This window comes from Apteryx mantelli, chromosome 9 (genome assembly GCF_036417845.1).
Source record: "Apteryx mantelli isolate bAptMan1 chromosome 9, bAptMan1.hap1, whole genome shotgun sequence".
In the NCBI taxonomy this organism is placed as follows: Eukaryota; Metazoa; Chordata; class Aves; order Apterygiformes; family Apterygidae; genus Apteryx; species Apteryx mantelli.
Genome location: NC_089986.1, coordinates 28,682,738 through 29,212,066, shown reverse-complemented (window position 1 = coordinate 29,212,066; position 529,329 = coordinate 28,682,738). Strand labels below are relative to the sequence as shown.

General features: G+C 42.8%; 11 protein-coding genes and 1 long non-coding RNA gene across 27 annotated transcripts; 4 read left to right on the top strand and 8 right to left on the bottom strand.

The window, feature by feature from the left end:
* The first annotated feature begins 6,040 nt into the window (after positions 1-6,040).
* Positions 6,041-33,998, top strand: EHHADH (enoyl-CoA hydratase and 3-hydroxyacyl CoA dehydrogenase). Its single transcript, XM_067302048.1, has 7 exons — positions 6,041-6,158; positions 15,731-15,834; positions 16,602-16,777; positions 18,258-18,369; positions 18,697-18,801; positions 24,622-24,963; positions 31,813-33,998. The coding sequence occupies exons 1-7, from the start codon at positions 6,082-6,084 to the stop codon at positions 33,081-33,083; spliced, it is 2,187 nt and encodes a 728-aa protein (XP_067158149.1). The 5' UTR covers positions 6,041-6,081; the 3' UTR covers positions 33,084-33,998.
* Positions 33,999-37,320: 3,322 nt separating this feature from the next.
* C9H3orf70 (chromosome 9 C3orf70 homolog) lies at positions 37,321-59,862 on the top strand. The gene is made up of 2 exons (XM_067302047.1): positions 37,321-37,637; positions 56,616-59,862. Exons 1-2 carry the CDS (start codon positions 37,466-37,468, stop codon positions 57,170-57,172), a joined length of 729 nt encoding a protein of 242 aa, XP_067158148.1. The 5' UTR covers positions 37,321-37,465; the 3' UTR covers positions 57,173-59,862.
* Positions 59,863-61,339: 1,477 nt separating this feature from the next.
* Positions 61,340-129,903, bottom strand: LOC106493160 (VPS8 subunit of CORVET complex). Its single transcript, XM_067302046.1, has 39 exons — positions 129,840-129,903; positions 128,174-128,260; positions 127,098-127,165; positions 126,291-126,444; positions 126,136-126,195; positions 125,162-125,269; positions 123,560-123,640; positions 122,293-122,463; positions 119,574-119,648; positions 118,434-118,469; positions 116,053-116,143; positions 115,107-115,153; positions 114,111-114,200; positions 112,357-112,403; positions 111,658-111,880; positions 110,615-110,704; positions 109,146-109,197; positions 108,841-108,883; positions 107,986-108,058; positions 103,867-103,986; positions 103,191-103,262; positions 100,914-101,033; positions 100,129-100,185; positions 99,608-99,690; positions 97,866-97,950; positions 97,520-97,618; positions 93,969-94,058; positions 93,423-93,469; positions 88,647-88,788; positions 87,802-87,891; positions 87,341-87,383; positions 86,469-86,572; positions 85,001-85,079; positions 83,450-83,532; positions 75,841-75,921; positions 74,624-74,793; positions 73,522-73,690; positions 63,620-63,700; positions 61,340-62,124 (listed from the first exon to the last, which is right to left on the bottom strand). The coding sequence occupies exons 2-39, from the start codon at positions 128,252-128,254 to the stop codon at positions 61,975-61,977; spliced, it is 3,555 nt and encodes a 1,184-aa protein (XP_067158147.1). The 5' UTR covers positions 128,255-128,260; positions 129,840-129,903; the 3' UTR covers positions 61,340-61,974.
* Positions 128,667-145,367, bottom strand: LOC136992648 (vacuolar protein sorting-associated protein 8 homolog). Its single transcript, XM_067302198.1, has 9 exons — positions 145,349-145,367; positions 144,603-144,817; positions 143,421-143,489; positions 141,935-142,065; positions 140,078-140,171; positions 139,132-139,164; positions 138,763-138,817; positions 129,840-129,964; positions 128,667-128,720 (listed from the first exon to the last, which is right to left on the bottom strand). Exons 1-9 carry the CDS (start codon positions 145,365-145,367, stop codon positions 128,667-128,669), a joined length of 795 nt encoding a protein of 264 aa, XP_067158299.1.
* Positions 145,368-147,100: 1,733 nt separating this feature from the next.
* NME9 (NME/NM23 family member 9) lies at positions 147,101-156,746 on the bottom strand. 4 transcript variants are annotated; one of them, XM_067301492.1, is made up of 6 exons: positions 156,586-156,746; positions 155,662-155,765; positions 151,588-151,645; positions 150,616-150,719; positions 148,332-148,403; positions 147,101-147,333 (listed from the first exon to the last, which is right to left on the bottom strand). In XM_067301492.1, the coding sequence occupies exons 2-6, from the start codon at positions 155,692-155,694 to the stop codon at positions 147,202-147,204; spliced, it is 399 nt and encodes a 132-aa protein (XP_067157593.1). In that variant the 5' UTR covers positions 155,695-155,765; positions 156,586-156,746; the 3' UTR covers positions 147,101-147,201. The 4 variants fall into 4 exon arrangements, with proteins under 4 accessions (XP_067157593.1, XP_067157592.1, XP_067157590.1 ...); XM_067301491.1 differs by lacking the exon at positions 156,586-156,746 and adding an exon at positions 156,130-156,220; XM_067301489.1 differs by lacking the exon at positions 156,586-156,746 and adding an exon at positions 155,854-156,078.
* Positions 156,747-159,647: 2,901 nt separating this feature from the next.
* ARMC8 (armadillo repeat containing 8) lies at positions 159,648-234,510 on the bottom strand. Of its 9 annotated transcripts, none has more exons than XM_067302037.1 (23): positions 234,421-234,510; positions 232,448-232,524; positions 218,936-219,007; positions 201,261-201,403; positions 201,061-201,158; positions 192,558-192,650; positions 189,087-189,146; positions 187,755-187,835; positions 184,907-184,982; positions 184,724-184,814; positions 182,183-182,243; positions 177,521-177,721; positions 174,579-174,674; positions 173,012-173,094; positions 172,609-172,690; positions 169,484-169,570; positions 167,553-167,645; positions 166,920-167,069; positions 164,979-165,074; positions 162,723-162,818; positions 162,166-162,238; positions 160,800-160,893; positions 159,648-160,309 (listed from the first exon to the last, which is right to left on the bottom strand). In XM_067302037.1, exons 1-23 carry the CDS (start codon positions 234,463-234,465, stop codon positions 160,276-160,278), a joined length of 2,082 nt encoding a protein of 693 aa, XP_067158138.1. In that variant the 5' UTR covers positions 234,466-234,510; the 3' UTR covers positions 159,648-160,275. The 9 variants fall into 9 exon arrangements, with proteins under 9 accessions (XP_067158138.1, XP_067158141.1, XP_067158145.1 ...); XM_067302040.1 differs by lacking the exon at positions 234,421-234,510 and adding an exon at positions 233,027-233,092; XM_067302044.1 differs by lacking the exon at positions 177,521-177,721.
* A 1,624-nt stretch (positions 234,511-236,134) lies between these two features.
* Positions 236,135-246,752, bottom strand: DBR1 (debranching RNA lariats 1). 3 transcript variants are annotated; one of them, XM_067302034.1, is made up of 8 exons: positions 246,529-246,752; positions 246,318-246,442; positions 246,126-246,206; positions 244,538-244,623; positions 243,067-243,291; positions 242,145-242,225; positions 239,642-239,787; positions 236,135-239,102 (listed from the first exon to the last, which is right to left on the bottom strand). In XM_067302034.1, exons 1-8 carry the CDS (start codon positions 246,723-246,725, stop codon positions 238,424-238,426), a joined length of 1,620 nt encoding a protein of 539 aa, XP_067158135.1. In that variant the 5' UTR covers positions 246,726-246,752; the 3' UTR covers positions 236,135-238,423. The 3 variants fall into 3 exon arrangements, with proteins under 3 accessions (XP_067158135.1, XP_067158136.1, XP_067158137.1); XM_067302035.1 differs by having other exon boundaries at positions 246,347-246,442; XM_067302036.1 differs by lacking the exon at positions 246,126-246,206.
* A 147-nt stretch (positions 246,753-246,899) lies between these two features.
* Positions 246,900-249,988, bottom strand: LOC136992611 (uncharacterized). 2 transcript variants are annotated; one of them, XR_010884977.1, is made up of 4 exons: positions 249,719-249,988; positions 249,525-249,601; positions 248,348-248,454; positions 246,900-247,286 (listed from the first exon to the last, which is right to left on the bottom strand). It is a non-coding gene; the product is annotated as an uncharacterized lncRNA (long non-coding RNA). The 2 variants fall into 2 exon arrangements; XR_010884976.1 differs by lacking the exon at positions 246,900-247,286 and adding an exon at positions 247,702-247,927.
* A 398-nt stretch (positions 249,989-250,386) lies between these two features.
* Positions 250,387-302,112, top strand: PPP2R3A (protein phosphatase 2 regulatory subunit B''alpha). 2 transcript variants are annotated; one of them, XM_067302031.1, is made up of 15 exons: positions 250,400-250,427; positions 250,948-251,063; positions 262,553-265,020; positions 278,379-278,639; positions 279,244-279,347; positions 281,865-281,967; positions 283,813-283,887; positions 289,179-289,265; positions 291,560-291,716; positions 293,255-293,303; positions 293,854-293,943; positions 295,279-295,454; positions 295,840-295,958; positions 297,676-297,782; positions 301,794-302,112. In XM_067302031.1, the coding sequence occupies exons 3-15, from the start codon at positions 263,017-263,019 to the stop codon at positions 301,888-301,890; spliced, it is 3,429 nt and encodes a 1,142-aa protein (XP_067158132.1). In that variant the 5' UTR covers positions 250,400-250,427; positions 250,948-251,063; positions 262,553-263,016; the 3' UTR covers positions 301,891-302,112. The 2 variants fall into 2 exon arrangements, with proteins under 2 accessions (XP_067158134.1, XP_067158132.1); XM_067302033.1 differs by lacking the exons at positions 289,179-289,265; positions 291,560-291,716; positions 293,255-293,303; ... (3 more) ...; positions 297,676-297,782; positions 301,794-302,112 and adding exons at positions 284,847-284,978; positions 285,957-286,221 and having other exon boundaries at positions 250,387-250,427.
* A 6,653-nt stretch (positions 302,113-308,765) lies between these two features.
* On the bottom strand, positions 308,766-327,601 carry MSL2 (MSL complex subunit 2). Its single transcript, XM_013944129.2, has 2 exons — positions 327,182-327,601; positions 308,766-312,432 (listed from the first exon to the last, which is right to left on the bottom strand). Exons 1-2 carry the CDS (start codon positions 327,321-327,323, stop codon positions 310,835-310,837), a joined length of 1,740 nt encoding a protein of 579 aa, XP_013799583.1. The 5' UTR covers positions 327,324-327,601; the 3' UTR covers positions 308,766-310,834.
* Positions 327,602-339,969: 12,368 nt separating this feature from the next.
* On the top strand, positions 339,970-369,677 carry PCCB (propionyl-CoA carboxylase subunit beta). Its single transcript, XM_067302197.1, has 15 exons — positions 339,970-340,140; positions 341,933-342,052; positions 344,451-344,519; positions 346,445-346,501; positions 350,009-350,122; positions 352,577-352,687; positions 354,045-354,153; positions 355,047-355,167; positions 359,119-359,200; positions 361,286-361,409; positions 362,943-363,050; positions 366,832-366,932; positions 367,932-368,030; positions 368,267-368,360; positions 369,408-369,677. The coding sequence occupies exons 1-15, from the start codon at positions 339,970-339,972 to the stop codon at positions 369,527-369,529; spliced, it is 1,602 nt and encodes a 533-aa protein (XP_067158298.1). The 3' UTR covers positions 369,530-369,677.
* A 2,543-nt stretch (positions 369,678-372,220) lies between these two features.
* Positions 372,221-526,569, bottom strand: STAG1 (STAG1 cohesin complex component). Its single transcript, XM_067302030.1, has 33 exons — positions 526,450-526,569; positions 520,189-520,291; positions 509,206-509,370; positions 495,110-495,206; positions 467,294-467,370; positions 461,375-461,579; positions 457,898-458,049; positions 453,361-453,434; positions 443,534-443,657; positions 436,761-436,859; positions 432,004-432,083; positions 429,845-429,952; positions 427,551-427,665; positions 424,372-424,489; positions 423,047-423,150; positions 419,968-420,060; positions 419,758-419,847; positions 419,375-419,578; positions 415,015-415,085; positions 410,156-410,243; positions 408,685-408,765; positions 400,361-400,453; positions 397,137-397,311; positions 393,713-393,852; positions 391,753-391,854; positions 390,025-390,173; positions 386,773-386,901; positions 382,193-382,398; positions 380,625-380,796; positions 377,368-377,478; positions 376,292-376,406; positions 374,617-374,697; positions 372,221-374,521 (listed from the first exon to the last, which is right to left on the bottom strand). The coding sequence occupies exons 1-33, from the start codon at positions 526,476-526,478 to the stop codon at positions 374,498-374,500; spliced, it is 3,774 nt and encodes a 1,257-aa protein (XP_067158131.1). The 5' UTR covers positions 526,479-526,569; the 3' UTR covers positions 372,221-374,497.
* Positions 526,570-529,329: the final 2,760 nt, after the last annotated feature.

The window sequence follows — 529,329 nt, the reverse complement described above, 5'->3', positions numbered from 1 at the left end:
ACTGTTTATCTGGCGTGCGCTGCGGCGGTGCCGGGCGAGCCTGCTACGCCAGCGCAGAGCCATAAATCTCCCTCTGACCTCCGCACACGCCCCAAAGTTCCCTGCCCCTCACGTACCTCGAACACTCCGTCATCCCAATTCATGAGAACTTACACCGACCGAAGGGCCAAGGAGAGGGTCCGGGAATCAACATCCTACGCTGGCACACTTCGCGTTTACGCTGACTTTTCTGTAACCTGAAACTTCCTGTTTTCAAGGACCCCCCATAATCAGATGAATTTTCAGCCAATTATTTCAAAATATTAGGATGCAACTTACATGGCCAAACTGCATAGGATGATGTCCAGCTTTGATGGATGCTTTCAGTATCGTACTTTACTACAGGATAGAGAAGAGTGTCATTAGCGGTACATCAGCAAATCACCCAGCAGTCTACAATGGAGAGCAGAAAGATTTACTGATTACTTGCATCGTTGTATCATCATTATTGGCAATTTTACTGTCTCCTAGAAAGGGCCCTCTACAATTACCCATGTTGCTTTTATTCATAAGAAGTGTGTGAACATACAAGTCATATCTCAGTTTTCTGCCTGAATTGCCTGGCTTTCTTCATGCCTGATTCCTATATACCTCAAATTATTAGTTGTACAGTTTCATGCTGATGTTAATACTCACAGTAAAATAGTACCTTAACCCACTTTGTAGATACCAGGAATAAGGGAACTGTAATCTGGTTCATCAGGTTTTTTTGTGATGCTTCCATGTCTCTTGTAGTACGTTTGTTTGTTTGTAGATAGTAGCACTTCTTCAACATTAAGGGAATGTGATACTTTGAACATTTAATAAACTTTTCTGAATCATTCACACTTTCTGCAGTCAGTTTTGCACTGGGACAGAAACGAGAATAGGATAAGAAGACACAGATAAATGCTGATGTCCATTTTACAGAACACGGTGATGACAGTAAGCATCCTTTATCCATTGACTCCATTGGCCTCTGGATAAAGTCCTGTATTGCTGTTGGTGATGTTGTCCAGTGTAAACCAGCAAGCGCAGTGTAAACAAAGAAAAAAAGGTGATCATGCCTGTGTGACAGCAGTACGTGCCTGTATTTGCTCATATAAAAAAGTTCTGAAGCATGCCCCCTATTTTTATTTCTTCCCCCAGTGGAAGTTGTAATGGTCAAGCCAATCACATTTTGTGTGCTAAGATCACTTGGCTGTCTTGCTTTTTTGTCCTACGTAAATCCAACAAGAAGATGCCTCTGCTTGCACAGCAATACCACGGCTTTCCAGGAGGTGTTGCTTTGAAACCACGCAAATATAGCAACTTAAAAATCACAAAAGGAAGTGGACTTGGACTATTAAAAAGAGCTGACAGATCTCTTGTTCTGGCGGGGAGAACTTAAAATCCTTCATTTGAAATGATGTTTTTTCTTATAAGGCAATTTAAATGTGAGACTGGCTGCTATGCACAGAGTTGTACAGAGGGAAATAAATGCTGAGCGTCACCAGTGGTATGAGGGGAGAGCTGCTGTGCCGAGGGGCAGCCCTTCCAGCTGGGCAGCTGCCTCGCGCTCAGTGGGTCTCAGATCCCGGGGCTCAGGGCCCCAAACGGCAGGAGGGCGGCCGTGTCGCTTGTGACCCCTTTCACAACATGTCACCTCTTCTTCCCCAGGCTCTTGAGGCAAGGAGGCTTTCAGGAGCACGGACCCCTCCGGTGAGCCGGGGCGTCAGCGGCACTCGGTGGTTATAACACGCCTGCGGCTGCGTTCCCTGCCCCAGGAGCCTTCGGAGCTGCCAGGAGCCGGCACGCGTGTTCGTGACAGGCCCGAGACATGCGGGACAGACATTGCTTCCCCCACCACTCCCAGGACACCGGGCTGGTTTTGCCACCAGTCGGCCCCAAGGAGGCAAGTTGTCCTGGCCTGAAAGCTGTGTCACCATGCTTTCCGCACCTACATAAATGCATTTTAAAAGAAAATGAGGAGCTTGCTTAGAAGAGGGTGCGCAGCAGTAGTGACTTACTGGATATGCAACTGTTCTCTACCTACAGCCATGGCTTTAAGTACATATTAACAGTGACAAATACTGCATTTAAATATGTCCAGGCTTCAGTCTAGAAGACAGAAGAGGAGGTGAAGTTTCCCAGACTTTTAAAACCCTTTTCACTGAAGGGAAAATGGCTTGCCCAGTCAGGATGAAGAGTTTTTAAACAAGTCTTTATCCCATCTAGCAGCTTTTTTTGCTAAAACAACCTTCTGCAACTGAACAGCATTCTACAGCTGAGGCTCTTCAGTGGAATTTTAAACTCTAAGATGGGATGATTTTTTACAGCCCTCAATATTGCTGTGTAGATGTAGTTACCACGCTTACAGAGCTCTAGCCATGCCTTTCAAAGAATTACACATGTACCAGTCCCAAGGCAATGAACTGCTCCAACTCACTGAGGATCTGGAACGCTGGTTTTGGAGAGAGTTTGGAAAAGAACCGTACACTTAGCAAAGGAGGTCACATAACAGTGTGCATAACCACAGAACTCTGAAAACTCTTTTATGATCAGCTGTTTACCAACGATATTCTTACCATAGATGAAGGTACTAGCCAGGAGCAGAGAACTGTGCACTAGATAAAGATCATATGGGTGAGGAGATCAGTAGCTCTTTTTACACCAAACAATTTTAAAAAAAAGCCCCCAAAAATGGGAAAGTTGTGGCTGTAAAAAAGAAAGCAGAAAGCAGCTATTGGCAAATTTAGCAGGCCCTCTGAGCCATTTCAACAGCAGCGTGTAATTCAGGCCTGATGTTTAGACCAGCTGCTGTCAAAAAAAGGATGAGTTTTCAGAGCTCTTATCCTTCTCAGGAGTATGGCCACAGGTTTTACCGCAAAACCTCAACTCAGGTTTTATGATGCAGCTAGTTAGACCTTTCATATTCCTAGGAAGTAGTTTCAGTGGAAATACACTATTCTTACAGCTAGAACAACATCACTGCAGACACTCCTTTTCAGATGCCTTTAGGGTCAGAACTGGACGTGTTTTGTTCAACTAGTCTAATAATCATTTCTCAGGAATTCCTGTTCCATGTGAATAAGGTTATAGCAAAATGAAGCTGCATCTTCTGAAGTACCTCGGATCAGTGATCTGCTGGAAGAAAGATTGTCCTGAGCCTCTTGTAAAGCATTCGTGTGCACCATTCAGTACTTCTGGAACAAGGCTGCTGATCTCAGGAGGTTGTAGGGGACTTGACAGACTCGCATTGCTCCTGCTTGGGAAGAAGCAGGGTTCTTTTTCTTTTACCCACAGCACAAAGTGTGTATTCATTTAAATCTATCCTTTGGTGAATATCCCTCATTTTCATTTCTAGTAATGGAGTATGGATTTGATATTCTCCTCTTGAGAAGCCTTTAATTTCTACAGAATTGGCATGGGCACCTGGTATGTTTTCTGAGCATTTTCCTCTACTGCTTAAGCAAAAGACCAGTAATCAAAGGGATGACAAAAGTTAACAACACTCAGAGGAATATCCACAAACTATCTTGCTGCCTGCTTCTTCATGCCTTTGCTTACTCAGGCTTTTACACAGTCTAAAGCTTCTTCCATAATCATAGTTTACTTCTGAAATGGCATCCACTATCCCAGAGACAGAACAGAGCAGGGCTGTCCTCTAGCAAGGGATGAGCATACGAGCAATTTTAGACATGAAGTTTTAGCTATATTCCTCTTCCTACAGCAAGATGTCTTGTCTTCTGGTAAGCCTAGGGCTGAGAAGACTGCCACCCCGTCCTCTGGTTTTGTGGTCAGCAGGGTTTTTTTGTCAAACTGCCAACCAGTCTGGAGGGCAGAGCCTTGTTCCACACAGAAGAGCCTTGGAAGTAGAAACATTTGATACCTACACAAGCTGTTTCATATGCCATATGCATAACCCTTAGTTGTTGTGCATTTAGCTTAAATACACTTCCACCTCTTCTTACCAAACCCTATTCATCTTTAAGAAAAAAAAGAAGACAAACACAAAGCGTGTAACAATAAGCCTTATTTACTGGAACCTTTTCATCAATCTGTAAAATCAGTGAGCTTTTTTTTTCCTGAGAACGAATTCTTTTGTGTGGATTCAGGCTCAGAAGGCTCTCCTGCTTTGTCACATCTCTGACAGTTACATTATTAAAAGACAACTAAAATAGACCTGTAAATTATAAACAGAAAGTACAACTCACCAAAGTGATCTTTGCTTTTCTTCTGGTTAATGAAAAAGCAACAGATCAGTTAGCCCCCACAGCTCCAAGGTATAGTTTTGTACACTCCCAAAATACACTGTTTTACATGCAAATTACAGAGTATTATCCTTCCTATAAAAAACAAAGCCAGACTTTTAAATTTACATGGTTTGACAAATTACAGAAGAGTTCTAGTGGTCCACCACAGTAGCAATAAAATAAGGAAGGCAGTAGTTGCTGTGAGTGAAGGCTATATATTAGCACAGACCTTTCCATACACGTAAATCTAGTTTTAAAATTATCAATACCTGTTCCAGATCTGTTGAAGCAGCTGCAGCCATTTTGCCCCGTGGGTGACTTTTAAAGGCCAAGAAATATAAAAACATATCAAGCAGAGAAGTTCGAGCTCATTGGGATAAACTGCAGCCCACCCAACAGACTAAGCTGACACCCTGCAGCTCCCAAGAGAGAGAGGCCTCCTTACAGACCCATCACAGGGAGAAGCACGTGGGGTTGCTAGTTGGTTTCTCTGTGAAGCTCACCTTGTGATTCACCACAATCTGTGGACTGGGCCTGACTTGTCTCTTACCCAGCTCTATAAGCAGATGTTTTTGTAGCATCCGCTTTATGTCTTTTGTATTGGTTCCTGAACACCTGTACCAGGGATGGTCGTGTACCAGGACAGCCAGACACCAATAGACGCATACGAAATGTAGTCAGTTCTTCAACATCCATGAATCTTTTCTCTGAAGAACCTTTTCTTTCCCTTCAATTATATTTTAGTCCAAAGGATATATTAGCTTTTCTGTATTGACTAAAAATCATGTGGGTCTTAGTCTCTTGCAGAGTTTTTAACAGCACCAACCCTTGTGACAGATGTTTTCTATTTAAATGCAAAGCGCCTGTTGCATTTCATAAAGCAACAATAATGTGCAGCATGCTTTCCAAATGTATTTTAACACAGGTATTATAAAGGTTCTGGTTTGTGTCAGCATCAGTTGAAATCAAACAACCGTGGCTGTCCTAATTGAGGGTGCATCTATGCTATGACCCTGCCAGGCTCTTGGATTTGGGTTTTAGCATGCTATAAAAAGTCGCTCTTAAAAAACCTTTCATCATTTTCTGACAATTACCCCACAATTCGGGCTCTACTGGTTACATTTGTAGTGAAAGTCTGCGGCTAAATTATGTCTTAGCAGGCTTTTTTGGTGACTGTAGCACTTCCCAGTGCTCTGGGTCAAAGCCAGCTCAGCTCCCTCTCCTCAGCGCACCTTCGTACTCCCACGAGCTGCCCTGCTAGCGGGGGCTCCTGATGTGCGGGGACCCATCAGTGCCTCCTCCCTGCCCAGCACAAGGGAAGACGGTCAATAACGTGCTTCTCTCTTAGGAGCCTGGGGGGGATTTCTCTGTGCTGCGCTTGCATGGGGGGTGAAAGCCATCACGGTGTGTGCACGCACAGTGGGGATCAGCAGTTCGGGGAGTCTGTGCCATGCGTTTTCGTACCCCACTGCTCCGTGCTGAGGGATGGAAGGCGCGCTCCTTTGTATCTCATCGTTGTACTGAGGGGCTGTATATAAAAATAACGTGCAAAGAGATTGAGCGTCCGTAACTTGTCAGGAACCGCGTCTCAAAACCTCGTCGTTGCATGTCTTTGATCACTGCTGCAGCAGATTCTGCGATTTGTTACTCCGGAGGAGTAGGCCCCGCAGGCCCGTGGCGAGGAGGACAAGCGTCACCCCGGCCGCGAGGGCTGCGCGGGGGCCCGGCCGTGGGCCCGGCTCCCCGGCGGGGCGGCGCGTCACGTCGCGTGGGCCTGGTGGCGCGGGGCGGCGCGGGGCAACGCGGGGCGGAGCGGTCGGTGCTCGCCATGGCGCAGTACGCGGCGGCGGGGGCCGCCACCGTGGCCGTCATCCGCCTCCGCAACCCGCCGGTCAACGCGCTGAGGTAACGGCGGGCTGGGCCGAACCGGGCCGGGCCGGGCGGGCTCCCAGGCAGCTCCCGCCAGGGTCTCCGTGCGCCGCCGCGGCCCTGCGCCACCGCCGGGGTGGGCGGCGGGTGTCCTCCCACCCTCCTCCCTGCCTCCCTGCGCTTCCCGTCCCTCTAACCGTGCTTCCCCCCGCCTCCCCCTTCCCCGGGTAAAGCCCCTCTGCGGAGCCCCGCACGGGCTGTCCTGGCGCACGGCTGCGGGCGGCTCGCCGGAGGGGTCTGGCTTCCTGCCTGACGCCCGCGGAAAACCGCCAGGTGCTTTTGAGCTGAAACGTCTCTTTGCAAAAAACACGCTGTGTTTTTCCGTGACTTCTCTTTACTGTCGTTTCTATTGATTCATGCAGGAGAGCTGTCAGGTTTATCAGTCCGTGCTTTCTCTGATGTCCCCCGGAATCCTTTTTAAAACTTAGCACATTTCTCATCACCCTCCAGTTTTTAAGTACGGAGGGGATGCTTCCAAATTTTTTCCAAATTTTCCAAATTACGCACCATCGTTAGTAGCTCAGCTCTTTCATCCTGCAGAGCCTTCAGCGCTCCCGGGCGAAAACAGCTGGCGCTTTAAGATTTGCTACTGTGTGTTTTATTTCGCCATTCCCCGTGCTCAGCGGTGCTTGCCCAGCGATTGCAGGCAGGCTGGGATCTGCGCTTCCAAGTGAGCACAAGGGTCGGGGCAAAGGGCCTTGTAAATAGGAGCCATGGCTGAGCCGGAGGAGCTGGCTCGGAGCTGGAGCCCCCGGCCGGCAGGGCTGCGGTTCAAGGAGCAGCAGGAGGTACCAGGCTAGAGGTGAAGCTGGATTAGCCCTCGGGGGGGGCTGTCAGAAGACTAGACAGGTAATTCGCTTTTTAAAAATAGTTAAGGAATTGACCTCTCAATACTGCTCTTGGTCAAGAAAGTCCCCAAGCAATCTCAAACACGAGCCAGAGAAAAACATAGTCAAACACAAATGTATGGTAGCCTCTGAAATTGTAGTTTCTCATGCATTTGAAAAGGATGTATATGTTCTTCTTCTTTAAATAGCTTGGTCTAAGGTTTGTTTACTTTTCAGTTAATTTAGCTCTAAGGAGCACATAGACCCTTTGTAAGCAGCTACAGCTGAGCCATAGTGTACATCCGATGCTTTTGCAGGAGCCAGAAGAACCACTGAAGTTATGCTCAACTTCTGTACCAGCAAGCTGGTTAAAAAGAAACAGAGAGACAAGCAAGAGCACAAACAGGAGATACCAGCTGCTGCCACCAGCCGTAGCAAGCTACGTTGTTCTGCAGTAGCTGCCAACGCTCGCTTTTCTTTTGCAACACATTTGAAAGAGGAGTGAGATAATTTTCATGTCCCCTGATAATTATCATGAGAAAACAAACTTGGAGTAACTTAATGAGATTAGGTGAACCAGGCTCGTAAGGCTCCCAGAAGTGCCAGCTGCAAAACGTCCCTTGGACCAGCTTGTGCCTAAGAGCCAGGAAAACTAGCTTGACCAGCCTCGGAAAACTTCCAAGCTGTTCCCACAGTGAACTTTCCATCCTTACCGTGCAGAGTACAAAATACAGAACTAAACGTACGTGTCCAGGCATCCTTAACTGTTCCGTTTGAGCAGTCTGTGATAAAACCCAAAGTGCTCTACTTGCCTTCGAGCACCAGCGGCACGCACCTGCGTAACTGCCTCTTAAACGCACCTCTCTGCCTCTGTTTCCATCCCCTGCGCTAGCAAGGACTGCATTGCAAGCCAGTTCGGGAGCTCGTGTGCCTGAACACCAGCTGCTTGTTTCCTTCTGCGTTTCGCTGAGGCCAGCTCCGTGTATCGGCTCCCTGTGCCGTCGCATGAGTAGCAGTGCTGGCGTGAGGGACGGAGTAGGAGTATGCGGGTACAGACTAGAAGCTGCAGTGTTTGAGTTTAGGTCAGGTTAAGCTGCTGTGAGACCTAAGCTCGAGACATGCCTCTGGTCTTTGATTGCACCTCGGGGAATAGGACAGAGGGACTTGGCTTGTCCCAGTCATCTTGTATCAAGCGGTTCCAGCTAACAGGGCCACTGTCTGAGACAGCTAAGGCTGGCTGGAGCGTGGTGGAGGTACTTCTACCTGGCGGTATGTAGCTTCAAAAGGAAAACTCATTTATTAAGAAGACCCGCTGAATTTGCAAGGAGCAAGTGTGGAGGACACACTGAGCTCAGCTTTAGCCAGGTTTGCATCATTTTGTTTTCTCTTGTGATGAGACCTGTTTCAGTAGGTGTCAGTAATTATTGCATACTTGCAGTCAGGCAGGTTTTAGCTGAGACCTTATGTAGCTAGGAAAGGTCGAGGCCCGTCGTGAGCCGTGTGTGCTCCTCCTGCTTCTGTATACATTGCATACGTTGCTAGAGTGGAGCAGGTTTGTGACTGCTATCTGAAACGTTTGCCGATGTAGGTGATAGCAGGCAGCGAAAAGTACAGAGAGGAGCCACGTCCTGCCATCCCGACAATTTGCTTTCATAGCGGGCACAGACGCTCTTTAAAAGGCTGGTGTGTGTTTCCCGCTCCGCGCCAGCCTCACCTCTCTCTCCCCATCGTGTGTGGTGCTCAGTGCTGTCACCCGAGCGTTCACGCCATCGCACGCAGCCATTAGCACTTAGAGGCCACTGGTGGGTAGGAATTTGCTCTTTGCCGTCTGACACCATCTGCTGCCGTGCAGATGCTCACAGACAGCCCTTTCCCAAGCAATGTGCGCTCACTTGTGAGCACTGCAGCAAATCACCCCCTTTTTTCTTCCGTCCTCACTGCTCCTCTTTAGCTCTGCCTTTGCTCCCCGTTGCCAGAGACTCCCCTTCCCTCCATGGCATATGCCAAACTTGTTTTTTTTTTTCCTGATTTGCAGAGGTTTCATTTTCAGAGATCTGCAGTCCTAAAGCATCTGTGAGACCACGGAGCAGAGGGAAGGGATTAGACATGCAAGGAACTGGGAAGCCTTTGGGGACAGGAGGAGGCTGTAAAAGGCAGGCAAGACTTCCAAGAGAAGGGATCAGCTGCACCTTAATCGTAGCAGAGCCAAGCTGCTGGCAGTGAAAATTAAAAAGGATGTAGAGTAGTGTTTAGACACTCGAGCTGGCAGGTGCAGAAAAGCTCCTGGTATGGAGTGATGCAGCCCGTGAGCTGGACATGCCGAAAATTAAGTGTGCCTCCGGAAGGCCAGGAGGGAAACAAAATGCAAACAATATCTCAGAGACCTGCTGAAAAGAGAATAATCAATTGGATACAGTGTTGCCAGGCCACTAATTTACAGAAATGACGGAGTAGGATGTGGCATAGGGGAGTGTATGTGTGGGATTAAATAAAGGATAACAGTGTAAGATTCATGACTGGAAAAATGAAGCATCCCTTTGGGTGGAAGTGCCAGGCTCTGTCCGCCTGCAAGGACTGTCCTGCTGACCCCGATCAGGATAATGATTAGAAAATGTTAAATGAGGTTAGAGAACATGACAGTACAATATAGAGACATGACAGTACAGATGTATACTGGAAATTAAGAGGCCTAAAAAAAAAATGAAAAGTGCATTTCAAGGGATGCTAAAACTGATAGCAAAAAGTTCTTTAAATTCATTGGAAGCTAGCTAGGAAATTGGTGGGATCGCTTGAAGATGTGTTGGGAAGAAGTCAGCATGGCCTGCGTAAAGAGAAATCCTGCCTTGCTAACCTGTTGGATTTCCTCAAGGACACAGATGAAGGAGATCAAATGGACACAACATATTTACATTTCCCGCTTCAAAGGTTATTAGAGAAACCAAGTTGCTGTAGGATTGGTGGGAAGGGTCTGTGATGGTCTGAAAGCTGGTTGCAGGACCAGAAGCAAAGGCTGGGGCTGGAGAGTCCCTTTCCAGGATTGAGAAGAGTCAGAGAAGAGTCCCCCAGATTTAGGTACTGAGACCATCTTCATCAATGACCTGAAGAAGGGAGGAAACAGTAAAATTGCTGAGTTTGCAGATTATACTCAGCGATTTTGGGCGTTCAAATGCCATGCTGATGGCAAAGACCCTCAGAAAACTGTGTGAATGGGCAAAAAGATGGCAAAAAGAGCTTCAGCATAGAGAAATAGAAGGCAAAGTATCAAGGGAAAAATAATCCAGATCAAGCTTACAGGGTGCTGAGCTCAAAACTGGCAGTTACAGCTCAGGAAAGGGATCATTGCCATTGATAGTTCTCTGAAATCATCAGCTCAGTGTGCCAGGACAGCTCCCAAGCCCACAAAATATTGGGCACCATCCAGCAGTACGCTGAGAACAAAACAGAGGGCATCAGTTTTCTGCTCTAAAAAACACCTTAAATACTGTGTGCCTTTCTGGACTTTGCATCTGAAGAAGAACGTAGAGTTAGAGAGGGTCTAGAAAGGATCACAGCCAAAATAATTCAGGGGATGGAGCGCTGCGTTAAGAAGCAGGCTGAAAAGGTTGAGGGTCATCAGTTTGGAGAGGAGAAGGCTGGGAGGGGATAAGGTCAAGGTTTTCAAAATCGTAGAGAAGGTAGATAAGTTAAAGGCATAGCTGTTATTTACCAAATCCTGCGATAATTGAACTAGGGGCATTTGATTAAACTAGTAGGAGACTGATTTAAAACAGATAATGTGGTTCTGTACAGAGCAGTGCAGAGCTTGATGCCGCAGGAGCCTGCGGAGGCAGATGGGCTCAGCAGGATCAGAAAGGGATTAGACAAATTCATGGACAGCAGATCCATAAATGGATGCTGAGAAGACTGGGTATGGTGTATACGGTAACAGCCCTAATACAGGGATTGCGGATGTTGGGGGAGTACAGGGGGAAAGGACCAGACTTGTATGTTCTCCATAAATGGCATTTTCTGCTAGAGACAGTGTATTGGAGTCTCACTTCTTTAAAGGTGGCTGAGCTTATTTTCAGGATTCCCTTGAACTGCTTTTTTTAAAAGCAAAAGATGTTTACATTCACAAATCCTCGCTAAAATCCGAAATTGTTATGGTAAATAATAAAACCTTCTTACAAATCCAGCACACCATCATTGCAATGAGTAGAGTTTTATGCGAAATGAAAGTAACCTGGTATGGTCACGTGCCAGAATAGTCTTATATCCTGGGGTGCACATGCTCTTTAACAGCGCCGACCATGCATTACTGAAATACTTAACATTGAATCATCTTGGCATAATCACTTTTCTTGCAGTCAAAATAATATATATGTGGTAGAGCTGACTATATAGCAAGGGATTAAGTATTGACTGAAATGCATGTAGTGAATTTTTGCATTGTTACTGTTAAATGAATGATACTGTCAAGGTAATGAAATCCTTATGCAAATTATGGTGACTTTTTTGTTTCTTTTACACTCTAGCTATTTAAAGTTGTGATACTCTTCAGTATTTTTATAATTTTACTATCACACATTTTACTATGATGCTTTCATTGAGAATTACACCTTTTAGTACCAGTTATAATGTGTGAGTTACAAGGCAATGCAGCCTCTGTGTTGGACTGCAACATATGTCCTGGGGAAAACCTATTCCTTTATCTTATGAGAACAAGAAGCTGCAAAAAAATCTGACCTTGCTTCCTTTTTGTCCCACAAAAAAATTCTCCCGGGGAAAAAGATGTATGGAGGAGGAAGAAATATTTGTGTAACAACAGGGTCAAGTTATGCTCTGGAAAAAGTAGTTCTGTTGCATCAATACAAGTAATACAGGTATTGAACTGTTCTTTTGGGGTAGCCTGAATGACTAACTTTTCTTCTGGTAGAAGGAGTATATTGCCATAAATGCTACAGGCTCCTAAATAATTTCCTATATAAGATCCTGAACCTTTCCCTCTGATGCAGACAAACCTTTTATTCGGGTATTTCGCATCTGCTCATTGTGCGCCTGCTGCAGCCACAGAAATGTTTGGTTGCTTCTTGTCTGTTCCTCAGGATTGTGTATGTTCTACACAATATTTTCAGATCGATAATTTAATGTTTGCTGGGGGATACTGGTACATACATTTATGCCTGCTTTGCACCATGGTTTGTTAAGCATAGTGACACTTCATAGCGGTTTTTCTCTTTAATCTCCCTGCTGCTAGGTGAATTTGGTATTTCTGCGGCCTGGCACTCCTCCACTGATGCAGAAAGCATGAAGGGACCTGTACCGAGTCATTTAATAGTCTGTCTTCATCATGGCCAAATTCTTTTTGCTTTAAGTTTCCCCTTCCAGAACCATTGCTAACGTCAGGATTTAGAGTTGACTTTGATTTCTGGGTGAGGCCGTTGCTTCCTGACCGTTCCCTCTCTGGCAGGAACACGTCTCTCGGTCCGTGGCAGCCGGGTCCCAGGGCTGTCCCTGATGCTGCCGCGTAGCCTGGCCTTTTCCAGGCAGCAGCTGATCCGGGAGCTTCTCCTCCACCCGCTCGGCCAGCTGCCCCGATTAACAGCCTTTGCTAAGAGCTTCTCTTTATTTTTGATTTGGAAGGAGGCATGTGCAGTGGTTAGGAGCTGGTAGGACTTCCCACACCTGGCGTACAGGGAACTTCTTGAACGCTCCTGCTTCTCCTTTCCAGGCTGTAACTTTTGTGCTTCAATGCTGAGGCACCCCTACAAGCACGGTTAGCTGGCCCCGACTTTTATACATTAGTACAGTGAAACATTTCCATTTACTTTATGACAAGCCTCCTTTCTATGTTAAATGTCCCTAAATATATTAAAACAACCTGCATAATTTGAGTACGGAGGCTTCTTTCTCAATTCTTTTTAATTCATACTCCTCTCCATTGGGTATCAACAGAGCTCAGCTCCCTTTTTACCAGCCACCAAGCTTCCGCATGAAACTGGGCTTACGGCTTGGAGAAGGCCTAGGGGGAGGGAGATTTTCTGAGGCCCTTCCTTATGTTTGATACAGCCTGGGAATAAGGAAGAGTCGAGGAAGGGGATCCAAGAGGGTGGGAAAATAGCAGGAGCTCTCAAAGGTGGCATAGGAAAAGTGAGCGGGGCCTTAGGATGGTGGTGCGGAAGGATGTCGGCTCAAATACGAGACACAGCAGGGACACCAAGCAGGAGACAGGTAGCCAGATCTGCTGCCACCTTCTCCAAGAGAGGTGACTTGCAAATTTGGTGAAAGCAGCCGTGATAAATGAGTCAGAGGAAGCGACTATAAATTGTCAAGGAGCTGCAAGGAAGCAGTTTGGGAATAGCTAGGCAGAGCCATCCCTCAAGGACAATAAAAAGGTGGTGGTGGTATCTGGAGAAATCAGCAGTTCTTTTACAGGATGGCGAAAACTAGATGGAGCTCGTCCAAACGCGGCCGGCAGTATCCCCAAATTGCAGCAGTGCTTGAGCTTGGTGGAGCAAAGTGAGGCCGGTACAGCCAGGTCACAAGAAGCCGGCTGCAGTGTCTAGATCTGCAGATCAGCTTCACCCAAAGGACAAGCGACGCAGCGGCCTGGTGGATGCGCAAACATGCTCCGTAATCAGCAGCGAGGGACACGGAGGTCGCGCCAAAGCTGGCCTTGAGCAGAGACGCCCGTTGGTTAAGCAAACGTGCATGTGTGCGCAGGCACCCGTGCGCACGGGGGAGGCTTTCAACCGAAAATCCGGTAGCGCCGCCGCCTTTCCTGTGCCGTCCTGCAGAGCCGGGGAAAGGGGAGAGGGGGCTTCTGCCTTCCTCCCCATTCGGAGCATCAGAAACGGAGAAAAGCGGCTGCGGCTGATCACCGATGTGCTTCTGAGAGCAAGCTATTCACCTACGAGGCAGCGTGGCTTTTTTATAGTCCAGATTATACATACACACATATATATATGTATGTATGTATATATGTATGTACATATGTTGAATTCTGCTTTGCCAACTCCCTCTGGATGGGAGCTGGGCTAAGATAGACCATGGATTTGATTCACAGTTCCTTTGCTCCAGAAATCCCGCTGAATTACATAGGAGCAAAAACTGTGTTTATTTGTTCCCCTTTTATCAACTCCAGCCTTAGACGATTAAAATAAGATTTATTTTGTAAACTGTGATAAAGCTGCCTAATCTGATTCTCTTCTCTATGCTCACTTCCTATTTTCTAAGACCTTTCCCATATTTTTATTAGCTGCTTCCTATCCCCCATTTCGTTTGGACTTTTGTGTCACCCTGACCAGACGTTTGTTGCAGATAGCTGGCATTTTTCTGCTGTTTTATTTTTTTCAGGTTTTGTGGGGAAAATACAAATTGTGCTATTTCCTCTGGCTGACCTGCTGGTATTGCAGGAGAGGCAGAGGAGATGGGGCTCAGGGCACGCGGGCTGCTTAGATGAAGTTGCCCTCTGTCCGGCGCAGATGCGCAGGGCACCTTAGATGAAGGGCAGATGAAATCCCTGAGGTTTCCTGGAAGGAAATTTGGGTGCAGAGGAGGATCAAGGGGAAGGTATGAGAAGAGCTGCGTGTGGCATTTTAGCAGTAAGGAGAGAAAGTGGCTGCAGGAGACTGTAAACCGGGGTGCAAAGCTTAGCTGAGAGCCTGGAAAAGCCAGGTGTGAATCAGAGGTATTATCTGTACATACAGGATATACACACACATGCACATACTCCATATATACACTTATATACTTATAAGTGTGTGTATATGAATATATTGGTATATAAATATTATAAATATTATATATAGGAAATGTCCATTAACACCTATATTAATAAAGAGCCTCATTTAACGCGTTAAGTGTTCATGCTCCTGCTTCTATGTACCAGCTTCTCTATTGTCACTGTCTTCAAAAACAGATTATACTATATATATAGTATATAGAGAGAGTGTAGAGTGTGTGTGTATATATATATATATACACACTCTCCCTATATGTATGCATGTATTTAGCTTTTAAGCTTCAAATGCCAAAGGGACCTAGAGTCAGGTCAGATTTTTAAAAAAGCTGATTTGTAAAAATACTATTTATATTTTTACTGTTTAATTTTGAAGTTCTTTGTTAATTCTTTGCTGGCCACATTTACTGCTTATGTCTGGAAAAACATTCTGATGAGACACAAAAAAGAGATTTGACTTAGTACTTTAGGCCCAAATTCACTCATGCTCAAATCTGGACTATGCAGAGACCTCTGCAAAGTGGAGGCATTATAATTATCAACACATCGACTCTGTGTCAGGTGTTTTATCCCTGGAGCTCATTTCCCTTTTAAAAAGTTCTTAGATTGTCAGTGGTTTAGCATTAATTACTTTTAAATTATGCTAAGCTGTTTTCCTCAAAATGTGGATGTTTAATTCATAAAGACTATTTCAAAAGAACATTGCCCTGTGCTGTTTGCTTTGGAAACAGCAGTGTCATAGCCGCAAGAAAACTCTCCAGCAGGTGAATGACAGGTCAGTGGTGACGAGCTCGGTGGGTTTTGGCACTTTCCACTGAAGCAAGTGGCAGTCTGATGAACAGATACCCCTGGCCAGGCTATGGTAGAAGACTGACTGGAAGAGACTTGCCTGGACTTACCATTCGTTTTCACTGGGCCACCGGGTGTTGGTGTGTACAGCACAGACCTGTAGGAAGCTAACGTAGTTGATCCTTAGTCACTGAATCTTTAATTTATTTCAGTTTCACAGTTATCCAGGCGTTGGAGGATGGACTGAAGAGAGCAGATGCAGATCCTTCAGTCAAAGCTATTATGATCTGTGGCGAAAATGGGAAATTCAGTGCAGGTAAGACGTTTTTCTTCAAACACATGCTGAGAACAAGAGAAAAAACTGTCAGTCCCTCATGTTGGGAGGTTCTCCGCCCTGTAACACTGCTGGGAAAACATCACAGGTCCTGATTTGGCTGGAAACAGCCATAGGACAGCAGGCTTTTTCTACTCTGCTGTGCCACAATTGCCATGAGACACAGAAGAAATTGGTTTGAGAGCCCTTCCAGGCCAGAAATGAGCTGGTGTGTGCATGCTAGAACGGGCAACAGCTTGGACTGTCTCATCTCCCTCATGTACTAGTGCAACCTTGACCTCTGTTTGTGCACAGTCTCTGGACGAACAACTGGTCCAGTACATGGAACGTGCCTGAGATGGTGCAATGGTGAAGAACAGATCTCTGGTTTTTGAAACCTGTGATGGGTTTCTTAAGCTAGGGAATTTCTGTAGAGCTCAACATTGCTTGTTACTAGTAACTTGAGCTTAATTCTTCCAGACTCTTTTTTTTTTTTTTTTTTAACAAGCATCTCTCTGAGAATTGCTGTAGAAATTGCATGATCCTTACAGGCATAACATATTTTTGTATTTAGCCTTCCCCTGAGCTCTCTGAAGAGGCTCAAGGAGCCAGAGTTTCCTGCAGTGGGTCCCAAGAAAGGTTGATTCCTTTTAACCCCTCCCTTTAGGGACTCCGTCATCTGTGAGCACCAATGTTTAATGGCACAGAGGGAAGGATCATTCCAATCTCCACCTTTCCCAGTTCCTCTTCATCTCTTTGTGCTTCCTCAGGAGCTGACATTCGAGGATTTTCTGCTCCTCAGCAGAGACGGGGTGTTGGCTTGGCCTCCGTAGTGTCTCTCATAGAAAGGAGTGAGAAACCCGTGGTGGCTGCCATTGAAGGCATTGCCTTGGGCGGAGGCCTGGAGGTGGCACTTGGCTGTCACTACCGCATTGCACATGTGCAGGTAACACGTGTGGTGAATGAGGGAGGCTGGCGAAGGCATCCGGAGCCTCTGGCTGTGTACGGGGTGGGGGACTGCTCATGGAGAGCAGCGGGGCAGAGTGCTTTGCAGGGGCTTTAGCGCAAGAGCTTCAGCTGCAGGGTGCGAGTCTCGGTGCGCTCAGACATTTTTCACCTAAAGCTCCGTCCTTGCCATTCTGTCATTAGTCTTCTTAAATAGCTAATTGCAATTCCTTTCTAAATACAGAATTGATCTGTAACTAGTAAAGTGAAATGGCTGCACCGGCACTTCAGTAAGTCTAAGCGTTAATTTGCCTTAGGTTTCAGTAAAGTAGCCATTATCTGATTTCTGAGGTAGGCAGCTGTATCCGGAGCTGTGCCCATCTCACTGGCTCACGCAGCCTGACCCGCTCTTGCTTACTTTTCTCCCCAGCCCTGTGAATTTTGCATTTCTTTCTGCTAGTGGCCTAGTTTCAACAGGTGGTTGAAGCTCAGCTAGGGTGGACCACTTGCTTTTTGATTCCCCTTGGGCTCAGCTTCCTCGGGGAGCACTCTGACCAACAGACAGCTTTTTAAAAAGTCTTCGAAAGAGTGATGCACTATTTCTTGAGCTCCCTCCCTCAGGATTCAGGAACGATGAACTGCCTTTTAGTGGTACCTGGTCTCCTTATAGAGACTTGTCACTGACGGGGGCATCGCCTTACTCTTGCAGCCTCTTTCTCCATGCTTCTGTGGTTTGCTAGAACATTATAATGAGGTGGTGCACATCACCCTATAGGCCACCTCAGAAGGATGCCTGAAGTAGCAGTCTTAAAATTACTCCAGATCTCTTAAGAACTGAATGGGAAATGTGCAAATTGTGATTTTTTAAACGGCAACAAAATCTGGATAGATTTTTAAGAGAATGCAAGATACTGCTTCACCCCTCTTCTGCTGCCCTGGCTTCTCTACCATCAACCCTACTAAAGGTCAAATGTACCAAGATGCATTCGAGAGCTTTCAAAGGAAGGTTAGTGAAAAGTTCAGTATGAAAGTGGTACCAGTCTTTCCTTCACTAAATTTCCAAGAATTAGGGTAGAGGGGTAACAGCTAGGTCACAGAGTGCCCTCAAGCATTTGGTAACAACTGCCTGACTTGTCAAGCTGCAGGGCTGCAAGCATTAGTTTGCACGTGTGTCATGGCCTGGAGGACACTGTGGGCCCCATAGCGCTCCTCCAGTGCTGTGCTAGAACACATACCTCTGCTGAACGGCGATGATGCCTCTGCTGCCTTTGTACACAAGTTCTTGAAAAGTTTGAGTGGGCTTTTGTTTTAAATGTCTTGTGTAGCAGAAAGCAAAGATGGGGTTTCTACGTAGAACAGTTTTTTGGAGGCTTCCAAGAGTAGCAGCATGTGAATTAGGCCTGCTCGTCTTTCCTCTTCTCTGCCACATTCATAGTTGTTTTCGCTAATCAGATCTGTTGCTGAATTTGACTTTGCTTTAGGCCCGGATGGGTTTACCAGAGGTCACCATTGGGCTCCTTCCAGGTGCTGAAGGCACTCAGCGACTACCCCGACTGATTGGGATACCAGCAGCTCTGGATATAATCACAACAGGTAAAGTACTGTGCCTTGGCCTGGCTCTGCGTATAAGGATGTGGCACTAAGCCATACTGCCAGCTTGGTCTAATGAAACGGGAATTTTTCTTTTACACATGTGAAGCTGCCTGAGTTGAAATTCAGCTTGCCTCCCCTAACGATGGACTTGGAAAGAGGCAGACTTATGTACTTTTGAAGCATATAGTTAGTACTGCATTTCTGTGTGCATGATGATGAGCATCATTCAAATTTGAAGCCAGTTACACAGCCGTTTGATCAGATGGAAAGGAATGAAATCACCTGCAATGCCCCACCGAAGTCACTTTATTTCTCTTTTTATCACAGGAAGACACGTTCCAGCAACTGAGGCACTGAAGCTGGGCATGGTTGATGAAGTTGTGGAAGAAAACACAGCTGAGGCAGCAATTCGCTTGGCAAACAAAGTGGTTGGTGAGGAAAGAATTGTAGCAATGCCAGGAAATCATTGGTGAGGTTTCAGGGCAGAAACGAAGAGTCAGAACAAAGCCCACTAGTTTGTTCTACTCCATATGCTCTCTTCTTCTCCATTGGGTTTTGGAATCTGTACAAAAGAAAATTAACTAGCAAATTTGTTTTCTGTGAAGTGTCTGAAGTGAAAAACTCAGAGCTGTTAGAGAACTGCAGAAATTCAAGTGAGGATTCAGAGAGGTATAGATCTACATGGAGTCTTCATGCTTCTTAATTGTACATCTAAACTCACGTGCTCCTCTGGGCTGCTCGCTCACAGCTCATTTTGGGGAGTATGTGCTCTTTCCATAAATAGTTTTGGATGACAGTCTGAGTTGGTATTGTATGTGGTTTGGTTGCCCAATCAATAATGGCTGATCAAAAATAACTTTCTCCTTCTAATGGAGGGACTGGTACACCTTCAGCCAAACTTAATGATCCATGAGTCTGTAAATGACTGTCTCCCTAATCCTTTAGTTGCTTCATTAGAAAATGGCCTGTGGAGACAGCAAGTATGTGAAGAGATTTTTTTCCACCCTAAAAGTAAGAAGATCAAATTCACTGGAGTTAACACTGGAAGAGGAACATTCCCTGTGCAGCATGAGGAGTTTCACCTTGAGAAAAGCATGACCTTTCTCCACTGTTAACCTTCTTGTACCTTGGGAGACATACACCATTCACTTCATCAGGATTGCATCTGGAGCTCTTCACATAAAATGCATGCAAGGAAGCAAAACGCTTTCTGCTCTTTTCTCATGACCTTTATAGGTGATGCTCTTTCAAGCTGGGGTGCTCTTTTCCTCCTGCAGTTCTCCTCACTAGAAACAAGACTCTTTCCTTCTCTGTAGGAATGCTTCTCCCACGCTAGAAGCTGAAGCAGTCTGAGCTTTGTCCTAGATGACAGTGCACCGTAGTTTTAAGATTGTTCAATGCATGGGCTATTCATCAAGATCAGTATCTTGCGTACTTCTTAGCTGCAACGTGGGATTTTGCCAGATAGGTGCAAAAGGGTGGTCTTTGGCTGGGTCTTCTGTAGTAGATATTCTTTTCTCTCGCTGTATTCAAATTACCATATTTTGGGGTTTCATTTTTAGTGAAGAAGAACTTATGACATAAGCAGTCCTCATTTCTCTTTTCCCATATATATTTAGACTATTTAAATACTGTTTTAGAAAGAGATGGGTGATATACTTTACTATTGCTTATAAGAAAAGCAAAGACAGTTTGGGTTGCTGATCTTGTCTGCCTGTTCTGAATGCGAATTCTCCCTTTCTCTTCTCCATCTGTTGGGAGAGCAATGAAATATTGTTTTCTAGGGAAATTGCCCCAACAAATAATATGTTCCCTTTGATGTACCCTCTGGACTTCTGAACGATGCCTTTTGTAATATACCAATATTGATGGCAGAAACAGCGTATCATAAAATGAGTAACAGATACATTGCTAGAACTGGCAAGCATTCTGGCTTTCAGCAAATCCTGTGTGACACTGGGTGAAACTGATAGACATTTGGGGGCTTATTTCTTCTCTGTGACAGGCATTGTGAAGCGATTGAGAATTGTGAAAGTCAGCTTGACCTTCGAGGAGCAGCTCAGGAATGAATGAGTCATTGAGCGCACTATTCCTTGGTGTAACTCACTTTTTGGAATGTACATGTCCACTGCCATTACTGGCAAATTCCTGTTCTCTAGCTTCATCTTCATTGGAAATTGTCACTAGCGGGAAAAAAATAATTCTTTCAAGAACGGGATAATCAAACAAGGATCCTAGCTGGATGTCCAGCAGGTTCACTGTCTCTTCCAGGCTTGCTCATTATTTGTTGTAGCCTTTCCATCAGTTTATTGTTGTTTTAAGTTATTCCAGTGATAAATTCCAGTGTAACTGAGGATGTTTCATATCACACTAGACACCGATTTGGACAGAACTTTAAAAAGCTGCTTTCAGACCCTTTTCAACAGCTTTGCTGACATTTGCAGTATGTGCTTTAACAGCAAAAATACTGGAAAGAGTCAGCTAATCTTTATTTCCCTCCTTCTTGGAAAATTTATCATTAGACCTTGTTGAAGAACAGGAAAAGTTTTGATGCACTATTTAGTTGCAGATTACCTGATCAAGTTGAAAGAATGGGGCACCCAGAGCCCCTATATTCATTTGGATCATTTCTGGCTTTGGCCTTTGCTCAAAGTTAATATAATTCTCCTGCCATATAAAGGCAAACCAACACATTCAGTTCTATATCTCAAGCACAAACGTACAGGGCTGCAGAAAAGATGTGAGAGTCTCATGTAACTGGTCTGACTTTTGTTCCCGTGCGAGCTCAGATTTCAGTGAACATTTTTCAGATGATCTGAAGAAAACCAGAGATAGAGTTGCACAAAAAAAACCCTGCCATCACAGAAATCCACTATCTTCGTATGGCATGCAGCATTTTGTTTCCAATAAGATTTTTTATGTGAGCTTTGCAACTGTTGGCTTCTTGCAGAGCAGTTTGGCTAAATAACTACTTCTGCCACTGATGGAATTTCTATTTTGGGCTAGGGAGAGTTGTGCTGGCAGATCAGTCACCAAGAGCCAATTCAGAAATTATTTTCTTCTAAAGCTTTCTCAGCGCTGGAGCTGCAGTATCTTAAGGCAGGAGATCAGTCTCGGATGATTGGCCTTACTGAAGCAAGGCTTCCTTGATTGAGTCAATATGCAGTTGACAGAGCTACCTGCATGGTAGGTGTGTTAGGAAAGCATCTCCATCCACACGTATTCCTAATGAGGAACACCTTCCCACAGACAGCTCTGAATAAGCTGTTATAGGAGCACCCAGAGGGAAGCATTGAGTCTAAGTTCAATTTTCCAGTGAAAAACAAGAATTACATAGTGCAGATTAGCCAGTGAGCATATCTTCCTAACCTTCTTCAGACAAATTTGCCTCTTCAGGGAAAAAAAAATAAGTGTACTTCTGCAAGCATTTTTTAGAAGGGAGGAAGAGACAGGAGCTAAATCTGTGGAGACGAGGAGGATGTTCTTTCATTAACTGCTCTTGATAATCGCTGCACTAATTCAAAGTTGCATTTCATAATTTGTCCACCCGATGGCATCACAAAATTGAAAAATTGCCGTAATTGCTCATGGCAGGCTGGAGAACAACACAGGAGCTGATCCTCCACGCAGCAGTCGTTGAAGTTCCCCTTTTATAATCTTCCCTTGCTCTCTGATTACATCTGTTGATTGACCTCTGCTGCCTTCTCAGAGCACAAAAGCATCGATGGCCTGCACCAAAGAGCCAAGCAAAATCAGTCTGATTTGAATTAGTTTGGGCTCTGTCAGTATTAAATCCTGTATGGAAAGATGATTATGAGCTTTGGACTGTAGACCACTAGTGGTAACTGTGGAGAAAGGATGCATTTCTTCCGAGTCTCAGGAAACCGATAGGAATAGCAGATACTGCTGCTAGCTAATGGCATGTGCTAGCTTTAAATAGAGACTGCTGGAGGAACAAACTCGAGTAAAACAAAGCAGATGCCTTTGCTAGCTCCTGTGGATGGATGATACCCTCGCCCTGCAGTACCAGCGACTGATACTGTTCATCATCTTCCTGCCTCTTTGATTTCACAAATCAAGCTGTGGGCAGCCTGCACTGATCTCTTCTATTCAGGTTTGGATTTGGATTATTTTTCCCTGCTCATAAATATGCTCCTGGTTCTTATTAGTATTGCAGCAGCAAATGAGCCATCATTTCAGGTGCTATAGAAATACTCAGCAAAACCAAAGGGCTTACAGCTAAATAAGGGTTTCACTACAGGACTCGAAAGAGAGTTACTTTTTTTTAATCATTCTGTGAGGAACTCTCTCATCTCCCCCATCAGTATTTGCACTTATAAGTGCTGTTTGCTATCCGAAGACTATGCTTAAAGGCTCCCAGTAGCATTCCCCTTTACAGATCCTTTCCACATCATTAGAGATGTCACACGAAGTCTCCTGATGTGCCCAAAGTCTCATATAGTCTTCCAGCCATCAGATCTGCTTATGGGACAAACCTGAAGTTTTCTTTTGTGATGAAAGGAAACCTACTATGTAAGTCCTCAATTAAGGACAGTGGAGGAAGAGCATTTTCAGGTAGAAAACATACATTTGGGGGAAGAAGGAAGGGCTCAAAAATAAAGGGACATTATTCTGACTAAAATCCTACAGCAGTAGTAGCTTTAGCCACCATGTTCACCGTCAGTGTGAAAACATTACTTTGATGAACTCAGATTAGAAGGGAAGCTACCTACAGAATGAGTGTTTATCTTGTGTGTACGCGTGTTCTCTAAAAGGCCTAAGTAAAAAGCTTGAACTCTGAAGATGGTTGCTCCAGGAAATCTGTATCTTTACTCATCCTGGAAACTCACATTTGTGTTACTCTTAAGTTTGCCCTCCCTTGGAGGAAGATCTGGAGTCAGGGCAAGGTCCTTGGTCAGCTTGATTGACCTTGGTCAGCATGATTGCAGTGCTGTCCACGTTCCTGCTCTTCAGCACCCCGTATACGGCAGGGCACCAGATTTCCTGCTCCTGAGCTTTCCACCCGACACACTGGCAGCTTCCTAGCTCAGGCACTAGGAAGAGAAGGGAGAACTAGATACAAAATGCCACCTTTGAAGAAAACATGATCCTACAGCAGAGCTGACATAACGAAAGCTTGGGTAATGAGGCTGTATTCCTGAGAGCTTCTCAGAGCAGCAGATATGGAGGTCCCCATTGGAGCAGGCCCACCCACTTGGTGGCTGTGCTGGAGGAATCATGCTGCAGGAGTCAGTGCAATAGCTTCTGGTGTTAGCTCACAGTTAACTAACAGCCTGGATGCCACTACAATGACAGAAGGTTCTATATGAAAATCTTGTAATATTAAGGAGATATCTCCTGAATTTCTGATCTTGTTCCTCAGTGGTCTTTACCGAAGCAAGCTGCCATTAGGAGCATAGGAACAGGCTAAGTATAGACAGATCAAAGCTCTCCCAGGAGGCACCGAGGTTTGTACTTCTGAAGGGGATGGGAAGGATTTGGGTGTCTGAAATGTAACTAACTTCTCTCAATTAAAATCCTTTTTAGGTATCACCATAGCAACCTGGGTCTGTAATGAGCCTCATGTATTTGTGTGGCTGCTTGATCCACCTCTTGCTGACACAGAAGCATGAACTCTTCCTTATTATTCATTTGCTCCCTAACCCATGCTGCATGAGCTGTCCTCCCGGTTACTCCCAAAGGGAATAGAGGGACTCCTGCCGTTAGGGAAGAATTAAAGCCAAGGTGTATATCCCAGTCTTTCACATAAATACCTGGCTCAGGACCTTGGCTGGAGCATTTCTGGCTAACAAAGGGGATTAGGCACCAAGTACTAAGCAATACTGGAGGAAAGCTGTAGTATTGAGGCGTACAGAAGGAGCAGGTAGAAAAAACCTTCCCTATGTGACAACTGAGACTGTGGAGTAAGAGCTGGAGAAATCAAGGCAGCATCCATAACTGAGAAAAGAAGGGGAAAATTGCTTGTCCAAAACTGAAATCTTGCTTTGTTTATGTCTGGGAAGAAGGCACTTGAAAAATTGTAATTGTCAGGGTGAGCAGAAAACTGAAGAGGAGTGTCAGACATTTTAATGCCAGACCCAGGTTGCCATGTAAATCCTAATGCAATGAGTTCAGCAGGAAGAAAAAAAAAAAAGACTGCATTCCTGTTCCATGTAGAAAGACGTGAAAATCTGTAGTGCTCCAGGAAATGAGGATGCTGGGCTGTTCAGTAACTCCTTCTCTCTCCCCCAGGCCAACCGTTGGGACCGCGCCGGCTCAGCCTGAAGCCAGTGCCGAGACTGCCCAACGCCGAAGCTGTTCTCAGCGAGGCTCTCGCGAAGGTGAGGAAGCAGGCCCGCGGGTGCCTGGCTCCAGAGCTGTGCGTCCAGGCAGTCAAAGCCGCAGCAGAGCTGCCCTTCGCAGATGGGGTCCGCAAGGAGCAAGAGCTGTTTAAGGTCCTGCTGACTTCAGGCCAGGCCCAAGCGCTGCAGTATGCTTTCTTTGCGGAGAGAGCGGTGGAGAAGTGGACAACACCCAGCGGTGCTTCTTGGAAGAGTGCTTCCCCTCAACGTATCCACAAAGCAGCTGTGATAGGTAAGGGAACAAGGGAGCCATTGTGTTTGCTGACCATGCTGCCATCAGCAGAGCTGAAGGGGCATAGACCAAGTATGATGGGGCTTTACCATGGTAGAAGGTGGCCAGGATTCCCAAGCAGTCACTAGCCAGAGGCACCAGTACCCACCACAGGCAAAGACACTCCAGGCCCATAGGTGACACAGGGAAAAGCCATCAACACTAACGGCCATCACGCATAGGTGAGCTCAGAGATGACATTAGATGACAAGTCACATCCTACTACATCATTATGATCCCACCTACCTTATTCTCACTTCAGGGACCATTTCATCTGCCTGATCCATTCTAAATAGGGCTGTGAGGAGTCCTGGCTTTGTTTCCACATTATAAGCAGGTTTGCAGGGAGTTCTCCTCCGCCTGGTCTAGCTCTGCACTGCAAGTGCTTGTGCAACGAATCACTCAGGGATGTATTAATACGAAAATGTTTTGACAGCTGTATTTTAAGAAGACTTCATCTCACTGGGATCCACTCTTGCCATTTTGTAGCCCAGCAAGATAATGCCTTCATTAATTTTTTATAAGAGCAATTTAAATAAAACCCTTTGATGCACTGCTGAGATTAAAAATTAAAAAAAAAACCTCTCAGCTCTGCCTGTTGATAGTAGCACTCGAAAAACAGTTAGACAAGTAATGGAGCACTTGGAAAACATCCATCCTGTTTTAGAGGAAACTCACCAGATCGATACTGCTCTTCCCCAGCTACTTCTCAGATCTGTCTTGTGCTCTGCAGTGTGAGCTCTCCACAAGCTCATTTCAGGCCATGGAAACACCTTCAGTGCCCTTCTTTTCATTAACTTCAGTGGGTTAATCTGTGTCACATTTTTAATGAAAGCATTTCTTTTGAACATTGGTCCACCAACCCTGTGAAGAAGGTGTGGATGTCACAGCATTCAGGTTAAAGGCATGGATTATTGCTAACTTTCCTGTGACTTGCAGAGCACAGTACTTTGGACACATGCAAGCACAGACAGTTCAGCCATGCAATACAGTCTTTGGCAGGAAGGGCTTGTGTTGAAGTTTTGTAGGAGTGACTGGATGACAAGAATCAGTGGTTAGAATGGGCATCCTTTGCTATTTAATGATAAATCATGTTAGAATAAGACACTTGCAAAATTCCAACCCAATGAAAAACAGCCAGAAGAGCTGGTCTGAACAACCAGTTTGCTTATTTTGGTGCTGTGACTGAGCTAAAGTGAGTATTAAGGACAAATCCAGTCTTCTTGAAAGGTTCTAGTAGAACCAGTTTATGCCTTGTTTCTGGGCTGGACTGGCTGGGCTATATCTCCCACACATTGGATTAGGTATTTGCATCTGTGTTTCAGACAGGTTTCTGAGTTCTGGTCAGAAACTATCCCCTAATCTCTACCCTGAGATTTCCAATTCCCATGTACCTGGTTACAGGCAAGGCTCAGAATAATCCATAACCTTTTGCAGAATAAGCAAGCTAAGTGCTTTGATGCTTTCACTGTCAAGCAGAATCTGCAACTCCAATCATTTTCACAACTCTGGGAACCTCCCCTAAATTTTCAGTACTTCATAAAGCATGCAAACCAGAAGTGGAAGCAACATTCTAGAAGTAACTATACCAAGACAAGGTACCAAGAGGGTGTTTCTTTCTTGCTCCTGCTCGGCATTCCCACAGTAACATCCAAGCATCACATAAGCCCCATTTATCACATCCTGTTACCTATCTACTGTCAGGGAGCAGCAAGGGCAGCTGCTCTCCAAGGGACAGCAAGCCAGGACACAAGGGTAATATCACCTCACCACAGTGAGGAGGCAGGTTGGACATCAAGCTGGGAAGTCAGCCCATGGGTCAGGATCAACAGTATCCGTAGCCAGGCACAAGCATGGCTGGAATAGAGCTGGAGACCAATCCTCCTCCCACACAGCTCAGGCAGAGAGTGAAGGCCACAGGCTGAGCTTAAATGGGCTCCTGGGCCCCTGGGCAGGGTGTGGGTGGAGGCCCCAGGTGAGGCTGCTTAGGGCCATTAAAGCTTATCAGCACACTCAGGGTCCTGATGTCTATCAAGACTCCTAATTCCTTTTCTGAACAGTTATAGCTTGCTTTCTTTATGCTAAGCGTACACCTTGTCCTTCATTTGATAAGTGACATCTCCCATTTTGGAGGCTGTTGATCACTTTCTGGCAATATTCAGTCTGTTGCCATGTGAAGTATCACTGCTTCCCATTACCTAGTTCTTTCTGCCACCCCACTGGGCTTTTTCTCCTTCCTTTGGAAGGTTTTCCTCCTATCTTGCCTTTTGATATCAGTGAAATAGCAAGTCCTTTGGAGGCAGGTTTGGAACATGCCAGCACAATTGCATTTTTTTATCTCAGACTGCTGTAACACGAAGTCGTTCTCCAGTCAGTGCCATGCTGTGTAGGATCTCACAATTTCACATTCTTAGTCTTTAGCACATTCTTTTAGCACCAGAAATCAAAATCTTAGGGAGGTTTTTGAGGGCCTGACCTTTTTTAAAAGAGTGCTGATCATCTCTGTAAGGCACTGAGTCTACACAGGTCATCCAGGTTCTCTCTATTTTCACTGCAGAGAGGAAGGCACTTAGGGCAGGATCTTGCATCCATTTTGGATGGTTGGAAATCATGCAGCCCCCTTTTTCCAATAGACAGTGCCCTGCTGTTTCACTAACTAAAACCCTCCTGCGTTATGCTGCTGCTTCTGTCCTTTATTGCTGCAAGATGAGACTGAGAAGATCGGTCTGGTTTCCTCAACCTTCGGTACCTTTTCTGTAGGCGCAGAGGACCTTTCAGGTATGGAAGCAGTGCTGTGAATGCTGGGGGAGCCTTGCCTCACGGCTCCCCTGTCTGTCCAGTGTTAGCAGGAAGTCATTGCGGGGAGTAAGCACATCGCTTGCTGACCACGTCTTAACATAGATTCAGCATCAAGGATTATCTGTCATTTTTGCGAGCACGCTTCGTAGATAGCCTTGCCAATGGATCGGCAACCTTTCCTGCAGAGTCCTGCCTTCCCACCAGCTGGCTTTGTCTGCAGTGTCCTCACTGAAAGACTGATAAGCCACAACCCCCAGCTCTGTGGGATCCCTCCTGCTATTGGCTTAATCGTCCTTGGCTGTCTTCAGCCACACGTGTGGTCACCTAGTTCCTTCGCTTCTGCTTGGTCTGAACTGTCGGCTCCCATCTCCTTCCCCTTTCCCTGGTTCCTGGTCACCCAGAAAGAGAGTTCCTCTCTCCTCCTTCTGCAATCTTTCCATAGCGCCCTGCCTGCCTTCAGTATCACATTATTTCTGATGGAAATTAATCCCCTGAAATAGAGAAAGAAGCAGCTCCAATTTGCAGCAGTCTACTACCTTGTTATTTTTAACAGGGAACTGGAATAGTCTTTGCATATCTTTACCAGGCTATAAAGCCTTTGCATATCTTTACCAATCTATAAAGTATTATTGCCATTACTGGCATTTTACAGTCCAAATATGCAGTACAGTTTGGTTTATTCTCTGCTGATTTGTATTTCTCTCGTATTTGTGACTGTAGATGAGTTGTTCTATACATATTTTGAGTTCATGTGGTTTGAACCTTGTTTTTTTAAATTCTTAATTTTGCATGTTTTTTTCATATTCTAAATACTTCATGTGACAGATCAATAATTAACAATCATTATTCTCTCAGCTTGCCCAGCAAAAGGATTTGTCATACGCATATCTGGCCTGAAATTAAAGGGGTTCAAGGGTAATTTTATTTACATGTCAAAGCTATGTTTCACAAAAAGACCCCAAGGAAGATGGCTAGACACTCTGTTCTTGTCTCTGAAGCAGATTTCAGTCTTCTGTTGAAAGCTGTGCCTTGGGCGTGAAAGATGGTAAGGCAGCTCTGAAAACAGCCCCCCCGAATGGAAGATAAGAATATAGGGGGGTTATTTTAGTGTGATGATCTGGGGGAAGTCAGAGCACAGGCCTGAATTCCTTAGCATGACACTACTGAGAAAGAAAACTGAACATACAGTAGAAATCAGTTTACTTGGAAATACTTCATGGCCGTGTTTTGGTTTCCACAGTCTGGACTGAGCGTGGGACATTTCTCCGTCTCTTTCCTCTACAGCCTTTGGCACATGCAAGGTCCCATAATTCCCTACCATTTTTTCTACTTCAATACGTTCTTCCCCAAGATCACTAGCTCTATAAAATCAAAAGGGGAAGTCCTCAGAAATGCTTCTTTCCCTGCTAAATAACTCCTTGGTTTTTATAGCCCAATTTTAGAAAATATTTCCGGGGGAGTCATGCTGTGCAAGCTCTAATGTAATAAAGCCCTTGGGGCTTTCATTACTCTATCTGCCAGCTTCATTAAACATCATTTCATTCAGGCCACTGAAGAGTTATGTAGTAAGTTGAGAGACAGATTTTCTAGGTCAAAAACAAGCTTGGCAATCTCATATCTTGTCTATAAGCCTATTCATGTGGCCTAGAAAATGAAATACTACAAGTATGTATGCCTGTCTATGATGGGGTGGCAAAAACCTAGATGGTAGTACTCAAACTACACGTTGGGGAAAGCAAATAGTTGAATTGGCTAATGTACTGCAGAGCTTTCCTTGAGAAGCAAGTTGGAAAACCTCTGCTCATGGAAGGGGTTTTGCTCTAGGAGGAAGCAGCTTGTTCATATTGTGAGAGAACTGCAAAGTTTTCAACCACGAGACCAAAGCTGAGAGGAACAGGAGTTATTAAGGCCCATGGTGTGTGGGCTATTTCTGTAGCAGCACTTGGAAACTCTAGGGAGAAACCCCAGGTCTCTGCCCTGGAAAGAAAAGAGAATTCAAGAGGGAGCCACGAAGACCTGGGATGTGGTGCTGCAAACCGCTGGTGCTCGAGGCACTGTTTGCTCACCGTGATGTCTAAAGAGAGCCTCAAACATGGGGCTAAGCTTGGTGGGGATCCAAGAGGTGCTGTATTACCCTCCCACGCTGTTTTTTTTTTAAGTCAGCAAACCATGAGCAATGAAATACTAAGAACGGATTGATTTTCTTCTAGTCTTATTTTCAAATTAATTTTTAGTAGTACTTGATTATGAAGTAACAGATCTAATTTCCTAGAGAGGAACTTCAGCGTTTGCTTGAGAGTGAATGGTCGTTTGTGAGCAATTTGCCAGATAGTGATGTCTGTAGAAACGGTGTTCTTGTAGCTAAGCAGGGCATGTTTTAAATATCTTGTGTGTACACAAGCTGTGCAGGGACAGCACTAGATCGAGGGTGTGTTACTTGCAGGAAAAACGTACTACCTGGTTTGACCTTGATTGTAGGAACTTGTTTAACTGATGATATAATTTCAGCTCTTCTTCATAAAGCTGCTTCCAGCAAATGTTTTAATCCCCTTGTTTCTGTTTATTTATTTAGCTGATTGACTTTTGTTTGTAAACCTGGAATTAAAAAAAAAATCATTTTTATAGAATTATAACAAACCTGTACTTTGTTTAGCTGTTGCTTTATTTGGGATATTCATAATCCTGACATTCAGGTGCATCATCTGCCTCTTGGGAATGCTTTGCACTTTTAAAACTGATAAAATTGTGCCGGCCTTCTCTTACTAGTCTGTAATTGCTTAGTCCAAAAAGCCCCAGTCGGGGGAGAGCAGGATAGCTAGTGTGGGCTCAGTCTCACAGGAAAGTGTAAGTTAGTGAGGCGTTTCATTTAACACAACAGAGGGAAGACTGGTGGAAGGGCTCAGAAGAAGGGAAGGGATCAGGCCAGTAACCTTCACACTGGTATTCCCAAGGGATACAAGCTGGGAATAGTGCATTTATGGACCTTTGAGAAAAAATATTGCTGGAATGGATGTTCAGTTATGAGAGCCTGGACAAGAGCTTTAACTGCATGGTTGGATAAGGAAGACTGTGTCTTAGAGTTGTTATAGAGAAAGAATCTTCAAAAATTAGCAGTGGTCTGTATTTGGGGACTTGGAGGGTTCCCAGTGGACAGACATGCCCAATATAAGCGTGAACAAAAGGGTACTGGTGATCCAGATTGATTAAAAAGGAGACGGAGGATGTTGAAAAATGGGTTAAGAATGCTGTGTTAGCTCAACCCAGTTTGACCTGGCAATGAGAGATGTATGAGACACTAGAGAAAAAAGCTGAGGTTTTACTTTAGGCAGAAGATTAGAGCAGATCAGTGTCTGAGAGACTTTATAGAAATAGCAGCTGAATTTGTGTTTACATCAAAGATTACACAATAAAGTGCTGAGGGGGAAGAGAAGGAAGACAAAGAGGAAGCTTGAAAGGAGAAGGGAGAAACCAAATCTCTGAACTTCACTGGGGTTAAACTCCCTGGGGGGTTTGCTTACCCATAATGTTCTGCCAGGAGTGCCCATCAAGGATCATCTGCCTCCCTGATACCCTCAGGGCAAAGCTTGCTTAGGAAACCACCTACTAGAAGTCAATAACAGAGTTGAAGTTGAAACTCAGGTCTCCCGACTGCCATTCCCAAGTTCTAACCCTTAAATGATGCTGGTTTCCATAGGCATAAAGTTTTGCAGGAGGAAGACGTGAATCACATGGTCCACATACACTGGAGTGATCTGATCGTTATTTTGTAATTTCAGGAGGACATTAGCTTGCCTCTATGCTATTGCTTTTGAAACATTTAGGGTCACTGAAAGACAGAATTCACCTTCCTTTTTCCTAGTCTCCATTTTTTTCCCCGTATCTGTGTACCTCTCATTTTGCATAGACTTCTGCTTTTTATCCTGGAGATACCACAAGAAGTGCTATTATTGAGTGATTAATCATAACAGCTTGCGTTCGTAGCCTCTGATTCTGTCTCACTTCTCTCCCTAGGGCTGGGAACCATGGGCCGAGGCATTGTGACTTCTCTGGTCAAGGCCAACATACCCGTGGTAGCCCTAGAGCAGGATCGGGAGTATCTGAACATGGGAAGAGAAGCTGTGATGCTCCTTTTGGAACGTGAGGCTTTGAAAATGAAGCAGGGTACCCAGGCCCTGGATTTCCATAACCCTGCACGTCTCCAGTTCACTGTGGACTTCGAGGCATTGCGGGATGTAGATCTAGTTATTGAGGCTGTGTTTGAGAACATGGCTCTAAAGAAGGAAATATTTCACAAGCTATCAAGAATCTGCAAGCCGGGGGCCTTTCTGTGTACAAACACATCAGCCCTGAATATCGATGAAATAGCTTCTGCCACGAGCCGCCCGCAGCAGGTCATTGGCACACACTTCTTCTCCCCTGCTCATGTGATGAGGCTATTAGAAATAATCTATGGGTATCACACATCCCCCACCACCATTGCCACTGCCATGCAGCTCGCCAAAGTGCTGAACAAAGTTGGAGTGGTAGTAGGGAACTGTTTTGGGTTTGTGGGGAACCGAATGATGCATCCTTACCTACAACAGGCAGTTTTCCTTTTAGAGGAAGGAAGTAGACCAGAAGACGTAGATCAGGTTCTTGAAGATTTTGGGTTTAAGATAGGACCTTTCCGAATGTCTGATCTTGCTGGGCTGGATGTGGGCTGGAGGTCCCGGCAGGGCCAGGGCCTCACTGGGGCCTCACTACCTCCAGGAACGCCTGCCCGCCAGCGGGGTGGCCATCGCTACAGCCCACTGCCTGATCTTCTCTGTGAGAAAGGCAGGTTTGGCCAAAAAAATGGAAAAGGCTGGTATCAGTATGAGAAAGCTGGGGGCAGGACAGCTAAGGCAGACCCATGGCTTCACAACTTCCTGTCCGAGTACAGGGACACCCATCACATCAAGACCCGCTTCATAGACCAGGAGGAAATCCTGGAGCGTTGTCTGTTTCCCCTCATCAATGAAGGTTTTGACATCCTGGCTGAGGGAATAGCTTCTGCCCCAGAACACCTTGATGTGATTTACATCAATGGCTATGGGTGGCCAAAGCACAGGGGTGGCCCCATGTTCTATGCCTCTACCATTGGGCTGCCTCGCCTTCTGGCTAAGCTCCAGAAATACTCTGAGGCTCACCCAGATGTTCCCAGCCTGCGGCCCAGTGCCTTTCTGAAGAAGCTGGTAGCTATGGGGAACCCTCCCCTCAAAGAGTGGATGTCTAACGTAAGCCGACACAGCAACAAGCTGTGATTTCGTTGACTCCCGCTCTATAAATTCAATGGATGCTGATCTCAAGAAACAGGTGCTGTAATTGCACTGTCTTTTCCAATCAACACCAAAGTGCTATAGGCTCGTGAACGATGTTACTGACCTGCCTGGGCCTTTGCAGAGAAGAATAACTTTACCCAATGATTGCTCTCAATCCCCGCCTTGCTGCAGGTAATCACGGCCATCATCCGTTCTTCCTTCTCACCACCAGCCGTCACTCACCTTATTTCCACATTGCTGTGTAAAGGCCCAGCTCATTTTACTCTGCCTTTACGTCTTCACAGCTGTGTGTCTTTTCCAGCCTTTCTCTTGCCAAAGGAGAGGAGCAGCATCCACCTCCCACAAAGCAAATCATGGTGCGAGGCAGGAGAGAGAGGTGGTCACGTTAGACTGTCTGGATCTAACAGATCCTGGCCCAGATCTTTTTCCGAGTTTTTTGAGATCCTCCCCCTGCAGCTCACTTCCAAAAGGGATTCCCTGGTTCTCCTGAACATGGTCTGCTGGGCCTGCTCCCTTCTGCTCCTGGGGGAGAGGTGGCACCAGGGGCGCAGTGCCTTTCAGATGTGAATCCTAATGAGAAGGAGAGGGCTGCTGAGGACAGGCAGCGAGTCCCTTCCGCCCCGCTGCAGAAGAAATGCTAACAAATGACAGAAAAGCACACCGGGACGTGAATGGCTCGAGGACTGCGCAGGCAGGAAGGTTGCTGCAGGCGCGCGGAGGGCCAAACTTGCCCCAAGCTTGGTGCTTTGGGGCAGTCTCCTCCTGCTCGTCTGCAGTGAATGTAGCCTCCAGTCTGGGGTGGGGGAATAGATGGGTCTGGGTTCCCTTCTCAGGAAGATAAACACTGGATGACTAAGTGGTGCTTTCTATTTTAATAAAACTGTTCTGATTATCTAATGTCAGATTATATGATATCATATGAGATGGTAGAAAATGAAAATGTGCTTGTTCTTCCTTTATAGATCTCTTTATCGCTCCTCCGCCTGACAGAATAGATAATTTCCCTGTTTGTGGAGGCGCTTGTGTTTGAAGAGGCTGCCTGTCTGTTTTCTCTAAATGTAGCTTATTTTGCCCTTTATCTACCCCTGTCCTTCAGCAGAGGTGAGCACAAAACTGGGAGCAGACGACCTTAAGGAAGTCAAGAGCCAGCTGCAAGGGCCTGGTCCCAGGAAGGACTTTTCTCCACGACCAGAGGAGGAGATCATTCTAGGCCCAGCAAACCGCCGCAGTTTCCCCCGAATGCCCCCTGCCCCCCGGCCGAGAGCGAGCCAGCGTTGGTTCAGAGGCGCAGCGCCGCTAGCGGAGGCCGCGTGACACGCTGCACCAGAGCGCTGGCTGCCGCTGGCCGCTCTCGCCTCGTTCAGCGGGACGGCCCTGCCACCGCGCTCGGCCGAGGCCAACGTGCCCGCGCCGGCGCCTCGTGCAGCCGTGCTCGCCCTCCCTGCTGAGGGCTTGGGAAGAGGCATTCCCCGCTGGGAGGGGACGCTGAGGAGAAGCCGTGTCCTTCCCTCAGAGGAGATACGGCAGCCCACGATACTGCACCCCGCGGGCTTCTGCCCTGCGGCCGAAAGGCCGCTCCTCAGCTGCAGCACTTCCGCGCCGGAGCGTTTGCCATGGCCGTTCCCCTTCCCCTCTGCCCTCCAGGAAATTACCGAGAACAGAGGCTGTTCACACTAAAAATGTTTCATTTGTAAATTCATATCGACCACAGCAGCGCGGTATTGATTTTCGGTGTGCTTCACATCCCCGCCACCCAGCAGCGACATTGCCGGCGCTCTCCCTCTCCGCGGGGTCGGGTTAGCGGCTCGGAGAGGGCCGGCGCGGGCCCGCTCCGCAGCCGGAGGGCCCTCGTTCAAAGCCCTCGGTGCCCGTGGCTGTGCAGCCTCGACAGAAGGCGCCTGCTGGTTCCCGGGGCCTCTGGGGCAAGTGATTTAAACAACAGACTCGCCAAGTCCCTGAGCAGCCCAGATATGCAGCGGTAGCAGGAACACGCCAGTCAGCGTGCTCCCCGCGGCCCACCCATCCCCTCTCGCTTGCTTCTCCACGCGCCGGGGAGAGGACATCGCCTTGGCAGCGCCCCGCGCAGAGGAGAACTTGCTGACTGCGTGGCGCAGCACTCGTTTTTCCAACCCGCTTTTTAAAGCAGCTAACTTTTTTCACTCGGTGAGAAAATATCTGCTGAAAGTGTTTTCCAGGTAAAAGTATACCTGCAGATCAAGACCAGTGCACACGGGAGCGTCCCGGGCTCTGCTCGGCTGCCACGAGTTTGCCCGCTCTAAGCCAGGTGAACAGGAGCTGAAGTCGCGCAGTTCTCCAGCGCCGTTGAGGCTCTTGCGTCGCATGCCGCAAGCTGCCTGCAGGCCATCCTTGATGCCGGGTCTTGCTTCCACCTTCATGTCGCTGCCTGGCTGCAGAGCCACGCTTTGTGCGTGGTGGGGCCGCTTGCTTTTAGCGCTGCGGAGATGCGGGTTCGGCCCTGCGAGCGCCCACGGCCCCTCGCACGCAGCTGCACGATTGTTAGATGTCTTTAATTAAGTCGCTGAACTCTGCCAGTGCAGCAGATGCCTCCATTAACTGCTCAGCCACAGGCGTTGTGCAAAACAGCGAAGAAGAGGAGCGCACCAAAGGAGAGGATCGCTTTAATCAGCGTCCCCTGCAGCACAGGACCTTCAAAGAGAGTCAGAAAGCTCCCTGCCTTATGGCACGCTCAGCGCCGCCTTGCAACGCGCGTACGACTTGGATGCGGCGCTGGAGTCTTGGCAAAGCGCTTACGCCCGTTTCTGTTATCCAGAGCTCACCCCCCGGCTCGGTTTCCTTTTAAAGAAAAGCGACCTTGCAGCGCGAGCTGGGCCTGGGAGCAGTTTTGGAGGTGAAGTGGAACCCGGCGGGGAGGGAGAGCTGCGCGCCGGCAGGGAGGAGAGGCAGTTCACCTTGGGCCTGGGGTCTCGCGGGAGGGCAGGTGCGCGAGCCGAGCTGCATCCCCTGTTTGCTCCCGGTGGCCTCCAGGGAGCAGGAATTTTTGGCCACGGTCTTCACACGCCAGTAGGACAGCGTCAAAGAAACACCTGACGCCGGCAGCCCCTTTCTCTTCCTGCAAACAGCTGTGCAAGGCCCTGACTGTTTGCTGAATTCGGTGGGATTTAGGCAAAGCAAAGACAAGTAAGCCTCGGGGAGCGAGGAAGAGCCCGCGGAAGAGCAGCTGGCGTAGCAGGAGGCCAGGTGCGCGCTGCCCGCTCGCGTGCGTCGCGTCGGGGAGCGAGCGTGTGCCGTGCGCGAGCGTGAGCACCCTGCGCCCTCCCACTCTGGCATCCTGCCCGGCCCGGCTCGGCTCAGCCCGGCTCGCCGGCAAAGCATCCCTGCTGCTCCTAGCAACTGGGGAGGCTGCGGGCCAGCGGCGGCTCCGAGGGGGCTGCCTTAAACGCGTGCATGGCTGGCAGCCGGCGACCCCAGGAAGGTGTATTGCACGGGGACACTTCTATGGTCTATTGCAGAGCATATGAATGTTTGGGAGAATGCAGAAAAATGAGTGTTGTTTGACTACATCTGAGAAAGAGCTATTGTATATTGTATAAAAATAAGTGACTAAAACAAGTGACTACAAAAATGACCGGTCTGATTTCTATTCTAACAGAAAGCTGGCTTCGACTCAGCTACTGCTGACCAGAGGGGCAATAAAAACGCCATTTGCTTGCAAACTTGACAGGGAAGCAAGCCCACACTACGGTTATGAAACCAAAGAATGCATTTTTGCAGCCACTTTTGAAGACAAAGCCAAACTTAAATTTTGGCCTAGAGATCTGTTTGTTGGGAAATGATAGTACACCTTCACGTCGCTATTAAGCAAAATCGTATCTACTGGCTTTTTTACAAAATTGAAGGCAAAGTTCAACGGTATTTTTCAGATCACGCTCAGAAGGAAACATTGCCACCCGATTAGACGCCCTGAGAAGGAGCCTGAGAGAGAAGCGGCAGAAGGCGAGCGCCCTGTGCCGCGGGCCGCAGCGCTGCAGGCGGCCCCGTCTGCGGCTCCTCGAGGGGCCAAGGGCGGCGCCGCCCCCCGGGCGCCCCGCAGCCCCCCGCAGCCCCCCGCGCTCGCGCTCGCGGCCGGGGCGGGGCGGGGCGGGGCGGGGCGGGCACCGCTGCCGGGCGGGGCGGGGCGGGGGGCGGGAGGCGGCGGGGCCCGGCGCTGCCCTGCCCGTGGCGCTGCCCCCCGCGCGCGGCGCTGGGCGGGCGGGCGGTCCCCGCTGCGGCTCGGCGGCTTCTCCTCCTCCTCCTCCCCCTCCTCCGCCGCCTGCTGCTGCTGCTGCTGCTCCTCCTGCCGCCGGCCGCTGCAGAGCGGGGGCTGCGGGCGGAGCGGCGGCGCCATGAGCGGGGCGGCGGCGAAGAGCGAGAAGCTGGACGAGGCTCAGGCGCTGGCCCGCAGCTGCGCGGGCAGACCCGACTTCCAGCCCTGCGACGGGCTCTCGCTCTGCGCCACGCACAGCCACGGCCGCTGCTTCCGCCTCCACTGGTGCTGCCACCTGGGCTGGTGCCACTGTGAGTGCGCGAGCGGGGCGCGCGGGCGCGGGGGGCGGGGGGCGCCGCAACGGCCCCAACGGCCCTAACGGTCGCGCGGCGGCGGCGGGGCGGGAAGTTGCCGCCGCGCTGCCCGCAGGGCGCCGCCGCCGCGTCCCGTCGCGTCCCGTCCCGTCGCGTCGCGTCGCGTCGCGTCCCGGCGCGGGGCTGGCGGCGGGGGGGCAGGTGCGGCGGCGCCGCGGCGGGCGGAAGCGGCTCGGCGCGCTGGGGCGCTGCGGGCGGGCGGGCGGCGGCCCCGGCCCCGGGCGCGGGCGCGGCGGTGCCTTGCGCCGCTGCCGAAAAGCCTGCGGCGGCTGGCGGCTGCTGCCTGCGGCTCTCCGGAGGGAGCCTGCGTGAGAGCTGGAGGAGAAGGCACTCCTGGTGCTGGTGCATGCACCGCTTCCCCTCGGTGCGGCTGTCCTCCCCACCAGAGGAAGCATTCACAAGCGAGTTAGCTCTTAATGCTTTATGATTATTTTCTTTCTGCAGGGATATGATATGACTGAAAATCCCTCGAGTAGCAGCCGAGTGTCATACAGACACAGCCGCTGCAGGACAGAGCAGTTGCTGTTTGAAAAGCCTGTGTTGATCCAGCTCCCTTGGAAAGGTGCCTGACAACTTTAATGTTGGGGTTCGAGACAGTGATGTGCATAATCTTGGAGGCTGGGATTGAACTGTTGACGACCAAACATGGCTTAATGAATAATTAATTACCTATATCCTGGAAGAGCAGGCTTTTCAAACAGTATGCTTGTATGAGGTCGGAAAATGATGATGCTTCCCTTAGTTCTCCTTTTGGGAGCTCTTGGAGCATGGGTGGACGGGGTTAAAGTTGGACCCCATACGTAAGGGTTGCTAGTGCTGCTGAAGGTGTCCTTTTACTCCTGACGGTCTGTCGCTGTCGCTCTTTGTAATTTAAACTCATATATGGATTTCCCTCTCCTCCCCCCGCGGTTTTTGCAGATTTTGCATAATGGGGAAAAGGGCCTAAATAGCTACCTTTTATTTGGACGAGAGCTTCTATTTGAATTAAATGGATGCTTTAGGAATTTCATTCTGATTTGGGGTCCATTTGCAATCAGTTTTTGATTACATCTGTTGTCAGGACTGTCGTGTTTCCTGGCTGTGCCCTGAAATGCATGCTGTGTGGAGACACAACTGGCTGTGCTAGAAGCTGGTGTCATGGCTGCCTGCTGCAAGGGGACAGCGATGTCTCTGGTACTGGCATTTTACCTGTCACACAACGGCCCCCGAATTATGGCCTAGATATACTCTTCTTTTCCAGAGTTTCTCTGGCCTCAGTTATTTGTGGCTGGCCTCAAGATCTATGGGCGTATAAGCACTCTGGAGGACAGGATCAGAACTCAAAGCGGTGGTGTGAACTGGAGGTATTATCCACAACCAGTAAGTGACAGCGCTAGGAAGTCAAATGCAGAGCTGGGAGCACATGGAGAAGCAGCATCGTGGAGCAGGATCTAGGGATTGAGGTGGATCACGAACTGAATATGTGTCATCAGCAGGAGGCCTTTGTGGTAGCAAATCCAAAAGCGAAACCCAAGCCTTCGCTTGGGGATGCATTAGCAGGAGCATTGCAAGGCATGCAATTTAATTAGTCTGCTCGGCTCAGTAACGATGAAACCAGAATAACGTTTTCTTTTTGAGCACTGCACTTCAAGAAACGATAGGAGAATTGGGAGGTTCTGCAGGAGGTCCCTGAGGCATCAGAAGTTTACAGAATATGATCTACAAGGAGGTGCGAAAGCTAAAGGGGTTGCTGGGGCTGTAAAAGAATTGATGGAGGGAGGGGAGATGGACTTTGCAATATGTAAAGGTGGCCTTGAAGAGAAAGTTGCATTCTCGTCCTTCTCTGCACAGCCTTGGAGGATAACCACGTGTCACTTGATCTGTGGTAAGGCAAGTTTAGGTTTGGATATTAGAAAACTTATTTTAACTAGTGAGAGAAGTGAAGCATGGGAATAGGCTGCTTAAGAAGGCGAGGAATTGCTTTCGTTGAAGGCCTTTGAGGCCAGCTTTGAGGTATATTTGCCTCTTGAAACTCTAATTTTAAATGAAAGAAGCCCATTGCATCCCTCATTTGCTTGTTTAATCTCTTGGAAGCTCGGAGGAAGCGTGCTCTCTGCTTGCCCCATTTTTCCTAATGCAGAGTTCAGAGCTGCGGATCTCTTTGTATCCCGCTCTTGCAGAATGAGTGGAATTGGACTTAAAAGGGGTAAGAATGAGGCCTATAATGGAAAATTATATAGGGGTCAGAGATGTAATTAAACAGCATTGGAAGTAATCCTTCATAAACACAGTGCTGTCATACTGACTTAGGAATCCTCAGAGGGCCCTTGAAAGGGTTTTTTCTGTGACTCTTAAGAGCTGTATTGGGGTGCAGGAAGCTCTCTGTCAATTAAAAGGGCCTTTGAAGTATGATTTTCCATCCTTGTCCAAGGTCTTGGAGAATGTCAACTCATTTAAAGTGCACTTTCGTGCTGAAAAAGGACAAACCCTCACCACCACTGCAATCCCTGGCTCGGCTTCTCGTGTGTATTCAGGATCACCTCTGCTTACTTCAGTGACAGAAGTAATTTAGCATCGCAGAGCCACTTGGATATAGAAGTAATAATTGAGAAAGAACCGAGAGTGAACTCCCCAAAGCCATTTTTGTTGGCGTGCTCTGAAGTGAGCAGTACTTTAAGCTCTCTCTCTACCTCCCCTGGCTTTCTGTCTGTAAAATGGCAATAATAGCTGGCAGGCGAGATCGCAGGGACTTTTTAGTACATCCAGAGAGCTCCAAGAACCTCAAGTGCTTTGCACATCTGTATGACTTTTGTGTTTCCGCCTGGAAGCTTATTTCGGGTCATTTTCAGTCTGTTTTGTGCTTATTGGGGAGCAAAAATGTACAAAACGGAGGGTGCCGGGGGTTCGGAGGAGGCTGCCCAGGGAGGGAGGGCGGCGTGACGGCAAAGCCTGGCTCGGTGGGCGAGGAGCCCCGGGGAGGCGGGAGGCTCCTCGTAGCCTGGTGCAGTACGCGTGGGTGACCCCTTTCCCCCGCAGCGTGACATCCAGGGGCCGGCCGTCTCCCACCCGGCTGCTGGTTGTGCCCTCCTACCCCCCGTTACTGATCCGCCCCCCGCAGTGCCACACCAACCTGACGCAGCCACGCTTCTGGCCCTTGATCGCGCTGGCGGAGCCACGGGTCAGCTCGCGCGCCTGGCCCTGCCTGGCTCCTCTTGAGTTGCAGCGGGGGCTGCCAGGGCCTCTTCTGGCGCAGGGGACTCGCTCCCTCTGCCCATCGCTGCCTCCGCGCTGGGCCGTGAGGCAGAGCTACGGCTGCCCGGGCACGTTCCTCCACCCCGTGCCACCTGGTGGCTTTCAGAGCCACCCTACTCCTGGCTCACGCGAGGAAAGGGGGGCTCGGGCCCCGAGCGTCACAAAGCTGCCCTGCAGGAGCGGCTCCAGCCCTCAGAGCCCTCTCCTCCCTGCAGGGGAGAAAGCGGGGGCCTGAGCGGTGCTTGGATTTCAGCCCCCGCATTTGTCCTGGGAGCCGCTTCCCGGAGTCGTACTGCGCCCTTTCAGCGTATCCCTGCGCGCGTTCCTCTTGCCATCGTGGCAGCTCCCTTTTAGCCAACAGCCTTGGGGGATTTAGACGTGGGTTGAGGGCTTTAAGTTGCTCAGATCGCCTTCTTCCGGAGTAAGATAAAACCTTTGGCAGTGGGAGGTTTGTAGCGAGGCGCCTGCCTTCCTTTCGTTATCTCTGGATTTCCGCTGCAGGCCTGATTTGCGCTGACGCTGTCCGTCGGTCCGGCCGGGAGCCTGCTGCCTGGCTGCGTGGTGGTACCCTGCTCGTGTCGGAACGGGTCGCGTACTTAGGCTTATGTGGGGTCTGAAAGCTGGACTTTGAGTACGGTTTCTAATTTTGCTTCCTAAGAATTAGCTCACTGGAGAAATCCTCAAGCTTGATACGGTTACAAGTCTGGCTTCATCCCTCGTCAATGCAAAAATCTGGTATCCTTTTGAAGGAGGACTCTTTTGCAGAGGTTTAGTTTTAATAAGAATGTCTTGTGGTATGTTAAATGCCTTGCACAACTCTCAGTATGTTAGGCTGCAAGTACCAAAAATACACAATGAGCAGTGGTCCCACAATACCTGCTTTGCAGTAGTGGCATCAATAGATGGTAACTGCTATTTCGTATCAATCTTTCTGTGATTTGGTTTTCTTTTTGCCCAGGTTCAGCGTCAAGCAAGCACAGAAGCCTGTAGTTACTTAAATCTTCCTGCATATCTTTTACTGAAGAATTTATGCAGCAAATAAATTCAGTTCCATCACTTCTGCCAGATGCCGCTGGTAGACCTGTTTTACAAGAGAGCCAAGAGAGCATGGGTGAAAAGTGTGAAGCCTACTTCAGGTGGACAGAAAGGGAAAACGCTAGGACTGGACACGTAAAAAGATTGTGATTGCAGTATAGATTTTAGAAATGCGAATGCTCCCCCGGCCCTTGCGCTGGGGTGTATAGCAATTGCAAGTGTGCCTTGAAATAGCTTCCTGCTCCCTAGTGTGCATCACGTAATTATGGGACTGTTGTGCCCGGAGTTGAGAGTGGCTACACAGGGCTCACGTAAGTCAGGTGTGATCCCGACCTGGCAGTTCCTGCATGAGGTCGGCAAACTTGACAAGCAACACAAGAAGCTGCCGTTCCTCAGCCAAAAGGAGAAAATGGATTTATGTGGTTGATGGCATGCCAAGAAGGGCACGCGTTTTCTCGGTGGTTTGGGGGAGAATGACTTCTGTGACTCTGGCCGTGCCAGCACAGATTCTGCGGATGCAGCATCGGAGCACCTTTAGGTTTCCTGTTAGGCTGCCGGCTGTGACGGGGAGTCCAGGATTTCTGTTCTCCCTTCTCAGAGCAAGCTGCGTCACGTCCTCGTGTCTGTTCTGCAGGTGTTTCCAGGTCCCCCAGCGGTGGACAAGCCAGTCCTAGCTTGGCTCTGCGTGGGGTCTCTCCCATAGCGCTCGGGTTGTGCGAGAGGATTACTCAGTGTCCCAGCCGCTGACGGAAAAGGAGACAAAGAACAGTCGCTGCACCTGTTTCCCTGGGTGTACTCTGAGCAGACAGCTGTTTTTCACATTCTTCTCTATTTCAAACACCAATATTTTATTAATATTTTCAGATAAAAACATTCATTTTCTGTCCCACAAACCCGATGGAAGTTCTCTGCTGAGGCTACTCCTGATTATTCCTCTTTCACGGAGAAAGGGATGGGGTTGTGTGCATCATCCAGCGTCTCCTCCCTGTCTTCCGTCAGCGTGCGCGTCCTGGCCCCGCGTGTGCCAGGTGCTGGCGTTTCCCCCCGCTTGGCAGCGATGTGTGCCTGTAAGGAGCTCTGTGCGCACAGATAGTATCTCCGGGGTGTCTCGCCCCTCTAGAGCGCCAGAAGCTGTCGGCAGGGGCTCGAATTATCAAGCGGGAGCTTCAAACAGTCTTTGAAGCCTGTGTAATTATTCCGAGCCCAGTCTGCCTAGGAGAGCCGTAAGCTGGAGATCAGCAAGGCAGCCTTTGTTTCCTGTAACAGAGCACGGGCAAGCGAGCGAAAATGTTTATGGGGGGTATTGAAGTGCACCGTGATAGAGCTTGGGGGTTTGAATAGGACCAGTGTCTGCCTGCCAGCCAGCTTCAGTTGTTCCCTCCAGGTTAGAGACATGGTTGTAGCCGTCTACAGGATCCCAAAATAAGCCCTGGAGTTCTCTGTAGCATCACATACATTGTAGGTCTCCTAAAGACATGCTTTTGTTCTGGGAGTTTGGGTTTTCGTGGGGTTTTTTGTTTGTTTTTCATTAGTTTTGGTGGCCAAAAGAATCTTTGCCGCATCCAGGACAGAGCAGAAGAGCGGTAGTGTGACAGTGCCTTACGTGTCTCTTGAGTTAGCCTCGCTCTCCGAAAGGTGATGTGCTTCCTGCTGTTGTAGACTAGAGCTTATCGAAAATAGCCAGCCAGAAAGTAGTCACGTCCCCTTAAATTTCCAGCAGTGTTGTTCCATAGGACAAAACTACGCCCTGAGGATTGATTTGTTGGATAAACATGAAAAAAGGAGTTGTAAAATACTTGTGTTTTGAGTTCTGAGACTGAATATTTGGAGTAGCTTATATTTTCCTTTGTGGAAAAGCTCTGCCTAAATAGGAATGCAGCAGTTGGGCTAGGAACACTGGGGCTGGGTGTTCTCTGAAAAATAGCTTGTCTTGGAGGGAGGATGATTACAAATCCGGGGAGAAATAGGTATTTTTCATCTTGCACTTGCTGTGAAAAGGATTTGGATGTCCATCCAGTTTAAGCCAATGTGTCTGGAAGAAATGTTTGTGCACAGGCAAGGCGTTACGCTGAGCACCAGGCAAAACTCGCAGAAAGGTAGACTTTTCAACTTGTAATACAGAAGCACTTTTAATGAGGATTTGCTGCCTGTGGCTCTGCAGGATCTTCTCTTCACCTGTATTTTGAAGGCCTGATATTCTAGCTTCATTTCACTAAGCTGTATACAACGGAATAAAACGTCAGCTGATATATTCTGAAGTGTAACACTAAGAGCAAATAGTCATCCTCTGGTTTTGTTGTCAATGCTCCATTCCAGACCTGGATTGTGTTTTGTTGCTCTGGTTTTAGCTATAATCCCCAAATCACAGTATGAATAGACTTCATTCTGTGTCTCTGAAAGAGAACCCAAACATGCAGATTTCATCAAACTCTGTGGGAACATCAGTGCCTTTGAAAGAACCTGCTGTCATTCATTTTGAAATCTTTGCTGTAATGCCGAGTTGCTATGTTTACAAAGCCCTGGTACCACTTAACAGGAATAGACCGAAGGAAAAGCTTTGAATTCAGGTTACTTGCTGCAAGTACATCTCGTAGGGCTAAATCTTCAGATACAGGATTGAAGAGAAACCGTTGAACTTCTTTCTCCAAAAGTCCTGAGAAAGGCAACCTTGTATACCAAAACGCCTTTTGTCAGCCAAAACCCGTTGCTTGTCACGCAAGACAATGAAGCTGTGTTTCATAATCAGCCTGTCCATCTGAGGAGCTTGTTTCACAAAGAATTATGTCTCCTTGCCCAAAACTCGGTGATCTGCTGGAAGCAGCCTTTGAGAGCTGTGGAAAAATGACACCTCTCTTCTGTAGCTGCCTGAAGGGTTAACGTGCTGTTTTCACAAAGCCCGCTCAGGGCCCGTCTGAAATGACAAGGTTGTGGATACTCTGTACTGGAAGCAAGTACCTCTGGAGGAGACGTTCCTTTAATGTTCCCTCTCCTCCGCTGGCTTGGTTGTCCATGTCCCGGAATTCGGGATGTTCTGTGAGGCTCAGCCTCCAGCACCGAGCCTCTGCTCCTGCTCGGAGCTCTTGATTCTGGTAAAAGCCTTCAGGGGTTTTTCTTCATGCACTTCAGGCCCCAGATGAAATGTATATAGTAGCTGTGGTGCATGGGGCGAATGCGTGGCTTCCTTCCTGGGATCTGCAAGGGAGGAAATCTGCTTCCAGTCTTCTCCAAGTTTGTTCTCTCTGACTGCCTGAATGCAAAAGCATTATGGCTCCCCTGCCTTCACTCTCCTTGCTACTGCTGGATGTTTTGTGGGTCTTAAACTACAGCTCCTGGTCATATCCTTGCATTGCCTGACAAGACAAACTGAGTAATGAGATTGTCGTTGTCGTGATTTCCATCCTGCAGGTCTGCAGAGCAGACGGTCTGTTCGGATTTGCTGGAAGCACCAGAGAGGGCTTTCAGGTACCCAGCACAGGACCTCCGATTTCCTGACAGCAGCTGAGCCTCGTGAGTCAGTTCAAGCTGTGGTACCTAACTTAGGTTTGACTGCACGTTGGTGAGGTTGTACTAGGACTTTGTGTTTCTGTAAGGGACAAAACCCGAAGCGCTTCACTAACAAACGTCCCAAGATGCTCCAAAATGATAACTGTGGCAGTGTGGCGTTAGCTGCTGCTGGATAGCACACGCTTGAATTAATGTAAAAAGCTGATGACAGTAGATTGGTTTCCAGGTAGTATGCGTGCATATGGACATGTATAAAGTGACCCTGTTTTACCGTGTTGTCATTTTTATTCCAGTGCCTTCATGAGTTTATTTCCATAAGATACAGAGTGTGTTTTGCAATGAACTTTGGTTCTTGTCCTAAGCAATAATCTTTATATATGACAGATCACAGAATTCAGGAAGTGCAATTGGTGCAATTTAATGATATTTTTGCCAATAGTTCAGTATATTCACATAGATGGAAGTCAAAAATCTACTAGGAAAGTAAAATATGATTGCTTGGCAACTGGGCCTTGTTTTTAATATACTTTAATTTAGGCAACTTAACAGTTGGAATTTATGTATTACCAATGTTGTAAAGCAATTTTAACAAGAGGTATGCATTTACATTCTCTTTTTCACTGGTGGCTCTTGAGCTTGAGAGCCCACATGCCTGCTCTCAAAACTGCTGTTTGGTTGGGTGCTCGCACCCAGCCCTGAAGCATTTTCCCTGCTGTTTCCAGCGAGAGCCTTTCTAGGGCCTTTCTGCTGGCCTGGCCCCAGGAGACACATCCGCCAGACCAGGGTCACTGTTGGGCGGTGGCACTGTGTGATGTGATGGAGCACTTCCTCCCCTAAAGGTACTTGGCCTCTTTTTCCTGCCTGTGCAGAGCATTGCTGGATCCCAAATCCCTCCAAAGGAAGGGCTGGCACCCTGCACGCGCCAGCTCCGGGTGGTGACGTATTTTGGGCATAAGCAGGGGGTGCTGTCCCTTAAATTCTCCACAAATGTGTTCCTGCAGTAGAGGCTCGTAATAGAAATGCAAGGATTGGCGTGAATGAAATAGGAATGGAAATATGTGTAGATAAGCACCTGAAGAGACAACAGAACAGGGGTTAAAAGGACGGCCTAAATTGATAATGAAGGATATTGTTCCCAGCGCTAAAGTTGAAGAATGTGGTGTTTGTGTCAAGCCCAGAAGGCCTGCGCTCTGCTAAGGCTGTAGCACAGATGACTTGTCAGCAGGAGACCCTGTACTCTGACAACAGGAAGGTAGCGACGCAGGTACAGCGCATCACATATGCCATCGATTCTCCTGGTAGCCCACCAGGAAAATGGACTATAGCCATAAAGATGCATATACTCCAAACTAGGAAAAACAGACCATGAGCAGCAACCTCAGGCTCGCCCCAAATATATTTAAGGGTATAACAGATCTATCCAAATGCTACTTCTGTCATTGCAAATGAAGAAGAAATGCAGAGATAGGATGCGGATTTGTCATTTGCTGTCTCTTGTCCTTCATGCTACACACAAATGATTCTGGTCAGACTGCTTGGGCGCACACACCTTGGTGCTTTAGCACATATGGGTGTGAGAGTGTGAGTGAATGAAACGGGTGAAAGATCAAGCGTGAGTTGGTAAAATCAGCTCATGTAGGTTTTGCAAGATAAATATTGCCTTTCCCTTCCATAAGGTCTTGCACTGAGTTTTGTTATGCTAATTTCCTGCACTGCTGGCTGACCACCCTCTTCCTCAGCTGAGAGGAAGCTCGAGCCAAGAGCCCAGCGACCAGAAGACTTTTCATGGCCTGCTGCAGCGCATGATGGGATTGCTGCACATCTTGCTCTGGTGCGAGACTGTAGCCTGTCGTGGTTTGGAGGGCACCTTGCAGTGCCCTGGTCCAGTCATGGTCTCTCCACCCATCAACAGGGAGGGTGTATTTCTGTGCCTCTCTCCAGGGGCATGAACTGTCAGGTCTTGATTGTCAGGTGTGAATTTAAATTCCTGGGGAAAATAAAATTATGCTTTCCCTGAGGCTCTTGTAACGGGCATGGGAGGGTTCTTCTGCATCCTTCCTGCAAGATGCAGCAGGTACAGCCTCCTGCCTCGGCTGTCCGTCCGGACTGGACACTGCCTGTGAGAGTGGCAGCATGTGGGTCTTGCTTGGGCGGTGCACTCCTTTGGAGAGGACTTTCTCTTCAAGGACATGTGAGCTGTTCTCCTCATGTAACAGTTCCCAGGAAAACATTCCCCTCTCATGGAGGAGCTCACGGCTGCACCCGCTGCAGAACATACACATACAACACATCTGGCAAAAGACTGTAACTTGTCTCTTCTAGTGTCTGTGATTTCTCTATGCCGGGAAATGTCCTTGTTCTTTATAGGCAGCTTTTGACACTGATCTGTGGTTTCCCTTCTCTGTTGCAGTACCAGTACCCTGGCTGTCTGGATGAAAATTATGGGATGTTGAATCTTGAGTAGAGGTTGCACGGGGATGGTTTTGTAAAAATCAATATTTAACGCAAAGCCATTTTTTGCTATTTCCCTTAATGAATTTAAAAAATGTCTAGCACAAGCTGGAGGATAAAATTCTTCGGAAAAACGTGCAAAGACTGGCGGCTCTCCTCTTTGGGAGGCAGCTTTGTAAAGGGATGTTGGAAGACAACCATCCTTGGGTCCAGAGTTGAGTCTGTGATCCCCAGTGCTTCGCTGCTGTGCTAATGGCAAGCCGTGCTTGTGGAGGTGACAGAACTGTCTACTTAGCTTTTCATGCCTGGGCTGTAGTGTTTGTGTTCTCGTAACGATGTGTGTTTGTACTGGGACTGCGGTTAGTAATACCCGTGATAAATGTAGCATTTGTTGAGCTTTTAGAGCCTGCATGTGTTGTGCGGTGCTGTTCATTGCCATTTTGGATGTCGATTTTATGTTCCCTTTCAATGGCTAATAAACAAATATGGTCCCTTTAAGAGAGTTTATGGCTGCATGAAACGTTTCTAGGTCCTCTGGGGTTGCTTTTTGTTTAAATCTGGTACATCGATATAAGAAAACAAGAGGAAAGAGCAGGGATGATACAAGGAAGATCTGGGGTTTGTTTGCATTTAATAGTTACCTGCTGTAAGTGGAAGTGCACAGAATACCTTGAAAAGCCAGACAGCTCACAGCATGTAAAATCATGATCCTTTCTGTATTTAAAACAAATCAAGATAGAAGCGCATTAAACTACAAATTATGGTGAAGAAAAACTTTCTTACTTTTCCCCTCTTTCTTGGTTTCCCATGAGAAGCTCATGGCTTATCAAGTCAAGGGCTGTCACAGCTGTCTCCATCACGATACAGCAATGACAGGGAACACCTCTACTTCACATGAGAAAAGAATTGGCAACAGTACAGAATCCCTGTGAATTTGCTGGAGGAGCTACTGTAGAAATTTAGCTAGACCAGTTCTTTCCTGCGCTTGAATGAGATGGGGAACGGGACAGATTTGTTAGTGCTCTGAGGTAGGCGCTTCTGTGAAAATGCACTATTTATTTTGCTGTTTGTAACAATATACTTCTGTCAGGTCAGAGCCTGCTGAAGTTTCTCGGTGTATTTACATGCTGTTGAGGCCTGTTGCATGACTTTGCTGTCTTTTATGGTGATGCTGGAGTGACTGGGGTTCACCTGCGGTGTTGGCGCCTGTCTTTGGAGTGTATTTTATGTGCTCTGGTTGTGTTCTCCACACTAGAAACGTGTTTGAACAATCTCTGTATACTTTTTGTTTGGAAGAAGTCACTTGTGATAAGGTGTTCCAGATCTCTCTATATGAGGGTCCTTCAACATTGACGGGCGTTTTAATGACAATTCATTATAGCTACCGATGGTGCAGTTTAGCTCTACCGGAACATTTTCCAGTTATTGTACTGTATAACTGACAGTACCTCAGAGTGCCCTGAAATACTCTTCTTTCCCCCCGTGGCTCCGTGGCTCCTGTTCCCTGCACATCCCATAGTGTTTTGCTAGATATAACGTCCTGGCTATTCCACATGATACAAAGAAATGGAAACTGGGTTAGCAGTGGATTCGTTTTTCTGTTGTTTTTTGGTTTGGTTTGGTTTACGCGTGGCATCTGTAAATCTGCTCCTGGTTTCTCCTTCCATTTGTTCTCATCCCTCTGCAAAAGCCATTATTGCGCTCTAAGCGAAGCATAACTTGGAGCTATTACAGTACTTGGTGAATACTTACAGTTAGACCAATCTCCGTTTGCAATGCTTTTTTGTCCCAAGCCAGGCATATAACTAGAGAAAGAAGGAAGGAAAGAAGCAATGGTTTTGTCCACTGTTGTGGTCTGCAGGGTTGAAGAGCGTTGTCCCCATTTTGGCATTCGAATAGGTATCAGGCTCTCAGGGCCCTTCTAGTCTGCTGAATTCTTCCCAAAGGAATGAAGCCCTCCATCTCCCATGACTTTCTGCTTTGTCAGTGGTGAAACAATATCTGATTCCTTCCTGTGCATGGTACTGCCTTGCGGCCGGGGCTGATCACAGGCCAGTCTGTTATGAGAGAGCTGTCTGCCACCTATGCCACCCACAGCCCTCGCGGGACCTTAGAAAACCACCCGGGTGTTTGACACTTGATACATTGTCCTCGGGCTGCTGTGCCAGTCCAGGCACCAGCAAACTTCTCCAGCTTGTAGCTGTCACCACATGCAAGACAAATCCATTTAGACTTCACAGGAGCGCTCATCCAGTCAGCTCTCCCTAAAGAGAAGACTTGGGTCTCTTCTGTCACAGCGATGGGATATGAAACAAGTCCCTCTGGAAGACCATTTGGTAGTTCTCTATCATTTGCTGTCAAGCAAGTCGGTGTTTAAGAGACTGATTGCCAAGGTTTTACCCACATGCATGGATTTGGAAGAACCCTCGTGTTGTGAACTCTCCTTGGATTAACATTGAACGCCTCCAGTTTAATCCATCTCGTGTTAAACGTGCATTCTGAATTCAAGTCTTGAGTCCAGTTGGTCTGCGAGCTGAAGTGTTCATGTGCTACTTGCTTTGCCTTCACTCTTTCAAGGCTGTATGGCATTCAATTAGAAGTTTGCAGGGCATCTGATGTTGTTCTTTATACTGGGACTGATGTCCCTCCCATGTAAGCTGATTCTTTGTATGCTACTAGGTTTACTCTGAGCTTTGGAGCATATTTTTGCTATTTGCCTGTTGAGAAACTTGGCAAGTGATACCATGGTGATATGTAGCGCAAACACTGTTGAGGAAAAAAAGGCTAGCCGAACTTCTAAGCACTGGAAATAGCATGTCTATGCATTTCTTTTCGCAAAGCTGCTGAGGAAGGTATCAGATCCACATCCCTATTGTAGTGTTTTGTGACTTGAAGGTCTGCAGCTCTGTTGTTTTAGTCTGCAATCACTTGTAGGTCAGTTAGTGGAGCTGCGGAAAGTCTCTTCCCTGGCAAGGGAGGTTCTTGCTTAGACGCTAAGATCCACAAATGAAGATGCACAGCTGCCTTTTATCATATTTCTGAAGCACAGTGTAATTCATGTTGTTGTTCATTAAGAAGATTCTTAAAGCTAGCATTCTGAGAGGGTGAGAACTGAGGATTTGTTATGAGAAATTGCACAGCTGAAAGATGGATTTCTTTTTTTAATATGCTGAGCACGTTAATGAATGTCAGAGGTAAACTAGAATGCTGGGACAAAGGGAAGTGGGGAATAAAATGTTTAAACAGCACCTCTGCTTATTTCATGGTTAAGTTATTTTGTATTAGCCACGGAAATTGCTGCTGCATCTGTTTGGTGAGGATGCATACAGACTGCTCAATTAGCAAAAAATCAGACAGACGTGACCTCATGGCTTACTTCTAAAGGCTTTTAGTTACTTATTTTTTGGATGCAGAAGGAGATGCTATAATTCAGCTTCCAGTCAATTAACCACATAGTTCTGGTAGTCATAGCCTCAAACAGACCATGTATATGCATATATATATTTATCTATATGTGTGTGTGTGTGTGTGTGTCTACTTTTGGGGATAAAATATTTTCCAAGTTGCATGAGTTTGCTGGCAGGTAGCACTGGAGGTGCAGAGTCAAGGCTTTGGTGAACAGCGTACATCTTTTTTGGCAATAAAATCATATTTCTGTGAACAGAGAGGCAGGAAGAAGAGTACTGCCTGGTAGCTTACCTCCTTGTCCGGGTTTTGAATAGTTGCTTTGCAGTTAAGTATGGGTTTTTGTGTGTTAATTTGCTGTAGGGCTTGTTCTTCAGGCTTTCACAAGAGTGAACTGAATAATGAAGAAATGGAAATGCAATCACTGTTTTCAGTTGTGCACAACCCGATTTCACTGCCAGTGCAGTGTTTCTTGGAGAGCAAAGCTTTGTGCACATGCAGCAGCAGAAAGCGAAGGTCCTGGTACAGGCTTTCAGCTGGGGCAAATGGTTAAGTGTAGCTGACATACCTACTTCTAAAATCTCTCCATTGGCTTGCATTTAATCATATAATCTGCCAACATATGGCTGTTATGCAGACTTACCATGAAAGTTAATTTTGGCAGAGCCTAGTTTCACGCATTTCCCATTAAACACTAAGGAGACAAACCATAACTTGTTTCCACTTCTTAGCCTTTTTACAATGTCGGTAGGACTGTGAAGCTGGAACTGTGAAGCTTCTCTATAGCAACTATTACAGTGTTCAAGATCTTCCGAAACGTCTGCAAATGCAGCAAACTGCTTGTCATAGAAATTGGAGTTTGATTTTTGGATGAAACCCCCTGTGTTCAGCATGCGCGGTATTTTTCCATCACAGAATTACTGTCTTCCGCCTAGGCAGAAGTGGCAAGTGACCCAGGAAGCAACTTGCTCTGCGGTGTCTGGTCTGGCATCTGTATTTGCGCAGAGCACTGTAATTTACTGTAGCATTCATCAGTGGAGCTCAGCTGCAGAGTTCTCCAACTGACTTGGTTGTGACACATAGGCAATAAATGGCGTGCTAAAATATTGAAAGGAATAGATCAGAATAGGTGATCAAAATACTACTTTATCATGGATTTGTGCCAGCGGTTTGAATTCAGCAAAAATATTCCTGTTTATTTCAGTGGGAGACTGATTAGACCAAAATCCATGATGAAAGAAGTGGGGCTTGTGCTTTTGGCTCATTTTCTGTGAAAAGACATCCCTGCCAGACCTTGCAAGCTGCAGTGGGCGGCAGTTCTTATCATTGTTAAATTTCTGCATTTATTTTTCACAAGACACATATCATGACTGATGCATTTACATTCATTAGGTAGAGTAAGGAGCTGTAAACGATGATGTTACCACGGCTTTGTCCACGATCCATTCAGACAGACCCCTTTAGGGAGTAGATACTTCTGTGGGCTGATCCTGTCTGACAGTTCCAGATGCGAGTATCAGTACCTCCCAAAGAGGTAACTGATGGTGCTTGTAAAACAGACTTTTAATCTGTCTTAAACAAATGAACACGGTGCTAAAATTAGCTAAAACCTAAAAAACAAATTTGCTAAAGAATCCTAAAGAAATCTAGAATTCAGTTAATGTAGAAAAGGTTCTTTTTCCTAATGTGCAGGTCTTCTCTGCTACATGACTTCACGCAGGTTTGTTGGCTTTCTGTTGGGCGCTTTCTACTTTGTCCTGGCGGCGCTTGTCCTTGGAACGTGAGGAAATGTTCTCGGCCGATCTCGGGTCACGCAAATTGGCTTGAAAGCCTCTGCTAACAAAGTAGTCGCTGTTTTCTTCTACCCTGAAATTAGTGCCAGCCCGGCAGTTTTGAAACGCCTGCGGAGAGTCGCCGCATGCTGCTGCAATGGTGTCACAAACAGCTGAGCGCTCAGGTGGCACTTCATCTCCCCCTGCCTCTGCTCTGCGACCTTCTCCTCCACGGGAGTCATTTTAAGTCTTTGCTTTTCAGTATCTGTCAAGAGAAGAGGGCTTCAAACAGAGTTGAAGTTTGACCATAGACAGGGCCTTGCTTTTCCGTGAGCGTGCGAGAGCAATCTTCTGTTTTCCTAAATCCAATACAGAGACTGCAGCTGCAAACAACAACTCGAAGCTGGAACTGTTGTATTCACTAAACTCCAGTTTGCTAGGGAAAGTGGATTTCTGCCTCCATCAGAAATGGTGAGAGAAAGCTTCTGAAATGCACGCATTTCCTCCACTTAAAGGTTTGTCAGTGATTTTCTTCCCTGACTGCCTGCTTAAAAAATAAAAATTAAAAAAAAAAAAGATTAATCTTTCATTCCCTTTAATGTCTGTGCTGTAAGCTACCTTGGCTTAAATCCCCTGCTTTTCCTCTCCTGTCATCCCTCAGCTGCTCTGCCAGCACATGTGGCAGTTATTTTAAGAAAAAGTGGAAAAATATAGTCCTCTTGCAGAGATTTTTTTTTTTTTAATTTTTATTAGGGCCTTCCTTGGGCACTTTAAATAGAAGTGGCACAAGATAACAATTGAGCGAAATTTCTCTCTAGTATCTGTTCCATATCTTTTGGTTGTCAATGGCACAAAGACCACACAGAAGTGTCCTAAGTATATGAATAAATACAGCCTAAGGGTTTCAGACTAGGATTTGCTGATCCCACGTATGCTGCAGTTCATCTGCTGCCAGTTGAATTTTATTGGACCTTATTCCAGCCAGCAGCTTGCTAATAAGTCATTTCATTGTGTTGCTTTGCAAGACAGTAACATATTCAATGTTCACTAATTTGAAAGATGGATTTCTGGAGAACAACTGTTTCAGCAGGAAGCCATAAGCTGCTGCGGTTAAGAAGGGTTGCAAGGAGAGGCTCTGCCTGTCTGTCCCAGGGAGCTTCCCAGAGCCACTGCGAGTGGCGGACAAGACTTGAAAAATGCATGAGAGACCACATCCCTTAGTGACTGCCAGAATAGAAACGCGGCGGCTGCTGCTCCAAAGGAAGGGCACTAAAGGAGTAAGAGCTCTGTGCTGCTGGTGGTTAAACTGTTCACTCGTTTGATGCTAGCACTTAATTCCTCTGAGTCATGGCAAGTTTAGAGGGTGTTGAAACTAGACCTTGAGATCTTAAAAAAGATGGCAAGGGGAGAGGATGCCTTTGTATTTTCTAAATGCCATCCAGCCATAATCAATTGAGAGAAGAAAAAATATCTTCCTGGTATGTTCTAATTTCACTGAGCTTTCCCAATGACTCTAAATGTCAATATACAGATCCCAGGGAAAAAATGCTTGAAGAAGTATTCAGTGACGCTGGTCACAAAACGTTCTTTCTTCTGCCCACTTATTGCAGCATTCTTGCTGCTTTCTCTTTCTGGCTCCGTCTGGCTGGTCTCTCCTGTGGTACAACAAGGGCGTGTTTTTCTTTTCAGTGTGTGTCTAGTGTTCGTTCCTCTGATCGTTGCCTTTGCTGTCCTTGCCGTGTGCCTTTCCTGCACTCTAATGATCCCTCGCGCTCTTCCTCTCCGCTCTGCACTCTGCGATGTTGCCTCTCTTCTCCCTCCCCTTTGACAATCCGGGCTTGGGAAGCTTAACGGAGGAGTGCAGACTACTTTCATTTGAGCCGCATTTCCCTCCCAGTACCAGCAGGCACAGCAGGATGGGAAGAGCCTTCTCCGGTGCTTGTGGTTTCTCCTGGTGACCTACTCGGGCCTGCTGGCAACGCCCAGCTTTTGTGGGGGCCCTGGGCGCTTTGGTGCTTGCAGAGTGAGTGAATATCCCAGAGATTGCTAAAGCTGAGGGAGATGGGATGAGCCCAGTCCATTGCTGGTGCTCTGCGTACATGGCTGGGGCACTGACTGCGCCCTTGGCTGGGGATTTGCTGCAATCAATCAGAGCTGTTTGCCTTGTCTGGGAAGGGCTTGAAGGTGGAGGGTAGGATTTCCTATCATCAAAAGGAGGCATGAGAGGGGGAAGAGAGATCTTCCTCAGGGAGAAGAAAGCCCTTCTCTCCCATCTCTGGTCCACCATCATCTTTCCTGAGTGGAAACGATGGCTTTCAGCAGGTGATCACTGCTCTGATTTTCTGAAGGAGTCGGTAATTCAAGGGCTGATGAGCCAGAGAAGAGTAGCACCTACCTCTGAGCCGCTGACAGAACGTATGGCAGATATATCTCCTCATCGCAGCAGCGCCTGAGTCATGAATGCACCGAGAACTTTGGTGGCTTTCTACTCTTTATCTGGAGAGCTTCAAACATCAAAACACTCCTCCATTGCTTTGATACTTCTTCTGCCTTTGCAAAGCAGCATTTGTAGTATTTATAGCTCTTGCATCATAACTCTTCTGCGAGCCCCACTACTTGCAAGTCTTCTGGAAATTTGTGCTTTCATAGTTTATGAACCCCTAGGGGGGCGTGAATCTTTCAGAGACTTCATGCAAACAAAATGCAGCATTTTACAGTCTTTGGCATAGCCTCAGGTTGCTCAGTTTTTCCTAACAAAGTACTGATTTTCTTCTGCTCTTTATTCCTTTCTTTTAGTAGAGACTTTCAGTTGTGCTCTTCGATTCACACTTGGTGTTCTCTATATAGCCAACATAATCCTATTTTCTTATTAACCAGATAATCAAAATGTCAAAGGCATTTCTATAGCTTGGGAATTTCCTTATTTTTCATCTTAAAATTCCAATTGCAATCATGTCTGAATCCCCTAATTTATAATACAGAATAAAACCCTATTCAGTGTCTAAAAAAAAGAATGTGGAAACATATGCAGGGATACTCATTGTAATGTGAATTAATAACTTAAATTATTTTAGCAAAGTCCTGAGGTAGAACTGGTCTGTGTTCAGGGAGGAAAAAAAAAAAAGCGTCTTCTGCATGTCTTTTCAGTCTGCTTTCCCATAGAAAAGGGGTGCGTGCAGAGTCACTGTCTGACCAACTTTGCCTTGTGGTCACCTTCAACCCTGCTGGAGTTCATTTTCTACAGAGGGTAACTGCCTACAGGTGTCTCAGAAGCAAGGGGCAGGGAGAGAGCAAGACGGAGGTAAGAAAGGGTATGCTTCACTACATTATGAAGCACTGGAGAACCCATACCTAGAGAGGACTAAAAACCACCTTGAGACCATTGGAAACAGAGTGGCTGCTGACTTGAAGGCCCTAGTAGCTGTTATTAACCACTTAGGGTAAGCATCATGTGATCATGTTATCTTTTTGACCAAAAGATAAGTCTTTAAATACTGCTTTTCTGTTTTCCCCACAGGCAAATATGTCTATCAGCCCATGACACCCGTAGAGCAGCTTCCCAGCACTGAAATACCTGTTCGTCCTCGGGAGTCTACAAACACAATCCAGATCTCCGTTTCCCTCACCGAACACTTTCTGAAGTTTGCGCCTGTCTTCCAGCCCCCTCTGCCCCCCGATTCCCCGCAGTTCTGCACCATTGCAGACCTCTTCATTGACAATTACCGAGTGAAATGCATCAATGGGAAGATGTGCTACGTGCAGAGGCAGCCTCCACCTGTGCCGCACAAGCTAAAGCCCGAGGAAGTCCCCGTTCGCAATGCCTTAATCACAAAAGAGAGCAATACACCAAAACCAGATCACTGCTCCTCCCCTTCCAGCTCTGAGGACTCTGGGATCAATGCGGTGGGGGTTCACTACATCGAGTCGTGTGATGAGGACACAGAGGGGGGAGCAGAGCTAAGTTCTGAAGAAGATTACAGCCCTGACAGCAGCTGGGAGCCAGATGAATGCCCACTCCTGTCACCCTCGCAGTGCGAAATGGAAGTGATTGAGACTATAGAAACCACTGTGTGATCCAACAAGGTGGAAGCAGATCAGTCCAGTTCCCAGTCTCAGTAATGTTGCTTTTGTAGTATTTATATTTTCTGTTTTTCTGACAATCCCTTTTTTCCAGTGCACTTGATTTTTCAGATTCCTCATGGGAGTGTGGTCACGGGACTTGCGTATTGGTGAGCTAGCAGCAACCTGAGCAATTTTTACGTGTTCTCAGCCCGAACAAATCTCCCATGTCTGCACGTAAGATAGTGATAAATTGTAAGACTTTTATAGCTGAACAAGGCCCTTTTCTTGGTCTGGGTTACGTTGTATACTACTATTCATATGAAGATGTGCGACCTGTGGTGTTTTCATCTGTCAGGCTGTTTGCAGGGGGCCTTCAAAGCACAGAGGGTAAGCTGGTGCAGCACGCCTGTGAGCAGCAAAACCAAGTTGTCCTTATTCTTTCACATACACAGCTATGTGAGGTGCAGAGACAGGAGGCTCTTTCTGTCTCTGTCTGTCCTTGCACACTGTCCATCCCTTTCTCTAGTGCTGGGTGCGACCCATCTCGAATGCTGTTGGCACCACTCTTCCAGCGGGTTGGTTTGGCAGGCTAGAGAATGCACAAAGTGCCTCCAACTTTTCTCCAGGCTATGCACCAAGCATCTGCTGAGGTGGGTCAGGCTCTGAAATCTACTGAGAAGGCAACGTTTGCTCCTGAGGTTAATCACTAGCCTGGAGCCAGGTAGTCCCTTCTCTACAGGGGTCTTGGGGAAGGGGATCTGGCTTTTGCAGCTCAGCAGGAAGGGGAGTAGGTAGAGAAGCAGCAGCACAGCAGTCTAACCAATACCATTCTAGACCGAGGTGTAAAATGCTAGGTGAAAGGCAGCGACTACCTCCAAAAATGCAAAATCAGCCCTCAGCTTTGCCTGCTGCTTCCTCCTGTGCTGCGCCGTTTGGTGCAGGGGCTGCGCGCTCAGCACCGAATGGGCCCAGGGCCTGTGTTTGCCTGAAGAACAGCAAGTTAAAAAAAAAAAAAAAAAAAAGTTCTTCAGCCACACCACTGTGTTGGCAGAGCTTGGGACAGCGTGGCGGTGGGGCTCATCGAAATACAGCCTAAGGTCATAATAACTGGGAAGGAAAGCTTTGGCTTTGCTCTCCTTTTCATCCAGTTCAGCAGTGGATTCTAAATGAGATTTTCCTTAAATAGCTGGAAACATAAGAGCTGTTTTGCTGGTGGCTTTGTTTCAGCTATGCTTGATGAAACAAAAAATGTCTTTCTCAGAAGATTTCAGCCAGCTTGAATCAGTTGGAGTCGGTAATAACTGTTTTCAACAGCATTACTGAATTTCTTTGTGTATTTACTGTTTACGTTTCAAAAGTCATTGGTGAATATAAGGCTGTATAAACGTGTACAGTTTAGTGACTGATACTAGATTGTAGTCTGTGTTATAGACTGGCTCATCTCTCTCACTGTATCCTGACAATGTATTACTAATTTTATACACTTTGTAATCAGTACCTTTAGAAAATGTTTAGGTAACAGTGTGTGTGCGCGTGTGTGTGTGTGCGCGCATGCACATGGCGCGTGTGCTAGGAATTTAACATAAATGGTTATAAAGTAATCCTGTACTTTTTAGACTAACACTTTCAGATAAAAAATAATAGGTTTTATAGTTTTGATGACTTATATAAAAAGGTGCAATGCTTGTTGAATGAGGAATTTGGGCCATTGCATGAACAGATACATTCTCACAAGGCACTTACTTAAAAGTATTCTGTTGTTCTGAGGGCATTTAAATGAAGGTCGTAGTAAATGCTAAATAGGATTTATTTATTTTTTAAGGGTGGGGCTGTCTTTCTTGGTTAACCAAGGTTTCTAACAACAACGTTTTACTGTCTTTTGACCCTTAAGACACATTTCATAGGTAGAAGAAAACATTATGTATAAACCTACAGCATTTACTCATATTTAATCTTTCACTTGTATCTGAGTGGGGAGCTGCGAACGCTCGCTCTCGGGCCTGGCCTGCCCGAGCTTTCTCCCTGGAGGAGGCTTTTCCTGGGCGGACAGGGTGGACTGGCGGCTGCATCCTCCCAGGAACTAATGGCAGCGGAGGCCTTCCGCGGAGGCCAGGGTGGTTGCCACCCGCTGTCGAGCGCAGGGTGCCAAGCACAGGAAGGGGCGCTAGGACCCTCTTACTGGGCAAGAGCAAGCAAGCAGGGGCCTACTCCTCCTGCTCTTAGGGGCACCTGCTGGGAGCGTAGAGAAAATCAGCTGGGCAGTTATGCCCAAGACTTACCCTAAGGTCCTGTGGTCGTGCAGCTTCATGTCACTGTCGTCAAGATACGTTCTTAACTGTAAGCAATTAGCAATATTCACAAGCTGTGAGTATCATCTCCTACCAGGATTTGTTCAGATGTCTTAAGCACAATAAGCTGCCTTTCCCGTACGTTGTATCTGGAAAACTTCAGTGGAGCAGCCTGGCATGGGGCAGGGCTAGTTCTGGGAAGTGTTTTAGCAGCCAGCACTGTGGCACCTTTCTCACTAAGCTCACATCACACACCCTAGTTCAGAAACATGGTCCTCACCGAAATGGGATTTCTTTTCTTTGCACAAACACGGGCAAAGGCCTGCTGTAAAAGACTTGCCCTGAGCTAGGTGCTCCACTCTGCCAGGGAGAGGTGTGTATGTTTCTTCTTTAATAAAATACTAAACAACTGAAGCTCGGCTTGTCCTACGTAACTGTGTATGTTCCATACTACAGTGAAGCATTCTGAGATTTCCAGCAAAGGAAGGGTCACTTATGGCTTCAGATGGCATCAGCTGAGACATCGGCCCAGTGCTATGGATAGAAATGTGATAACCTGGTGGAGCGCACCAGGCCTGGCCCTGTCTGGGTTCGTGGACCTCGTGAGTACCAGGGTTGGTGTGCAAACTCACAGCTCGGGGTCTGACTTGACTGTAAAGGGATGAGCTGCCCACGTCGGGGTGGAGGATGCTGGGAAAAGAGCTACAGGACCAGGCTGACGTCTGGAAGAGCTTAGCTGGCCTTAGACCCGTGACTTACCTCTGAGCAGGTTCACACGTGACTGCAGGCTAGAAACATCACTCTGGGGCCCTGTTTTGGGTGCTGGGTAGTTCTTAATGCTAGCGAGGAAAAAGGTGAACACACCAGGCACGCTGTGCTCCACGGTCCATGGCTCTGGCACGGCTCTTCAGACCGACGGACTCCTGCATGGCAGCTGGTGCTTTTGCTTTTCTTAGGGGCAGCAGTGTTGTCCCCATAATTCCTTCCATCCAGCTCTGCCTGGATGAGCCACGTTACTCTGTCTGTTAGTTCTGCACACGTGAAAAGCACCACCCACCTGCTGCTGTGCTAGTCCTGCCCAAAGCACTGGCAATGGGACCAGTTTGGAAAAAGAGAGTGGAGGCACTTGAGCCCAGTTGAAAGGTATTTTGAAGAGCTTTTTGCAGCTCATGAGTGTGCTGGCTGGGACCCTGAGGGTGTCATACCCCAAAACATCCAAGAGCCAGTGCCAAAACGAACAGGGGGAAGAGATGAGATAATAATTACCAAACCAGTAACACACATTTGTTAGGGCAGCTCTGGACTGTGTTCACAAGCCAGGGATGACATTATAGAAACGTTTGGCACTGTTGCTATTAGGTTGCAGTTCTACGAGTGCAGTTTCATAAAGGTACTAGACGGGGAAGAACATATTGAGTCTGGCTCTTTGGCACTTCCCAGTTTGGTATTGTGAAACAGTGAGCTAAGCTTAGTAGTGACAAACCTCTTTGACCATCAGTGCCAATCACGCCAGTCCTCTCCACCCTGCAGCCCCCTGCAGATGATCCAGACCGCGCTGAACCATCCCACTGCCCTTTTGGACCGGCGGCAGTGCAAAAGGCAGAACCCAAAGCTGCCAAACAGGGCTTGGAGGTTTTGCTTTGTGGCTGACAGCTCCTGTGCCACCTTTACACACACACACACACACACACACACACACACACACACACAGGCACTAGCATGTGTACAACCATGGGAAGGAGAGGGAGGTTTGCGCTTCACCCACAGGGACAAGACGCAGCCCTTTGCTACCAGAATTCAGTGGCAATGGTACCAAAAAACAGCAGCCAGCAATGCTGCCAGACCAGCAGCCCTCTTGCCCCTCCCTTTGCGCACAGCTCACACAGCCAAATTCAACCAAGGGCTTTTTTTAATGGAAGTTCGTAGGAACACACTGTGCCCAGGTTAGGTTGCTCGCACGTGTATCATTTTCTTGCATTCTTCAGTCTTTTCTAGGCCCACCCATTCTGTGCCATCAAACCACCCATGGCTCTTTCTGTAAGGCAGTGGGCCAGGCCTTGGCAAAAGGACAGCTTTTACTAGTGCTAAAATTAATCCTCAAGTGCGGTACCCATCAGCAATCTCAACGCAGCACCTTGAGACACACGCAGGCTGCACTCCTCTAGCCCACGCAACAGGCTCCAGCTAGTTGGCAAAGTTACCCCTGCTGCCGTTAGCCTCAGGGTTAGTGCAGGTAGCCCACAGTGCTGCGCGTTGCTTCAGCAAACTAGGGTTTTGACACCAGAGTTCACAACTCCCAGTCCCACCAGCCACCCTGCGGTTGCCACTGTTCAATATGCGGCAGCAGAGCTAGAAAATGACCTGCTGCTACAAACCCAGAACTGCCCAACAAGACCCAACACAAAAAAGGGTTCCTCAGGCAGGGGAAGAAGGGAAGAATTCCAGCGTCATCTTGGAGAAGCTTCCCAGCACCAAGACCCAAAACGAACCGTGGTTCCCTGCAGCCGGGGCGGGAGGGCAGAAGCGCTAGTCTTCGGTGAGCGGAGGGGGGGCCAGATGGAGCTGGAAATTCTCGTTCTGGAAGACGCTGCTCGTGGCAGGGTCACCGTGGGAAACGCTGAGCAGCCCATGCTTTTCACCGCCGTGATTGCGAGACAGTTCAGTCAGGAGAGCTAACTGCAAGACAAAAGCCACATAGCTCACCATCCTGAGGCCTGGGCAGACTGCCTAGAGGCATTTAATGTAAAGTGCGGAAGGACCTGGAGAGCTCACGTGGAGCTCGCCTTCTTCCCGCAGCAGTTAGAAAAGCCTTAACATATGTAAAGGAAAGGAAATACCGTGTGCAGTCGGCTTATGGAACTCGCTGCACAGGGCAGTCCTGAACTAAAACACTTCCCAAGTTTCTCTGGGTTGTTTTTAAATTACATGATTAAAAAATATACCTAGAAAAAGCTGAAGAGTTGCACTAACAACTGCAGCCAGAACAGGCAGGAGGCACAAGGACAGCCCAGGAACAGGAGGAGCTATGCTCTGCTGGGGACCAGCAGCGCTGCCGGGGCAGGATGGAGGCACAGGGGGAGGGGACCCTCCGTGCAAGCACAGAAGCCCCACAGTGTCTGGAAGGGAAATTATTCACAAATGTAAAAAGAATTTGAGAAAAGTCTGAGAAAACGTAGCAGCTTCTGTGAACGGAGTACGGGGATCTTGGCTGCAGCGGCAGGCAGCAGTGGGCAGGCTCTGGCCCAGCTGACCCTTCCCTGCCTTTTGCTCTCGGTGTGTATAACCACACATGGGCTTCGTTCTTGCTGTCCTCCATCCGCCTGCTTGCTCCCAGAGCCACCGGTGCCCCTCACCTCCAGTCTGCCTGCTCCTAGGTGACCAGCAGAGCACCGGCGGGCAGACATGCCTCCAGGCTGGGCTGAAGCAGCCACTGCATTGATCCTGTCCTCGGCCATCTCGGGGGCGAGAGGCACCGGAGAAGTACGTGCTGAGGAAGCGCCACCCCTGCTACAGCTTCCCTCTGAACACACCGACGGCCCCCATTAGCCCTGCACCCAGCGCCCTGCTACGGATCTGCCTGCCACGGCACCTTCCTCTTCTCTCGCCAGCACCACCAGGGCTCTGGTTTGCTGCATAATTTATACCCCCCCAAAATTATGCTTGTACATTGCAAAGATGGCAAATAAGAGGGACTACGGCCTCCCAGGCCCTCTCCGAAGGGTGCCAACCCCCCACCCACCACAGCACAGGCTAGTGGCGCATCACGGTCTCTTCACGCAGAGCAAAGCGGCAGCAAAGCCATCAGCAGGCCGTCTGACCGAGGCTACCTGGGAAAGCTGAAAAAACAGCAAAGAGTTTTCTGGGAAAAAATATCCGTTCCTTTTTTTTTGCCCTACCGTGAACGGTTTTCAGGCTCAGCCTCAGAAGGCCAGAGGCATTTCCAGTTTTTTACTGCCAGCGAATTCCCCCAGCTCTGTGAGAGGCCAGAAGCAGTGTGGCTGCCTTGTGATGTGATGCAGCCAGCTCTGCGCAGAGTAAATTGCCAGCACTGAACAAAACCCGAGAGAAAAGTCAAAGCCCACACTGCCAGTTTTAGCACCTGGCCTGGCCTGGCCCCAAGTAAAATTGCCTTTGCCACTTTAAAGTCAAAAGGAAAACAAGCAGTACGTACTCTGGAGGTTCCTCGGTTGAGTCGGCAGAGTTGGTCGAAAGCTTGGATTTGCTGAGGATCCAACGGAGACTCTGAACCCACCTGATAAAGAGAGTAAGAGGTTACAAAAACCACATACAAGATTAAGTAGGAGTCAAGCTGATCTACCTAGAAGTTCATCGCTGCTCCTGACCGTGTGCCTGGAGCAGTCAGCGTGCAGCCTGGTAAGAGGGGAAAAAGGCCATCCTTCCTCTGGCTTAAGTCACTCTTCTGCACACTCTGCAGGGAAGGGAAAACTCTCCCCTGCAAGCAGCTGGGAGGAGAAGTGATGAGGCTGCCCAGGTGAGCAGCCTCTCCTGGGCTCGTCTCCAGGGCAGCAGCTCGGCTTCCCCCCCTACTTTTCCCCGTGATTTCTTGATCGTTTCCCCAGGCCCCGCTCAGTCGCCCTACTGGCTTATGACACAGCGCTGACTGCAGCGTGCTGTGATCGGGCACAGATGGTTCATGGCTATTATTGGGGAACGCTTACTATTTAAATTACTATTATCTACTACTGTTATCTCCTAAAGTTTAATTTTTTCCCCCACAATATAAAGTTATAAACTAAGAGCTAGGAAAATGAGGGTGAAAGGGTGGGGGGAGAAAGGGTGATTCACACATCGGTGACAATCGCATCCCGTGAGAAGCTGGACATGACAGACATAGCGGTATTGCCCAACAGTTTCAGCACTGGCAGGTGTGAGGCCAAGAGCTCCCTGGGCGCAAGGGTGCCCAGCAGCTCAGGGGTGGCTACAGAGTTGCAAGCGAAAGGCAACAGAACCGCAGAGAGAAGGTCCTTAGCGTTACACAAAGGTTAAGGCACTGTGCAACAAAAGCGTTACTACAACGCGGGCTTGATACAAACTGCTTTAAAAGGCATCATTTAAATATGCCAGGGAGGGAGGATAAAGTATCACATTCTTGTAGGTTTGATCCATTTTATCACGTCACAATATTTCTATTTCGAATGTTTCTGCTCATATTCCAAAACAAAAGCATCATGAAGAAACTGCAGCAGGAGCCAGGGAGAACAGCCTCGCTCATGAGCAGCAATCTGGCATCTGCTGTCTCTGGGGATCTGTTTTTAAGGGAACACTCAATATTCGTTCTTAAATATTTTCTCAAAAAGACATTTCCCAAGGGCTGTTAACCCAAAATGTTACAGTTCTACAACAAGTAGTTGCTTATTGAATTTGAATTTACCTTAACTCTCTTTGGCAGTGGATCAAGCCCAATTAGAAGAGCTAGTATCACTGCCTTCGAGGAGTGCGGTCAACTGGAACGAAGACGAAATCCTGGCCTTGCACACGCCAAGGGAGTTCCAGCCCTAGCTTGGAGCCAGTCACCTCCTTTGGGGATTGCTGCACAAACTTGTTCCCCATCGCCGCTGTTACAAGCCGCAACCAGCGGCAAGGCCCTTGTCCCCAGGGAGGCGTTCTTCTCCTCTGGGGTCACAGTGCGTCCAACGCAACACGAGGCTTCCTTTGTATTTCTAATACTTTTCTGTCTTTAAAGAACGTGTTTAAAAATTGGTGAAGGTGACTTCCGCTGCTACTTGGGAAAACAAGCGCATGCTACTGCGGCATGCTACCATGCCTACACGTGGCTGTGTGGGACACCGCCCTTTAAAGGCCGCTGCTCCCAAGCTTCCCTCCTGCTCCCACTGCCCCGGTCTCCGGAAGAGCACGCTGCCAGGTCTTCACGCAGAGTCAGCAAGTCACAGCAAACACCCTGGAAAGCACGCGGAGCTAGGGCACGTTGCCGTCTAGGCTTAAAGCACAGCCTTGTCACAAACAGCGCACCGGGCTTGCGGTCGCAGCCCCCGAGCTCCCAGGCGGGCCTGTGTTAGAGCTGTGGCCTCCCAGCCCCAGAGAAGCCCCCGTGCCCTGCAAGGCCCAGGGCCTTTCGGGCAACGCTCCTTCTGAGCACCGACACGGCCTCTGCCTGAAGGGGATGAGGGGAGGGTCTGGGGATGGAGGCAGTGGAGAATGACATGTTAGCAGAGCTCACATCAGCTTAGTCTCCGACTCAATTTTCAATCGCTACCCTAGGAAAGAGGGAAACTGCAACGAAAATTGCTTTTGAGACATTCAAGCAGTCAGAGAGGAGAGGAATGCCCAGAGTGCAGCTCACTGGTGCTAGGTGCAGATGCCGACACGTGTTTCTTCCCCCTCCACGGTATTATTTATCCTGTAAACTCCTCTTTGCTAATCACCAGTCGAGGGGCCAAGCGCCCATATTCACTGCACACGCCGCACAGGCTTGGAACCGGGAAGCCTAAGGCAGCGCGGGTCACACACCTGCTGCTGACAGGTAACCCCGGCACTTCCGAGGGACACCTAGGGCATTCCCACCGGGAAAAACTCAAGAATGAGGAAAACCGGTGGCCCTCCACAGTTGCTGTGGCCACAGGCATTCAAGGACAAGGAAAAGGCACTGTGATCGGCCTGCCCTCTTCCGCTCGCTCTGCCGCACGCACGGAGCCATCAATCAGATTGTTCTCCCGGCTGATGAGCTGAAATATTGCCGGCAAGTCTTTCCGTTGTCAAGGCAACAACCGCTGTCAGGCCTTCTCCTTTTTTAACCGTGTCACTAAAGGCACGCTTCCATTCGCGAGCTGCAGGGAGGCTCTCGGGCTCCGGCGGCAGCGCTCGGGCGCCGGGGGAATCCACGGGGCTTGCTCGGCTCAACTCGCGCCCCGGCTTCTGCCTCCCGGTGCCACGAGAGCGTCAGCTCGGCTCGCCGCTGTCTACGGCAGCACAAATCGTTTCGGCACCTCCAAGCCATTTCCAGCCAGATCTTTACACCCCTTTGAAAAGGTTTCAGACTAGATGCGGCATCCAACAGACTCAATTTATCCCCTTGAGGATCCCGGCCAGCAACAGAAAGGAAGGTTCCTCTGCTTTTTTACACTTCTCGTGGATCCCATCGCTTTAATGCTAATCTCTGTAGCACATTTTGCTCGCACATATTCCACCCCGCTCTGGTAGTCACCACACCACCCTCCGAAGCCTGCAATTATCTTTAATTTCACAGCTACAAACTCCACCACCAGCTAGTGCCTAAGCAAAGCAGATCATGCAGCCGTTGGAAGCAGAGGCACTTTCAACAGTCACACCAAGAGATTCGTTTAAGTGTTGCCTCTCAGAGCCATACGCACCCTCCACGAAGGATATTGCCGCACCAAGCAAGCGGCGCGTCACAGCACCGCGTCACCCCAGAGGGCCACTTGGAGTTAGGTGCTCCATAACACGGGGCAGATGCAGCCGCAAGCCCGGGGCAGAGGTTTGGGGACCCCTAGGAACAAAAGCAACACCCACCTCCCTCATTTAAAGAGCTGAATCCACAGGTATTGGACACGAAGCCCAGCTTCCGCCGTTCCTCTCCAGCAGCCTGCTGCAACTGGTCCCCCTGGCTTAGGGCCTGCTGTTCCCATGGGGCTCCCAGGAACATGGAAGAAGCGACCCAAAAAGGAGCAAAGCTAGGGCTCTGTCCTCCTCTCATCTCTTCAGGAATAGCATGGGAAAGGCAGGTGCATTTTTTTTTTCCAGTTGCATTTAGTTGAACTTGAGGACCAAACCTCCCACTCGAGGCAAGGGAGAGGACGGGCTTCTTTCTGCTCTAAGGGACCCACTGCTGCTGCGACGTGAGATACTGCAAGGACTCAGGAGAGAGGAGGGAGGAGGCCTGTCTATATGAAACATCTAAAAGCACACTGGCGTTTCTCCACTCTCCCTCTGCTAGCTGGTCTGTTTAGCAGCTCGTGGTCATACCGGGCGCTGCTGGAATATTCCCTTAGACCTCTGCTGCTGCCTTGAGCCAAAAGAGCAATAGTGCTGTTCAGGATGAATCAGATAAACACAAAACCCAAGTATCCTCACCATGAGTGTCCTCACCGGACGCTAAGCCAAGCAGAGGAGATGCCTATTTATAACGCAGCAGGCTTCGAGGGATGCACGGCAGGTACATGGACTAAACGTTACATAGAGATGACACAGAATGGGCCTGTGCTCAAGCTGATCTCAGTTTCGTGCCTGAACCCAAGATGACAGAAGCATCACACATGAAGACAAATCATTCGTTTTCTAACCATGAGTTGAGGAGGCCGCTAAACAGCATCCACAAAAGCTAACCAGAGAAGACTAAAATGTACAGTGCTCTCCCAATGCCAGGACTTTGGGGGCGAGAAAGAGAAGGCAAAGACATGCAAAAGAAGGAAGAAGTCCTACTTGGTGAACCCAAATATAAACTGTCTGGGACACTACGATCGTGGTGTTCCTCTGTGAGGAGGACTAGGGACCCTCCAGTAGGAGACTCGTTCCTAACGTTACCCCAGACCTCTCAGAAAACCCAAGCAGAGGCCTCTGCCAACTGCCCCCTTTGGCGCTCCCGGCACGCAGGCGGCACCCACGCACTGCTGTTTACGAGGGTTTATAAAGTGTTTAGGAACAACGCTGGTCCTGGGAGCTTGGCGGCAGCTGCACAAGCCTTTCTATGCTCAAGTCACACAAGACAACAAAAAATGCTGTTTCTGTTGTGCAACGTGAAGGTAAAAGGAACGGGGAGAGAGGTGGGACATGGAAACTGCAGCTTTCCGTTTCAGGGACTTACAAGGGACAGATGCTCACTTGCCACCTGCCTTTCTGAAAGCTGCTCTCCCAAGCAGCCAGGGATGCCATCAGCTACAGCAATCACCACTGAACAAGCCGTAATTCCCTCTCGTACCCTCCCACCTGGGGACTAGAAATGGGGGAAAAAAGAAACCTGCTTCTACTTATTTTGTTCCTCTCCTCCAGAGAAAAAGGGGGAAAAAAAAAAAAAGACAGTTATGTACATTTTCCTTAACCCTTTGGGGCACTTCTCAGCTTGGAATGAGTAAAAACCATGGAGGGGAGCAGCAGTTGCCCCCATCAGCGGAGCAGCAAGTAGAGCACCCCAAAGCAGAGGTTATTCACAGCGTCAGCTGAGCTGCAGACACCGGGTGCTGAATCCCCAGCCTGGACCGGGCCTGGAAAACACGCTGTTGCAGCCTCTGCTAGCAGATGGAAAGGCACGCAGAGTTTTTTTCCTGCCTGTGCTGCAGAGACAGGCTGAAAGCCTGCAATTTCACCCTGAAGACGTATGTAATGAGCTGTGCTGGTTCCTTGGAAATCAGAGCTACGACTGTCAAGCACTGCGCTAAACTCCACGTAACTCCTGGCAACTGGGACCGAGGCAGGTTGCAAAACTATCAACAGGTTGCAAGAGCCCAGCATCTGTCACCGTATTTAAATAAGTCTGTTCCACAGATCCTCCTAGACTTGAAGTGTTTTAATAAAAGGAAGCAGTTTTCATCTAACCATAGGAATATTTTGATTGAAATAGAGATTTAAAGTAAAGCAAAAAAGGAGACTAAAGACCCTACAATCAAAGAAACCAAAACCCCCAGGAAGAAAGGTCCAAGAAAACATTCAGTTTTGATTTAAAAGCTGCTAAAGGATAATCTACATTTTTGAAATTGGCTGTTTTAATTTAAATCTGCATTTAATTTTCATTTTTAACTTTGTTGCCACTCTTCTAGCTACTAGTTAAGACTCCTGCACTCAGTTTTCTTCTTACTAGATCACTTCTGTTCCCAAAATATTACAAGAAATCTTAAAACACAGACGGTTTTTGCTGAGGAGAAGCCAATGGTACCAAGTGCTTCCAATCCCTTCCTCACACGGATTTCCTGCTCCTTGCTGAAGGAGTGAAGGAACCTAGCACCAAAGACAATTCCAGAACTACGGGAACAGGCATTTTCCCAGTTAATACTGTACGTGGGAGTATTTGCTTCATAGGACAATGCACAAGCTTGTAACTATATAAAATGTTAATTACCTGCTAGGTGACATTTGGGGGAAAAAAAATCAAGCCGGGATATTTTCAAAGTTACAAAGGCCTTGGAAAGTTCTGGTATGGCTGGGAGTCAAGATAGTAACTCATGGCCACTGTTACACTGAATGTAGTAAAACTGACTGTGTACTGATTGAGAGAGGTCGTACAACGCTTGCCTAGCTCTAAAAAAAGCTTTGGGGGAAAAAATGTTCTAATCCTCGCTGTTACCTGACAGAAAGCCCACGAACCTGTTGCAGAGGAAGGTCCAGCATCTCTGGCTGAACGATATGGTGGGGCAGCAACACCTTTTCAAGGAGAAGTCAAGAACCTGCGGGCTGGGAGGAAGGAGGCAGTGCGGAGAGGGGCGCTGGCGGCAGGCGGGCTCCGGAGCTCAGGCGGCGTGTCGAACAAGCTGCATGAGCTACAGATCACACTCATTGTCCGTCCTAGCGTGACTTGACAGGATTAAAGTCCTGAATAAAACACATTTGCCATCTGGACGGCTCTACCAGTGGTGCCCTTAGAACAGGCGTTCTCAGAAAAGGAATCACCAGAGTGTTTCGGCTCGAGGGTTTCACGGTGTTTTCTGCAGAATTCATGCCCCACGAACCAGGACTGCACTGCGCTGTGTAGGCCGGCAGACTAATTGAAAGACATCAACCACCTCATTGTAACGAGGCAAATTAGGTTTGAAGAGCAACGGCCAAGATACCAAGAGTAACTATTTCGCACGGGTAAGCCCAGCTATTGCGCTGTTACCTCCAAACACCACAACACAAGAAAACCACTGCAAGTTTTCAAGCAGGAACCGCACACGCCAACCGCACACACTTTCATTCCTTTTAACATTCATTTGCAGAAGGCCGTAAGGTACGGGGGACAGCAAAGACGATCATTCTAGACACAGAGGATGACCCTTGGAAAGACAGCACGTTTTAGGGGGCAACATGGACAACACAAACTTTTGATCACAAAATCAGAGGAAAAAGGCCTTCGGGCTTCTCCCCATATTCCCCTTAGCCGGGGCAGAACGTTTCAAGCCCACACCATGGTAAGGCTCCCTTCGAGCGACGGCTGTCACCAGATTCAGTAATGGTTCAGTGTTGGTTCATGGCATCTCGCCACCTCCCTCCCTCCAATTTCAAGGCAATTGCTGTAGGAATCATGCATGCAAAGCAGGAGCAGAAAAAACACTGTCTGTTGGGCTGTCGTTCTGCATATAAATCTCACCAGCATTGCAAAATTCAAGCTGACAGCCTTTGTTTCAGCAGAGCAGAGCTGGTACTACGAAATGCACTCCAGATGCTCAGTGGCATTTGTCAGCATGATCTATCCCTAATTCAAAGCTTGCTAAGAAAATAAGTATCTAAACTGAAGATTTCACTATGGGAAAAAACAGCACTAAATTGTACCAAGAGACAGACTAAGTATTTGGGGTCCTCAAAGTGGTTACAAAGAAGTACCCGGAATAGCTCTCCACAGATCCTTGGAAAATGTCCCAGAAGCTGAGAGCTGGTCCTCCAGGGTCTAGAAAAGGCAGGGCTTGAAGCAGCAATCATATTACTGAGCCTTCTCCTTGGATTTCCTGTTCATTATCCGCACAAACGCCAGACTTGGAGAAGCAAGAACAGCAGGACAAACAGCTTGACCAGCACAAGCCTCCCGGTCTGACTGGTGCCAGCTGAGCGAAGAGGAAAGGAGGAGAATTACAGCACCAAAAAGCTGAAGAGACCTTGCGAGAAACGCAGCAGCAAGCCTTCTCCGTGCCTGGGGTCACCCTGAAGGCCAGTGACCACGGCCGTCTCGGACCCAGGCTGGGAAGGACCCGTGGGAACGCGTGACCGTGGCTGAAGGGGGGAAGCCTGCAGGTCACCCCTTCCCTTCAGGCCCTTCGCTGGGCCTCACCTCCTCTCTCCAACACCCTGCAAGGCAGGCCAGGCTCTGGGCTTTTGCCACCGGCAGGACACGGGACGCGAGTTAAACATGAGACAAAAACAGCATAGCTCTTCCTTTATAATAAAATAAGACTAAAATGCAGTCTGTTCTGGGCCTCAGACTACTGGCTGGCCAGAGGAACTGCTGCCTCATGGGGTTAATTAACCCTACTGAACAACGACCGTTAAGCAAACGAACTTCCCGGAGGAGCTAGAGATTTTACAGCCTTTTGCCAAGCCTAAATATACGCGGCTTTCTAAAGCTCCGACTGCGCAACAGTTTAATCACATGCAAGTACAACAGTTCAATATTATAATTCAAACACATGACGAACAGCACCAGCTTGGAGCGGAGCTGGGCCATCAGGCGCAGGCGGTGGGGGGGCTCGAAGCAGGGCCCAGGCGCGGAGGAGCGCAGCCAAACTCGGCGGGGCCGGGCCGGGTGGAAGAGGAAGCGCCGGGGCTCCCTGCCAGGAGCACGGGACTGAGGCAGCGGGGAAGCAGCCAGCACTCTCCGATGATCCGGCGCCTGCGTTTTCCAGCTGGCGCTAGGCGATCCTTGCTGTAACCCCTTTCCTTCCCCACCCAGTCCCTCCACACGTCTCTCCCTTGAAGCCCTGAGGCCCAGGCAGCCCCTCGCTTCTGAAGAGGGACCAGTTAAATTCAGGGGAGCACCCGCTCCTTCATGCCCTGATCACTCCCGTGTCCTTTGGACCATTTTCTACTGCATTCTGCCGGTGGGTACGTCCACGCCAGCGTTAAAGGGAAAAAATAGAGGTTCTCTGACCGACTAGCTGCTTGCCGAGAAGCTTAGCGATAACCAAATCACAAGGTGCTGCTATAAAGTACCAGGCACTTTAACGATGAACATCTTTTTAGTACCGAATTTTGCCGTTAGCTTTCAAAGCTAAACCTGGCCTGTCCCACTCATTTGAACACGGTCCTTCAGATCAGAGGTTTAGAGGCTAAAATATTGGGCTGTCAATCCTGCCTAAATCTAGAGCCAGTAGCAGTATTTCATTGCAACAGGGTGGGACATGAAATTTGTAAGCAGACAGGTTGGACCACAGTTGATTTACATTAATCCTTGCAAAACTTTTCTTTCTGTCACATATACAAAACTAATACAATTTGACTGCAAAGACCCCGTTGTGCTCCAAACAGTCCTCAGAGGTTTCTTTTCTCCTAAGGCTCCCTTCAAGCAGGAAGCTTCTTGTTTGGCTAATACAGAAGCTGACTGAAGCTGACTAATGCTGTTAGCTATCTTTTGATCAGAACCGATTTGATAGAAATTGAAATAATTTGCTAGAAGAACACTGAAGCAACGCTATAAAAATATACTCCGCGATTGAATTACTTTGCTTTCAGAAGTGGAAATACTTCACATCGCATGCATGTGGGTGGTGACAAACACACAAAGTATCTCGAGGTATTTAGGAGCAAACCCTCATCAGTGACCACCTCCTCCGAAACACGCTACAGCAGAGTTCAGGTCCCCCAGGTGCAATATTCCCAGAAGACAGCCCAACAAGCTGCCTGTTATTTTTGCTTACAATCCCTAGTACCACGCCAGCAAGAAGACAGAAGCATGAGTTGGGACTTCTGCGTTTCACTAGCATTTATAGCAAGTCAAATCCATTTCAGATCTTTTACCCAGACCCAGGCTATCTGTTAGGAAGGCAGAATGGAGGCTCTATGATCCAGCCATGAGAATACACCAGCTTTTACTACAAGTTTTGTATAAAACACAGCCACACATAATTTGAAAGGACCTGCCCCCAAAGGCCCGTCCCAGGTTCTCACAAGCAAGGCAGAGTGGTGGATGCATCTAGCAGGCAACCAGCTGCAAGCATCCAGCTTCCTTTCACACAGGTTAGCAGTTCCGAGACCTTTGGGATAAAAACATTTCCGTTTCTTGCACAGCTCTGCAAACCCGCACCAAAACAAAATGACATTCATAAATGTAACCAGTTAACTGCAGATACTGTTTGAGAGCTACTGATCATGGCCCTGTCTGGAAGCAAAATAAGACATGAGAACAAAGTGAGGGAAATCATGAGCCCTTCTCTGAGTTAACTTGGAGAGAAACCTTACCTGCGCCAAGGATGTTCCACTTCCTTTTTTCAACTCTGAGAAGTTCTCGCTCAGTTTTCCTCCCTTGCTGCTTGAGTTGCACTTATAGCACGTCCATCTCATCAGGCCTTTGGTTACTAAGCCACACTCTTTACTCAGCAGACACAGGGAATGGTACAAGTGGCCACAGCTGCAAAGACAAGAGAAGAATTCTGCTAGGTGCTTGAAGGCAGGGTAGTGCAGCCAACAGCATTACACTTCAGAAGGGAAATCTCTGGTTAATGGAAAATCAGGCCGCTTATCTGTAACTATAAATCAGCAGTGCATATACTCCTGTCGTACCTTCACACTTTCCAGTAGTATTTCCAGACTTCCAAAAATAACAGCAGATGCCCAGTTGCTGATACAGCTATATATCATGATGCCAAGGTAATAATGATCTCGTCCTCTTATTTTACAGCTGCCTGCTCACAGACAGGAGTATCAGAGATATCAGAGTATGAGCCAGGGCTACAATAGACTTGAGAGGCACAAGCAAAGTCAAAATACCCCAGGACGCTGCGATTGCCTCTTGGGGGCTTGATGGATATCTGCTCTGCCAAACTTCACCAACACAAAGCACTGTATTTGGGACAGACCAAGCAGTGTGTCAGCTGGCAGCAAGACAAAGTGTCCCTAGTTGTACTCGCTGCATCCAATTTCCAGCCCAGTTAAGCTTCATGAACATCCATAAAGAGCTTCTGTAGTTCCAGACTTGCAGTGGCGTTCAGTAAGGGCACCTAGGTGGCTAAGGGTATCAGTTCGGACTATGCTGTCCAATGCCACCAGCAAATCACCTTCTGCTAACACAGGCATTGCCAGGAGAGATGACAGATAAACCGAGAGCTTACTAAACTGCTCTCACAAAATTGTAAGGCAATACTTTTCAGCTGAGACAGAGCTGGCTGCAGGCAAAGAAAGCTGGCTCGTATCTATTTGATTAGCCAGCCCATTTACAGTGCAGGGGCACAGGAATACTCAATTACCGGCATATAGACGATTACTCATGTAAGTCAAAGACCAGTATTTTTCATTTTTAAACTCCTAACATGATCACACCCGTGAGTCTGCCCCTTCACTTTACCTGAAAACAATGATTTCATCAGCAGTTTCTTGCCTTCTTTTGTACTGCTGTAGACAAATGCAGCAGTAATCCTGCTTTGGGGTAAGCCCTCTAGTGACAGAAGCTCTTAGGTTACACAGGGACCAGTGGAGATCATGGTTTAAAAGATTCGTAGTTGTCTCTAAAAGGGTCTGCATGAAAGACAATATACAGAATAACTAGGTCATTTGGTCATCTCCAGACTGCAGAAATTCCATCCTGATCAATTCTTCATAACAAGCAGCTTAGCAGATTACTAAAAGCAAAACCAAACAAAATTGATTTTCTTTATATGTTTTGTAGCCACTATCTCAAAATACTTTTCCTTTTATCATACGTTAATGGAGACAGTATCTTTTCACTCTTAAATAAGTGCTTTATTGATTTTTGTCCAAGAGTACTAAAAGAGATGAGGTAGGCTCATTTTGTGATCTTCCATACTTCTGACTCCCCTTTTTGTCTCTACCTGGTAAGCAACTGCTTATATCCCCCATTTTACTAGATATGGGCAGATAAAAATCAAAGCGCAAATGCACTCTACAATAAAGCTATTCCCCATTTTATTTTTAAATTGGATGATGCCACACTGAGTCCCGAGCAGCAGCTAGGACGGTAGTGCCATATGGTAGGAAGAATTGAGGGAGGGTTTGGAGGAAGACTATGTATTCTGTTTTGGGAATAAGGAGTTTAGAAAAAAGTTGAAGTTTGGAGGCTGCCTGGGATTTCAGACTGAACAGAGAAAGGCAGGAATGAAATGTAGGTAAAATCCCATCAGGCGGCAAAGCACAGCTTTACTATGGGGAAGTAGCAGAACAGCCTAATTTAAAAGACACTTATTTAAAACCATGTAAAAAGACAAACTGTATTGTTTTTGCGCCTTCGAATCCCTAACTGCAAGATGAGTTGGAGAAAAAGCAGGTGTTTACGCTTGCAGTACATTTTAGCGTAAAACTCAGCTACGGAGGTGTCCACATCACGATGTACCTGTCAACCCCTTCACCTGCAATCTGTTTGTGAGTAATACACACTCATCCTCCCTTTTCCCCACGTCTTCCTGATCACACAAATGTATATCACCTGCAGGTCCATTTACTTTGCTGTGCAGAGAGAAATGGCAAATGAGAGAAAGCAGAAATTCAGACAGCTAAAGATAGTCTCTTTATGCAGCAGTGGACAGCACAGAAATGCATGCAACCTACTTGTTCGTAGTTAAAAGTGTCCAGCATGCCCAGGACAAGTCCTTGAATTTCTCCAAGTTTCCCTTTTCCATAAACGGGATCCTGTGTGAAGAAATGAAAAGCTGTAGCTGAATCATACATGACACGAAAAGCATTCTGGCTTTTTAGTTTTCGGATTGGCATCACAAATGTAAGTTATGATTCCAGATTTAAAGACATGCCATACCCGCACAAGGACAGCAGAGTAATACTATGTATTGGTGGGGAAACCAGTAATTAGCAAAAACGATTAGCTGACAACATCAATACTAATGACTGCGTGTGGGTCAAAAGACTTCAAATGCAACCTTATAAACTTCACTTAGGAGATGCAAGAGCTGAAGGGAGAGCACATTTGAGGAATATCAAAGAAAACAGTGAAAGCAACCCTTGCAGCCACAGAGGAGACCTCAGCCCCGGCCATGCCGCCACTTGACACTGAGTGCCAAGGGCGTCTGCTGGTCAGCAGGCTCCGGGGCGCCCTGCAGGGCTCCAGTCCCGCACTGCGAGTACGCCCTTGCCTGGGTCAGACAGTAATTCACTCCCGAGTCTCTGCTCATCCACAGATCACTCCCAAACTCATTCAACACCCGCTCCGCTGCAGGCTGTAAGAGCACAGATCCAGCAGGCTGTGCAGCCGCCCCTGGTATTCAGGAATCTTGGGCAATTTTTGGTCTCATACCATAAAAGACAGAAGAACATCTAGAGAACGTAAGGCTGCTGAAGGCTCTTCTCTTGCTGCAGGGATGGTTTCTGTGTGCCCTAGCAGCCTCATCTCCATGTCCCAGTAGCAGGAGCAAAGGGTTGTGGTACAAGTCATTGCCCTGGTGCAGCTCAACCAGCTTCCTCAGGCCTGCTGCAAAACCAAGCACCCTCTTCTCCTCCACAGCCAACCTGGCGTCCTCTGAGGCATCACTCAGCACCGGACAGGAATCCCGTTCAAGGGTGCATCTCCCTTTGCCTGGGTGAGCTTGGTAAGCTGCCCTGTGGGAGCTGCTCTCCATGACAGGCTGCAGCCTCTCAAGCAGGCAGAGGGACAAAGCCCTGGAGGAGAGGAGAGCTTCTGCAACACCCTCCTTCCTGCCAGGCCCCACTGCACAAAGGCAGAGCCAGCTCCGACTTGGCCATCATCCGTGTCCTGCTTATGGGCAAACTGCACCAAGCCAGGAAATCCCTCCACACAACAACCAGTTTGCTGACAGCTCCTAGTGGCCACAAGCATCAGCACCCACTTGGACTAGTGCCTCTTGGGCAAAACTGGCCCTGAATGGCCTCTCCACACAGCTGCACAGGTGCCCTGCTCCTACCAACGTGCAAGACGGTACCACCTCCAGCACACACCCGCCAGGAACACAGCATCCTCCTGCTCCTCTTTGCAGCAGCAACAAGATCAGATTAAAACGCAACGCAGTGATATTTTTGTTAAAGAACAGGCCCTACAAGCTGTTGGCTAACAGGCTCAGTAAATGTAAAGGGGAAGCAAGAAAGAGCAGACAAGTTAGTAGCAGGATCTACCACTGGCTACTGCAGTGGTGTGATCCATGTGGTGCAGCCTGACTTCATTTCGGTCTCTTTGGCCAGGACAGTTTGATCTGCAAAAGAGCAAAACCCAGCCTACACACACACATGTATGTACGTGCCTATAATCAGAACAAGCAGGAGTGCACCAATGATCAGAGGAATCCATTCTGTAGAGCATACACATCCCAGGGACTGTCAGTCATTGAACTGGACCTGGAAAAAAGCATTTTGCCTTGCATAACGGAAGGCACGCTGGGGAAACCCTGCTGAAAGCAGAAGGTAGAAGCTGACTGGTGGTATGGGCATGAGACTAGCAAAAAATAGGGCAGATGGCAAGACGTGAGCAGGAAACTAACCTAGACACTAGAAAAGTGAGGGAGGCTCAATGGACACAGGAATGGAAGGAGCTGGACAAGCAAGTTCAGGCTAAGATGAAGGAAAAAGGAGAAGGATTAAGGCTGATTCAATGCTGGGACTGAGATGAAGGAGAGAAAGGAGAATCAACAGCAGAAAAGCAAGTCAGCAAAGAAGGGTAAAATAGTATGGAAGCTGCACTGTGAGATACCTAGAGAGCTCACCAAAACAGCTACAGAAAGTAGGTCAGGCAAATATGAACAGCAACCTTCTCACAAAACGTGACAGGCAGAAATACTAACATTCAAGCCTAAATAAAAACACCACTGACTAATATCACTTGAGTCAGACACAGCTGCAGATTTGGAATATACAGAAGAGCTCAACATGCTGCCAAAGCTACTTTTTTGCTAGGTGATCAGCACAGACTCAATAGACACCAAGTTTTCTTTCTGCATGCATAATTTAAAAGCAACAGCATGGAAAGTACACAACACTGAGTCACCATATGAATTATAGAGAGTAACGGGGAACTCAGGACTTCCAGCATGACTTATACGTGAGCCACGACATACAGCAAGTTATTTTTGTACGCACCAGCTATCCACTTTTCTAAAGCACTTAAGTATATAGCCAAGGAAGGCCACACAGGTAACTCACAAACTATGCATGCAACCATTTGCATACAGCACGTCAGACTTCCAAAGCTGCAAGTAGAGATTTCCAATGCAACTTGTTTCTTCTGCTGGTAGAGGGAGAGGAGGAAGAGAAGACAGGAAGAAGAGAGAAGAATGAAGGAGCCACCTACAGCTTTGCAGATGAGGAACATGAGTCCCAGGGCCAACTTTCAATTGCTCAGTTTTTCTCAAGTCAGGCATGATAATCTCTAAAAAAAATGGCAGGTAGAAGGAGAACTGCCTTATCTCCATGGGGGAGCTGTGTGTTTCAGTAAAGCCTAATACCGAGTCTAGCAGTCAAGTGGAAGTGATGTTCATCCCCATTTCCTGTTGGCAGCCATAAAAGAGAGTGCTGCACAGACCTGGACTGCAGTTCTTTACTGGCCTTGAGTATGAAATCCAGAGCTATAACTTCAGCTTTCTGGCAAATTATAATCTTTTCTACCAGTTTGCTGGTTTCAACCCCCGCAAAATCTACAGTCGCAAGAGCCTTGTGGGATCAGTTGTTCTGAAGCAGGAATATGTTTCATTAATTCCACTTTATAAAATATGTCTTGGTTTGGGATTTACACGTGCTCCAAATACACCGCATTGGACGGCACATTAATACAGGAAGCTGCACCAAGTCAAGAAGAGATCACAGCTGCTGTTTCAGGGCTGATATTTCCCCGGACACATGGGAACACTCAGCATGGTGCACCAAAGCCACCCGGGCTGCCCAGTGCAGCTACAAACAGCTGAGGAAGAGCTGGCAAGCACCCAAATCCAAGCCAGAGATGCCCAGGCAGCCCTTCAGCCAGGTCCACCTCCTCCTTTGCTAACAGGTTTGCACGGGGCTCCCTCAGCACTCACAGAGCTGTGCTAACGAATGTGTTACAAACTCAGAAGACACATTCCCTTGCAGCTGAAGCTCCATCCCATTTGCAAGGGGACAGAGCAACTATTGGACATAAACTAAGGGGAAAAAAAAAGGCAGAACTGCAAGCAGGGATGGAGAAAATTCAAGCAGAGGCTTCTTGGTCTTTTTGCTTCTACTCTGTGACAACTTTTCGAGATTCCTTCCTTCCTGCCCCAGTTTGGGGGTCCTACAGGTAAAATTTAAATTTCCGGCTTCTCCAGTTCTTCATTTTGTAGGAGGCGTCAGCTGCCTCTGCTTATGAAACATTCGTGAAGGATTACAACTTTGTAAGGGAGTTAACGCTCAGCCTTTCCGCCCTCTTCAGACAGCATTCACATCCTTAACGACATGGCATTTTTCGTCATGCTCAAGGGGATTCCTCTAGCATCTCTCCCAATACAGTTATTTCAGACTTCCTATTTAACAAATAATTTTATAGCATTATAAAGGACAAACAAGAACATAAATATATTAATCATTATTTCATAAGATTTCAATTATGTAAAGTTGAGTCAATTTGCAATAAGAGGCAGATGCCAAGACCCTCCCTATTTTCTGCAAAAGCAGTAGAGTCTGGTTGTATCCCTTTGCAAGGTGCCCTTTAGCACAGCATTTCGGTTGCAAAGTTAACATTTGCGTAAGGTATAATCTCTAAGCAGTTAAGCCCAGAAGAGGAAGAAAAACAGTCCACTAAAATTGGAATACTCTAATTCCTTTTCAGAAAAAGGAGGATAATCTACCTCAGTTTATTGATGTCATTCACCTTAAAAAAAAAAAAAAAAATCCCCCAGTTAATTCCTGGGCAGCTGTTCTGCTTTCCAGACCTGCAGCTCCAGGGCAGCTATGCTCTACCACAAGGACCTGACCTCTGCTGGAAGAGGTTTTGAGGGCCTTTTCGAGAATTCTCAGGCACCCCTGGTAATTTGGGGTTTTACAGAACTATCTTCAGGGCTTAGGAAAGGCTGGATGTTCCCTAGAGCCCAGAAGAGCTCGTTTAAAAATTTCCGTATGGACACTGTTAAGAGTGACACATCAACAACATTTTGGCCCTGCGTACTGCTCAGAGCCAAGACGGCACTGTTGGGGACCAGCATTTAGACTTTTACATGGGTTCAAAAAGCAAGTGCCCAACTTTGCAGAAGGGCTACCTGTCCAGGGCTAAAAAACCAGAGATGTAACCTCTAGCTCAGAAAGCTGCTGAGCCGTTAAGTCCCACAGGCTGGCAGAGCGTTCTGGGGAACGCCACGTACGCAGGCCACGTTGTGGCTCTTCCCTGAAGGGGACAATCCAAAGAAGCAGATGACAGGTCACGCTCCACAAGGAGGCAAAAAGCCCGCAGTGCTGCCTGCTGTCTGACACATGCGAAGTTTCCTTCCTGATCCCAAACATGGCAAGCGTTCAGAACCCATCACCTTTCCCAACACCTTCTTCCAAGCTGAATTCAAAGCAACTTTCTTCCAACGGCCAAGCTACACATCAAAAGAGAACTATCCCAAAGGCAGCCAGTACACGTCCTGAAGCAGGAGTTTAATACAATGCAGCTACAACGCAAGCAAAAATAACCCAAAGCAGCATTGCCTTTCAGCCGCCTGCAACCCCATTTAGAGATCTGTAACAAAAATAAAAGTTGGTATAAATGCAGCGTGAGTGGAAATGTATGTTTTTTAAGCACAAGAAACAGCAGGAAAAGGGGTTAATAGAATGGTCCGTACTGATAAGAGAGGACACCGTTGCCAGCAGCAAGGCTGAGGAAGGTGTTTTATCAAGCACAGAAGCCGCAGGCTGATAAGACCCCAGCACAGACAAGTTATCAGCGGAAGAGCCTAGATCCCAACGTGAGCAGAATGGCAAGGCTGCAGCACATCGCACATACCATTTCCTTTTCTTTTTCTGTCAGCCCAGCAGGAGGGCTGACTACAGACACGTATTGCAAACCTATATTCCAAAGGAGGAAAAACAGACAACGGGCAGCGATCTGGCCTGTGATTTGGGGCAGCTGAAGTAAGCAAGATGCGGAGGCAAAAAACCACCTTGTAACAGCCAACAACTTCTAAAGGATGCAACTAATCTGTCCAAATCTAATCTGCCATCACGAATCAGAGGAGTCCCAGAGACGCAGCGAGGAGCTGACAGCTGACACCCCTTGTCCTCTGTGCTACACACAAGTGATCCTGGTCAGATCACTGGTTCACATGTGTCTTGGTGCTTGCAAACATGCGAGTGCGTGAATGAGTGTATGAAATCTATAGAGAGTGTTAGGAGGCAAAATCAACTTATTTAGAGATTTCGTAAAAAAAAAAAACCACCTTCCCCTTCCATACGAACTTGTACTGAGTTTTATTACACTTATTTCCCACACCTGTTTCTGAACTACAAGGTACCAATTACTGCTGCTGTTCTGTGAAGTTCCGGCACTAGTATTCTTTGCCTTGAATTGACTCTCTCTCCCCGAATGCATTTATAAGAAGCCATCTTCTCTCCCCATCTCTTGCACTAGTTGTAAAAAAATGGTTGCTTTAATTAATCTCTATTTTGTCAGACCAAATTTGTCAGGCTGACCAGGGAAATGGAGTAAGTAGGGGTAATTCCCTTCCCCCAGCACAGGTGACCAGAGCTGCACATGTCACTTTTCGTAGGGAAGGCATGATTTAAAGCCCTTCAGCTGGTGCACCTCAGGCATCCCATTCTCCTTTGCAACAGTGGCATCACACCTACTGGTTCACCGTACGTTTCACTCTTCTGTTGCCCCCAGGACGTGAATGTCGGCCTCTAGGAAAGGGTTTTTTGTATCACTGCCTAAGAGAGTGAGTTTGTAATAACAGAAAGGGGATGAAATATTTGAAGACTGCAAACAAGAATTTTTAAATCTTCCCAGGAGAGAATGAGATCTTCCTCCATACTGTACTCCATACTCTCAGCTATGTTATCTTCACTTCAGCCACTAGTTTGCCTCCCTCCTCATTCTGATAATTCTCAGTGTAACCCAGGAAAGCCCCTTTTTCAGCCCCCAACCCCAGTTATACCTTCACAACTTCTGCAGCATTTCCTGCCTCTGTTAAACTTCAGCCAAAGCTAGACAGGAAACTGTATCTAATGCTACAGTTAAAACTAGATGAAATTGGTTATTGATGAGACATTAAGCTTGCTCAACACTTTCTACCTATGATAAAACCGTACTTCATTTGATCTCACTTCCTACCCACTCATTTACAACACCTTTCAACGTCTTTTAACTATATTTTTTCCAAAATCCAAGAGCACGTGTAATATTAAGATCAAAATAACAGGCTGCTAGAAGTGTCTGTTCACCCTGGGAAGTCTATAGCCCCTCTCTACTATTTTTCTCCTCTCATTTGGAATAGAAACTCTAAAGAGTAACTCAGCACCTTCTCAACCTTTCAATCCTTCCACTCCGCAATTCAGACAATATCTCTAATTCATTTTCTGCGTTTCTCAAGGTTTGCGCTTAACTCTCAGCCTCATCTTTTGTCCATTTTGCAACAAATGAAATCTGCTTGTGATCACTTGACCAGAGACTCCTTTCTTAAATCAGTTCTTTTACAAGATGCTTGCTACTCACTAAAAAGCGACTCTAAAATAATATACCGCCCCATCAATCAAATGGTCCAGTCTTGACCTCCCTCCCCAAAGCCTACAAACTTTGATTTGGTCTTTCTGCAACTGTCCATCTTAGAGCCTTAGCTACATGGCTTTCAACAAACGGAGTTCAAAGTTGTGAGAAATTTGTCATGGTTTCACCTCTGCAGCAGCCCCCAGAACACCTAGGTTTCGGTTCATAGTAATTGCATCCTTTGAGATAATATTTTATTTGGTTTGCAGAAATTACCTCAATTTTAGTCACTGTACTCACTCAGTTCCTTCAAATTACTCACAAGTCTACATGTTCCCACATGTCTCCTCAGAGGGACAAATCTTCCAGGTCATTCTGTTGGCTTTTCCAAACTACCTCTCAACAACTCAGCGTTCACCGAAACACTGAACTAGACAGTTAGCCAACCCGATCTTTAACGACACAGAAATTGCTATTAAATCAAGAATGTGTTCAGCTCTACCAAGTAGCTGAAAGACACAGTGTGGTAAAGGTTTGTTTGTAATGTTTTTCTCCTGTGCAGAAACTCACCTGGAGAATTCTCTGCAGGATTGAGGGAAGGGCAATAAACGCAGCCATGTTGTTTAGCACTTGCATTGTCAAACTCTTCAAGGCTGAAACATCAAGCGTAAGAATCACCAGCAGCTTGTTAGGATTTGAGTAAAGAGAGGCTCATCTTTCAAATTAAGACAGTTTCATTTTACTTCATGTTTTCTAGTTTGAAAACCATTTTTAGAAGTTTTTTCTTCTGTGCATGTTTTACACGAAGAACGCACATACAGCTTTTCGGTATCAGGAAGCATATTTAAAAGATTGCAATATCAGGATGCTTCTCCCCACTCCTCCCACTCCCTGCCTGCATTAAACTTTCTCACATTTTGAGACTCTCTTTGTAGCATCGTCATTCACTTTTCTTATTGCTACCAAAAGCCAATCTGCAACCCTTGTTCATGTCATAGTCATGACTAAAGCGCCTAGAATTAACCTTTGCATAATACTTTTTTTTTTTCCATCCCCAACTCCCAACAGTAAGAGCCTATATTCAGGTATGTGTAGACCCCAGCAATTCAGCTTCTTCATAGGGGCAACAAGCTAGAGTGGTTTGGGAAGTATATATCTCAGGAACGGAATCAAAATGGTTATGCAGGGACCCAGGTGTGTTATACTCTGTTATATCATCGTTATATCTTCATTTCTGGTACCACTTAAGATAATCTCTTCTCTGAGGGAATCAGCTCTCACAATAGATAATCTAGGGGACATTCTGAATTTAGAGGAAAAGATGAGTTGAAGGAAGAGGGGTGATGCGTGCTTTTGGGTTACTTATCTCTGTAAGACTATCCCCATGAGTCCAGGTACAGCTACCAGTTGTTGGAGGGACAGAAGTAGAAGGAGGCCAGACAGGATGCTAACCATAGCACTTTCTTGCAGTATGCTGTGGTCCTTAACCATGCAAAACTACAATCACTGGGGAAAACAGGGCTGGAACAGACCAGAACACATTATTCTGTCCCAAGACCAGAGTATCTAAGCCTCTTTTTAACTGCTCTTAAGTCTCTCATTACAAGAGGCTTTCCAAGATTCCAGATGTGCTACTGACACCTACAACAGATTCAGTGGGATGCAACTAGAGTAGGGAACTTAGCTGGTGTATTCGAGTTTTACCGATTTGATATATAAAAGACCGATGCGGGCGCAGGAGTACAAAAAGACTAGGCACGGAAGATGATAGTGTATTATGTCAGAAGTTCCAAAGTGCAGACGGTAACCTACTTACAGCCTGGAAAGCCTTTGTACATGCCGTGCATATTGGCCTTTTAACTGAGACCATCCTCAATGGAACTGGCTGATCAGAGGAGTCTGTGGTAGGGCATCTCTTCCACTGAGGATCAAAAAAAGTATCTGCCTGACAAATGCCCAACCTGAGCTCTTAGTCCTGCAACCACTACAGCTCAGATCTACAGCAGGGAATTTAGGACTTGAGTAACAAAACTGCTTTCTGTCTATGCGATCAGTAGAGTAGGAGAGACAGCACAGAGATTTTGATTAGTAGTTGGGGCCGCAAAATGTCAAAATACTTACACTCAGAGTATCGATATTGTGAAGAACCAGACAATTTCTGTGGGGACATCATAGCCTCCAGCAGGGGAAACCAGAGGGCCTAAAGTAATTGAACACAAGGCAAAACCAGTAAGAAAAGAGTAAAACTAAAAATCAGGTGTGACCAACATCACAGTTTGACTTCCAAAGACTCACTTCCATATGCTGAAAAACAGAATTACATTTCTCATGTTATGACTGCAGTAGAAAAGACCTGAAGCATGTTAAAATAGTCTCAGAGCAAAGCATTCCTGGATCTGCTTTCAGTCCAACTCAGTCATATTTTAGACCAACATACCATTCGACTGGGATCCGAGCACAGGGGAACTTTGGCTCCTGCTGCCCCCTCTCCAATTTCTTCTTCATGTAAGATGCAAACTCTCTGGGGTAGAGACTGCCTACATAAAAGGCTGAACAGTGACCGGATCCTGACTTGAACGGGGCATCTAAATTCTCCAGGAAGTATGCATATCAATGATACAGAAGTAATGTAAATAAAAACCATCACCTAAATAGTCCAATGCATGTGCCAAACTGTAATACAGGCATTGTGAAAATTCATATGATATTGTACCTAGGAAGCTTGTCCTTCACCTGGTGGCCAGAGTCAAATCTTATCTGGGCATTGACAAAGCAATTAGCCACCAAGTGGAACAGGACCCAGGGTAAGAGTAAACTGATTCAAATCTACCCAATTAGGCAGGCTGGCTGTAAGCATTCTGTGTGTGCATGTACACACCTCCTCTTTGATCAAACACAGCAACTGTCCGTAGCACAGCAAAACCCTCTGAGAGAAGAACCTGAGTTGGTCACCTTGTACACTGGACAGTGCTCAAAAGAAAGTAGAGACTTTTTGACTTCCAGCCATGCTGCGTCTTCAGACACATGAACAATGTTCTCGGTTTGAGTTTAGCTATTTAAGCTATGTGTAACCGTAGGAGTAAAGATGCCTTCAACATCACTGACACTGGCAAAATGGAGACACAACCTCAATACAAGACAACAAGCTCTCTGCAAGAACTCAGGCAAGCTGTATTGTCTCTACCCCTCAAAGAACAGCCTGACATTAAATTCCTAACTGTCAACTGCTCAATGCAAGGATACAAAGTTGGGATCCTTAGCCTTCTTTAGTGTCTGATGGACATTCAAGCCAAAATTTCAACAGGAGCTAAGAATGGGGGAAAGGATGTTGCCTCAGCTGCTTCTCCACTGCTGATATGCATTTCATTCTGTGCTTCACTCTTACCAGTGAGCACACACTAGAGAATTTCTGTCTTATGGGGTTAAAACCTTAACCCTTGCAAGAAGAATATGAGGCAGAGCAACACAATGACTGCCTGAGATGCATCAGGATCTGACAGGTAGGGAAAGGAAGGGGCACGAGAGGAGAAAGTTTCTAGGGATGCAGAGACCTTCGTCAGTTCTAGTGGCATGCTTTTTATTCCCTTACCTCTCGTTGCTGCTGGTTTAAATTGTGTGAATTCCTCTGGCAAAGAGCAATTGTTTTCATTAACGTATCTTCAATATTTTCTAGCGGGGGCAGTTCTGCTGAACCTAAGTTTTGGGGGGAAAAAACAAATTGTAATTATAAAAATGATTAGATATGTTAACTACCAATCATTCTGCAAAATAAAATCATGCTTTTCATCTAACATCTGTTCCCTATAACATGCAACTACACTATAAAGACGGGTTCTGATTTTTGGCATTTCCTGAAGAGCAGAATAAATTGGGCCTATAAAACATTTCACACAATTTAATAAGGAAGATCTTAGTTGTGGTTTAGGATATAGCTAAGCAACAAGTAAGAGCACTGCATTTGATTAGATGCCCTTGAGTCCTGGGGCTAGCTAATGGTGCAGGCATGCATACATTCATTTTCTGTAGGCAGAACAGTCTCATTTCTCTGAGAAATTTGCTTCAGAAAAGCTACTTTCAGATGCCTCTCATCACTGTTCACATATAATGACTGATACAGTTCCGTAATGAGTCTGAATGGATTCTAACAAGGGAAACATTTCTGGAGAGCCAGGAAGAGTATCAGTCACAGCCAAAAGAGCTAACAGGGCAGGTGACCAAACATAAAATCCATCACAAAGTTTGGTTGCAAGTCTTGCTAGAGCTCTGAGTAGCAGAGTGAGGAAGTCTCATCACAGTAACCATCACAGCCATGTAAATATAAAAAATGTCACTGTAATACCTGGAAACCTGAATCATGAAAGAGGATCTCATTATGCCAGGTGTCAAACATATACATTTTACATTCTTGTATTTGTCTGCCTCTTTTTGATAGAAAATGGATTCTAAATTGATAACTCTTACTTTCATCGTCTTGCGTAAGCATCAGCAACTTGCTCTGCAATCGCTAAAACAAAAGAGAGAACCCAGAACATTAAACTTGAAGAATCTTGATGTGTTTTTAAAAGGTACGTTCACAAAGGCTCGCCCTCGTTTTCTTCCCCAGTATGACTAACATAATACAAATTCCTTTCCAAATATGGAAAAACAAAAGCTCAAAGATGGATTTTGTTTTAAGAAAAATAAATTTCAGTATCTATATGTTATGCGTGGAAAGACAATCTTCAAAATATGCCAGAAAAATATACTGATATGCTGAGTTTGCAGACAAGCTAAAACATTGTTCTATGACAGAAGGTAAACGCTTCCACGCAGTCAAGTGGGAAACAAACTGAGCAGCAGTGACAATATCAAACCTTAACACAAGTCATCGTGCTGATGAGGAGCCTAGCAAAAATGCCACACTCAGGATCTCTGCACCATACCTCAAGCATAACCAGAAAGGCACCATGGATATCTCCCTTCTTCTCCAGTAAATACGAGGACGCTTCATGGAGCTGATGTTTCTGTGTTATCTGAGTTAAAACAAAAAGTGAATTTCTATCTTAAAAAATTGGCCAGCGTTTGCTTTGTTTACTTGATAAGATGATAACTGGATGGTCAGAGAGGATTTTGTCTCCACGTGTTTACAGGCACGTTACTCAGTCTGAGCATTCCTGCTTTTCCCCACACAAGCTATATTGCATTTGTTTCTAAAGTCATGCTATTGCTACCACCAGCATCAAAATCTTAAAAATACATATACAAATCCAAGATCAAGGACAGACTACTAACCAAAAATTTTGTAGACAGGCATTCCTTCAGCACTAGTCAAATTTTGGTGGTGTTGCTTTCCAAAAAAACTGGTTCCCATGATTTCAGATGCCTCCAACACATAAACCAACATTCCCAGCATAAGGAACTCTATTCCTATATTCTAATCAAATTGGAAAGCATGATTTTCTTTTCCTGTGCACATATGCAGTCTGTTTTCATACAAAACAAATCCATGAGAAGCCAATCTGTATTCTGCAGTTACTCAGTAGATTCAGTACATTAATGGCCTTTTCTTATAAGCCCAGAGAGTAAATTTTGAATTAGTATTTTAAATATAGCTAACCATGCTGCAAGAGAGCAGTTTTGCAGCTTGAGAGGCCCAGCAGTGTTAGAATTGGACTTGGAGAGTATCTAGGAATTAACCCACTTTAAAATACTTTTACAGTACTTTAAAGAGGTGGGAGCAGATGTGAAGGCTTTCCCTAGCCTCTGTCCTCATTCACCTCTCTCCTACCTGGATGGCTTCTTCCAGCCTGCAGTATTCCAGAACTTTCAGTGTCTCCAAAACCTGGTCTGGGCTGTAGTGACACAGAAGCTCAATGAACTGCTCAGTGATGCAGGGCGGTAAGTGTATCAGGTCCTGATTGATGCCTTCTCTGGAATACAAAAGGCACAGGAGACCCATGTCAAACTCTAGTCCAGAAGCCTGGCTGAAAAGAAGAGTTTCTTACTGAGTTCTGCATTATCTTTTATGCTTAATACAGAAAAAAAATCAGTGCTTTTAAGAGAAAAATTATGCCGCCTCTACTAGGTACTGGTGCTGGAAATCAGTTAGTAGGCATTTCATTTGTTGCATGACAACTTCCACCGATTCTTCAGCATGGAATGGATCACCCAAGACCCTGAACAAAACTGTGGTGAATTAGTTTCTGCTCTTGCAGAGATGACGACTCTCTGCACATTATGGTCATTGGTAGAGCAGATCTCCACCTGTAAGGTTGTGAACCAGGTGCTGCATATTGCTCAGCACCAAGCCAAAGGCTGCATCCTCTCTCAAGGGCTCGTAACCAGCTGCACCACAGAATCATTTATTTCCAACTGGAACTAAAAACATCTGTCTCATCTCCCATCACGTCATCTGCTCATTCAGTAGGGGTAGGTGAAGTCTCCAATCTCTGCTGTGTTTCCAGCCCGTGCTGTCTCCCAGACCTCCCCTGGCTTGACACAAGCGATGTTACCAGAAGGTCAGGCACTCAGCAGCGCAGGCATGGCGTTATTCTTTTCTGTTTAAGGCCGTGTGTGATGCTACCTGGCATGAGCTGTTCAGAAGGCCAGACTAGGGTCTCCTGTCATTTTAGACTACGTGATTTCTGCAGGTGAAGCTCAGAATACAAGTAATAAACTCATTTAATAAAGGTGTCCCTCTAAAAAGGATTCTTCCAATTCCTTTCCAGTAGCAGCTGTTGGCACTACAATATTTTGAGCAGTGGCCATTTTCCAGTCCCTCGGCTTATTAAGTATCCTTCTAATGTGGCTAAACAAAACTGACAGCAGAATTGAGCACAGTGCCTGTCACTATCCCTGTGTACTGATCGCTTTCCACTCATCTTGTTTCTAAGAGCAACCACAAAGCATGAGATTTCCAAGATCTGGGATAGCAAGGATGACCCTTTCCTGGAGACAGAACGCCTACAGCCCTGCAAACTGAAGAGCAATTCATGACCACCGTAGATTAAACTCCTTGTGCAGAGAAACAGCGAAAGTTTATCTTCTGGAGGAAACAGGCCTCTTAAGCCTGTTCTGAAGCCCCAGCTAGAAAAGAAAAGAGATTAAGGCATATATTTAGTTCTGTTACCTTTCTGAACAGAAATTCCTAATCAGGAGGTGATGTGTTGATGGGCAAACCCTACAGCCATGGGATGGAAGAGCTCTAATATACAATCTGACCCTATCGTCTTCTGGGAGCTACAAAAGCTACCAGGATTATTATCTGATAAAGGCCAGCAGAGTGCTGAGCCCCGGCACACCAGAAGCAGCTCATCATGATTACAGTGTGAATTGCTTGATTATAAATGATATTTGCCTAGAAATGAAAGCCTCACAGGTACCGATCAGTGTCCAAAGTATGGACACAATTGTACAAAAAAAAAAGGTATCCAAACTGCTGGGTTCTGACTTCAAATGAAGAATGGACTTTTGCAGGGTCAAACAAACAAGAATCCTAAAGCCGAAAGAAATCAGCTGCCCTCCTGCATTCACCATCCGCTCCCACAACTCAAATCCTTATCTCCATCCACACATGGAAGGCAGTAAGTGTTCTCCTTTTTGGTGCTAGACAAAAAAAGAAAGTGTTTTCTGTCTAAAATAGTCTCTGTCTACTCAAACATGAAAAACAGCAAGTCATACATTTTTAGTATGAGAACACACATTTAGTCTGGAAATAACACTGGCACCTAAAATTCATGGCTTCATGGGCAAGCCAACCTTTTCCTTAGCTGTTTCACTTAAGAAATCCAGAGAAGAAAGAAAGGAAAAAATGCTGGATTTCAATAATGTCAAAAAATAACTAACAGCCTTGAGACTTGCAGGTCCTGCTCGGTTCAGTGTGATCAAGTACCTCTTCAGCATAACCATGCCAAACATCTCCCCTGCCATAATCTGCACACTCTTTTCAGGAAGGAAGAAATCATTACTGACTTCTCACAAACGCTAGCACAAGCGAGTCTTGCCATGTCATGGTTAGCTGAGCAGTAAGAAGAGCTATTGTAACAGAACCTGCAAGTTTAGACATCTGTTAGTAGGTTTATAGACCCAAAACACTGTGTTGCTAAAAACACTAATATTGTGGGTACAATACACAAATTGCATTGCAAACAGATACGTTTCAGTGCATTTGTTTAGAAAGGAAAAAACTTAGAAAGAGGTTAAAAATGAAAACAAAACAAAGGCTCTGATAAACGAACCTCAGTTCATTTATGTAGTATATGTTACACATGCCTTGGCATACACTACAGTCTCTGTTTTCCATGGCTGTTTATAAGATATGGACATACGGACATTTGGTTTTAATTTCCCTAGGCAGTTTCTATTAACCCTGTTCCCTCTCTTCCTTCCCCCCTCCCCGCCTTCACCTCTTTTAAACTCCTTTAAAATAAACCTCTAGCTAAATTAAATAGGCCAAATTAATCCCTAATGCAATTCCACCAACTCAGTATAGTTACACTAGCATGATGAGTCGTCCCCCATGCGATCAAGCAATTCTTCGTATATGAGACATTAAAAGCTCATTTGCTATACCAAGAGTCTCTCTTCTAATAAGAATTTTACTCAGAAAAAGCCTATAGACATTTAAATTGATTGAAAAGAGAGACGTTTTCAGAAAAAACTAATCAATTTTATGCATTGATATACTACAAAGCATAGGCACATCTGCAAATTAGGCCTTGTACAGTGAGATTTCTCCCTCCCTCCCTCCCTCTCTCAGGATATTGTTCAGCTCACTTGGATATGTCTCAGAAGGAGACAACCTTATTGCACTGATAACAGACCACAGGACCTTGAATGTTACAGAAAAATCATTCCAGTGATCTAGCACCTCTACAGAGCACTTCTTACCAGCAACAGTTTTATACTGATAGGTCAAACCTTGGGCTTCTAGACCTTGTGCTTCAAGGTCAGTCACTGCCACAAGTGAATCCAAAGTATTCAGTACTATTTTGTTCATCTTTCTGCATAAAAACCCCACTTATCTTTTTCTTATTGAGTAGTCTGGCATCTGCAATCCAGTCAGTACAGGGTTTACCTTCACTGCTGGGATGCTGAAAACGATACTGCAGTGCAGAGAATTACTGCACTTTGGAACGCAGAATAGCAACTGTTCACATCAACTTTGCTACGGTGCACATGGCACAACAAGACGAGCCACGCGGCCTGATGCGGCTTGCTGCACGTCAGCCTTGGAGGGAGGAGCAGAGATCTTTTGTAGGATCAGGTACAGCAAGTTGTTTCCTTTTGCTGGTTTGAACATCTGATGTGTTGCTTTTGATTAGAAGACAACTACAGGGGAAACGGCTGTATTTAGCTCTAATTATGGTGGAGCTAGATTGGATGGGTTTATTACTCGGAGATTATGGAAGACATTCTATGCATAAGATTAAAACCCAGGTTAATTACTACCTTCATTGGGTCTCACTTGCTGTAAATGAAGTGATATCATAGCATAAACAGAGTCCTACTTCACATCCAGCTTGATATAATTTCTGCTTAACTAAATCATACAATTTCTCTACCTATAAAACCCAACCAAGATATTTTCTTGTCAAAATTCTGATTTTATATTCTAAGAAACATGGTAGGTGTGGGAGCTAACCCCTTCCAAACAAACATGATTCTAAAACTTCTGAAATAGCAAGGTAAGTCTTTTTTATTATTATTATTTACATCCTAATAAAACTAAAAGACTGATTATTCCCAAGTTCTAGCTTCCACAACATGCTTTTTCATTCCATTCAAATCAGAACCAAAACATTGACACTTGAGTTTAGATAATATTATCTTTTCTTAGTTCTCCTGCTGATAAAGCACAATAATTAATTTGTAGCTAACTGATAAAACAAGATCTCTCCAGAAAATATTAAAGAGAATTGCATTAACAATTGCTAGAATGCAACAGGAGCTGTGCAGATATAAATGTCTTACAAAATAAATAAGTAAAATCAAGGGCTTGTAGCATTTGAAACTGATTCAACCGAAAGAGAACACTCGGTGCTGAAACACTGAAAGAACAGGAGCAGATGGAGCAAACAACTAGTTAAAGAGAAGTCTGCAATGAAATATGGCAGCAAATCCGAAATTAGCTATAAATGAGAATTGCCAGTAGACCAAAGCATCTTTCTATTTATGTTAAATTTGGGGCCCCTCAGTGAAGTAATTAAACCAGTGGGTGCCCGAGAACAGCAACGGCAGTTCAGTCACAGGGTAACCATTTCGCAGCCTTCCCAAAAGAGCTGGTATGTGGTGCCCAAACTCCCACCAATGTGGGGGAAGCGTCACACTGCACTTACTGGAACCCACACCACTTCCCAGTTAGGAAGGCAGACGTGGGCTCTGCTGAAGAATACTCCACAAAACAGCGTTATTTTTCCTTTTCTTGGGCAGTTTGAAGAGCAAGTCTCTTTTTCTAGGCCCTAAAATTGCATGTAGACCACATACAGATACATTGTTTCAGAGGAATATATTTAACTCATATATTAAAGCAACGGTTTGTAAATGGTCCAATTTTCTTACGTACCTTGGGTCAAGGAGACTCCTCAGAAACTGGAAGAGTAAGAACTGGTCCTACATAACAGGAGGAGACGAAGTATTACTACTTTAAGTAATGTGCTATAAACCAGAGTGATTCCTGGACTATATCTACTGAAGGAAATACTGCTCATGGCTGGTGTTTGCTTAAGAAGTTGGTTTAGGCGTTTTCCTTAAGTAAACCCTTACACACCGCTTCCTTTGAGAATATGTTTGCTGACACCAGGTCTGCCCAAGCTCTGAGTTTAAGCCAGACCGGACTCCAAACTGAAAACTGTGCTGTCAAGTGATGCAATTAGCAACTCAGCGATCAGACGTTTTTACAGCCAGATATTCACAAACAGGCCAAATAATTTAACGTGGCAATTCTTGCAGTTGAATAGCTATTAAGCTATTTTATGACAGAGTGACAAACTTACCGTTACTCTTAGCAATCTGGGAAGAGAATGACTGCACCAAAGGGTGTCACGTGCCTCTGACAAGCATGGCAACCCCACTGCAAAGAAGCACCAGCAAAGAACTTGTGACACCTTACCTGAAGGTTTGTAATGATGCGCTCAATCTGCTCACCGAAGTGAATGGCCACCAAGTCGGCTGCTTTAGAGGGGCTCAGCAACAACAACTCCTTTGGAGAGGGAATCACAACAAAAATAATTATCTTTAATTTTACAGGCAATGTAATTAAGCAGCATCACTGAGTCCATTCATATTGTAACTGCATCTTTACCTAGATGAAAGCTCAAAAATAATGAATACCATCACCCAAAAAGGATTTTGAAAATAATTATAAGGAAAGGTAGTTTGGAGAAAGACACTTTTGAAAGTCAATGATTTAAGTCTGCAATAGAAAGAACACAAAACTCTTCACACCAGTCAGACAGCATCTCTGTTCTAAGGCCAGCAAATGATTTCATGCGCTTTGCTGACAACAGCCCTTTACTCTGTGCTGACGAGACCAGCTAGCGCCAGTTGGGAAGAGATCCAGCAGGAAAGAGGAAACAAAGGCACCAGCTGACTCTACAGGGCATTTCTCAGTCAAAAAGAAACAGTTTTTAAATAGCACTGGCCTGAACTAAACTGTAACCAGAGGTTTAGAAGTAAGTTTCCTGAAATCGTGAATTCCCCTGTTATCTGCCCAGAACTGAAAAAGAACCCTGGAAAAATTTCCTTACTGTAATAAAAGGAAAAAAAAAAATCTTTAAGATGCCTGTTGTTTGTCTCCTGCCAAGCTTGATCTAAAAGATCATACAAGATTATACAAGTTCACATGACTCAAAATATGAGTTTTCAGCTCCTAATGCTTTCATACTTCCAATTGAGAAGCAGTAACTGAGAAGCAACTGCTTCAAACAGATTTTTGGTAAATGATAACCCTTCCCACCCTCCCCGCTAAGCCTACAAAGGAGAAAGCATTGCCTTACAAAACAAAAACAACTGTTAAAGGTGATACAGAAAGAAAAGCTTCATAAACGTACATCTGAAAAAAAGAAATTTCTGGAAAAGCTACTCTGCAGTAACTTGGTCTCCTAACACATGTAGCAGCCACCAATTCAGCTGATACAGCCCCTGAGAAGGCAGTAGTGCACAAGGCACGTGGGTCTGAGGATAGAAAGTGACCCTCACAAATAGCATTAAGACTGAAAAGAAGCCTTAGACCTTACTTTGAAAGCGATAAACATCAAAGAACAATTGCTGTGTAGAATGATGGAGAGAATAAGAAACGGCATTGACTACGAACTCTACTTTGTGTCATACACCCACCAGGAAGGACACCGCTAGTCTCAACAAAAAGGCTGTTTTGTTGCTTTCATACCTCAGCAGATGAAAGGACAGTTGTTCAACGCCCTGAAATCAGAGCACCATCCCAGTAAAATTCTATTTACTATTTTAAGTCTTATGAAAGTCTGAGAGCAGGATTAATACACTGGAAAAGAACAAAAGCCCAGGGCAGCCAGTGAGCCGCTAAGCCACATGATGTTGCACATACTGTTCATCTCTGCTAGAAAAAGGACTCTGCCAAAAGGAAAGAGGAAGCTGATCTCAGTAACAGCATCCAAGAAAGGTGACCTACAGAACAGGTCATCTTCCCAGTAGTTTTTCAGGGAAAGCAGCAAAAAGCAGCAAGGATAAAAGCAGCAGGCCCCTTTCAGCAAAGATGGTGGAACAGTGCGAGAAATCCTACATCTAAGGATAACCATGCACAAGCCGAGAAGAAGATTTTCTATTGCTTGCCAAAGTCAGAAAAATACGCAGCTCTGACAAGCTGGCACTGGGCACTTCTGACACTGTACAATATTCAAGAAGCGGCTCCACCAGCCTGGGGAAATAAAAACAAACAACACAATATGTAAAGTTGTCAATCTTAGCCTATGACAACCTTATCAAAACTGGTACAACACAATGACAGACATCAGGAAGGGCAACCCAGGACATTTCTGATCTGTTCTGAGACACCAAAGCACGGAACAGCAACTGTCAAAGGCCTCAGGCTGAAGACACCAGCAAGGAGACGATCCTGTGATTTGATAAAGACACAAGCTAGTGCTTATGAAGTGAGACTAGCTCACCCATAAGGCCAACCAACTTGGGCTGTATATACCAATACAAGCAGAGGCAACTGTATTCAGTAGGAGAGAAGAACCAGACAGACGCAAGGAAGCAGCAAGGGGGACAGAAACAGTTTGCTCAACTCGGAAGGGCCAGCATGTAACCACAGTTGCTCTGAAAAGACAGTAATGAGCCAGATCTATTCAGATAAAGCACAACCATCACCTTCAACACCGCTTTTTGTAGGCTCCCCAAGTGTTCCTGAAACATGGATGTGAACTCAGCAAGGTGCATGTCATACAGCTGAATTCACGTTGTTTAATGTCTTTTGAACCATCTTCCTCTTGGTCCAGTTTCTCATTAGTCATCCACTACTTTCAGATACTAGCAGAGACCAGACGTATTCTGCATCTTTCAAATGGTCCCCGGTACTTTTTTGCCCACCTTGTGGGATGTGGATTTCTGTGGCTGTTTTCTGGCCAGGTGTATGACTGCTCGCTTTATAGACAAAGCTACCATCCTGGCTCATCCCCAGATCACCCTGGAGGAGGCCGACACCACCTTGAAAAAACTAGATGTAATGGATGCCTCATGCCTGACTGGACAATCATTTTAGACACATCTCCGTCTCCTGAAGCAGAGGGAGATTGAGGAGATGGGAAAGGTTATTAAACAGAGAAATTTAGCAACAGTTTGTGTCTTAGGGTAGAAGTTAGGTCTCCATCTTCCTGCAGGATAGAAGTGCCCCAGGTACCAATGCTGAATGTATTTAACACAGTAATACGTGGAACTCGATACTACAGATTGTGAGGCCAGTGATGTTGACGTCCTGACCTTGCTGCTGCGGGCTCAGGAGATGAAAGACTTGCTAATGGATCACTTCCTTATTATATAGTGTGCACTAGCCATCACCTCCTGATATGGTCATGTTATCCAAAGAGCAATACTTAAAATCAAGAAACCAAGGAAGCCATCCTGAATCCAAGAGATGCACTTTCACTAATGTATGACATCACTAAAACCATACAAGCATGTTGAAAAAGTCAGAGCAAGTTGCTTCGTTCGAACCAAATGCTGAACAGAAATGCCAACAAATTTTGCCCTTTGTACTCCAAGATTTTCAGGATCCTGCTAACTGGTGGTCCAAGCTAAGACCTATGAAGCACACAGACAAATACTGAAGGATTTCTTGAGCAATTTTCTGATTTTGCCAGCCATGTTCTGAGCAGTTTTGACTTAACCGTTGTTTGCCTCAGTTTCCCCATCAAGGCACTCCCCTCCACACAAGACATAAAAGCAACGAGCACTTTGTGCAGAGGGAAGTGAGAGTAAACCTGTGCTAGACATCACACGCAGTAAGGCAACGCTGGTAGCTATTTTCAACGTCCTGTTTGCAACAATACCAAAATCTCCTCTTCTTAAGGCTTACCAAGCAGCTGTCATTCAACACAGTGACACTTCTGCTTACAGAGCAGCACTAGGCAGATCCAGGAAGAGTCAGCAGGAGCTCAGGTATGCTGGGTTTAAGCCATACTGTACCTCTATATGGTCCAAAGCTTTCTGCCACACTGACTGCTTCTCTTCAGCACTGTACCCAGGCATAGAGAGGATGTTGTGAATGTAGTTGAAAACTTCCTCCTGTAAGGCATAAAAACACAAATGGTAGATTATGTTCCACACCCCCATTAACAGCATCAGATTTTATCATGGCATTTCACACACACACACAAGAAGCCTTTACTATAGGTAAGAAAAGGCAACTGAAGAGGACAGTTTTAAGGTAGAAAAGAGAAGAGCAGGACTGCTTTGCCCGTTCACATTACCACCAGCAGGGTGGGCTGCACTGCTGTGAAGAAGGAAGGTCAGAAGCACCAAACGTACTCACCTTTCTCACTGGATCACGCAAGTAACAGCCAATGATCTTGTCATAGCGGAGCTCTCGTTCATACATGAACTCACAAATCTGATAGCTAAAATGAAAAAGATACTTTCTACATTAGGACAAACACACTCGCTCAGTTGGCTCAGCAGAATGCAAGCACATAGGCCAGACGCAGCACAGGTTGGCAGGATACCTGACCGTGATGCCCCAACAGATCTATACAAAATCCCAGAGGACCATTCCTCCATGTTAGCTCTTCTAGAAGCTCTTTCACATCCTCTGGACACCTTCTAGTTCCCTCATCCCTTAATCACCATCTTTATGATGCTCTCCCCATCATTTTTTAGTTTCAGAAAGAACCAGAAGATTTAACTCGGTAATTGCTGCTGCAAGACCAGCACTCAAGAGAAAATACAGTATGTTTTACAAAAAGCATTCAGAAGTGTCTTACATTAAGGCTCTTAGTTTTGTAAAAATCACACAGGTTAATATAGGAGCTTCCCTCCCCAAATTAGCATCTCCTTGAGGGCTCCAATTTACATACACCAGTTACTATCAGCCACAGGCCAATGAGCCTATGACCTCCCCCTTTTGGGGGAGTCATCATACAGAACAGAGAAACTGGCATTATTAAGGTCAGAGGCAAGGGACAGATAACAAAAATCCTGATCATCTTACTTATTTCCATAACACAGTCAGCTCTAAGCTAGGCCAATGTACAATCCTAGCGCCAAGAAATACACTGAAGTAGTAGTGTGTTATGACACAGCAGGTTTGCTTCAATTTTTAATAAACATCTTTAATATTTTGAGTCAGGAAGATATGAGATAAAAACAGTGTGTAACTGAAGCAAAACAAGTCAAAAATCTGCTAAATCACTTCACACCACCGGTCTGTTAGCTCTGACAGCAGTGACTGAACGGGTGGCACTGCCTGTCATACTCTCTCAAGCAAGGAGAAAAAAAATCCGTGTGGATATTCAGGCGATCAGCTTGCTTGTGACTCTGATTCTCAGGAGCTTGTGCTGCATTTCTAAGTCATATTGGGGCTGAAAAATTTGGCCGAGTAAATCCTTCTAGGGGACACGGGAAAACAGGCAGGGCACACCCCACCTTTTCACTTCCTTCTCTCTGGTCCTTTGTAACACGGTGGATTCACATAACTTGTGTAACATCCAAATTCAAGACTTGGACAAAGATGCCCTGGCTGACTAAGTCCGGGCATGACAGACACTTTCCAGAAAGGTAAAGCAGCTAAAGGAGATGGTGGAAATTTTCAGCCTTTCCAGACACTGCATTTCTCTCCTACTCAGTTCTAAAATGAGTAGCATGGGGGTGGCTCCAGACCCTAGCGTGCTTATAAATCCACCTGTCGGCCTCACCCCAACCAGTCATCTCCATCTGTCAGTGGCAGAGCATTCAAAAATACAACTACACCTTTGAGCAAAGCCTTGGCTCTAGAATAGGAAGTGCCAAAGCTCATCAAGCTCCACAAATTTCACACTGAAAGATTCCCACAGCTCTACACAAAGCATTGTTAAGGTAAGAGGAGGTGTGAACACCCAGTGAGATAGAAGAGAGAGACTGGTACAGATTAAATATGACCTGATAAATGAGGCGCACATGAATGCATACGCAAAATAACACAAATCACAGCTGCAAAATTGGAACAGGATATCTGGGGGAAAAAAGCTTTGGAAGAGTTTTAAAGGCAATATTTTTATACTGTGCACACACACAACTTACAATTCAGCTTTTTCTGCCATTTGGATAAGGCGGTTCTCTTCAAACTGTACTATCCCTCCTGCCTGGAGCAATTCTAAAAGGACCTGCAGATGTTGAAAACCAGTTAATTATATAGCACTGACACCTGGACAGCCAATGCTGTTGTAGAGCACATCGCTCCTGCTCCAAAGAACTTTGTATTAACATGGGGATTATTTTACTTTTTGTGTTTGTTTGTTTGTTTTTAGTTGATTGTCCACTATGAAGGTCATGGGTTTCCCCAGGACTTTTTCTGCTTCTGTTCCTACTGCTGTCAAACCTCTCCTGCAGGCAGTGGGGGGAAGGATCCTGCCCCATTCCCACTGCACACAGCATTGCCTAAGTTTTTCATGCTGACCACCACTCCCATGCTAGGTGACTGCTTTGGCATACGATCTTCACTATGCCTTTCAGCCAGCATCCATTCCCCAACAAGGCTGAACTTGGCTCTAGAGTTTGGCCATTCCTCATACTTAAAGAACTGTTCCTTTAAAGGTCATTACCTGTTGCCTCTCAGAATGGCGGGAATCATCATCGGGACTGCACAGGAATTCAAGGACCTGTGCAAGGATGTAGAAGTTAGCATGAGTTAGGCCTAGTTAGCATAACCATTACTCTAAGCCCATGAACTTTAACCAACTTTTTGCTGTAGTATAAGTAGAAAAAACATGATTAACCACCTGTCCCAAACAACAGAAGAGTTTCAGTGTGCTCAAAGGAAACAGATAGCCAAACTACGCAAACAACCTCTTTAACATCAAGAAGTGCACAAGCCCCCAGAGGCATCCAGACCGAGTAGATTGTGAACACCACCACCACCAAGAGCAAACCAGAACATGAGTGCACAATTTGAATGGACTATTCATCAACAAGGTATTCTCTATCAAATTCTATAACTAAGGACACTTAAGAATACTGGAGTAAACGAGGTCCCAAAAGATTCTGGAGAGGGAAAGCCACAACCCTGTGGCAGGAGTGACCAAAAGAACCTGCCTTTCCATGGAGAAGAGGAGAGGTGTTTTAACACTCGTGGCTGTCTCCATCCCCTGGGACCTGATCCCATTTCTCGCACAGTTCCAAGAGGCAGGCTGAAATAGGGACCTTACTGTGCTTCTGTGGTCCCTCCTATACCTCTGCTTTGAAGTCACAACAAAGTCCTAGCAAGATGCTACCTGTTATACAATGCACTGGTTCTTTCAGAATTGCTTCAGTTTACAGCACCAGCCACACTTTCCGTGGCACGGCACTCTATTTAGATTTTTTCTGTTCCTGGCAAAGGAATACTTGCCTGGTCAAAAAGCGTCCTGTTCACAAACAATGTGTTGTTGGGCTTGGCGAGCTGACGGGCAAGGAAGGTAAAGAGGCAGCCAACCTGCGATGGGGTGAAGTCAGAATTCTCCACCATGACCTGAGAAGCATTAGGGAGAAAGGAGAGAAATAAAACCAAAAGTGATTCATTCTGCAGCTGCCTTTGGGATAACAATCAGGATGCTGCAACAAGAAATCACTGTATGACCACCGGGCCTCTTCCCACCCGAGACACCTACACAGTTTCCTGTTGCAAGTCCATCCTGGAGGTCAAAATAAGAGCCACTCTCTCTGGTATTCATCTGTTTGGCCTGAAGACACAGGCAACAGGTATATTCTGCTCTAAAGCTGAAGAGATGGGGCTTCTCTGCCCTGTAGTGAAGGGAAGTACTCTTGCATGTGCCTGACTTTGGGGGTAAAGGGGCTCCAAACAGCGGTGAGGAAGCCTATGTTTATCTCCATCTCCATAGTCTGCGCTGACGACTGGACATGCAATAGGGCTCCTGAGCAGAGAAATGTTGTTACATGAGGAAAAAAGACAAAACGAAAAATTGTGGGAGGAAAAAATACATTTGGCTTCAAGCCCCAGGCACTCACCACTTCAACTGTGGTACGCAAGAAGAACTGATGAAATGACTAAGTAATAACTGTGGCTTTGGAAAAATGTTTCTTTTCTCACATTAAATTAGCTGCAAGTCTATGAATAGTTTGAGAAACCTGTAGCTGTGCTGACTTGACTTCAAAATATAGAAAACATGAATATCTAAGAGTTACCACAAAAGAGGTTTGAAACCTGAGGAGTACTTGTTACATGTCTGGCACATTAAAAAAAAAAAAAAGTATGATGTGTCCTGACTTGGTGTCTTAGGTTTCCAAATAAAATAAAACTTAAAAAAAAACCAACCAACCAAACTACTCTCAAACACTTAGAGAATGTGAAATGCCCCTGCTTGGAGAATCCCCTCTAAGAGCAATGGGTTTCAACCAGTATTAGTGGAAGGTCTACATCAGCCAGGCTCTATTGTAAGCACATGGCTATTTTCTAAGTGCTTTTATTGCCAATGATAAATTTCTTTTATTTAAAAAGCTCCAAGATTTTTTTAAATTTTTATTCAAAAAGAGAGCAGATTCAAGACCAAGGGGCTGAGAATTCTCATAGCACTGAATCCTTTGCCTGCAGATGCATCTAATCCTGCCGCATTTCTCACAGTTACCATCCTTTTCCCCTCCAAGAGCAGGGCTGAATTTTGTTGCAGGCAGACAGAACTTGCTTGCTATGTGGCCGGTAGCACAAAGTAGCGCTGTAAACAGGTAGATCGGACCTAAGCCTGCCACGGGAACATATTCCACAGTAGCTCCAGAACAGCAGGACGCCTCCTGCTGACAGCAGCTACAGACGCAACAAGCATGGCCTAACGCAGCACAGGGTTAACTAACATCATTACAGCAAAGCCTGACTCAGCCAGACTCGCAGAAGTTCCCCCACAGTGGCATTCTCTCAGCCCCCCGACGCAGCCTACCGCAGCAGCTCTGTCGCTGAATTCACTCGCTGGTGCCCTTGCTCTCATCTATCCATGATGACAGTGACAGGGGAACACTACTTATGATATGTTTATACATAAACAGCTTCCAAGCGGAGTTACTCATTATTAATGCTGACAGCTTTGAAGAGGAAAGCAAACAGCATTTGGCAGCAAGAACTTTTAATGAGAACATTGTTAAGGAACGTGGTCTGCAAATGACAAGTGATTTCTAGAGCACCGGGCTGACAGCTCTGACACTCTTCTCTCCCATCTACTAAAGACAGGCCTGTCATTGTGGGTATGTTACATCCCAAATACAGCATTTGCAGACACAGGAGCAGGGTTTTAGCAGAAGAGCATTGGCACCCTGCCAAGCACTAGATTCCCAGGATGGTTTTCTGCTGAGATGGAAACAAGGAGTAGAAGGGATGAGGAGCAGACAAAAATGAACTTAACAGTGCAGAAAGGAGGAGTCTGACATCAAAGTACAAAGCAAGGGAAATCACAAAAATGGAGACCTTGCTATCTCCATGCTTTATGGCATGAAGCATCACTTCTAAATACCCAACTGACCACCTGGGCTGAGGTGAATCCAAGCTCCAGCACATCTTCTCAGAGGTGTCATTCAGCACAGGACTGGAAACACCTCACCTAAATTACGGGCTTTACTGCACAGTGTCATACGTAATCACAGTCAGACATATATACAGAGGTTAATTTTTAGGCACACTCACTTTCAGAAGTATGTCCACAATTCTCTGTTGATATTCCACAGCTTGCTTGTCATTCTTAAAATCTTCAAAAGTCTGCAGGAGGCAAAATACTGACACTTTGAGAAGAATGCCCTCCACCCCCAGCTCTAGAAATAAAAGCAAACATGAACAAGCAGCCATATCACAAGGCTGACAATCCTTTTAAGTCCTTTCTGGGCATATTACCTAAGCACCAGGTTCCAAGATAACAATCTGCTCTTTTGTAACTACCAAAACAGTTCTTACATATCCAGGTAAAAGTAGCAGGTCCCAAATAGATAGAGGAAATGGAAGAAACTTAGAAAGAAAGAAAGAAAGAAAGATGACTCTTTATGCAGGAGAGAGATGTAGGTTTTGAAACACTCTCTACAAGCACATTATTGTTTTATCTGTGCTTTTAAAGATGGCCTCTGTTAACAGAGCATTCTACTGCATAATGTCACATATTCATCAATTTATATAAGGTCATAAAGGACCATTATGATCTCCTCTGATATCTTATAAAACACAGGTCAAAACATCCTGCACTGAGCCAGTAACCACTGGTTTAGCTACAGCATGCACCTTTAAAGGCATCTTGGAGGTCACACAACCATGACATACTGATGGAGCAGCTGGTGTTGCATTTTTCTCTTGGAGGAGTTTAATGGCCTCTTACCAGAGCAAGAACATTAAGAAATTCCCGAGTGTCGAAGTGCAGCAAGGTACGAACATAAGGATAGACCTCTTCATCCACAGATCCCTCAGTTGAATGCAGCCGGATGAGAAATTCGAAGACCTACAATGAACATTCAAACAAACACAGCAGATTTCCTACAGATTTCAGATAACTGAGAGCACAAGCACATGGGAAAGCAGCATCATGACCTGTTTTGCACTAAGCTTTAAAACACCTCCGGAGTTCATCAATGTTCTAACTTGAGTGCTGCTTCCTGCTGCTTACTGACAGCAGAAAAATCTTCCCCTTAAGGCTCACCAACAAATTTCAGATCAATGAATGATCAGTGAAGGCTGATAAGTCCTGTCGGATGGAAGGAGAAGAGCTAGTCTGGCCTCAAAAGTGCTGAAGGACCCTCAGATCGATGGCAAGCAAGAAGGATCCCAGTGGTGAGATGTCTCAATGCAATCCAGGCTATTCCTACTTCACAGATACCGTTACGGAAAAAGTGATCAAACCCAAACCAAACAAGAGAGATCTCTAGAAAAGAACTGACTCTGTAAACCATATGCCATCCCAGCGCTCAAGACTGAAGGGTCGAAAATGTACCATAGTCACACCTAGAGCAAAGGACAGTGAAGGGCAAGGACTTCTCTGCTGCACATGTAGTCTTACAGTAAAAATAAATAGCGGGTAAAACTCCCCTGGATGCCATCCTGGTGGATGAAAACACAGGACTCTATGTCAAACAAAAAAGGAAAAGTACTCAAAATCCTTTTTCTCCTCCCTTTGTCTAAATCAGCACAAACGTAGAAATCATTAGCACGGACTGGCCGAGAAAGGACCAGTCAGTGTACAAACTGTGAGTCAGTAGTCAGGGAGCTTCTTCAGACGCTCCTCACTGCAGATCCTACCAAACACGCTGTTGCTGGTATCTCCAAGGTGTGAGATGACCCACAGGCAGCTCTCCTCAGAGAGCTATCCAGGGCACAGCTCTCCCCCTTGTCAGTAGTTCGCTTGGGAAGAGCCAGTCAATCTGCTTCCGCACTTTGAGGCACAACTTCCCCACAGTTTCTGGCCCCGCAAAGACCGATTTAAGTGCCACTCAACTCTGCAACTCCTTCACTGACTTTCTACCTCTGAAAGTTGAGCTTGTCTTTCAAAATGAAAGCAGCCCCCTTTACTGAGCCACTGACAGGGAAGTCCAGACCTTCCCAGTGCAAACAACAGGGCACTGCTCCAGCTGTCTCAGATGCGCTGCTGTCAAAGCTCGCAACAGATCTGGCTTCCAGAAGAAAGACTGCAGACTGGTGCAGCGAAGCTACTGGCTAGCACTTGCGAGTATGTGTTAAGATACACACTGGGCTCCCGTGGAGAGCTGAATGACAGGCAATATGCTCTCCCAGGATAGACCAAAAATCCCACCCTCAGGAAATGCCACGTTCTCTCATTTACTCCTATTCTGAGTTAATTTTCCTCTCACCACAGCAGTGATGAAGCCAGGAGGAGTTAGCAGCTTGACTCTCAGATCCACAGCCCTCTTCAGCCTGATCCCCACCTGCCGGCCTGCAACTCCAAACACCAGACCGTAGCCAGCCTGCTGGATTCAAGTTTCCAGACAGACAGCCGTTATTTAAACCAGACTCACAGGAACACTATCAGAGATCACAACAAGATGTTGATGACTCCTCCCCGGTGCTACTGCTGCTGGTTATACTTTCATGCTGCCTCAGACCTTGAGCCACACGTGCTGTTGCTGCGCCAGTTCTAGAGTGTGTGCAGGAGACAAATCCATTAGGACTGTGGGACAGGGCGACAGCCCAGCGCTTAACCCAGCACAGGGGAGCAAACTGGCTTGCACACCCTGTGAGGAAAGGCTTCCAAACAACCCAGAGCCACCACATACATTTACTGCTACAAGCTTTGGATTGGCAACAAAAACATCCGCTCCTTTGTACTGCAGAGAGAAAGCGTGCAAAGGAAAGCGTTATCTCTTAAAACCCTGAAACAAAAGTGAAATGCTAGAGACCAAAGGGAAAATGATTTTAGCAGTAGAACTAGCCAGAAACTCAGGAAGGACAGATTTTTATGAGCACAAAGTCACAACCAGCAGCAACTGCCATTTTAAAACATTCTGGAAGATGTCAGTAAAGGGGTTAAGCTTTGCCTTAGGTGAAACTCCTTAAATAGAAAGAAATAATCTGCTTGAAGGCCGATGGAGATAAAGAATAAGGGAAGGAGGTTTACTTGGCAGTGACAAAGCTAACTGTCAGGACATGCAACCTGTGTGTCTAAGTCACACTTCTGGCATAAATTCACTGTGATTTTAGCTAGGTGCTCTCTACCTTTGAGGAAAGCATCAAGGATATGCTCACACCTGTCCCGCACGAATAAAACAAGGTATGTGCCACCAAGATCTGCACAGGATAACAGCAGCACTCAGAAGCCCTGAGGTAGCAATTGCTGTTCCTAAAGTGTCCTGGGAAGATGATCTGGATGTTAGGTGACAGTTCTTCCTGCAGAGACCTGCTCAAGAGCAAAAGATTGAGAGATGGATAGTCAGTCTATGCTCAGCTCAGGGTGCAAAAACAAGCAGGTGATCCTTGAGGGGCCATAAACATAGATATAGAGTCTTCTGAAGCATCTAAGAACCTGCCCTATAAATAGGATGGCAGGCCCTGCTCAGGCACAACTCCAAAACTAAGGCTGGACAAGACAGGTGGGTGAAGAGGAATGTAGTGCCAGCCCTGTGCCTCCTAACCAGAGCTCGAACAGACTGAGAAAGCAGACAATTTTATCAGAGTATGGCATAGCTTGGGGAAGAGCCACCACAAGGCTGGAGAATATCCACAAGCCATGAGTTGCTTTGACCACTTTCCTCAAGAGAAGGAAGAAACTGGCAGAAGGAAGAAACTCTCAAGAGGGGTTCTTCAGATATGCCCAAGGAGAGATGCACTGCAGCGCGTTAAACCTGTTAACTAGCTCTGGCAAACAATTTCTCACATATCTGCATGTGGAGTCAGAGGGGCAGACATCATTGAGACAAGTCGACCCCATGGGCCAAGGGTACAAGAACGCAGTTAGGAGCGCTTGATTAGAATGTGCTCTTGACTACAGCTGAATACTTGCAGTTTCCACAGGGTTGGAAAACTATCTTCAGGAAACACAAGGTCTTGATGAGCAGAGACGAGCACAAATGCACACTAATATAAATACGACCAAGAAATCGAAAGCCTCGGAGAAACCTGCAACCAAGACCTAAGTTGCTACCTACTGAACACTACCTAACGCTGTCTGCAGTCAGGGCATACTCCACCTCATCCACCCATATACTAAGTATCTGGGGATATGGCAGAAGCTGATCCAGTTTTAACTGACAGGGCAGAAATGTTCACCCTGCACATGAGAATTATAGCTAGAAAACAGACACATGCTTGTCCTGAATATCTGAGGCTGGATAAACCTCAGTGGTGAAAATATGGTAACAGGACAGTAGGACAAGAGCTGACAGAAAGGCATCTAACAGGATCTTCATCAGGGAAAAAGACCATGCTAAAAATTTAATACTCAGCTGTGCAGCAGAGATCTGGGGAGCTGAGTATAGTATCTGATAGTATATAGTATCTGTCCAACACAAACTGATATTTTAGCAATAGTCAAGCAGTAGAAGGAATATTTAAGTGCCACGTTCTTGGACATTATTTCAGATTCTACTCTGTTAACCTTGCATTACATTTGAGAATACAGAAGATACTCCCATATTTGAGGCACTGTATGCAGTCAAGTTTAGAAAGAGGAGACAGCAACACATTTCTAGCAACTTTGTGGTAAAGTTGCCAAAAAAAAGAAAAATCAAAATCTGTGTCATTACGAATTGCATGTTCCCACTCCCCAATTTACAGATGAAGGAAAAATATTAAGCTCAAATGTTCAGATGGCAACAACTGTATGATTTCATTTTCAAAATATTTCTTTGGTATTTGCAGTGGTATATACTCATATCGCAAGGATATAGCTATCAGATTGTTAAGTCTTCTACAAGAAATCCATGAAATGAAACACACAGGGTTTCTTGCAAAAGCCTCAGATGTGAAAGGGTCCTTTCAAAAGGTTGCTCACCTGATTTTTAACCAAAGGTACCAGATCTTCAGGAATATCACCCAATGGATATGCACGGCCTGCCAAGCAGCAGCTGTGGAAAAGCAGGGGAGAAGCATTTTTTAATACAGCCTGACATTAAATGGATTGAGGCAAACAGTTTCTTTTCTGGGCTGGTTTTCAGGATGCTTTTAAAACAAGTCAGATCAATGTATTTTGTAAATATCAAACCACCTGAGAGTGGGTAAGCAAACACTGCAGACAGCAATGCTGTTAATGCATAATAAGCCAATGCGTACGCAAGGTATGCCAGTTCTGCAGCAGAAACGTAACAGGGGAAACTCAGGATTTCTCACAAACATGTATTTTAGGAATCAGGAGTAAGGCGGACTCTAATGTTCACAATCTTGAATAGATTCCAGAAAGACGAATTTTCTAAATAATCACTACTGTGCAACGACCTCCTGCAAATGATAGGCAATACAGTAAGCAACAACTGAGAACAGCTATCCCAAAAGGCTTTACAGAAAGGATTAAAATACAGCTTTTCACACTACTAAGTCCTTGGCCAAGGAGCACTGTGTTGCAGATTAGGATGGAAAAAGAACTCTAATGAAATTCTAAAGGCAAAAACATGGCCTTGGGAAATCAGCTGCAACCTGAGCTATGAGTATGCAAGTTCATTTTGCCTATCCACTCACCTGATGTATAACAACAAGCCACTGTAACATCAAGTCAGTTGTACAAAGTAGCCATTGCTATTTTACATACTCTCTCAGACCTTAAAATATGCTGTAAGTTTTTGCAACTATAATGTATTAAAATCTGATGCCACCACTGGGCAACCACACACACGCACTTGCTGAAGTACCTTACCTTATATACACGAGCAGCTTGTTGCCCATTACCACCTGCTCATCTACAAAACAAAAATCCTTTATCACATTTTCTTCACAGGACAACAGAGAGAGATGCAATCCTTTTCCATAATTGTTAGCGAAACATCTCATCTGACATGCGTGTGCAGTTTACACACAGTAAGTAGTGCTAAAGCACTTTTCTGTTCTCCAAGGCTCTTATATTTGGGGTATATATTTCCCTTTCGCCTCCCTTTGTTGGAAGGGATCAGGGATGTTTGAAATATCAAAACTAGAAATCCCTAAAAAGAAAGAATTCTGTACCTGTGAGAGACTTCCCAGCATTCAGCGGAGGAGCAATGACTTTGAACAGTTTCTGTAACAACAAAGAGAGTAAAGTTGCCGTCTCTGCTTGCAAACACGTTTCAGCACTGTGCTGAGAAGAGGCAGCGCTGTGCACACCAGCCAAGGGAATCCTGAGCTCCTTTCCAGTTGCGACCTCCATAGTGCAGGGCTCGAGCAGCGGTAAAAACTCAACCCAAACATTCTGCTTGGTTTTAAAACACAGATCACTGGAGTGTGTTCCCCACAGAAACTCTGCTTTCTCACCATATCTTAAAACTAGTGGGAGCAGAGGACACTCAGATGTGGCAAAAGATACTTTCCCCAGCTGATGTTATGACATATGAGAAAACAGCATTAGTTCAATCAGACCTAACCGTAGATGAGGTGCTAAAAAAAAAAAAAGCAATGTTCCCAGTAGTCCCAGAAGCAACAGTCAGAGCACAGCTCACCAGCCCCATCTCCTATCCCTGCATCTTCTGCCATCAGATTACACAAATCTTCATGCTACCTAGCAGGCTCACCAGCAAACCGCTGGTTGGGGAACCTAGAGTGAAGACTAATTGGAATTCAAAACGCTAGAAAGCAGAAAACAAAGTTATTTGTGTTTGTATAGCTAAACACTAGGTTTCCATAAGTCCTTTTTAAAATCACAGACACCTAAAAAGCCTCCTTTCTGAGAAAATCAACTGAGATTATAACTGCTATAATTTGGATTATAATAATAATATTATAATATTATTATAATAAGATTCACATTCAGAAGGATACAGCTCTCAATTTTAGCACAGCTATGAAAACACAAGCAGTTCCTCCACAGTGAAACATTTTTACATTATAGCTTTAGGCTTCAAGACAATTTGGTACATCAGGCACATCCCCAGGGCTAGCAGCAGCGGCGGCGACAGGCCCTTCAGTCACACCGCTGTATTGAGCCCTGCACTCGCACGGTTGATACATCATGCCCGAGCGCTAAGAATAAAGCCTGCCTCAACATGGGAACAGCACCTCTCATCTGTGCTTCTCTTATGCTGCTTTTATTTTACATTTTGTATTAAAAGGACTTTAAATTTCCTACTCTAACTTTGCAGAGCATTGCTACCTCAGCCAGATTGTCAAAGGGAAGTTTATGTTCTAAAGAGTACAGCAATTATAAATCGCTTTTCTCCTCTACTTCATCTAGGCAAATAAACTTCATACATCATACACAAGATTTCCCCCTCAGAATCAAAAGGAAGAACAACATATAAACAGCGAATGAGAAGATAACGCGGTAGTTTCAAATGCTGATTCTCAGAAAGGCTGTTGGCTGAACACGCAAACAGTATCTCAACGCACTTCAGTGATAGCATTCATCCTGTTCAAGTTGTGCAGAAAGCGTGGTGATACCTACAGAAGGAAAGGGTTAAGAGCAGCTTGGTACCATGATACACCGTGAACATCTTTCTTACCTCCATGGGACTAATGAAGTCATTCATCCCACTGTTGTACACATAGATCATGGCATCGTAGAGACGGTTTTCCCAGCACAGAAGAACTACCTGCATGGAAACAGCACAATGTAGATACGTAGCTCTTCTTAGCCCTCTATTTTTTTTGTTCCTGCTCTCTCAAATACCATCTCTGTTCTTGCACTTGCATCACTCAACAGGAGAATTTAAAGCAGACTGAGAACTTCCATTAGCAGAACTACAGTCCCTACACAGACCCCAAATCCCCAAAGGGAGTATCTAGCTCATTGCTCATGCAGTACGCATGAAGTCTAAATGTCCAGATTCTAGCCTTCATAACCTGCATAGTTACAAAATAAAAATAACAGTTCTTCAAAACCCTTAACTACGCTTGTTTGCCTTTTGTCTGGGCTAGTGAATCATTCTGTCAAGTTTGCAAGCAGTTCCCTCCTTGGGACGGAAAGCCGGGCTGTGGGATAAAGACTGGCCAAGGGATACAGGACTACCTGGGGGGAACATCTACTTGCTCCGCTAATTTTGCCATGCAAGAGCAAGCGCCTGGGCAGAGCAGGCTGGCAGGTACTGAATTGGCAATCCCAACTCTAATTTTTTGTGTCCCTGCAGCCTTCGACATTAGGTAAGGTACGGAAAACAGGAAAGACTTTAATCTGACTAACCCCGACTGGCTGGTATTTACCAACATATCCAGCTGGCGATGCATAAGTGTATTCTGGGACACAAACTGGCGGAGCGACACATGTTTCCAGGAGTGTGCGCATAACAGGTTGGACACAGCCACTCTAAAAAATGCCCATATTCAGGGAATTTGATTCCAGAGAGGCAGGGCTAAGCTCAGTTACAAATTAGTGACTAAAAGGCAGCAAAGGTTTGGACTATACAAGTTTTGCCCATTGAAAGGTAGCACCGTATTTTCCACGCGCGATGCTGTACTTAAAAGCACAACAAGAAGCTCGCATCAATGGCTAGGGGATGTTGCCGCTTACTCAGAGGCACTCGGGACAGTATTTGGTACAGCAGCTCACCTGCTGGATGTCTAAGCTGGTGATATCCATATGCACAATGCAGGCTTCCATATTTTCCAGTCTGTTCTTGTCTTGGAAGTGAAGGAGCAAGTCTTTCATCACTTGAGCTGTGATTCCCATCAACTTATCACTTAAGATGTATGGCTCCAAGCACTCCAGAAAGATGCCTTTAGCCACAGAATTCTCACACATCTTATCATATATCTGGTTAAATAATAGATCCCTGGGAAGGAAAGCAGTGTTCAGTTATCAAATAATCTTCTTCATATTGAAATCTTCTTACTTATCTATCTTTTAAGGGCTTCAAAATGAAGTTTAATTTCTCCGTATTTTTTAAGCTCAGCAGCCGAATGCCCTGTTCAGCTCCTATGCTGATGCAGGTTACATCCAGCTTCACAGGATTTGTTGCAGCAAAAAAAAGTTGCTGTTAGAGGAGAAACGATGAGGACACAATCTGCCAGAATACCTTCTTTGTTGAGGAGATAGCAGGGGGAAAGAGTTTGAAGTAAACTTTTATTCCTCAATATATCAGGGAAAATTTAAGAGAGACTTTTCTTTGAGTACCAAGTATCCTGACTTCAGTATCATTTTTTAAGCCTTCCTCTAACCTAACTACCTGCGATATTAAAGGAGACAGCACTCAGGACTACATGGGTTAGTGGTCTGATTTGGGAGACAGGCTTGCAAACTCAGACTTACGTGCGCTGGAGTAAGAGACAGTAATCGACTATGACGGGCACCACGTCCTGCGGAAGAACCACAAAAAAGCTTCAGGATCTGGCAAAGGTCCTGCCAAACAGCACATCCTCCACAGCACAGAATGACGCCTGGCTAACAGAGCGCAGAATCAGCAAGCTACTGGAGTCAGCTGGTAGTTGGCACAGTTACGGCTTTTGCACAAACCAGAGTTTGCCGGGAAAGGGGAACGGAGCCACTTACAGACCTGCCACTTCCACAGCCAGCCCGTCAGCCTCCCCCAACTCCACCATGCGAATTCCGCCTGAGACCGAGTGCTACAGCAACAGGTCAAGGCTGCATCCTGCTGGACAGCACGAGCACCACAAACGTGAGTGGAAGAACCACAAGCAGACGTAAGCTTTAGAGCAAAGAAAAAGTGGTAACAGCAGCTCATCCACAGTCTCAGGGCCATTCTGTCCAGATTCAAGACTTTTTAGAATCTCTCTTAGAAATAGGGCCAGAGACGGAAACGTGCGTTTTACCACCTCCAGCAGCACAAGCAGGTAAGGGGAAGAAGGCTCCCAGCTCTATGCAAATGCTTTGGGGCACCCCATTTTTGCTCCTTAGAAAGTCTTTCCCCATTTTTTACTTACAGCTAACAAAGCGACGCTTTCCCAGGCCTGGGGCAAAAGGACCACAAGAATTTTCAGCCCTAGAGTTGCTGCAGCACCCAACAGTCCAGAGAAAGCAATGGTGTGTGAGGTAAAACTACACCTAGTCTCACCCAATTGTGTGAACAAAACTTTATCCATTGAGGGCACTGAAACTTTTAAGCCCAGTTTTAGTAAAGATCAATTTCTCAGCATCATAATGTCTGAAGAAACAGGTTGGGTGCAAAGACAAAAGACAGCCTATGCTAATTTTCTTTCCACCTGATTTAAGCTTCCAAACGGTTCTTGTAGCCAATGGTAATTTAAACCTCCAAAGCTCTGTCATCCGTATCCTGAACGGCGTGCAAAGTCACCGCTGGCTACACGACACCTGACTTGTCCAGCCAGAGCAGGGTGAAGGGAAAATTACGTCACTGCTCAGAGGTTTTTGACTGGCATTCAGAAGTTAAGAGCTCTAAAGACAAACTTGAACAAAGGCTTGTAAAGGCAATGACAGCTCACGACATGCAAACAGGCACGTGGGGAAGTATGTCACCACTCCTGCAAATCCTAGGGGCCCAGATCCCAAACCCAGCGCAGCGCTAGCTAAACACGATACATTAGAGGAACTGAATATGGCTTTCAGAAAGGGAAATGCTATTTCACATCTCCTATAGGCCTGTGAAGCAGTGAGGTCTATGGACGAGGGAAAGCTACTCAACAGATAACTCAGTTTTCAAAAGGCACGTGACAAGGACTACCCACACCCCCACACAGACACACGCAAAAAACAGAAAAAAGAAAAAAAGCTCCTAAAAATCTAGGCAGCCACAGACAAAGGCAGGCGGGTACTGGGACCAGTCATCTTTGGTCTGAATGGGTATGCTGGTTCATATCAGAAGATTTCTAGTCCCACTTCTGTAGAAGACAGAGGGGATACAGGTCCTGCTCTGCCACCTAGCAGTAACTAAGTCCTAATTTTAACAGAGCACACAACGTAGGTGAGAGGTAAGCAGCATTGCAGCACAAACTTTCAAAAATACACAAGCAACCTGCACAGCAAAGCAAATGTTTGATTCAAAACTTCGAAAGATCTATGCATCAGAGTCCTCTGAAGCACCATACCTGAAAATGTTGCTCCATAACCTGGATTTTTCCTTGGTCAGGACATTTCTTCAAAGTCCGATCGGCATAATGGAGAAGGATTTCAACCATCTGAAATACAATAAACAAGAAAATTCACTCACATGCTAAACTACAGGCTCTACTAGCACATTCTGTAGTCTGATTTGGGTGGCTGGCAGCACTGCAAACCCTGTTGTCCTGGTCTGGATGCGAACTATCAAGGGCAGGAGGGAGAAGAGGAGGGAAGAGGGTACAAACAGCACTCAGAACAGAGCTGCCAAGAGACGAATGCATGACATGGCACAGGGGCAATTAAAATTAATCACCACAGAGGATATTGCAGGTCTACACTAATTTTAACTGACTGAGACATTGGGCAGCCAGTCTGACAGCAAATGTTTGGGCAGATGAAGACATCCTGAAGCACAAGTCTCATCTGGGCCGTGTTTTTACCCAGTGCTTAAGTTTTAGTGCAAAACTTATTTACCTGCAAAGAAAACACGCATGAAGAACAAAGTACGGCTGAACAATTACTGCAATAATTACATATTTTAAACACACCTTTCCCAGGAAACAGGCTCTGGTGACAACCGAACGTGAACAGCCAAAGAGTTTATTCTACAGGTAGAACAGTCAGCATGTTATGTACCGATGGGTATTTGCCAGCCAAAGGGCAGGAAACTCAAGAGTTGGCTGCAGAATAGGTTTCTGTCCGCTATGAGGGGGGCCAGAGACTGGACTGTGAGATTTCAAGGGCTGGATGTTAATGTCACACATTTTACTAATGCTGCAGATTTTATCCCCACTTTCATCTGAAAGGTATTTCCAAGTCTCTGCTAAAATACTGCTCACAATATTAGCAAGTGAGGCAACGCATACACTTTCTAGAGTTAGTTGGACTAGGTTCTGGAGGACAGAAGCCATTGCTTCCAGGAACACAGTTAGCATCACAGCAGTATAAACGAAAATCCGATTAGGAAGAAATCAGTGACTCACTCTGTCTGCAATGACTGCTTTCCGCTTGCTTGTGTCCCCAGACAAGCCTAGAAAGAATGAGGAAAGAAAAAAAAAAAAAAGCTTTTCTCATCTAAGCTACAAGGGGAAATATAAAGGCCATCATAAATCCCACAATTTAGAGGCTAGCACCATTACCCTGGAGATGCAGAGGTCAGGATATCTAAATACATGACTGCATGAACTATTTTTAGCCCACTCTTCTGAAGAGCTCATGCCCTCAATGTAATGGCTGCTCCAGCACAACAGCAATGGAAAGGGCCTGCTCTGAGCGCTGCTTGACAGAAGAGAACGAGTTTAGAGAACAGCTAATGAAGGGCTATCATAGACTGTGCATATGGGGCTAATTGCTGGAGGATGCCTTGGTGCAAAGGAGCTGAATTTAGTGCGCTACAAGGGAGAAAAGGTTGTAAATGCCAACTCAAAAATAAAGTAGTTCTTTTGAATACTGAAAACTACCTATTTGCTCTAAGTATATTATATCCATATGTTAAAACAACAAGATACAACTTCATGTAGTAATTATTTCACAGCAGGAGGATCTTATCTTGAGAACTTGAGAGTCATCTGTCAAAACCATCAAAAGTTATTTGCTGCAAAGCGTCAAGCATGGCCCACCAGAATATTCTAGCAGACTAGTTATTTGACACCTGGATCCATCTCTTGTGGCCAAGTGACAGCAGGTAGCAGTCAAAACACAGACCAGATCTGATTTTCCCTTAAAAACAGCAAGCTGCTAAAGGCGCCACAACTCTAAAAAAGCTAAATCAATCTATATAAAGGGTGTTGTTTCTGCCAAACCCAAAGCAGCACACCCTACTTTCCCTTCTTCAGTACAATTGTCTTCCATTTTTTCTGGAACAGTGATTTCAGTACATGCACAGGTTTAAAACCTTTCCTTGTGGTTTCAATAAAAAAGAAAACTTACCTACTACAGCCTTTGCTTTACCTTCATAAAAAGACCAAGCTAGAGCCAAGGCATCAGTGAGACGCTCTTGTTTCAGAAGGTGGTCAACTCTCTAAAATAACAAGTAATACTGGACTTTAGCATTCCAGAAAACATGATGCCCCACTTATTTAAGACCAGCATTTCCCAATTAGTTGGTTGTGATTCCTGACAGCCAGGGGACAGAGGAACCTCAAAAGCTCTCATTGCAATAAAGGACAATATCTCACAAAGATTCTTCCATATGCAAATTTACTGCTGGACAGTTAAAAAGGACAAGAGATGTCAGGCCTCAGTATACCACATCCCTGTGGATTACATTGTAGGTTAAATGCTTGATGAACGGAGACTCACAGCATCAGGGAGTCTCTGCAAACACAAAGAATCAAAATTTTCCATTCCCTGTCCTGGCCTCATCATTTAAAACACAACAAAACTGCCATGTTTTCAACATTCAGACATTCTCATTCTACTTTTCATTTTCCTTTAAGTTCAAAATCAATAAAGACTGAAGTAGGTCACAAGTACTTTCTACTTCAAGGAATCATCAACACAAAAGGTCAGGCAATATTAGTCTGGATACGCTAGGTCAAGCATTTTAATAAGTGTTGCTTGAGAAAAGAGAGATTTTGTATCTCAGACCAGCATTCTGTACTGCAGCCAAGAACTCTCAGCTTCACACTTTAATGCCTCACATGCTTGATAACTCTCAAGTAAATCCTGCAATAAAGAGGCCTCTAGTATGATAGGAGCTACACAGCAATTAAGGAGGAGCTTGGCTCAGAGCGTGCAAGTTGTGACCAACTTCTGAATTCTAGGAAAACTAGTACATGAAATCATAGATCAAAGCAAGACTTTTCATTAACAGTTTACCAAACCAGAGGTGGTAGTAAATGGCTGGAAGGAAAATTAGGTAAAGGAAAGTGATCTCAGTAACCAAAAGCAGAGACTGTACCAGACAAAGTTTAGTAGAGGTGAACTGTTTATACTTCATTAAAGACCTTGATAAAGCATCGCATGAAGGAGCTTGTAATCATGGATGAGTATAAGAGCCATAAAGCAGTTAAGGGGAAAAACGATGACCGTCACTGCTTAAAAGAGAGGAATTATGAGACTGAAGGGAAGTGACTATTGGAATTCCTTGAAGATCACCCTTGAAGACCCTCTTACATAATGATTTGGCACAAGCAGAGTTTATTACTGAAGTTTGCTGATGACCAAGTTAGCAGAGTGCTCTTAATATACAATGTGGACAGCAGATAAGAAAGACAGAAGCAACAGGATGACCTCCAAAGCTGGGTAACAGAAACGTGATGCAATCCAGTGGCACATATTGAAGAGTCAAGCAACTTACAGTAGAAATCAGTGTCTGACTACAGGATACTGGTGCACCACAGGACTGCCACGAGCCACTGACGTAAAGTAGCAAAGAAGCAGCAAAATGAGACCCAAGGGCATATGAGGCATGGCATATCCAGTCGATAGAGGGAAGAACTGATGCCACTGTGCATGGCACTGGCAAGACCTTACCCAGGGTAATAAGTGCCAAACCAGTCACCTGTGTTCAAGAAACCTAGCATGGAAGCGGTGCAGAGAAATGTGACCGTGAAAAAAGAAAGGAATGGAAAGCTAATCTTATAAGAGGATGACAAAAGAGCTTTGCTTAGCCTTGCAAAACAAAGTCTGAAAGAGAACACGCTTGAGCTGAATAAACATATTGAGAAGTCAGCATTTCTTCCTTTCTAGATGATATTTAACTCAAGTGAAAAGAACAGAACAGGAACAGATGGACATAAACAAATCATAAGAATTTTAGGACAGAAACTGATAGCATTTCAGCCATCAGAGAAACAATGTTCTGAAGCAGCTTCCAGCAACAGAAAAAATGATCTAAAATCCAATGAACTTTCTAGATAGTTAGCCTTTGACAAATTTTATCATGTAGCTGCCTGCAGTAGCTGAAGACGAAATACAGTGAAACAGGTTTCCTTCCATTCCTGTGTCCTTATCTGGCTGATGGAAGACTGATATTTATACAGCCCTCAGAAGCTGTTCAGTGCAGTAACTATGCCTTGTTAGCAGAAGCTGAAACACTGCAGGGCATTGTGTCGTGGTTGGGCAGGTAAGGTGGGGAACAAGGTCCCTATTTAGTCTTCAGGTTTATGCGAGGAGGAGTCCAATAGCATCTCACTGTGGAAAGCAATATACCTACAGTACTGACAGTGTGTAGCAATTACAGATCCTGAACACAGCGCTCAGAACACGCTTCACAAATGCTGTAGGCCCAGAGCGACCTCCCTCCTATCAAGCTATATTTGATCAGTTCAAGTTTACTAAGCTGTACCTGTTTCCTTTCAACCTACCTCTCTCCAGCTCCTCAATGTCATGACGTGAACAGACTAGAAAAAGGAAAAGAAAAAAAAAAAGAGGTTATTTATTTTTATTTATTTACTGACAATTGCTCATGCAGTCTGTGGAATCCCACAGATCCACTGGAATATGCTGGTACAGATGAAGCTAAATAAAGTAACCCTAAAATTCGACAGGCAGAAATAATGTGAATATTTTGCATGGCCTCCCAACCCATCTTCTCCAAGATACAATCCCTGCACTTCATACCCTAAATCCCACATGCCACCCTACAGCCCATCTCTCTTTGCCTTTCCACACTGTAATCACTGGACTACTTTGAGTGTAGGTCTCTGTACAACTGCATGACAGATACCTGCCAAAGCTGGCTCGTTGCAGTCAAAGCTCTAGAAATGCTCACAGCTGTGTTACACTCCCATCCTTAGCATCCCCCCAGGAGGCTAGAGTTCCTCCAAGCTGGAAGCAGGCCCCAGAAATGTTGTCTCTACTCGTACTTCTTTCAAGACCATCAAATATCAGTGGCCAAGCAAGGCCAGTAGATCAGAGACTGGCAAAAAGTCTACTGACGCCAGCAGAATTTCAGACAAAATCAGTATACGACTAAAAAAACTGAGCAACTTTCTTAGATTTGGATCATGACATTAGCACCAAGTGAAAAAAAATGGCTGCAGTTATACTTCAAGAAAAGAGAGTTGTGTCTTTCAGAAGTCCCTACACAGGTCTAGTCACAGAAAGCCCGAACTGCAGGACAGGAAAAGTGAATAGAATATTCCTTTTATCATTCTGTGAAACAGAATCTAGTTTCCCAGCCCTCTTATTTCTTTCCATTTATTCACTAGCACATTTAGGACAGAGGAACTGAAGCTTAGGATAGAGCAGATGTCAGTAAAGTAATGTTACATTCACCCTGAAGCAGTATGAACCAGGATACCATGAAATTATGACAATACCTCACTTAGCCGATACTTTGGCTAGGACCAGGTTGCTGCATATTTCTTTACTCCAATGACATAAGTGCACAAAGAGCCCATCCTTGGTTTACATCTCCACAGAATAAAAACTTGCTTTTCTCCAGATGTGCTACCAACAACAACGGATGCCCTGTATTTCCATTAAAAACTCCCCACATTTACCTTAGTTCCAAGGTAAAAGATCTGACCGCCACAACTGCTGATGGACTGATAACAAGCCTTCTCTCCAACCAATGCCTACAGGGAGCAAGAAAGACATGTCAATCAAACTGCTTTTTGTTTTTGTAAAATATCCCAGGAAACACATCTATACTCAAACTTCAGAAACACTTTGTAATTAAGAAATTAAAATGAGAATTGGGAGAGAAGAGCACAGACTGCTGGGCAGTAGTAAGTAACAAAGTGCTGCCTTCCTGGTTATGGAAGGCAACCTCAAGCGCTGCTGAGCTCCAGCTGTCCAGAAAACACGAAGGAGTCATGAGAATCCACAAGCAGCGCTCTGCATCTGTCCTTGGATGCAAACAAGCTACAGTGACTCTTTTCTTCCCTTCTGCTCCTTCACAGATCTTTTTCAAGAAGAAACGTGCAGAAGGGACAGATGGAAGCAACGTTGTTGTAGTGAGAGCTGCTACAACAGAAATTGGAACGCCGGTTACGGTGTTCAAAAGGCTAGCTGTAGGCACATTCACAATGCGGGAGGTGGAGCACCACATGCAAAATTAGAGATTTTACCCCGCCACAATGCACAGGCAGTGCTTGCTTGCCACTCTGCTGCACAGCTATACAGGGTAGAGCTGTTCGTCCTCTACTTCTTTCAGTTTGGCCAGATAGGAAAGTTTCCTGGATCTCTTCCCTCTGTTGAAAAATGCATCCATCCCAGGGAGTGCTGTAAGAGGAGGAAGACTCCAACCTGTTCAGCACAAAACCTAAGGCCAAAATAGCAGATGCTCCCTGCATCTTTCTTTAGATGCTGCAGTAGGAGAATGGGGCCTGGCATCTTCAGCCACAAATCCAGGCGTCTCTACAACCAGAATATTCCTTACAGGAGCAGCAGCCTTAGCTATGATTTGCCTTCTAGAGTATCTGGGGAACTATCCCAGGGAAAAGTATCTTTCCGATCCTCTGAGCCATGAAAACAAAGCTCCCCATCAAAGTGGTCCTTGGCTCAGAACTGCTCTGGAATAGGTGGTCTCATAATTCTTACTGAAACACAAAGGAAGAGACCGACTGTATTGTATCCACAGTCTTGGCAATAACAGACTTCAGCTCTACATCTCCCACTCATAATCTGCGAATTGAGTAGAGGTCTTTTCTAGAGCCACAGTAGCATTTTAACAAGCAGAACTTATTTGGGCCCAGCAGTGTTTCAGTCCCCATGTTTCTGGCTTTAATGGCAATCATCAGAAGTCTCCATGGGATCCTGCAGAGTTTCTGGAATTGAGTGACAGGCCCTAAATAACAACACATCCTAGCAAGGAGAGCTCAGTTACCACCTTAGTGCTAGTTTCTAGCTACGTTTGGTGAGGTTGTGTCTGGCAATACCAAACCATGTGGCAGGCAGCACGTGAGCTAACTTCTTAGGCTAAACTCCACCTTCGCACTCTTTCTTCCTCAGTAGGTGCCTGCGGCACAAAGAATGACAGCAACGCTAGCAGGACGAAGCAGATACAGTACAGAAGGTTAGTTCAGCAGCAGCTATGTAGATCCAAAGCAGTGAAGACTCATGATAGCATCTGGCCAGTCAGGCTGAAAGAAGCACTCTGCTCTTTGGTGCCCAAAGGGAAGTAGGACAGATGGGTTTCTTGTGAAACCCTGCCATCCTGCATGGAAGGTGCTTCTCCTTGGGATTCTGAAGCCGAGTCATGATTGTTATGCTGGGCTTGGAATTGGGGATCCAAACTATAGACCCACAAGAGCCTTCTAATAGCTGCTGGGGGCAGCAAGTCTCAGAGGGCTATAGCAGAAGTGGGATAATAGGAACCAGATCTTCCAGCTGTGAACTTTCAGAACCACTGGGCTACCTCTAGTACAGCATAGGGAGGCTACAAGTCCTCCCAGTGCTGGGATACACCAATGCAAGCATGGACACAAGGTCCCCTCCTTTGCATGCTCTTGGATAATTGCTTCCCAAATAGAGAAACTGATTTTCTACTGAAAGCAATACCTTCTCGCACAACCATGGCTTTAAAAAACTTCCACAGCACTAAGGCAGCAGAAATGCCACATCAAAACGTGTCTTCTGCAGAAGACAGATAGATTACAGGAGCCATCTGGAGCCACTGAAATTACCATGCACTTTGGGAATAAAACAGCCACATGTCCAAACACCACATGGGCTAGTGTCCAACAAGAATAAGTTACAGTCATGAAAGCAATAAAGTCAAAATAAAATAATGTCAGATTAAAAAAAGAGGGAAAAGTAGTAAATGCAATAGTTTAAGTGTTGCAACTTCCATTAGCGTTTTTCTTACTTCAGGCAAGAAAGGGAACAAGCATGTGCACTACTCTCTACCCATCCATGAGAACCCATCAGAGAAGGGCGGGAGGAATGCACGTACTGCACAGGTACTGCTACAGCAGAGTATCTGCAGCATACAAGAGCCCAACGCAGAAATGTCTGTAAGAATCTCTTGAAGAATAAAGCTCATAAGTTTTTTCCTATACGGGATATTCCAAAGCTTAGCAACTTAAAAGAAGCTCCCAATAACAGCAAATCACAAAAGGAAACGTGAGCTATCTGTTATGTAGCTAAATCAACATCACATATGATAACTGAGATACTTCGAAAAGCATCTTTTCCAAAGCTCCAGGCTCCTCCAATTACGGCATGTTTGAAACAAAGTTAGCTAACGCAAGCAGGCTAAGGGTCATTTGTGTCTACCAGTGCTTCGCTGACGTTGCCCCCCGTTGCCAGGGATTTGAAGTGGCTGCTGTTGTAGACTAGCTGAACTTCCGAGATCTCTATGGTCTCCAGCTCCTCTTGTGTCTGGCGATCTATCACATGCAGCTTCTCCACGCTGTCCAGAAGCACTGCTGTCCGTGAGTTTATCCACTGAAAAGGCAACAAATGGCAGATTTCAGCCATGCACGCACAATTAGAGGCTGACTGAACAGGCTCCGGACATATTCCAGAGGATCAATGTCTTAAGTTCTAGGATGGCTAGTAGCTTTGTTACATGATCACTTCACAGCAGCACCCATGCATAACTGCAAAGGTAAAGATGGGAGACTCCTTTTGGAATATCAGCTTAACTCTGAGAAATGTCATAAGGAAGCTCCTTCACACAAAAACACATACAGAAAAATGGTAATCCACCAGAGTTCTTGTTCTCTTGGTGCATTATTTATGCTCTAGCACACCTTCTATTAAAGGTCTCAAAAACTTGACAACTACACCAATCTGTTCTCAAATCCCTTAGGAGGTAAATATGGCATCAAGAGGCATGCTGGCATTAAAAAAGAGAAATAATACATCTAAGTTTAACTCAAAGCCTGTCGCTCATATTCTATAATTTACATTTTCATGATCGAAGCCCTGCAAACAAAAAAGCTTTTTCCATTTTCTTTTAGGTTTTTTTTAAACACTCAAACACATTTGTTTGACAAACTTCAAATTCCAGCTAACTTGGATGTTCACCTTGGTATTTTGGCTTTTCATATTTTATTATCTGTATTCTATAAAAGTGTTTTAGAGTTAAGCTGGGGTTTTTTTGTTTTTGTTTTTTTTTATCAAAAGCATCAAACAGAATGATGGTGGTTTAGCAGGCACGTGCATATGGAAACATACTAGAATTGTACAGAGTCAGTGCCAAAAAAGTTTGCATTCTTTTAGTAAGGATTTAGAATAAAAGTCTTTCTTGCCAGATTCTCCCTGGCTCTTGAAAAAAGTTTCCTTAACAAGGCTCTCCCCATCCCAAGAAAGGCCAGTAGGTTGCCTACATGCTACAAACTTTTACTCAGTAGATATTGGTATTTCACTTATGCTAGTTTTCCATGAGTCCCCGTTTAAGATCATTTTCAGTTAGTGAACTCCAGATAAATATAGACAGTTCTCATGCCAGATTTGTAAAGCTAATAGTATAGAACTAAGGGCTATTAAGATCCATTTAGTGCAAAAAATTTAACCATTCAGTAGTACCGAGACTTACAGTAAAATTGATGAGGTCATAGTGTAGATGAAGTTGCTTCTGCTTAGTGACGTGTATCGCACCAGTATCATCCCTCTTTACCTAAAAGAGAAATCAGATAAGACTGACTCGAGTTCAAAGACTCTTTGTAACTCAACCTCTGTTCCAGGAGGACATCACACCAGCTCCAGGATTCTGGCTCTCGCCTCACACAAGCAGGCTGAGCGCACATTAGCAGTGCACGTGGTTCCATTCTGACACGGAACGTAATTCCCCCACTTTCAAAGGCAATAACATAAGTGAGAAAGTAGTAGGGGCCTGTCTCTGAGCAAAGAGGAAAAAAAAATACATGTCCTCCGTTGGATTAATTTTTAATCATTTATTTGCACTACAACAGTTGTAGGTCATAAACGGCATAAGCAGGCACCAGGTGTTCAAGGAATTCTTCCCCCCCCCCCGTGTATTATATAAGGCAATTCATTTTCTAGGAGAGATGCAAACTTCCAGTACTCAGAGAGCCCCGAACGAGGGCTGATTTTTATTCACTGACTCTCCAGAGGCTCAGCCCCAGTGGACTAGTGAATTGAAGAAAGATGCTGCAAGGCAACTCTCAGTCAAGGGCCCTCTTTCTTCCCATGCAGGGACTACTCTACTCTCTGCTCGTAAAAGTCAGCACTACAGAATGCTAATGCTAAACTGGCTTTGATTCATTCTCTTGAAAAATAAAACATTTTACAACAAAAAATAAGGGTTTTTTTACACTTGGACAATTTGAAGTATAGCAAGAGGGCTCTGAATCCACCTAACATGGCTGTTGTTTAACAACCTATAAGCAGAGCCACAGCACTGGCCGTAGCTGAGCACAGGCCTGGTGATACTGTGTGTATGCACATCTCCAGCAAGATGGGTTCCCCTTAAATGTACAGCTTTTTCTTTCTCCCGAAGTTTATCATTAGAGAAAACATAGATGAGAGAGGATTTCATCCCATTTTACAGGTGGGAACTTGAAACCCAGACAGCACAATGTCTGAGTGCTTGAGCACAGCTCAAGGTCCAAGATTAGAGCAGAGCTGGGAACTAAATCCAGCACTCCAAAGTCAAAATGCTAGGTTTTCTGAAGCCTATGCACTTTTCCTCATACTGAAATCAGTCATGAAACCACCTACAAACAGCTGTATCTGCATGTATAACTTCTGTAGATCTAAACAGTAAAAAGAGGATGCCTAAAGTCACATGCCAACAGGACTTCTCTAAGCAGTGGCCTCTTAGTGGTTTATACCAGTTCTCCAGACCTACATGTTAAAGAGAAAAAACAACATCTCAAATTCAGGTGCTCTCTTGGAAACAATCCTAATTCTTCTAGTTACAGTGGAAATCAGATGAGCCCCAGATCAACACTTCCTTCAAAAGAACATGTAAAGTCCAGGCCTCCAGATTCTCTGGGAAGGGCACTGCTGCTCGCTACAGAGCAACAACCAACCAGCTTCTTTTCCCAAGCCAGCTGCAAGCTGCGGAGATCCCTAGCATCCACAGATACGCTTCCACTGAGCCAAAGGCTCAACGAATGGAACATCTGAACAAGAAGCGATTATCTGAAAAGCAGCAGGTAACATCCAAGCTTACCAGAAGAAAATGAACGACGTCTCCTCGACAAAAGGCAAGCATGGGGTTCACAGAGTTCTGCACAGCCACGAAGTGCCACGCCAGAAGAGGGACACTGGAAGGGTCCATCTGAGAGACAAAAAGCACAGCCTGTATTTAAGGCATGCAGGGCAGAGCCTTAGTTCCAGGCCATGTGTTGCTCAGTGGCTTCTACTGATCAACTTTGCCATGTATACAGAGGCCATAAAGCAATTCCTTGGCCTGCTGGCAGATGAGCAGTAGCTTGCGCTGTTTGGTCCCACCGCACGGTTCAGAGGCAACATGTGTCTCTTGGCAAAGCGGATGGCCAGTCAGAACAACACCTGCATCCTGGCTACCTAAAGCAGATCCAGCCTCCCATGGATGGATGGGCTGTCACAAGCCACAGCTTGATAACAGTGTCTTCTCCATTCTCCCACTCTAACACAGCCCATGCTTCCCCCTGCTGCTTTTCTCTCAGGAATCATACCAGCGAATAGGCAGAGTCCAGAAGACAGCTTTAGTGTTCTAATTCCAGCACTAACTCCACTCTCTTTCTGTCCATGCAATCAGGGCTTTTATTGTACGGTTCTTCTAAACAGAAACCCAGCAGAGCAATGTCCCAGCCCAAGGCAACTGTAGCCACATTCAGGTCAATGTCCCACCTGTGGGAGCTTCCAGGCCACAGCAGGGAAGGGGTGAAGCTGAGGGACTCCCGAATTCCTCCCTCACTACTTACCGGAGGAGGTCAGCATCACTGCAGAGGTACAACTTGAAGTTGCCTTTTTAGCCCCTCTCTGCTCACAGTCTGGGCACATCAGGCCCACAGATTATCCCTGCAATCCCGCAATGCAGAGTTTACCGTGTGCTGATAAAAAGTAGCAAAATCTAACTCCTGGTCCTAATCTCACCCCCTTCACTGTAAAAACTGTTTGTGGCTGTAATCCAAAAAGCAAGCATTTGGCCTCATTACTCACACGACCATAGGGGAAAGTCATCCACACTTTCAGAGATGGCTTCAAGCCAATGACAAGTATCTTCAAGAAAAACAAAAAGGCAAAATAAAATGTTTGAGTATATACCAGAAAACTTCTTTTTAATTCCTCAAAAGCTTCTGCAAGCAACAAATTACCTTTGTTAGGGAGGCCATGGCCAGCAGTGAATACTGGGTAATGGGATGGTCTCTCAGCTCAACTTTTGCATGTAGTGGTTCAATACAGCAAACTTCTCCCTTTGAGCCACTGAAGAGACATCGAGATTCACACGTTCTCACTCCCATCACCCTCCTGAAAAGAAGACATATCATCTTGGTGACCAGCTATCAAGAGGAGATCAGCCTGACAGCCTCAAGAAACCTCAAGCATGATCCTTCATAAACATTATTTTTAAAGAGCCCTTTCCACGGCTCCAGGGATGACTTTAGAACGCCATTAGAAGCAGTCCTAAACAGCTTCTCAGGTACAAACAAGAACTCCTTAGGATTTTATTTAACAGCAAACTCTCAGCCATTCCTGGACATGATTAGTTTCCTTAGACTGTTAGGGCCAATACTTCCTCCTTGTCCCACATCCTCCTCCTCTTGAAGATGCCCAAGAGGAAGAGAACAAGCAGTTACTGCAGGGCAGCTCTCTCTAATGAAAAAACATGGAAAACCAAGAGGCAGCACTTTTATGACAACTACTTAGAGCCAACAAAGAATGCTAAGATTCTGGACCAATACATACATACCTTAATAACTTAGGCTATTCTTTGACTATTACACAGCCAGACAGCATCTTGCTTCAGCTGTGAAATTATACTGCAGCCCTAAACTATATATTCAACATTCAGACAGTCGCTTTATTGGTTCAAATGCTTTTTTGTTTTGGCTTTAGAACCTATGACCCAGCATTAGCTGCTTGTATTGCCACTTTCTATGAGTTAAGAGTTATTGTCTTACTTAAATGACAGTTCAAATACGGAGCCTCCGCTGTCATTGCAAATTGCAAGCGTCGGGTCATCTGTAAACTGAGCACATAATTAGATTAAAACTTGCACTAAGAAATAAACTACCAGAAAAAATGTCTAGAAGAATGTATGCTACTGTGCTATTAACAGAACACAAATGTACCTTCCTTGTATCTACCAGAAAGACACCTTTAACATGTAGTGTGGAGACAATTACTGACTTTTTTATGATTTGTAAGAGATACAGGTTTTGCTTTTCACCCTCATCCCTCCAACAAGCTTTATTGCTAGATTTTACTACCAAAGTCCCATTACTTTCTATCCCGGCTTAGGACTATAGCATACCAAAACCCATGTTACCACTAGAACAGCTCAACTCTCTGATGGGAGGGGTCCACACAAAAGCAAAGCCACACACAAAATCAGAAATGAGTATCTATGTGTGAGGACAATATTATGGTGAACAAGAAGCCACATCCAGAGAAGATGAGTGTTGACTAACACCAAGTGTAGATACCCAACAGTCATTTGCTAGCTTATCTTGAGTTGGTGAGAATGAATGCATCAGTCTTGTGTTGTTAAATAGAGTCTTAAATTTTACAATTGCCATCTATCACGCCATACCTAATAGATGAATTTTCTTTCAGCCCAAACCCTCCCCAAAAGGTTATTTGAGAAGAAGCCACTTTATACACTTCGAACTCACATAAGTCTAAGATGGTCAAGCCAAGTATCCAGTTCAAACCACTGCAAGTTTTAGAGAAATGATATTTTAAAATAACTAATCCTTCATAGATTTTGCCATGAGAGAGGGGAGTCAAAACAAACTCAGTTGTCCCCTACAACTCACAGCCAATGCTGTGATTTCAGCTCTCAAGACTTTCAGTTTCTTTTCTTAAATAGGATTTCTGCTCATTTTTCTCACCTCTGGATATTACTGCCATATAACTCCTAGGTAGCTGTTCTTATCTGTAAATCTAAAAGTACTATACAAAAAAGGACAATAAATCTGACTGAACATGAGCCTTTGAAAAAGGTGGTATTCAAGGAGTACATGGTGTTTGTTACCTTGATGTGCAAGATGGCTGTTCCTGGGGGATGAGCATCTGTTATTGATCGTAGCAGCTTCCCACTGGCCAGATCCCACATTGTGATCTGCAGACAGATTTTTCTCAGTACAAATGTTTGCTGCCAAGTTCTCCCCATCACCTTGTGTGTTAGTATATTAGTAAGTTTCTATATTCCCAACAGCATCCTGGGTTAACAGGTCTTTACATCAAAGAAAAGTGATCTGTGACTTGTTCCTAACTTACGTTTATAAGCAGTTTACTTTGCCTGCCTGTACTTTTTTGACAAGCCATCTTCGCAGCTCTGAATTACCTCCTTGTGTCAAAGCCCTCAGCATCTGCCCAAACACACTCGCTTCATAGCTATCTGTCTGATAACCCAATTAAAGAGCACAGGATAACTTTGCCACAGCATACCACTGTTCAAAGTGGTTCAATATATTTCCCTCTCTCACAGAAAGAGTGAACAATTAAACATTCTGTGCTAATAACCATTAGCGAAACTCAAGCATCTCCAAGACTACCACGAACCTGTGAATCCTCTGCTCCTGCATTTGCCAACCATAACAGGTTATCAGGAGTATACAATCTGGTTTTCTTGGCTTGCTCTTGGAAATTAAATGCAAGCAATTTCTCAACTAAGAAACAAGAAGCCCCAAACTGCTTACTGCAGTATTGAGGAACAGTTGGCCCAGAAGAGTTGAAATTACAATTTGAATCAAACTTTTTACTGGAAATACCATTTAATATGGTTCTATGAATCATCTGTCAAAGTGTTACTGACCAGCCAATTCAGAACTGCCACGCTAATATATTTTATCTGAGTACCATTTAAAAAGGGCCACTGCTCTGCATGGATAAAATCTGTATTTCTACATGTGCTGGAGCAGTCTGTCATTTAGCCCTATCACAGGCACTGGAGTGTGTTTTATCCAGTATAAAGGTGAGAGCTGAAGGAGCAAAGGGAAATGAAACTAAAAGAAACATAACGCAGCCTTCTTTCAATTTCATGGTCCTAAATTTTATCAAGTTAACTTCTATCCAGCTAGTTTTAGTCCCATAACTTTTGTTCAGGAATTGCTATCTTTCTTTAGGTCCAGAGAAGGGGCATAAAATGACAACAGAAGATTCAAACCCTTCTTCCCACAGTTCAAGAAGCTACGTCACTTCGGTAATACAAAGGAATTAAGGATTCAGAAGCCATAAACTCTGGGGCTAGATCTGAATTTGAATAAACACCTTCCAAGTCATCACCACAGTAAAAACTAGCTTTAATTTCAAAGCATAGATCTTATAAACTGACCTAGAAAGACTAAGGTGGTTGTACTGATGGGCACATTTTATTTGATCAGGAGTGGGACTTTCCTACGTCATGACCAGCAATGATGAATTAATTCCTTGACCGCATTCCGTATCACCCTTTTCCTTCCCAGAAACCTACCCTAACCCCTTTGTCTGGCCGGCTCGCTGTCTGCAGGAATCGGCTGGCCCTGGGCAGGTCAAGCCATGCACGCTGCTTCTCAGCACAAGAACAATCAACAAACAGCTACGTATTGCGTGCACTCAGCTGGGATCCGTTGTCGCCTCCGGACCATATAAAGACAGTTTCTCGGTAGCAGTCTGCAGAAGGACACAGCACTAGACAAGTCTCATCCTGCAGGAATTACCTGTCCTTTTGCAAAGCCGCACAGGAGCCTCGAGCAGTCGTTGTTGATACTGAGAGCAGAGATAGCCCCATACTGAGCCCCAATAGCAGTGCTGCCCAGGCAAAGCCGAAGAGCCTGGTTTTGATCTAGAACAGAATAATTAGTGAGAAGTTAAACAGAGAGTCATGATTAAAATCAATATCATGCAATCATTTACATATACAATTCACTTGGCATATATTTACTATTCTTAGGCTTATAGTTAAGCTCCTAAAGAAGAGTTTACAGGATCAGGGCACAAGTTAGTACAGAGATAGTGTGACACTGTCTCACGGGGAAGTACAAAAATTGTTTTAGAAAATACAAAACAGGCACAGGGCACATGGAAATCAAAAGGAATCACATGCTGAATGAGAAGCTACTATAAAAAAAATCAAAGCAATATCTAGTTTTCCTTTTGCTATTCTACAGTGATGTTTATTTAAGTGGGAGTAAGGAAGATGACAAAAAATTAATTCTACTTTCAAAGTCTTGTACTTCTTTACGTTGATTTGAACATCACCTACCAAAACGCTGTGTTGGGGATCTGTAAGTACAGCTTTAAATAACTTTTATTGCTTGGGTTTGCTGAAAAAGCTGGAGTAAAAATGAACTGGTGTCCCCAAAGCAATGGCACAGTCAAAATACTCTATCAGTTCTAGCGCATATACTTCTTACTTTAAAGGAAACAGCAGTGATCAACACGGTAACAAAACTTCCTTTCAGGAGACACAGGCTACCGCAAACGAGGTGCTAATGCCTACAGAACCTCCTATGAGACAGGACTGCTACGTACAGACATATCCCGTCTGCTGCTCTGCACAACAGGCACCTCTCTTCTAAGCTGTCAAAACTTTTCATCACAAGAAAGCGAAAACAGCTTTGTACAAATGTTACACTTAAGACATTATAAATGGTAATAAGCCACTGCCTGCTTTTGGCACACTGTTCACGAACAGCTCAGAAAACAAACGCTCTAGAGCTGCTTTTTCACTCCTCTCTTCATTTTCTTGTTGCTTTAGAGTGACTGAGGAAGGAGAAAAGATGCTTTGTGAGGATTCTTGGAATATGGACCAGGGAAATGAATACGTATTGGAAGCATCACCATAATATTGTGTGCATGCATTGCACCTTGAGCATAGAAGGGGAATGACAGAGTCCATGGGAACGGAGAAGAGTCGAACAGCAGAAAAACCCTGGAGGAAGTGCCCAAGGCAGAGAACACGCTTCTCCATAAAAATTGCAGCTTAGTTAGCAAAGCGCTAGATGTGAAACAGAGCACGTAGGTATCTCTTATTTTCTCCATACAGATGCATTTCTGTAGCATGGACAAATTCATGGCTGAGCACACAGTGGGGTTCACCTTTCAAACTCTGCCGGCATCAGGAGACATTAGCAGGAGTGACAAACCCTGGCAAGAAGAGGAGTATCTGAACCCACAGACTGTTCTAAAGCACTGTTTGGGAGGGGGAGAAACAAGCTAGGATCAAGTTAAAATACTTTTTCCACTCTATTCTTTGTTTTCCTGTATCTATCTTGATAAACTTCTCTGGTGTATTAAATACTGGCCCAGAAGAAAGTAAAAAATCCTCTTTTCCTGCAAAGTCTGGATAGTGGTAGCAGAGGGGTGGGGATAGAAAGGGCGTAACAAACACCACTCATCCTGCACACCAGATGAGACAGAGTGCTGTGGCAGGGACAGGAAGAGCCTGCTCTGTGCTGCAAATGCAAAAGGAAGGTTCAAATACGGAAAACAATGTTAGCTTTGATTTAAAACACGATGAAACTAGCGGTCAGGAGGAAACCATATGTTATCGGTGCTCAGAGGCAACAGGATTCTTGTGATTTCTGAAGAACTCTGCTCTTGAAATCTGAGGGAGGAAAAGAAAGGGGTCTTTGTTTGACCATATCAATGACAGCTGTCATTTCTCCATCAGATGACAAGCTGCCCAGGCAGTTCTGGAAGAGGCCACCTGTCCTACAAGCGCTCCTGCCCCGCTGTGCTCCTCAGCAAGCTGCCCAGCACGGCAGCCGATGCTGCAAGGAGAAGGGAGCATCTCCCCTTTCTTCCTTCGCAATACGGCTTATGCCAAACACAGAACAGGGGGGTTGCATTTTCAAATGGGAACAGGCTTTTGCTTGTTCGTGCTTTAAAGTCTTCCATAAAGATGTTATTCTGCTGCAAGAAACATTCAGTTAAGTTACAGGTGGATGAAAAATTTTCACAGTCAGTCAAAAACTGTGTAAAACACTACTTTTCGTCAGCTTTCCAAATTAACATGACATGCTTAAGACAAAGTCCTCTAAAAGCCAAACAGCATGTGAGGGTTCAAGCTGGCTGATTATACATGTACAGAAGCAGCTCTGAAAGCTGTGACAGTCACACAAGTCGCTGTTTAAATAGAGATCCAAGTTTTATAAGCCTTAACGCTCATGTTTAATTAAGCAAAGGATGTATACAATCCAAGGGACTACACTGCTGTCCACTGCCCTCATTAAATACATAAGAGGAACAGGGAGCCAGAACTGCTTCAGTATCACCACAGCGAGAAATTAGTCGAGAAGGATGCAATTCATTGCACTCGCCACTCAAGCACAACGCAGAGCCATCCTGGAGGCCACTCTGACACTGCGGAGCTACTGCAGTCCAAAACGCCTTCTCCAGGGGGCCAGGTTTACTCCTTCAGCCACCACCTCTCTTAGAAAGCACAAGACACTGTAAACACTTCAAAAACAAGGACATTGCTCTGCATACGGTTCTCCTTACTGGGATAAGATGAAAGCAAGAGCCGTGTGACGGAAATAAAAATCATTCTTTGCTATGCTACTAGAAAATGCCTTGACACTACTGTGACAGTCACACATGGAACAGACTAGAACAGGTAAAGCAGCAAGATACACACACACAAATTAAATGCTTTGTACAACTCCAGCTATTCCTTCCTAAGGACGTGCCCGTTGTATGCCTGAGCTGCACTTTCAGAGTTGAGAAATAACAACTTGGAAAGCTAATCACAGAGAAACGTGTGCCAATACTTGTTCGTGTTTACAGCCAGTGAAAAGATGACACGCACTCAGGAGCAGTTAGATTTTTTTTTTTTAAACTAACGACAAATAAGATCAGATGAAATTGCTTCCAAAGACAAAGCAAGCTGCCTGAATCAATCAGCTCCTATTAATGAGATGGTAGAGTGATAACAACAGATTAAAGCAAAAGGTTATAAATGCTGAGCTGAGGATTTTCAAGATGAATATCATCAGCTTTGAATTAAGGCACATTTAAGTTTAAGCATAAAAAGCTTAGTGCACATACTTGAAACATGTGTGGCTATCAGTTATCAGAAAATATTTTTGAATTCGTACTTTAAATAAAATAGTTCCCCATCTTTAAAATTTCCAGCTGTAACTATTGGCATTACTCTCAACAGTCTGAAGTCAAAACTAGATGGCATTTTGATATAGCTCTACAAAAAAGAATAAAGTACATGAATAAGTCACCTCTACAGAACAGCAGAATACTGGAACAACCATAACGTTCCAGAAGCGTTTACTTCTTGCAGAAGTATCATATCACATTAAGTTGTAAGAACCACTATACATAGTTCGAATGAGCTCTAAAACATCTACTTTTAAGTCTTTTATACAAAGCAAGGCAGAGGTAAGGCACACGTGTCAATACTGATGTCTCCTTCAAGATTACCTTCTTGAACAAAGGTTTTCCCAAATTTAAAAGACTTGCTTTGTTTCCTGAAGAATCGCTCAAATATTACAATTTTTAAGATTAGATCCTTTCCTCCCACCTTTATTAGTATAGTATGGTAGCAGTAAACACTCTCCCAGGAAGCACCCTTCTTTGGGCCTGGGGAACGGGAGGACAACAGACAGCACCCAGCCATGGGGAGCTGATGGATCAGGCTGCAGACACCATCACTCTTGGTAACAGAACAGCTGTCCCCGAAACCAGGACTTGCTGAACCTCCCCCCTGCCCTCAGACTGAGCCAGTAAATTGATTACTCAGAGCAGGGGTTAAGTCACACCGCCTGCAGCCACCTGCATCAGAAACCCGGTGCTCCCTCCCCAGATGCAGGACCGGGACACAAGCAGGGGTCTCCCAGAGTTTCTGGCCCGTGGCTCTCTGAACCGATACCTCTCACCAGTCTGAAGAATCACGCTGCTCCTCTGCAGTGCCGTTATTTATCAGCTCTCGGGGGGGAGAGCTGGATGCTGATTTCACAGAAAAGCCTTACTTCATCCTGCCCTGAAACACCACCTGCAAACAGCTACACAGGTGTCCTACCTCAAAGCATTATAAACAGCACATTTACCTGTTCCCCTGCTGTTCCCGCAGGAGAAATTTGGGAGAGTATAACACACATGCATTCAAAAACCAATTCCCAGGTTGGCCAGCAGCACTATCTATTCACTGGTTACAGCGCTGCCTCACACACTGCGTAGCCGGCATCTTAAGCTCTGACAGAGTAACCGAGCGCACCAACATGCAAACTGGGCAAGACGAGAGCTGTTCATGCAGGATGCGTGCACAGTGCAGCATTACCGTACCTTTTCCTGTTCAGTCCGCACAGAAAGGGTCAAAAGAGGAAAGAAAAAGCCAGAAATCAATATAAAGGAAAGGAGTCAAGAACAGCACACGTGATAATCAAAGCCCAAGAGAACCTCCAGATTTTGCTGATAGTGTTTTCTTTTGCTAACACCTCGTCTTTTGATTTATTCAAGTAACTGAGAGAATGCTGTGAGAGCGAGCATTTTAAAAATGAGTGGCTTAAAAAGCATATGGAGTCACTGCAGAAAAATGAGTTTTTACATTTTGACCTCATTGTACTGAAGACAAAAAAGAAATATGAAAGGAAATAATACCGGGAGTTTACAGTGACACACCTGGTACAAGTATTTTCAACAGTTGTCACCAGCCAGACAGCCAATTCCACATCAACTTTAAAAAACACCAATGACAACGGTCCCCAAAATAGAGTTTTAATGATGATGTTAGGTACCTACAGTACCCATTTTCTCAAGATATCATGCTATCCCTCCACCCCAACAAAGACTCAGGACAGTAACCGTAAGTTTTATGGCCAACAGAGAAAATAAATCATTCACACTAATCAAAACAAGTTTAGCCATACAGAAATTTTCTGTCCAGAAGGTAAAATATCCATGTAAAGTGGTACATTTCAGTGAGTTCTGTCTAAGGGCTAGGTTTTGAGTAGGGCAACAAGCCCTTAGGTCTTCTAGAAAAATGGAGAAAAAAGTCTTTACAAATTCGAAACATTATTTGCTCATTGTTACACACTTGCTAGGAAGACCACTTCTCACACTCTAGCTATTAACGCTCAAAGAAAAATCATGACATGGATTATTTGTTCAATGTCACAATAATCAACCTCCAAACAGGATTTCCCTCATTTATATAAATAATCCTCCAAATGAGTACAGTACCAGGAATCAGATATGAGCTAAAGGTCATATTGCTAAGGCACAGAAAACTGTCACTATCCAGATGTGCTAACAAAGCATGAAGCAGAAATTAAACTGCCTGAAAGGCAGGTAAAAGATAAGAGAGCCAAACTCTCTTCCGTAATGCCAGATGATACATCAAAGGGCAAATCCCACAAATTGCAACTGAGATATTTAGATAGACTTCTGGGAAAACCTTCTCCCCCCAAAAGGTTGTGCAGCCCTGGAACAGGTTACCAGCAGAGTTTGCGCATGCCCGTCTGTGTGTTGGAGGATGTTTTCGATCCTCAGGAGCTTTTCAAGACTTGGCAGACAAAGCCAGGGCTGCCCTGCCCCAGCGATGACAACAGTCCTGCTCTGAACAGGTGTGACTGGAGACCTCAGACATCCCTTCTCACCAACACTTCTGCAATGCTTTCAGAAGCCACACAGGATGTCAAAGAGTTGGCATGAGGATTCTAACCCACAATAAAAATAATGCTCTTCAAACATGAGATGTGTGATCTCAGAGCTGTCCCCATTCAGAAGACTGCTAATTTTTCAAGAGCCAGCAGAAGTGTTCCAAGAAAAGCAGAATGAAAGTTACCCAAGTCTTCCTTAAAAAAGACAAAGTAGACAAGTCGAGCGGTACAGATGGACTCAGAGAGGAGACAAATGAAGTAGCTACATAAAGCCAAACGCATGGAAGAAAAAAAAGAAGGATTAAAAAATTTGTTAATGATACAAAACCACACAAGGAAATTAAAAAAAAATTTAAGACCATGCCAGATTCAACCAGAATAAGGTCCTACATTTTGCAGGCCAAAAGCATTTACATTTCCATTACAGTATAAGCCACGCACACAGCTTTTAAAGCTTCAGGGAGTAAGTTTCATCCTAATTAACAGATCTAGGAAAAAAGATGTTTTCATAAGAAAAAGTAGTAAAATTAATTGGCCTACAGATAGGAACTGCTGGTTTAAATTACAGAACAAGAACCAAATCAAGAACACTAATCCTCTTTTTTTGTATGAGAAGGCCTTCAGCAGGCATATGCTGCAGGGTCTTGTCCCTTTTCCAGGCAGATCTGACAGAGCTGGGATGAACACAGAAGTTCAGTTACGGAACTGGAAGATATTAAAGTGTCCAGGGAGAATTCCCGCCTTTATCCAAAACAAAGTTGGATGACACGCTGTACATTTCTCATTACCTTTAAATTACCGGGTGGACAGAAAGAGTTAGGTTGGAAAGGAGTTCTGGAGGTCTCTAGTCCAACCCCGCTGCTCCGAGCCAATGAGATAAGCTTACTCAGAGCCTTGTCCTGTTGAGTTTTGAATATCCCCAAGGAGGGAGATTCCACAACTTCTCTGGACCCCTGTTCCAATACTTCACCCCCCTCATGGTGAATTTTTTTCCCCCTAATCTTTAATAAGAATTTCCCATGTTGCAACTTGAGTCTACTGCCTCTTATCATAAGGCTATGCACCTTCAAGAGTGTCTGACTGTCTTCACTCTACATTCCCATAAAGCAGTAGAAGATAGCAACAAGATCTTCCCTCAGACAACTCCTCTCCAGGCAGAAGAAACCCAGTTCTCTCAGCTTCTCCTCATGCATCATGTACTTCAGTCCTCTAATAAATTTGGAGACCCTCCACAAGGCTCACTCCAGAACATCAATGTCTTTTTTGTACCAAGCAGCCAAAAACTGGGCACAGTAATTCAGACGCGGTCCCACAAGTGCAGAAGAGAGGGGAACAGTCACTTTCCTCAACCCACTGAATGCACTCACGATAACACAGCCCAGTACGCGGTTGTATAAACAGGTTCTTTATATATTTCAGTAGATCAGAAAGCTTCAAGGCCCTGTTGCAAGTACTCACAGAAGTGCTTCAAAGCATTAACATTTATTTTAATAAAAGCCATGGAACTTTCAAATAAGGAGAAGGTGACACTGTATCAAGCTTTCTAAAGGCATGAGATGAACGGGGTAACTACAGACTATACCGCCTAAAAGAGATCATGGCCAAAATCATAGTAAATCCAAGACTAACCAAAAGCATAACAGAGAAAACTTTGTTTAAACACACCTGTGTTCTGAAAAACAAAAAAATCCCAAAAACACGCAACAACAAAAAAACCCTACAAAAATGCATCAACCGAAGCATTAAGCATCTTGGACATTTAGGCATTCAGTGGACCATCTCTTAAGCTGGGCTTGACGCAGAAAAAAATCACTACATGAAGATCAGAAGAATGATCTCAAGCACACAATTCCCTTTACATGTTTATGCAGATTCCTGGAGCCCCTTCTGCAGTGGAAGATGCTAAAACAATATCCGTTTAGTTTGACACTTGCAGAGAACAGCGTCTTGTTCAAAAGCTTATAAACTTCTTTAAGTGTCCACATACAAAGACATCAACACGAAATCTTAATCATTGCAAAAATGTGTTTGAAAGAGATCTCCACGTGCTGGACAAATCTTAGAAAAAGCACAAAGGTCTACCGCTAAAAACCCTGTAAGATCATGATTTGACTGTGGCAGATAAGTTATCTATATTCAGTTTTAGCACATCCTGTAAATATTTCAATACGAGACTGAGCAAATGCCATGAAACAGTTTAACATCTAGATTCCCTGGGAAGTGAGGCTTACACTGTTGGTCTTTCCCATTCTTCTGCTGTACCCTCTCCCCCCATAACTTTTGGTTTGTTGAATAACTTCAGTCAACTTTGAGAGAAAAATGAAGAAGATAACGAAGTTTCTAAAATTGTTAGGAACTTGTTGCAGCATATACAAAAGGGACACAAGCTAGATGCCCACGGGAGCGCTTCAAGAGCAGTTCTTGCCTAGTGGGTTAGCCGGATAATCAAACGACAGAGACGTAGCTCAAAAACTTTAAGGCAGGTTGGTGATACAAGAGAAAGAAAAGAATAATAGGGTGAAAGGACAGCCAGGTGACTGGGGCAATGGAGGGCCAGGGAAGAAGAAACCTATGATCGAAGCCTGCAGGTAGCCATGCTTCAGAAGTTCTGCTTCCCAAGAAGCACATTTCACTTCAACTAATCCTTACAGCTATCAGGGCAGAGGGGAGAAGAGTGTCAATAGTGTACAAGAAGGATGTATACCGATTCTGGTTTTTACTACATGAAAACAGAGTACTTCACATTTGAACACAGAAAAACCTCTCTATACGATTGCCAGCAAGGTATGGATCATTTCAAAAGGCTAAATTCGGTCACATCAATGTGCCAAACTCCAACAAGAAGAACTATGCAAATAAGGACAACTGAAATAATTATTTGCATTTAATTTTTTACTGAAACAAAATCACATTTAGTGCAAACAGAATATTTTTAAAACCCACCCTGAAGCTCGCTCTTTAGGTTTTTTAGTTCTTTTAGGGTTTTTTAGTTTATTTTAGGGTTTTTTTAAGCTTTAATTTTACTTACCAAAAATTAGTGCTAATCCATGGGAAGTCCCCACTGCTATCAGATTTGATGCTGCCTTAAAAAGTCATGCAGAAAGATTCAAAGTTTAGAAATATCTGTCACAAATCCACCATTTAAACTCTCTCAGTACACTCACCCAAAGTTTGCCAGAAGTGGAAGATTTAGAAGGTTATAGATATAACTATCTTCACTGCCCCCAGAAACCAGATTTTTCATGCTGCTTCTCCCACCCTTCATAACTGAAAATTATTAGCAAGGACAAGAAGGGAGATGCATTTATCAGCTGTATTAAATTACTGTTTAAACAAGTTTAAACATACTTATATGAAGACTAACTATATGATACTTGAAAATTATCTGAATACTTACTATTGCAGTTGGCAAGCCAGCATCCACTTTGTCCTAGAAAGACAGGACAAGTTATGAGAAGAGAGGCAGAGCTCCCAGCTTTATGCATGTCTCTAATTATTAGAGCTACAACATGCAAAAAAATCAACACAAGTTGCCTTTTAACAGTCCCACCAGGAACAGAAAGTGCAGAGGGAACCGCTGACTAGAAACACCCAGATGAGATGAGAAAGTGCACAGAAATGGAGAATTAATAACAGTCCTCTCTGTTCACTGTACACAGCACAGACATCCAACACACAACTGCTTTCCTCTCCTCCCCTCTCCAGCATACCTCATTAGCTTCCCATTCCGGTGGCTCACCCATACCTCCAACACCACAATTAACAACTAGCTGCAGCACACTGACTTTCAGACTGTGGGTACATAATCATCACAGAAACACTCGCAGATAACTTATTTCCATTTTATTTTAACAAACGTGCCTTGCATACTTTGGAAATCACATGCTTTAGAAATCATCACCTGAACTCTGACCTCAGACAGTCAGTTTCCCCCCGGCAGTACAATCTACAGACAGGCTCTATTCCGTTCTCATTCCGTGTCAGTCAGACCCAGGCCTGTGCAAGCATGGTCCTCACTGAGCTCGGAAGGATGGATTTGTTCTATACTTCATGCAGGCATTAGATAAACTTGTTTCCAGCATCTTTAAGCAAGCAGACCAACAGCACCGTTGTTATTTTATATTAATGTTTCCCACCAGGTTTAATGATATTTAACTGCTGCAGGAAGCCAGCTAACACTTGACTCACTGCTGGTTAGAGGTTACTAGGAGTAGGTTATGTACTGAACGCGCTAGTATGAACCAGAACTAATAGTGGGGGGAGGGAGATCGCACACACACCTCCACACGAGAACACATATAGATTTTACCTAATGAACGTGACCGGGAGAAAGAGACACTTACTGCTGCAGACGCTATTTGGGCAGAAATTCCTTTCAGAAGTGAGAGCCGTATAACTGACCCATGGATAGAGAGAGAATCAGGGAGTTTTTTCTTTCTAAGGAAAGAAGATAAACCAGACACATTACAGCAGAATAAAAGTTTAGAACCTTGTTTAAACCACAGCTAAACCCGAAGGCAAATTCCGCATGCACCCATATAACCCACACAGCTTCTATTCTTCTGCCTGAGGCCCACATGCACAGGGGTCAAGGGGACATGAAATTATTAGCAAAGTCTGCTGTGCATCACCGTGCCTGCATAAATTTTGTTTGAAACTCATTATTTGGGGTGGAGGGAGGAACCCAGTCCTTCAAAAAAATTTGACAATTTCAAACGTGTATCTGCAAACCTTAGAGTTTATTAATAAAGTCTGAAAGCAATACTTTTGCTCATTAATTCACCTTCCAGCAAGTCAGGAAGTTTCAGTCTTTATAGGTGGAAGTCTAAGGAAAACATGCAATCGAACATGGCTCATTAGCAGAATACAGACCACTGGGAAAACTGCAGACATTTGCTTAAGAATAACATTTAATTAAAACACAGCTGATTTGATACGAAAGGTAAATCCTTCTGTTTATGGGGAAAATGTCTTTAAAAAGGAACTAGCGTCCGGGGGACAGTTACTTTTTTAAAGAATATTTGGTATATTGTAGCACAGACACAGTAGAGGGAAATTTCATAGGGAAACTGCAATTTTGTAGCCAAGTACACAGCACTAGAAAGCCAAATTTGCAAAACTAACAGAGATAATCATTTGGTTCCTATCTCGAGAGGCACACAAGTATGTGCTTCACATATAGGCTGCAAAAACATGTTGTTCACAGCTTGTATTATGGCCAAGCACCCATAAACACTGCAACTAGCTTCACCCAAACATGACAATAATACTTCCTGGTTTCTCTGACCCCTCTGTGTGAAAGCCTGGAAAATACTCCAGTGACTCCAGGTTACATTTTGTTCAATATAAACCATCTGATTTGAAAAAGAAAGGACAGTGGGTCAGTACGCCACCACATGCCAACGTACACTGCCACACGTAGAGTGTGTTACACGCTGTGCAATTCCTCATGACAGAACAATTGCCGCTTAAGAGATGTCAAAGGCCACCTAGCGCTTATAGAAGATAAGGTGGCCATGGGAGTGCTCAGAGGGTAGGATCAGGCCATAATTTGAAGAACTAATGAGACGAGTCAGCAGCATTATGGCTAACTATCACATTCCAGGCTGCTTTTAGATGACAAGATTCAAATTCCATTTACAGAAGCAACAGCAATTCATGTGCCTTTTAAAAACACTATCAACTGCTTGCAGACTCTGGAAGTCATCAGATACATCTTTAAAAGATTTTCTTAAAGCCAACCTGGTTCAAGTTTAAAGATTCCATTAAAAATCAGAGAAATTTTAATAATCCTTCCCCATAAAAGGCACTTTTTGCTCAAGCAGGCTAGCTTTCTGTGCCAAAATGAATCCCATCTCTGTCTACTCGATCCTGCAGAAATAACACTGTTCTGTCAAAAACAGCTTCACTGAAGTCCTCGCAGAACCCCCTTGAACTCCTGCGCTGTGATATAACAGCAGGAGACAAAATCCATGTGCACAGCGAGAGCATTCCTGCCCAGGTGACGGACAGACTGCATGCTCAGAGGAAAGCTCAGGCAGGAGGGAGCAGAAGGTTGCCTTAACAGGAGTTTCAACTGTTCTTAGCTTAGGATGGGCCTTCTACCCACTCAAAATAGGAGAATTCCTTTTTAACCTATATCAAGAGTGTTCCTTCAGAAATCATCTAGCCTCCCAGGTTATCAGTACTACCAGTAGTACCTTTTCAGGTGTGTCCGGTCCCCACTGTCAGAGCTTGCTACAGAAGATGTGTCATAGGAGTGCGTATCCGTGTTATCAATGTTCAAGAGAAAGGGATCCTCCAAAACAAAAGACTCTTCTTCATCATCAGTCTGAAGGAAGAGAATCACCACAACTTGCTAAACATTCACATTATCCAGCACCCTAACTGAAACGTTAGCAAAAGTCTATCAATAAAACAGAATAATCAAGAAGGGGAGGACAATGATGTATTCTCAAATACAAGAACAGAACTATTTATTATTTCACTGAACTGCTGCTATAGAGAATCTACAATTCACAATAATCACAGAAGTGCATTGAAAGGAAAGTTATTCAATCAATCTTCCTTCCCCAGATATGATCTACTCTTATCATACCTTTTCAGAAGATGTTTAGTCAGTCATTCCCATCCTGTGGTCACCAAGATGAATAGCACTGGAGTAAGACTAGAGTAAGTATTTGTCTGCACTGAACTGCGTTTTCTTCAGATTGACTCTCCAGTTTAAGACTTCCAGGATTCTACACCTGTCCTCTAAGGTGGATGTGGTTGCATCTCCTCCCAGTTTGGTACCACCCAAATTTAGTAAGTTCACTCTACCTCCAGGCAGGGCACCAGGAGGAGGACATACCCACATACCTTAGCTTTCCACAACCTCTTTTACTTGGGCAATAAACCACTGATGACTATTCCACTAGTTTCTAGACTATATCTAACTGTTTGGGATGCTTTATATCTGTATCTTTAATACAGCTTTTTAAAGGAACTGCCACCTCTCCCAAACTCCTTTTCTATTTATACTGGCTTCCCAGTAAGTCCAACCACCAATTCCCTCAGCTTGCTAAAGTCTGTTTTTTTGGAGTTTGTCTCTACTTTGCTGTCTTCCCTCTTTCTCTTCCTAAGATCATGAACTTACCCAGCGATTGTAAAGCAGGCATCAAACTGGGTATAAGTGAGACTGTAATTCAGTTCTCCCCTAGAAGATAGTACTGGCAGCATCAAACTTTGGGACAGCAAGTTACTTTTGCCACATATGTGAAACAGACAATATAAACAGAGCTGTGAACTGTCTAGTTCTTGCCTCTTCCCACACCTTAGAAATTGCCCAGAGTTCTTTGTATTTATTGCTAGCTAAAAAGAACAATGTTGTTTGACAACACTGACCTTTAATACAATGCAGTCTTCAGGTGACTACCCAAACCCAAAGCTGAACTCGCTTAAATTTGATAGAAGCCCTTTATGTTTCAGCCACAGATATTTTGACTGAAAACCAAAATTCAGTATTGCACACTGTATAGCAATTATTCCACTGAACGCACACTTTGTCATGATTTCCTGAAGCTAATGTCTGAAGTTATGCAACTTCACTTCTCAGAAAAAAATCAAGAACAGCCAATAGAGCACATGCTGCCTCCTCTTAGACCATCCCTGCGATGGAGCTGGCTGCATCTCCGATAGGCCACTCACCTCATTTAAGATGCTTTCCAACGTTGGCGGGGTATCAACTTGAGGAATGTCAAACTCCTTGTCATCGATCTGGACAACAGAAACCACAGACTGAGCTTAGGTTGCCCACTCCGCCTTCCAAACTTCCTTCTAACTAAAAGAAAAAAGCAACTATGCGTGTACCCCTTTCAATCTACCCTCTTACCAAAAAATCACTGCCATATACTAAAGATTCTCATATTCAAAATGTTTTCTCTGAAATTTGATGTTAGAAGATAGAATAAAGGTATAAATTTCAAAAAAGTAGAACAGTTCTCTGACCTCCACCCAGACCTGATGTTTCAAATGCCTTTTTCTATTTCCAGCAAAGATCCCCACTACTAATGCTACATTGCCTTTCTAATACAGACAGGCATTGATACACTGAATCTTCTCTCTGAATGGTTAGTTACAGGAGAAGAAAAAAAAGCAGATTTCTTAAACGCAAAGGTACTTTTATTTGAGACATGCAGTATCTGAACTCAGATTCTATTATAGGAGGAACACCCACCTCAGCACTTTGATCCTAACTGTATAAGTAACTAGTGCTTATCCTGTCCCCATGCGCCTTAGGTATCCCAGTTGATTTAGAAACTAGCCGAGTACCTGATGTCTGATACCGTATCTTCCAAAAAATGAGATTTTAAATTCTTGACTTACCTGCTGTTACAGCAGTTTACAGTATGAGCTTCACTATTACTTGTTTCTTGCCCCACATCAGGAATTACACACGCGTGATTTCTTAACTGTGAACTAAATCTGGGGAAAGCTCCCCCTAAAACTAATTCTCAGCACTAAGCACTCCTTACACCCAGCGTAACTCCCGGACGGGACAAACAATTTGATGCAATTGCCGAACTACGAGCAGATCCCGGCTCGTGGAACCGCGTTACTCGCGGAACGACAGCTCCGGGCGCGCACCGACCCCTCCCAGCTATCGAAGCGGCCGACGGAGGGCATCTTCCCCGCGCTCAGCCAGCCGCTCCTGCGGGCACACCGCAGCGCCGGCAGCGCCACCACAGCCGCGGGGGGCCGCGCCGGGGACCAACGGCCGCCAACGGCCGCCGCGCGCGCCCGACCCCCCGCGGCGCTGAGGGGAGCCGCTCGCCGGGGGGGGGGGGGGGGGGGGGGGGAGGGAGGGAAGGGGACACGGCCGCGACGAACCAGCTCGCTGCGGGAGTCCAGCTCGCGGTCGAGCTCCGCCGCGCTCAGCCTGGCCGCGGGCGGCTCCGGGCACAGCGGCCGGCCCAGCTCGGCCTCCGCCGCCGCGGGGCAGGCGGCCTGTTCCGCCGCCGCCTCCATCGCCGGGCTGCGGACGGCGGCCAGGCCAGGCCGGCGCCGCCGGGACTCGAACCGGCGTCCGGCGACGCCCCCGCCCCCTGCGCAGGCGCAGCCCGGCGGGGCCGCCCGCGCCCGGCGCGGCCTTAAAGGGGCCGCGGCGCCGCCGCCACTGCGGCGCCCCCTGCTGGCGCGGCGCGGGGCCGCCGCCCCCACGCGCTGCCCGGGGCGGTGGCGGTGCAGAGCGGGGCCGCTGCGCACCGGGGAACCGGGCCCAGGGGCGGCGGCGGCGTTAGCCCCCCCCGGCAGGGAAGGAAGGCAATTAAATATTAACACAAATACGCTTCCAAGGCACCAGCAGGGGCAGGCGGGGTGGATTTTTTTTCCAAGCTTGCAGCAAGGAGCAAAGACAGCGTAGAGGAGGAGCCTTGCACCCTTATGCCAGCTGTGGCAGCAGTGTTGCATGAGGAAGCCGGGGGAGAAGGGGAGCATTTTTTAATGAAATAAACACAGCTGCATAAATTTCTCCCTACTTCTGCCTCCCTAGTCCTAGGCTTAACCTGCTGTTTGGGGAAGCCTTTTCCTCCTGCCTGCAGAGAAGGCCATTAGGAAAATGCTGTGCATGCCCACACCACCCGCCAGAGCAGCCATCCCAGGCTAGCAAGAGCCAGAGCAGGACCTGCTGCAGGAAGGCGCAGGCAGCCGCTCCAGGACGGAAGCGGCACACCGCCTGGCAATGGCTCAGCCAAAACAAACTGGGCTTTGCTACTATTCCCACAGTTTTGGGTCCCTGGATTTGGTGTAGTCAGAGCCAGCTCACAGCTTTGCACCGGTAAAGCCAAGAAAAAGTGGTACTGGGGGTCAGAAGTTGGGCGAGACAAAAGCCAGTAGGAATATGTGGCTAATTTTAAACAAGGCAAGTGTTGGGAAGCTTGCCTTAATGTATTTATAAATTTTTAAGCAGCCTGGAAAAGGTGAGCAATATTTGCAGCTAATTCCCTATTGCACAGTTATTCAAGACTGAAGAAAGTCACGTAGGATTTCCAAGAGCCCTCACCAAGCTAGGAGGCAAGGGGACAATACTGAGAAATGTAAAATAATACACCCTGGAAGGAAACAAATACTTAGATATTTCAGCTTGATGGTGTCAGACACCCAGCCTGGTCTCCTGCCTCCTATTTGTGCCAGCCTACTGGTTTGGGTTGAGGATGAGCCAGGACCACGCAGCGCTGAGGGTCCCGTTACCTCCCAGCGGGCGTCTGCCAGGCGGGTCCCCGCTTTGCGCCCCCCACCTGAGCGGGAACCACAGTTCTTCCCGCTGTCCTCAGGGCCAAACTCAGTTCAGCAGCGATGGTCCCGGCTCACCTTGCGAGCGCTGAATCACATTTCCTAGGAAAAGCTGGGTAGGGGGAACATTCACAGAAAGACACCAGCCAACATCACCAGAGAGCTGCTGAGCGGAGGGAGCTGGCAGTTACCAGCACATCATCCGTGCCGTGACGATGCCTTCAGGTTACAGGTAGGAAAGTCATTTTTGTTCCTTAGAAATTCCATCAATTCCTGAGTCCCATTCGGAGGACAGTGCACACAAAATGACCGTCCTGGTGGCACAGCAGACCACCGGGGCCGGGGAGAGGGTGGCCTAGGGCGTGCAAGGGATCTCCAAGGGGTTTCCGCTCTGAGGACAGCCCTGAGGGTACGTTGCACCTGCAGCACCCAAACTAGGAATCTGGAACCAAAACTGGGTTGTGACACTTAGACGATAGAGGTCAGGAGGCTGAGGGAGGGGCCAACACCAGCCTAAAGGAATCATCAGTGTCATGGAGAAGGTGACTAGGGAACGAGAGACACTTTGGTGTGTGAGAACTAGGGGGTATTCATCGATACTACCGCATAACAAGTTCAGAGGTTCGGAAGGAAGCACCTTTTCAGAAACACTCTGGCAGCAGGTCCCTGGAGGTGCAGATGATGAGAAAGATGTGCACGGCTCCGGAAGGGGCTCTAGGCAGAAAGAGCCCAGCCACTGAATCAATCACAGCGAGGGGCAAAAATGACCAAGATCTCCACGGACTGTCCAGCACCACAGCCTCAGAGAAATGCCTTCACAAACAGGGGCCGGCTAGAGATCCTGCAATTAGAAGTTAAGCAGGAAGGTAGGTTTAAAAAAAATAAAATAAACCCTTGGGGTGGGCAAACAGGTCAAGAGAAAGCACAGTAGTTTATCTTTCATCCAGCAGAGCAGGATAGCACGTGCTGTTCTTCGTCTTTCCAAGAGGACAGAGGTTTTGAGGAGCACAAACACCCTCTCCAGCTTTTCTCTTTCTAGGTGGGCTCTGTGGCCCTGCGGACGTTTACGTGGTGCATTAACCAGGCTTGAGAGGCACTCAGGTGGAAGGACAGTATTTTTGCAAGGAATTAACCCGCTGTGCTGCCACTGGGGAGCCGAACCTTTCCCCTGGCACGCACCCCTACAGCAGTTAGGGATTCAGTGCCCGACTACCACCGCGCGCTCTCCTCCACTTTCCAAAACCTTCTTTGCTGCCGCCAGCTGTTCCAGGATGGTTTTCTGCAGCAACGGTGCATTTGCTCCTCTTACAACAGCAACTAATTCTCCTCCCTGAAAGTTATGAAACACGAGTCAGTCACTAAGTTCTCAGGTGGGACTCTCAAAATCGCCAGAGCAGCACGCTGCATATGGCAGTGTGTCTGCTGTGTAAAGAGCAAAGACCCAGTGTCTGCCTCGAGCTCCCTGCGGGAAGCTCTCCCAGTAGCAGGCTGAAGGCACTGCAGTCCTGTCCACCTGGGTGTCAGGCCCTCTCCCCAGACAGGGCTCCTCTCTCCAGAAGAAAAGGGGAGCTTTGGAGCAACCTTCTCGGTTGTTCCAGATTAGTCTGCAGAGGAAGCAAAATCAGCTTGTGACAGGAGCGAGCTCCTGCAGTAGCAGGAGGCTGAACCTGAAGACCCTGCAGGACAACACGTATGTCCCCACAGTGTGAACACTGCTCACGTGGACTCCCCACCCACAAGACCCTGTGGACACCTATGTGTTCCAGCATGTCACAGGGATCCCTGCGCGCAAGTCATGGATTTTCACAACTAGGACACCATCTCAGGGAGGGGAAAAGGCCCAAGAAATACAGCCATCCATCACAGGCTACACGAACCTCCCCACAGACAAAAAAACCCACCCAACCAACCAAAAAAGCTCCAAACCAATTCGACAAGCTCTAGCTAGAGAAAGTCTTCCTGTAACTTTGTGCCTTCTGCCTGCTTTTCATCCTCCCATGCAGATGCCTTAAATTTTTTTACTTTATCCATATGGTGCATCTTCATCTCTCTCTTGTTCAGTTATTTATTAATAAAGCAAAGTTATCTAATAAAGCAAAATTATTGTTGCTTGGGGGCAAGGCAGAGGTATTTAAAGGTAAAACCTGGCTGTACATTCTTATGCATGCAGCACTTGACCACCAGAAGATACTAGCAGATGTTGGCAGACACAAATACAGAGCAAACAAAATTGGTGAAAACATGAAAAGAGCATCTAAGAGGACAATTGTTCCCATAGGCAGGTCAAGCTTATTGCTATGCAACTGTTGTAAAAGTATTTCCACTCACTGTGTAAAACAGAAAGACAGGCTCGCATTTTCCTCTGTATTCTTCCAGAGCATCAATGGAATCAACTTCAGCCTAAAAGGAATGTAAGATTAAAAAAAAAAACAAAAAAAAAAGTGTTTCCAGAAAAACATTTCTGCTTCAGAGGAATACACATACATGTGAAATGGCATTAAGAAATATCAGATGGGGTTGGCTTCATTCATCTGAAGGTTTGGAAAGGGTTTCTACCTTTTTTTTTTTTAATTATACATCACCATTAGTAACATTAAGATGGTAAGATCATAACCTGCATGAGCTTGGCCCTAGATGTAGGTAGCTGCTGTGGGCAGCGGATCTGCTGCAGGAAGAGCTGCAGACCTCTGGCCTGGCTCAGACCTCTGTCCTGGAGAAACAACATTTGGTTTGACTTGTGCTGCTGAGAAACCTGTATATATACGTATACATATGTATACACAGCCTGTATTCTTCCCCCTTAACCAGCCAGGGTTGAGCAGTGTCACTGCAAAATGGTGTCTTGCACCCATGCAGCCAGACCCCCACATGCCTGATTTAAATTGTCCTGAAACACTTTGATGGCTGAAGGAGGGTTGCAGACAGGCAGAGTTGTCTCAGCATGTTGCTGGCACTCCTGTGCTTGGATAATAAAAGTACTGTGGTGGCCTCAGGACAGCCACCACCAGCCCCTGATGACAGTTTTGCCCCCACTTTACCTCCACCCTTGCAAGCCTCTGCTCTGCCAGAGGGACCGTGAGTCAGGTCGGTCAGCCAGGAGATGCTGCAGCCACGGTTGGGTTGAGCAGATGTCCTGCTGCCCTGCAAGCTTTCTGTTATGGCCTGGGTAGCTTTAGCTGCCACATTTCCACAGTCCCAACCAGGAGAGCGTCACGCTGTTGCAACTGATGCTATTGCCACTGCCTAAGTGGGAGGCCAGGAAAGCCCGTTGTTCTCATGTGTCCAAGACACGGACAGTGACAGGCCCAAGTCACCCAGCTCCTACTGCAGCTCCCTCCTGGGGTGACAGATGACCTCAAAGACAAAAGGCAGGTGTAGCATGGGAGTCTTCCCTCTTCCTCAAAGTCATTGAGACAGAACTAGCATCAGGCAACACACAGGGCATGCTATACGCAAAAGAGCGTAAGATAGCAGGTAGCACACGGAGGCTTATAGTAGCCCAGATTCACTGTTACTTGATCTTGGTGATTCGCAGGCTGACTGGGAAACCAGTTCACCTCTCTTCTACTAGATGATCTGGTAGAGCACAGATCCAGTGTCACTGCTCATTAACCAGACCCCGTTTTCAAAGACTGATACCTTTTCTGACAGGCCTCCACTAGAAACCTCGCTGCCCACAGCTTCCTTAGCAATTGCCCTTTGAGGGCTGGCATTCAGCTTGCTAAGGCACTTAACACAGAATCACAGCACGACTGAAGTAGGAGGGGACCTCCGAAGGGCTCCAGTCCAAGCCCCTGCCCAAGCAGGGCTAACCTGTTACAGGGGTTGCTCAAGGCTGTGTACAACCGCGTTTTGAATACCTCCAAGAATCCCTATTCCACAGTGTCTCTGGGAACCTCTTCCAGTTTTTGACCACTCTCTTGGTGAACACTTTTTCCATTATACCTACCTGGAATTTTCCTTGCTGCAACTTGTGCCTGCTGCCTGTTGTTCTTCTGCTGCGTGCTACTGAGAAGAGTCTGGCTCTGTCTTGTCTACAACCCCCCATTAGACAGCTGAAGACAGCAATTAGATCTGCCCCTTAGTCTTCTCTTCCCCTGGCCGAACAAACCCATCTCCTCCAGCCTCTCTCTGTACATGAGACGAGCGTGTATGCTGCTGGCCCTGTCCAGTGCAAATGGCTTAGGTAGTTTGCTGCATGCTGCAGAAACAAAGACCTTGAAAAGTTTATTGCGTCTTTAAACACACATCTGCCAATAAACTTGTCAGCTTGTGAAGAACAAGAGCCAGTTTGTGGCAGGGTTAGAGCAAGACCTGGAATGAGGTTAGATAGGAAATAAATGAAGAACAATGATCAGTTGTCTTCAAACCTTCTCCTGTTTGGAGAAGGAAACCAAAAAGCGCAGAACAAGACAAGCCTGAAAATTCTCACTGATACCAGCTCTGTCTTACCCCAGTAACTAACTGCCTGCATTCAGCAGGCTTACTAAGCCAGAAGTCCTGCTTTGTCACCGTTTTGGCTCAATGTTGTAAACATAAATGACCTCAACCTTTAGTTGCCTGCTAATTTCAGGGGACTGGATATTTGAAGCGGTGCCACATTTCATCTTACCACTGCAAAATGCAGGAGGTCACTGCCGACTTCATTCCTTATTTTTCGGAAAAGATCCACTACGGTTTTGCATGGACCACACCAGGCTTGAAATGCATCAACAACTGCAAACAGGAAAATCAGTAAGAACAAGGTTAAAATTGATCAGTTTACATGTTATATGCCAATAGGTTGGTTTGTGCACTTTTCCACTTTGCAACGTAATCATTTGGAAGGGGACTGCAAAAGGCTATTAGCGCAATAAAAAGGATCCTGAAAACTTTTAAGGATTGAGATCCCTCTCTCCAGAGACCTGTGGTTTGGAGACCCAGTACTGCACCACCCTTCTGGGAAGCAGATTTTCCTAATGTCCAACCTGAACCTCTCAAGCTGCAACCTGTGGCTGTTGCCCCATAGGTCTGTGTGGAGTATGGCACGATTCTTGCTGAACACCTAGAAGTGCTACAGATTCAATGCTGAAACAGAAATTGCCATACTTTTTCAAGGTTTCCATCACTAGATCATGGAGGGTGAAATCACATTGCACATAACGTAATAACAGTGTTATGAAGGAGTCTTTAGAAGAAACATTTACACTGCTGTGACCTTGGGAATATTAGATCTTCTAGGGAAAACTGCTGCACAGAAGAAGAACGCTTGAGGCCTACCTAACCATCCCTCCATCCTCAAGGCCAGGGCTCTTCCCTTCACTGGGGACAGTCCTGCCCTGAGCAGGTGGCTGGACTAGAGACTCCAGAGGTCCCTCCACCAGCACCGCTGTGACTGTGTAATAACTGTCCCACGTAAGCTGGGAAGACAGTGGGACCTCCAGCTAGTCTCTCCTCTGTCAGGATGTTTCCTGTTTCCGTTCAGGGCAAGGGAAATGGAAGGACCAACTGAACTTCCATATCAGCAGTAACCAATTCCTAACAGCACTGGGGAGTCCTCTTAACACTGAACAAAAGCAAGCTTATGTGTTGGCGCAGCCCTTACCAATGAGTCCTTTGAGGCACAGCATTTCTTCCCAAAGCTCCTGGTTATTGATGTTAATCTGTATGAAAATTTAAAAATGCAATAAGAGCAACAGTGAGTCAGCAGGTTATCTGGTTGCTGTAAGAAATGTGCACTGAGCTGAATTCAGGGAGCCCCCACCTCCCAAGCTCCTACTCCTAGCCAATGCCAGCTCTCTCACAGAGACCCATCGGTGAGCCGCTAACCCTGAAGAAAAGTCTAGCGGATTAGAGACTTGGTTAGGCTCACAAGAACCTAGGGAAGGCACATGGAAAGAGCAAGCCATCCCCCTTTTAGTAGCTGTGACTGCTTGGACAGCCCGGCTGCTTGGGGACCCCGGCCCCAGTTTGCAGAGAGATTGAGTTTTCCTGAGTGGGGTGCCTGGGGAGACAGCCCCCTGCACGTTAGCAGGCCATCAAAATCGCAGCTGATGGAGCGGAGTCCTAGCTGAACCTGCTGGTTCGTGTTGGGTATGGTGCAAGAGGGAAGATCCGCGAAACGCCCACACAACCTCAGGTTCTTCCTGGTGCCCTCTTGCAGTTGCGGCAACACAACTCCTTCTGGGGCTGTGCAGCGATAGCAGAGAGCAGGAAAGGCTCCAGATGTTCCTCCTGTCCCTTGACTTAGTTTGCAGTCCAGTAGGGGTGCGAAACCACCCCAGAAACTGCAGCAAGGAGCGGGGACGAGCGACTGAGGGACCCCGAGCTCCCTACCTCAGCATCATTGCTATAAGAGAGACACGAAGAACTCCTTTGCTGTGTGTGACCTGAATGGAAGTCTGTGATCTGCGAAAGGTGTTTTAACACGGTCTGGCAGCCAGAAGCAGCAGGAGCTGCTGGCAGATGACTGACTGGTTCTCTACAGGCTGCTGGATCACAGTGCAAGAACTGCAGACTTGGAGGACACACACCCCCCTGCTAGGCCACGGCACAGCGTTGTCCCCAAGGGCTTCCTCCCATCAGAGCGAGCGTGGTGCTCAAAAGCAGCAGCGAGGTGGTGGTCATTCAGTGCTCCTTTAAGTCTTAGGGGGAGAAAAGATGGCCTGCCAGCCAAAGTTAAGCCCTGGACACATTGCCTAGCAAATGACTAGAGAAAACCCCACATTTCCAGGCCGTGCACCCCCACTGCTTGCCCTGGTCTGGTCCTGGTTCTCATCAGGGTTCCTCTGTGAGCTGATCTAACTCACTAGTCCAGAGGAAAAATATCCCATAAAAAAAACCTGAGTAGTTTTTTCCCAGTGTAAGCAAGTTTTTTAAAGACTGATGAGCGCCAGAGCAAGAGAGAGGCTGAGGCAGAGCCAGGTGGAAGGGCAGCAGGGCGGGGACCGGCAGTAAGACCCCTTCACAGCAACTGATGGGCTCAGCCAGGTCTGCGGGGCTTAGAGGACTAGCTGACCTGAAAGCAGAGCAACGTGAACTGGCACAGCAGAGAGTTCACCAGACAACAGCGAGGAAACACAACGCTGCTCGGCAAAATCGATGAGCGCACTGACACAGCATCTGGGTTCATCGTACCACAGCCTGGATCTCAGCTTCAGGACACAGCTCTGTTCTTTTTGGCTCTTCTGATTTGCAAGACGGAGGCTGGACCTGGGTGATCACTTGAGGCTGCAGCTGCTAAAGCTGCATTATCACATTAATAATATTGCTTCATTGTTGCTATGCTGATACTGAGACAGAAGTTGTGGTTTGTAGCACTAAAAATGACTCGATTCTTGCTCTGCTTGCAGGCCTGCCTGCTCTAGGAGGCTCCAGGATGACTCCACGTGCCCTCACCATTTCTCTTCTTGGTCTGAAGCACAGGCTGAACTCCAGCATCCCACGCGCTGCTTCAACGTGCTTGCCTCTAGCATGCCTCCTCCGTTCCTTGCTCCTACTTTGGACCCAGGCCTCATCAAATTTATAAGCCACATGATTCTCCATCAGCAGTTTCTCACAGCACCTCCACACACGCTACACTCCTTTGTTGAGGTGTTTGAGCCTTAATGCCATAAACAACTAGTAAATACATGGCTTTGGCTTTGCCAGTGTCTGGTCACTAGAGGGTGGTCTGAGCACAACACGTCCTTACCTGAATTTGAAGCCAGTGACAATTTAAAGACTCCCAAAACATAGCAAACGGAGACAAAGGTCTAGATTGGAAGGGACCTCTGGAGCCTCCAAACCCCTGCTCAAAGCTCAGCATTACGTCAGGTTGTTCAGGGCACTGTCCAGTCAAAGATGTCCTAGACAATTCCTTATGCTGGCCTAAGTACTATTTTATCCTTCAGTTCCAATACAGTTATCAGAAATGAAAAAAATCTATAGTCTCTTCCCCAGCTTACAGCACTTACCCCTCAGCTTGCACTTAGAAAAACAAAATTAACAAAAGGCTTCTCAAAAAATTTAAGATCTCTTTGGTTCATTCTGAACAATGAAGACTCTTAATAACTTTCTCAGTTGATATCATTAATCCTAACTACATTTAGTCCGCACTGGAAGACAGTAAGTTGCATGATGGTGTTAATAGTTAGTGAATAATAACTAGCCTTACTGCATTAAGGACTGTTAAAACTGCAAAGTCAAGATTCCCCAAGACTGGAAATTCCAGTGCAAGCTTAATGGCCTCTCTTACAGACCCTCTTTCAGAAATGTCACCGGAGATCATACAGTACCATTTCTCCAGGACCCTGCCTCATTCAAAGAGCAAGGAGTTATTCAAACACCTCCATCTGTTTTCCTGTTCAGCATGTAACCCCAAGCCTATTTTTTTTTTTCAGAGAACACCTGCAGAATTAAGAAATTTAATTATTTCAGGTGTTCCTAGTGCTAGGACCACCCTAGGAGTGCTTCACAGAAGGTTAATGAGTTCAACTGATTTATGATGATGATAATTTGTGATAATGAGTTCAGCTGTGAGTTCAACTGATGGACTCGGAAAGTAATGCCAACACTGCTCAAAGTGCTTTGCTAATTTGGATGCCCAGAGGCAGCTGAGAGACCTGGCTCTTCTCTAACACTCCCAGAACTTTTCTAGGACACTTCACCTTCTACATGAGGCTCAGCTTTCATTTGCACCTGTGAACAGTCACCTTTTTGCAGATCTAGACCCAGCTCTCCCACACTGGGTGCACACTTAGTTGCCAAAGGTGCAAATTCTGCTTGAAGCAGCTTTCCCATCAAACAGGGACACAGTGGGAGATGCAGCACCAGAAAGGCATTTCTACCTTAACAAAGCGACCATCTTTCTCTTCTTACACAAACGTTCACCTTTTTCACCCTGTGCTTCTCAGTTTTTGCAGTGAATGACCAGGGTTATAGAACCAAGAATCACCTTCAGCATTTTTCTCTCTTGAGAAGACTGAACTTGTTTCAAAATTTGATGCAGACTTTCATGACCTACTTTGGGTTTTTTTCTTCTGCTTATTGACTCTACCTGTTAAGCACTTGCATCTTGTTTTCAATTTGTTTAATTTTTTTGCTTACTAAACTGCCCTCAGAAATCCTTTCCCTATGCAGGTAGTCGTAAAGCATCAAGTCACCTCTACGATGTAAATAGAAGAAAAACCCTCTGTACATCCCTGTGAAATAAGTTATTTGGCCTTTGAATTGCTTGTCTCTCAAACTTTCTCCGACGTCCCAGAGATCTCTAAGTATTCGGACTGGTCAGATACGTTCCATGACAGCCAGCAAATATTCAGGAGCAAGCCCCCAGGTGCCTACTTCTAGATGTCCTGTGAAGAAGTCTCTTGTGAAAGCCGGGGGCATTCTGATTTCTGAGAGCAGCCAGGCCGCAGGGCAGCACCGGCACGTAGCACCTCCGAGATCAACCCGCAGCCCAGAAGCAAACTCCGCTCCCTCAATCCTGACTTGGGCGAAGCACTGCTTTTGGGGACAGGTTTGACTTGCCAGCTCTTCCCACCTGCCTCCAGGAATACTCTTCCAGCACTGGGACTTCTCAGTAGAGCTTTACCAGCAGAGTCTGAGACACCCCAGGACTGAGTTTTATTCTTTGCGCTTGCTGCAAGTTTAAAAGGTGCTCTAAAAGGCACGTCTACCAAGGCTGCTTCCCACTGACCTGAAGCACCACCTCCTTTCTCTTTGCAGCCATCCTTCTGCAGCAGCGAGCGTCCTTCGCACGGCGGTCCTCTTCCACCTCCGCGACTCCAACCGCTGGCCAACCTGCGCCGCAGACAGAGCCCCTTTACCCCTCCTTCCCCCCCACCCGGGACCCGAGGCCCGGCCGCGGCCCTGCTCGGGCCCTTCGTACCGAGACGGGGGGCTGCGGCGGGGCCCGAAGAGACGGGACCCCGCAGACGGCAGGGGAAGGGCTGGGTGACCCGAGAGGCCCCGGCGGTACCTGCGCGGCGCCGGCAGCCCCGGGCAACGGCAGGGCGGAGCGGCCGCCAGCCCGCCCCGCTGCTCGGCCTTCCCGCTCGGCCTTCCCGCGGCGCGGGTTCGGCTCCGTCACCTCCGTCACCCCCCTTCCCACAGCCAGGGCCCCTCCGCCCAACGGGCCCCTCGCGTGCCCCCGGCTCTCCCGAACCAGGCACGGCCTTCCCGGCCCTGCTCCAAACGCGGCCCGAGCTTCCCGTTCGGCCTCGTTGCCCTTTCCTACGCGGAACGGGCACACGCCGCTGGCTCCCGCTCGGCCGCTGCCCGCTCCCGCTCGGAGCCACGGCGCTGCGGGTGCGGACGCGGGCGCCTCTCCTTGCCGCGGGTGCCGGCTGGCCCAGCCCTGCCTGGCCGAGGATCCGGCACTCAGCACACCGCTGAGCCGCCCGCGGGGACGCTGCCCGGCGCCTCCGGGGAAGCGGCAGGATGGGGCCCGGCCCGGGCAGGGGCTCCCGCAGCTCCAGCACCAGCTCCGCGGAGCAGAGCAGAGGCCCCCAGGAGCCTCCCCTGGGAGCAGGGCACCACCGGGGCAAAGCTCGGCCTCAAAGAAACCTCGAGGGTTTTTCCCGACAGCTTATAGCTTTACGCTGAACTTGCCCGCGTTTACCTTCCTGCCCCGCTCCTTTTCTTTGGCTCGCAGATTAGCTCCCTGGCTTGAGCTGCTGCGTTTGCTCTCAGCTCCTGCAGGGAGTTCTCGGCTACGGGAAAAGCGCGGCTACCACTCCATCCTTTCACTTGCCTACTTGGGCTTTTAACTTCCTCTTTGCTACTTACTTCAATGTGGAATCGAGGGAGTTTATACTAAAAACACTGTACACAAAAAAACCTTTTAAATTCAAAAGCTAAAACGTTCAATGGTTTGTAAAAATAAGCCTTCAGTGAAGTCCTGATGATTTCAGCCAAAACTCAAGTTTTGCACATTTACACCCATCATGTGCTTGCTCATTTTAGGATTACTTAAAACAGTCCTATTAGTAATCCCATTTTCTAGGTCTTTCCTCAAGACCTTTGCTATCTCACCCACCTTGATTATCCTGCTGCTTCACTGCTTCAGCAGAGTTTCACAGAGGCACAGCATCTACTGTGTGGCTGAAGCTTTAGGCTCAGGCCTAAAACTTCTACAGGTTGAAAAGGGCCATAAGTATCTAAGAAATAAATGTCTAAAAATAGCAGACGTTTCCCTAAGAACATAGTGACAGAAGATGCTTTTGAGCAGGTCACTTAGTTTCTTTCACTACGTGACGTGGATCCGTGATCGGAACAACAGCCAAATTATAAGTCTTATTTGATTTTCAGAGTGAGAGAAACGGCACTAAATGTAGACCGGGAAGAGCAACCAGTGCACCAGCTGTCTGATAACTAGCATGCCAACTCCATGCCAAACTGATCTCTTTTTGACATGTGTAACCTTTGAAAGGAAGACTAACATTATTGAACCCTCTGATTAGAAACAGAGTGGAGCTATTTACCAAAACTGATTAGGATGGGTTTTCATAAACAGAAATGGTGCAAGAACAGAAGAAATCTTGATGATATCGTATCGTGTCCAGACAAGTCATACCTGCTTTTGTTCTGAAGGCAACCCTATAATTCACAAGACACCTCTACCCCAGTAAAGCTCGTAAAGATTTGATCGGCCAGCAAACAAGTTTGTTCCCACCGTAAATCTCAGACTAGAAACCGTCAGTCTGTACAGAAGATGGCACAAAAAACTTCTCCATGAAGTTCAGTAAAACCTAGATGTTCTGGTAAAGTTCTTTTTATTTACAGTATTCACTTTCTTCTTTTTGTACATACCTATAGCAACATCAAAAATTATTCACAAAGCTTAACTGAATTTAAAAATGCTCTCATCCAACAGACTGTCCTATCAGCGTAATATCTGTGGAAAATGTCAGTTGTTCTCATGCAGCAACCAGATTGTCTGAGCATTGTTATTAGTTTTTCTGGCAGAATTTTGGGAAACAACCTCAAAACACATATATAGGAATTTACTCACCTTCTTCTGAGCGCTTTTAGGCACAAAAGTTTTATATGATCAAATTCAGATTCGATTTTAGAAATGTGAATTGGGAAGGAGGAGGCAGAAGAGACGTGTAAGACCTTGAACTCCTAAGGTACATAGCCGGAGTGCAAATTTAGAAGCCAGACACAGGATATAGGCAGTTTTACTTTTATGATACTTGCCTCAGAAGCCTTTCCTCAATTCAAGCACAAGTATAGTTGATTGAATTTTATAAGCAAGACTTCACTTCTGAGGTACTGATATTTATCAAGTCCTCACATATTTTTACTTTCCTTTTTGTTCAGCCCCTAAAAATCCATCGTGAAAACTTGCAGAAGGGCATTAAAAAATGGCCAGTCACTTACTGCAGTGCCTGGGGGAAAAAAAGTGTCAGGTGCTCACTTTTATTTGTCTTTCAAGATTGGAAGAAGTTACATTAAATGTATATATTCTCCTTTGCAACCAAGTGATAACAGTTATCTGATACATAGAACATTCAAATTCCAGGCCAAACTGTGGTCACATTTTCTGACACAAGTAGTTACCTTTGAAATAAAGTAAGGCTATCACAATTTGACCCTCCGATTAGAAATAAAAGATTAAGATACTTATCAAAATTGGTTAGCAAAGTAACAGACCTCTCTTCTTGCTGCAGCCTTCCTGAAGCTCAATGTAATAAAAGAAAGATTTGGTTTTAAGACATCGGCTGCAATCTTTAGCGTGCCTGTTAGTGCTAGGTAAATACAGTGTTTGGAGATTCTGACTGTTAAAACTCTAAACTGAACTCGGAAAGACGACACAGGAAGAAAGCAAGAACCCCGAACTGCATGAAAGAGAGCTCCCTGCTGCTCGCTCTCGTTTCTATGCTTATTCGGCTCCTGAAGCCCCTGGCATCTTACTTTCCAGCCTAACCTTACACAGTCGTCTTCATTTGTAGCCACAATTTTTCCTCCACAGTTACAGGCACAATTTCAGGTTTGGCCTAGGTTTGGACAACCTAGGCCTCTGAATACAGTAAAATCCCATCTCTGTTTTCCAGGTGTCCAAATCCATGCAAGTGCGTGTACGGGCATATACGCGCACACAAAGTTGGTAGCGACATTACTGAGCAGAAATTCTAACAATTTTCCATCCCTTCCCCGACCTAATGCATCCAGCTGATCTTTCATGTAAATATTCTGCGAGTTGCTTAACTATTACCTGGACGTAAAAGATGCAAAACCAAAGCAGTCCCTTAATCACTGCTTGTCAGGTCCTTCTGGTCTCTTGAAAGCATAAATTTTGCAACATACTCTCCGCTCTATTGATACTAGTGATTAACAAATACTTATCAGTGAAATAAGCTAATCCTTCAGCAATTATCTGAGTAAGTTCTTGGCTTCTAAAGCAATAGGCACATGCCTGCTGATATTGCAGCCACTTGCTCCTCTCCAGGAAAGTCAGCAGTCACACTAACTCAAGTCCGACCCTCTCCTCTAAAAACGTACAGAAGCCCAAACCAATCCAGCTGACCCGTTCTACGGGGTGGCGTACGTCCCAGCTGACCTTGCACGGCAGTAAAATGCTAACTCTTGGATCTCCTCACGGTACAGGATACGCTGCTTAGAATTTGGGGTCTGCTGTCTCCCTCTATTTTCCTCTTTAAAAATGAAGTATAATGTAAGTTAAGCTGAAATTCAGAAATGCATATATTTTACTTAAAAACATTCATCTGTTCAAAATTCAAAATAAACTTTATGGGATACAACAGTTTGTTTTTTTTTTTAAATAACATTTCATTCAAACTGTATATAATTCATTGAAGTATTCGTACAGCAAACAATGGTTAACCCTTGAAAACCTGTAGAAAAAGATTTTCACACACACACAAAAAAAAGGAAAAACAAAATTGAGGTATCACACCCACACACATACACCCCAGCACGCGCTCACACCCAAGCGCACACACACACCTCCACGCACGCAGGCTGCAGCAAAAGCAGAAAATTGTAGGCCCAAAGGAAAATGATGACTGATTGTTCTATTCAAAAGTCCAGGTAGCTCAGGAAAAAAAAAAAAACCAACCCAAAACCAAAACAACCCCCCAAGAGTCCTCTGAGTAAAGAAACTACCTCAAGAAAATTCTCAAGTGCACTGGAGACCTGATCATTTAAACTGTTTCTGCAAAGCAGCTCCCTGCACCTGAGAAAAATGCAGCCCAAGGTGACTTGTGCAAATATAAGGAGTCAGGAATATTTCCTGCTATTCCTTAAGTAGACATGAGGGGTGTCCATAGATTCAATTAGTCTTTGATCATGCAAGATACTGCTGGAGTGCCGTCTTCGCCCTGCAATACAGAAACAACCGGTTAATCGGTGGGGTTTGGTTTTTTAATCATCGACAGCTTTTTATTTACAAGACTTTGCATAATGCCAGCTAGAGAGAGAGGATGGACCAGCGAGGTAAAGAGAAGCAGAGGGAGCAATGTTGTTCCAGAGGACTGGAACAATTATAAACAGTCACGTAACACTATGAATTAGAAAGATTAAACGGGGTCTCCATTGCGGTTAATTTTAGTATTGAGAACTTAAGCATAATTTGTTATTCCTAAGTAATAATAATAAGTAAACCCTAAATAAACCCTAAGTAATATAGGAGCTGTTACTCAAACAAGCACACAATTTCTTTACACACACAGTAGCACTCAGTGCAATGGCAGACTGTTTTTCTGGGATGGAGATATTTAATAACCAAAAGGTTACTAAAAAGATGCATTGTTATGAGCAAAGAATTCCCTCTAATCTTGTTTTTTTGGATTTTTTTTCTTTTATACTCACTTGTCACACAGATTTGGATCTGATGACTGACTCAATTTATGTAGAATATCTACTATTCCCATGTCTCGTAGTTTATCTTGTCGTTCTTGTGAACCTACAAAAATAAATTGCATTGTTGGGAATACCACTAAAAATAAATGCATTGAGAACAGAAGAAAGGAGCGGCAGCAAAAACTAGCTTGAAGAGGGGTAGGGAACACAGTTTAAGCTAAAACACAGTGCTGAAGAACTCTCTCAGCTGTGGCTATTTCATGAGGCACCTCTAGTTTCTTTTTTGTATTTTAGTGGGCACATGTTTCAAGAACAGAAAATTTAGAAGGCAGAACTCTGAACACGTTTTATCCCAAAGAAAGCAGCTTGACTTTAGTTGCTTTATTCTCATCTCTCTGATTTGGATGCAGAGAACATTTAACCGGAGGTTTGCGCTCGAGTCTGAGTTGTAGCACTGCATATAAAGCGCACGCGAACAGGAAAGCATCAAGAGCACAACCAAGTGTCATAGGCTGAATGAAGTTTTGGGATCTGAGAGATCTGGAATAAGTTGCACAGTAGGAGGGGACAAAAAAACCCTACAGACACTGTTCTCTTTGCTGAAGGGCAGTACGGTCAATCTGAAGATTTGTAAACAACCTGTCTAAAAAAGCCCGCGTCGCAGTCCCACCGTTCCTCAAAGCACGCCACCTCCCACTCCTTCCCTTGGCGCTCCTTCCAGCTCCGCACTGCTACCTCCGCCTGCAGCTCTGCTACACACGCGCACACACACGCTTTTCTGTGCTGCAGCATCCTTCAGCTCCCTCCCAGCTACCTTCAGCCCACAACTCTTCTTACCGAATGCCTTCCCGTTCCTTCCAGTTCAACCCACGAGTTCTTCTACTCATTTCAGACTCCTACTGTCCAGCCCGTTCAAGCCCTCCATGCTGGGCAAGCTTTCTTTGCAACAAATCCACTTCCTAACTCATTGCCATTTTCCCCTTTCCAATGAACCCGTCCCCTCCAGCAATGACCTTCCAAAACCTCCTTCGACTTGGAAGCCCTCTCATCAGGATTCTCTTTGACTCGAATTGTTTTCACATTTTCCAGGCATGTTGCAGGTGGAAACCTCCCGCTGTGGAGCTCATCAACTTCTCCGTTTTACAGAGGCACTCTTCTCAGGCCTCCCCCTCCGGCCTCAGGACAGCTCTCCCTCCACGTTTGCCTCATTCTCCTCCTGACCGAGCTCACTTGATCCATATTATGCCTATATTGAAGTCTCCCGTTATGCTTTGGATCCCACCGTGCTGCGCGCTGTGAATATTGATTACTGTGTAACATTAGCCTTTTGATCGGGTAGTAACTTGTCTATATATTAATAATGAGGCTTTCTTACCTTCTTCCCCATTCCATATGAGATTAGATATGCAGAACATGGCAGCAAGCTGAAGTTTAACATTTGAATGACTCTAAATATAGAAAAATAGTACTCAGATTTAGAAGAGAAGATTCAGAATTTCTCAGACTTACATTTTGGCATTCATCCTGTAATAAGTGAGGTAGTGAAGTCAGGAGCAGTTCTTATCTACAGCTTCTCTCAAAGACAATATAATACTTGAGTACAACGTTCAATTTCTTCCAAACATTTACTAAAAGGTCTACAAAAAAACGCCCCTTTTCTAAGGGCATGAAATGTTTTCCAAGTAGGATTGTTACATGTATTGCTTAATTGACAGTAAAATTCTTATACAAAATAACTAGGGGATTTTCCTTTTAAACAGATCCTCAGCACACCACTGCCATATGGAACTGCAGCGCATGCTTTAACTCTAGTGTATCCAGTTATGTTTAAGTGCATGATTTTGAATAATGATTTACATGAGAGAAGTCCCTCTAGCATATTTTATTTCTACAAATGACCAAAATAAGACCTTTAAGAGAAATTCCCCATACCATGTAGTATTTGATTTTCTGTAGGATGTCATCATTGGTCATAATTAATTCTTTTGCTGTCGTTCCATCTGCTATATTGGCAAGTATACATAATGTCTGAAAGAGAGAAACGCTGTTAGTTATTTGGCTACAGATCATATCCCATGAATTATGCACTTTTCCTGACAGCTTTGAACTTGTGACAAACAATTTCTTTAATTAGTTTCAATAACTTGAATCTGGAGTTTGTAGCTTGCTTACAACTGGGGCTAATGCCAAAGAGTTAACAACTGTGGCTGAACAGCCCTGGGAAAAAACAGTCATTGCAATTTTAAAATAAGAGTAACATTAATTCATTTCAATGAATAAAGTTTGAAGTCTCACGAAAATATGTAGTATATAGAAAAGGTTAAATACACTGCAAAAATAAAGCAGTCTATTCAGTATCAGCAGCTGGGAAAAAAAAGCCTATCCATCTAGTTCTTCAAGTCAGGAAAGGAAAAGACTGAGGCCTCTCTGTTGGTCTGGCAGAGGAATAAAAATTTTTCCGCAAGTCTAATCATACATCCTACTTGCAGAGATAACTCAGATTACTAATCTACATCTGGTTATTTCTCGCAAATTTGAGAAGCCATCCTACCAAATAACCTTGAAGCAACTACGTCCATGTTGGCACTACACACGCGTGGCATTGAGACTTGCAGAGGCAGCTCTCCTGGTTCTCAGGAAGTACAGGGAGATGCTCCAAGAATTCTTTCCCAACGAGCTGTGGAAGGACTCATCTGTCTTTCTGGACGTGCAGGGATGACTACAGGACACTGGAGAAGGAGCAGCACCTGCATGTTCCCTGTGTCTAAGCTGCACAGCACTTACATCAGCAGGTGCAGAGATTTATTACTTCCAAGTTGCTGGTGACATACTGATGAGCCAGTCAGTGACAGCTAAAAGCACTGTCCTGCTAGAAGTATAGGCTCTTGTGCGCAGATACGGTATTGGAAGTATGACTTAATTCTCAAATGAAAACAAGCTGCTCACCTCCTCACAGGGAGGAAGAAAGTGCTCTGTACATAAAAGCCGCAAATCTTAAAAGCTCTATTGCTCCTCTGTTCTCCAGCACTTTCTGAGAATATTTCTCAGGTACACTGATCCTCCTCCAAAATAAATCTTAGAGGCTTGGCGATCTAAATAAGCTAGTCTTGTAACGAGGACCACTCCAGTCACTAGACTGCTGTTTCAGAATCATGATGTCAACAGACTTGCCATCTATTGAGGGCCTTTTTTTTTTTTGGGGGGGGGGGGGGGCAATTTTGCACTTAAATAGCCATACAAAGCCTGTTTGCCTTCAGCCCATTCTTCACTGAACAGAGATTTAGACCAGTCTGGATTTAGCTATAACATTACAGCCATTTGTCACACTGTTTTGCCACCAGTATCCCAGCCTGCTCCAAAGCAATGTCAATCCTCTGTCACCTTCCACACCTTCTTGCTGCCCCTGTTCTTCCTCACGACAGACTCTGCACAAGGAAGAAACATTGCTCTCCAAGTGACTGCCTCCTCTGCTGCACCAGCTGATCAACCAAATCCACCCCATCACTCCTAGAGAACTGTCCATCTACCCTCTTACTTCTGCTGCAGCATCCCTCCAGCAAGCGGCCGAGTAATTTTTAAGTAATTTTTCAGGGCATGACCCTCACACCACCTTTTTCTGGGCTACCCTAACATGCTCTTTTCCCTACTACTGTCTCCCATCCTCTTAACCACCACTGCCTCCCAAGAACAGATGAGATACCACATCTCCCAGCAGAAGAGTTGCCAGCACAGGTAATCAACACGTACTACTGCCAGCAAGGCAGGCGATGATGGTATTCCTGGTATTCTTCACTACTGATTGCTCCTATAGCAGCCAGGACAACAAATAACCGTGAAGCTTCTCCCAGTGTGAAATACTAGCTTCTTCCTCTTCCTTTCTTCCTACTGTCCCCTTTCTGCCTTCCCATAAACTTAGATTTAATTATTGCTGTCCTGTACAGCATCATCTTTGCCACACATGCATGTGAAAATGTTCTTAATTCAGTTCAAACATGTATGTAATACTCCATAGGCATAGAAAAAGCAGCATTCTTGGAGGTACTAGAGTTGTTAATCTGACAGATCTCTTAGTAAAATATTCACAGTGCAACATAATCCTATACAAAGTTGACATGTTGAGAAGAGTAAGCATTCCCAGCTATTCCTTAAGTTTTATTCTGCCATGACAACATGAAACAAAAAAGGTACCTGCTCTTTGACTTCTATATTGTGCTCCCCTTCCAGAATGAGGGTCACTGCTTGCATGATTTGCTTCCCATGAGTGCTCATTATATGGTCTATGTGCTGTCAAAACAAGGATGAAATAGTCAGTGCAACTTTCCAAAGAAGTGGCATTCCAAATTGAATTACTCTAAGGAAAGAGTAGCAACACTGCATAAAGACCATAGCCTCTAGAGAAATCTCCCCAAAACACAACTCCATCACAGCAGAAACTCTTTGTATTATTCCTCTTCATCTGAAGCCTAGGCTGGTTTGAGAGAGCATCATATGCCTTGCTTTTAATTTGCCTGAAACCTGTAAAAAAGACACTAGTTTCCCATTTGCATGGAGGCCACAGTCTGAAGACTGAATCCTGTGGACACTGAAGACTGTGGACACAGGCTCTCAGTATGATGCTGCAGTTGGAAAGAACCACTTTCTCTCCTCCTCTGTTAACAGGAGGATATCAGAGATGGGTAAGAAAAATGAGGTTACTTATCTGGAACTTTTGCTACACTTACTGGAACACTGTGACCAGGTCTGATACCCACACTTCAAAAGTCAGCAAGAGTTCAGAGACCTAAGCCATATAAATTACTTGTAGCCTTGGAAACCTGTCTCAAGGCAAGAAACTTGCAGAAAAAAGGTAATTTGATCATGGACTATAAACACCTATACCAGAATAAACTTGATAATGAGGAATAACAGACAAAAATGGGAATCGAGATCTACACGGTGAACTGATGTCAAAACTCAAGAGTAACAGCAAACAGCCACCAGAGATTACCAACACATGGCAAGCTCTACAATTATTTAAGATGTTAGAGATTCTTTAAAAGAGATTTCTCATAAAATGCTAGCAATAAGACTTCATTCAAAAGCTGCTGGATGAGTTATCCTGGAGTAAGTTGGGAGTACAGAATTAAAATGGTTGGTTCTGGCTCTATAATGTGTGAAAAGTAGGTGAAACTGGGGCAAAGCTTCAGCTGAGGAACACCTTATGTGATCATCAGATTTGGCTGTAAGAACTCACGGTGAATTTATATGACTGGTTATTAAAATATATTTTCACATTAAGACAGAGCTAATTTTCTATGAAGCTTATTGAGCTTCAATGAGTACAAAAATCAAAAGACTTTTTGCAGTGACCTTTTTATGATAAAAACACAATACGTGATATATGGACCATAGAGGCTTTGTGGTGTCACCCCCCAACCCAACACACACACACACAAATCCAGCTGCCAAATGTTTGATCATCTTTTCCCTGTTCTTCACAGGGGATTGCCCCTTGTTTTTCCTTCACCAGTACCTCAATCTCTTTCTCCCTGTCAAAAGCAATTCATGGGCTTACATTTTTAGACCATTTTACTCAACTGTGTAAAATGAATGTAAGCATTTTGTAAGCACGCAGTCTCAGAGTCAAATTCAGAAATTCTCTCTATACAGTTGGAGAAGTATTTCAGATGTTAAAGACGAAATACAGGTACCCTCAAGATATGTACCTCTCCATATGCTGACTCCAAAGTGAAATCCTCTTATTAGTGTCCTTGACAAGTTTCACAGAAAGCCCATTACCTTTCAGCAAAAAATATTTTCCAAAATGCAATGGAACTGAACACCAAACATAACTGCCTTGCTCTGTTTGTATGTGAAAATAATTACCATATTTCAGTGGTCACGCAGAATTCTTCCAAATTTTCTTATAACAATTTGTACATTTTATTACAGATACTTGGATAAAAGCATATAGCAGAGGCCTCGGTTTTAGCAATATATCAAACAGCAATCTTAAACAGAAAAATAAGTTGCATTCTCAGCCAAAATCTTTGTCCTACTAAAAAGGGTAACAGTCAGTTTGTATTTCCAGCGTATTGTCCGTGTGTTTGATCAGCTTTCAGAAGAAGGTCTGTTTGCAGCTCTACTTACTGGGCGAGTAGATAGAAGATTCCTGAGCAGTCCCAAAGTTTTCATCAGAACATTTACGTCTGAATCAGAAAGTAACTGGAATAACTGCTCCGTACTCAGACCTCGTAAAATATCAGATTTGATCTTCTGTTCTGCTTGAAATGCCACATTCTGAAAGACACAGAGAACTTTTGCTCAATTCTTTACCTTAAACTTGGGTTTTTGTTCTCTTAGCAGACTACTACCTACTAGCATATATCCTTGCTAAATTAATCCTGTAAACATCACAGTTTATGAGGAACTGCTACGCAGTAGATGATTAACTTCCCTCACAGTCTTACAACTGATCCGATTACCTGTTTTTAGAGAGTTCCCTGCTATGCTAGTGACATTGCTCAGCTGTTTCCCAAGTGATCAGGGCAACCAAAACTGATATGAGAATTGAGGGTGCTTTCCCCCCCCCTCTCCATTTTATCAGCTAAGTGATAAAATGCTCCAGGTGGACCCTTTTTCTCCTGCAGGGAAGTGGAAAGGCAAGCCAGATTTCATCTGTGTTACTGTAACAACTGACAATTTCTTCAAGTTACATTCACAAACTCCTCCTCTTTAAGAAGTGAAATTGCAAACGGTATTTCACCAGTGTGTTTTACTTACCATTAAAGCCCAAATGCCATTCACTCGCAAGGCAAGATTTTCGCTCTGTGTTAAACTACATAGAAGTTCTATGGCTCCTGATTCTAAAATAGGCTATAACAAACAGGGGGGAAAAAAAGAAATCTTTAAAACACTACATAGAAGAACTAGACATATATACAAGTATAAATATAATACATTAAAAGTGTTGCTTATGTCTTATTCTCATATTTACAAGATGTCCAGTTATTCTTGTGTGCCTCTGTGTATGTGTGTATACATATATATACACATACACACACACACACTGCTGTGATACTATACACACCTCTGCCACAGACACACAAGCAAACGTCTTCCCCAACAACTTTCAGTTTGGGAGTCCTCTCTCAAAACACCATCCTCCTTTGAGCAATCAATTTTTGTTTGGGATCCGGTGGGACGTATGTGACTTAAATAAGCGGTTATGGACAACGAAAGCTATTTATTGTTGTTCTTTACATTTAATCTACTTGCTAATGAGACCAAACTAAAACACAGCAGGAAAACTTTAGCGCAAGTGTGTCACATTTTACCACAATAAAGAAAACTCAAGCTTGCTCTTGACGTGCAAAACCTTGTAATATCACTTCATTAAGCGACAGGAAAAGTATCAATACATGCACTTTTTCTTTCAAACTAACTGATTAATAAATTTGCAACAACAGCTTTCGACCTGGACTGAATTTGAAGGTCGCTAGCTTTAAGGCCTGAAGAGCTCATGAGCTAGAAGGACGTATCCGATGGTATAGGTCGCTCTCATACACGAGGGCTTGGGCGCCGCAATGAGCTGCCAGGGAACTGCGATTTCTCGAGGTGCCAGCTAGTTGGCTGGCTCCCAGGGACTTCTGCGCAGGGGCAGCACGTAGGAGTCATTCCAAAATTGTTTTGCATTCAGTTGGGGTGGGGGGGCCTTGTTTTGTTTTTGTTTTCTTTTGGCCAGTCCTTTTTTTTTTTTTTTTTTTTTAAATGTGACTGGTATTTTAGATACAATTTTCAAAATACAACGAAGAATAAAAATACAGCGTATCAAATAAAAATCAGATTGCCTATTGCTTTCACATCTAACATTTCTAAATAGCCCTTCATTTTGCATAAGCAGTATTTTGTTTTGGCAACAGTATTTTTAAGTAAACCATGTGTCCTGATAGAAAATGCAGTATTTCAATCCAATTTACAGTGAAGACACTACACTGTGACTGACAGTATGAATAAGAAAGCCTATGGGCCAATGAACTGTTTGGCTTTATTTCAGTTAATTTGCTGTCCCAGACATGACTAAAAGCAGTAAGGTCAATTGATCAAAACAGGGCCACGCAAACTGCCCCGCTGGAGCCCACATACACCACAATCTTGCAAGTGTGTTCTGTTATTGAAAAATATTCAAGACTTAGGGAATTTTTCTATTTCTACAAAGTATTGATATGTATGTACGATCTGTATAAAACAGAGGCACACTGAAGGGCTCAAAAACAGACATCCTACGTCATTCAACCAAGAATGATAAAAAACACAGGAACAGACTTGAGCTATGAGAGCATTTTCAAGATTACAGCAGTCATTCTGTACGGTAACAGATCGTATTGCCAACAAAACCACCAGTCTGTTTCCTTGTTGTCCAAGTCTTTTAGACATAATAATCATGTCTGACAAGTATAAAAGTCAATGTGAGGTCTGTATTTCCTTTTTCAAAAATTTTTTTAGAGACTACATTTTACTCTCAACAGCACTATAAATGCTTTTGTGTTTTTTTTTATTGACAGGCCATTGAGTGATATTATATTTTGCTAAATATTACAGCTATAATGCTTCCCAAGCAGTGGCTACCAATTAAGTTACCTTTACGCTTACTGAACCATTTGTATAATGTAGCTTTTATCCAAAATAAGAAGAGATAATAGCCAAATACCGACCTCTTTGCTTGGAGAGAATTCCAGAAGAAGATTGCATAGCGTGGAAGATGCTACTACCAGGACTTCATTTGGAGCGTTCTGTAAAACCTGCAGGGACAAAGGGAGGAGCGGGGAACCTCTGTTAGCCAGCAGGATAAAGAAGGGATCGTTTCGGAACAAAATACTTGTAATTACGTCTGCTCTTGATGTTCTATACGTTTGGAGTTGTGCTGACGCTAGCAGTGTAGATCCAGATGGCACTTACTCAATTCAGTGCGATGGTATGCAATACATGACAAGCTGCAACAACAAAGTTGTTTCATGGAAACCAGGTACAAGAACTTTCAGGTCAGGTTCAGCTAAAGAAATCTGTGGGAACAAAGCCCTGTACTACGAATCACGGATGTGCTGGCGGTTGTAATTCAGCTCAGTGGCCATTCTGTCACTACAGAAGAGGCTGCGTACGGTGGTACAACTCTGACGTGAGAAGAGGGCAACTCCACGAGGAGCCCCCTCAACCCCTCGGTACAAGGCCCATGGCAGCAAGCTTCCCCGGATTGTCCATTCGGGAAAGCGAGCAGCCTGGACCAAGTTCTACCCTCTGCTCGGTGCCGGCATCCCAGGTGGGAACACCACGGGCACCTCCCTCGCGCGCTCCGAAAGGCTCGGCAAGGAGATGGGCAGGGAGGCCGCAAGCTCTCCTCCAGCCGGCAAGGGCTGTTCTGTACCACCACCTCTTTCAGAGCCATCATCTAACAGCTCTTGCCTTTACAGAGGGTTGCACAAAAGCACCTTTATGTATATCCTGGAGATTTAAACATCGTTCTTCAACGCTTATAAAGACGTACAGGCTAGGGGAGAGAGGAAGGATTTCTAATGTAGTTAGTATTAACCTAGACTGAAAATTGTCTTCTCTTTATTAAATATTACTTTTATTTTTCTCGTAACAACAATTCCAGGTGTTCTGGCATGAACACACAACTTTGATTACAGCTTATTTAATAAAATTGACATGAACAACTGCCAGAGGTTGTATTTATGTAGAACCCTCTGACAATCTTCATTAACTTCATCACATGGTTCTCCCATGATAATAGCTGGGTTTCTTCAAGCAATCCTGTCATTTCCGTGGTTTACATTTCTAACAGTTTTGATGTTTGTCCTTTCACAAACTCTTAAAATATTCAAACCAATCTCTACAAGCCCCTTCAGGTGAAGATCAGGAGTCCTGGATCACAGGATTATTACATTACAGTGACAGCACAAAACTTGCATGATCAAATCCCCCTTGACCTCCCAATAAGACTAATAAATTAGACACCCACAGATTAATATCACAACTCACACTCCCAATTCAAGGATCAATGCTTAACATGCTGTAAGTATATTGTATATCCTGACAGAAGATAATTTCCCCATCATTTCTAATGTGAAACTGTGGAAAGAGGGTGCCCATACTCTAGGGCCTCGCCTTTATACAAACATGAATAACTGAGAAAGTTTCTGGGCCTGCAGCCAACAAGGTGGCCAGACAGCACCGAGAAACTAGTGAATCAGAAATTTTCTGGAGCCCATGACTTCTGATAACTAGAATACAAGCAAAACGGAGAAATTCAGGCCTAAATAAAATGTCACAGAGAAGCATGCCCAGCAGACATCTTACTTGTGTTAAAACATCTGGACCACTAGAAACATCTGAAGGCTTTATTCTTCCCTTTTCTGGTAATGATTTCCTGTTTTTCTGATGTTCACTGGTAATACTGAATTGCTTTCTGGGATCTGGTCCTGCTTCTGGAAAGATACCAGATCTAGAAAGCATATACGATGTCTTCTTTGTCCAAATAATCTCAGACCAACACTGAAGAGCTGACAACCGTTGAACAACGGACCTATTCTCTGCTTTGACTTCAGGTGAAAGAAGAGAACTCCCCAGTGCAAAATGAAACATGGCAGCTAATGGTCACGTTGGACACACTGTTGCACAGATTTTAAAATGGATTTAGCTCCCTTTCAACTTTGCACTCTCTTGTGTTTAGCTTCTCCCTTTTCCCATCCTAAATCTAGATATTTTTAAAATTGTGTCTACTAAATCAGTCACCACATCAGGAGTGCTCAATAACTTGTATTCCCTGGCTGCTACACCAGGGAAACCCATTCTTTTAAGATGGAAATCTTAAAAGATTCTGCCCCCTCAACCCCTGCAGAATATATTCCCAATCAATCCAGTGAAACAGAGCCTGTCCTGACCAACCCTTTGGGACTTCTGCATCTCTGCAGTCCCCACAGCCATGCACGGCTTGGGAGTAAGTTCTCACAAGTGCTCAACTTCGTTGCCTGCTTATGACTCTCACTTACAACCCTGGAGCCTTTATTGCTTCCAGGGTCTGCAGCAAAGCTCTGGACACTCAGCTCACATTACTGTGCCTCATCATCAGGTTCATCTCCTCACCTTTGCTGAGGAGGCTTCCTCTGGCCTGGCTATTTCGCTTCTGAAGAGGGAGTCAGGCTCATTTCAGGCGATTCTTTTGCTGATTCTTATGGACGTCTATACTGCCTCAGCTTTTAGGTTTCCTGCTGTCAGACTCTGCCTGTTCCCCATTTTCAAGGCCTCAAAGACATTGAAACTGAGACACTGGTTTATTTATCTGCACTTAGTGACAGTCATATCACAAGACATGAGATGCTATATATTTATACATTTTGATCCCATTTAATTTTGCTGTGGGTAACTGCATTCTATAAAAATGTGTCTTTTTAAAAGTCTTGTTGAGGTCTTTGGTTTCAGTTATAATATCTGCAATGAGATTTAGAAGGTAGAGAATTACAGAAAGAAACGTAGATCTAAATTCGCTCATAGGGCTTATAGCTGCAGTCTGAACTGTGTCATCTAATGTGAGCTAAAAACTAAAGAAGGAGACATAGTCCCCCTAGCGTCCACCAAGCACGGACCACAGCATTCTTCACTACTGCTTGTTTTTGTTGATTTAGGACTCCTAGGAAGAGGTCAAGGAGTTTTGATTTCTAGGTAATTTCTATTATGATTGTACAGAAAAATATTCAAACTGAACAGACCTCTCATCCTTGGTGCTACTATTTCAACTGCCCAGAGCACTTCGGTAGCTGAAACCTGACTTTTCTTTACTTACCTTCATTAAAGGTTTCCATACAGCATGATCCTGAAAACTTGTCCTGAGCTGCTGTACAGAACGGGACAAACTGTGCAAACATCTACAATGGAAAAGAAACCTTCACTGTAAAATATACATATACACACACACATTATATGTACACACACTTATGTTTCTATAATATATACATTACTTCTACACATACAGAAACAGTTTAGAATTTGATAATTAATAGCCTGTAAATAGCAAAAGGAGAATAGTCTACTAGTCCAAGATAATTTTTTCCCCCAATAAGTTTTCCAGCAGTGGAAATGGCTTCAAATTTGTTTTAGCTTTTAAAAGATTAGCAGAAGCTCTAGCAAGTGCAGCATCAGACTTCAGCACGACAGAGTTATTTGTACAGGTCAGAAAAGCCTCCTACCTGACTGCAGCTAATCGCACCTTGATACTAGATTCAGACAAGCCGTTAACAATACGGTCCATCATATTTTCAGTCTCAATGATCTGGAGCAAAAAAGGAATTAATGCTATGTGAATAAAACAGTATAGACATTTATGGGTTGTTGGGTTTTTTTTGTTTGTTTGTTTGGGTTTTTTTGCCTGTAACATTAAAAACATTGCATATAAAAAAACCCTATGACTAAAACACCATCAAGCCACGTTATCTTCCCAGATTAAGTGGAATAAAGCGTGTAACCGCATGTCATTTAGAAGACAACATCTACACGCTTTGCTTAACTACTGCTTTTAAAATGGTTTTATTAATCATCAAGGAAGACGACAGTTAAAGATATGCTTTACCCTTAATGTCATACCAAAATAAAAGGCAGCATGTACAAGTCCACACAGTATACACAAACCACAGATTGGCGGCATGCTGTGAAACCATCTGGAAAAAGATACACAGCAGTTCACCTTCCATATTTAGACATGGTCAGTCCCAGCATTTAAGACTAGGATAAAAGGCAGTTAATATCAGGGTGAAAGATAACTTTTCTATAATAAATGATCCCCCCCCCCCAAAACACACACACCAGTCACTCAGTGAAATAAATGTCCTTTAGTTAAGAATCATTGTTGTTCTGAATTTCTGCTAACCCTTACTCTTTACTTTAGTAGTAATTTGATGTATAAGTAAAGGCATCCCTATTATTAACTAAAGAAGTTCATCCTGCAACAAAAGGTTTGAATTTGGGAGAACCTGAATCATTCCCCCAGTGGTAAACTCTCTTGCCAGTCATTTTTTCTATATCATGTTTTCCTGCCTCCTTTCTGTTCATATCTTTCTTCCTTCTCTTTTTCCCCTTTAACCAGCAAATAAACCCAGAAAGTTCTCCTGCCTCCTGACCTTAAAATTTTTGTTTGATATAGCAGCTACATGCTTTGTTTAAAAAATAATGGTTTTGAGCATTAATTTCCCTCCACTTCCCACACACATCAGGTTCTTAACTACACAGAGCACCCATCAGCCACGCAGAGCCTCTCCATCGCTGAGCAGAATTTGTCCTCCTTCAGATCAGTTGCTGTTTGTTTTATTTTCAAGCAAATGTTCGGTTTACAGAAGGATACAGGACAACGTAGCTATTTTCTGTGCCTCAGAACACAGGCTTCAGAAGTGTTAGCACTCCTGTGCCATGACAATATCTCTGCACAGTTATGTGCAGAAAGAACATGTTAAAATACGATACAGTGAGAATCCAGTTCAACCATCACTGTGAAGATTTGTACATAAACAAACTTTTATCTTATGTATTGCTACATTAATTTTTGTTTGGATTACATACAAAAAGTGCAAGAGAAAAGTCTGTATGAACATAACTGAAAGAAAGCCTTGTCATTTCAACTTATTTATACCACAATGAAAAAAAATAAGATGGGGGCGGGAGGGGGGAGGCGCACGACACACGCGTCCAAATTCTTGCACTGCCCTTCAGCACAGCTTTCAGCTGTGTCTTTGCATGACTTGCTAACACTTTTCACAGGCTCACCTTTTTTCGGATATCTTCATCGTTTGCTCCAAGGGAAGCATAGAGCTTGAAAGCAGCCTGGCGCAGTTCATGAGCATGCTTCAAGTCATGGTCGAGCTATTTAAATAAAGAGTAAATATCAAATTTAGACACTTAAAAAAAAACTACAAGTGATATTTTCTTAATAGTTGTAAGCTAGTGCATATTCACTGGGAGGTCAAGGGGGATTTGAAGATACAAATTATGTGCTATCACACCATTTTTGAACTAATGAAATAGAAGGTGACTGGGAATAGCCAGCATGGATTTATCAAGGGTAAATTCATACCTGACCAGCCCGAGTGCCTTCTAATAATACAATGACTCCTCTGTAGATGAGGGTAGTCCAGCAGAAGTCACCTACCTTGACTTTAGCAAGGTTTTCAACACAGTCCCCCACAGCATCCTTGCGCTCAGGTTGAGACTTTATGGTCAGCATAAGTGAAAAACTAAGCTGGACCATGAGGGTCAGAGGGCAGCAGTTAATGGTTTACACCAACCGCAGACTCGTTACAAGCAGAGCTCCTCAGGGCCTATTCTGGGACCTATCCCGTTCAATATCTTCATCAATGACCTGGAGGGGATGGAGCGCACCCTGATCGCGTTTGTGGATGACACCAAATTGTGTGTGGGGGGGATGCAGTCAGCGATCTTGAGGACAGGGCTGCCATTCAGAGCCATCTCGATGGGTTGGAGGAATGGGCCAACTGGGAATTCAACAAGGAGAAATGCAGAGACCTGCACTTGGGAAGGAATAACCCTCTGCAGTGGTACAGGCTCTGCTGAAGAGGACCTGGGGGTAAGCTAAACATGAGCCAGCAGTGTGGCAGCACGCCCTGGAAGCCAAGGCGGCTAACAGCACCCTTGGCTGTAGCTAACAGGAGCGCAGCCAGTGGATCACAAGAAGTGATTACTCTCCTTTACCTGACATTCATTAGAGCAAACCTGAAAAACTGTGCCCTGTCCACCCCCCATCGTCCCCCTGAGCACAAAAAGGATGTTGATGAACTTGAGCAAGTTCAGCAGAGGGTCACCAAGATGGTCAGAGGGCTAGAGCACTTGCCCCGTGAGGAGCTGGGCTTGTTCAGCCAAGAGAGGAGAAGGCTGAGGGGGGACCTGAGAGCAGCTTTCCAATACCCATAAGACTACGAAGATCATGAAGCCAGGCTCCTCATGGAGGTGCACAGCCAGGAAAAGGAGAGAAAGCAGTCAGATTGAAAGAGGAGAGGTTATTACTGGATATAAGGAATAATTTTTCACCTGGAGAGAGTCAAATATTGGAACAGATTACTCAGATTGGTTGTTTAATCTTCATTCCTAGCAGTTTTCAAGAGCTAGCTGGACAAAGCAACCTTGAGCAATCTCATCTCAGGTCAGCATTGACCCTGCTTTGAACAGAAGATTAGGACTAAAGACCTCCTAATGTCCCTTCCAACCAGAATTATTCTAGGATTCTAACTGCCCTCAAAACTCTATACCAAAGGGTTCCATAAAATGAAGTGGTATTTAAATTCTACACAAAATGTTTGCCAGAAAAATGAGAGTATTATACAGCAAAGCACTGAAATAAAGGAACTGTCAAAAGTTAAGCTGTATGAGTAATTCTCTTCGGTGCAGCTATATTAAAGCAAAATGTATTATGTCGTTGTTAAAACTATTTGAAATAGAAGACTAATCTGTTCTGCAGAGTCCTCACTCATCTAGTTTTTACCTTATAGGGTGTAATTCAATGCATTTCTTACAAGGTAAGCACCCTGGCTTCACAGCTGACTATTTTTAGAGACTTTCTGAACACTCAAAGCAATGTCATAATATTTATAACTGTTCCACTCATGTTTGGAACCTAATGTTTTGCACGCTATAGCCAATGACCATTACTTCTCAGCCAGCTACTAAACTTCCTTCTGCTTATTGTTTTATACAGTGACTAACAGTTTTTTATATTTCATTTGCATTTTTACATAGAATACCAAGCATCTGTATAGGCAGAATCAATCCCATTCTATAGAAGCCTGAGAAGTGAGTCTGCTTCTTGGGCCAACTTTGGGGACAGGGGGAAAGGCTCTGTAAGGCAGGTCTTTTGGATCCTTCTGAAAAATCAGCAGGCTGTGACAGGGGAAGGGAACAGGCAATGGATGTTTCCCTATGTGGAACATCAAAAGCAATCTTGCCTCTGAGGTTGATCGATCCAGTAGTGCTTTGGAAACTGTATGCAAATCTGGAAACAAACAGGTTTACAAATGAAAGCTGTGTGTACGACACCTGTGGAAGTAATAGTCTCCGAGGTGTATTTGGTCTCTGTTTATCCAATCTACTTGCAAGTGCAGATAACTCATAATATGAAACACTACACGACATCCAGATGTTTTTTTCTGCTTAACCAAACAGAACAGTCTCTGAACTTAATATTTTTCACAAACCTGACCTAAGAATTGAAATCAGTCTCTCATCACATGGGCTATTATCTCTTATGAAGCTGAAATGCACTGGTTCCTGAAGATAAGCCTTTTAAACTCTGCAAAGGAGAAACATGACAGATGTCTCAGTCTGGTACTTTCTTACTGTCTCTGGAAAATGTCATGAAACTCCTATAGTAAAGCTATGTTAAAGTACCCAGAGCCCATCTCCCTATGTTCCGTAGGGAAGAGCAGCAGTATCCTGCTTGCAGGATGGGGAGACCAGATATACACAAAGATCTTAGCTTGGATATTAGAGGCTCCAGAAAGAGCAGTGAGTGAGCAAAGACCTGGGGACTACATGCACCAGGAACCCAGTCCTGCTGGACCTTTGTCACCTTTCTGATGAGGAACTCGGATGCAAGGTTTAAATAGAATAAAAAACATTCCGGGCATTTAAGTCACCATTTGTTAATGTCATTGTTTTCGCACGCTTTCGAAGGTTTCGAACCAGATGAAGAAACATACCCTTTTGATGTCAGTGATTGCACTCACTGAGCTAGGATACTTGAAGTAGTCAGCAAGCATGACAATGAGGTGGTCGGTAATGCTGGCAATTCTCTGGAGCTCCACATCCGTTTCAATCAAATAGGCCAGTGTTTCTGCTCCTTCTACTCGCTCCTCCAGCAGTCTCTCCTTACTACACATCCGAACCAAACATGGCAGAGTCTGAAAAGTTTTTTTTTTTTTTTTTTAAAAAAAGTGACCATGGTCAGAAGTTTAGTAAAACTTAAAAAATCCACTCAATAATTCATATTTGCACAGGCTTATTTGTATTAAACAAAAAATTCAGAAGTACCCATGCTGCCATCAAGATGCACTTGATGCCTCCTGCCATTTTATGATCTGGGACTGACTGAAGACCAGGTAGCCAAGAACAACCTCAGGACTTCCTTGACCCACACTGGCTGCCAAGAGCCCTAAGTAGCCGCCTAAGTAGCAGCTTTGAACAACCAGAAGTGAGGCCCTCTTGGAATCCGGGTCCATTTTTCTGCCTTATCCCTGACATACCCCCTACGTTGGTTACAGTCACAGGGCAACATTTTTGTCATACCTTCTCTACTGTAAACACTAAAACCAATAATATATTTCTTTGCCCGAAACTCAGTGAAAGGCACTTAACCCTGTAAAGACCAATTCGCCAATGGCTGGGACTCAACTCTACTCACTCGAGCCTCACCAAATAAAAGTATTAACAACTTTCATGAAAATCCATCAGGAATAACAGAGCCAAGGCTTTGGCTTCTATAACTCCACTAACTTCAACAGAATTATGCTAGCAGAGAGCCTTTCTCAGCGTTATGTTTTTGGGAACTGAAATAACACTCATCCAGCAACTGTTCAAATGATTAAATAAATATCTTATCTTCATTCCAAAGAAGCAGAGTTAGGTGACGTGCCTACATTTATTAAAGAAAAAAGTGTTACCACAAGGATGACTGTTCACATTGTGAATCTTTCAGCTAATCTAATGAACCAAAGCACCTCCTCTTTGCATATCTTTCATTTAAGACATCAGATAACCAAAATGATGAAGAGTTTAAGCCTGAAGAGTTGAAAAACAATTTTAACACAGACAGACCTCAGGACCTTGCATTTCCTTAGCAAATTAGCCAGAACTCTTTTAAAGAGAGGAGACAGTTTCTGAGGGCTAGGAAACTTAAATACCCCTCAGAAATCACCTCATTTCCAAAAGTGAGATTTCTAGGACCTCTGCAAATTTGTTCCAAGTGCTTGAAACTCTTCAGGCATTGCATTGTTATGATACTTTTTCATCTGTATAATTCAGAACGGCACCATAATGATTAAATACCGTTAGTTTCAATTACTGAGCTGGCATAAGGGATATTAAAAAATAAGTCTAGCATAAGCACAATCATAAAAGCTGAACATAAGCTCTCATCACAAGTGACATTCGGGTCGACGAAAAAAAGAAGTGGAATTCCATTACAGACTGAACCACAAAGGTACTGTATTTCCCAGTTCTCTCTAGTGTCAAATAGTCTGAAAGGAACAATTTTAATTCCTTAAGAACTGTTAATGCCCAAGAGATGAAGAGGAAAGGCAACATTTAAGTAGATACCCCAAAACACACTTTCAAACTATGCCATAAGTATGTGTGAAGTGAAGAAAGATAAGGAAGGTAACAACAGAAGTTAATCCATTGAAAGCAAAACCTCTTTTGGAATTCAAAGACTAGATTTTGTTAAGTCATGGGCTGCAAGTACCTATGAATCTCAACACCTTTCAACTTCACACAATGCCATCAGTTTAAAATTAAGCAAAATCAGGAATTCCAAAGAACACATTAACTGTTGCGTTAGACCTAAGGGGTTGTACAACATAATTAATGTAGAGGACCATGGTACTGTGTTAGAAGCATAAGAGGAACGGTTGCAAAGCACACCTGACCTTTCCTGGCCACCAGATAAAGTCTGAAATGCTCTCTGAAAACAGACTGTAAAGATGGAACGTTTAATTCACACAGCATCACTGGGATGAGTCACGGTATCTGGACAGATGGTCACTTTCGTTATTAGGATTTCAGAGAAATAACTTCCATTCCAAGCAAATCTCCATTAATTAAGAACCACCTTCTTGCTCTCCTTCCCACCCCAACAGACTTGTTTTTCACATGTTACAGGCGCAACCCACTAAAACTGAGCAATGAAAAAAATGTATCAAACCCAGTTTGGAAATGCATACGCCTGATCTTTCTGCAACTGAAGAAATTTTGACTGCAAAGGGTCAAAACTCTTCAACAATTTCTGAAAACTAAAGGAGGCATTTTTTGTTGTAGCTCACAGGAGGTCAAACAATTTGCGACTGGATTTACCACAGACTGAGACAAAGTGATATTCTAAAAGTCTGAGCTCCTGGAATGATCATCAGAAGGAAAGAGGGAATTAAATGAGTTATTTGAACAATCAGAATAAGGTGGCAAGGTTCTGTTGCCCTCCTTCTTTCTCCACTCTTCCGCCTACTCTCAAAATTTTCAGCAATTTTTAGTCCAAAACTTAAAATGTTTATTTGTGCAGAAGAAGCTTCCATAAAAAAAGAAAACTTCCCTCTTGCTGTAGAGCAAAACTCCATAAACTGGCAGGCAAATCAACCCAGAAAGGTTTGCAAAGCCTGCAGTTACTGGGACTGCCCATGTGGCATAGCAGATGGAGCTCCACGCAGACATCTAGCGGTCAACTATCAGCAGTAATTTGCCTTTGCCTACAGCAGTAGTTCCCTATTTCTTCCCCCCAGAGAGCAGTTCTGGAGCCCACACTTCCTCTCAGGATACAGGGTTAAGCAGGCAGTGGGGAATTTCTGAAGGGAAGAAATTTTGAAGTTAAGAACGAGGCTTGCAAGAGAGAGAGGTCGGGAGTATGAAATTGTGGCCTCTCTGCAGATGTTGTAGGAGAAGGCAAGACAGACTGGAAAGGTGTTCGGTATCAGAATGAGGGAGGACGGTGGAGCTGGGCGTCCTCACTCTAGGTCAGGCCATGCGCCTGTGCAGAACAGATGCTACCATCCCCGCTAGCAGCACAGCACTGGAGTAACTGCGTTCTGGACCTCCTTGCTTAAAAAGGCTGGAGGGAGGAGCCTTTGCTTCAGCCAACAGGGATTTGCATCTGCATGTCATTACCTGGAATGATGGACACCAAAAATCCCACTAATGAAAGCTTTAGATACATCAGACTACTGCTACAATCACTGAAAGGGAAAAATACATTTTCTTACGACAGTATCTTACCTACAACCTACTCATTCTCCAACATTCCCCCAAAGTAGGCCTTCGGGACAGTTCTGGACAGAGACTCTGGTGACAGTTTCCCAGGAGCCCTCAAGAGTTTGCACAAGACCACAGTCAGAAGATACTCATCAGTATCTTCCATAGCTTTTAATGGTGAGAACTACTTGTTGTTTTAAGCAGTAAGCGCAGCTATCTGCAGTGCCGCGGGCTTGCAGCACGCTCTGTGGTCACGCTCGCTTATCGGTTGTCTGTTCACGTGAGAGGAACTCAACACCACAGAGAGGCCTTCACAGCCAAAAACAAACGACTGCTGTCAAAAACTACCGGGTTTCAGATCTCAGACTAGCAAATACTGACAACAACCGCTTTGCTGATTGCTGGTTAGACCCTTCAGTCGCGAGATTCATTCTGGGAACACGTACCTTACCGATTTCAGAACAGCAGTACCTACAGGGAAAGAAATTTAGCTTTCACACATTTAAACTGTTTTCTTAACTCTGCACTGTGTAGTATTCTCTGGAATGATGGATTCTAAAAAACATACTGAAGAAAGCTTTGAGTCTGCCAGACTCCTCTTCTGTAACTATTAAAGGAAGTGAACATCTTTTCTTACTTTAGTATTACAGTAATACTTCAGTATAACAAGGAGAAACAAGCAGTGCTAGTATTTTCTGATCTCTGGCTGATACGCTTGCTCACCAGCAGCTTTTTCTGACTAGCTACAGAAGTATGAATATCAAGAGAAACATGACATTCCTATGGTGTTCAATGAAGTTAACTTTATTAGGAAGTTAGTTAAGGAGAGTATAAAAATCGAATCCAATATTTCAGCATGAGAGTGTTCTTTTTGTTTATAAGAAATTTCCCCAGCCAAAGTATGAAGCAACGATGCCCAGACAAATCTACAAAAACGTTGTGAAACCTGAGACATCATCTGCCCATATGACAGACTCCATTTATAGATTGTGCAAGTATTATGACTAGTCTTGTGAAATAAACTGGTGAAAGACAAATTAGTGCTCCACCTGTATACAGAGACCAAGCCAGTAACGTTGTTTCCAGGTTACTTACATATGATGACTGAACTACAAACATCAAATGGGGGTGTGTGTCAAACTCTGGGATATTTATACCTGGATGCAGACTTCCTAGTATGATTCTTTACGTAAAGTTTCTTAAGAGCCATATTGCTGTAAAAGCTTAAAGACACAGAGGGAAATTAGGGATCTGATTTTTGATTAAACATCTGGAGAACTTGGTGCTTTTGAAATCTTCAGTATAACAAACTTTTTTGTAACTTTTTATACGGGACATACAAATAAAAGCAGGGATAGATCCACATGAGAGTTTTCTGTGTTACACACAAAACTGTTTAACCTGCTCACCTTGAGAACGATGCAGGAATCGTCTGTTCGTATCGCTCCAGCTCTGCACATGGAAGTAAGGCTGCAAGGGGATAATAAAATATGCATTCACCTATCACTTTTTTTATGCACGTAAGAAAGACACTGCAAAATAAATGACTGTACCAGTGAAACGTACTTCACTCTGCTCTACTGTTCATTTCAATACAGAAAACAAAATGAACAACCTTCATGAAGATACAGGTGCAGCGTACACCAGCCTGTCCTTTGCTGCACACAGGATGGGCCAGCACTTAAATGATAAGGAGCAGATGGATATAGGGTTGGTAGCTGACAACACAGCTTAGTCAGAAACTGTGCAAGCTTTGCGCTAGCCTAGGAGATGCAGTTTTGTGCTAATACTTTTCCACAGGTGTCTTAACACTCTGTTGGAATAAGCACATCCTTGCTAATGATACACCTGACTGAGTCGCTACCATCGAACCAAACCTGTGGTTGTTCTTTCTTAGACAACATTTGTGGTAAAATTACAAACTGGGAATATGACAATTCCAAGGTCTCGGACTGCAATGTTGATACACAACAGCAGGCAAGTGCATTAGTTGCTTTGTGCAACTACCCGTACACATGCTGCAAGCCACCACAAATGCAAGTAGTTCATCGGTTTATATTTATATTTCAGGATGCAGGTATGTTACTTCTATCAAAGTCAGGAGAAAACAGTTCACTGTGCTCTGTTACCTGCTCAGCTGCGAGGAAGCAGGAGGAGGCTGGAGGACGACTGCTCTGCATTCAGTGCAGAAACACAGTCAAGTATCTTTTCTTGCAGCTTTTGAACTAAGTCCTTGTACACGGCTTTTAGAATGCCCCAGTTGTGAGGTTTAAAAACAAGAACAAAACTCCACTGAATTTCAGTGAAGGTGACTGAGAACTAACATGTTTCAACTCTCAGCTGGGTAGGTTAAAAGTGCACACAGGGTCGATTACAATTGCTCAGTTAAAGAGCAGTAATATGCTAATATGCCATAACCACATCATGTTTCACTGCATTCCTGTGCTCTTTCCAAGTGCCTAAGGAGAGGGCTTTCACCCGTAAGAACCTTGGTCCTGTTCCAAACACCTACCAATGACAGACACAGCTAAAATCCCATAATCAAAAATCTTTTTATATTCTTCCTCAGAAGCGAACAGATGAGACTTGACCATTAGCCCCGAGATCGTTCTGTGGACATTACTGTCCAACCCTTGGGACTGATAGCAGGAGATGCTCATTTTCATGCCTGAACAATCACGAGGAAAGTACCAGTCTTGCAGTTGATATTTAGTCCAGTTAGACCTGGTCTACCAGTCAAAGTGTTCTAGTTTAAGCATGAAAATAAGTTAAAGTAGTTTTACTTTACTGAATGCAAGAAAACATTCATGACTTAACTGCCTCATATCTTGAGATCAATCAAAAAGATGCATCTCTATTAGTTTTATTTTTAATTGTAATTCTCCATCTCTTCTCTAGATTGTCAAAGAAACACAGAATCAATCACAGCTGAGAAGCCAGACTCTCAAGACTGCGCTGGCAAAAGCATCAGAAAAATTGTTTGGTGAACTGAATCAGAGAACTGATCCAGGTCAAAAATAAGCCAGCAAAATCTAAAAGGAGAGTCTTCAACGCAGAGAATTACATTCAACGAGTCTAAACCAATCAATACATTGGTGACTAACATCTTGATTTACGCTTGATTTTAGCAGTTTACAGTGACAGATTTTTTTTTTCCCCTTCTTTAACCATCTGAAGTCACTTATCCCATCATTATCAACACAATAGAAGGAAAGGGGCCTTAAAAGGAGTCAACTCCTAGCTTACAAAATGAGTAACCCTAGTGTTACTGCTATGAAACATGGTCACACTGTGTCACATATTATTTATATGGCCATGCCAAAATGTGCCCATGTCAAAAGGGAAAGTTTTAATTGATCTATAATATTATTAAATAAACATTAATTCTGCTGTACCAGCACAAGAAGCTTAAATAATAATCTATTTTAATTAAAAACCTTGGGGAGAGGGTCTAGCTCTTCTCCCTGTTCTCATCTTGGTGCATACAGTACTTAACACACCCCTGCCCTAGTCCAAGTCAGTCCGTCCTCAGGACACTGTTGTAAAAATGACATTATCTTGTATTACAAGATAATGCTTTATTATTTGACTCTGTAAGAACATAAGATTGACCATACCCTTTTCACAGTTAAACTTGTCATAAAATCCAAGCTATTATTGAAAGCTGCAGTTCAGCTTATGAAAATCCATATGCTTGAGTACACATTCTTGATAAAATTACTGCCCAGCAACATTTTTTCCTGTTTATGTATAGAAAAGAGTGAACATCATGCTATAAAGACTATTAGGCAAGAAACATTTCTTGAGGAATTTAGATAATGCAAATATCATCATTATTCTTAAAGTTTTAGATCTCATTTATATTAATTTACAAGAAGAAAAAAAGGGAATGGTTAAAAAATAAGTAATGAATTGCAAGTTATTTCATCCTAATTCCTGATGAAAATTACCATTTGGCTGATGTGAGCTGCATTTCAATAGGCTTGTCCCTTTGTAACATCTTGACGAAAATTTGCGGTAACAATTCTCCATCAACCAACACTGCAAACAACGAAAGAGAACTCAGAAAATGATTCCAATTCAACCAGTCAACAAAATGAACGCCAAATTAGCAACCATAGCTTTATGCTTACCATTTACAAGAGTCATTGATACCTGTGGGTTTTCAAAGGCTAGAACTGAGAAGCATTTCAATGCTTGCATTCGAACCTGTGTGAAAACATAATATATATGAAGTACATATAAATGTAAATACTAACTTATAAGCAATTAGACCATACCACTACATAGGTTTACAGAAAATAATTCTGTGCAATCAATAAGAAATTTAGAGGATAGTTAAAAGGCAGATGGAAGCATCCAAGATGTGGCTTGACTCCTCTGATCTCCCTGCTGGAATTACCCTTCTACACTGCATGTTGTTAACTACTTGTGAAAAGAGAAAGCGAGGGCTAGCAGGTGGGAACCAGAGGGTCAGAGATACCAGTCTCATTTGTGATGCTCCACAGACTCGCCAGCAGCAACAACGATGGGAGTAGCACAACAGGAATACGTATTATTTCAAGGAGAGTCTCGAAGTACCCAAGGGAGTCAGGAACTCATGCCGTTGGGACTTGCACTTCAGAAGCCTTTAAAGGTTAGTTTAATAAAACGTCTAACGATAACGATCTAGCTGAACTGATTCTAAGCTAATCTAACCAGGAACGGATACTATAAACTTTACTGCCACTATGCAACCTCAGCTATCACCTACACACAAACGACTCAACTCTGTTCATGCTGGATCTTCCTCCTCCAAGCCAAAATTAAGTCTTGGCTTGTCAGACAAACTTTCACGGTTGCCTAGCCAACCTAGGCTATGAAGTCTATATAACCTCTTTTTTGACACCAGGAAGACCATTATCATCTTCCCGGCTACAGAATCTAATTCAGTTCATATATCAGTCTTTGACTTCATCCTCTAATTCCACATATTTAAACTGTGTCCATGTCTTCCCACGTTTCTACTACCACTACATTCTTGGTGTGACAGGAAAGCAAGAGGAGAAGATTTTTAACCTAAAATACCTGTCACTGAAAAAAGCATTTGATGTTACTGCAAGTTAGGTTTAGGTCCCCTGTTTATCCTCAACAAAAACTCCTAGATATATGAAAGTCCAAAGGTAGACAATGACTATAAACATCAAACTTCTGTTTATTAATTCTATACCATGGCCGTGATTAGATATCAAGTTCTCTCTCATCAGTAGCAATGAAGTCTTAGTTGGGAAAAAATGGATAGCAGGCCATCTGGCTTCAGAGCAAAAGCCTCATTTGACAACTTTTCCACTTACTTTTCACACAAGATCTAATAAATTTAGTGTATTTTTCAAAGCAGCAGGAAGCAGAGATTCTATATTGAAAAGCACTGAAAAGAGTCAAACCACAGCTGAAGAGCTGTATTCCTGCCAGAAGTAAGCAAGCTGGGAGGAGAGTGGGAGAAGGAGAAAAATTTTCTAATGAGAACAACAAGTCTAGCTAGAAGTTGACTGTTTTAAAAGATATTGTTCTATTAATGACAGTTATCAAAATTACTAAGGCAACTACTTTCTTTGCTGGTACTTTCCCGGTACTGGTACTCTATTGAGCTCCAACTTCTTTATTTTAAAATTGCTGTTCAAAATATTAGGAAAGGTTCAAACTGACACGTTTTGGAAAATTCACATTACACCACAAGCTGGAAAAGGTCAGCTACTTTGCTAAAGGAAGAAAGATCAAAATGTTGCCTGATCATTATAAAAACTCACTAATACAGGAAAATAAAAAACAGAAATCTATCAGTCTCACTGATGAGATACTGAAGACATCCTACTTCCTAGCAGATGCTTCTCCTCCCCGCACCCCGCAAAACCATGAAGGTAATGGCCCACTGGAACAGAGTATCAGATTTCCTTTCACTTGAAATGCTCATTTGAAGACTAGCTTTCATTCTGTAAGATACTCTAATTATCAAGAATATTCCTCATTAAGCAGGAGATCAAAATAGACAATAAGCACAATTATCTGATCTCATCTTAATCAACCAGTAAACAGCCCATTTTCAAGAAAATAAAAAAGGACAATAACATACATTAGATACTTTGTATTAGGTATTGTAATAAAAATAACTCAGAATAAGACAAATAGTACCATCATAGGAAAGGCCATGAAAGCTCAACTGCTTAGAAGTCATAGGATTGGCTTCACACAGACTTCAGAAGTTTTTGCACTTCTGTGTAATTGGTTATTTGGGGCTAACAGAAGAGCCTCAGAAAGCCCATGCATTTCTTCACGCGCTCAAACATTTTATCTACTAATCTACAGCAGACTCCTACGGGTCTACTGAGTATTTGGGATTTTGGCCTTACACTGAAGAGAGCTAGTTGACCCTCCGTGCCACCAAGTTATAGATACAATACGGTGCTTTTTCAGAGGTGGTACGTGAGGAGAGCACTACATTAGCGTAGTCCCTTTTCCTGATGGTACTCTACCCATCCAGAATGGGCTTCCAAAACATAATACAGGATGGAGCTGAGACTCAAGAGGTTCAGTGAGCACATCGCACCGGTAGCTGGCTGCCTCCCCAGATTCTACGTCCAGGTCTTCACAAGTTTGACTTCTGTTTAGGACAGCTCCCCTTTGCTTCTTTTCTGCTCAATTTCCTTTTATCCTTTATTTTTCATCAAATTAGACCTTTTCTATTGTCTTGTCGAGTGTTTGTTCTCATTTAGATCAACAAATACCAGCTCTGTTTTAATTAATGGTGTTTTAACTTTACAGAACACTCCAAAACAATACATCTCATTTTGATAAAAATCCATATGGCACATAAAAACAACTGGTATTCTAGAAATATACAGTACACAGATTTACAATTTAGGTCATATGCATAGGTTCTATCACCTTCGTTTAGATCACTTTCATAAACTGATATAAAACACTGAATAATTTTTAATGCCTTACTTTGTAGGAGGTGGAGACTAACAGATGGGCGATATTCTGAACTGCTCCATGGTTAAACAAAATTGTTTGGTGATCTGGACCCTACAAAGGAAAATATAAGAGGTGATTTTTTTTTTTTTTTTTTTTTAAGAACATGTAAAGTCTCTACTAACTGCAATTTTTATAAGTATTAAAAGGTAGATTTACTAACAACTACTTCTGTAATCAGTTGGCATACTTTTATTTTTTTTAATAAAGAAGTCCAACTAAGTTATTTTATAGCATGTGCCATTTTCTAGTAACCATTTTTGCTCTTTTGCTCAATAGGAAACTATGGACTAGGAGTAGGCAGATCAGAAACAGAATGAGTGAAATTATTTTTCACAAATGAAGGAACACTGATAGAGTGCTTAAGTTCCTATTCTTCATATTGGAAGTAATTACTGGAAAAGTCCTGATTTTCTCTGCAAATCATCTAAAAGATCCCCAGTGATTCTAATGTCTTTTTCACTGGTAGTGTTAAGCATTTGCAACAATCCTAGCTCCAGAAGAGAGACAATTAATTCTAAAACTGTTTCCAGACAGAATGTGACAGTGCTTTGAGAACAGATTCACATCTTCCTCCTACAGAATATTTTAGCTTTAAAACATATTTAACCACAAATCTAGTCAGCCATCACCCATTTATTGCCTTTAAGATTTAATAAAACAATGAAACATCAGTATTTTTCCCCAAAAGCGTTTGGAATTAACACAAATACTGAATTTTGCAGAAGAAAGGTCTCAGAGCTTCTACAGCATGACAAGGCTCCACGAGGTCAGAGAAAACCATGAAATCCCAATGGGCCCTGCAACCCTCAATAGTCTTTTATGAGATCCGATCTGATCTTACTTAAAACATCTCTTGAGAAGCAGATTCATGACTCTAGTCCTACTGGCATTAAAACTGGGGCCACCTGCAATCTCTAAATTCAGCTTTTGGAATGCCACAGCATTAATCGCACCTTGACGCATTTTCTTGACTAATCCTCAAGTGAAGAAAATATCTTCACGCCTTAATTTTCTACTCAAGCCCAGCTGAGTTTATGGACAACTCTATACACCCTAGTATACATGAGCAATGCTTTATTTTCACATTTCTGAGGTACAGGTGAAATCAGACTCCTTTTAAATTCAAAAGAACATTCATAGACCAACTTTTACCTCTACAGAAAAGAAAAAAGGCATGAAAATTACTTTTAGATGTAACATATCTGGTGCTTTAAGAGATGCTTCAGCTGCTACTGCCACCAAGAGCTTTCTACCAAAAAAATGCAATTAAAATAGCATGGTTGAAGGAGGAAAACAACTTACATTGGCACACAGAAGTGGCTGAGGCAATGATTTAAAGCCGCAGCTATGCCAGTGTTGGAGCTGAAGAACAGATATTAAAATATGTGAAAAAGATGAATAAAATTAAAGTAAAAAAATCATATTGACCTAGATTGATTTAGTAACTCACAAATATTACTTATCTAGACATTTGGGGCCAAATCTTCAATGAGATGCAAGTGCATGCTACCTGCAAAGAGCACTAATGCCTGTACAGAGATGACACTTGGGAGTGCTCATACTGCATAATTAGATGTACATAAAAAATATTCAAAATGCACACACGGTGTTCGCACCTACACGTCCAGCATGCCTACTGCATGATCTGATTGAGCATTAACCCACAAATAGGGATAGCTTCCCATATAAATACAAAGCCTTGAGAATATAACGCATCATTCCTTTTCAATCCCAGATATCTCAGGCCCCGATTTAACAGCAAGGCATTTTGGTTTTGTTTTATTTCAGGTATACCGACAGAGCTCTGGGAGCCAGTTCTGTTATAGTGACCTTTTTCTCCAAAGCAGATTAAGAGCTGTAATATTTCAGGAAGAGAAATCACAGTTCTTGCAGGTTTTTCATCATAAAAAGTCGATTTTCAAGAAAGCAGTAGGATAGAAAAAAAATGTAATGATTCATTCAATAATGAACTTTTCAAAACAGATTTCTACATACAAATGTACCTTTCTTCGGGGATCCAGCACCAAGCCTAGGATCACATAAGAAAACATTCTCAGAACAGGACTTAGGAGGAAGCTGCCTTGATTACAGGCTTTATCCTGGATCTTTCCCCGAAAAGAGTTTTTATTTTTCAGTTTGTGGTGAAGGTATTAGTTATGCAGAGATATCACCACATTCAAATATAACATCTAGCACTATCTCTTCAAATTATTCATACAACCATGCTTTTCCAAATGCATACCTCACCTTCTTAATTTGATTATTAAAATAGTAAAGCTTACCTACTCACATCACTTTCTCTGGAAACAAGTCTACTGTGACATAGAGAATCTTAAAGAGTAAATTTTGACTTGCATTTTAAAATGCATTGCACATTAACCCGATTTCAGTTTACTCAGTTTTGCTCATATGGCGCTAGAGTCCTGGCCGGGTCTGCTAAGAACTGCACCCACTTCCCCTGTAAATCAGCGCTTTCCCTTGCGTAGGCATGGCCTTTCTCCAGGGTCAACACTTCCCACCGGGCAATTTTAACTCTAAAAATGCAGGGAAAAGCAGTGAAAGCACACAGTACAAGCAGAAAACAACAGCAATATGCTAAGAACTTGAATAAAGGATTTCCTAGCTATGGGAAACGGGCTGATTTTTTTTTCAGTGAAATTTGAGCAGGAGAGAGAGGAAGGGAACCCGAGAGACCCAACCCAGATGAAACTCAGGCCAGGAAAAGAGAAAGTACATGCACAAGAACCAAGCAGAGAGCAATCTGGAGGAACAAGGAGAGCAGAAGCTGTGGTATGTCACCATTAGTTTAATAAAAATCTATTAAGATGAGGGAAAAGAAAATAAAAGCTTCTACACCTCCTATATGCTAAGGCTCACCTAAAAACTAAAACTATTAATAACCTATTTCTTCAAGAAAAAGTTAGAAAGGTTCTCTCAGTCTTTTGAAGACCCAGTCTTCATTAAAAGTGTTGTGAATACTGAAACTTTCAGGAGTATTTGTGTGATAAAAATAAAGTTTGCCTGTCCACATAAATCAGAAAATCCCTTGCACATTCTGCTTCACTGTTAGACGTATTTTGTTATATCTGAAGGTACAGCAATTGCTCTTTTGTCTTGGTTACCACATCTGAAACCCCAAATTAAGCAAAATAAAGGAAGGGACATTTTAGGGTTTCTCTCAACAGCTGCATTTGCCTGGAAAAGACAGAAATGAGTTCTTGATCAATTTTGGATTTCTCATGATGTTTCCTCAACCTCAAATATTTTTCTTTGCTTTGGTGCTAATACTTATTCTATAAATACAACTATTTCCTATTATTCATACCCATGCAGTTTCCTTTTCCTGTGCATTCATGTTTCTATCCGTTCACACTACCAACATTTTTTTCCCCAAAGTTTGCATTTCTCAAAACATTCCCTGTAAATTTTGTTTGGTGATGGAGGTACTTAAGATAGCATCGTGAGTTCCTAAGACCTTTCCTATTTTGCTCTCATTAAGTGAGCAGGCTTTTGCTTTGTTAACTATGTATTTCATACACAAGTCAGCAGGAGTTAAGGCAGCTACAAGGAAAAAAATGACAATAGCCCCTTCCAGGTTGGGCGAGTTACCTGAAGCACCTCAGCGGTTTCCATACAGTCAACCTGGTTTATACTGCCGCTGAGCTTGCCTCTAGTTGTATAGACAGACTTCTAAACCTCTGTAGACTCAGTCCCGTGTTATTTTTTTTGGATGCCAATATGGCCGAATTTTTCAACTGTTCAAGCTACCCAGCCTATCATGGAGACTACCAAGGGCCATACAAACATGAACAAATGCTTCTCATCAAGTGATAGATGCTTATTTTGTGCCTGCCATGAGATCCCCGCGTTTGTTGTAAGACAGGTTTGATTTACTTGCGTCTCAGAGAAAGAGAACACGAGGGAACAACCAGCCAGAACACCTCACTTGACTGTTTTCCCACTGCCCGTTCCACATCTTTACACCACCTCTCCTCATCCCAGGACACAGGCATGCTGGATGGACTGCTTGGTCCGAAGGAAATTAATGGAATTTTTCCTTTTCAATTACAACAGATAATGAAACATTGCTTCAGTGTCTTAGTTGCTTTAATTTTCAACTTAAAAAGAGGTCCTAGAGAAGTAGACAATGTTTTAATTCAAACCCCATTAGATTTGCATTCTTCTTTATGACAATGTTGTTGGCATAAGACTTGGCATAAAATGGGGGGTTTGCTATTTTTAAATTAGAAAAAGTTTTCCCATATCAGATTTGTGCTATATAGCAGGAATTAACATGTATCTGGATAAATCTGTAGCCAGCGGAGTTGGACTAAGAAGAGCATTTTTCTCCCTCTCAACCTACAATACCTCTTAGAAAACATCCTCTGGGTTTAAGACAATTGGCTTGAAAGCAGATACAAGACATCTGCCAAGACATGCTCAAACCATTCAGAGACTTCCAAAGGGGGGAAAAAAAAAAAAAAGCCTTTCTAAAATTATACTGATAATAGTGAGAAATGCTCTTTGCCTAGATTGTTGACTTGGTTTAGTAGCCAAAGACATACACCCGATACCAAAGCAGTCATTTGCATATTTTGCTTTACTGTAGAGAAACATCTCTTATCCCCAATAAAGCCGTCAGCAAATTCAGGACAATAACAATTCAGTAACTGCCTTAATGTTCCAGCTACAAAAGGCAACATCATCTTATACGGTTTCTTACACGCTGGAAACGCAAGAAGTCTCATAGAGAACATGCATTCTCTTTCTTACTTTGCAGCAATGTGAGAAGATCTGACATATGTATTCTTGTGTATATCGAGACCTACTGAGCAGTGCCATGAGGTGGGAGATAACTGTAGCATCCTGGAAACAAGTCAGAAAAGAAAACAGTATTAACACTATATTTCAGCATAGTTTGTTAATAGATCGTTACTTAAAAGAGTACTCCTAATTCTGTGTTCTATATTCTTAGTAGAAAAAGTGTTTCAGAATGAAACACTGAGTTCTCCCTTCCACTGAGACTTGCATGGACACAGGACAAGACCATGAAAGCGGTGCAGGAGAGACTGCAAGAAAAAAGTGATGGTTCTGAGACCAACTCTCATGAATTTAAATAAATAAATAATCAGTGCAAGTATAGCACTTTCAGTTTTTGCCTCCGAAAGGCTTAGCTTTGTTAGAAAGCAAAAACACAAAGGAAAAACTATACTAACTGCAAAAGTGGTCATTGAAAGCAACTACAAGGAATTTCCTTAGTATTTTCTTACTAGAATTGGGATGTACTTACCTCTTCATTCATCTCGGAGCGGAAGAGACCAGGGAGGGGAGCAAGGATGCCAGATGGCACCATGCACAGTCTGCCTTCAATTGTGGGGCACAAACTTTCTAGCTGACAAGTGAAGGGCAAGAGTCTCCCTTGTCTAAGTCAAATACACTTGATTACAGTGTTCGATACTAACCACGGAGAATTCAAAACATACAACAGCAGGAGAAACTCATTACACCATTGTCCTCTCATTAAAACATGTCCAGTTACTACTTAAGCTCTTTGATAAGTTAGAAAATGACATTTTAAAGCTTTCAGTTACTTTTAACAGCACATTTTAGCAGGAGCAACAGCAGCGCGGGGAAGGAACATCAGCAACTTTATCAAGTCTGGAAAGGCAGACGACTGAATTACTTGCATGAGACAGAGGAGATCAAAGACTAAATGATTCTTCCTCTCCAAAAAACTTATGCTATACTGACACTACAGAAGTAAACTAGACCGTTTAACTCGCAGGAGAATGGACTGATGAAGCGCAATCCTCTTCTACGGGGAGATGGCTACCTCTAAGGGTAGTGAAAGCAACAGTAGCCAGAGAGATGGTCGTAGTGACTACAGCTTCAGTAGTATGCAGCTTTTAACGAAAAATTTTATTTCCCCACTTAAAACATCACACTTTTTATATGAACAAAATAAACATATGTGTACGTCTCTCCTAGTCTATTTGCATCATTACATATAATATTGGCAATTAAGCAAAACTTGTTAGTATTTATGAATATCTATGTTTGGAATATAGCGGACTTATTTTAGAAGACTGGTGCCAACAAGCCAGGCTTGTCCTTCTCAACAGAAAACAGAAGGGCCACAGAGCCAAGAATCACATCTGATCTTGTGCCTTTACATAGGGCATATATACATTGATTTCTTCTCAGCTCCAGAAACCCAACGGCCTACAAGGAATTGGTTTGGTTCTAGGGCAATATTAGATATTAAATCCTCAAGTACATTGTAGCAGTGCTCATGGTCATAATCGTAATGAAGGGTCACTCGATTCTCCATGGCAGAAGGAAAGCTTGCAGTGCCATGTGTTAAATATCCACGAGAAGCCAAACAGAAACAGCTGAGAGGCCAACCTCACGCTCAAGAGAAACATTTGTCACAATCCTAAAAATCTCATAACAGATCACCAAAACTTTTAAGTGTCTCCTTCCTTAAACAAGCTGGTGTAATTTGCAGAATTGCTCAGTGGGTTAACACATTTGACCAGTTAAAAGAGTATCCTGTCATTCTCCATTAATCTTGGATAGCTGAAGATACCAAGCCAGGTCAGTGCTCAACACAATATACATATACTATGTTCTAAGGGGCTTTTCAGCAATAAGGACACCTTGGAGAAAACAGCCAAGAAGCCTTGGAGGGCCGGGGAGGATGGTGTGGGGCAAGCACCTCGGGAGGAGACAGTACAGCTTAAAACGAGCAAAGCTTCAAAACAAGAGATGCAAAACCTGAAGCTTCCTGCAGGGAGATCACCGGCCAGGTAATCTGGTTCATTTTTATAATGGCAACTAGAAGGATGTGAACATTAGTCTAAAAGTTAAAAAGCCTGATTACATCGATAGAGACACTGCTCTTGCCAGAGATAGGAGGTGAAGGAATCCACAACTGAAAGTGGGTGGCAGGGGGATGAAGCTGAAAGGAAAATATCTGCATCTGTCATCTTAACAGGGGAAAGGAAAAAAAAATAGCAAGAACACTCTGTTTTTATAAAATTCTCAAAGAGAAAGACAGATACCAGTCTTCCAAATAAGTGTTAACTATTCTCAAAACTTAACTTACAGAATTATGAAATCAAATATTAATATCCACCTCCCATAAAGCAATCATGTGTTACCCGTTTTGCAATTCTATTTGCAATGAATTCCCACAAGTTACATTATTTGTTTACAATTTCCTTCTAATTTTGGGGTACGTTATATACATATATCAGAGAGAATGCTTACCCTGCGGATAAGCTGGCTCCATCCCCATTTAGATCTCATAAACCCCCTGAATAATCTGAGTTTCATTTCCCTGCTGCAATAAGCACAGATGATGCACAGGCCAGTACCAAGCCTGGCACCCCAACACACCAGAAGAGGAAGTAAAAACTGAAACAGAAAGGATATTGCACCTGCACAGTAATCCTTAGACCGGGGGAATCCCATGAGCCAAAAAACATTAGAACTGCCACAGTTAATCAAGTACAGACACTGCGTTCCTTAATGTTAATAACATATCTATGCGCTCTAGAAAACCACAGAACAACGCAAAATTTTGGGAACTACAAATGTGCAAGCAGAAAACCTAGATTTAATTGAGTTTTCTGGTTTTTCATTCATCCCTTCCCCCAGACAGGTGGGATTCTAACTTAGAAGCACCCACTACTACATGTTGCTTTATAACCATATTTTGCCCTTACCTTAAACTTTGTTTCCTTTCTGCCAACCACAAAATTCTATGTAAGAATCTACAGATGCGAGTATCCATTCAGGTTCTTCACGGGGAAAAAGAAAGCCAGAGGAGTAACAACTAATTTGTTTGCCAGTTCATGGATGACCAGATCTGACTCTTGGCAATTTTATGGTCTGCTCTGTGCCGCTCTCTTTTCTACAACCAGCTATTTGCAGGAACAGCTCGGCATTTTTGTCAAGCAATGAATACAACTCACTTGCATGATCCGTCACCTCTACTGGGTGACTGATGCACAGCTGGACACAGAATAACACTGGGAACTCTCAAGTGGTCCCATAAAAGGCTGTATGACCTTCCCTGCTTCTGTCAATTTAGATGAAAGGTTCTGCAGTAAGAAATCAGGATTTTTTGAGAACTGTCTGAACTGCTTATGAAAATTAGATTTCAATGAAAATACACAAAAATAACATTTAGATGATTCTTCATTAGCTAAGAAAGCGCTTGAAGTTTACAAAAAGTGCAAGAGGGCAAGCTTTATATCAGGAGCCACTGAAACGTAACCTGAAGCTAGAGAACTGAGCAACTTTTTCGATATTATCTTTGAGAGATTTTATTAGAATATCTTTTGATGATGATCTGTGAACATTATGGACCCCTAATTAAATGCTAATAGTAAGTATATGTGTCAATATAGGTCTACATAATTTCATATTTTATATGTATTTTTGTATATTTGTGAGTGTATATATATACACAAACACACACACACCTATACATATAAGTAACAGGATCTTTCTAGCAACCCTAGTAAGCCACATTATCAAGTATAAACTTAATTTGCAGTTAAAACAATTAAAGATCCACAAATCCATTAAAGTGATGTCTATTTAACAAGACGTGGTCTAGACAAATTTATGACAAGTATCTACCCCACATTACAGGTACTATAACAAAGCTACCGCTCATCCAAACAGAATTCAGAAGGAAAGAATTAACAAATGGAGCTGCATTGATCTACGTTACCACTTTGTAAACTGCCTGTTTCTAACAGCAACTGTTTGCAGCACTGCTCTCAAAGTGACAGCTACCCTCCAAGAAAACGAGTGCTGTTAAATTAAGAACGTACTTGGATCCCAGTGCTTATCTATTTTCCTCATATTCCTTTTTAACGTTCAAATGAAATCTGCAAGATCTATTCTTAAGACATTTCTTTGTAACAGGGGATTATATTCATTTTTCCAAGTTAGAGAGCTGATATTCTTCTATCTATTCCAACTGACAACTTCAATTCCCACCCAAGACCAAGGACTTCCTCTGTAAGTGCTGTTCCATCTTTTAAGGCATTTACAGTATTTTTCCCAAATTTAACAAATTAATGGTCACTGTGCATGAAATCTATGTTTCTTATCCATTCCCAAGGGATGGCACTACACTTGCAACTACATAGACTACAGCTTTTTAGTACTATATAGTCACTCAATCTTTCTACTTCACTGGGTATTCCCTGAAAACAATTTTTTCCTCCTCTGTTGATGTTTTACTTCTAACAGTCCTCTTCAGCAACAGTCTCAAATCGCTCTTTACGTTTCAGACTTAGCTGCAATCAAATTTTTTCCTTCTGTCTTCTACTCTGTTCATTCAAATATTCCAATCCTGCCACCCATTTCTCAAATTAATTACATACTGACTTGTTGGGAGTGGATGAAACTGGAAAAAATAATTCTAGAGGAACTCCTATTTTTTGCTATTAAAAAGCAAAGGAAGACGCTCAAGCGCAAGCAAGGCCTTTTACAGGCTTTATACTCTACTGCCATGAGCAACACATGCTGTTTCGGAAATTCTACCCAAACCTTAGTAAGAGGAAGTATAAAATTTTTAAAGCAATCATCAGGAATAAGTTTTACTAAAAGAGAATTCCTGTGCAACCTATGGTGGTTCCCAAGTACTTTATAGAAACCTCACTAGAGTAAAGAAAGCATCACTCCCCACTGCATGCCCACTCAAAACTCTCTAATAAAACATGATTTATCATTCTACAGTTCTAATCCCAGCTGTCTCCTAGAAATGAGAGAACGTTCAGGTTAGCTGTAGGGGCTCAGCCATCACTAGCAGTTACAAGGAATGGAATAGAGACCAAGGCATTAGGAGATGACCTAGATTCCCCCCTTCAGAAGTGCATACCACTGAGTCATGGTGGAACACGCCTACTCCACAATGCAGTTTTATTTGGGGTTAAATAACTGCAGTTACTCATCACTGTAACATATCCTGCTCCATCCTGTTAGCCTTGTCCTCCAAATTGTTCCTCTTCCTCTTCATCAAGCCTAGTCAATCACCAGGTGGTGTAGGTCTCCCTAAAGCACCTAGTTTCCATCTCAAACCTGGACAGTAAGGAGGAATGCCTTTCACTTATCACTAGCTCATGTAAGCTGGAAAAAGTGACACTTTCCGCAAGAAGTGGCCACTGCCAGCAGTTTCTGAATAGAATCGTACCTGGGTCCCACTGAAGAAGGAAAATGGGATCACAACCAAGAACATTTGTAAGGAAACAGCAAGATGCTGTCAAAGGCTGGAGAGAGTTTCTGTCACTAAACCCATTCTTTTTTGCTTTAAACAGAAGAGCAAGAGCTGAAGCAACAGGTTAGGAGTCAGACCAGATCTGCTGTGGTACCGAAATCCATTCAGCAAGCCGAAACACACCTCACTACATTGAGCTGGTGAGTTCAGCTGTACAAAACACTGTCAAGAACACTAACAAATTTGTTTTTTTAAAACCAAGCCTACAACTGAATTCAGTATCTCCCTCCTGACAACTTTCATTCCCGTTGCCTCTGTAATACTAGACAAAAAAACAAGTAGGATCTTAAAGAGACTGGAAGTCATCAGTAACTACCCATCAGCTATATAAAAACCCCCAGCAATTGATTATACATCTCAAAGACACATATTCAATACAAATATCCCTACTGTGCATATATATACAACCTGTGGTGCAGGCTAGAAGAACTTCCCAAGGGAAAATGCTAAGACCCAGCTCATCTGTAAAGGATGCCTGGATACTTCAGGAGGTTTCTACCAACACTGTGCCAGCTTTCTGCTAACGGTCAAATCCCCACAGGCTAATATTCTAGATAGGACGCTGAGGAAAACTAGAAGAAAGCTGGAATTGATTTCACATGCATATCAGCTGCATTTTTCAAAGAACTCGAGTTACTAGGAGGCAGCTTTCTGTTTTTGCCAATCCACTCATGTATATTCAACATTAGATGGAAGCAAGCAGCAACTTCACTAACTGACATTTACTTAGAGGCAGGTCTTGGTGCTTCGTGCAACGATGGTGGGTGTCAGCATACTGGCTTTGAAATTGGAGATCAACTTGGTCAAGTCGGCTTTCTATCACTAAGTACTTCCTCTCAACATATAGATACATAATAGACAGACATGTATGTATGTCTGCACACATATCTGTGTCTCAACAGATCTACCAACCTGGGACTCCATGCCATCTCCAGTTGCAGAATGGCCACTAAATGGCTCTTGGTGCTAAAGCCTGCTCCCTTCCAGCGAAAACTTACTTGTTTATTCTCCCCCGAACCTGATACAAACAGAAAGGAATATTCTCAAGGTCCTTTACACAGCTCTCCTTAAAGCACTTGTGTATCCTAGATCTTAACAAAGAGGTCCTCTGAAACCCCAGACCCTCCAGAGCTACTGCAACATCCTTGGAGACACTGAGGTAAGTCATAATATCTTCTCCTGGAAGCAGCCCTGGCCAAAGTTTGAGAGACAGCATCCTCTGTGTGAAAGTCAGACCGCAAAAAAATTCTAGCAGAAAAGTTTCTCTCTAAGATACAACCTGGGAACCAGCTTTTCAAAAGTCTTCTCCAGAACTGCTAGACAAAAATGAAAAGCCATTGACAGTCTTATGGTTTCACTTTTCAAGCAGAACCAGATACCATTGAGTAAGCTCTTTCATTCGTTCAAGAAGTGTTTGAAGATGCTGATGAAGCAAAGAGTAAGGAATAACGTGGCTAAACAAGAACTCTAAGTTCTTTCTATTACTCTCAATGCTGGAAGAGGAGCAGATCTGCCATAAAGTGTTGGTTAGGCCCATAATTATTTCATTGATTGCAAACACAACTTTTCAACTGCTGCCTTAGGAAACATATTGCAGGAGCAAAGCTTATAACTGTACCTCCCAAGGGATATCAAGAAAATTTATTCTTTCTTTTCAAAGGATCTGTATTTATTACTTTTCAAAGCCTGGGCTTGGGTATTCCCACAAGAGAAACAAAAAGGAAACATTCACAGAACAATGACCTTGAGCACAGCCACAAAATATTTAACTTGCAGGTGTCCAACTGGAGTTGAAATTAATGAACAAGGGCACTCTCTCACCAGGTGATTCTTTCCTCTAGGTATGGTTCACTAAGGGCTATAACATTTGCCTGGATAAGGAATGGGAGTGGCAGAGTTCTGATGTCACTGTTGTGCAGCAAAGTAAAGGATGAAACAGAGAATGCAGCATCTTAAGCTTACTATTCCTGCAATGTTAGTGGCAATTTATTTATGCTAATACTGGTTCTTTGACACTTCTGTACATACTCTTGAGTTTCCTCTCCTTTCAGGATATGAAATCCCTCCTCCAAATAAGGAGCATTTAATAGTCTCTACTGAGAAACAGGCAGGGATTGTTAATGGAGATGATCATCTGAAGTCTAACTTTGGGTGCTGGGAGCAGGAAACAGATGCTCTTACAGTTATGAACTCTGACGGGCCTAGACAGGGCATCAGATGTGGTCAGGATTCACATTGCATATAAATAATATCAGTCTGGGAGCTGGAAGTAGAGTCAAAAGAATAGACAGACAAAGAAGAAACTCAGATCACTCAGGAGAAGAGATTGCTTCATTTCCTCCCCCTCCACTCCCAATCTACATTAAGGCTTTCCTTGCTGAACACTCGGAAATTACCTGGAAAAAGCCAGTGAACAGTGACAGACAAAGCTCGCTGATTAATTATATATACACTAAGAAAATGGTCAACTGTGAATAGCTGCAGAAGAACTTCAAGAAATGGACCAACTAGCAGGTGAAATTCAGAATAGATGCATGTTAAAAATCAAGTCTATGGAAAATAGCTTTATGTACACAACACTAGTAGCTATTGCTACCCAGGAAAGAAAGTGTAAGGAATCATTAGGAAAGGAACAGAGAACAAAACAGTCATCATTACAGCATGAGTAATGAATGGACAAACTCAAGAAAATCATCTGTTGAGGGCTGTTAATACCAAACTATCTCTGGGTAATGATGCTCCTGAATTGTAGAGAAAGTACGAAGACAAAGTCCCCCCAGGACCACCTCATATCAAACAATACTATAAACATTATGCAACCCAGATGCCTTAAACTTAGGTGAGAAATGCTCACGTTGGTCAACCAAACCCTCCTTACTACTACTAACTGACAGCAGGATCCTTCACTCCCACCCACTCTTTGCTGCATAAACAGCAGTATAAATGAAAGGACAGAATGATCTGCTTACAACTTACTGTGTATAGCAGATCCTCTGGAGTTACAGGACTGATGAAAATGGTACGGAGACATCGGAGGCAAGCTTCAATAAACTTCAAATCTGGTGACAGTAATCCTATGAATATATATAAAAAAATACTATTCAGTTTTGTTATCTTTGCTTATTTGCATATTCTAGAAACATTTACTAAAACAGATTGCAATAGGTGAGAAGTACCTTGCAATAAGGCAGGGATAATATGGCAGTCTAGCAGGGATTTGACATTGTTCTCTGTACCCATCGCAAGGCTTCCGAGAACCACGGCACACTCTGTTCTCAGTTCTGTGCTGGAGGTTTCTTGCTGAAGTAAATACAGCAACCTGGAAACAGAATTATTTTTAGAGGAAAATTCAAATGGAAGAAAACCTGTAAGTCAAGTAAAGTAACCTTAATCTTGCTATGTAAAGAGGATGAAGTCCTTAACAGAAGGACAGAGCCCAAACAAGAGAGCAAGATGAACATTTTATTCATAAGAATATGACTATACAGGTTTTACTTACCATTACAATAAAAAAGATATTGCACTGCTTTTTCTAGAAATGTAATACCACATTGCTGATATCTGGGAAGATGCCTTTCAGGATACCAGGAAGATCCCAAATTTCAATTAAAGGAAGTGAGTCTGCAGTTTGACGTCAAAGGGAAAGGGAACCTCATGCATCTCCCCTAACACCTAGGGACACGATTACCACTATTGTGATGGCTGTTATCTTTGGCAGTGACTTCTTCTGAGTCAGGGTTGCAAAATAATTCCATCAAGCACAAATTGGGTGATCTGAGTTTTGAACACTGAGAAATGATCATACACTAACACAAAAAAAGTTCAGACAAGTCATGTGCAGGAAGGCAGCTGAATCGTAGCTAAACAGGATCATTTCAAGCCTAAAAGAGGAAAAGTCTTGCCAAATGCTTGTCTTAGGCCTCAAAACTGATTCTTTATACAATATCAAGATACCTAGGAACTCTTTTTGAATATACCTTAGATTACATCAGTAGCACCTGAATCACAGCAGATGTCGCCAAACTTTTTCAGTCTAGACTTGGGTCACATGCAGAGCCCAGAGAAGAACCAAACTCCTATCTCATATCAGCACAGAAGGTAATCACTTGAAAACTAACAGTTTATAAGCTTACAATGACAACCAGTTAACGAAGGGTTCCCTAGCTACAAGTCTCAGCAAAACCAGAACAGGTAAGATGACTTGGACATTGAGATACGATTCTCATGGATCTATGCAACATATACGTTTTTCTAGATTTTATTGAGCTGAGGTAGAAATACTCTCAATTTAGTATTGCATTATTCTGTCTAGTTTAAATAGGTCTCTTTGAAAACCAGTCAATATACTCAAGCCAATATACTCAAGCCTTCTCGAGGAATAGCCAAAACTCAGTATCTATCCCATACCTGCAGGGGATAGAAGTTACTCAGATGAACAGATCACTTAAAAAGTTCACTTGAATCAAAGGTAAGTGAAAAAACAACAGGAAATACAGGAGAGCCTAGCGCAGTTTAGGAACACGGAACTGGCCAAGGCCACCGGAGGAAGTGCGAGCAGCCCCACCAACAAAGAGTAACACGGAAGAGTACACGTAACACGCTCCAAATGTTTCCCACTTACATAAGCCAGGATTTGCTTAACATCCCGTAAGCTTGAAGCCTAAAAGGCCAAAAGGCATAACGACAGCATGCCAGAGGGAGAGAGCTGTGAGATCAAAGACCTCTTCAATACCTATAAGCAGGACATTCATTAAGTGAAATACCCAGACTATCCCAGAAAGACGATCATGTCCCAAGCTCTGGGAGAAGGGCAAAATAATCCTCCAATATTCCCTACCAATTTATTTCAATGAAAAATTACCAGAGTTGCAATAAAAGTGTTGTGCTCTAAATACAGGATAGATAGCCACCAGACCCCTGAGGCATTCCAATATCACCAGAAGCACAAGTTCACCCCTTTTCAGATGTAGCTAATCTTCACGGTGGAAAAAAGCTCCAAAAGGTGAACATATACTAAGGAGATAAAGAAATAATTCCTTCCTAAACGCAAGAGTTGAAGTCGTCTAGCATGAAATCAGCGTGTGACACACAAGCAACACAAAAGGCACGGCCATAACCTCTCCTTTCAGCTTCCTTCGCGTTCAAAGGATCAGCAAGCTGACTGGCTTGACTCCTCTGAATCATTTCTGTTCTCTTAAACCACTCCTTGCACAAACGTATCAGGCATAAGGGCACACAGGTCTCTTCTCCCTACTGTTTTATCTGAAAGGCCATTTTAGAACTTTATTCCTCTGATGTTTAGAAACTTCTAATACAGATCTATTCCCGACTCATTTATATCACTTGGTCTTGTATACATAATATCCTTTAATTTCTATAAACCTTCTCATTTCTTACAGTGACCACTTCATAGTCACTTCTCCTGAGGTGCTCTGGTCCAGGCTGTCCACGTAGCTCACTGGAGCTATCTGCCACAGGCTCTTCATTTTACTGCAGGCCCCTTTACTGTTGATGGAATAAGGTATATAAAAAAGGCTCATATCACCAGTTGTTCCACAAAAGTATACCTCACACATCACTTGTGCAAAGTCAAAACTACCTGTACCTATATGATCTGCCTCTGGAAAAAGAACTAAAAATATACTTTAGGCAATTAAATTATATGTTTCTAAAGCTACTAATTCTGGTATTGTCTTCTTTGAAGTATCAGCTGCACTATGTTCAAGGTAAAGATTAGTGCTGATTCTGAAAGACGACAAGGGAAGCAAAACACAATCAGTGTTATGCAAAATTATCATAAAGAAAAAAGCACTTCCAATCCTAATGGGACAGAATAACCTTCCACGACTATTACTTATCTACAGAGAGCTGCTTTTGTTCTCTGCCTTCCAGATCAGGCAAGAAGGGACACAAAGCAGAAGCTTCTTCAGTAAAGTACAAATGGACCAAGCGATCCTGGCTAAAGTTTATCCTTGAAAAGACGTTAAGCTTGCTTTTTCGGACGCTGTGATGCTATATGGAAAGTGCAATCCCATCTTCTAACACTGACCGATATCCACAGCAAGTCTGTAAGAAAAACTCCTCACTGTAGAAAATAATTCGACAGGCATTACCATGAGTATATCAGAAGAGAATTCATTTATTGCAATACACTATATACCTATTTTGTCTCAACACCAATGACCTGACTTTACTTAATCCTTCTAATTTACATTGCCCATTTATGTTTTGCAAAATAACACATTCCAGAGCAGTTTCCAACACGTTCTCTAACTACACTGCTAGAAACAATTATGCCTCTTCTGTATGGTACAGTGTAGTACTTCATGACAAAATTTGGCAAACTCAAACTTTTTTCTGATCCTATTTAAAAAGCAAACCGAAACATTTAACTTCACACAGTTGGGAATTAATTCCTGCTCTTTTCACTGGGCTTTCTCAATCTTCTCCTTCAAGTGCATTGGGTAGAACCCTTCAGCAAATTTCTTAAGACATGCCCAAGCTCCCTTAGCCTGCACTGAGGTAGGCATATATATTTAATGATGCTCGAAACACACCACTGACTCTCTTGGTTTAATTTGGCATCTACGGAACGGACAAACGTGCCATCAAGCAACATAAAACTGCTTCAAAAATGGGAGCAGAAGCTCCATTCTCCCTAAATCTACATCCATACCTCAAAACAAATGTTTTCACAGCATGTTTAAAGTTGGGTTCTGGATTTTTTTGGTGTAATGTCCTGAAAGTCTGCTCTGAGATGCATTCTCCCTGAACATATCACACCAATAACATTCTTGAATTATTTAGGGCTTCAGTAAATAACCTGTTCCTTGTATCCAGAAATGTTAAGTCATGTCCTAAAAAATTTACTTTTTTTTAAAGGAAGCTTTTACAAAAAATCTAAAAGCACCCTAAATTTTAAGGTTATTCTCTTCCAAAGAAAATAATTGCTATTTTCTTTCCCATTAGCATTCCACACTTGGAACAAGATGTTACTGCTATGTTAATGCAAAAGAGTGAAAATGAAACACACTGACTATAATCTACAGTCTTTCTATATGTTTAAAATAGAAGTACTCACTAAGCTTTATAATTAGTAAAAATGAAAATTCTAAGTTCAGTTTTACATATAATAAGTTTCTGAAATATTCATAATATCTTTTCTACATCTTCAAAATATGCTTGTGCATCAGCTTAGGTTTTCCGCAGAACCAGACATCCACATTATAACAGTTTCTGTTGCTTTCTTTTAAAGAGTGAACAGACATCAAATTACATTGAAAATCAAGAAGTTAAATGACAAACTATATGAAAAGTTAGAAGCGAGGAGAATCCATATAATCTTGATGAATATAAAACTGTGCATAACTATTAAACACTGAGAACAAAGACGATGTGCTTTTATCACCACAAGAAACGCAGGGACAGCAGACTACCATACCTACTGGACTGGTTTACTGCTTCCAGAATCCAGCGTAGGCAAATTCAGCAAAGATCTATGTTATACATTCCTCCCATGTATTAAAAGGATAAAAGGTAGAAAAATAGCATGTACGTGCAGGGGAGAAAAAAGGTTATAATGTGGAAAATTTAGAAAAAAATGAAAAAAATTGGAAAAATACTAAGATCCTTGTTCACAGCCTGCATTTTTAAGATCGAGATGCTCCTGATTAATGTGGCTCCCTTACCTCTGGCTCCAGGTGCTGGTAGAAAGCCCGTTATGAACAGCTGCTAAAGTAGCTGGCCATTCTGCTCCTACCATCCCTGGAGGATCATTGGAACAAGGCTCTGCTAGAACCACCAGAGCTCACCTTCGTAGAGCCTGGTAGCTTCAGAAGATATCAAAAGCATAGAGGAGATAATCTACAACAGCAAAAATGTGCTAATGTTCTTGTTCACTCACTCTTCAGCCAGCAGTCTTCTAGTAAAGCTCGTCACCATGGGACAGAAAATGAAATGAAGCCAAACAGCACGATCTTGCAACATCTCCATGAACAGTAACCCAAGGTTCGATGTTAGGTAGACTAGAAATGCAATATTTGGACTCATTCAAGCTTCTAGAAGGTTTCCCTAAGATGTGTCCTCAAATATTTTTGCACAATCCCATTTCTTCCGTTTGTCCCTGCACTTCCAAGAGTAATACACTGATTAAAGCCTCTTTCTCAGTTGTCAGTAACAGTATCCAGGCAATCATATCTGTATGAGATAGGAGAGTAAAACCATCTAGACTGAGAGCAATACCTCAATGAATTCTACGAACTATGATGTCTAAAAACCACGAATAAGGTCAGCAGGAGGCGTGATGCATTTTGAACAACTGACAGGGATTCAACAAGAAAAATCCTGTAATATGCATTAAGGAGCCAAATTCAAGGCAAGTGCCTGCTGAACAAATGCTAACTAGAGCAGCTTAGCAAGGAAGATAAACAGTTCAGAGTTTCCTTTTTTCTGAAGGTTGTTGAGGTGGGTGTTTTGCATCAGTGTTGTGCACTATCAGAGACTTGCATGATTTAGATCTCATCAATCCGGTCTGAAGTTAGGCATCACACAGTAAAACAACAGAACTTTCCTCTTTTCTTTGACATTCCTTCCCACTTGAAAGCTGTCACAAAAATCTCTTAAGTTCTTAACATATCTAGGAAGAGGGATGGTGAAACTCAGCTGTTAATAATAAATAATGGAGAGAACATTTTCAGGACTTCATCAAGCCCCATAATCAGGCATGAGGTAAAACACCTCAGGTTAACTGTTCAAATTATAGTACCTCGTATTTTGAGATCTTTTATTTCAAGTAACTGTTCATCACTTCTAGACTATTTCTGGTGAAGTGTCACTTTGGTAGCTTCTTCACATCATCCTTGCAGATGTTTGGCTTCCACAAATGGTCGTGATTATTTTGTCTTCATTCAGAAACTGAACAGTCGTCTTGTCCCACCTGATTATCTATCGTTGCTCCATCTCAATTACAGATTGCTTGGACTGCCTTCACAAAACACCCCATAAGCTAAAAACACTAAAGATCAGATTTTGTTCCTACCTGCAAGTCAGCCAGCCCTGTAAAGCTACCGCAATGAGTAAGGAAATCAAAGCTTAAAAACTGAACAATTGGTTGTAACCTGTTCAAAGGTTAAACACTGATATATACCAAGGTATATAAATAGATAAGAGCTTTAATTGAATTAAGATTAGCTGAATATTTATTATTAATCTCCAATAAATAGATGGATGCATTGCTTGCTAGGATGATCAGGACTTCTTATTCCACCTCGGAAGACACTTGTCTTCCAGTCCATTGCAAGAAGGCCTGATAACAATGCCATGGAATCACACGCAATGAATATACAGAGGAAGGTACTACTAAGGTACAATATTTACTGTTTGCTTGCACAATATTGAATAATTAATGCTTTTGTAGAGGTTGACCTCTGAACATGCGGGAAGTCCCAGTGAGCATCAGCCCCAAATTGTGAATTAAATCACAAGAGATGAAACAAGGTAGAACAACATACAATATATTAAAAACAAAAATACAACAACCACCCCCCAAAAAAAGAAAAAGCACAGCTTTCAGAGTGAAAATGCACCATAGAGCACTGGCAGAAACCAACAGAACGCATATCCAGGTGCTGCTTCTTCCTCCGAGAGGTCAGAAACCGGCAGCTGTTGCCACAGCACATCCTGAAGCCAACACCAAGTCCCATGACTTATCTTCACCAGATAGAAAATCAAAGCCACTACACTTTCATGGCTATAACGTGTCCTCTTTATTGCCTAGACAGCAGCCATATCTACTATATCTGAATGCAAAGTCAGACTGATAGGCCTGAATATTATGTTGAAATATGAGTTTTCTGGTACCTTCTGAAACACTGTTATAGGCCTAAGAACTGCATATTAATCTTGTAATCCCTAACCAGCAATACTTTTCAAACAGCATCATAGGAAGCAATTACTGACCACAGATTTTTTTCCAAGGAGAGAACTAAGTATCAATTCTGAAAGTACATGAAATAATTTCAGTAAAATATCTGAAGTGACAAATGCAATTAAATATTTTTAGATTCTTACACATAATGACTCAAAAGCACGAGCAATTTTTATGACTTTAGTCAAAGAAATTCAATAGTGAAAACAACCTCTAAAAACCTCAACTAGTAAAGAAATCCCCAGCCCAGCTACGTTCCAAGCTAGGTCAAGTCGCTCAGGGCCTTGTCCAGCTGAACTCTGAACACCTCCAAGGACTGGGACTTCACAGCCTCTCTGGGTACCTGGCCCAGAACTACACCACTTGCATAGGGAAGAATTCTTTCCTCATGTTCAGTCAGAAATTTTCTTGTTGCAACTTGTGCCCATGACCTGTTGTCCTTTCACTGCACACCTCTGAAAAGAGCCTGCTTCCATCTTCCTTATGACCTCCCACCACCACCACCTCTACGTAACAGGAGACTGCAATTAGATGCCTTCTTAGACTTATCTTTTCCAGACTAAAACAAATTGTTAGCCTCCTCCACCAACTATTCTGTTGTCTGATGTCTCGATCTTACTTCTGGAAAAAAAAAAATCAAGTTCAGAAATGTTATTCTAGTTTTGTTATTCTAGCCTTTAAAACAATAAATAAGCTTTAAGTGTCATGAAATAAAGTACAGATTTCAAGGATCCTCCTCTTATCCTCTCACCTAGCATATTTGCCAAATTTAAACTGCAGATTGATTTTAAAATTTCTGACCAATAACCAATGCAAACCTGAGAAAAACATTTACAATTTAAGTTATTAAACACTTAAAATGCACATGCATCCTAAAGCGAGATGTCACCGTCTGCCTTCTGGAAGTGACACGTTAATTCACACACACTAACACTGGTAACCTGGGCTAAGACCACTACCAAGCACTGCAAAGAAGAGATACAGCTTCTGAAAACATCCTATAGAGAAAACAGTACTCATGCAAGCATAAATAAGACCAGGAGCAAGTTATTCTCACTCTTCTCTTTAATGATGACTTTCATTTTAAGAACGATTCTTGCTACTCTACACTGACCCACTGCTTTTCTCATTCACCTTTTTATAACACACAATACTTTCACTGAGCATATGTATCTCAGCTAAATCTCTTCCCAGTTCTTATCCCAACATGGTACCAGTTCTCTACTGTTGTTTAAGAACAAGGTGTTTTTTTTGTTTTTTTGTTTTTTTTTTTTAAAGAGTAACCTGGGATATTCAAGTTACTCTAACATGAGCTCTCCTCTTCGTTTCCAGATAAAAAGCTTGTGTTTAAGGGCATTAGCACTTCAAATCTGCAGTCTGTATGAGCCAAATTTACTCTGTGGCTCCTTTTTCCTCTCTCCTAAGACCACTCTACAAGCCATTAATCAAAAGAGTAACTACATCCTTTCTCTACAGCCATTTTAATGTTAGAAAACATGGGCTCAATACACAACCCTTGAAGCCCTATACAGGTAAATTTACACTAAGGGAACTCAGAACTTTTTAAACTTACCAAGCAAATTACATCGATTCAATCTAGTGTTATTTCTAATGTATGGCACAAGCACAGATATTTTACAGGACTACATCAGTTGCTTTAATCAAAGTAACATGATATTTTTGAGATGAAACAAGCTTTTTGTTTTCTAAAAATTATGTTAATAGGCATTATTAGGCAGTGTCTTCATCCAGGCTTGCTTCAAACATTTTACTGCTTTGCCCAGGACTGATGTTGCCTATCATTGCCGTGCTCATTCCAGCTACCTTTTTAAAACACCAATGTGCAAGCTTTATTCCAAGTCTTCTAGAAATTCCTGGGTGGAAATATTTAAGTGTTAAAACATCAGTGATTCAGACAGCTTTATGACCATCTGAAAAGCTACTAGTTACTTTGCTGAGATCAACCAAATCTAAAAGATTTTTGTCTGAGGACGCAAAGCACCCATCATCATGGGTGAATTACGTTCCCATATCACCACCCATCATTCAGTATCTGCATATCTTCCATGTGAAAGATGCTGTCAAGAACGTTTCTGAGTACTTTTTACAGCTTTTGACTCTTACAGCTCCTTAGGAATAGATACTTTGAAACATCATAAAGCTATCTTTTGCACGGCTTTTTTAAATTGGAACTTAAAATTTTAATTGAAAAGCACAACTTAGAGGGTGGCATGAGAGGTACAACTCACATTTACAGCTTTCTTTTTGTTAATGCAAACTGCGCTTAAGGAGATAGGAGGCTGTACAGCTTTTAAACAAAAGTTGCTCTAATAGAGTTCTGCTGACTACAAATATTTGCCTTGACTCACATGCGCATCAAAGCAGGATTAGCAGAATACCTAGTTCCAGTAACACATAATCCTCAGTGTTTCACAGAGAGAAGTATAATTATTTAGATAGGCCCCGATTCCTGAATTGCTTTGAAGAAGAAAGCAAGGACATCAACAGGAACCCTACGAAGACCTCTGCTCTCCACCCCTTTCACCACCCTGAGCAGAGGGAGGCTTCACAAATACCAGCAGCACAGCTGAAGCTCCTTCACCCAAGCGCACAAATCACTAAACTGGGCACGAATCCCCACCCCGAGCCCTTTATATGGAGTACACAACACACACAACTTCAACGCAATGTACAACCAAGAACAGAACAAGGAATCTGGAAACAACAGTATCCTGCCCTTGTAAGGGTGTCCAAGAAGTTTGGACAAAACCCCTTATTAAAGTATAGAACAGACCTAGCAACAACACAGCCAAACGTACTGCCCGAGTTCTTGAAAGAAAGCTGGTAACGCACCTGAGATCATGAATGTTGTAAAAGATGTGCTTAATTGATGTCTAGTACACTCAATATTACCACCACCACCACCGCTCACGGAGTACAAGTTGATCTGAACACCTTACACCTTCTGCACAGCCGGCAGCCCATTGCAGGGTGGGGGAACTAGGGATCGCAGAATCCGGGCTGCGGAAAACCTTGAGAGATTGCCTGCTCACTGCCCTTGCTCCAAGGTGGGATCACCGACGGTTAGGTCATTTGAAAGTTACTGTCTCGCCTCTTTTTTTGATAACTTCGTTGGGGAAGACTCATCATACTGCCACCCACAGCAGCCTTCCAGCACCGAAAAGTGCAGATATCCAGTACATTACTGCTATGGGGCAGTCTTGCTCTCTCCTATGTCCATGCTCATCCGTCGCTCCCAATTTAGTTACTCGACCAAACGATACCTGCTTTTTGTGAAGGCTAGTTTCCCTGTGATTAGCGAGCTGAAGCAGCTTCCAGCACAGTCACACAAACATCAACGCAGGAGAAGCGGACGTAGGACGCGAGCAGAAGCACGGAGGGTTGGTTCTGGGGGATAACCCTCTTTCGGTAGCAGGGACCTGCTAGGGCAGCTCAGCTTTTCAGCTGCACCCGCAGATAACCTGCCAGGGTCAGAGCCTCCAAGGACATTTTCATTAGTACAACAAAGTCCTATTCGCAAGGCAACAGAGGAAGGAGATGCAAGACACAAAAGCTGCACTTCTATTGACCAAGGAGTTTTTGGACAAAGGAAGAGAAGAAAAACATTGCAACCGAGCACCGAGGGATTAAGGGCAAGGCTATTCCACAAACAATTTCAGAGAAGAAAAATGCCAGGCAAAAAGTAAGAAAGAGAAGCCCAGAACACAGGCAGGAAGCACGAAGGCCCATTTGAACCTAAGCCATCACCTCAGCAGATCACGTTTAAAACGGAGGGAGCATCAGGACAACCAGGTGCTAGCACGTACTCTGAACCCATCCCACCGTAACGGGCAGGGCCTGTTAGCCAGTTCCAGCGCGGAACAAAGCTGACAGCTACAATCATATCCACTTGTTAACTAAACCAGGACTGCAAATTGGAAAAATGCAATCACGTAGCTACGTATCTCTCTAAATATGCTTTGTGTCTTTCAGTTTTACTAAAAAAAATTAATAGGGTGGAACTTATGACATTTGCCTCCTAATTACGCACCTCTACAGATGCAGCAGATTGACATTAAGCAGCATTGCAGGCAGTCCAAAACACTTAAGGAACTAAGAAGGATAGAAAAATGCTTCTTGTCAAGTTGCTGTAGGTCAATATGTGGGAGCAGAAGAGCAAATGCCACCTGCTGAGGAAGAGATCCCTCTCATAGCCCTATTTCAGCAACCCTTCTCTAAGAAACAAGCCAACAAAAAAAATCTCGGCTCCAACTCTGAGCACGCTTCCTGACACAAATCATGTTCATGTCGGGTATCCAAATGGTTTCCCGTTAAAACAAAGCAAGTTTAAGAGGTATCAATATCGGATGGCAAACTGGAGATCAGAACTTGAGTAGATGCTAATATTTCCTGGCTTTAGACATGATCTCGCCAAAAATTACCTTATAAACAATGTAACAAGATAAAGGATAAAACTTTTGTGCATCACTAAGCAAACCAGGTCTTTCTTCCAGAGAAAATATACACATGACACTTCTTTCTGCAGCTGAGACATCTTTTGCCAAAAACGATTCATATACAGAATTAGTAAGCCTATGGATTTGTTAGAACAATCAAACCAGCACTTCTTCAGAAATATTAGTTTCTAGCTTCAAAACATTTTTTTGTTCCCTAGAAAAATCAAGGCAAGGACAACTTAAGAGATTCCAATCCTTCTGTTAAAAGCAATTTCACTATTGTAAAAAAGACTTGGATCCAGTGATTTTTGAGCTGCTGTATCTATAGGTATTTAAAGTCCGAGGGGGGGAGGTTAAAGCACCCAAACATGATACTCAAAATTGGCCTTTTTTTTAAGCTTAAATTTAGCTCCTAAGCTAAATAATTTAGGAGCTTAAAATTATTATTTTTTTTAAATTTCATCTTTTTTTCCCAGCTTGATTTCTTAACTCTGTTCATTCCTGTTAGAAGCAAAGATCCTCTTAGACATATTAAGACAAGTTATCTGGTGTATGAAAGTCTAATTTATCACTCAAAAAACCATTAATATTGCCAGCTTCAAATCCATTGCTCCACTAACATTTCTGGAGTTAGTCTTCCTCTAGGCCTCCAACTGGTGATCTTTCTCCCTAGGTCTGCGGGAGAGACTTGCAGGCACACAGCATGCCCTCATGCCTAAGAACAGCTCAGATTTTTTTCCTCTCTTTCACAAAGGGTGTTGCATAAACAAAATAGATGGGAAGGAGATGCAGTATCTTTTCCATAAACCAGGTAAGTCTTCAGTGCTGAGATTTCTTCTCCCTCTTCCATCTCATGAAAGTAACTGGCTGCTCAAAGTGGGAAGGAAAAAAAAAGAAATCTAGAAATCCCCCAAAGATGCATTTCTTCACACCTTTGCAAATATATTGCATGTTAGTAAGGATATATTAATCAGAATTGGCAATCCTGCAATTTTCTTCATCTTTTAGCAAGGAACACACTCCCCTACTAACGAGGATTTTTCCCTTTTTTTTTTTTTTTTTGTAATTCTTTGTTTATCAAAGAATTTGAAAATATAAACTGTCAGATAAAAAAAGTCAACAGCATTTGACACCATTTACCAAAAAAAAAAGTTTAATTATTCCCTATACTAGTTTCCACGATTCATGGGTCCTTTCCACTTTATAATACCAGAACTTTTCCAACGAAAGAACTTTTCTTTTTTCAGTGGCTAATTTAAGATTAGAAACTAGAAAACATTAAAAAAAATTAGCTGCCAACATTGCTAAACCTACTTGCCTAAACCAAAACTCTAAAATCCCTCTGGCAACCCAGCCTTAGCCTGTATTGAAAACTGAAGGCTAAGTTTGTTCTCTGAAGTAGTTCAATGGTTTTACTGCCCTAGCTATACAGAAGAAAAAGTAATGTCAGAACTATGCAAGTTAATTCCTAAACCACTGCTGTGTAATAAAGCTGTGCTTTCCCTTCGTTACTGAAATTTAGCAGTATCAGGTCCAGGGATCACAGCATATCTCAAAAAAGGCTTTAGAGACCCTCCACCTAAAACCATTTTGGGATAGCACTGGGTTCAATACTTCTGTGTCTAATCCTAATCAGCCATTAAAGAGATCTGCGTGAAGAAGAACCAAGCACAACGTATCTTTGCATGAATACATATTTCATTTATAATTTCAGCATATAAAATTATGAATTAAGGAATTAAGACTTCTACTGAAGCCATATCCATCACTCAGAAAAGAATGTTTCCTTATACTAGCTGATGACAGGTTTAGAGCTGAATGCTCAGGCAAGTGCTAACACGTCCTGTCTGGGCAGGAGATGCTTCTGTCAAGCAGACATTAGCATTCCTACAGTTAAGGGATGGCCAATCCTTTAGGAGTCATGTCAGCAGAAACACCGATTAGAAGAACTCCTAGAGTGAGTGCCTGAATTCAAGGATAGCCCCAAGGAAAAAACAAACATAAGAGGCAGTTCGTCATGAAATCATATTGCAGAATAACAGAACGGATGAGGTTGGAAGGAACTTCTGGAGATCATCTGGTGCAACCTCCTGCTCAAAGCAGGGTCAGCGAGAGCAGGTTGCTCAATATTCCAGCCACAAGGCCAAGCTTTTTAGGACACGAACTAAGGGAATTGCTTTCTTGATGCTAAACTAAAATAATAGTTGCTATATGCACAAATCTTATCCCTACATATCTAAGCATACGAAGTTAGCTGTTGATCTTCCACTCCAACAGTAAACTAACTGACTTGGAACGTTATCTGATGTTTTTCTGAGCAGCTCCAAGAAAAGCGGTGAGCCACAGAACGTTCTTTCGCTGCGCCGTTCTGCGACTACTCTCGCAATGCTCGGCACCCCAGGACAAAAGTACTCAAGGCGCAGAGGGTGCTCTTCTGCTAAGCTCCGCGCAGCAGGATGCATCAGTGTCGTGGGTCACCCACGAATTTGCAATAACATGCTTCTAAAGAAAGAATTGATCAGAATACTTGTGTGAGCCATGCATAAGCGTCCTGCTTGAATTTTATTTTTAAATGTTGAAACAGGAAAAAAAAAAAAAAAAAAACTCTAAAAGGCATCAAATGCTATCACAGATTTGTGATTTCCTGTACTTAAATTTATCAGTTCAATTCTAATTTTCCAGTATTTGCTGCCCAATACCGCACACAAAATCATCTTTCAAGATACTTTAAACATAAGCAAAGTAGACATTAGCCTACATATAATCCTTTTTCTTTGCTGACAGACTTTGGGATATAACAGAACTTTCCAGTTATTAGATATATCTTATTAGGTTACACAAGTATCAAAAGAAGCAGTCTTATTTTTTGCAAACCCCAGAAGAAGATTGGCCGAGCTGAAGGACCTTGATTTTGTTCAATTTATTGCTAAACATAATGTCATACGTGTCTACGTTGGTGTGTTCACAGCCCTAGAAAAGAGTTATAAACCCAATGAGTTACTAGTTGTCCCTTCCACAGACAATCTAACAATGTTCTTCGCAGAGCTCTCAAATTTCAAGTGGTAGAATAGATAAAAGATCACGAGCTGTCCAGATGCCATACAAATGTCCCCCAAAGAAATTTAAAAAAACAACAGTTAACAAGAATCCTGAATAAATGAGTTAGGGAAAGGTTAAGAGCAACTGCATGAAGTTCTTTGAGGTGGACCTACCTAGAGACAGAGCTTTTGCTTTTGGAAAAAGTATACTACCACATTACAGCTCCAAACAAGTGCTTTCCACCATAACACTCTGGAGAGCAACAGTGAGCTGGAAATTAGAAGATCGTTTTTGGTATGTGAAGAGAATGGTTTAGTGTTTTTGTTATCACTTCTGGATGATTAGGTTTAAGATTTGACTTTAAAAATTCTGTCTTCTGTAAGGGAATGACTGAACTTAGTGAGGAACTAGCTCTGAAGTTTAATAGATTTTAAAATATTAAACTTTCAGTAATGATTAGACAAACAATCATTTGATTCAGATAACGCTTTTGACAAAAAAGTATAGGCCATAGCTTTAATATGTAGCTACAAGGTGCTGGAAGACAAAGCTACATTCATGACTCAAATGTAGCATTACCTTCTCTGCCCTCTGCCATCTAGCAGAAGAAAGAAGAGAAGAGGGGAAAATACGTCACAGACCTGGAAGGCCCAATTATTAATTGGATTCCAAATCACTGGATATCTTATCTTTCGGGGTATCAAAGTTTTACTGCCCACTTCCTAGAAATCAAAACAAAAAAATTGCACAGGATCTTCTGCAATACAGTGAAGAGGTCCAGAATTTGCAAAACTCAGTTATCAAAACAACCTATTTTCGAGATCATTTCTTTGATTGTTTTATCCAGTTCCATCTCTGTACGCCACAGAGTTTAGATTCTTTACTGGGGAATTCAGACAGCTTAAGAGTGAGATCTTCCACCTACGACAGTACCCTAACCTATTCATTAACTCAGTGGCCTTAAATGTAGCTGCTATCTAGTTTGTGGGCAAGGATATTAGGGAGGCGGTAACCTGCCACAGAGGAGAGAGGGAAGGACTGCTCAGCTTCCAAAGGAATGTCAAAGAACAGCAAGGGATTTGGATGGCCCTGTTAGCCCACTTAAGAGCAAATCTTCAGTTCCTCTATGCCTCAAGTTTTATTAAAGTGGCAATGAATATGGGGACACTATGATTATCAGCCTGGACTACACTAGAAGCTAACTTTTTTCCAGCCTCTTAACTCCACCAGAAAAGGGCTTTGATTACAGTTGATATAACGGGGGCCAGCAGACACTGCAGACTAAGTGCTACCAAGTGACTACTGCTTCACTGAAAGTCAAAAGTGGTATCGAGATGACTTACAAAAAAACAATCCACATTTGAAACTTGGGACTTAGACTTATTTTCTGTTAAGTAAGGAGAGAAAAGCAGCTGACAAAAAGATTTAATAGAGAATTACGATTCTGAAGAGGTGTCTGACATGTTGATAGGCACAAAAGCGGAGGTATTTGTTCTTGTAAAATTGTTAAGAGAAGGAGCACGCCGGTAATTGCCACCAACTTCCTCAGCCTCTGCTGGCATTTACACGGGGTAGAAGAAAAAAGAAAATTATAACAATTGAAGGACAGCACAAGAAATGAACAATTTTTTAGGCAAAGCTGACTTTTTGTTTTGTTTTTAAGTCAGCCTCCCACTGGAAGAACTTGAGCTTGTGGCATTAAAATATGCTTTGCCGAGCAGACTCAAAACAAAGGATGCTTGCGCACTCTTGTTCTTATGGGGGAAAGGTTTGACATTGCAAATTGGAATTACAAAGGTTCCTGTACTCCTAAGGTTTCAGGGGCCATTTCATGAATTAGAAGGTCTGTCAAAAAAGTCAAAGAATTCCCACCACCTTGCCAGAGAACAAGAGAAGTTTTCACACAGATTACAGATCAATTGTATTGAAGCCCATTTGCAGGAGTTCTGAGGAAGTTCTACAGCCTTCAGAAAAGCACCTACGGGCACATGATGCCACTTAAGGTTTAGCCAGTGAGAACTGTCTTTTCTTACAATATCCCAGTCAATTTACCTGCATCTGGTCTGAAAAGCATTGACATTAGGTTTCCTGTCATTTGGGGGTAATTTGTATTGAAGGCAAGCATGATCATTTACCTTTCAAGATTTTCCCCACGCACCGATTTCTTTGCAGTTATGGGTTAGCCATATAATTTACTCAGACAGCCAGAAGGTATTAACAGCGGGGGGGGAGGGGGGGGGAAGAAAGAAAAAAAAAGGATTCTCACAATGGGGCACAGAACAAGTAACAGCAGAAAGCAGGAAGAATGAATGAACCTGGAGTCCTACAAAATTTCAGAAAAAGTAGCATCAAGATTTGGAAGCTAGAGATCCTCTGGCACTTTCAAAAGGGGAATCACAAGGATCAATGGGAGTCACAAGAAACCCTCTGGGCCTGCTGCAGAAAAAAAAATCCTTAAATTTTGGATAAAATTCCGCAAATGCTCACTTCAATCTTTCAGTCTTAACTGAGGTCTTCTCTTTGTCCTGCTTGCATTTGGTCAGAACAGAAGATAATCCATCAGATTTTGGAGGGTTCCCCCTGTCCCCAGCTAATCCCTAGAGCATTTAGGAGATTAGCCTTGACAGAGAGCTCAGTGTGCCAGCGAAAAGAAGATATAGCCTGCAAACAAAATGCATTTCTTGACAAGCAGGCAGAAGTCGCTCTCAGGCAGGACAATTTGGGACCAAGCTGCCATTTAAGCAAAAGGATCAGAGGGGGGTCCCATACTGCTAACGCAAGTAATGCTCAATGTTTTCCCTTCTCCCTTGCTGCAAACTGCGGCTGAAAAAACTGGAGAAGAGGGGTGAAATGAAAGCTTTAGTGAGCAATCCAGTAGCTATAGTTACCTGTTAAATTTGTACTAGTGGAACCAGGATCCAGGAAATATTAACATCATTTGAAGCAGTAATTCAGCAATAAAGTATGATCAATGATTTTTATCTTCTGAAGCAGGTGGAGAAGAGAAGCAAATTATCTCAGATGTTTATTAATATTTTCAAATTAAACTTTTAACATAACCTTACACATTTGCACTTGTGAACTCACCAGGCAATTTGCTGGAGAACAGGATTAAGATACAACCACTTTCATCCATCATTAATATTGGCAATGTTGGAAAATAGATTTCATTCCTGGGCTCATAAAGTTTAATAAAAATCATCAAGACTACTTTAGAGAATTCCATGAAACTCCAAATTAAAAGCATTACTCAACAGCCTGTTCTGTAATACATGAATTTAACAGATATTTCAAGTCTCTCAGTTACATTAAAGAAAGTATGCAGTAAACTACAATCGTCAAAGATAAAACAGAAAAGTGCCTGTGATCTACGGATCATTATTCCAGACCTGTTGTGAATCAGTGAAAAGGAGAGTAGCAAAGGACATACCTTGGAACTGCTCCCAAAACAATCAAGTTGGCTTTTTGTTTGTTGTTTCCAATTACAGCATTTTTCATATCTCTGTAAATCCAGAAAGAAAAACAAACCCTGGTAAATTATGCTGAGGTACGGAGGGCTTAATCTATAGAATTTACTATTTCCATGAAGGCTTATCAAGTAGACTTTCACATCTCCATGCTGCACCTACAGGACTGAATGTTGCTTCAGGGCACGGTTTCCACAGCCCATGGTTAAATATCCCACAACTTCTGGGATGCCATTACGCCCCAGCTTATTCAAGTAAGCAAAACCCCAAGCTCTCTCACATGCATGCTAGACATGAAGAAGTCTCACTATTGAGGAAGACCAGACAGACTGGTTCATTATGCCCATATGTTCACTAGACTTCTAAAAGGGAAAAAAAAAATCGATTGATTTGGGAATCAAATGCTGATAATATAAAGTATTAACTGAATACTCTAGTGGGCGCAGGAAAAGACATGTTAAGGAATAAAGAAGAAAGAACAAGGAGCTTCCCCCAGTCTCCGGAGACCAGGTGTTCATTCTCTTCTTCACCACAGGCTTCCTTTGTGATTTCAGGCAGGACACCAAAGCATCTGCATCTCAAATACCCAGGAATAAAGTGGGAACAAAGGCATTTTCCTATCTCAGAGTTACTGTAAGGGTAAATACATTAAAGGCATTCATACTCTGGTAACTGAACGAGGGGAGCATTTTGGAAAGAGAGCAATGGCTCTGCATACCACCAAGCCCTATTGAAATGCATGGTTTGCAATCTTATTGTTCATAAAATTGCTGCTGTATGCTAAAAAGCGCCACCTTGTTTTTCGTAATTTTTTTTTTTATTCCGATCATATTGAACACATATGAATAACCAGTAAATCTGAAAGAAAACCAACTTGACCAGTTTCAGAAAGTCAAGACAACATACTTTTAGAAAATGCTCCAAGTTGTAAGAACTTTCATAAATCCAAGGAACAAAACCAGTCTGAATTCAGATCATTTTTTACCAAACAAAAATACATGACCCTGATGAATTTATTAATTTCACAACTATCAACAGTATGATTGTTGGCTGTGTCCCTAATTTCTTCAAATCATTTGGGAACTGTAGTGATTGCTTTAGTTGGTGTATTTTCCAATAACCATATGCAACTTGCCATTACATCTCTTTCACCTGCTGTCTGCTTTTTCAAAGGTTCCCTTCATACCTAAAGTTAATTCTTAAAAAGGTACAAACGTGGAAGCAAGATAAAAAACATGCCTTTTTCTAAACTAAAGAATGCTTTGAAAGCTCAAACTTGGGTTAAGATTCAGCTGCCTAAACATAAGCTTAGGAGCACTTCAGTTGCCCTAAAGTATCCAAGGGATTTGCGGAGAGCTAACAAATATGATACAGGATCTATGGGGGATCTACATTTTTTTGGAGCAGCTGCTGGAGATCAGAGGCAGTACCATAGGGAATTCAAAACACTACTAAATACTTATTTTAGGCAACTGAATCCCACCCTAAATATTTAATTCTAATGAAAGACTGGTCGCAACATAAAGACAAGCATCTAAAGCACAGCTCCAGATGCACCACTTTGCCCATGTGCAATACAAAATTTCCACTAAACTTGAGTTACAACATAATCCAGTTAACTCCTCTAATTAAGAACGCTGGTTTCTATTCTTCTCTACAAAGTAATTCAAGCAAATCATGATTGACGTTCACGCATCCTTGCTCCTTCGTTTACCTCTCTCCCATTGAAACAGAGAAGAAAAAGTTAGAACCTCAGCTACCAGCTCCGCTTACAAGTAAGGTTGCCTAACACTTTCCATAATAAGATTTTGGGTTATTTTTCATCAAACTATCTACTTGGTAGTGTTTTTTACAGCTATTTTTTTTAAAAACAGTTTGGAAACTGTCTAGAATTGATCACCAATTTTCAAGAGCATAAGTGAAATTAATTTTGAAGTAGCATTCCCACACACACCTCATTAAACAGCATTAGTACCGCTACACTCTGATGCAGAAATTCAAAGTTCTAACCCTCCTACCTTGGCCAACGCTGCGTCTTACTTTTCTTGTGAAAGCCCACCCGAGTTTAGTTAACTATGAGCAAAAAAGGGATTTAGTCTAGCAGTGCTGTTCTTTAAGATCCAGCTGCCCTGCATAAATGTAATACTTTGCAGTTCTTACGTGCTACTGAATGCACAAACTCCACTGTAACAAGCAGTTGACCCAAGTGTTTGACTCACTTTGCTCCAGCTATTAAGGAAATTTCTTAGCCAAGAAGGCATGCAGTTTCTGGACTGATGCAGACCAGAACCTTCATAAACCTCAATTAGTAAAAGATAATTGCCAGTTCTTAAGTATTTTTCCCTGTGACTCACTCTCCTGTTGCATGCAGTCACCTAGCCACAGGAGGGTATTCTAGGGATTTGAACCGAGTAGAGCCTGGCTGATTTCACAAGCTTGGGTACAGATCTTATAGCTCCAGCAAGGGAGCACCATTAAAAGGAGGTTGAACCCCAAACAGCAGTTATGTGCATCTCTTAAAACAAGCAGAGTCAGGAAGCCACTTGACTCGTCAAGCAAGCCATTACTTGATAGGAATCAGCCTACCTAGCTCAGCAGTTTTAACAGCTGGATATCAGTAGAAAACATGGGACCATCCTGTTAAGTCTTCCCTAATTTTGGTGAATTTATATTGTATAAACAGCACAAGACAGGAGTTAGAGGACAAAAAATAAGGTCAAAAGACTGGCTAAGCTGGAAATCCAAGAAAATTTAAGGAATGGACTTGAAGGTTTCATTTAACTCAAAAATTGTACACTAGTGGTTTCTACACTGAAGACTTGATACAAAAATATCCCAGAAGTTTTAGAAGGCTTGTAAAATACAAGAGTCAGTCCAAAACAAGGGCTGAAACAATACTCTGGATGTTTCAAAGGAAGGGAAACTGCACCAACAGATGAGCCAGGCTCAGGCACCGAACCGCTCAGGCTACTCCAGGGCTGGTAACAAGGCCACCTATCTCTGTTATCCTCAGCCTCCAGCTCTCAAAGTCATCAGAAAGGCTATGCCACGTCACATACCCATGAAGGCAAGAAGGCATCTGATGAGAGTTCAGCCTCGTACCTCTCGAGAGACAAGAGGCGGCACTTGCAAAGCACTCTGAAGAATTAATGAACCATTTATGGCCACGTTTTAATGCTCTGCTCAGATGATTTTATACATTTAAATGTCAGAAGAACCTTTTCTGCCACCTGAAGCAACTCTACACTAGAACGACTTGCTAACTTTATACCCTTTTAATATGTAAAAAGTACTGTCTATTAGAATTTGATTTAAAGACCCTTTTAGAAGTGGTAGAAGCACAGTGAAGTTCCATAATACTTGAGTTGAGCAGCTTAGTGAGGTCACGGTCCTGATCTGTAAGTGATTCAGATGGGGCTCCTCAATCCTATTTCATAAAATTCCTCAAAAAGATCATGCTGCGAGCCACGGTGGCTTGCAAGCTTGAGATATTTGAGAAATCCAACACAGATGCGTTCAAGCAGTTTAACTTGCAAGTCAATAAAATACCCTCAAATTGGTAAACTGACCTGAGATGGTCAGAGATAGGACACAGTAAGGATGTTTGTACACATTACAGGTCTTGATACCCCACAGGCTCCGTACCAGGGTTATCTCGTTGGATTCGCCACTAACAGACAAGAATCTATTCAATGAACAGGATGCAAGAGGATGTGGAAACCAAGAGCATCCCTGGAATTCTGTAATCCAAAATTGAATAGTAGCTGCGTTTTATTTGGTTTATTATGAAGCACTTGCCAAAACAGAAGAAGTCTAACGATTCCACATCACATTTTATGAAGATTTTCCTAATTAGCAAGCCTATGTCCGTAAGAAAAAAAGAAGTGCCATGTGCTGTCTTAGGCTACCAGGACCCTGGTGAATCATATACATGGGAAAAACAGAGGGCAACTCTCCTATGTGAAAACATCATTTCCCACAAGAAGTTTGTGCTTGACAGAATTCAGATCCAGGAAGACATGAGAGTTGCCCAAGGAGGAAAATCAGTAAGGATCACTATTTTGAACAAGAGGTATAAACATCACAAATTTTTAGTCCGAAACTGTAGTCCCTTTTACTTCTGTGCATCATACCCGCTGCTCTCATTTTCTATAGTGAAAGAGAGTCCTTGAAACAAGGAGGAAGGAAACAGCAGGCAAAACACAATTAGGAAGTGATGAGAACTTCGAAAGAACCAGTCCACGGTGATTCTAGGCCTGATCTCCAAAGACGACAGTGATTCCAGAAGAGGGAGATGCATGGGTCTAGTTTTTCAGTAATCAGTCCCCGGCTCTCAGCTAGGTTGCCAATCTTATTGCCATGCAATGGCACAGCACAAGCATCTTCAGAAGAAAAATCTGGATCTTACGCAACTACCTAGTGCATTCTAGTGCTACCTGTTTTCTCAGCCTCGTAAACCCAGCTTTCTATACAGCCAAAAGACAGGTCATGAAGCTTCCATACAGAGAGCGATCTTAAGATGTTTCTTTGTGTTTTCTTTTAGCAGACAAATAGCATCCCGTGTATTAAAACATGATAGGTTAGATTCAAATTAAATTCAAAGAAGTTTAATGAAATAACTTGAATCACTATTCTTAATTTTAATGCACCGATTCAAAATCTGATAACTGATATTTATGCCTACATTTGCAGTAATGCAATAAAATAATTTGTAACAAACACTCAAGCAGGATGTGTAGGCTGCCAACAATGAAAAATGGAGAAGGTATCCTAACTGAGCACTTGGAAATATGGTTTCCTGAAGTGCTAAGCCAGCTTTTTTCTATCTCTTATTGCTTTCTGAAGAAATAAGAAGAAAATAGTCTCATTAGTTCAACCCTGTGACCATTCAGTTTAAAGTTATGAAACTCGCTAGAAACCAGAAATGCATAAAGATTTCTTTTTTCCTTCCAAACTCTATACAGAAGGGAAAAAAAGTTATGAGCAGGTGAGGTTTACTAGCTCTAACAATCTTTTGGAACACAGTGATGCAGAAGCAATCAGTTCAATTATTTAGATATGAATAATGTTTTTTAAATGCAAGGCATGCTAGTTTTGTTAGAGTATTAACATCATACGGATGCTTAAGAGAAAACATTTTAGAAGTACACTTACAAACAAATGTAGATGGACAAAAGTTACAAGACCATCTAATCCGCCTTTTTTTTTCTTTTTACACAAAGTTAATGCGCTTTTATTCTGACTCTTTGCGTATATTTGTTTAAAAGCACCAGAAACAGCTCACTCTAAATAAGCAAGAAACAATATGAAATACAACAATTTGCAAGTAAAAGACAGCCTTTAAGTTTTCACGATTCCTAGCCAACAAAAATGAATATTGTGAAAAGTACAAGTACTGGGAAAACGAGCATTCTAGTCTGTCAATGTAAATTATTATTGTAGAAGCAATTTAAGTTGCCAAACCATGCCATAAGCAGAAGTTAAAGTTCAGCATCTTCACAAAGTTGATTCTAAGTTTGGGACTTTCCCACAAAAACACCAGAAGTGCCTAGAAGCAGGTGTGCAGATCTCTGTACTGGCATGAGCCAACCTCCCAGCTGAGGGACAGAAGACATCTAAAGCACTCCTAGCCAGCCCTGACACCTGCATCTCTTCTGCAAAGCAGGTCCTGAGAAAGCAGCATGGATACGTGAACTCCTTAGCGAGATCCTGTTTTTACCCACATTTTTAAATACTGTAAACCAAGCACAAATATAAGAAATTTCAGAAATCTGATAGGAGTTTTCCTAAGTCTTGTTCCAGCAGTGCATCACAGAAGATCGTGGAACAAGATAGAGTGACCTGGTGAGGAAGAAGCAGTAGGAATTATGCAGAAGAGGAGCAAACAGCCTGCATGGCATTTTCTGATCTTATGTCTCTTGAAAATAGAACAGGCAATACATTTAAGAGGCCGCTACACATAGAAGAATATCAAACATGAGATGAACAACCACATGAGGAAAAGTAGTCGCAGACACTTTAGGCCAGTTCTTTGACTTATTAAGCCATAGTCACAAAAGACTATGAGAGGCTTAGATACACAGAAAAAGCATCCAAAAAATGAATTGTCAGACTAGAACATTTACCTGTCAGAGGCCGATAAAAACATGAGCAAGAGAACAAGGTAAAGCATTCCTCTAGAAAGGTTTTTAAAACCCAAATGCAAATATCTGAGGTAGTGATAACTGATGCAAGGGCATAGCTAAAATAAAAACTGATTGTCACAACTTCAGGAGAGCTTTCAAGTTTCGGTACCGTATAAGCAAATGGCCCCTGGAATGGCTGGACTTGAGTCAGAAGCTGATTGCACAGCTAAGAATTTGGCAACTCTGCTTTCTGTAGCTTTGGTCTCCTCGTCCTTCTCTCCTATTCTCCCTCTCCTGTTTTAATGTGCAGATGAAAAACAAAGCACAACAGGAATTAACTGAAATTTTTACATATTAAAACATCTCCATCGTTATTCTGACAGTGTCTTACGTGGACACTAGTACAGCTTGAGTACATATTATCCAATATGGGAGTTGTTTTCTATCCCTTTAGCAGGCAACATTTGTACTAATATGATTACTAACGATGTTCTAATATGATTCACCAAGCGAATGAAATGTTAAAAATTTTTTTCCAACTCGGGCAAACCACAGAAATAATAAATCAGCTTATTTTTAAAAGTTAATCATCAGGTTTGGAAGAAAAGTTTCAAGACTTCTAATCATCCCATTCAAGAAATCAGTGGACATAGAGATAATTCTACAGATAAGAACAAAGTAACAGATAGAGATACTGTACTGTTACTCAACTTGAGTTTCGACACTTACAAACTGTTACAAAATTAAGATACAGTGTAAACTAAAAAAAAAAACCACCCAACATATCAACAAGCAGACCCCAAATCCATGGTTGTTCCCAATCTTACTTCTATCTCCCCACTGCATAAAATGAAAGTGCTGCAGAAAACAGCACATGCCTATGATTACAGCTATGCACCTCAGTCGAATTTAATGCGGATAACCCTAAAAGTTATCATTTAATCTAACCTTCTCCATATCACAATGCCACGGGAACTCCTTTCAAAGAGCTGTACCTTTAATTAGAAATATTCATACCTTATTCCTACCCTGAATCTGTCTTCAGTTTCCAGCACTGATCTTGGTACATTTGCATGCAACTGAACGAAGAGTCCTCTCATATCAAATCTTTATTTCCATACAGGTGTTTAAAGCAGTCAATTCACATACTAGCCTTCTATATTAGACTTGCATTAACAGCTTAAGCTCTCCAAGTCTTTGGTTGCAGTTTCTACTCTTACTCCTTTCAATTCTCTACGGTTTACTGACGAAACGGGGGTGCTGCTTTTCCCACCTGTCTCAAGCACGCTGTCTTTATCCTTTGCACAGGGTCTGGCAATTGTGCTACGAGTTAGATGCAATCAGTAGTCAGCAGAGAAATCGTCTACAGAACCTTAAGAATGAAGTTCCCCAAATTTCAGATGCCTGAACTCAGCAGCATATGGGAGTTTAGCTACTTATTAGGTAAACATTTGAAATTAAAAAAATAATAATAATGGTTAGAGCTCTGCATCATCAGCATTTCAGCATCGATCTCCACTACTTAAATACTAGCTCATAACAGGAATGAATTATTCAGAGAAGAGTATGGGGAAACTACTACAAAATCTGACTCTTCAGTGGAACTCTTAGAAACCAAGAAATTTATTATTTTATGAGGGAACAACCACAACAACAAATTACTTTTTTCACAGCTATTCTAAAGCACCCAGACTGTACAAAAAGAATAGACTCTGTCACCGTTTCCTGAATACAAGGAAAAACTTCTTCCCTGTGAGGGTGACAGAGCACTGGACCAGGCTGCCCAGAGAGGTTGTGGAGTCTCTTTTTCCGGAGATATTCAAAAGCCGCCTGGACGTGATCCTGTGCAACGTGCTCTAGGTGACCCTGCTTGAGCAGGGGGGTTGGACTAGATGATCTCCAGAGGTCCCTTCCAACCTCAACCATTCTGTGATTTACTAGAAAATACCAAGCCTAAGAGGTAACAGAACGGACCAAAAATATACAAAGTATAACAGCAACAATCCTCTAAAAAACTGTTCTCTTTGCGCAGGGCCCTTCTGGCGGAAGCTGAGACAAGGGAACATTCCAAGAACAAGGCACGGCTCCCGCAGCAAATTTAGGTCTGGTAGTGGCCATTACAAGACTGAACATGTGACTGTATATATTTTGGATGCATAACGTGAAAACAAGTGCTGTTCATTACTTAGAGTAGGTTGGTTTGACAGGACACGAAGAACAAGAGGCAGAAGCAGCCTCTGCGTAACTGTCTGAAGGGGGTACCTGTTGCTCCATTAGAACTGAGATGGGAATTTCTTCTCTTCCCACTCCATGAAGCTGCCTCTTATATTTCACGCAGCTTTCCCTGCAGGCATGTGTGGAACACTGCACTGATGCTCTCATTCCAATTGCCATAGCTGAGAAATACAAGATACTATTATACAATCATCTAAACATGCGCCTGGAACAGTTTTTCAAATCCAAGAATACACAAACGAAAAAAACTGCATGTAACAAATGCACACAGTTTGAGGTGTTCCCAACTAATTTCAAAGCAACCAACTACAAAAGAGATACAAGATAAATTCTGGGAAAGCAGTTTACTACTTGAGCACGAAAACATATTTTTTTCTGGTTTGTTACTACCCTTCTTGTATCTTCTATTTGAAGATGACAGAAACCAGCAAGCAGCACAGAACATCCTCAGTCAAATGCAAGTACAAATCCATTGCCCCTTTAAAGAACTTTTAACACATACATAACTTTACATTCAAAACCTACAAAAGGATATCCTGTGAAGGCCTAATTGCATCTTCGTTGTACCAAAATATCATTTGCATTTTAAGAAGTCTTCAAAACACTTGAGCATAACCACTGCAGAGCTGTCAATCTGAGCGTGCAGGGACCCTAAAACAGTAGCTGTCAGATGCAAAATGGTCACATGTTCTGACCTATATGCCAACTATTACACTTTTCATATCAACAACATTAATTCTCAAACACTCAAAACCATAGAAAGCACATATAAAACAAAATAAGTGTACTGTATAGATCTACACCAGTATTCCCACCACAGCAATTGGGCATGCTCAACGGGAAGAGGGAAAATGTAAACATATACTTTAAAATTGGTTCTTCAGTGACAAGTGGCATTTCTATAGCATGTGCCTTTCATTTTCCTGAAAAAGAAAATAGCCCACCCAGGTCTGGAAGATGCTGATCTGGTAACTCCAGCTGACTGGATTAAGCTGACCCAGAAAGGATAGAAGCAGCAGTAGCATGGGAATCCTCAGTGCAGCATGATGCTGACTAAGTGCAGGTCTTAAAAGATGACACCCTTTGACTGCTGAGGAACAGCATGATGAGAAGCAGTTGGGACCCTGAGTAAGCCAGAGTTGTCTGGAAGAATGCTCCTTTCCAAAACAGCCCTTGAGATGGAATTACATAGCTCTCTAAAATGATAGATCACCTCCTTGAAGGCACCAGGCTAACTGCAAGCATGACAAACGGTCTCTTAAAAAAGCCTGCGACAAGCAAGTAAATTGGCAGACAAAAATAGGTTTCAGTCTTGCATGTAAACAAAGTGGCCCTGAGCTTCAGAGTGTGAAAAGCAAATGACAGTCTAAAGATCACCACCTAGAATTATTTAAAAAAAAAACAAAACACACTGCTGTGCTGCAAAGCACAGGCTGTTGTTGCAGCAACAATCATGGGATGGATGAAGCTTTTACGACGCTGGAGAAATTTACAGTTACCTACGTTCTGTTCTTCTGCCTTTAACTGCAAAACATTTGCTGAGCGAGCACAGTATTTAATCCCCTACGACATTCGTTTGAGGCAATCTATGCACTAGCAACACTGAATATAGTCAATAGCCGCATACCTGACATTACTGCTGACCTTGCAGAACGCAGTCTTAAAAGTGTATTTTGAGACAATGTGAACTGTAGAACAGTATATGGAAGATGAAAGGTTTAGAAGCGCACCTAGGTAGACACAAAGCAAACTCGTAAGACTTCTCAAGCATAATGTACCGTTCAGGTTTACAGAAGGAAACTATGTCTATAGCAAGCTGGCTCAGCTGCAAGGACAATAAATAGAAAGATAAATACGCACACTTCCGTACAGATGTGGATATGCAGAAATGGCCTTATACATTTTAAATAGCTCTCAATGAGGTACAGTAAAAGCCAGCAGTCATCCTTTTAAGAATCTCAAAATTTCAAAATCTGAACCGAAATTAATGATTTACTGGTGGGCACAAACACTTACTTCTTCCCTGTGTACCTACTATTAAAGCTCAAATGAATATGATGACAGAAGCGATGTGAAAAGAAGTTCTGCAGGGAACTTGGCATTTTGAAATAGGATCAGTGGAGCTACATACAGCAATACCAGACAAAAGGGAAATAGTTTCTCAAGTTTTCCCATGAGGAGAAAAAGGAAAAAGCTCCTAAGCAGGTAAGACTTCATTATCTGGAGAAGGAAAAAGAGAAGGAAAGGAAAAATAAGAGATTTGATAAATCAGATCCTTTCAGCATAGGTAACACTAAGCCTTCTCAAGTTACAAGATGTCAACTGGATTGACATGATTTTCAAGTTCAAGAAATATTTAACTATATTTTACCTTTATAAAACCTAATTCAGAAGTTCACTTTCATTAAAATGTACAAGAGTGCAATAAAAGAAAAGCCCTAAACTCAAGTTATTCTTCCAAGTTTCCTTAATACCAGGTGAAGAACAGAACTCCTGCACCTGAAGACAATCTGCAGAAACAAACCCTCTCAAGACAGCCTATTTTCTGGTCCTCAGCATTCAAACAGTTCCATCAAAATAAAATCTAGGTCATCAGTGTTTTCAGCCAGGATGCAGGAAAAACAGCACATCTTATGAACCAAAGATTTTCAGCGAATTATGCAGAACACTTGGCAAAGCTTCTGACAGACATTTCTGATGGGACTTTAATCCCCTTCTCCACAGCTCACCCTAGTATCAGTTCATTCCAGGTTTAGTACCTTTTTCAGATACACTGAAGTCAAAGGAAGAAGGGCAAAGTAGTTCTTTTCTGCCCGAGGAGAATCTTGGACTGACAGAATTTGTTGCAGATGTTACACACTACTCTAAACAGAACTGTATCACATCCATCCACCCATATTTGGGAAATAACAAATCCATCACATGGGATTTGCTTAGTGTCACGAAAGATACATTCTCAGAATTAGGATCTTAATCAGAATGTCACCAATATGGCTTACCATCCAAATCTGTCCTGTAATTTCTTCCCCCTTTTCCCCTGTACTCTTCAGAGGCACTAATCCTGTCAGATCTTTGACTTTAAAAGGTCTAAGGGAAGGCATCTTCTGTGCAACTCCTTCAGCAGTTTCAAAGTAGCAGCATCTGTTATTTCGACAACTAGAATAACTCTGATCCCTTGTTAAAATACACCTCCTTCTTCAAACCTGTCCTTACACACAACCCCTTATAATCTCTCCAAACCTCAGAGCATTTGTTTGAGAAGAAATGGTTCCTCCACAAAGCTCAGCCTCAAAGCTATTGCTATGTGGTCTTCATGGTACCAAAATCCAAATGGTAGCAAGAACAGAATCCAAAAGAAGTGGATCCAAAGTGGATCCGTAAAGGACATATCCAAGTACCACAGGAAAAAGAGGATCTGAAAAAGCTGCATGATAAAATGACCATAAAAGGGAGCTACGAAAAATTCATGAGGCAAAGCAGCATAAAATCTCTTATAATGGAAGGCAGGAACCAAGCTGTCAAACAAAAAAGAAAGTTATTGTAAAATATACTGGCATTTTGTTGTCTTTAAATGGATAGTTTATGATCTCTAACTGCAGAGACATATTCCGCAGTTACATAGTTGCCCCTTATCCATGTATTTTGTTCTCAGATCACAGAAAAACCGAAAGGCAGCTCTAGAATCTATTGACATTCACGGACAAGGGGAAGAATTTCAGATGTCAGCTGAGACAAAGAGACTGCCTAAGATTTCTGTTTCTGGGAAAACTCTTCACTTAAACTTCAGAAGATGTGAATAACAACCCAAAAGATAGGGAAGGGATTCCCAAGGGCTGGGATTCCACAATTCTTTGAAAAGAAAGGACAGCAGGGAGGGAGCACTACCCAGCGCTCAGAGCATCCGCCAAGGAGAAAGGAGGGGCTCAGTCAGCCTGCTTGCACACAGGGTGAGACACATCCTTGCCCCTGGGAACATCCAGCTCACCTTTGTGAGCAGTGGACTAAGGCGGCCAAGAAGTAGAAACAAAGGGACACTTTTCCATAGAGAACAGTTAAGAACCTGTAAATAGTTACACTGGAGGACCAGAAGGTTTTATATAGGTTAAAAAAAAAAAAAAAAAAAAAAAAGGGATATTCAACAACAAAAAAATTCCAAGACAGTTTTATGCATGCTGGGTTTTTCATGCATTTCAAAGGGACTCTGATATGTTGCCTACTCCCTCCATGGAATGCTTTCGGGAGTCACTTTGCTCATCGGCTATTGGAAACACCTCAGACTGTCCATGAGCAATGAAACCCAACATTATTGGCCTTTTGGTCTACTTGGTGCTTTGATGTCTTCTGGTACTTTGCTAGTTAGCCACAGCTAGCAAGCAAGTTGCATGTAATCCTGAGAAAGCCTGGTTTCACCACTAAAAGTCAGTCCTAGGCAAGGAACTGTGTGCTACATCCCTGTCTGAATATAATGGAAAGTACAAGTCCAATGGAAAGTACTGTACAAGGACAGTAAGAAAACAGCTAGATCTTTGCACCAATTTTACTACGTGTTCACTAGTGGTAGTCTTCTACTGAATCTCTCAGTCATTATCTCCTATCACTGGCATGCAAGAGAAGTACAGAAACATAAGTTATGTCTAAATTAATTTCTATGGAAGCATTTTCTTTCAGCTCTCAATTCCCTTTGATAAGATAGAAGCCACACATCAAAAAAAAAATCAACACTCCAGGCATGGCAGCAGGGGAAAGAGCTGAAGAGGCAGGTATGCTGACTTGGCAGTGAAATAAGAGAAGAGATTCTCATCAGACCTGGAAAAGGAGCAAAGAGAAAAGGCCAGAAGGAAGAAAAGTATCAAAAATAATTTTGGATGCTCACAGAATGTTTTACCTCACTTCTGGCAATTGGGAGGCTGGGTTACCAACCATACGTACCACAGAGTGATAGTATGCTAAACAGACACTATCATGTTTGCATGAAAATTCATGTAACAAGTTTTCCAATAGGATTTCTCTAAAAAGACGGGAAGAATCTCTTTCCACTGGCATACCACACTACTGGGATTCAAGCAAACCTAGCCTAGGCACAACAACAGTTCAAATATGTTTCATATGACTTACATGACACCTTGCAGGACTTTCTGGGGATCAAGGTCAAATAATCTATCAACATAGTGGCGGCTACTGGCCGTTACTTCCTGCAGAGAAATAAAAATAATTTTTCTTTTAGTATATAATTTACATCAACTCATAATAATGGCAGATAAAAAGGAATGACTAAAGCAGCAGCAAATCTACAAAACCTACCAAGCAAGATAGCAGCAAAACCACAGAATCATATTTAAATGTGCAGTATGTTACTGCTGGGCAACATCCACACAAAGAATTAACCCTGTGTTTAAACGTGATTTAAATAAGCTGTACCTAATGTGGACACCCGTGTATTACGAGTCAAAGCAAGTTAATGGAGTACCTCCAGGTATTTAAATATTTATGGACAGGACAGGCAAGAAGGGGTCCACTTTAGGCATCAGTACTGCCTTCGCTTCAATCTTATTACGTGTAATTACTATATAGAAAAAACAGAGTTCTCATACAGAAAAAGCTCTTAAGAACAGTTAACGTTGCTCAAGAAGAACGCTCACAAGCAACCTCTCAAAAATAAGGAAGCTCGTATTAGGACATTTTTCTGAAACTTACCTTATCGTAACATATTTACACACTTCTGAGACTCCGTACTCCACAAACCGCCCCACACAATTCCACCAGGGAGAGCAGCACAATACTCTCCCTAACGTTCCCAGGGCGACTCTCTAATACAAAGTGAACTAACTCTCCTCTCGGCAACAGGACCACGCTTGCAGGTTAAACGTTTATGCACCAGTGATGTGTTATTCTGCAAAGCTGGAGATGGCAAGCAGTCCAGAAAAGAAGGGTGGGAAAAGGGAAGGGAAGGGAAGGGGAGTTTTCCCTCCAGGTTCTCACCAACATGTGCCAAAGCACCTTTCCACTATCTTGGTTTTTCTTATTTTTGCTAGGCTTTTCCCATTTTTCCCTTACGAGTTTTCCTTGAAAGAAGCTATAAGGAAACTGTAAATTCCTCCTTGCCTTTGGAAGCATCTACACTTGGACTAAACCCGCTCCCGCCTCCCCATCCAGATGCTGGAGGTGCCAGCGGCTTCTTGCCTGTAGCCTCGCACAAGTCTGGGAGAAGAAGAATCATCTAGAGGCTGCAGGACTCTCGTCTCCAAGAGCACCGCTACGTTACGCCAAATAAATTATACGGTTAAGCTTCCACCATGCAACCAAGGGCAGCATTCTGGGGAACAGCAGCGGCCTTTCATCTACCAGATCTGTATGTTTATACGCAAAAATGTTTTGGACTTCAGACTTCCCACTGCCTTCTGTTTCCAAAGCATCCTGGCTTTCAGCCTATTCGCTACCCATTAGTGCTGAAGAAGGTCTATCGCGCCCAGGCACACGAGCTCTTCGAAAAAACCCGAAGCGCCAAAAAATTTATCAGCATTACCGCAGTTTTGGGGTCCTCTTGCCCAGCAAGAAACTTTGACCAAAAAAGCCTGCGGGCGCCGTCAGCGGTAACGGCGCTACCCGCGCGCTCCGCGGCGGCTCGGGGCCGGGCGAGCGGCGCCGGCTCCGCGCGTCCCGCCGCTTCCCGGGAGAGGGAGAGGGCGGCGGCGGCGGCGCGGCCTCCCCGCGCGGCGAGGCGGCCCGAGGAGCGGCCGCCAGCCCGCACCGGCGCCCCGCCGCCGAAGCCGCCCCCCGCAGCGGCAGAGGCGGAGAGGGGCGGCGGGCGGCCCCCGAGCCGCGCCGAGCCGCGGACGGGCTGCGGGAGGCGGCGGGGCGAGCACAGCCCGGCTCCCCGCGGGAGGGCGGGAGCCCCGCGGGCAGAGCCCGTCCCGGAGGGCAGCGCCGCCCCGGCGCGGCCCCCCGGCCCGGCGCGGCCCCGCTGCGGCCCCCGGCGCACAAAGCGGCCCGGCAGGTGCCGGGGCCCCGGCGCGGCGCGGCCCCCGCGCAGGCCAAGGTCAGGCCGGCCCGGCGCAAGCGGGCGGGCGGCGGCGGCGCGCGGCACTCACCGAGAGGACGCTCATGCGGAGCGGCGCCTCCAGCACGCACGCCATCTTGGCGGACGCAGCAGCAGCCGCAGCAGCGCCGGCGGCGGCGCCCTCAAGCTCGCGCGCGCGCCGCTGCCGCCGCCGCCGGGCACGGCCACATCGCGGGGCGCGGCGCCGCCGGGCGGGGGCGGGGGGGAGGGGGGGAGCGAGGGGGCGGGGCGCCGCGGCCTCGCGCCCCGCGAATCGGCCGACGCCGAAACCCCGCTACCTTCCGCGAGCCCGCGCCGCCGCGCCTGCGCCGCCGCCGCCGCCCGCAGGGCGGCACCTTCCCCCGCCACCACCCCCGCCCTTGCCGGCAGCGGGCCGCCGTGCGCATGCGTCCGCCGCCGCCCGCCCCCGCCTCTCCCGCGGCGGCCGTGAGTCAGGCGGGCAGAGTGCGCAGGCGCGGCCCCGCGCGGGGAGGGGAGGGGAGGGGCGGGGCAGGGGGCCGTTAACGGCAGGGCGCGGCGCGGCACCGCCAGGCGAGAGGCGCTGCAGCAGGTCGCCGCGCCTCAGCACAGCTTACCTCGCCCGCCGTCGGGAAGGCGCCCCGCAGCCGCCGGGGTCTCGCCGCTCTCCGCACCGGGCCGAAGCCCCGGCGCTGCCCCCCCCCAGCACAGGTTCTCGCCGCGCCGGCAGCCTGCGGCCCCGTGGCCCGTCTCCGGCTGGCAGCCAGCAGGGGCCGTCGCCTTCCCTTCTGTTCTCCGCGGCCCCTGACAGAGGTGCTTTGGGGCTGCCTTCTCGCTTTTTTGTTGCTGCTGGGGGCGGTTTGGAGTGGAGACCCCAAGAAAAGCAGGATTTTTTTCAGTCTTGCTGCAGAGTCCAGAAGATCTGATATTTTGGTATTAGTCCTCCTGTATTTCACTCCTTGAGACGTGGGGATGCTAATTCTATCACTCCGTTACTCCCGAAGATAGCATTAAAGGTGGGGGGGGCGAGGGCGAAGGTAAAAACATCACAGGCCAAGGCTCACTTCAGTCTTCATTTTTGCTAGTGTAAGGTAACTGTTAAGCACAGGTTTGCCAGCTGTTAGCAGAGATACTGCAGAGGATAACAGGGGAGCCCAATAAACATTTTAAGATGCTTTCACACGTCAACTTTAATAGCAGCTGATAGTTGCTTTAATTTGAAAAATATTCCACTTCTCAAGAAAAAGAAGTTATATCCCTTTGTTTAGTGTGTTGTTCTTTTCGTAGATTAATATAACATGCTTTGAACAAGTTACCTGTGTGTTAGCCTGGCATGTAACAGGTGAACACTTTTCTCAAGCACTTTATAGATAACACTAAAAACTTTTTCAGACTAAATGCAAGTCTCCAATGTGATTATGAACTGTACCACAGTCTGACAGAGACGAACGTTTTCCAGATATTTCTCACTAAAATTAAAAAAGTCAAATAATTTGAAAGACTTTAAAAAGAAGTTTTAAAGAGGGCTGAAGACTCTGGATCTTAAGAACTGATTAAACTTTATCAGCCTTTCCTACTCTTTTACATATTTCTCGGAATATTTGGTCTTTGCTGGATAAGCTTCAAATTCAGAGCTGCAGTCGAATTCTACATGCAGCAGAGAACCCTGCTGACAGAGAAAATCCATAATGGATGAGAGCACAGTAGAGAGGGATACTTTGAATTGCAAAGAGGATGCGAGTAACTGGAAGAAAGAGCACAGTAACTCTATACAGATCAGACACGGGTTGTACTCAAACATTTTTTATGGTAAGTACATTTACCATCTGCACCCTGCTCAGTGGGTGCTGAAATACTTCATTAAAAGAAAAAAAAAAATCTTTAAAGATTTAAAAATCAGTATTCTCCCTTGGCAAAGCCTCCTGCTTTCTAGAAAGCCAAAATACATTTATCAGAAAGGGAAAGACATTTACTTTAAAAATCATATGGAATCAAACTAAAGTCTATCAAATATAACCAACATCTTCCACTCCAGTTCATGTAGAATTAGACAGTTGAATACCATGCCCAGATTTCTTGGGAGACTGTTCAGACTCATACCAGAATTTATGCTTAAAATTTCATCTTTCTGAGGGTGCAGAGAAAATAAAGCATTTCCCTTATAGTCTTCAGATCATGGCAAAACATAAGCATAGTTAAGATCTTAGCAACACACCCAGGACCCTTAAAGATATCCCTCAGCTATCTTCAGTAACCTAGCTGATAGTTCACAGCTATTTCAGATAAGCTGAGGGTTATACTAAACTTCCATTTTTTTTAATCACATTTTACAACTCTTCAGTGAGTGTTCTGACAGATGAGCAGGTATAAAGAGATACAAGAGCAGTATTAACAAAGCCCAGCTGATCATTTAATACACAAGACAGCGTTCTCTAGAAAAACCAAAAACCCTGGATGCTAACAGCATCAACCCACAAGGCTAAAGCTGGTAATCGAGACTGTTGAGAACTTTAATTTTGGCATTTCCTTGCTCTTGAATACTTGCATGCATTTAGGTTTCATAGGTAAGTGCTGACGAGAGAAAAAACAGAGGCTAGATGAATGCCAGAGTCTGAAACGGATTCTGACCTGGAAATGTTCTCTCTAATCGCTTCCCTGCTATAGCTCATTCTCACCAATCCGTGACACTTGTGGCTCCTTGTCCAAATCCCTGCTCCAGTAAAGATGCTCTCTTCTCCACAGTGCCTAGGCTTTAGAGGAGTAAGAGAACATGGGAGTTGCTTCTGGTCTTAAAGGCACACTGGGCAGCACGGTCATGAGGAAGTCCTGCTCTGTCCAGACTCCTAGGAAGTGCAGCATGGACTGCCTGCCGAACTTGGCTGTAAGGCTAAGAAGTATGATGACTTATATGCTATAATTATGGAAAACATTGGCATTTTCATGAATTCAGTAAGTTTTATCATCTTAACCGCCTTTTAGGCCCAAAGGAGTGTAATTTGCTTGCTAATACTTTGGGGCAAACAATAATAAAAAGAACATTTCCTGCTTCAGAGAGGACCAGTTTCCTGGCAGCTCCTGTTATTCTCAGCAGAAGTTTAGGAAGGTGCTTTGGAAGACCCAGACCAAGCTATAAGAATTAGGCAAGTTACGCACTAGAGAAAAGAAACATTAGGTGGAAACCCCAGGCTAATGGTATCCATTGCCGTCTCAAGCAATTTATAAATGTCAGTCCTTTCATAGGAAAATGGAACATAGCCCTACTTAGTAAGGATTGAGACAATGATGGTGTTCACATGTAAGAAGCTGTTCATCCTAACTAGTTACATTTTAGTTCTGAGACATGTTTCTGAAGGTTTGAGGAACAGCACACAAGTGAGTTTTTAAGAACAGAGATGCTCTCTTCCATGGTCCTAATAAAACTGTTGTGCTTGGAATTAAGAGATTGGGTTTTCTACCAGAACTATAATTAAAAGCCAATATTGGATATACTAATCATAAATGACAGTACAAGTTTTTCTATGGCATATGGAATATCACCAGTTCCAGAGACAAAAAAAATAATCTCCACTTTTCTTCTACTGCTGTTTGATCATCCCAATAACTCTACCTCCAAGTTTAGTTCAGTGTCATTGCTTACACTAACTTTGTATTAAAACTTTGGTGTAAAACAAAAACAAAGGCAATAAAATCAGAGCATTCAGTCTCATAAATCAGACATCCTCTCACTTCGACTTGACTTACAGCTTAAAAGCTTTCCTCTTGCTAAAGAAGCATGGTAAATCTTGTACAGCAGAAGTAGTAGTATACACCAATAACCAAGAACAGAAGCAAAATCAAGTGATTATACACAAGCTTTAAATCCTTTGACAAGGTACTCCCTGGGAAAAGTTTGCTTCTGGCTTAGATGTTTAATCCAGCTAAGTATTCTTCCCTGTGAGAGGTACATACAGCCCATTGCAGCGTAAAGTAACATGACTAAGATCAAATACTGTTAAAATCATAAGAAGTTCACTACAGCTCTCACCACCTTCCTATAAAAAGGGTAGGGAGAGAACTTAAGTTATACATCATATGAATTATTCTGTTTTATCTTCATCCTCTGCAGCATAGATAGCTTGATTCCTTCTCTTAATTTTTTTCATGCCACTGTTCCCATTTTCATTACAACCAATGCGCTTTAAAGGTCTCTCATTCAAGCTCTTCTCTTCTGTCTGCTTACTTGCCCCAGATTTCTCCAGTTCCTCGTTATTGGAGTCCATAGCATCATCAGATGATACCACCATGGAATCTGGCATGATCCTGATGTCAGAAAAACTTGCAGAGAAGTCAGGAGGATGATCAGGGGAAGGATCTACAGAACACGTACTCAGGTCCTCATCACCACCTTCTTCATCCAGCATTATTTCATCTGGGTTAATGGATGAAAGCCCAGAATTATCTGTATTATATTCACTGGGTTCCTCTGCCGATCCAGCACTGTCCATCTCCTCTTCCTCCTCCTCCTCTTCATATTCTCCACGTACTGAGCCCTCTTCTTTAGCTTGCTGGATCCTGTCATTGATGTCAGTGAGGCCAAACTGGGCACAAAATTCAGTGGTCTGTGGATTGATGGTATGAACTGGTTCCATGTGTTTCTGGGGCTTGCTGGGATCATAACAAGCAGCTGTCAATGTGAAGTTACAGGGAATTTTGAGGTTATGATTCAGCTCTTCTAACACTTCTTTGATGGCTTCTTCTGTCGCACTGTAATCCCACCTAAGTAAGTGTATGAAGTTACCACAAGTGCAGTTAGTCAATATTTTCTGTTCCTACTGCAAAGAAAACTTTTAAGATAATGAATTCATCTAACCACAGATAGCAAACTCCTCAAATGCTCTTTCAGGAACATATATTACCTTTGGTTAATACTGACATTCCCCTCTCCCTCAAGGATTTGTATATTATGTCAACGCACCCAATAAGCATTTACTATCCTAATCTAGGAATCCAGCCAGATTTTCAAGCTCATAGGGTAACTAACAAAATCATCCACATATTTTTTAAATAATGGCAACCATGTATTTCCCCCCCCCCCAAACAGTCACGTCCAAGTTTTTCAAAAAATGTAACTGCCCATACAGAGCAGTAAAGAAGTTTTATTCTCCAGAGCACAGCTCATCACCAGCCCCTTTGTTTTCCAAGGCAATTAGCTAGGCCTGTAGACAGGCTGCAGAACAGACAAATACAACAGTAAGATAAGCAAACTTCCAGTCCCAGAAAAGCACACTTCACTCTCTACTTCGCCTGCTACTTACTTTGCATGGAGGCCATTATTTTCAGGCATATTCCATGAACTCTGGGTCACGTTAATGAGACTGTTGGTAGCCTTGAGGACTGCAATCCACTCAGCATCATACTCCAGTGAGTCACTTGCATTAGGATCATGTTCTATGTCTATTATCTTTAAGAAAAAAAAAAGGGGGGGGGGGAACAGATGAAGTGAATTATTTCTCTTGACAGAAATAGATAAAAAGTTTGAAGTGTTACTTTCATGGTACAATTTTAAGTAAGTTTGGAGTATACTGAGCTAATGGTCTCAAATAAGTCCTCTCAAGGCAGCTCTACATATAAATTTATAGCAAAAATGGAACAAGAACAGACAGTCAACAATGGTAAAAAAAATACGCAACTTTTATAGCATTTCCATATTTTAGCTTACAGCAATTAAAAAGCTGAACACCCTTCTCTTCCTGCTGCCAAGTACTGGACGGTTACTCATCTTAGAAAACAATTTGCTACCCATAAGTTCATTCCTTCTCTTAAGCAGCAGCTCATCAAGGATTGATGGCAACACAGTTACTCCACTGTGTAAACACATGCTCTTAATATAGCGATGATAAAATAAAATTATTTTAAACTCTTTCAGCAGCTGATGAATTGAAACTCAAATCACTGTCTTCCATGACATTTACCCCATTCAACCTATTCAGATTAGCCACAACTGAGCTAGTCAGCTCTGATTTTAAGTAATCCATAAAGCAATTTAAAGTAGTTTTAAAATGTGTCCCAGATGCAGTTTAAACCAGAGCTACGCACAGTTGGATCACCGTGCTGGTGGAAGGAAGGAAGGTAGCATTCCTCCAGGCCAGTTTTGCTATAGGATTTTAAACGCAGACTGGCACCGCAGGGTATCTTTTCAGAGCAAAGGCCTACCCTCAGACTCTCTCCCAACTTCAAAGACATCTAGGGCAAACGGATCCTATCACACATCCCAAGAACAGATAATGAATCACCTTTCCTTTAAGTTGACAAATAAAAGCTACTTTAAAGGAACACTACTAAAACGCTCGACTGCCTTTGAAGAATATGCTGTCAGCAGCTCCTTCTCAAAGCAAAGGAGGTTAATTTTAGCACCTTTACAGACGGCAGTGCAGGCAGCACACGCAGGCCAGGCACATAAACATTGCTCTGCTCTTGGCAAGTTGTCTCCTATGCCAGTTCCAGCTTCGGTTCCCATTCGTAGCATAGCCTCGCACAGAGCACATTCGAGTAGCCTAACCTTGAAGCAAAGGCACAGCTGGTATACACCACAGGCACGTCCAAAAGGCCACGCATCAACAGCAAGGTATTTCTGAATCACCGCCAGTATCGATCTTTCAATACCTGGACAAAAAGCTGCAGATAACCTGACCTATGTTTTGAGGGTTACCGTAATCCATACTAACTTGACCCTCAGGAGGCAGGGGGATAAGACTGCCTGGGCGTCTATGGGTTGTTGAATCCAACCTTGCCACCACAGGCATTGTTTGAGCTCATGGATTGGGCTGTGGGAAAGACTCTGCCGCTTTACTGTTTCCAAACATTATTCTTCACCAATTTGGAGCTTTTGTCTAACTTCCAGGCTAAAACCTCATTCACAACCTGTCTTACCCGTCCATTCTAGTCCTTTACTTGTACAGATTCTCTTCCCCTTTGCACGCTGAAGGCTTAATGCTTCCCATAAGTGAAACTTAAACTAATAGTGGCCTTCTGGCATTTGCAAAAGAAAGGCTCTTCCCTTTGTACAGGCACCTTCTCTAGACCACCTCAAGCTTGAAATCTGCTCTCTTAAACACAGTTAGTGAGAACTGTGCGATGTTTCCCAAGGGGTCTCACCCTGACCTTGTCTAGGTGAAATTTCACCCATCTCTCTGTCCCCATAAAGATAAGTTGTTCTTCGTCAGTGAAGATACCATAAGGACACTCCATCTGACACCTACCGTTGAAAATCCCCATAACCTAGATCTAGCCACCGCCCTTCCTCGCCAAGGTATGCGCCAAACGAGGAAGTACGGCCATGCTCCTAGGAAGTTGCATCAATTCCCACTGGAATCCACAGTACTGAAAGCAAGTTACAGTACTCAATCCTGTCTGAATTCATCAATCCAGATCCCTATCTGACCCAAACTGGTACAGGAAAGAAGCAGAAGAGCCTCAGGACAGTCTTTCTTCTTAGATTTGACATTTGTCAAAAGAGCATGAGAGGAGATTCAGTTCAGGATAAAGCTGAGCTACTTCTCCAGTCAAATCAACTACTTGTCCTAAGGACAAAGAAGACAGCAGGAATAAGCAAACACCACCCCTACATGCTAGGACCTATGGTCTGCTTGGTTCAAGGCAATATTACACAAAGACCATTCCACGTGTGCACCATTCCTAGTTTCTTTCCAAATACCCCATTTATCAGAACCATTCCTCAGCTTATATCTGAGCACGCTCTTTGCGGTCCAGACAAGTGAAGTACTTAGAAAGTAAAAACCCACTGTACATGGTCATCACCTGCAGAAAGTCCCTGTGAGGCAGACATTTATCCAGAGCCAGAAACTTTGTTGCTTTTGGTAGCTCTTCTTTGGAGGTTGCCTAGGAAACAAGCAGTGTTAACAGTCATTAATATTTATTGAAATATGACCATTTTAATCAAGTTATACAGCGAGATTTAAAGGCATAACTTAGACAGAAAAAGAATTTCTGAAACAGAGAAGCATCAGGGGATATAACAGAGGGATGGAGGGATAAAGAGGAGCAGAACTCTCAGAGGAAGTTGGATATAGATGTTAACAAGAGCCACAGGTCTCCCTCAACCAAGGCAGCTGAGCATACTTAACCTGGATGCTGAAAGAAAAGCTTTAACATGATTAAAAACAGACTTGTTGAGTCAGAAAGGTCTACAGTTTAACAAGTAAATAGCTTGCAGATAGGAACAGCAGGCGACACCACTTTCAGGAGCAACTTAAATCAACCAAAAGAAGTTTCAACCTATGGGGGTTTTTTGGCTTTATCTAAGCAGCCTGGAGAACTTCATCTGCCAAGCCTTACTTCAGGCACCCTCCCATTCCAGTTAACCCACTGTCATCCTCCGAGTCACTTGCTGCCCCTCTCTATCACTTTATTTCAAAGTTATCTCCTTTCCCAATAAAGCGTTTAAAAGGATAGCTTTGCTGTAAATTTAAAAATCAAGAAGTTTCAAGTTCAGCGGTTAGCTATTTCATGCTGTCCCTGAAGATTAGGTAGTCACACCACTGATTTATAACATCTATTTTACTTACATAAACCAGTAGTCTTAAGACTACTTAATATCTTGGGGCTTACCAGCTGAGTTTTAATAACTGAGTGAAAACAGTTGATTTTCTGGACATGACTGCCTGCATTAGAATTCTTAAACACACTCAGGACACGTACATTCTTGGTTCTTTTTCTTTACCTGGTGTTGCATGAAAGCTGCAAATTTAACATGAAGATGCGCTGAAAACCAGTAGGTGGGTTTCAGATGCTGCAGAAGCTCTGAAGCAGCGGGGCTTCCTAGCGTGTTGCTCTCCACTTCTTGACGGAAGAAGGATTTCATTTTAAGAAGCTGTTTCTTGTTCCCATAGTGATATATGCTCCTTGGCCAATCATGTGACATAAATATATCCATTGGACGCTTTAACTATCAAGCCAAAAATGCATACAGTATAAGTAAAACATATTTAGATCAAGTTTCAAATTTAAACAGCACAAAAAGGCACTTGTCTAACGGCAGGTGTTCTATCTCAGATCAGATAGTTAGCAGTGACTAACAGCCTCACTTTTTAAAGCAATGAAGTTATACCAGTAAGCACAATCTTCCAGATGGCCTTTGAAGTTATCAAAGGACTAGTCCCCGCAGTTTGTGCAACGCTTTCTCAAGACAGCCAGCTGTGCTTTACATATACTGCCTTATAAGAAAAATCAGAACAGCACTGTAGGTGTCAGGCACTCAGAATACACGCTTGAAGCTACAGCTGTGGAGAAAGTTCTCTCTGCACTAAAGTCATCTTCTTCCTTACGACATTTGAGATTTGTTTAAAAGGGATAATGACTACGTGTGATATTCCTCCTCAAAGGAGGCACCAGTCTCAATGAGCCAAGTACATCTTGGTTCAATATTCAGCATATTTTCGTCAGTTGTATCAGACCATACCTCTAGCAGAAACCTGAGTCCAACTAATATAAAACTCACAGGGAAACACATCAAACCCTTCACAGAAACAGCAAACCTTTATCCATCTTCAGCATTCTTGCATCTAGCGAACACTTAAGCGTACAACTGCAACCTGAATAATCCTTCACAAGATGCTTATAAAAGCATGCATTCACATTACAATCTCAGCCAGAGTAATCTGTTGTGACAAAGCAGGGAGTAGTCCATGGCTCAACCATAAAGTTAATCTGGCCTTTGGGCTCCTAGCCCTGGGTCAAAAATACTTTAACCACAGAAGTTTGGCATCAGCTCACTCTGCTGGTTCAACTTCCGCATATTTTGACTAGTTAACTTTGCATCAGCCAGGCTTCATGTTAGACAAGGTAGTACCTATCTTCCTACATATAATATAAATCTAGAACGAATGCATATAGCTGGGGTACCTTCCATGCAGTGAATTTCATCCTATTTAAAACAAAAAAATCCAAACACGCTCATGCCTGTGCCCGATTCAAATCAAATTTGTACTACTAAGCAAAGCAGTGGAGCAGACATGCAGCAGGAACAACTGCGGAATCACAGCCAGCACAAATGGGTTTGTCAAAATTAGCAAATGTTGAAGAGAAGTCTCAGCTATATAATAGTATACTGTTCAGAATAGCTTTAACATCTTGCTTCTAAATTAATGAAAATCGTTATTATACACTATTGTTAAAAAAAAATTTTCACTAACCTGCTTGAGTTTGAAGACTTCAATATTCCTCACGTGGTAAGCACTTCTTATTGTTTGCTGGTTGTATGGTGGACACTCAAAGTGGCCTGAAACATCGAAGAAAGAATAGTTGCCGGCATCAACAGCTCGCTCCTAACACTGCTGGCCAGCTAACCTCTTGGGCTCATATGAACACCTAGAGCAACGGCAAACACAAGGCTCCCAGGCACTGAAGGAGATGCTGCGCTTTATTCCTGAATGAGGCTTTGCACCAGGCAGGTGAGACAACACCCCGCGTTACTTCGCCACATCCCTTACCTTCACAGTTAGGCCAGCACAGCCACGTGCCATCACACAGGTAGAGCGCTGATCACTGCACGGCCGTGCAACATAGATACCTATTACTGGAGCCAGTTCACAGGGCCACACATCCAATGATGCTGGCACAGCCAAATAACATACAATAAACAAGAACGAGCAAAAGACTGGCACTACCTTACAGAAAGCGCAGTGCATCCCTCTACATGAGGGGTCAACGGCCAGAACATAATCAGGCCACAGCAGTTTACTGGAAAGAGGTGTAAGCTAAAAGGTCATGAGGCACTGCATGAGACCTGACTCCCGAACTCAGGTCACTGATGCAAGGATTTCATGCGTTTCTTCAAGGACCAGCCATGCAAGCACAGCTTGCCAGATTCAGCAGCAGCTTAAAGTGTCATGCCTGGAACTGTCCACGGGTACCACAGACTCTGGAAGGGCAGACATGCTCCCTTACCAAGAGGCATCTAGTCCACAAGTTCGCCTCGAGACAAGAAAGCTGAATGTCTGGCAGAGCTCCTACATACTCTTAAGGATGAACAGCAAGATTACATTCTTAGTAGCTAGCACTGTTGTGAAAAAGTCTCATATCCCATGAGCGATATTCAGGTCAGCAAGCTGTCTGCTTGATGATGACAAATGTAATTAGTACTGATGTATTAAATAGAATCATCAAGTGTTTCAGAAAACAAGTTCATTACTTTGCAGCATGAAAACCACCTGCAAAGTTTCTCTGAAGCAGTATCTTACAAAAGACAGCATCACTATACAGTAATTGCAAATAAGAAAACATTATACCATATTTTGAGGAAATCAAAAAGACTAATCTATCTTCTGCTATTTGCTGACACCAGCTAACATTTGCGACCACATCTCTGACCACCCAGGGAGACCCTTCAAGGGAGGGTTCTTGAACACACTTACTCATATCTGGGGAAACAATCTGACGCTAAGTCTCACTCAGCTCAGGACAGCACGTTTGTAGATACTACACTTATAAGTTGCCTGTTTTACACAAGGAAAACTAAACAGTCTTGCATTAGACTCTCAAAGGGCACTGCCAAGGAAGAACCAACACCACCCCAACCATAACATTCAAAGGGCGCATTCGCTTCCTGCTGTGGTTGGCAGGCAGCTGCCATAATGTTTACCGCCTCCAGAAAGCCACAGGAAGCCGCACGTAAAGCCAAGGGAGGTTTCCAACGTCAAGAGTCGGTGCCCGAGACACGAGAGAAAGAGCTGGAGGCTCCCGCCGCGGTCGGAAGCCCCTTCCACGGCCTCCTCGCCGTACCTTTCCGGTAGTCGTGAGACTTGAAGATGCCCGAGATGCCGCCGATCCTCACGCCGCGGAACCGCACCACGCCCGCGTAACCTAGGGGAGACGGGAGGGCGGCTCGTCACGGCCAGGGCCGGGGCCAGGGGCGGGGGCTAGAGGCGGGGACGCCCGCGGCCGGCGCGGCGGCAGCCGGCAGCCGAGCCCTACCGAGATAGTAGATGTTGGGCGCCACCCACCCGCCGTACGGCAGCTCCTGCAGGTGGTTGGACGCCTCGTGGTTGCCGCCGATGAAGATAGTGAGCACCGGGGCCTTCTTCTCGCCGGAGTAGTACCTGCGGGGACACGACACCGCTGTAGCGGGCGGGCGGGCGGGCCGGGCGCGGCGGGGCCGGGCGGGGCCGGGCGCGGCGGCGCTCACCGGTGGAAGGTCTGCATGTGGCGGTACTTGGCGGGCACGGCCATGCAGCGCAGGTCCGCCTCGTTGCGCACGGCCTGGAAGTCGCCGCAGCAGAGCAGCAGGTCGGGCCGCACGTTGTGCCGCCGCTGCAGCAGCTCCAGCGTCTCGTACATCTTGTCCAGGGCGCCATGGCAGCAGCCGGCCACCGCCACCTTCATGGCCGCCGCCGCTCCGCCGCGCGCAGGCGCCGCGCGCGCCTTTCGCGTCACCGCCGCGCCGCGCGCCTGCCCGCCCTGCCCCGCCGCGCCCGCGCAGGCGCGCTGCGAGCTGCGGGGGCGGCGCGCGCCAGCGGGGCACGCGGGGCCCGGAGCTGCGCCGCGCCGCGCCGGTGCCTGCAGGCGGCAGGCGGCAGCTGCCGGTGAGCCCGGGCACCCCGCGCGTCCCAAGGAGCCCGCGCGCCTGCACCCCCCGGCGGCCCCGGGGCCTCTGTGCCGAGCCCCTGAGGCGCCCCTCAGGCGCCTGAGTCACAGCGCTGAGAACGACCGTGCTGCTACCGTGGCACCAGCTTGATGTGCCGTGTCGTGCCGCGCACGGTGGCCTCCAGGGAGGAAAGCTGTCACAGCAAGCAGTGCCTTCAACAGCGCCGGACACACTGAGATGCATGCGAAATGCAAGTGCAAGGATGTGTTCCAATAACTGGGTGTAACGGTGGGCTCAGCTCTTTGGTAAGGGGATGATCTTTCTCCTCCATGTTCGTACAGCGGCTAGTGCAATGGTCCCTAATAAAAGAAGAAGAAGGTCTATCTCCCAACAGGCAGCAGAGTTCTACAGTTTTGATGTCTTGTGCAGTGGGGCCCAGCGGAGGGTACGCAAACTGCGTAAGGAGATTCTGCACAACCCCCGTGCACCGCAGAGACCGCTGAGGCGCTTGTGTCCGTGGGCACAGCTGGAGCTAGGGCAGCGCAGACCATGCCTCCTCTGCAAGCTTTGCGGCCTCGGCAAGGAAACCGCAAAAGCTTTACTTGTCTCTCATTGTGTGGCACAGAGACCGCAAACGGAGCCGTGGTGGAGCAGTTATGGCAGTGCTGAAAGAGCAGTAGCTGTGCATATTTTTGTCTCACATTCATGCCAATAAAAGAGTGGCTAAGGGTTTGCAAAGGACATCCCAATCCTGCAATACTTTGGTCCCACCAGTTCAGCATCAGGCAAACATATTTTTACATTTCACATTTTACACATACATTTTACATTTCAAACACTGGTTTCTCATATCTTCCTAAAAAGCAAGGACAGAAACAGTCCGTGGCTTTACCAGTACAATGGCATATGGGACACAGTGGGAAATTGGACCTCTGTCCTTTTACTTACAGAATGTCAGACTCCCCATTTTGCAGAGCACCAATTTCCTCATTTTCAAGGGCTGCAAATTGGTTCATAGGATGGTATTTGTGTGTCATGTAATAAAACCACTCCAGACTTTTTCCACTGTTTTTTAACAGTCTTGAGGGATTGAACAAAATTACAACATAGTTAAACATTAACTTGCTACTACCTACCCTGTAATCATGAAACTAAGCAGACATTCCTGTTCCCCTACAGTAGCAAGTATTACATAATGGCTTCTCTTTCGATACTAAGAAAATATGAGTGTTCTGTAATGTATGTCATAATTTCACAATGTTGGATTACTGTGTATTTCTTGGGGCTTTCATCCAAGCCCAGATGAAGTCAAGGGAAAAGTTCCCCTGGCTTTAGATCCCCGCAGGTCTTTGGAGTAAAAATGCACACAGAAGTATTCATAGGTATAGTTAGCTCTTCCGCTAACTTTGCTGAGACATACCTGTGCATATTGTGAGAATTCAGTTTGCCAGATCATCTCCTGGGAAGGTCTTCCAGCGTCTTTGGGAAAGTGCAGCCGCCTCTTGCATTTGCCACGCCTCAGACTTCCTAAAGGGGTGGGGGGGGGAAGACAGAGAGGCCCATGAACCTCTAGAAGATCCTGTCCTACCTTCTGACCATCCTGGGTGGCTTTCCAAGACTGCCAGCAGCTGCCTCTAGGTGTTTGTATGACCCCAAGAGGTTAGCTTGGGCTTGTTTCACACACTCCATGTGCCACTTATCCCAACCAGTGCAGAGGCGAGCCTGTATGTTTTCTTTAGGTTGTAGCATTTTAATATTTGTACGCTATTCATTATGTGTCTCAACATCCCTAATTTAACTGCAGATGCTCACTGAACAATTCTGCTCTGAACTTTCCACAGCAGTGAGGCCACTAAGCCCCTGCAGAGGCAGCTCTGGTCTGTGATATGACCAAAGTGCAGCTGTCTTCCAGCACGTGACTAATGCACGTTTGGTCATTAATTGGGCTCTGCAGTCTGCAGTCCCTTGCTCTGATGTGCTCGTGCATGTCTGAGCACATGACTGGATGCGCAGTCCTACAACAGGGGACCTGCACTTCTCTGCAGTGACTGAACGCACATCCTGTCCTTCACCACAGGGGAAGCAACTGTGAGGCCACGAAGGGAGACTCTCAAGAAACAGGCTTCGATCAGTGGATTGATCTGGTGGGAGGTATTTGGCCTTTTGGCTGCTGCCTGGCCACGCTGATCAGTAATGTTTTTTTCCTGAGCTGACTGTGGTAATGTAGAGCCATGTAAGTAGTTCAGTTTTTCTCTCCAGGGGAATGAAGAAGAATGAAAGGCATCCTGGCTAAGGATGACTGGGTTGTTTCCCTCACCTCTGAAAATAGAATGAGAGAAGCTTTTGGTAACTTTTCCTGCCAGGCACTTCCTAGCTCCTAAGGAGACACTAAAATGAAGAGGAACAGCAGAAGAGAGCCAGTGGGAAGCATCTGTAGCTGACTTTTGGGGAGGGATGGAGTGGCTGAAAAGAGAAGTACAAGGGAGAAGTGGTGGAAGGGAGAGAGTGTATGTGTTTGTGAAGGAGGAGGAGATATATGTGAGGTGTGAGAGACAAATCAAATGTGTCCAGTTGAGCGTTTGAGTCACACGACTTACCTACAACGGTGCTTCTGTGCCTCTGAGCACCTCCTCCCCCAGTTTTGTGTCTGGTAATTGCAGCATAAAAACACAACCTGCAGTGCAAAACACCCTCTGTCAGTGCAAGGCCGGCTCCAGCCCTAGCTACTGTGGCGTGGCAGCTGCCTTCCCCTTCCAGCTGCACTTTGGCTGTCCTCCCTCTTACTTTTTACCTTCTCCTGGAGGCGCCCATCACACTGTTTTGCCGGAGGACGCTAACGGTCTCGAGCCAAAGAGGGCTGCAGACCTGCCGAAGCCAACAGATGAGGCAACCTAGTTGCCGAATTTCACGAGTAGCTGAGGAAAAACAAAAGCCACCACCCAGGACGCCGTGTCCTGGCAAACCGCCGTCCCTCCGAGCCCGGCTGCAGCAGGGACGCAGCCAGGGACCCGCCAGTTCACGATGTCCCCAGGACGCCGCGGGGCCGAAGGGGCCGGGGTCGGACGGGGCCGCCCGCCGCCTCACGCCGCTGTCGCCTCAGGGCCGAGTGGGCGCGGCCGTTGGGGCGGGGCGCGGCGGCCGTTGGGGCGGGGCGCGGCGGCCGTTGGGGCGGGGCGCGCGCGGCGCCCAGCGTGCACGCGCGCGGCGCGGCGCGGGCAGGGGCAGCGCGGCGGGCACGCGCGGGGCTCTTCTCCCCCCCCTCTCGCCCCCCCCCCCCTCCCCACGGCGGGCAGCGCCATTGCGGGGCCGCGGCCTCCCCGCACAGCCCGGCCTCAAGCGCAGCGCCCGGGACCGCCGCCGCCGCTGCCGCCGCGCCTCCGGGGCGGGGCGCCCCGCTCCGCTCCACTCCGCTCCGCTCCGCTCCGCCGCGCGGTAGGGGCCGGCCGGGGCGGGCGGGAGCGGCGGCGCCGGCATGGGACGACGGGGCGCTGCCCCCGCGGGTAGGTGCGCGCTGCCGCGCGGCGGCGCCGGGGCCTGGGGCAGGTGCGGGGCGCCGGGCGGCGGCGGCGGCGGCGGCAGGGTCCGGGCGCAGCGGGAGCGGAGCGGGGCGGCGGGGGGGCCCGGGCCGCGCGCCGCGCGGGGTTGAGCGGTGCCCCGGGTGCGCCGCCAGCCCGGCCCTGGGCGCGCGTCGGGCGCCGCTTGCGGGGTTCGCAGCTCCTGTGCCGAGCGGCGAGCGCTGCCCTTGCGCCGTGCGCTCTGCCCGCGCCGCCGCGGAGGCGGGAGGCGTTGCGGGGCGGCCGCGGCCGGGGCTGCCCGGGCGCCGCGGGGGGGAGCGCCTTGGCTGCGCGACCTCCTGGTGTCCCGGCAGGCAAATCCCAGATTAAGGTGGGCGGGAACTTGCAAAACCGAGCTCGAACAGCTAATGGAATGATTTAGTGCGGGACGGGGTTTGCTGGCGCAAGTCCCTCTGAAGGTCATCACAGGCTGTACTGGCATTAAGTAATGTAAATATTTTTTAAGCCCAGGACTAATTTCGCTACCTCTGTTCTTCGCGCTGAAGAAGGAAGCCCTGGAAGAGGCACTGTCTTTCCTGTAATGGCAGGCTAGCGGAGCAAAGGGAAGACCTAAAGAGACAGGTAGTCCCCGAGCGGTCTGCTGCTGAGGTGCTGCTTAAAGGTCGGGCCGTGGTGGTGGTGGCGGTGGTGGTGGTCTCATGGCTTCGCCTTGTGTGATCTGATGCCTGCTTCGGGAAATAAGTTTTCCAGTCATTTACGTAAAATAGCCGCCGCCTCCTCCTCCTCCTCCTCCCTTGGTCGTTTTGTGTGCATCTCTCGGATGTGGTAGGTCTGTTCTCACAGTTTACACAGAGAGAAAGAAAAGTTATGGGAGAGCTTTGAGGAGTTTGTCAGTGCTGTTAAGACTTCTCTCAGCTTTGTAAAGCTGTTTATTTAGTGCCTGCTAATGCTGAGGAGTTGAAGCAAGAGACAACACATTTGTTCTTTTTTTTCTATATCTGAATATGAACTGTTAACATTGTATGTAAGTTGAGATGATCTGCATTTCACTTTGTATAAAATCACAAAGCTCAAGTTCCCTGATGGCAGAGAGCCCGTTTCCGCTGCCTAGACCTCTGCAACCACTGTCATGTGACATATTATTTTGTACTCGTCATTTGTACCAAGGTGCAGCATTAAAGGTAGCTGTGGTCAGAGTGCCTTGAGTTCAAGTTGGCTGATGCATGACCAACAAATACGCGAGAGATTCACTGGTAAAGCATCTGTTTCGTCTCCCTCCGCTGCAGCCTGCGGAGCGGGTGATGAGCACCGGGGCTCAGGCAGTCCGGAGGTCTGTATGGTGTCAGAACGGTCTAACGCTGCTGGTAGCCGCAGCAGAGTAAAGAGGATGCTGCACAGGGGAATTTGTTTTTTTCCCAGCGTTTTGTGTAAGGGCTGTTCCCCATCCTTCCCGCAGTTGCCCTCTTTCTCCTCTTCCCCCTCCCCCTCAAACTGCACAGAGCTGATAACTGGATGTGTGATATCTTGGCACAGCACAGAGGTTGCTCTGCAATCTTAATTCACTTCCTTGGGTATGAAGTTTTACAACGCTGTCTTTACTTAAATTATTGTATGCTGCTTTTCCCCCACGAGACTGGGTTTTCTCCTGTTACACAGGATTGAACTTTTCTCAGGAAAAGGTTAGAGCTTAGAACTTGTGCTTCGATTCTGGCAGAATTTGGACAGTGAAGTGGGATTGTGGGAATGAAGGAATTTTCTCATTCGTAATTAAGGCAGTTTAAGTGCCGTCTTGCAGAAACGGGTTCGTATGTGTTGCTAGGCAAGCCTCTTCCACCAGACTTTCCACTGTTGTATTTTCAGTATGCTTAGGTCCCCCTGGATCGGATTTGCAGACTTTCTGGCTAACAACTGGAAGGGAAGTGAGCAGGAGCTGTGCTTTGAGCATATAAACCGTTATATAATGTCGCATACTTCAAAAAGTCAGGCCTCGGGCATTTCAAACTAAGCACCAAGAATCAGTGTATTCTACTCTTCTCTTTGCCACACCTATTGACATATACAGAGAGGGTAATATCACCTTGCCGATGGAAAGCTGTGGAAATAAGTTAGTGTTTAAGAGGCAGGTAAATGCTATAGTGGTGGTGAAACTAATAATTCTAGTTTCAGAACAGTGTATGAATAGGATGCAGTAAGCGATATCTGAGGTCACACGTTAACAGCAAGCATGTTAAAAATAACTTAATTTTTTGGAATATTCATTTATGTTTATGGCTATGAATGTGAACGGCTTACTGTTGACTGAAATTAGGAACATATAGGAGACTCTGCATTTGTGAGGATTTCTGCTTTGTGTGTGTATCACTTGTCATTTTAATCCACTTATGTTTAAATACATTGCGAAGGGAAGAAGAAGTGGATGGATGTTCTTTCTTGTTTTGCTTTGTAGAGCTCCCAGAGTTTTACAAAAGATAAAGGGAAAACAAACTTCCTCTGTCTTACTGAGATGTCAGGCTAAAACAGCCTTAATTTTCCTTGGTGGAAGAAAGGGGATAGAAAAGTTACCCCTCCTTAAATTGTTTGTTGCTTGGATCATGCTGCTCTTTTGGTGCTCTGGTGTGGTTTATCCGAGTCATAAGCAGGAGAAGCTGTAGCAATGCCAGACTCTTTGAATGCTAGAACATGCTGCACCTTTTGGCGTAATTTGCTACATTTCAGCAGCTGCTGGTCTCCAGAGCCTGAGCTGGAGCTGGCAGGAATGGGCTTGTGGAAGGTATGACTGGTGCAAATGCCTGCTCGCTCCTTAGTCCGGTGACTATGCCTCAGAGGAGAGGATGGGCACGCAGCTCCGACCTGGAGCAGCGTTCTCCTGCTTGGCATTTTCACCATTCCTATCGCTGACTTATAGAAAAGCTGGTGCCAGATATGGACTGGGACCTGCGACTGCCCTGGAGGAGTGGACTCTCACCTTAAATAAATACTGTCACCTAAAATCCTGAACGCGTGAGAAATAGATGAGTAAGGAGCAGTGCAATACTGATAAGACATGAAGAAGTCACATAGGACAGTAATGAGAGGCGTACGAGCTCTGAATAGTTGAGTAATAAATGGAAGAATTTTTTTTTGTCTTTTTACTCATTATGAAATTAGAAATTTGTTTTACTCTGCAGATCCCTATCAGATGGCTAATCTGCTACAGAAGAAATTCTACTTAAGTGATAAGTACGTTTCAAAGATGATTTGAGAGAATCCGTAAACGGTAGCCTCAGCATCAACGAAGGTTAAGGACCGAGCGAGTACCATCTCGGGCATAGCTCTTCCTTCATTATCTTAACACTATAATAAAATCACTCTAATTTGGATAAAGTAATTGGATACAATTGGATACTGTTAATAGTAAATTAACTGATTCTGAGGTAAATAAATGCATCTTGCTAGCATGAAATTATCTCTTTCCATATAAGGTTCGGTAACGTGTCTGTTGGCTGTTTATAATCAAGCTGGCTTTCTGACCTCTGCCCTGAGCCTTGCTCAGTTCGTGCTTTTGAATCTTTCACCCCTGCTGTTTTCTGGTTCATCGTCTTATTTTCTGTTAGCGTGACAAAGCTAAAGAGGGCTTATACTTCCCACAGATTTTTTCACTCGTGCTTTGTTAAGCTTCAACATATATGTTAATATACTGGGGCCTGCTAAATGAGTTAAGATTAAATGATAGTTCTACTCAGACTTAGGGCTGGAACAATAATTAGTTGGCAAATTATTTATGCTTAACAGATTGGTGTTATACTGAAAAAATGTGTGAGCTTTCATTCTCTTGCTGTCTCATCTGTATAACTGGAATCCAGTCTCTTGGGACACATATTCCTGTCTGGTCGGCTTTAGTTCCAAGGCTCTGCCCAAAGGGAAAAAATGAAAAAAGATACTCCAGAAAAAGCTGAAAAGGATGAAATCTTTCTTTATATTAATAACTGTCGCCCTTCCCCAACTAAGATCCATAACTGCAAGCTTTGCAAGGCCCATACGTTGGTTCTCTCCAACAGAGATTCAAGTATACTGGTATACAGGGACCCTGAATACTGAGGTTTGTGAAGGGCATGGCAGCAATACAACATTAGATAAAAGTATGACTTAACCTGAAGGAATCACACTGAATAACACTATTCACTAACTGCAAATCAGTATTTTAGAACAATAGTTTAGGGTTTAGTGCCAAATTTGTTTTAAAAAGCAATGTTGACCAGTCACTGGTGTTAACCCAAATCTTTTTGAAGGCTTGGCTTGCTTTACACTGCTGCTGTAAACAGGGAGAAGTTGCATTCAAGTTTTCTTTAAGGGTAAAACTACTAAAACGGAGATTTCCTGGTGTGAAAACTGACTTCTCTAACTCCACACTGGCTGCAAAGCAGCATTTATCATCCTGTCACGGAAGGTGATTCCCAAGGTCATGTCTACTTGGAAGCCTGCCTTGATTTGTGCTCCCATTGCAGTGACCTTCATGGTTCACTGCAAGAATGCAGAAGTCCAGTCTCAGCTGGTAAAATAAGAGAGGCTGAAGTTATTGGAGTAATTTCAGGCACAAGATTTCTGCTATTTCTAGATTTTCAGAGAGCGTTTAACAAAGTTCCTCATTAATGGTTCTTAAAGGAAATGAACCGCCATGGAGGAGGAGGGTAGTTTTTCCATTAATTAATACCTGGTTAAAGTGTAGGAAGACCTGTTAGCCTTTCTAGCAAAGAGTAATCACTAGTGAAATCCCAGGGGGATCTGTGTTCAGGCTTGTGTTGCTCAACATAGTTATAAATGATCTGGAAAAGAGGTTGAATAACGAAGTGACAGCATTTGCTGAGAATCGCAGAATTAGGGGAGCAGAAACAAAAGGTGACTGGAGTTGCAGAAAGTTCTCACAGTACTTCGTTGTAAGCAAGTGATATGTGATACCAATAGATATAAAATAATGTGCGTAGTGAGGAACAACTAGCTGTGTCTACACAGTGATGAGCTCTGAAGAATCTGTGCCGTTCAGGGCAGACGAGCTCTGTGCAACCCGCTCAGCAACAGTCAAAAAAAGCAAGTAGAAATGATAGAAACTACTAGAAAAGGAAGAGGAAACAAAGCAGAATGCCCTGGTGCAAATCCGTGGTATGCCCGTATAGTGAATAGCATGTGCACTCCTGCGTCTCCCCTCTCCAAAGAGTTATAGTAAGACTGGGGGAAAATGCAGAAAAGTGCAAATGGAAGTCTATAAATTCAGGAGTGGTGTAGACAATGTGAATACAGATCTAGTGCTGTTTCAGTACAAGATCTTGGGGTGTTAAACAAAGCTGGCAAGTGGCAGAATCAAAAGTGGGTGGTAAGTGGTGTAATGTCTTATCAAAGGATGTTGTGGCTACAAAAAGTTTGTGGAATCCAGGGGACAGCGGGCAAGTATGTGAAGAGAAACCCTTTGAAGGTTATAAAATGCCCAGAAACCACATCCAGCTCCGTGAATCTCCTGAGCTGAAAGCAGCTGGAGACCAGGAGAGTACTCCTGTGAGGTATCATGCATCTTTACTCTTTTCTAATGCTGTTCCTTGACCGTTGGCAAAAAGCCACTGTAGGAGACAGATACAGTTGTTCCTGTTTTAATCCTGGGGGTGGGATTCATCTAATTTAAGTGTTGTCATCTGAAAATCAGATGGGTTTTTAAGTTCAGTGGGGTGATCTGCCCTTTTGAGATGTGTGCCTCACTCCACTGCCTGCAGAGAGGACCTAAACACTTCTAGGTGGCTAACTTAAATTAGACAAATCCTATTTCTATTGTTCATATTTTTGTAAGAACACTGACAAATTATGGAAAGACTTCAGAAAAGAGCTACAGCAATGCCTTTGAAGACATCTTTCTTCCAGACTTAGGAGTCTCTGCCAATCCTGGAAAAGGCTAAGACGTGATTTCATTATAGTATGTCAGTACTTGTAGGTGAGGAAATTTCTCTTCCCGAAGGGTTCTTTAACTTTGCAGGAAGAAAGCCTGATGCTTCTTTGCTGGAACCTGATGTTGAATAGACTCATATTGGAAATAATGACACCCCCCCCTTTTTTTTATTAATAGCGAATATAATTAAGTATTGACGTACTTGGAAAAAAGCATATTAAAAGATGTGCTCTGGTTCAGACAGGAGTTCTCAATTTGACTAGGTCAAATCCCGTGACCTGGGTTATGAGGGAAGTCAGGATTCGTAGCCATAATGGTCCATTGTGGTCTCTAAAGCATGAAATGACTTGGTGCTAAAACCTCTTAAAATTAAATTCAGGATGTCTGGCCGGCATAAGTGGTGTAAGCTCCTCTACTCCTCAAGCTTTAGAGGCACAGTCACTAACGTTTTTGACTATAGATGAAATCTGCGTGTGTGTATTGCATCCCTACTGGCCAAGGGGATTGAAAATTGAGCACAACTGTCAGTTCTCATCTGAGTCCTATGTACGGAAACAGCACCCCAAGTGTCCTTTTGGATTCGTTATGCGTGCTGTCAGGACATCAAAATATGTTATTGGCTGTATGCGTAAGAAATACGGGATAAAGGAGTCACTCAAACTCAGTTTCTTGAGTTTTCCTTCTAGGCTTGCTGAACACTGAAAGAAAAGTTACAGCTTTTTAGAGTCCTATTCAAGCTACTTTGGAAGATAAATTGTGCAAGTACTAGCAAGTTGTAAATCGGATCCTTTGTTGTGGGGTTCAAAATGTTAATGTTAATGGTTCATTCTAGCATATCTGCTGACTTCAACAGTGGATTTGGTGCAAGAATTTCGTACTGCAACTACTGCTGATGGAGTTCCACCATAAGTGGAGCATCAGCTGATGTTTTTAATACTGGATTTTCTAAGATTTTTTGGTGATTATATTTAAAACTATACAAAATTACCAGTTGTAATTACACCTTGTCAATTCTGGCATTCCTACCATTCTTGGCTACAAGATCAACAGACTCTTCATATATCAAATGAAGTTCACTATGTCAGGGTTTCATTTATGGCCTAGCAAAAATATGACTCTAACTGGCAAGATCCTGGGATAAAAAGTTTTGGAGAATAGAGGGGAACCACTGTCTGCATCTGTTAACTTCAAGCATGCATTTGGTGATTTTAGTTGTAGATTTTGTTTAAATTTAGTTCTCACAGCTAGAGAACTTCATGTGCCAAGATGAGTTAAACTAACTTCTTTGTATGTTTTGGAAGAAAAGACAAATCTGAAACTAGTATCTTTGTAGTTTGGAGAAAAACTTTTGTTCCAAACAGGAGCTGCCTGTTTGCCACGGTGGCTGTTACAGCATCTGCTCAAAACTCCAAATCTCAAATGACTGTTGAGCGTCAGTGGTGAGGGAGGAGCAGGTGGTACGTGAGCACAATAAAGGCGGAAGACTGAATCTTTTCATAGGTCTTCCTTTCAAATATCCATTAGAAAATGCTGCTGAAAAGTATCAAGAAAAAAGCAAGCTGGGTGTTAGGTGACCCAGCCACTGAAATGGCCACTTGGGCCCTGGAGCAGCGCATGCTCGACCGGGTGGTCAGGGAGCCTTTGGCTTTCATGGAGCTTGGCTCCATGTCAGCTCCTTCAGGAGCTGCAGAGCAGCTCTCCAGCAACCGAGTGAGTTGCGTCATCTGTTCTGATCTTCATCCTCCAATTCTGCATTTGCACATGTGCTTTTTAACCTTAAAGTCTACTACATTCTGACTTGAGCCAGATAGTGAGAAAAATCATGATATGTTTCAGGGTCCGTTACTGTTCTGTGCTGGTTAGGAGAAGGACACTTTTTTTTTTTTTAACCCCCCCTTCTGTTATTGAATGAAGTACTGAAGATTGGTTGAAGGATGTGTTTTACAATAAAACATCACTTCTTTATTTGTCTGCTTTTGTCTTGTATAATGAATATAGTTTGTTCCCAAGTCTGCTCTGTTCAGTAAACTGTGAAACAAAAATCAAGCATTTCTAAGTAATAAGAGGATGTAAACAGTTATACGCTGTTTTTTGGCACCCCTAGCTCCTCCAAGTGATAGGAGCTGCTTCCCGATTACATAGACAGGATGATACTTCTGAAGCATCCTTGACTATTCAATGGCAACACTATTGGTTTTTTTTTCTTTGCTACTTTTGCAGAAATATTGAACTGAAGAGCTTATCCTACCATCTCTTCTACTAGAAACGAGCGTGGTTGCATAGTGGTTGCATAGGGTTGCATACCCCTATGCAACATACAGGTATAGAAAGGGCTAGTTTATGCCCTACTGTATGCTACGGTGGTTTCTAATGTCTGATTAATATTAATATTGGTGCTCGCACTGGTGATAGAATGCAAGAAGATTTTTGCCTCACTTGAAGCTTTCCGAGGCAGTAGAGGCCTGTGCTGTAGTTTTCTAGATCACAGCTTGCAAGTCAGTCAAGTGCTGGCTGACAGTCCCCATGCCAACAGATTGTCACTGCTCAGTTATTTAACTCCAGCATAATCTTTACATGAATAGAATTTCTTGTGTGTTTTATAGAATAACCTTTTATATCATTAGTATCTGCAATAATTTTTTCCCTTGAAAAGTGATTCATGTCTTGTAGCAGATAGGGAAAGACATAAAGCATTATTCTGCAATCGCACAAGAAGCTCTATTCATTCACAGTTTATGCTGTGAAACCAATCCCGTATCTGCAGGGTTGGAGTTGGTTTCAGGGCAGCAGTCCTAGCTGGAAACACTGCAGACAGGCTATCTGAACTGGGGGCTCTTCTAGAGTCACAATTGGAACGAAATGGCTGGCTGCAAAGGACAAAACGTGAATGTTTCCTCTTAACGCACTCAGTCTTTCCATTGTTGCTATTCATAAATAGTAGGTTTTAGTCACCAGCAGAAAGTCACAACAAAAGCCCATTCAAGCGAAGTTTGAGAACAGATTCCCAGATCCGATAACAGAAAGACTCTTCTCTTAGGCTTTGTCTTGACTAGGTTTACGTGCTGGATCATGTTTGCTGGCTCATTCTAAAATTATACTTGGGCAAGCTGCAAGGTGAGCACATGCTACTCTGGTCAAGTAAAGCCAGCGGAGAAGCAAGAAAAACAGTTTCTGCCCTGCATATGTGTGCATTTGTGCTGCCTATACAGTTTTTGTGTTTTTGTCCTACATAGCTAGAGTCAGGTACTAGCACCTTGAATGACCTTAGCATGTTTTTGCAGACAGTGAAAATAAGGCACGTAGTAAATAACCACCGAGAAGGCCCTAGTTAATCTGGCTGAAAATAGAATATCTGTTTTCAGTATTGATTCTTTGATTACTTCCTTCCTTGACACGGCAGGGAAGGTGCCGAAGATGTCTGAGCAGAGGCAGGAGGTAGTAATCCTGTGTTAGCTTTGATAAGTTTGTGTCTGGACTGTGTTCGTTCCTGGTTGTAATAGTCCCAAAGAAATACAGACAAATTGGAAGGAGATTAGAGAATGCAGAAAATGCGGCTGGAGGGCCTGGCTTCTACTAAAGCCAAAGGGGCTGAATATTTGTAACGTGGCTGAGCAACTGCTTAGGGCATAAGCACCGAAGTTTGGGAAGTGTAAAGTGGAGATGGCAAGAAGAGCTTCTCAAGTTGTTATTGGGGCATAGCTGGAGATACAAAGCTGAACTGAAGAAGAGACAATTCGGGATGAGAATCTGGGAAATGTCTTCATCAAAGAGCTCTTGTGGAATAATCTTCTTGAGGACTCAAAGCTTCATTGTTTGAAGGTGACTTAAATGATTGGAGAAAGGGAGTTAGTCCCCGTGGAACAGGTACATGCATAAGGAGAATTTACCCTTGGAGCAGTATAGGAAAAGGAGACAGTGAGTGCAACACGTTATTTCTCTAAGTAAGGAATAGCTTCATCAAGATGCAATTTTTAGTAAGTTACTTCCCAAATTAGGTATAACCCAGGCTGCTCTTTGCTAAGATGATTGTGCAGTTAGAAGGTGAGAGAGGAGAGAGGACTTGAGCGGCTGTGAAACAGCAGTGTCTCCTTGCCGTGTGTGACAGAGGGAGGAAGGAGCTCTGAGGAAGAAAATCCCATGGTTTTCAGAAGCGCTGTTAATTCTTGCTTCAGATCTGCTGTTCTGATGACGTCCACTTTCTCGAAGTATTTTATAACTTTTCTTTCAGGGAATGCCAGACAGTTGGTTTGTGGTTGGTGGAGACTCAGAAAAGGATAAGCAGCAGATCTGTTCCCCTGGAAGGGCTGGAGAGAAGACCCTCTCTGGGAGACCAGGATAATTAGGCTTTTTGGAGACATGGAAGCACGGGTTTTCCTGTCTGAACAAAGCCCCGTAAGTCTTAGAAGCTGAAGACCTGGGGGAGCCAGTAGTGCTGTTTAAACTGCGGCTCTGATTCAGCAGAGCATTAAGCACACCTGACAGCGAAGCCTGAGAGTCAGTGACTGCAGGGAGTGGAGTCTTATTACCTAGGCTTATGCCTGACGGTGTAAGCACTCCAGGGTTTAAAAACTGTTCTGTCTACGCCCTTTATCCCCTGGCACCCTGACTCACCGCTGCGGCTGGGGCGCACCCCATACCTCCGAACATCCCTCCGCAAGGCCCTCCCTTGCCTGTGGGGCTTTGGGGCAGTGCCAGCGGGCTCGGACGGGTGCAGGACGGGGTGGGCACAGAAGCGTGCTGTGAAGCTGGCCCTGCTACAACACTGAACTTGGCCCGCGGTGCTTGATAGGCAGGTGGCAGCCTGTTACAGATACCAGCATTGGAGCTGGAGCGGTTGTCAGCTCCTTGTTTCAAACGCAACCGTTGCCGGGATTTATATAATCCAAAGAACGAGCCGGGAAGGTTTCTTTAGTGCACTCTTCTGCCTAACTGCAATGAGTGGACATGACGCGTTGCAAATTCCCTCCGATAATCGTAAAATCAATGCTTCTCAACTGCTGGCGAAGGTTTTAAGATATGTAAAATGCAAATGTTTGGCAGGCTTGTGCCATCCACGGTCCTTAATCACAGCAGCACCAATCTCTAAGGTACTTCCCTTCGTCTGATGCACTCGTACAGGCTTAGGAGCTAGACTGCATGTAGGGCAGTCCTTTCATCAGATGCAGGTCTGGCCTTTGGCAAAGTGCTAGGTATCTACAACAAACCAACCCGTGCTGCAGTGTGGCTTAGCTGTGGTTTAAGCGTGTTTTATGAAATGGATTTGTGTTTGTGCAGGACTAGAGGGTGCTCAGGATTTTCAGTGGGGCGACTTTGGTTATTGAAGCATTTGTGCAAGATGGAGCAACGTCTAAAATTAAAGACCCTTAAATCCAGAATTTCCTATCTTTTAATAATGAAGATCAGTAACCTCTGTTCATATCTGGTGCAGTTTTGACCATGGTGATAAGAAATGCAAGTGGAAACTGCTGTGGCTAAGTGTCAAACATTTTCCATTTTCAGTTTTCACAGGCTTAACCTTTATGAAAATATTACTTTCTGCTCTTGGTATCTACACCAGCAGACTTTATTTAATAAGTCTGCTGCAACTTATTGGTTGTAGGAAAATGAAAAACAGTTATTTCTCTTTAGAATATTTTGCTTTGGTCCCAGAGACCTTTGTGAAAGGCTAATAGAAGCCAATGTGGCCTTTGCTAAAGGCCATGTGTTCTTAGAGACATTTGTCCGCTTTGCTCTGGGCTGTTTGCTTTTTTTTAATTATTATTATTTTTTATTATTATTATTATCCAGAGATCTAGGAAATCCTGAAAGTCCTTTTCTCTGTTTCTCTTTTCCTTATCTTTAGAGAGTCTTGGAAAATGAAAGCCAGAAATTTACAACGTGATCAAAATGTTTTGCTCCCTTAGAATTAAATATAACATTTTGTTCAGTTGGGTGGGGGGAAGTAAGTCTGAAAAAAATTAATACGAGTGGTTGAAATAGAACCATTAAAATGGCAACACACAGGCAGCCCCTATATAAATATAGGCTAGCTCTTCAGCCGTGTTCTTATATGGTAGATCTGAGGAAAAGAGAAATGTCAGTGTACTCTTACTCTCTGCAAGCCTGCATGTTGGCTATGAAGGTCTGGTGCCATATGTTTGGTATTAAACGGGACTGTATATTGCATGGACCTTATGATGACTCTCACCTTTCTTTGTTGCAGGGACCTACCTTACCAGTGTGAGAGGGGCATCGCGCAAGCATACTGTGGATTCTTTGTACATGCTACTTGATTGTGGTCTGGTTTTTACTGATCCACCCCAAAAGAGAGAAGAAGAATCAAGTGAAAATCGCTGTCTTGTCACTTCTGCCTGAGAGCTGGCTGAATTTTACAACGCCTGCTGGGGAAACTACCTGGGCTGTTAGTAAGGGAGCAGCTGGTGCTGCATCTCTGGTCGGCAAAGCTCTCTGCATGGAGTGTAGTGATCAGGTTGCCTTAAGTCAAACCATATGCGAGTTGCACTAATTGCTGTAACTGTATTGCTGATACCACTCCAGACTTCACTAGAGATTTCCAAGACAGTAGTTTCTCATGTAGTGTGAATATTTTCAATTGACATTTGAATGTTTCTGTTAAATCTGGTGTGGCTGTGAAAAGTGGAGGGTGAATTTTTTCCTGCTAAGTTCATGGTGAATTTTGAAGCCTTACTACCAAGTGAGATCCATGCTATGGCAGCAACCTACAGGCTTATGGTCACTACTGTGAACTGCTACAGCAGTGTGGTGATAGACCGTCACTTTCAGCACACAGTGCATTACTGTACGGGGACTTGCCAGGTGTTTAAGCAAGGAGTCACGTGTATAGTTGCTCATCACAGTGTTTGTGCGGAGCTCAATGTCCAAGATGCCAACCTAGACCATAAACTTCCTGTTCCTGAAAATGGGTTTGCCTTGTCTGGAAATGAGGACTATCACCAACTCCTGCCAAGTAATCCAAGGCTCAAAAAGGGCTCTTCAATGCAAGCCACTGGCAGTTTAAAAGACATTACTGGAGAGGCAATAAACCTTGCCAGTGGTAAAATAAAGGAATTCTCCTTTGACAAGCTCAAAAACTCTTCCAGTCACGGGGCCTACAGAAAGGGAAGGAAAGTTCGATCAGAATCATTCAGCAGACGATCTTTTGATTTTGATTTGATTTACGGGCACTTCAACAATGATGAGAATTGCCCTCCGTGTGGCTTTCTGCAGAGTCCCTCACCTGGGGAGAAATGGCAGGAGAGCAATGACTCTCCAGAAGTCAGCATGAATTCCATGGCTCCCTTCACCCCTCAGTCCTTCTTTGAAGAAAACTTCATTACCCAAATTTTGGAAAAACACAAGCTGGACGGTTCTTCTGGTGGAGATATTAAGGTGTGCTTAGACATCCTGCTCAAGTGCTCAGAGGATCTGAAAAAGTGCACAGACATCATAAAGCATTGCATCAAAAAGAAGTCTGCAGACGGCGTTAGTGGGGGGAACAATAATGATTCCCTGGCTAATTCAGAAATGATATATATGAATCTGATGACAAGATTTTCTTCATACCTAAAAAAGCTACCATTTGAGCTCAAGTCACCGGGGCTCAAGGAAGCTAGTGACTTGGCAGACTTAGTTAACTGTTTTCATGGGTTGCAGCAGACTCCCTTTTCCACAGTATTTGGAGATGAGCAACCACCTAGGTATGAAGATATTATCCAGCTGCCATCTTCAGGAGCAGGTCCTCTCGGACTACCAGGTGATCAGCGCGAGGTGACAAGCACCACTCAGTCCATCCAAACAAGTACTGTGAGCTTTACCTCAAACTCCCTTCACAGTGTCACACAGGAGAGCAGTGTGAGAGCTGTGAAAGATGCTTGTGCTCTACCTCAGTTACCCACCACGAGCCCTTCTGACTGCACGTCTTCCACAGAGGCTCTGTACATTGAAGAAGAATCCGATGGGGAAAGAGCATTAGAGAAGGTAAAGAAGGCAGAGGAGAAAGGCAACTGGGAGAGTTTAGAGCACAGCTACCAGCCAACTGGATGTTCAGAGGTTGCAAATGTTAAAGCAGAACATGCTGGAGTGGGAGCTGATGAACTAGCCCACGCTTCTGAGAAAATTACTCTTCTTAAACCAGTTTCAGATTCTGCTCTGGGTGGTTCCCAAGCTGGTGTCTCCAAAGGAGAACAGATGTGCAGTAAGACAGACAAAGATGAGATAGACAAACTGCTGCTGGACTTGGAGTGCTTCTCACAGAAAATGGAGAGTACTTTGAGGGAACCCTCTCTAAAGGAGCGTGAACCTGCCTGTTTGCAGGTGTTTGACTGGCAGGGTAGGCAGGTACTACCTCTGTCTCTTGAACCCAAAAGTAAACCCGTTGATCCCACTAACCCTTTGTCAAAAATCATGGAAACCAATGGTCATAAAATGGAAGAAGATGAGAAAGCCCTTTTACTGCGTATCCTGGAAAGCATTGAGGACTTTGCCCAGGAACTGGTGGAATTCCAAACAGGCAAAGGAAGCTTGTCCAAGGAGAAGGAAGTGATGCGGATTCTTCAGGAAACTTTAACAACTCCTTCACAGTCCCTCCTCACGGGGCAAAAAAGCTGCACTGGGGCTGCCTCCAGAGACTCTGTTCCAGCTTCGATTCAGCAGGCCCCAGAAGTGATTAAGGTAAGAGACCCAAGCTTTTGACTGCACGTTGAGTAAAGCAAGCATGGGAAAATGTGTGTGTGTGGGGGGGAGTACTAAGGGAATCCTCGTGCTTTGGCTGCTGCAGTGTGGAATTACATGCCAAATCTGGCAAAAAGGTAGCATTTATTTAAAATTTTCAGGTACCATCTCAGTACCAAGTTTCCACATGCACAGTAAGTATGCTGAGGGCTTCACTTTCCAAAGTCAAGCTTCCACTTAGGCACTTGGAAAAGTGTCCAGATTATCAGTGAACTTTCACTGCTCCTTCCAGATGGAGCACAATGTGCGTGTCTTCCAAACTATGGGCTTTCCTGAAAATACAAGTATTTGATGTGATTGTGAAAGGAAGAAGAGGGGTTTTGGCCCTAAATGGCAGCGCTGAGATCTTTTTGGACTAGGCTCTCTCCATGTATTTCTGATGTTTCTGTGGGCATGTTTGCTTAGGGAAAATGGTGAGCACCTCTCTTATGAGCTGCAACACAGCCCTTCCTTTGCTGTTGACACCTAGAGCCAGAGATCGTGAAAGAGGATAACCGTCTTGGGGACACAGAGGAAACCCAGGAGGCCTTCAAGGGGCCTGGGCCAGGCAGTGCGCAGTGGAGGAGCTACAGCTAGTACCCGTCAGAGGGAGTTAGCCCTTAGCAGAGTCGATGCAAAACACCTCAACTGCTGGTTCTACAGGCCAGGACTTACCCTGGGGTTGGGCTCCTTTTGTAGTACAGGTGTGGCCACACGCTTGAGAAGGCCCTTTCCAGCTCTAGGGTTTAGGGAATGACTGCATCTTCCAGGATACGTTTGCATCTGGCTGGAGCCCCATGTGGATTCTGATTTAGTACTGCGTGTGCATGCCTGAATAATTTGTAAAGTATTTGTTATGTTTTCTTAGGACTTTTAAAGCTGTTATCGAGTACTTGCACACAAAAAAATAGTTGGAGATCTAATACTGATGCAAGCACAGTGCAGCTTTCATTTATGAAGGTTATGGCAGTTTTAATACCCCTCAAATCCCAAGCAATGAAAAAGGAAAGGGAAGGCCACTTCGGAGCAGGCTGCTGGCTGAGGTTAGCCTGTCTGCGTTGAAACCTGCGCTAACTTATATCAGCAAGACACTTTCCCTTTATCGCAAAACCAATTATGATTCTCCACAGAGAACAATAGAATTACTTGCCTCTTCACTTTCAAAACCAAAATATTTAGAAACTAGGAAATGAATACTCCAAAAGCCCATCAATTTTATGGGGCACGTAGCGAGCGCATCGCGCTTCTCTGAGGCAGGCCAGGAAGCATTGCATACTTTCAGGCTGTCCAACATTTCCCATTCTGAGATCCAGTTTTCCGTTATTTATCTCTAAACCTCCAACTATTTGGTTTAAAATTTCCTGTTCTGTGTGCCTGTCTTAAGCTGATTTTTTTTAATATGTTTTTAAAAGAAATGTTTCAGTGAAAACAACTTAGCTGTCTGTGAAAACAAGGCTAGAAAAAAAACATATTTTTCTGAAATAATAAATACAGGGAGCAAGATTTGTAGTGCAAGGTGGGGTTTTTGTTTTGCTTTTTGTTTTTAAGACTTAACTGATACTGCTGGGAAAAGTGAGCATGTTTTCAAGGTTGGGGTCTTTCTGAAAGTCTCTGTGACCACAAACGTGAGGTTCCCTAAGGTGATGAAGAAGGGGTGGAAACCACTGAATAATCTCTGGGCTTTCGCTCTACTCTTGCAATTCCTTGGTCTGAGAAGGGGCCTTTTATGCTGTCCTTGGAGTGTAATGCAGAGGGTTGTACGCAGAGGGGGAAGCCAGGACCCTCCAGGTCCTCTGTCTTTCGTGACCGTGCCACCCCTTGGCGCCCAGGGGTGCAAGGGAAGACGTTAGCTGCAGGTGGACCAAGACCCTGCCCCTCGGTGTTGGGGTGCCTCCGGATGGGAGGGCAATAAGGAGCAAAGCCTGGCTGGACTGGCAGATGGAAGGGAAATGGAGGGGGGAAACAGCAAGAAAGGTAGAGATTGGGCCGAGCGGGAATGAAATTTGCTGGAGATGAAAACCTGGAGCAGGCACTAGCTATGCGTTCTTTATTGTCTGGGCGCGCAGGTTGGGATTCTCTGGTCTGGTGTGCAGAATTGCGGAGTGTCGGGGGTTTGGGGAAGTTTGAAAGGTGCACGCTTTGAGCAGAACGCTGTCTCGTGCAAAGTCCTCTGAAAAGTTGGTGGTGTGTGTTTTTGCCCTTAATCTTTCCCTGCCCTTGGTTTGCTACCTGCGGAGGATGGCTAATTTGACGAAGTAGTTCAAATTTACTTACTTAATGCTTGTGATTTTGTATTTACTCTGTACTCCAGTGAGAGCAACCTAGAAAGGTCTGTAAGAAACCTATTGATTCTGGTTTCAGAATCAAGTTTGAACAGTGCAGGGCTCTGCTCCAAGTCCTGCTCATACATTTTATTTTAAGAGCTCTTGGATGAAGTTTGTGAATAATTTGAGGATCAGAGACCAGGGTTTGATGCAAAAAGAGGCCTCTTTCATGTGCTTCCTCTGGTGGGTGTCTTTTCTCAGAAGATTACTCATGGTGCAGTGAGCTGGAAGAAGCAGTCCTGCTTCCCGTTTCTTTCTTCCCCACGCCTCCACTTCCTGTTGCATGGTTGTGCATCTTCTCTGACGCTTGTATATGAGATATAAATTTTGATTAAGTCAGTTTTCTGCCCGATTAGTAAGTGGAATTGTTCACACTGGATCAAACGGGTGGTACAGCTGTCTCTGGACAGGGACTGTGGATGTGAGAGCAGAGGGTGAGTGACACTGAGTTGATAAATGGTCCCAGACCATCATGTCTAACTACATCTTATCTCTCGTGGTGGGGCCCTGTTTCAGGCATCCCGAGGCCGGTCCCTGCTGCCTGGTGTTTCCTCTGGGCTGGCTCTAGGTAGCATCCACCCAAGCCTGGCTGGCCGGTGTGACTGGTACGGAGAGGAGGGTGGGCACTGCTGAGACGGTTGGAATTGTTCTGAACTTACGTGCTCTAAATCATTGCCCTGAGGGGATACCCCTTGCTTCTAGGTGTCAAAATGTCTCTGTTGCATGCTTACAGTGGTTGACCTGGAGATAGCTCCGAGTGGAAATAAAGACTGTTTCGTAACCATATAAAGTTGACTTGGCAGCCGCGTAATTCTGCCCCTTCGTAATGCTGCTTCGTAATTCGGAGCGCTTTGTTGTGCACCTTTAACGTTATGCTTCTGAAGGAATTTGTATGAGGCAATTAACTATAAAAAGTGTCTTCTGTGGCATCGCAGTGGCTTAAACTTTGACCTGAAATAATTGCATTTTGAGAAAATGCATTCAAAATATAATAGAAAACTTCTCTGGAAAGTCAAGTTTTCATATGCACATACTTAAAACTGTTTTGATCAGATGTTGATAATATCTGCCAGTTAAGCTGCATATATATCTATGCTCTTTTCAGACATCAATTATTCATGCTTTCCAAACCCAGATGGTTTTAAAAAAAAGACAATTTTGTTTAATAGTAGTTATTAAAATAAATGAAAACAATAAATGAATCTTGAAAAGTATCTCAGGATAAAAGGTGACAGGAAAGAATGAAATTAGATTAATTAAAGAATTGAAAGAACTAATACTGAACACTTAGGGAGATGTTCACGGTCGATGGGCTCCCTCTGTAATCGGGGAGAGGCACAGACTCTGCTTGCATGAAGTTGATTTATTTTAAAGTAAACATCTAAAGGTAGAACAAGACCTACTGATACATGTTGAGTTTTTCAGCCTCATTGACTCTAAAATCAACAAAAAGTCACGCTGTTGCTGGAGAAGTTTAATGTGTTTTGGAAACAGTTGGAGCTGGTGCCCTTTGCAGCTGTACAGAGTGCATTGAATTGTTGCAGCCAGACTTTGGGGTACAGCTAAGTCCTGTGATGATAAATCATCCAAATCTTAGCTGGACTAAGCCTCCCGCATTAGGTGCAGGTGAGATTCTTTTTACGTTTTGATGGCCAAAGAAGGCAATCTGATACCTCTTTAGATCTGGCATCTCTCACCTTCACACTTTAAACTGGGTCACTGGTAGCAAAGAGTAATTTCTAAATTTGACTGTGGTTTGTTCAGTTGATCCATAGGCTGTTGATACAAGGTTTTTATGCTGCAGATTTTGTCCAGTTGACTCTGAAATTGTTGATACAAGGTTATTTTGCTGCCAATTTCTCATAGTACTGAGTATGTCTGTCTTTATCCATCTCCTCCTTGTGTGCTTTGAGGATCACAAGTAACATGCTTGGAAACCGCTATATTGCAAAAACTTGGAATTCAGATGTAGCAAGCCTGGGCTCCAGATCACTTATGTTTTTCCAGGTTATTAGTGCAAAAAAGAAACTTACAGAATCTTTTGTGACCGCTTAATTGTCTGTGATTCTGTGAATTTGTGACTGAAAAATACATTTCTGTTAAGAAGTAGCTGGTGGTTGCCAGATTAGTATTCCTCTTTCATGCATGCTTCTTTCAAAGACGAGAACAGCGGGTCTTGATGCAGCTGTAGGTGTGAGAGATTCTTTGGACCACATGTGCCCTGCAGTCTGTACGAGGGGTGGGAGGTCAATGGAAGATGGAGTAAGTACACCTGCCGCAGATGAAATTGTAATAACCCTGTGGTTCTGCTGCTGACTTGTAGCCGTGAATATGCACCTGCACTTCAGAGCTGAAAAGTGCTCCCAGGTTCTACAGCTTAGGCATAGCCCAGGTGATCTAAAGGGACCTAAATTATGCTACCCTCCTGTTCAAATGTCCTCTCCTAAAGAACTGTGTCCCACAGCACAGATTTTTACTCTGGCTTGATGACTTAGGAGCAAGAGGAGAGAAAACCATCTTGTGGTTTTCACTACAGACTTTTGAAACAAAAATTCCTGCTGTGAATGTCAGCTGGGGATCTTTGAGAGAAACAAGGCTCTTCTCCTTTAGCAGGTACCCTGTTTAACTACCCAAGAGCTCATCTGATAACACCTTTGAGTACTGCATCCAGTCTTCATCCCCTCGTGGTAAAAGAGTATGTTAGAGCTCGAAAAGATCCTGAGTAGGACAGTAAGGGTGAACAAAGCCCCGCAATGTCTTCCATACAAGGAATCACAAAGTAAACTGGTGCTTGTCATCCTGGAAAAGTTTGGGAAGGGGTATGACAGAAGCTTGCAAAATCATCAGTATCATAGAGGGGGTGAACAGGGGCTAATTATTCTCCTGCTCTTCTGACATAAGAGCTAAGGGCCACCAAATGACACTCGAGGAGCCAGGTTCAGAATAAACGAAGGGAGGCTGTTCTTCCTGCGCAGGGTAGCCGACACGTGGAACTCCTTGCCACAGGGTGCTGTGGATGCAAAAAGCGTGCACTCCTGCAAAAGGAGACTGGACGAATACTTGAGAGGTCAGTAAACTGATAAACCCCATCAAACTCGGAAAACCCCCTCAGCTGAAATATTTGGAGGCTGGAAGAGTACTCAGAGAAAGTATCATCTAAGTTTGCCCTGTTCTTCCTCTTCCTCACTGGCTTGTAGCCGCTGTTGGAAACAAGATACTGGTTTAGACAGATGCGCATTCTCAGTCTCAACCTCCAAGGCCGTTCTTGTGTTTTCACATTATTTTTTTATGCCCTCAGAACTGAGTGCCAGACGGCGTGACTGCAGCTTCTAGTTGATGGTGCTCTGCTGATGCTCAGAGGCATCTTGTCACTCATTTCAGCACAGCTGTTCTGAGATGCACAAATATTAACAGATAACAGCTTTAGCTTTATGTCGCAGATTCTTATACTGCAAATGGTGTGTTCCCACTGAAGTGTTAAATTTGCATCCTGGCTTCACGTGAGTTGCTGAGGCAATGCCAGTGTACATTCACCGATAATCTCAGTGGGCCGGTGGTCTGCCTCTGCGCTGAGCTGTCGCGTAAGCTGTTCCATTTGAGCATTGTTTAAGAAAGCGTTGTGCAAAATCCATGATAAGAGCATCCTTTTGGAGAGGCTGTTTCTATGTCCATACGTAGTCCAGGGAGTTGCACGGCCTTTCTGGTCCCATGCAAGCTTGCTTTTGGTGAGGCTCAGTGAGACCTTTTGGTTTCAAATGGAGTATTTTAATAACAGCAAGCCTGCTGGCTAGGAACCAGGTGTTGCCCTAGGTTACTAAGCTCAGAAAGTAAGCTGGCAAAGTAGCTAGGACTTCTGCAGTCAAGCAGGGAAAGCAGACCATGGGATTAGGTGCTTGTTCATCTTGTAGAGTAAGAGCTGGACATAGGTTGTTGTTAGGCCTGGAGTTCAGCGCTGCTGTCCTATTAGAAGGGGGAGAACACACTTTTAACAAGCCGGAACAAAGCCTGAACGAGAGGTTTGAAGTCTGTCCGTGTCCGTGTGGAGAAAGAATGGACTATTACCTACTGGGAGTCGCTTTGCATTTGGCTTGTGGAGCAGCCTGGCTCTTGTGAGGGTTATGGGAGAAGTGAATAAAAAGGATGACGTGTTTTGGTGTCTTTATAAAATCATTTGATTAAGAACTGCTTCAGAACGCCTGAGTTTATTATACCAGGTCATCCTTAAGTGCTTGTTTGCTTGGTGTTAAAGAAACCAAATGATTTGCTTTTTCCAAGCAAGAAGGAAAAACTGAGGTTTTCTAAAAATTATAGCCTTTGGTCTGGAATGGAACTAATGCTGTTCTTCTGCTTCATCTCCTCAGAAGCAGGGACCTCAAGCCACTGACACCATACGCACACAGGCGTTGGTTTAGCTCAAGCTGAGGCCGACTGATGCAAGTTTGCACCTCAGGTTTCAGCACTGAAGCGCGTAAAGTAAGAACTATTGGGGAAGATGGTATATTTAGCCACTTCTACAGCACGTCTAATTTTAGCACTCTTGGTAGTGGTGGTGGGTGCTTCCTTTCCCATATTACCCCTGGCCTATTACAAGCCAAGGACAGATCGTCTGTCATGTAGCCAGCAGGGAAATAGATTCTGTTGTAGATCATGTTTCTCAATTAAAGTGTTACAAGAAGGCAGAAGACCCTGGTGGTACTGAAAGATACTTTGAATATCAGTTTAAAAAAAGGAGGTCTGGTCTCAGGAATGAGACACGATCTTTAGATGCTCTCCTTGTGAGGAGAGAGAAGACATAGCATGTTTCTACATGAAGCCATTTTCCATTTTTTGCCTGTAAAAATCAAAACCAAGAAAGCAACCTACTGGGTTTGACGTGGTCTCCCGCAGAGTCCCTGTGCCTCTTCTGGAAAGGGAAACATCTGCTTGGGAGCTCACCAGGATGATGATCAAGGAGAGTTCTCTGCGGAGGGACCCAGACTTAGGAGGGGAGCTAGCTTTCCTTGCAAAGGGCTGTGATTTTGTTCTTCCGTCTCGATTCAAGAAGAGGCTGAAGTCATTCCAGCAGGCCCAGGTTTGAATGCTTGGTGTTTCTTTTTCTTTTTCTATTGCTCTGTAATTTTTTGTTGGATTGGAGAATCAAACTGTGTCCCCTCTAGGCGTTTCTATTTGCAGAAAGTTATTTGCAGCTAGATACCAGCAGGTTTAAAAATAAACCTTCCAGGCTTATAGTGAAGAGTTAAAATGTCTTTGTAAACAAGGGAAAAAACTTAACAGCAAGGGCAGTGATTTAATAGGGAGGAATAGTTGAAGACTACTAAATCTTCAACTGTGTTTTTTATGAGGAAAAACCCTATTTATGTGTGTTTCTTCTCTGATTGCTCTGAATGTCTCATGTTGCACGTAGAATGACCCCAATGTTCTGCTGTATTGACTTGGTCGTTCTCTCTGCTGTACAAATCTGTGCGTAGACCAGCAACTTGACTTTGACAAGGATTTTACCATCACAAGGTGCTTCTTTGTGCTGTTTCCTGGACACCCTGAAGATGTGACCAAAGAAATGAAAATTGTACCAAGGCTGTATTTCATGGTGAATCCCAGCTGCTGTACCCACTGCCTGGGACAGCTGGCAAAAGACTGCAGTAAGCTGTGCTGGGACACCAAATGGGCTTGTGGATGTCCCAGGATTGCGGGGGTCACAATGTGCTGAAGTCCTCCTGTCTTGAGCTTTGCCTATATTTAAATAATCAATGACCCAGTATGGAAGTTAAAAAGTTGAAATTGTCAGTGGTGCAGCTGTTTTCCTAAGAAACAGCTATTAAAATAGCTCCAGCGTATATTGTAGCGTGGAGAGCATTTTGTTTTCATGATTTCTGGTGACAGGTTAAAGCAGACATATAAGGTTAACCTCTGGTTCATGTCTTTCCACTCCCTTGAGGAGAACAGCATGAAGTAATGATGTGTAGTAATAGCTTGGGTGGGGACGGTGAGCAATTTAGACGAGATTAACGAGAACCATGTGGCACAGCTAAGGACGTTCGCTATCCAGAGTTGGATTAGTTGTGTCTTAGCTGTGATCACCTAAGGACGTAATCAGGGCATGGTCTGCAGCGAGAGAAAAGATCTCTTAGCAGACCAACTGAAAAACCTGGAAAAAAATGAGAAGCCTTTGGTGCGCAGGCCTTCTTCTGGTCTGAAGGAGGAGTGGCGACGTCTGCTGCTAAACACGTCTTGAGAACAACTGCTTTGGGGCTGTGGTTCCCAGGCAAGTGACCCAACGCGGCGCTGCCGCTAGAAAGAGGAGGTCTTCCTACCTTTTCTCTCTCTTCCGTCACTTGTTCCCTCTTGCTCCTTCTTCACCACGTGGTCATGCCCTGTCTCACTGGGACCCAACGGACCTTTCAGTGAGCTGCCTTAACTCGCCGGAATATCATCCCGTATATCGCAGCTCAGTTTTCTGCCTTTCCAAGTGGGTTAAATCAGTTCACGGAGGGGCCGGCAAGCGCCGGAGCTGGCCCTGGGTGGCAGCGGCAGCGTGTGTGATGGGAGCGGAGGGCAGGGAGGGGGATTCTCCCTCGGCAGCAGTGAGCTGCTAATTTTTGTGTCTCGCGGAGCTATATCTTGTGCTTGAGCATGTGTGTTAGTCGGTGAGATGACCTGAAAGCCAAGGTAACTGGACTTGCTAATTGGTAAATGAAAATTGGTGAATTTATCCTCTAGGACGCTGCGGAGATTGGGGCTGGGGGAAAGGAATAGAAAGTATTTGAGCTCCTGATGTGATACCGCGTCCTTCCCAGGAGTCTCCTGCTGGAGCTGGCGCCCTCGAGGCAGCTAGCAGGGTCCCTCAGCCGACCCTGGCTGGCAGGTTTTGATCTCCGCGCTTTATTTGCGTAGCTGTGAGGAGGCCGCAGTTCTGTCTGGTTTATTCATAATGCAGATGTGACTATTTTAGTCTGTCCATAAATAAGCTGCATGTCTGGCAAAAGGGGATACGCTGGATAGATAGATTTTAGCTAAGGTAATTTAAACCACACTATAGAGCAGTATTTAAAAATGGGGGTTTTTTTAATCTCACTTCCCTTTTCAGGGGAAAACAAAAAGGTTGGTTTGCTAGCTCTTGGTAGCAAAGCTAAAAGACTTATTGTAGCAGTTGTAGTTGACTTCCTTAACTGTCCTTTCTGACAGTGCCCATCCCTGTTGGAAAAAATGTGTTCCACTAAGCGAACAATGTTTCAGGTTAACTTCTTTCAGTGAGAAACAGTGCGTTTTTTTCCCCCAAGGAATTGCCAAAGAATTTCCCCTCATATCGCTTCTTTCTTTTTCACGAGTGGTTTCACATTTGTAACAAACTCCCTGCCGCCTTCACAGTGGCTGCCGTGTCGTTATACCCCTCCCGGAAGGATCGTCTCAAAATGATGCAAATTGAAAATTTCCTGGAAAGACTGTTCTAGGGAACAGTATCCTCATAAGCTAGTTTCCACTCATTTTCTGTTCATGTCGTTGTAAGCAGCTCATTTCTTAAACGAGAAGGGGTAAGACAAAGTTCAGAAAATGCTCTTTCTATTCCTGCAGTAGGACCTTCTGGAAAAAAGCCGCCCATGAGCTCTGCCTCCACCTCGTTTGCCATGGATCAAGCAGGAGATGGTGGCTCAGCCTTCCTGGGAAGGCAGCAGCAGCAAACCTGCATCTGAACTGGTTCCCTACTTCTTTGGGGCTTAGTAGCATTCCCTGTATTTACGCTGTAGACGTCTAACTTCTGCTTTGTGTCATGGTTGTGGATCAGGAGATTACTGTGGATTCTGGGGACGTGACTTCTGGTTCATGTGAGCTGGGGTCAAGCCTTGCTGACTCCGGTAATACCTGGGGGAAAACAAGTTGCCCCATTTTTGAGAAGGTGGAGGCTAGGCCTGGCTCTGGGGGAAAGTAGCTGAGCTGTGTTGCAGGATGTTCAGCTTGGGTCCGGTGCCCTGTCGGGATGTGGGATGTGAAGAAGGGGACAAAAATGGCTGGGGATGTCTCTTTGCCCTCCAGGTCTGAATGATTTTATCATTCTCTTGCGGTAGTGTAAGGGAGTGGGGGCATCTTTGTCAATCCAGAGAGTCAACATGCTTTTTGCCTTTTTTTTTTTTTTTTTTTTTTTTTTAAGATATTTCTTTGGTGTCTTTGGACTTGTGGACCTTTTTGCTGAATTTGAGTCATTTTTTTCTAGCTCTTCCTCACAATCCTGGCAGCTCAGAGGGCATGTGTGCACTGAAGAGATGCATGGGCAAGAAACCCATTTCTGAGAGCTGGGTCTTCAAGACAAACATTATTGTTATAGGACCGAAGTGGCTGAATTTGGCACCTCGGTGCCTGTTTCGGCTTGGTGTTGTTTGTACAAATGTCATGCTGTAAGACTCCAGTGGGGATTTCCCCTCTGCTGGAGTCCTGGGAATAAAACTATTAGAGTTTGGTCACGGCTGGAAAACTCACTAGCTAGACAGGGCAGAGGGGGTGGGAGGATTGCAGAGGCAGAAGAAGTGATGTGCCTCAGTCCTCCTCGAAGCCAAATCACTAGCTTGACTTGCAAGCCAAGGCCCGCCTTGGTGACCAGCTTCTCCCTACCCCTGCGACCATCCCAGGTCCCCTACCTGCAGTGTCGTGCAGGGTCCCCTCTTCAGAGCCAGACTTGCCCGCCCCAGTACCCCAGCCGCACTGTTATCTTCAGTGTCCCCAGATGTTCACCTCTGGATCATCCCGGATTTCCCTGATGTGCTGTGTGGTGACAGTGTGGGACCTAATCCTCTCACCTTCAACTCCAGTGGCAGTACCAGCCCTAGTAGCAGCAGCATCTCAGTTACTCTGTCCCACAGCCCTCTTCAGCCCCAGTAAAATCTGTTTTCTTTGAGCTTCAGACCCTTCGATCCTCCCTCCTGGCCCCCTGTGAGCTCCAGCATCACTCGGGATTAGACACAAAGAAAAGCACCATGTGGGGGAGCAGGAAAAATCAGGGAAGCTGGGAGGAAGAGCAGGTGGCAGTGATTGGGCTTGTTCTCCAAAGCCTGAGCGCGCTATTGAGGACCTTACTGACTCTGAATATCAGTATTGATAGAATCGGGAATCCCGAAGGCTGAAAATGATCTTCAGCGGTTCCTGTGTTGCAAGATGCGAGAGAGGAGGAAGATTTAAAGAAACCCAGGCTTCAGGTTCAAGTGTTGTGTCCAGAGCAGTTAAGAGTATGGAAGTGTGCTTGGGCTGCCGTGTATGTGTAAGCGTGCAGGCTCCTGTGCCTGAAATGGGACAGCAAGCAGGAGAAGGCAGAGGTCCTCAGTGCTCAAAGAAAGAGGAGTGAAGCAAGTGGAAAATCCCTCCGTCTCTTGTTTTACAGGTCTCTGAAGAACAGAATATAAGCTATTTTAAACTGCAGAGAAAACGGGGCTCAGGGAAGCTTTCCCAGTTCTCACTTCTTCACCTTTCTGAAAGCAAACCAATAGCAAGTTGGTATATTCAGCATGTGTTGTGGAAAAAAGCTCCAAGTTTCTGGAAAGTAATAAGGAAAAGGGTTTGATCGGTTTGTCATATATTTTCTTTTGTATTTAGTGAACTTAGACTTGGCTATTTCATCCTGAAACAATTTTGATTTGAAATATTAGGAATAAATGTAACAAACCTAAAGCTGCGGCTGTATTTACTCGACCATTTCCTTACTAGCCTCTTATCACATACGTTATTATATTATTAATAACTCTTGCGATTGAACCATTGTGCAACAGGCAACTCAATTGCCTTTTCCCAAGAAAAGTGTGCATGCGTGGGGGAGGAGAGAAATCTCCGTTCCTGGGCATTCCAACATCTGTCTGCTGCTGCTTACACTGTAACTAGGTTTTTAAAGTTTAAAAAAATATTCCTTTCCATGTCTGAAAAATTATCTATTTTAGGATCTCGTTGTGTATATAAGAAATACAAATAGCCTCTGAGCTATGCTTTCCACTATCCTTTATCGAAAGCATTCATGGACAAAATTAGAAGATTCGAGAGGTCTGATAAAAAGATGATCTCATGGGGGTTGCCGTATCAACGTGACGTTCGCTACAGACGGGAGAGGAGTGATGGGGTGGTGAGCTAATGAAACAAGAGGTGGCAGGCGAGGGAGAGATAATCATCTTTGGACAGGCGTGCAGAAGGTCTAGTTTCTGTTCGCAGTTTTCTCCTGATTCTACAGCAGATGATGTAGGTGCTGATTCAGGGAAACCTGTGGGCGCTGAGCCTGCAAAGGGATTCTTTCCCAGCTGGAGCTGTAAACGGACCTTTTGTACGTTCCACCAACCGTGTACTGTCTCATGTGGGTGCCCAATGATTTTCAGCACTTCTGGCTGCTCATAATTGCTAATATAAATGGCATTACCAGCACTTTTGCTTCTCTAACGCAGTCAGGTCTTGGATCTCTCAAGTTGGGCGCAGAATCACAGGTTTCCTGAGGTTTAGAAGAGAGTCACGCAAATCTTTTCGTAACTTCTCTGTGAGGTGATACTTCATCTGGCAAAAGGAATGATATTCCCGGGAGGTGGGAAATGTTGGTGTTGTGAAAGTCAGTTTGCTCATATATGAGGCAAGACATTTATGTGAACAGGTGTCCCATTTCTATGGGGAAAAAATTAATAAGCAGATTTTGTTGCTGTGCTCTTTATGGGTCAGGATGACAACTCATGACCAATATACGAAGAAATACTAAACACTGTCCTCATTTGAGGGTATTGCTAAAATTGTAGTATGTGTGCTCCTGTAATTAAACAGTATAACATTTTGTGGCTACCTACATGTGGTGTATCCTAAATGTGTGGTTTTTGCAGTAATTTTTAAACTTGTCCCTTAAGGCATACATTTTTATATCTCCATGCTATAACTTAATTGTTGATGGGTTTTAATTTTTTCCTCATCATCTAGAACACAAGTTATTTTCCTCTCCACTCTATATGCCATGCTGTTGAAAAGTATTTATGTAACTCCTTCTATTTTCAGGTTCAAAATAAACCAGAGAAGAAACCTGGAACTTCATCCTCGGTCCCTTTGAACTCGGTGGTTAGCCCGTGTGCTCTTCTGCCTGCGAACAAAGCCGCCAGCAGCACCCCTGTGTCCGTAAACATTCCACGTTTCTACTTCCCCAAAGGACTTCCGAATGTCTGCACTAATCACGAGGAGGTCATCGCCAGGATTGAGGAAGCCTTTACGGAGTTTGAAGATGAGAAGGCAAACATCTGTGAAATGGGGAAAATTGCTAAGGTACCTGCTGTCTGGGTTTTTCATTTTCTGGGGAGAGAGAGAGAGACAAAGACTGAAACTAAAGCTAATAAAATAACTTACAGCTGTTCTAATTTTTAGTGAAGAAAGAACCAATATGCTTTTGCGCTGAACATTTTTATTTTTTAGATTAAGAAAAGAGTAAACAAAAAGGACCCTGGTTGAAGTGTCCGTGGGAGAAGATTGCTCTTTGTCACATCTGATGTGTGCTGCATCTTGCTCTGATTTGCAAAATGGTTCTGGCAGGTTTCTTACCAAACACCAATTACATATCTATATTTCTGTCCCTCTGTAGTTTTGCTTATAAGACAGCAGAAGCCTAGGGTGCCTCTGCGGCTTCGGATTGTGCCAGTTACCTTCTTTGAGGTCAGCTCTCCCGCTAAGCTGGAGGTGACCTATGGATTCTCTTGCAGTGTTGCTTGAGAAGGCAATTTCCAACCTAAGGCAGTTCTTGGGCATAAACTGCTTATTACTGTTGTTTTATTTTCCCTGTGTGAAAGTCTCGATGGTGAATTCAGTCTATAAACAAGCAGGCTCTTCTTCGGACTGCTTTTGTATTCCTCTTTGTTCCTGTGCTTCATTACAGATATGTGGCTGCCCGCTCTACTGGAAAGCACCTATGTTCAGCGCATCGGGAGGAGAAAGGACGGGATGTGTGTCTGTACACTCGTTTGTAACCATGTGGAGAAAGTGAGTATAGCAGAAGGCAAAATTTTCCTTTTAGAAAAAGACCAGCCTGCTCTACAAGTCTCTGTCTTTTTTTTTCTTCCACTAGACTTTTCAAATCATTGTCCCTTCTTTAAAAGAAAATAAAAGGCTTAAAATCTCCACGAGCTTAAGATTTCTTCCTTATAACTTCCTGAACACCTGCTTCCATGCTGCATCAACAGACTTTGCATCTATTATATAGGTGATAAACATGTTGGTCTGGCTGGCGTATGAAACACACGAACCCACTCCCTAGAAAAATGTCAGCTATCCTGAAACAGCCGACAGACCTCAGTGGTGTTTGGAGATGCTTGTCTGAGGCCTTATTGCTACACTACTGCACTGAAAAAGTACCATTTGGGAGTGGGGTTGGGAGCATTTGATAATGGTTTAGGGTGGGAAGGAGTGTAAAATAAAGCAGCAGCAAGGTAGGTGATTTCACAAGGGGGCCAAACTCTGAGAGCTTTAATAGTTTTTGTTACTACCTTTCTCAAGCACAGTGCTTAATAAATTTGTGGGCTTTCACAGTCACTTCAGCTCATGCTATTGTCAAAGCTTCTTTTTGAAAGAGCTCTGTGTATATGATGCTCAGTCAGAGGTGTGAGATGGAACAGACCCGCTCTCTTGCTTAATCTTTGCCTCCAGGGTGGTTCAGTCTTTCTTTACTCTGTAAAACACCTGAACAATGTTTCCATCCCGTATCCAGAGAGTTCTACTTTTTGACTTAAGGGTCACTCTTCAGATTCTTGAAATAGCCTCTAACCCTGAGTTTCCGAAGCGTTTTCTGTGATGATATTGTCCAAAAAGATTCTAGTTACTCTGGCAAAATTGCAAAAGCGTTAGGGGTGACTGTGATCAGTAAGTCCTTCTTGACACAGACAACTTCTTTCCTTCCTTAGATTCCTCCAATTAGTCCTAATTAATCCCTTGTGTATGATACAGCATAGTTTCACACTCTGACTTGCACATCATTCAGATATTTGCAGACTGTGGTCATTCCCCTCTTCTGTCTTCTTTAAACCACAGCATTTCCAAGCCATTTTTGTAAGCTTTCCTCACTTTAATTGCTCTTTTAGACAGCTTTTTTCCTTTCTCCTCTCGTCTGCCAGTTCCAGAATTCTTTTTGGAAATGTGATAGTCAGAAATAAGAGCAGTGTTCTCCATAAAGTTACACTGCAACTATGTGAACACAGCCATAATTTTAAAACAGGAATCTTTAATCGCTGAAGTCTATTTTTAAGCATCTTAGTAAGCAACCTGACTTTTCAAAATGCTGTATGCTTACTGATCTCATTTGAAGTTGGTGAGAGTTGCTGGATATGGAATACTTCTGAAAATTAGAGCCTTCATTTTGATGCTGAAATGTGGACTTGGGATTCATCTATATGAGCTTGATTTAAAAAAAAAAAAAAAAAAAGCGCTAGAAATTAGCACCCCTCTGTTAGTGTGTGTGTGTGTGTGTGTGTGTGTGTGGTATCACGATGTGAATGTGCAGCTGGGATTGCTTGTCAGTCACCTTTTTTTTTTTTCCGAAAGATTTATTAAAAAATAAAGACCCCCAAAATAAAACCTTGTTGATAAAGTCTGCTGTTGACAAAGACAGAGGCCAGAACTCATGGCAACTAGGGGCATTTCCGTAGTGTGTTTCAATATGAGTTCATATATTTTGCGTGAGTGGGAAGTAGTCACTAGAAGTAAATAATGAACAGTGCATTTGCATTTTGACAGTTAATAACAGGTAATTTTGGAGTAATTTATTGCTTCCCTTATGCTGTATGAACAACTTGGTGTTTGATATATCCAAATGTTCCCTTCTGTTACAGCTGCTTAGTAGTGATTTGGTGAATGTCAAGGAATTCCTCATTTTCATGAGAATTTCTATTCCTAGTGAATTAAGTAATGGTGATACCTCTGACCAAGATAGTATTTTGCATTAGAGGAGAACAGAGACAAGAATCAGGATCACGGATGCAAACTGTCATCCTAAGGAATGGGTTTCCATGCCTCCGAATACTCAGCCCTGCTAATTCTTTTCTTAGACTGTTCTCCATGACTCCTGTGCACGGCAGCGAGCTGCACCATGCTTAACAGGAGATGTCCTCTTGGGGAGTGATTTTTCTGCTTGAAAAGTTGCTGCGGTTTGGCAATATCCTCAAACGTTGAAGTGTAGCAAAAGATTAAATTGGAGAGCGCATCTGTTACGACATCTCATTAGACTGATTAATTTTCTCTCTAAAATAAGCGTGGTCTTCAGTGAGAAACACCTTGTTTACAGCAGCAACGTTAACACAAAACAAAACTCCACTGGGCAGAAACACCTGGTGCTACTGAAAGATGCTGAAGAATAAAATGGGTGCTAGTATTCTGAGGTCAGCTGTGCATAAATCATGTTGGAAAGTTTCTCCTAACGTGTGATAAGGCACTTTATAATCCAGTTATGGTTCGTGATTGCTCTGTGGGATACAAAGCAGCTGAACTAACTTCTCATCTCTCTTGTAGGGTCCTACGTAACTGTCATGACGATGCATCCAGATTCACATACCTTTTAGCGAAGCCTAGCTGTGACTACCTAGAGCAGGAGGACTTCATCCCGCTGCTTCAGGTACCTGCAGCTGCTCGGCAGTGAATGGACGAGAGGAGGGAGCAGCGTTCATTCCGTAACTTTCTTATTCTCATGTCTTTAAACGTTTACCAAGGACATGCAGACATTTGGTTGGACAGCACATGGGTAGACCTTATTTTGGAATGAAATAGAAATAAGCATTTTAAGTGAGCCGCTTTGCATAAGTGCCAACCAGATGCACATCCTGCTAGAGTTACTGAGGACTGTCAAACTTTATTTAGTCTGTCTCCTCTTAGGATTCGTATTTGCCAGTGCCTGATAACCAGGCTGAAATTCACCCCATTTCTCTAGATGGTTATTGGGAAAAATACATGGCGCTACTGATACTCAAGCACATCATAAAAGCTTATTAGAAAAGTTATTAAAATTTGTTTGGAAAGCTAGTTAATATTGAGCTTGCCTAACAAGACTATGAGATACAATATCCCATAGAAATCTTTGCAAAGAATTCTGCAGTTCCAGTTGCTTTCTATTCCACTAAACCTGTTGCTATGTAAATTTTGCTGCTGAATTTTTCCTAATATTCAAACTAAAACCTACGCATCTTGATTTCATTTCTGCCCTTTTGTTTTATTCGCATGTGGTATCTTTACAAAACATGTAAAACCAGGGTATTGTTCTCTAATTGTGGCCATTTAGCCAGGCTCTGGATGGATTTAACTTTTTTTTTTAATAGTCTCTCCATAAATCAGGTCCTTCTGCTCCTCTGATCATCTGTTGATACTTTTTTTTCTGAGCTTTTCCACATATCCCTAGATTGCTCACATTGTGTTGCCCACTATGCAAAACCTCTGTGGAGATGCTTTATTGGGGAAAGATTTTGTTTCTGCGCTGGATGCTTCTCTCTCCCAAACAAAACGGGGACTGTGATGGGTAAACTTTCTCATGCTCCTTTTCGTCCTTTCCCCACTGGGCACACTGCCTTTCCTGATTGATAACAGCTCTGGTTTTTTGCTGCTGATGCAGTCAAAGGCATGTACAACCTTGTTTCTCAATTAATCAGAGACTGGCCATATTGCACCATGATATTACACCACCACCATCATATTAGACTGGCCAAAATCTTGTCATATTGCACCCCTAAGGGTGTATCTGTATCTGCTCTATCTCTTTGCCATGTTGTGCTGTAGACGGGGCAAAGTTTTGAGCACCTCCTCTTTTAAAGCAGAGGAGTCAGGTAGCCACGTAGCAACTACGCAGAGATTCTGATTCATTCGGGATCTGAGCTGATTCATTCAGGATCTGAGCAGTTTCTCCACATCTTTGGTCATGCATTTCTTGGCAGATTTGACTTTGTGAGCCAGTGTTTGGCTTTGCAAAAAACTCGTCCTGAGAAAGAGAAATCTCTCTGTATGCCTTCTGAGGTTCACAAGAGCTTCCACTGTTGTGGAGGGCATAAGAAGCAACTTCCTCAACCTTTCAGAGTCTTATTTTGACGCTTAGATCTAACAAATATTAATATCTTCAGTGAATGAAAAAAGGGTTTTGCAGAGGAGATAGTTGCATGGTCAACTAATTTTTTGTCTCATTCAGTAATAATGAGTTTTCATCCACTCACTAACTCTCTTCCTTTGTTTTTCTGTCCTTAAGTAAATCAAAATGGCCAACAGGTGCGTATTGCCCAGAAAATGTATTCTACTTATGCTTCTACAAGGTTCACTTTATAGATAAAAAATATATATATATCATTTTGGTTTTATTATTAATGCTGCAAATACAGTTTCAAAAATAAGAGAAAGTATTGGCTTGTGAACACAAAAGCTTCTAAACATTAAATAAAGGGAGAAGAAAATCTGTTTCATTGTATTTGGTCTTGCTTTGCAGGATGTAGTGGAAACGCATCCTGGCCTGACGTTCCTGAAGGATGCTCCGGAATTCCATTCCCGGTATATCACGACGGTAGGCTGGTTCCTTTGATCTCCTGTATTGCTGTCATACCAACCCTCCCTTTTCCACTGTTCCCATCAGCAAATTTTTCAGTTGTTTCAAAAAATGTGGTTTTAGGATTGTTAGTAATGACTTATTTTAAGAACTGCTTCCCCAGGGAAAATTGATCTGTCTGTGTGTACAAGAGGTCATTCAAAAGGATAATAGCAATTCTTTCTAGTCTTAAGCAAATCTAGAAAACCATTTTTTGGCCTTTATCCTGATGAAGGAAAACAAGAGTGATCCTTATTTGGTCTTTGAAAGCTGCAAATTTACCCCTAATTCTGCTGGGCTGCTGAGGCATGGAGGGCTTTATATTTGAAGATTTTTGTCACTTGGAGCAAGTCAGGCATGGAGTGTCCGTGATTGCTCCGTGCTGCAAGGGCGTCCATTGCACAGGTAGGTCTCCAGTCCAGCTCTCCTGCCTCTCGCTCTTGCTAGTAAGCATCTCTAGTCCTTCTGAGCCTCTGAGTTTTGTGACTACTTTTTTTTTCTTTTTTTTCTTTTGTTCTGTAGCTTTGTTCCACATTTGCAGTCAGGAGTTAGACTTGTGCTTTGCCTGAGTAAGTCTATACTTTTTTCACCCTTTAACTTGTCTCATACTGGGTATGAAGCTGGATGAAAGGTATATGTGTAGGATGTCTTATCTCTGCAGAGGTAACAAATCCAGATAAGGAAAGGCCCATGGGAACTGCATCCCAAGAGGGTTCAAGGACTTAGAAAGTGTTTCCAGTTCTGTTGCCAGGGCCTGCATGGGGGCCAGTTTTGCCCGATATTGGCAGCTGGAAGGTATCTTTTTTGGCAGGCACAGACTTGTCCCTTTCCTGTAAAGAGCAGATGGCAGAGAGACACTCTGTTGCTCTGGGCGAATCCTGAACCATCAGAGCAATGTTTTATGAAAATGTATAATGAGAATCGATTTAAATATTTAGATTCACTTGAATATGACTGTGAGCATCAGAATATTATCAGCACGTTCCCATGGAGCAAGACAGCAGACGTCAAGCACAGTAACTGGCCAGAGTAGGTATAACGATGTCCAAGTTCTGGAGGCACATGAAAGGGTGAGTGTGGAAGGTGCCTGTAGCACATGTGCCCCAGTGTTTGGTGCTTAAGGCGCATAGAGGAGTGACAGCTGGAAGATTTAAGGCCACTGGGTAGAGGTCAGGGTGCTGAGGGAATCTGGAGTAGGTGGTGAACGGTAGATGCCTGATTCCATTTTGCGAGCTTGCAAAGGTAACGCTTATTGCATTCTGAATGTGTATGATCCGGCATTATGGTTTCTTGGACTCTTCCTAGTGCTTTCTTCTGCTCACCAATGTCTGTGTCCGACTACAGCGTCAGCCAGTTGTTCTTTGCCAGTGAGCTGGTCTAGGCACAATATGCAACTGTCCTGGTGCTGGCTGTTGGGTGGTGGCAAAGGCAGTTGTGTGCATCACCTGCCTTTATAGCTTCTCCTACCCAAACCACGTGCTGCTCCTGTATTTTTCAGGGTCTAGTGGAGAGAATAGGGGCAAGAAACAAACGTCTTTGTAGAGTAGGCCCCAGATGATCACCCTTGGTGTCTCAAAAGCAGCAATTGCAGCAATTTCTGGGCCTTGGCAGGGTGCTGTGCACTTTCCAGTCGTGGGGGGGGGGGGGCGGCAGATACGTGAAGCTGAGGTTCCACGCTCTCTTTGAGCTAACTGAAGTGCAGGCTGCTACTGAAAAGGCAACACCGTCCTCCTTCCCTTTTCCACAACCTCCCTTGTGCCAGGGTGAGGTCCTGTGTGACCATGGAGCAAGCTAGACCAGGGAGCTCATATAGCTGAAATCTAACCTGTCAAAAAATATATGTATTTTCCACCTGGATCAAGTTCCTGATAGGACTCGGTGCATAACAGGAGGAGCAGTAGTACCTTTCGTGGGAGGGCCAGGAATACAGAGCCAAGGGTGGGGATGAGACCACTCTTTTAGTAGCTCTCTGCACTCGGGTCTACATAAAGTAGCAGAACTGGACCCTTCATGTGTACATGAAGCTTCTCTGTGCTTCTTCACTCCAGTTGTCTCCACTGTGCTTTCCTACTTCAGTCCGAGCCTTTAGGCACCTTCACTCACAATGCTTGGACAGAGGTGACTTCCTAGGCTTGCTCCCAGACAGCCAGGAAGTGGCGGTGCTGCTGGTCGAGGTGAATGGTGTGTAGCGGAGAATCTTACAAAGCCGCGATGTCCTTCACAGACTCCTTGCACTGGCAGGACAGTGCTGTTCTGGGCATCTGTGCTGACAGACGAACTCCTCCTGAGCTTGGCATTGGCTGGACCATCGAATTGGAGCAGAGTCAAGACCTCAGGAGACAGTCCACTGGGTCAGGTCGTTCCCACCGGGAGTTGGCAGTACTTGGCCTGCTGCAGCAGTGGCTCTCCTCTCTGACACCAGGAATTTCTGCTCTCACGCTTCCTTTCACAGACAATTTGACACTTCTCTCTCTTTAATGTTATGAAATTCAGTATTTCCACCAGGAGGTAATGAAGGAAACAGCTTTGTCCCTGGATTTTGAGACTACTTGGATCCTTTTGATCACTCCAAGGTAGAGTGCCTTATACCCACTTACAGAGACAGTGCTGTATTTGCTGCAAGTGCAAGAATCACATTTTATTTTTGTGTTACAGATGAGGGCCATAAGGAGACACTGGCTTTTGTGTTCATTACTGGATACAGCATCGCTTGTTGAAATCACCTGGAGAGTAAGCTGACAGTCTAGTACGGATAAGATGTGTATGCATGTTTTAAATTCTTCTTTGCCTCCATCTGCACCTTTTAGAGGTGCATTTTGGTTATAATGGGCTGTACTAAAATCTGTAGCAGTATCTGTGAGCTGTTGTATTGCCAGGATATTAAACTACCTGTATTTCTTTCAACAGAGACCAACTCCTAAAGCTGGTGAAGACGATGCAAGACATCACATGGCAGTTAATGTAAAAGCTTTAAAATGTGACTTCTCCTCCCAGAGTGTGCAAGCCAGACTGAATTAGCACTGCTCACTATTGAAAAGCTGAGTCAAGGAGTCACCAACTAAAAACAACTTGGCAAATTGCATTGCTTGTGGAAACATGCTTTGGCTTGTGCAGTGTTGCCAATGTGAATGTGAAAGGGGAGGATGCCCCACAGGCTTTAATAAAGCTTTGTTTTTATTTTCAGAAATGGTATTGTTTTTGTTCTTCCATGGGAAGACTGGAAAAAGGTCTGGAGCTGACCCATAAGTGGTTTTGGTGTTGGAGGTGGAGAACATGAGGATGTTGGGGAAATGGGAAGGGGCCTCCACTTACAAAGGCTGATGTAGCAAATTCAGAATAAATAGTTTCTATGCTGGGAAAAATGGAGTCAGAGTTATGGCTTTCAGTAAGGCCACGGCTGCTGAGCAGAAGTGCTTGTAGCAGTACGTGCCTGAGACCACTTACTCACCTGGTTTCTAAGATGGGATCATGCAGCTGGTGCTCTCGCTGAGGGACACACAGCAGGGAGACCACAGGAGTGAATTTTCTGTTACAGTTGGATACTAAGGCTATGGCTTGAATGGTGCAAATCATCTCAGGCCATGTAATAATATTCTAGTATGTGTTTCCCAAATGCTTTTTTTGACAGCTTGTTTTTTGCAACCTGAAAAGGAAAGAAAGAAGTATTGATGCTGTGTACTGATACATGCACTGCGTACTATCCATTGGAACTGGAACAGGATTTGAATAATAAAGCCTGCACTGAGTGACTGGGTGTGGGAAAGAAAATAGATGAAAAGAGATACCATTTTACCTCTGTGTGCTTTATTTCTACAGCTAACTGAGGAGACAGCAGAGGGAACATCTTTCCCTTTAGCGGGATGGTGTGAGAGAGGAGCAGTTTCTTGCATGTCACAAGTGGGGAGATATTTTGTTGTCTTCTTTTACCCTGCAGGCAGAGGAAAAGAAGTAAGCTGCCTGTCAGGGTCCTTCTTCTGCTTTGTGGGATTTTTATTTTTGAGCCCTTGGGATGGTGTGAAAACCCCATATCTTTAAGGATCGCTACAGAGTGGACAGGTGTGGTAATGGGTTGTGTGTGTGCTGAGACCCACTTCAGTCTCGAAGTCAGTCTGCAATCTGGAAGCAAAGGCCGAACAAAGTCCAGAAATGGAGGCCAGAATGGCAATGGCTGCCAGAGGCATTAACCAAGACAGCAAGATAGAGCTTTTCCAGTGTGTTTAAGACTAGAAAAGACCATTGTGATTACCTAGTCTGACCTCTTGTATTGCACAGGCCACAGAACATTGCTCAGTGATCGCTCTTGTTAAGCTAGGGTTAACTTGGTGGGGGGGGTTATTTTATTTATTTGGGGTTTTTTGAGTTGACACCCAGCTTTAGAAAGACAGCCGTCCTTGATTGAAGTGTCTGGAATGATAAAGCCCTCAGTGTTGTTTTTGGAGTTGTCCCAGTGGGTGATCACTGGCAGTGTAAAAACCTGCCCTCTTGTCAGCCTGAATTGGACTGTTTTCAGCTTCTGGTTATACATTTTATGGGAGGTGAAAAGTCCTGTTGTCCCACATCTCCGTGTGTAGGCTTTTAAGGGCCAGGCTAGCTACCAATAGGTGTCATGTTCAGCTAAGTGGAATATAGTAGTTCTGTCTCTTCAGGATACACTTTGAGTCCTCAAATCCTTCTTGTTGCTGTTGTTGAACCCTCAGTTATTTGTGCTCATCAGCATTTGCTATGTTACCAGTCTGTGTATGTAAGGCAGACTGTTAGCAAAAATTTTATACTTTGTTCCAAATCCTATATCTGTTTTGGACTAAGAGCTCGCTCTTGTGTGACAGATTCAAAGCACGGTCCTTAAATGGTGATTGCCTACTTGAAGCCATTCTAGTTTAGGAAAGAGTCCTGATTTTTTTCCGAAGTGCAGAGCACTGTATCAGTTGAGATCCATGTGGGCCGCAGCGCCCAAAGCTGGAAAAACTCAGTTTCAAAGTGATTTGGGGGCACTTTAAACTTATTCCCTGACATAAATAACGTAACTGCATGCTCAAAGCTGTGAATTAAGAGCAGAGTGGAAGTGAATAATACTGTTGCAGGAAAAAATGCTACTTTCAAACTGCATAGTGGATTAAGGATAATAGTATAGACAAGAATGTTCACAAAACAACTTTCAGAAAGAAGTCCCCTTAGGATAAGTGAATAAACCAAATAAAGTTATTCTATTTAAATTCCCAAACTGGTATACTTAAGTAGTCGGTTTCAAGAAAACTGTTTGTGTGTTGCAGGTTATACAGAGAATATTCTACACAGTCAATCGATCCTGGTCTGGGAAGATCACTCTAACAGAGCTGAGGAAAAGCAACTTCTTGCAAGTATGTTGGTTTCTGCCTCAGTAGGGTACCGAGCTTGTAGATGCATTTGCTCCTATAGGTGTATACTGTCTAGCGAGGGAACCACGCCTGGGCTGTGGTGTGGTGTGGTGTAGACCAAGTGCTCAGTGGCCAAGTAGGGCCAGAACTGGGGGCAGGAGTGAGTTAGGTGTCACAGTCACCAGGAGCGAAGACCAGGGCCCAAAGCGGGCTGAGCAGAAGGTCAAGGTGTGAGTGTGCGCGCTAGGGCTGAAGCTCCATCAGGCGGGTTGGCGAGGTCAGGAGCCAAAAGCAAAGGAAGGGAAGTGAAACCCTGCAGGGCGCCTATGGTAAGCAGGTCATTGAGCAGCCAAGAATAGCTGGTGGGCTGCCCGCAATCTGCGGTGGGTAGGACAGCCAATTTCCTGACTCCCAACCGGCAACCGGCCCGTTGACAGTTGGTCAGGTTTGTACTGTCCAGCATGTCCAGCAAGGCAGCATGTCGCAGAAGCTGATTTCCAATTTTGCAGTAAACTTCTCCAGAAAGGGTAATGAATGAAGCTTAGCGCTTGTTACCATCCCTGTGATGTATCCTTGTGGTGGGCAGAGATTTCGGGCTAAGGATCTGCCCGTTCTTTGTATATTCAACCCAAAAAAGCACCAGGTTAAAACTATCTAAGGCTGCTCAACTCCAGCCCAACCTAAGAAGCCAGAAAATCTTTAGGCTGAAAGGTCAAGGTGAGGACTTGGCTAAAACAGTGAGATTTCTCTAGTTCATCCCGTTTTCCCCTCCAGATGTAGTGTGCTTCCTCCTTTCAGATCTCTTCTATCCACTGATCACATCAGCTAATCAAAAAAACAGTGCTCCCTTTGAGTGTCTCATGCTGGTCCAAGCCCTCTGATCTCCGTTCCTGCCTACTCCACCCTCTGTTATAAACAGATCCTCCCAGCTTTCACCTGCCTCTTTGTTCACCCATTTTCTCCCTTTATGTACTCTTTCCCTCTCTGTCCTTGTTTGGGCAGCTCTTTGCTGTACGTGCCTGTGCATCAAAAGAGTGCAAACAGCATATTTTGGCATGGGCTATAACGAAAATATTAGTTACTGAAAAAACTCCCCAGGTGAATATTAGCTGCAAAGAAAGGGAGGGAACCAAGAAGAGCCTAAGAGGCTAGTGAGTGACTGCTCAGAGGTCTTGCTTCAGCAAGTCAGGACAGTGCAGGTCTGGCAGTCCCATCCTGTTGTCCCTGTGTGAAACCTCACTGAACCTAGCGGTTAGCGGGATGTGAGCTTTGTGCTGACGCAGATGGGTTCCTAAGATGTGGAGACAACTGAAAGTTGGCAGTGACCTATGGAATGGCTGTATAAGGCATGACAACTGTTTTTATGCTGATGGATAGGAGGCCCACTAAGCCTACTTGCCCAGAGACATAACCCCTTCCCTTCCTGGAGGCTGGCAGAGCAGCCAGGACAGAGCTGTAGCTCGCTTCAGACTCATGGCTTGAGTCTTTTGGTTCCTGAAGACCTGCTTCGTTAGGCTGAAAAGGCTGTCTGGTGTCCCATGGCCTCAGCCCTAGGGGAAAGGTGAGCAGGGGGGTGGCGCTGGCAAACATGCAGTGCAGATAGAGTGGAGAGGAGGGAGGGACAGAAATAGGTGTAGAAAGGGAACGACACAAGGACCTTGTTGCTAAATGTTTTCTAACGAGAGTATGTTAAAAGAGGTCATGGTTAGAGAATTGCCCAAGCCTCCCGGTTACACCAGGCCAGTTCCTGTCACCAGCAGCCCAGGGAAATCGGTGTGATTGGCATGATCTGCCTGGATGCCTTCCTCCCCAGTCCAGGCATGAGTCTGGAGCAAGACTTGATCTTGCACTTCGCGGGTCAGACCAGGTTGTGTGTTGTGTACATAGGCATTTCAGTTCCTATAGAGACCTGTGGACTTGCAGTGGTAAATGGCTCTGGGAGGCTCTTGTGCAGGTCGGAGATGTTTCACAAATAACGGAGCCTGGCTGAGGCCCCCGTTGTCTTCCTGTGCCTCTGCCTCTCTCTTTGCTATAGCTGAATGGTCGCAGGAATTGCTCGCAGGACTGGGGGGGTACTGTGCACACGCAGGCTAACCAGGATAGCCAAGCCAGATACTGCACAATCTCCTGTTAAATAAAGAATGCAGCAACAGAGTCTCCTACTGCGAGGAAAGGTTACGCTTTGAGTTAGCTCACGGAGCTGTGTTCACCCAACTTCCTCGGAGGTGGAGGACTTGAGCTGCTGGAGTGCCTCCTTGTCTAGATTTAACTTCCCACTTTTATCTGTACCATTTCAGACTCTTGCTCTCTTGGAAGAAGAGGATGACATAAATCAGATCACAGATTATTTCTCCTATGAGCACTTCTATGTCATATACTGTAAATTCTGGGAGCTGGACACTGACCATGATCTTTACATCAGCCAGAAGGATCTGGCTAGGTACAGTGATCAAGGTATGCTGTCTCCAAGCTGCTTCTTTAGCAGATGCTGTAAGTTTTCAGGGGGTGAAGAGCCATGGATAAGTTAATGGCATAAAAATCCATGAAGGGCTAAAAAAATCCAAAGGCACTTCCTCTGGCTTGGGAAGTTCACGCTCTGCAAATTGTTGAAGGCTGGGAAAGTGTGCTGGGAAGTGTCACTGTATGTGTGAACTGTTTTTATGTTGTGTATGCTGGGCTAGGTGGGAGACACGCAGTCAGATTGGCTGTTCTAGGTTTATCCATGTTCTCAGAGCATGATATGCCCCTGCATTTACCAATTAGAAACCATGATTTAATGTCTTGGTCAAGAGCTTGGGCTATTGACCAGCATGTTTTAACCCTGAAGACAAAGCTGCCTTGAACTCTTCTGTATGGTTGCCTCGCTTTTTGGCAAAGTTGGTCTAGGACAGAGAATTGAGCCTGGAGAAGTAGGGGATGTTTGGACACAAAATATGACTGGAAGTGCTGGGAGACGTGAAATACGTGGCAAGGTGCTACAGTGTGTAGGGTTACAGGGATCCGAGTTGCGACAAGTAGTCAGGAATTGTTGGAGATCTGGGGGTGGGGGACAACATTTTGTAGAGCCAAGCTCCAAGGGGGCTGAAGAGAGAAAGAAGGAAGGGGGTGTGAGGATGACAACACTGCAGGTGCGCGTGCGGGTCGGAGCGGGGTGGTGGCCCTCATGCCCCGAGCGCAGGCATTTATGGGAATGCCGTGGGGTTTTGGGTGAGTGTGGCAGTCACAGGGTTGTACAGGAGCCTGTCAGCCTGTGCCGGGGGATTTGAGGGGTGGTGCAGGACGTGTGTGCCTGGCTGGGGTGTCAGGGAGGTGTGCTGGGACTACGGAGGAGGAGGAGAACAGGTAGAAGGAGCTAATATGGGGGTCTAAAGGAAATGGGTCAGCGGTCAGGTCAGTGCAGAAATCCTGTTTCAGACTGATACTTGCTGCTTGGCCGGGGTGTCTCTACTGCACAATCGCCCCACACGTTGGCTGGCAAAGCCCTCCTGCTCACCTGAAACAGTGCTCTTTTTTTCTTTTCATTGGCCTTTCCTGCAGTGGGATTGCCATGGCTTGTGCTCTGCTAAGAAGTGGCTTGCGGGGATTTTGGAAAGGTCTTGGTCTGCTGTGTAATTTTTGCTTGGTGGCTGAACTCCTTTTGCAATGCACTTTGAAGCAGACCCTCCTTGAACCAGCAGGATTCGGTTATGTGGCAAGTCCTACTTCGGCAAAGTAGCGTTAGTATTGCCCATGTCCCGGAATCCAGATTATATACAGTTGCCATGTTTTTTGTGAAACACAGTGTCGGGTAGGATGCAAAGGCAGACACAATGGGAGAATCATCCTTTCCTGCTTTTAGGGGGCTGCCAGACAGGGACCAGTAAAGTGGCTAGATAGAGAGCTTGCTTTTAGCAATTGGGAAATGGCTTTCTGTGCATTCAGCGTGCGCAGCTGCATTTAGCATTTTCCTATGACCTGTAGGTTCATTTTCTTCATGTTTTCTTTGTCTCCAGCTTTATCAAACAGGATTATCGAGCGAATATTCAGCGGCGCTGTGGTGAGGTGAGGAGTAGCATACTGGCTGGGGATGGAAGTGAGAGGAATTTTTGTCAGGCTGATTAGAAATGCAAGAAGCTCTCAAAAATTTCCACTGATCAGAATGGTTTCCAACATGGTGCTCTAGCTGGAGCTGCCTGAATATGGAGTGGGATGTCCAGGTATCTTAAGAAAGCAAATGACAAAATCCCATAGGACCATCACTTATAGACCTCATTGCAGAAGAAGCTGGGCATGGCAGGTGGGGACATGCGGGCTCCGTGCGTGCGTGCCCCGCAGCAGCACGGCGTTGGCTGGAAAGCTGACAAATAACCCACGCCAGCCCCTCTTGCGGGGCGGGATGTGGTGGGTGAGTCTCAGCTTTGCAGTGACAGCAGGGCAGCAAACGCGGTGCCTGCAGGGAAGGGCACAAGGACTGGAGCTGCAGAGGGCAGGGAGAACAGGCCAGATGGGTGAAGGCGTCTCGTTTTCTCTCAGCAATGATTTGGGGCTTTTTAAAATGTGTGTTTGGTAACATTCTGAGTATTTAGGAGCCGGGGGGGGTTTTTTGTTTCAGGGGAAATGAAGTCCAGAAGGAAGGCCGGATGAGCTATGCTGATTTTGTGTGGCTGCTGATTTCGGAGGAAGACAAAAGGAGTGCTACAAGGTCTGACCGATTCCATGTGTCCTAGTAAAAGAGCAGAGATAAGATTATAGAAACTTCTGTGACTTACTGCTTTCCACAGCAGACGGCAGCTTGGATTTCAGTCACTGTTTGGAAGAAAGCACCTTACTGTCAACTTTTGGTCCAGTCATTTGCCTTTCTTGAGGAAAAATTGCTGAAAAGGAGGTTTTGGGTTGGTTGTTTTTTTTTTCATGTTAAATGTCTTGGTAGTAATCAGTCACTTTGGTTACCCCGTGCCCATCTTCCTGTGGGTGAGGGCTTGGAGAGCAGTGGTGAGCTGTAAGAAAAGCTGGATTTGTTTGGTCTCCCCTCTTGCGAGGGCAGTCCTTGGCCCTTTATGCAGAGGCAGCGACAGATACCACCTGCCAGCCCCGAGCCCCTGCTTCTCCGGCCAGAGTTCAGCTCAGGCGGCTGCAGCTTCGTGACCGCCTGCTCCGCCACGCTGCGAGGGCAGGCGTGTGCGTCGCTGGGTGCCCATGGTGGTGAAAGCAGGGGCTGCAGTCCCTTAAGCAAGCGGTGACACTGTAAGAGATGTGGGGTAGTGACGGCTTAACAAAGCTGTTCCTCTGCCACCCCTCGGCTCCTGGAGCATCATCTCCTGGGTAAACCCTCGAGATTTTTTCAGAAAATAGACACGTTCCCTTTGTGCATGTAGCAAGCACTAAGAAGGGTTTGTAGGTAAATCTCACTCTGTCATTTAGCAAAACCTGCCCACACGTGTGTGGTTTGTACCGCCGGCAGGCGACTGTGCAGAGGTGAACTAGATCTGCATGGGAGCATTAGGGCAGGGAATTTGATGAGTAAAGATGAGAAGAACTCATATAGCCAGATTCAGACTACCCAGAGGTGAAGGGAGAACGTAGAGCGTAACTGCTTGAAAGCATTGTCTTTTATATAAAGGAATACAGGAAATAAGTGCTTACCATGCCTGCTGTCCCTTGCCAGGGTCACTCAGGGATAGGCAAGGATCTGGCTTCAGAGTTGGTTGCGTTTGACCAGCTTTGCTGCTGTATCCGACAGGGAGACCAAAACCTCTGAGCCAGCTGAGCTGCAGCACAGCTAATAGTGGGCACTTGCTCCAGGTACCTGGTGAAACAGGTCATCAGCGTGCCTGTGCTCACAGGCTGTCTGGAAGAGCCTAAAAGCAGGTACTCTTGAGCATTGGCTTGTGCCCTCGCTCTTCCCAAAGGGTGGCCTTTGGCCAGAAGAAAATGCGAGGATGGGGCAAGGGGAGCACTGCGTTGCTGCATGGAGTCTCTGGTGCAGCCCCTGTGCTTTCACTAGTTCTGTTTCACAAGTTCTGTTTCTTTTTCCTAGTATTGAATACTGGTTTCGCTGCATGGACCTGGATGGGGATGGGGTGCTCTCCATGTATGAACTGGAGTACTTTTATGAGGAGCAGTGTGAGCGGATGGAAGTGATGGGCATAGAACCACTGCCATTTCATGACTTGCTATGTCAGATGCTTGACCTTGTTAAGCCAGAGAGGGATGGTAAGTCCTGTTTCATGGGAGTTTCCTTCCTCTCCTATCTATGGTAGCTTGGGAAAGTACTGTTGCTGTTAAGCCCATCCATCTATAGGCAGAACCTTGTAGAATCACAGAGCTGAAATTGCCATGGGACATGCTGACAGTCTAGATGGTGAAACTGTTCTGTCCCTGTTCCCATTCTTTCACATTCGTTCCAGGCTTCATCCATATGTATGTGAGGTTTAGGAATAACACTCATGCCCATTTATTGGATAATTTTAAAATCCTTGATTGACTTGGGAAGAAATTTTGCAACGTTGTTGAACTGTGACTTTGAGAATGCTAGGGAACAGTTCCAGTCTCTTGCTAATTAAGAACTTAGGAATGAAATAACATGTTGTTTCTGCAGGAAGAGTAACCCTGCGAGACCTGAAGAGGTGCAGAATGGCTCATGTATTCTACAACACCTTCTTCAATTTAGAGAAATATCTGGACAATGAGCAGAGGGATCCCTTTGCAGTGCAAAAGGTATAAAGCACCTGTACTTCTAAAAACAGGCCTTCCCAAACCCATCTGTGGAATGCAACTGGGTATAGGGAAAATCCCCCTGGATATAAGGAAAAACTTTTTCACAATTAGGACAGTCAAGCACTGCCACCAATTGCCTAGAGAGGTTGTGCAGCTTCCGTCCTTGGAAGTTTGCAAGACCCAACTGGACAAAGCCCTGAGCACCCTGGTCTGCCCTCATAGCTGACCCTGCTGTGAGCGGAAGGTGGGACTGGAGACCTCCTGGGTTTCTTCCAACCCAAATTATTCCATAATTTTATGATCTGGTTGCCTTAAATGACCCTATTGCACCAGTACTGGCAGTGCAGTATGCAATTCTAGAGAGAATGAACTTTCTCGGGCTGCTGAGTTACACTGATTCAGCAGGCCAAGGCAGGGGCTCGCCTGCACTAGGAGGGAATCTGCTTCACTCGTTTTAGAAAGGAGCTGTGAGATTCAAAACTTCAGATCCCGTTTGCTTCTTCCTGTCTCCTGCACAGCTGTGGTCATGAACAAGTAGGCTATATTTGAAGATTTATTAAGCCTCCAGGTTGGATTCTGATCCTTACCAGGGGAAACAGCACTAGCAGTTCTCCAGTAGCCTGGACAGAACCGAAGAGGAGACAGAACCCCTTTACAACACGGGCTGAGGCAGAGATACCAACTCTGCGATTGTGCCGCGCTTGTGGTAGAGTAGGTGGAAGGTTTGGCTGTTGCAGATTGTTTCTGGTTATCAGCCTGGCTGTGCTTTCATTCACTGTCCTCTCTGCCCACGCAGAGAAAATACAAGAGGAGGTTCTGGCTTTTGTATTTTCCAGTTGTTGCTCACCACTAGCAGCAGGGACTTCTGAGAGTTGGGTTTTGTCAGCTGTCGGTGTGAAGTACCTCACCTCTGGCTCCCCTTGCACATCTGGTGAAACCACAGTGCCTCAGAAAGCCAGATGTGACTACAGCTTAGTAACTATCCCCCCAGGGGCCTCTTACTCGGTCAACTACAGTAAAGTGGTGGAGATACCAAAACCAACTCTGGTTTCCTCCCAGCTGTTCCCACATAACCTGTAAGAGGAACTTTGTGGTGGTTCTTCTTGGTCTGTTCATAATTCTAGGCTTAAATATATCTCATAATCCAGAAAAATGCCCTCTTTTTTCTTTTACTGGATCATCATAAGAGCAGTCAGGTGGAGCTGGGGGTTAATTTTATCTCCCCCATCTTTTGATAATTGCTGAGAATCGACTGTTTATAAGGATATTATTTGTAACCTTCTCTCAAACTGCCCCAAACTTAGCAGTCTGTTAGAGTTGCTCAAAAGATCAATTACTATTAATGATTAAATAAATCATTAAGTCCTTTAACCAATTACAAAGGGCACAGATGCAGAGTATGCTGAGCCAGATCAGAGAAAACGTGCTGTTACTAAGGGGGGGCTAGGCTTGCTGGCAGCTCAGGTGGCACGCTGAGCTTTCTAGAACAAAGGATGTATTTCTTTTCTTAGTCACCTATGTGCAGCTGTTGAAAAAATTTGCAATTATTTTAAACTATTTTAATTAAGACAATTTTTGACTAGCCGTTTCTGTGCAGTTGCTTACTGTTTCAAGAATTCGTGTTTCACGTGTGCACATACTTGTACGCCATTCAGACCTATTGTAGTATTTGTGCGGAGGTATGGGCTTGATGTGCTTGACTGTTTGATCTCTTTAGGACATTGAAAATGATGGCCCCGAACCCTCTGACTGGGACAGGTACGCTGCTGAAGAGTACGAGATCCTTGTGGCTGAGGAGTCTGGGAACGAACAGCTACAAGAAGGGTAAGCATGGACGTTGTGCTGCACTGGGGAACCACTAACTGGCTCTAGCTGAGGTTTAAAAGCACACTTCTACTGACAGAGGTGGTGGATTTGCGGATGTCTCATTTGGACTGTCAACCCTGGGGCACTGAAGCCCAAACAGTTGCTCCAAAAGGCGGTATTGGTGTATTTGTCACAAAGCGCTTGGGACATCTTGAATTCTTTGTGGGCAGCCATGTGAATCAGCTACACATGCTGAAGAAATGTAGACATCTGGGGAAAAAGGACAAAGCCTTTTTCTTTTACAACCATACAAAAAAAGAGGACAAATGACTTTTGCTAGTCCTGGCCAAGTATTGATCGTGTCACGCTATCACGGATCAGAAGCTGTATGCACTGTTACATTTATGATGCTTAGCTTAGCTGGGCTGTGTACTCAAGCTTTCCTTTAGTCAAATAATTTTACGTTCTGCCAGACTTCATGCCTATTAGTCTGTGCTCTTCATAAGCTGTGTTTAATGTTTGAATTCATTTACTAAGTTTGTTTAGACTTTTTTCTTTTTAAAACTATTGGTTTCTGCAATAGCTACGCTCATTTTTGCAGCCTTCTATAAAATTGTGGACAGACACTCCAGCTGTCCTTACATTAATTAATTATGTAGAGCAGTTAATCCAGGACATCTCTGTGTGCCCAGGCTTTCCATAGGGGCTCCTAATGGATCCTCACTATAATTATCCTTTAGACCTGTGGCTGTGGGAGTATCATCTTCTTGAAAATACTTCTCTGGAAGTCTCTTTGGGGGTGCTAGAAGGAACAGCCAAGGAATTACTACATGTTTAGACCACGTATATCTTCACATAATTCAGGACTTCGTCATGAACAGCATTTGTAGACCCATTGAAGGAAAAGTCCTCAGAAGATTACATAATTTTCAGAACTCTCCACGCTGGAAATCACTCAATAACACTCAAATAGCAGCACCTACCAACTAGCCAGAGAGGTGCCAAGCTGTTGAGAGCCATGTTTCCTGCTCTCCCTGTGGATCCAAACAGCTATGGGATGTTCCCACACCTCCTTTGAGCTGCCTTGCTTTTTTGTGGCCCAAACAATAGAAGATGACGTGACAGGATGGAAGGTAAAAAACGCTCTCTTCCCTGCAGCCACGCTGCAGTGCCTCTGTCCTCAGCACAGAGCGGAAATAGGAGTTTGCCATAAAAGCTTTGCAGGACCATTAATCACCCACTTTACCAAAACCTGAAAAAAGAAGTGGCAGGTGATGCCAAATTTTTGAGGTGTGTGCAAACCAGCTCTGTGTCTTCCTGTAGAGAGCACTACAGCAACCTTGATGCTTGCTTTCAAGAGCTCCTGAAAAGCTCTGTAGTCATGACAGCAGGATAAGATCTCATTTGTGGAGCATAGCAACAGCCCAGGCAGGAAAAAAGGAAGGGAAAAAGAAAAACCAAAGAGCTGGATGCCCAGACAAATACGCCAGAAAGAGGGATTGAGTTCTTGCACATGCATCATTTCTGCTGCCCTTTGAGGATGACAGAAACAGGGAGTGGGGACAGAAACAGGGAGAGGATTTATGAGCACTAAGAGGGGCTGGAAGATTTTTGGCCAAGTCAGCTGAAGCTTTGAGATGAGTCTGTATCTGGCTGTCTGCAGGCCTGCCCATGAGACCACCACTCCTGGAAGAGGAATCTTACCAAGAAGCACGGGATACTCAGGGTGATTTCAAGGATGCGGTGGCTTTGTTGGGACTGGTCAGACGCTATCCCCATAACTATGTAAGGCAGGAAAATCTTGAGTTGGAGCTTCAGCGATTTGTAAATACTGCTGTGGTCAAGAATATGACTTGCCTAGCACCTGTGGTGGAAAAAAACCAAGGCCAATATGATCTAAAGACTAGTTTAGGGAGGCTGTCACCAAAAGGAAGGTGTCTTGTTGCTCAAGAAAAAGGTGCATCATGTTTCACTGGAAGCCTAAGATGATCTGAACTGTCCTCAGCCATGTCCTGCCTCATACATCTGTGTATGCATTTCAATGGAGGGAGCCCATTTCCTGGTGAATCCATGTGCACGTCACTGCATGAAGGCAGGAACAACAGTTGAAGCTGACTGACACAGGTAGACTCTTAATGCAAATATAAGCATTGTTTTTGCAGAAATCCTTTCTGGCAGTCCAGGCTATGGCCCTCCTGGCAGAAGTGGGCACTACTTTGTTCCTTGTCCCAGACACTGAATTCTCCCAGCTGGAGAGAGTTGCATCAGTTGGATGGTTCTTAGTCTTAATGGTGGACAGCATTTTTTCCAAGCTGAAAAACATAGGCACTATTGAGCTTTATGGAACAAAAAAGAGCAAAGGGGAGAAGTAACTCATGTGGGGAAAGACAAAACAACGGGAGAAGAAAACCTTTTGAAGAAAACATGAGAAGGGTCAGTCCTGAGGCAAATGGTATAGAAGGAAAGAAATAAGAACATATAATGGAGTTCCAAGGGCTGAAGAAATGGACCCATACTGCCTGGTGCAGGCCCTGGCTGAATGTGAATACAAACAGTACTAGGAAGAGGCTCACAGTCCAGGCATAGAAGAAAAGGAAGAAAAGTTGAGCAGAAGTTGGTAAAATTGAAGGGAAAAGGGACATCAAAGGAGCATGCTTAAGAACAATATTCACATGGAAAAAAGTTTTCCTCAGCTGTGTCATCTTAAGCCAAGGAGACCTTAGGGAAACTGAGGCATGTAGGAACATGCACAGTACATACCCAGGTGGGGAGCGAAGGGAGGCAGGGCCATGTGGACTCCCTACAGCTACTGCTTAAGCAAAAAGTCTGTATATTGAGAACTTCTTGGCATCCTTGAACGTGCAGTCGGAAGAGAAATGTGGATAAGTACTCCCAATTATTGGCATTGGATCTAGACCATTGTGGCCCTTCTCTCACTTGTGCAAGGATCCAGAAGGTGGGAGAAGCACCAAGCAGCACTTTCCCTTACGGATAAGAAGATGAAAGTGTTCTCTATGCTGTTTTTCTCTTCTTTGAATAAGGGTCATGAGATTAGAGCACAGACTCCTCTCTTCAGCAGGATATGTTGGCCAAAGGGGAACCTGGGACAGACTGGCAGGTACAAGTGACTCCCAAAGATTCCTGGTGCTGGCATACGGGTCAGTAGAGGAAGAACAGCAACAGAAGTGACAGATAGATACAATTCTTTCTTGGCACCATGCACCCTGGGGCATCAAAGGAGTTCTTCTGCAGCACAGCTCCATTGAACAAGTTGCAGCTATTCCTGTGCTTGCCATTTGGAGCCCTGCTACAAAAGGAAGAACATGAATTTCTTGGAAGCCCTGAGAGCCTAACCTGTAGGGTGCAGAGACAGAGGTGAAAAGTTGAGATCTAAAAACATCATTTCTCAGGCCTATGAATGGGTTGAGAGCCCTGAAGTGATATCTGCTGCTGCAGAGCCCAGAACCCAACCAGCCTGACTGCTGCAACTGGCTGGAGACAGGAACTCACAGTCAAACCTCCCTGAGCTGTAAACACTAGGACCTCGATATTAAACTTCAAACCAAATGGGGGAAGAACATAACATGATCACAGTTGTCCTTCAGTGGATGTCAAAGCATATCCTAAGCTAGAAGAAGTTTTAGAGTCAAGGTGTTTCCTAGCAAGGCAAAATTCCAGCAGGACCTGAGTCTGTGGCTGGGCAACTTCATTGCTACGCTGAAATGTTAACGATTGTCAGTATCTTACGCTAGCCTTCCTGAAACTGTGTTCAAATTGTATAACGCTGAACATCACTTAAAAGTTGTTTCAGAACATACTAATGAGGACGGGTAGGACTGCGAAGTCATGTCAGCTGTCAGAAAACTGATTACTGCTAGTCTGTTAAAATGCCTTATAAAAATACTTGAGTTTAACGTTTTGCATATTATTGAATTTTACCCTAATGCTTTAGCCACTGAAATAACATACCTGAAAATGCTCTCACTGAAGTAAACATGGCTTTTAAAGACGTACCTTCTATCTTTGCAGATCATTCGAAGAAGACTATGACGCAGATGAAGTCTTATCTCCCCCTGAAACTGGAGACAAGTCAGACAAACTAGTTATCTCAGATCTCTCAGCATAGAGAAACAGAACATGTAATCAGTATCTGTCAAACTGGATAGCAATCGGTCCTAAGACACTTAAGGGATTTTTCTTAAATCCCTCGTTGGAGCAATGTGCTTTATTTTGTACACTGTAATTTGAGAATCCTTTTTCTCTTCCTGTGTAACTGCAATAAGGTAATTTCTATAAAAGGCTTTTTACAATGTGTTATTGTGCACGCTCATTAAAAATGGTGATTGCACCTTGTTTCCTTTATATCTTTCCATACAAATTCTGTTATGTCCCCGTATGTGCAATAAATGCCAGCGTCTAATTATTAACCATAACGCCTGCATGCAACATCTACAGTGGTAATTTCTATTCAGTGACCCTTTAGCTTCGTACTGGTAGTGAAATGAGAGCTGCCAAATTAACTTGATTTAAATGAAAGTCTGGAAGTCTTTTAAAACGCAAGTCACAGTGAAGTTCTCCTTTTTATTAGTTTCACCTTTTTTTCTGGAAACCAAGGCACCAGCCCTGTGCCTGGGGAAAGTGAGGTCCCTTTCTGTGCTTTATACCACGAGATCTTCAATTGCTGCTAAACGCATTTTACAGTGCTACGTGATGTGGTGTTTCATCCTTACCAGCCGGGCAGGTCTCAGTCTTCTCCTGCACACTGACAAGGAAGCAGACACCCGGTGCTCAGGAGGTGCGCTCACGCTGCTGTGTTTCGCACGCACCAGTTCTGTCCGTTCCCCGTGCTCTTCCCAGCTCCTCTGTCACTAATCTGTAGCCTTCTGCAAGCCAAGACTAAGCTGAGATCATGAGGGGGAGGGAAAAACAAAGCCTGACCCAGTGCAGTAAGGTTTTAACAGAGGGATCCTTTAACTGGTAAATGAGTTCATCTGGTATAGTGCTGAAAACTTATTTTCCACCCATGAAATTGGCCCTAATCTCAGAGAGGAAACACTATAACTCCCTAACAAATTCTTGCTTTAAGTGCAAAATTAACCTGACTTTCCCCTTGGACTTAAAACCAGTGTCTCCAGTAACAGCACGTTAGCTATTGCTGGCGCTGCTCCTCCTGCGCAGCTGGTAGCTTCAGTTTGTGATTCAACCCAGAGGTGATTATAACATATATTTTTACCAGTCCTCAATCTTACCCATCATAGCTATACCAATAGATATGGTACTTACCTCCTCCGGCTTGGGACAGGTTTCAGCTGCCAAACTGCACATTTTTCCAACTTTTGTAACCGTGTCCTAATATGTGGCATTTACACCCGGCTTTTCCTGTTGAACTCACTGCAGGAATATCAAAGCACGACTCCTCAGAACACGCCTGCGAGAAACGTGGGAGAGCACTGCACTGCCAGGGCTAGAATCAGGTCTCCACGCAGACCCCTCCTTACCTCCTCCGCAGGCAGAACCCAGCCATTTAATATCCCATTTTTATATACACGCACCATTAGCTTGGCCTACGTTGGCCATACAGATGCTAGCGCAACGGAACCGTGATCCCTAGCTGATGCTTCCAAACGGTGCTGGTATACAAACAGCCGAGTAATCGGCTGATCAATACTTCAGCTTTTCCAGGAGTCTTTGAAGTGTCCTGCCTGCCTCCCTCTGCCTGGGTAGGATATATTGCTGCCTGATTGAGTTGGAAACTTTCTCATCAGGATCAAAATCTGAAAGGGCTGGTGTGTGGGGGGGTCAGTTACGTTGGGCTTGGAGAGCTACTCTGTTTTCCTTGAACAAAGCCTCTGTTTTCTCCAGATGCCTATACCCATCGCAGGATCCTGGCTTTTCAGGTATCTGGGAAACTTCTGGATGCTCCAAGTTCTCAGCAAAGGCACTTTCAGTTAAATTTCTTTCCATAATAAAAGATATAAACAGGGAACACTACCGAACCTGAGATAAGCCCCCTTTAATGCCCCTTTGAATGGACCAAGCGCAGAAGTGCAGTTCAACACCAGGATATGCATGATAAAAAGAACGAGGCGCACGTGGAGCCCTGCTGGAGCCCGTCCCAGGTCCACCACGTCGCCTTGCATTTTTATGAGCGCAGTAACTACGTTCCTCTCAGCCATGAGTCCTCAGACGCTGATGTTTGAATTACATCGCCATCATCGCTATAACCCCCCAGGGGAAAAGCTTTAGCGGGGATGATTCCGCAAAGATTCAAACGCAGAAGAAACTAGGAAACAATTGCAGAAATGAACACAGGACGGAAGTCACACAACCACCAACTGTAGCTAGCACTGTCCACTTCTTACCCTGAAAAATCCTAGGCAAAGCATCTCACCTCTTCTTTAATACCCAGGCTATAATGGCCTTTCTCTCTTACCTTGATACAAGTTTAAATCTCTCCAAAGACAAAACCTCCTCAAGGGAGCAAGGAGAACCTGAAATCTAGGCTGAAATAGTTTTGCCACCATCTCATCCTTCCTATTGCTTCAAGGTGCTGCTAGCTTTTAAATCCACAAGCAGCAGCAGCAACTGGCACGTCCAGTTTGCCAATAATTTAAAACCTCATTTCAGAATAACCTGGTGATTGTTTCTGTGAGACTTTAACCTGGGATAGCCGTTGCACCTCCAAGAAAAAGAGCGCTCTCAGTACGGTCCGGACTAGTACAGGAATTCAGGTTGGAAGGGACCTCTGTAGGTCTCTAGTCCAACTCCCTGCTCAAAGGCAGGGCAGCTTCAAAGTCAGAGCAGCTTGCTCAGGACCTCGTCCAGCCAAGTTTTGAAAATCTCTGTGGATGGGGATTCCACAACCTCTCTGAGCGCCAGATTTCCTCCTCCTCCTCCTTCCTAGGGAGTTCAGAATAGCAACATCCTTTTCCAGGAAGGATGTATATTCCCAGGAACATACAACCACTATTTCACCCAAGGAGGGAGTTAAACGAAGAACGTGGAAGGTTCTCCAGCTGACGCAGCGTCATCCTGTTCTGAAGCGCCAGATGTGTAGTGGGAGGAAGGCACAGCCCACCACGGCTCATGAAGAGCTGGGACCCGAGCAACCCTTGGTGCGTCGCTCCTTCAGTTTGGCATTACGTCCTTGCTAGGCTGTGTCATAAGCTGTTCCTGCTCTCGCTTCTGATCCACTGCTTCAGGATCTTTCTCCTCATATGCCATTGCAGAGGGGCTTCAACCGCAGCCCACCAAATCAGGTCAGACTTCCATCTCACACCAGTCTGCTTGAGCCAGTGCCTTTTTTTAAAGGTGGTATTCCCCTGAGCCTGGCAGAATCGCCACCTCCTTTTTAAGGTTAAGAAGCTCCCAGCTGCTCCTCTGAGCCTTCGCACAAACAGAGGTTCACTGCTTTTAAGGCAGAGTGATTCCAAACCCAGCTCGTGCCTTCTAGGAGGTCAACACAACGAGCTAATCCGAAGAAAAATACTTCACGGCAAATGTTTTGCCTCACATGCAAGGACAAGCTACAGAAGACATTGCTAGCATGATCTCAGTGCAATACGTGCAGTAATTTATATCATTTACTCCAGGAGCAGAAATCCAGTTTTACTAATACCTTTGAAAATAACCATAATTCAGCAATTTCAGATGATTTAGTAAATGCGGTATTTTACACCAAATCTATGACTTTGTCCTGTCCTAGCTTACCTGGATGGAAGGTTTCTAAAACTGCAGCACATAAACAAGGTAAATTTTGGAATTCCTTTTCTACTTTTGTGGGTTTTCCTTCTGGGATAAGTCAAAACATAAACAGACAAGGAATGAATATCAATACAGACCCCAAAGTCCGCTAGGCTGTAACACGTACCAGTCTTAGAGGTCACCAAGTTCTCTAGAATGAAACAAGCCACCAGTTACAGCACAGAAGACTTGCGGGAACCCACTTCACTCCGACTCCACCTCCCGTCTCCAACTATCAATGCCACTTTAGATGTTGCATAAAGAACATTTTTCATTGTAAATCCAGCCGAGACTGAAGTCCTATGAGCTGGATTCCTTTTTCCCTATGAATAGTCAGAAAAGTGTGGAAAATTCAATTTTTCATAATAAAATAGACATTTGTGTTGATTCGTTCTCTCTAGTCTGCTTTTGCCCAGCAAAATTAAGTCCTGGGTCCTTACAAAAACCTTGCTTTTTGTCTTTATATACACAAATATTCTCTCTTCACAGTATTAAGATGAGGAATATGGCTAGATACAACCACATGCAACTACTACTGTAATGGAACCAGCTTGATCTTTTTTTTTTCCTTTTTCTAAAATCTCAGTAGCAATTGCTACATTAGTTTTCTTCAGCAAAACCCGGGGTGAACACAGCTCCACTTCTGCCGCCTGCCACCAAGCGGCAGTATTGCAGAACAGACATGGGCAGCGTAAAAACTTCCAGTCTCACGTTTACAGAAACCGTGGCAGAAAATCTCCCTGTTTTCCTAAACAGGCGAGCTAAGAGAGCTGACTTGAGATACAAGGTACTGTTCTTAGCTTCTGAAACGAAATACACCCAAAAAGGCCAAAAAAATAAAAAAATAAAATAAAATAAAAGGTCACCGAAGGATCGTTTTAATGGCATATATTTTTGGAGCCCCGTGTTTCTAAATCACGGTATCTTAAGTCTATGCAATCAAAACGAACCTCAGTAAAAAGCATGAGCTTTTGAGCAAGGAAAATACGCAAAAATGCTTACCCTTTTGTTGTAACATTTTCTCTGTATCACTGGGTGATGGTTTTAGAAATGGAATATTTAATAATAAAGTTTCCGATACTTTATAAAAGTAGCTTGGAGATGCTTTTGTCCTGGCATGGTTTTATCTTTGTATTTTTACTTTTTTTTTTTTTGGCAAATAAAGGACTTCTGAATTTAAGAAATAACCTGTCTTGTACCGAGTGAAGGGGTAGAAAATTACTGTTCACCTTATCTTATCTTTCTGGTGGGGACCTTTGGGTTTCTTTAAAACAGCCAAGACGCATAAAAATCAAATGGTTACGTCCAGGCAAACGAGATGCGTCTCTAACATTATCAGCGCTGCTTTAGACGACAGCAGGGTTTTCAGGTTGTGTTTTAGCTTTGCTGGCGCCCGGCAGCTCTGCAGGGTTTTTCATGACAATACAGAGTTTTCTGGTGCTTGCGGGGAGGAAGCCGCTCTCCTTTCTGCCCTGCACAGTAAGGAACGCCACCATTGCACAGACGGAGGTGGCTGCACAAGGAGGCACGTGTCAACTGCCCGCCCAGCCTGCAAGAAGGTTTTCAAAGCCGGATGTACCTGCAGGAACATCTGCAGGAGGCTCAACAGAAGCAAAAGCATCGGTTGCGCCCTCGTTGTTCATGCGCAGTTTAAGTTAGTATTAGCCAAGCCAGAGAGCAAGAACATCACAAACTGCTGGAAAAGCAGTGAAGTCAACACAGATGTAATATTCAGTTCCGGTTTTGGTTCCCCCTGCTCCTCCTCCCTCCAATATTTAATCCCAAGCAGTGATTTCATTCATTTATGGAAAGAGCCTTTCCATTTTAAGCAAAAGCTTTTCAGAAGAAGACATCTCTTCCTTGCAAGAACATCCTCCACGTGTTCAGGTCGCAAGCACTAGGCTGAGTTTGTACTGCCGCCCGTGAAAGCGCGATCGAAGGTCGGCCCTTTCCGCCAGGATCTCTCTTCTTGCAACCTTTGCGACGCGCCTTCGTGTGGGAAGGCTCCCGCAGCGACACCGTTCGACGACCTGCGGCTTTGTCGTTCTGACGCAGCTCTGCAAACGCGCGAGCCTGACGCGAGCTTGGACGGCCATCGCTTTCCTGAAGAGGACCGGGTAGCAAGCTGCCGTAGAGGAAGGGAGATCCGCGAGCAGCCTCCCCTGCGCTAACGCTAGAGAAAGCTGTGCCGACGCACGGCCCCACGGGAGCAACACAGGGCCGCGGCGGCCCCCGGCCCCGGCCAAGTTAAAGCCGAAACGGCCCCCACGCCTGCTCTCAGCCAGTCCTTCCCCAATATTTCTTTGCGGACGGCCAACGGGGAGCACGAGCCGTGCTGCGGGCTATGCCGGGGCTTCCACGCTTTGATTTAACTCCCTTCGACCGCATCCAGCACCGCAAGGTCCCGCAGCAGCGGGCTGCCCGGTTGGCTCTAAAGCGGAAACTTTCAAAGCTACAACCGCTGCAATTATATTTCGGCAGCCTTATGATCCCTTCCATTGCTCAACTTACTCGAGAACAACTAGCCAGGAGGTAAAAAAAACACAGAAAAAAAAAAAAGAGGAGAAAAACCCCAAACACAACCAACCAAACCAAAGCCTAATTTAAACAATTACAAAATTAGTCAGCTACGGACTAAGTAGTATTTAGACAATAAATGCAACATATGCCACATTGATGCCCTTAGCAGTTGCAAAATAGGATTAGAAAAACTAACTTTTATTAAGTCAGTTTGAATTTGCATACACATTTCAAGAATGTGGCAGCATAAAAGGAAGCTTAAAAAAAAAAAAAGAGGAAAAAAAAGGGAAAAAAACCTCACCCCTGAATCTACCACTTGCAATTTTACATTAATCCTCAGGGCTCTCCTGCCAACGGTTCCAAACCGTGCTTTACCTAAATCGCCAACTTTTGGTACCATAGTTAATGCAGCAGCAAGATATTAAAGATTTCAAGTACTCCCACGTTTCTGGGGCAAAGGTACTACGTATATAATTTAATAAAAATCTCAATGAACGTGCCACCGACCATCTCAGCAAAACTTAACAGCTCTGCAAAAGCGTTTGGAAACAACCCGTGCTGCCAACCCGTTTTACTCCCCTAAAATCAGACTGCGGCTTGGCTACTTTTCTTACGCGCAGTGGACTAATAAACAGATTTACATTAGTAGGTCACGATGAAACCACCAGGTTAGAGAATGGTGGGATCCTCTTGGGTCAACACAAAAATCACATACAAGTTTAACTAAATACACTTTAATAGGACATCGTTAAATCTCATGAGGGCTAAAAAACACAGATCTTAGGTACTTGGGTTGGCAAATAAAGACAAGAATACTAAAGAAGCATTTTCCACCATTTACTCATTATCAAAAATATTTTTCAACTCTTCTTGCAAAACAAAAACAAAAAAGTACAGACTGGACACGTACATCACATTTTTCTTCCTATGGCTTTAACCCCCCCACCCTACCCACCCCACAAAAAAGACGGGGGGAGAAACAAACCAAAACCAACAGAAAGCTCCGACCACGTTCACAGGAGATGACACCATGGTACACTACAAAACAAAAGGAGGTGCCATTTGTGTCCATAGGGTTTTTTGCTTATTTCTTAGGTGAGGAACCGTCATTGTACCTGCTTTGTGCCAAATCAAAACGCATCCACCATTAAAGTCGGAAAGCCCCGGGCGTCGCGTTCAACGAACGAAAGGAAAGATGGAAGCGGTAAAGGAAGGTGAAAAAGTCAAATGCTATTTAACATGCTGTTGAGCCGGGAGCTGCCTTTTAAAGCAGCAGGTAACGTTTTGTATTCTAGTCAGCCCGTGTTTAATTTGTGCTGGATCAAAGAGGAGAAATTTCTGCTTTCGCAGAGTAGTCTGACTTTGCTAGGATGCCAACGAAGTCTCCAGGCGCAAGACTCAATTCTTCTGCTCGTACCCTGACGTAGGGATTAACCAGAAACAAGCCATTTTTGCATAAAGTTGAATTCCCACAAAGGCGCTTTCATTTTTAACACTCCTTGAGATAAGCTCTTGGACAACTCGTGCCGTTCTGCCAATCCAGAGCCTTTCAGCCCAGGTTGAAAAGCATCTACCTTCTAAAACAACTTTCGACACACTACAGAAAAATTAGAAGGATTCAGGGTGGAATGAAAGATAGAGCTTATTTTCTCTAACAAGCATCCAAAATATTTGGCTTTAGTAGATAGCCATCAATTTTCTGAAAGATGAAACTGAAAAATGCCTGTTAACAGAGAAATACCCTCGTGGGGAGAGCTCCCAGGTGTATTGTGGTACAAACTTGATAAAAGTGAAAAAAAGAAGGGAAAACCCAGTGGTGCTGACCACCGTGGAAGCCTCTACGAATTGCAGCCACTGATTAGCAGCAGAGAACCAACAACCAGCCAACCAGCCCCGGAGGCTCCTCCGCGACCCTCAGAAAAGCTCTCTTCTCCAGAGGCGACAGCAGTAAAATCAGCGGGAACCCCCCCAAAAAAGGGAGAGAAGGGCGTTAACAAAATTTGAGTCTTCTTCTGTGTACAGGTAGTTTTTCCTCCCCTACCAAAAGGGTCAGTACTACGTCAAACAAACGGAGGTGGCACCGAGAGCGCAACGGATCAGGAACGTGAGCGGCACAACTGCCAAGAAAACCAAAGCCCATGCTGGGATTAACAGCGACGGCATATTGACAGCCGCTAGTTTGCCACTCGTATCTAGCTGACCGAATTTCCTGACCCTTGCTCGGAAACCAAGCTGCTTTTTGGGCTGTTAGCTTTCTCAATACATTACTAATTTTTTTTTGAACTGTTCAGTATGGTAGGTAACCGGTTCCCACAATGAGGTTATCTACCACTCCGAGACTGCGTTCCCCAGCGTGACGCTGCATTTTCTACAGGAATAGCAGGTGATTTTCCAGCAACAGTGATGGTAACTAACTGATAATTACTTTTCTACACCATAATCCGGAACAATTTAGATGGACTAACTAGATACCACTTCTCCACATTTAAGCAGAAACTTTGACCGAGCACAAAGCATGAACGAGTACAATGAGGTTAATATACTCCTTGCCAAAGATCTTGTGATAAAATCATTTACATCAGCAATTGATCTCAATCTATGAGGTGCTGTAAGAACTAAAAACAGTTTTAGGGTAACTCCTCCATTATCTGCAACTATTTCCCAGACACTAATACACATAACATAGCAATGAAAAACACTTGATACAAGTGATCTAAACGCAGGAGCTCCAGCAAGTTAAACAGAACCATAGCTGCCTTAAAACTGTAGCAGTTCCCCTACGAACGGCAGGGAAAAGAAAGAAAGATTCAACAGTCATATCTCATGTCTATAGCTTCATCCAAACTTTTATCATCGTGTGTACTGGCAGCTAAAAACGTAGTTACTGGTGACCCTGTCACATTGATTACACTGGTGCTTGTGCTGGCATTGCGCACAGCAATGCTTGTCACATTAATGCCCAAAGTAAGCCTAGTCTGCTCCAAGGCCTTTTCTGGCACTGCAAATGCCTCCAGCTTCTTTTCCCCGTTAGCCATATACGAGTTTTGGCAGCCACGGCATATGCAGTCAAGGCAGGCTTTGCGGTTAGAGTAGCAAGGGCAGCGTTGGCCACGGCATGTAAGAACACTTGGATTTTGGGTGGCACGACCACATTTACACCCTTTCTTTTCTTGTGGCTTTTTATACACAGTTTTTGTCGGGCTTCCCGGCATAACGTTACTGCTAGGAACTTTTTCCTTCGCTTTGTCTTTTGTTTTCAGCACTCCTGGTTTGGCTTTTGGATGAGATTTCTTAGGGGCATGTTCTAAATTCTTTTTCATGCTTTTGTTAGACAGGAGCACAGTTTTACTGATTTTGGGAGTAGTGCCTCCATTAGGTACAGTTGCAATAGGCTGCAAAGACATTTTGTTTTCCTGCTTCACTGTTACAGGAGCTGATGCTCCCAGTGTTGGGCCACAGATGATGCTGGAAATGGGCAGAGGCTGAACCTTTTCGCTGTCGCTTTCTGACCGAGATCGCTTTCTGTTTAACTTAACTACCTTAGGCGTTGCCGCCGTACACGAGATCCCATGAGGAGAAGCATCTGTGGACATGAAAATGTTATGGCTAAGAGGTGGGGGAGAAAGCTGCAGAAAAGGGCCGTTAGTCATGTTCGCTTCCAAGCTGGGCTGTAAATTAGAACCACAGACTTCAGTATTTGAAACTGTTTCTAGGCTCCGCAGAACTTCCTCAACGCTAAGGAGGAGCGATCCACCCGGTTTTATGTCTTCACTGAAGCTGCAGATGTCAATGCCTGTCGTACACAAGTCACTAGTAGAAACTGTATCGCACACAGGCTGCAGACTGCTAGAGATATCTTCAGTTTTTATATACTCTCCAGTACTACATACATCAATTGTATTTGTGTGTTCAGGAGAAGGAATATTCACTCCAAGTTTATCTACTGAAAGCCCATTACAATTGGGCAACCCGTTGATAACAGAACTTCTTATATCGATATTGTGTGTGCTTTCAGGAACCGATGAAAAACTCGCTGGAGGATCGTTTGTAAGTTCTGAGGTCGAAGGTACTGGGGAATGTGTCAAACACAAAGCCAAGGCTGTATCGGAAGATTTTTCCGTCTCTTCATGGAGTGGTGATCCATCTTTGAGCAAAGCCAAAAGATCCGCAGAACAATCAACTGCTTGGATAATATCTCGTGCCAGTGGAGTCTGCGTGATGTATTCGCAGAGTTTCTTATAGCAGTTCACTAGAATGCTTAGCTGCTTATTCTCCTCAAATTGTTCATAGTCTTTGCACCAGCTACATGACGGTTTCATCATCATCTTCTTGCCTTTACAAGTTTTGCAGACATAATGTTGACATGTGGAGTTGGTAGGAGCAATAGGGTCTTGTAGCAAATTTCCTAAGGAAAAAAAAAAAAGAAAGAGAAAAATTACAATGGACTCAAGCCAAGTTCCCAGGATAACATACGATGAATTTCTTGTAATACACATCCTAAAAATTGCCTGAAAAAGTTCAATAATTAAGCCACAGAAGAACTAAACAAACCATCCAAACAACAGTCTAGGAACTTCTTACAGCTGCCACAACTGGTTGTATAACAAGGTTAAATGAAAAAAGAAAGAAAAGAAAAAGCATTAAAGAAAAAACATCACTCCAAAATCTGATGTGCTGCTGTAGCCTTTAGAAACACTTTTAGCTAAAACAATACCGACCCGCTCCACCCCCTCAGCAGTTTCTTCAATTGAGAGTGACAAAACATATGAGATTTCTATGAATTTACCAAAAGTGCAACAGCAGCAACAACAACAAACCATAAAGGGCTACTGCAAAAATTCTAATGAAACTGGGGAAACAAATGGAAACAGAACAGAGGGAATCCCTAAAAGGAATGAAAAAATGATGAAATATCAAGCCCAGAAGGAAAGAACACAGTCGAGACTTTGTTTTACACTTCATTCAGCTGGAACTAAAAATAGTGCACAGCTTTGTGACAGTCAACGCTATGAATAAAGCACAAAGTTTTTAACTTTGAGAGCAACCCAAACAGTTAAGTGGGGCCCATGAATTCTTATAAACACTTATAACCATGAATAAAATACATAATAAAAATATATTTAAATAAAAATGGGGAAAACGGTATTATTTGCTAATAGATTACTGTTGTGCCAAAACAGAATGTGCAACAGGGAGACTATAGCATATCTTGAGGAGTGGCTTGATTTTGTGAGAAAAGGCCCTAACTCCCACGGGGAGAAACCAGAGAGAGCTTGAAACAAGTCTCAAAAGCCATATCCTTAAGCGAACACATCTAATACCACTTGTTCATTTAACACTCTGAGACGTCAGAAGTCATTAGGCCGCCCTAACCCACCCCCCGGACTTACGCCCCCTGAAACAAAGCCCTTTGGATGCAAGGCTCGGTCACGCGTGTAGCGGTAACATCAAACGTGTCCACCAGGCCAGAAACAGCCGTGCACAGAAATTACAAAAGCTCCTGTCCTTCATGAATGGCAAATCTAGGCTGACTTCAGCTTTGCTAAGAAACATTAAAGTAGCCTCTCTCTGAGGTCTGCCGCTTAAGGTGTTAAAATAAAACAGTAAGTAAGCCAGCCTCCTAGGAAACCCTCAGGTTTTGCTTCCCACTTTTAGCTGTTTACAGTCTTTACAACCCAGAATTGAGGAAACCTGTAACAGCAATACCCAGGGTATACATAAAACATTTATTTTTCCACTACACATCCTCACCAAAATTAGAAATTCCTATATTTAAGATTGTTGAAAAAGTCAAGAGATGTGCAATGCTCCTCTCCCTCTTGGGAAGCAGGAGATTTCTGCTTTCCTAATGTTATTCTCCTTAGGAAGAACTGAACACTACAGAACAACATTTCTGCTCTTTCCTAATCCACGGTAGGAAGGAGAAACCAGGATTGCCATATTCTTCTGACACCCATCTCGATTCATCCCGCAGCTGCACAGTCACTGGAGAAGACACAAGAAAAGCAGCAAGGAAAGCAAAAAGAAAATTTAAGCCTGGGACAACATAAACCAATGATGAAAACACACTTTTAAAAAACTGAATGGGTTGTAGTGCCGTTAAGGCATGAAGGAGGTTGCAGATAATTCTCACGGAGACAATCCAAGACACAATTAACAGTCTGTTGGGAAGAATACTAACTCAGCACAGCCAACGTGAATTAAATTTCTTGGAAGACTCCTCTGCCAATTAAGTTGTTCCCGGTCTGCATCTACACTGCGGAGCAGCTGAGCTGCATAACATATTCCTGGATCGTCCAAAATCAAGTTACCGATCGGAGTACGCTAGCTCCCTCCTTGCCCACAGGCCATCGGAAATTGGTGTCACCCAGGTCTTGTTCTAATATGCGGTCAATAAGCCACAGTGTGCTCCTCGGTCCATCCATTATATCTTAGGCCTCTCTCTGTTAAATAAAGATAATACTGTTTTGCTATTTAAGAGTTATGATGATCGATGCTTTACAGATTCTGACGCACTAAGACACTTCCATGATGGGATCAAATAATCAATATACAATTGCAATTTAACTTTTAACCAGTTTTTTAAAAAAGACTCATTTCTGACTGTGCATTTCTCCCAAGATACGCTTTGTTTAAAGAGTTGAACAAAATTATGGTACAAAAGTTAGCAGAGGATAAAAAATCCGGAAAAAAAAATCCAGAAGTTTTGTGGAAAAAGACAGACGGACAGACAAAACAAAACACTTTGTGTGCTCTCACTGAAGGAAGGATCACAGTGAGTTCTACCCTCAGTAAATGCCAGGCAACCTACACGGGAGAGACACTGCGAATGCCTTAGCTGTGGGAATATTTTCGGCTTGAGCTCACATCTCATTGAATATTCATTTGTCGGTCAAAATTTCTTTTTTGTGTAGATTCTGTGGTGCCTATCACTTTCCTCAGCTTTAGTATCTTTAAGCTAAAAAAAAAAGTCAAGCATGATACAGAAATCCACTGAAAATTAGGTTTAATTAGTTTTAATACTCAGGAATGGTGTTAGTCAGAAACACGGTCCCAGAAAGAGGACACCTGAGCTCTGGAGGTACTAATGGAGGCACTTTGGGATGTTCCAAGCTCTTGGTCTGTACAGGCTCCCAAAGGCACAATGTTCGTTTGATGGTGCAAGGTACCAAATCTCCCTAGATGAAGATTATAAACTCCACCAAGACGACAAAGCTGGGAAGGATTCTGAGATGCTAACGAGCCCATCCTCAAACCCGTAAGAATGGCCGTACCAAGTGAGAGCAAAGATCCATCTAGCCCAGTAACCCATCTCGTGTAGTGGCCAAAAGCAGATGCCCAGGGCACAGAATAAGAACAAGGCAAGCAAATATGACACCTCCCCTTAATGTTTGCCCAGCCTTTAGCCATTAGTAGCTGAGACACTTCTCCAGGTAGATGTGGTTTCCACGTACTTTGCAATCCTCAACAGACTTCTCTCCATGCGCTTGCCTAACCTCTCGAACTATCTAAATTTTAATCAGTCGCAGCCTTTGACAAGAAGTTCCCTGGTCAGCGATGCATTGCACTGAGAACACAACTTACTGCTTGTTTTGAACATTGTTGAACAGTTCTGCTATAATCTTTTTTGAGACAGGGGGATTGCAGCTCCAACAGCATTTAATATATGGGTAAACCACGGCTTTTTGCTTTTTTGACTGATATGCAGCACTGAAATGAGGTTTTCATGGAGTTTTCTATTGCAAGGACAAGATCTCACTTTTGCATGAGAGTCATCAGTGTAGATAAAAATGATGGGCTTTGAGAAGTTAAATATATTTTTCTCCATGTGCATCACCTAATATTTATCTAAATTGAATTTAATTAGCCCTTTTATTGCACAGTTATTCATCCTCACAAGATCCTTCTACAGTTGCTCAATGTAGCCCTTCATTTTTACTACCCTAAATAGCTTGGTATTACTAAACTTTGCCTCATCTTTGCTCACCCTCTTTCACAAGGGGTATATTAATATGCCAAAAGCAAAATCATGTTTTTACAAAGCCTCCAGTAAAAGGTTCCAGATTTTCCTTAAGAACATCAGCTCTCAACTCTCTTACTTTCAGAAAAGTTTTCTAAATATCTGCTTTAATATGAGCACTTACATTTACTAAGATGCATGTACAGAAGAAATACTTTTAATATATAATTTACAGATCATCATGGCTGTCCTGGAAATGCTGCTACCAGGAGGAAAGTCATTTAAACCACGAGGAATACTTCCTATTGTGTTCCTTAATGAGCATTACCTCACAGCTGCAGGAAGAGGGGAAGCATCTGCAAATCGTATCTCACAGACCAAAGGAGGAGAAGAACTGGGAATCAAAGCAATACTAGGTTTATATCCCCAAAATATGCTCTGAATTGATGAGGTTTAAGAAGCAAGCCTTGAATCAAAACAGGCCATCTCCTTGCATCCTCATCTATCCTGAGCAAAGGCAGAAAGATAATGCCCTAGAAAGGGGGCGCAGGGGGAGGGTTGAGTCCTCAGGTCATGAATACTTTAAAGCCCCTGGAAAAGCCTATTGAAACATTATTTATTGCCATTTTTAACAACTCAAAGTTTTAAGAATGATGCAACTATTGAAAGAAATCTTAATTTGAAGAAAACAGAAAAAATTATGAAGTCTAAATTGGTTACAAATAAAAAAAAGTATAAATAAATGCTTCACTGGGGTTAATCTCAAATATTTGTCTGCCAAAGCAAAATCTTTACTCCTCAATTACATTCACATCACCAGAAATAACTCTCATTTTATAGTGCGCAGCAAGCAAGTGGAAAGCTCAACAGCCATGGACCCCTATTGCTTTCAGTGGTGCTCTACCTGATTGAAGCAGCGTATCTGCTCCTCAATGACAAGCAGGATTAACACCCGTGAACGTTAAGAAGAAAGCAGGCCCACTCTAGTTAGGCTGGAAACACTGAACATTACAATGACCACGACAGCATTTCTAAACCAAGTGTTCCAAAAAGCCTCTGTGAACTATGGATAAATTGGATAGAAATTCTACAGCTCCGAGAATCTACCAAGCTAAAAAATAGGAAGCCCACGTGTAAGCAATTTGATGGACCACACATTTACTTTTACATTATATTTAAAATCAATATATGACAAGTGCCTCAAAGTAATAGCCAGCAGCTGGAGATTTAGCAGTTTGACTGCTACACTTTCAATGTTTTTACTTCTGGGTTAAACATGATATGGTTGGTTCTACTAAAATAACTAGCAACAGGCAGTTAATGCTAACAAATTGCTCCCTTCAGGTTTCAGAGTTAACGACCTACTGAAGCAGAGAAGCTAGTTCTCGCCGACTGGTGATCCTGCTCAAGAGGCTTTGGGAAGTTTGGCTACCCTGCGACCGGCCGCTGAAGCAAGCAACGGCCGTGGAAAGGAAAAGGCTTGTTCCCCTTCCCACCTTCCCTGCGCTGCTCCCTTCTTCACCCCACGCTGCGTGATCCCACGTGTCAGCTCAGGCACCTGTCAGAGTCTTCCACCGGCTCATTTAACTCATTTATTTAGGAGAAAGAAATTCTCTAGGAAAGAATAACCCAGGGGTTGGGGGCTGTGGTTATTTGGCTGCATTTGTTTTCCCAAGGTTAGCAAGTTAACTCAGCTCACAAAGAGGTCCGACATGTGCCAGGACCAGCACAGGAGAAGCGTGGACATGCAGACAGGAAAGAAGCAGCAGGAATTCCCCCTTTTAGGAGTAATAAGCTGTTCAGCAGGTTCATCGCACCTCATGGACTCATTCCCTTAGGCTTTAGTTTCCCAGCTGGCAGCAGCGCTGCTAGAGCAGCCCCTTTTCCAACTCCTCTCCGGCTCCGTGGGCCCCCTTCCTATCGCCCTCCGCTGCCCTGGCACAGTCGGCACAGCCCTAATGCTCAAACATCAACGAAAAAATATACAGGACACATTCAACCTACATTAACTGGAAAAAACAAATACTGGCACTTTAGCCAAATTCTAGAAAGTTGAACAAAATTAGAGAAGTTGAATTTAAAGTTGAATGAGAGTATTATGGAGCTCCTCAAATAAGAGCATGGCCTGTGCAAAAGACCAGCCAAGTACTTTGAATAAAGCCATATAGATGGTTTTACAGGCATACAGATGGTCCAAGTGGCTGTGCACTATTTCGGTTACAAGAAGAATGATCAATCCTGCTTCATGACTAAATTTTTATTGTTTTGTAAAATAAAAAGACAATGCCTTGTTTTTTCCTCAGTCTGAGTAAGGGACAGAAGCAAAACCTGACACCCACTCAGAAACACTCTTTCACACGTTAAGCATAAATGAACCAATGACCAATCTTTTCATCTGCAAAATTATCATCTAGATCAGCCTGAAGAATGGGTAGCTCAATGATGTGTCAAAATAAAACATGCAAACAAAAAATATGATACTAAAAGAAGTACCCAGCAAACTGTTTTGGGAATGAGGCCCCTCCCGTTCCAAGTTTCCACCTTAGATTTTAAGCTCTCTAGCTAAATAGGGCTACTACCAAACTTACAAACAGACACAGAGCATTAGACTTCATGAAAACACCTCTTCCCACATTGACATTTTCAGAGTTTGAAGAAAAACTAAATATTTAAGAGCACTATTTGCAAAAATTGGTGATAAATGGACAGGCACATCTAGAGTAGCGAAAATGTTCATTAACCATTTGCAGAGAGAAAAAACAAATATGTAAGACCTCCTCTATAAGGGTGCAAGAGCTGGACACTTACTAGAAGATAATTAAATATATTCAAAACCAGAGAAATTTCAAGGAAGAGACGAGTGCAAGGACCAGCTCCCAAGGACAAGGCAATAGCAAAGGACTCCTTCCACAGATCTCAAGCCCTAACCTAAAACCTGCCCAAACTGTAGACTCCAGGTGGTGAACGTGAACCACGGCTTGGTTGCTCCACTTCATAAATACAGCACCAGCGTCGAGAGGCAGATTCACCAGATGGAGCTTCATCCTACCACTGCCCTGACAAGCTGTCTCAGGCAGAAAAACGTTCGGTAACTTCTCTCATCATACAGAAGCCTACTGGGGCACCTGGCAGAGATTCGGGAGATCACTTGGAGATCCAATACAGCCTCGCCAGAGTTCAGGAAACACACGTGCGTTTGTAGCTGCCACCCTCGGGGTTGAGAGGCATGAAGAGGTAAGGTGTGTTCACAGTACTGCCAGCACGAAGCTTTGACAGCTTTGTGTCCACAAAACACAGATTGTGAATAAGAGGATTCACAATGACAATACTAGAAATTTATTTGTCCTTTAATGTTTTTGTAAGACAAGGTTTTGCAGACAAAAAAGTAATAATAATAATAATAATAATAATAATAATAATAATCACTCTTATTCAGCCAAGCAGTAGAATTAGAAAAAGTAGCCCAAGATTTGGGGCACACAACCCTTTTCCAGGTCTGAAACAGTAAAGAAGAGCGAATCTATGAACTAAAAGATAGTATTTCTTCCTCGAAACACCATCTAGCACTTAGAGCGTCATGACTACAGTAACATTGCCATTGGAATTTTTCTAAAGATGTTCAAAAGCATAGGTAGATCCCCAGGCAGGTGAACTGGAAACATGGGACTAAGACCAAAAAAACCCACCCCACAAAATCTCCATATAAAAACATATTTCAGAACTTTATCAGAGAAGAAATTCTGCTGGCTACTGTATATTTCAGAGCATCCTCTGTCAACAAACCATGAAAAATTAACTATGGAAATTATTGTCTTCACCTAAGGACATTTCTGAGTAAAGAACCAATGATTATATCACTTTCTGGAAAAATAAAGACTGCGCTATTTTCTTCTGAACACCATGGGAACTCAAATTAACTACAATAAGAATGCAGTTAAAATATTTTTTCTCCATATTTAGAGAAATATAGTAAATGTCTATAGCTAAAGTTAAAAAAAGCCTAACAACAAATTACATTTTAAATGCCAAAAGGATTGCTTTGTTCTCTGACTTGGCTTCTTGCATAAGTTATATTTCTGTTTGAAAGTCTTTGTGTTTACAAAATTACAGACTAGAAAATTTCTAAATGCGCTCCTAGCAAGCAAGGTGGCAGCGCTCAAAATTTTTAATGAGCAGGGCTTAAAAAATATTGATAAATTCATCTTTTTCACCGTCTAGTACAAAATTTTTGTGTAGTGATGTCTTCCAAAAGTCAAGGTTGCAATATTTTAGGGGGCTTTAAGTAGTAAAGCTAACATTTCTACTACTGGTGCACAGATGAATTTAACACGTTACTATACAATGTAAAGACTCCGAAGAGTTAAAACCTGCTTTGAAAGTTTTAGAGCAAGTTAATTATATTAATTGTGTTCTCAGAGCAAACAAGTAATGAAAACTTATTTTCACACGCAAATTCTCATGCCATCAAAATTAACCACACCATCTTCTTAGGATAAACGAGGCCCCTGGAGAAGGAGCAAGCACTGTGCTGCGACCGCACGGCTTGGGAGACGGCGAATGATGAATTACAGCACTGAAAGGCTTCAAAGTGAATCCCTCTCTAAGGGCAGGAAAATCTTTGCTCTCTAAGAAGTAGAGCACTCAAGAAAAGTGGTGCGGTGCATTACTTCTCCAGTTATATAATAGAGGCAAAGTCTTTTTTGGCCTTGCACAGAATTCCAACGTAATAATAAACAACTGCTTATTCCATATTTAGTCAAACTTATCTGTAAACCATAACATAGTAAGCAAACAAAGCCAAAGAAGGCTGTGTTTGGAGTCTCTATGTCCATAGACACAGGCAATTAAGTTGTCCCAATAGAGATGCCTGTTGGCAACATATTAACTTTTCTTTAAACACTCTGAAATGTAATCAGTTTAATCAATATCCTCAGGCCACCATCAAAACCAGTCCATCATCTCCCATTGCCTCAATAAGAAACACACACGCTCATCTCAAATCAAAGAGGACCGTCTTGTAATCTTCGCTTTGCAACCTGCTCTTCAATTCCAACATCAACCCGCTGTTAAGGTGGAAACCACAGTTACTTCTCTTTCTGCCCTTCTTCACAATTTTCTTCCAAGCCAGAGGAAAATTTTCACTTTAGAAACCAATTTAAATTCAACTGGTACAACTTTGTGTAGTCCAAACTTATACGGTGCAATGTAGACAACCTCGGGAAATGCAGTTTTCCCAAGAATCACACACAAGACTTAAAGCAGGAAAGGGAAACAATGAATTTACGTAAGGAGATTTTAAGAGGAACAGAAACCAACCAACACATCCTTGGCTAAAAACTGGGGTTTTCAAAGATGCACAAGTGGAAATTTTATAGATAACTACCCATGCTGGTTATCGCCAGAAGAAGAAGAAGAAGAAGAAGAAAATGAATGCTTGCAACAGAAGATATTTTATAGGTACTTAGTTCCATATTCCACATCCCAGGATGGTTGTTTTACAGATTCTGGTTATTTTGCACATTCTTCCGAAACTCAGAAGCTTTTTGGCAACCATTCATGTGATTTTTATGGGGAAGATAACATAATTTTAAAAACTAACCATATTTAATAACTGGACAGTACTTTTCATCAGTGAAAATGAAGGAAAAAAAGTCAGTGAAAACACCTGTTGAAGAAATGCACCAGTCTAGGTATTCTTTTCACACACAAAAGACAACTCTGTGACTTGGCAGCACAGACCATGAACAAGCCTTCCATCAAAAAGCTTAAATACGTTTTTTCCACTTTAAAACTTCAATATCCAGGGTTAACTCACTTCGTAATGGCTCCCCTCGCAAGCAGAAAGTCAAGTAGCATGCATATAATGAAGTTTTATCAGTAGAGCGAGTTTGCTTCTCCCTCCTTCCACCTGTAGGTCTGGAAATTGAACTTTCTAGAAAGTTAACTTCTGTTTAGGAGTCGCACCACTATCTGCTCATCTCTGAAGGACATTACACAACGGCTGCGTGTCTCAGGTTGCCTCAGTAGCGTCAGTGAAAAAAGACTTTGGTTACTCTAGAACCCTAATTCACTTGCATCCCACTTGCGTTTGGCGCTTCTTCCCTTAGATATCTGTATAAATTTTCATTAATGAAAATTTAATCAAGCTGTTTGGTTAAAAAGGTCCAATTCACAATTTCCCAATGGCAAAGAGGAGCCTAAAGTAATAAGCTCTGCTTGTGATCGACATCAGTGCTACTAAGACCTACAGGAAAAGGGTGCAGAGGAGGTCACACCATGGAGCAGGGTAGGGAGGAACAGCTGGGCTGCAGGAGCGGTGGAGATGAGCTGAGCGAGGGGCGAGGAAGAAGAGAAAGAGACATCACTGGTCTAGCAACATGGACAAGACGGCACGGAGATGCAAGTTTTTACACACCTCAGTGTATCACCAACCATTGGGCAATGCATGTAGCTAGCAGAATGAATTCCATCAGATTCAACTTTTACCTACAGGACAACAACTGCAAAAAACAAGCCAAGACATTTACCCTAGAGCAGGATAGAAATAACATCTCTATACTGATTCTCAAATAGAAAAAACACAATCAAAATACTTTAAAAAAAATTCTTTTTTTAAATCCATGTCATTCCTCATGCTTGGGAGTTGCTTCCACAACGTTGCTTCACAAATTATCCTACAAACCTCCGGCTGAAATTCTCCACAGCTATCTGAAACCATGACAGTAGCTGGGTAACATACTGGTCAGCACCGTCACATTGTTTCTTTGTTTCTTCCCGCCCCCTTAATCCGTCTGAAGCCACACGCTGTCTCACATCCCATTACTTAGGTGACAGGATGTTTAAGGCAAGAACCGAGTTCTCACCCTGCATTTCCACAGCACAAGCTCCAGCCGGGTTCCCGGCCAAATGTGAAGTGTTATTCAAAAGCCGTGCAACCTTTCAGGCACTTCCACGTTCCAAAACAGCAACAACCATCTTTCAACCACCTTTAGAGTTTTCTAAAACACCTTTCACAATTTTCAGGAGGGGTTTTTTTCATGGATAAAAAGCTACGTTGATCTGAGTAGCAGCTTGTCTCTCACAAGTATTTTAGCTTAATTTCTAGTAAAAATTTTAAATGATGCATCAGCATCATTTTTTTTTAAAGAAAAACTATCAAAGATGACTGCTAGTCCTGAAAAGTCAACTGAACTTTTGAATGACTCTGGGCAGTAACCTACACTGCATTCAAAACAGAAAAGGTCATTTTTTAAAAGACCGTTTATACCAACAGGGAGTACTTTTGTAGCAGGAAAGTTTGTTGCATAAATCCCTATGAAGCTGTTTTTAAATGAAATGTTAATATTAACATGTAATTTAATAATAATCACTCTAGGCTAGAGACTAAAACTCAGATCTCATCTCCTCAAAACACATAAGCCACACACCTACTGTCAAAAATAACTACTCTGAAGCTGCTGTAAAGTTTTAAAATCTCTAGGAAATGTTTTCTTACACATGCCTGTAAAAAGCCAACGCATTACCTACAACACCGTCTAGGAAACTATCACATGATCACACCTAAATCCTAGAAGTGTACACTGCTGTATCATCAATGTAATTCAACCTTTATAACCCATTGGGTAAGGCAGAGACCTCAACTTCACCTACAGCAGATTTAGTTGACTAATTTACAGCGGCATGCTGTGGCTTTCGACTGATGTCATTTCATGTGTGCCAATTTGTATCTAGAATCAGAGCTTTAATTAGAATTTCATAATTATGTACAGCCAAAAACTTCTGCCACCCCTACTACGTAAGCAGGCTTAAAAACTATCAGATCAGAAGAGCTGGCTTATTTTTAGAGCACCAAAAAATAGCCAAAGCACAATAACGTTAGCTGACTTACACGGCTGCCACTGATTTCTTCCAAAAACAACTCTGTAAAATTAAATGGAAAATCCCAACTGCAGAATTAATACCTACAGAATAACAAAGCATAGTAACAGAATGCATTCATAGAGATTAAATAGTGAGAAAAGGCAGATGATACGAGGAGTACTAATTTGGGGAACAATTTCCCAGGGGAAGTGCTGGAAGTCCAACACTTGGGGCTTTAAAAAATTTAACTCTAGAAAGTGCAGGTTTTATACATTACTGAAAATTTACGCAGCAGTTCTCCGACAAAGCATGATTTTTATAAGTTTACAGTCAAGACCTCATTCCACTATGATCAAGTACCAGGCACTCAAACTTCCACATATGCGAATTTGCACCTAGCTATTTGGATCTCACGGCCTAAATGGTCTACAAACAGATGGAAGAATAGGGTAGAAAAAAGCAAGCATGTAAAAAGCTTTTAAAGATCTTTAAAAATGGACCATGAGGCTTTGAGCGGTCACGGCAACGACTCTTGTGATCGTAACATCTCACAGAGCAATCTTTAATTCAATACTTCAACTTTACATTTTAAAACGCTGTCTAAAGGTAAGAAGTTTTTGAAAGATGAATGAAGTAACGCAGAAGTTTGGCTTTTAATGCTTTTCAATATGCCAAAGGTGCTTTTAGCACCAATTTGTACAAGACAAAAAATATTTTAAAAGACTCATAACAAGGTCAGAGAGCCAAAGAGAGAAAGAGGCACAAATACTCACCATGACAGAGGAGAGAGGAAAGGAACACAACGTGCAAAGAAGGGAAAGGCAGCTGGTTTGTCAGCCTGAGCTGAAGATTTATAACTGCTGGTCAACACCAGAACGGGCAGTTTTGTGTTGGACGGGACCACTGTCCCACGCCTATCTGTTTGCAGGTTCGAGGAAGGCACTTTACTAACTCTACAGGACACAAATTATATTTTGCTATGTGGGCGCAGAGCACCTAGTGTCACAGAGAACCCGGTATTTACTGAGGCCTCTCCACGCTACCATACCACAAGCAAAAGCCCAGACCGAGAAAGATAACATTGGGGCATCACCAGTAGACAAAATATTTGAATCAGTGACTACGGTTATCTCAAAAATAGCTGTGGTAGAAAGACGTGAGCCAAGGCAGTAACCTTAAATTTTCAAGAAAATTAGGGATGAAGAGAGAAAGTGCAACCATCAAGAGGTAGTTTGTAAGTCAGTCAGAAAACCCAGGCAGGCACAAGTCAATGGAAGAAAACAAACTAAACCGCCCAGACAGCTTTACCAAACTGAGAGAGACAGAAAAGGCAAGCAAAAAGCCGGAGAAGAAGGGGAAAATAGCTCAGGAATTTGGGCAGGGACAAATTAACGAAAGATGATTTCAATAGCACAGAGCGCAAAAATAAGATTGCAAAAGGCCAAGAAGAGAAGAAGTCAAGGCAAGCAGAATGAAGAACACATTTCAGAAGACAAGTCTTAAAGTGGAAAAGTTAGCACAATGGTTAGAAACACATAGTCCTTAAGGTAATATCTTAAATAAATAAATAAATAAATAGGTGTGGTTTTAGGCAAAAGTAGCGTGATGATTGAGCAAAAGCAAGAAAGATTTATGGAAAACAAAAAAAGTCAGGGATTAGAATTAGCAGGGCCTAAGGTAGGAAGCAAGAGGTAAGAGCAGAGTTGCATTAATATTGACACCAGGGTTAAGAGAGGAAAAAGAAAAGAAAAAAAAGCTTAAATAAATTATTTCAGGAAATGATGATGCAGTGATCCTGGGAACAGGCTCCCTCTTTTCCCCGTATGAACCGATCTCTATTTTCTAAGACTTTAAATGGGAGGAGCCAATAGCTACAGGATAGGAAGCATCCAAGCCTAGTTTAGCGGCCTCAACAGCTGAAGTCCTGATCCTGTTAAATTAATAATTTATTTTACTTTATAAACCTAGTAATTCAATTAAATTTTAATGAGACCACACACATCACTGAACAGCAACACGTGAAAACATAATGGACATATGCCCACTATGTCAAGAAAAGTCAAACACATGCAGGGCAAGGACTTAGATTACCAAAGTAAAAGAGAAGAATTAACAAAATGAATCAACTGAGGGGTCTAACAGTTCAGACTCCCTCTCCCCACAGTAATCCGTAGTGCTTCAAAGGAAAGTTCAAGAAAGGCTGACAGCTTATTCCAGAGCTTCCTACCAGAAAAAAGACATGTGTCTACAGTTCATAAACACAGCAGAAAGCAATCCCTTCCCAAATATTCTCTAAAATGTAGTATTAAAATTCTGGATGTCTGCCTTTTCCAACAAAAGGCAGAATTCTCTTTTGGGGGGAGGAGGAGGTAAGGATGGGCAAATCCTCCTAGACTTTCAGCCTATTTGTTTTTTTATGGTAATTATTGTTATAGGACAATTATCTGCTACACACAAACAAAAAAACTCCCAAATGTTGTTTCTGTGTGCTTAAAATTCCTGAATTTCAATTTGAATACTTTTTGGTTCTTGCATTTCATGAAAAAAAAAAACAGTAAAAAGTTATTTGCTCCCTTCCCTGTGGTCCACATATTGCTTTATGGTATTTGCTCTTATTCACCTCTTCTTTAAAGCAAGTAACTCCAGTACTCCCAAGGTTTTCCAGCCACCACTAGTGAGTACTGTCCCCTCTGTGCCATAACGGGGCCGCAGTACAGCGCTGTGGTTCGGGCAGAGCAGACTCTCAGCAGAGACAACACGGATTTTGTTTATAATCCGCCAGGCTATTCAGCGCGCGGAGCCAAGCGCCCATTTGTCTTTTTGACAAGTATTACGGGCGGGGGGGGGGGAAGAGGGTCTCTTCCCCCCTTTTTTCCCTCGGGGGGGGGAGGGGAAAGGGGTTCAGCCCAGGAATATTTTCAGCCCTCCCTTCCCAACTTGGGAAACAAACCCGCCGCGGCCCCCGCGCCCCCCCCCCCCCCCCCGCGGGAGAAGCGCGCCCGCCCACGTGGGCGCCGCCGGCCCCGCACCGCCGCCGAGCCGCGCTCCGCCTGTACGCTATTTCCAGCCGGGGGGGGGGGGGGGATCGCTGCGCGTTATTTTCTTAAAGGGAGCTGGGAAACTTTCCCGGGAAGCCTCTGGGCACGGGCCGGGCTCTAAGGGGGGCGGGGGGGGAGGCGAGGCGAGGCGAGCCGGCGGGGGCCGCGCCGAGGCGGCTCTCCGCTGCGCGCCGCCCAGGGCCGCCGCCGCCGCCGCGCCTCGGCGGCCACCCGGGCTCGGGGCCCGCAGCGAGCCCGGGGCCCCATTGTGCAGGGAACAAAAGAAAGATCCTCACCGCACACACAGCAGGAGAGGGACTGCCTGAAGTAGGGCAGGAGCTTGTTAATCTCGGTAAAGGACTGGGGGTCCCCCGGGTCGTAGTTGAGCACCAGGCGGCTCGCTGAAACGTAGAGAGCAGTGGCATTCACCGGGTTCATCGCAGCCGCTCGCTCGCCGCCGGCTCCGGGGTGAGAAGAAAGCGCGGCGCCGAGTCCGTGCCGGCCGCGGGGGCAGGTGGCCCCGGGGCGGGGGCAGGCCGGGTGTCACCTTGGTCCGGGGCCACCTGGAGCCGCGCGGCGGCGGCGGCGGCAGCGCGGAGGCCGCGGCGGCCCGGCGGCCCTGTCACAGGGGCCGCGCTGGCTCCTCCTCCGCCTCCAGCGGGGCCTCGCTCCCGAGCAGCGGCCTCGGCCCGCCCGCAGCCACACAGCGCAGGGAGGCGGCGGCGGCGGCGCTACTCCAGGCTGCGGGCCATGCCGGCCGCCCTCCCCCGGGCCCTGCTCCTCGGCGAGCGGACGCTTCCTCGGCCGCTGCGGGCCGCGCCTCAGCGGCGGCCCGGCATGGCGGCGGCCGCAGGGAGGAACCGCGAAGCCAGCGCAGGGCGGCGGCGGACCGGGCCGCGCTGCCCGATCCGGCAGCGGGGGAGGAGGGAGGCGGATGCACCTGGGCCTCAGCGCGGCCGCATCACCGCGGCGCCGCCGCCGCCTCCTCCGCGGGGCCGCTGGCTCCTGGCTGCGCGGCGGCTGGGCCGGCGCCGCTCGCGGGGCAGGGTCCGCCGCCCGATCCGCGCCGCAATGTCAATAGCAACCGTTAGATCCAACCGTCACTGCGGAGCCATCGCCGCTGCCGTCTAGCGCCCGGCACTGCGCATGCGCGCCCAGGCCGCTTCCCTCCCCGCAGCGGGGGCCCGTCCCGCGGGGGGGGAGGCGGGGGAGCCCAGCGCCCTCTAGCGGCGCCCGGCCGCGCCGCGGGGAGCCGGGGCTGCCCTGCCGCCCTCGGCCGGGGCGCGGCGCCGGCCCCGCCCGCCCGCCCGCGCGCGCGTCCGCTGGCTCGCGCCTCGCAACGGCCGGCTCCGCGCGCGCCTTGTAACGGCCGCCGCCGCCGCGCGCCCCTCCTAACGGCCGCCCCAACGGCCGTGGCGCCGCGGCCTGGCCGCCACGCGGGCAGCGCCGCGCCTCTGCTCCGCGCAGGGCGGGCCGGCGCCGCTCCCTCGCCGGGCGGGCGGGCGGGATCGGTTACGGGCTGGGCCCTGCGGGGGCCGGGGCCGCGGCACGGGGGGCGCGGGCGTCGCTTCGCCCCGCCGTCACGGCGAGCAGCCCCGCTCACGGCGGAGGCGTGGGCCCCTGCCTCTGCGTAAGCCGTCCTGAGAACGGCTGCCGGGCCTGAGAGGCCCGAGGCCTCTGTCTGCGTTCGAGACTGGGGCACCGAGGGGCCCCCGTGCTGTGCCACTGCCCAGCGTGGAGCAGGCAAGCGTGTCTGCCTTCGAAGTGAGACAGCTGCAGGGCACGCGAGGTCCCTGGAAAATCTGGCACAGGCGCTGCGGGAGAACATGCCCCTCTCAGATGCACCCTGGACGCCCCGTGGGACAGAAGCTGCCTGCACGGGGCTGTGTAGAGGGAGATTTGCCATGTGAGCATCGTCTTGCTGCACATGGCTGCAACTCGAGACCGCGACAGTGGATCCACAGGCTTGGGGCAGGTATGACCAAAGCGTAGGCACAGGAGGGATTTTTGGCCTCCTCCAGGTTTCAGACCACTGGGGACATATGGAGAGAGTTTCGGATATTTCCACAGTGAGCACTACTAAAGGAATTAGCCATTCCACCCGTCTCTAGATCCTGTATTGCACCACTGCTCGTGCTATCAAGGCTCTCAGCAGTACTGTTTTTAACATCACCACCCAGCTCCCCGCTGTTGCCAGGACTCTGCCCCTTGCTCTTCCGTGCGGCGGCCTTCTCCCCACTTCTCTGTTGGCTCTTAGAGGAACTGTTTGATAGAACTTCTCCTTTTTCCCACTTGTCCTGCTCTGTGTTCATCTATAGCTGCCCCATGCTAAGCTAATCAAGGAGTTCCACAAAATACCTGTATTTTTCTGCATGAATCTCCCCCAGTTCTCTGTCCTGACTTCAGATACACATGTAATACATCTGGTCCTTGTCTTCACCATCAATTTGTAGTTTCATTCCCTGTCCTCATCTTGATTTTTACATGCAACACTTCACCCCACATACAGGTCTCATCTGCTCACTCAGTGCATCTTCCCTATCAAGAATATCATGTTTATAACCAAACACCCCAGTCTCCCTTTTGACCTATCAGCAAATACTCGGCGTGTGATAGCTAGACCACAGCTCCTTGCACATGTTCAGTCCCTAACCTGAATTCATTTCATGAGACAGCATCCTCATCCTCACTGACTCTCAGCAGACATGTATACTGTCTGTGAAGTGCCTGATTTCTTCTCCAATTTCCATAAATGTGGACCACACCTCACACCTATATCTAGGGTCCCAGCACCTGAACACATTGTGAAACAAACTGAAATAGCACATGAGCAACTGTCTACCAAATACACATTATCATATACACCTTGCTGTATCCCATCCTCTGCCGAACTCCTAAAGCACACGCATACATGCACGCAAGAGGGCCGTGGCACCAGACCCTTATACCACCACATACCCACTGTTGCCCACCTTCCAAGACATGCCTCTGTCTTATCCTCCAACACACACACATATGTTGCAGTGTCCCAGGTGAGGTTCAAACCTCCAACTTAAGTAGAAGCACTTCAGTCATTATCCCAATCCTTAGTATACATTCAAAGCTCACTCTTCCCAGTCACATCTATGACACCATTCCTCTGCTGTTGCCACGATCCCTAATCCAAACCTAGAATTTGGACACTCATCTCATCCCCCACTCCCCCAACTACATCACAGTGCCCTAGCCATTATCCCAGGAACTAACTTGACACCTGCCATCCAGAGAGTTTACCAGTCTTGTCTAAATTTTGGGATATACTCCCTCCAGACGTCATCTATGAGCTAGATTCAGCAGTCACCATCCATAGTGTTCCAGGACCAAACCTCAACAGGCAGTGCCCCATCCCCAATATTAACCTTAGAGGGTAGACTGCAGTATTCTCACATTCCCTGATAGAGCTAAATAAGTAGTTTTGGATTCCATCTAAGAAGTGTTAACAACTGCAGTTCTAGAAGGGCAGATATATGAACTCTCTGTGGTACTCCAAGTAGATCTTACACTTGAAAATTATGCTAAAGATCTAATATGAAATTGTGAGAGTGGCAAGACTGACTAGATCATACTCTTGTGATCAGAGAAAGCCCATAGTGCTTTTTTTTTCACTGTTGCTGGCTGATCTGCTGAATTCAGCTTTTGTTCTAGTCAGACTCTTGAGTTGACGGTTCAGGTTTCTAACAGTGCAGTCTGAGAAGAAGGTATAATTTTGGCTGCCTCTGTTGAGTGTTTATTCCAGTCTATCAATCAACATTACCGTTCTCTTCGTGGGAGTTAGTCCCACTATCTAAACAGATTGGGTTAGGTCCTCAGCTGTTTGTGATCACTAGTACAAATAGTGTTGTAAGACTAAATATCAGGGTCTTGAGTGTACCAACAAGCTCTGCAACCTTTTCCCTCTGCCCTCAGGGGTTTGGCTGGCTGTGCTGGAGGCCAGCTCTGATGTGATGCAGCTGTGTGACCTTGGATCAGACGGCTGTGAAAATAGCTAAGCTGTGAGAAGCTTCATCTGGGTCCACTCTGCCTTGGCTTAGGAGCTGCTTCTAAGCTCAAGCCCTTACCCTTTCCTGATCCATGCCATGTTTGGTCTGGTACCTTGCTGACCTGCTGACTTGACATTGTGATCTGACCTTGGACCTGCCTCATCACTGTGGAGGTCTGGCAATCGCTGGGCTGACCCTCTTTATTGTCACTGGACCTGCTCTGCTCTTCTTGCTCAGGTACTGTGGGACTGTTTCCCCTTTGTCAGTGAGAATACCGCCCCTGCTTGCCTTGCTGTTGCCCTCAGCTCCTGGCTCGCCTTCCCCTGTGGAGCAGCCACTCTTGCTGCTCCCTGATACTAAAAGTCTTGAGGCACAACTCATCTTCCTCTCCAGCCAGTGGAACGTGTTGAACAAGAAGCTCAATATTGAACAAGCCCCTGAAACATTCAATAAGCTATTTCATATATCAGGGGAAGTAGCTTTTGCTAGCTCCCACCTTTCCTCTGCTGGGAGAGTGGCGGAAAGAGGGGTTTAATGTATGATTACTTTTTTGTTTCCAACCAGTGTGGTTTTATTTTTATTTTCGTGCTGTGTCTTTCACCTCCCTAAAACCATATGCCTTTGGAGACCATTTTTAATAAGAGACCTGTGCAACGGGCAAAGACTTGACTTCAAATTGGTGGGGAAAAACAACAGTATTTCCAGGGATCTGGAAGGGGGGAAGGGTCCAAAAGAGGACAGATTGGATATTTAGTCTTATCTAGAAAACTTATTATTTTGGGCTATTACTATGAATAATACTTAAAGAAAGTAGGCAGAAAGTTTTTATGTGATTTCCTTGTTGTATCTGAAAAGCAGCTCAACATTTCAAACCTGGTGCTGTCTCAACAGACCAAATGCCTTGGTTTGGACAGCAAACAAGTGCCTTCTCTTGAAGGGGGAGGTTATGGACTACCTATAAATTAACTTTGCAATTACCTCTCCGTGCTCTTCAGTAGAGTTGTCTGGCTGATTGGATTGTATATCTTCCTGTATTTTTCAACCCTGTTCACCTCAGATGATTGTGGTCATGGATCAATGTATTGTTCAGTCATTTACAGTCTGAGTTCGTGTGCTAATGTTCTGATTTACATCCGTGTATCTTTTCAGTGGCGAGTGAATCTGAATAAGATTAGAACAGGGTGTTTTTCAGTTCCTAGCAAAATTCTACCCATGGCTGCTTTTGGGAAGAACTGATCGTTTCATTTAGATTAGGCTAGAATATGGACTGTGAACTCTATCAAACACAAATATCTGCGCTACTGTCTTAAGCTTGTGATTCTTTACTATGACTCTTGAACAGAGCAATTGGTTAGATCTCAGTGGATGATTGTTTGTAAATGTATTATATAGAACAGGAGGTGATGAAGGAGCTCTCTTTGTCAAGAGATCATTCTGTTGGAGAAGTGATGTATCCCACAGCAGATATTTCTTACAGCACTGTATCCGTAAGGGAAAGTTCTCAACTTAGTAAGCCAGCAGAGAAGAAAAAAGTACTCATCACCACATACACTGCCTCTGAAAGCTTGAACCTGAAAAAACTTTTTCTTTTCAGCCAAACAGGAGACCAGTCTCAATGGCAAACTTCCTTCTAATTACTTGCTTGTTTTACTTGACATATGTTTCCCTCTATATCATTACACTCTGGAGTGTTATGAAAAGAGGGGCCAAGGCTGGAGTGCTTGTAACAGTTCTAACATAGTCAGAGGTCCTTGTGTTTTTTTGAGCTGACACTATCAGTGAATTACCAAAACAAACCAAACACTCATAAACACTAAATTATAGTAACTGCAGAAGAAAGGAGCAACAGCAAACCTCCCTATAGTCTCTAAGAAAGACTACAACTTTGAATTTTGCCAAAAGGCAATGGGAAGGAGCTGAAGATGGTTCTCGTTACCCTGCAAAGCTTGTGCTCCTTTCTGTTAAGTGATCCGTGGCTACCTGCTCAACCTTGCTACTATCCCAATGAGACACAGCTGCAGGGAGCTTGCTTGCAATGCAAGTAGCATTGTTTACTGTCTCTGGGCTTTTTATTATTATCATTATTCTCCCTGTATTTTGTCTCACAAAAATGCCTTTTTAGTTTGGTTTTTGAAACCTGTGAATGTCCAAGGGAGTTTAGAAACCATGACGTGATTTCAGAATCCTGGTAAACACACTATATTGGCACCCCTGGTCTGTTGTTTTTGCCCCATCTTCTACTCATGAATAAACTGTAGACTTTCCCAATGTACCAATTTTTTTCCCCCTGTGTTCAGAAGTATTCTAACATGTTATTCCAGAGTGGCCACATTTTCCAAAAACTATTCCAGTTGCATACTATTCTGATATCAGGATCTCTCTCTGAGAATTGTTAGCTTCACTTTGAGAGGTTCATTCCTTACAGTGCCACATCTGATGTCCGGTGGAGAAGGGACATCCTATTTTTATAAAGTATAGGAGGAGCTGTGGTGAGTTTTTCTTTCAAGTACACATTCACATATGAAGAACCTAGTCCATACTTTCTTATTTGGGGCTGTGCTTTTGAGTAGCCTCCCAGAAAGGGTATCTATGTTAGGAAGCTTGAGATCTGGAGCAGTGCAGTACGACATAGTACAAACAAACAATTTTATAGCAATATTTATCAGGTCCGCAGTTCTTTGCAGCTGTGGTCACTTTCTTTTACTATCTGCGACTTTTCAGAAACACCCAGCAAACAAACAGGAGTCTGTTTCTGTTTCAGATTCACAAGGACTTGAGGAATGAATATTCCCCAATATATATAAAGGTCCCTGGGATCTCAGAGTTCAAAAAAAAAAAAAAAAAAAAAAAAAAGGAAAGAAAGAAAGAAAAAAAGAAAACACCCCGTAAGTCACTATGGTTATTGTTTTTGCTTATTGTGCTCTACAGGCCAGTCATCCACAATTCATTCATTTCCTTTGGATGATACCTTTAAAGGGAATTTTCATGGATGGAATTTGTAGAACACATTCCCTAGCATTTATTATTCAACCCAGTTTTCTGCTTTAGTGGGTAACTGTATGTTCTCCCTGCACTTTACCGATTTGAAAGAGGCTAGTGGGTGTAGCTGCAATCTCTTTTTTCCAGCTGTGCGAGCATGCCTGGCCTAATAATTGTTCTATTTGAATCAGCATCAAGTACGGTCATGCATTTTGCATATCGTATTAAATCTTTGGTAATCAAGTTCATCCTGTTGTTATTAAATTGAGTAGGTATAACCAGAAGTCATGGAGTTGATGCATGTAACTCTTTTGTCAGGAGAGACTGACTTTTTTTTTTTTTTTTCTGGAACTGGACCCTGGAGCTTTCATTAGATGCTAAACATGTTCTGTGTTGAACTACTTTATATTTACAAAGTACACTTTTTGGTTAATTTTTGCACAGTACTAGTATTTACATGAACTATGCTTGTAGACTTTATATTGTGGCTAATGTTCATAATAAATCTGTTTACCTAATCTTTCAAAAGTGTCACAAAACAGATTCCCAACATGCATGTTAGATGTGGAAAGGTATTGATAGTGTTCATAGCAGTCCATCTCCTCACTGAAGTTGTTTCCTTTTTTATGGTGTTGCCAAACAAAGAAATTCAAGTTCTTATGGCCCTTTTTGTGGATATAGTCCCACAGATACAAAATCAACTGTTGCTAGTTCAGGCTGGGGGTTCTTGTTGTTTTCTGTAAATGGCAGGAAGATTTCAGGCCCTCTACCATTTCAGATGAAATACCACTTCTACTCTTGTTCTAGCTCTTAGGTTTGTGTTAGCCAGCTCAAGATGATGGCTCTTTCCAAATCACATAGCAAGAACATGAAATCAGTTTGGACAACTTACTAACTTGTTATGTCTTCTGTGAGCAAATTCTGCAGTTCCGTAAGAGCAGGCCATCGACATTCACTTCCAGGAGCATTGCTCCCTTCGCCTTTTGTCATCTTCTTCACTACTCACTGAACTGTGAGGCTGAAAAGTACTGGGGAAGCTCACAGAGAGCTCCTCTTTCAAAAATATGTCATGATTTTGGCTTGTGTGTGTGTGGGGGGGTTGTTTGTTTGTTTTTTTAATTATTTAAGCCGGGACATTCTGACCTCTCCCCTTTGGGTCTTAGTTGAAAATGGGATAGAAAAACTGCTAGAAAACACTAGGCTTACTAGTTTCCTTGACTGCCTGACTCCCTGTTCAGGCAAATAAAATCTTACCGAGACATCCTAAAGGTGACTTTTCAGATCCATATGTCCTACGTCCATCTTTTCTTTGACCAAAGCTTTGACCTTCTGTATTTAATGAAAAATCCTCTGCCTGATGACAATTAGATTGCTAATCCCCTTGCTACTTTTTCTTATTTTGAAGCTGGAAGACTACAGCTGCCTTTTTCAATAGATACTTTGTAGTTACTGCCCTGACAAACATTTTATCTTTAACCAGAAGTCTTCTGCGAGTCTTTTTTGAGAAACCAGTAGAGACTGATTATTTCACTGTAATGGACAAAGACAGAATATAAAGTTCTAATTTTTAATCACAAGGGTGTTAATTGACTAAGGAACACTGTCGAGAGCTATGGTGGATTTTCCTCCAGGTACAATTGTAATATCGATATTTGATAGTTGAAAAATATTATACAATTCAGAGAATAACTTTTTGAAGCAATCTCATGTCACACAGCATGTCTGACATGATCATAGCAGTCACTTCTGGCTTTAGTATGTATGAGTCTCGTTTTAGCTTTGTATCTTGTCTGAGGTCTGCTTAGTTTTGTGATTCTCCAGCTCACCTCTGGTGTGAGTGGCGAGTAGGTTCAGCACCTGGGCTTTCAGGAGAGTAGGAGCTTTGTCAGGACAGGACTTTCACTTTAGTTCAGTGTGGAATGAAGTCAGTTCTACTGTACCAAAACCACTTTAAGATCTGGAACAGCACAAAGCAAGTGGAGATGATCTAGGGATTAACACTAAATATGTGGCTGACTCTGAGCCAGACTACGAATGTAGAAATACTGGTTTGGCTCTGCATATATTCCACTGTTTCATTTAGGTTTACTGAGACTACTGCTGTATGTAGTGTTCTGGGAACAAGCATCTACCTCTTACACACCCAGGTTACCGCTCTGGCTTAAATCAGCCAACATTCATGACCTTTGGCTGTTTCTTACAGGAAGACAAGTTGATGATGGAACTGGTATTTTTTTTTGACTACTTTTATTTACCAAAATATACACAAATTACTATTTGCCTGAACATGGAGAAATTGAATAGCAGGAGACAGTTATCTCATGGTTTGAAGTCCTCTCGTAACTTGGTTTGGCCCTAGAATTCTTTCTCTTCTGTCACTGAACCGCACTGCCCAGGCTTCTTGAGAACCTGCTGGGAACATTCTTGCTTCTGTCTGTTTGTGTCACTGACACTTCTGTCACATCTCTGGACAATATCTAACCCACAACAATCCTAACAATATAGGACTGTAAGAATGATTGTGTCACAACTCAGTCCACTCTCCTGTTTCTAAAAGCAGCCAATGACTGATGTGTAGGGAACGGTTATTAATAGTGCAAGCATATGGTGTTACTGTCGCAGCATAGCCTCCCAACTTCGAGCAGTTTGTGCCTCGGAGACCTCCTAAGCCAGAAGTGGTACTTTTGTATTTTATAGTCTTTTGTAGTTGATTTTTCTTCCATCGATTTGTCCAGTTGCCTTCCAAACCCTTTTGGCATAGGCAATACCCCAATATAAGTTGCTCATTAGTTCAGCTATGGGTGGTGTGAAGAAGTACCTCTTAGTTTTTAATGGACCCTCCACCTGCCTGTTTCAGTTGACTCTCCTAATGCTGGTGTTGGAAGAGATGGTAAATGATCGATTCCCCCACCATCCCTTTCATGCCAATCCTGATTTTGTAGGTGTCTGTCATTCTCCCTCAGCTGTCCCCTTTCCGGGTTGAGGAGTATTCATTCGCTCCTCTTACGGAAGTTGCTTCACACACCAAATAATTGTATTGCTGTTTTCTCTATATTCTCTAGTCTTCCTATATCATTTTTGTGAGTGGGGTGCAAAGGGGAATGGAGGACCAGAACTGCACACAGTATTAGAGATTCAGACTTACCATGGAGGCATAATGATGTTTTCTGTTTTGATCTCTATTTAAAATCATTACTAACATTCAATTTGCTTTTTGACTGCTGTTGAAAACGGAGCTGATGGTTTTTGCAGAGATAGTAGGAACTTGTTCCTTTTGGTAACAGTCAACAGTTCAAGGGTCTGCTGCGTATGTACATTTAGGATTGTTTTTTCCCCAGTGCATCACTTGACATCTACTTTGGATTTCACCTCTCTCTGTGCTGTGAAGTCCTTCTGTGGTTCTTCAGTCAAATGTCTAAACTGTCATTAACTGAGTAACTTTGTCTCTGCAGGAAACTGCACTTTACTAAGTAACTTTTCCGGTCTTTTATAGTTGTGATGAACAGAATGGGTCCCCAGCTCAGAGTCCTGTGGGACTCTACTGGTGAACTCCTTTAAATGTGAAAACTGACTGTTCACTCTTAATCTTTGTTTCCTAAACAACTGTTCATTCATGGAAGGACCTTTCTTTTCATCCCATGATAACTAAGTTTCAAGAGCTTCCAGTGAGGGATGTTCTCAAAAGTCTTTTGGAAATCCTAGTAATTATATCAACAGGATCTCCCTGGTCCACATTTTTAACTTCATTAAATAACTCCACCAGATCTGTAGGACATGAGTTTCCTGCACAAAACCTCTGACTCCTCCCTCCTCCCCAGTATGTCTTATTTATTTTTATTTACGGGTTCACTATGGTTGTGTGGGGTTTTTTTTTGTTTTGTTTTGTTTTTGCTAATTTGCTTCATAATCCATATTGGATTTACAAGTTATAGTTTTCTTAAATCCTGCTGTAAAAAGCCTGCTTTAAAAACTAGCATTGCAATAGCTAGATCTCTGTACCAAAGGGGTTTTTACCAGGAGACTTGATATTTAAGCTAGTTGATCTTTGAATTATTTTATAACATTTAAGTGAAAACAGTCTGGTCTTGGGGATTTGTTAGTATTTGTGTTAATGATTTGTTCTATAACTTAATCTCTTGACTTTTCAATGTGAGATGGAACCCCCAGTGTATCCCTCCATTAAATAAAAAGAAAGTTTTCTGGCACAAATCTCCTCCAGTTCCTTTGCACTGAATTCGGATTAAAAAAAAAAAAGACAACACGCCTTTTTCTTTTTTTTTTTTTTTTTCCTGCAATGGTCTTGCATTCTTTTAATGTTCCCTTTAATCTTGATTGTCTGATTGCCAGATTCTCTGGCACACTTCCTACTCCTGATGTATTTGAAAAAGGATTTACTTGTTTTCATGCTTTCTGCAAGTTGTTCCCAAAAGTCTTTTTTGGCCTCTTCACTGTGTTTTTTACATGTAACCTGCAACAGTTTAATTCCTCTGCTGGGCAGAACTCAACTATTTGAAGGATGCCTTTTTGCTTCTGGTAACCCCCTTTGCCATGCTGTTGAGGCATGTCAACTTTCTCTTCCAAGACGGGGTCTTTTTGAAGCCTCTCCATTCCCAGAATACAGCTTCCTAACCTTCCTTGCATCTGATCCACCTTCTGGACAGTGGTTATTTTAACTTCTAAACTTGCAAAATTGGTCTTTACACTTTTCCTTAATGGAGAAGCTACTATAGCCAGCCTGAATGATACTTAACCAACATGCAGCATAATAAATATTTCTCATGACTGATAGTGGTGGGTCCTGGCAGCTCTGGAGGTTTCTGCTTCATACATCTGGCTGTTCCCTGGCTGGGCAATTTCCTGCTTAGGAAGAACCTGTGCTTCTCAGTTTTTGACTGATTCCTAATCAGGACTGTTGAGAAGCAGCTGTCTTACCACTAGATAGGGGCGCAGCTCAGAGATCTTGCAGTTATTGTGGCAGGGGTGTGAGGGGGGGCCTAGAAATCTTACTAGCTGACATAGTCCCCCCACTAGCTAGTGTGGGCCACTGCTTTCCTTGTCTTGGTCTTCACTAGCAAGATCTCCAGGCCTTTGTACCCAGAGACAGGGTTCAAGGAGGAGGACTGAGCCAGCAATTACTGAGAAAGCTCAGCACATACAAGTCTGTGGGACCAGACAGATGCAAGTGAGGGTGCTGAGAGAGCTGGTGTCATAGCGAGGCCCCTCAAACATCTTTGAAAGGTCACAGAGATCAGGGGAAGGGGACTTTCAAGATTCAACTGACAAAGCCCTGAGAAATCTGGTCTGAATTCAGTGTTGCCTCTGGTTTGAGTAGGAGGTTGGACAGGAGCCCGAGGGCTCTCCCAACGCTTGGAGACTGTTCTTCGTACACTAGTGACGTTCATAGGGCCATGCTCATGTCCTTCCTCATGCTTGTGTGGACATGAAAGCCGATATTCACTTAGCACTATGTCAGTTCCTTTCAACTGACTGCTTGATGTCTGGGTGGTCAGCATCAGAGGTGGACTGCAGTGGCAACTATTGCATTATCTGGTAAACAGCAGAGTTTGAAAGTCAGAGAACTACTTGGGAAGAGGTGACATCAAATCTCGGGATTGTGGACGCACTGCAGCTAGGTCACTTGGTCTGTGCAGGCCCCATTCCCCAGACCCCCTAACCCACTTCCTTTCGGGGGTCTTTATTTTCTTCACCCTGACGAACGCGTGCGCTGGAGGCAGGGAACCGGTCGCCCTGTGTCCCAAGGACAGTGCTTTCGAAGCAAGTACGGCCTCGTACGCGCCTCAAAAGGGGGAGGGCGACCAGTCTGGAGAGCTGAACACCTTTTTATTCGGATAACGGCGTCCGCTTCTGGAGCGCAACCTTTGCAAAGGCCCAGCGCAGCCAAAGCCTGAGGTCGCGGAAGGGAAGAGGGGAAGAGTTCATGACCGTTCCCGTTAGACTCGCAAAGCTTCCCCGCGCCGGCGCTCCAGCAGCGGCCGCGCGGAGCCGAGCGCAGCGGGCCGGGCCGGGCCGGGGCTGCCCGCGGGCTCGGGGCCGCGCAGGCGCCGTTGCCGCCGCTGGCTCGCGACATGGCGGCGGCGCTGCGCGTGCTGCGGCGGGCGGCGGCGGCGGCGGCGGGGCCGCTGTGCCGGGCCGCCTCGGGGGGCCGCCCGCAGTCCGTGCCCGAGCGCATCGAGGAGAAGCGCCGCGCCGCGCTGCTCGGCGGCGGCCAGCGCCGCATCGACGCGCAGCACAAGCGGGTGAGCGGCGGCGGCGGCGGGGGGAAGAGCGCCTGCCTGCGGGGCGCTTCCGCTGGGCGGCGGCGGCGGGGGCGCTGCCCGGCCCCGGGCCCCGGCGCGGAGCTCACTCCGCCGCAGCGGGCGGCGAGCGCCGCTGGCTCGGCTCGGCTCGGCTCGGCTCGGCTCGGGCAGCCTCCCCGGGAGCCTGGGGCACCTCGCACGACCCGCGGCGGTGTCTCGCTTCAGTTGCAGAGGCTCTTTTTGGCCGTGAAGACGGCACTAGCACTCTACGAGGGGAAAGCGATAATTCAAATGCATCAGCCGTGGCAGCGAGACTGGCTTTAAGGCACCTGTGTGAGGGGCAGCTTGGGCAGAGGTTGCAGCTTCCGTCTCTTTTGTGCTGTTGTTTAACTTCTAGGTTAACGCTTCCTTAGACTTGGGGGTGTACTGTCCAGGACAGCTTCATCTTTCATACTGTTTTACATTGCTGCTGCTGCAAATCTAAGCTGATCTTCTAAGAGATGAGAACAGAGAGCTAAAAGTAGTGGAAATAAGGCAGAGAAAAAAAAACAGATGGCAGGAGGGCAACTGTTGGATTTTTAGTCTTCTGTTCCTGTTGTTCAGGAGTTAGGCAATGCTGAGGAGGGTGGCAATATAAATGTCCTGTATTTCCTATTCCCTGTTGGAATGTCTTTTCTGCTTTGAGTGAAGGCCTGAGGGCCTGGTGGTACCATGATGGGATGCAGGAGTCAAGGAAGTAGCATAAGCCATACATATGAAGACATTCGATTCGCTCATCGGCAGTCTCCCTCCCCCAGTCAAACAACATCTGAGAAGAGGTGCATCCTCACTGAGTTACATTTAGGACGTTGACACATCAGTGTAGAAGTATTTCTGCTTGTCTAGGGGCCTAAGACATCATATGTCATGTTTTATATAAATGAAACCTGTGGCTTATGTTAGTCTTTCCTGCATTTGTTGACTTCTGTAAACTCTTTAACCTACTAGTCAGAAGTTGTATAGAGTAGCCTGGCTGTGTTTTAACATCACATTGAGGTAGGGGCATGCTGTCCCCAAATGAGGGCAAGCCAGGTGCACAGGTCTTATTTCACAGTAAGATCCCTGGTCTATGTAAGGTGGATGCTCAGCTGGGCTGGAAATAACACATTTGTTTGGAAGGCTGGGACAAAAAGAACTTTGCAATCGTTCATTATTACAGGGCATCGTTAGCAGTTAGGAAGGAACATGCTTATCTGGTCAGCTAATTAGGTTCTTGACTCTTATGATACTTTGCCTATATTGGTATCTGAAGGAAAGAGAACAAAAGGAATCTGTCCGAAAGTCGAGAGAGGCCATCATATTTCCTTTTTCTTCTTGTTAGCTGCAGTCTCAAATATCTCTGAGTGTGCTGAATGCCTTGAACTGTTGGTGAGGTCTGGACAGGAAGGATTCCATGTTTAAGAATGCAACAAAGGCCTTAATAGCAGTGTTGGAATGTGTAAGCAAAAATAGCTGTGATACTATTGTATCTGGTTGAAAAGACTTCTTTTTGAGATCATGCTCTCTCTGTCTTGCGGTAGTGCTGCTCCAATAGTCAGCGCCTTTTCAAAGTCTGGCTTGCATTGTGTTTGTTTTTAAGGAAGATAATCACCACACAGGCTATTTTCAGCTTTGGGGCATCCAGTTGCTTAGTGGGGGCAAATATAGCAGAACAAGTAATGGAATGTTTGATTAAACTGTATCCACTGGTGGTTAGTAAAGAGCTCCAGAACCACCTGATAACTCTTATTAATTGTTGCTTGCTCCCTTTCAGGGAAAGCTGACAGCAAGGGAGCGAGTTCTTCTGTTGTTGGACCCTGACAGTTTTGATGAATATGACATGTTTGTGGAACACAGATGTTCTGACTTTGGGATGGACTCTGATAAGAATAAGGTATTTTTATTTCATATGACTCGTTTCACTTTCCTTCACTGTTCAGCCAGCCAAGTAGTTTGAAAATAGGCTCTTCTGTTTACACATAATTTATTTATTTTGGGGTTTTTGGTTTTGCAAATTTTCTTTTGCTATTCTTAATTTCCATTTAACAATTTACACGGTTTGCTTCTTATCCATTGTCTAAGGTTGATACTATTTTTTTTTTTTTTTAATAAGGTCACCTTTTTGGTTCAAATACATCCTTGGATATTGTCGTAGATTTTTCTTTTAAATAATACAGACATGCTGCAGAGCTTTATGGTTACTACTTTGACAGTCAAGTCACATGTGAAACACAAATACAGGTAGATACTTTTGTCCCTCTACAGGCAATATTGCAGTTATTGGTTGAAATAACTCAGACTTTTTTTATGCCTGTCAAACTAGAGGGTCATAAAAGCCATTAGTCCTTTTAGCCTTTAGGGCCTTAAAATCTGACATATCTGGAAATTCAAGCAGTTACCATGCTGGTCTGTTAGTGAGTTACAGTCTGTGTCACTTATGCAGTTTTCAGATATGCGGCCATGTATCATAAACCACCATGGTACATAACGTATGTGTTGTGGAGAAAAAAATCTACAGCTCCCCAAAGTCTCTCACCACAACATTGATGCCTGATAAATTAATTAAACGGGGGAAAAAATTTTGTTGCAACTTAATACAGATGTGACCAGCGAACATGCTAGGAACCACAGGTGCCTAGTGCGAATGTGTGTGTTCAGCGCAAATCTTTCTATAGCGGGAAGGCCCAGTTTCCTATGGAATATGCTGGCTGGGGGCGCGGCGAGGAGCTGCTCCTTACGTGCCACTGCCCCATGCTGAGTTCAATGACCACAACTTCTGTGTGTGTGGTTATTAAACCAGTTCATCAATCTCCAAGTCCTCTCAAGTTGCAGGGCTGCATCCTGTGACCAAAACAGGGACCAGCAGGCTTCCACCGTGGGAAGTGGGGACGTTGGAAACTGGCGAAGATGAAGGATTTGTTTTTGTTTCCAGTAGCCAGGAGGCTGATGGGACCCAGTGCTGGGAAGGATGTTGTATTAGGTCTGTTCTTCCCTGTCGTTGCGAGTAGGAGCAAATGTCTTTTCTTCTATAAGTCATTTCTTACTCCTTTCCCCAGCAAATTGAAATAAGTGCAGTATAGCCTCTCATCCTGGTACTCAACACTGCATCCCGCAGCACTGATAACAAATTGTCGTTTCTGAAGATACCATGAGCAGTCAAGTCCTGTGAGTGACCATGGGGTTAACTTTTTTCTTACCCTTCAGAAATCACCTTTCGGTGAGCTGCAGATTGTGTTTACGGAGCACAGTTTCACAACAGATGACCTAGTTGTGGCCAGTGAGCTGGAATATTAGGTTAACATTGAATTCCTCTAGGTTCCTGGAAGTTTCTGAAGGTAGGGTGAGACATGCGCTTGCATCCAGGGCACTGTACGGGCTGCGTGTGCTATCAGGAGGTGTCTTTGTAATAGGATGGCTGGAAGCAGAGGTGCATTTCCTACTGCTCTGTGTGCTGAGGCTGGCGTTGAGAAGCAAGAGTTCTTAGCAGTGCTGTCTGCACAGCCTGGGGAAAGTCCCCGACGTGGTATGCCATTCCTGAGGACTGATCTCTTGGAGCGTGAACGGGCCTTGTAACAGTGGACCCTGCACAGTTTGCTCTTTTTTTCTTTCTTTTTTTTCCCCCTGTGCAAAACAGCAACAGTGAAAAGCATTTGAATGCCTGGAATTCCTTTATGCCAGTACAGTAAAGTTGCTTTTCTGCTGCTGTCTTGAAAGACAACTATGTTATTTCCTATGCTCAAAAGTGAGATAATGTGGGTAAGCAGATTTTAAGATTCTCAGGCTCTTTTTCTTCTTCCAACTCTCTCTTCTTCTATTACTTACAGGGTGAAAAATGGGACAGGCTGTGTTGAAGTATTTTGGGTGATTGTGATTGTGTTTTTTGATCTTTCCAGGGTTGTTGGGTTTTTTTCTTTATCAACACCTCAAGAAAGGTTTGTATGCTGTGACCATTTCTTTCAAAAACATTAGTTGGTCCTAATAAAAGATACGTCCTGTCTTTAAATATGTTATTTATCTTATTTCCAGATGAGATGAAAATTTTTTGAGAGGAATCCGCAAAATTTTCTAATACTTCACACTAATACCTAACTAATGTGTGGTGTTACCTCCAGTTGTCCATATCAGGGATAGGAGAAGTCTTTCTGGAGCCCCTGCTGCAAACATGAAAGACCAGTCCTCTAAGAGAACCAGTCTTTGCCTTGGCCTGGTACTCAGTATAGGGTTTCTTTTAGTGGATGTCATTGCTTTTTTTTTATTATTATTATTTTTAACTATTTTTTTTCTTAATGCAGTATCCTGGAGACAGTGTGGTGACTGGCCGGGGCCGGATTAATGGGAGACTGGCTTATGTTTTTAGTCAGGTATGTTTTTGCTTGTTGTCTTTTAAATATCATAAACTCATCCTTTGAAATTCACCCTGTTTCGGTGTGACCATGTAGCAATTTACCTGTTTACCTTCTACCAACAAGCATGAAGTAAGCATAACATCCTGTGGGAGGAAGCAGGGCACTTTCAGACAAGAGGAGGCCAAAAAGCATTTCGAAAAGCTTTGTTGGGTGAGAGATGCAGTTGTGGAACAGTGAGAGTTTGTTCGTGAAGGAGAAGCAAGTGATGTTTTTGAATGTAGAGCCAGTGGGAATGTTTTGAAATAGGGAACTATTATTACTTTAGTGTAGTATCATTGGGTGTTGCTATGCTGAGAGACTGGAGGATTCCCCCCAAAGTGCAGTTTTGATAACCAAGGAGTGAATTAATGGAGAAATTACTGAGCCCTTTGTGCTGGAAGCCCTTGCAGGCTTTGACTCCGTCCCTGCAGCTGGATCTGCGTGGATGGACTCCTGCAGCCGTGTGGAGTCCTGTGTCAGTGGTGTGCTTTGCAAATTCTGTGGCCGTCTTCAGGGATTCAAGCTGCACGACGGGCCGTTTGCTGAAGATCTTAACTGGAATTACAATGAGTTGAATTCATGATAGAGAGTACTTGAGCAACCTTGAACTGTTTTTCAAGTTAGAACTCTCTGATTAGTTGAAGAGATTGTGATAGATACAAGTAGATAGATAGACTATGTGTTTTATGTTAAAAATATTTTAGAGGGAACACTATAGGTAGAGATTTGACTTGACTGAGTCTCAACACAGTGAAAGAAGAGCTTTCTTTCAGATCATTGGTAACTGCCTCTCTGTTCTGGGCCACAAAGTAGCCTTTGTTCAAATTGCTTCCACAGCCAGAATGATTGTTGCTGTGTGACCTTGCAAGTCATACACCCAGCTTTTTTTTGTCTTGGGTATGTAGTTCTTCCAAGGAAAGACACTGTGTTACTACCAGGTGGATCTGAACATAGATAGTTGAGCTGAACGGAGGCCTTGATTTTAGAAGAACACAAATCAAGGGCAGTTTTTATATTAAAAGAAATTAAATGTGCCCTCTTGTGGTACACCTTCTTTTAGCATCTTATCTCCCTCCAAATCCAGCTGCCACCTGAGATGTTACCTCCTTTTTGGTCCATTTGCTAGCCATGCTGTTCTCTGTCAACATGTTTTTTAGGTCTCCTCTGAGTGAAAGATTCAGTGGGAATACACTGGTGAAGCTCATCAGGAGCTGGCTCTGGGCTCCACTGGTGTCAATAGGTGTCAACATCCCTTTTCCCTTTTGGATCAGATGTTCCCTTGTCCCTCCCGGGACATCATGTTGCTATTTCAAGATCTTGCTGCTCAGAACTAGAGGTAGCACCAGCAAGTCAGTTTTGGCTGACATCATCCTTGCAGCGCCAATAAAATAATAATTGATGTTTGGAGATGTTTGGAAACTCATGAATACAGAACAATCGGATAGTTTCAGTTCTTAATTTTCTGCCTGTTTGTGTGTCGGACTATATGTTATGTGCATATCCATCCTACTGCTGCCCATTGCGTTGGGACTTCCTCACAGGTGAAGTTTCTCAAGACTACTGCAGTATGGCTAGTGTCTGTAAAAGAGGAAAATATGTTTGTGTGAAGAGTAAAAAAGCAAAAGAGATATAGTAAATTTGCAATTTTAATATAGGATCCACTGGCAAGTATCTGTAACAGGTCTCTTTACTTGTAAAGAAGGCATGGATTGAACAGGATTGATCTGCAGGCTCTACTAAGGAGGCAGGATGCACTGGAGCTGCACACCCAATATAGAGCATTGCAGGATTTTACTGTTTACTAGCAACATTTTATATCAGGATCAGTTACTGGGATTCATTTGACTGTTTGTTATTGAAATGCTTCTTTCCTTAGTCTCTTTTTTCCTTTTTTCTTTCAGGATTTTACTGTGTTTGGAGGTAGTTTATCTGGAGCTCATGCCCAGAAGATCTGCAAGGTAATATTTCAGAGGAGAAAACAAAAAAATTGTCAGCGTCTTTTTTTCTTTATTATTATTTTCAGTCTGTTATGCTAATGGCTTGGAGAAGATGACTTGTGACTGACTTTAAATGGACTCTGATGCATGTCACTGGCAAGCTGAAAATGTATATCTCCTCCTGTCGGTTAAGGTGTAAAAGGCAGAGGCTGGCAAAAAGCTGGCAGAGAGGTGCCCTTTGGAAGCTTTTCAAGCGCAACGGGGCTTTTCTGGGTAATACGTATTTTATTTGAACCAAGTTGCCTGTGGCACTCTACTAACGAGCCAAGAGAGACTTGCAAAGGATGGGATGTGGATTAACTAGCTATTGTCCACTGCAGCAATGTGAAATGACTTGGGAGAAACGTTGTGCTATAAAGAGTATTACATGAAAGTTTAATATTAATTAAAAAAAAGCGAATGAAATAAGTAAACAATCTGAAGATAAACAACTTTACAACTTGGAGGTCACTTTGATCCTCTGGGCTTTTGTTATCAGGCACTTTGGGCTGTTTATTCTCATTCGTCTGCATGTATCATTGGAAAAGCTGGTATTTGAACCCCAGGGGCATGGAGGACAGGATTTTTTCCATGCATGGGTGATCAATGGCACGGGCTGGTAATACTTCCTGATTTTTGTTACTATGAAATCAGAAACAAGGCATATGGAGCTCAAGGCCTTTTCTCCTAATGGGAATGCTACTTTTTGGCATAGACTCCTAAGCAGTAGGGAGATTTAAAAAAAACCAAACTAACAAACTAGAACATACAAAAGCTTTGGGCTCGGCTTTACTGAGTGTTGATATTGGGAAAAGGCATTTGTTATCACCCTTTTACAGTGGAGCTTTGCAGTGTCTCTTTGTATTGGAATGGATGTAATGGTACTGGAAAGATGGGATGCTTTCTGCTGTGGGTTTTTGGGGTTTTTTTTGATCTCTTATTTCCGAAGAATCAGGGAGAATGCTGGTAGCAGAACTAGAAGAAATGCAAGTCCTTCCTAGTTGATACTGTGCTCAGTTGGCATCGGTGTCAATGTCAGTGGTGGGCTCCAAAGTTTGAAGGCTCTGGATGCGTTCGCTGCTATGACGCTCAAAGCCTTTGAGGCTGTAGCTTGGGCAGTGGAGAGCCCAAAACCACTGCCTGGGTGGTGTGGGTTCTCTGGCTCACTTCTTTTAGTTCTTGTTGGGCTGAATTCTTTGAAGCAGAAATCTGTTCTGAAAGAGGCAATCTTGGCTCATGCAAACTTATCAGTTGCTTAAGGGGTGTAAAATGTCCGGGAACATGGAAGTGAAGTTGCTCTCCCTGAGCTGGACTTTCCTGGAGATCTGGCCCTTTGATGGTAATTGCTTGCTATTTGGGATTCTCCCTAGAGTTGCAGAGAGGTGGGATATTTGGCATCTTGCAGCAAAGCTCAAGGCTAGGTAGGTCTGAGCTACTGATTGCCTGTCCCTTTTGCAGAAGAGCCTACGTTCTTTCAAACCACGTTAGGTGCCTGTCATGGTTTCCCTGAAGCAATGAAGATTTAATGTAGCTCTTCTGAGTGATAGGTGTCCACTTGTGGTGGGGAACACCTTTAAAGCTTGTATACTTATGTGCATCTTATGGTGCTTATGATGTCTTGTTTCAAGACAGTTGTTGGTTAGGCCCAAAGAGGAAGAAAAATAAGTGTTTGAGGAGAAGGAAGCTTGAAGTGGTCCCTACAGATCCTGATATGGCAAAAAAGGTTTGGTCTCAAATACAGGAGCACGTTTTCAGTATTCTGAATGTACCTGTGGATGAGTGCCTGTGGAAAAACTTTAGTATCTGGAAAAACCTTGACACAAATAATTAAACTGTATGTAAGGCCCTGGAAGAGAGCAAAATGTGTCAGTGAACTTATTTCATTAACGTGTACTTTTTGTAATAGGATAACAGGCCTTCTAGGAAGAAGCAATAAATGTCACCTCCACTGATTTCTACTAAGACATTTGATAATGTCTTGCATAACCTTCACATAAGCAAACAAGGCCTCTCATGGTTCACGGAGCCTCTGTTTGCAAACCACACAGACAATTTTAAAATCTGGGATTGTATTTAAATTGCAAATTCATTCTGTGTTCTGCCACAGTGGTGTTCTGTCTTTTAAATGGACATGCGCAAAGCATGAAGAAGCACTGTTTTACGTTAAATGATAGGGATAAGTAGGGATAAAGCCACTTGAGAACTATATGGAGATAGTTATTACTGATTCATGTTTGGGCTGGGATTTTCATACTGTTAGGATACTATTGATTTGAATGGGATAGAGTATACTTACTGTGTTTCTAGGCAATATAAAATTCAAGGTTGATCCTGCAAGCACTCTGAAAGACAGGACTGAAGCTTTAAAAATCTTGATAAGTTAAAGATTGTCTGAAATAAGATATAATTTGGTAGCAATGATTGAAAGGGTTAATTTCAGGTAGGAAAAAGCAACTGCAAAATTCAAAATGGGGATTGACTGACAACGTGTAGTTTTACAGAAAATGATCTCAGGGTAAATCAGATCTTAACATAATGTGCCAGTGGTGTAGTGCTACAAAAATGGCCGACATTATACTGGGATCTAATAAGCAGGAATATTTTAAATAACATCTGCGGAGTTCAATCCTCCCACTTAAGCCTCTGCTGCAGTATTGTGTTCAGTTTTGGGCATAACTCTTGAAGAAAGATAAGGAACCATTGCTAAGAGTCTTGAGGTGAATAGCCAAAATAGTCAGAGGGCTAGAGAATAGGATTTAGAAAGAATAGTGTGAGCAAATTGATGGTGCGTAGTCTAGAAATATGAAGGGTAATACAAAGACTGAAGGGAGATTTGAGATCCTTGAATGTTTATGAAGACTGCAGCAAAGAAAGTAGTAAGTTGTTCTTCATGTCAACTATGTATTGAGAAAGAAGTAACAGTTCTAAATTTCAGAAGGAAAGATTTAGTTTAGTCTTCTCAAAGAACTTCCAGCAAGAAGGGTAGTCAAATATTGGAGTATGCTGCTTAGGGAGATGACACCATCGCCACTGCAATAAACTTTTAAGATCAGATTGGACGTATATTTGAGAATGTTTTAGGTGTAATTTAGACTTCCTCATGAACAGAGACAGTTTGGTCCTTTCTGGCCCAAGCTTCTCTGATGTGCGAGCTAGCACAGGGTTTGGAGAATACAGTGTGAGTACGGAGATGCACAGCTAGCATGGCGGGTGAATATTAAAGGGTGAGACAGGGAGTAAACATGTATCTCTAAATCTCAAGTCTGGAAGAGTCAAGACATGATGCGTCAGTAAGCAGTTAGTGACTATGGTACAAGTAAAGGTGAAGGTGAGTGCTGCAGAAGCAGTTCAAATAATTCTAGCACATGCGGATATTTTTTTTTCTAGGGGTGGACATTTTGGGGGGGGGTGAAGGGAGGGTGTTTGCCTTTTTGCTTTGGAGTTTTAGCTTAGCTAGGATAATAACGAACAGTCTGCATTCATCACCAGATCATGGATCAAGCTGCCATGGTTGGAGCACCAGTGATTGGACTGAATGACTCTGGAGGAGCCCGTATCCAGGAGGGAGTGGAGTCTTTGGCTGGCTATGCAGATATATTTTTGGTAAGTAGGCTGCTGGATGACCAGGAAGGTTGCCATCCCCAAAGGTGGAAAAGTCCTTTACCTAAATTAGTGTCTGTAAGTAAACTTTGAGGATGTCATCGTCCTATTTCAGCCAGCGTTACCTGGAGGATAAAGCAGATATAAGGGCTTGTGAGACCCGGACTTTCTCTCTCTTGGCTTCCTTACTGGCTTTGGGCAAATTACTGTACCTCTTAGTTCCATTTACCCATCTGTTAAACAAGGATAATACTGAGCCTTATAAAATTCTGTGATCCAATGAAAAGCTTTTTAGGAGATGCACTATATTGTTAGCTTTGCCAGAAGAATGGAAGAATAGGCGATTTACTTAATCGTAAGAAAAACCCAAACAACTATTTAACTTTCAGATTCACACTAAAGTATAGATTCTCTGTGCTGGGCTGTAATTCCTCTAAAGAGTATTTATCTGTTTGTCAGGGACAGGTGGGCATACCCTAGTTTAGAGGGTGTTTTGTTAGGTGATTTTTTGGGGGTGATCCACCGCAAGCTGTCCTTGTGTCTGCTCTGAAATACAGACATGTTAAGAGTTTCATGTTTCATTTGCTTTCAAGGGTGCGGATAAATGGTGGAAGATTTCCCACTGCAGAAAGAGGGACTTAAAGTAAATCAGGCACTATGTGCTTGAAGATAACTTGAGAAACAGGTCAGAAGCACGAAATGCCTGTTCTCTCAAGATGGTAGGTCAGTGAAAATAAGTTTAAAAAATAGGAAATTGATGCAAGTCACAAACTTCTGTACAACGAACAGTATGTACTACAATGAAACCTGTTAACCTGACCGTTTGGGGGCATCCGGTTGGACTGGCGAAAGTTTTCTGTTCCAGCCTGCTATACCAAGACTTTCTGGCTCCTTAGGTTTGCCGTGTAGCTCAAAGGGCTTTTCCTTCAATTTCTGAAGCCGCATCACTAAGATGCCTCTGCACTGGTGGTGTTGCAAAGAGTGGGTTAAGTTCAAATCTGCGGCACTGAGTGTATTTCCCGTACCAGCATTGGCTTCTCACATGCTGTCAGGAGACCTGAGGTTTAGACCTCAGTCATATTCCTATCTCTCTTTTCTGAGCTGGAGAAACATAGTGTGTAGTTATGCTATACATATAATAGTCCAATGTATAGTTGATGCTATTGCCAAAGCAATAGTGACTTGTCTGGAGTAAAGTCACAGATCAGAACCGCTTCTGCAGGAGGAACAGAAAAACCACGAAGTTCAGCTGATGTCTTTTATAGTGAGGATACTCAAAGTTGTACTGACAGAAACGTCATTAGCTACAGATGATAGGAAATGGGTTACTCATAAGCGCTGTGGTGGTGGCACAGGCCTCTTATAACTGTTTTGAAAACAAGTGACAGAAAGCTCCTGAGAATCATCAGTCATCTTACTGACAGTTTCATTTTTGCTTTAGTTTTGCCTGTGCGTGGTTTTGGTGTGGGTTGTTTTTTTTCTTTTCTTTTTTAACACGGTGGCAACTGCATGAGTCAATGCCATATGACATTTGTAGCACTGACCCAGAGGACAAAGTTCAGACTATTTCCAGTTGTTCTTTCTTTTATTTTTTTCCACAATTATGTGGTATGTTTGGGGTGGTGGGCTTTTTAAAAACTCATTTTCTCTTGACGTCTGGATTAATTTCTGTTCATGATCCCCATCAACTATCAGCATTACTGCTTTGGAATAGAATTATAGAATAAATTAGGTCAGAAGGGACCTCTGGAGGTCCATAGTCCAACCCCTGCTCAAAGCAGGGCCAATTTCAAAGCTAAACCAGGTTTCTTAGGGCCTTATTCAATCAAGTTTTGAATATCTCCAAGGATGGAGATTTCACAGCCTCCCTGGGCCACTGTTTCGGTGCTTAACCATCCTGATTTTGAAATGTTTTTTTTCTTGTATCTAGTTGGAATTTCCCTTGCTGTGACTTGTGCCAACTGCTTCTCATCCGTTTACTGTGCGTTTCCAAGAAGAGCGGCTCAGTCTTCTCTATAAGCACGCACTAGACAACTGAAGACAGCAATAAGCTGCCCCTTTGCCTTTTCTTCTCCAGGCTGAACAAACCCCATTCCCTCAGCCTCTCTTTGCTCCAGTCCTCTGACAGTCTTGGAGGCCTCCACTGGACGTGCTCCAGTTTGTCAATCTTTCTCGTATAGAGGGGCCCAAAACAGTGTGTGATACTGCAGATACAGGCATGAGTAGCCAGCCAGCCTTGCTTTGAAGGGCCTTATATGGGCCTCCATTTCTACTTTTAAGATTTGATGCTTCAAAAAACTGTGAGATGTAGAAAACCATATGTTAACTGATGCTTAAAGTGTATCAGGTAGTTCTGGTTAATGCTCCACATCACTTGCTCCGCATCAATCGCTGCACGGATTTAAAGATGCAGAGACTTTCTGATAAAACTAGACATCTTTGTTTTTTCTGTTGCAGAGAAATGTTCTGTGTTCTGGGGTAGTTCCACAGATCTCCCTCATTATGGGTCCTTGTGCTGGTGGAGCGGTATATTCGCCTGCTCTGACTGATTTCACGTTCATGGTGAAGGTAAGGATAGAGTATATGCTGACCTGCTGTTGGTAACATTGATCAGTCACAAGCAGACCCTGTGTCAGGGTTTTATTTGGAAATGGTCTCCTGCTTTGGAGCAGTGAAGGCTTGGAATTTGCTGCAGGAATGTTATTAATGCCATTGTACTGTTAGTGGTTATTAGTGTCATTAGTTATCAGTAATGTCATTGATAGCAAGACTAAAATGGTCCCATGCTGTTATTTTGCACATAGGATTGATGAAGGGATCATGAATTTTTCTTAAAAAGCACCTCTGTTCAAGATGCTTATTTAAAAATGACAAAGCTGCGTAGTTCTGTTTTAAGCTTCAGTTTTAAAGAAAACAAGTCTTAAGTGTTTAATGTAAGACAGGGAGCCAACTCCTAAAGGCTTTAAAATTTTGTTATGTATTACAAAGTTGGATGAAATGCAAAGGTAGCAAGTTTTGTATGATCAAGTAGCGTGGTGAATGTATGACCTGGTTTTGAAAAAGTATTTTGAAAACCAGAGCCATTTCCTCATTTTGGAAACTAGTTGCTGGGGGGTGTTATGCGGCTGGCAGGTATCGGTTGCAACTAGGACATGACAGATACTGCTTGAGACACAGCTAGGGAAATGTTGGAAAAAAAATGTGTTTTATGTGATTTTTAGAAAAAGGATCACGCCTGTAAAGATCTTCAAAAGGAATTCTGTTAATGAGTTTTGTAACATCTTAAATCAGGGGTTAATGGTGGGGTGAGAAAAACATTGCGCCCATATTTACTTCTTGGCATTTTGTGGTAGCGCTTTGACTGCATGCAAGAGTCAGAATTGCTTTTTTCTTCCCCCACCTTCAGTTTAAAGTTCTGCGGTCACCAACCTTCTTCGATTTTTACTTCCTTCAAGTGTCTCCTAGTGCTAACACAGCATTCCTTTTGCTTAGTTTGGCATAGGAAATAACTGCACTGTTCATACCGTTGTTTTTGCATTACAATTCATCCTTGTCTTTTTTTTTTTTTTTTTTACATAAACTGATAATGTATATAGGGACTAATACAGACATTGAAAATAAAAGATGCACAAGAATGCTAAAATATGCCTTCATATTGAGGTTAGGTTAAATTAAACTAGCTTCAGTTTATTCTTTATGGAAAGCTAATAATTTTCTTAAATAACCTGTGGCTAATTGAATTTTCTGTAGATTTTTAGTGTAATACATTATTTTGATTCCTAAATCAAAAGGAGTTTTAAGAAATTCTTCCCTGTGTTGTACTGCTTTCTTATTCTAGGGAAAGTCTCTAGAGACTGTGGCTTTTCCTTAAATGCTTCTGCAGTTTGGATCTAGCATTTACCGTCTCTTCCCCCCCCCCCTCCAGAATACGTCCTACCTCTTCATCACTGGCCCGGATGTAGTTAAGTCTGTTACCAATGAAGACGTCACGCAAGAGCAGCTTGGGGGTGCAAAGACGCACACTGCTGTATCTGGTGAGAGCTGGATAGGTTACTTCATGTACTACTTGTTCGCTAAAGTAAGTGCCATAGTTGTTCTAACGAAGCAGCTGATTACCTCATACAGAAGTTTATACTTGTAGGTGTCACTTGAGGCTAAGGGATAAAACTCTGCTTAAGCAGGATCTTGCTGTGCCTAGGACTCTCTTACCAGCCCTTTTTAGTAATGGGAGACAAAACTGCAGAAGTGGGTGTGTGGCAGAGTTCTGGGATTTAGAAGTAGCAAATCCACCTACGATTCTGGAAGTGGGAAGGTTGGAGGAGTGCAGGGTTCAGCAAGGCAGGCTTGGCTTGGGTTGGGTTGGGTTTGGTTTTCGGAGGAGATTTACACAGGTTGAAAGGTTCTTAACGATCTGTTGTTGGCCTCCTGCATGACTGATTGAACTTCTTAACTATAAGCAAGGTGGCAATGTGAGATAAAGCTCTTTTCCCCTGCCACCTCCGAGAGTCTTGGCAACACATGACTTTTCTGGGGGCTAAAAACAGCTGTGGGACCTCAAATTCTATGCGAGCAGGACTGATGATGAAGCAAAAAGACCCACAGAGGTGCTGCTCAGATCCAGCCTGCGTGAGTCCAGGACAGTAAGCTGGGTGGAATTCCAGAAGGCTGCGATCCAGCTAGGTTTGCAACAGCTGATAAACCTCTCTATATTATTTTAAACATGAAATCAGCAATCCAGACTTTCTAAGAAGGAAGGCTGACACAGCCAGGCATTTTCTAAATATTTTCAGAGGTCAAGTTTGGTGGTTTAAAATTCCTCATTGTTAATACCTGGACTTAAAAAATTCTGTTACAACTTCTTTGTGCCCTTACTGATACATACTTGAAAATAAATAATTTCAGTACTTGCTTAACTGTTTCTTTCCAGGAGTTGCACACAGAGCCTTTGAGAACGACATAGATGCTTTACTTAATCTCCGGGAGTTCTTTAATTATTTACCTCTTAGCAACCGTGATCCAGCCCCAGTTTGTGAATGCCATGATCCCAGGTAAGAGGAGACAGGCTGAGATCTGTGATCTCTGATCATTGAATTTCATGGCTTCTTTGGCTCAAAGAGTGTAAAGAAATGAGTGTTTTGTGCCTAGGCTCTTGGCTGATGAATTCTGTGTTGCAATGCGAGACTATGGGAAGTGTTTCAACATGCATGCGTACAGACATGTTAGATTTGCTTAATTTTTGTATCGTCTTAAGGCAATGTTATGCTGGCTGTGTACAGAATATGGAAAGAAGTAATTTCTGTCTCGATGGGCTGTCACAGTCCCTTGAAACAAGTAAGTGAAGCAGAAGATTGCTATGAACAAAAGTGGGGAGAACTTGCCCTGCTTTGTCGATTATGTGGCCTGCCGGGTAAGTTTTGTTCATTAAGGTTAGAGGTGGGGAAGTGACAAGGAAGGAAAGGAGGCAAGAAATTTTATGTATTAGGTAGCGATCCATCAGGCTCATTATATGGCTGACAGTGTAGACTTGAGTCATTTCAAGAAGGGAAAAAGGGCGACTGTCTGGCTTTTTATCAGAATTTTTTTCCAAGAGATAGAGGGACAGCCAGAGAGCCAGCATGGCACTGTCTGAGTAGACAGGCTTGCTAGTAGCATTAAAGGTTGAGAACATCAGCGGACTAAAAGCTTTTTGGCCTGAGATCTGGCTGCATCGTAGGGAAACCGTAAGAGGTCATTGCCCCTCCTGTCTGGGAACTGCTCCTGAATTTGCTCTTCCTTTCAGTTCTGCAGATGTGTGATAAATGACTTGTGGTTCTTATACACATGAAGATTTTAACATGCGAGTCAGAAGGGTTATCCTGGCTTCACGCTTAACTGTTTTTTTGCAGTCTTTAAAACTATTTATTTAGTTAATTAATTAATTAATTTTACAAATCACCACTGCTCTGCTACCTGAAATATTGTTCACTATTACAGAAATAAATTTGCCAATTGTTGTTTGGAGAATATTCAGACAGGTTAGTTACTTCCTAATCCTAACATTTTCCAAGATGTTTCTTCTTAGAGGTTTGTTGCATGGAAAGACTGTTACATCTTGATGGTGACAAACTAAAGCAAATCTCTAACAGTATTTGGCAAACTTTAAGGTTAGCATGTTTTTTCTTGAGTGTCCATCAAACGGTCCTGGGATATCTATCGTCTGTAGCCTTTGAATGTGATGTTTTAATTTCCTATAGAAACAACAGCCGTTCAGTGCATCTTGCAATGAGGGTTTTGTTTTCCTGTGAGAAGCTGTCAGTTACCGGGTGGCTACTAATGGATATGAGATTAATTCTTTATTTTCTTAAGGCAGACTATCTGCTCGTAGCACCAGCCATGTTATTAGAGGATCACAGTTTAATAAATACTTGATAATTTGCATTAAGAACTGTAATTCAGTAGTCTTTATGTGTGTGAAGACAATTTGTTAAATTCACTTGTTTTTATGGCAGCATCTCCAACAGTTTTCCCATTTGCTGTCTTAATACTTACATTGCGATATTTCAGTGGGTTACACTGACATCTGAATGGACTCCTTTTGCTTCAAAGTGATGTGGTTGATCCTTATCATTGCTCCAGTCAAAGCCCATCCTTCTGGAGTAATTTCTTTCTTATGGCATCATTTTCATGCCAGGAAAAATAGTCACCAGTAACGCAAATTAAATGCTTTATATATATATTTTTTCATTGTTAAGTCCAGAAGTGTTTTTTTGTTTTTTTTCCTCTCTCTGGGTAGGTTCTTTATGGTGTTGAAAAATATCAGGTTTGCTTGTTGATACTTCTGTTGGTTGGAGTTTTTGATTTCAATGACTTGGACTCTAAAAAGTTACAAGGCTCCTTATAGTACAAAGTTGTCTAATGGCAAATATGTCCTCTACCTTTGAAGAGTGTCTGGTTCATTGTATCTAGTTTATTGTGTGTTGTGATTTAACCTTCTGTCTCTCTGACTATAAAAAAAAAAAAATTATTTCTTCCAAAGCCCGAAGTTTCTGGAGGAGGTAAGTATTGATCCTTGGTAACCGAGGTACATTTTCATTTTTGTACTAAATGAAAACCAGTATTGATTTGGATGATGGTTCCTCAGGCTGTTGCAGTCTTCAAATGACTGCTTTGATGGTGAACAACAGATCCTTCCTGATAAATGAGATCTGTAAGAAATACAATTTCTGGCCTTTTAAATCCAGTGACGCCAATAACAAGTTCCAGATGTCCTTCATTTTATGTGATGATTTGAAGGAGATTTTCAAACTTACAATGTCCTGGGTAATGTGTTCATTTTGCTGGTTGTTATTCACTTCGATGCCTTATAATTTCCCTCAATATAGCGCTGTAAATTTATGGGAGCAGTAATTTGATGCTTCCATTTTCCTTATCTTTTGGGTTACCTGAGAATATAATCCATAAGTAATCAACAGAACTTAACACACAGTCATACTTACTTTACAGACAAGTAGAAGTTTTAGAAACTCTTGTAGGTTGGGGTTTAGTATGTTAAAATCAGCTGCTTTCATCCAATTAAGATTTCATTATATTGTTTTATGAAAATATTTGCATACAAGACTCCTTCAATCATGTGGAAAAAATACTTGAAGTGTTGCTGCCAGTTTTATTCTATAAATAAATATATCTGTTATTCTCTGGGCAAAGAGATGTGGCTGTCTATCCCCCTGTATGTGAGCACAGAGACAGCTGTGGGCTTTGCAGTATTACTTTCTGCCTGATTTTGAAAAACTGCAGATCATCTACTTCAGTTTTAAATTGGGTAGCTAGAGTCTTGCATTGACAAAGTTTTGGCTGTACTAAATCATGGCATCGTTAAAATAGTAGTTCAGTAAGAGCTCCACAAAAAGGCCATTTATAACATACATGCATCGGTATTTTTGTGGAGTAGTACAAATGTAATACCCTCCAAAGCCTCTTCAGTGATGACCCATAAAAATGGACATCCCTGCCCCCGGCCAGGGGCCTATGAAAGAGTCCAAAGACCCAGTGAATGCTGACGCTCATATGTCCTTAATGAAGCCAGTAGGACCTGATGATAGAGGTAACTGATAGCAGGAGTTGTAAACACGGAGGCAGCATTTTTGTTGAAATTTCAAGTGCCACACGAAGCGCATCGCTGTTGAGTAGAACAGACTAGTGGTAAAGAGTCTTTAAACACAACCGTTCAACTGAAGAAGCTAGGAGGGGTCACGTCTTTCCCACCCACGAATCTCGGCCTGTTTGGTGGCAGGAGAGACACAAATGGGAAGGTTTCTTACAGTTAAAGTTTCCTTAAATCACAGGTGTTCAACTTGGGGCCTGAGGGCCATGTAGAGGCAGGGAAAGCATCAGCGCTGTACGTGTGCAGCTCCTGAATTCTGCGCGCGCACCAGCGTCGGGTATGCGCCAGGCAACCTTGCTCTGCCATTGGGAGAGACCGTTTTGGCCATCCAGCTCGTGAGGGCTGTAGCCGCTGGATAAGCAGGCTGTCCTGCCTGTGCCACTTCCTGCTCTTCCGCCAAATCCTTTTCCCACCGCTCTACTGTGCCTACGTGCTTTGTCCGACACGTCTCCAGTGCCCCCTGCAGACCGCCATTTGTAGCGTTCACCCGCTCTCATATTCGGCACGTGTAATTTTAGGCCCTTCTAGTTGAAGAAGGGAAATGGTCTTTCTAGGAGATGATTTCATAGGCAGAGATGTCTCTAAAAGAGATGCCTCCTTCAGGAGGAGATCAGTCTGGCTCGCCTCCTTTGACCCCAGAAGGAGCTCAGAACAGCAGACACTTGAAGCGGGTTGAATTGTGCCCTCGGTGGCCTGAGGCACAACTGGCTAAGGTGAACAGGAGTGACTGTTGCTTTTCCCCGTATTTGAGAAGTAGCTTCATCGAAGTCTCAGACAGGTGGGATGGTAAGCCCAAGTGTTTTGTCTTGATGTTCATCTGGTCTGCAAATACTGTCACTTACACTTTTATTTTCTGCAGTAACCGTTTGGTTCCTGAGCTGGATACAGTTGTCCCAGTCGAATCTACTAAAGCCTATGATATGCTGGATATCATACACTCTGTAAGTCTGCTAGTTTGAGCACTGTTGAGAAAAATCTGAGTATTAAATAACTGTAAATAATGAAAATGAACCAATATAATGCCACCGAAGACTTTTTTTTCTTTTTCTTTTTCTTTTTTTTTTTTAAGTGCGCTTGTTTTCACAAGTTACTTTCTTTCCCCTGTGTTGTGGCCATGAAGCAAGGGACACCAAAACCTGCAAAAATAAGATATTAGCAGATGAAAGGAATCTTATGATTTGCTCTCAGGCTTCATCTTCTCATGCTCAATGCATAATAACTGATCAGATGGAAGATGCTCTAATTCAGTTTTCTCTTAGGGGTCAAAAAAATCCCCTTGTTAATACTGTCTTGAATTCTATCACTTTTTTTTTTTTATATAGAAGGCAATAAACTACAAAGAATACATTCACAGATCTATTCCTTTTCTATTTACTCTAAGATACAGTTTTGTACAAATTTGTTCCCCTGAATGAGGCAGATATCCTGAGGTGGTGGAAGGGAAGGGAGCATGTGTGTGTTCTTTTTTTTTTTTTTTTTTTTAATCTAAAAAACCCTATATTGTAATGTATAAATAACACGGATTTTATTAAAGCAGCTTAGGCAGTGCTGATAATTCCCTTGCCTAACTTTGAATACTTATTTTGTTTCAATTGTAACTACTTACCACATTTTAAAAGTTTGTGAGAAAATGGTTGTAAAACAAGTTTTATTATGTGAAACTGTTACGGCCCCCTGTAGAGCACCTTCAGAGTCTGAATCTGAACATCAGATTTCCAGCTGTTTCCTCTGCCACTCAGATGTTGAATGGGAGACGATGTAGGACTCCAAGATGGCTGCGGATGCTAGGAATTACTCCATTCCACAAACAGCGTGTACAAGCGGTGGTGGTGGTGGTGGTGGTGCTCAGCTCTGTTTGAAGGATCTTTCCAAATTTCTGCCTTTTACTATTTTATTTGATTGGCTCTCCCCACACACTCATTCTGCTAATACTTTTCAGTTTGCAGCTGGCTGCATTTAGCTTCATTTTAGAGAAGAAAGAAAAGCTCAGGATCTGTTTTTTGATCTGAGGATTTTTCTAGTCTGAAGTGCAGTATTATCTGTTCCAAGTCAAAAGGTGGGCTTTAAAAATTTTTAAGCAAATGGGAGGAAAAAAAACCTCCCACAGACTTTGAGAGGTAATAAGGAAGGAAATTAAACTATTTGAAACAGTACTTGCATGTTTTGCTACTTTTCATTTGCCTCGTTCTCAGCAATGACTGGCAAGCTGCAGCCTGCACAGGCAAAGTTGTCACAAACAGTTGACAGCAAGGAATTATAGTGGCAAACACCAGGCAACCATGTATAGGTGTCGCTACTGCTCCATGTATAATTATGGTCTCTTTTGAACATGTGAATTTTGATACTGCTTTATACACCAGTGGATGTCACTTTAGAGAACTTCAACCCTAGTGAGAAGTGCTGCTCCGAAGGATTCTCCGTTCCGCTTAGATACCTTTGACACAGTGTGTATTCCCTCTAGGGTGGATAAAGGGATTTCTCCATTCTCCTCTATCCTGTGCAACTTAGGAGATGTACACAGATCATCTGCCGCAACACAGCATGATATGTTGGTCTCTGTTAACAAAGTGCTCTGTATGTACAAAGAATTGCAAAATATATCGCATAATGGAAAGTTTCCAAGTTCCAAGAACTGTTATTTGTTTTTATCACTGGAAACTTTTCTTTTAAAAGTGTAGTCTGCTGGTATTTAAGTTGCAAGAAAGAAGTTATAACCACCTGATTTGAAGCTTTAATTCATTACAAGCTAGGAAATTTCTCTGTCTTGCTACAGAGAAAACATCATAAAGATTTTCTCTGCTGGAATGCTTAAGCGGCAGTTCTGATAGCAAATGCCACACTAGTTATTTCCTGAAATAAAGACTGCAAAGAAGAGTAACAGGTTTCTTTTCTCCTTTTATATTTTTTGAATTCTGCAAATTCTGAAACTTTAAAAAAATTTCTGATACGTGCATAGCTGCTTTGTGTTTGTCTGTGTTATGTATATATGGCCTCATAAGGGCTCTGCCTAACTCTTATTCTTGCAGATTGTCGATGAAAGGGAATTCTTTGAGATCATGCCTTTCTACGCCAGAAACATTGTTGTTGGATTTGCCAGGATGAATGGAAGAACGGTCGGGATAGTGGGCAACCAACCCAAAGTAGCATCAGGTTGGAGTTGGCTGTTGGACTGTGCTGTGAAACTTCTCCACAAATAGTGTTTGCGCCTCCTGACTGTTTGGTCTTGTCTTTTTTGGCACTCTTTGTAGGGCTGTCTGGCTATGAGGGTAACTGCTTATAGCTTAAAGTATAGCTTATACTTTTTATGGGCCTCCACTCACGCTCAGCGTTTTCCTACCACTTTCTTTCTGTCGAATCTCATTGTCCTGCAGCTGCACTGTGACTTAGAACAGTCCGTGATCTGTTGTAAAAATACCGGGAAAAAAGGTGAATTTCTGTATTAGCTCAGCAAGGTGGTTTGGCTCACCTGTAACTAAATGATTGCTGCATTCGGCACAAGAGAAGCGGTAGGAACATGTAACCAGGGTGGGCAGAAGACCACCGCTTGTCCTGGCAGCAGCCTGCAATTAATTGGATTAAGGATAATATGGAAACTGCATACTCACTGCCACAGCAATATGCACTAAAACGCCTAAAACACTTCTGTAGGGGGAGGTAACTTTTATTAGGCTGCTTGCTACAGCTAGAAAAATGCTAAGCTTTCAGGCATACCAGTGTGGGGCTCTTGACCTCAAATAACTTAGATATGACGGTACAAGCATGTAGCTATTGCTAAGATCACCCTTCATTTTATGACTGTTGAGGGATTTTGCTTTCTTGCTCTTTAGATAATTTCTGAAGCTGTTTACACTAATTGCGAGTTTCTGTTTTGCTCTAAGTTTTGTGCCTTTTTGTATGACAAATTAGTTTAGGAAAAATCAGATGACCCAGTATGCTGCATTTATTCTTTTGAGAATCTTGCCAAGATATGACTGTCAAACTCCTAGCGAGTCAGCAGGCTTTACTATTACTTTAGTCTTCATTTGATGTTTTTAATTTTAGCAAAGATTTTTGGTGTTTCAGATAGGTGCTCTTATATGCCTTTTGTATAGGCTTAATGTAGTAGAATGTAACAAAATGTTAAAAGGCACTGCAACAGAACAGAAACACTTCGCAGCATGTTTAGCAAAAATGCCGGTCTGTCTTAGTATATTAGTAGGAACATTGAGTTTTTTATGGAGAACTCTGTAGTGTTTCAGTCTGAACTGACCTGAAAAATATCGGTAAAGAGAAAGTTATAGAAAAATATCTTAAATTACATGATTATATTTTTAAATGCCGCTTTTTGAAACAAACTGTATTATCTGTACAGCAGTCACCACTAAAGGATGTTGAAATCTATAGATTATATTGCAGAAAAAAATGAGTGTTTTTTGACTGTATCTTGTACTCTAATCTTAGGGCTAAACCAGCAAAACTTCAGGGTAGATTTTCCCAACATTATCTACAGTGGGTTTTTTTTTTTTAAATGACTATCAATCACTTTTGTTAAAAAAAGTGATAGAAAATACTGGGTTTGGTTTGTTTGTTTTTAGAAGACAATACAGCTATAATACAGAATGTGATTTTTGATGTTGCTTTGAATTACTGCCATTAGAAGATCGTTGGAATTGTTAACGCCTAACCCTGTTTTCTTAACTTCAGGGTGCTTAGACATAAATTCGTCTGTGAAAGGAGCCCGCTTTGTTCGGTTCTGTGATGCTTTCAACATACCTCTGATTACTTTTGTGGATGTTCCTGGATTTTTACCAGGTATGCACTTATCTCACTTAGTTGGGAGGAGGGGTGGTTTAGTGGAGTAAAAGCATATTTTTAAAACCTACCTAAGAAAGAAGACTGTTTACTCTACTAGACCTAAATAAGCCAGATGATTGTGATCTCCGAGCACGCTGATAGCAGTAATCAAAGCTTTGTGGGATTTCAAAACATACATACATACACTGAAAAGAGGACCCATTCATGCAGTAAGTTACTGCTGAACTGTCTAGCTGGAGCCGGTGGGACGACCAGTTTGCCAGGGCTGAATGTGGGGATGAAGGTATGTCCCACTGTCTGGGCACAACTGCAAAGCTGTTAATTGTGGCCCATCCAGAAAAAAAAAGACTGCGTTCTCTCAAGCTACTGCCCTTGTCACAGATGAGATGGAAGTTGCACTGTTTTTATTATAAGGAAACTCCATGTCCCTTTCAGGACTAGCTGTTTTATTGACATGCTGCATTGCACTGGGATGGTGTGTGGGACCACGAGGTCCTGCAAAGACGGTGGCTTCATGAGATGCAGCGGAAGGCAATGCCACCTACAGTTTCTTAGCCCTCTGGGGAGAATTAGATGTGAGCAGGGAGGCCGCTGGTCAAAGCAGCTGTAGGCATGACAGCCACAGTTTAAAAACTGGGTAGTGCACTTGTTGCGAGCACCTTCAGGATATATTCCAAGCAAAATCTACTCATCGCTGGATATGCCAAAATAATAGAGGCTCAGATTGCTCTCCAAGCTTTGGTGCAGCAAGAGAAATTGCCTCTTCTGACAGCTTCGTCTACTGTACTTAATACCCTAATGTGTAAGAGGACGAGGTTTATGAAAAAGAGATGTCCTCGGTGGCTGCTGATCCAATCATACATGTCTGCTTCTCTCAGTTTCTTTGAAATTTCAGGTTAAGAGAACCTTCCTGTTCCCTCTTGCACCCTCTTCTTTCCCTCCTGCAGCAGACAGACCCTCCTATTCTGTTTTTCGGACAAAGCAGCGGGTTACTTCTCTTTGGCACTTCAGGGACCACTTTAGGAATCTAGATTTGAACAGTTATTCAAAAATCCAAGAACGAAGCTATTTGCATGTAGCCAATCAAAAGGGGTAAGTTAATATTACATAATCAAATGTCAGTAAAAAAAGTAGGTAAATAGGAGACGAATAAGATTGGCACTACAGAGAGAAAAATCTGAGGCTTCATAGTGATCCTAAGATGTTGTATTTTATGGAGTTTTAAAAGATTAGTATGTTATCATTAGACATTTCAGTTTAAATAATATATTCTGAGTGTGGTTGCCATTTTCTTTGCCTGTTCAGTAGAGAAGAATTTGTCACACTGGCTCACAGAGGTGTGCAAAACACCTAACAACATTAGCGACCAAATACCTTAAATAGCCCCCAAATTAAGAGGAGCACACAGAGATGACATTTAAGCCTTTCAGAACCTGAAGCTGGATAAAAAGAGAACCAGTTTGGGATTGAATCTATAGCCAAGACAGGAGTGTAAAATAGGTACTAATTGGCCATGGGTGAGGGTGTAAACAGTTCAAATAACAGCTGAATTGAGCTTACTCTTGAAGCATTTTAAGTGATGGGCTACTCTGTTCTACACCTGAATTAGAAACTAAGGCTATAACAACTATACTGCACAGACTGTGATTGCTTCCCAGTTTCTGGGTCTAGTTTGAGTATCTCAGCTGTCTTGGGATGAGACCTGGCTTTCCAATGTCTGCTGCCAGGAAGCAGCTTTTGTGGGCTTGACAAGTCTGGAGGGAAATACAAGAATCAAAAGTGAAATTGCAGTTGAGAACAGACATTTTTAAGCATAGGCATAAATTACTAGACACTCAAATTTCACTTGAGTGAAAAAATTAAAGTCAAGCCACCAAATAGATTACCAAATTAAAAAAAAAAAAAAACCCAAACCTCACAAAAGAATCTTTTACTTAAAATCTTAAGTTTTCCATTAAAAAGATTCCAGATTCCTGTAAGATGTTATCCCAGGTGCTGAAAGAAAATAATAATGTCATAGGTTGATTAAACTGCGAGGAAGTAATTGTCGAGTTATTTACAGTGATTTGAAGTTCAGAAATCCTAGAAACAAAGTACAAGTGACTGCTGTTTCCAAGTGCCAGTCCTCATGCATGGTTCATGCAGTGCATGCATGCCCTACTGCTCGCACCGGGAAGATTTTCCCATCATGGCAGACAGGTAAGTAAGTGTACCGAGGCACTGTCCCCTCGTGTGTGATGCGGGGTGCACAAGGGAGAGCAATACCCAGTAGCCTTTGGCTGCCTCTTGGTTTTTTTTTGGTAATGATGTAGCAGTCTTTCTTTCTTGCTACATATGCAGTTTTATTTTGGTGTCTTCAGATTCTGTAAAAGGCTTTTCCAAAGTTACTTATCAAATCATAACTCTTCTTGTGATAGTCATGGTCCCTCAACTAGCTGTCACAGTTTGTGCTTTTAGTGCTCAGAACAGAATTTTCAGGTCTTCTGAACACTGTGCTGTCAAGAGTGAAAATAGTTGCTGCAGGACTTCTTCCTCAGAAAGGGCACAGAGTTAGTTTTGGGGAGGAAGAGATTAAGATTTGAGACTATGAGAGAAGTCTTCTCAAAGGTGAGTTAAGTCTTCTCAAAAGTTGAGGTCATGCACAGTGCAGGAGGCTTTTTTTCTCCCAACTTGCTTTAATAGAAAGCAATCAAGGTTATCTTTGAAGCTCTGACTGAAGCAAGATCTTCAAGCTAGTTTTGTCATTGTTTTAGCTATTTTCATTTTTGCATCTAATTATCTCAGTTTTTGCCCATCATTGTATATTCGTGTTTGGGAATCTTGTGCATTTTTGCTTTTCTATCTTGTTAGACCTTTTGGTTTGACCCTTTCCTGCTGTGATTCCTGTAGTGTAGGCAAATGTGGGCAGCAGCACCAGTTCTTTCCATCTCTTATGCCTCTCAATTAGGAATTTGAACCTGGTTACCGCACTAGCTTTGGCAAAGCCAATAGTGATTCTGTACTACCTAGCACCACATATATAACTGTAACCAAGAAAGTCCAAGATAGGTTCTTTTGTTTGGTTGGGTTTTTATGGCACTGTTTTGTTGGAACGGGGCCTTGACAAAAATCTACAGTTGCTGAATACTCTCATCATACCATCAGAGAAGCCATGATCCCAAGACTGTCAGCCATGCCTGTAGCTGGGACAAAACTTTATAGAACATCCTATAAAATGGATGACTTGTATTCATGTTTGCTGGACATCATCATTCTCCAGAGCTAGTTGCTGTGAGAATCCTTACAGTGGAACTTATGCTCTGTCTTTTAAAGTCCATTATCTTGGGCTTGCTTTTAGGAAGAATAGCCTATTTTTTTTTGGTATGGTAGCCAAGCTGCCTTTTAATTTGGTCTAGAAAAAAAGTTCTTTGAAAGAGTGTGGATTTCTGGAGAAGTCAATCTAGGCTGCATTTTTCTTTGCTAGTCACATTTGGAGTCTTGAAAATTATGTAACTGTAGTTTGTTCTTAGGAAGATACCATCAGGTGAGTGTTACAGTCCTGTGACCTTATATACAAAGAAAGAGACTTTTACTTTATGCTGCTTTTGGTGATATATTCTTTTCATACAGCTGTTCAGCATCATATGGAGAATACTGCCTGGATGTTAATGGCTCCTAGATATTAACATGGTTCTGGTTGTTGTTAGTGTTGCCACTGGTAGTGGATGATGACAGTTGCCTAACTGGATTTTTTTTTGTAAAGTTCCTAGAGTGAAAAAATTATTTCTGTTACTTGTAGGTACCTCTCAAGAGTACGGTGGAATTATACGTCATGGTGCAAAGCTACTCTTTGCCTTTGCAGAAGCAACTGTGCCTAAAATTACTATCATCACCAGAAAGGTAAGTTGGCATAATTCCAGAGTGTTATTTTAGAGTTCCTGTTTTCACTTGCAGCAATTTTAGTTACATGAATCTTTGTCCTTCTGTCTCCCCCTTCTGTTTTCTCTCGCTGTCACATCTCTATTTGTCCCATCTGATAGTACCTCTTTCTCTCAAGTTACAAGAGCCATTTCTATTCTCAGAATATTACTACAGTTCCTTTGTTCCTTTTGTCTCCGTACTCCTCTGAAATACCATGTTTCTGCTCTTTGCTTTCACCCTTGAACACCCTTCAGTCAAGTATTTGTCTTCTGTCACCCAGCTTGTCTCACTGAGGACATGTCATCTGCACAGATGCAGTCTCTGCGATCCTCTTTCTATATTCGTGCCATTTCGGTCTCCTTCAAAAGCAGTGCTGATTGTATCTTTCTTCTGCTTTGTCTGCAGCTTTAATGCTCGTGCGGTTTCTCTTCTTCCATATGCTTCTCCTATACTGTCCTTAATTTGCGTCCTTTCTCTTTTTCTATAAGGTACCTGACACTATGCTGCCATAAGTCTGGGGACCCCCTGGGTCCAAAAAGGCTTAGCTAAACATCTCTCTGCTTTTTCTGTGCTGGCCAGTCCCTCCTACTTTTTTTCCCCGATAGGTTTCTGACTCAGCATGCTCTTTTGGGGCTCTAGTTTAAGTGATCTAGTCTTAGGAGGTTGGTGTAGTGTTGTTTTTATAATTCCTAATTATTTTGAGCAGAGAAGTGGAAATGCCTTGAACATGTGTGTTTGCAAAAGCCGAGAATATAGTACTGGTGTGTCAGTTGTGCTGACCCAACCACAGCCTGCTTGTAGGGCTGAGTGAGCAAGGATCCAGCTCTTGGGGTCAGCAAAATGGAGACACTCGTGTTTTCTTACAGGTAAAAATTTAGCCCCGCTTGCTTGTCTCTGGAATGGGAAAAGCTGCCAGAGGAATAGAGGCTGTTGCTGCTATGAGGTCCCTTCACACTAATCCTGTGTTTTGTGTTTCAGGCCTATGGGGGTGCCTATGATGTGATGAGCTCAAAGCATTTACGAGGAGATGCAAACTACGCCTGGCCTACCGCAGAGGTGGCAGTGATGGGCGCAAAGGTAAAGCCGGGCTGACCCTCGCACTGGTGTGCAACCACCCTCACTGTCTCTGCGGTAGTGCAGAGGCAGCCTAACAAGACAAAGACAACCAGTATTTTCCTCTAAAGGAACTTACCTGAATGCACGTGTTAGTATACTGCGGTGGGCGGAAGGGAGCAGGTAAATCAGATAGATAGCTTTCCTCTCTATGGCCTGAATAACTAGCACTCACCTTTAGGCTATGTTTGTCTTTCTAGGGTGCTGTCCAGATCATTTTCAGAGGAAAAGAGATGGACGCGGAGGCAGAATATGTGGATAAGTTTGCAAACCCCTTTCCCGCAGCCATGAGAGGTATGGTTATCTGGCACATTGTGTCCCCTTTTTGAGTTTGCCATTGCACATAGGTACATTTGTAGCTGCTGAGTAGACCTTTTGCTGGTGGATAGGGAATTTAGGCAAGGCACGAGTGAGAAAGGTGGCATAACTTGTGCACATGAAGGAAAATGCATCTAGCCACATAACAACTATGAAATGCTTCAGATGGCAAGGGAATGGAGAGATGTAGGGACTTCACTGAAAAGCATATTTTCAATTTTGTAGACATTAGAAGCTTCTCAAAAGTCAGACCTTTCCTTAAAATTACAGGTGCTTTGACAATCTACTTGACAGTTCCAGGTGCAGACCAGTGACCTTCAAAAAGGGTCGGAGTCTGTTTCAGTTCAGTAATGTGCCACAGGACTCCTCGGAGTGATTATTTCCATTGTTTTTAAAGGGGTTTTATTTCTAGATTTAAAATGTAATTGTGCTCCACAAAGCAGTTCTGTAGACTTTGTAATCCGCTCTCTACACATTTCCGGTTATGATGGCTTACTCTATTGATTGTTTTCGTACTACTTCATTTAAATCCTGTTAATAGTGCCACAGAGCTGGGAAGACTTAGTCAAGCTGTTTTCCACCACAGCTGATACATACAGTATTGCTCCTTCCAGTTTTGCAGAAGACCATTACTGCTGTTTGAGGCAGAATAAAACAGACTCCTGCAAATGCAAGGTTAAAGGTTCAGAGTTGTTGGTTAGAAGAGAAATCCTTTAAATCAAACTAACAGATTGGAGGAGACAGTATGGCTAAAACTTTGCAGTAGCAGGTGCAGTACTCAGTGAGTAAAGCCCCCTTTAAATTTCTTTGCTTGTTAACTTTTGCATTTAAAAAAAAAAAAATTAATTAAAAACTATTGAAATAAATAGTAATATTTCCTCTTCATGCTATTTTAAAGACTTTACTCAAGCTAACTTGTGAACCATATTCGGAGTGTTGTTTTGATTTTTGCTCACTGCAATCACAACCTCGATACAGAAGGTTGAGAGGCAAACTCTTTATATGTGGTTGCTTTTTCTACAGGTTTTGTTGATGATATCATCCAACCTTCAACCACCCGCATGCGCATCTGCCATGACCTAGATGTGCTGGCTAGTAAAGTACAGTCCAATCCCTGGAAGAAACATGCTAATATTCCACTCTGAGAGTGAGAAGGGACTTGGCCATGCTGCAAGATGTGGCAGTGTTCTGCATACTCTCTAAGTGGAGTTCTACTTTGCAGTAGAAATATTTCTTTTCATTTTGATTTTGCTAATGATCATCAATAAATCATAGTACGTTTATCTCATTTAATCTGGGATCATATCAATTCATCTTTATAAACAACACAACTGGCAATGCCTGCTGCAGTGGAGCCGTTACTAATTGCTCAAGTTCAAATGCTCCCTTGACGTGCTTTGTTCTGTTGGCCTGGAAGGTGGCTCAGACAGACACGCAGGGCTGCAGTGACTTCTCACCGCTGAAGGGATCAGACCTTTGTGAGTTAAAATCTAGCCCTAGACCCACTTTGGAGTCTGGCTCCACTTCCTGCACCGCAGGACCACAGCCTCAACATGAGAAAAATGTTGGGCTTAAATTTTGGTGCACTGGGATCTGAGCTTTGCAGATCTCGGACTAATCTGTTCTTTTCTTCTGCTAAACTCTTCTGAGTTGCAACTTTTACATGATGGTTGAAGCAACACTGGCTCTCAGGTTGGTATCAAGTTCCCTCCAGGCTACAGGCATGGGAGGTACAGAGAAGATGGAGCCAGGCTCCTCTTGAAGGACAACAGGCAACGCGCCCAACTCAGAAGAAGGTCAGTTCTGACGTGATGTCAAAATGCTTCTCCCTGACTGTGGTGCACCCAAGGAACTTGGAAGTTAGCCCTCCTTTCAGCTGGGGGTTGGAATAGAAACCACCAGAGGTCCTTTCCAACCTAAATTTTTTCTATGATTCTTTAATTGTTCCTTGCAAGGAACAATTAGAGTAGATGTTACCACTGATCAGCCCCAGTCCCTGTGCTCACTCTGCTCATTACAAGCTGCATTTTAACTACAGCCTCAGAAGCCAGTGAGTAATGGCTACCATCACGTTTAGCACTACTGCAAACAACTACCAAACAAGTGAAGTCCTGTAATGACCTGTCTGTTTTGAGTACCTCAGTAATTAATGGCACTATGTTATAAGACAGAGAACTACCATACCTGCATACCACAGCTGCTTCTGTCCACTCCCCAAGCATGTGTCTGAAGTGGAAGAAAAAGAGAAGATGGGAGCTTCCAGGTAACACTTCTTCCCAGGTAGGTGCAGCTGGGGCACTAGTGACTACAGCCACAGAGCCTGGAGACTGTACCCACAAAAAAGAAGAAGGAGGGAAAAAAAAAAGCAACAACTAAAAATCATCTGCAAAGCAGCGCAGGAGGAGTGTTTCAAATCTGAGTCACAGCACCACAGGTTTCTGTGATAACTAGAGGCAGTGGATTCAGGTTACAGATAAACAGTCTGTCCTAGCTGCAAACACGTTTAAGGTAGCTGTATGAACGGTCCTGGTTGCATCTCAGCAGACAAACTCTCTGAGCATGGATGCCTGCACCCACTGCCCCAGGGACCAGAGAACATGCTGCAACAACAAGGCAAGGTAAACTGAAATGTAATTATGTTGGAGGGTCGTTGCCACGTAGGAAGTTCTTAGTTAATTGTGACAAAAAGCGTAGTTTAAGTCCTCAAGAAGGACCATGGTGATTTTCAAGAGTAGTTTTGTGGCTGAGGGGCAGGCCCCCAACTTGTGAGGCGAAAGTTTTCAGAAAAGAGTTACACACATACATAGGTTCTTCAGCCTGACCAGAGTCAGAAAGCGACACTCACTGGGAACCCCAACTGCCACGTCACAAAGAAAAAGTACAACCTTTCTTAATGGTTTCCTAACCTCAGTAGTTACAGACTTCATCCTCTCTTCTGTCCCTTGCCAGCACGAGAGCTTGGCTTTTATATCCTGTTGACTTCCAAGCACTCAGCCGCTCTACCACCTGGAAGGCTGCTCTGGCCGCACTGCTCAGGCTTCTTTTGAATTCCAGTCACCTGCAGAAACAATAGATTTAGAATAAAAATCCTTTCAACAAACAGCACTACCTGAACTGAAAATTAGAAGCTACTTCTTGTGGTCCATTTTGCATTAAGGGTTGGGCATAACTTACAAGCGGTTGGAGATACAACATTCAGCCTCTGTGTCTCAGGAGTAGACCTAGAGTGCAGTTCAGTCCTTGAATCCTATCCCAGTTCCTCACCTGCTGGATCTTGTTGCTTTTTCTGTATCAGATGATTTTCTTTAGGAAGCAGGCCTAGATGATAAATAAGTCAAATTTCTCTAGTGCTTCAGAGGTGAACTCATTCGTGGGTTGGACAAAAATACTACAACTTTTTCTCAGACAGAGAAATAACAAAAGGATGTTTAGTTTGGTGAAGCTGTAAAACTTCATTTAGCCCAGCTGGACTGGACCCAGCTTTACAGTACAGCAAAGAACGAACAAACACTGCAATTTTTCAGCAATGCAAATCTCCCAACTTGTGTTATGACTTTCCAGATTTACAGCAAGCTCACAATAAAATGCCCCAGGCCAACCAAAACCAAAACCACCCTGCAGTGGCAGGGTGGGAGGGAAAAAGAACAGATATGGTTTTCCTTTGCTTTAAGGCTGAATGTGTGAGAGAGCTATAAGAAATCTTGTGAAGCCTGGACTATGTGAGAACTACCTTTCCGTATGTCCTTTGGATACTACTGAATGGGATGACAAGATGTGATGGCCCAAACCAATAATTTAAAAGGATGTTATAGTGAAGAGGGTGCTCATCATACTCATGATTTTGAATAGTTTATTAAATGAAAGGTGAAGCATCAGTTTTAAATTGTACAAAAGGAAAAAAAAAAAACCTCATATTGTAAATGTACAATTTACAGAATTACTAGCAAAACCAATCAAGGAGACACTCATAATACAAAAAACCTATTGACTGCAAACTGAACTGGAAACCCATTGCAGGTACCGTGATAATAAATGTTTGTTATACAGTATTCTACAATGTTAAATTAGGAATCAGTTTTCCACACAGAGGACTGTGAAGCACAAGGTTTGTCTGAGACTCTGACTCAAACCGGGCAGCATTTATTATGCTCCCATGCTCACAGAAATACCGTACTGACCGTTTAATGCAGCCATTCCTCCCCACCCCTGATCCCTTTGGGGCGGACAGGAGCGGAAGGGCTGTGACCTGTTACAAAGCAATGTTCCAGCTACTTTTCAGGCTTTATACCTTACCCAACCGACATCATCGAAGGAATGGCTGAATTATGCAGTCAAACATTTTTGGCAACCATGTCTGTCTGAGAACTGCACATGTTGTAAGAAACAAACCTCAGCTGAGTGAAATGCTGATCTGTTTTTAAAATCAGATTCTTTTCCCTCCCAGCAAGTAAGCACTGGGTATTAATGTTGTTTTGTTTTTAAATAAGCTTGTAAAAGGGAGGAAAAAAAAAAAAAAGGCTCCATGATTATTTTGCAGTTGCTAAAAAAGCACCTCTAAAACTGCTGTGCTCCAAGTGGGTCAATCCGCTTTGTATCTCAAATGCTAATATTAGAATGCAGAAAGGAAGATTAACATTTTGGGGCTGATTTCTTAGAGATACTAGAGTCAGTGCAAGTCGTGGATGGCCAGCACCTCTGATAGCAGGCCAGTTTTAACTACAGTAGCAGCTACTAGGCAGAGTCATAAAATTGAAGCATAATGAAATTCCAAATTATTGAAGACATTGAAAAAAATCTCTTATTACAATGAATTAGCTGAGAATGTTTGGGGTTTTCTGTTTTTTTGATGTTTTTTACTTTTTTGAAAAATCATATTTTTTTCAAAGAATTACTCTTAATATGCACAGTTAACACTGAAAATGTAGCTGTATTCCATTGTAAGCTTAAGAACTTCACCATCTAAGCACAAATTTCTATGCAGCACATACAGTACTTCTAACTGGCAAAATTAATTTACAAAAATAGCGCAAAAGGGTATTTACGGCATGGAAAGTAGACTTTTTTTTTATGGTACAGTTAAAATTGCTTTTAGTATGCTAAAGTGATTCCTTTCCCCCACCCTTGAATTATTTGTTTTAATAGGAAAGTTGCTGTTTATGTACCTTGGGTTGGCAGGGCTTGAAGTAGGTAGTAAAAACAGCAAAGTGATTACTTGAGAACCATTTGTGTGTTTTACTGAGAATACTTTATTTGCTGGTATAAGTTGCTAAAAATGCACAGAGCAAGTACCAATAGAAAATTTACTGTTTTTGTGTCCCCATGTGCTATATAAAATGAATGTTACACAGCATCTGTTGGAAAAGTGGCTTCATGGACATCTCTTACTTTATGTCCCATTATAAATAAAAATAAATCTTCTCAAGAGTATAAAATCTGGGTTTATCATATCAGAATCTGAAATTTTTTGGCAGAGATGCACGTCATTAGAATTCTAACCTCTTCTATAAGAGTGTTCTTCTCAATGCCTATGAGAGGATATAAGCGTACCATAATGTTAATCAAATCCAGTGTGTTCAAAAACACTTTTCTGTAGCCAGAATGACCTGCTTATAGCATCATTGCTAGTCAATGGCTGATAGGCATAGGTTTAATAAAAATGGCTAGCATTTAAAACATAAAAAGGCAAATGTTAAAACTGTTTTAAATTGTACAGCAGAAAAATAAAGTTAAAAAGTTCTGTTTTCACTCAATGTTGTTTTCAGAAAACATATGTAGAACAGTGTTTATTTTGACAGCTGTCTTAACAATTTAAAACTTCCTCCTCATCCAGGAAAAAAAAAAAAAAAAAATCTGTATTAGGACAGTCAAGAACAGGGATACAAATGATTTTCTAGGTCAGCCTTTCTGAGGTGACGGATTGGCCAACATTCCTTTGTGTCATTAAGAAGTTCCTCTTCTTTCTCGCACTACAAAAAGGGATTGACCTTAATCATTTGGATAAAAATCAAACCGTATCACATCAAAAATGTGGTTTTCATACAAGCTATCACAGTATATAGGCCTCTAGCTCTAAACAATAGAGTTCCAAATTTGTAAAATGTCTTCACCAGACTTCAGAACATAGGCATTCCAAATCCCTAGAAAAATGATTTAAAAGACAGTGATTAATTAGGCGTAATAATAATGGAAAAGAACCTCAGATAAAGAGCAAGCAGGGCTAGTAAAGTCTTACTGAATCGTCCTCGATGATAGCTGCGGAGTCAAAGAAGTCTGGCCTCAGTTCAGCCCGTTCCCGTCGGTTTCTTGAAGGTGGCTAAAAAGACGAGTCAGCTATTTTAGTACAGCGCGTCAGCTAACCGGGGGGAAAGGATGCGTACGACTCTACGGCTAACGCACGCAAACCTGTTTCCCTCTTCCTTTACGAAGCAGCTTTGCATGGATTTCCATAAAAGCCCAGACACAGGAGAGCACTTCCTAAATTCAGCATTTATTTAGGGATGGGGTTAAAGCTGATGTATTCTCAAGAAATTTAAGTCTGGGCTTATAGCTAAGGACTTTCTTAAGGCCCTTGCTGACTTAAAGATGTTCTTCTTATATTAGAACTGTAGGCATAAAACTCTCTGCCTTATGCTTTTACATTTATGATGAAACTCCAGCTCTGACATGATCAAAAAAATGGATTAAAAAACACTTAAGATGTCATAATATTTCTCAGGCCTAAGCCCTTTGGATTGTCCTCCCCTAGGAACATTAGGGTAAATGTGAGTTTCACTGGCTTGATCCATTCCTTCATTTCCTACTCCTTGGATTACCAGTAAAAGAGGAATTTCACTTACTTGATAATCATTTGAATGCTAGTAATAATCTCAGTATTCAGCAGCAGCAACTGAATTATTGACTACATTTTCTTTCCAAGACATTATAGCCCAGTCCTACAATAACCTATGCCTTGTAGTTTGACTATGAAAGGAGAAATATGAAAGCATCAAAAAACCCAGCAACCTGATCCTCTTTCTCCTTTTACAAGAAAAATACTCACTCATTCAAACCAGAGAGGCTAGTAACATTATCATCTTTACAAAGGAAATCATGCCTGTAAGTAGTACATTACCATGAAAGGACTTGAGGACACCCTTCACCCCCCCTGCCCCACAACCCCAAGAGGAACCAGAAGCAACTCAGCTCGATCAGTCAGACTGCAGTGTGGCTGCACAAAGAGCTGTGCCAACAAAAGAGTAAACGATGGGTGTAACAGTGGCACAGGGAAGGAAACAACACCTGAAATGCCCTTAGATGTTACTGTTTCCAGACTCTTCAAAATGTCAAACCACAACCTGAAACAAACATTGTAACTGCATTTTAGAGAGTCCATTTGTACTTCCCTGATGGTGAGGATGCACCTTCATTTAATAGTCAATCAATATGATGAGCTGGTCTCACCACTATCCCCACCAACCCTCCTGCCCTCGCCTGGATTTAGCACTTGTCTGACTGCATGGTGAGTGAGATCAGCTACTTCTTCAGCGCTCACCTGAGAGGTCTGCACGATACACCTGATATAAATCATATAAATCATATAAATCATATCCTAACATTCGTATGTAGACAAGCTGCAGGTGCATAATAGTGCTTTAGGCATCAGGTATGTGTTACTGCCTGAGTCCGGAGTATTAGAGAGGAAGAGTGCTAAGCAATGCTTGTGTTTCTATGAAAAGAAAATCGATCGGGCATGGATTTGCATTTTTAGGCTCTAGGGAGCCTCTATTCCGATCATTTCCACTCTCTGATACTCAGACAACAGGAGGTCAGGCTCATAACTTTGGATATTTTTGTTTGCACTTCTAAAATTCCTTTTAAACTATCCTTCTCCATTTTAACCTTCTTATTAATTATCAAGATCTACTGACCAGATCAATGACCATTGTGTCCTCAAATTCTTCGTTCATATCCTCTAGCTGACCTCGTGAGGACATCATGACATCTTCAAAGATGGGCTCAGCGTCATCTTCCATTAGACCTCGTCTGATTAAATAGAGAGAGGAATAAAAGTCATCATCCAGGCATTTAAATCTCCCAGCCTTGAGCTTTGTCATTAAAAACAAAGCACAAATACTATCCCTTTACCTCTTCACCTAAAACCCTATGCTGAGAACAAAACCAAGGTACTTTCTGTAATATTAACTGGAATAAAATTTCATGTAAAAACAAACCTACCACTTGAAGGGGCTGAAGCAGGAAGTCCAGTGTAGTATCATAAACTAGTTAAATCTGTCCCTAACAAGAAAAGGGCAATAACCTTACTGCGTTTACTTGCCTTTTAATAAGCAGGGGGTCACACAGTTTGCCAAGGTCATTGGTAAGTCCCTAGGAATCCACCAATGACTCCAAGACCAGTTTCTAATGCTGTAAGGACTTAAGCTCACTACAGACTCTGGCCCCCATCCTGAAAAGTACTTATGTGCTGAAAGACTTGGCTGGATCAGCACCGGAGCGCAAAGCACCTCGTACAACGACGCTTCAGCGTTCACCCACGTGTTCCCTCCGTTAGCTGCCCAGTGGCACGCCTTGGCAAAGGGTGATGTGGATGAAAGAAGCTTACAGGGGTTCAAGGGAAAACTGGACAACTACTTGAAAGAGAAGTTCATTGAAAATTACTTAATAGACAAATCACAGTGCTTCAACAAAATCCCCTGAAATGAAAATAGTTGGAAGGCTGGGGAAGGATTAGAGGGGAGCGTACCATACATGTCTGCCCTGTTCACTAGGCACCTGCTTATGGTCCCTGCTGGAGACAGAACACTGGGCTAGAGGGCCACGTGGCCCAGGTCCATCCCAACATTACAAAGCTGTTACTCTGCCTTTATTAAGAAGAGTTAAATGTCACAGAAATTACTAGCAATTACCCCAAAAGGTATAATTTAAAACAAGGCGTTGTCAACTAAAACAGTTCTGATCTAGAGATGAGGATGCTCTGAACACTTACACTGCATGCCTTACACCAGTTCTCCCTTTCATGTAGTTCATTCCTGTCCTGTCCTTTCGATTTAAATCTTCTAGCTTCTGTTGGCCCAACCAAGATATCTGCATCTGGGGACTAACAAACATAAAGCAGCATTATCACTGAGAACACTAACAATTTTGAGTTGGCTACTTTGAGACAGTATCTCCTGAAGTTTTGTGTCTGGGCATGCTTCAGATTAAAATATTTAAATCACATCCATCACTGCACACGTCTTCTGGATTCCCTTCTGCAACTTGTCTCCTCTCACTGCATGTGCACAAAAAAATCCATTAAGTGTTGTAATAAAAATGGCTACATAACATGCTAACATTACTCATTCATTAATGTGGCATGCATCTGGAGTGGGAGCACTTTAAAAAAAATCATTTTATTAAATTCTACTTCACTGCCTCAGTTTAGGCAAAATATGAATATGAATAGATCCAAATTAATAACTGACATACATTTTAAAAGACATAAAAATGTCACATGAAGTGGAAAAACAAATTGCTTGTAAAAATACAGCCCTGATAAACTTTAGTGTCCAGTTAATTTATCCATACCTGAAAGGCTGGACTTTCAGTAACACCTAAATCCAAGAGCAGACAGCAATGCATTATGATGGGATTTGTATATTGCAGCACAAACAGAGATAACAGGAAAATAAGTGCAGATCTTCAAAAGCAACGCCAGTTTTTATTCCTTTTAGGTATCTCGGACCCTGGCAAGACTGATGTAATAAACTGGGGTAACCATACCGATGTGAAAACAACCAAACAGAATACTCTCCTGGACACGATTAACCCCATTTGTTCAGTAACTGACTGCTTTGTACTTATTTTTGACCCTCATTTTCAGCAGTACTCAACGCCTGGTGTTAGATACCTATACACAATTAAGCCTCTAGTTCTACGTGACTTTCAGTAGGACACTCAGGATCCTTGGCTCAAGGCACATGAGGACTGAGGGTCAGCATGATCCAGCTATAAAGTATCTTGGGGTTCACATGAGACAGTATGTGAAATGGGAAGCTAAGCTGACCTGTAGGAAATGTGTGGAAGAACAGTTAATTCTAGGCTGAAAGAACATGATTCTCCATTGTCAGTTCAGACGGTGAACTTGTATTGGGAATCCAGCTCTCCAAAAATAACAGAGAGGAGAGTGATGCTATCTGCCTTTGCTCAATACTTCTGTGCCTCCAGCATTCATCTGAGATAGCAGAAACAGGTTTAAACCCAGGATTAGAAGGGGAAGGAGTCTGGTTACACAAAGAATGGGAACCCAGTTCGCCCATATCTTAAGGCAGTGCCTGTTCATCAGGCTCAGGAGGAGTAATACTTTGGAATGGAAACTGTCCCACTTTCTGTAGCTACTTAGACGTTCACAGAGAGAGGCAGATTTAGCTTAGTGGTCAGCACACAGATGAGACAAGAGAGGGTCAGGAGCAAGGCTCTGCTTCAGCAGCTTTCTTTTGTTTTTAATGCAGACTAGAAAAACTTCAAGGAGAAACCAAGAGACACATGAGTCTTCCTTATAACCTAGCTGTTACGGCAACTTCTGGGAAGGCAGGAGAATGGGAGGCAAATCCTTGACCCCAGTAAGGCAGGTAAGAGACATGAACCCAGATCTCCCACACTGTAGATGTAAGAAAAAAAAAGATACCTTGAGATGGACATGAACTGGGGCTCATCCCCAGCTGTGCTTCGTACGTGGCCAGCAGGGATTATCTACCAGACTGAACTGCGTAGGTGACAAAATCCAAGCCCAGGCCTGCCTTGTGTTCGCACGGTTTACATGCCTTGGTCCTTCCAGACAGCAGCAGGTGGGAAAACTTGAGCCCATGCTAGGCCTTTGCACAGGAGCACACAAATCCCTGCTTGCAGTGTGGAGCAGCAAGGCCAGCCCTTCCATCCCGCCTCACACTGTCTTGCGGGGAGGTCACGTGGCAGGACTTATTTAGGGAAGAGCCAGATATTATGGGCTACAAAAATTAATGGGTATTTGTAGCCAGCTGAGCTGCAGGTTATCTCTTGTAGGAAGCACTGAGTCATGGATCGTATCAAGGTTTAATCTGTTGCACTGCTGATGCCTGTGCATACATGTTATACACACAAGCAAAGGAGAAGATGATGTTACCCTTCCGAAAGAGTACAATTCTTCAGAAGTTGCTCAGACTTTATGTGAGCCTGTGGTCACAAACTGGCAACCTTTAATAGCACCCAGTGGTATATGTATACCCAAGTCACCTGAGACTGGAGAACAGTTTTACTTTCCCACACAAAATGATCATTCTTAGTAATTATTTCTATTTAGAAAATACTATCATTAGAGAACTCAGGATGAAGCAGTAAAGTTGAGGATGGAGGAAGGTAAGTGCACATTCAGGAAGAACTGGGAAACTGGTACATGTGTATCAAGAAAAGCTCGATGGAAAAAAGCTTGGGGAAACCCAAGAGACACAACCTGGCTATTTCATACTATACTATGTCGGTAGAAACCTGATTCATCTGGCTAATGTACTCGGCCTTTTTTTATACAGATAAGCCAGAGCAGTAAATCTGGCTATAAAAGTTACAAAAACATGCTACAAAACAAACACTGTTATTCTGTATCTTAAAATAAATAGAAATAGCACATAATAGCATTCTCTGAAGACTTCTCTGTGTTCTTAAATGAACTACTGACAAATAATAACCAAAACTTTTTTCCCCTGAGTGGATTTAAATGGAGTTGATAAAATGGAGATGAGTGACCAAAAGTACATATAATTTAGGGCAAAATAAATTGCCTGTGGGCAATTACCCCCAGAAACAACAACTATTAACTCAGCAGCTAGAATAAGACTGAAGAGTTAACTTAAGAGAAATTGGTTAAGATATCTGAAAAATCTTAACTGTACTATGACATAGGGCAGAGGGAAAGAAAAGAGAACATCTAACAGGTCTTTAGAGAAACAGTTCAATCCACCGGGGGCCACAAACACTAGGAAGATTTAACCATAATCAGATGGTTATCCTATGAGATAATTTTAACTTAAGGAATTTCCGCCATGATTCCATTATGACATATTTATCCTGGGAATTTAAAATAATCAAAGTGCGGCCAAGCTACAAGCAAGGCATTTCCAGTTGTTTTTGCAAATAAACACTGCATATATGGAGCCACAGACCATCTGTATAACTAATGTGGGGCTCCTCTGCCTGGCTTACTACGTTTGATCCTGACATTGCAACACTTACTTGTGTAAAAAATCTTGTTCAGATCCCTGCTCGGACTCATGCTCCTGGATCTGCTCTCCCATTTGTCTAGTGTTCTCTCTCAAGACAGTTGAGGTGAGCTGTGGTGCTTGCAGTGTCCCTGGAGTATGTATGTTTTCATTCCTGTTCAGCCATGAGCCTTCTAGACTCTCATCTAGAAAAAAAAATATTTACCATTACTGATACAGTTCTGATAATACAGTGAATTTATGCAGTGCAGCAGTCATTTAGTCAACTCACTGAATGAATACCTCCCATTACTAATTTAGGCCTTCCATCTATTTACACGCTTCAGTACAGTTTATTTCAGTGGCAGCACCTTCTGTAAATTTATATTTTTACTAGTTTAGTATCTTATAAAACAAGTGTGAATTTAAGAGATCAACTAGATAAACACACAAGATGATCAACTTTTCAGGTCTAATTTAACTTTGTGTTCTTATGAGGAAGGATTACATTGTCTTACGCCAAAGACTTTCTGTTCAACTACCAGTTCTACCTAGCAATAACAACAATTTAAAGAGGAAATATTTAAGAAACAACAAAAATAACCATTACAAACAAATATTGTATTGCAGCACTGCCTAAACTGCCAGGTGCCCTGCACACATTTAACAAAGATGATTCCCATATAACGAGTTTACAATCTAAATGTAAGACAGTTAATCTCTTACGCATACAACAAGTCAAACACTAAGATGAGGGTAGAGGATAAAACTTAAAATCTGGTCAACACAGATCTTTAGAAACTTTAGTGAGAACCATTTAGATTATAGTGGGGACATTTGAGGTAAGAGGCGAGGTCTGGCTGCTGTGAACTATAAATAGTGATTTCAGCTTTACATCAAGGAAACTGGCATTAGATTCCTCACTGAGGAGTAATTATGGTAGATGCAGACACTGGAAAAATCCCTGAAGTTTAAAGATCCCACTTATTCCTACGGTGTACTGAAACAGTAAATATATATTCAGATAAAAATGCACTACTTCCTGCAATTTCACACAGATTAACCAGGCACGGATGCCATCATAGCCAAATTCTTGATAAACACTCCTGAAGTCATAGATAAACACTGTATATCAATACCATTTTGAATTTTAAAATGTGTCTTTTTAGTGTTCCTACAGAAATAGCGATCTATATCAGAATTTCCACTTTGGGTTTACTCAAACACCCTGTGACTGAACAACTGCTCCCGACTGAAACACGGGTAGAAAAACCGAAATCCATGACTCAGAAAGGTACAGAGCAAGTAACTCCACAATCATCTCCTGTCAGTAACTTAAGAATAACAGCTTTAAATAGTTCTGAATCTGCAAATCTCCATGCGTATACACAAGGATGGGGACTCGCCCTGTTACTTCCCGTAAAGAAGTGTTCAAGTTTGATAGGCATTTGTGGAACAGATGTGTCTTGTTTCTACTACATACAGAATATACCTTACCTTCCAGCATTAATTGATAAACCCTAAAGACTTCAAAGAAGGAAAGCAGTAAGGTATATCGAAAAAGAGAAACACCTTTCATAGACAACGTAAAGCCATACAAACCTTCCACTCTCTTTTTGTGGAGGGGTGGTCGTCCTTTCTTATTTCTCACCGAAGAGGCTTTGCTGCTACTGCTTCCGCTGTTAACAGACATTCTATCATCCTCGCCACCCGTAACTAGTGAGTTTCTATAGGAAATAAGTGGAAGCCACACGTCTTCTCTTCTTTCCATCATCTGCTCTGTCAGAAACTTCTCTAAGTAGGAGTGACTGAAAATAGAAGACAATGAGTACAGAGGTTCACAGCATATTGTTTCCTCTTTAATTAATCTGCAGAGCCTCTTCATATCCTTGGGAGCTTAAAAGAAATCCCACATGGTGTCTCCTTATTTTAATTTTACAACATATGTTGATAAGGCATCATACCTCTGACTGAATAAGAATATGTGTCATTCCTTCAAAGTAACATAGTTAATAGTAAGTTAATAGTAAAGGTTACTCACAGATAAACAATACAAAATGTTCTCTCTCTCAGCATCCTCCTCCCACATTTGCCTGCAGTTGTTCGCAGCACACTCTACTTGAATTCCTTTTCTATTTTGCATACCACGGAAGCCACTTCTATGTATTGCTACCATGTAAACAGACAGACTGAACTGGAACTACTATTATGGAAATGTAGGACATTCTTTGGCATCTTGGAACAAGAGGAGAATGGTTTCCTCAAATGCAAGCAGTTATTTTTCAGTGAAAAATTTGGAGATCTGTTCAGTTGCCGTGGAGAAGTCCAATGCACGCTTGTTAACTTATGGGAGAAACCAAACAACCTCCCTCTTGCATATGATCTGGAGGGCATTTGAGTTGTTTTCTTTTTTCATTGGTTATTTGATTATGCTATCAGAGGTAGTCCTCAAAATGAATATGAGAAGCCACATAAAAGTGATTCTAATGAGCGTTCTTCAAGCTTCAAAAGCGAGTGTCCAGAAGTTAGGCAAGACAACTAAGGATTCCCTTGCAGCATTTCTTCTGCTCCTTTCAGCCTTTAATCATGATTTTATTCAACGCCACATTGCCAGGTTGTCATCAATGGGAGTCAAAACCACGAACTCCGCATGGAAATGAACTCTACCTCTCCCTATCGCTCTGTTAACTCAAGGCAGGCTCAAACTTCTTATGCGGTCTAGGTGCAAGAATAGAATAAGAAGCCACACTATGGATGCCTGGGTAACAGTCACATCCAATTTTTCAGTGGGATTTTGTTTTGATTCGGTGAACAGGATGACTTTGCTCAGGAAACAACAGCTTTTCTGTCAATTGTTTTATTCAACATTGTGACTGCTGCTTCTTCCTTCTCTATCAAGTCTTTTCATGTATATACTGAGTAACATCCAAACTTTGCACTGAATGAGAAATTCTTGGTTTATTCCCTCTCTTCTACAGTGTCAAACATCACACCATTTGAGTGCATCATGAATTTAGAGAACTTATCTGCAGAATAGTCTTGGAAATTAAGAAGTATTCCTGCATTCAGCTTCTATTTCCAAAACCAGAGTGCACAGATTATTCCCAAATAATGAAGAAAGAAAAAAATACACCAACTGGAGGTTCCCTAATGACTAGATGCCAAACGTGAGACAACTTTTGCTCGACATTTTAGAGGAGTTGCATACTGGCAATTCCTATTAGCTTCAACTGGGATACAAACTCCAAACTTCTGAAAGTAAGAACACCATGCTGAGGCTCCATCTCCTCTGACTTCAGACATCCAATAATTAAAAAAGCTGTCTCTATCTGAGCGAAATAAGTGCCTCCAAAGGGCAATTCACCTCTACTGTCTTAGATGAATTCCTCTGGACTTCCCTGCCTGTATCTGTCCTGTGCATTTACAACTTGGTTAGTGCAAGCTTTTTCCTAGTAAGCATAAGTGTCTGGCACCCTAAATGCACCCTTTAAAATAAAGCCATAGATTTAAATAAATTCGTAAATGACTATCGTTAATTCTAGAGGTTACTCATCAAATGAGAAGTCACATAAATGAACAGGACAGGAAAACTAAATTAAACCAATGCTGCTGCCCTGCCCCAAACTGAAAATGTCTCCATTTTCCCTTTGAGTAAAGAAACAGCAGTAAACCAGAAAGGAAGTAGAAGCCCAGCAAGAACGGTACTTTGCACCGAGGGCAGATGACATATGCACACATATCAAGTAGATAATTCATATTTTTAAGGTAGGGAAGCCAAGCTGGAGGACTCTAGGAGACAGGCAGCTATGCTGATGAGTTATCCTGGAGCACTTCTGCCTCCAGACTAACAGGTCCAGTGCTGAGTGTAGGACAGCCATTCGGCAGAAGGAGATCGAGCCAGGGATGGAGGTAAATGATCCTGTACGCAGGGCTTCTCCACCAGATGGTGGTCATGCACCTTCTTGTTCAGAGGCCACCCCTTTGCAGGGAGGGGGAGAGGTCCCCGTGGATTGGAGGAGTCATGCTACCCAGAAGGGCAAATCAACTCTCCAGAGTATAGCTGAGTATGTAATGCCAGCGAAGCACTATGGGCAACGCACCCATTGCCTGATGGGTGCGAACTTGACAGAGCTCACAAGGGACCGAAGGCAGATATCTCCAACAGAAATCTTTACACATAAGCAAGTTATCTTGATTTTTTGCATAGTCAACACAGCTGGTGGAACCTAGCGCATGTCTGGACTCATCTTAAAGAAGTAATTTAGAATAGAACAGATAAATCATGCCATAAAGGGCCTATCCCATTTCACTGATCTTCAAATGCAGCTAAAGTAAATAGCTCAGATACAGAAGACTACAACAAAGACTGCTAAGATTAGGAGAAATGGATCCCACTGCAGGCATCTTTGGAGTCCTGAGAAAGGACACCGGTGAGTGAGGGGAGGAGGAGAGCCTTGGAGGAACAATTTTATATGGTAAGGTAGAAGGCGAGGTAAGGAATATTACCATGGAGAACAAGATCTCCATGGTAATATTCCCTGAAATACTGAATTTCATGCACTGGATCAGGTCAAATTAGGCTGTCAAGTAAACTGCGTAGAGAATGATATAACTCTGTTCAACATTGGAGAAACTTGTGGAATGGATGAAGACTGTACAGGAAGGATAAGCCCAATTAAATTAGATTAGAATTAGGATACTGACACTTAAACTACGAGGTACAGGAGAAGCTATGGTTCAGCTAGGAAGGTAGTTATAAAATCAGAGTATTCTTAAGTCCTGTCCTGAAGAACAGGACACAGGTTGGTAAAATTCGAGGATGCAAAAATGAAGAGCAGTCTGAAAAACTGAGTCCCATTCTAGCTAAACTGGATCAACAAATTCTCAAACTGGTTTAACCCTTTCTCTTATTGTTTAAGCTGAATTGGCAAATTATTGATACATGCTAAATCAATAAAAAAATAAATTGGCTTAGGTGTGTATACGTTAAAATTTATGCAAAGTTAACCAAGATGCATTTCTTAGAACAAACCTATAATATTCATAGTTGTTATTCCTAGAAAAGCCCTTTAAAACAAATGACTTCAGAGAAAAACTACAGAGAAGTCTAACAGGAGGAGTCAGCTGAGCTAGTTATAGCAGATATGCACGACTTTAACCCACCGTGGTCAGAAAAATCAACTGGAAGGATATCTATAACCCTAAATTGGAAAGTCTGGCTATTGCGTTTTTTAAATGATCATAAGTTTATTCAAACAGTTCAGTTCTACAAGGGGCACCCAGCTCTTGGATGGTGCTTGACTGCACGCCCCTTCGTTTTTCCCTTACTACTGCTACTACGCTATGGCCAAATCCTGGATGTTTACTACAGAAGGTACTAGAAATCTAGAGCTTCCTCTCCGCCGAGATGCTGACAGCACGTCTTTACTACTAACTTGTGTTTACCAATGCAGTTTTCTTTTTGCTGGTTCTCTTGATATCCACCGTTACCCCTTGATAGTCCATTCAAATGCTGCTCTTAAAATAGTATTTCTTGCTCTCTATTCAGATCTTAACGACAATGCCTCCAATTTATTTCATTTCCGTCTGCAGTCACTGCTTGCCACATCCAATTCAGGCTTCTTGTTTTAGCCTTTCAGGTCCCCACCACCCTGTTCTGTCCTTACCAACAACGGTGACATCTCTCATCCTGTCTCTCCATCCCACTGTGCCCATAACAGAAGCCTTGACAACTGTTTATTGCCCACTTTAACTCAACATATTAAAACAACCAACTTTTTTTTTTTTTTTTTTTTTTACATTTTATGTAAATATCTAACCCAAACAGATGTTAGTGCAATGTTTACAGGCCCATAGCAATTTCCTTTACAGCTAACATTTTATTCCTTTTTGGTAGTATGAAAAAAGATCTTTTTTATTTTCAGTGCCCCAAGGGAAATTTTAAAGAACATTGTTTTGTGAGGTCTCAAACTCACCTAATCTGTGGTTTTGATTCTCTTCCTCATTTGTTTTTATTACTTTAATATATAAAACAATGAATAACTATGTATGTAAAAAGTCTCACTGGGACTTTTATAACCCCTATTAGATTGTGAAAACTTCAAAGCAGGGAGCTCAGGCACACACTACACTGATTAACACAGCCCAGCAAAACCCACAGAAGAAAATAAGGTATTACTTACACAGTCTTTTTGTCCTGTCGCAAGAGTTTCGAAGAAAATTCACTAAGCACTTCAAGGAAAGCAAGGTTAGGAGGTGGATAGTCTTGTCCTTTTTGATTCTGATATTTGAAGGCGAACTCTATGCCATCTCTATGGTAAAGAAATATTAACATTTTCAGAGATTTGTAACAAAATTTAAAAAAATATCATCCCATCATCTCTAAACGCTGCCCAAAATCTGAACTGCGATAAAACTCTTTGTATCCCATCATTACTTTTATCTTTCATTAATAGCAAACAGCTGCTTTTGGATACAGGGAGAATCAAATGTTCCCTTGGACTTTTTCCTTGGAATTTGTAAGGACTGAATCATGAAGACAAGATGTTGCCAACCACATGTTTAGAAGGATCTAAACCACAAGCTAAGAAACTTGGCAGGTGCTGAAAGCCACTGCTTTATCAGGAATAACCGATTGGCTCGTTCTTGTTTCTGCATGAGGCAGAGGCTCCCAATGAGAATAATATATAAGATATAAAAAGATACAACTTAATTCATCAAGAGTCAGAAAAGGGAATTTTCTTACCAGTACATTCGTACATGCAACTCTGCCTTATTTTTGCTTTATCATTTGAGACTAGAGAGAAAAATTTACTTTCACACTACCCATAAAGGGCACACGCATGCCTTAACCTCTCTGTTGCTTGGCACAGGAAAGTGTCTGGCAGTGTTTTCATTTCCTCTCAGTCACAGAATCCTAGTTTGGAGGTAACCCAGGAAGGAGTGTGGGAGAGAGGAGAAGGAGAGTGCAGAATGGCTATAGATTTCAAAGAACTGTGGTTACTGCGAAACAACCTTTGCCTGGCAGTGCATCTCAGATGTCTTCACGCAAGCAGTAAGCACTCCAGCTAGAGATGTAACACCTAGGATGCCTATATTCCTCAGGAAGACAAAGCTCCATATGGCCTTTCAGCAGATGTCAGGAATGGAGACCTTTCCCAGGAACATCAGTAGAACAGCTTGAGTTCTGGTTCTCCTGGCAGAGGAATCCTCCAACGGAGCCATGTTATGGAAGGTCTCGACACAGCTGTTACTGAGCTAGACAGCCACAAAGCCCTACCAGCAACTGTGCTGCAGTGTCGATTGCAGAGAAGTAGATGCAAAGCCAACCTCGTCTGCACACTTCTTCTCATGGTCTGCTTGCCTTAAGGGTTGAATTGCTAGAACATATGTATTTATACTCTATGAGAAAAGCATTTACAAACAGCATAAAGGGCTCCCGAAGATGTACTTATCTAGCAAAACAGACAAGATTCTTGGCCTGGTGATTTTATCCATCTGTTTTCCCTTCTCTTCCTTTTTTACCCTCAGTTCCAATCACTGAACTATTTACTACAGCTAAAGGAACTTCTTTTCCCTCAGCGTGATATGGGTTCGCTGACTCTTCATCGGTATGCTATGGCATTCCCCTTGTATTCTGGAAGAGGAAATTTAGGCCAAGTGGCTAATGTGGCTGAAGCACGCTAAACAGCTGAGAAGTTCGCCAGACATTACTGCAGGAATTTGTTCCTGAAAGAATCCCAGGATATTCTGCAGGATGAGGTAAAGCTCTTTTCAACCTCTCTTCTGTTACCTATAGCAGGCTCTGGAAACAGGTGACAGGCAAGCATCTCTCGTGGAACTTACTGGTAGGGAGTTTTATCACAAAGAGAAACTAATGCCTCTCCATATAGCTGGTGTTGAAAGGAACTCAGGAACTTGCTACCTTGGTTCAGATGGAGGCAATGGCTTTGGCATTCAGCAACGTGTAGCTGAGATGATAGAGAATGAATACTTCTCCACCAGTTGCACCTCGGTGTGCTTTGTCCTCCTTATCTGAAGGGAAACTCAAGAGATACTGAAGAACTGACAACTGAGATCAGCTACTCTTAGTTCTCTTTCAGTGAGACAGAACAACTAGACTGACACCAGGGATATCTCCTTAACAGACTCTCGAACTTTCTCAGTACCTTGGGAAGTTATGGGGCAGGCAGGGCTGAGAGGGCTGAGACCAAGTCAGTCTACTGGAACATCCTTTCAGGATCTCTGTGTTTTTTCACTGGCGGTCTTCACTAGTGCTAATGACAGTACCAGTGACTGACGTCAATGTGGGAAGGAGCTGCCTCCTGACACTGAAAACTGGTTTTGAAAAAAATGGTGCAGATAGCCTCAGACCTGGGTGCTTAAAGAAGCAGCAAAAAATGATGGTGGAGACTGAGCATGACAGAAGATGTCTACCCGCTTATAGGTATCATGAAGATAAAGAATTGCGTCGGAAGTGACCAATGCAAAGGCAGTATAAAGACGGTGCTGCCTTCAATGCAAAACAGCAGTAAGATTAGCTTGAGATAAGAGGCAACGCATACTACTTTTTGGTCTAATATATGACACCTTTATTTTTTCCCCATCATGAGTATGGCACACACCATTTAACATCATGACCGGAACCATCAGATTTACCACTTTCATCTGTGTCATCTGGACTAAAGGAGTCACTGACAGCAGTAGTAAGATGTCATCTTCTATTTGGACAAGCACTAGGACTTCCTGAGAGAGTTGTCCAGATATCTGCTGAAAGCTTAACATGGGCAAGCAAAATCTGGTGTTTCAATCCAGATGTTGGAAGGAAGCATAAACTAGCAGGTAGTAAGCACGTGGTAATCACAAGCGTAAACTTGTGACATTCATTTCCAGAGATGACACTTTTTTCCTCGTCTCCTCTAACCTTCTTCTGCACCAGTTATGTTTTTTTACCTGGCCTAATTCCTTATATTAGTCTCAGCCTTTCAGATACTAAGTCCCAATCATGCTTTGCTCGTCTCAGTCTTAATGCTCTGAGACAGCAAGCTTGAATATTTTAACCTTTTTATGGCATGGGAAGGTCATCGTTTAAATTTAGCAGCATCTTTCTACATTTTCCTACACAGCAGGTGGAACAAGAGCTTCAATCCACTTCAAAAAAAGTAAATCTCCAAAATATTTCTCGAGAATTTTTTTTGTAAAATCCTTGGTGCCTACAGAATCCATAATGGTGTGGCACAAAGTACTATCCACACTTGTTAGATATAGTTCATGCAAATGTATAATACCAGTGGCATTGCTTTTTCTACACAAATTAGAAACAGAATGTAATTATTGCACGACCCAGTTAGATTACATACCTTTAGAAAAGGTATGCTGAGCAAAACTTTTAATTTGAAGGAGTATGAAAATCTAGTGTATTTACCACCACTCACTTGTGTAGTGTGGCCACAGCCTCTCTTGTCTTGATCTGATCCAAGCCAAAAGTAAGGGCAAACCGGCGGGCCAGTTCCTTAATTCCACTAACATGGGCAGATGTCCTGTCCAAATTGGGACCTTGTTCCTGCACAAGCTCATTAAACAGCTAAAGAAAGAATTCAGTTGTTAAAAGCTGTGAACTAGAAAACACTTTTCTTAAGAAAGACTTTTGCTCTTAACCTGTTAAGGCTAAGAGTGAACAGTACAATGACTTTTTCACACTGATATAATAGAGTTCACTTATATTCATGTTATGATCCACTTCAGCTCCCAAACTTTCTTCTTTGTAAACTGCTGTTTGCCAACTGTCCCCATCTTGTACTCATGCAGATGACAACTCTTAAACACAGCATTCTGCACTTACCTTTATTGATTTGCAATCTTCTTATTTCCCCAGTTCATCCAGATGATTCTGGATTCTCACCCTGCTTTCTAAAAGATCTGCATCACCTATCAGATCAGTATCGTCTATGAATTCGGGAAGCAAAATGTCTATTCCCATCATTCAAGGCAGTGAAAATACTAACAGTATTCTTGGGTAGACACCTTCAAAGCCTGCTTGGCAATACCCTTCCACTACAACAAAGACCTTCAGGTAACTACTCCGTAGCTTTCCAGTCAGTTCTGTATCTTCTTATGGTACTGCCATTTAGACCCCATTTTCCTGAACTTGCTTTTGAGAACATCACAGTAGATGGTGTCAACAACAATATTAAATCAAGTTGCATGAAATTTACTGTTTCTCCCCAGCCCACAAGTTCTGTTACCATATAATTAATGAAAGCAGCTGAATTTGACATGATTTCTCCTTGACAAATTCATACTGGCTGTTGCCTCTCACTTAGGCACTTGCAAACAGCTTTTCTAATTATTTGGTCTCCATGAAATGATACCAGGCAGACCCATCTATGGCTCCTAGCTTCTTCCTCTCTCCACTTTTTAAAGAGATGAGCTACTTTGATACTCTTCAATTCTTCAGGAATTTCATCTATTCTTCTCAAGTTTTCCACGGTATCAGCTTTGAGATTGCAACAGCAAATTCCTTTATACTCTGAAATGAGTTTCGTGAGGCCCAGCTGATTTGAAAATATCTAATTTATATAAGTAATTTCTCTGTGTAATGGATATAGCCCCCTACTTCAAGGGACTAAATGATATTTAGCGAGGCATACATGTTGTGATGCCAGCAGAACACGGATGGATTTCATCATCAAGCCAATAACTTATCATTGTTCTAAAGCAAATTGTTTGGGAAGAAACATGTTTAATAATGTTGGAAGACTTAAGCAACTTGCTCAGAGTTTGAAAAATCAATCAGTATTTAGACAAAATATGAAGCAGAAGATGCATTACATCCAGCAAATTATAAAGAGAAAAAAATCATCCTAATTCTTCTTGCTCACTAGGCACCAGTAAACAAACATTATGAACCAGCTTGGACCAAATTGCCTTCAAGGCTTTTCTCTCCCTTTCTTCCATTTTTATGTGACCAAAACTTTGCCTGGGTTGGCTTAGGGAGACAGAGATTGTAGAGAGAAATGAACGCTGACAGCCCAAATTGAGAAGCAAGATAAACTCTTAACAGAACTGCACTATTTTTCGCTTCACTGTAAAGGGCACCAGAGAGAAGTCATGCACAGAATATTTTGGAATGAGAGATTTGTAATAAAAATCAATATTCTTACCTGTTGCAAACTGAGAATGAGTGTCTTTGCACACTGGATTTTATCAATTTGCCTTGTTTTGCTCAAGGTTTCCTTAATGATATCTCCATAGTCATTGTAGTACTAGGAAAAAATGTGGGAAAAAACCTCTTTAAATCAAACCTCTTGTACAGTTTCTCACAGGTTTCCTGATAGAAAGATTATTTGTAATTCTTGTTTTGAAAAGGCAGCAGTTCCCCAGAAAAACAATCTGAAATCACATTTTCTCTGTGAGTGGGAGGCAGTGCTTCAGTATCAAAATTTAAACTGATCAATAGCCTGCATCCACCAGTGACCAGATCAGGAACTTCTTTATTTATTATCTTTTGAAACAAATATGTTGAAAAACAAACAAGATAGTATTTCATCTGCTAAACCAAACATTTGATGAAAGTGACTGGTGGTTGCAAATTCTAAGAAACAGTATCATATTAAACCAACAGAGCAATCTTAACAATTTAAGTGTAAGCAGACACTAACATGCAGATGTGAAGCTCCATATACAGCGCATGGCGAGTTAGATGGCTAAGAATGCAATTCATGGAAGCCAGAAAGCCGAGGAAGGAATTAATCCATAGAAAGTGCTCATTTTCTTTATGTTAGAAGAACAGTTGCTGAAAATCACAGCCTCTTGCACTGGCCATTTAGGTAGAAAAGCCTGAATAATCAAAACCTGCTTCGCTAAAACTTCCAGGATGAGAATCTCAAAAAAAAAAAAATCTTCCAACCAGTATTTTTTCAGCCTGATCCATCTTTCTGCATTTCCAATTCCCCCTTTTTTTCCCCCCTCTTAAAATATTGCTCCTGCCTTCTTTGGTACAGAGATCCTTCTAGTTTGTATTTTAATTTAAATTCAATTTCCCTCATTCTTCCCCAATTTCAAGAGCAAGAGGGAAAGAGAGAGAGGAAAAAAAAAAAGAGAAGACTGATGTAGAGCAGCAGGTAGGAGACTAACCTGGAGTTTGACAGCTTCAGCTTGAAACTCCTGCTCTGGGGAAAAGACCTAAGCAAGACTAACCCTGAACAGCCACCTGGCTGATGGCTAGGTTGGGCAATGGAGACATTATCGTGTTGCATGCTCCAAATGAACGGAGCAGGATTTGAAGTTAAATCCTTTACATTTCACAACAACATCCTGAACACTGGTCCATTGCAAAGGACCTTCTCTCCCCACTCTATCTTCAAGTTTTTCCTCCTCGACTGTCTCTTGTGATGACTAATCGCTTACAGAGAGACAGGCAGGTCTACACCCAGTGTTTTGATAGAAGCTGAAGAGCTTCAAGTAGCTTGACAGTGTCAGGAGGGCTAATGTGCATGTTCTCTGGCAGGTAAACCTGCAAAAACAGGGTTAAGCGGCAGCTAAGCATTGAGTCTGTCTGAATTTCATTGGGGCCTAAGTATTGTATGGAAGCGGCTAAAGTGGTGAGACATTCAGTTAACACATACCCACTTACAATGACAGCATATAGAGCTTTTTTACCACTTCCCTGTTTAAAATGTTCTTTTCCCACAGAAAAATTGACCTCCTTATTATGGCAAGTGCCAAAATTGGGAGATTGAACAAGGAAATATGTGACATACGACACCGAACAGATCACTGCTGTTGTGGATTCGAGAGGCAAATTTGAGCAGTAGGGTAAGAAATTCTCTTTAAATGTAAGGCGTTCTGAAAATATTTAGTACCCTGTAGGACCAACTTTTGGTGCTGCCTTTAATAGGGCACTCCTACTACATCGGAAGGGACATTCAGAGCTTAATGCATCTCAGTGACAGGTGTAATTTGAAAAAGAAAAATTATTACAAAAATCAAACCAGAAAAGGGTGGAAAAAGTTTTCAAAATTGTTCAACCTTGAACTACTGCATTTGGAGGAAGAGGAGCAGGTGACCTGACACTACAATTTCTGTGTTCAGTTAGGAGGAGGAGAACACACAGAGCTGTACCTTCATGTAGTGTTTGAAGATATCTGCTGCTGCATGCATATCCACAATGTCATAAATTATCAGCTTGCTAAAGGCAGCCAACAGGTTCCTTCTCTTATGTAAAGCTTCTATTTTGTTAGCTTCATCTTCTTCATCTCCCTCTGAAAGCAGGAACAACAATAAAAATGCTTATAAATATCTGCTATGTTCTAAAACAATATTACTTAAGTACAATAAAAGAGTAACTTTTAGAAAAATCCAGTTCTTCAAAATGAAGCAAAGGTTGTTGCAGGAGAAGCTAAAATGAGAGGTGATAATTCTTGCATCCTGCCTGTGTTAGAGAATTCAGGAAAGCTTCGGAAGGTGACGCACCATTGACCAAAGATGCTGTAGACCTGAATGGGTACTGAACATAATCCACATGGATATTAAATCACCTATTTTTTCTAACCTGAGAAAGGCCATAGTGAGGACTTGTTGAGTGCTTTTTGTTTAACCAGTGTAATCAAAGGATATTTGGAGATGCTTCTTTAACATGATGAAGCTACGGATATTTCATATAAGAAGAATTAGAAGCAGCAATACCCCTACCACATGCCTTGGATTTTCAGGCATGAAAACGCTGGCTCTAAAGCAGCAACAAACAGCAGGTGATAAAATTCAGTTGTAAGAAACGTTAACATTGAATGCTAATGTCATAAGCATTAAGTCCCCGTAAAATTCCCCACTCTGAATGAAAACTATATTCATAAAACCTAAAAAAAAATCATATAATAAAACCATATTCCACAACTTATGTAAGAAAATGAAACGAGCTAGAACAATTGCGGTGATAGCAAACATTTTGTGGTATTTAGAAGGGCTCATTCTTGAAAGGAATCCAAACGGTTTGAAGAAATACAGACCTGGGGGGTGGGGGTGGAAGGACATAGTGTCACTGATGATCTCTTACTGCTGTCTTACTACAGTCCCCACACACGCACAGCGTGTAAGTCATGTACTTGGTCAAGCTCTTAAGGGCAACCAAGCTGACTGCAGATACGTATGCATGTTTTAATCCCTAGATACTTTAGCCTACAGTACTGAAGTCCAATAGCATCCCCCACGTTTTGATTTCCTGTTACAGTTATTGATGTGTTTTGAATAACAATAGTCAAATGGTCAGATCAACTTCATGGACTCAAAGTAGCATTAAGGAATGGAGATTACATACAGAAAGAAATCCCTTCATCCATCCATATCTGGGACTCCATCTCTTGTCCAACAGTATTTAGGATTCAGAGACTGGATACCTCTGTACTTGCATTTAGGCATTTATAACACACGCCAACAGCACTGAGTTATTTAAAAACAAACCTAAATGACAAGTCTTCCTCTCCCCAACTGATAAACAAAAATATCAAGTTATCCACATGAGTACATAGAGATGGAGTCACCTCAGTCTCCTGTGTATGAAAGGAAGGGTGATCTGGTTCTGACTGAAAAGTTCTCTTATTCTAGCAGTGCTATGTTTTGGTCACATCCATATATGGGGCCTGAAAGCTGAAGGCAAAGGATACTTTTGGCCACGATCCCCACAGCTCCCAGAAAACATTACATAGGACCACAACGATCACATTGTAAAAAATGGTAAAGGCACCATGACAGCATCCACTTTAATGAGGTAGTGTAGTCTTTTTCAGAGAAAGAGGAGGAGGAGTTGATCTTGAGCACTGCTCCCAAAGGTCCTGGATTTAGGAAAGGACTTCTGAAGAGGGCATGCAATTAAGATGCTGTATGGATGGAGAAAAATACAGGAAGTGCAAGCAAAGCTGGTGGTGTTTCTAGGCCCACTGAATCCGTGCTGTGAAGAAAGTCCACAGCAAATGTCAGTTCCAAAGACTGACAGAGAACTCAGTGCATGACAAGCAGGACCAGAAACGCTGGAACCAAATGCCAGGATAACAAGCGATTTGTAGACCTACCCCTGGGAACCAGTCAATGACTGGTGAGGCCTCTTGCTCTCATGCTTCCTCACTGGCACTCGTTCTACATTCAGCTGATTGAAAGAAACCTTTTGGGATTTTTGAAAGTGCTAGATGAAAAGATGGTATTTTTATAATCAGCTCCAGAACTGAGCTCTTCCTCAGACTAAGTTCTAAACTGCACGCCCAAGCTCCTCTTCTCCAGAGCAGTCTCTGCGAGGAGCAGCCCTACCATTTGGCAACTCCAGAGCTGACGACAGATTTACCGACTTCGTCATATGGTGTCTCTACAAAGCCTTATCTGTGTTTTAGCTGAGGAGAGGAGGGAACTTGAAATACCATATGTCCTAGAACAAAGATACCCAAAGGACATACAGGAACTTAGCATGCTATGTGCTAGATTGGCCACAGCTTAAATACTAAAGTTGGAGGGAGGGATGCTGTAAGACTGACTTAATAATCATAAAGTTTTGCATTAAGAAAAATAAAATAAGAACGATTTCCCACTATGAACAAGGATTTCGGAGAATAACAAGAATCCTAGATGGCAAAGGATCTGCCCATGAGGAGAGACCAAGCCCTTGCTGCATAAGGCACACACACAGAAAAGTAACCTCAAAGAACTCTGCCAAAAAAAAAGGAATAAAGGTATACAAGAAGAAAAATAGAAATAAGAGAAAATCTCTCAGAGGACTTTTCATTAAAAAAAAAAAAAAAAAGCCTGAGGTAAATGGAAGTGTGGAGGCAAAAGGAGAAAAAGATGCTCCGTGTTAAGTTTAGAGGGGTCGTACCAGCTCAGAGCACGGGTGCACCCGGCCTCGTATCCCCTCTCAAACGGTGGCCACACAGAGATGCTTAGGAAACCGTAAGGAAGCAAGGAAGCATACGTGATACTTCCCCAAGTACTCTCCTACTCTCCAACTTTTTTCAACTCAAGAATGTCCTGAATTTGATTTGATTATTTTTGGCAGGGAGAGCAGCAGGGATGTCTATTTAGTAACATCAGAGTTTCTCAAGGCTTCCTTTGCCTAGATCTTTACTGGTGAGGTTTGCCTTCAGGAATCCTATAACTCTTCCTAGTAACTCTAAAGGATTTCTCTTCTAAGTACTGTTCTATCATACTTCTTCCCTTGAAGCCACATTAAATGAAGTCTGCTGCTGATTGTAGTGTTGGGAAAAATTATTTTTAAGAACAATATCCATCAGCAAAGGAAGAAGAGTTTTGTACAGGCTTATAGCATGCAGTTTACAGACCGCTCCCGTGTCTTCTGAAAACGCCTGTTTTTATGAAGTGAAATATATTTTCTTCTTTAATGCATGTGATATTGAATATTTCATATCCACATTTACCCCCAAAAAACATAAAGAAGGAATAATTTTGAAAACATTTTGGTGAACTGATCTGAAACTTTTATTTGCTTCTTTCTTCTTGTGTCTGCTATGAAAAAAAGCTAAGTAGAAAACATGAAAGCGAAACATACCCATGCTCTGGTTCTCATCATCTTGGTCAATGAAGACATGGTCCATCACAAAACTGAGAAGTTCTGACTGGAGGCCTGAATCTGGATTAAACACCAAAGGCTGAAGACCTTCCCGACCTCCAGTCATCAGCTGATGACTAAAAATCATCAAGAGATCACAAAGCAGCATGAAAGCCTGAAAGGCAAAAGATAAATGCAGTCAGAAGCATTAAGTAAAAAGAAGTAAAATATAAAATACTTTCTATCTAATTTCCAGACATTGCCCCAATACTAGTTATTAAATGTCCTCCTTTAGCCATTCACAGTTGTAGTAGTTTGTGTGCTGTGAAAAGTGCCCACAAAAGTTTCCCTTAGCTGTAAAATGTTGTCTTTGATTCCTACATAAGGAACTGTTTTTACCACCTCTTCAATGTCCAGGATGATCCATATTAAACTTCCATTTCTTTTCTATAGAAAGAACTCTGAATTTACCTCAGCTTCAAGGAATGGAGCCAAAGTAGCAATTAAAAAACCTCACTAGAAAAAGTTAGAGAAGTTAAACAGGCAAAAAATTGAAATACATGATGAGGGAAGAACCAAGCTGAGTCACTATTACATTCTGAAAATATAGAGAAGCAGTTCTAACCAAAGAAATCCTTGCAGAATCTCAACAGTTCTCTGCAAAAGTAATTGAGTAACTCTACACAGCCTTCAAATCTAAATAAAAACTGACACGGGCAGGCTTTTTAAAGATTTATGCACATTCCTGTTATACACTTACTACTGGGAAAAGAGAAAGGAAAGCAGCTATTAATAACTTTATTTCCTTCAAGGGGTTATCTGTATACTTTCATGCGTGAGAATAACACTGTTTTCCCCAGTGGCTTATGTCAGAGGCTCGCAACCAGCTGTGTTCATTTGCATTACATTCAACACCCAAGCATCTTCCAGAAAGCGCTTCCTAATCACCCTGGTTCCTCTGTCTCTCACCTCCGGTTCTGAAAGCTGAGGAGAGGAAGGCTCAAAGTAGGAATGTGTAAAAGGACTCCTAGAAGATCACCTGGGAGCCTGCAGGAGCCCCGCTCAGGGCAGCGTCAGTCGCAATTCCCACGTAGGTGGGAGCCCAAAGGGGTCATCAACTGAAGAGATGTTGTAAAATAGCTCTGCCAGATTCGTGAAATCCAAGGCTTCAATCCAGCGTTATATTCCTACTCTATAAACAGTTGAATTCATCTTTTTTAACTCTCATCGATTTACATTTAAGACCATGCTTAGATTAAGTGTTTTGGTGAACAGAAAGGTAATTAAATGTGTGTTTAAACATATTCTTGAACTGAGGCCTAGTGAAAAGTAGCGAGTGAGACCAATCTGCTTTACAAACGTCCAAAATGAAATCTCTGTGCTGAATGTCATAGCAGATCACGTATCTTTTGGAGTGTGTTATTAAATTAGAACGAGCTATGACTTAGATGAGAACAAAATGCAAATCACTTTAAACCATGACCTACTTAGACTTTGGAGACAGATGCCAGTATTTGGGATTTCTCTCCACAGAAACCAAAAAGATGGGATTCATCTCAGTGAAAGTAGATGATCACATCTGCACAGGCATCCTAAACTCCTTTTATACTCACTGCAATTTAAGATATGATTAGAAACCTCCTAATGTAGACCTCTAAAAAAGAGCATACAAATTACGCACTGAAAATGCCTATTTCTGTCCAGTATAGAGACAGCAATGGACTCAGGTAGAGACATGTCCATATTGTAGACAACGTCTAGTCACAGGAGATTTATCTCACTCAAATAGTCTAGGAGACACCTCAGAGTCTTTAAAACATACATCAGTTATGGAGATCTCCGAGACTTTATATTTACCAACTTTTGGAACACAGAGGAAGCTCCAAGCAGAGCTATCTTTCAAAAAACCAGAACTATCTTTTAAAGAGTATTACCTTTTAACAAATGCTGGCAAGTAACTGTGTGCCAGTTAGTTTGTTACAGTCTTTGCAAAATATTGGAAGGGCTAATAGAAAAATGCAATTTGTAAACAGCTAAAAGATGTCAACAGATCTAATATAAAATATATTCATAAAATCTCAGCAAACAAACCTGCTATTGCTTTTTGGAGAGACTACAAATTATTTCAACATGCCTTTGGATTTCATTTCTTTCATTACAATTTCTAAATACATACAGCAGAAGCTTTCTGCTCCATGCTTGTTTGGCTTCCCAAAAATCTAGAACAGAGTACTGGAAAACTACACTGAACCACAAGAAATCTGATCCCTACTGATGTGATTGTATTTCACCTATATACTTTTGGCCCATGTGCTCACACACATATACATGCAGAGAGACGCACACATTAGCCTATTAGTCGATAGGGAAGCATAGCAACCTAAGCTATAATGATTAAATTGATGAGAACTGAAAAAAACCTCCGGAGCTTGATATTTGCATAATAAAGACACTGTGTAAATGGATCCTTTCCTCTGATTCTTCAAGGAGACAGAACTTTGTCAAAGGACAACTTTTGTGTATTGTGAGAGGACACTACATTCTCAGTGTTATTCAGACTATCTTTGCAGAATTAATCAGCATTTCTTCTGCTAGGAAATGTACGGTAGTACGACTTGTACTGCTGGAAGCCTTAAATTTCTCCCATTAGCCACCCATGGGAAACAGAGCCACAGTATTTGCTAGAGACACAGTATTTGCTACTCTATTTAACTGAATTATTAGGACAACGAAATATGAAATACCATCAAGGCTTAGATTTACCCGATCTAGCTTCTGGCATTTAATCTTGACAGGAAAACAGTCACTAGCATCCCTAAAAGTCACTATTAGGGAAAAAACCTCAGACATATACAGAGAGATTCAGCCCATCTAAGGTCTGAATCATCCTCTAAAAGTGCCTATTTCTATCTATTAATACTATAACAGTCTAAAGAAATAGGCTTATATTTAAGGTGATTCAATTAGATGCCCAAAGTTATGACAGCTGAATATAGGCCTAAACACCCAGGTAATCCTTATTGTTATACCAAAAATGAATTTGACATTATCTGTGTTTTGAATGTGCTTTTAATATAGCTATTTTTATGGAGTATCTGTTCAAGTTTTATTTAGACAGAAGGCACACAAAATTTTACTTCGAGTTCAGTATACTAAATGTCTGAGTTTTACTACACTTTCATATTCACACTTTTGTAAAAGCTTGTGACCGACATTTCCTTTACCTGTTCTTTGACTGGAGTGTTGACATTTGATAGACACTGCTGGCAGACAGCCAGAAAGGATTTCACAGTTTTCCTCAATACCAGCAAGTCCTCCTGGAATAAACATGAAAAAGGGGTAATATTTAAGTATTAATAAGAGGTTGCTAGGAAAAAGCAAAATAAAAAGATGGTGGCAATTTCATACATTCAATCCTATAAACTAGCCAAACAAAAACAAAAAAGCAGAGAAAATCTTCCTAAAATGAGTCACTGTTTTTCAGAGGAATGGCCCAAGGTCTCCCTGTAATAAATAATTATAATAAAACAATACATTCATGAGTTAAAATTGTCTGTATTTTATATTATAAATGTTTCAGAACAAAAAGTTTAAAACAACAAGTTCAGCCTACCTGGTGATTTATAAAGAATTCTGTATGCAGACAAACCAACACAACCAAAAAAGTAAAATACCAATAAATGTCTCAAGTTCAACCAAAACATTATTCTAACTGTCTGCGCACAGGGGAGACATGAAGGCAAACCACAGAAATCTAGTGACTTACGGGAGAAGGAGGGAGGTTTGTTGATCTGGAGAAGGAAGGATTTGTGGGGGCAAAGGTAAATGAATGACTGCATTTGATCACCTGGATCTGAGAGACAATCAACAAGTATTTTAAACCTGGCTACCGGAACTGGCAGGTTCAAGAGGAACGCTGTGTACTTGGACCTGGAGGAATTAATGCCGTACCATGCTGAATACTTATTTTTTAAGGGTAACAAAGTAAATATGTAGAATAGTGAAAACAAATCAAAATAAAGCATAAGACGCTGGAGCATAATCATATGACCAATAGCCACAGGAACAACAAATAGCTTAGGAAGCAGTAAATCAATTATAGAAGATAAGGAATCTTCCTATGTGAAAAGCTGTGACCGCCTCTACCTCATAACCAAGAACTTGTTGAAAATGAACGTGGCTTCTTGGCTGTACTTAGTTATTTTGTTTACATGAAGACCAAACCAAACATGGAGAAGAAAACGAGAACCACAAATCACTAAGACTTTGAGTTAGCTTCAAGTTTTGTCAGAAGGACTAGCTTTGTCAGCATCGATTTATGTCTCCTGCTACTCTGTATGGCTTGGGTGACTCAATTAAGCGGTTCTGCCCCATCTGCTCCTGCCCCGAGTACTGAAGCATCTGCAGTAGCCATGTGTCTCCCAGCATCCAGCCCTGCTGCTGTCCCACCAGCATCCCAGCCAGTGCCTCATGGAGAAGGCAGCATTTCTTTCATGTCCTGAGGCCACTGCTTAAAAGATCTTTCCCAGTTTTCGCAGTAACAGGTTTTGTGCCAAGAAGGGATCATTACAGCCATTAAACCACGTATGGAGCCTGGCTGCCTACCACTACTGCCAACTTTCCCTTCCATGGTACCTGCATCAATTTTTAGATGAAAAACAGTGTCCTACAGAATGACATCCAACCTACATCTAAAGAAGCTACATGGTGTATCTGCAACATTTTCCTCACTAAACTATTCCAATTGTTAATTATACTGGCTGTTCAACACAAGTGCCTCATTTCTAGTTTTAGCTTTTTTACTGCTTCCCATCGTAAGATCTTGTTATTCTTTGTTTACAGAAAAGCCTTTATGTGGTTCTTATGTTCTGCCTGTACTGGCTCACAAGAGAAGGCATCTCTGCAAGCATGCTGAAGCACCCCAAGTATTCCTAGATCTCTGAACCTCTTATAATTTTTCAGTAGACTAAGTGTGGTTTTCTGACCTGGACAGTATTTCAGCCACAATCTTACACTCTGTGAGCTCTATCACCTTCTCATTCCTATTCAAATCGCTTTGTTAACATAGCCAAAGATCACTGTAGTCCTTTGTGCCACTGCGTTACACTGCAATTACAGGATCAGTAAGATTGCTACAATTATCTCTGTCATCAGCTCTCTTCTGAGTCACAACTTCCTAGTGATCAGCATTCTTGTTCCCAGATGCAAGTCTTCTATTTGGCTGCATTAAAATGCCTCTTTTTTTAAACTGGATATCGTTTATCAAGTGATCTGCGTTATTCACAATCGACCTTTATCAATTTTTAGAACACTTTCTAAATAATTGCACTTTACCCTCCCTGATCATGGGCAAAAACAAGGATCGGTTTTGAGATGAGAAGGGATCCCTCCTGCAATGCACGAGAAGCAGTTCCATTGCTCAATGATTTCCCACTTGCGTTTTTTCTCTAATAAATTATCCAGCTTTGAGCTATTGAATATGAATTTCATTAAATTCACATATTCAAATATTCAACTGAAATGCAATGTGATACTAATGTCTGACACAAATTGGTATTTCAAAGCAGTATCCTTTTTCAGTCAAAAAAGCTACCTTCTCAAGAACAAGTTTATTTTTTCCTTGATGTCTTATTTGTTGGTCATGTTCTTTCCGTCCTTCAGCCTTGTACTGACTGTGTTTTCTATCAGCCTTTCCAAGATTTTAGCTAGGACTGAGGCCAGGCTTATCCATTCACTGTTACATAATCATCTGATTTACCCTTTTAAACATTGGTACTACAATTACTTTAATAACCTATTTTTAGCACAATTATTTCTATATAGATGTTAATGAATTCAATAGAAAACTAAAACCTATGAAAAAATCCTATAAAAAGGTTAAAAAGTGACTGAGTATGTCTCCCGTCTTTCTTTCTGTCCAAGAATGAATAACACCTAGGTATATGTTATTCATTATGCTCTTCTTACTCGATAGCATGACAAACACTAAATTTTGAAGAGTTATGGACAGCAAAAGAAAGCCCTGCTAAACAGTGCAACAGAGCCATCTGGAACTCTTCTACATTTGCAGAAATCCCAGAATACTGTAGAGTGGTAATTTCTTTTTTTAAGAGAATGAAAAGGAAAAAAAGAAATAGTTTTTTAAAGTCTTTTACCATTCTCAGGCGCACAGCCAAGGCTTTTGAAGGGTGCTTACATAATATGCCGGCTTCAGATGAAAAAAAAATGGTATAAAAAAATTCACTCTCTTCTTGGTTGCAAAGGTAAAACTGTGGCGTGACACTGTGAACTGGATCACTGAACTGAGCCAGGATAAAAATAACCCGCACTTCAGCTGTACAGTATGATATCGCAATATGTAACTAGTGCAAGTGAGGAACAAGGATGGGCAGCGAAGAGCAAGAGCTTGCCCTGGCTCGGCACCAACGGCAACTGAGCAGCTGCATTCGCGCGACTGCTGTCAAAACCCGTTACAGTATGGAGCTTGTTTGCCACTGAAGCCATTTAGAAAACCCGTGCTTCTGCAAACATCACCTCCCGAGCCTACAGCTTGTCTTTGTATTTTTCCATTGCCCTTCCTCTAAACTACCTACTTGCAGTATTAACTTCCTTCTCCTTATTACTCCAGTTTTTGATAAACTTTACAATGTTCAAGAGCCATTAACTTTCGACTCTACTGGGGAACACAACCCAGCTTTGTGCGTCTCACGACCTTCTTCTTCCCTTCAGCGTTTTGTGCCTTCTTTCATTGTGCCTCTATACATATGAAAAGTCACCAAGCCCCTACATTGTTCTTTAAATCCCTCTTTAAATTTCCTCTACGAACTCATCTGCCTACTAATCACTTCCTAACAACGATGCCGTTGGCCAGGCTGGCTGCCTTGCCTCTGAGTGCTTGCTCTATCCATGTCTTTGTGCTAAGAGGTTGGACTAAGGTCTTCCATATATATATTTCTTTTGAATTGCATGCATGTGCAGTGCAGTGTATAATGGGCTCAGGCACCTGGTTTGTTGAACACATGCAGAAGTCTAGATGGAAAAAACAACTGTATAATCTAACTCCCAAATCTCCTACCTCAAAACTGAACTTTTTTCCCCAAGATATACGGACAAGAGAACTCTTGCTGAGAAATTGTCAGCTTCCTTTGAAGCCAACCTCAAGCCCCTTTTCACCCGAACAGCAGGTTTGCTCTAGGATGCAACAGATTGCTTCCACAAACGACACAGTATCCCCAGTACTGTGCTATTTATCACAAACAGCACAGGTCTGCTTACCCACAACCCGCTTACGGATGGCCTCACAACCTGCCATGAACATTTACGAGATGACCAATGACTAGAGCATCGGCCTACGGATATTTCAAGGCTCATCCATTTCATCTTTACCTCATACAATTGTACTTTTAGTAACCAATGCTTCCTTTCAGATTTTAGGCACGAAGATGACTCCACAATATGCCATTTTTTTCATAGGTCATCTTTAAGAAGAGTTTTAAAATAACTGTTCCCCAACTCTATGCTGTACTTCAGATGACTGGTGGCATCTTTGTCATTTGGCAGAGAATCCGGACTTTCTTACTAATTCAAATAATCACCCTTCCACCAAATGTCTCTGAAACACTTTAATATGAACATCGCTTTCCTCAGCACTATGGTCAATGTAAGTTGTAACATTATGTAGTGCGGGGGAATCCGCAGAGCCTCCTCTTACTGACACGGCCTGGATAACAGCAGCTGACATGATGAGTGCAGCTTAATTATGTGTCATTAACGAATCAATAAGCTGCCTGGATCCTAATGTGATTTAAACACAGGGGTGGAGCAGTTTTTCCCTGCGACACATGTAAAGCCTCCAGACCAACACAACCAGCATCACATACAATCAGCCGTAATCCAAAACGTGCCCAACAGGTGTACTACACCGAATCACTCCACGTGCCCTGAGCGCAGCATGATGCCCACCGGGGTAATCTAAACAGGACACTTCCCAGACAAGGGCAATCCCCTTGGGAGAGAGATCCCTATTTGGCCATCTAGAGAAAGAATAACTTCATTCCTAGAAAGATTCTGCTCCCTGTTGTGCATCTCTGCATGTCACATATGACTCTTCCTTGGAACTGGTACACAAAGTCATTTAGCAATTACAGGCTGTACTAGAGGAAGATACCAATTCGAAAGAAACCTTACCAGAATCACCCATCCCACCCTCCAAACAGCCTTCCACATTCAAAGAACTTAATGTCAGGGGCAAACTCCCTGTAGTGCAAAGTACACCCAATGGATGTAGAGCACACCTGATTCAGAAATGTAAAACTTGCTAATATATTTCCACTACTACCAAAATAAGTACCTCCTCCCACAGAAACATTAACACCCTTGATCCTGTACTCACAACCCCAAAATTTTAATATACTTTATCCTGTCCACTGACTGCCTACATGGTAACTGCGTAGGCGAAACAGAGTAAATACTATTTGCCAGCATGAGTTCACACAAATGACCCAGCTGGCAGTGGATGAACATTTAGAAATCAATCACTCCATCTCCGATCTCTCAGTTTGGGTGCTCAAGGGAAATCTAAAAATCACCTTCTAAACATAAGCCCTGGGGAGGAAAAAATCATAAATCTACTGCATACAGAAAAACAAGGTGTCTGAGAGATTAGCTTTATGGCATATTAGAAATTCCCTTCTCCGCACTAATCTTTTCATCTTTTATCTATCTTCCTTCCCCTCCCTGGTATCCACCTCCTACCCACCTCCTGCGTTTTGTCGCCCCCCCTTTTCCCCCCGCATAGGTACCAATGACCTTTTCCTTTTCTTTTGGAGACAACTCACCCGATCTGTACCTAAATCCATTCCGAGCACTTGTTCGCAGCTTGTAATTTGCTTTGTAATCTTCCGCTTGGATTTCAAACCTGAAGAGCTTGCGTGCCCAGAAGCTTGCCTGAATTTTGCAACTCTATCTATTGGTCTATTAAAGATACCGTTTTGGCCTACAAACCGTCACCTCCGTATGTCCTCAGATAATCACAACTACAGCAAAGCACCACTGGAAATCTGGGTGGACCTACGTGTTAAAATACTGTGTCAGAACTGTTGCTGTAGGAGCCCAAATGTCTCAAAAATGCTACTGAAATACACTGGTCTTCACTGTGAGATACTCTCATTACTGACTTTGCCTTGCCCATACATCACACATTGGAAGTCATTCCATTTCAGTGCTTGCTAATTCTTAAGTCTAGCTCATGGCAAACAACCGTGGGCAAAATGATCTCCTAAAGAATTAAAAAACAGATATAGACTGGATTTATTTTCACAGTCAACAAACTAAATGGAAATTTTGATAGAAAAACACATAGAAGAAAATGCTACAACCACGTCAGGTTCATAGGATTTCTCTTTATCCTGCTTCAGTTGTGGGAAAAGCTGGCTTGCTGGCCAGCTGTGAAGAGATGAAGGGCATTAATGCAATGCTCCTCCTGAACTAAGCAATCATAAGACTGAATATTTTTTTAGGGGGTGGAGGTGAAACCCCAAACATTAAAATAGTAAGAGCTCTATAGGCTAGAATAATTATGATTTTTATCAGAGATTCCAGAAGCAGAACTGACTTGTACTTCAAACAGTCTTTCACAGTTTATCTTTCGTATTTATTTCCATTTCTATGATCTACAGAATGAATAATATGAATTAGAATGGTATTAGAAATACATGAAAGCTCAAGGCTATTATGCATTTATCTCATATAACAATGTATCATAGGTATGTATCCTATTTTGAAAAAGTAGGCCAAAGAAAAAGAAAGGCACTGAGCTTGTCTCCGAGAAAACCTCAATGACTGGAATATATAAAGGGCTCTTCCTCTTTCAGCTTAACTGGACCACCGTGTTAATGTTGCAAACAACAGTCCACATACTTTGGCTCCAAAATGCAAAGCTCCTGACTAGGTCCTACGCAGATAGATACTGTATATGTCGGCTGCTAGCTATAATTTATGGTAAGTATGTTCTTTTGCTATAATTAGACACAAGAAATCGTGAAACCTTTTCTCCAGCAATGCTGGTGGCTATCACTCAGCACCATTTACGCTGCACTGCAGCATCGTACTGCGCTTAGTTCCAAAAAACGGAGAAAAGCAGCAAAGGGAGGTAAGAACCGTGCTGAACGCTCCGCGCACGTGCCTGTGTGCCCAGAGCAGGGCACGGCGAGCAGGAGCACGCGGTCACTGGGCACCTTGGGAGGGGGCACGCTGCCGAGCGAACCCCCTCCAGCCAGAGCACACGCGGAAGATTGTAACAAAGCGGCTGAAGACAGCGTCCGGCCTCGGCTAGTTGACCAGGAGTTGCATCTGCGCTAAGTGCTTGGTTCCCCGTACCCAAATCTTCGGCACACAGGTCATCGGCAACCCGGTTTTCCTTACTAGGGAAGCATTAGACTGAGATTTGGTGGGCTGGTTTTACGGACTTAAGGGTGGAAGTGGGGCATGGCCTCCGGAATTGACTTTTAGTTACTAAGTTCCTTCTGTCGAAGTGAAATTTTCTCCCCAAGGATAACAGTACCGCCAGCCGGGAAGACTTCAGAGTCTTTGATTGTGACGAGATTCTGAGTTCATTTAAAACAAATGGGATGTAGTCAGTTTGCTCAGCTGTAAGGGGTCCAGGTGTGATACTGTACACTAGCAGCATGCTAAAGAGATTGAGCAAACACCTCTGAAAAGACGAGCGAGGGCAATGTGAAGGAAAGCCTGAATAAAGAACAGCAATGGTTCTTATTTTCCAGAAGCTATTTTAAAATGTCAAATGCATCAATATTCCAGAAAACTATTTACAGTGCATTTTGCCATTTTTATGCACATTAAATGCTTATTTTTATAGTACTTTACTATTTTTGAAGCTGATGGGGAAGTACACCTACTATTTCTGTTTTCATAGAGCTTTGATTTGATGTAGTACTTTTGAAATTGTCCTAAAAAGACATAATTTTGCCCTGTGATTAAGAAAAAGCTAAGAAAAGATCCAGGAAAGGCTAAATATAATAAATAAGTTACATGTAACATTGTCCTTACCACATTACACTTCCATGCACTTACTTCAACCTGACCTTTATATTTAGCAACATAAAAAATGTAAGTAAAAGGTAAACACAGTAAATACACATAAATATTAAGCTATCCACGGTGTAGAAATCAACAGTATTGCTCGCAACCTTAGGTGAGTATTGTCAACATTACTTAACCATTCATGCAAACTGCTGTACTCACAACAGGGCACATTAAGTATCTTCAGCAATAAAAACATAAAAGTCAACTAGTGTTAAATCCCAATACAGACAAGCTTTCACTGCTGTTTGTATAGCTTGCTTAGACAAATTCATGATACTAAACAGATCTTAAACATATTAAATGAAAACAGCAACATTTTATATCTCCTTCGCACTGGCATAAAATGACTGTACATGAGGTGAAGTTACAGAGAATCAGGTCTAATGCATATTTAGGCAAGTTCTGTCTCTCCAGTAAAATTTGTATCGATCGAATCCCTACTTACTTTGGAAGGGGAGCCCTCAGTGATTTTCACCAGCTGCCAGAGAATAGAGTAATGGGAACACTGCAGTGCCTGAACAACTATCTGCAACAGAGGGAACACAAAGAATCGCAGCGCGCTGAAAATATCAGGCATATCACTAATACGTATGTAAAATTTATAAGGCATTTTGGGAAGAAAAAAACAGGAGCAGCTCTTCGGCAACACTTTTTGTTTTCAAGGATACGGTGTTATCGCTCAGTTTGGTGCGGTAAGGAACCAGTTTACTGTCGATGAAAAAAATACTGTGTACATGCTCGGAAGCAAAACAAAGCAGAAAACTGTATTAGAATATAATATTCTATATTCTCTATATTCTCATGTCTCACAACATGAGAGAAGTAAAAGCCAACACCTGCGTATCTCAGTGCAAAAGCATCTGTTTAAATATCTCTACATCTTAATTTGCTAATAGAATAATCAGCAATTCTGTGCCATTATCAGATGACCATGTAGCCCAACTTCTTAAAAAAAAGGAGAAAATACTAAGTAGCCTTAAGTAGCGACTGCAGAGAGAGCGGAAGGTCACACAGCTCAGAGCCGTGGCTACACACGGGCCCGTGGCAATGAGGGGGGCTGAGACCGGCAGGCTCTAACGCTGTGCCACACCTGCGCCTCGCCTGGCCGAGGGAAGGCAGTAGGGGACAAAGCCGTAGAAAATTCCTCATCTAACTGCCTGTCGAAAGAGTCAGACCTCCCAACACCCGGCACCCCACGTCTCCCCTACGATTCCTTCTAGAAAACATTTTTACAGAATTTCTTGAGAAGAGAATTCTTTCCTAAATGAAGCCTGGTTAGAATTAACAGCTGGCTTCCAATTCAACCCAAATTTTAACTTAAAATATGCTGAAATACTGGAGTAGGCAGTTTACGTTTGAAACTGGAAGTGCATCCTGGGAGAAGGAGAAATGGCCCCTGTGCTCATCCATGAGAAGACTAGAACAAAATTAGGAGGCAAAAAGTCTAAGATTAACATCCGCTAAAAGAACTCCATGGGAAAAGCTGGCCAGCATCCCTCCTATAGGCTTGTCTTAGTTCCTGGTTTTCATAAGCATCCATCTTACCTTCAATACGAAATAATTGTCTGTGATAATTCCAAATGTAGACAAGTTCTATAAAAGCTGGGTTTCAGTGTAAACATGATCACTTACGCAGTGCAGCCAAGAATGCAACTTTATTTTACAGATGAGAAAGGTGGGGCACGTAGCTTGGTCAAAATCACATAGAGCAAAAGCAGAAACAGAAGAATCATCCAAGATTTTTCACCCCTTGGAAGGCACTTCACTACAGTAGTAATTTCATTCAAGACCCCATGATTTCTTTAAATAACTAAAGCGTAGTGAATTAATCTCTTAAAAAAAACAAGCAAAAAAACCCCCAAACTCTTTAACACTTGAGTCCCCAAACGATGTAAGGCAGGCATGGCTTACTGTACCTGTTCTGGCATCGCTCCGTGTTCAATTCCAGTTCTCAGTAATCGGTAGCAGTTACTGAACAGATCCCATTTTGTGAGATCGTGAGCACTAGGATGAGAAGCAATAAAGAGAGATTAGTTGGGTTCTCGGCGCTGGCAGCTCAGAGAGTAGTTTGGTATTTCGGCAAGGCTGAGACAAGAGCGTACGCTGAACAAGGCAGCTACACAAGTAGCTCACGCCACGTTAAAAGCAAAAGTTCTGCTTCCCGATAACAGAGCAAAAATCTTTTACTACACGAGATTTTTGCAACGAGGAGATAAACTTGATGCATACCACACATCTGTAAAAAGAAATTTAAGTGCAGTTACTAGCTCCTTCTCAGGGTTGCCTCTAAATCAGCTCTCCTCTGGCTCTAAACATCGACAGATCTTCCGAAGGCACTTCCCTTGGCATTGTAGCAGAAACTACGACTTAACTCCCACAATATATATTGAGTGGAAAAACTGCTTTAAGCAAAATAAATTTACATAATCGTCTGCTCTATTATTTAGGGTAAAATAATATACATTATCACTAAATATTAAAGACCTTAATATATCCTAAAGTAAGACAGCATCATATGCAGGTATATGAGACAGATGGTATCAACTGCCCCCCCAGCGTTTCACAATTAAGTTATACTAATCTGATTCTCCAGCAAGATGAATATATTTGCAACATATATTCTGCAGTCTTATAGATCTCAACAGCTCAAGTTATAGTTTTATTTATATAGAACTGACAAATATTGAATAAATTATAATGGTGTTTAACATTTTTTCCCATTCTGCAGCGGAATTAAACTGAGGTCATTTGAAATGATTTATAAACACATACAAAAGGGCAAGCCACCGCAGAATAATCAGAAATTTGGTGATTAGGATACTCACCTAGAAGGAGGAGGGATGCTCAGACTGACCTGGCAAGTTAAATCAGATAAAGCAGTCTCTTGCATCTGACTCCCTCTCATCCGAGCACCCTGACTGCCAAGATACGCTCACTTTCCCACCCCTTTGCTTCTGCCCTGCATTGCTGCTCTCTGACTGTTTAAATAATTAACTACCTTGCTCAGGCATAGAGAATAATTCTCTAGGTCTGAAACTCAAGACCAGGAATGCCTAGATCCTATCAAAATCCCTATAACAAAATGCTGTTAGTCTGGAGCGTGTTAGCCCCACAACCTGGAAAACCTCACACGTAAAAGTTTTGCAGAAAACTTAACAATTAATGCCCTTATGCTGAGAGCAAGTGAAGCACGCGCTCCAAGGTTGTGCCACTGAGCCAAGGTGCATCCTGACTTCTCATTAAAATCCACAAACAGAAGAATAACAGTCTGGAAATCTTAAAAGAAAAAAACTTTTTTTTTTTTTTAAAGCAATCATACCCCCACACTTAAATTCCGGATGGTTGTGGAAGTATGGAAATGAGATGTTTTATAGATAAATTACAGGCTCTCAGGGAGCTGCCTCTGACTAGTCATATCAAGCGCACAGACCCTGCTTCAGCAAATTACAGAGCTGCTAGCAAGGCAGAGCCGTACCTCCTTAATTATAGCATTGTAATTAAAGCAGTAAAATCTCCTTGGTGGGCAGAGGCAGATATCACAGCATAGATTATCCCACAGAGGATCTGAAAGGAAGAACTGTCTTACCTCTGACTTTTCATTTGAGACCCCTCCATGTCAGAGGGCTGTCACCGTGGGGCATTGCCCCCGGCCGTGACAGCTGGGGACACCTTAGCTCTTTGCTCTGAGCCCGGCCTTGGAAGCGTCCTCAGGAAGAGCCTTCCAGAGCAACAGCTTCCAAAGCTGAAAACTACCAACTCCGTACAAGTTTCATAGTGCTTTGCAATGTACACTTCCTTAAAGAGGAGCCTCCACATTAAATTTAGGGATAGTCTGGAACACCTTTGTTTCTTTGAACTACTTAACAATCAAAACAACAGCAAAAAAAAACCCAAAAACGTTGAACATAACACAATGCACCAAAGAGGTTCAGCTTGTCTGGCATAGAGATTCTTAGAATGAAAATTCATATTTAACACAGAATTTTCCCTCTCTTGGTCCCTTCCATGTCAGAACATCTTCATGGTGGACTACAGAAAACCAGGTCCAACATTTCATGAAAGAAGGATTCTTTTCATCCCTGTGGATAGCACTGTTCCCTGGGGCACGTGTTTCTACCAGACACTATGGGAGCTGAGGTAAAGATATCAATTCCACAGCGTTTCTGAAAGGGTGGAAAGAAGAGGCCCAGAAAACTCCTTATAAAAGAGGTGATCTCTCTCTCCCTCCACAAAACTGCTGTCTTTTAGAAGATGCACGTAGTGAGCAGAGCTGTACCCTGGGCTTGGAACAGCTCTGCTAGCTACAGTTTTGCTTCTCTACTGAGGTTTCGTTTATCTTCATCCCTCCTTCTTCAGGATGTAGCAAACTTCCACATAACTTAGTCTGAAGGAATCTGATGTGTTGAGTGTGAAAGTTCAGCTGAGTTGGGCTGGACACACGGTATGGAAAGATTGTCTCCATGTACGTAAAACCCCAAAAGATGCTACAACTGTGTGTGAGGCCCTGGCAAAAAGAAGCCTAAATGTTTATTCCACGTGTTTTATTTCAGAAAACCTCAACAAGGTTTATTATTCCATTCCGAAGACTTGGAAGGAAAGATTGAAATGAAGAATTTCATTTGTACCTGAAATACCGCCATCTTTGTTTGATGAAAGACATTTTAATTAAAAAGTGTGATGTGAGCCCTTTGCTGCCAAACAGCATTTTGTTCTTTCTAAAATATCTATCTCCCACCGAATCGGTTTCATTGACTCAGCCTGTAAGCCTTCTAATACTGCGAGTGATTTCATTACCATTTGATTTACTTTAATTTAATTAGGAGGAAAACTGAGCAGCAAATATGGTCTACAGGATATCTGTCCTTAACTCCCTGGAAAAAAAGAGTTATGGTTCCTTTATCCTAGAATATGAAGCAGCAACTTCCAAGGAAACACAAGCACAGATAAGGTAGTTTGAAGGTTCTCCTACTGCAAGAAGGGAAGGACTTGTTTCTTTTTGAAACCTCAGCAGTTGCTTTTTCACTGCACTGTCTGAAGATCTGCCAGATATCAGTTGTTAGCCTACCACTTCAACTTCTTCTACTGATTTAATTTCTTCTGGCTACCAGTTGATGACAGACAACTACAGTATCAGGCAACAGCCACTCTTCTTTGAGAAGAGAATACTCAATGCAAGGTTGGATTGAAGATCTTAATCTCATATCTAAAGGTTTGGTAAAACTCTGTCTCAGATGGTATGATTGCTTCCCTTTAACAAAGAAACCACAGCAGACTTAACATTCAGTGGAGTAATGAAAAGGATTTCAGTCCCTATATACCAGCAGATATTAATTAGAAATTCCCATTGAAATATAATCATAAATCCCAAATCAGCTGAGAAATGATACACAGCTATTCTCAGCCCTACAAGATTGGATTCTTTTCGTTTTTTTTTTTTTGTTTTTTTTTTTGAAGATGAAGTTAGATGTCCCTAAGCCTGATTTGTGTTTCATTCTACAAAACTTTGTCTAGAGTCTGAAATACCTCTTTAGAGATTTGGAACCCTAAAGGAAGAAAGTATACATGAGAGACTCTCTCCGGAAAGTCTTAAGAGTTGTGCTGCTCTCTTGGATGTGAATTACGGCTTTCACCAGTCCTGTCGGGGAAGGCAGGAGTGGCTCCAGAGTGTTACCAGGGAGACCGAAAAACTAATTTGCACATGTATCAGCCTGCTTCACTACAGAAATTAGTAACGATTTAATGAACTCTGTGGGACTCTTGTAGAATGGAAAGAAAGAACAGATATTTCAGAACTACTTCACACAGTGAGCCAATACAAGATTTAGGATTAAGTGAGGACCAAGCCCAGCACAGAGGGAGAAGCAAGTCACTAAAACCAAACACACTTATTGGTATAAAAAAGGTTACAGAAGCAAGTACCTCTCACATCTTGTGATAAGGAAGAAATGATTTGTGACTCTCAGCAACATATGAAGCTTTCTTGCCTGCTGACCAAGAGCAATTACTTCCTACAATTGACAGAGGAGGAAGATTAAGTCTTTGTGTTATCCTCCGAAATTCAGGCGGGTCAAGTGAAATGGTCCAGGATGCTCTACAAGTTATGGGGTGCTCACAGGTCTCTCAGAGAGCAGCAGGACACAAAAAGCTTATGCCTGGTTCCTTTGCTCTGGTGCACCCCGTGGCTGGTGAAGGGCGTTTCTGTGCAATCCAGGCAGTTAAGACTTTGCCAACAACTCAGCTGGAAACTGTATTCCTGGCATTTCTGCAGGAAGAGAAATGCTGTCTTCCAAACTCTCATCATAAACTATTAATGATTATTATTACTACTGCTCATTTTCACTATTTTGAAGAGAAACATTTCAAAGGCATGCAGATACTGAGAGAAACAACTTCCTCCATGCCTTTCCTAAGCTGAGGCTCAAAGCAAAGATGTGGTTTGCATCCACTGGCTGTGGAGATACGAATTGTCCCTTATGCGCAGATTGTCTGACATGCAGGGGAATATCGGTACAACACTCCTAGGTACAGAAGCATTTAGCACGGGATGGTATGCCATATGCATTTTCATAACAAATCTGTAAAAGTAATAAGTCATTAACTAAGCAAGGTCACAGACTAGACCAAATAGTAATACTCACAATGCCATCAAGCATTCATCAATCTCCATTTTACAGTTTAGACCATAAATTTTCTCATTTCCTAACACCAGACATCAACTCATATTTGCTGAGATGATAAAATTAACATAGTAAATTTTCCAGGGAAAATCACATACTTGTGAAAAGAGGTTAATCTCTTTAACGTGGAGAGCACATTATATATGTCATCGTCATCAGCTTCTTCTCCCTGAAAATGAAAGGAAATCCATGAAGAGCAAAATCCATGCACTGAGAGTACATTACTGCAGAGGGAGGAGCAGACTCATCTAAAAGTTTATGTTGACACCAAAACTGACTTCAAATGTTACGACTACTTTTATTTTGGTTCCATAATAATAATATGGAAATAACCACTGCATAGCACTAGGAAATAGGCAAGATCATCTGATAATATTCAGCGGTATCACAGTATTAATACTCAAACCAGCATCCTCTAGCAGTAGAAATCGTTCCCCAAGGAAAAAAACCTGAGCTCTAGCTCGCTCTACAAAAAGGCCTGAACTGCAATTTAGCAATCAGCTGATGAACGAGCTACGAGAATAAAGCCAAATGCTCCTCTTGTTCCACACCAGAAAACTGCAGATGTCAATAGGAGGTTTTTACAATGATCAATGGGAAAATCCCTTTCTTTTCATATCCTTCATTGCTATTCAGTGTGTTACACATTGTAACGCATGACAGTCACATCGTACAGAGTGACATATGTTCAGAACTGGATGGCAGGGGCTTGTTTTTCCAGATTTTACAAATCTGGAGGAATCACAAACCCTAGAGTAAATATTGCACAACGCAATCAAAACTTTTAATTTCAATTTAATTTTTATTTTTTGACATTTTAAAATGTCATTATCCTAAAATTTTATGCCAACTGAGCATCAAATTCTCCTGGTGAACCACTGGAAAGAAGACATTGCCAAAACTTCAATTTTTCCAGGAACTTTCTGAAGTGGAAAATACACTTAAAGCAATTCTTCTCCATTTCATTTTGTTTTGATCAATCAATTGCTTTCCAACTAAAAGCCCAGGAATTAAACATTTCCCTGCCTTCAGATGCAATTGTCAATCAATGTTTCTCTCATTATCAACCTAGTAGGGAGCCGTAAAACAGTGTGATGCTTGCTTGGGTACAGATGTGTGTGCTGCAGAATTTAAAATCTCTTCTTAATGATTAAATAAACTTACTAAAATTAATTATTCCACAAACTATCATCCAGTAAAGAAAATGACAAATGCCAAAATTTAAATTCCTTGCTATCTCACATTTTTGTCTTATTTTCATCTCCCCATCCTTCTCCTTGTCATACGTCTGACCTCTGCCCTCCCTGTTCCTTACAGATCTAAAGCTCTTAATTCTTCATTTCTCATATGACTCCCAGCCACGGCTCTTCTCTCAAATCCTCATCCGTCTCTCATGCAGGTCCCCAAGCGAATACACACAAAGATCTTAAGCCCTTGCTCGCATTTCTCTACCCCTGCCCAAAGCTGGGTGAAGGAAGGGGCTGCAGCAAAAGTATTTGCTACCACCGGCCCCTGCTCCTTCAGAAGATCAAGCTTTGCCCAGTCACCTCAGTGCCTCCTTCAGGGCTTCTCCCGCTTGAGCGCTGCACAGAGAGAAGCAGCCCGCAAAGAGAAGGGAAGGGAAACGGAGTGTGAATAAGCAGTTACAGGCTTACTGATTCAAGAGCAGTTCTAAGTAATAAAAGGAAGATTGCAGGAAAAAGCTTTCTCCTCCATGCATTTCTCCTGGGATGGAAGTAACTTATGAATCCTGGGATCTCACTGCTCTCTCCTGATTCCCCTTGCGCAGTGGTGAGGTCAGAGCAGTGTCAGAAGGGAGAGGACAGCGCTGCAGGCCTCTACAGAGCACCTAAAGCACAGAGTGCATTTTCTGGACTCTCTCAACATTCATGTATCCATAGTCTAAAACGCAACTGAACCTAAATGCTTTACTGGCATAAACTGGCATAACTGGTCTGCAGTGTGGGCTGGGGGTGGAAGACAGGCAGATTCACAGTCTCCTTCCATCTTTACTGCTTGTAGTGGCTGGAAAGTGGTTCCTTGTGCCCCACAGACCATAATTCCCGCTGGAGAGGACTCCCTGAGGAAGGCTTCTGAAATATAGATAGGGACTGCAAGGTGGCAGAGGTGAAAATGGGACTGGATATCCTCAGACCAGAAAATCCAAGAACAAGGCGACTGATGCTAGAGTAAACCAAACTCAACACTCATGGGACTGCTGGTTTCCAAAAGGGTACGTGGATGACAGAAAAGGAGGCAGCGGAGTTAGAGGTTCTTGTCTCTTGACTCCTCTTCAAAGCTGCTGCGTAGAGGAGAATGGGAAAATCAGAGAAATGATACCTGCTGTAGAGCCACAGGAGTCGTAAGTATTCCTGCAGCCGTTAACTGAGTCTAGGATTGGGGTTGAAAATATTATTTGTGGGTGTCTCAACAGCTCTGTTAAAACGGTGAGCTGATCTTTTCTTGGGTACTGAAGTTAAACTATCCAGGGAGCAGAACGCAGCCTCTGAACCCTTGAAGGGATGGAAAACATAATCCACCCCACGGATGGATAAAGCCGGCTTCACAGCGAAGCGGTGTGGACTCTTCAAGGGTGGCTCTTCCGCAGAGGCTGCGTGTCCCCAGGCAGACCTCATTTGTGTTTGTTACACAGGCCGTTACGTGACCGTCTCTAGAGAGAACAAACACGGCATTTGCTTTGCAGGTGCTCAGAGATAAAATTAGGGGAAAAAGCTCAAAGGAGACATCTTCATAATGTCTTAAGACAATGAGTATAACAAAGATGGCAAGTCAGTGCCAAAGATTTAAGATTCCTCTTCCTTCTGGGTCTGATTCTTGAAAAAACCATAGGCATAAGCACTTTCTTTCATCTCCAGGCAAGACAGTATGAATGATATGCTTTGTGCTGGTCTGAGTTTGGTTGTGAAAACAGATGCCGAACTTAAGATTCTCCAAGAGATAGGTTTGGAGAAAGAGCCTCATAGGAGCCTTGTCCCTTGCCTCTGTATATGGAGCCAGAATGAGTCTTGGATGCAAGGAGAGCGAAAACGCGTGGACTTCACCAGAGCTGTAAAATCGCTGTGAGCAGGTACCAGCGGAAACGGTGAAGACCATTATTTACAGTGATCACTTCCTGGGCATCTGGTATGGAAAACCTGGCTCACTCTGAATGGGATCTTTGGGTTGGCAGTCCAACTTTAGCCCTTTTGCTACCCAAGTCAGCAATAGATTCCCCAAGGTTTTCTTCTCAGAGCTGCCGGTCCTGTTGGCCAGAGGTGAGGAACCTCAAAAAATCTAGGGCTATTAAAACAATATGAATATAAACTTCTCCCAGACAGCTGAGACATGTGATGTGGCATTAGTTGAAAGCATGCACTTGCCACAGATGGACAGGGATGAAGTATAAATTTTAGAATGTCACTTTTCAGGTTGTGCGCAGAAGTTGCTGAAAAACCATAGATAAAATGGCAGATATGTTCTATCAAAGAGCATACGGAGGCGCACTAACTCTTCTGGGCTGTGGAGTGCCTGCTTCCCGCATGCACTGTCTTATTTACTTATGTGCCAAGTAAGATGGAATACGTTCCCAAAACAGACAAGTATTTATTTACTCTAAAATAGCAAGGCATACAGACAGTATGTATGTATGTGGCATATTACATAAAGATAGAGAAAAGCTTCTTTTCTTTGATATTCAATTATAAAATATAGACTGTAGCTTAACTTTCTATACACGCGCATCTAAAATTAAGTGTACGTGCCAGTGCATTAATCTGTACGAAGTGAAGAAAAAGACCTATGCAGCCCCTAAGTTATGCATAAAAAGCATGAGAATTAAACAAATTAAGTAGTGCTAAACAAAGTTAAATTTATGCAAAGCAAAAAAAAGAGTAATTTCTATACTTATTTAATGTATTCTGTCTCTTACATATTTTGAAGGGTAAATTCTTTTAAGTAAATCCCAGATACCTCCAGGTTTCAGACCTATATCTTTATTTCCTTCTTTCCAGAATTCTCTCAGTAAACCATTATAAATGTTTTACTAAATCCTCTCTTCCATTCAAGACATAATCCAGTCTTGATTTTGCTGCCAGCATATATCTATGCAGGACTACTAGAATCACCACCAGCATTAAAGTAAACACACCTTTCTCTACATTTTTCATCAGCTTTCACCCATTCATCCATTTCATTTCCCATGTGAACTGTCCAAATACTACACTAAATTCGCAGAAGCAGGATGGTGCTGTGGTCTTTCTTTGACAGCATCAAGGTTTTGCAGGCTTAATGACTAGTCTAGGGGATTTTCTACATAGAGAAATAGCTCCAAATAGTTATGAAATAGTTGTTGCTGCACTGAGTCTTCACATGGATAATTTCATGATGCAGTACGGATGTTTTTCTGCAGTTTACCATAGTCTGTTTTACGTAATCTAAATTCATTTTAAGAAAACAAACCTCCTGCAGCAGATCCTCTACAGAATGGTTGAATCGATCCACAAATTCATCAATAAGTTGGCTGTGGGCTATGTCAACTCTATTCTGGATGGTATATTCTTCACTACAGAGTATGCTGTAGGTTTTGCTGCAGGCTTCGAGAACATCTGATTCCACATGCTTTTCCACAACAAACTTAATCTGTTTCAGTAAGGCGTCCAGATGCTGCAGATCAGAAGAGAAGTTCAGCTTTCACGTTACCTGAACAATGAAACTCAAAACAACACTCAGGCGAAGAATACACCAAATCAAGGTAAGATTACTAATTCAGGCACTATACTATGTGACTACACTGGTAATCAGACTCTTGAAAACGGTGAGAGTTCTTGCCCGATATACCATACCTTTTCCATTCTGCCCGTGCTGTAGATCTCCAGATCAAAATACTGAGGTATTTGCAGGAGATTTGCAACCTTCTCTGCATCAGCGGAATACTAGACATCATTGAAACAAAACAAAAAATGAAGTAAAAATAAAAATTTATACAACATAATGAAAAAGTTTAAAGACAATTGTAAATACCAGTAAACAATTTATGCTGTAGAAAAAAGTACCTTTGATAGCAACATAGGAAGTGCAATAATGAAATGCTCAGTCAATTTATTTCTGTCATCTATCTGAGTTTTTCTCTCTTTTGCCGTTAAGACCTGCAAGCAATTAAAAATTACTACAGTGAATGAAGTTTTTGAATATAGCAGTCATTAATTTTTCTAAAGTTTCTATTACAAACAAAAACCCATGCAAGTGTATTAAAAAAAAATCAAAATAGGAGCAAAAAAACCTAAAACATTTGGACTGAAGAGTGGTTACATGGGAGGGCCATGTGTCCTAAGAAGCCTGAAAAGGAAAATGTCATTTCATCCAGCATGGTATCGTCTCTACACATCAACATTTTTTTTTAGGACTGCAATTCAAATATAACCCAAGTGAGTGGAAGGTTTGCTATTACTTTCAAATGAGCTCTGGCTTTCACACGTTAGATGTAGTGTTAATGTAAGACATCAGGGTGAAATGAAGTATAATTAAGAAAACCCAAACCAACCCACCCTGTAACAGTGATTTCCGTTAGCAGATTCAGGGTCTCATCTCTAAACTGGAATGTAATTCTCAGTGAGAACATACATTCAAGTTCACAGAACTCATTTACAAATTTTAATGACAGATATATCGAAGCTACAAATGCTGTCATAGCAAAAACACCTTGAAACAGTGAATAGATGGATAATAATCAACCCAGCATGCTCTGTAAAAGCTTAGAGCTGGCTTCTTGGCCTCAAAAAGGTAGAACGGTCATGAAGAATACTTCTGAAAGCAAAGAAGGATAACAGAATATCCCAGGTTAGCTAAAGATTTATGTAGAGCAAAGTTGCTAGACTGCACAATGAGGGTACAAGCTAAAGTCAGAGGAGAAACTATTTTGCAAGAAGAGGAGTGCATAATTAGAAACCTGTTTCCATTTCAGCTCGGAGAAGACGCTAGTGAGATCACAGGAATATGACAAACCTCTACCGACAAGTCAGAGATCCCTGCCGCTAACTCCCCGGAATTCATCACCTACCTGAAAACAAGCAAAAGCTAAACGTCGTACCTACATCTCTCTCTAGGTGAGGATGAACAGCTGGAAACAAAATCACGAAGAAACTGGGGCACATAGACAAGAGGCAGCCTATTGTGGCAGCAGGGATCCAAAACAACAGTGGAAAGGAGGGGAACAGCTAGAGGTTTGTCACCAGGGATAGGAAGCCTCTGCCACAGCACATGGCAGACGGCTGGACACCACAGCAGCAACTGCAGGTCTTGTACCGGCTCGCAACGCAGCACCCCCAGCGGCAGCAGAAGCCACCAGCGCACCAGCAGGCAAGGTCCGTGCAGCGGTCACGGCAGGCTCCGACCTCCTGACAACCCAGTCATAGCCGGGTGACCAAATATTACTAGGCAATGGCGCCATTAAGCAAGCTGAGTCCCTAGGATGATCTCAATGCTCTTTTGATCACCCTTCAGAAGGTGAATTTTATTTTACTGACATGTTTTCTTTAGCTTTGTAGAAATACAGACATAGACATTCTAAGACTTAAGAAATTTGCTGAACCTAAGTGATCTGAACTGTGGATCTCCTGAGATGGAAAAATTACCCAGAAAGCTAATAGTGACATTATTTGGTGCCCCAATCAGAAAATACAAACACAAAATTTTTGTTAAATGTTTGCTTTTTCTGCCAGGATGGTTGGAGGTAGAGACAAAACACAAGGTTAAGTTGTACTGACAAAGCAGAGCTGGTAACCCAGGAAAATAAATGCTCATGTAAATTGGAGTAAGTACTTTTGTAGATTGTCCCCTCTCAATGTCTTAATGAATTAGGAATTTCTTAGAATATGCAATTATAAGGTAAAGTATATAAACCATGTTTAAACTGATGGTTTCTTGGAGCCTTTCCCAGGGTGCTGTTTCGGGACATAAGGCTAATATGCTTTTGGCACATAAAAATTAAGAAGCTAAGTAACTGCTCTAGTTTAGCAATAAAGAATGACAAGTCTATCTCTAGATTTCATTTCAAATGAGCCCGTGGCATTCTATAATCTAGTTATGATCATTCAGAAGTGAATCTAACAAAAATACCAAATGTTCATATGGCTTTATTTAATTTTAGTCTAACCTACAGAAAAGAGGAGGACTACCAAAAAGCAGGGAAAACTGTCTGCGAAGCCAAGACTTTTGAAACCTGGATGCTGTATTTATGGAGAATATAAATGAAAGCCTGGTGATCACCCTGACCTCGTGTCATCCAAATGACTTATAATGCGATGCTTAAAAGCCAGTGCCCAGCCTTAGGAATGAAACTGAAAATTGATGTAGGTCTCTGAACAGTCACTATATAATAAATAAAAGATTTAGCACCCAGACTGCAATTTGGCCAGTATGTCAAATTCCGAGATTTTTACGGCACCCAGTGGAAAAGGCCAAAAAGGATGGATACATAAAATCACAGAACCATTCAGGTGGAAGGGACCTCGGGAAGTCCCAGTCCCACCTCCTGCTCAAAGCAGAGGCAGCTCTGGGGTCACACCAGGGTGCTCAGGGCTTTGCCCAGTTGGGTCTTTAAAACCTCCAAGGATGGAAACTGCACCACCTCCCTGGGCCTCTGTTCCAATGCTTAACTGCTCTCATGATGCACCTACTGGGGGCTTCTTCTGCAAATATCACCTCCATATTGGAAGTATATTCCTTTTAACGGAAGACAGTCAGAGGCAATCTTATTCTGCTCCTGAGCTCTACTCTCTCAATTCTAATCTAGATGAACAGCACAGGTTGTAGATGCTGGTAGACTCCAAGTCTAAGTCAGGGGTATGATACAAAGAAAATCCGAAAGTCATAAAAAAAGATTTTCAGGCTGTAAATTCATATTAATCAACAGAGCAATGCAAAAACCAAAATGAAACAAAAAATTCAAACATGTCTAGAAATACAATTTCTACTACTTTTCTTCAAAAATTTTTACATCAAACAGGAATTATAAAAACACCAATTATAAAAATCCTATTTAGAAGTGTCACAAAGTAGCACTGTAGACAAGTATTTTTTGTTGCTCTAGTAACACACACACAGGTCCGAACCACCTATTGCAATACAACTTACTCTTTTTCCAGTGCCTCTGCCTACTGGAGGATGTGCTTCAGCAGCTTGCCGGATTGTACACACCATCAGCTCAATAAGAGCACTCTCCTGCCGGTCAGACATTGCTGTGGAAGGAAAAAAACAAGTAACATCAGTTTTGATGATATATATACACACCATCTGTGAATGCAGCTTTAAAATAGTGGGAATAGAGAAGAAAACAGAAAAAATTTTGTCTGGTGTATAAAATCACAGCTTGCTTGCTCACTCTTTGAATTACCATTCACATCATCTCGAGCTGGACATGGTAGAACTGAAAAAAATTCAGAGAAGGGCAGCAAAGCTGATCAGATGTCTGGAGTGATGCCTGTAGAAGAAATAACTAAATAGGCTGGAACCTCTCAGTCTGGAAAAATGACAATTGAGGGGGAATATAACAAAGATCGACAAACTAATGAGTGGCAGGGAGGACAGAGAAGGACTGACTGTTCGCTGGCACTTCCTTACAAAATATTCTCACAATCCCGCAGTTTTGCTGTTCTTTGGGAAGTACTTCTGGTCACACCTAGAGGGCCAAGCTTCACTAGGCTATACATAAACAAAAAACCACAAAGTGCTGGCTCCTTTCCTAAGGAACTTGCCATGGAAATAGATGACCACAATCGTAACAGATGGACACCAGAAGTCAGATGTCGAGACACTGAGACAATCGGCACATCATGCTAGGACACAGTAAGAGTACATCAGCTTTTCAACCACTTAACCACTGTGAAAGTCCCCAAAGCAGGAAAATCCTGAAGGTTTATAAAGCATCTTGAACAAAACTCATCGCTTCCATTAGGGACCCTTTGCCACCAGTCTTGTGCACACAGATCTATTAACCAAATGGGATTCAAAACTAATTGCAAAAGAGTTTCCTTCATTTATTCCTCTTGAGAATTCATTAGGTGTTAACACTGTCTGAAGAAGCCCCATATTTTACTATCACCACCTGAAGTGCTTGTTTATTCAAAACTCTATTACCTAATTTATTGAAATATTTATGTATATAGAAGTCATTTAAACATTCAGATGTGAAGACAAAGTCACAGGCTTTAATTTAAGCAACCACACTACAGCAGACATCACAAGACAAAAAATTTAATATTCAACTAACTACATTCCTTTTGAAGTGAATTCATTAAAAATAGATTAAATTAAAATCTACATTACTTGTACTTCTTCAAATATGCTTTCTGAACATACCACAGCGTAAACACCTCCATGCCCTGAAGCAGAACAAACATTTCAAGGAATAATTAACAATATTGTGTGATATCAATAAAGTACCGAGATTAAACAAATACCTTCTTCTCCTTGGACTGGTTCCTCCAAGAGCAATTCTGTCATACATTCCCAGTCTTTCAACAGTTCTTGAGAGCTCTCCCACAAACTGTCCACCAAATAAGCTGCATGTTCATGCAACTAGAAATTACAAAGCAACCATCAGTAAAGTGTTCTGGTACGAGTCCTGGCTCTTCAACTCTCACAATCATTTGGGCATGGACAGTGTCCACAGGCATGGACTCTTGCAACAGTCAGAAAGAAAATGAAGTTTGTAACTAACTTTGGAAAGTCGTCTTTCAAATGAATGATGTAACTCCATGACAATGGGGGTACGTTTTAATGGAAGAGGCAAGAAAAATAAATTGAGCTTATTTTCCATGGAGTAGTTTTTTTGTGAAAATCTCCCTCGGAGTTTTGACCTGGAAGACCTAAACTTATTTTTTCTCACTTTCTTACTGCATTATAAAAAGAAGAGATGGTGGGACATGAGAATAAGGGTGAGCTATAATGCATTCTTTCTGAACAGATACTTATTTTTCATTCAAACAGCTTTTAATAATGGTGCATCACATGGATATGGAAATACTTGTTCATTTTAGTACAATATTCAGCTTCAGCTTGAACTTGACAGAGAGCAACAAAATGAAAATTTGTCTAATGGTGTTCATATTACATCTATACTTCTGAAAAAGGAAAACACGCTGGGCAGTTTTTAGCAACATGATTCAAACAACAATGCATTGAAAAGTGAGCCAGAACATTCACACTTTTCAGGAGTATGGTAATTACAAAATAAAGTACTATAAAGTTTTTGTTAGGTTTATGTGCATTCACGTTTTGAAATAATCATGTAATGATCCAAAATTGTCACTAAGTATAGCTTTGTGATCTGTCTATACAATAGATGGAGCTCCAAAAATGCAAGATATCGTCCTAATTCTGGTCTCCTGAAACAGTAGCAGAAAACCTAGTGATTTCAGTGGGTAAAGAATTGATACTAACTTATCTTTAACTGCAAAAAATGTTCTTTACGTGAATTAACACAACTGTTATAAAGCGAGAAAAATAATTCATAGGCTTCTACTGATCTGGAAACCGATCTTTAGCCACCATCAAAAAACAGCAAGCAAAATACGCAGAGCTGACTCACTTGCAAGACATGGGACTGACTCCTAAATAGGAAAACATCTAAGAGCTTACGGAAGGTGGTATCTACTGTATTTACTTTTCTATTTCTGACAGCCCTTGAGGAAACTGTCATGTGTCACAGAGCTTTCCAGTGCTTGTCACAGGGTTAACTGCATCTCCTTCCGAAGGCACCCTCGCAGATATTCGTGCTTACGCCTTCTCGTCCTCTGCGCATGCCATCTCCCAGTTCGCTAAGTCTTTATCAAACCTGGAGCCGTAATATTCACCTTTGCTTGTGATCACTCTCTCAAAGACGGCAATGGCAAAAAGCTCGCCCTGAGGGAGAGGCGCTCTCAGGAGCAGCGCGTGGTTTACATCAGCCTCTGCTGATCGTGGCTTTGGGACCAAAGTTGAGTTTCTTCACCCGTTCTCGCCTCAGAATGACGGACAAGATTCATTCTAGATAACTCCCAACCACGAACACACTCAGATCAAGGCATGGAGGATACTGGGCATGACAGTTCAGCACAGCTCCCCCATCGCTAGCTCTAGCTCCTAGCTGGGAATACAGTATATATGAACAGCAGCTGAGACAGAGAGGCCCAAAGAGAATGTGGCAACTCGCACATCTGCCCTAAGGGAGCAGGCAAATAAGCATGTGTGCTTATGATCTACCTTCAGAGCACATGTTCCCGTCTGGCTGAGAATTAGGCTCTTTGGGCACGTTGCCCTTCTCGTCTCCCAGCTGCTCTGGGCATATCTAAGGCTCTGCCTATGGCCATTTGGGCTTCTCACTTTAAGACTCATTACCAAGTGATTACACCAACTAGCAAAGCTTCATCACCACTGCTCTCCATTCGACTCAGGTATTTTCACCAGAAACTATGATCAAATATTACAATCTCATTTCTTAAGAAGCTGTAAATACTAATCCATTTAGACAGCAGATTGACAGCCCATACAGGTAGTGGTGTTTCATCTGTCTTTACTTGCAGGTTCCTAGGGTGTTTCTAAAAAATGTTAACATTAACTAAACATTAACCCTGCACCTAAATGTTCTCCTCCTTCTTTCTCAGCATCTCTATAATGCGTTTCTTTTCATCCTCGCAGTCAAGTCTCTTGCTCAAGCCTTGAAGCCTAACAACTATGATTGCAATGCCTTTCTTTTTGCTTTTTACACAAAACACATTACCCTCCCTTCTGTACAGAAACATTTATGTAACTCCTTTCTTTCAATATTCATTGGCCACTTACTGATTACTGAATTGAATTTATCATTTTTAAACCTTTCTCCCCTCTATCTTCAGCAAATCCTGTACCTGACAGCTTAACCTCTCTTTTCAAGTTTTCCTCCATTCAGCTGCCATTCCCAGCCTTAATTGCTGTTAGTACTTCTACCATAAAAACTTCTTATACGTGTTATCTCTATAAACAATCACCTTCATAAACTTACCCTGTTCACATCTAAGCCCCTTATATGATCCAGGTCTTTTATACATTTTACAGTGAAATGAATATCTATTTATATGTACGTTTATTTGTAATTCCTTTCCCACCTGTTAACTTCTGTTAATTTGTCCCACAAAATCCTATCCTGAATGTGGCTGTCAAACACTTAATACCATCATATATATGTTTGCAGTCTCCATCCTTGGAAGTTTTCAAGACCCAACTGAATAAAGCCCTGAGCAGCCAGGTCCAATCTCAGAGATGACTCTGTTCAAATATATTTACTTCATGAAGAGTAACTCCAAAGGTATATTCTTTAGTTGGTTATCTTAAAAAAAGCACCAGTAACATTTTTGTATATTAGTGAATCCTGGTAGCCACTATACTATCAGCAATACAGTATAGAGTACACTGGGGACAAGTAAGAGCAAAATAAAACATAGAGAAGATTTTATCCTGAATTCACTTGATGGACAAGGAGATGGGATAAAGGGTATACAGTATTTTTGAAATTATTTTAAAAAAGGAAAGAAAAAGACAACCTGTTATTGATGTTGATAATTCACTACTTAATTTCCAGGTTTTAGTAAACATGTAAAGATTAAAAACAAAATTTTTTTACCTCACTTTCAAGAAAGAAAAGAACCAACATTCTAATAAGATTTCCATTTGGACTATTTCGCCCTCTCCTCTTTGCTAGAGCCTCTTCAGCTTGGGGATCATGTCTGCTGAACAGTCTAAAAATAAGCAAAAGGAGCTATCACGTTTATCGAAACAAATCTCATTTCTTCAATAATATGATGAGCATTCATTCTTGTTATAGCAGATTTGTTCATAGAACACAGTGAAAATATCTCAAGCTATTTCTGCCAAGGGAAAAAAGGTATGACCTCTTCCTGCCAGAAGGGATGAATTTATCTTCAGAGTCTTCAAGTTCATAGGGATGGAGGCATTTCACCCAAGGAAAAAAATCTCTAACACATTTATATTGAAGAAGTTTGCACAGTTTTATACATTTGCATGATTTATATAGTTCTGTATTTTTAATTTTTCAAGTTTTATGATGGTGGAAGGACTTATTCCACTAGTGCAACTAAGGCTGTACACCTTTACTGTGGTCATGCTGACTGGGATGTGGTATAAACATACTTGATATCCCATTTAGCCCAACCAGGCTCAGGTACCAGTAGCAGCATGAAAGATAAAGCAAGCTACCAGTCAAACGTTTTGGTTTTTTTCCAGGTGAATTAACCATTCTGCATCGAGTTCCCTGATGCCTGGCTAATTTCATACTGCTCTCAACATTCAATTTTGCTAGCTTAACGTGATCGCAGATATCATTTATGTTATGCACAAATTTTGTATTTTACTTCTCTTTTACAGACATCATCTTATTTACCCTACTCATCTATTGAGCTATAAATTAACAGATAGAAATAAGCACTTCTGCAGGTGCTGAATTATCTTAAACATCTACCCCAGGGTTGAGTCAGTGATCATAGTATCTACTCTCCTTCGCTGACTACAGAGAGCCTAATGACCAGCTTACACTGAGAAATTGGCACCTAAATGTACAATATTAGGTGAGATCAATCCTATTCCAAATGGCTCAGGTAGCTTCTAGCTTACTTAAGCTAGAATACCAGCTCTTATGTGTTAGCAGGAGCCAAGAGAAAAATGGTTGTTAGGGATGGGACAATTTTTCTTCAATATTATTTACCTCAGGAGACATATTTACAGAATACAGCATAATAACTCATTGCAAAGAAAAGCTAGGATAAAGTTTTGTCTTTTCACTAGCATACAGATTTGTCTTTGGACAAATTCATTTATCTTTTAGCCGTTTCTTCCAGGCTGTTTTGTCACATGTTAACTGACAGAGGTGTTTCAGTATACATTTTTTAAAAAAGATCTAACCACTTCCTACAACTTGTATAACGTCATGTAGGAAACCAAAGGTAACTGAATTTTGTAAATTAATTCCAAGAAACAGACATGTCTGGTCACAGAGAAGGAATTCTGGAAATCCACCACGAAAACCTTGCAGTTAGTGTGGACTTCTAAATCACTAACAAACCAAGGAAAATGATAAGAACACTGACAAAGGAAAAGCGGTATTTTTAAGGGATTTTTTCTTCCATCTGTATCTTGAGATGAAAGATTATATAACCTGTGTTCTGATATTAATACTCTGTAAGTATATTAAAGAATTCTAATCCCTCAACTTAATCCCTCAACTCATAAGGGAAAAAGAAAATTATTAAGGACTTTCAACTAACTTCTTATCTAGCTAACACTAAAATTAGAAGATTAACTGCTGCGATGTGGCAATGCCCTGCTGACAGTCACTGATGCAGAACGACCCATATCAGCAGAAAAGCTATAGCCCATTTCCTCTGGGATAGTAGCTTCATGAAATACATAACCAGGCTGTAAAACATTTTTAAGGGAAGACAGAGTTTAGAAACAAATTTATTAATTATTAAAATCTTTTAAAACCTCTTAAAATTGATAATTTGGAAACAAACTGTCTTAGAAGTTCTTAAGAGTGATGACTGCTTACCAGGTAGACAAGCCAGGGATGTATAGGCTTTATAATATCACAACAGTAATTCAGCAAAGCTACAGGATTTAAAACAACTTTAACACAGAGAAGTATATGCAACCTTTTATATTTAGCCCTGAGAAATCAGTAAAAATTATCTGAGTCCTAGAGCAAGAAAAATGTACATTCAGTTTCTTTAAGTGTTTAGGTCTTGAATTTAAACAAGAGAGGAAGTCTGTGTTTCAAATTAAGTACCTGAAATATTGCTAAATTGGGATATTTTAGTATATTGCGTCTTTGCCTTTAGACCTTACCACTACTAGAAAGCTGTCACGAACCTGTTCTTATTCCATGGATAATGGATAACTTACTTTTTGTGAAGGAATTCCCCAGCTGCTACCGCAACAGGCCGGTGTGCTGAATACACCAAGTGATAAACGTTCTCACAGTCTTCATTGGAGAGAGCTTCTTCACTTCCACTGAAAGAGTCACAAAGTAACACCTGAACTATAACAAACGTTAAATTACAACCCTCTCACCTCCCATAACTTGCTTTTGACAGCTGCAAGGTCGCTTCCCTTCATAAAAATCCTAGATGGAGGAACACTGACTTCAAAGATCTTTGGCTCCATTTCCAAATAAAGAGATATTTAAAGGACTTGTAAGTCTGAAAGTTTGTCTGATATTCTTCCCCCAGTTATATCAATGTATATGATAACTTTAATGAAAATATATTACCATCACTTAGAAATCTTGCCTTGCTTAACCACTTAGACCATCAAACTAACTACAATACTCATGCTACAAGATACCAAACACTTAGAATCAAACATTAAGTTAAAACCCTAGAACGCTGCATGAGGAAAATGCTATCTATTGCTTGCTTGAACTTACTTACTTCTGTGGCACTGTCTGTTTGCTTTTAAAACTTTTAATTCACAAAATATTTTGAAATATTCAAAGTCGGGGCTGGGCAACCCTTTTCCTCCTTCGGTCTCCTGCCCTACTCCATTCCCGGGAGCCCAGGCCTCTGCAGGTGACGGTCCTGCCCTCGTGCAGCACTGAGAAGTGCTCTGGACACGGGCAGGAGAAAACTAAACCAGATTATGCCACACATGGTGTCTCAGGGACCCAACTGGCACTATGGATACTCCAATAAAATCAATGTCTAATCATTGCAGGATTGAATCACGTGCATTTAGAATTACAGGAATACTGATATAAGAAACTGTCCGTCACTTTTACAGAAGTTAATGCACTAACTTTGTAAAAATGCCAATAGGTATACAGTCTGATTCTCAATGTCTAGGAATTGAATCTTATACCATGGTCTGCTGGATTTAAGATGTTAAAAAGTTTTTTTTTCTATAATTATTTCTTGACTAGAGCAAGCCATCTCTTATCCTAGTCTTGGGTAAATTACACAGTCAGGCCTTCTGCAGTTTCTGAGCTTAAAGCAGATTTTGTGCATGTGTTTTCTGAAATCATCTCCATTTTTCAACATTACCGTTGAAGAATGCTATGAGTAATGGAACTGCAATAATATTCCATCAATGATATCACAGTATCACCAATATTGCATAAAGAAATAATGTGACTTCTCTCCTTATTTAGTCAGTATTTATCAAATATGTTTATTTATCAGGAATCTATCCATCTTTCGGCTTCAGACTGCAAATAATTTTGAAGTCATCGTTCCCCATCATGATTGTCCCTAACACCTTTCCAGAGTTCCTACTTGCCAGAATATTGCCCTGTACTGTTAACTGTGACTCATATTCTTTTGGTCCTAAATGCATCAGCTTGCATTTAGCTGTATTTTTATCATTACGCAACCAGAGAGAGAACAGGTCAGGAAAAAAAGAGATGTACTGGACAAATTGTTCACCTAAAATCTTACTGTGTCCCCAAACAAGGCTAATAGAGCAGGGAGCAGATATTTTCTACATGTCTTTCATGATCACACTTTGTATAATTGCTTTAAAAATATCAACAATATAAAAGTAGATATCAGATTCTCTTTCTTCTGATATACCAAGTTTAATATCTGTAAAGCAGAAAGACCAACAAATAGAAACTAAAGCCAGACTTCTTCACTAACAGGAAAAGCTAGTCTAATTTTTCATCCAAATTCTGTGCATCAAAAAAATGCTCTTTGAAGTTGAGCCTCTGGGTATAAAACTATGATGCAGAAATTCTACACATCTGTTTGAAACAGATTTTCTTTAACACATGGTTTAGGGAACATATGATATAGCCTTAGCAGAACTTCTCCGGCAGCATCCTCATGAGACTATTGTGGTTGGATCCCAGTGTATTAGATCCACGTGCCACTAAAGGCAGGTCGGTTCAAATTATCAAATATCTTTTTTCAGATTCCTGACAATATTATTATATTTTCAGTTCAAATTCATACTAAATGTAAAATATGAGATTCACTTCATTACACAAGTGAAGAAATCAAGTCAATTAAGCATTACTGGTGAAGGTAATTTTCAGAGAGAACATACAAGTATTGAGAAATACTCACTGAAGTATTAGCGTGACTAATCGAATGGCTTCCACAGCAACATCATATTCCTTATCAAGTGTCATTGATACAATGCGATCCTGAAAGGCAATTTTATTACAGTGACAAAACAAAACAAACACAAAGAGCTATCAGCTGAAGAGTTCTGTAGATGACAAAACAAATAATCTAGGCAAGAAAGATCTTTCCACTAGACACGTGAGGACCCTTTGCTACCCTTTGATATCGTTCAAGCATTTAAGGTGTATCCATGGGAGCTCTGCGCTATACGCAGAATGGAACAACCGACAAGTACACAGGAATAGGAACAGGCGCTAAAGAAACATTTGTTATGCTTGTGCGTTTTGGAGGAAACAAGTAAGCAGACTGTGGAGCTGAAGCACCACTCTGGACTGGTCTTATTTAAAACTTCTTTCCTGAGAAGGAAGATATGTGTGTTGGATCACAGCACAGAAATGGCCCCACTTCACATCCCACTTTTCTAGTAGAAACAAGTACACCACTTTCCAATCAAATGTAATGATTTTACATCTTCTAAGTAGTTATGTAGAAGTCTCCTAAAGGTTTCTTTCTTTTTAGTTTCATTTTGCTAACTGTCAACCTAAAAGAGATGTGATGCACGTATATTGTCCTCCCTGTCTGGAGAGAAATTTTATCCATCCATAAAAATGCAACACGTCTTGGCGTTCTGTACTTGACTGATCAAGTTAATGAAAAGAAATGGGGCCATCTGAAATAAAATTTGATTTCTGTGGCTTGACCTGCTTCAGGATAGACTGGGTACTATATGATATTTGGGGATGCGAAAGAACAGAAGTCGGACACTGGAAAAGAAACAAAGTTCTAGGAAGCACCATTAAAAGTCACCAAGAACAAAGCAGTACAGAATAAAGGTGCCCAACTCCTCTTTCTACTCTTCCAGGGATTAAAAGGCTAACAGCAGACATCAAGCAACAGATGCTTATTTCAACACTGAAATTTAGGAGCAGTATGTAAAGCACGCATGGTCTCTCCAGCGTTACCTCTCAGACAACAGAGGTCTGCAGAGATACTTTGTGTTGTTAAGACTGACTGCACCTCTGTCACCGTATAAATTCCTGGGAAATTTGATGCATTTAACTGTTATATCTAGGTAGTCTGAGAGACTGTGAGATGTCCACAGAGAGACTCGAACAGCAAAATAACTTCCCAAAGAGGAAATTCTGTTTGTGGAGAAGATGCACAACTGCTGCCAATTTTCCTAACGTTTTGGCCAAAAAACAACAACTAAGAAAACAACATCAGGAGAAAAAACAGCGAGAGATATTACTCTTAAAGTTTCAGTGATATTTCATACAACCTCTCAAAGTCTATCTTAAACACCAGGACACCATTGGGAACTCCTGGGAGCTGACAGGAGGCAAAAGAAAACAAATTGCACACAAACGAGTAAAGCACACAGGTATAATAAGCCTTTTAAGCCTCCAAAGAAAGCGTGGAGTGGAAAGGATCTTCTCTTCTGCCTACGCAACAAGAGGTACCCTCTGACTTCAGAGTCCTCTTTGATCTTGGAAACTGGCTGATGTGTCAATACTCTCTTATCCGACAAAGCTGTTCTTTCCTCTGAATTTTGCCAGAAACATCATGCATCTCTAAAGGTCTAAAATTAACAGTGCTGATGTGTAATTTTTTCTTTTCTGCTGTGCTGCCAGCACCTCGGTGTGATAGCACCAGTCAGGATGCTTGAAAACGAGACTTGAACACCTAATGCCTCTGGAAGATTTAACTTCAGCAGTTTAGTAACTCGCAGAGCCCAGCTGTTCAACCTGCTTTGACAGAAATTTCCTGTGCCACTGTACAGCAGTAGAATAAGACATGTGCCTGGATCTTGACCTGCATTTATAACACTGTTTATGAAGATCAGTTTAGATTAATATATTAATTAGGTGGTGAACAAGGCTGGCTGAAGAGCAAATATATCTTCTGCCACTCATGCCATGGAGACAGCAGCCCGCAGCTGGAAAGGGTCAGGGGTGAGCTACAGGAGTTAAACAGCTGCAGATAAATTTGCTGGTGCCTCGACTCCAGCATGGACTGCAGAGGAGCCAGTTCCCACCTTTTCTATTCCCATCTTTTCATCATCTGTTTCTTCAATTACTGTTTGTGTCAAACAGGATTTCTCGATGGAAAACAAAAGTCTCTTTGATGAACAACATTTTTTTTTTTTTTTCCTTTTTAAGCTTAATTACTAGAATATCGTCTGCTCCTAGAAACATCACCACCAGTGGCTCACCCTGAAACACTCGGAAATGCTGGGGAAGAACACGCATCATTCCTTTTGAGAAGGAACATAAGGAACTGCTCTTCACAGCTCTCTGGAAGGTGGTAAAATATTAACATCCCAATACAGGTCATTCTGGATCAAATTAACTTATATTTAAACAACTAGGAGATCTCTAGAGATCTCCCTCTTGACAGTTTGAATGGATGGAGCTGAGTATCAGCTGAACTGCGCAAGCTGGTAAAAGTCTGGTGAGGAAATACAAGTAAGCAGCCATGGAAATGGGAACGGCAGTTAGGTTACTTTTCAGGGGGTGGGCTGTGGAGGCAAGGCGTTCGAGTAATGCATCGCAGATACAAAAAGCATTAATTCCAAACTTTGCTCCGCCCTGACGCCAAAGGCTGCTTCGGGGTCAGCACAGCGGTGAAGCGATGTCCAGTCATTTGGGCAAGGCCAGCTTTCTGCTCTCTTGAATGCGGCTGCAAACAGAAACTGGTGAATCTTTACCATGTTAAACATATACGTTGTCTAGGCTCGCACAGACTTTGAACTTGCATTTTCTCTAGTTTCTCTAATTCATAATGATACAGATTTTTGTAATAAAAATAGATTTTTTGGAACAGAAGAAAGATAAAGATTCCTAACAGGGTTCCCTATTCTCTGAATTTCTGGACAGAAATCAAAGTTCTTTGTGTCTTTCTAAAGCAAGAGAAAACAGAAAATGTACAGGCTAAGCTGTTTTCTTCTTCTTTTAACGAATAAATTTATCTATATTCTGAAAAAGTGAGGAGGAAGTGTTTAGAAGTTTCGTGTTCCTGAAGTTTTTTCAAAACACATTATAGAGTGATCATTTCTCAAAGTGCCTCCAACGGTCTTGAAAAGTTTTGCTGGAGGATGGCACAGATTCAGACTCCAAGCAAAACATGTTCTCCTACAAATTAAATTATAGAAGGTTACGAGAGAAGCGATCAGCACATCCTCTAGCAAACAGAAGCAGATACAGGGACCAGCAGAGTTTTAGAGGCCTATTCGGGAAAAAAACAAATGAGAGAAGCAGTAGGTGTAAATAAATCTGTAAGTCTGCACGGAAGGAGTAAGAAAAGGCAGCAAAGAGCTTGACGGTTCATTTTTCTAGGGAGGTAACTAGTATTTCTGGTTGTCCTGAGATTAGTAAACCAGACTTATGGAGGGAGTAGAGAAGTGGTCCAAAGTCTGAAGCTTCTGCCATCCCTGTTTGCCTGGTGCTCTTCTACAAGGGAAAATTTTGTCTTTACTGCAATAGCCACAGAAATCAACTTTAGAAAATTAGAAACTTATAAGCCCTGAAGGGATCTCAGAAAACAATCTAGTTTCATCTCCCACTTCAAAGTCAACGTACCTCATTCATTCCTGACAGATATTTATTTAATCTGCCCTTAAAAAACACAAATGAAGGAGATTCCACAACTTCTGTAAGTGGTCTGTTCTCTTATATACCTATCACTTTGGACAGAAAGTTTTTCTTAATATCTAGACTTTATTGCCATTTAAGCAATTTCTTTTTTTCCTCCATCCCTCAAATGGATGCAGTGAAAGGCTGGTTACCATCATGGTTCTATGAATGATTTACATACAGGGAGGATATCCTAAGTTTTCTGTATTTTGCGTTTTTCCAAATCAAACTATTCTGAAGGAGTTAATAGTAATGGCAATGACAGAGGAAAGCAATGAAGCAACATAAAATCTACACATGAGAAGTTTTTCAGTCTGCTGCACAGTAGTTATTTTGTTTATGAGTAGAGAATTTAAATCTCCACTTCCTTTCTAAACAGAATTTTTCATCAGCATTTAGATTCCTGATTTAAACGAAAATAAATTAAATTAATATTTCCTTGGGGAGGTCGCCTTTACTACAGCTACGTGTTCTCCAAAACACAAAAGTGATGGTAAAAGGCACCAGCTGACATGGTGACAGGGCCGGAAAGCTTTCCTCCCCGAGCATCCCAGCAGCACCATGGCAGCATTTCCACACTCAGCTCTCCAGATACTTCACTTGTGAAGTAAAGCAGTCACGCCAAAAAGTGAATTAGCAGCCACATTTTCATTAAGATATTCAGCTAAAAAGCATCTCAGCAACATTCTTCGTCAGGCTGCTGCCTTCAGATACATTTTAGAAGGCGTGAAGCACCCTGCGCAAGTCCTTAAAATTCAATAACTTTAAAATTAAATACACACAAGCAGATTGAATAATGATAATGAACAAGCCATCAATAAATAATACAAACAGATAAATAACCATCCTGGCCCAGCCTGACAAATCTTACAAGATAAAAAACCGTAAAATGAATTTGCCTTAAACTCAGCATTCAGTAATACAGTTTTACTATTGTAGTTACAAGATGAGTGACAAGCAGATGAGTTTATGTTTGCGCTTAATTTACGTGAATCAAAGACCGCAACATGAGATGGATGATATTTTAATTTGTGTAGTCCTTCCAAAAATTATATTTCCTCTTACCTTGAATCTATTAGTGAACAGCTCCAGTTTGGGAAATAACTCTCTGTTGGTATACAGACTCTGAAGAGCTTTCAAACACTTCAACCTCACTTCACCTTGCTAAATAAAACACACTAAGATTAGCCAAAATAATACCCTAATCAAATGCACATGAATATTAAATAATATAATCTTGCAATTTGTTTAATGTACATTTAAAACTTTATGCAAATGAGTTACCAAAGCCAATTTGCAATTCAGCTAAAAACCAAAAACCACATGCAGCTGCCTACAAAACAAATGTTAAATTTTCTCCCTATTTGCATATACAAAGAATTTAAAATGGCATCAGTTAAATGTCTGTTACTGTTTCGTTTCCTTTCAAACAACTCCACAGTATAAGCTAGAGAAACAACGTAATAGGTAAATGCAAAATAAAGATGCATGATCTCAATGTAGTTGGTGAGAAGACAGTGCAGCTATTTATCTTTAGGAAAGAGATTATAGGTAACTTCGTCTGATAGATAGTGTTTAAAATCAACGTACAGGTGTTCAAAATGATTGAGCACGGGCTGTATACAGCCCACTAAAACATTTCACTCAGCCATCTCTGAGCCATCGTCTTTCCCTTTTCCCCAAGAAGAGGCAGAGGGATACGCGCTGGCTTCATTACTCTGGAATTCTCACTGAAAAATATTTGTAGGCACCAAAAATGTTATAAACACAATTTGCTCAAATATATTCCATATAGCTCACTGCAGTGGCAAAGTATTTTATAAAAGTAAGTACACTACCACGTGTGAGGCCTTAAGCTGATTAAAAAAAAAAAATGCAAATGACTGAACTTCACAAATAAAACTCCAAATCTACAGGACTTGAGTTGTGAGTCTGTCTATTTTATAACCAATTCTGCATTTAAAAAGCTGCTCAAGCCAGAAGCTGAAGGAACTTAGAAACAGAAGTTAAAAAAAAAAAACACTTTTTTTTTTTGAAACAGAAGGTACAGAAGAGCAGTTTCTTGAAAAGCTTTATATGGATGTGATGGATCACACAGAAGTATTCTATGTTAAATAAGCACAATTGCAGAGAGACACTGCTTGTCTGTTTGTTATTTTTTTAACGGTACCTCTGCCGAGGCACCAGCAATGGCGAGTGTGCTCTGCTGCGTGGCACTCGGAAGGGATAGCATCCGTGAAGTCATCACTAATCCTCAGAAGACGATGTAAGCCTCTTACGCTCTTAACTTGTTTAGCCCCGAAGGATCAGTACCAGCTTTGGCACGTAATGAGCACCACAGAGCAGCAGCGAGGGTAGCTGGTTTAGTTACAGCCGTCTCAAGTTGCAACTGCACTGAAGACTGCCCTGCTCGAGCAGATGGTCTGTTATTCGACCAGTGGGATAGTCCCCAAAAGCAAAGCTCTCAGTTGGTTAGAGACAGGAAAAATCAGTGCCAACAGGAACAAGAGTTGAGGCCTGCAAGGATAAGGTTGCGCTCCTCGGTCTTGCAGTCAGGATGGCTCTTGTGGACTTCACCCAACATCGTGGATCAGCAGTCTCACAGAGCTGAGTTCAGGCATGCTACTGATGGTCTCTGTAGGTCATAAGTGGGCCAATCAAGCAAGGTAGACAGCAAGTACACTTGTGAACGTCTGATACTTGCATGGTCTACCAGGAGGCTGAAGCTGAGATGCTACCAAAAAAAGCATGCTGGAACCCAGCTACAGCCTCCTGCTGCTCATCTGCGTGGCCAGATCCCAAGCAGAAGACAAATGACCGCCAGGATCTGGGAGCAAGCGTGGAAGAGAGATAGGTAGTGTTACGGCAGATCCTTCTAGCTGGGAGCAAAGGCCCGGGAGACACAGATGCATCCTTGAAAATGACTCCCTCCCCTGGCAGACAAATGATAAAGAGGGACTTTTTCTGACAGTGAAAAGTCTGTTTTCAAACTGTTGGTCAAGAATTCCTCACTTGAGAAACAGAAGAGCATCATCTTGCTAATCCTGTTAAGAAGGCTTTAAAACAGAGTCAGCGGAGATCAGTGCCAGAAAGCTCCAGGTAAGCGTCAACAGCAGCGACCTGGACAAGAGACCGAGGGAGGCAGCAGTGAAGGTGTATCTGCACGCGCTGTGCTGAAGTCCAGAACGGAAAGAGGGGAAATGTGCCAAGGACCATCAACACACCAGACCGATGAGATAAGTAACTGTGAGAATCATCCAAAATATAGAAAGTGAGCATTAACGTGAGCTTTTAGCACCACAAGTGTTTCTGGGGAAAGAAACACAGTAGGAATTTCCTGTCTAGCACAGAAGTAAGTGGGTGGGAATTAGTTTTATATATGCCTCTTTCTCTAGTCCAGTTATTCCTGTAATTCCCCTTCTCTCCAAAAGGTTTTAGATAATTATATTTATTTTTATTATATTTATGTTAATTTAAATTCTTTTTCATGAATATGAGAAATTGCCTTGTATTGTAATATCTAACTGCTAATGCTTTCTCTCTTTTACAATCTGAAATTAGAACCTGCAATAAAAATAGCAACTATTTATCCACACTGCTAAATGACAAAAACTCCATTTTTCCTATTCTTGTTGATATATTCCTCAGATCACGTGAAGATGGTTACACTTCTGGAGCCCCCACAAACACAATTCTTAAAAATTTTCTAACTGGGTGGTGGTCTAGAGAGCCAGCAGCGATGTTTCTCTCCTTTCACGCTTCAGGGTTCTTCTTTTGCATTTTGCCGATTCCTTTTTTTGATGGCCAAGTGTACTTCGTTACTTATCTGCTTACAATGATTTAAGAATAGATAATTATTTTGCTCAGATCTTTGCCATAGCACATTTCTGCAGCCTGCATTCTGGGTTTGTTTCTTCTCGTCCGCGTAGAAAATTGACCCAAATTGCTGGATACCTTCAACCCCACAGGGTACGGGATGATTGTGCTTTAGCGTGCAGTATTTTAACGTGCTAGCATGGAGTATGGTGAGATGGTCAGCTGATTCACAACAGAAAAAGCGACGCTTCCAGGGAAAAACATGTAAAATATTCTGGGGCACACGAGTACCTATGGGAGGACGTCTTCTGGGCGGGAGCACGGAGCAGCTGAATACCGTTTATGAAGATATTGCATACCATCTGATGCATTTTTGGTTTTCTCAAGATTTCCAAAAAACAAGGAAATTACGTACCAAGGAGATTATGTAAAGTTAAGCACTCAGAAGTTTGGAAAAACTACGATTTCATTTTCTATACAGTTTTTATATAAACAAGTTCAGCTCTTTCATCCTTATAAGTTAGGATGCCATCGCTATTAACTATTCAAATACTATCCGTTCCACAGGACCCTTGGTTCACTCTTTTCACAGAACAGACAATAAACAAAGCAGAGATATGCGAAGAAAGAAAAGGCATTTTCTTTGTGTAAGGTGTTGGGTCAGGAACAGGGATTGCCTGGATAATCTAGAGACAGCACTACGTTTCAAAACAGTTCCATGCATGAGAGAGGGAGGAGAAAATTAAGACTGGACAATTTGATTTAACAATTTTTTAAAACAGGTGTTTTATATACAATTATATTACAGTTTTATATAATTTTAATTCATCCTCCCAGATGCATGGTAATGAAAAAGATGCTTAAAAGGAGAGAAAGGCCTAACTAGAAACCCATATTTAAATGAGAAAGGAATCCCCCATAAAAAAAAAAAATCATCTGGAATTCTGAAATCTGGGAAAGGGACAGGATTAACATACAGAATAGAAAAATATTCCAAGTTAGAGAACTAAAGTTCTGTATCCTACCTCTGAAAGACTACACTGGAGCTACTACAAAGGAGTGTAAAAACTGGGTTTTCCCTGTGGTTTAATTTGTAATTCGTATGCAGAATATGAAACCGGTCATTATCTCCTGCACTGCTGTCTCCTCTCTTTTTAGCAGCAGCAAGCTTCCAAAGCAGTTAATCATTTTGGGCTGACTTCTGTTCATATGAAATGGAAATGCCTTATGACTACTGCCTCAGCCTTCAATTTTTCAATATCGTAAGTACTGATCATAGCAAAAATTACCTCCTGGTCAAAGCAAAGCAAAACCATGACCTGGGACCTGGCTACTGGCAGACAAGCTTTCCAGGGGCTGCCAGTGAAAACCACACTATTAACAAATGATGGGATCCTGTGCTTTTGGATGTTTTTTGCATTTCCTGACTTGTTCTTATTCCTGCTTGTTCCAATATATTCTTCCCACCCCACTTCCCTCCTCCTTTCTGTGCCTCCCCAAATCAATCTCTCTCTTTCTCTCCCTTTTCATCCTTTGACACTCGGTTCACCGGCCTCTGACTCTTGCCTTGTTCTACTTACAATCTGTCTCATTCTATACACTAAACATATACCACAACTTTAATAAAAAAAAAATTACATAGCATGCATATCAGTGTAAGAGCACTCAGATTAGTTAGTGATTTATAGACAGAGAAATCCAAGGCACTTCTGAGGCCTGCCGCAATAAATGCTACAAACAGCAGAGGCGGGAGAGCAGCCTGCTGCGTCTGGACCAGATGCAAACCTTCTTCTTACCCCCCCCTTTTTTTTAATTTTTACTATAATACTGTAATATAAAATTTGCCTAATATGGAAGAAACATATTAACTCTATTTTAGGATAGCTGAGGTTACAGATATGTTAGGGCTGCAGGCAGATGTCTAGGCCCTGGCCTGAGGTTGAGCTAACTGAACAAGATGTGAGAAACTACTGGACATGACATGAGAAAATGCTGGAGGTGACAGTAGGAGAAGCTGACAAAAGTCACAGATAGTGCGTGAGGAATGGCTGGATTTCACAGATGGCTAAAGGGGAGGTACGTGAGAAACGGCTGCACTTCGCAGATACTAGAAGGGGAGCGAGAGCGGCGACGTGCAATACTGCTAAATCTGCTCTGCCACTGGCAGTGCTGCTCTGTGGAAATCTTCTGCTAGGATTAGAGCACGCTCCAAAAAATCCACTGGTGAATTTAGGCATGCAGTCTCAAATACCTGCAACACCAGGAAAAAATATGCTTTTGGATGAGGATGAAGTTTCAAGGGATAATTCATTTGTAATTTTTAATTAAAAGCCTTTCTGAAATAAAGCCCTCCACCATAAACCTAATCCTCCAACCTGAGTTGACTTCCCCACTGATTTGACATCTTCAAGCGATGGTCACCAACTGAGGCGGCATGCCTACCAGTGAGGTGCACCAGTGATAAGAATGAGACGCAAAGATGGAGCAGCAGCTCTGCCCCTCAAAGCACTGTGATGACCATGTTTCCATGTCTAAGCTTTAACGCCAGGAAGCGTAGTGGCTCTAGGGTACGGTACGTAGCAGTCAGGGTTGCTTGCAGCAATAACTAAGATCATCTTCCTGATTAAGTTTTGTAACAATGAGATCTAACATGAAAGTTGGGGAACAACAGGCTTAGAGAGGAAAGTCATCACAGATCTAGTCTTCAAAGCATACAGGCAAATAGTAACAGGCAAATTTATGGTCCAAACCAAGGAAGATGCAGAGGCTTTGTCAGCTATGGCTAAAGCAAGAGAACCCATGGCAGCACAATTTCTTTTGTCTTGAAGACATCATCTTTTTAAGAAATCAGCTGTAAACTACTAATTGTGCAAGTCATCATAATGAACTTTCAATCTTTTAATTTTTCCAGCTGTGCTACTTGAAAAAAGAATAGTCTGAACTACGATGCTGGAATATAACGAGCATGGCAACAATATAGGTAGGCTTGTCTGTTTTTCCTGGATACTGTTAGGAAATATCAAGTATTTCTAGTGGGTTTGATAAGAGTGGGAGAATGGCTAGGCCCAGCTGATTCTTGCTATAGAAAAAACCCTATAGGTAGCAGAGCAAAACCCTGTTCTATTAGCGTTAGGAAGTGTTAGGAAAGGGCTACTCTTGTTGCAGGAACCGAGTGGTGCGTAGGCCTGGTCACAGATACCACTGGTGCTATGAACAGTGGTCAGGTAGAAAAGAACCTCCCGATACAAATCTTTTTGCTTCCACCTGACTTTTCAACAATTTTTGCAGAAAAAGAAACTACAGAAAACCTTGAAGAACCTCTCTGCTGCCAGAAAGGCCAGAGAGATGGCTGGTGGAGAGGGCTGCACTCCAAGACCAACACAAATAACCTTCTGAGCTCTCCTAAGTTGGCACCAAGAGACTGACTTGATAAAGAGACATTCCTGCCAGACAAAACGGGGGAAGCTTTCAAGACGTGGAGAAAGAATAAGCATCCTTTAAAGCAGGCTGGTGTTGAACATCAATAAACCTAAAATAGCAAAGGGAAAATGAGTTGATGAGAACTCCGCTGGCTGTGGTGCCAGTCATGCCTGCTTGGTTAATTCTTGGACCCAAAAAGTTCTCTTTCCTTTAACTATCGGGCAATGTAAATGCTCAACAGAAGACACATCTGGAAATCTCTTTTCCATTCTGTTTCAGACACAGACGTTCTCAGGGGTGATGTTAGGAGACTTCTCTTTCTCTTGCAATCAGAAGAAAGGAAGTGTGGGAAAGATTTCTATTAAGATATTCCAGTGGAAACTGAATGCAGAAAAAGCACATTAATCAGCAGGCAGTTTGGGACTACCGTATCCTGGTTTAAGTGCACGCACTGAAATAAGCTGGTCAAAAGGTAAATGACAGGCAAGAGAGAAGAAGAATCTCTTTATAAATCAAAGATGATACACTAAACGTGTTTTGGTTAACAGAATGCCAGCTATTTACAGTATACTCTGCTATGCTCAGTAATAGACAATACTTACCCTGTCATGTAGTGTCCAACCAACATATTTTAAATAACTATCATTCAGGAAGGCATCACTGTACATTTTCATCCAGACACCAATTTCTTCAATACAGACAGCTCTAATCTCAGCAATAGCATCACTATTAGGGGGGAAAAAAAAAAGTATTAACCAGATTACAGACACATACTGTTTTCCTCTCATTCCCATTGCTCTATTATTATATTTTGCTTTTACTAGCATTTGATGAACTTCACTATGTAGAAGCATGTCACTCCTCTATTGCTGCCTCACTGATTTTTCTCTTCCTTTATGTCCTTGAACTCACTGATCTATCTGTTCATCTCAATACCTCTACATTCGGATAGGATGTTTCCTTTATCTCAAAAAATTCTCACTCTGTTCTACTTCTCAATCTATTACTCCATCTTTTTCCTCCCTCTTTTCAAAGCTGCGTTATGAATACAAGTGCAACAAACTTTTCTAGACAGCCACTTTCACAATTCCAAGGTGGAGAGAAACGCGGAAGGTGGCAAAGTCCCTTGGTTTAACGCCGGGCTGTAAGTGGAGACCTCCTGATGGACTAACGAAGCCTGGCAGAAGGGCAGAATGGAATTTGGTTTGCAAACTGGTCTTGCGACAGTATAGGAAAGTCCTTATAACAAAACCCAGGAGAAAATTTATGCTTCAGCACTGGTTTCTTCCTTTTTTCTTGCCTTTTCTACATTCTAGCTGTGGCAAATGACGGACGAGGCAAAGCCAGATCTCAGACAGAATTGGCTGCTATTTAGTGAGGTGGGGCAGCAGGAACAGCCTGGAGAGATCACCTAAAGAGATCAAGGATGGAAATGACTTTGGTCTGATTGGCACTTTCCTGCCTGATTGACACAGAGCATGGCATATTTAATAATAATGAACGACAGCTAAACAATGAGAAAAGGGATGGGGGCCATCTGGCCCTTTAGTAATTTCATCTCCAAGACATCTGTTACTATGAGAAATTGCTTGTGCTGCTCCAGCTGGCACCGCTTCCCACTTCCAAACTTCGGCTGTATGATAAGGAGCCACCTTCGAGAGGGAAGGCACTGTCCGGTGCTTCGCTAGCGCTGGCCTTGAGTGCAACTGAGACTCTTTTTCTGTGTTTTTTTAAAGTCTTTTTTGGTAAAGTAATCAACATCAGTTTCAATCTAAAACAGAACCATGAGAGCCCCAAAATGAAACTCGATCTAGGAAAAAAAAACTTATATGCTTTGAGTAAGAGAATAATCGTAAAATAAGATAGAAATTCTTTTGTTCCTAAACCGTACCATTTTACAAAATATAGACAAAATGTTCCCAGTCTTATGCTCACGATACTTATTGCATAAGTTCGTATACAAAATAGTATAACAAAACTGATTACTCCACACTGTAACTGCCTATGTCCTTCCAACCTTCAGGCCAGTCCATGTCAATAGGTGCTATTCTCCCATACATAATTTTCCAGACACCCAGGTGAAAAACGTGGTTCTTACACGGACACTGCAAACAATCAGAGCATCACACACGAATAGATGCAAGATTTCTGCCATCAAGCCTCTGTTTTTTTCCTTCTACTTCATACCTCATAAGGAGAAGACTGTATCAAACATCACAGCATAACACATGCACTTAATGTATGAAAGTTAGAGGAAAACTTGTAGGAATCCCATCAAGTCAATAGCGTCTTTTCTTTCTGCCCACTCTGAAACACATTTATTCTATCAGCCTCTAAATGCAATAATTAAAACAAGTCTGGCAAACTCTCAGAGGACAGTTACTCTGCAGCTCCAAAATGAAGGTAATTGCCAATCCATGATGCAGACAAGCTGCATTACAAACAGGGTAGGATATTAAATGAGCTGTTCCTACCAGGCATTGTGCAAACAGGTTTTAGATACTGGATGAATTTAGATTTAAAACTTTAGATTAGGATGAATGTGCTAAAATACTATGTTAAAGGGTTTGTACTATAAAAACTGCATTCATTATGGGGAAGGCAATTCCATCAAAACTATGAATACATCCATCTAGTCTACTCGTACGTTACTTCACACTAAACCAGGTTAGTAATTCTCTTACGAGGAATTATTTTTAAACTATTTAAAAAATAAAACAGGTGGAAGGAATCAAAATGCAAGACTTAAAGAACAATCTGAAACACCAATAAGTAGGAACCAAAAACGGGAGCCACGTATGGAACATCACAAATTAGCCATGAAGACATTTCTGCTAGGGGATGACAGCTTGAGTCCCCAGATCCAAGTAGGTTGTTTCACCTCCTTATTAATTTATTAACTGTGATGTATTTTGGAAGGATTTAATGGTCAACCCCCAAAAGAACCCAAGTGTCAACAGCTATTTAATCATGCAGCACCGCTGGCCAAAAATCAAGAAAATTTCTGTTCTTTAAGAATGCATTCAAGCTTTCCTAGACAGACAGTGAAAAACTGCTTCTTGACTGAAAAGCTGCTCAGAGATCCCCAGGCACTATGGACAAATATTCACTCCAAGCTGCTGTTTATAATAAAGAAAGAAAAATAAAACCCCTATCCAACTAATTAGGAGGTTCAGTATAATGAAAATTTAACATTTTCAGTACAGCTGAAAATGGGAAAGAACCACGATGCTTGTAAGTAAAACAGACTCAAGTAGCTAGAGAGACAGGAGAATTTGCAGACACCAATTTTCCACTCATTTATTTCAGTGAACATCATTTTCCTTAATGTAAGAAAGGCTCAAGACTGATTAGGTTCAGTGGATGGCAGTAAACCACACAACCCAGAGAATATTACATACAGGGTGGCCTATCCGAATTAGTTTGCAGATGAGCTTCAGGACAGTAATATTGTAAAAAATTAAACGTCTTAAATAAAATTATAACACTGTACATCAAGAGGGCTTCTGCAAAGCTGGACAAGATGGGGTTTTTGTAGCTTTCCCAGTTTTCAGCCATAGCTGTGTGTGTGCACGTGTGTACAAATATACAAATATATGTTCATATATATAGTTATATATCTAGGAATATAAATAAGGAAACATCTGAAACAATTTCTCTAGCACAAGAAATTTGTATAACAATATTCCAGTCTTTGATCTGACTTGTTGAGGTCATCTGATCAAACTACAGCAATCTTGAAAAGGGAATTTGGTGAGATAAATACCTTCAAATAAACCAAACCAAACCAAACTATGTAATCCTTTCTCATTATTCTTTGAACACTTGAATCCTCATTTTGAAGTGACTGAAGAATCTTTATAAGCAATACTACCGAAATAATTCCTTGGACCTCAACACTCTGGTCCATAGGTGGTGAAATATGTAAGAGAACATGGGTCTTTCATGGAGAATGATTTGCTCTTAAGTTTCTATTTTCCTGGGGTACATCTGGAATTAAGCCTCCTAGAGTGACTAGAAACAGAACACAATGTCATTTGTGTCCATAATGTCTAGCAACAGTCTTATGATTTTCATTAAATTATAAGCAAACTAAATACAAGACATAGGCAACTTTATAATATAGTGCCAAACTCTGGAAGCCTTATTCAAGTCAGTGAGTGCTGCCTGAGCCACGGAGTCCCAATTTTAAGTAGATCCACAAACAAATAACTGCTGGGCAATCCTTTCCAGGGAGGAAGCGTAAAATTGCAGTACTTAATGCAACAAAAAATTGTCAAAAAGCCAAACGTATGGCCATCCACCTGGAAATGAGGGACTGCATCCAGCCAGGTAATGATTCTGCAAAGGATATCATTTTAGCCTTGTATATTTGAGAAGACCATTAGCGGAATACTGCACCTAGTTATTACTTCTGTTTTAAAGCAGATATTTAAAAGGTTCAGAAAAGATCTGCAAGAGCTACACAACATCCAGGAAACCTTTCTTACAGCAAAAGATGTAGGACCGCGTTCTAGGTAGTTTATCAAAGACGAAATTAAGAAATAAATCAATTATTTTCTGCCACCATCTAGACAGAAAAAACCCTCTAGGAAAGAGAGCTTCCTCTGTGTAGTAACCAAAGTCACAATACAATTCAAATGGAAATTTTTTCCACATCAAAAATATGACACAATTTAATACAGATTATCTAGAAAACCAGAAATCCACCATCCATATACAGTTCTTAAAAGTATACTGACCATCTTTCTAAAACATGTTTTGAATAATTGTATCACCAACAAAAATCATTCTTCTTGCAGGGATCACTAAGCAAGATTTCATGACCATATGGTCCTGTATCTAACACTGTCTAGCCAAAAAGCCTTTAAACCTCTGCTCTGCATCTAATCAGCTGCTTGTTATTAAACCACAATTCTTTTCTTACAATTTTTATACTTTAATTTACTTTAGCTTCTCATGATAGTGACTATTAACTGTTTAGTTTTTGGAAAATGTACTCAAGCAAATAAATACTAATCATAACACTAGCAGAAGACTTCTGGAATATTTCATGCATAATTCATTTTTATAAGTTTAAATTTGTCAGATAAACTCGTATCACTTGCCAAATGCTACTAGGAAGGAACAGAAACTAGTCCAGTACAGAAACCAAAACTAAGGCTGTATCCACAAATACTGGACATAAAATATATTTTAACGTTCTGCAAGGCGCAAGCTCCAGAGTAACATCTACAAGGTGAATGGAAAACATTTTGTGATCCACTGTGCACGGAAGTTTTTGCTGAAACTGTAATCAGCTCTGAAAAAACTATCACTGGGTATGAATTTCTCACATTTAGAAGGATAATACTGATTAATAAATACTCTTAGTAAGTGGTAGCATACAGCTGCATTGTTCTGAGAGCAGATCAGCTCCAGAAGAGCATGATATTACTCAACACGCTAACTTGCATAAGAACAGAAGAAAAAGATAGGATGTTTCAGTCAGCTGGATGGGGATAAGAATTAGCCTATGAAAAGATTTTCTAAAAAGACAGAGATGAGGGTCACTCACCCATCACTGGAGTCCTTTGAGACGGACTCTTCACATTCCCACTTGAGGGATGTGAAATGGTGCAGCTCTCCAACACACTGCCATTGACAACTGGAGCACACGCACCCCTATGCCTATTTCTTGGGCTGCTTGGCTGTTTATAAACATTTTGTAGATGTAGTTCTAAAGGGAATTGGACAAACTGTCTTCTCTAGTTCTAGGAATGGCTCCCGCAGGTCCAGAGCTGAATTAGGATCCCCAAAAGGGAAGGAGGATGAGCAAGGAGAGAGTGCAGAGTTGGTGTCAAGGAGGTCCAGTGACGGTTCTCTGCATGTGCTGCCCATGGGATGGGGTGGTGAGCAGCCTTCCCGTTGCTGAGTAGTTCTGCACAGATTTCTACTTAAAAAGCTATTTCAGTAATGCGTTTCTAAGCTCATTATCCAACCTTCTTGCCAGACGTAGGAACTATGTGCTGTGAAGGCACGACTTCAATTCCAAGCTGCAGCTCTACACAGCTCTAAAACCAGGAATTGTCAAAAACTTGCCATACTAACACCTGCGCTTATACAAAGTCTGACACATGGCTTCAGAGGAAAGGGACCAGGGTGTGTTTTTAAACATTCCTTAATATTGAGGTCAAACTCATTAAAGAAAGATGTAACTAAATGTAAAGAGAGATGTAATTAGAGATAAAACCACTTATCTTTTACTGTGACTTCCTTAAGAGACAAATGGTCTTGGTAATTTCTCTAAGTTTCTCAGTGTATATAAGAATGCAATGCTCTTTCTTGTTGTCTACCCTCCTTAGGATAATACATTTAGGGAAGGGAAAAGGAATTTTCTACAGTTTCGTTTGGATTTTCATCTTCCTGTGCTGACTGGCCTCTTGCTCCTCTCTCTCTCTTACTCTCTTCCTCACCAGGCTTCCCTCTCATATCTCCTACCCCTTTTTTCATGCAATGCTCTTGTTTTCTATGGTGGAACTAACATGCCACTTGCTACCATCATCCTATCTAATTATTATGAGAGAAAAGAGCTCCTTCCAAGGAGACAAAGATGGCATCTATGTTTGGCAAGTTTTCCTTTAATTATCAGCATTGTCAGAATAATATCTTGAGACGGGTTCACTGCATTATATAAATTCACAGAACTATCATGTGCATCGGTTTGAGGACCCCAGTGCAGGTCTGCCAGAATATAAAACTAATTGTTCTGTTTCGCTGGATATTCACATTCTGGAGGAAAAGCTCTTTGAGAGCTCAAAACAAAAAGAACTCTTTGAATCTTAATCCTCCAAAAGGGAAATGTGTCCAGACACACATTGATAAACCAAAATAACAAAAAGAGAATCAGCAATGACAAAATCTTGACATCTTAGACAACTATTGAGAGTGATAGGCATTTAATAAATACTTTACAGCTGAGAAGCTCTGTGGCAAGACTCTCAGAAAGAATCAAAGTAATTTCTGATATGCAGATATAACTGAAATAAAGAACTATGCCTTCTCCTTTTATATCTATCTGTCTATCTGTCTATCTGCATCCTGTTAGTGATTTCTAGCTGTTTAACCTCCGACAACAAAAGGTTACTTTTGAGATCCCTGACCTACTGGTATAGAGTATTACTACATACCAAATGTATTAGAATTATACGCTTACAAAATAACTTGGATTATTTTGAGGTTAAGACTTCCAAAAATCATCACATCTAAGCCTCTACTCATGCCTCGTGCAGTTGAGTTCAGAGTATTTGCAAGGACAGATATTCCACAAACTCTCCAGGCAACCTGTTCTCGTGCTCGATTACCCTCATGGTGACTGACAGCCTATTTACCGTTTTGATACCATCTTTTATTCACCAACATAAGCTCAGCAACTTGACTCTAATTGAATTTGCTCTTATTTCTCTCATTTGTTGCCAACTCTCAGCTTTGGAGATGATAAAAAATCAATGTCCAACCAAGTATGTCATAAAGCATGTAAAAACAGGCAGAAAACACGATTCAGGAAAAAGATAAAGAAACAAGCAATGAGGTAGGATCATCTCTTGGCACATGTTTATTTAGACTTTTTTTTTTTTTTTAAAACACAAACTTGCTGTTACCACTAGACTAAAATGAAACCTAGGAAATTTATTAGCAATTTTTGTGAATCTTTTTTAAAAATGTGAGTACTGAGTATTGAAACCTGCCAATATAACCACATTTGATTGGAAACCAACCTACAGAAATCAGAAAGAAAATATAACCTTACCGCAATACTAGCTTACTGGGAGGAAGACAGCTACAGTGTGAGTGAAAGAATTGTTTTTATTATTATTTTTTAGATCAAGGACTTGCTGGTTAGGTTTCAAAGACGACTAAGCATGAACCACTGCAGCACAGCCTGAATCAAATGGTGGAAAGAAATTACATCAAATTAATCTTCATCCAAATAACTTTCTTTTGAAATCATTACCATTTGTGTATTGGTTAAGGGCTGTAAAAGGATGTCAAGTTTAGAGATCATTTAAACTACTTGAGGGAAGCAATGCTTAAGAATCATTACGGAGGGAGATAATAGTTTGAAATTTTTTCTTCTTTTCTTTTTCCCTTGGTTTTGCCTTCAGTGAGCTGTTTTTCATGCAGGTATTTTTTCCCTCTAAATCCCTGCACAGTTGTGACTGCAGGAATTTAATCTATGTTCTCTGGTGTCTACAGAGTACTGATATTTGGGGATACACTCTAACAGCTCTTCACAGAAGTTAAGGAAGCCTGAGAAATGAGGACTCCTCACAGATGCACCCTGCAGGGGCAGACCTAGGAGCACCCGTCTCTTTGGACCTTCTCTGCACCCTCACAGCAGTTAGGTTACCCATGCTGGGCAGAGCCCACCACGACCCAACTGATTTCAACCACCTCCTCAGTGGTCGAGTGGTGCCACCCTGGGCATCCTTTTTCAGGGCAGAGATGAGCAGAATTCATCTGCTGGGCTTCCCCTCTCCTATGACAAAATCGACAAAATCAGCAAAATCAGGCCTTACATAATGTTGGCAAGGGATATGAAAGGAAAGCTGGGTTGTGAGAGGATTAAGAAAGAAACAGTATGTAGGACCATTAAAAATAAAAGGTAGAGTCTTTTTCCAACTATCCCAGGAGCATGGGCAACTAGGAAACGTTTTAAAATCTAACACCTAATAAAATACACCAAGTTCTTAAGGGATAAAATGCAAAGAGTTTTTCCACTTTAATTTCTTTAACTTTATTAATTATATGCCATAAAGGCTGCTTTTATAACAAAATAATCTGAATGCTATACTGAGCTACACCCTCATTTACCTGGTGACTCTGTCTGCCCACTCTTGTGTTCGCCAGGATCTCAAGACTTACTGACCTCTTCCTTTCCCCCTCAGACCTCTCCGCACACCGGCCCTCCCTCAGGACTTCCTCACGTGGGAAGAGACGAAAGGATGGTAAGTGAACTTGCGTCACAGGTGTGTGGGGCAGAATAAGGATACAGGTTTGAAGGAAGAGAGAAGTGTGTCGCATACGCACAGAAGAGCTTCTATAGTGAGCGATCATCATACTTAGATCCTCAGTCTTTTTAAGAGACCCCTTCTGCTGCTACCTCAGATCTCCTTGTGAGATGGCTCCATAGAAGCAGTATCGCCATGAACTTCCTTTCAGTATCACGCTTGGGGACAGGTGACACATGCTCCACCTCCCCTGCGTTGTTTGCAGTCACACATTTCTCAGTACAGACTCCTTCTGCGCAAAACCTCCTCCTTCCAGGTCCCCTGCACACCTCCTTCCCCACTTGCAGCAGTCCCTCTGCCCTCCTGAACTACAGGCTCCTCCTAACCTCTCTCCAGACCCTCTTCTCTTCTCAAGAGCCAGGTTCTCAGACACCCTCTCCTCCTCTTTCCTGCCATTTGTCTCAAAGATTTCATAAATGATATCATTTTAAAATGGAATTTGAATCTGAAAGGTTAATTGCATGGTTTAGTATCCCTGAATTTTATCTTCTGACTTAGATAAGACAATTAACATTTCAAGAGCTGGTTTTGCCAAGATGCTGCAGATGCTCTGAGGTATTTTGCGCTGCAAAACAACCCTAAATCTATTTGAAAAGACTACTGCTTTCTGATAAACAGTGGTCTGAAATAGCATGAAGCAGTCCAAACCCACTGGTTTGTGCAATGCTAAAATAAAAACGAGAGCTTGCATGTGGACATACACATGTGCACGTGAAAGTATATAACCCGCTATGTTTTTGCACTGCACACACAAGACATAGCACATCAGCTATTTAAAAAGTTGGAATGTGTGCTAACACTGTAATTACTTTGTAATGTTCTTGATAAAAACATCCAAAACAATTAACAAGAAAAAAAATATATGTTAATTGGAATTAAGGCTTTTGAGCGCGCTTATGTAATTTAAAGAAGAAAAAAATCTAAAATAAAGTTCAAACTGTAGCTAAAGCACATATTATGGAAACTTCAGAAATTCACTGCTTAAGACGTATAAAATGGAAATGCAGAGTGGAGGTACCCAACAACTAAAACTCTGCCCTTTTATGATATGCAGTGATTATATGGTTATTAAAATATCTAATGTTTGTGCTCTCACCTTAGATGACTTTTCTTTTTAAAAGACAAAGATTCAAATTCCATGTCTCCCACAACTCCTTAGAGCTGTTTCACTGAATTAAATTAAAGTTGCCTGGATAACTCTACTGTGTAATTAATGAGGGCTACACTTAGATTTTCTTCCATAACTTCAGTGATTTTAAAACTGCTTTTGTGGCATCTAGAATATTACATCAGAAGAAAAATCCACACAGCAATTATCTTTGGCATTATTTATGATTACACTTAGCCAGCATAGCCTACTGTAGCACACATTTTCTTACCGGTATCTATGCACAAATATACCCTTAAAAATAGAGTTCATCATATTTTCAATTTCATCTTGGTTTTCTTGTAGCTGGAAAAAAAAAAAGAGAGATAAAATAAGTAAAAAGATCACTCATCATTATAATTTATCACTCATCACTATCACTTGACATTCTATTATTCCCTACTGAAAAGCATTGGAAGACTATGGAAGAGCACTTAAAGGTATTAGTTTCATCATTTTCTCCTTTTCCAGCACACGCCTAACATTGTTTGTGTGTACGTACATATGTGCATACATATATGCAATGCCTTAATGGAGGAAGGTTAACATTCTCTACAAACATTAACACACTCAGTCTCAAAAGCAGTCCTTTGAGGTCGTCATCACCATTTTTTAGCTAGCAAAATTTAGGAAAGCAGAGCCTGTGCGTTCAGTAACGTCGGCAGTCCCCTAGTCACCGTTAAACAGCCAGAAGCGTGAATCAACAGCAGCTGTGGAAATGAAGCTGGTTACTAAACGGACGAGATACGGATCAGGAAGCCTCTCCAAAAAACGACGTCCTAATGAAGGGAAGTACTGAAGCACGTGCGCAGTCCCAAGTACGAGTGCTGGACGCCAGGGCCAGCCCAGCCGCTGAGCCGGGGCCCGGGCACACAAATGAATCTGTTAACACATCCTGAAGGGACAGCTTGGAAACAGTTAAAATAAAGTATTCTCATATTTTCAGGTTTTTTACTGCGCTAAATAAATACAATTTAATTACATAACAATGCACTGTTGTGTTAAATGACAGGACGCAGATTTTTTACAATCCACTTTGGGAGCAGACCTGCTACTATACTCCAAGCCATGGTTCTTCCATCAAGGTGTTTCTATATGGCAAAGCAGAATACTGCAACATGTACGAATGTAAATTTTTCCATATTTTCAGTATGAAAACCACAACAGAGCCTTGCTAGTACAGACTGCATATATGCATAAAATAATAAAAACTATATATTCATGGACATACACACTTAACAAATACAATATCTTAAAGCCAGAGGGAGAATTATGATCAGGTGTTTTGACTTCCTGCATAACATGACCATAAACCCTTTCACCTGAGGGCTTATATTTTTCAAGCAATGTTTATAAATATTCAACAGCATCTTCCCAATGAGATCTCAAGCTGCTTGCAATTAAGCCTCTCAGCTCCCTAAAACGTACAGAGGTGCGGGCTCCAGTTTGCAGATGGGGAAACTGAGGCATGGAGGATTCTGGCCTACAGAGTCAAACACCTCTCAAGGAAATGAATTTCATAGTAAAAGGGAAAAGTTGGCCACTGTGTACACCAAAGGCTTGGTACACCAAACAAGTGTACAGTAGACAGAGCTTCAGGAAGAGGCACTAGTTTCAGCATCAGGTCAACCTGCGATTAAATCCTCACTCAACAATGCAGAAGCCAAAAGGGAAAGAGAATTTCTGACCATCCCTCAGTTGGTGACTTCGCAGGCCACAGACAAGCAAACGCCCACAGAAACGTGGGGCTAGAGACAACCTAGCACAGATTGGGAGTACAACGCCTGGAGGGCAGCCGGCAGCCTGGGCCCCACGAGGGACAGGGGAAGCTCCCAGACAGCTTCGGATGTGGACTGTTAATAAAATACACATCATGGAGGACAGGCAGGAGAGGGTGATGTTTATGAGCAATGGGAAGGTTAAGATACTGAAGAAAAGTGTAGTTTGACAATTCCTTAAATGGGAAATTGAGCATCAACACACAAGGCTACGTGGTGCAGGTGATGGGCAGCATGGATAGCTTCCTCCCTCTTTTTTCTGCCTTTTCTACAGGGAGTTTACTGCTGGCTATGAACATCGTAGGTTATCAGCTCTAGTCCAAGTGCAGCACTGGCCGGCCATCCTCTGCAACTGGTGGTTTGGGACGCAGGTGCTGGGGCAAGGCTGGTGTAGGAGGAAAAGCAGAGTTTCAACTGGACCACGTGAGGCCCCTTTTACTTCAATGAGCCCCAAACTGCCCAAGAGATGCTGTTCTGAGCTATTTAAAGATGACAAGTACTTTCTTGAGATCTGTGAATCATTTTCCCAACCGCAAACTAAGGCACGGATATGAATAAATGAAAATCAGCATCAGCATTATCAGTGCCAGTGCTTGTCAGCTCAGCTCCAAACACGTCACTCCCATCACTAAGATAAGGTTAACTTCAAGAGACTTGGGATAGGCAGAGAAAATTCTCCATCTGCCAGATTTCTGCTGAATCTTTTGTGAGCTAACATTTTATAAGACACAACACTTAAACGTATCTTAGTCTCAATAATGAAGTAATGACTTTCTCAAAAACTGGAATTTTCTCCAAAACTACAATTGCTTTCTATACTTTCAACATACTCAAAGTTTATAGATCAGGTACCTATTGAGAGTTGAAGTGCTTAAGTTCAAGCTTCTTGAGAGCGAAGTTCTGCCTTAGGATTCCTGCTCTTACCAATGCAAAGGTCATATAACGCCCTCCCACACTCCCAGCCAGGTAAAAATAAGGGAAACATTCTCCCATTGACACTGCAAACATTGTGTGAAGCTCAAAGAGATATGTATGACGCACAAAATTTGAATTACTACTGGCAACAACTAAAAGACAATATTCTCTATCTTGTGACTAATCATTTCACATAAATCATCCAGTTTAGTTCAAAATGTCATTGACTGAAATAGGAGGAGTCCGTGGAGGAGTACTCTCACATTAGATACGTAGACAGTGACAGGAGAATGAAACACTTCGGAGAAAACTTTCCATCTTTTCTTTTTAGGATTAATTTCCCATAGTTAGCTTGCGTACTATACCTGTATAGCTTTATGGAGACAAACGCATGCTTGTGTATTTGCTTATGAGGGTTTATTATGGCACTACATCAAAAGAATCAACTAGGAAGGTGCCAGCATGGAATACGGTTGTAAATTCAGCATATTTAAACATGGGCAAAAAACAGCATTATGCTAGGAATTCTTATATAGAGCTATTATGCCTTCTAAACGCGCTATATCTACTCTACACAGGTTCTTTACTGGGCTTAACGCCATGTATGTGAGCACACATTCAATCGTCACCATCCCTCTCTAGCTTATTCCTTTGCAACATTTTGATTAGCCTTTGTGAGTAATAACAGGAGAGGGACCAAGCAGGTATGTCAAGAGTTAAGATATGCCAAATGCTCAATCTTTATTCTTCTTTCGGGGTTTCACGTGCCAGCTTGAGCATCAGTGCTTCAAAGTCTCCCCAGAGCAATTATACACTGCACCTCCAAAAGCCATCGAAAGAATAGCTGGAAGGAATAAGTATAGAAGATGTCCACAGACCCAGAGATATGGACCAAGTTCATCAGGGTAATTAGCAACTTTGTCCTTCTCTGGAAATTCAAAGCAGCAGTCAGCATATCTGGAATAGTAACTGTGCTCTAGCTATTTTAACAAAGCAACCGCGCTTTTTTAAATGCTTTAAAAGTTCAATACTGAAGGTTAATAGTTCATTATAAATGTTTTCCTTGCAGTTTGGGCAGGAGAGATGGTTCTTGTTTTATATTTTACTCTATTATTTTTAAGAACTGAAAAGTCCAAATAAAATTGTGTTAAGAATCACAGTGGTAAAATAAGAATAAAAATACATAATTGTAATTATCCCCAGACAAAGACTAGAAAGTCAAGCAATTTAGGGTCAAAGTTATACCTAAAAGAATCCAAGGTGCACATGTGTAAGGCACCCAGACATCCTTAATTTGCCCTGGAGTAAAATAGTAGTATGTATTCAAAAATAATATATTAAAAATAACAAATTTAAATCTAAGTCACATATACTACAATTCTTTAATCAATCTTATGATTTTTGTGTGGCATCTTTACAGATTATGGCTGTTTGGGTGTATTATGCATCCATTTTCTGCTTCTTGTTATCTTTAGATTACTTTTAAGTAGAACTCTAAAACTGAATTTCCTGGGACATAATACTTCATTTCGGGATGATTACAGCTCGGGATGGTTTTGCTCACCTAATGCCAGACTGGTACTTACTAAAAGCGACTTTAATGTCTCCCTAGCTTCTTCTCCCTGAGACCAGGTGCTATAGCCCCCACTCCAGTGTTTCCTGAAAGTAGCTACAAAAAGAAGTACTAATGAGACACTGTGTAATAATTGCAGTGATTAAGGGGAGAAATGGGCAGTGCAGTGAGGGATTACACGTGACTCTCTCTTCAAAATCTTCTTGAATAGTCAAAACAGTTTACTACGTATAACTTCAGACTAATTTTCTTCCTGCCTGGTCATGTATATAAGACTGAGAACACAAACTACCCTGTGTGTGCAGAACAGGGCACAAACTCAAATGTATGGGATAATACAAGATTTTAAAGTGTCGCCCAAAGTAACATGCTTGAGATCACACAAATACTATAGCAGAACTGATCTCTTGTTTCTCACCACCCTACTTAAGTCACAGATCACCTTGGACTTTGTTGGAGGGAGTGCATACGAACTAGGAAAAACCACTGATCTTTTCACTTGCCTCTTTTCTTTTCTGAAGCAGCAGCTCCAATCTTTCATTAGCTCTTTTGCCAATCATTTTGTTTCTCTCAGCTTCGTACTGCCTCTGTGTATTATCCTGATGAATGCTCAGGTTTAAGGCAACATTCACAAGAGCAGTCATAAGCTTCATAGCTGTAAAAGCAAAAGACAGAAGATGACTATTTACCTGCAGTCAGAGCTCAAAAATATTGCCTTGGCAGATCCATACTCAGAAAATAAACAGCTCTTGACCCTGATACACAACCATCTGGGAAGGTACTTCCCACCCAAGCAATACCCAGGCCTCTTTGCTGATCAGAAATGATGGTATATATCGTGTTGACTTTCCCATCTTCTCCAGAAAATCCTGCAATTCCTGAGTGCATAGGGTCAGAGAGTGAGCATGTCAACCTGCAGGATCAGTGTACACCACAAAGCCAGTTACTGTGCAGCTACAGACGTTTCTCTGCTGAGCAGTATCCTAATAGATGCCTCCATATTAAGGAAAACTCTTAACTAATAATTACCGAAGATTACTCAATTTAAAAGGGACCAGAGCACTGGTTCTCTGAAAGTAAGTCTTGCCTTGCTCTAAAGCCAGGTGTATAACTGTAGAAAAATATTATTAGAACTTTATGTGTCCCTTTAGATCTGTTTTCAAAAGTGCTGGGTGTAATACTGTTCATGTATATTTTTCCGTGTTATTTTAGTTTTACAAAAACATTAATAATTGTCTTTCCTATGTTCTGTGTGGTTACACGGCGTATCACATTTTACGATACTGGAAAAGACAGCAAAATAATGCAACAAACTATCACAGCCACTCTGCTAAATACGCAGCATAATATCATTAACAAGAACATTTCACCTGCAGAAGGAAGCCCTGTCTTCAAGGCAAAAGAGCAAGCATGCAAACAGAGATGAGAACTACTCTTAGGGTAACTCAGTCTAATCTTGCTACTGCTCAAAGCCTAGAAGCACCCATAGGCGCTTGTCTTGGTTCTTTGCAATAGTCAATCATTTCTCATTCAATTTGGCTAGCATAGAGGAAAATTGCGAACAAAGACCTCAAGAGCACTCCTCCGAGAACAAATGAAATTCCCAAAGTAAATCTTCATAATCTTTATTTATCGAGACTGAACTCCATGACATCGCGCTGACCTCTGCTCTGCAGGATAGCAACATCATCAAATCTGCAAAAAATTGCCTGAAGGCGATTTGCAGCATCAAACAAAGCTCTCGTGTTTGTTAAAATAAATAAATAAATAAATAGATGAATAAAATGCATCTGGCATGCTAAATCTATCACTGGAAAATGCTGGAGATCTTCAACAGCTCCTAATTCTCATTCAAGCACTAGATATACAATATATCCAATATAAGCAACCAGCAGTACTAGAAACCTTTTAACAACCGAAGCTAGTTGCGATAAACTCAGGCCTTAGCATTTACTTATACTTGCTTGGGGTTTCTAGCTACATAATTCATTTTGAACGGTGGCAGCTATTTCTGCTATGCAGCACACTTCTTGTGTCGCGCCTCTAAGGCTTCAGTCAAGCCTCTCAAACTTTCCAAACATTACCTGTCCCACACAAGGACGAATCGATTCAAAAAAAGAGACCAGAGCACCTACATGATTATTCTCACTCCATGATCTCTCTCCTATAAAACAACCCATCACCAGCTAAGCAAATCAGGATCACCTGGAACTGAAGATAGCATCAGCTGGACAGGAACTCAGTTTCCATCTCAGTTTAAGTAATAGGCAGAGATTTCCAGTGGGTTATCCGCACATCACACAGCGTTCACATTTGAAGACTGAATTTGCAGAGGCAAACTCCGAACATGGAAACTTATACCTGCATTATTCATGTTTTTAACATCCCAAGTCACGGAATAAGGGAAAGAAGGCAAAGGGACATGTTTCCAAAGGAGTTCAATTATCGTGAGTTGAGGGTTTTGTTTTTAAATTTTAAATCAAACTCCAATCATATCTGGAGTTGGTTTGGTGGTATCATTGGAAATCTGTCTCTCACTTAGATTCATAGTGAGACAAGAACTCTAAAAAAAACCCCCACTGGTTTCACTTGTGGGTATTGACCATTTGGAAACCTGATTTCTTACAAAACTGTAAGAAGCTGATTGTGCAAAGACTAACTAGATCAGTAACAAATGATGGCAGTAGAAATATCCAGATTATGACAAATGTCTCCTCTAAAAGCTTCAAACGTTTGGAAAGGCCTATGAACAGTCTAGGGAGAAAAGTTCCCCCACCTGATTTAGCTGAGCAGATGAGATCAGTAGAAGGATACCACCTGACACACCTGGCTTTAGACCCCTACCTGTGAGCTAGCCATCCTAGTAATGCTTTATGACCAGAGAGAAAGGGGTACTTCCAGAGAGCAACTCATCCATCTTAAAGAAGACATCTGATACAGGTCAGATGAAACATGCTCTTCTAGCCTATGGCTATCTAACGATATAACCAGCGCCTTGCTCAGGTGTAGGCAGAGGTGTTGTACAGTGTGGTGATGCTGGAGGTAGAAGACGACAGTGAGATCTAGAATTATGGCTGAGTGTTCCCAAGCCTTATGCTTCTCAGGAAGGGAGGCAAAGATTTTCTTTCTTTGGTGGACTGGAATTCTTTTTTAATACAATTTTGTTGACACTTAATTAGAATCAATTTTTGATACGTAATTACGAAGACATGCTATACAAGAAATGAGCAATTTATAAAGAAACACAAGACATAAGCATGCCACTTTTGATTTACAGGATTCACTTGAGTCCCCTGGGCATGACAGCAACCTCTGAGACCAAGTGCCTGGGCACACTCAGATACAGTAAGAGGTATCTGAAACAATTTGAGAGTGATGAAATCAATCCCCAAAGCTGTCAGGTGGACCGACCTGACATCACTAGATTGCTTTCATAATAACTGGCAATTAACACAGATATAAATCTAACTTTCAAAAGTGTCTTCACTGCCTCCTGCTTCACCCTCTGAGCTACATGGCTACAAATAAGTGGTTCCAATTTTTAGGATTGCAAAACAGATTTCACAAACACTAATTCATACACTATTGTTATTAATAAAGCATTCAGATGACATTAAAATAACAAGTCCACAGAGTAAACTCTGCAATATAAACCATTCAAATAAATATTACACAAATAAAGCATCTCTACTGAATATTTGAACACATTACTGAATGATTACCTGCATGCATGTGTTTACACATACATACATATATACACATATGTGTATATGAATATATATACACATCTCAAATAAAAAGGAAAACTGTATTTTAACTGTAGTTATACCATGTATGGTAGTTGATTTGAGCATGCTTTCCAGAGTTCTCAGTGTTGGTCAAATTCCTCTCAAAATTACCGCTATCAAAATGAGCGGTCATTTTAGGAGCAGCTAAATAATAACATCTCTTTTGGAAATTCTCCATGCCAGGTTACTTACCAGCTAACGTACTAGTGTGCCTGAAAGCCCGCACCTGGGAGTCTGACAAACCGGTCAGAAGAGAGATCACCGTGTCCATCATGTATTCGTCGTAAATGATGCTGTACTGACACTGTCGAATGAGCACTCCAATGAACTCACAGAAATTGGATCGAAACTTTTTCCACTGTGGCCCAGGCATGGTAAGCGGATAATCACCACTGTCCTGAAAAAAGAGAAAATGAATATACTAAGTATTAAAAGTTTTCCCATTTAATTTATCACCACTTTCATTCTGGGCTCTGCATAGTCCAAAATGTGCATCCAGACTTAATTCTCCTCCTTGTGTGCCAGGTTAGGAAGGAGGACAAAGGACAGGGAAGGAATATTTCAAAGTCTTCAAGGTCAAAACCTAAAGGAAGGCTTGTGTGACTGCAGGTTTGTGTCGTTCGCCGCCCCACTCCCATCCCACGGCAATATGCTAAACAACTGGTTACCTCTGCCCACAAACTCCGCTTTACTCATATGACATTTACAATTGCGATCTTATCAGAAAGTAAAGATTGCCCTTTCCTGATTTTATGAACTTACCCTTTTTCTAGTGATTAAACCTACTTTATGACAGAAGCAATGGAAATTGCACTGCAGATTTGTATACCCCACCCAAGTTCATACACCCCATTTTCCAGCGATTATTGCAAGACTGCCGTGAGCATGTGAACTCTCAGTTCAATTAAGTTTAACTCCTCTCCAAGACTAATAATTTCTCACTGTTCTTACCTCAAGCAATACAGCATTTCAGTGACCTCCCATAATTAGAAAATGCTTTTTTCTTTCCGCTCTCCAATGAAAACCACTAACCATAAACTCCCTGTCATCTGATGTGTAAGCCAGCTCCAGACTCTGCAGAACCCCAAAGCAGTGACGCTCCATCCCGAGTCTCTCCCCCATGATAAGAAGTCGGTAGTGTCAAGGTCAGTCCATTCGGGCATTTTTATTCTGCGTTTTTGTGAACAGCAAGCAGTTCTGCTCTCTTGGGACTTGTCTTATTGCGCAGACTGAACCGTGTAAAGCCAGTAGCTTAAGTGTAGAGGAGCTGTAATCAAATAACCTTTTATCTAAACTTCATCAAACACATTGCCCTACAGCAAAAATCTACCTAATTTAACTAAATCACAGACATTTCAGTTCTACTAACATAATGATTGAAGTCGCAAAGGCAAGCGCTCAAATGTTAGAAAAAGACAAAATTAGGAGAGGGCCTTAATGACCCTACTGTCTCATTCATTGCAACGGCTGAATGGCATTATCTTAATGAGCATTTTTTATTTTTTTTTAATCTTTGTGCACCCAATTTGAGACAAACAGGAGCTTAAAAAAAAAAAAAAAAAAGAGAGAAAGAGAGAGAGAATTCAGAGAGTTGTAAAGCTCTTGACATAGTTAAAGGTATCTCCTAACACATTCAACTGTAGCTGTGAGTCCTGAGAACTTCTGCAAATCAGACCAAAGTGTTTCCTAGTAGAAACCCAGCTAAGAATATAGTCTAAAATATGTAGCGCTGCACAGGACATTTCCCACAGAATGATGCTGTCGCATTTCTGGCATCCAAATAGCAAAGCACAGGGATGTCAGTGGAAGTCCCTGTCTCCAGTCAAACCTGCGGCAGCAGTGAACAAGGTTATTTTCATCACTTCCAAGTCCTGCACAACTGTCTTTTCACTGATGATGAAGAAAACTAATATACCAATTCCTTCCACAGATGCTGAAATTAAGACCAACAGCCTGCTGATTACTGTGGCACTGAAAGAAGAACGCAACTATCTTGAAAATGTAGAGAAAGCAGCAAATCTGCGCATCTTCAATGGAAATCAAGATATTTTCTGGGCAGCACACTGTGCTAACGAACAGAAGATGCAAGATTTTACCCCAGCTAGTACTGCACTTGTACTCCTTTTTCCTATTAGCTCTAGGCTTGTAGGAAAGATTTATCATAGCACAAATATGAAAATGGGTACTTCGCACCACCTTCACACACCAGTGTGCCCCTTTTCACCCTAATCTGACACAACGCACCTGGCATTTTCGGTACCTTTTGGTACAGGGAGGAAAATATGCCATTAAAGTGGACACTCTCCATCTGAAAATGGCAAGTCTACAGATTTAAAGTGAAGGTAGGTTGGGCTGGTAGAACTGTCCTAATGCTTTTGAAGAAAGCCCCATCAACTTTCTCACCCTCCTTCGCTCCCTCACCCCCAAGCAGCCAGACCAGGATATTCTCATGTCTCTTATTTGTCGATTCTCTGCCTTCAGCCTTTGAATGACACTTGGACTGAAATGGGATCTCAGGGAATGAGAAGGCAGCAGGGCAAGGAAAAGACTCTGAGGCCAAGAGTCCTAGGCAGCAGCTTAGTCTCATGAAGACACTGTAGGGGATGACATGAAGAATTGAGAGGGCTGGTCCCCAAGTATGCAAAAAATGGTGGCACTTTACTGAGATAAATCATGATAAACTGGCCTGGCCACCACTATCGGCCCCTTTCCAGCTCCCTTTCCTTCACTGCTTACTATAGACGTAAAAAAAGACAGAAAGGAGAAGAAAAAGAAGGCTGCAGTGGCAGGATGGGCTCAAGGAGGCAGCCTAGCTGGTCTGCACAGGGTCAGGGGAACACAGCCACCATCGCGGCTGGAAGGAGGCAAGCAGCAGATCTCCTTCTCCAGCAAGCTGGGAAGTCTCAAGAGGATCTGCCAAACTGAGCTCGAGTTGCCCTTACCCAAAGGCTTGGCACTGACGAGTGGTGTCTGCTACCAACAGTTCTCCCAGAAACAAATGACTGTAATTTTAAAATCTGCTCAAGACTGAGAAAGACTTTTTCACTTCATTATGCGCTTTACCCTGAACACTAATGTAAGCTGCTCGTAGTGCCATTCCTAAATGTTTTTATTTTGGCAGGTCTCTCTTGTGATATACGATGTCCCGCCAGGCCCAGAGCAATCTGAAATATTATTAGCAATATGAACAAATAGGTCATAAAATGATGACAAACTTACCATGCTGTGACCATCAGATATATGAACATCAGTAGAAAACTGCATTAAAACGCTAAAATGTTTGCCATTGCCAGCATGGTATGACTTGATTCCACATCTCAAAATATTTACAGGGTTGGGGTCTAAGATTAACAATTTCACACTTTTATACTAAAACCCACAAATTCTTTCACAAACTCTTTCAAGTATTAAGGAACAGAATCCTTTAATTTAGAGAAATTTTAGACAACGGAGAAAGAACGTTTACATACTAGTAACTATAATTCATTGATGTATCTTGCTTATATACACATTCATACTGTGAATAAGCACATTTGGGGGAGACTTCCCCCCTGCCTTTTTTGGGGGTCCGATATCTTTCCTTCCTGCCCTCCCAAGATGACTATTCTTGACAAAAACAACCGAGTCCTAAGCAAGAAAAAAGTAACCTATATACTTTCCAAGCTGTGGTATAGCTATGCACTTTGGATGAAAGCAAGACCCTCTTTTTCTACACCAGCAAAATAGGAGTTTTTATTACCGGCCTTTTTATGGAGAAATACTAGGGAACAGCCATCACCACACAGGAACTAAGTAACAGAAAAGCAGCTGTGCAGGAACCTGCTGCGAGAGCTCAAAGGTGGGTGAGATGCCCTAGAAGGGCTAATCTAGCTCCGCAGCGTCTCTGAGGAGTGTTTCTACTACCTGCTCAGCGCGTACGTTGAGCTGTATTTCTGCCTTTGTCGGACATAAAGCAATTGCAAAACCACACAGAGTTGGTGTGGTTATTGGGCAGAAGCAGCCTGATAGTTTCTGAGATCCACCACAGCATGGTCTCATCCACATGGATGAGAGATGAGAGTATCTCTTAGAGCACCTATATTCACAGAACACAAAATCAAGTCTTTGCAGGAGAAAATTGCCCCTTTTTTTTTTAATACCAAAACCAGTAGGTTTTTTTGAGGCATGCTGACTACATGTACATTTACGACTCTTTACTCACAACTTATTTCAGGCTTCCTTTAAAAGGCTTTAAAAGGCTTCTTTTCAGCTTCTTCACTTTTGAAATAAAATGTTTGTAAATGTATATAGTTAAATTACATTGATTAATTCAACGATCTGGCATCTCGTACGCTTTATGTGATCCAGCTCATGCAAATACAGTGAAAGCACCGTCTGGATTCTGTGGAAGTTGGAGACCACAGAAATGTTTATAGTACCAGAGACAGCTTTGAGGACACATGTCACAGCCAGCTCTTCCTATTGCCCTAAATTTTCCAGCAACCAGCTATCTGCGTCAGTGCTTGATAGGGGGGTTTTGAGAAATACTTTCTTCTGTCAGCTGTGGGACCATTCTCCCTTGGGCAAAATTCACGTTCTTTGGCTTTTTTACAGCACCCTGCCCATTTGACTTTGCACAACGGGGCTTGCTTAGAGGCACTATCCAATGCTGCTTTCAAATTACACTAGCAAAAATTCATTGCATTTCATTAACTTTTGTTGGGTGATGTTTTAAGGAGCAAAAATAATTCAGCCGGAATGTAGCACAAAATTGATACAATCCCTTTGCTCTTCACTGTACACCTACACTTGATTCACCGTACCCTACCCAACCTGTGCACAGCGGCTCCAACTCAAACTCCTCAGCACAGCAAAAGCAGTATCCACACAGTTAAAGTTAAGCACATATTTAATATTTTGTTGCATAGGGCCATGAATTTCCATGAAGATGGAAATACTGCAGAGGCTACTCCTGAAAGAGAGCAGCATTCATAATTATGCTTTTCCAGATCAATTTTTGAATCACAGCCTTGGCCTTCCATTTAGGATTGGTCAGAAAAAGACACTGCAAAATGCAAGAAAATGCAGATATTTCAGTGTTCGTTTTCCTTGCTAAATAAAATGAAAACTCAGAATACTGAAGCTTTTTCATACGTCAAAAAAAATCAAAGAACTTACAGCTTGAAAATCTCAAAGCTAAATATTAGGAACATTAAATTTATTTTTGATGGAAGATGTCCAATCTGAATTGAAACATATTTATTTCAAGCAAAATGTTTACATCTGTTGAAAGAATATTACTTCCTGTAAGGCTGCTCCAAAATGGTAATTTTCATGTCAAGCTAATATTTGATTTAAACTGCTACTTCAAAAGAAAAAAAATATTAATTTGCATGCAGAACACAGCCCAGAACGCCCCTAATGCCTAGCTGCAGTCCTGCCTTGAGCATCTGCGATTCTTCACTGCGTGACGGCGGTTTTGAGGGGTCGACTGCAGAATCCAGACCGCCACCACCAAGTTCATGGGCTGAGAAAACTCTCTACAGATCTTCCTACTGCTTCCTCTTATTAATCTCTCTGATACAGTCAAGCGCGATACCTGCATAAGGACCGACGAGGATATCCCATGACCAATGCAAAGATACATGGCAGGACTTACACGGATGCACGCACCCAGCCTAGCTCTTGCAGAGCCACCCACTACCTTTGCACAATATTTCTCAGACCTGGCCAGGCTCTCTTACCACTCTGGATGCGAGCTTGCTCCATGCTGTGGCGGGATAACACCTTTATGTTCTCAAACTGACGAATCACAAAAAGTTCAGCACCGGTATTTCAGCATTTGGGGCCCACTCACTCTTCAACACAGCCTTTGCACCAGCAGTGGCTATGACTGCCCTTTCGAGATATTTCATTACTTTGTTTTACCATTATTACTCTTTCCTCAAGCCCGCGTTGACTTGATATTTCTCATCCGACAGTCTAAATTGCCACTTTGCTTGAGTTTACTCCATCAGCGCAGTTTCTTATATTGAGACACTGCTTATTCACTGGTTTCTTACCCACCGCATTTTTATTAAATAAATAAATAAATAAATAAATAAATATAAAAGCACTGTTTCTATACTATACCTCATCAAATTCTTCAGTCATCTTCCTTATGATTTCTGCGTTTTGCATGTTCCTGAACATTTCAATTCTTACAGTACCTGTGATATAACGAAGGAACAAAAGAAATTAACACAACTTGGTTTTGTTAGGTCAAAATATCAATCTCTAAGTTTTTCTGCTGCTAAACTTACAGCTCAATAATACGTATGAAAGAACATATAATAGCAATGTTACCGGAAGCATATTGAACAAGACTGTCTCTTGAAGAAATGGGTAAAAAAAGAATCATTTGTCCTGTAAAGTGCTGTCAGACTGGGAGTTAGTAAAATTTTCAATCTTTTTACTCTTTACAGCTGAGCAGATGTGATCCAGGAGCAATTAAACAGGAATGTAGCACTCATGCCATGTCTGCAGTTACTAAGTGTTTTTAATTTTGTGTGCAAAATCAGATGAAAACCGTCCTTCAGTTCGACAGCCAGCGCTGGCACTGCTCCACTTTTCCCGATGGGTCAGTGGGGTTACAGGAGGGATTTCTCCGGAGGGATTTCCCCGCTGCTCAGCTCAGGACCAGCACGGCCTATCCACGCAGGCGCAGCACGGGCTGAAGGAGCTGCAGCCGTGGCACGACGGTCAGCTAGTTTCTCCGAAACCGAAGGCTCCAAAGGGCTCCAACAAGACGTGAACCAGCCCAGGACCAAAAGCAGCAACTGCATTTACGTTATATTTACGTTATGGATTATCCCACTCCCCCACGTTGCCCAAACAGTGAAGCTGACAGGATTAAAATTCCATTTTGAATAGGACAAAGCTATTAAAATGAACGGACTATAATGCGATAGCAGTAAACAAAAATTTGTGTTAACTTGATGCTAAATACAATCAGTATAAACAAATAAAATATTTTTACACCATGTTATTGTCTTGTCAGCTAAACATTATCCAATCTCCAATCATATGGCACAAGTCAGCGTAGAGTTGTTGGATTTTTTTGTCACTGCTTGATCTTCTTTTGTTAATGGAGGAAATGCAGAAAAAGTAAGCAAACTTCAGAGCTACAAACCTCACCCCAAACTTGCTAATATTACGAAGGAGAGGCATCCTTGCTATTGCAAAAAATTCAACTGGATCAATGATCCACCATCTGGCTCCAAAATACAAACCATAACAGTAGAGGCTTAACAGCTAACAATATTAATTCCTGTAAAAAGGCTAAATTAAGACAGAGTTAAGCATATTAATTATCGTGGAAATGTTTTAATTCCTCTATTTTATTCCTTCAAAAACAAGCATTAGAAACATATGCATTTGAAAATAAGCAAGCACAGTTACAGTTCACCAGATTTCTGTATTTTAATAGGAGTACTGTTTTACAATACTGCTTAAATCTTGATTTCTTCAATTGGTAGTGCTTCTTCATGAAGTAATATTCACTTGTTATCTATTTCATACCAGACTGTCATTCTAATAATGGTGTTTGAAGTCTGTGCACGGCGATTTCCTTATTTTTCATAAAGAATTAGTAATGTGATCTATTAATATAAATCAAGGAACCCAAGAGAATATTACCATATGATATGTGAAGATCTGTTTTATCAGCTTTGAAATCAGTTCTAATTGTAGTTATACTTTAAATCTTTCCCCCAATATTGAAAGTTTTGTTTTTAGTAAGTGAAACAGTTGCAGTATGTTGACTAGTTAACAGCTGTTCTTGGGAATCCATCTCAACTGCATTAATAGCTTTTCTCTCACGGAGTGCTGTCATCTCTTCTTCTTTTTAATGGTAATATAACCCTCTCTGAATAAGTAACCTTTGTTATTTTATTTCTTCTATTTCCAATTCTATTCCCATCTATTTATATCTTCTGTTAATAACCTTAAGCAGCATTCATATCATATCTAAGCATGTTACTTTGTCAGAAAAAGCAAAAATACTGTAGCTAAAACTCCCTGTTAATTCACTTCCCTCAGTTCAAGCCTCTCTCCGATTCAGTGCAGTCCTGTTTCAGCTCTCTATACCTTTTCCCCCTGAGGATATAGGATCTAATTATACTGTGGTCACTACCACTTAGCGGCTTAGATATTGTCACTTCTTAAATGACCTCCTGCATGTTACTTAACAATCAAGCCGAGAATAATTCTGCCTTGAGCAACTTCTCTAAAGCAATCCGTTTCAGGAGGTGACTGCTTAAAGCGCTCATTTTTTTTATTTGCAATGTTGCTATGTAATATATTTATGAACAGGCTTGTTAACCCCTCCTTTAATCCAGCGGCTCTGCAGGTGCAATAATGGCGCTCCAAGAACGCCGGTGGCTTGAACTGGCTGCACACGCCCAACGTGTTACCATCAGACCAGAAACGGCATGGCCTGTTCCCCCAGACCAGATACAGGAGAGGCTGCACCCCGGGACCACAGACCACTGGCAGCTTCCTTGGAGTTACGCAAACTCTCGACATCTCCCACGGATGCTGGCGTGGACACGAGCAAACGTGGGCAAGGAAGCAACTCAAGACTAAAAAGTCAACAGACAGAAGGTAAGCCCCCGGTCTTCTGCCAAATAAGTATTAATCGTATGAGACCTTAACCTCTCCCAATCATAGAGATTGGAAGAATAGTAGGAAGGTGACTGGTAACCAGAAGAAAGATCTATAAAGGCATCAGGATGAAGACATTGGCAGATTTGAACTGCAAAGTATAATATGAGAAAAGGTAGTACACTCTTTTGCATTAGCTGAAAGTCAAAAGTTGGGAGAGCGCTGTGAAGTAACCTGGACTGCTGAAATTGCCGAGAGAGGGCAAGTTTCATAAAGAACCTGCAAGGATGGACGATGAATACAGAATTGCTGGCTGTGCGACGTTTCCTCCCCGATATCATTCAATGGGCATTTCCTGCACCTTTCTCCACACTTACCGTTTGGATCATATGAAAGAAAGAATTAATTTCCACAATGTCCGTAAGTGCAGTTTTTAGTTCATTAACATTTTTGAGACAACTATTTTTTGCAACACTTTTGGGCTGAATTCTCAATGCTCAACTTGGGACATGGTGTACTTTTTACACTTCAGTTCCTGTTCAGAGAGGAGAGCAGCCTGACACTAAGCAGAAATTACAAACCTGTAAAAAAGTTTACTTCATGTGACTAGCTCACCATCACATAGGGACATTAAGGCAGATCTTCTCTCCTTGGAATCGATGAGAGTTAATCATTAATCTAAACAGAAGCAGTACTGGGCCAGCTGAACCACATTCAAATAGGCTTGTAGGCTCCTGAATCCCATCAGGGCTCCTAATTTTCCACCAATTTCTGTGCATGAAAATTGAAATGCTTTACTCAAAATCAGAAGTCAGGGCTCTAAAAAGAAATTTGTCTAAATATTTAGTTGAAATTGTAGCAGATGCCAGAATAGAAGACTTTTACTTATCTATTCCCCAATTCTTCCTGTTGCATTTGCTCTCTGTTGCCCAACCCCTGCCACAAATGAGGCAGGTAATCAAAAGCGAGTATGTTCCTATGAAGCACAGCCCCAATCATCCTTGAACAGGTTCAGACTATGAACTCTTACTGAACGAATCCGTAAGAATCCCAAGGAAAAAAGAAGTATGGTCTCATGCAATTAAAACCTGATCAACTGGAGAATGACAGGAAACGATACTAGGAAGAATTCTGATGGTTCATCAACCCTCCCAGTGAAGGCAGAATCAAATTATATAATGGGCCAGTTCCTGAAACATGTTCAAATGTGTTTTCTGAAATTTCTCCGCAATGTTAACCCTTGATTGCTCATGTGACCCACAGTATACGCAGAAAAAGTGTATTCTCTTCATCTTTCTGATTATCTGTCATAAATTTGAAGATGGTTAGCACATCTCCCATAAGTCTTCTCTTCTCCAGATCAAATAATCACAGTTCATAAAATCACAGAAATGTTTGCTGGAAGAGACCTCTAGAGATTTTTCATCCACCCTCTTGCTCAGAGCAGGACTATCAGATGAAGGCAGCTGTGGCTTTTTCTAGCTGAGTCTTGAAAACCTGCAAGGATAGAGACGACCCCATCATGGCTCTTGGTACCTGATACAGTGCTGCACCAGCCTCCTGGGGAAGAAGATTTTCTTAATGCCCAATCTGAGCCTTCCAAGTTGAAATTTGTGACTGATGCTCCTTGTTATATCATCTGCCATTAATGAGAACTGTCTCCATCAGCTCCCCTTCAAATAACTGTAAGTTGCTACTAGATAGCCTGTTGGCATCCTCTTTTCCAGACAAACAAACGTGGCTCCTTCTAAAGCATAAATATTATACAAGACAAAGATTCAGCAGCAACCTTCTTTTCCTGAATTTTGAGATCTTGATTTTGTGACAAATTTTTCCATGTAATTTTCTTTTCTTTGAATTAAACAGAAAAGACAAAGACCAGAAATGTTACAGAGAACTGCACACATCCCAGCGTGAGTCTTAAGCAGTATCAGAAACATTATATGCACAGAGCAGACCTTCACCAGGCAGCAGAGAAAAATGGCAAATAAAGTCATTAGTTATCTTGTCATCACAAACCAATACTTGAGCGTAGAGACATGCTTTACCATAGCAACGCAATGTTAAACCTGAGAAAACCTGCAATCAAATCTCGGTTCCAGACTGGGGGAAACTTTGGTTGTTACAGTCCTTTCATCATTTCTATGACCTGTTGGTACTTTCTCCTCCCACCGCCTGCCTGCCACCTCCAGTTCCTCCTCTGGGCTCATTACGCATACAACGATGGCACATACATATAACACACAAAGTAATTAACGGAGACGGCAAGAGGCATGTTCAAAGGGGCCACTACTGAAGCATTTTAAATCTTATCTCCTCTATAATACAAGGCACAGAAATTCGTAATTGTTCTGGTTTGAAGAATTTAAAAATAAGGAAGAAAACACTTTTTTTTTTTCTTATTGTCATTCCAAAAAACAGCTGAACTGTTTCTGCTGAACTTTCAAAACCAAATTCAGCCTAAGGCAGACACCCAGTATGGAACCTCAATCTAAATCTGTTAAAGTTTACTACAATGGAAACTGACTGAAAATAATCACATTAATAACGCCTATAGCTATAAGCAGGATCAATAAGGACCATCAAAAAACGCCAGTTAAACTGGGAGGACTTACTAATCGTTTTGCCTACTGCAAGGCTCACTGCAAAAAATGGTAGAATTCTGGTATCAAATCTGTGCAATTTCTTCTACCCAAATTCAGGGATAGTTGTTTTATCTTTAGAGTGAACATTTCCATACCACACTTAGGAGTTCAGAGTTCTGAATGGCATTAGCAAGTTGATAACCTTTTTTGATGATTGTTCTGCATGATTTGAACTGTCCATCTCTTAAAAAAACAAAACAAAACGTAATTTGATCCAAAAGACACCAGTGAAGGTAATAATTCCCTCATTACAGGCACAGGAACCAAAACACCAAAGGCTGCTTGAAATTGTTACAAAGAGGACAATGAAATGTGCCAGCAATAATTCAGTTATTTCCCCTCGATGCAAGAAATAAGCATGGACTTTCTTAGTAAAAAGTGATAGAAACTTTTAATAACTATTGTGAAGAAACTGCATCCTATGCAATTCCTGATCTCCTAGTTATGTGTGAGCATTTGCTATTTGCTTAAATTACCCTGAGTATCAGAAGAATGAGAAATGGAAAACAGAAATCCAGGAGAGACCCAAGGAACTGCCTACCATTAAATCTGATTGCTGTGCCGGACTGGAAGATGAGGTCCTACAGAGCTGGTAGGCCTCTTCAAGGGTTGATGGTGTTTTTGTACAGTGACTCTTCACAAACCACTTGGAGCTCTGTACAGCACGTTTTAAGTTTATGCAACATATTTACATTTTTAAAATCCTATAACGAACTCCCTCATCTTAAGTGTTTAAAGAAGTTGACATGGAATAAGAGAGGAAGTTTTTAGATTAAAAGATAAGAAAGTGAGGGCAGAAAAAATTGGTGTTTTCAGAATTGAACAAAGCTATCAACAGATCTTTCTAAGGATCTAAGGATCAGTGCTGCTATAAATATGCTAAATAGCAGAGATAAATGCTCTGAAAGAAAGGATGAATAATGGAGCTGACAAAGTTTGCTGGGGACAAAATTACTTAGAACATCTAGAGGTAAAGCTGACAGCTAATATTGCCAAAAGATTTCTGAGTAATGAAACTGATAAAACGGCAAATAATGCTTTTTGGGAAAAAGTACACATTCCACAAACTAGCAGGAGAAAAAGAAGTAGGACTGCATAATTTAAAGGATCCAAAAATAGTACACTTCATGTATTCAAGTCTTAAAACTTTGATAAAGGAAACCCCTTCACTTTTGAGTTTAAGGTAGCTAATACTGTTTTGGTATTGCTCTACAGTTATCTGCATTCAGAAGCAGTAAGCTGCTTTTCATCTTGATGTTAATGCCCCTGACTTTGAATAACAGAAGCCACATAATTCTTAACTAAGCCATTAAACTTGCAATGTAGTATTTGTACAGAATGACTTCACAAAGTAGATCTTTTCAGGCTTTGGTGGCTTGAAGTACTGACTCTCACAAGGCACACACACCTTTTTGTCAGGCAACTGCACACTCGAACAAGAATAAGTGTCATGAACACGAGGAAAAGCTTTGGAGCCTCTGCTACCCTAAAGGCAGTGCTTTGTTCCTTGTCAGGTCTTAATGCATCTGTACGTTGAATGGTGCACGGCTGCGGGGACACTTATTCTTGAGAAGAGAGGGAAAACTTCTTTTTCAAAGAATAGCGAATACTTGCTCCTCTGTTTGCCCTTATTTCTTTTTTCTGTTGTTTGGGTTTTTCCCTAATTCTGTATATACTTTTGGAAGTGGGATGACCAGAACTGCATTCAGTGCCCAAGATGCAGATGCAACATGAGTTTATGAGGTAGCCTGTTTGTTTTTTTTTTAATATATATACACACAAACATTTCTCCTTTATTTCTAATTCTTAACTTTGCCTTTCAGAGCACTTCCAAGCTGATATTTTCAAATTATTCACAACGACAGCAGGCTCCAGGAACAAAACTTGAGTAACCACAATTTATCATTGCATATGTGGAAACCAACTTTGGCTTCACGCTGTCAGAGGTTGCTCAAATCCAACAACAGAAACCTAGGCAGTTTGGAGGTAAGGCTGAAAGCAAGTGCAAGATATAATCATGTAAATATTTGAATTAGGTGCCCAAGTCCCTTTAGGTATACCTATTCTTTCAGAGTACTTTTATCAAAGACTCTTTTCAGATCTAGACTCACATCCATCATCTGCGCTGTCAACACTCAAGCACATAAGCTTCCCTCTTATGTGAGGGTGAGGCCAAGGACAGCAGCATGTGACCGTGGGCCAAAGCTCTTTCCCATTAAAACTGAATGGACAGTAAGAAAAAAGGAGTCAACTGTACCACAAGTCTCACCAGCAACAAATACAATGAAAAAACACCCTAAGTGCACTGTGAACACCTTAAGTCTGAGCTAGAGTCAAGCTCAGAACCAGCCATTCGGCTGGAGAGTGCATAGGTCACAGGGCCCAAAAATGCTGAATCCTGCTTGCAAGCTCACTCTTCATTTTACAGTATGGATATGGCTATAGGTTTTGAAAACGTAAACTTTGGACATAGGCACTTAATAACTTATTAAACAACTAAGTTATTCTGTGGATTTTGCCCTGTCTTTCTTAGCTAAAGCAGAACACTCACAGAAATACATGCAAGCTCGGCAGAGTTTAACACCAGCTTGTTTTGAACCCAAACATAAGCACAGTAAGAGAGCATTAAAGTGTAATAGGCAGTTTTGTACCCAGTGGCCCAGTAAAAATATTATTGCCATTGCTAATAACAGGTCACAGGCATTATGATAACTGTGCTGCCTGTTAACCATGCACAGCCCTGTCCTGGCCTGTTAGGCGAGTTATCAACGTGCTGTGAGATCTTGCTGAGTGAACTGAACCTTGGTGCCATGTGTCTCTTGTTATGATGTACAGTTTAAGTGTGGGATAATAAACAGCAAAGTCCTTGAAAATACGGGATCTGTCTGAACTGAACTGAACTCAACCAAGACCAATCACTTTGTATCAGTATTTTGTCCTTAAAATGTACCACCACTACCTGTGTGCCATCTACAAGATTTTGCAACAATTACAATATATCCCAGAGTAGTTTTGAAAATACTGAACAGTTCTTTAAGGAAAAAGAATAGATCTCTGTTCCACCACGCTGGAAGAGCCTTCATATACTACAGATTCCTTATTATGCTTTCTTCTGGATAGATAAAAAACATTTTAATCCACCAAATTTGAAAGTAGTAAGTAGATTACTTTATGTTTACTTAAAAGCAGATGGTTAACTCCTGCTCTGTTTCCCATCTTTTCACCACGTTTGTCCATGCAAGGACAAACTCACAGCCACTCATCTCCCTCAGAAGTCTTAGGATTGCAGAATAATTCAGGTTGGCAGGGATTCCTAGATGTCAGCTAGTCCAAACCCTTCCCAAAGCAGGGCAAGCTAGACCAGGCTGCCCAGGGCCTTGTCCGGTTGTATGTTTGAACTCTTGCCCTGTTACTACGGACCTGCAGGAAGAGTCTGGCTCCACCTTCTCTCTGCTCTGCCACTATTTGAAGACAGCAGCAAGACCTGCCTGTAGCCTTCTCTTCTCTCGGTTCTCTCCGCTTCTCCTCAGCCCTGCATGCAGGACTCCACTGAGGACCTTCTGCAAATCCATGTAAACTCAGCCCAGGCACCCTCATCCACATTTGCTGACTCCTTCAAAGAACCTTTTCACAGAAACCATCTACCAAGGACATCTACCCAGGTGTCCATTAATCCCATCCTTTGTTATACTGTCTATGAATTTGCTTATGCAGAAGTCACACCTACAGGCTCACAGTGACAGGACAGCTCAGCCATGACACACTAGATGTACTGTCAGCCTTCAACACCCTGTCATACTTGTTTTTACCAAAGGATATTTTCTTTGTAAGAGAAACAAATTTCTTGTTAGTCAATGTCTACATTTTTCCTAGTACATAAAATAAAACTCCATAAAACTTGGCACCTCCACTTCCCAGGAAGTTAGGAGGCAAAAGACAATCACAGGAGGATCATGGAGCCAGGCTCCAACCTCTTTCCCTCAGTCTTTCTGCTTCCCCTGATGAAGTATTGACTCCTCAGTCCTCTGTTACTCTTATTTCTAGCCCTATTTCTCTCTCTCTTTTTTCTCAGCAGTAGGAAAGAAGGGAGGATGAAAGAGAAGTCCTAAAAGAAATTACAAAAAGAGAAGCAATTATCTAGAGATCTTCAACTGATGTGACAGGCTCCAAACTACATCAAAATAGTATCTCAAAAGAAGCAAAACAAAACAAAACGAGTGAGCAAAAGAGAATCCTTTAGAACCCCCTTCTTCCCTCAAAGCAGTAGGCCAGGCCTCTCCAGGGGTTGTGCCAGACCCGGGTGTTGCCAAAGATCTGACCGAAACTCAGCAGGGCCCCGAATGCCAGTCCCTGCAGCTGCTGCAGGACTGCCACCTCTGCTCCTGGTGCTCCTGCCTCTTCTCCCTTGAGACATATGATCTGCTTTTGTTCAGCTGAAGGGAACGGCTGCTAACTGCGTGAGAACTTTTCTAACATGGCCCTGAAGGAATAATCATGGTACAGCTCCTCTACAATGTTACTGAAGTAATTTTCTAATCCAATGTAGGCAAGGAAAGCATAAGGCATTCAAGGAGGGCCTGCATTTGCAGTGCCTACGCAGTGCCAAATCTTACTAGCAACAGCACCAAACGGACTGAAACACTTCTAAGCCTTCCAGAGCCAATCTTTTCTTCTTCAAACTTCCCCAGAGTTGTCATGCTGAGAGGCACTATGCAGTCAAAGGTTGACTGCTATCTTCCCATATCATTTACTTGGGGGAAAATATCGGATACGTTAAATAACAACAGTAAAATAGGCACACTGTAAGCACTGCAAAGAGTTACAGTAGAAAGCTAGAGCACCCTAAGAGCCAATTTGATAAAAAGCTGGTGTGCTTCACAAAAGGAGAGACTGCAGATATAAAAATGTCTTTGCAACAACTGAAATTGAAAACATTTGATTTCCCTGATTAAATGAAAGCTATCATCTGCCTGAAAAGTTTGTCTGCTTTTTTATCCATCCGAAGAAAGGAAACGAGGCTTCCGTGTGCATTTCTGTCTGTACGTATCCTGCTTAATAATAATTCTGTTCGGTTTCAACCAAATCTGACAGATCTGTAGACCTTGGGTATAAAATGTTCCTATAAATTTTACAAAAGCAGGTAGTTGAGCAGAGGCCAAGGATGTTATTCAAGCACAGTATGAACCACAAACTCAGTCTCTGTTAAGACACCAAAAAACCCTCTGCCTGAGACTGGAGTCTGAGAAAAACCGGGACACTCACACTGTGCTGCTTCTTCACAGAAAAGTTCAACTGGAGCACACAAACCTCTTTCTCATCAGTGTTCATCTATACAGCTTATTCAGTTTTTAAAAAGCTATAAGCTTCTACTAAAACTTTTTCAGTGACTTACATGGCATTCAGTACATCTTCTCCCATAAAGAGGATCTAACACTTCCTGAGTACATTCAACAGCTTTTGTATTATTCAGTCAGGAAGTCAATCAACACAGATACACTAGAAATCACTCTTCATTAGTTTTGCTTCTCATTTTATCACTTGCTCAGAAAATATTAAAGACTACAGCATTTACTGACCATGATCTAAGAAACAACAATGCAGAAGTTATCAGAGCTGGCTCAAATCAATGCCCTTAGCTTCCTCTCTCCCCAAAAGTATGCAAGATAACAGAAATTTTCCTTTTTCAAATATTTTTTTCTTGCTTTGCTAGGAAAAATCCTATTTTCTCTCATCTTCTAGCTCCCTTTAATAACCCCCCCTTTTTTTTAAACTTCTGAACACGTGTATGCGAGTTTTTCTTTGTCTAAGGAAATACAAAGTATTTGAGAAAACACATTCAAAAAAATTACATAATCTGTAGACTCTGCAGAAACTAAAAATTAAAGTCAAACTTATGATTCTCTGTGCAACCTTAATTCATTCTCTTTGTGTGTACACTTTGATCAGCCATCAATTTACATGACCATCTACTATTTTGTCTAGCTTCATTAGGCGCCGAGAATAGAACTGCTTTGGAAGTGAACAGGAGTTGTTTAGCTAAAATTATTGTATCTAGGATTTGTGCAGCACTTGCTGCAAACAGTGAACTAGGCAGGGAACTGCAGAAAGAAAGAGTAGGGTCTTATAAGAGGAACTGATTAGGATGCTGCAAGACTGCTATCTTCTTTTACTGCAGAGTTCCTATGAGAGTCTGGAAAATTCATTTAAACTGTTTCAAAGATGGTCCATAACTGCACATCCTTCATCTTCCAGGTGTCTACCTTGAAATCTCATGGCCCAATTCAAAGAAGTGCAGCATACAAACAATTGCAACTGCGTATACACTAACTGTAACTCCTTCCTTTGGGTATGTAAAAAGCTAAACTGAAGAAAAAGGGGAAAAGTTTGAGTTAGCCCTTTACTTACTGGGGAAGATACCAGTCTAAGGGCTTAGCCTGGAATCCAGCTTTTTCTTATTGCAAAAATATCCGTTAAGCAAAATTATGAATTTCAGGTTTTCATTCTATGAACTTTAAGAAATCTTCCAGGTACTCTGAGCCCAGTCATTAAATAATTTGAAGATGAAGCACAAGAGGTCAGTAAGAGCTGTGCTCTAACAAGTAAAATGTTTTCTGAAAAAAATTCCCACAGAGAATGGGACAAATATTATACCTGCTGCCTCAAAAGCTTTTTATATCAATGATTCTATGCCTCGATTATCCAATTACAGAGCAAAGGTATTATCTTTATTTAGAAGGGATTTATGAAGAAAAATTAGTTGAAAACTTACAGAAAAAACCCTTGAGGAAAACTTGCTTTTTGTTCTGGATTTGGCTACCATTAAAAAATGAGAGGAAGCATCATATTAAAAGTGAAGTTAAAGCAATGCAATGAGTCATTGCTCATTCTGTGAGTCTCAATCATATCCAGCCATAACCGTATCCAGAAACAATCCTAAGTTATTATGAATGTGATCATAAGTAATTAAGAGTAACAATGCATACACAGAAAAGATACTAGGGTTGCACAGGAAGGTCTAATTCTTCAATTCTGTATCTTCTGAATACAAATTTAACATTTTTTCAAAGTAGTTTATGTAATAAATTTTGTATTTGTATTTACCACTAATAAAAGTTCTCAGCCAGAAATAGGCCTAACCACCACAACATGCATCTCAAGCTATCATCAACTGGCTGATGTGACTTCATAAAGTTATTTTTATTTAAACACTACACAGGGTAACATGGATGACCAATGACGGGCTTCAGTTGCCGCTTTTTCCTACGGAAAGTATGGTCTAGTCTCTCTGATCTCTACAGTCTTGTTGCAGGAAGGTTGATGGCCTCACAGATCAATGCAAGGACTGGTGAAGAGATCCTGGGCAAGTCACTAGGACGTGTTGGACTAACAAAACAGGCAGAACAAAAGAGGAGGTGAAACAGTAGGAGAACAGACAAGCAGGAAAAGGCACTTGTCAAAGAGCGTTAAAGGCAAGAAACGAAAGCTTTGACTGGGAGTGGCGGAATGGAAATTTGAGGGAGGGGTTCAAAGAGTCAGAACAGAAGACAGATTATTTTAATAGCTGCATTTTCTATGGAACTCACGGTGGCTAATACAGGATGTTCGGGAGGCCAGAGAGGAGAAAAGAGAAGTTGCAGCAGTTCCACATTCAGGCTCAGACCAGCCTGGCCGGTGCTCCCAGCACTGAGGGCAGGCAGACTCTGCAGCAGGCAGAAATGCTCCCACTTTCCCAGTTTAGCCAGTAAGAGCTCTCTCCTTCCTTCTTCAGAGAAGAAAAGGCATTCGTAGCACTGTGAGAGCGATGGCACAGGCATACCACCTGGGCAGAGCCAGCAGTAAGAGAGAGCAAAGGCCGGCAATTTGCCTAGCTATAGCGTGCCCAGAGAGAAGCATGACAGTTTGGAGTCTGCTTGAAGGCTACAAGAGTAGAAAGAAACTCAAGTACAAAAAAATCTTCTCAGGTCAGGCTACTGTTGGTAGCTCTCATGATACACTGGGAGGAACATGCAGCCAGGAGCTGGAGAAACAGCAATACTCCAGCGGCCGTAACCTAGGTCAGCTCCAGCCGCTGTGGAACGGCACTTGGAGAAGCAAAGTGCAGACAGACAGGCGAGCACACACAGAACAAGCCAGTGCTGATGAGACAAATAAAAGGGAGAATGTGGAAAGAGGAGCAGAAACTCAAGAAAGGTCAACATCTAATGTTTCTCTACAGCGGATATCCCGGATTTGCTAAGGAGTATTCGAGAGCAGAATGAAGAAAGAGATGCACCTCCATAAGCTTATGCAAAGTTTTGCTTTTCTTGTATTAGAAGTGCTAAGCAGTGAGTTAGCGAGAAGAGTGCTCAGAGACGAACAGTAATGAATAAAGGATGAAATACGGGAGGGAATGAAGAGCTTGAGTGGAGAAATAAAGAATGCTAATTAACACAAAGATGGTGGACTCAAGGGAAAAATTAATTAAATGCCACAAGGAGAAAAGAAAGAAAAAGACAGAGGAACACAGAAAGCAAGAAATCTCTAATCTGAAAAAATGGCTTAAATCCTTATTTAGAGTCTCCTCTCAGATTGCTTTGGACCCCTCTTCCTTAAAAATATTAATATCAGAATTAGTTAAAACTGTATGTTTTACTCAAATTAAAAGCAGTATAGCAATTACATCAAGTATTATGTCAGTAATGTAATTCTTTGTAGATTTGCAAATGCAGAGCCCAAGTCACTTAGGCACTCACGGAATAAAGCAGCTGTCTTAGTCCACTGGTTGCTTCTTACCGAATGGTGGAAAAAAGTTTAAAATGGGAAGATACAAAGCAATACTCAGGTAAAAGAAAAGAAATATTTAATATAATCTACACTTAATGTTTTATTTTGTAAAATGCATTCAGTTTTCTCAGTATTTTGTAACAAACCACTCAATTCAGGTTAAAATCTTCCTTTTTTTTTTTCTTTTTAAGCATTTTAGGGAATTTTTTAAGGTTTCTCATTGTTCCCTCTCCCGCACTGTTTAAGAAGTCTGGAAATCGAACATCAGAATGTCTTTACCATAATGTGCTCACATTTCTGCTAAGTTTAACTGTAATGCTGAACTTTCTGTATAGTCCCCATTTTTTTGGCATAACTACACACTCAGCTCTAACTTCATGTCAGCACAGACTGTCTAGTAATTTCTTTGCTGTCCTTCCTACCTGAAATTTTCCTCAAAACCTACAATAAAAAATACCAAAAGGTGTTATAATATGGATCAACAACTTGATAAGAGTACTCAAAAACTGAATTATGTTTTTAATTTATGGCTCTGTTTAGCAGTATATTCTGGCTGTATCATTCTCCAGCAGCTAAAGCAGCCCCACAACACACTCATCTGAGGAAACGAGTTTACTGTGATTTTGGCTGCTGAAGGAGAGCAAAACCACCGGGATGTACACCTTGTCTCTGTCTCCTCCTGGTTCCCAAGCTCATCTGCGTGGATGTGCTCTCACAGAACGCTTTTTTTTTCTTGTACCTTTTGCAATCTGTAATTTCCTCCTTTTGCCTTACATTTCCCTGCACATGAATTCACAAGTTTACCTCTTCATCCTTTATTCAACTGTTACACAAAAGTATGAAACAGATGTTTCGGTTTCCCTTTCTCCCCAGGTTTTGCCTGTTAATGAGATCTTGGGCATGTATTTAAAAAAAGTATCTGTAGAATTTTCAAGTACATTTTTGCTGTTATTACAGGCTGATAAGAACAAAAAGAAATGCATAAAATTTTTCTCATTTTCGAATGCCTGCCATCTTACATCATCCTCATGAGATCAGAGTCTCAAATACCTAAAGTTTAAATGCCTTTTTCAAAATGGTGCAATGTCTGTCTTTGTTCCTAACCATGATGAACTGCAAGTTTTTTGCCCAGCTTTGCCCAACACAGGCAGGCAGAGAGGACGCTACCCGGGAGCAATGAGTGCAGACAGCTCTTCTCTCCTGAGAGCAGCTTGTTGCCCAATCTTCCCTCAGAGCACATTAGCCACTTTGTAAGAACAATTTTTTAAATATTTCCCTGAAGGAAAGCTAGGGGATATCCACCTGTGCACTCACCTATGCATGTTAAACCTAGATCTAAGCCTTGCAGTTTATCGGAAACTTTTTTTCAAATCATCACAGCTCGTGTATTAAACCTGGTCTGTAACACTGCTCTTGGTTTTTTAACCTACCATGGTCAGAGCAAAGCCAAAGCAAGTGAGCTCAACTACTATTAATATTCTATACTACAATAAATATACTATTAATATGCTGTACTATACTAATTATATTACTCAAGTAAATGGTAAATGGTCAATTAACTTACTCACTTTGAGCGTGACAAAATTTCACTCTCCTGCTCCAACTTCAGTTTGGTTTTTTTTTAATATATATATTTTTTCCCCTAAACTGCACTATTAAATGCCTCTGTAATCACCCAGCTCAGTTTATTAAACTACCATTCATGCACAAAAGTGCTAAGTCAAAACTAATTCCAACTTTAGTTTTAAATCATTTTTAAGGAGGTAAAAGGAGGAGTTTTGGCATTATATACATAATATGCATTAGCTACACAAGTAACACTACAAAGTAATCACTGACCGAAGTTTCACAGACAATCAAAGCAGTAAAGTAATATACCACATTAGACCAACTAACACTTCTTCTGGGCCATCCCTTCCTTCTCAGAACCAAAAAGTTCATACCCAACAGCTACGACCGTACTCTGGTAACACCTTGTAAACCGCTGAGACCTGTCACTGCCTCTTATCCGCAAACTGGTTACATCCAAGCTCCATCTGAATGCGGATATCCCAGAAACTTAGGAGATAAGTTGGCTGTGTCAGCTGAGTTGGGAGGGAGGAACCACAGGACCTACAACTAGGTCATGCTGAGCATATGGACGTAGTTTTACTCTTCAGTCTCAACAGAAACATTTTTAATACAAAGAGATAACTGGACTGAAATGAAAAGAGTGGGAAAAAGAAGGTTATGAGAAACCTCTTGAGAACTGTGTGGGACAGAGAAAATATATATGGAACTATTCATTATGTCTCAAAAAAATTCCAGCGAAGTAGCCAGTGAAGTATCAGACAGCTAAATAAAGTGATTTTTCCATACAGCACATAACTAAAGTGTCAAACCTACTGCCACAGGGTACCATGGAAACCAAAAATATAAATGGGTTAAAAATTATGTATTAGACACATTTGAGAGGGAGAACATCCCTCACTGCTATTAAACAAAATGGTGTGCCTGGAATCTCTTTTTCGGGAAGACCCTAAAGTGCTTATTATGGGCATGGGGTGGTATCTTTCCTGCTTACAACTTTCTTACCTTCTTCTGTAAGCAGCTGCCACTGGCCCAGACAGACAGGGTAGTTAGGGTGTTTGAAAATCTTTAGAGATCAAAAGTATTCTCCCCCCCCAAAAAATGTTTGACAGTAGTGTAAGTAACTCAAGAAGGACACTTTGTAAACTAAATTCTAGGTCATGGATTTAGTTTTAAGTTGTCTAAAAATATATTCAGGACTGAAATAGCAGATGATATAAACTGGGGGAGAAAAAACTATTTTACATACCTCACCGAGAAGTCAAATCTCTGCATTGAGCACAAAACATCACTATCTTGGTGCTAGTACTAGCCCCAGAAGACTGGGGTCTCCAGTAAAAAAACAGAACATTAAAAACACATCATGAGAACAAAGAGCAAACTCATTCAGGTTCTCTGCATTATTACCATTAAGATTAAACCCTTTGCAAGTCAGACAAAGCTTTCAAGACAGTTTAAATCTCTTACAGTTCTTTCGTTCATCAGGACTTAAAATTCCAATACATTTTACCGAAATACCCACAATTGGCACCAGAAACTGATTGGCATATATTTTCTTTCATATATTAACGGAAAGGATTGCATCTTCTGGAAGCAAATCCACTGAGGATTGGTTGGAAAGATTTACAATCCAACAGCTGCCTGGAAAATGCTAACACAAGGTGCCGCCAATCCATAAACTTGATCTTCTCATAATTCGGAGTAAAAAGCTGTTCTATCACTAGTCATTTACCCACTGGCCAAATAACACAGCAAGATATGAAAATAAACTTACACCTTTCCTCTGAAGCTGTAAAGAATGTAGCTTGTCATTGCTCTACCAGCGCTCCCACGGCAGGACAAAACTGTAATTTTTAATCAAGCGCGGAAGTTGAATTTATACTCTTCTCTCTTCAAAAGCAAGTATGTTAGACAATGTGTGTGATTTTCCTTGTTGGACTGCAGAGAGGGAGATGACCACTATGTGCCCAACAAGCCAGAAATCTTTTTTTTTTTCCAGACTTAGACCACTTCTGAAATAGATATTACCAAAAGAAGGGCCGAGAGCATTAAAAAAATATTTTGAATAGAATCTGTCTTGCTTTCTTTCCGTTTCCCTTTCCCTTTTGGTAGCTCACAGTTTTATAAGAACCACCTGAGGGCAGATCCGAAGTAAGCTGTCTTCAAAGGCCTGAAAGATTCACGTTACGTTCCCCACAGAGGTCTCTTCACAAGGAAGGAGACCCCCCCGCTGGCTCCAAACTTAAAGTAAAACCTTAAGACAGGAAATTCTCGTCAAGAGACTTGGTGGTAGAGTAGAAAGGAAACTTGGCAACCAGAGTGGCCAAAAAACTGTTGTCAGGTCCATAACATTTAATAATTCATGGACAGTTTGAGAGCCCAAAATGGACAAAGGTCACAAGATCAGAGAGGCTCATTTACAGTTACAGGTATGACGACACAGGATTCAATGATGTTTTTGGCAGCCAGAAAAGGCTGAAGGGAATTGTTTGGGGATTTGGGTTGAGAACATTAAAACCAAACAGTCTTGTGAGCAATAACCTCAGTACCAAAGGAGCTCCCTAAAAAACATGCTGGTGTACGCACAGCCCCTTACTACTGTTTACACTCAGTGGGACCAAAAATGCTCAAGTTGTCAAAATCCTCCTTTTCTTTGGGTTTGTGACTTAAGAAGAAAGGGGACTCTTGACAAACCCAGCTCTAACTGAAACAAATGACTCATGTTTTTATGGGGATCTGTGCAAAAATATTTGCCCTCATCTGGTCTGTTAAATTTTGCATTTTCTCCCTCATCAGGAAAAACCAACACTCTACAAGGCAGTCAGTGAGAATACAGGGCAACAGCAATCAACTGGTAACCTCAGAGGAAGCTTTTCTTGACATACAGCTACCTCTTCTTCAGCAATGACCAAAAAAGTCACCTTGAATGGCTAGTTAAACTGCCTTGAAATGTATAAGCTGAAAATCAAAACAGTGGGACAAAAATGGTTTGAATCAACAGACCAGAAGCTTGTCATGCACTTATGTCACTGCAACAATTCAAATTTTACTGTCACCACCAAGCCCACACACTATGTTCAGCTAAGCTGTTTAAAAAGAAGGTATTTATTTCTACCAGCAAATATATATATAATCTCCTATTAAAGTTCTCAATGTATTAAAAAAATGCTACTTAGCAGCACTGTTAGGTCCCTCTGAAAAGTCCATGCTATACAATAGCATAATTAAAGTCATTTGCATGTTTTTCCACTTCCCTGTAAACCATGCGACGTACTTATTAATCAGCTTTGGTCTCCAGAAATGAAAATTTATTCCTTTCTTTTAATAGTTGACCAAGCGCATTTCTGCCTTTAATCCATGACAGTACATTGTTTCTCACGTTATATGTTCTAATTTTCTTAATAAGTTTTGTGTAGAAGTACTTTTCCACATTACTGTGTTCTCATGTTTAAAAGATACCAGTGCACTACAGCAGTATGGCTTTTTTATTATTATTTATTTTATAAAAGATGTAGTATCTTCCATTTTCTTCTAGGTATTTTCTTCAGTAATTTTTATCTACCTTACTTGGCTCTACAGTATTATTCCCAGTTCTGCCCCCAGAGGCAAATTAAACCTACGTAAAACTCCTGTCTGTCCTCTCTCTGGAAGAATAACTGTCTTTAAAGAAGACTACACACTTTTGCTGGCAGTTTAATCATTGTATTCTTAAACTGTTTCAAAGTCCAGGGGTGTGATTTGATCAGTTTGGGATTTTTACTTCATTAGTGTATTTCAGGATCCCCTTTTTGGAGACTTGTGACACTACTTCCACCACAATTTTTACTACATGAGTAGATCAGTCTTTTTTGTTAGCTTGGGGGGGGCAGTTTATGATACAGAAACTTTTGGTTGAGAATTATGCAAGATGGCAACTGGATAATCCGAGTCCCTCTTACCAAAAGTTTCTCAATTGAATCTCTAAAATAAGTCTGTATTTTTTGAGCTGCAGCATATGATTTACAAATCAACAGTCTTTCAATCTCAACTATCTCTAAAGTATTTCCAGGCCCTTTTCCCACGATCACACTTCCCTACGTCACGACAACTTACAAGTTATCTCGAACGCTTACTTTACTAATAATGAAATAAACAGAATAAATGCTAACGATTGCAGTAAATCTGAACACTATATTTAAAGATATTTCAAAAGAGGATGCTATGACTTTGCAGCAGTTTGCTTCCACAGCAGATGATGCCTGTGAAAGTCAGGAGACATCTCCTGAGGAACAAGCTTTCCAATTAGTCAAAGGCGTTTTAACGTCATAACTCCTAGGAGTTCACCTTTATGAAATCAGGCAGTTGCAAACTGAATTACCCAGGACCCAACGCTGCTGATGGAGGGTACAAATATCACTTGTTCTAAGGTGAAATTTAAGCCAACGGTGGTCAACTGAAAGAAGTGCCAAACATTTCTATTGCTGTGCCCACTTCTCAGCTCATGATACTTATCCAAGAAGAACCGAGTTCAGTTTTGTTAGAGGTTCTCAGCTCCCTATTTGGATAAGGATACAAGCAGGGAGTGCTGGCAAGGCAGCTCTTCACCGCTCCTGAAAGACTTGGTGGTACTGTTGTACAACTCCTTTTGCACCCCTCAAGGTACCCAGAAAACTTCCACTATGCTTCCTGCTGAATGTAAATAAAGAAAAAGAGACATCGTGGAGGTAAAGGCCATTAACACCAGTCTTCTCTGTAATGGATTTGACCCTGGCAGTGCAACTAGACGTCATAACTTCCAGTTAAAAGGAGACAGGTAATATGATCAGACTGATATAAATATGGAATACAAGTTAGCAGTACTGGAATAAAAGTAGGATTATAACTGCTTCTTTAAGAGGCCACTATTCATTCTTTCCAATTTCTTATGTACCTTTTCTGACACCCCAGCTGCTCCTTTACTTTCTTTGTGCACAATCAAGGCTGTTTCATCAGGATGTAGACTTGTTTAAATAATCCCCACCTTTTCCTCTTCAAAAGTAATTACTGAAGTGCATGCTAGCACTACACGTAATAAAGTAAATCTATGGTTTCCTTAACATAAAAGAGAGAGAATCACCATTATAGTGTTTCCTTAGAGACCAAATAATTTTTGGAATTTTATTCCTATCCTGAAAACAGTCTGAAAACAGTCTGACTCAACCTTCAGCAGAGTTCGTACCTTTAGAAAGACAAAAGACATGAGACGGCTCACTATTTGTAATATAAGAAGAAACTGCTAAGATCTATTTGTATTTGATTACTTTTTATAGTTAGTTCCTATCTAGAGCCAAGATAAAGACATAAACCCAAATAAGGGCATAATTTGCTAGGAAGTTAGAGAGCGGTGCTGCCAAAAAAAATCAATCCAGTGTTTTTTCTTACCTGTTTAGTACAGATGTGTCCCTCCAGTGACAAATTCAGAATACAGAAAACAAGCTAAGCCAAAAATAAAAACCAAATGATGTGAATCTGGTTAGTAAGACAGGAACTATTCTGAATCATTTACACCAAGAGGTATTTGTTGGACTTCTCTTAAAAAAAAAGCAGTAGCATTAAAGCATCATCACTGACTTTAGAGAGGCTTCTCAAATAGTAACTTTGTAGCCATGTGACTAGTTTTCAAGATCAATATGTACATAATTAAATGAAGCAGAAAATAAGTAGTAATATTTAAATGCCTTACACAATTTATCTCCAATGAGCAGTGTTAAAAATAATTTTACTAGCTGTGAATTTACTAAGTAGCCCAGAGGAGTAGAATGCAGAATTTATTCTGCAGGAACAAGGAGCACTTTCATTTCCAGCAGGGATTTGAATATATTATACAGAACTTGCAGTGCAGAACTTGCTCTTAAGACCATAATTTCAAAGGTGATTTGTCTTCCTACACATTGTACATTTGACTGCCCTAAAACATTCTAGCATCATAACTTTTCTAAATTAATTGAATACATTTATTTTAAATTATTTGAAAGTCCAAGTTAATTTACATCATAAATCCATTAATAACTGATTTTAAAACAGCTTGTCTTTGTTCTGCTGCCATACTGGCTATACGAATCATTCAATATATTCAGGTAGAAAATAATTAAAAAATTGCATGGTTAAAATTACTATTAGTCCCGATACAAGTTCATATCGTGAAATCTGGGACTGATAAGTCAGACTTCAGCACTCAGAGATTTCAGAACCACAGACCAGTGTGGCCATCTTTCATGTCTCCTGTACTGCACAGTCAGGAGATTTCTGCAATTTTTTCCACTACTTTCTGAAAGTAGGATGCACCTCTTGGAAAAACAGGCCAGCGGTTCACAGATGGTTATAAAGCCATGACGTTCTACTTCAAAACACCTTCACTTTCAGATCTGAATTATTTTGCTTAGTTTTCAGAGCTTCCCATCTCCAGAAGAGGCAGAGAGCTGCAAAGCTTCAATAAAAACAAACTTGAGCTGTGAAACTATTTTTCCCATAGCCAAAGAAGTTTTGAAGAGGCTAAAGAATAGAAAAAAAGTTGTAAGGAAGAAATAGTACATGAGAAGAAAAGTACAAATATCATTCAGACGCATACAGGGAGAAAGATTAAAAACCTTTTTTGATCTGAAAATCATCCACCCTATGAAAATAAAGCTTTAAGTTTCAAGAACTACAAAAATTCTCCATACGTATATTTTTACACACACAAAAAAAATGTTTTCACATAACCATGTTACTTGTCAAGTTTTTGATATGAACATTTTAACCTTACCTACCTTCACTTACAGAACTGAACTGCTGCAACATTTAATGCATCGGTGGTAATCTAGTTTATCTTCCACACAACCCAGTTTATAATTTGCATCTCATTTTCACTTTGAATTCTATAAGCTTTTGCTTCAAGATAAACATATTCTAAAAAGTCCCTCAAGGCTCAGAAACAAGAAGTACAAAGTTCAGATCTGGTTTATCCGCACCGTGCATGAAATTAAAATTAAAATTAAGTCATTTCCATCTTTCAATCTTACTTTTCCATTTTTGAATGTGGTTAACAGTATGTTTTTAACTGCCTCGTATAGGTTTGGGGGGGATATGTATTTCTGTATATTATGTATACAAAACATCATATAAATTGAGAAAAATGTGGGAACGCATATTTTATACCCCTAATAAAATGTAGGCTCCAATGCAATTAATAATGAATTTTCTAATTCGTTCCAAATACTGAATATGTTTCTAATATTGATTTCTTAATAATACACGAAAAACTGCAGAAATAAAGCTTTTTAACATATGCCAAAGCCAGCAGCATTTCTCACTAGAAGTTTGCAGTTCCTTATTAAAGGACCATTTGTAGGGAATTATGTTTATCAAGTGTTCTTCTTTCCATCCTCAATAATATCCATCTGTAGAGTCATATTATAGCATCTATCATGAAACAAAATTATGTGCAAATAACTAATTAGTAAAAGACTAATTTTTTAAACCAAAATATGACTTTATTTACAAAGTTATTAAACTGTTAAAACATTATTCAAAGTAAATAATACTATTTCCTGGCTAATTAGCATTCTGAAATCCTATCCGACAGCAAAGGCGGCGGCTGTTTTGTTCAGGTCTTTTGCCGGCCCATGGAACAGCCACTTGACAGTGCTTTTTCCTGTTTTTAGCCTTCAGCTTCCTTCGGCAAAACAGAAACGTGTTAGCTTGCCCTTAATTAAGAGGATAGGTCATTAATAAAAAGCAAAACAGAGCACGCATAGCTCATAACTCCTACACTTGTTGATTCAGTTTGTAGCAGAATTTGCAGAGGATTTTACGAGAGCATGTGAAGAAGAGCTGGGTGGTCAAGGCTTAAGCTGGATGAGAAGATGAACCCCTGAGCACCTGACTGACGAGGAAGAAGTCCATGAAGAAGCCCTGCTCTGAGTATTGCACAAAAAAAGTCCATACGCGGCTTCCTGCTTGTACGCAATTAAAACAAGCCAACCCGCAGCAGCGAGCGAGGGGCGCGGGTGGCCCTGGCAAAGTTTGTCCATTCGTGTGCGATTCCAGCCAACAAGAGCAACAGCTCAAGAGCTGAAGAGAGGACGATTTTGAGGGGGAAAATGGGACATGAGAAACCTCACACACGGGAAATCCACCTGCTTCCTTGACCAACGCTCCTCCTCAAGGCAACCAAACTGCAGCGCCGCTCCAACGGGGAGACCCTGGCAAGCCCGAGAAGAGCCACGATGAGGCTGCGAACCTAACAGCGAGGCAGTTTCACCGGTTTTGGTTCTTCAGCAATTGGTGTCTTAAAGCCGTCTAATCCAGAGCAAAAGCAGCAGAGCTCAAACCACTTTCAAAAAAACTTAGGAATTGAAGGGTTTCTGGCCTATCAGAAAAGAAAGGGGAGGAACGGGAGGGAGAGCAGGAATAATTTCACCGTATATTTAAAATATTCATGTAGTTCTCCCTCTTTAACCGTGTGGCAGAGCTTTACGCTCTGCAAAAGAAAGCTTCTTCCTTGCATGAACTGGCTGAGTCGATTTGTCCTTCGCAGCTCAGCGACCGCCCCAACCGCTAACGGCCGCCGGGCAGGAAAACGCAATATTATTCCTAGCAGGCGCGGCGGGCGGCCTGGGGGGGCCCCTCCGCGGGCACCGGCAAGCGCAGGCGAGAGCAGCCAGCGAGGCCGGTCGCGGGGCGGCCGCTCTCCGTGCGCGGCCCGCGGGCCGGGGTCGCCGGAGCCAGCACCAGCACCAGCACCGGCACCGCGCTGGTTGCCATGGCAGCGGCGCCCCGGGCCCGGGCTGAGGAGGACGCGGGCGGCGAGGCAGCGCTAACGAGGCCGGACCGGGCGCCGGGATCGCAGCGGGAGCTCGGCAGCGGGGAGACGCTTCCTCGGCCCGGCCGCCGCTCGAAAAATCAGTCCAGCCTTACCGCGGCCTCAATTCAAAAAGCTCCTGTTAGCGAAAACGCAGCCCCCCTCCCCTTAGCCGCTGGCAGGCAAGCAGGGAGGCAATTATAACACCTGCTTTACGGCTTGCGAACGCAGCGGACTATAAATAACTGTTACTAACGAACAAGCCTTGCTTTTTTCCGGGGCTGCAAACAGCATTTAGGTGCTCTTTTCCCCAGAAGGATCATTCCAGCGCCGGCGCCCGAGCGTGTCGTCTTTCTGAGGTGCCACCTAGCACCAGAGCCTGCCCTTAGAAGGAGGAATGCGCTTTAACAGCGCAGCAAACAAAAACAAATCGGGGAACTTATCAGTCCTTGTTAACCATTTTTCGGCCACAGAAATACCATAAAACATCAGGGAGAAGGACTATACAGACAAACTGGGACAGACAGATGTTTGCTGCTGTTCTTAGAAAAAAAAACATATCAAGATAAAGGCAAATTTTGTCAAGAAACTATTCTCACATCCTTGTATTTAAAATCAGCATAGAAAACATGGACAGAATGAGCAGGCAAGCTAGCGGAAAGATGGTGTAAAAGGTGATTTTATCTATCCCAGTGCAAATCCAGTTCTTGAACTGAGATGCTTTTGGCAGCTCCAGTGGGACAAATTTTGTGTTTTCATCAAACGATCCTTAGAAAACCTAGAAAGCTTATCAAAGTCATGCTAAAAATAAATCTATCATGTTCTAATAGACATTACTGTATGAATCAGAATACATTATATAAAAAAGTAATTGATTAAACAGCTATTCAGAAGCGTTGACAAAGGACAGACAGATGCTCGAATATTTGGTTAATATTTATTCAGTTTTAATCTCACAGATCTTGTAAGCTAGCCTGAAAAAATACATTAATTTTACAATTTTTAATATTAATAACTTATATAACATGCCTGCTGATTCCTATTCACAAGAGATCACTTTTCAGGAGGATGCTAAAAGCTTCATTCAAGTGTATGGGCTGCCCAAGAGATTGTGATGAATATATAAAAATCAATGTTTCTCTAAACAGAAAGGTATTTTTGTTAGGATCAATACTACAGCTAAATAAAACTAAAACTATTAAGTTTGGTTCCTAAATGCTTTTTAATTGAGGTTGGAAAACATGCACGCACTGTTCACCTGTTTAAAAATTTTGAAAGAAATGTCAAACCAAGTGCATTTTATATATCTTTAGATATCAAATACTTCTAAAACAGTAGATTTATTAAACCTAGTGTCACTTTCAAAGTTCCCTCCTCAAAGAACCTCCTCACAGTTAGTTGTTGCTCCCCTCTCTTCTTCCCCCCAGTTAATGATCACAAAGTTATATATATTAGTGGTAAGCATTTAGTTCCAACACTGTGAAAGAAGGCTGAAGAATTTGAAGTCAATGATAGAGGAACAAAAGGAAAACAAGAATTTAAAGGAAGATAATGCCATGAGGAACTGTTATTTATCAGAAATGGAAACAAATGAGAATATCAAGAACATCTTTTAAGGGAAAGAAAACTGCCATATAATAGACCATATATTCTTCCCATGAAAAAGAAACTTTGGTCTTGTCCTCACAAAATATGGAAAATCCCCGGATTTCCATACCTCATTTTCACTAAGGATAGATTTTGATGCATTTTACCCTAAGTGGACTACCAGTGAAGTGCACTCTCTTCTGATAAGGTTTTTACTATTTCTAGAAAACAGGCATGTTCCTGGAAATGGGAAAGAGAAGAAGTGTACCCCTACCGCTAAAACTCAACACGAGATACAATATGAATGCTGGGGAAAATGCCATTTTTACATTCCTTTTCTACCATTGCTGTTTGGGAGCAGAAGGTCACTAAAGCAAGCTCAGCGGAGAGATAGTCCTGTGGGTACGAGTACTGAAAATGGATAGAAAGTCACCATAAGGAAAAAATAAATGACATCAGCCACTTGAAGCACTGCTGCTTCCCTGCCAATAAAGGAAAGCCTTCCTGGGAAGCAATTGCTCCAGCAGCATATGGTTGGCAGTGGGCATTCAGCCTGCATCAATCATTGACAAGAGGTTTAAAAAAATATGAATCTTCGGAGATTGTAAGAGTGCTGCTTTCTCTAACAAGCAGAAAGGAGGTAGAAATTAGAGGAGAGCAGTAGGGAAAAAGATGTATTTATGACATGCCCCCACCAAGAACCTGCATCAACAAGAATATAAACATATGACCACGGATCCCTTTGGTTTAATACAGCCCAAATTCTTAAAAGGAAGATCTTATTATATACACTTTTAGTTGAGTGCTTAAAAAAGCAAACAGAACAAAACTACTTTCACATAAGGTGCCCAAAGAAGCCTGAAAAATATTTTAGGGAACCTGTGTGAACAGTACAGACATTGAAATAAGGTGGTTATCTAAACCCTAAGCCCGAGCCCCTGCACAGAATGCTTCCACAGCTTCAGTCTTTCCTAGCATCCATAAAAGAAGCTTTTTACCTCATTCTACAAAACAGGTTTGCTGAAGGTGCTTAGGGCTCATATTTCCTTTTCTTTGACACTTTTAACGGAACTTGGGACTTCTCATACTTAAGAAGAAAGAAAAGGAACTTTTATTTAGATCATTTGATGTTCTAAAGGTATATTCCCGTGTCAGTTATAAGATGAAGAAAAGCATTTCTGAATTGTGAGTTATTTTTGATTCTACCAAGGGCAAATTAGAGGAAGCATCAGAAAACAATAAATAGTTCAGTATGGGGTAAAAAAGACAGAGTAGAGCTCTGTCTTCTTTTTTTATTTTCAACGCTGAGTTAAAAAACAGAAGAGAGACACGTGGAAAATTCATTAAAACAGAATGCTAGAAAGACTGCCCAATTCATGGTAATGAGAGACTACTAAAATAGGGTAAAAAAGGCTGGCCACTTGCTGCTGACTTGATAAAGCATTAGAGAGAAAGAAATAACATTGGTGCTTCATCCAAAAGAAATCTTCTTTCTTACTAATCTGAAGGCAACTGAAGCTTGACTCCCTCCTCTTCAGTTTACAAAACCTCATTTTCCTAGAGAGAAAGAAAAAAATAGCAAAGTTAAGGTATAGCTACACCTACTACTTCTTGTAATAAAAAAAATTGGGAAGAAAGGGGAAGATATGCTTACCTTGATTAGTAAATCTTTTGTCTCCTTTTGCTGATGAGTAGAGTATCTTTGCAAGGATTTGTACACTTTAGGATGATAACAAGCAAGTGAGGAAAAGAGAAGGTAGGCCCTTGACAAACAAGCTTTAAATAAAATTATTCCAGAATGTAGACAATATTTCTATATAAACCATGCATACGAGGAGTACCAATCCATGTGCCTCCCACATCTTTACCAGCATTTGCACTAATACACATTTGTATGACCGTCAGATTTATTCTATACATCTTGTTTCCAACGTTCTGTACCTCGACATCCTGAACACTGGATAAAGAAGTTGATTAAATCCAGAAGTGCTATGTCCCTGTCTTGTTTATATGATTCAATCCAGTCGTCCACCACAGACTGTCAAGAAAAAAAGAATACTTATCAGATACTCTTAAAAAGTGTTTTATTAAAGGCAAATGACTTATTCTTTTCAGAATATAATTTTATAACTGAAAATTTATTTTGCACAATTATATGCGAGTACAAATTCAGAAATCTATACACCTTCTCTCAGGGTGGAGACAGAACAAATATTGTTAGAGAACAGAATTATATGCATTGTATTTTGCTATTATAATGGTATAAACCAAGGTTCAAAGGCAAATTATTGTAATCGCTCAAAACTCTAATTGCCGTATTTATTCAGTTTCACAATTGTGTTGAAAAAAAACAGTGCGATTCATTACAGAATTACCAACATATATTCCCAGAAAACTGACAGGTAGCAACACTCTTTGGGATGAGAGCTGAATTTCCATTGCAGAGTGAACATCTCAATACTTATACAGGTCCAAATAGTACGTCAATCATTCAGAAACACCGTACATAGCTCAAGAAGACAGACTGCCACAAGGAGTATTTTGTAAATAATACAGAGTTGGGCCATTCTTACAGTGGCCACGAGTCAATAAGCCACCTGAATCATAGTATACGAAGGTGAGCCACAGGGTGGGGAGGTCCTTTTTCAGCCTGCTTTGTGCTTGCTAAGGAAGACAAGTGTGGCTTCTCTTCACATCACTAAAACACCGTATTATTTAAACTCTCCATTCAGACTTCCTCACGTATATAAACATAGAAGGTAATCAACTATATATATATATATATATTCAGTGAAGCCAAATACTATGTTTTATTTATTTTATGAGGAGGAAAAAAAAAATGTCTTTACTGTTCCAGACACGTGGCAGCATTCATTAACAGAAGCTTGATTAAGCTTTTCGAGCATACCTTGCAAATAGATTATCTTATTTTGGAGAGTTCACATTTACTATGGATTTTGGTAAAATTAATTTTAAAGAATCCTAAGCCACCCTCAACCACCTTCTCAACCTTGCTGAACAAGAACGAGTAGGAAGGAGCGAATCCAAACAACTCCATCTCGTAGAGTAATTTTGCTTCTTTCTAAACTGCGGGGTGTAAGGACAGCATCCCAAAAAATTCACCTGCAACTTCCAGTTTATCCCGGGGCAAATTCCTCTGACTGCCAGCGCAACCATAGCAAGTGTATGGGAAAAGGGAGGAAGCAAGAAGACAACTGTGTGTGTACTAGGGACCCCAGCCTCAGTGGAACAAGCCGAGGAGCCCGGGGCTGAATCCCCCTGGGCATCAGCATGCTCTTTCAAGACAGGATGAGACTCTCAGTACCACCATGGTATTCAACAGCACGCATGAATCTCTACGCATTTAAATCACTACGACACTAAGCTTTTGGAGGTTTTGTCTATGCACAAACATGCATGCGACAGTATGAGAAGTCTTACAACAAAGTCCATCTGTCAGGATAAATTATAAAGGAAGTCTTGGCCTCAAATTACTCTTCACACGTGTTGAGAAACCATGAAGCAGCAGCAGCACAAAACCAGTTGTCTAGGATGCTTCTCTGTTATTTCATCACAAGTTCAGACCTTTTCCTATAGATCCTTCTCAGCAGAATTCTCTGCAGTGCATAAAACCAAATAAGGCCAAATGTAAAAAATATTTACTATACCAAATACTGACAAAGCTTAATGACCAGACTGTTAGTATACTACCACCTTAAAGTATTTGTTTGAACACCTATAGGATTGTAGATACCAGAGCAACATACCACTGCCAGTGGCTAATTGACCACTGAAGAAAGCAGCGGTGGCCCTGGGTCAGCCTGGAGGCTCACCTGGCCCCGCAGGGCTCCTTCAGGCAAGGAAGGGCATGAGAAGAGGGCAGCAGGTACTGATGCTTCCCAATTACTCTCCCAGACCCGGCATTTGCAGCTCAGGGACTTTCTGGGTATGTGGTTAGGGTTCAACAGACCATACTGTCTTTCTCTTTCATGAATTTGCCTGCCTCAACCCAGAAAATGTTACAATCTACCCCACCTTGCAGCAGTGTGTCTCACAGGTTAATTACGCACTGCAAAAAAAGACTAACTGTTATGCTTCAAACTTGCCAAGTGCTAGTTGTATTTGATGCCAACTAATTCTTATGGTAGAGGAGAAAATGAACCTCAATCCCTATTTACCTTCTCCATGTGTCCATCACATTCTCCACTGGTTGCCTCTTTGCAGGCTGCAGGACACTACTCTGTATCTCTGTGGCTTGCACAGAAATGCTTCCCTATCTTTACCTTTGCTCATTCTCGTCACGTCTCTTAACATTTTCTGAAGTCTACTACATTCTTTTTTGAGCCTGGAAAACCTCAGATGTTTTTCTCTGAGTGCTAATAGCTAGTTCACAGTCTATCCCTGTGCACTGTCCGCAGTCAAGTTTCACGTACAACATTCCCTGCAGAAGCCAGGCTGCCCTACAAGATTCTTGTCCCCAAGTCTTGTGCCTGTTCCCTCGTTACAGTATACTGCTTCTTCAGCTGCACCAGTGTAACTGTTCCTTCATATGCCAATGAACCCATCTGCATTACAAAAATAAAAAGGATGGAGGAGATTTGGAGGAGATTTGGAGGAAGATCTTTTTTTTAAAAAAGAACAATTATTTGATTTTTGGAATACTGCCCCAAAACTGTAGCATCAACAGGAGCAAAGACATGGAAACCTGAAGCACAGCAGCAGGAATCTCTCAAACCAGTTTTGCCATATGAAAAGATTAGATCCCGCCAATGTCCACAATTAGATTTTTTTATTATTACTTTCCCCCTTTAAGCACTCATTTTTGGAATCATCCTAAAATAACTGAAGGGGCAATGCTTTACAGCTCGAGGGCAGGAGGGAGGGGACATTATCTGGCAAAGAAAGTTTCCAGCTTTTTTGCTGACTTCTCCAAGTAAGAATCTTCCTAGATGGACAAAGCAGCATGAATACTGACCAACTCAGCTGATCTACCTTCTGATTTTTTTTTTTTGGTCTCCTTTTATAAAAAGAAGCTGTGAAGGACATGCTAGGTCCTTGGGCAATAAGGGTCCACTTCAGCCTATCTAGTATAGCACTTGTTTTTTCAATCCAGAACCATATGATACAATTCACAGAAAAATGAAGACAAGCACCTGATCACAAGACCTGAGGAAATGTGGTTTCTTTAACAGCAGGAGCAGATCAAGAAACCAGCAGAATCAGAGGGAAGATGCTGAACGAGGACAGCAGATGAAGACTACCTCCTACATCATCTGGGGCTAGCACAGGATTTACAGGAAGTTAAAACTAAAACTTCGAATGCTCCAGAAAAATTTTTGGATAGGATCCCTCTCACCTAACTTTAGATGTATAGCCCAACTCATCACTCATGCCCGTCGCTGCCTGTATACTCAATATAGTCAATATATTCAGTGGAGCTGACAGTGTAATTCATCTGACCAGAACAGGCATCCGCTGTAAGATGAGATGACTACTACTTAAAAACTCTAGTAATTACACTAACTAGATCTCCACTGACCATCTGGGGAGCCCGAGGTGACAAGCTCACACACAGACACCCTAACCTGCATGCGTCTGTCCCTAATCACACAAATTGTATCTACCAATCCCTACAAATGAGAGAGGTATTTTCAAAGTATGAAAATCAAACTAACACGCACAGCTCAGCATGTAACCGCTCCACACCGTCGAGCCCCTCATGCGCGTTTGGCATGCTTGTTGGTAAATCTTCTAGAGAGATTACAGTTTTTAGGCAACAGGAGATAATGAAGCCAGACTACATATGCTACAACAGTTGGAACTTAATCAAACTGTTGACTTTTGATGTAACAGAAAAGAGCTATAAAAACTGAAAACATTAGGGTGAAGGAAAAAAAAAGATACACATTAGACCTAAAATAGAGACAAATATCAACTGAACCAAGAAAAAGTAGCAGTAGTCCAAAAAAACAGAAAAGGGACAAATTTGAGGGGAAAAAAAAAAAATCACACAACAGGCAATAGCGTAGCAAATGGTGCAACAAGCAATCACTGCCAGAAAAGGAATTATTTCGCAAAAACATGCATGAAGAGAAAGACTCCTATAAAAGACAAGGATTTCTAACCAATGATACACAGTCTATTAGAGCAGCCCTGCAAGGCTCTCCAGGATGATTCTGTGTTGTTTGCAGCTTCCTTCCCCTCACCCTCTTTTCAAGAGCTTCTCAAACATAAGCAGAGAGCAAGCAACAAATTACATTAATAATCCTCATGGCAACAACCGACATTTGGTCCCCAGCTTGCGCGGACGCATCCTGCCTACCCGGCTCCTTCCCTCTCTGATGTCCAAAACGCAGTACTGATATCATGGTGAAGGCGCATTTGGGCAACAGGAGGAGGGAAGGACCGGAGAGCTCTTTGGAAATGCGGTAGATGCCAGCGGGCTGCATCCATCAGAGCTACTCATCCAGTCGAGAAACTTGTTGTCTACTTCCAAAAAAGAAACCTATGAAAGATGGCAACCAGGACTAGATGGCATGAATCACTGCTGTGGTGCTCATCTGCTGCCAGATGTTTTCACCTTCAGATGCAGTAGAGAGCATAGATTTAGCATATGGAAATATGCACTTACATGCTGTGCATGACAGGCGATAAATTCAGCATTCCTGGGAAGCGTTCCTCCTCTGCCCCATGAGGTCGACTGTGCACGCGCTGTATTTTGCCCAGGTGCAGGAAGTCCATGCTTTGGGGAGTCACCAAATTCAATGCACATGCACAGTGAAAGGGCTCCCCTGACACTGAGGTTATGAAGTACAACAAAAGAGAAACTGCAAGAAAAACTCTTTAACTTGTCATCTTCCTTACCAAACTAGAGTGAGGCAAGGGGTATTGTAACTAAACTTTAAGCAAATCAAAAATTATTTAGCTCAGTTATAGTGATAAAATCTGACGATTACGCCAATTAACTCCCACATGATCCCCTTTCACTTAGCACTCTCAGAAAAAAAAAATATATATAGATATGTATGTGTGTGTATATGTATATATATGTATATCTATACACACACACATTTATGTGCGCCGTATCTCTGGTTCAGCATGTCAAGTCCATAGAAGTTCATGCTACTGAAATGCAACTTGAGGATCTTAAAAAAATAATAATAATAATTAAAAAAAATCTGTAAGTGCTTGTGATTCTACTTTTATGAGAACTGAGTGAAAAATCAGCATCTTCTGCAAACGGCAGACAATGTATAGCACAAATATGTAATCAGTACAAGGATCTTCAAAAACTTATAGCAGCTTCCAAGAGAATCTCACAAAGTAGCTCTACGGTGACCCTGCTTTAAGAACCACCATGCAGGATAGTTTGAAGGCAGAATCTAATATGCCAAATAGGCCACCTATAGAAATAAGAGCCTTAAAGGAAGTTAAGCAAGTAACAGAGTGGATCCATGGTCTGAGCAAACAACTTGAAATCAATCACGTAGACTCTGCAGATATATTGACCTTTGCATCTCCAAGTCTGCTAAAAAATAAATAGGAACATTTTATAGCATTGAAGAGAAATAACAGCTTGGGTTGCCAGTAAAAGCAAAAGTCTGATTCAATGAATGAAATAATGAAACTAGTTATCTTATTACCTCCTGGAGGCTTTTCAGCTATGAATCCACTTCATATTTCTTCGGTGCAAGAACATTACTACACTTAGGAGCATTAAGTGCTGGAGGAACCAGAGGGACTAACTGCAGATGATACCTCACCAACTCGTGTAAATTAGCACAGCCCCACTAGATGTTAATGAAAGTTGATTTCAATAAGCCTATTTCACAATTTAAATTAAGTAATAATTTGGCAGTAGTGATGCTAACACAAAGTGCAATCAAACGACACCACATTCTAAGTGTTTGTTCAAGTATAAGATCTGAGTCAATTGTAAACCAAGGCAAATCAAGGACAAATAACATTTAAGTAATTTGCCATTTCATACAGCTGATCATGGACATGCTTCATTTACAGTGAATATGACAGAATAAAAAATGACTCTAGGATGTGTTTAAATTAAAAGTGGGAAAAAGAAAAATACAAAAAAAAGGTAGTACAGCTTATACTGATGTCTGCTGCCAAAAAGCAAAATTACTCAAATGAAATTTGAAACTTATTGAAACAAAAAAAGGCACAGTGAAATTAAAAGCTTCAATTATCTGTATAAAAGAGCAGCCTGAAGAGAAGATGAAAGCTAGAAAGCATGCTTTAACAGACTGTGACAAGGACTTAGGAGCACAGTGAAAATAAAAGCATAGGGAAAGAAATGAAAGTAGCAAGAGATGTGCAATACTCTAAGTTTTCCAAGTGAATCCACGCAGTTTTTGAAAAAAATGACTAGAAGTCTTTTAAGGTCAAATTTTGTGAAGAACGAAGTAATTTTACAGACAGTTCCTGGGGAGAAGGTAGTTCCTAACACGTAGGAGGATGCACAACTGAAGATTGCACTTCACGATGACTGTTTGGCTGCGTTCCAAATTGCAGACAAGAAATATAATATACACCCAGTGAAAAAACTAATATAAAGTTAATGAAAAAGAACTGTAGATTGAAAAGCTGCAATTTATCCTTTTTACTGCAAAGACGGTCATTTTAGATTTTGAAATAGTTCACCCTTTGCTAACACCTAGCCAGCATTTTCCGAAACACCAAAGTGATTCTGTTTTTATCTTACTTTAATGAAACAGTACCTGTTTCTTGTGTTTTTTCTCACAAGCAAAAATGGGAAAGTCTGCTTTGCACAGTTTCTACCTATATAACTTTTTTTTCTTTCCTGAAGCGGAGAGAGGGAAGGAATAAAATCCTAAAAACATTTATTCCCAATAAAGCTATAGGATCTATACACTCTGTGTAGGGATATCTGTGTCTGGCATTGCATGTAAATACGTAGTTATATGCAGTGGAATGGGCAGTAAATATCATTATGTGGGGAAATCAGTGTAACACATTGTATGGAACCATTTGGGAGGAGAAAAATACTGGAAGCTAAAGATGTTTAGTTCTCAACTGTTACCAGAGTATCAGAATGGCATCATTTAAAAGGCATTACTCTTACCTGCAAAAAGGTACTCGAAAAATTATTCTTGCAAATGGATTAAAATGACAGGAACTACTGGGGACAAACCCTCTTGCCACGGCAGAGCTGCGCTACCCTCACCTGAGCCCTCAAAAACGACTGGCAGATCGTACACCAGCCTCATGCCAAGCACGTTTCCTACAAGGACACAGAAGGTGCACAGGTGCCGATTTCTCACAATTTACATATTACACAATTTCCGAGGGGCTGTGTCTCTTAAATCTTGGCCCATCATGTGCATAAAAAGGTTTGGAGCTATTAAAACTACTTATACACATTGTGCATGAGACTGGAAAGTCTTCAGAGTAGTATCGAAACAGAATCAAGTTATCGCAGTAGGAGAGACCCACCACCACTTCCTTCCAAGGCAGATCCAAGTTCTTTTGCGAGCACAATCTGCAAAGAGTTCACAGATCACCCCAGATACTTCAAAAAACAATGACGTTCTGGAGGGCAAAAGACTTGTCTGGCTTTAACTATATGGTGTGTGTTCACATGTAACATCTTCGCATAATGCACTGCTGCCATACGAGTCCACCTGGACAGGGAAAAATCACCCTGCAGCCTATGAGGATCCTACCAGCCTGCATCCCAAGGAAAAAGCGGTGGTGTGTGATGACTGTGGAATAATTAATTTGCTATTAAAGGATACCTCTTTGATTAATTGATGTTTTGTCTGGTAGCTAAATTGTTACTAGTATTACAAGCATGAAAGCACGCACCATATTTGTTTTTTTTAAAGCTAGCAGCATATAACCAAAAGCAAAGCAGGATGAGACTGCAGAATTAATTCAAATGACAAAAACAGCTGCAGTTATTTTCTACTGTAAACTTTAGAGAACGCCTACTTGAACTCGCGAGGAGTTTCTGAGCCAGTTTACTTTGGTGAAACCCCAAATCATTACCCATCTTTCAGAGCGGGGAACGCTGCACTGTTAAAATACAACAAAGGACAATTAAACTAAAACACGCCTGTAACACAAAAAATAGGGATAATACTTGGCAGCATATGTTTGTGCATGGTTAGTCTTTGACAAAGACCTTTACTCCGAGAAATTGGGGAGGCAGATGCAGAGACACCAGCAAGAGAAGAGAACTCCACTGGGGAGAACAGAGAAATTGAGGGCCGAGAGCTCCGTTAGGGCTACTGAAAACCCAGAAACCACATTCACCCCGCGGCTCCCCGACCTGCAAACAGTCGGGGCAGGGAGAGTTCCCAAAACACATCTCACCTTCGTATGCTCTTTCTTACCCACCCCTCTCAGAGACAGCATACCGGACTTCGGCATGATCCAGTTAGAGCTGCTCTTAGCTTTTTAAGCTCAAGGAGCACGGCATACATGTAAAATACACTCCTAAATAAGGCAGATATGGCCATGGTTATACAGTCATTTAATCAAGAATAAGTATGAGCTGCTGCCAGAGGTGAACTGAATCAGGGAGCTGATCCAGCTGAAAAAAAATCTGTCAAAGTGTCAGGTTTTAATTAAATCTGCTTCTTGGTGTGACTACAAAACACACAAGAAAAGTGTCAAAAACACCAGCTGTAGCTGTGGGAGAAGCTGGGACCAATCTTTTCAACAGCAGCCTCAGTTTATGCCAGATTAAAGCAGGCATATAACAATTTTTCTTAATTAGAACCACTGAAAGGACAAAGGAACAGAGGGATTATCTATATTGAACAATAATTATCTGATTAAAATAACTTTGTGATAAAATTCCAGGGGGTTGAAAGAAGCAAGTGAAGCAGAGACTAATCCAAGCTGAATGTGGTATAAACCAAAGTGAAAGTTGTGAGATCCCTGGGGCTCGCCCTACTGCTATCGGCTTCGTTCCCCAGCAGAAGTCGTCCCCGAAGAGCAGCCTTGCTCTCGGGGAGGGCACCAGAGGCCTTCTCCATGGCCAGGCCCACCTCCTGGCTGCAACAGCCAAGCGTGGACAGGTAGCTGCCACCACCAGTGCAGGGAGCAGCTTCTGCCATGAGACCTGAGCGGGGAGGATGAGATCCACAACTTGGATTCAGCCTCTTCGGTTGCTACAGTTGATCTACCCTAACTTCTAATCAGCTCAAAGTGATTACTACTATTACTATTATATGAAAGTGGGTGTTGTAGAAGCAGCTGTGGGCTTAACATAGAAATGAGTGCAATTCTGTGGCCTGAGTTATGCAGGCAGGTAGTACACAAGACCATAATGGTCTATTTCATAGCTCTAAATGCTATGAAAATCCAAAAAAATGTTTAAACAATATAGGATATGCGATATTCAGAGGATGTGTAAAGCCATATCAGCAATACCTTTTTGCAAGATCAGACTATCTTGCACTTTTTGCACAGGTCATCAAACCTCAGTGATTAAAAAAAAAAGAAAAAAGATACTGGAGATACAGGGAACTTCAGTCAAAAAATGCTTTCAAACAGATACACATGTTGATGACTAGGCATCTAAATCTGATACATTATGATAAAAGCAACCGGCAATCATTTGGTAAGATGCTAGAGAGACTAGAGAACACACAAAGCATTGCTGAAAGCGGCCAGACTGTTTCATTCACCTCCTTTGTATTATTTCCAGCAGATGAAACATGTAATTACAAGGGATGAATACCCTTTATTTTGGTATGCACTAATTTTGAACTGCACCATTTGCAACAAAGACGGGTGGACAAACATTAAAAATCTTAAAAATCATTATTAACATTTCAGAAATATTTTTAAATTAATATTACTGACAGGTTTTTAAATCCTTTCAGATAGACAACTGAAAATAAAAAAAAAAGAGGTCTCATGATGTTCCTGCTCTGATACGCTAACTTTCTAGCCGGTGTAGCACTGTGAGAGTCATAGATTGCCAAGCTGAGTCCAGGAGGTGCAAAGAGGAAACAATCTGGGAGGAACTAAAATATAAGAAACAAAGAAAATTCCCTTTCATGACAGGAGAAGCAGTGCTACAAACACAGCTTTACTCAAATGGACAGGGGACCTCAAAACACTCAGATCCCTGCGCGTCGAGGTGGGCAGACAAGAAAGGTGAGGAATCACGTATATTCTTGATTTCTGGAGAGACAGAGAAGATCTGGTAGCACAACGAAAAATTCCCTTTCAACATACCAGAAAGCTCTCTATGGATACATATCCTAAAACGCTTTTTAGCATACAGTGGAGCCATATTTACTCTGAGCCACATCTACTCAACACCAATATCTTCTATTAGCTGAGCATAAGCGGAGAGGTCAGCTGGTTCAAAACTCAGCAGCTAATCTGTAGCGAACTGCTAACAAATCAATTAAGGATAACTGGCAATGCACTTAACATTATAGAGTAATCTAGGCATCGATCCATTCATCTTTCGATATCAAATACCTTTCTTGACTACTGATTATTCTCCCTGATCTTCTGGAGGAGGCACAAACCTCGGCTGCACACAGCAACGGACAACGCTTCTCTGCTCGTTTGACCACCACAGAAGTACACGCTTCATTACAGCTGATCGGCCATAACCTGCTCGTAAGAAATTTTCAGATTGAGGCCTAAACAAAATTTGAGATCATCACATGGTCTTCGCTTCCCTGCTGGCTTAATGCCACGATCAGAGATCAATGCAGAAGCGCCCAGGAAGACTTAAGCTAAACCGTCCACGGCCACGTAGCCTGTTCCACCTTGGAGCGCGTGTAGCTGCATCCATAAAAACTTTCGAGAAAAAGACACAAATGACAAAAAGCAGGAGTATTATATTTGCCTAAAAAAAGGGGGGGGGAGAAAACGTGCATAAGAAAGCCCTACTCATAGTCTAAAAGGACTAATGAAACGTAGCAGCAGCAAGCCCGGACAGCACGTCGTATCACACTACATACCCAGGTAGCTGCCAACAGAAAAATTTCTGAAGCAACTAGCAGTACAAAAGGTCTCACAACAAATTAAAAAGCAGTGACAACAATCCAATACTTGCCTAATACGGGTATCAAATTGATTTATAGAGTTCAAGGAGACTTAATATGGACAGAACTAGCACTTAATCACAGAAGCAAGAGTGTATCTAGAGGCAAAGATTTATATGCAAAGAGCAGCACCAAAGTTATATACGCTTGAAATACAAAATATTGACGTGACTTTGTTTCCCTGGAAGAATCACACGGCAATAAGCTCGAAGAGAAGAACTAAGTGAATCCTGCTATCAGATCCAAAATAGAGGACAAACTTAAAATAAGTGAGAATTGAAGGCAGCTAGAGAATGCGCTCAAATTCCATGAGTTGGTAAGACAAAGCCGGAAAAATCCAACAACTAAATTACATCCTGCGAGCAAACAGCAGGAGCAGACAGATCAAAAATAAAAGCACATGAAGTGGTTAAGTACAAAAATTCCCATGTAATCTCAGAATATATTAATTGAATTTTTCTGTTTTACATTACTGAAAGCAAAGTTAAGAGTGTCATAGAAAAATGTAGGTTCATATTACAGGGAAATAACTAAATATTGAGAAAGAAATGTTCTGACAAACACATATATACCGTATTTTGTCTGAAAATTAGCAAGACCAAAAAAATTGCTAAAATTGGCCACAAAAAAAAATCTCTGCAGAAACTATGAGAAACAAAATTGCCAAGCATTCCTAATTGGTACACTAAAATCCCTAAGCTATTAAGAAAAATGAAAAGTATATATAAAAAAACTCTAATAATCTTGGTTTATAGAATCTTGGTTTCATGTGGGATTATTATTTCTCCACAATTGCCAGTGAAAAAATATTAAAACACATTATAATTGCATTCTCTGTCCCAGTATGGGGCTTTTTCTTTCTTTTTTTCTTTCTTTTTGGAATAGTTTTTACCAATAATAAAGTTTTCATAAGTACACAAGTGACACATACTCTTGAAATTAGGACTGCTGTTCTTAAATATGGCTCAAATAATTTATACATATTTGCAACCCAAGCCTTCAGATAAACTTGCCTATCCCTTTACTATTTGTTTATCCTTACTCCACTGCAATAAGGAATGGCTTAAAATGTGCTGCCTATTTTCTTCTCAAATTGTGTGCGAGAAGCAGGCTGGGCACACTTTAAGCATGTGTGTGCATGCATGTATAGATACACAAAAGTGTGCACCCGCACACACGCATACATATACCCACATGTGAATACAAATACTACATTTCCTAAAACAATTCCTTTGCATTTGAATCACCAAAGTGTCTTAATACAAATATAGATATACAATTTCTTTTTGGAATGTCACTTGTAGAAGATTTCTGTTGGCATCTCTTTAGAAATAGGTGAAATATATCAAAGATAGTTCCACGTGCAGACACAGATTCATCAAATATCAAAGCAATCCCCCATTCCTTTTCACTTGGCTTCTGCATATATCAATAACTGCAAGATAAACATACTACATGAAGCATATTGTATGTTCTGCACCACAGTAAAACCAGAAAATAGGCTCCAGATGTTCCCTCAAATCCTGCCAAAAACGAAATTTGAAAAAGTGTTGAAAACCAGGCAAAGTTGGAAGCCTTGATTTAAAACATATAGGAAGAAAAGCCACAAGGAATCTTTCTGTAGGTTTGTTAGGAGTAAATTTGTTCTGTCTTCACCTACTAGATAAGAAGGGTCAACCCTGTATAACTGCAAATACATCATCTATGAAGAATGAAAATACTGATTTTCTTCCTGTTTATTACTACTTTAAAAATACATCCCAGACCTTCCACAGATTTGAGACTGAGAGAAAGTTTTCAATAGCTTTTACTCACTTGGAAGACTAGACTCCTTTGAGAGTTAGTTAGACCTAGGTTCCTAACTGCACTGGAAGTAATATTGAAAATGGGACTTGGCCCCTCGTTTGCCTCATTTACAATTTTCCTCGTGTATAATTTTCCTCATGTTACATAAATACAGTGTATAAAAATACAATTGTTTCCTCATGTATAAAAATACAATTGTTTACACAGACATAGCGTAGACTGAACTCTTACGGTCACAATATATTGAATAGAGATGCTGTAACACATCATGTTCCCCAAAGTCAAAACATACTAATTGATAGTGCAAAAAGTCCTCGTTTGTTGAAATGCAAAGTAAAGTAGGTTTGCTTAAACAGTCCTTCAGCAGAAACCACCTCTGGCTTTGCATTGCAACGGATGAAAAGTGTTTGGGACCTGTTGTTTCTCCTTTGAGTGGCAAAAACAAATAGCTGAAGCACAACAAATTACTAAAAGCATACAAGCACTGTCAAAAACAATCACTTACAGAGGTTGTGGAGGCAGGGCTCATCTGGCCCAATTAATCCTCTAAGACCTCAATAACTGATTGAAACATAAAAGAGCAAGAAGCACTTCCAGAGGCGATTCAGTGTCTTAGATATTTATCTTACAATGAGAAAAATCGCCTTGAGGATGTGTCCATCTTTGTCTCTCAATCACAGAGGAAGACCAGTCAACTAGTTTAGCCTTAATGTGCAACTCTGATGGGCACAGCAAGAACGCAAGCTGCAGTGTAGCTTTCAAAAGTGCTTAAGTCAGCAGGCATTTTTGAAAAAAAAAGCAACAGCAGAAAAAAACCTTTATCTATGACTAATATCATCTTACACTTTTTCCTCCTGTAAAACTTACTAGAGGATATTCTTTAATGCATTGCCTATACCAACATACATTTTCAATTTGAAAATAATTAACGAAACATGGAGAATTTAACTGAAATATGTGATTTTTGATGTCTCTCTTCTTTCAGAAGTACATATGACAGTTCTCAGCTTGACCACAAAGCACATTCCATTCTTTTCTTTACCACATATAGACCAGGAGAAAGCTATACATAAAGGTCTATTGGACCAATACAGCTTATGAAAACACAGGCTTGTTTTTTAAACAGTCACAATATACTGAACAGAGATGCTGTAACACAATTAGTTATTTTACCTGCATAGCACTCTTCCCCAGCTTGACAACCTCAAACAAAGTGACAGGGTCCCCTTCTCCATTCTGTTGAGGGTGACCATTAGCTCTTCCACGACTTGCTCCTCTAGCTCCAGCTTCCGAACGACCCTTATCTCCTGGAGACTTCCGTGGTTTCTTAGCGGCGGACTGGGCAAATAAAACCAGCAGAATGAAAACATATTATAGTTACGACACCTGAAATCACTCAAAGTATCTTTATAAATCATATAGAGATATTATGCACACATTTATACACTCACACAAACACATACATGCACATCACAGAATAAGTCAGGTTGGAAGGGACCTTTGAAGGTCTTTAGTCCAACTTCCTGCTCAAAGCAAGGTCACCTACGAAATCAGACTAAGTTGCTTAGGGCTTTAGGCACTCAGGTACATATATTTATATTTATTAGTAGTTATTGTCAAACAACTTAAAAGCCACTGGAAGGTCAAGGCAAGTAGTGTCAAATTTCCAATGTTAAAGCACCAGTGCACACCAATACCTGTATTAGCCTTATTCAACATAAACAGATAATTGACATCATGACTAAAGTTAGATAGATGGCAGCAAATTATAAACAGGACAGCAAAAGTGTTGTAAGTTAGCATACAAAATAAAGAATAACTGAGAATAACTGAAGATCTTTGGAAGACAGCAACTAAATTATTGAATATACAATTGCCACGTTAACACTAGTTTTTATATTTAAACATTTTTCCCCCAAATGATCAAACAACCTTTATAAGAAACTACATACATAAGAAAGATTCAGCTGTTCAATTCCACTACGATTAAACAAGTACATTTATACAGACAGATTTAGTAGACTCTCATAACGGCCCCATCCTTGCTCTAAATGTTGTGAGTGGAGTTAAGACATTTTGCCTACAAATCTAAACTATTTAATGTAAATTCTTTCCAGATTCTTCAAGTTTATAATCAGATCCTATAAATCCCACTTGTGAGATAAGTCACCTACTGAACAGTTTGCTTTGAATATAAGTCACCTTGCGCAAAAAATTCAGTTTCTGGGAAAAAAAAGGTAAAATCCCTGATAAGATCTTACTTCCAAAGTCTGTAACTTCTCCCTACTTAGCAACAGACCAAGGCAAAAGCTGCCATTTTCTGCAGAAGAATGAAGCTATTTTGAGAAATTATGTTAAAGAAAACAAGATGCAAGCAACTCCAAGACTGCACCAAGGACAGTATCTTCACGGTACCATTCACCTTTAAAAGTATAGAAGTCATTTATTCATCTAGACCTGTATAGGAAAATAGCACCCATGTTCCACCAAAGCTTTTAGGAGAGAACATGAAGTTGACATTTTTGGTTGCATCCTCCAACTGCACATGCATTAAGAATTTTCCTGCAGATAAAGGAATCTCTTATCTGAAAGAAAGCTGGTAAAAGACAGCCAAGCTGTAGTCTGTCCTTCCCCCTACCTTAAAAGGAGTCACTGTTGGTAGGGCCAGAGAGCTAAAGAAAAGGGCGAGGTAGAGTGCAACTGCACCCGACTCTTGCAAACATTCAATTAAAGACTTGCATACAAATGCAAGCTGGAAAGCTTAAAATAACAGTAGGGTCTCCGTGAAGAGTTTTTTGGATAACACGTGCATTTAAAATCAGAAGAATATGAAAAGTTCTCCTTCACTGAACTTTTAAACATTTGCATAGTGGCCTTTATCATCAAGAAAACTATCAATAGATGAAATGTTAACTACCAAGCTCTGAAGAGACACACAATCACTATTTAAAAAACAGCAAAGAATTACTAGTAAAGGGACTATTTTGAGACGTATAATCCACCTGTTCACTCAATTTGGGTGACTGCAAGCCACAAGTACTTGAACTAGCCATGATTACTCCATAATGAAAGTAGGACGGCAAATTGACGCCCTCTGCAGAAGCTAACACAGGCCAAAACAGGCCCTCTCTATACTTAGCTCCTCTCAACTTAACTGAGGGGAAAGCAAGAAGGAGATGAACGGACATGTGAAACGTACACAGAGATACCTTGTCACTGGAAAGCAATGAGAAATGCCGCCTGCATTGGCACGAGTACAAAGAACTAGTGCACAAATGCTCAAAACGAGCAATCACAAGACGTGTAAATTCTTGGTTTAAATCCCACCTAAGTAGGGTATCCTTATAGTGTGGGGGAAACTTTGGCCAAGACCCATACCTTGGAATGGAAGGGCAAGAACACCAGTGAACTCTCAGAAGAGGTGCAGAAATGATGAGCTGATGCACTTCTGACAGAATTACTGGCCAAAGCCAGGTTCTACAAGCCCAAGTAAATATCTCAAGATGGAAAGGATAAAGGCCTTTAGGGAAGACCTGGATCTGAATTAACACCATATCTAGTATTGAGTCTACTCAGATAAAGCTTTTCTCTTGTACAGATCTTTCTTTTGACAACGAGGACATCTCTCACGGTGGAGGAACCAAGTCTTTCAACTAACAAAAGCCATTCTACATCCAAGCCAGGCTAGCCCAATTCAGATGCAGGATCTGTGTTGAATCCTGCCTCAAGAGATACAACAGGCAGAGGAAGGACAACACATATGGGAATGTTATCACCTAAAGCCTCCTTAAGTTGATAGTCACCACTGTGGTTTGGTTGGGTTTTGTTGGTTTTTTTTGTTTGAGTACCAGTCTGTCAGAATCCTATTTCTCCGAGTTGGGTAAGAACTGATCAAGTGTTTCTCAGTGTCAGAACTGACCTTCCTCTTGTTTACTACTGGTTTTATGAGAAAGCTGTCTATGAAAAGTCATAGAAAAGGCAAGCTGGTTAGCAGTATGGTATCTAAAAGTATTAATAAATCCTTGTAATGATTTTCATAATCCAGTCATCCACCGCAATGGCAGACCAGATGCTGCTGAGGTGAGTAAGGACTACCAGAGGGAGGAATAAAGAAGCAATGAAGGAAAAAGAAGGTTTTCTATCACACACAAAGAGATGCTGCTTGGAGCCATGAGCCTGTAACAGCTAAAACTGTGCTTTCACTCTAAGACCAGGAACAGCAGAATTGGACTGACACTGCGGTCAAAACAAACTGAATTGTATGAGAGATGAACCAGGGCTTCCTCCCAAATACCAGTTGAAAATCCTGTCCAAAGGTCTGCAGGTAGCTTGGGTCCTTAAAATCATGCATCGTCTCCTCAGTCAGAGCATTTGGTGAAATGGTTTTCTCTTAAAAAAAAAAAAAGAGCCTGGAGACAACACACCATGAGATAAGGACATCAGAGCAAAAGAAACCTGCACCAGCGATGTCAGTGCCACACTAGATGATCTCCAAAATGTATTACCACAAATCTTTCGGTATCAGGGCAAAAAGTCTGGTGGTGGCTCACACTACACTCCATCCTTTCTGGAATGGCTCTTTGCCTGCATGTCTACGCGGGCAAAGCCTCCTGGCCTCCACGCGGCAAATAAGATATGATGTACGAAGCCTGTGGCTCTTTCACTGGAGTCTGAAGTGGGCCAGATGCAGAAACTAAACCAAGAGTTTCTGGCTGTGGGGGAAAAAAAAAGTCCCAGCTTTGAAAGTCACAATCATCAGAGACTGAATTGATTTGAAACATTAAAGAAAGTGCTCTCTACTGTACATAACATTTAGCTAGCTTGCCTGTTCTTTTTGAAACTCTAAATATTCCATAAACAAGTTCTACAGCTCAACCTGTGCATAGAATATTTCACATTGCAATGTTTATTATTCCACCAAAACAATCCCTAAGGATAAGAATATTTTCTTTCTCACAGACTTCAGCTGAGTTGATTCTGCTTTCACTCAAAAAAAAAAAAAAAAAGAAAAAAGAAAAGAAAAAGAACAAGTTCAAAGTAACACCTGGCATGGAGATCAGCCTCCAAGAGGTGAAAGCCCCCAAATTACAGTCATACAAAAACAGAAATTCCTGATTATTTTTTAAATGTACACATTAGATTAAACTGACAACAACTACAGCTGAGAATTTATACACACAAGTGTTAGGAAATTCAGAAGTTAATGTTCCAGAAGCAAATCTAAAATGGCCATTTAGTTGACCACATAGTTTACCTGTTGCTTTATGGTTTAAACTAAGGTAAACAGGAAGCAAAATATTGACCTTAACTATAATTAAACTAAGATTGTGAAAATTCATAATTTTACATTATGAATTAATAATAAACTAATTTATTAAAATATGATGATTTTTCTTCCCTGTCTTTAAAATTATTTTGAAGAAAAAAAATGGAAAAACAGCTCACATTTGTAAAAACAGGTAATGCAAACACAGCCAATGTTAACACACACTTCAGAAAAAAACAAAAGTGAAGGTGGCTTGAAATTTTCATTTAAAATCCCGCAAATTGATCCGATGTACTGCAGGAAGAAAATAAAGACAGTTACCTGTAACTGGTTTGGGGGTGTTTGTTTGTTGAGATATATTGTCTATATGCATGTTCACACTACAGGTACACTTAGACATAAGCATTGCCAGAATTTTTAATGTTAACAAGAGCTGCAGGAGCTTTTCCAAGTGTACTTTCTCTCTGTATAAGGCTTGGGCAGCTAAAAATGGTATGTGATCTTGTCTTCTCTCTTCCTCCCAGCCAGAGGATGACAGAACCTCTGAGGGAGAAGGACAGGCAGATGGGTTGTGAACACCCACCTGCACCATGCATCTTAAAGGGGAAAAAGTGTTACAGGTCAGTAACCCCCCCACCTTTTAAATGATGGCCTAGATGTGCATGCATACTGCAAGCAACTTAAAGCAATACCCCGTTTCTTAAGCTAGCTGGAAGAAGCCTTCTAAGCTTCCACTAGTCTCTCAAAGGCATCATCTTGAGAGGCCTCTGCATCATAACACAGCGTTAAGTGAAAGAGGGATGGTAACATCTGAGCCCTGGCTGAATGACTCCTGATCAAAAGAGGCAACTCCCGCACACTTCATAACATTGTCACAGTTATCCAGTGAGAAGGTCTCCGATTCAAATTTTCAGTCCTTTGGACTTTTTCATCACAGCAACAAACAAGGTGGTCCTGGTGAAAAGCCTCACCCTGCAACTAGAGACAGAGAAAGGTCCCCTCACATCCAGGCCATGCAGAGCTGCTCCAGCTGTAGAGCAGGCAATTTAGAACAAAAAAGCTGAAGCAGTGTTTGGGGCGTTTGCTTTTTTTCATCCTTATTTAAAAACTAGCAAGAGGGCTAAAAGTGATCTTAAAGAATCAAAAGAGTCTGCTATGAAGGCCTGAATCACTTCTGTTCTCCTAGCTGAGGCAGCCACTATCAAAACAGGCTGATTTCACAGATAAATGAAGAATAGGATAGACTGCCAAAAATACAAGGTTCATCCCATCAACAACTTAAAGAGAAATGTAAAATCTCATTAGGATTCCTCCACTGGGAGCTACAAGTGCTGGGGTAGAAGAACACTGAGAAGTCTTCACACTGTGGCTGTATGTGCACCGCATTTCCAGAAAGAGTTACTTACTTCCGTTTTAAGGAACAGACCTAAAGTATCAGGCAAGTCAGTTGAAACAGGACATTGATTTTTGTAGCACCAAATCACAAACCCCTACTACTACGAAAATAGTCCTCTTCCAAGAGGACTCCTTCCTACTATTAATTAGGAAGTGCGTCATTTAAAACTAGGAGGAAAGCTCAATCCTCAGGAGTATCCAATTTCCATGTTAGAGGACTAAGTAAGGCTAAGAGTTTAAGAGTTATAAATTCACGTAGGAAAGCAAAGATAAAGTATTGTGGTCTGCCTGCTCTACACTGAAAGATGCAAAAGGCCCTGAGAGTAAAACTGGCCACTCAGTGTTGGGCCAAAAGCATCAGAAGTGCCTTGTTTTGCCTTGCCTCAAAGAGGAATATGAAGAGAGGAGCTGGAGAAGGGCATGCAGCAGCTTCCCCAAAGCAGCAGACATATCAATATAGCCACCTCTGCCACAGGAAGACTGGTATTTCTTCTTGTCCTCTGAGCTAAAGAGACTGATCTCTAGCTACTCCTACTTTAAAATCCAATAACTGAAATTTAGCCAGGGATGACTCTCGCTCCCTCAACCCGTCACAGCCGAGACTGTAAGCCAAGCTACTCCGAGCTCCTGGGGAGGTAAGGCCAGGTAGGTTAATACAGAGAATGACGACAACATTAAACGGCACTCTCAAGGGAGCGCTGATCCATGAGAGGAGGCAAAAGGGATACAATAAATGGGATCTGCGCCTCAGCTCACTAATGTGAGAGCTGCATTACATCATGAGCCCTTGGGCTTTCAAATCCCTGACCTAGAACAGGAGAGAGCATCCGCGCCCACGCGCTTGGATAATGTGGCAGACAGAAAAGGCATCCTGTGGCCAGCGTTACTCAGCAACTGTAACCAGCACAGTCTGTCATGGGTCACTCATTAAATAATGCCACGGGGTTCACTAAATATATATCCAGATAGTATACTCACATACAGCACCATGTAAATACCTACCTCAGTATATCCCACTGACCGGACAGATTCATATCCCGACCAATTGCTCCACAGAGCGCTATTCTGCAGGACTCGGTTTAGAAACGGGCCTGGGCAACAGCAAGGCCAGCTCCAGCCCAGGCCCTGCAAACGCCTGGGCAGGGCACAGTGCAACTCCTGCTGAATTCACTGCAAGGTGCTGCGAATCCAGGACATTCGAGCTAGATCCAAGAGTTACTCTGAAGGGACAACGCGCTTAATCTCCTCACGAGTCAATCATCTAGACTATGCTCAGGCAAGAACTCGTTAGAGGAGTCTCTACAGAGAGAGGAGAGGTGGCTTGGAAAGCAACTTTTTCAGGAAGGGAAGGGGAGCTTCCCAAAAATATTAAAGTTCTCTATGAACTGAAAAGGTCTTTGCTACAAATGGCAAATTTTCAGCTGAGGACTATCCCCTTATGAAAGTCTAATAGCTGCAAGGAGGAATATCTTTGGGGTATAACACTGTACTGTTGTACAACGCCGCACTGTTCTACAACACTGCTCATGGCCCACACAGCTCTCTCAGGGGTGTTCAGAAAATCTGGAAAAAACATCTAGCGGTAGCCTACCTTTCTGATAAAGGGCCAGGGCCATTCTAAAATGCTACAGCAGAAACCTATTTGAAATAAATACACGACTACGTGTATTTGATGGATTACATAGTGTGCAGCTGTGCAACAGAACCGTGCAGCTCGACAAACTGGACAGAAGAGTAAACTTTCTTCCCAAGAGAGGTCAGTAACTTTATGGCAGATGTGTCGTTGTAGCTGTAATGGCTAAGGACACAAGCAAGTCAAGGTTTGTGGGGAGAGATTAAATCTTATTAGACCATAATATTTTCAAAAAAAAAAAAAAAGTGAGCCTTTGGGCACAAAAACCTTTCTTTAGGTCTATAAAAGAAATGAAAAACATCGAAGCTAAATACCAGTTGGGAAGATCAGCTATTAATTTTACAAAATACGTTAATCTCTTTCATAGCTGAGAGAAAAGGTAGATAGTACCTGTGAAGGAAAAAAAAGGGATGTTAGCAGATGGCACAGCAGGGGAGAAATGCAAGAGTAGGACCTCCGGCAAGAAACAAGTAATTCATCGCCCATGGGGAAGGTGGATGGGTTAGCAACATGGAGGAGCAGGGAAAGTGCAATTACAATGTTCACCAATACCTCTAATAAGTCCATGATTTTCAGTGTTGAATAATGTTACAAATTTAAATGCCTAGCCTTACCAAGATATCTGTATGTTTTCTCAAGGATATCAGAGACTGAATAACTCTTTTTTAGTTGTTGTTTGCAGAAGCATTGTTTGCTTGTTTATTCCTTTCCATTCCTGCAGTATCAACTAAGGAAGAAAGATTTGATTGTGGATCCAAATACATACATTTAGTCAAGTCTCCAGGAAAACTGTAACAAAACGACTGGATTTGTGGATGAGGGGAGAGCAGTGGGCGTCATTTACCTTGACTTTTACAAGGCTTTCACCACCGTCTCCCACAATATTCTTGTATCCCAGTTGGGAAGCTGTGGTTTGGCTGGCTGGACAACTAGATGGTGGATAACTGGTTGAAGAGTTGGCCTAAGAGGATAGTGGTTAACGGGTTGTCCTCTAGCAGGAGGCTGGTGACGAGGGTGTACCAGAGGTCTACACTGGAGCCTGTCCTGTTTAACATCTTTATCAGATACCTAGAGGGGGTGAGAGCGCGCACCCTGGTCAAGTTTGCAGATGACACCAAATTGGCAGGGAGACCAGTCAGTGATGTCAAGGGCACGACTGCCTGGAGGAATGGGCCAACAAGAGCCTCATGAGATTCAACATGGACAAATGCAAAGACCTGCCTCTGGCAGGGAATAACCCCTTGCAACAACCCAGGCTGAGCCTGGCTGGCTGGGGAAGAGGACCTAGGGGACTTGGTAGACAGCAAGCTGGATACGAAAAAGCAATGTGCCACGGCAGCAAAGAAGGCCAGCGCCACCCTGGGCTGTATGAACAGGAACATAGCCAGTAGACCAAGGAAAGTCATTACCCTCTTCTACTCAGCAACTGTTAGACTATGTCTGGACTACTGTGTCCAGTTTTGGCCTTCTCATTGCAAAAGAGATATTGATAAAATAGGGCAAGTTCAGCAGAAGGCTACCAACGCATTCAGAGGGCTGGGAACACTTTCCCTGTGGGGCTTTTTACAGCAGCGCATGGTGGGAGGACAAGAGAGAGCAGTCAAAAACTGAAGCAAGAGAGGTTCTGACTCAAGACAAGGAAAAAACTTTTCACCAGTCAGAAAGTCGAATACCGAAACAGGTTGCTGAGAGAGGCTCTGCAGCCTCCGTCCTTGGAGGTTTTCAAGACCTGACTGGACAAAGCCCTGAGTGATGTGACCTGACCCCAGAGCTGACCCTGCTTTGAGCAGGAGGTAGAACTGGGACATCCCAGCCTGAATGATTCCTTGTCTCTATGATCATCATTGCTGCTCTTCTCTGAACCTTTTCCAGTCCTATTATACCCTTTTGAGATTTTGGGGTGGGAGTGGGAGGAGGGGGAGAAACTGGAATTGTACAAATTGTTCAAAACATTGGCAAACTACAGATTTACTAAAGGACACATTATTTGTTTTACTCTCTATTCTTTTCCTCAGAGTTCTAACACTGGATTTGCTTTTTTGACTCTTATTGAACATTACAATGATGTTTTCATGCAATCACCTATCATAACACTACAGTCTTGCTCCTTAGCAGTAATGATCAGCTCACAGCCCATCGGTTTGTGTGAAGCTACAACTGTTTCCCCTCCATGTTCATCACTTTACACTTATGTACACTTAATGAGCCTGGAGCTGTTCTAAGCAAAATAAGCAATTGATCCTGCAGAACAGTTGATAGCAGGACTAGCAGAGTGCTTCAGGGAAGAGTCCCATGGGAGCTATTAAGAAGCTTAAGATAAAGGGATGAGCAATACCTTTTATAACATTCATCTTTCCTTTCTAATGAATATGTGAGGGTAAAAAATAGTACCAGTGGTTCTGTAAGTGAAATTCCTAGACTCTGACAACTTTCTGGGGTAGCAGTCAGGTTGCCCCATCCTCTGTTTTTCAATTAGATCTGCAAGAACTCATAGGTTGATTCATCTCATAGACTAATGAGATATTCTTAAGATGTTTCTCATTCTGCCTTTTGCTTAAAGGCTGTGTAAACAGATGACCTATTCTTAACATGTTTCTTATTAAGATAAAGTCAGCAAATGTGTCCATCTGATGAAGAAAATATGCCATCATAAGAAACACTGTTCAAAAGCTTTCAAAAAGGAAGAAAACTTGCCCAGAAAAGCCCAGGACTTAAAGTGTTGGCTTCTAAAGTAAGTCCAGAAACTGTGAAGCAAGTGTAAAACCAATACAGAGACGTTTGCTCTGACTTGGCCAGCACGCTTGAGAGGAACACGTGGTTCTGTCCTTTCTAATAGCCTCACTAGCCCATGCACAGGCAGTTAGACTCAGGGTGGATCCTCTTAGGATAAAAAAATCTCCATCTACTAGTGCTATATATCTAGACATTCATACTAGCAGTGTACCTGTAGACAAAGACTAGGAGGAGAATCAGGATGATTATCAGCAAACAGAACTTCCCACCAAAAATCTTATTCCACCGTGTGTACTTCAGGTGATATATTCAAACAAGAGAAGCACATCTGATGACCTTGAAGAACTAAAAAGAATGACCACGCAACACAACAGAACTTCTGTATTTGCCTATAAATTGGCTGCTAGTTTATAAAATAAATACAAATAAAAGAGAAAGCCTCCTTAATACTATGTGTAATAGAGAATTGCTTCTGTACGTTCCCAGCCATGGGCTGGCAATGGGCAAAGACCATTACCCAGAAGAAGAAAGGCATTCCTGTTAGCAAGTCTTATATAGCAGGTATCAAAATCAGGGTTAACTACTGTGGTATGCTAGATAAAAAATTGAAGCTCCTCATCCATATGCAGGACACAGTGTATGTCAATTACATCAATTTTTAAGATAGGTTATTAAATCTTCTGAGGCATAAAGTTAATACTATGCTGCAACTCTTCCGTTCACATTAAGAGATTATCGGTTACTAAAAGGATGGCTCAAATGTCATTTGTCACTTTAAAAATCCATTAAGACGTTCAAAACAGAAACTGGTCATGCTTACTGAGATCACTCTCACGTCTGGAAGAATGTTGTAATATGACAGTAATAACAGAATTGCAATGTTCATGTAAGTAGCTAGTGAAAGAAAAAAATAATAGCTATTATGAGCTCATTTTTATGTCCCTTTTTAATCACTCCAAACACTGTTTGTATATCAATCTGATAAATATTTCATACTAAAAGTCTTCATAAAGTTTGACACAGGGCTCATTAAAAGCCTATTTATGTGACCACAAGATGATTAGATGAAAAACAGTTTGCAGTCAATTTTAAATAGATGCATAACAAAACAAAACTAAATTACACATACTGGAGGCCTGCCAGGACGGCCCCTTTTTCTTTTTCCTTTGACTTCTGTTTCTTCAAGCTCACTGCCAGCATCTGAATGTGCAGTAGTTTCATTTGTAGAATCCCTAGGGGGGAAAAATACTAGATAAATTAAAATGATTTGAAATTAACAAGTAATCTATAACGGACTGATTAAATATTTAGTCCTAAGCCAGAAAAAAAAAAAAGTCAGCATTAAAAGGCTTGCCACATTTATTCTGCAAACTAAGGAACTAAGCATTGCTAGCCCTGGCAGAAAGCCTTACCTTTTTATGGGCTGGAATGCCATTTTATAGACTGCAAGTTATTTAAATTAACAGTTTCTTTTGAAACCAAGTTACACTTGAAAAACTGGCTATATTAAACAGCACATTCTCAACATAGCCATCCCACATAATGTATTCACTAGTATCAACTTTCTTTTACTATTATTAACTACTTTTGAGCCGTATTTGCCTTCAAGGTCATGCGAAAGCAAACAGGAGTCTGATCGAGCTATCACATCATTACAATAGTTGCGCAGGTTCCCGCTGGGGTTAAACCGTGTTTTTAGTTACACTCGGAGACAATGCCATTGCACAGCTGTTCATACAGAAAGGATTAACACCGACCATGAGGCACAAACCAGAAAACCCACTTTGATCTTAAGACATTTATGATTCTTCCAGTTAGAAAAACCTTTTCACTTGCACAATGAAACAACCTTGACATCGCTGAAGGACCATCAGCACAGAAGCCCACAGTATCATTTTTCAGTCAGCCCTGGTTTAGACCGAGACCATACTAAACAGGGAAAATCTGTTACCCCAAAATTAATTTTTTTTCCCTACGAGCCAGGTCCGTAGGCACTACTCTGCCTTCGAGCAGGGCTGCTGCCCCGAGGAACTCAGCTTGTCAGTGATCTTCTGAGGCATCGGATTTTGCCCAGAAAGAACCCACAAGCAAAACTATTGCTGTTACTGATGCGATTTATTTTGGGTTTGCACAAGATCTCTGTAAATGAAAGAAAAACAGTATTAATGTCCTGGTTTACCTGAAGATGGGTCAAGCCTAATTCTTTAAATCCAAAATAATTTCCTTGAAGTGAAAGGAGTTAAAATTGCTGTAAAATTTGTGCATGGGGAAGGGGAAGAAAAATCATGCCTATTCCATCATATTATACAGCTTCAAGCCTAAAGAAGGCATCAGTGATCTGGCTTATTGACACTGAGAAGTTTCAGCACACCAAATACATGCTCTACTCACATCTTCCAGCATGTCTGATTTTAAATTTGGTACTTGGTTTTATAAATCAGGACTACTTCACCGAACTGTTGTATCACCAGGAAAACTATTTAGGAATGCAGAAAGATACAAACAGCGTCACATCAAAATCATGAATATGCTGATACATCTCCGTATCGACATTGCTGTCATCTTCGAGGTGTGCTCTCACTGGAAAAGCTTTGTGGAAGTGTGATGAATTTCTAGGATCTTAAGGCATTGTTTTCCAACCTTTTCCAAGCTGCAAATACAAAACTTATGAAGGGCGCAGAGAATCCTTTCCAAGTTGCAAAAACTAGAATGCAGCAGAACATAAACGAATTTGCTTTTCTGAGAACAACTTCAATGGATTATCTCAAAATACTCTACAGTATACAAATACATTTGAGTTCCCAAACTATGCTTGTAAAACAGTATTTCTACAAAATACTTTAAATGTAGCTTTGTTGCCATAAAATTAAAGACAAATAACTTCTCCATTTCACAGAATAACAAATTTGGAAATTTTCATGTTGAATTACGAATTTGAAAAATAAAATTTGTTAAAAAAAGAAAAAATCCAGACATCAAACCAAAAAAACCAAACAACTCCGCACATAGTTAAGAAAGATTTGGTTAAATAGCACCACATCGGGGCAAAGTGAAGCAGCAAACGCAGCTGAAAAGGTGGCCCGGGCCCGTGGGGTAATGGAAGTGTCCAGCCTTTGCTCAAAGACGGGCCATCACGCTGCAATTCAATTTGGCAAAAAACACATACTGCCTCACAAGTGACAGCCTTTTTTTTCCTGTAACTTTTGAACATGGAAGTGAAAACCTCCCCACAAAAATTGCTGCTGCTGGGGGAAATTAAAGCCATGCTCTCCGTAGAGAAACTGAATTTCTCTCTGATCTCCACAGATACTGAAAAACTGTAAGGCATCTTGTAGTCTAAGCAACCTCCCCATTTCTGGGGAATCTCTGTAGCTTACAAAACCACACACCTAATATCATCAAGACAAAGATTCTTCTCTATTGAAACCAGATTCAGCAGTCCTCCTAGGCAAATGGCTCAGACATTTCCCTTGAAACACAGCAGCTATACAAATAAATTAATCAAGCGTACTATGATCCGCTTGCATCTAGTTCACAGACAGCTCGATTTTGTTGCAGCCTCTGTCTGGCTCTAGCACAACCTGGGTATTGAGTTCTGGAAATTTCAGTAGCTTTGGCAAACTGAATATAGAAGGGACAGCTGAATCATTAACAACCTTCTCTTTGTTGTAAGCAGAGTGTTATCTCAACGTCATATCCCTGCTTCTCTAACACCTTTCCTGGTAAAACATCTCTGGTTTGCTGGAAGCCTTTCTGGAGAGGCTCAATACATCAGAGCTGAAGTGAGATTCATCTCACCTAAATTTTAGACATCTACAACACAGATAACAGCAAATCCTAAGGCAAAACATACCACATCCTAAGGTCAGTGCCCAAAATAGGTCAGACAGTTCATGCTTTATAAATGTCCTTTTCTCTCCATCGATGGTAAGGTGATCTAGCCAAGCAATTCAGGTATAAATGCCTAAAATTAAACGAGATGAATCTCACCCAGGCAATGTGTGAGGCAGAAAGATTTCTTCCTGCAAAGTATGTAAGTATGTAAGGAGTACCACCAAGGAACAAATGAAAGGGGAAAACGTAAGAAAAGACGATCCCTTCAATACCCACATTATCTGGAAAGGGGTGATATGATCCAGGACAGCCTACAGTCCTGGGCTGCTTTACCGTTAATGCGAACACCCGCAGCACTTCGGGATGCAGGCAATTCTGCACAAGCCCCACAAGTCCTGCACGAAGAGGCCCTGCACTGCGGCCCAACGCTCCTTCGGTTTGGAAGTTAGTGCTTCTTGCTTCTGTCAAAACCCTACAGCTCTTCTGGATACACACAAACATGCCTCTTTTTCCTTATTTCTGAACTCAGATGAGGAGTAAAGCATCTCTTAACAGCTCACAGTTCTGTCAGGTTTTTAACACTTATTGAGGATCTGGCCGGCATCCATCTCCCTCATTCTCTACACATCTTGAAGAACTGCTAGGAAGTAATTTATCTAGTGGCAGTCATCCACCTCTTAATAGACCAGAATTATCCTGTTCCTATTTTATGTGCGTGTGACTAGTCACCTGACGAGAAACCTTTGGCTGAGCCACAATTTACCATTTATCTTTCCTGAAGCTGCTGGGATGGAAAGCAATCGGGGCCTAAGGAGACCTATCTCACCAAAGAGGAGGAGAGGTGGTGGTGCCGAAGGCTAAACCTTTCCTCTTTAAGACACCTTTGACATGGTAGAGACATAAGAGAATTTGGCAGAGTGTGAGGACACCTTGAAGACTGGGGTGGACAAAGTAAGACAGACAACTGATAACTCCTTGGAAGAACGCAATTTTACTCTGCTTTTCTTTTTGGTTGCTGTGGTGGCTAAGGCATCCTAGAAAACTTGGCAATAACTCTGGAATTCATCCTAGAAATTCCAGATACCGTTCTGAAATTATAATAACTAGCCCTTGAGACTAGCCTTGTGGCAATGAAGAAATTACAGATTACTGGACAGCTCTGCCATATCATGCTTCTGAAGAACATGTTTCCATTGACAAAGTAAATTGCACATCTCGGAAATAAATCAATTGAAGTAAGTTTGCCTTCCTCCTACTATTACATAAAGCCTTAACTATAAATCTCATACCACCCCCCCTTAGAAACACCACACCATAAACCTATATTCATTTATCAGTTTTACTAAATACTTCTTTGAACATTTACCAATGTCGCTGAGGTGGCTTCAGGTTCTGGCCATGATAAATTCAGTAATTGCTACCACCAGACTCAGCCTTCTGAAAAAACTCATTCATGAAGAAAAATGGCTAAATGCACAGGCTCATGAATCATGGATGAATCAGCTCTCATGGTTGATCTTCAAAATCTAAAGAGGAACATGCCTCGCAGCAAATATGAGTCATCCCATTGAGAGAAGACTCAGTCAGTCACCTAGGTCAAATAAACCAGACAGGGTTTTTTTGCTACATTTGAAATACCAAAATATAAAAATCCTACCTGCACTGCATTCTGAAGCCAGTTCTGTAAAGTCAGAACGAGATTCTTTTTCTGAACTCCTCTCAGTTTCCCTCAACACAGAGAAGAATTTGTGAAGGAATATTTGACATGGTCCTAAGTGAAGTACATTAATACATCAAACCGACTTTAGGACCCTTTGTTTAAAGGGGATAGCCTAAAAGATTTAAAAAGGGTATGAAAGAGTGGAAACAAGCCACACGAGTGCTAGAAGATTACAATAATCCTTCAAAGCTGCTTATTTAAAAGCTAGAAAGAAAACCTTGCCATTCTCTGTGTGGAACTGGATTATGGCTTTTCAGACCCGAATATGCAAAGCTAATACCCCAAACTGAAGATTGCTTCAATTTTCTCATCCTTAGCCAGATTCCTTTTTGATGAATGTCTGGTTGAGACCTACTGAATTAGCTTTCATCACTTTCTTCAATACCTTGTTCGCACTAGACAATGTTTTGTGCCCTCAGGAGAGTCCCAAAACCTTCACATGCAAATTCTGCTGATCTTTTTTTGTAAAAAGGAAACATCTCTTGTTCATGAGCAATCAAAACTATACATGCTACTGATGATGACATCTCACCAGCACTTGGCACAGTGGCATTAAATGAGCCCCAGCTCTACTGGAAAAAAACAAGTGTGCTACCTTTTATTTTTTACAGTTGCATAATATTGGTGGCTCACAGTTGTCTTCTGACTGAGCAATATGCCAATCTTTAATGTCCCTCAGGTTTTTCAACTGGTGAGCACCAGAGTTACAGAACCTATTAATACACATTTTTAACCTTAAAATCTATGCTATTTCATCCAACCTCTTGAACTGGAAAGGGGAATATCCCTTTCCCGCCAGTACATTGACAGTATTCCCCATCTTTTTGTCCTTGGCACATTTCACCACCACTCTCTTACTTCTTGATCATGGCACATCCATGAAAATATTAAATGAGAAAAGTTGTTCCAAGATTACCCTCAAAGTTCACCAGCAACCTCCCTCCAGGCTAATGTTTCCCTTCTCAGTGCTATCCATCCTGATCATCCCTCTTTTTAGCTAGGTGCTCAGCCAAAACAAAAATTGCCATTTTTCATATGTTTTAAACCATTTTCAAAAAAAAAGTTAAAGCAGTGCATATTATTAAAGTCAGACAAATAATTTTACAATTGTCCAAATATTCATTTTCTTCAGTAAAGAGATTTCAAAACTTAGTTTTGGAACAGAGCTCAAGTTTTAAACTGATGATTTTTTAAACACTGTGATAATTTCCATTTTTATATGTTCATTCCCAGCAAAGAACTTAACATTAAGTAATTACCAAATAAGGCTCTATTTTGTTCCCATTTTTAAAATTCCTTTCTTCACTCTGCTTGGCTGGTCTCTAGCACCTCTCATTACAGACTTCCACTCTCCAGTAATTGACTTTATCCAGGTCCAGCGATGTACCCATTTGTATAAGCTACTCATATTTGCCAACAAAATCAAAAGACGCTAATGCCACTTGCTCTCTTCAGCTGCAGAAGCTGAAGGTTTTCTGCACAATAAGTACAGCTCATTACAAGAAAAAGCATGCATCAGGGATACATGAATATGGTCAACAATGATTAAAATCCATTCACATTTCTGAAATCTTACCAAATTCAGAAGCATAAGAGTAGCAAAGGTTTTGTTTTGCTTTTTACAGCAAAGTTAAATTGCCATATAACGAAACACATCTGTTGGAAGTGTTTAACTTTTACACAGTTTTTCAGCATATGACCACACAGGAGGCCTGGAACAGCCACACTAAGCTACGCTTCTCCCAAGCTCTTGCCTTAACCCCATGACCATCTTTCCATTTACTTCTGCCTTTGGAAATCTGAAAAATTCAAATATATAAAGAAATGTATACTCACTGTAGTACTGGCAAATCTGAAGTAATCATTTTTGCAGCACTCTTGAAAGTAAAAGAGCTACATAGAAATTCTTCTCAAAGTTATAAGACTACTTGGAAATCACTTTCAGGAAAAGAAGTCCAGTCTGTAAAAAAAAAAGAAAAAAAAGAAAAAAAAAAAGAGAAGAAAAGGTATTAGTTGTGATTCCAAAACAGTCAATATTTTGAATAAGCTACTGTAAACAAAAATGGTCAGCTCCCAAGTATAATCACTATTAAATGACACAAAATTTAGAATGAATGACTCCAGGACAGCTTAATCATATTCTTGCATTCAGTTTTTACAATTTTGTCTAGGTAACCTTACATTTTTTTTGTAAACATACCCAAAATATTTTGTATCATCTCCTATATTTGTTTACCATAATTCTAACAGAGTTCTGCTTGTTTTTGTGCATATCTGAGAAAACGAAAACAAACTAGGCACGAATATGTAAGCGTGAGCAATCATGAAGAATCTGATGGTCTAGATTTAAGAAATCTATTTTCTAGTCCGACCACAATAAACTGAACTTCCAAGACAAAAGCTGAATCGCATCAGAAAGAGCCTTTCTCGGTTCTGAGTCAAGACAGGAGGTCTGCACCGCCAGCCATACGCGGTTTGGTTGGGGCTCAGTGACAAAGTTGGTAACAGATAATATTCCCGAGAGCGTTCCCTTTAGCCGAACGCCACCTCCGGTGTCAGGCTACCTGCCTCAGAGTTTTACACCACTGACTTTCACAGACGAGTAGTCAGAAGCTGTGAAAGTGTCTAACTGCAATAGGAAGCGTTTTAATCTAACGAACCCAAGCATAAGTTCGAATAACAAACTAGCTCTGCCTGGGGTAACACTGAACTCGCTCGGAAAACCTCTCTGTCCAGGAGACCGAGGCAGGAGCTGCCTGACGGCAGCAGTGGTGACTTTCGCAGGTTAAATAAAAGGACAAGGTGATAGACGTGCTAATCTTTGATGCAATGTACTACCCAGCTGCCATCCCATTCTTCCAGAAAATGCAAGTTCCACAGAGAAACTAAAAGCATTTCTTTTCTTTTCCCCTTTTACCACGTTCACGATAAAAATAAATAGCTGCATGGAGCACTGCAGTTGAGTGATGGCAACAAATACCAAGGACTTATCTCGAATGCATGTTTTTAAAACACTGGGTATTTTAAATCTCTGCTCTTTCTATATGTAATCTCTTCTCACCGGGCAGTCTTTTCCGTGCTCCAGGCACTTTGCACAAGGCAGAGGAGGACGCTCAAGCCAGCAAGAGGTGGCACGACTAGCACCAAGCGCAGCATCTAAATAAAGCCGCAGTGACTGGCAAAACAGGACAATATTTAAAAGTTTCCATACGATATATATATAAGCATTTATTCCCCAAAACCGTACCTGTACAATGAAGAGAGACCTTCGGCCTCTAGTTATGACAGGTCTAGTTAGACTCGCAGGCGCACGCAGCTCTTCCCTGCAGTACCTACTACCCTGTGCTCCCGGCCATTTTACTCACAGTATCACATCACCTCATTTAAACTTTTCATTTTTACATATTGCCATAACATTGTTCTTTTCTACATTATCTCCCTATTTCTAACGCATCGTTGACGAGCCACCTTGGCGCAAAACCAATCTACCAAAGCGGAAGCATGCCCAGCACGAAGGGCTGACGGCGGCGTTTGCCCGGCCGACGCGCTGGGCTGGCGCGAGGGTCCCTAGTGTCACCACAAGACACGAAGCGGCTCCATGTGCCCGAGTTCCTCGCAAACAGAAACGTGGCTTAAAATGTTATTTGCGTAGCATCAACGTTTCGTCATCAGAGACACCGGTCCTTCCTATATTTTAAAGGCTGAGACTACCCTTAATGGTGTAACATGCCCATTCAACAACGTAAAGCAACCGTTTCAGCCGCTTGTGAGAATTTATTGTAATAAACGTAGCTCCAGACTGAATTAAGTTTTGTATTGATTTCCCATACGAAGAAAAGCAGGCGATGCTCATGTCTCCGAGACAGAGAGGAAAGCAGGTCACTACAGTCAGAACAGCAGGCACTCCACATCACAAAATACTAATATTTACATACAACATAAGAGGAATACTTAATGAAATCCTAAAATAGCAGCTGAAGGCATTTAATTAAGCCTCCAGAAATGCTTGTTTCCTCCTGCGTGACAACCAGATCTACACGTCGGTGCCGAGGCGATCGGCGCACTGTTCCAAGCAGAAGTAGTATGTTTTTTGCGCACCCACAAACACCCGTACGCCCACGCGCGCGCGCTCACATATGCTAAGCAGACTTCAAACGAAACCTGTCAATCTTGGATCTTCAGTTCGTCTTCCTCTAATTCCAGCAGGATATTGGGCATCGATCCCACTTTTCAAAAGAGCTTTCAAAAAACGTTCAAGAAAATTGGCGGGGGTTTCATGGGATATATTTTCTGCGAGCACACTGGGTGACTTCTACGCATCCCGGGTGACTGTCAGGTGGCGTTTTGTTTTTTTTTTTAATTTTCTTTTTTAACCTGGTTATCACCCGTTACAACTGATGTGCTGTGCGTGCTCACGTATGGTACCCAGCAGCACAGAACTGCTCTAGAAAAGTGCTTTCACATATAAGGAAAAGTTTACTTACCCAGAAATAACTTATTTGAAAAGCAACGTCCTGGCCTAAGAAGCAAACATGGGGAAAAGGAGATAAAGAGCCCGGAGGAGACCAGGGGAGCTCTTGCACTCAGAAGCAACTGAAGCAGCGAGACATGGTGGTAATGGAAGGAGACATCTAGAAGCCAAAGTTGTCCTTCCACTGTCCTATGTCAGTAAAGGCGGTTAACAAGGGTTAACTGTCCCGGCCTGCACGGAAGAAG

Excerpts from the sequence above, each read along its gene's own strand:
- LOC136992648 (XM_067302198.1), bottom strand. Across the intron at positions 140,172-141,934 it reads GACCGGACACACCTGAAAAG|AAAGAAAAAACTCCCTGATT; the intron begins GTACTACTGGTA and ends TTCTTTCCTTAG. Across the intron at positions 128,721-129,839 it reads GCGGCTTTGCAAAAGGACAG|GAGCAGAGGATTCACAGGTT; the intron begins GTAATTCCTGCA and ends TGGCAAATGCAG.
- ARMC8 (XM_067302037.1), bottom strand. The coding sequence starts at position 234,465 with ATGGCGTGCGTGCTGGAGGCGCCGCTCCGCATGAGCGTCCTCTCG. Across the intron at positions 182,244-184,723 it reads CAGCTCACATCAGCCAAATG|CCTTACTTCCATGTGCAGAG; the intron begins GTAATTTTCATC and ends ATCCCCTTGCAG. Across the intron at positions 162,239-162,722 it reads AGAAAATCAAATACTACATG|AGTCATTCAAATGTTAAACT; the intron begins GTATGGGGAATT and ends TTCTATATTTAG.
- LOC106493160 (XM_067302046.1), bottom strand. The coding sequence starts at position 128,254 with ATGTGGGATCTGGCCAGTGGGAAGCTGCTACGATCAATAACAGATGCT. Across the intron at positions 118,470-119,573 it reads TCTTTTACCTTGGAACTAAG|TCTGTTCACGTCATGACATT; the intron begins GTAAATGTGGGG and ends TCCTTTTTCTAG. Across the intron at positions 75,922-83,449 it reads TCCTGCAGAGAATTCTCCAG|GATCCCGTTTATGGAAAAGG; the intron begins GTGAGTTTCTGC and ends TTCTTCACACAG.
- PCCB (XM_067302197.1), top strand. The coding sequence starts at position 339,970 with ATGGCGGCGGCGCTGCGCGTGCTGCGGCGGGCGGCGGCGGCGGCGGCG. Across the intron at positions 355,168-359,118 it reads TGTGAATGCCATGATCCCAG|TAACCGTTTGGTTCCTGAGC; the intron begins GTAAGAGGAGAC and ends TATTTTCTGCAG. Across the intron at positions 359,201-361,285 it reads TGCTGGATATCATACACTCT|ATTGTCGATGAAAGGGAATT; the intron begins GTAAGTCTGCTA and ends TTATTCTTGCAG.
- MSL2 (XM_013944129.2), bottom strand. The coding sequence starts at position 327,323 with ATGAACCCGGTGAATGCCACTGCTCTCTACGTTTCAGCGAGCCGCCTG. Across the intron at positions 312,433-327,181 it reads CCTCTCCTGCTGTGTGTGCG|GAAATTTGCTACAAGACCCT; the intron begins GTGAGGATCTTT and ends TTTTTTCCTTAG.
- NME9 (XM_067301492.1), bottom strand. The coding sequence starts at position 155,694 with ATGGCTGCAAAGAGAAAGGAGGTGGTGCTTCAG. Across the intron at positions 150,720-151,587 it reads GTGCCTCAAAGGACTCATTG|TTGTTGATGCATTTCAAGCC; the intron begins GTAAGGGCTGCG and ends TCCTGTTTGCAG. Across the intron at positions 148,404-150,615 it reads ACCTCCTGCATTTTGCAGTG|GCTGAAGTTGATTCCATTGA; the intron begins GTAAGATGAAAT and ends CATTCCTTTTAG.
- EHHADH (XM_067302048.1), top strand. The coding sequence starts at position 6,082 with ATGGCGCAGTACGCGGCGGCGGGGGCCGCCACCGTGGCCGTCATCCGC. Across the intron at positions 6,159-15,730 it reads CCGCCGGTCAACGCGCTGAG|TTTCACAGTTATCCAGGCGT; the intron begins GTAACGGCGGGC and ends AATTTATTTCAG. Across the intron at positions 18,370-18,696 it reads TCTGGATATAATCACAACAG|GAAGACACGTTCCAGCAACT; the intron begins GTAAAGTACTGT and ends TTTTTATCACAG.
- STAG1 (XM_067302030.1), bottom strand. The coding sequence starts at position 526,478 with ATGATTACTTCAGATTTGCCAGTACTACA. Across the intron at positions 436,860-443,533 it reads GTTGGACACTACATGACAGG|CAAGGTGAAGTGAGGTTGAA; the intron begins GTAAGTATTGTC and ends TGTTTTATTTAG. Across the intron at positions 400,454-408,684 it reads CTGAGGGCTCCCCTTCCAAA|GAGGACTTGCTGGTATTGAG; the intron begins GTAAGTAGGGAT and ends TGTTTATTCCAG.
- PPP2R3A (XM_067302031.1), top strand. The coding sequence starts at position 263,017 with ATGGTGAATTTTGAAGCCTTACTACCAAGTGAGATCCATGCTATGGCA. Across the intron at positions 281,968-283,812 it reads ACTTCATCCCGCTGCTTCAG|GATGTAGTGGAAACGCATCC; the intron begins GTACCTGCAGCT and ends CTTGCTTTGCAG. Across the intron at positions 289,266-291,559 it reads GGAAAAGCAACTTCTTGCAA|ACTCTTGCTCTCTTGGAAGA; the intron begins GTATGTTGGTTT and ends GTACCATTTCAG.
- DBR1 (XM_067302034.1), bottom strand. The coding sequence starts at position 246,725 with ATGAAGGTGGCGGTGGCCGGCTGCTGCCATGGCGCCCTGGACAAGATG. Across the intron at positions 246,443-246,528 it reads CACATGCAGACCTTCCACCG|GTACTACTCCGGCGAGAAGA; the intron begins GTGAGCGCCGCC and ends GTGTCCCCGCAG. Across the intron at positions 243,292-244,537 it reads AAGTCTTCAAACTCAAGCAG|TTAAAGCGTCCAATGGATAT; the intron begins GTTAGTGAAAAT and ends TTGGCTTGATAG.
- C9H3orf70 (XM_067302047.1), top strand. The coding sequence starts at position 37,466 with ATGAGCGGGGCGGCGGCGAAGAGCGAGAAGCTGGACGAGGCTCAGGCG. Across the intron at positions 37,638-56,615 it reads CCACCTGGGCTGGTGCCACT|GCAAATATGTCTATCAGCCC; the intron begins GTGAGTGCGCGA and ends TTTTCCCCACAG.